Source organism: Erythrolamprus reginae, chromosome 1 (assembly GCF_031021105.1).
Source record: "Erythrolamprus reginae isolate rEryReg1 chromosome 1, rEryReg1.hap1, whole genome shotgun sequence".
Taxonomy (NCBI): domain Eukaryota; kingdom Metazoa; phylum Chordata; class Lepidosauria; order Squamata; family Dipsadidae; genus Erythrolamprus; species Erythrolamprus reginae.
In genome coordinates, this window is record NC_091950.1 from 78,822,042 (window position 1) to 79,398,757 (window position 576,716).

Below are 576,716 nucleotides of genomic sequence, written 5' to 3' on the forward strand. Positions count from 1 at the left end.
CCAGTATTTGGGTTTATTTTATTAAAAGGCACAAATTAGTTAAGACACTGGGATATTTTTAGAAAATAGGTTAGAAAGCCGATGTTCTTTAGCTGAGCTGGCCACATGTTGCCAGAAGGTTTTTCTGCCATTCATCATATTATGAATATTAGTTTATGTTATTGTATCACCATGTCTCATGGCTCTGTATAATAAAGCCATTCTCAGAGACAAATTAAAATCTGTGACTTATTTTATTTACTATAACCCTTAAGGAACCAAATTGTTTTACTTTTGCTAACACAATTCTATGATTTAGACTGTAAATAATTGTGTTAATCAGACAACTGATTTTCATTAATAGATGAGATCTTTATCCCCTATTAAGGCAGCAAAATCTTCTGTTACATCTCTGTTTAAGCAAAAGTTTCATACACAATATTTGTTAGTAAAGCTAACAAACTTGAAATATGCAATATAGTTTCAAAAATAATTTATTTTGATCTATGCAGTTTAGTGACATGGTCCTGTTGGCAACCTTTAGCATCAAATATAAATCTATAACTTTGGAACATATTTATCCTAGAGCATTGTAGGCACATAATTATGTGTCAAAACATAATTTTGCTGTTAAATAGATGGGTAGTATACCACCCATCTATTTAACAGCACATAGAAGAATTGGGCAATATTTGCTTTTATGTCATTATTTCTCTACTGGAACAAGAATAGTAACAATCCATTAGGAAAGTACTATGTCAGCCAACAGGTATGGGAAAATGGAATTATTTTTCCAGATTTAAAAAACACATACATGTTATCTTGCTTTCCCAACCCCCCACTTTTCCTAGTAGAAATTTATAAGCAAGGGAAGGAGATGAAAAAGCCAATTTAACATGCAGTTTAATTTCTATAATTAGCAAACATTTTATTCTTATAGTGGCGCAATCTAATAATAGTATTTACCTTCTCCAAATAAGGTAATCCTGAGCCTTTTTTAGAACATAACCCAGTATCTCATAATCCGTTTCTATTAAAAAACAACACATTATCACTCCAGTATAATTGCAATAATCCTAGCAAAGCTACAATTGATAATTTTAAAATGCTGCAATGTTTTATAGTTCTCAGTGTTTATGATGTATTTATCTCCTATCTAGCTTAACTATTTATAATATTTAGACAACTGGTATTGATAATAATTTTACAGATGTTTTATACTTTTAATTTTGATATTTGATTTTAATGTTTATTTTATTAAATTTTACATGTAGTTTTATTTTGGAATGACTATGTTCAGAGTTGGATTGCACTTTCTTTAACAAAGGATTTGCTGGTTGTGAGCGTGCACACATACACCCCTTTAGGAGAAAAAGAGCTTTAAACATGCTCCTAATCAGCTCAGGCAGCTCCGTTGAGAACAGCAGGGGTGGTGCAGAGTGCAGCCGGGCCAGCCAACAAGCCAGAAAGTTATAAATGGATAGCATACAACAAGTGTGGGTGGGTAGATCCAACTAGCAATCGGAGCTAAGGGTTTGCCCAAATCCTTGCGACCATGCAGCAGTCCACAACTGTTTTATTTTATTTAATTATATTTAGAGACTGCCCATCCTCCTTGTAGGAGGTTCTGTGGAAATATGCTGGTGTACCATCAAAATCAAAATAATAAGTATTTTATTATCTATTCCTGTCTTGTTTCCTAACCAAGTATTTTTTTCCAGTACTGCATCAGTTGAATTTCCCAGCCAGCATGAGTCTGAGAGAGGAAATACCAACATATTTAACCAATACCACTTTAGAGAAGCTTGATCTCTGGGAGCCTATGTGTGAAAATATAAATCTCTGGTGTTTTTTAGTATTACTTCTGCTATCAACTAACTGTGATATTTAAAACAAATAGATTAAGATTTTCCAGAAGTTTTTCAATACAAAAAAAAAAAAGACACAGCAATAATTTAAAAAATCTTTTACTAAATGTGATGCCATTGTGTCTGTTTCTTGTTTATGGTCATATAAATGATTCACTTCATATTTATAGTACAAAATAAAAAAAGAAATCTGAAGTATCATTAATATTTACAGCAGCTGATCCACGAAAGCAATGGATACATTTTTTACTAAATCTTTTTTTCAGTCCTGAAAAGGCAATGTTCATTTATCTGCATCAAGTTCTGTTTCACTGTCTTCACTATCACTATCTCTTCCAGGATGTTCAGGCATTTTCCGATGCTCTTCTTCTTCCTCTCTTGTCTTTGGTTTCTCGTTCAAAATGTTCTCTTTTATGGTATCCCCAGACATAGCTTTGATTTCAGTTCCTGTTTCCATTTCAGATTCCTTCCTCTGGACACCTTCATTTTCCTGCAGTTTGGATATTTCACTGTCTTCAACAAGTTTTGGAGGAGGTAATAAATGCTATGATGGAAAAAAAAAGATGTGTTTTGTTTAAAAACAATTTCAACATAATACAGATTTCCAGCAGCAAGGGAAAAAAATCAATATATACTACATTGGTTGCAGAGCCACATGCTGATTTAGACAAATAACTCCAAATAACTTGTCTGAATTTATTGGAGTGGGCATCTATAACAAACTTAATGAAATAAATAAATTTTAATTTATATAATATCTTTAACAGATAATTATTTTATTTGCAGTTTTATATATGAGAGACATTACATAGGTTTCTATAGGTTTAAGTTGATTCCACAGAATTTTTGAATGCTCTAAGATTAAAATAAGCATTTGAATATGCTGAAATTTTATAAATTGTTTTATGCTACTTAAACCAATTTTTGTTATTGCTGCATTCTGAAGAAGAGAATTGCTATTTGTGGGACAAAAATATAATATTTAAGTAGATTCTTATAGAAAGGATTAAAAATTCCACTAAAACTTTAATAAATAATGCTATGAATATTTCTCCAGTCTTATCTTTCTGATATAAAGTCCACCTCCAACAATATTCTTTGTCACAGTTTCAAGTGGAGTTCTTATTTACATTAGAATTTAAGATAACTTACTATGTATTTAACTGATGCTTCTAACAGTCAGATATAAGTTTGATGCTGTATTCTGGAAGAATAGCAGTCAAACTTAGAAATTACTAAATGACTGTATCTGGGTTCCATGCTATGCGGTCAAAAATATTTTTGGTAGACTAATTATAGACATTCAGAAAAGCCTCAAATTAGAGATTCCTTTGTATTTGGCTAAATATATATTTTTATCTGCCGGATGCAAACTAAGATTCCTTCTGTGATGCAGCTGGTACAATTTCTATCCATATACGATTAGTGTTATTCAGATCTTTTTGAAAGAAAACTAACATGAAGCTAAAAATAACATTTTAATAGTGCAATTGAAAATGCACTTCCAGTACTTCCAAGTCTGTGGGAACGAGCTATGTACAAACATCTTTAGCTAGTTGCAAGTAGTATAAAGAGTAAGATTTCAATGAGCTTCCCTTCACATTAATTGGTCACAGAGTTCCCAGTCATATGAACGAATATACTGTACTCTAGTGTCTGCCAAACAATTTTCTACAAATAATAATAAAAAGACATCACACAGGGTTTTTTTCTCCACATCAAAATTCTGTCTGTTATTTGCTTGTTTTTAATTAGCTGCAGTTTCAGAACAAATGGATGTAGTACGCATTGCCAATTGTTATTTAACCATGCCTTAAACGAACAGCTAATCTATAAGTGTTATACTTCCCATGCAACGGCTGTTTTCAGAGGTTAACTGAACTATGGTTTATCAACATGTAAATGAACCTAATTTATATACCTGGCTTCTCTCAAACTGTAATACAGGTATGAAGTGAATTTAAGACACTTTTAATTAATTGGACTGCCATTAAATTAATTAATCTTGTTTTGAGCTGCTATTTCTTCTTCTGTACTGATTTTGGTGTCTGCTGTTTGGTCACTGTTGTTACGAAATTAATAAAATTTCTCTTTGTCAACTTTCTGTACGTGAAATATAGAATTAGTTCATACTGTTTACAAAGTTATTTAAAGCATAAAAGACTTATTAAAAATAAAATCAACCAAATAAAATCAACTATGTTCTTTTGTTATCAGAAAGTATTAACAAGGTTTTCACGCAGAGCTTTTAAATTAAGCATGTTTTTCTTCAACTTTAATTTTTTTACCTGTCGGTGTTGGTGTGTACTTTGGATCATATGCATATACATGTTGTAGACAAAATTAGCCATCTGAGGCATATTCTTTATAATATGAACTTGATGAGATGGATGTTTTCCATTCTAAGGGAGGGAAGAAAATGATAGTAAGTTTTGGAACTAAAACAACGAACAACCACTTCTTCAGTAATATAAAAAAATGAATACAATATAAAGGATATATTTTTAACCATTTAATCATTAAACAGAATTCAAGATAGCTTGTTGTACCTGACGAGTAGCTGGAAAATACTCTTCAGGGACTATATGCAGTTGAAGAGGACGAGCAGTAAGCTGGCTGAAGGCTGGAGTCAGCTCAAAGCAGTTCTGGAATAGTGACACTCGTGCAAATATATACAGACCAAGCCTGGCTCTTGACATAGCAACCACCAAACGCCGCACATCCCTTCAGGAAGGAAAAATTAAACAGTTCTACTATTTACACCCAGCAATGATATTTAATAAAACACTATTATGACCACATGCAACCAAAAACCCTCCTGAAAATTAAAGCAGGAAACTTATTTCCTTTGAATTAATACAAATTGAATCCGTGCCCATTTTTCCTTTAAAATTGAAGATAACAGTTCTGATACATATATCTCTGTGTTAGAAACTTTAATCAGCAATAAATACATTTTAAAACATCAATTTCATAATTGGTCTTTAAAATTGGAATTAATGTTGCATTTATGGAATCTAAGTGTGAAGAGATAGAAAATAGGTAAGGTGTCCTGTCTCAGTGGCTCACTGATACATAAAATGGGATTCAATTGAGTTTCTACTCATAAAAAGTCCATTTTACTCATAAATACTCCAAACCTCTGCATACATATTCCACTTATGGTAGGATAGCAGTTGTTCTCTGTATTGCTTACCTCAAGTGTCCAACTGCTTTTGTTCGCACAAGTGAAAGGATGATGTAATCATTTTGCTGACCTTGAAACCTGTCCACAGTCGTCACCTAGCAAAGAAAAAAAGAGTACATTAATTAATTGCCACATACACACACACAATTAAATAAACCAATGTATGGAGTTAATGGTATCAAAAGAAAACTACTCTAGGAGGGATGGCAGAATCCTGGGATGGAGTTAAAAGAAAGATCAGTCTAGAATCCCTATGTAGCTACAAGCGAACTGATTGCAAAGTAAGTTCTTGAATTCTGTTGTTCCTTATCTAACCCCAAGAAGTGCTGTTAGTTGAGAAAATTCCTATGCATAGACATGATTAGCAACAAATCCATTTAATTGGACCTTCACATGTGGACCTGGTTCTTTTTATCTGTAAACGTTTTGCTTTATTATGACAAGCTAACACTTGTAAAGATACCATTTTTATTATATACATTTATCAATCAAAGCACTCCTTCCCTCTGTAATATATCTTATGGTCCCACAATGAGAGTGAGTGCAAGCCGTTGGATAATATGTACCACTTTCTTTGTTCCATTCCAGTCCAGTTTCTTCTAAATTTGCTGTCTCATATCCTTTATTTTTGTTTAGAAACATAGAAACATAGAAGACTGACGGCAGAAAAAGACCCCATGGTCCATCTAGTCTGCCCTTTTACTATTTCCTGTATTTTATCTTACAATGGATATATGTTTATCCCAGGCATGTTTAAATTCGGTTACTGTGGATTTACCAACCACGTCTGCTGGAAGTTTGTTCCAAGGATCTACTACTCTTTCAGTAAAATAATACTTTCTCATGTTGCCTTTGATCTTTCCCCCAACTAACTTCAGATTGTGTCCCCTTGTTCTTGTGTTCACTTTCCTGTTAAAAACACTTCCCTCCTGAACCCTATTTAACCCTTTAACATATTTAAATGTTTCGATCATGTCCCCCCTTTTCCTTCTGTCTTCCAGACTATACAGATTGAGTTCATTAAGTCTTTCCTGATACGTTTTATACTTCTTAATGTTTCTTAATGTTTTTTTCAAAAATGGTTTTTCTTGTGAGCCACTCAGTCATTTGGCATATAAATCAAATCATCTCCCACCCACCCCGAGAGTCAGGGTCAGTTTCCATCTATTCTTTATATGGCAATGACCATATTTGCCTTTATGTTTTTTACTAACTGAGAACTAATTCTCACATTCTCCTTACGGATTTAATTACTGATTTTCAACAAACTGGTAAAAATATTAACTTTTAAAATGCAAGTCTATGCTTTTTCTAATACAAAACTTAATATTTTTTTTGTATGCACAACAAATATGTCATAATAAATTATTATTTCCTGCAGTCGACCAAGTAGAATGCTAAATTAAAGTAGTTAAATAGGAAAGACAGGAAGTAAGAAAGCAAATGAATGATTTCTATTCTACAAAGTGTGCAGTTCAGAGGCAATATTCAATATGCTGAATGTATTCTAACAGTTGTTACTTGCTCTGCACTTTTGTTGAGATGTATATTATTTGCTATTTGGAATGTTACCTTATTTGGTCTTCCAATCAATGGATTATTCCCACAACGCTGATTGATAATATCCCGAATCAGATGTTTCTGCCCATTGTAAGTTGTCAAGATGCTTATCTTTTCTGCAGGGTATCCTAGCAGGCACATGTACATGAACAGTGCAACAACATATTCTGCCTCACCAAGATTCTGGAATTAAAAAAACAACAACTGCAAATCTGTTTCATGTATCAGATCACAGAATATTCATACAATTATGGCCAGGGAAAATCACTCCAACGCTTACTGAAAAGACGCAACATTCACCATGCCTATGTTAATCCTCCCTGATCTGCCATGGAAAGGCAAAGAGGTCCTCTTTCTGTTGAAGTAGAGCCATACTGACTTGATCTATCAATTGGGAAGATAGGATATTTCTATGCATGCATAGAAGACTAAACAGAAGAAATCACTCCTCCCCATTAAAAGCAAAGTGTTGCTCATGGAATTACTTTAAGAAACTTTGGTTTGTAGAGGAAAAAGCCAGATTCCAGTCCACTTTGTTCTCCTAATTGTAAACATAATTGTACACTCTCCTTCCAGGAAAAAAGTTAAGTTTAAATTCCTATATCTTGCTTGTAAATTCTGATTGGTAATCTCCTTATTTTACATAAATGATATATAGGTAGTCATTGACTTAAAACCAAAGGTGACTTATGACCATTGCAGCATTTCCATGTTCACGTGATCAAAAGTTCAGACACTTGGCAACTGTCTCATATTTATGACAGTTGCAAAGTCCCAGGGTCATGTGATCACCTTTTGCGAATTTCTGACAAGGAAAGTCAGTGGGGAAATCAGATTCACTTAAACAACCATGCATGTAACATTACAACTGTGTTTTGCTTAACAACCGTGGCAAGAAAGGTTGTAAAATGGGGCAAAATTCACTTAGCAACCATAAATTTTGCATTTAATTGTGGTCATACGTTGAAGACTGCCTGTACACATTTCAGCAATAGATGACAGTTTCCAGAAAGACTAGTTTAAGCATTCTGCAAGGCAGATGGGAAATTTCTAAATTTGATACAGAAATAAAATAAATATCTCTTTATGAATATCAAGTTGCAATAATTATTATAATTCAGTTATCAACTTGTAAGATTTAATGCCATCTTCAAAATGAGAGAAAACTATAGGGTGTTTTAAACCCTGATAATGAAAAGAAATACAGAAGCTTCTAGCAAAAATTCACTTTGCTATTTATTGAACTTATATCCTACCTTTATTCCAGCCAACCAAAAGTGACTACATATCTCATCATCTCAAATAAGGTTTTACGAACACTGATTTTGTGTGTGAAGAAGAGATTGCTATTTTTGCAACTTAATACCATATAATTTGTTAATTATATTTTATCCCACCACACTAAAGTCCACAGATGAATTCTATGTCTTCATAATTAACCTGTCTAAAAAATATTGTTAATATACAAACTGATGATCTGGATTTATTACCTGATAGAAATAAGGATTTGGTTCAGATTCTCCTATGCCATGGAAATCCTCTACATTTATAAGCTGGAAGTCATACAAAAACCCAGCATTTGCTGTTCTGAATTCAGGTAAAAGCTGTACATGCGGCAAGTTGCCCAGTATCTTATATCGCCAATTGTAGAGATTGCATAAGCTTTATGGAAAAACATAATGAAAGTAGTAATTAATTCAATTCTTATAAAAATATTTTACTATTCTCAGTATCAATGATACCTACCTTTTGCAACAGCAGCAAGCAGACAAGGATGTCAAGGATATCAAGAAAGTAAACTCTATATAGATACAGTATTTATACATTCTAGCTATTAAAAAAATTGTTTTCATCATTTGAAAAGACCCTCACAGATTAGAACTACAGTGTTCCCTCGATTTTCGCGGGTTCGAACTTCGCGGATAGCCTATACCACGGTTTTTCAAAAAATATTAATTAAAAAATACTTCGTGGTTTTTTTCCTATACCACGGTTTTTCCCACCCAATGGCGTCATATGTCATCACCAAACTAATAATTTTTGCAAATAAATAACCAAAAAAAAAATAATTATTGTTAATAAATAATTATGTTTATAAATATCAGGATCACTAAGTGTCTTATTCAATGGTGAGTACCAGTAATAATGGTGAGTAAATGGTTGTTAAGGGAATGGGAAATGGTAATTTCGGGTTTTAAAGTGTTAAGGGAAGGCTTGTGAAACTGTCCATAGCCAAAAATGGTGCATTTACTTCCGCATCTCTACTTCGCGGAAATTCAACTTTCGCGGGCGGTCTCGGAACGCATCCCCCGCAGAAATCGAGGGAACACTGTAGTCCTTCAATGTTATATTCAAGTTGCATGAAGCATCACCTGGATCAGCCATTTAGCACAATCCACTGAATAATTCCATTATTCAGCATTACATTGGGGGAATGTAATTTGAACATAAAAGACTTGTTGGCCTACTTAAATTAGTTCAATAAACTCAATAAATTCCTTAATATATAAAATATGGACAAATGTGTTTCAACAAATAAATTCCTACCATTTGCCTATGAAAGGAAGTCTTGTATGTACTCAGTTCCAAATGGTTCTAAGTATCTTACATGAAGCAACAAAAATCCAAAATCATTAATAATCACAACATCCTCTAATGGGGTGTCCCCAACCTTTCTGGCTCAGTGGACTGCTGCCAGCCATGGGGCGCAAAGGATGGTTTCAAGCATGCATGCTATTTGCACAAATGCAGCTTCATGTACTTGTGCATTTGCATGCCACTTGTCACCAACATGCCACAGCCCAGCACTGGGCTGTGTTCCAGGGATTGGGAATCCCTACCCTAATGGAATTAATTTAATACTCTTTCATCCCCACATGCGTTACTAAAGATCCATGAAGTGCTTAACAATGTACCAGAATAAAAAGGAAGTAGATACATGGAAAATACCAAGAACATTGCAAAGGATGAAGTATATTTCAGAGTGTAAGGACCAATTTCAATAAAATTACAAACCAATTGCAATGTAACCTTAACGTTATCATTTATTTTTCATTACACAACATCCTTTAAATTCTTCCTATGCCTTACCTTGCTCTTGCTCTCCCTTGTGCATCTAAGTCAATAGTTGGCACTCCGACACGAACAAATCGTGTAAAAAGAGACTGTTCCATGTTTGAGTATTTTTGAAAAGCCATGTTTTTAATGACTGGTGGCAATTGATGATGATCTCCAATCATTATCCACCGCTTTAATCGGCTGAATCCATCCTGTGGGTTCTGATAAATATAAATAAGATTCTAGCATTAGCATTATTATTATTATTTATTAAATTTATATGCCACCCCTCCCCAAAGAATTGGGGTGGCTTTCAATTATATTATCAATTATAGACAATTGATCAAAAACTATGATTGTACTGTAAATGATTGAACTGATTTAGTATCTTAGTTTTGATGTTGCATACTAATTACATGAATCAAGTACATTAAAAAAATAGAGTTGCATTAGTAGATGTGTTCTTTGTACAGGCTCTATCAGCCACTTCTATAGCTGGAGTCAAAGTGAAGAAGCTGCTATATTCCGTACAATTCTATCTTCCAGAATCTGTCACCTAGGAGCTAAACTGGATGATGGGCCTAGCTTAACATTTGCTACAGCCGTGATGGCGAACCTATGGCATGTGTGCCACAAGTTGCACGTGGAGCCATATTGGGGGGGACATGAGCTCGGGGTGATTTTGTGGCCTTCTTGGAGCCAGGAAACAAGCTGTTTCCAGTCTCCAGAGGGTGTGGGGAAGGCCCCCCTTTTTTGCTCTCCTCAAGTTTCAGAGCCTTTCCAGGAGCCTGGGAAGGGCAAAAACGGTGCCCCTCCCCTGAAGATCTTCAGGAAGTCAGAAATGGCCGGTTTCCATTCTGGCCTCCTAGGACCTCCAGGGGAATGGGAAAGACTCCGCCCTCCCCAAGCTCCTAGAAAGGCTCTGAAGCGTGGGGAGTGGAAAATGGGTGTGCCATCATTTGCTGGGAGTGGGGAAGGAAATTATGGATGTGACCCATGTGCGCAACCCTCCCATGCTCCCCCACTTTTGGCATGTGAACCAAAAAGGTTTCATCATCGTTGGCTTATAGCAGTAACACTTACATACTACATCACAGTGCTTTATAGCCCTCTCTAAGTGGTTTACAGAGTCAGCAATCCGGGTCTTCATTTTACCAACCTTGGAAGGATGGAAGGATGAGTCAATCTTGAGCCGGTGGGAATCAAACAGCTGACCAGCAGTCAGCAGAATTAGCCTGCAATACTGCACTCTAACCACTGTACCAACATGGTTCTATCCAAACTCACCCACCAGATACTAGTCTTGTTTCTGGTCCACACTGGTTGATTTCCACCTGCAAATTCCCCGATCAGATAGGCGAGACTTGGTCTCCAATGTTAAACATAATATCAAACCCCAGACCTCCATTCTTTCTCATTAAATTTAACTGGAACATACCAACTTGCAATTACTTTTTTTTAATGTGAAACAATTCTGCATTTACAGAATTGTAATCTGTTATGAATGGGTAACACATGCTTAACAGAAAACAAAATATTTTTCACTATTGTAGCCCTTGGATTAAGAAACTAGTCCATCAGATGACTCAAATTTGTGATTACTATAGAGAGATTCTTGTCAAGGAAACTTTGTTTAACCTATCAGTCATAACATTTAAATGACTTCCTTCTATTCAAACATCAAACCACTAAAATAATAGTTTCTTATTAATTTGTAAGTGTAATACATTGAAGTAATGCTTCAGTGGTTACCTGCAAAAGGAGTGGTATAAAAGTTTCAATTTCCAATATCTGGGCAGCCTCTTCCATTAAGATGTTATCATACTGAGAAATGATAAATGAAATATTTTAGCCAAAGTCAGAAATAGAAATACTGCAAAGTCAATTGAAGATGGTTACCTGTTTACCAAAATGCCGATAAAATATTGTATAGCCATAATCGTTACAAAATCTCTACAAAATTAGACTGGTACAATCATCGTTTGGAAGAGTAAACAAAAATAGCGATAATCTTTAGTATAACTGACTTCTGATTAAAAAAACTCTCAAAAGATACTTTTAAAAGTTTTAATATACTATGGTATTACCTTAAATCCTAGCTCAACTAAGTCATGACGTTTCAATGCAGCGTGAGTACAAGTCATAGCAATAATCTTCGCTTCCTTCACAAGTAAATACTTTGATCTATCCAGTCCACTACGGAGCAATTCAAATGCTCTAAATTCCTACAGAAAGGGAAAAAACAAACAAACCTAAAATACTATGAAAAAGATCAGAATAGTAATGTCTTCAATAACCTGTGATAATCAAACAGACCAAATGCAATCCAGAGTGCTAGGGCTCTACCTGCATATCCATGTTCTACATAGAGCTGTCTTTGGAGGCCATCCAGAAGCTACAAAGGAGGCCGAACGCAATGGCACAGAAAATTACAAGTGCATCACAGTAACCCATGTAACATCATTACACAGGATTCCTACAGACCAGAGTTCCCCAAGCTTTCTGGCTTCCCATATGTGTGGAAGAGGGAAGAGGGGATGGTTCTGTGTGAGTAGCCAGCAAATGTGCATGTGCATGCAGGTTTATTTGCACAAATCCCATACAGGCACACTCAGCACTTTGTAAAATGATAATATGTATTTTGGGTTGCTGCCCGCCCGAAATGCAATGCTCTGTTTTCGTCTCCGCACATTCCGTTTTTGGAATCAGGGAAAGAATCGTGGTGCTTCCACCTAAAAATGCTTTCTTCCACGATTCCAAAAACAGAGCGTGCAGAGATCAACAAAGAGCATTGCGTTTCGGACGGCAGGCAGCGCCGGTTGCACACCCCATTTTTGGAGTAGGGGAAAGTGTTTTCAGGCTGCAGCGCCGGCCGGAATCACCCACCGCCTGAAATGTGATGCTCTTTTTTTGCCTGGTCATGTCCCGTTTTCAGAATGGGGGTGGGTGGGTGGTGGGTGGCTCCGGCCCGTGCTGCAGCCCAAAAACACTTTCCTCCCCATTCCAAAAACAGGGCATTAGGCGACAAAAAAACCCCATCACCTTTCAGGCAGTGGTGATTTTGGCCGGCACTGCAGCCCAAAAATAGTTTCCTCTCCGATTCCAAAAACAGGGCGTGCAGCCAGCGCTGCCTGCCACCCAAAATGCAATGCTCTTTTTTTTATCTTTGAACGTTCCATTTTTGGAATGGGGAGGAAAGTGATTGACCTGAGAGCACAAAGCCTGAAATAGTAATCAAGATATTGAAATAACTTGGGTCTTCTGGCACAAACTGCCACAAATCACCACCAAAATCAATCAATAAAAATCTCCAAATCATGATCTCAAGAAACCCGATTTGAGGACTTAGGTGGGAGAATCTGTGGTTCTCTGTGGTTCTTGTGTCACTTGGAAGTTGCTTTCTGCAAAGGTGCAGGGAGCTTGCCCAGAAGCCTGGCAATGTGTTTATGAGATGGCAGCGTTCAGAAGGACTGAAATGCTGTCTCTCTATCAGGCCTTAACGCAAGAAAGTCAGGCTTTCAATTGCTAGGGCTATAGGAAGGGAGATGGTTCGGGAGGTGGAAGTGGAGCCTTCGGTACCAAGTTCCTCTTCTGCCCGCATGAAAATCATTTCCCACGCCACCCTCTCCAGTTAAATGCCCAGAATTGGTTTTTTTCTTCTTTTGCTCCCCCAAAATTAAGGTGCATCCTATACTCCAGTATGTCTTATACTCTGAAAAATACGGTGTGTGTGTGGTATCTAGAATCTTTTTGCACAACAGTTACGTGCATTCACCTTCTCTTCCATAAGTCTAAATAAAGATTTTCAGTCATCCAAGTAGTGTGGTCTGGAAATTAAGTCATGGCAACTGGACTTCTTTTCTTCTTGTTGGTTCAAAACGTTTTGCTGCTTATCGAAGAAGCTTCTTCAGACTTCCAGGGAAGTTTCATTTCTCACCTAATCCGGAAAGGCTTGTTAGATGAGCAGGCAGAGTTGTTGAGATGTTAATGTTCCAACTCCTAAATCTTTTAATCTAAGTTGGTCATTAAGTGTGGCCTTAATGCTTAGATAAGCAGCAAACTGTTTGGAACCAACAAGAAAAGAAGTCTAGTTACCATGACTCAACTTCCAGACAAAATTTTAAAAAACCAATATGCTGCCTAAAAATTAGTATTAAGCAAACAAGCTTATCGATTAAAAAATAATCTTTACCCCACTCAAAGTACTTTAAATTTTGGAAATGTTGGGAATGTTGTAGGTAGGTTTTTATCTTTTACATGGGTTGAAATTTTAGTGTTTTAGTTTACTATGTTCATTACCTATATCAAAGGGAGGGGAGAGTATTCACTGCTCAATAACATCTAATTTGAAGGATCTTATATAAATCCATTACAACACTGTGGTACAACTACTTTTTTCTAAGTAAGAATGAATGTAATAGCATTATTCTATTTTGATAATCTTACCTCAAGTTGAGTAAATATTTTCTTAATATGTCTAAAACATCCTTCAGCAATTTCCATATCTTCAATGTGAGATCTGCCTTTAAAAATTGGCTGAGGGGCATTTGCAAAATATTGTTGGAAAGGAAAAAAGTTGCTGATATCAGCAACTTCAGAAGGCTTGCTGCCTTTAACTTTCACTTTGCTCATATACTCTTCCCAGCGAGACATTACCTGATTTTAAAAGAAAAAAATACATTAATATAACCAGAGTCAAAAGAGGGTTGTACGTAATTATGGAAATGCCCTATGACGTCTGCACCTTGCTCCCATTATTTATTTATTAATTATTTATTTATTATTTAGATTTGTATGCCGCCCCTCTCCGCAGACTCGGGGCGGCTCACAGCAAAACAAAACAATTCGTAACAAATCTAAATTATAATTTAAAATATTTAAAAAACCCCATTTACTAAACAAACATACCTACAAACATACCATGCATAAATTGTATATGCCCGGGGGAGATGTCTCAGTTCCCCCATGCCTGACGACAAAGGTGGGTTTTAAGGAGCTTACGAAAGGCAAGGAGAGTAGGGGCAGTTCTAATCTCTGGGGGGAGCTGGTTCCAGAGAGTCGGGGCCGCCACAGAGAAGGCTCTTCCCCTGGGGCCCGCCAACCGACATTGTTTAGTTGACGGGACCTGGAGAAGGCCCACTCTGTGGGACCTAATCGGTCGCTGGGATTCGTGCGGCAGAAGGCGGTCCCGGAGATATTCTGGTCCAATGCCATGAAGGGCTTTAAAGGTCATAACCAACACTTTGAATTGTGACCGGAAACTGATCGGCAACCAATGCAGACTGCGGAGTGTTGGTGAAACATGGGCATACCTAGGTAAGCCCATGACTGCTCTCGCAGCTGCATTCTGCACAATCTGAAGTTTCCGAACACTTTTCAAAGGTAGCCCCGTGTAGAGAGCATTACAGTAGTCGAACCTCGAGGTGATGAGGGCATGAGTGACTGTGAGCAATGAGTCCTGGTCCAGATAGGGCCGCAACTGGTGCAGCAGGCAAACGCCCCCTCGCCACAGCTGAAAGATGGTTCTCTAATGTGAGCTGTGGATCAAGGAGGATGCCCAAGTTGCGGACCCTCTCCGAGGGGGTCAATAATTCCCCCCCAAGGTGATGGACGGACAGATGGGATTGTCCTTGGGAGGCAGAACCCACAGCCACTCCGTCTTATCAGGGTTGAGTTTGAGTCTGTTGACACCCATCCAGGCCCCAACAGCCTCCAGACACCGGCACATCACTTCCACTGCTTCGTTGACTGCATTACAAAAGCATCCTTCCCCATCAAACTTTCTTGATTATTGGAACTCAAAATACATGAAGAAAAGAGCCAGTACAGTGTAGTGTTTAAGGCCTTGGTAAGGCCACACTTGGAATAATGCATCCAGTTTTGGTTGCCATGATGTAAAACAGATATTGAGATACTAGAAAGAGTGCAGAGAAGAGCACTGAAGATGATTAGGGGACTGGAGGCTAAAACATATGAAGAACGGTTGCAGGAACTGGATATGTCTAGTCTAATGAAAAGGACTAGGGGATGACATAACACCATCCAATATCTAAGGTTGCCGCAAAGAACAGGGAGTCAACTTATTCTCCAAAGGACCTGAGAGCAGGACAAGAAACAATGGGTGGAAACTAATCAAGGAGAGAAGCAACTTAGAACTAAGGAGAAATTTCCTGACAGAACAATTAATCAGCGGGACAACTTGCCTCCAGAAGTTGTAAATTCTCCAACACTGGAAGTTTTCAAGGAGAGATAAGATAACCATTTGTCTGAAGTGGTATAGGGTTTCCTATCTAAGCAGGGGGTTGGACTAGAAGACCTCTAAGTTTCCTTCCAACTCTTATTCTATATCTGAGGCTAGTAATAAGAGGATATGAGTTCTAGTCCCGCTTTCAGCACAAAACCAGCTGGGTAACCTTAAGCCAGTCACTCTCGCTCATTCTTAGGAAGCAGAAAAAGGCAAACCACGTCTGAAAAGCCTTGAAAAGAAAGTGACTGACTAGGAAGTTGCCAGGAGTAAAAAAAAACTGATTTGAAGGGACTAAGAAAGACCTCTCTCCATGAAGGAACACTACTGAAAAAGGAGTTTGAAATACAGTGATCCCCCGAGTTTCGCGATCTCGATCTTTGCGAAACGCTATATCGCGATTTTTCCACCCGATGACGTCACTCCCTTCCTTTCTCATCTTTCTTTCTCTCTCTCTTTCTCTATCTTGCTTCTTCCTCTCTCACACTCTCTTCCTCCCTCTCTCATCTCTTTCTTTCCTTCTCTCTCTTTCTCTATCTCTCCCCCTCTTGCTCTCGAGCGGCAAGCGAGCAGCCGGGCGGGCGGGTGAACGGGCAAGCGGAGCGGCCGGGTGAACGGGCAAGCGAGCAGCCGGGCGGGCGGGCGGGCAAGCAAGCGGCCGGGCAGGCAAGCGAGCAGCCGGGCGGGCGGGTGAACGGGCAAGCGATCTTGGGGTTTCCCCTTTGCCTGGGCGGCGGGAAGACCCAGGGAAGGTTCCTTCGGCCGCCCAACAGCTGATCTGCTCCGTAGCACGGCAGCAGCGAGGAGCCGAAGATGGAGTTTCCCCGTTGCCTGGGCAATGGGGAAACCCCATCTTCGGCTCCTCGCTGCTGCCATGCTGCGGAGCAGATCAGCTGTTGGGCGGCCAAAGGAACCTTCCCTGGGTCTTCCCCGCCGCCCACACGCAAACTCCACCATCTGCGCATGTGCGGCCATGAAAAAAAAGGGCGCGCATGCGCAGATGGTGTTTTACTTCCGCACCGCTATATCGCGAAAAATCGAGTTTCGCGAGGGATCTTGGAACGGAACCCTCGCGAAACCCGAGGGATCACTGTAATGGAAACATCACTCTTTTGTATGCGTTTTTTAAATAACTCTATTCAACTTTTAATTGGAATCTGGGCAACTAAAGGGACCATACCTTATTTCCTTTCAGAATGTATATCATAATAATTGAAGTGGATTAATGCATTCAAATATATATATGAAAAAACTACAAGCCTTTCTTAATTATGCTTTCTAATATATATAAGTTAACAAAACAAATAAAAGCATAATTAAAGTATTAATTGCCACTTAACAAAGCACAACCAAAGTTTCAGTAAAAATTCTAATAGGTTTTAGCCAATTTCTAACTATGCTTGTATTTGTAATATCATTATTATTATTATTATCATTTAAGGACATTAAAAACATGAGTATCTTACATTCAAATGTGACTCAGACTATTCAAAACCATGCCATTGCCAAGACTTATATAGTGTTTCACTTGAGGCAACAAATGGGCTATAGGGCATGGTTCAGCAGCCTTCAGAGTCTGGAAGTGTGGACACTGTCACAGTGCTGTCTATCACTTCAGACTGTAAGTCTAATCTATTGGGTTCTTACTTGATATAAAAAGAAATGACCAGCTGTTTCACAAGTATAGGACACATCTCCTGGGACACCCAAACTTTCTTGTAATCGCCCAACTTCTCGCAGAAGTTCCAGTCTCCGAGACAGAACGTAGTTTACTCTTCCATACCTGCAGATCAGATTAACAATGGGAAGAATATATTTGACTGAACTGAATATTCCTTTTCTTCCATATGTTTTATTTCATTTTATGTCATGCAGCCTTTAATATACTCCCTTCATTATTATGGTAGTGTGTGTGTGTGTATTTACAGCAGCACGAAGCTTAAAACTTCAGCCTGATGATGGTGAATGTGATTTCACCGAAACGTCGCATAGACACTCAAAATATTACACGGGGCAAAACCCGAACTCAGAACAATCTACATACATATACCCATGAAAATCTACGAAAACAAATATATATATATCTTACCATGCCAAGACCATCATATATATATATATATATAGATAGATGATAGATAGATTAGATAGAGATAGATATACACATACACACACACAATCATATAATGAGGCATATTCTGTATACCAGCGATGGCAAACCTTTTTTGGCTTGGGTGGGCTGTTGGGCTGTTTTTCGCCGTCCCTGGGGTTCGGGAGGCTTTCCTGAAACCTGCGGATGGCAAAAAACGGCCCAACCAGAAGTTCATTTCTGAGGCTTTCTCGAAGCATGGGAAAAGTGAAAATGGATGAAAACAAAGCCGAAAATCAGCTGGCCAATATATGCATGTGCACTGGAGCTGGCATAGGGCAACATCTCAAGAGTCCTCATATATGGCTCCACATGCCACCTGTGGCACATGTACCATAGGGTTCGCCATCACTGCTGTGCAAAACACACACACATGCCTCACTATTATATGTTTAACATTTATTGTGTGTAGTTTGAAATATCCAGAAATAATGTAAACATGTTCTTTACATGTCCAGAAATAAAATTTGTCTAGGAGAGAAAACTGCACCATAAATATAAACAAGTCTTCCTGATTAATCTCTTGTGTTAGAAAAATGAATAGTTTAAAAAAAGAATAAAATTTTGGGGGATGGATTGGGGTAGATTGTGCAGCTTCACTTTATTTTGTTTGGCTATTGATTCACCTGCTAAAATCTTTCTCTGTTTCCAATTCTTCCTCTCCGTGTCCAAGACGCAAGAGATGACGCTCATCGACATCTAGAGCCATTATTTTCTCAAATAGTTGGTTCAAAGCCTAAAGGTTAACAAGAGGAATCAAAAGAGTAAAAAAAATTAGATGCTAATGAAAGGAAGTTTGATATACTGGAATAATTGTTTCTCTTTTAAGAAGTAAACTGAAAACAAAAATGAAGAGAGTATTTACATTAGGTTCAAAATCACTATATGCAGGGGCTGATGTGTGCTTTGAAACAAACCCACACTGTAGAGAAGGGGTGTCAAACTGGCGGCACATGAGCCAGATGCATCACGCAGAGCACATACTCTCTCCAGCTCCATAAATAAAATATTGCAATGCATGACATGACACCCATATGTGACACCCGTGCTTCAGAAACATTTCTTTAATTTGTCTTTTTTATGCATGTTTATATGTACATATGGCTTTTTATTTTGCTTTTATTATTTGTATAAATAACTCAAGGTAGCGAACATCCCTAATACTCCTTCCTCTGTTCCCCAAACTAAGAGAATGACTGGCCCAAAGTTATGCAGCCAGCTTCACGTTCAGGAATGGACCAATAACTTTAGCATATCATATCATATCATATCATATCATATCATATCATATCAATCTATTTATTTATTTATTGAATTTGTATGCCGCCCCTCTCCGGAGACTCGGGACGGCTAACAGCGACAATAAAACAGTGTACAATAGTAATTTGGTATTAGAAATGATTAAAAATCCATTAATATAAAAACCAAACATACATACATACAATGCATAGAATTGTAAAGGCCTAGGGGGAAAGAAGATCTCAATTCCCCCATGCCTGGCGGCAGAGGTGGGTTTTAAGTTGTTTACGAAAGGCAAGGAGGGTGGGGGCAGTTCTAATCTTTGGGGGGAGTTGGTTCCAGAGGGCCGGGGCCACCACAGAGAAGGCTCTTCCCTGGGTCCCGCCAGGCGACATTGCTTAGTTGACGGGACCTGGAGAAGATCCACTCTGTGGGACCTAACTGGTCACTGGGATTCGTGCAGCAGAAGGCGGTCCCTGACGTAATCTGGTAATCTTATAATTGCATCATTGCATTATCTTAGCAATAGCTTAATAATTATCATATCATGTTGATCTAATAGGTAAGTTGGGCATGGATAATTGTTCTCTCTGTGTGTCTGTCCTTCTCTGTTAGTTTTAATAGAACAAACTTCCATGTATTTGTCTAATTCCCACATGAAATCTTAATCTGATTAGATCTAATTAAATCAGCAACTAATTTAAGTTAATTATACTTGAATGAAGGACATTAAAACACTCTTCATCTAGTTTGCCTGGAGAGTTCTACTGCTTTGTATACAAGTCCTTATCCAACTAGAGTAGGGGCCCCCAATTTCCAATATGTGGATCTGCACCAGGTTGCGGCATGTCAGCAACTAGACCACATAAACAAATGAAGCCTTAACCACGGATGCAGGCAGCACACAAAACCACACCCCCTCCAGTCCGTAGAAAAACTTTTCTTCACAGATCCGGTCCCTGCTGCCCCAAAGATTGGGGGCCGATGAACTAAAGGCAAACTCAGCTGCCAAGAGCCTCTCGGTAAACAATCCACAATTAATGGACAACACCATTGAAAAAGTTTTCTCAGAAATCGTTAAGTATATTTTAGTTTTGCACAGTAAGACTTACATAGCTACTACTTTATTCAGTGCAGGATTGACCTAAATGACAGTAAGGTCTGAGTAAGATTATGTGGAAGAAATGTTCCTTCAGAAACTTGATCTCAAACCATTTTCAGTTTTAAATATTAATTCCTGTGCTCTGAATGGATTTATTCTTTCTATTTATGGTGTATATCACTATACATCACTATATCACTAATCCCCAGAAATGTCACCACTATAAATACTGTATCTCCTGACCTCGTGATGAATTTCAACTGTGGTTCAATTAATGTCAATACCTGCTCAAACACATCCAAATGGATAGTTTCTCAGATCAAATTAGTACATCAGTGAAGAAGATTCTAACTGGGCCACTTGGAAGGTAATTTGCAAATGATGCATTTCTTTTTGAAATTAAAACAAAGGCAATTCAAAAGCAATAAAGGAACATGTATTGAGTTTACCTGATTGGAATGTGTAACAATCAGAGTCCTCTGCTCAGGAAAGTTGTGATAGAGGTTAGATATTATCTGCACTGCCACATCAGTTTTACCTGTACCAGGTGGACCTACTACCTGCGGGGTGAAAATACATAACATATTTGGCATTTTACTCACTAGAGAAAGAGCTGTTTAAAAAGTAAAGAATTCAGAACAATCATAAAAATACAGTAAATATATTTTTTAAAATGAAGTTATCACATTATTTAGGAGGAAATAAAATGTGCATTTCAATTTGGAAGTGAAAGCACAAGGAAGAAAATACCGATCTTGAACATAGTTCTGATCCAGAGTTTATTGATTCTTTTATGATTTTCGGCTGGAAAATCAACTGAAACTCCAATTAAAGAAAGTCAATTTTAGTAAGGTTGCACAGTAATAACTATTATTAGAAAATATCTAAAATTCCACTCTTTCCCTTTTTAAATTTCCAGCAAAAAATATGAAATCCTTTCTAATGACTATACTGAATATTGGGAACCATTTATTTTGACAAGTTTGATACAAAAATGCAAAATTCTTCACTAATTATTCGTAAAGTATATTATTTGGTATTACCATTGTCAAACCAGGTTGCATTCCTGCCCGGATCGCTTCAATCTGGGTATGAGTAAATTGTATAGTATTGCTGCAAATTGAATAAAATTAAATCAGTTAATCCAAGGCATGGCACACTCGATCCAATTTAATTTATTTGACACTTTTATGCTTTTTTCTAACATAATTATCCATCCTTTTAAACCATAACACCTTGGTTACTCTATTTGTGTCCTAAATGAATCTACACATAGCAACAGAAAAGAATTCCTATTTTAAAAATCTATATATTACTTCAAGTCATTATATTACCTTTCCAAAATGAAACCACGGGTCGTCCCCATATGTAATTAGAATATTGCAAGCCCATTTTTAATCTATAAATATTTTAGTATAAACCTTAAAGAGATGATCTAGTGCTAAATAAATCTACCAATAAATCTATTCACTAAAGTATAGCAGTAAATATAACACTATCACAAATATTAAAATTTTACAAAGCATTAAAGTCGTGCTCACAATGTATTTATTTTATTTTATTTATTTATTATTTGGACTTCTATGTATTACCAAGAACAAAACTTTTTCTACCCTAATTCATTAAAGCAGCTGCATCTTTTGCAAGGTTCACACGGCTGCTTTGAAAGCTGACTCCAACTGCTCACGTATGCATAGAAAACACTTTCCATGCCAGCAAAACAAAGTGACTGTATATTAGCAGATTTACTGTGATTAAATGACATCATTCTCAAATTATATTACGCAGGTAACTCAGGATCATGTAAATTGTTTACAGAGATAATTACTCCAACGAACATGCCCTTAATTTGTTTGAGTTAACCATATCACATATGTACTTCCACAAAAAGCTACCACAATATTACCGCTTAGGTTGATTGTATGGGTAAGGACCTCTGTTAGGGATGACATGTGGCTCAACAACTAGTATTTTAGAACTTTCGGTATTTTCTTCATCGCACTCTTTCCGTTTCTTTCCTGCCACACTTCTGACTGGAAATGTTATCCTATTGGAAAAAATCACAGTCCTTCAGATTTAAATGCTACTTAATTATTAAAAGACCATTTTAGGCATGGAATAGCCATCTTGAGTGATCAGAACCATCAAATTTGTAGGAAAAATTCAAGACAATATAATACAGAAAAGCTGAGTTTTGGAATGACTGGAGATCAAGTAGATGTTTAAAGTAAATGTTCTAAGAAAACAAACCTGAATCAAGAAAGAGTTCTATACACAAGACAAGAATTGGTGTTGATCAGTGACAAGACAACAACAGGGAAAACAATTAAATACTGAGACCAAACTAATAAAGTAGAAATTAAGGGAAATTTAAAATTTGTTTTATAATCATAACCCTGCATTAATGAGCTGTCAAATTACAATGGCATAAAAGATACTGTTTGGAATGCCCAGAGGCAAAAATTCCCTCATGCAGTTTGATGGCCATTATGAGAACAGACTTCTGGATGACATGAGCTAGGGAACTCAGGGCACTGCTTATGTTCCAATAAACTTGTTCTGTGATTACAGAAATACATTTTCCAAAAATATAATGCATGCATATTTCATCAATGAGTAAAATAAACAGTGCCATTATTTTAATGAAAAACATGCTTATTAAAAAGTATTTTCACATTTGTACAAAGAAGAATGTCTCACCTGAATGGAGGAATTTGCAATGCTTGGTCTTCCACCGTTACTTTAATGTCATATCCAGGAAAGCTAGCTTTTAAGTGATCAATGGAAAGGAAGGTATCATTAAAATCCAAGCAGGCAATCTGATTTGGCATTTTTGAATAGTGAGCACTGCCAGGATCACCATAACCAAGGATAATGTCATGCAGCCAATTAGGAACGACACACTCTGTGTTCATCAGATTTCTTATAGTCTCCAGAACAGCCTGTAATAATTTATAAAATGTATGATAATAGCATCATCATCATTCATATTTAACTGCAAATAACTTATTCTTATGCTGGTAACACTTTTAAATTTACAGAAATTTCTGCTCCAAGAACTACATTGTAAAGGGTTGAGAAAGCAGAAAGAATGAAATAAAATGAATTAAGTTCATCATTTGAAGGCCCAATATGACATACTGTAATCTAGGGCCTGGATTCCGTAAAGGACTGGATGAGGGCCAAAACAATGAATCAATACTGAATCCTGGCAGGATGAAGATTGTGATTTCACAGATGTCATTATGCTAGCAGTCAACATAAGACTTTTAGCAATTTTCCCTTGCAAGCTCAGCAAAGGAATCGTGCTTCCGCTATTCATTTGATAAATTATTCAACATTTGTCATTAGTGGGAGCAATTTATCTTATTTTCTGTCATGTGAGTTAGGACTTATACAGTAACTAAATGATACTCCTCTAGGATGCAGCTATCCTATAATGTTTAATTTTAAACCTGAAAAAGTGATATTAAAGACACTGTCAAGCCCTTTTGGCATTATCTTGATGTCTCACTGTAACAAAATTACAAATAGTCTTTCAGAACTTCAAAGGAAAACAATCTACAATAAAAGTCTGAATAATCTTTTTTTTTTTGTCTTTGAGGCACATTAGAAAAAGCAAATGTCATTTTAACATATTTATTGCAATAGAAGAAATAGAAACAGATGGTTCTGTGAGATATGTTTGATTATTTGTCTTGGAATTTCACCACCACTAAACAATGCTTACTTAGCATTCATTATTCTTCCAGCGCATTAGCAATGAGATTTAACTGGAAGCAAACATTTAAGTCTATCTTATGTTTTTACCACGGCTGGTGGCACAGATTAGATAGAGACAAGTGTGATGCAAAGAAAGAAACTAAGACTCGTTTTTAAAAATTTGTGCTTAAACAAATGTTCTGGAGGGTAAAATGCAAACTAATTGGGAAAAGAAAACATATTGCAACTTACTTTAAAATTGTTTTCTTTGGGTTTTCTCCTCATTATTATATTAAATGTTTCATATACATCTTCTGTCCCACTCTGGATGGTACTGGCCATGTCTTGTTGATATTGATTAGGATCCAAGAAAATTCTAAATGTTCTTGAGTCACCTTTAAGTCTTGGTTTGGGTTCCGGCCCTGCTTGCAACGAAAAGAAAACACAAAATTGATCAAATACAAATTTAAAAAAAAGTCTTTTAGAGATTGGTTCAAGCTGTAACTTTCCAACTTATTCCACTTTTTACTGTTTCTTTCCCACATAGCCAGCTCGCTCCAATATTACATAAAATTGTTTTTCTTTATCACAACCAATAATCAACCTTCTGAAAGGAATAGTGTTTTTACATACTATTTTGAAACCACAATGGTATCCAAAGAATGCACCCCATTTCAATGTTGGATCACTGCCTTCTTAGCCGCCCCAAGTCTATGGAGAGGGGCGGCATACAAATCTAATAAATAATAATAATAATAACCTCTGGCAAAAGTTTATTTGCTGGAAGATATCATATTAAAATGCATTATTCTGAGCTCAGAAATGTGATGATGTTGTTCTAATCACTCCAGAAGGTTCTAAATCTAAATTGCTCCCAGTTTGGTTTAAATAGTATTGCACATCCCACATTTATGTTAGATATACCAACTTATCATTATTTGGTTGGGTTTAGGTAATGAATCTGAAATTTATTATCACCAATGTTGAAAATATAATGGACAATATATCTTCAAATGATAAGTTGATACTTCTTTCACAGCCTTATTTGTTCCTCCCTACACTCCGTTACCCTAGGAAAATGTATTTTGAGAGCATAGGTTATTTTTTTCTTTTCCAAGTATAAAAACAGTCAATTCAAAACTTAATCAATGACAACAGCAACACAAAACAAAATAAAGAAAGCCTGGGCTGACAAAAATCAATCATTACAGCTCCATCCCTTTAGAATGAATACTTCTTTAACATTTTTGGAAGTTCTTATTAAGGGTTGTGATTGCTGCTATTGAAATAGTGACACATATTAAAATGCATCGTTCTGATTCCAGTTTATACCCTCTCACATGGTTAGGGATGAAATTTTACAACAATAATAATTTCAATGACAATTATTATCATACCTTCTTCAATTACACGTCCCTTATCATCCAGCATACCCTGGATTTCACAGCCCCTGACATAAACAAGACCAGTTTGTTCTACAAATGGCTGCCTTCTATCAAACTTCGTACCATAAGGTTTAGTGGGTCGGACGGTAATTAGAAAACAAACATCATGTTTGCGCAAACCTAAATGGGAAAAAAAAACCAAATTCATTTTTATGCTTTTAAATATAAATTTAAATATAAATAAATGTGGTTTAAGAGAATGCAATTTAAGTCCATGGGAATAAAGTCAAATAGTTTTGAAATGACACTAATGTACCTATTTAATAAAATGTTATTTTTGTTATTGGACTTTCAGCAATGTACTGTACTTTTATTTACACCAATCTATAGACTTGTTTCCAAACAAAAGCTCTCAGTCAGAAATGTGCAACTTTACAAAGGAATCTATGAGTTATGTTTACTGTTTTCAAACAATCAATTGGGAGAGTTTTCTTTCTCCTCCCCTCTCCATTAATCTTCTGTACAGATGCCTCACAATGCTCAATAGTTTGTATTCAACTATTTAGGGTGTATAAATATTTAAATAACTATATATGATGATTTTAACTTTACTGTAATGTATCCTCCCCAACATTATAGTAGCTCTTTTGAATTTAAGGAAAAAACAAGAGAAAATAAATTTATTTATTTATTTATTTTATTTATTAGATTTGTATGCCGCTCCTCTTAAATATGTACCCGCTATAAGCATGAAAATATTATATTACAATTACCCTAAATTTGTTCTGTAGTAGCAAGGAATCTATACAGATTCACAAAAAGCTGGATTAAAATGAATTAAGAACATATTTTGGATTTTAACAGGGATCCCCTTCGAAAATATATGTAACTACATCTAATATGACACTTGTTATATTGTGTGATGAACACACACATATATATATCAATCAAGAAAGCACAGCTTGCAAGTTCCTCTAATATAGAGAACAGTTATCTCAATGTTACTTTCCTTTTCTTTATGTAAATTATATCATTTCCATATTCCTTAGTTAATTCAGCAAGAACTTTTATTAATACGCATAAAATGCCCAGTTGATTTTGGATATCTCTATGGCCATCTAGCAAATTATTTTAAAAGAGACGTTCACATTATTTTTCTATTTAATTAATTTGCCTTTCGGTAAATAGATCATGACACATAATTAATACTGTATATTCAACCATGACAGCTGAGAGGAAAATCCCAAATTATATGCAGATTGAGTATGGTTCCTGTCATTCTTGAATATTCTAGTTCTGCCTTCTTTACATCCTGAGGGTTTCCCTTGCTATCCTGTTAACACAGGATTCTGGATTGTTAGAAAACGAATTAAGCTGGTCTTAATTCAAATGTAGGATCAAATATAGTAAGTGGAGACAGGCATGTGATTTAGAGAAATAACATCTATATAGCACAACCCTGTCAATAATTCAAATGTTAGCCTTGTGATGTTTTTTGTAAAGCATATCTAATTTCTAGATTTACAAAATTTTAATTACTTTATGTTTATATGGTTTGCCATCTAATATATGCTAAGAGAAAGAGTTAAAAATAATTACATATTTGTGACTTTGAAGATTACAGTTCTCTATTCAAACTGAAGAACAATATACAGAGCAGATGTAACATTTGACAATTTGTACCATTTACATTTACTGAATAACTATAATGTTTTTTCCCAAGTTTTAACATTAATTTGAAATGAATGAATAACCTCTTAATGATTTAATATACCATCACACTCAAACATACCTTCCCATTCATCTTTGATGTTGTCTCTAATGTTCAAGTTAATTGTAACATCTGCACGGACTCTCATTGGCCAATTTTCTCCTATGTTTGGCTTTGCTACTTCTATGATGGTGAAAGAGACAATTGGCTGTGCCATTCGAGCCCATCCACCAAAGACAATGCCACCATATTCTGATTGCCTAATAAGCAAGATCAGAAATAAGAAGCTGTAAAACTTTAGACATAAAAGAATCCTCATTACAAACTTTTTTCCAAGGACTGAAATTCCTTAAAAACATCTCTAGAAACAAAGCGTAAGAAATAATCCATGGGCTTCAATTTGTTTTCATCTAAAAAGCACCATTAATTAATCTAGCCAGTTGAGTAATTATACCCAGTCCTATAATCTATCCTGTAAAATTCACTTTCTAGGTGAACATGAGAATAAAACAGAATTAAACCCATTCAACATTTTTCTCATTTAGTTAATTTCCCATAGCTTAAAAAAAAAGAATAACAAAACAAAAAGCCTTATAGGCATAGAAAATCCTTTTAAGTACAGGTAGTCTTTGACTTAAGACCACAAAAATTTCTATTGCTAAACAAGACATTTGTTAAGTGATTGTACCCCATTTAATGACCTTTCTTGCCACAGCTGTTAAGGGAATCACTGCAGTTGTTAAGTTAGCAACACAGTTGTTAAATGGATCTGGTTTCCCATCGAATTTGCTTATCAGAAGGTCACACAAGTTGATCACATGGTCCTGGGACACTGCACGTAGCACACACACAGTTTGCTCAAACCTATGTTTACTCAATTATCGACTACTCATAATCTTGCTTAGTAGTTGACCCAGACAAACACAAGTTAAAGCAGTCTTTGCTTGAAAAACCAGCTATTAATTAAATGGCATTAACAGTTAGCATAAGTCATAAATTAAGTCTAAGCAATTAGTCCTGGATATCTCAAGAAGCTTGCAAGAGTGTTTGCTGCCATTTTCATCCCATAAGTAGACTAGGGCAGCAGCCAATTAGTCCCAAGCCTTACTCCAAAGGAGACCTCCTCCTGAGGAACCATTCCTGCCTTTTGGAAGCTCTGCATGCCCATACATTATGAGGAGGAGAAACCTCCTCTTCCTCTGGCAGGGAATCCTCGCTAGCATCCTCACTGTCCGACTCAGGTACAAGCTGCATAGGCCGCTGGCACATCACCACATTAGCCACTTCTTGGACAGGATCCACTACCAGGTACACTGGCTGCTGGCAGGCCACAACACCATTATAAATATGAACCAGTTTCCAAGTGTCCAAATTATGATCATGTGACCATTGTGATCTGCAACAATCATGTGAAAAACAGTCATAAGTCTCTTTTTTCCCAATGCAGCTGTAACTTTGAACGGTCACTAAACGAGCTATTGTAAGTCGAGGACTACCTGTACATTTCTTTAATGTAACCACTGTGTACGTTACCATGGTTTCATCCTACTGACACTATCTTCAATGTCTTGTCTGATTTCATAAGTAGACTCCAGACGAAAGAGGTTGAAATTTCTCAGGAGGTAATCATGAAGAGTTAAAAACTGTAAATTCAATTTTGGGAGGGCAAGGCAGCCTGGAAGAAAAAAAAAATGGATGGGAGAAGAATGTATATCTAGTTTCTTCTGGAAATTAATGTTTTGTATTAAATACTGCAACTGCAACTCTATGCTATTTACCAGCAAGTAAGTTTCATTGAATTCAAAGGAACAATTTCTTTATAGTAGAAATACAGAAAATTACAAATCCAAGGCAGAAATCTAAACTTATTTTGTCACATATAAAAGCATATACCATATTTTTCAGTTAAATGCTTGATCTGATGAGGCCCAGTGCTATTGTATCTTATTTTAAATAGTAGAGAATAACTATACTTCCAGAAAGTCACATCCATTTTAACAGAATCTGTAAAAGTATAATCTAAAATGTAGCAGTGTCCTGTTTAATATTAAGAAAAGGCAGTGAGTTACACCTAAGTGTAATCTGAGTCATGTTTGGAGTAGATCTATTTAAAAATTGAGAGGAGTTAGTGTGACTATATTTAAGAAAACTTGCTGGCATTAATATACTGCCATAATGTACATTTCTCCAGTTATTTGCTATTTCTATGGGTCAGACACACATGCATAGAAATGCACAGCAAACTGTATATCTGTGCTATTTGCTGCTTGGGAAATTACTGGGAGACAGAGGCAGATTTGCTTTTTCCTTGTTCTCCTTACCCAAAACTAAGATGTGTTTTATACTCAAAAAAATATAGTATATTCTTCATTAAAAAGGGCTCTGGTCAAGTAAATACTCTTGCTGAAACATAGAAGACTGAGGGCAGAAAAAGACCTCATGATCCATCTAGTCTACCCTTATACTATTTTCTGTATTTTATCTTAGGATGGATATATGTTTATCCCAGGCATGTTTAAATTCAGTTACTGTGGATTTATCTACCACGTCTGCTGGAAGTTTGTTCCAAGGATCTACTACTCTTTCAGTAAAATAATATTTTCTCATGTTGCTTTTGATCTTTCCCCCAACTAACTTCAGATTGTGTCCCCTTGTTCTTGTGTTCGCTTTCCTAATAAAAACACTTCCCTCTGGACCTTATTTAACCCTTGAACATATTTAAATGTTTCGATCATGTCCCCCCTTTTCCTTCTGTCCTCCAGACTATACAGATTGAGTTCATTAAGTCTTTCCTGATACGTTTTATGCTTAAGACCTTCCACTATTCTTGTAGCCCGTCTTTAGACTCGTTCAATTTTGTCAATATCTTTTTGTAGGCGAGGTCTCCAGAACTGAACACAGTATTCCAAATGTGGTCTCACCAGCACTTTATATAGCGGTATCATAATCTCCCTCTTCCTGCTTGTTATACCTCTAGCTATGCAGCCAAGCATCCTACTTGCTTTCCCTACCGCCTGACTGCACTGTTCACCCACTTTGAGATTGTCAGAAATCACTACCCCTAAATCCTTTTCTTCTGAAGTTTTTGCTAACACAGAACTGCCAACATGTTTTAGGGTATCTAAATCTACTTCACAGAGCATATATGAAAAAGAGTGCCAGCAAATATATATAGGTCTGGATGAACTGTTCCATTTCCCGTATTTCAATTACTGAAATGGGATGGTTCCATTCTGTAATGTTCCAATCTGGAATAGGCTTATCTGAGGTAGAACTATTTCTGGAACACTTAAAAGAACACTTCAGCCCTGAACCATTCAGACTAACAATTCTGAGTGACTTAAGAGTTTGCACCCACTATGCATCTTTAAGGACATAGGTTTTCAACGATTGTGTAAAAAGTCTCTTCTAGTTGCAATGTTTAGTGAATGCACTGCCCTTGGAAATCCCTATTTTTTTCATTGTAACATCATAAAGGAAACTTGTGACTGCAGCATTAAACTATTCCTTCGTATTTTTAGAGAGCCATGCTTTCCTTCCCAAGAGACCTTTATCACAAATCTTAGGTCTTCATAGGCTAATAAAAATTAGTGAACTCTTCAGTAATCTTTGGGTTATAGAAAAATATAGGAAAATAAATATTCTTCAGCAGCTTACTCTACCTTTTCATCCAACTTCTTTTTAACTGTTTTTCTTAAAACATTTTTCCTAGAACATAGACCCAATAAGAAAAAAGGAGGCAACATCTTTCTATCCCAACAAAATAAAGGAAGACGGCTATCCAAAGGAAATAGGATGAACACTTTTCACGAAGAGATTCACTTAATTTTTAAACTCATTATCATAAAATACCGTTTTGTATTCAGAAATCTACATCTATTTCCGCAAGTTTTACCTTCTCCGGAATAGTATTCAGTTGGAACAATATTTTCATCCCAAATAATCTTCTCAGTGGGATACAGAGGCATCTGATTAAGCTGCTGAATTTGAGAAATTCTACGTTCATGTCGAGAGACCTAAAAAGCAAAAACATATTTATAAGTACTTGCCAATTGCTTGCAAATGAAATGTTCTGTGCTGGAATTAACTTGAAAGCACCAAACTATTTGGTCTCTTTCTAGCTTATCAAAAACTTATCTAAATGTTAAGTTCTGTAGAAAGAATCTTTCTAAAGATGTTCCTACTTTCAGAAGAGTCTGACATGTTGGCTATGTTATGCACAAGCAAGGGAATAATTTTTTTTACTATTCTTTAAAAAAAAATCTATAATAATCCATTTATTTTCTTAGGCTTGTTAATTTACACGCCATCAAGCGGGCGATGGCCAGGAGCCACCAAAATGAGAGAGAACTAGGGGCAGGGATTTTCAGCGGCTCCCGGCCATTGCCCGCTTGATGGAGCCTGACACCCCCCAGCGCTTCGCCTCACGCCGGGCCAGAGGGGTGGGGAGGCAGGTTCTGCCGGGCGGCTATTCAGGATCCCGGACGGCAGCTTCAAGCAGGCAGTGGGCGGGAGGGGGAGGCGGGGAGGGCTCTGACTCAGTCGCCCCTCCTACCCCCCCTCCAAGCCGAGTCGGCAGCTTGAGCCTCAGAGCCCTCTCCACCTCCACCTCCCACCCACTGCGGTGTTCGAGCAAACACCAAACCTAAACAAAGACTTCTGAAAACGTCCAGGTTCGGGTTTGGTATGCCGAACCCTGCAAAGTTTGGCACGGACCCGAACTATGCACTAATAACTACATCAAATATAGACATGAGGTTCACAATATACTTCATTGGAGATAACTATCTCCAAACTTACTAGTAAATCATTTTGACTGAATTTATTATAAGGAAAAGGTAAAGAATTGGGTTCTTTTAAAAATGTATTTCTCAACAGTTCATTCAAATAAGCTAAATAATAACAGCACTGAACAGGAGGCCTGGGCTAGTCATAGAATACATGGCAAATGTCCAGCGACACATTAGCAACATTGTAAAGAGATTTGGCTGATACCAAATACAAGGAATTGTTTGGAGTGACAATGTCACACAATATTTAGCATGACTTCCATGCAATACAAAATGTGAACATAACTAGGGCATGCTGGCAACCTGTCTATATACTAGTTTATATACCTGAAAAATGTAAGAAGAGCATTATCAAACTACCATCCATGCAAACATTGTTTCTAAAGTATTAACCAGTTTTCTCACAGGATATATTGCCTTTCAAAATGCACATAACCAACAATTAAAAGCTGCCCAAACTGATAGCTATATCATGTCAGCATGATTTTCATATTTGAATTGTGTGGATGAATTATTTCTTTCACTTGACACATACACTGATGAAATAGAATTATATTGCTTTTTCATCTTTCAAATAATCTTGACAATTCTTTATGATAGTGAGATTTTAAATTAAGTTTTTCTTTTAATTTTATTCTAATGTGTGTTTATTAAACATGGCATTTTTATAGGTGCCACAACTTTTTGGACTTTTCCTTTGTACCATAATTTATTTACATTATCTGCTCATCACCAATTCAGATTAGACCATCTGAAGTAACCCAAACCCTTATCTCTAGGTGGATAAGGACATATGCTATCATTGGACATGTTCTTCAAAACCAAGCCAAAAAAGACTTTAAGGATTCATTTTAAGCAAGAATAACTTAAACTTACCAACAGCTCAAGCAGAAAGTCTTTTTCATAATTTGTATTTTCTCCTTCACATAGTGCTGGCAGTAAGCAGAGATATGATGCCACCTGGTGGAGTGTATTTGGACTAAATAATAAAGAAATGTGTTAAGAATCATTAGGCTTTTGTGGAAAAAATGGGCTACTTATTTTAATATTTTCATTTACTTATAATATAAAAAGGAGACCAGGAATGATTTGCTTGGTCTAATAGTTCCAACTAGTAAAGTTATATTATAGTGAAACTGCCCATATTCAGTTGCAATGCATACAGTACTTCATCAAGATTTAGTATTAGGTATATGAGCAAACTCACGTATGTAACCAGGGAAGCACTCCTAAATTAAACTTGTAAAATTGATTTTTCATTATGTTCAAACAAAAGTGGTGTGCTTAAGACATTGCTGGTTAATCAAATAGAAATAATAAGTCCAGTGTACATAGCTAGGTTCTTCAGTTTAATTGTAAAGGGCATGAGCCAGATCTTACGTAATGTGAAACTAAATGACAAATGAAGACATAGGAAGATCTACTTGAGCATATCCCGGCCTATGCACCTTATGTGAAATACTACATTGTGGTTATTAAATGCGTACCATACCAACACTTGTGTTGCATCACCTGTAAAGTCATGGAATCAATTATAAATCTATCACCTTCCACTTAGACACAATAAACCTGCTTTCTAACAAAATTTGTCTTGTAATCTGTAACTTCTACACTGCAGAAACATTTGGACTACACATTTTGACCAGGGTAAAGGAATAGATGCAATTTACATAGACTTCTGCAAAGACTTTGATTCACTGGTGCATGACAAATTATTGTTAAAACCAAGTTCTTATGGCATTTCCAGATCTCTGCGTGGATAGCCGTGTTCCTATCAAACAGGCAACAAGTAGTCAAAATATGGAGGGCCCTATCAAATCCGGCATGTTAACAGTGGTGTCCGCCACAGTATTCTATGACTCACACTCTTTCTGTTTTAGTTGATGGGACCCAGAGAAGACCAAGAAGAGCCTTCTTTGTGGGGTCCCGAGTCCTCTGGAACCAGCTCCCCACAGAGATTCGTACTGCCCCCACCCTCCTCGCCTTTCGTAAGAGTCTTAAGATTCATTTTTGTCGTCACGCTTGGGCCAATTAGATCTAAGCCCCTGGCCAACAAATGATTGTATGATTGTTGTACAAATGGGTGTGATTGATTCTTAATTTAATCAAAGATTTTAGATTGTTTTGTAGTTTAATCAGAGTTTTAAGATTTTTTTGTAGTTTTAATTAATTGGATTGATTTTATTGTGATTTGCTATTTCTTTTATATGTTGTAAGCCACCCCAAGTCTTCGGAGAGGGGTGGCATAGAAATCCAACAAACAAACAAACAAACAAACAAACACTGTGGTGCCCTTATCGGTCACTTGGAGTTATGTGGTAGAAGGCGATCTCGAAGATAGTCTGGCCTAAGCCATGTAGGGCTTTAAAGGTAATGACAACACCTTAATTGTATCCAGAGACAAATCAGGAGCCAGTGCAGTTCGCAGAGGATTTGTGCGATGTGGGTGAACCTAGGTGCACCCACAACTTGGGCAGCTGCATTCTGGACCAACTGTAGTCTCTGAACACTCTTCAGGGGTAGCTCCATGTAGACCATGTGGCAATAATCTAACTGTGAAGTGACAAGGGCATGAATGACTGTGAGAAGAACCTCCTGGTCCACAGTAGACTATGAGTAGAACCTCCTGATTCTAGTGCAATTGGTGCACTATGCAAACCTGTTCAAAGGTCCCCATAGCTACAGCTGTCAAATATTGTTCTAATCTTAGCTGTGAGTCCAGGAGGATACCCAAATTGTGAACCCATTCTGAGGGGGGCAATTTCTCCCTTCCCCCCAGAACCAAGGATGAACAGTCAATATAATCTTTCGGAGGCAACACCCACAGCCACTCAGTCTTGTCAGGATTAGGTCTGAGCCTGTTAACTCCCATCCAGACCCCACAGCCTCCAGGGACTGGCACATCATATCCATAGCTTCACTGAACTGACGTACGGTGGAGATATATAACTGCATGTCATCAGCATATTGCTGATAGCCCACCCCGTATTGTCGGATGATCTCACCCAGTGGTTTCATATAGATGTTAAATAGGAGAGGAGAAAGGACCGAACCCTGTGGCATCCTGTAAACAAGGGTTCTCGGATTCAACTTCTGTCCTCCTACCAACATTGACTGGCCAGATAAATAGGAGGAGAACGACCACAACATGGTGCCTCCCACTCCCAGCTCCCTTAGTCATCGCAGAAGGATACCATGGTCAATGGCATTGAAAGCAACTGAGAGGTCAAATAGCACCAAGATAGAGAAATGACCCCCATCTCAGGCTTGCCAGAAATCATTCATCAGAGTGACCAAAGCAGTTTCCGTGCTGTAGCCAGTTCTTAAGTCCGATTGAAAAGGGTCTAGATAATCTTTTTCACCCAATAATCACAGGAGTTGGAGTGCCACCACTTTCCCTACAACCTTTCCCACAAAGAGCAGGTTGGAGATTAGATGAAAGTTTATCAACCCCCAAAAAACCTTAACCAAAGTATGATAATTATGATGTACCTTAGAGGCCCAAAAATCTTTAGCAGAGAATCACGTGTATCTACAGCAGATACATTTGACAGGGCAAAACTGTACAGTTCCGGAAAGTGTGCAAAGGCAGCTCTCTGAAAACCAACCAAGAATCAGGATTAGAATCAAAAATCCTTATCATCTACATAATTTGCAATTTACAAGACAAGCTTGTATATTCATAATAATATAATACAGATCTGCATTCTCTTCTAATCTGTGAAACACCATGTACATTTTGATACTATACATTTTTTCAACTACTGAAATTTTCAGTCTATGGCAGTCTGTTCTCTTTGATAATTTCAGTCTCAAATAAAGCAGGCTCAAATTAAACCCAAAGTTGCTATTCATACATAAAGGTTCTCCATTGGTGCCAGTCTTATCCCTAATAGGAACTATCTCTGTAACAGCAGGTTTCTAGTTCAAGAGTGTTTTTGGACTTGTGGTTACTACTTGGACAGCATATGAAGGCTGTGTCCCAAGAACAAGGGGACACAATCTGAAGTTAGTTGGGGGAAAGATCAAAAGCAACGTGAGGAAATATTATTTCACTGAAAGAGTAGTAGATCCTTGGAACAAACTTCCAGCAGACGTGGTTGGTAAATCCACAGTAACTGAATTTAAACATGCCTGGGATAAACATATATCCATCCTAAGATAAAACACAGGAAATAGTATAAGGGCAGACTAGATGGACCATGAGGTCTTTTTCTGCCGTCAGTCTTCTATGTTTCTATGTGTGTAGAGTTACTTTTGGTCAGCTTTGGCTGGTACACAAATTGTGTGCTTACTTTATCATAATTTCATTACCATTGCATAAGTATTTGCAATGTGCTTTACATGCGGCTGTCTGAATATTAAAATCAGTGCAGAATGTGATATCCCGTGTCTTCAATGCTTTCTCAACACTTACACCTATATTGAGGACCCTGAACCATTATGGGGACATTTGGAGAAAGAGATTTCTAAAGAGCAGGCTCCATTCCAGTGGTGCTTCAGAAATCTCCTTCTCTAAAATTGATATGAACTAGGCTTTCAAAACAATGAAAGAACTGAACCCACAAGGAGAATGGTGCAAGCTGGCCTTGATAAAAAGCCCATGCCTTGCATAGGCTGAGTGTGCCTGTCAGGAATTGGTGAAAAACAGAGAAGGTAAGTGGGATATTCTGGAGGGGCAGGGAGCAGACCAAGGCCTCCCAAGTCTTGAAAGGCAGGGAGCATTGTGAAGCCCCCCTGGGCCATAGCAGCTTTGTACACTAGTTGGCCAAATGGATGGCTGAGACAGGGAAGGAATATATGGGTGGGGAAAACTGAAACACCCTTGCAGTGGTAAGTGCAAATGTACTGTCAAGCACCCGAATTGGGGGCGCTGCAATGGCTCTAGGTTTGTGCATAGATTGTAAGCCCTTTTGTTCAATACCATCGTAATGTTGAATAGACACTGAATGTATGCACAAGTCACCTGTATGTCCATCTGTATGAGTCCACCTGTATGAGTATGCCTGTATCTAGATATGATTCGGATTATATAGAAGCAACTGAATACATTTATTATGAAGTGTAATGCTACACATATTGTATTTCCAAACATATACCCATGCTTTCAACTTCATAGCAATAGCACTCAGACTTATATATTAATATAAAACCCACCTCTGCCGCCAGGCATGGGGGAATTAAGATTTCTTCTCCCCCTAGGCCGTTACAATTGTATGCATGGTGTGTTTGTATGTATGTTTGGTTTTGTATATTAAGGGGTTTTAATTCGCTTTTAGTATTGGATTATTATTGTATGCTGTTTATAATTGCTGTTAGCCGCCCCGAGTTATCGGAGAGGGGTGGCATATAAATCCAATAAAACTTGAAACTAATCCATAATTACAGCCCTGTCTAAGTGGTTTACAGAGTCAACATATTGTCCCCAACAATCTGGGTCCTTGTTTTACTGCCCTTGGAAGAATGAAAGTGAAGATCAAAATCATGGCAGTGGGCAGATTAGGTTGCAATACTGCATTCTGTGACACCAAGGCCTTTTTATATCCTTCTATCTCAGCATAAATACTTAAGAACCAGTGATATATAAAACAAATCTTTTCCAAAGCCAACTTTGATAAAGAGTTTTATTTTTAAAAAAAATCTTGAAAGAAATCTTAGAAAAGTCTGAAGGACTAATTACCTGGAGGGAAGTAATTCTATCATAGTGAATTGTAGTCATTTCATTTGCAGTCAAAGCATTTCCAGTCTGATCATTAATTTCAAATCCAGTGTAGAATTTGAGCATATCCAAAAGCTGGAATAAAAAAGTAATATGTGAAACCAAATAAAACATAGCTGTATCATGAAAGTTTTATTCTAGTACCCATGTAGTTTATAACTGTCCAGATATTCACTAATTTAGGGTATGGCTGGTAATGTTTAAGCAATGATTTATGAATAATGTGACAATGGCAAATATTTAGAAAACTTTTTATATTCTATTTAAATTTTTTAAGGTTTGGAAGTCATTTTAAAATGCATGTATAACTTGAAAATTGATCATCATCAGAAAAATCCAAACAGAATTAGACTTAAACTAATAGTTACAACCCAAGGAAACCTTATTCACTTCTATATAAACATCAGAAGAACAATCAGAGGCAGGAAAGATTGGCAATAGCTGTTAACCATCCCAAATTTCTACCAATAGCAAGCGATGCCCACTTGCCCATTCTCACCTTTCAGTTGTAATACTGCAATCCTTCATGAAATTCCAAGAAATTCAGTAAATAAAAACAAGTCTCACCTGGCAGAAAAGATGTCCCTCTTTGTCCCTTTTTGCTAGGCTGGATAAATAACAATGTACAACTAGGTGGGAATCATCTAGTACAGTATTAAACCATCGCCGTGTTGGAAGAAGAGCCTAACAAAGAAAATATCACACCCTGCAATGTTATGCAAGTCATTGTTTAATCACATTTATTACTCAATCACTAGTTAGGTTTCAGAGCTCATTAAAAAGTGTGAATAGTTTTTAAAGGTCTCTACTCTAATGATGTAAAAAAACCAAGTCCTGCTCAATCATTTATAGTGATAAAATGTAAGAAACCAAATATTCAGACTTTTTGAAAGTGGAACAGAAATTGAATTAATATTTTCTGATAAAGATCGTAGTTGAAATTGATACCTCTTAAACAGAGATAAACATTTCTTTCTTGACATGAAATCACACTAAGTCAGTGATGATTAACTTTTTCAGGACCAAGTGTCAAAATTGGAGCATGCATGCACTGGAACTCAGAAGAGAGCAGCTAGCCAGTGCACATGTGCGCAGCAGCCAGCTGCTCTTCTGGGTTCCGTCATGCACATGCTGGTCTAGCATGCATGCGCGCGACAGAACCTGGAAGAGCAGCTGGGAACGGCACACATGCCCACAGAGAGGGCTCTACATGCCCCCTCTGGATTCACAATCACAGCACTAGGCCTTGGAGTGAAGCATAAGTTTACCAGTGTGCAAAAAAAAATCAATCAAAGAGAATAAATCCAGAAACCCGGTGGTTAAAATAAATATGAAGTATTGTTAAAATAAATATGAAGTATTATACAAACAGATTGTAACTGTTTGTATAATGGGTGTTACTGTAAATTTTATTATTTTATTAAATAAAAGCACTGATATTTTCTAAAATAAAAGATATTAAAAATTGGAATAATTCCTGGTACTAAACTACTTCTTATTTTAAATTTCAGCATTTAAAGCAACAGGAAAGAAAACCAAGAAAATGCAGCAAATATTGACATTATCAATCATATTATCAATCATATTTGGACCGGGAGTCACTGCTCACAGTCACTCACGCCTTCATTACCTCGAGGCTCGACTACTGTAATGCTCTCTACATGGGGCTACCTTTGAAAAGTGTTCGGAAACTTCAGATCATGCAGAATGCAGCTGCGAGAGCAATCATGGGCTTTCCCAAAAATGCCCATGTAACACCAACACTCCGCAGTCTGCATTGGTTGCCAATCAGTTTCCGGTCACAATTCAAAGTGTTGGTCATCACCTATAAAGCCCTTCATGGCACCGGACCAGGGTATCTACGAGACCGCCTTCTGCCGCACGAATCCCAGCGACCAGTTAGGTCCCACAGAGTGGGCCTCCTCCAGGTCCCGTCAACAAAACAATGTCGTTTGGCGGGGCCCAGGGGAAAAGCCTTCTCTGTGGCGGCCCTGGCCCTCTGGAACTAACTCCCCCCGGAGATTAGAATTGCCCCCACCCTCCTTGCCTTTCGTAAGCTCCTTAAAACCCACCTCTGCCATCAGGCATGGGGGAACTGAGATATTTTTTTCCCCTAGGCCTTTACAATTCATGTATGATATGTTTATATGTATGGATGTTTGGTTTTACAATAAGGGTTTTTTAGTTGTTTTAGTATTGGATTTACATGCTGTTTTTTGTTACTGTTGTTAGCCGCCCCGAGTCTATGGAGAGGGGCGGCATAAAAATCCAATAAAATAAATAAATAAATAAATAAATAATGTATGACCAATATTAAAACTCTTTTTCATGTAATACACTTAATAAAATTATGTGCAATATACTGGGAGGCGAGGATGGATTTAGGTGTGTTTGTTATATTATCCCTCTAATCTTTAACCTATTTTTCAAAGTAGCATGTTTGATTACCAAATTTCAAAACTGACAAAAAATGCTAAAGCACACTTATGATACTGTAACTTATAAAAAATATGGAATTGCATATATTGCCAAATAGATGGAAAGGAATTTTTCTCCTCATAATATCAGAATGAACAATGCACAAAACCAGCTTGGAAGTCTATTCAAAAAGCTACTGCCACTAAATAAGCTCTTACTATAGCCTAGATCAGTGTTTCCCAACCTTGGCAACTTGAAGATATCTGGACTTCAACTCCCAGAATTCCTCAGCCAGCATTTGCTGGCTGGGGAATTCTGGCAGTTGAAGTCCAAATATCTTCAAGTTGCCAAGGTTGGGAAACACTGTCATAGATCAGTGATAGTGAACCTTTTTTCCCCTCAGGTGCCAAAAGAGTGTGCATGCACGCTATCATGCATGCATGAGTGCCCACAGCCAGAATTCAATGCCTGGGGATGATGAAAACAGCTTCCCCAACCCCCCAGAGGCCCTCTGGAGGCCAGAAATGACCTATTTCCCAACTCCTGGTAGGCCCAGTATGGTTGTGTTTCGCCCTCTCCAGGCTCCAAAGGCTTTCCTGGAGCCATGGGAGGGTAAAAACGCCCTTCCCTCCCTCAGAGGCTCTCTGGAAGCCAAAAAACGTCCTTCCAGAGCCTCTGTGTGAGCCAAAAATCAGCTACCCAGCACTAACATGCACGTTGGAGGTGAACAAGGGCAATGGCTTGCGTGCCCTCAGATATGGTTACGCATGCCACCTGTGCCACAGGTTCGCCCTCACTGGCCTAGATGATATTGTAAAAGAACTAGCATAGTCTTGTAATTGTTTTACCTCTAAATCTATCATGAATTCAATAAACCTTTCACAGTAGCGCACTTTATCCATACAGGGGGCATCTAGAAGAAAACAAAACATAGACAATTATATATGATCTCAAGGACCTTGGTGGAGTTGTGGTTAGAATGCAGCATTGCAAGCAAACTCTGCCCACAGTTCAATCCTGACATGGCTCAAGATTAACTCAATCGGAGAGGAGAACCAGAAACACTACGACAAGACAGGCTGGGAAATAACGGAGTTCCAATGAACTTCACGAAATCCATCCTGACAAACCGCTGTTGGAGGGTCTTCAGGCCGGAACCATACTGAAGGGACGGTGAAGAGGAGGTATCTTGGACAACCCAAAGGAGCAGGCAAGTTCCTGGAGTGGTCAAAGACAGCTTTTGGGACCGCCAGTGGTGGGCATTTTTGGATGACAGCTGGGGTAACTGGACCAGGTTTATGTGCAGGAGTGGTGTTTGGACAAAGTCCTCAAACCGAGTGATAAAGTGACCAATTTACAGATAAAAGCAACTTTTAATTTGGAATTTTAAAGAATTTCCAAAGCTGAAATAGCAGCTACAGTGGTATCCCTACCTAAGAACGCCTCTACTTATGAACCTTTCTAGATAAGAACCGGGTGTTCGAATTTTTTTTGTCTCTTCTCAAGAACCATTTTCCACTTACAAACCTGAGCCTCCAAAACTGTAACCGGAAAAGGCAGGGAGAAGCCTCCATGGGGCCTCTCCAGGAATCTCCTGGGAGGAAACAGGCCCAGAAAAGGTGGGGAGAAGTCTCCATGGGGGGGGGGCCTCTCTAGGAATCTCCTGGGAGGAAACAGGACCTCCACCCTCCCTGTGATTTCCCCAATCGCACACATTAGTAGTTTTTACATTGATTCCTAGGGGGAAAATTGCTTCTTCTTACAAACTTTTCTACTTAAGGACCTGGTCACGGAACGAATTAAGTTCGTAAGTAGAGGTACCACTGTGTTTGGCACCTGGGAATGGAACAAAGGAGGGGGGGGGGAATGCAGGCTAAAGCATCAAAGCCCAAGATAATTATCTTATTTTGATATAATTTGAATTGGAGAAACATAAATGATAGAAGGAAGAAATTGGTTAGAAAATCTCTTTTTTGTGGATTTAAAGCTATTCATTGACAGTTTTCATAATCAACTGGGAGTATATTGCAGAGTGGAGACTGCCATCTACTGGAGAGAAGAAAACATGCAACAATTGTAACAATTTGTGAACTGCAGAAGAGAAAGTGCAACCGTCTGGCCTTGACTGTAAGGAGATAATGTAGAAAGGTTGGGAATTCTTAAGGAGTGTTTGTTTTGCCTAGATTGCTTGGCTTTGTTTTTCTACAGTGGCGGAGGACAAAAATTTTGGAATAAAATTCGATTGGACTATTATTTGAATTGGATTTAATAGAAATTGAAAATAAAAAAGAGAGTATATGGACCTTAAGTTTTAACTTAATGTGATCTATCATAAAAAGCTAATTGGTAATATGGAGATTCAGATGTATGGAGAATTATTTGTTATGTTAAGAAAATGTATGTGAAACTATAAAATAGGATTAAAAAGCAATACCAGGTAGATAATACCTTGTCCCCCTCCCTCCATTTGAGAGAGCAGCTACAAGAATCAAGGAAAGAGGAACTCTGGACAAACAAACATTAAAGCTTAGAATTTTATTTTCTATTTGGGATTTTCTCCACTGCACATGGGTAAGAATGATCTTAGATGAATGTTTCTTTAAATCTTATGCCTTTGCCCATTAAGCCAAACATTAAAAAAGGGAAGGGAGTACTTGCCCATATCAACTACTTACCTGAAATGAATATTGACTTTAATACAGAGATAAATTTCTGGATAAGCTGTGAAAGGAATCTCCTTTCCTGATATGTCCTGCAATATACACACAAAAGAAAAACCAGTGGAACTCTGCCTTAAACAGCCATTTGAAATTGGCATGGCCCCTATGTCATCAATGGTTTTGACTAAAAGTTTTTTATGGAAAGTCGAATAGTAAAGGAAAATATTTGTAAGTGAGGATGAACTGTGTTCTCTGAGTTTGGTTGTTTTTTTGCAGATCTTTCCTTACCCAAACTACCTAACATCATCAGTGCTAGAAGCAATACACTGATGATGTTACCTAATTTGATGATGATTAATAATGTGGCTAATAATAATGATCTTCCTACCCTCCAGCCATAGCATGATCCCTAGAACTTGCATAATAATACTAATAATAATACTAATAATAATAATAATAATAATAATAATAATAATAATAATAATAATAATTTATTAGATTTGTATGCTACCCCTCTCTGAAGACTCGGGGCGGCTCACAACAATAATAATAACAATGTTACAATGGAACAAATCTAATATTAAAAAACATCTAAAACCCCCATCATTTAAAAACCATACAACACACGCATACCAAACATAAAATATAAAAAGCCTGGGGGAGGTGTCTCATGCCTGGCAATACAGGTGAGTCTTAAGTAATTTGCGAAAGACAAGGAGGGTGGGGGCAGTTCTAATCTCTGGGAGGAGTTGATTCCAGAGGGCCGGGGCTGCCACAGAGAAGGCTCTTCCCCTGGGGCCCGCCAAACGACATTGTTTAGTCGACGGGACCAGGAGAAGGCCAACTCTGTGGGACCTTATCGGCCGCTGGGATTCGTGCAGTAGAAGGCGGTTCCAGAGGTATTCTGGTCCGATACCATGTAGGGCTTTAAAGGTCATTACCAACACTTTGAATTGTGACCGGAAACTGATCGGCAGCCAGTGCAAGCCACGGAGTGTTGGTGAAATGTGGGCAAATCTGGGAAGCCCCACGATAGCTCTCGCGACTGCATTCTGTACGATCTGAAGTTTCCGAACACTTTTCAAAGGTAGCCCCATGTAGAAAGTGTTGCAAGTAGTCGAACCTTGAGGGGATGAGGGCATGAGCGACTGTGAGCAATGACTCCCTGTCCAAATAGGGCCACAACTGGTGCACCAGGCGAACCTGGGCAAACGCCCTCCTCGCCACAGCCGAAAGATGGTGTTCCAATGTTAGCTGTGGATCGAGGAGGACGCCGAAGTTGCGAACCCTCTCTGAGGGGGTAAATAATGGATGGACAGATGGAATTGTCCTTGGGAGACAAAACCCACAACCACTCCGTCTTGTCAGGGTTGAGTTTGAGCTTGTTGACACCCATCCAGACCCCAACAGCCTCCAGGCATCAGCACATCACTTCCACTGTTTCGCTGACTGGACATGGGATGGAGATGTATAACTGGGTATCATCAGCATACTGATGATACCTCACCCCATGCCCTTGGATGATCTCACCCAGCGGTTTCATGTAGATATTAAATAGCAGGGGGGAGAGGACGACCCCTGAGGCACCCCACAAGGGAGAAACCTAGAGGTCGACCTTTAACCCCCCACTAACACCGACTGCGACCGACCGGAGAGGTAGGAGGAGAACTACTGGAGGACAGTGCTAAATGGGTACACCATAGATTATTGTGGGTTTGTTATAAGATGGGTGAGGGGAGGGAGACAGAGAGGTAGGAGGTGGGGGCATACAGATAAATTGTAAATCCACTTTGCTGTAAGAAAGCTAGGTCATGGAACATATTGTATGCTTTTGCCTTCTAATCCTAGCTAGAGGAGGTATCATGGCCTGCCCAATTTCTAACTTTTCACCACATAGCTTCAAAATGAATTTCAGCTAAGCTCAAGAACTACTATTAAGCAACAGTGGTAGGGTTATTGTTAAACTTACTGTAATCGTGTCTTTTCATCCATTTTCTCATCATTCTTCTGGATCAAATTCCAAAATTTTTTAAGCTTTGGTGTCTTTTTCAATTCAAGTTGTAGACGTGCCTAGAATTGAGGGTTTTATTTAATTTTTCAAAATACCAGTACTGCAGCATTTCCATTTACCTATTATGTTCCTAGTTTCATTTAAAAATAAATATGGCAAAGGAACTTGTTTTCCCATTAAAATACAAGGTAAACCAACATTATAGCATACAGTTTCACACAAAGTGTGAACTAAATCATGGTTACATACAGTATATTGATACAGCCATTGAAATTTAGTTTTGTTTGCATTCCTCAGCAGACATGAATGGGGAGGTGGGATAAGCTACAAAAGAGCACTAAAAACCATATAGCATGCAACAAACATTACTGTTATTTGTATATAAAGGCTTAACTGATAATACAAATAAATAAGTATAAGTATTAGTTAAGGCATAAATCTTGAAACTGGGAGTTTGAATTGCAATCCTGCCTTGGCACAAAGCCAGCTGGTTGACCTTGAGCTACTAATTTCTCTATGCCCTAGGAGGAAGGCAATGGTAAACAATTTCTGAAAAACCTTGTCAAGAAAACAACAGAAATTTGTCCACGTAGTGTTCAACTATTGAAGACAACTGAACAAAAGGGGAAAAAAAGATAAAACCAGAAAATTTTACCTGTCTGTGTCTTCACTATAATCATAAACATAAACATCTATATCTATACCACAGGGTTCTGAGATCTTTTAATCATTTATCTTAGACAACTTACAGGCTGCAGTCCCATCCACATTGGGAGAGAGATGAGTTGTTGGATTTGCTCTCTGATCAAGTCCACTTCCTGTCAAAAAAATTTAGACAGGAATTTAGTAGTTTATACAGATTTAGATGCATCTTATAGGATTGTGTACAACAGGCTGTATTTCTAAAATATGGCTACTCATTCTGTCTTGCTGCACTTATTTCCCTTCCAATTCATGAGAATAGCTTTTAGTTAAAGAGTAAGAAAGCACAATTTCATGAACTGAAAATTCCCTCCAAAATGTATTAATGATTCAAAGTTAATATTCCAAGCAGCTACTGGAACATTTCAGTCTATTTTCTACTATTCTTGATTTGCTTCCAAGCTCTAGATTTTATGTTAGTTCCATAACCTCTGTTTGACCACTCTAGTAGCATATTTTACTTTAGTGCCTCAAAATATTGCTTTTAGCTTTCTTGTAGTGCAATAGTTTGGAGGGGGGAGGAGATTTGTTTGTGTTGTTTTTATTTTAAAAACAAACCAGGCTAGCAATGCTAACAAAGAATGATGCTATAGTGAAGGGGTATTACAGGAGGCACTTTTTCACTATATACTAAAAGTATTATTAATTGTAATAATATTTGAGAAATAAACTTACCAAACTATTGAAACAATGATCAAGGAACAGCAAAAGTATTGTCTGCTCCTGCAGAGTGATTTCACTATTTTTCTCTGCCAAAGAAGCCACCAGCACACGTTTGAAAAAGAATGGAAAATGCTGTTGCTTCTTCTTGAATGTCTAACCAAAAAAAACAGAAGTAGAAGCATTCAGATGCAACAACATTTGGGGAAAATAAAGATCTTGAGACAAATACAAGTTCTGTTCCCACTTTCATATCCAAGTAGTATAGGAATATAAAGACTTGTCATTTCTAACTCCTATAATTTTACTGAAAGATTAGAACATGCTTCTCACATGTTGAAGTATAAGGCTTGCATAGACCAGGGCTGTCAAACTCGTAGCCCATGGGCCTGTTGTGTCACACGTTGGCCATGCCCACAGCTGGTTTAGTAAAGGGGAAAATAATCCCGATATGAAAAGTGACGCTTAACCTCTCATACTTAAAACTGAATCTGAAGATTAAGAAATGAAGAACACAATAAATTCACTAAGACATTCAACTTTACTGAGATTGTTTCCTCCCTCAACTAATACCTGCCCATAAGCATCCTCTCAGCCTGCAACAAATAAAAAGGAAAAGTAAGGCTAGCGGGATTCCATTGAAAGGCCAGTCCCCACCATGGTTTTCCTTTCTCTCCACTGCCATCTTTCAACATGCGGAGAGGGGCGGCATACAAATCTAAATAATAAATAAATAATAAATAAAATCTATTGTATCCTTACAATTTATATTGACTGGTTCCTAATATGGTTGGATTGCTTATTTGTACCCAGGCTATCATTAAGTATTGTACCTTATGATTCTTGATGAACCTATCTTTTATTTTATGTACACTGAGAGCCTATACACCAAAACAATTTCCTTGTGTGTCCAATCATACTTGGCTAATAGAATTCAGTTCAATTCTATCCTGTCCTATTCCATCACACTCCAAGGGAAAGAAAGCTGGGAAGCAACTTGAAGGGGAATCAAGAATATTTGGCTGCTACAATGTTTTATCTTAGCTTCTGCTTTCTCTCTGAACCTATGCAAATCATTCAAATGAGGGCTTCACTTATGGCAAAGCCACATGAAGTACCACTCCTCAAAGCTCAAGCTGGATATGCCGCGAGGCCAATCTGAGGATTTGCCCAGATCCTCTACACATGCTCAGAAGAAATTCCCTATGAGTGAACATGGAAGCGTGTGACAGTTCAATTACATGAAGTTGGAGAAGGGTAAAGCTGGTTTTCATTTCCCACATAGTAACCTTATATTAGTAAGATAGATAACCCACCGTATATACTTGACTATAAGTCGACCCGATTATAAGCCGAGGCATCTACTTTTGCCACAAAAACAGAGAAAATGCATCTACTTTTGCCACAAAAACTAAGAAAATGCAGTGGCTACTGATAACTTATAAAAATGGAAACCAATAAAATTACATCAATTGAGGCATCAATAGATTAAATAGAAAGATAGATAGATAGATAGATAGATAGATAGATAGATAGATAGATAGATAGATGATAAATAGATGATAGAGATAGATAGACAGACACACAGACAGACAGACAGACAGACAGACAGACAGGTAGCTAAAATAAAATAAAATAAAATGAACCGGCCAGACCCCTTTTACCCCATCGTCCCCAGACAAAAAGCAACTCTTCAGACGCTTCCCTCTGGCGTCTTGCGAGCGTGAAAATTATTTTTCACTGAAATAACCTTTTTTCCCCTCCCCCTGCTGCCAGAAGAAGTGCGGGAAGAGGGAGGCAAACAGGAGAGGGAGCCCCCTTCACTGCAGATGATAGACAGACAGACAGACAGACCCCTTTTCCCCCATCGCGCCCAGCCAAAAATCAAGCCGCCGCAATCCCTGCCCGGGGACTGGGCAAAGAAGGAGAGAGATAGAGAAGCCCAGCTACTGTTGTCGATTCTTCCGCTTAGCATTCTCTCTCCCCGCCCCCCCTGAACTCTACCCCTTCACACACCTCCACCGAGCCATTCTGAGATTTGAGCCTAAGAGAGGCGGAGAGGCTCCTTGGGACAAGCGAGGCAAGCGATCAGCGGCTTCCCAAGAGCGCACAAACTTTCTGCGGAGCTTCTTCCTCTCTCCTTGCAGCGAAGCAGCCAGACGCTGCACTGCAGAAGCTGTCCGGGCGGAGAAGCCATGGACGATGCAGCTGCCTCGGGGAAGCAGGCGGCAGGCGATGCGGGAGGCGGCTTCTAGTTGGGATGCCTGGAACTGAGCGAGTCAGCCAAGGCTATGGGGCCCTGTCCTGCCAAGCTCCCTCCACCGAGCCATTCTGGGATTCGAGCCTAAGAGAGGCTGACTCACTTGATTCCAGGCTTCCCCGAGGCAGCTGCATCGTCATGAGGAGAGAAGAAGCTCCATGGAAAGCTTGTGCGCTCTTGGGAAGCCGCTGATCTCCTGCCTCGCTTGTCCCGAAGAGCCTCTCCATCTCTCTTAGGCTCGAATCCCAGAATGGCTTGGTTCTTTCAGTGAAAAATAATTTGTGCATTCTCAAGACGCCAGGGGGGAACGTCTCAAGAGTAGTATTACTTTATTTTGCATAAACCTTCTATTACATTCTAGCTTTTTAAAAAAGTACTAATGCATAAAAATGCATTCAGCTATCAAAACAATACTTTTCACATTGACTCTGCTCCCACTCCAACATTTTTAAACTATCCAAAGATATTACGCAATGTAAAATATAGTGGCAAGTGACTTCAGATAAGGAACGCTCAATGTATTGTGTACTCTAACATTTGGTAATCAAGAAACATAGAAGACTGATGGCAGAAAAACACCTCATGGTCCATTAATGGGAATAAGGAGATCACTGACCATTTCAATAGCTACTTCTGTTCAGTTTTCTCAAAAGACACCTTACAAAATAATACTATAGAGGGATATAGCATTGCTTCCAGCTGTACAGATTCAGCTCCAGTGATCTTAGAAGCCGATGTCTTAGAAGAACTTGAACGATTAAAGATAAATAAGGCAATGGGTCCAAATGGCATCCACCCCAGAGTTCTTAAAGAGTTCTGTCATTGCTACCCCCCTGACTGATTTGTTTAACCAATCCTTGTTAACAGGTAGTAGAGAAGAAGCTGGTAACTACAGGCCAGTTAGCTTGACATCAGTGGTAGTTAAAATGATGGGAGACTCTACTCAAAAAGAGGATAAATCAGCACCTAAAAAACAATAACTTATTGGACCCAAATCAGCATGGCTTTACTGAAGGCAAATCATGTCAGACTAATCTAATTGATTTCTTTGACTATGTCACAAACGTGTTGGATGAAGGTGGTGCCATGGATATTGCCTACCTGGACTTCAGCAAAGCTTTTGATACGGTTCCACATAAAGAGCTGATAGATAAATTAGTGAAGATTGGACTTAATGGACCAGGAGGTCTTTTTCTGCCGTCAGACTTCTATGTTTCTATGTTTCTAGTCTGCCCTTATACTATTTCCTGTATTTTATCTTAGGATGGATATATGTTTATCCCAGGCATGTTTAAATTCAGTTACTGTGGATTTACCAACCACGTCTGCTGGAAGTTAGTTCCAAGTATCTACTACTCTTTCAGTAAAATAATATTTTCTCAAGTTGCTTTTGATCTTTCCCCCAACTAACTTCAGATTGTGTCCCCTTGTTCTTGTGTTCACTTTCCTATTAAAAACACTTCCCTCCTGAACCTTATTTAACTCTTTAACATATTTAAATGTTTCGATCATGTCCCCCCTTTTCCTTCTGTCCTCCAGACTATACAGATTGAGTTCATTAAGTCTTTCCTGATACGTTTTATGCTTAAGATTTTCCACCATTCTTGTAGCCCATCTTTGGACCCGTTCAATTTTGTCAATATCATAAGAAAAATTAAAATTAAAAATCAAAGTTTCTGCTTATTATGACAGAAGTTTATTACCTCCCAAGCTGGAACATTTTCTCTGAACTTTTCATTCACCATACAACAGATGGACATCAAATAAGCTTTGCTAGACAATTCAGGAGCATAATTCACCCACAGGTAATTTTCCAGGTACTGGCTGAAATGAAGGGGAAGAAAATAGTGACCATTTGTCTTGTATGTCACTAATCAAGAGATCAGCAATGCAATTGTTTATGAAATTTTTTCTATAAGCCTTGTAACTTATTTATTTATTTGTTTGTATTTATATGCCACCCCTCTTTGAGGACTTGCAGCAGCTTACAATACACAAAAAAGAATACAATATAATAATTTAAATCCAATTAATTAAAAAAAATTAAAGTACTAGTCTATAAAACCCAGTATTATTTTAAAAACACTCAAATAACACATCCTAGATGTAAATGAATGAAATATTCTCATTGAATACTTTGTTCTGTACAAAGTTGAATGCACTGACAACAAAATGAAACTGATTGTCAATCAGTGTTGGTTCCTAAGTGGACAGTTTGATTTCACAGAAGTTTGATTTACTTGGAGTTATATTGTGTTGTTTAAATGTTCCCTTTATTTTTTTTGAGCAGTGTATATGGTACACCAGTATTTTTAAACAATGTTGATACCAGAACATAAGTGTGTATGTGTGTGTGGTCCTCGATCAACAAACCTACAACAGTTTTTTTAATGATTGTTTGAAGTTACAATGGCATTGAAAAAAGGGACTTATGACCACTTTTCACTTATGACACTGCAGCATAACCATAGTCACATTATTTACATTTGGATGCATGGCAACTGACTCACATTGATGATGGTTACAGTTTCCTGCGGTCATGTGATCATCTTTTGCAAATGTTTAACAAGCAAACTTTAAAAGGAGGTGTTAAGTTTTCTCTGCTGTACATTCTGAAGTACAGTATAATTTTGGAATCAAACCCATAAATTCACACAACCCTCCAGTTCTCTTAATGCAAACCGCCTGTGCTAAAGAGTAAATAGTTTAAGAAAAGTTCATTCGGGAATTCATAACAAACTATGCTATACCAGATTACCTGCCATCAGATTTGGAGCTAGCATCAACTCATTCTATAATGAGTTCATAATTTAAATTTATTTTTTGTGGGGGGAAAACTTACCTAAATTCTAGAAGCATAATCTTTCTAATAGCAAATCTGAAATCAATAAAAAAAATACATTTGTCACTCCAAAATCAGTAAAGAAGAATAGCTCAGCCTACTTTTATATCCCTCATTATGAGCTCTGCTGCCTAGAACTGTGGTATAAGCAACATTTGGTGGGAGGGAAATTTATTTGTTAATGTAAATAATTGGCCATCTCACTTGCATATGATTCTGGGCAACGTACACAATTTCTGCTCAAAAGACTGGTACCTTTATCCTTTCTGAAGAAACACCTTGCAATATAGTTGTTATGCTATCTTGAACAATTACAATGTTATCTAATGATTTATAATAGATTTTCTACACAAATATGTTTCATAAAGGGCTGATTTGGATTACTTTATTTATTCCAGTTAATAAAATTACTCATGCAGGACAATTTATAGAAGAAAAAAGCTCACATCAGGTCATTTTTTATTATGCTGTCATTACTTAAAATACATAAAATGTATCTATAAAATAAGCAGTCTGGCAGTTTTTCATAAAGTATATAGTACATACTTTGACATAACAATTTCTTTTCCATACACATCTTCAATAACCTAAAAGAAATAAGAAAAAGAATCAAATGTCTAGTAAAACGATTGTCATGTATGTCTCTTTTCCCAGTAATGTGTATTTCAAAGGAACTAAATAAGAAATAAATCTTCCAGTGCTGTTATTACAATTATTTTTCAATTACTACAGAAATTTTACAAGCATCTTGTTAAAAATAAGACTGTAAATTAAAAAAATTTCAAAATGAAAATTTTTGCTAGGTAATTTTAAGAGTAAAAATTAATATTTTACTCTTCAAATATTAAGATATAAACTACAAAACAGATATAAACTACAAAAAATAGATTGTTATTGCTTTTTATCAAATTAAACCTTTTTTTTATTTTTGATATCTATTGTCAAGAAGAAATTACTAAACATTATATTTAAACAATTACCCTTGACTCAAATGGCAGCTTTTTCTTGACATGTGGTGCCCAATATTTGTTTGCCAGCTGAAAAATAAAAGGTTACATCATTCAATTATACTATTCATATACACTGTAAGCGCTGTATTTACAATGTTAAATATACTGTGGTACCTCTACTTAAGAACTTAATTCGTTCCGTGACCAGTAGAAATGTTCTTAGGTAGAAGCAATTTTTCCCATAGTAATCAATGTAAAAGGAAATAATGTGTGCAAACCCATTAGGAAAGAAATAAAAGCTCGGAATTTTGGTGGGTGGAGGAGGAGGAGGAGGAAGAATAAGAGAAGGAGGACAATCGCTGCCGAAGGAAGGAAGTGAGGTGAATACCCCCTTTTGCCTTTCCGTGCCTAGATACTTTGCGATGTAACCTCATGCCAGGTGTATGGGAGGCAGCGCGAAGGAGTCACCACAGCAAAGTGGTTTATTCCCTCTCCAAGCGCCCAGAGAAAGGAAAACGCTCTGTTCACTCTGTGCTCCCAAAGCCTCTTTAAGCGCCACTGAAAAGCTCTTCTGGCAGCCCGGAAAAGCCCAAGATGGCCTGGATTAAAGGGGGAATGGCAGGAAACTGGCTGGGCCTTCGTGCCACTCTCAAATTTCCTGGGAAATTTTTCTGGGCTTGGGTAGAAATGGTTCTTAACTAGAGGCAAAAAAATCTTGAGCACCCAGTTCTTATGTTGAAAAGTTCTTAAGTAGAGGTGTTATTAAGTAGAAGCACCACTGTATATTGTTATGTGAGATTAAAAGAGTATTAAAAGATGAAGACATATTAAATAGTTTAATCTAGTAGCTCACTCTTGGACTAGTTTGTATTTCAACTTTTGGGACATTATACAGGTAGTCTTCAATTTACAATAGTTCATTTAGTGACAATTCAAGTTACAAAAAAAAGATTTATGACTGTTTTTCACACTTGCGATCGTTGCAAAAATCCCCGTGGTCACTTGATCAAAATTCAGGTGCTTGGCAACTGGTTCATATTTATGACATTTGCCATGTCTCAACCTTCTGACAGGCAAAGTCAATGTAGAAACCAAATTCACTTAACAACCATATTACTAACTTAACAAACACAATGATTCATTTATTAGTCACAAGAAATGTCATAAAATGGGGCAAACACCCTGAACAAATATTTCACTTGGCAACATAAATTTTGGGCTCAATCGTGGTCGTAACTCAAGGACTAACTGTAATTTTCATTTGATAAGTAATCTAGCATGACAACTGGAAAGAAGAAGCGTGGGAATTATGAAAACTCTTTTCATGTGTCCAAAGGACTGTCAGATATAAGATCGGCATGTTCAGATTTGTTCCATAGAATGTAAAAACAACGGGTTTTAATTAGAACCAGAAATAATTTTCTAAAAACTAAATCTTTTTAAAAAAATGATACAGCTTGCCTCAAGAAGTGGCGGACTCTCTTTTCCCCAAGGTGTGTTTTTTTTTAAAAAAAGCTGGATATCAAGAATGCAATAGCAGGGATTTTAGCAATGGCCAGAGAACTAGGTATATAATCTATAAATGAATGATAATCAATTACAGTAAAACTAGCTTTCTGTAAGAGCATGATTTTGTTCCTTTCTTATTCAATGTGGCCAATTTTAATCATATATCTAAAATTGTAATCACTTGCTTTAACAACCTATTATACTTCTTTTTTATGCTTTGCATAAAGTTGCTTATCCAGAAATAGAATAAAGCAACAGAATGTGTCAACCTTTGATTTGACCCTAAATCCCCACACACAATTCTGTCTGTGTTGCAACAAATAACTGCATTAAAATCTCTAAACAAAAGATATCAGGATTAAGTTATATGAAAATTTATTATGCTTATAATAGAACAGAATAAGAGGTGGAAGGGATCTTGGAGGTCTTCTAGTCCAACCACCACTATCCCATGCTTGGGCTGGAAGCTCTTATGATTTATATTGTCTACTTAGTATCCTAGTATGATTTATGTTGTTTGCTTGTTAACTATCCATGACTATCACTAAATGATGTATCTAATGTTTAGAATAGAAGAGAATTTTATTGGCCAATGTGATTGGACACACAAGGAATTTGTCTTTGGTGCATATTCTCTCAGTGTACATAAAAGAAAATATACAGTTGTCAAGAATCATGACTTACAACACTTAATGACTGTCATAGGGGTCAAATAAGCAATGGGGAAACAATCAATATTAATTAAAATATTTATTTATTTATTAGATTTGTATGCCACCCCTCTCCATAGACTCTTAATGTTAAGGATACAAACAACAAGTTACAGTTTTACCGTCATAAGTGGAGGAAATGGGTGATGGGAATGATGATAAAAAACTAGTAGTTATAGTAGTGCAGACTTAGGAAATAGTTTGACAGTATTGAGTGAATTGTTTATTATTTATGATGAATATATATTTTACAATGACTATGGTAATGGTCTATCACTATTGTTTTATGTATACCAACCAAGAGCTTATGCACTGGAGACAAATTTCTTGTGTGACTAATTAGACTTTACCAATAAATAATTTTATTCCTATCCCAATCCTATCTTTATCCCATCCCAATTCTATTCCTATCTTATTTTATTCTATACCATTTCAGACAAATGGTTCCCCGATCTCTTCTTCAAGGTCTGGAGGCAAGTTGTTCCACCGATCAATTGTTCTAACTGTCAGGAAATTTCTCCTTTCTTCTAGATATAAGGGGAGGTGGAAGAGGTTTCCAAGAAGCCCTGGACCAAAGCAAAGCTACGCCTCTCCTTCCCAAACCCAGTTCAGTCCGGGGCTCCAGCGCAGGCTCCGCTCCGGCCGCAGCCTTTACCTGCGTTACGAACTCCGCGTTAATCTGAGACACTGTGGGGGCTACGATCTTCTTGGGCGGAGGAAGAGACTCCGGTTGCTGCAGAACAGATCCTACCGGCGCAGCCATCTTGCCCCCTTGCGAAAAAAAAATCCCTGCTAGAGTTGGTCAACCTCTTCCGGGTTCACGATAGGGAGGTTTTCCTCCCCCCCCCCTTCTCTCCCCTCATCAAATGGAATTGCCCGTCAGTTCACCGAATCTCATAATTACTTCCGTTCTTCGATTTCCACTCGCTCGCGGAGAGTTTGACGTCAGACCCTCTCCACCAATAGGAAATAAGAGGGAGGGCGAAGGGAGGAGGGAAAGAGCGGATAATAGCGCCTTTCTATAGTTCCCGGGTGTTTTGCTACGAAAATGCGACTCCTTTAAGTAAAAGTAGGGGAGGAGCACGAGGAGGCTGCAAGCCTTTTCCTTTGCTGCATCCCAGTTGAATGGCAACCCTTAGGTCCATGTCAGGATTTCTCAACCTCAGCTACTTTAAAATGCGTGGACCTCCAATGCTCAATAATTTCCTAACCAAGCGACCAGTGAGTGTGCTCCTGTTGCCGCCAAAAAGCCAATACGATCTGAGGATGCATCAGTAGAGGGACAGAGCATGTGAAGTGTTAGCATCACTTTATACTGCTTTGGTAAGACCAGATCTGGAACGCTGAATCCAGTTTTGGTCAGCAGCACGACAGACACACAAAAAAGATGTTGAGACTAGAAAGAATGCACCGAAGAGCAATAAAAATGATTAGGAGCTTTAAAAAATATTATTATTTATTTTTTAAATATTTTTTAAAATAAAAATTGGAATTGGGGTGTGGAATGAAGAAGACAACATCAAACTGCTGTCAATGCTACAAGACAGATAATGAATATGTTCCATATTCCAAGTGTTACTAATCGTGCATTTATTTGTATACAATTAGCCACCCAATGGGTTGGTATTCCCATGCTTTAAAAGCAAGGTTTGAAAATCCAGGTTAATTTGGCTGCTGTAAAGATCACAGCTGATTAGTACTTGGAATTCACTGTAGTACAGTATTAGCAAATTCTATGGCTGTAAATTATAGAGAGAAGTCAGAAAATCTGAAAGATGGCAGTAGCTTGCCATTTTTCTCTTGCTGCCAAGATAACTACATAGCTGAGCCAATCCCGCTCATATAAAGAGATGTTGCTATATTATTTTCTAGAGTAGGTCTATTGTAATTGGAACTAGAATTGTTAGCACAGTCTTAGAGGTGGTCAATAAAATAAACAGAATGCAAGACACTAAACATCTATATAAACACGTGTTATACTCTTACAAGTATTTTGAAGAAAATGATTGATCAATGCTGAAAATGCTGTAGCTACTCTATCCACATCTCATGAGCCTTCAAAGGTTTACTGTATTGTGAAATGATAAATTGAAATAATAGCTGCTTCCCTCTGCTGGACATAGGATGTAAAAGCAGGTACTGCATTTGTTAAAAATTTCTTACGAATGTTTTGCATATACAGTATACTGTAGTACAGTACAGTATACAATATTTTTCAGTCATCTACATTACAGTATTCTAAATGCAATCTTGAGTAGTAGTCAGTTCTTGTGTAGTGTAATAAAGACATTATGCCATTTTGTTCACATTTTCTCAAACCACATACATGCACAGACTCCACAGGATTTATCTAGGTTTTGGCTTACAGAGATATGCGCATAACCAGCGGAAGGCACCTTTTAATATAGTTAAAATACATTTCTGCCATGCTCAGCAATTTGTTCTTCACTTAATAACAAAATAACTAATTTTGCTTAAAATTGAGATAATGCAAGTAATTGTATAATCTGAGAATGACTATATAATAAATCATAAAATAAACATGGTTTAACACAATGTACATATTGGCCCACTATGCTCAGCAAGCCTCATTCTCAAATATGTCTTACTAGCATCCTATTATATTTAAAACAGTAATAATAAGGAGCTATTTCAATATCCATATATCTCCCTTTATAAACAAATAAGCATTTCTTGAATTATACTTAAAATTATGATTATATATTTTTATAAAGGAGACATTTAGGTATCCAAGAATTTTCATACTAAAATTAATTCTTCTGAAGCCATATTAGCCTGTGGAAATAAACTTTTACCAGGTTCTAATGCTTTCTTGGTAGATTTGGATTGTTTATTACATTAAAAGGCAGGCAATATTTTGGCACAATCATTCATTAATGTTATGGAATCATACCTGATGTAAGTACAGGTTCACCATGTGGGAAGCAATATCCATTTGGTTCAATTCCAAGCTGGGAAAAAGGCACTGGAGCCAAAATGGAGGCTGATTGGAAAGAGGTTCAATGATGAAGCAGAACCACCTGGGTTCTGAGCAGCTGAGCAAAATGGAGTTGAGAGTAGAAGGTATTTATACCTTCTCTTCGGCTTTGCACCTGAACTTCCTGTTCCTGTGCAAGAGTATATATATTGTCAGATTCCCATGGGACCATGGGTTATGTAGGGTTATGTAGGGATCCTAGTTGGCTCTATAGGCAAAAGTACAAATCCTAGTGGTTTGTCTGCACTAAGTTTGGCTGAAGTTTCTCTTAAGGAAATATAATATTCTGCCTTTTTAATATTTAATATTTCCTAAAATATTTTATTATTCTAGGAGAGAGGTGGGTGTTAACTTTCTACAACGTCTTGTGAGAATTTTAGAGGCTGAACTAAGATTTTAAAAAAGCAATTATAAGGGCCTGGAAATTTCTATCTTAGGGCTACTTTTTTTCACTAAAAGATTTCATTATTTTTAAAAAAGATAACAATTGTGGGTGCTTGCTGTTTTTTTGAAAACACTATATAGCATGGAATACTTGATGTTCTATCTAACCAATTTGCTTTTGATTTCTCGGACTCTCTGGATATTAAAATTAGACATTCATCAATGGTATCTTACAGTGATACAAGAAGATTTATTGAAGCTGGGATTTTGTACCCTGAGATTTCAACTTTTCAAACTGCAAGAAAATTTCACTCAAAGTGGCATTTGTTAATTTTTTTAAAAAGTGTACTTCATCTCATTTTCTCTTAACTTTTATATGAAAACTTTCTCTCTTCTTGAGGAATTGATGTCTTTCATGTAAGGATGGAGATGGTTCTGAAGAGCAGACAGATTTTATATTTTCATGAATGTCAGATAAATAATTGTTTGTTCCTCTCTACTCCCTTAGAAGCAATCAAACCATTTCAGCATCTGATAGAGCATAATTTGAATGTCTGTCTGCAGTCAACGCCTACATTCCATTTAAGATTATACAAATATCAGATTTTACAAAAGTCTCCTCCTTTGTTAACTGAATTTGAGCTGGCATAACAGATAGTACTCTAAAATGCATTTTGCATTTTTATAACTTAAGTTATTAAATTTATTGGAAACCTAAGTCGAAATTACTTTCAGAAACCTCACTGTCAGTTCAAATTTCCTTACAGAAGGACACAGAAGCAGAATGCATGATTCTAAGTCGTGGTTTCTTTAACTTTAGTTTATTGACTAAAGTGTACCAGTAATTGGCTGGGGTCACATAATAAATTAAACCAAATTATGTTCTGTTAATTAAAGTGTTTGGATTCACTTCACATGTTAAGCCAAGACAAAATAAGCCACCTTGTGGTATTTTAAACTATGTGAATCTAGCCTATCTCTCAGTAGAAGAAATGAAATAGCATTTTTTAAAATATACCCTGGACATCTGAAATGAGAAGTATTAGAGAACTAATACTTTATCTGAAGCAGATGATTAAAGAATGAAAAGCAAAGGAGGTGGAGACCTCCATTAATCTATGCTAACTAGATTAATAAGAACTCAATTGCATCCATACTTGGCAGACACACTTGTAACAAAAATAGATAAGTAGGTAGACTACATAAATATAAAATACAGTACAGTATATTTAAAAGCAAACCCTAATATGACTTCCCTTATTCTTGGGAAGTCACAAATGTGCTGTTGGCATTACACCTTGGATGTTGGAAATTCATAATAACAAAGATAGCAGAAAAATCTACAGGTATAATTTATAAGCCTAAATCTATGATAATCATATTGAAAAAAAATGGCAATCCCATCTCCAGAGGACTGTCCTCAGCCCCAGTTTGCAAGGCACAAAATTTACTGCCTGTGCAAATTCACTATTCTTTAGCTTGACAATGCTGGAAATCAAGTCAAACCCCCTTGTTTTCAGAGATTCTGAATAATGGCTTGTTCAAGGTAGCTGAACATATATCACACGGTACATTGCCATCCCAAATTTATTTATAGAAGAATTTAAATTAGCAAGGGTAAAATAGCTAAAAATATTTATGGGCACTTTGAATACAGGCAGCATTTCTTTACTTATTTCAGTGGGCAAAAGGCATTAGGATTAAAAGAAGAAGAAAAAAGGAGAATTCAAAGACCTGTCAAAATAATGAAATAATAGATTCCTTTGCAAATTCGGACAGGAAAATGTCATTCAGGACACCTACCTAAACCTTTGGTAAAAGCTGATAGGATAACTATATGGCACATCTGGGGATTTTAAATAGTTTAGTTAGCACTGTAACCATATGGATCAATTTAATTCAAACCATCCCTTTTAAGAAGACTGGGCATGAGGAGTTCATTATATGAGAATTTATTTCAGTAATCACTGTTGAGGAGGGGAAATTTATATTGTTTGGCTTTATGCTTGTGTTTGTATGACTTGTTTACCTTTGGCTAACTGAATCATGATTTATGCAAGTGACACACATTTTGAGTTTGCATGATAAACTGAATCAAAAACCCACGAAGGCTGGGTTTGTATAATATGCTAGGCTAAAAAGTAGTTGGCAAATGTGTGATTATGATTCACAATTTTCAGCAATAGCAATATAGCAATTGTTGTGTCCTGGGAGTTGCATTTTAGCTAGCCAGTTTCCAAATAGGTCCACTCTATTGAGTGGGAGAGTAAAGATCACTGTTTGGTTTTTCCCAGCCGGAGCTCTCTCTTTAAATGGGAACCGCTGGCTGGGCTTTTGCTGGAGTTTCTGCTTAACCTAATAAAGAGCTGTTGTCACTGAACTTGCCTCCTGACTCTTCAGTACCAGAACTCAACAGCAATTATAGCAATAGTAATTAGAGAGGTCTGGAAAGATAGTTTTTGGTGGCATTGAATTTTGGATTTGGGACTGCTCAACTGAGCTAGAGAAACTCCTTTGCTTCTCTATGATGCAACCATGGCTATTGTAAGTAGGTTACATCTACCATTGGTTCCTGGAAAAGTTATTTGAGTTGAAATGAGCCTCTGGATACTCATAGAGCTGTAACCCTAGGGTGCAAAATGATCCGGGTTGTCTAGCAGTCCAATTTTTTTATACAGCTATAAACAGAGTTAAGTACATACAAAGATTAGCGAAGCAGTGACTGTTTCCGTTATCCATGCTTGAATTGAGTTAGAGTCCCATTCTCAGGAATGCTGTCACACACCGTCAGAATGCTTCAACCTTCATTGTATCTGATGCTCTTGGACGTGTGACATCTATCACAGACAGTTCAAACAATAGCACAGAACCAACAATTTAGTTGCCATTCATTCCTTTTTGTTTCCTGAAAGCAAAAGCTGAGCTCATATCTACTAATCTTTTATAGAATCCCTGAAGATCCCCTGCTTTGAAATTAGTTGCAAGCACTATCAATTATATCTGCTTAAGTGGACACATTTAATTACTATGGAAGGGAAATTGATTTTTAAATTACCACTGATTGCGCTGTGGGTATCTCTGTGGGAAGACAGGTACATCCAGGCTTTTAAATGTAATGAGTATATTAATTAATCTCCCACTATCAGTAAATGAACAAAGTGTCACTTTCCTCTTAGAGTCATTGTTTTTGCTTTAAAACAAATAAGGATATTATGGCGATTCCAAAATTGAGCTGGAAAGGATCCATTGATAATCTGTTTCCCTTAGATAATGTTTTTCCCTAGAATGCAAGCATCCCTGAATGATTTTTGCTTGTTGAAGAATTATTTATTTATTTTATTTCAGTTAGTCAAACATTTATGAGAAAACAGGTATAAGTATAAAACATGGATATGAACACAGAAAATGAGTACCAATAAAAGGGAACGTTAGGACAGGGACAGTAGTTTTGGGGGTTTCAGGATGTAACAGAGTCAGGTAGTGCATTCCAGGAATTGACCTCTCTGTTGCTGAAGTTGTATTTTCTGCAGTCAAGGTCGGAATGGTTTACCTATTCTGTTCTTGAAGGCTCTCCTTACTAAAACACATGTAAGCTAAACCTTTTCTGCTTGCAAATTTATGATGGGAATTGTAAGAGCAAAGTGAATTAGGTTATGCATCTCCAATGAAGAAACCACATTTAAAATATTTAATATTACTCTCTCACTTGACCAAGGCAGTATAAGTCAATTAAAGTCTCAAGCAGCAGTGTAGGCAATGAATACATGTAAACTATCATAAAAGTTAAATTATTCTAATAATCATTTTATTTCCATTTTTAAAAAGAAACTTATCCATGGTAATTGAGAATTCTTAGAATTTCTGCCCAAACTTAGGCTGGGAAAATTTATTTGTTATGCAATATTTCCATTCCTACATCCCAATAAATTGAATTTGTCAATGAAAAATATGCAGGCATTTTTATGCCTTACATCCAAGAACCAGCTTTTTTTTTGTTTGTTTGTTTGAAATAATCTCAAGAAAGCCATAATGGTCAAATCGCTCTTAAGGTAGCTGCGATAATAAAAGAAACAATTAGCCGTTATAGCAATAATATAAAAGCCATTGAAGGTATAGGTCAATGATGGCAAATCTTTTTTGGTTCACGTGCCAAAAAGGAGTGTGTCCATGTGCTAGCACGCACCCATTCCCTCCTCCCCATGCATGTGCACACGCCCCCTGTGCTGCCCCTGCACATATGCACAATCTTTCCCATCCTCGTGCATGCACACAGGCTTCACTGAAGCCTGAGATGGTGGGAAAACAGCCCAACAAGCAAACTGGAAGTTCAGAAAATGGACCTGTTTTGGCCACTATGCTGTTTTTTGCACTCCGGGCTTCAAGAAGCTTCCCTGAATCCTCCAGAGTGCAAAACCCCCCCCAACCCCCAGCACAATGGGACGTTTGTTTTTCCAAACTTCCGGTTTGCTTGTTGGGCATTTTCCCTGAACCCTCCGGAGGGTGAAATGGCTTCACCAAGGCTGAAAATTAGCTGGATAGTGTGCATATGGACCCTGGAGCTGACATAGGGCAATGCCTCATGTGCCATCCGATATGACTTGCCATAGGTTTGCCATCACATGTATAGATTATCATTGGGTGGATTCCAATTTTTTTTACTACCACTTTGTGGGCATGGCTTATTTTGTGGGTGTGGCTTGATGGTCATGTGACTGGGTGGGAGTGGCTTGATGGTCATGTGACCAGATGGGAGTGGCTTTCTGGTCACTTGACTGGGTGGGGTTGGCTTGATGATCATGTGACTGGGTGGGGCTGGATTGATGACCATGTAATTGGGTGGTCATGTGACTGGGTGGGTCTGGCAAACTTAATATCACATTAAGAATTTAGGGTTAGGGTGCTGGTGCCTGGCCTTTCCTCGCTTCAAACGCCTCAACGAAATACAATTTTCCTATCTATTTACTACTGCTGAACATCCAAAATATACTATTTAATCCTATGTATATATCCCATATGTGTAAGTAAACAAACAAACAAACAAATAAATAAATAAATAAACTGTATGTCTATATGCACACACGCATACATCTCTTCTAAAACTATACGCATTCAACCTCACTTACTGCATTTGGAAAAGCACATCCAGAGTTTACTTTCTGCCCATATTTAACCTCTGCACATTAGAAAATTACACATGCCTTCAGATGTACTTCCTTAGTTTGCACCTCACTGTTAGAGCCAGGAAATGTCATGGATTGAATAAAATGTAGTGATACTCATTGTTGTAATTTAGATATGGTTTGTCCATTTAGATAAGCAATGTGGATCTGTAAGGGAAAACTTTGGTTTTAACGAAGGGTAGTGAACAATATGGCAGAATTAAAGGTGCCTTAGTTCAATTCGACCTGCACTTGCCTGCCCTGGAAGCGATCACTATTCTTCCCTTCCCTTCCTGCTATACAACTGTTACAAATACCAGCCAAAACTGCTAATTTACTGGACAACTTTATAGAACCATTTTTGGGGGATTGATGTTTATCTCCCAGACTACTCAGTAGCCCTGGAATTCTCAGGTAATTTCCCCTTCCATGTCCTAGCCATGGCTAGGAATGTTTAATATTGGGTTTTAAAATTGTATTTTTTATCATTGTACTTATATTGTTGTATGTCTCCCTGAGCCCACTAGGAGAAAGGCGGCTTATAAATTTAATAAAAGGTAAGTAAGTAAGTAAATAAATAAATAATAAACAAACAAATAAATAAATAAATGGCTCATCCTGTTTAGCTTCCAATAGTGATCCTTTAAAGCAGTGGGTCTCAACCTGGGGGTCGGGACACCTTTGGGGGTCGAATGGACATTTCACAGGGGTCGCCTAAGACCATGGGAAAAGACAAATTTCCCATCGTGTTAGGAACTAAAGCTTCTATTCTGGCGCCTTGGAACATATTTTTACAATCCAACCAATCAGGCATTTACATTGGGGTTATCCCTCTGACCTTCCTGCCAATCAGCTTAAAGCTCTGTTGGGAGAATTGGTGCTAGACTTATGGTTGGGGGTCACCACAACATGAGGAACTGTATTAAGGGATTGCGGCATTAGAAAGGTCGAGAACCACTGCTTTAAAGGTTTCCACTACTTTTACTGTAATATCTCTGCAAATTATTTTGGTGACCTTTAATTTAAAAAACAAAACACCAAACCGATGAATGGCTCTGTCCCTATATTAAAAATAAGTAATTAAAGTAATTATTAAAAATAGTTCAAAGCAAACAAAAATCTAAATTCTATATAACAATTTCACAGAATAAACACATAATTTAGATTTTTAAAGATCTCTTTTTAATCTTGTCTATGTCCTTTTTATATCTCAAGGCAGCATACATACTTAGTGCTCCTTCATTGTCCTGTTTCCCCCACAACAACATCCATGTGAGGTAGGTTGGCCTAGCTCAAAGTCAGTCACCATCTTTCATAACTATAATAACAATATTTCTATGAGAAAAAAAATGGAAAGGCAATGGTCAGCATGTGTGGGAAACAACAGATGATTGCTAGATGTATAATCACTTTCAGGTGTCAAAAACGTCATTCTAAAATTAAGTGCTCTTTATGTCAGTGGCAAGAGAAACTATGCAAATACTGTATGTCAATCAATTTCCAGTCATGACCTGGCTACATACTTACTAGATCGCCCTACTCAATGTATTAATAGTTTTAAAATATGAACTGCAATCCTTCTATTTATAAATGTAATCCATAAGTGACCCAATTCCATTGGGAATGTTCCCAGGGTTTATTTTATGCCCATGAGAAAAGTCTATGCAAAGAACCTGTCTTTTGTAATGTGATATTATAATTCTGGTCAGTATCTATCATTTTCAATGCCAAGTAATCATTTTAATAGAGTTTAAATTGCATTCTGCCAGGCAATGGCTCCCTTGATGATATTAACTAGCACAGAGAGACTGCATGCAGAAAGGAAGTTTTAGTAAAACACTTTTAATAGGTGGTTTCCCCCAAGTAGACATTTTTGATAAATGCTACATGCTGAAGAAATTCCATTCAGTAGGCTTCAAAATCTAGAGTTAGTCACAACCCGAATGACTATTTTAAGTGCCTTTTTAAAAAACGTTAAACAATTATAAGAGCTGACCTCGAGGAGCAAAATACAGAGCTGCTAGGTCCTGAGAGATGTTTTTAGATGACATAACTCCAAACTGGCCATGCAACTTGGGGATTGTTATATTCAAATTACCTTTCTTCTCACGAACTACTTAGTTTTCCTTCATATCAGAAAGCAGCTTTTTCACTGAAAAATATCTTTATTTATTTATTCATTCATTTGTCCAATACACAAATACATAGGAAGAAAAATAGACATGTGGTAATATATATGAGGGTGAAAGTTAACTTAGAGGATATATGAAAGGAAGAGAATAAGATAAGTGAGAGAAAGGAAAGACAATTGGACAGGGGACGAAAGGCACACCAGTGCACTTATGTACGCCCCTTACTGGCCTCTTAGGAACCTGGAGAGGTCAATCGTGGAGAGTCTAAGTGAGAAGTGTTGGGGGTTAGGGGTTGACACAATTGAGTCCGGTAATGAGTTCCACGCTTCGGTAACTTGATTGTTGAAATTATATTTTTTACAGTCAAGTTTGGAGCGGTTCGTATTAAGTTTGAATCTATTGCGTGCTCTTGTGTTATTGCGGTTGAAGCTGAAGTAGTCATTGACCGGTAGGACGTTGCAGCATATGATTTTGTGGGGAATACTCAAATCGTGTTTTAGGCGCCGTAGTTCTAGGCTTTCTAGGCCCAGGATTGTTAGTCTATTTTTGTAGGATATTCTGTTTCGAGTGGAGGAGTGAAGGGCGCTTCTGGTGAAATATCTTTGGACGTTTTCAAGGGTGTTGATGTCAGAGATGTGGTATGGGTTCCAGACAGATGAGCAGTAATCTAGGATGGGTCTGGCAAAAGTTTTTTAGGCTCTTGTGAGTAATGTGAGATTGCCTGAGCAGAAGCTGCGTATGATCAGGTTAACAACTCTAGAAGCTTTTTTGGCGATATTGTTGCAGTGGGCGTTCCAAACACCACAATAGCTTTAGAAAAGAGCCAGGAGAATCTATAGATCCTTGATAGCAAACCAATGGCACATGTGGCACAAGTGGAGCCCTCTCTGTAGGCACACAAGCTGTTGACCAGCTCAGATCCACTGCACATGTGCGAGTGCCTCACTGACCAGCTGATTTTTTGGTCAGACAAGCTAAAGCTAATGCTTTCTCCTTATTTTCTGTGAAAGAGGCTTTTCACCCAGCCAGCTGTGTTTGGGAAGAGGCTTTTCCCTTAACAGCTGTGTTTGGGGAAAGAGCCTTTTTCCCAATGAAGGGCTACCTGTGATCGGCGCTTCTGGACCGTTCATGGGAGTGGGCACATGTCTGCGCTCCCGGCATGAATATGTTTTTCACAGAAACATGTAAGATTGTTTGATGAAGGGGAAGAGAATAATGTGAAGCAGCAGTTAAAAGGATTGATGGGATGTTTCTTCAGCATTATGATGAATAGACTGAAGCAAAGGTGGTATTCAGCTGTAGATGAAGCTGTAGCTGACATTTTGAGTAGTTCGGAGAACTGGCAAATGCCACCTCTGACTGGCCCCGCCCCTATTTATTCACTGCCTCCCAAGTCACAGCTGATTGGCTGGGTCTTCTTTTGTTGCCTTGCAGAGGAGAACAGAGATGGTGAGCAGGTTAGTGGAGTAGGGAGTAAATGGAAATTTTACAGTATCCTTCTCCCAGGAATGGGGAGGGAATGAGGATTTTGCAGTATCCTTCCCCTGCCATGCTCACCGAACAGGTAGTAAAAAACCCGAATCCCGTCACTGAAGGTAAGGTCTGACTAATCCAGAATTCATTTGAAGATTCAACGCGAATCCTAGAAAGAAAACTTGGACACATTTCTCTCTGGGTGAAATGACATAGTATTGAGCTGTGCACCTCCTTTTATTGAGGGGATATGCAAATGGGAGTGATTACACGTACATGTCAAGTGATATACAAACCTCCAATAACATAACTCTGAAACATGACACAACTTCCGAGTCCTTCCCATCTCCATATGGCATGTAACTAGTTTCTACTGAACAAATGTCTCTCATGGCCAATTTCCTGGGACCTTTTGTTGTTAATACGGCTATCTCCTGTTTACCATGAAGCAAGGTCTTTTATCGCAGTCTTCGTCCTGTTTACCCCAGGGAATGTAAATTGCGTCTTTTTGATCACACAGTTCTTTTCCTGTTGACACATTCTTGTTATTCGAGGAGAGTTGCTTTGAACCGTTTTTATGGCCAGTCACTTCCTAAGCAGATTTTACCAGAAATGCAGACTCACTATGTGACCTTTATGTACAGTCCTGTTCTGGCTAATGAAGTCGGAGTGTATGAGGCATTTATGTCAGAAGTCCAGATATCAAATCCTATCCTAACATTATGCTATGGCAGCTACAAGTCTGCATGGAGATGTGAATGAAACAGAAGGTGTTCCTCATAAGTTTGTTCTCACAGGTTTTGTCCTTGACATTGATTAGTTCTTAGCCCAGGAAGAGGTACCAAGCTATATCTTTAGTATTAGCAGTCAAATAATCCTACCACTATAATTAGAGCAATTTGAAAGAATAATACTTGCTGTTACTCCCATGTGTTTTATCATTGTTTTTCAGCATGTATCTACCAGTGAAGTTTCATTAGGTAGCAATTATACACTTAATTAATTTTTGCCTGGGGCAAAAATCTGATGATATATATATATATATAGGGAGCGGCTTCTATAGTAAGGCAATTCCTGCACCCCTTGGCAACTTAATGCCAAATCCCACTATCAATAATTTCCTAGAGGAGATTTCAAGGCTTCATATGGGGGAGAGAAATAAAAATAGATCACATTGCAGCAATAGACTTCCATTTATGCCTAGCTGGGTTCGTCTACTTCAAATCGTGGTATTTCAACATAACTTGGCTTCAGTAGTGGGTTCTAAAACCCTTTGCTACTGGTTTGCACGCGCATGACACTTGCACAGAAGCATTCCAGGTAGGTGGGCAGAGCCTCCTGCTGCCAGCGCCATCGCTGCATGGAACCGGGCCAAACCGGGAGCAACCCACTGCGGGTTGGCTTCTGGAAAAACAAATTCTTGGAAGCCGTGCCAACACTGGAGCTGGGGTGGCGCAGCAGGTAGAGTGCTGTACTGCAGGCCACTGAAGCTGACTTGTAGATCTGAAGGTCAGTGGTTCAAATCTCATCACCGGCTCAAGGTTGACTCAACCTTCCATCCTTCCGAGGTGGTTAAAATGAGGACCTGGATTGTGGGGGCAATATGCTGGCTCGGTTAAAAAAGTGCTATTGCTAACATGTTGTAAGCCGCCCTGAGTCTAAGGAGAAGGGCGGCATAAAAATTGAATAGATAGATAGATAGATAGATAGATAGATAGATAGATAGATAGATAGATAGATAGATAGATAGATAAGAGATTGGACAACCATTTGCCTGAAACGGTAAAGGGCCGTGATGGCGAACCTACGGCACGCATGCCACAGATGGTATGCAGAGCCATATTGGAGGGTACACAAGGCATTGCCCTATGTCAGCTCCAGTGTGCATGGCCAGCTGATTTTTAGCCTTGGAGGGTGCTGTTTTGCTCTCCAGAGGCTTCAGGGAAGCTTCCTGAAGCCAAGGAGTGCAAAAAACCACCCAATGGTCAAACTGGAAGTTTAGAAAAAAAGACTTCTGGTTTCCCCATTGTGCTGTTTTTTGCACTCTGGGACTTCAGGAAGCTTCCTTGAACCCTCTGGTGTGCAAAAAGCAGCACAATGGGCAAACCGGAAGTGCGTTTTCCGAACTTCCTGTTTGGCTGTTTGGACATTTTTTCATTGTCCAGTGAGGTCTGTACGCATGTGCAGGGATGGGAGGGATTGTGCGCATGTGTAGGGTCAGCGCTGGTGGGGATTGTGCATGCATGAAGAGAGGGAAGATGTGTGGGCACGTGCATGCTTGCTAGCACACTCACACCCCCCCTTTTGGCACACAAACCAAATAAGGTTTGCCATCACTGCCCTAGATGGTTTTTTTTTATGGGACTGAGTTCTTCTTTGGATTCGCTTACTTACCACAGATACAAGAATTTAACAGAGTGATTTCTTTTTCTTTCCTCCTTTCTTTTCCTCCTTTCCCTTCCTTCCCTTCCTTCCCCTTTCCATCTCTCTCTCTCTCATTCTTAATATTGAGCTCTTTTCCCTTTCCCTTTCCATCTCTCTCTCTCATTCTTAATATTGAGCTCTTTTTGTTAATAATAATAATTAATAATAATAATTTATTAGACTCGTATGCCGCCCTTCTCCAGAGACTCAGGGCGGCTCACAACAACAATAAAAACAATATAAGTACAAATCTAATAATTAAAACTATGACTAAAATCCTTTATCTTAAAAACAATCATTTACACAATCATAAGCACACATAACTCTTAATGGTCAGAAAGGGGGGGCATGTACTAATTGCCCCATGCCTGGTGACATAGATAGGTCTTAAGACTCTTGTGGAAGGCAAAGGAGGGTGGGGGCAGTTTGAATCTCTGGAGGGAGCTGATTCTAGAGGGCTGGGGCCGCCACAGAGAAGGTTCTTCTCCTACATTGTCTGGTTGACGGGACCTGGAGAAGGCCAACTCTGTGGGACCTGATCGGCCGCTGGGATTTGTGTAGCAGAAGGCAGCCCCGTACGTAATCTGGTTCGATGCCATGTAGGGCTTTATAAGTTATCACCAACACTTTGAATTGTGTCCGGCAACCAATCAGCAACCAATGCAGGCCGTGGAGTGTTGACAAAACATAGGTATATCTGACATTGAGACTAAATTGATGAATGACATACCTTCAGAACTCGGCAAGATCACAAAGAAATTGGTAGAATTTCTTGCCCTAATTTTGTAGCAGGATTGGGCAACATAGGGTTCTCCTGATATTGAATTACTGTTGTCAACATAACCTCCTCATTGGTCAGGCTGGTGAGGCTATTGGGATTTCAGGTTCAGTAGTATCTGGATAATCCTTGGCTGCCAACTCCTTTTACAAATTTCAAGAGTAGACAACAATGCATTTCCCCCCTCCTCTATCAGAGGTGATTGTGACACACTTTCTACTTGTCCCTTGGAATGTTATTACTTTGGACATTTTCCAACGGTGCTGGTTGCTGAAGCATTCATGTCATTTGTGATTAACCATCCTTTTTGCATTTTGGTGCTAGTAGGTGTAAACAAACCTATGTCTGTCAAGATAGTGCTGTATAAGATAGATGCAGAGCTACCGCAGCCTGACAAATAGAATTGTCCTTAAGTCATCTTCCTCTCCTGAAGACTAAACTCCTCTTGTTTCCTAAGGAGACAGGGATACTTTTATGCACTTTAGGAATGTTGGTGAGATCAGAATGACAAAACCTGGCATGAGCAAGTGACTTTCTTCTTTTGCTCCTTGATGTATACTTTAGTGATTCTATAACTGCAAGCATGGCTTTCCTTTTTTCATGTGCAGAACAGAACCCAGTAATGCAGAGGAATAATAAGCATTCACTGGAGGGAAGGGAGAGGAGGTAGGTATGAAAATGAGCTTGCATTATGATATGACTCAAAAGGTCTCATTCTGGCATTATATTAAAAATTGATAATTCTACAGAACGGAACGGAACAGAATAGAACAACAGAGTTGGAAAGGACCTTGGACCTCTTCTAGCCCAACCCCTGCACTGGCAGGAAATCCTATACCATTTCAGACGAATGGTTGTCCAAGCTCTTCTTAAAAACGTCCAGTATTGGCACATTCACAACATCTGGAGGCAAGTTGTTCCACTGATAAATTGTTTTAACTGTCAGGAAACTTAATCTTAGTTCTAGGTTGCTTCTCTCCTTGATTAATTTCCATCCACTGCTTTATGTCCTGCCTTAAGGTGCTTTAGAGCAGTGTTTCCCAACTTTGGCAACTTGAAGATATTTGGACTTCAATTCCCAGAATTCCCCAGCCAGCAAATGCTGGCTGGAGAATTCTGGGAGTTGAAGTCCAGATATCTCCAAGTTGCCAAGGTTGGGAAACACTGCTTTAGATAATATCTTGACTAATGCTAATTTGTGATCTGACATAAATTGTACATTATTCTTTTGGTAAAATTCTAATTTTTTTAAAGTACAGTAATACCTCATGATACGAACTTAATTGGTGCAAGGAGGAGGTTCGTAAGACGAAAGGTTCGTAAGACGAAACATTGTTTCCCATAGGAAACAATGTAAAGTCAATTAATCCGTGCAACCAAAAAAACCCCCCCGCAAAAAAATGGCTTTCGGCGACTGCTGGGAAGCCGCGCGGCTGTTTTAAAAGGTGACAGCCGGCCTGGGGGGCTTCCCAGCACCCCCCCCAAACCCGGGTTTGGGGTTCGGGGGGGTGCTGGGAAGCCCCCCAGGCCGGCTGCGACCTTTTAAAAGAGCCGCGCCGCTTCCCATCTGTCTCCTGAAGCCGCGCCACTTCCCAGCTGTCTCCTGAAGCCGCGTTTGGCTTTGGGAGACAGCTGGGAAGCGGCGCGGCTGTTTTAAAAGGTGACAGCCGGGCTGGGGGGCTTCCCAGCAACCTCCCGAACCGAACCCGGAGTTCAGAAAAACTTTGCCTCTTCTTACGAACTTTATTCGAGTTACGAACCGGCGTTCGGGAGGCTTCTGGGAAGCCCTGCCGCCCGGCTGTCACCTTTTAAAACAGCCGCGCGGCTTCCCAGCAGTCTCCGAACGCCGGTTCGTAACTCGAAAAAAGTTCGTAAGAAGAGGCAAAATTTTTCTGAACCCCGGGTTCGTATCACGAGTTGTTCGTAAGACGAGGGGTTCGTATCTTGAGGTACCGCTGTATCATTAATTAATAACTAGTTAAGAGTAATGATCCTATTATGAGGCCCCAACCTGCTAATGTATTTACCTGCCATTTCTAAATAAAAAGTGTTCTGAACTGCTCATTTGTCCTGAAAGGAAAAATCCAATTTATTTTTTCCCCCTGACCAGTAGCTGGAAAACTAACTAAATTCCTACTGCGATTAGAACCAAGAATTTATTAACACTGTCTGGGGCTAATTAATAATTTTGAAACTAAGCCCATAATAGCAGGCAGGAAAATAATAATTATTGTTTCATTTCCAACCTGCATTTATTATTAAGGTTAACATATAAGCATAATATTAACTTAACAGTTTGCTGTAATATTTTAAGGGAATAAACATAGATATTATGGCCCTTCTCTTTGTTTTGATTCAAGACTCACGTTTATAATATTAACTCTTCCCCACTAAGATATTAAGAGGTTGATTATTCTTGAGTACGTTGTTGTTCACACATTATGGAATGTTATTTTTCCATTTAAAAAATCTCAATGAATATGAATGGAAAGAGTGTATGGATTGCCCCTGGATAGGAAAGATGAGGGGCTACATAAAAACATTACAATTTAAGGATGACATTCAGTTAAGAGATGATACCAAATAGTTTTGGCCATCAAACTTTCTGATCTCTCTCCACCCCTTGCACCCTAAACTTCAAATGTCCTAGACAAGGGGTGTCAAACTCAAGGCCCAGGGGCTGGATCCAGCCCACAGGGTGCTTAGATCGGGCCCACAGGGCTGCCCTGGAACTAATGAAGAACTGGATCATGGTGCCTTTGCCAGGGAAAATGGAGCCCTTCTGAATTCCGCTTTCGCTGGCAGAGGGTTGTAGGAGGATGTCACAGCTGAAAGCTCAGGAGCTAGTTTTCACTGGCAGAGCACCTGGGCCACTATAGGCACCCTCAACATGAGTGACGTCAATGAAATAGAGTTTGACACCCCTGTCCTAGATGATACCAAAGATACCTAGATGATACCAAAGCAATCAAATTTTGCTACTGAATTCCCAGATCACTTCATAATGAAATCATAACTTTCCATCACTCAACTTTAGAGCGAGAACTTACCTATCTTACATTTTTGGGAATAGTTGGTAAATAAGGAGGGGTAGATTTGATTTAGCTTTGCCCATCCCATTTTTCAGTGCAGCATTAGTTCAAACGGGGCTTGGGATGACATTATGTTACTTGCTCATTAGAAAATCCTTCTGAATAACAATCATGTAGAGGATTTTTGTTCATATACAGTGGTACTTCTACTTAAGAATGCCTCTACTTAAGAACTTTTCTAGTTTTTTTTTACTCAAGATTTTTTTGCCTCTACTTAAGAACCATTTTTTATTTAAGAACCCAAGCCCGGAAAAATTTCCCAGGAAATTTGAGAGTGGCACAAAGGCCCGGCCAGTTTCCTGCCATTCCCCCTTTAATCCTGGCCATCTCAGGCTTTTCTGGGCTGCCAGAGGAGCCTTTCCATGGTGCTTAAGGAGGCTTTGGCAGCCCAGCCCAGAGTGAATGGGGCGTTTTCCTTTCTCTGGGCACTTGGAGAAGGAATAAACCAATTCGCTGTGGTGACTCCCTCGCGCTGCCTCCCATACACCCGGCATGACGTTGCCTCCTGGAGCATATGGGCACGGAAAGGCAAAAGGGGGCGCTCACCTCACCTTCTTCCTTCAGAAGCATCTGTCCTCCTTCTCTTCTTCTTCCTCCTCCTCCCACCCAAATTCTGAGCTTTTATTTCTTTCCGAATGGGTTTGCATGCATTATTTGCTTTTACAATGATTCCTATGGGAAAAATTGCTTCTACTTAAGAACGTTTCTACTTAAGGACCTGGTCACAGAATGAATTAAGTTCTTAAGTACTATCATACTGCAGCTCAAAAGTATCTCTGGCTGTACCAATTTCATGCGTAGATCTAACTTGAGGTTTCTTGGTGTTCCAAGCAACCATTTTCAATTTATAGGTCAAGCCAAACATTTAACTTAGCTTTTACCTAGGATAATTAAAAATATATATACCCTAGCCTAGACAATCTGTGTGATGATTGCCTACTCTCATAATCAGACCATCAACTGATGTAGTTTAACTGTGGTATATTCTCCCTAAAGATGTGAGACTACATTACATGCATTGTATTGTGAGCCAGTTGCACCCATTCGTAGATTGAGAGGGCTCTATTCATGGTCACTAATGCCCTGATTACTTCCTGAACTATTGTGATGCATTCTACATGGCTTGCCCTTGAAGAGTATTCAGAAGCTTCAACTGAAAATACAAAGATATGGGTTGTTATGTGTGTTTGTAGCAGAACATATTACACAACCATTACTCAAGTTGTATTGGTAACCAGTTTGTTTCTGGGTCCAGTTTAAGATAATGGTTTTGATTTTTAAAGCTCTGCATGGCATGAGCACAGATTATCTGAATCTCTCTCTCTCCCTGATGACATCTGCCCTTCCCATCTAGCAGAGATAGCATGGTTCCTATCAGTTAAGGAGTTACATTTTGTGGATCCTAGGTGGTGGGCCTTTTCTGCAGTGATACCTGATTCATAGAAAATTCTCACCCCCAAAATGAAGCTTGTTTCGTTGCTATTCACCTTGCAAAGGTCCTATAAAACCTGGAGGTGCCATCAGGTTGAGGACCCCAGTGGACTGATGAATTACTGACATGCCTCCATTATTATTGACACCTCTTTGCTTAATATTTCTTCTTTCTCAGCTTTCTCTTTTATTGTTTTTTTCAAAAATGTTTTTAATAATAATGATAATTATGTTACTATTTAATACTTTGTTTGTAACATTGTTGTACACCATCCGGAGACACTTATTTGTGAGATAAGTGGCTATATAAATTTGACAAAAATAAAATTTTCCTTAGAAGCTGATTGAAGATTTTAAGCGAAGCTTTCACTGTATTGAGGAAGATTATGTATTAATTTTCCCCTCTTCCATAATTTTAGCTTTGCTGCTGTATTACCATCTTCAATTTTATTGTAGATTGCTTTGAAATAGTTTATGACAAGCGGTATATAAATATACATACCGGTATTTATTTTAAAGGAATCATATTTCATATGTATGATTCAACATAGGTGGATTATTTCAACCATAACTATTTTTTACAATAGAATTTACTGTGCCTCGATGTAAATTGCCCTTATGAACTTTGTGGCTCTCACTTAGCATAAGATTCCTGAGACAAAACATGATTATTGTTTTTTTAAGAGCCATGTATATTTTAGATGTGATAAAGCTTAATAAAAGCTAAGAAAACAATGCTAAAGAGATCTTGTTATAAATTTCTGCTGTCTTGCAGGAGAGCTAGAGGTTAACCCCTTGTTCTTTTTATTTTTTTTAAGTGACTTGCTATAAGAGAAGTGATATTGTAACCTGCCAAATATGTTTTATTCAGCTTCTTCCATCTTGCTAACAAGAAAAAAGAAATCAGTTCTGATGATTTATGCATTGCGTGAAGCAGGAAGGAAGCCAAAAGTCACTAACTGGTAGCTTGCTGGAGCGTTGGAGGCTTTCTAGGATGCTCATCGGAAATAGCTGCTATTATGTTGTGTCTCTGGAGGGTATTTTTCCAGCACTCTATGACGGAAGAAAGCACTTCTGGAATCACTTCTTTCTGAATCATGTTGCTACAGATCAAATGCGGTATATACATCACAGCCTTAGTGGGAATTGCTGGTAGGTCACTGATATGCAAAGCTAAACTTGAATTGTCTTCAAATCTTTCAGGGTCATTTAAATTGCCATTCCAAGAATCCAGGGGTGGGGAAGGGAGTCAGGGAAGGAGAGGGTGAGAGCAAAGTGAGAAAATTGATGGGTCTGATACACACACAAAAAAAGTTACAGATCATTTACATAGGAAAGGAATGCATGAAAAATCCTTGACTGTTTGCCTTAGTGATTTATGAAGCCCCTTTTCCTGTGCAAGCGATTAACTGCACTCCAAAAGCGATGGGAATCCAGCAGGGAATGAAAATGGCTGAAGAGAAAGGGGCACAGCTTCATAACCTATTAATCATGCATCCTCAAGCACACGCATGCACATAAAAAAGAAAAGCAAGGTCTTGCTCATCCGCCATAGAATTTATGCAGCAAAGTTTGTATCCAGTTCAGATAGCTCTGGAGGGTTGCATTTTTTAAAAAAACCAACCCCCCCCCCCCACCAGTTTTCACATACTAAAATCAGCACCCCTGCCAGCTTGTAGCAATCTAAGTCTTTAGGGAGCATAGTTACAACACGCTACTTGCTCGGAGCATGGAATTCCTGTTGCTTTCTGGAAAAACTGACTATATATATATATATATTTTAAAGCATAAAACACAGTAAACATGAACAGAGAACTTGTTATATGAGAACAACTTTTATTTTTTAGCAGCCCACTTGGTTCAAGGAAGTTTCTGGAAAGCCATCTGATTAAAATTTTGTGCTGCTTAGAAGAAGCTTCAAATGAATCCCCCCACCCCTACACACACTTTTATTTGGTTTTAGCCTAGCAAAAACAACAAAGGCTCCTTAACAGGAAATGTCAATTCCTTAGCTCACTAAATTATTCCGAGGGCATGCATTTTACCTCAGCACTGGGCCTTTAGGGCTGTTTAACTGTCTCCACTTGTTTTTGAAAACTGGTAGATTCCCTGTCTTGTCTTACCACGGCTTTGGCTGTCCTTTAGGGTTGCTCTTGTTTACATACTACTGTTCAGTAACCTGGATCACAAACCGTGTTCTCCAGTGGCTTCCGAGCTGAAAGTACAAAACTGTTTCCTTCGTTGATGTTTCTTCTTTCTGTCGGTTGCAAATATGTTTGTTTTGTTTGCCATTCTATTTCCTTGACAAGTCCCAATTTCTGGCTATTTCTGAAAATCTGAACCTTTTAGAAAATTAATCTAATTTACAGCTAGTCAATTTTTAAGAATCCCCTGTGAGTTCCAGGAAACACACTTCTACTTGATGGCGTTCTGTGAAGTAGTGATAATGTTTGTCAACAACTCACTACATTACATGAAGTATCTCCACTTTGCGCTGCATCGTTCTAAAAGCTACATGAAAACATCATTTTTTGAGAATGTTGCAAATTCATGCAAAGCCATAAGGGATTTAGATGCATTATTCTACAATTTGAGGGAGATACATACTTTAGAATTAAGAAATATAAATAAATACAAATAAATAAAATTTTCTTCTACGTTCCGCTAATGGCTTTCAAACATGGATCGTATATTAAAGAAATTCTCTTAAGTAACCTATTTCTTCTCTTTAGGAGATGTATGCTCATTTGGATAAGTTACTGAACTAATTTCAAATCTTTTCCTGGTATTTGTCTTATACCTTTAATTATTAGAACTGCTCACAATAAAGATTCACTCCTAAGGATGGAATTCCATCCTACTTTTATTACCTCATGAAACTCTTGCAGGCTTTTTGCATAAAATATCAGTTGTACATAGAAACTCAAAAACTACTGCCAAACCAATTCCTTTTCATGACAAAGTCCCCACTCATCCAAGCCCCAGAAATATGCTACACATTTTCATTTAATAGAAACACTGGTTTCTTTTTATTTAATAGAAACACTAGTTTCTTTTTATTTCAATTATAAGCTTCTCCTACATTTTTGACCTATGCAAAACCTGACAGAAGCAAAAGGGCACAAAAAGATTCAAAGTACCGACTTAAGTTCTGATAACTATCAACAGAGAAAGGGTTGGGTTCGTGAAATAAATGAGAGCATGAAATAGAGCCAAAATCCACAACGCATTAGAAAGCCCATCAGCTGTTCATTTTCTAATTAATAGCAATCAATCTAACACTACATTTAGTGGAAAAGTCTAATATAAATTTAAGTGGAAAATAAATGAACCACAAGATTTGGTGGGGGAAGACTTCAGTGGGAGGAATGGGGACATCCTATAACTGATAAAATATTCATTGGGAATCAAGGCTTTGAATCCATGTTCCAAATCCTGCTGGGATTCTACTCCCCAATCCTAATATTTCCATATATTTAATATCCCCATGCATGTTATGCAATTACATGTATTTATTTTTTATAGGAAAAGAAACCTGAACCAGCCACTGTATGCCTCCAGAAAAAAAGTTAATATGGAAAAGTTAAAAAAAAGAGATGAGAAAGTGATATAAATTGCCCCTTTTATCTAATGTTTCAAATAAAAAGGTTGCATATAATGTTTTTTCTAGCTCTGCCTATGGCAATTCAACAGGAGACCCTATACCATTTCAGATAAGTGACTGTCCAGTCTCTTAAAAACCTCTAATGATGATGCACCCACAACTTCTGAAGGCAAGCTCTTCCACTGATTAATTGTCCTTACTGTTAGAAATTTTTCCTTAATTCCAGATTGGTTTTTAGCCATTGCAATTGCTAACTGATAACATACACATAATCTTCTCACATGCAGCCTGTATCTGCACAACCAACTTGTCTTCTACCTTTTCCTCCTTTCCTTCTTCCACCCATCACATCCCCATTTAAATCCAACATCACCTTTGCCATTTTATGAATCTGCTGATGTGAGCTGTATACCCCAAAAGCTTGACTTTTAATAGTTAGCTTGAAAAGGTGTTACTGGATTTCTGAGAATGTGTGATACCTTTTGTGACCAAAACGAAAGTGAAGGATCTAAAAAAGAAATCAGAAGCCAAAGCACGTGGTCTTTAGAAACAATTATTTTAATATCCTTCCAAGTGGAGATTTTCTAAGCAGGTATTAAACATAGACTTTCTTCCCTTTGAACGCTGGGAGGCAGGATTGCCCAGCAAATGTTTCAGTAAAAGATCAACAATGGTGCTGCTGAATAAAGCTAAGAGGATGAGATACAGAAAAGAATGAAAGCCAGTCGAAAACCCATTAAAATATAAGAGTTAGCCAAAAGGAATGTTGTGAACATCCCTTTGTATGACTGATCTCTTTCATCCTTAATATGCCTTCAGGTTGCCAATTTTAGGAAGTCACAGAAAAGGTGCCAATTGCATTCTAGGATGCAAGCATTTCTGAGAATCATTTAAACGGGGGTGGCAAATTGTGTAGTGGTTCACAAACAGATTAGGAGCTGGCTTAAACACACTTTGCTACTGTTGAGGCAAAGCAGTCAATAGGCCTCTAGTTTGCTCTTTCAAATCAAGATGAGTGAATTGTTTGGTGTATCACACAAGCATCTTTTTCCATTGCTCAGTCTAAATGTGAAACAATACCAGTTTAAACAAAGCATTTGCTGCCTTTTCAGGACAGGTAAAAACTATTGATGCACAAGTAAAATGCATATGTTGCTAAATGTGTTGTTGTTTTGTAATACCAATTTTTAAAAATCAGGTTCTAAAAATTCAATCACAAAATGGCAAGGGGCTTTCTCAGCACATTTAAATAAATGTATGTAAGATCGACATGGTTTAGTAGATCTTTCTTTCTCTACCAAGGAACACCCACCCCTACAGGATTTGTAAAATAGGGCTATCATTGATTTGTATCTGTGAGAACATTCAGGGTGGTTAACAAGAAATATTAAAATGTAAGAACTTAAAATATGATAAGATGGTGAGAAATCATCTACTGAGTACTGTAGTTGAAACCAGAAGGATCACAATTTCTTTTCTAAAAGGAGAAAAGGGGCCAGGCTAAATTCCTGTGCTGGTGTTTCAAAGCTACATTTTGTAGTCACAAAGGGAGATTGAATGTTACAGTATTTGCAGTATAATCTACAGACTGTCTTGCCTACTTTGTCTGGTGTTGAGGAGTTTTGAGCGTTGTTCTGAAATCACATCATACTCCTTGTGAAAGAGTGCTTGACTGGATTGGGCTTGACATGAGAACATGCTTTCAGTTTTTGCACTACCCATTTCCATACTCATACATAGCTTTGTTTGCACAGACACATACCCATTCGTAACTGAACCATGGCTCACTAAAAATCAATTTTCTGACTTTGTGCAGCACATGGAATTAATCACTAGGGTAAGCTTGTCCAACATGCCAAACTAAAATATGATGAGTAGTTTGTGAACAGAGACATAATTCCCACTATCTTCAATATCTTGCAAGACTCCCCGAGTCTGCAGAGAGAGGCGGCATACAAATCTAAATAATAATAATAATAATAATAATAATAATAATAATAATAATAATAATAATGTACAGTGATACCTCATCTTACAAACCCCTCGTCATACAAACTTTTCGAGATACAAACCCGGGGTTTAAGATTTTTTTGCCTCTTCTTCCAAACTATTTTCACCTTACAAACCCAAGCCGCCGCCACTGGGATGCCCTGCCTCCGGACTCCTGTTGCCAGCAAAGCACCCATTTTTGCGCTGCTGGGATTCCTATGAGGCTCCCCTCCATGGGAAACACCACCTCTGGACTTCCGTGTTTTTGTGATGCTGTAGGGGAATCCCAGCAGCGCAAAAATGGGTGCTTCACTGGCAGCGGAAGTCTGGAGGTGAGGTTTCCCAGCGAGGGGAGGCTCAGTGAAATCACAGTATCACAAAAACATTGAAGTCCGGAGATGGGGTTTTGAGGACTTCCATGTTTTTGCGATGCTGCAATTTGGCTGAGGTTCCCCTCGCTGGGAAACCTCACCTCCGGACTTCCGTTGCCAGCGAAGCACTCGTTTTTGCACTGCTGGGATTCCCCTGCTGGAATTCGCTTGCAGCATCACAAAAACATGGAAGTCCGGAGGTGGGGTTTCCCATGGAAGGGAGCCTCAGGGAAATCCCAGCAGCGCAAAAACGGGCACTTCACCTGGCAAAAGGGGTGAGTTTTGGGCTTGCACACATTAATCGCTTTTCCATTGATTCCTATGGGAAACATTGTTTCGTCTTACAAACTTTTCACCTTACAAACCTCATCCTGGAACCAATTAAGTTTGTAAGACGAGGTATCACTGTACTTCTACAAAACGTATCATTCTGGATTCAGTTCCAAGTGGGGGAAAACACTGGAAACATGGATACTGCTTGGAAAGATAGTTTAATGATGAGCAGGATCACATGGCTTGAGTTCCTGCCTGGGTTTTATGCCCTTTGTTGGGCCTTGAACTTGAGCTTGTATGCTGATTGGTTGTCAGACTCCAATGGGGCCATGCAACTGTGTAGGCTGTGTTTTGAGTCCAAGTTTGGTTGAGCATTGCTTTTTCCTAGGTGCCATGTGATGAGCTTCTGTTGCTAAATGGGTCCCATTATGTCTTTTATGTTGCAGATGAGCTGGCTCAGGTCTTAATGGCCCATTGACAAAGGTGTGTGGGGGGGGCTGAGTATCTGCCTCCTTTTTAGGAAGAAATACCATGTCCTTTTAATATTTCCTAAAATATTTCATTTTCTAGGAGAGAGGTGGATTTTAACTTCCTTACAATCCCTCCATTCCCCCCCCCCCCAACGTAAGTGGTACACATGACAAAAGATTAAAATTGATCAGATCAGGGAGACTTGATGGGTGCTTTTAATTTTTCTGATGCAAAGAGGAATGCATTAATAGAACAGCAAAAGGATTCCTTCAGTGGCGTCCTAAAGGAGAGCTTTCAATCATGAAGGTCTAGCAGCCAGAGCGAAAGTTCTGAAAAGAAATTACAGTAACCAATTTTTCTGTGCCAATTAATTTCAGGTATCATGCCCTAGCTCTTATTTTGTGAGGCCAAATTGAGGTTAGCCATTGTGCAATCCAGTCTATTTAGTATTTTTAAACTTACACTTTCCATGCTTTAAATTTAAATTTTAGAGGTACCCACCTTCTTACCAAGCAGCTTGAGTTCAAGCTCAAAACCCCTTTAAAATCTAGTTCCAAATGGCCAAGGTCCAGGAAAATGTACCCACAGAGTCAATGGGTCTGCTGCTAGGAAGGGAAGCTTGCTTGGGCCAGGTCCATTGGTTAGGTTAGCTTGGAGTTCCATCTGCAGTGCCAAATTGTTGGAATAAATATCCTTCAGGGTTCAGTTCCAAATGGGAAAAAAGATACTGGAAACCTGGAGACTGCTTGAAAAGATGGTTTAATGGTAAACGGGATCACATGGATTGAGTTCCTAAGCAGGAAAAGGGCAGAGATGCTGAGAATGCCTGGGTTTTATGCCCTCTGTTGGGCCTTGAACTTTAGTTTGTGATCTGATTGGTTGTCAGACTCCTATGGGACCATGCAGGAGCAGCTCTGTAGGCTGTGTTTTGAGTTCAAGTTTGGTTGAGCTTTGCTTCTTTCCAGGTGGTGCCATGTATGGGTTTCTCTTGCTAGATGGATCCTTTTATGTCTTTTGTTGCAGATGAGCTGGCTCAGGACTTAATACCCTATTGACAAAGGTGGGGGAGATGAGTTTCTGCCTCTCTTTTAGGGGAAAATATCCTGCCATTTTAATACAGTGGTACCTCGGTACTCGAACGCTTTGGTTCTCGTACATTTCGGATAACGAACAAAATTTTTGGCAAAAATTTGCTTCGGTATCTGAACAAAAATTCGGATACCGAACAGCCAGAGAAAATTTTGTTCATTATCTGAAATGTTACCGCCGGGGGCTGCTGCAATCCCAGCAGCTTCAGTGGGCTGAGGAGCTCTCTAAGAGTTCCAAGCTGCAGGAAGGGTGGGGGCTGCTGCAATCCCGGCAGCTTCGGGGGGCTGAGGAGTTCTATAATTCGTGATGAAGGGAAGCCGCCGGAGCCATCTCAGCAGTTGCCGCCGCTCCAGCAGCTTCCCTTCATTACGTGACGTTCCTGGCGCTGTTGCTACTTGAAGGGCAGCAGCCACCGGGAAGGAGAAAGTTTTTGCAGCTGCTTACAGGTAATAAGAGGAAGCAATGAAGAAAGGAGCCCCCCGCAGCTGCCGGGATTGCAGCAACCCCCATCCTTCCTGCAGCTTGGAGCTCTTATAGAGCTCCTCAGCCCCCTGAAGCTGCTGGGATTGCAGCAGCCCCCACCCTTCCTGCAGCTTGGAGTACCGAATGTATTTATCCCATTGGAAATAAAGAAAATAAAGAACTGAAACATCTTCCCGTGGGCATGTTTAATTTATATATGGTATGCTTGTGTGCATGTCTGTTAGTATATGGGGTCTTTTAAATCTTTTAATTTTAAATTTGTTAGATTATTTATGATTTGTTTCCACGTGTTGTGAGCCACCCCGAGTCTTCGGAGAGGGGCAGCATACAAATCTAAGTAATAAATAAATAAATAAAATAAAATAGATTTAATTGGTTCCCAGCGAGTTAACAGGGGCTGGGAACGAATTAAATCCATTTCCATTATTTCCTATGGGATAAATAAATTCGATACTCGACCAAATCGGTTCTCAACCACACTTCTGGAATGAATTGTGGTCGAGTACCGAGGTACCGCTGTATTTCTTAAAGGAGGTGGGTTTTAACTGCCTACAAACCCATTACCAGTTTACCAATTCACTTGTGTTTTCCAGCCACCAAAGATTTAGACTTCATTCAGTGGCTAAAATACTATTTTCTTCACCTTAAATTGGGGAATATTGTCAGTGCCAATTTTGAGGAAAATTGAAGGATTATAGATATTAGAATTTCAGGTTTTTTAAAAAATAGCTTTTATTACATAGCAGGCTTAATATTGTTCTGCTTTGGACCTACTGGATCGGAACAAAGAAGCCTTCACGAACAAAGGATTCAATTGAAACACTATATAGTTAATATAGTTATATAGTTTATATAGTTTGTATAGTTATTAGTCCTCCTCAGAATCTGTCACTAACTGACCCCATTGTGGACCCCTCATAACATATATGTGATATGTTAACTTGTGTGTGCAAATGCGAGCTATATATACAATTGTTCCAAACCGAGAAATGACCCTTACCCTATTGTCTTTGTAAAATAAGTATCATTCTTTTTTGATCGAAAAATCTATGCAACATAATCCCTACAGGTAATGAAATTTGGTTTGTGAACCTCGTTGGTGCTAAAGCGGAACTAGTCCAGTTGAATACGGAAGGAAGGCTTGAGTTGACCGGACAGTGAAAAAAAATCTTAGGATTTTCTTGCTGCACCACTACTTTCAAGGAAGAGTAACTAGCTGTTGCTTCTGATCTTTTCCCACTGGCATAGAAATTCATATCCCTAAGAAGTTATGCACATGTAGCTCTTATTTAATTCTGCTCAACAGCTGATAAACAAAGAGTGCTGAAAGTCTGTGCATGATCTTGGGAGAAGCAGCAAAGCAAAGCAAAGGAAAAAAATGGGGGGGAAAAGAAAAAAGAAAGAAAAGAAAATCCCCCAAACCCTGATGATGAAAAGAAAAGAAGCACAGAGAAAAAAAATCTAAGTTACTTTTCACAATGCTTTCAGAAATAAGATGGGAAAAGCCGCAGCAGCACTGTCAAAATAAAACATTAGTTTGCAGAAGCCTGCAGGCAAAGTTTTACTTATTTAACATTAGCTCTGATTTAAATAATAAAAAATGGTTGCCTATACTACATTAAAAAAAAAACCCTTAATGTTTTCGTTCCTCATCTGAAGAACAGTCACTGAAGTAATGGAGCTGTCTTTCTCTCTCTCTAAATAATTATATGAATGGCAGGATCTCAACCCCAGGAAAACTTTTTGTCTACACTGGGGACTGAGCTGTGAAAGAGTCACACCTTGCATTGTTGAAATTAAACGCCAATGAGGGGTAGCTACTTTTGCATTTGAAATATGTGTCTACATATACATGCACATATGCATACATCTTGAGACTACATTCCTGGATTTCAAAAGCTCTCTGCTTTATTCCTGTATCAAAGAAAAGGATTCTGTCATAGGTTTTTTTTAAAAAGAGATTGCCATGCTATTGTTAATGATCTCATTTAATCTGGTCTTTTATCTAGTAAACCAATCAACATTACCGAAACAGTTTTTGAAAAGTAAGAAATCCTCCAGTGACTTGTTTGAGGTGTCTTTCATTACACATAACACTTCCATAAATTCCTCATGATTACTTTAAACAAAGGTAGACTCATGTTACCTGGAAACTATTCAAAAGTATTCAACTAGCAGGCATGAGTTCCCTACAATTAAGGTATGAAAAAGGAGCAAGAGGAGGAGATTATGTATATCCTCACAGTAAGCACTAGATATTTCTCTGAAACAGGTAGATTTACTAAAGAGTAAGTTGGCCCCAGATACACAGTTGTCAGACTGTCAGGTCCGGAAGATGCCTTCTGCACACAAAGGCCTGCTTTGAATGCTATTTCAGAAAATCTCACATTCTGGAGCTAACAGAAGGTCCAGAAAATTACAATGGGAAGTACAGTAATACCTCGTCTTATGAACTTAATTGGTTCCAGAAGTAGGTTCGTAAGGCGAAAAGTTCGTAAGACGAAACATTGTTTCCCATAGGAAACAATGTAAAAGCGATTAATGCGTGCAATGGGGAAAAAAATCGCAAAATGGCGCTCTGCTGGGTGCTGCTGCCCGGCTGTCACCTTTTAAAACAGCCAGGGGGCTTCTCGGCGTTCTCCCGAACGCCGAACCCGGAGGCTCGGGTTCGTGTTCCGGAGGCCACCGAGAAGTGCCTGGCTGTTTCAGAAAGTTACAGCCGGGCGGCGGCGCTTCTCGGCGGCCTCCTGAACCTGAACCCACGTTTCGGCCTTCAGGAAGGACGTCTTCGTGACGTCAAAGCTCCGCCCATGGAATTCCCTATTGGGATTCCCCACCTCCTTTCCAGCCTCCAGATCGGCGGAAAACGCTGCCGCCGATTGCAAAAATGGTGCTCCGCCGGGTGGCAGCTCCCGGCTGTAACCTTCTGAAACAGCCGGACGCTTCTCGGTGGCCTCCGGAACCCGAACCCGAACTTCAGATTCAAACAATATCTCAAAATCTAATGAAATCATCTCATGTTCTACAGCATGGGGGTTAAATGTATATTTGGAGAGTAAACTTGTGATGAGGCATGGGCATTGAAGCTAACATTATTCACTACTGCAGCCTTTTTATTTTTGAAGGAAAATGGGGTATCGCAACTGTAAATTAATAAAAGCTTACAGAAATATTGGCTGGCTGAATTGGAATTTTATTTTACCACTTAGAATTCCTGTTACCATATGGCTGGTATTCCCATTTTATTTCAATAGTCATCATGATGTTAAAGTTTAAGTCAAATTACAAAAAATGTCACTGCTCAAGACTTCTCTTTCTTTAAAAGAATCAGCAAATACCCCCTGCTCCAGGAAAGCATTTAATGATAGTTGTGGGAAATGGCAGCCAGAGAAATAAATGTTAGTTGTGTTCTTCACAAATGAGAAATGTACAAGGATATCTCAAGGGGAGCCCCTTAGGATGATTAAAATCCAGGATCTGAAATTACCTAGTTTCACCACTGTCAATATCTACTCTAAGGAACTGCCAACATACCTAATACTTATTCATAACCTCTCCCACCCCCAGGTGAGTTGGGTTGAGAGAGATTGACTAGCCCAAAGACCCTTAGCAAGGTTTAATGTCTAAGAAAGAAAGACTTAGAACTCAGTCTCTTGATTTCTAGGTCAACACTTTTAACAACTGCACCAAATTGGCTTTTTAAAATATCTTAATTGTATGAAATCGGATTAACAGATTAACACAGGGCTGTCAAACTGGCTTCCCATGGGCTGGATGTATCACGTGCAGGCCACGCCCATCCTGGTTCTGCGCAAGCAAAAAACATTTTATATGTTGCAATATGTCAGGTGATGCAATCAATAATAATAATAATAATAATAATAATAATAATTTAATAATAATTTATTAGACTCGGGGCAACTCACAACAACAATAAAACAATACAGATACAAATCTAATAATTAAAACTGTAACTAAAACCCATTATCTTAAAAACAATTGATACTACACAATCATAACCACACATAACTTTTAATGGTCAGAAGTTTATTAACAGAATGACAGAGTTGGAAGGGACTTTAGAGATCTTTCAGTTCAACTCTCTGCTCAAGCAGGAGAACTTCTTGAATTAAATCTTGAATTTAAGCAATGGTGGATTATAAAGAACAGGAAGGGAAACAAATTAGGAGCAACACTACCATAGAAATGACAAAAATAAAATTGCAAACCCATTAGTCAAATGAAAGATGAGTCTCTATATTTGTGTGTGTGTGTGTGTGTGTGTGTGTGTAATATACAGTACAGATATATAGTATTGTACAGATACACTCTGTGTAAAAGTACTCTGGTATTATGGTCATTACTAAAAAATATCTTTAAATAAAAATATTGTGGAATTGCTCATTATATATTTATGTTTAAAAGAAATTGCTCTCAAAAAGCTAACTAAAAAGAAGAAAGAATGGTACGAAACAAACAATAAACATCCATCTACACCTACTGACAGGGGAGGGAGCCATCATTCAGAGGAGTGTGTCATTAAAAATGGGGCATTTGCAACTAACAGAAGGACTCATTTCTCAGGTATTTGGTTTGTTTTTGTAAATTAAATTTTAAAATATGTCAAAAATATTCAGTGTTCAGATGAAAAAAGAAAGTTTTCTATACAAGCTTTCAAGAGCTCAGTCTGTAGTTTGAATGCTGAAGCAATACATCAACACTGGCTAGCCTGCCAAAAACCACTAAAATATAAGGAAAGACAACATAAATTAGTAAATTGTCAACTCTTCTTAATATGAATTCCAAGTGCCAGACATAGTTATAATAGTAAGAATAGGTTCTCTAAAAATAAATGCCAAATTCTTATCAGAAAGCGCAGAACTGTACCCCTTAAAACTAAGTTTATGGAAGTAACCTCAACCTTGAAAGGCCATTGGTCACTAGAACATCTTCCACCACTCAAAATGCCAATATGCATCCAGAGAATTATCACAGTGCAAAGTGATGATTAGCCTTGATTAGATCAGTGCATTCATTTATCTGAGATAGAAAGATATATTTTGATAGATTCTGGCACATTAGTGAAATAGTGGGTTGAGGGAAATATCCTTCAGCTTGCTTCAGTTCACCTATTCCATCTAGGACAGTGATGGCAAACCTTTTTTTCCTCAGGTGCCAAAAGAGCGTGGGTGTGCCCTATTGCACATGCATGAGTGTCCACACCCATAATTCAATGCATGGGGAGGGTGAAAACAGCTTCCGCCGCCTCCCGGAGGCCCTCTGGAGGTAGGAAACAGCCTGTTTCCCAACTTCTGGTGGTCCAGTAGGCTTGTGTTTTTCCCTCCCCAGACTCCAAAGGCTTCCCTGAAGCTGTGGGACAGTAGAAACGCCATCCCCCATCCCCGTGGAAGCTCTCTGGAAGCCAAAAATGCCCTGCCAGATTTTCTGTGTGAGGCAAAAATCAGCTGGCCAGCATACACATGCACATTGGAGCTGAGCTAGGGAAACAGCTCACGTGCCAGCAGATATGGCTCTGCGTGCCATCACTGATCTAGGATATAATCTGTTGCTAATACTTGCAAGGCATCTGAAGCTTGGAAAGATGCCTCTGGTGCAGCAAATCAGATTTTGATGTGCTTTCCTAAAAATATGGAGAGGAGGCAGGAGATTAAAAACCCTTGTTTTAAATACTTTGCTGTTATTTTTTATTCTATATAGCAGTATTTCTCAGCAATTTTAAGATGTGTGGACCTCAACTCCTAGAATTCCCCAGCCCAGCATTTGCTGGTTGGGAATTCTGGGAATTGAAGTCCACATAACTTAAAACGACTAAGGCTGATTAACACTGCTACATAGGAATACTGGCCTTGACAGCTTCGTGGCATCATAGCCATGTGGATTTCATAGGAGTTGTAGCACAAATCACTTCTTTTTTTTTTCTTCCAATGGGATGAACTTGTAAATGAGGATCAAACACTTGGTCCATCTTAGACCATGATAGCACAGAAGCGATCACTGTGGTCAAATCATAATTTTAAATCTCCTTAACTTTCCTCTCTCTCTCTTTTTAACTTCCTTTGTTGCAATTAGAGATTTATTCAGCAGATTTGTGTGTGCCTAATTAGAAGTCATTTTCACAGAGTTCCATGGGATTTACTGCCAGCTAAGCATGCACAGGAATGTAGGTTTAAATACCTTGAGAGAACACTTCAAAGTTAGCGGGAGTTTATTTGGGCCTGTTGATTATTACATTAATTCATCCCCACATAACATTAAGACGATCTTTACTTAATTTCCCTCTCTTGAGGCACTGTAAAATGAAAGGAAAGAAGAACAGAGACTGAAAAAATAAGTTATAAACTACTCTTTCCCTCTGCTTGCAGTGCAACCTGGAAATCCTTGCATTCATGCTGGGTAGCTCCCCATGCAAATTACTGTAAATTTTCCTGAGGGTTTCTAAAATCAAAGAAACTGGAACAAAACTTTGCATTGTCTATTTTAAAGTACCATATTCAGAACTCAAGTCCTATTGTGGCACATATATTTGCACTTCTCAGATGAAAACGTCAGTATAAATGTTTACTTTATTTCATATCTTTTTTGGGAGGGGGATGTCTTAAAAAGATTCAAAACATTTTAAACATTACACTTTTATCATTTGCCTTATTTAAACATCTCTATACCCAGAGCTGATTACAATGAGATTGAAACACCAGGCTTTGGTAATGAATGTTTCCTTAACAGAAATATTAAATTATTTCCTTCTGTTATGTAAAGCTTGGATTTCTTTGTGAAACTGTACCCATTTTCATAACACTATTGAACAAATTGCTTGTTTCTATTTAAAAACTCAGTAAGCCTGGCTGATATATTACAGGGAACATCTGTGAAAAGTTTTAAAGAGAAGCATAGTGTCATGAGCTTTTCAAAAATAATATTATCTTTTGATGTATCAAAAGAAATACTCTTTGAACTTACTTAAGGGAGTGGTAGGTAAAAGCACTGAAATTGTGCAAATCAATGTATACTTATCCAGAACTAAAATCAATCACTTGCAGGGAAGTGTGTGTGTGTGTATAGGCTTGTAGTCTAACATGTCCCTTCTTTTCTTAGAGCACTGCATTGACTTTTTATTATTTCTGAGCCAGCAAAATATATTCATGTACAATAAAGATACTCAGAAGGAATTGAAACCTAAATAGTAAGACAACGCATATAGGCTTGCACAGAAAATTATTTTTGCCATATCAAAGTTTACCTATGTATTTCATACTATTACCTGTAATGACAGGCCAGCATTGTAATGTTGATTGTGCTTCCTATTTTATTTTCATATTCATGTGAATTATAATGGTGATGTAACCATTGTCATAATTGTCCTCGAGCAACATTTTTCTTTTTGTGTTTGGTAACAGATCTAACTTATCTCCATCAAGATCTTCCTGCTCCATTCTGTAGATCTCCCCTTCTTTATTGTTGGAATCTTAAAATGACAATTTCTTAATGTTAAATGGTCTCACATGATTGGTTTAGGACACAGGTGTCAAACATGCTGCGTCACGTTGCCGTCATGTGATTTTTTTCCCCTTGGGATGGGAATGGTTGTGAGATGCAGGCTGCCAGTTTGACACACCTGGTTTACAAGAAGAAAAGCATTTGTAACTCTGAATTTTTTGGGTTGGATTGAAGAGAGAAACATGATGTTGCAATGTTTCCAAGCCTTTAGTGTCCTTGAAAGGAACTATTCAGACATTGGTGCTGGTGGTGGGCAATTTTTGTTCCATCGCATGACCTGGGACTACGGGAACTACCATTCTTTATGCTTTTCAATATATAAATAAACCAGTGAGATAAATTAATTTAGCATTCAAACAGCATGTAATCCTACTCATTTTCATCTATGAATCACAGGGACCTCTGGAGACCCCAAATAAGGTTTCCTCAAGGTTATCTAGCTGAAAATTAACCCAATACATTTGGAATAGGTAAACATACTTGCCTGCCTAATGCACTTGCACATTTCTTTCTTTCATCTGCATTAATACAACAGGAAGTTCTATATGGCCCCAGTTCAATAGTACAACTAAAATGCTGCAACTAGAGTTCATTTAAAAATAAAAAAGTGAAAAAAGTAAGGTTCTACATTTAGTCAAGAAAAACAAAATGCACAGGTACAGTATATATGATACACTGCTCAACAGTAGTAACTGTGAGAGGGATCTTGGAGTCCTGGTAGACAACCATTTAAATATGAGCCAGCAGTGTGCAGCAGCTGCCAAAAAAGCCAGCACAGTTCTAGGCTTCCAAATCACCTGAGGGTAGAACAAGAAGCAATGGGTGGAGACTAAACAAGGAGAGAAGTAACTTAGAACTAAGAATAAATTTCCTGACAGTCAGAACGGTTGAGTCTACCCATCTTGATGCTAGTCATTCTTTTCTTCTCCTTTTCTCTCTCCCAGCATTATAGATTTCACGAGAACTAGGTCTTCGCATAATGAGTCCAACATATGATAGTTTGAGCTTGGTCAGTTGTATCTTGAGTGAGAACACCAGATTGATTTGTTTTATTTGGCTTCCTCAGTAGCCTTTTCCAACACCAAAATTCAAAAGCATCAATGTACTCCTGTTTTTTCAAAGTCCAACTTTAGTTCCCATAGAGCAGCGTTTCCCAACCGGTGTGCCGCGGCACACTAGTGTGCCGCGAGACACAGCCAGGTGTGCCGCGACAGCGACAGCTGGGCGGGGAGCTGCCGGTGCCTCTGACCTCCCGGCTCCTGCCCGATGCCGCGGTTTCTGGCGCTCTCCTGCTGCGCCCAAAAGAAGGAAGGCAGGAAGAAAGAGAGCTTCATTCTTCCTGCCTTTTTCCCGCCTTCAATGGCGTCAGCGGCAAGTGTCCTTTGGGGCCCGATGGGAGGGCACTGGCAGCGGAAACAGGCTGCCGGCTGCAGCGGCCCCGGGCACCGTTCCCTGTAGGTTGCGCACGCCAACGCACCCCAAAATGCCCCCCCGCGCACCCTTTTCCAGGGGCGCACAGGGAGCCACGGCCACCCGCCCGCCTGCCCGATTTCCCTCCGCGCGGCTGGGGACGCGGATCCACCGCCCTCGCCAGCCCGATCTCCCTCCACCCGAGTGGGGAGGTGGATTCGCCGCCCCTGCCAGCCCAATTTCCCTCCAGTGGCTGGGGACGCGGATCCACCGCCCTCGCCAGCCCGATCTCCCTCCACCCGAGTGGGGAGGTGGATTCGCCGCCCCTGCCAGCCCAATTTCCCTCCAGTGGCTGGGGACGCGGATCCACCGCCCCCGCCAGCCCGATCTCCCTCCACCCGAGTGGGGAGGTGGATTCGCCGCCCCCGCCAGCCCGATTTCCCTCCAGTGGCTGGGGACGCGGATCCACCGCCCTCGCCAGCCCGATCTCCCTCCACCCGAGAGGTGGATTCGCCGCCCCCGCCAGCCCGATTTCCTTCTAGTGGCTGATCTCCCTCCGTGTGGGGGGGGCGATGAACCGACGACCGGGGGCTGTCCGTCCGTGTTGGGTGGTGCAGGGCAGGCACAGGCAGCCCCAGGGGAGAACAAGGGAGGGAGAGAAAGGAAAGAGAGAGAAAGGGAGGGAGAGAAAATTGAATGAAGGAGGGAGAGAAAGAAAGAGTAAGAAGTAGAAAGGATAGAGAAAAAGGAAGAGAAAGGGAGGGGGAGAAAGGAAAGAGGGAGGAAGGGGGGAGAGAAAGAAGATATGAAGGAGGGAGAAAAAGAAAGAGAGATACAAAGGAAAGAGGGAGAGAAAGGAATGAGAGAGAAAGGGAGGGAGAGAAAGGGAATGAAAGAGGCAGAAGGGGTGAGAGATAGAAAGGATAGACAGAAAGGGAGAGAAAGGAAAGAGAGAAAGGGAGGGAGAGGAAGGAAAGAGAGATGAGAGACGAAGGAGGAGACAGAAAGAGAAGAAGGAAGGAAGAGAGAAAGAAAGAGGGATGGAGAGAGAAAGGAAGGAAGAGAGAGGGAGAGAGAAATAGAGCGAAAGGGAGGAAGAGAGATTTTTTTTATCCAAACTTTTTTTAGTGCCCCCCCCCCCAATGTTCCCCAGGATTTTGAAAATATGAAAAATGTGCCGCGGCTCCAAAAAGGTTGGGAAACACTGCCATAGAGTATGAGAGGGAAAACCATTGCCAGAATGATTCTAAACTTTGTAGGAATGATTACATGATGGGCATCTGAATAACTTTCCAAAAGTCTTCACTGTTACCTTATTAAGTGCTACTCTGCAATGTACTTACTTTCTGCTACTTCATTTATTGTTGATAGTCATATTAGAGTTTATTGCAGAAAAATCAATTTCCATAAGCATACACAGATAACTGATTGATCTGGATTCATTAACTTCTTTATAAACATAGTAAAATATATATTTACACTACTAATGTAGATTCGTCTTCAGTTACAGACAACAGAGAACAGTTAGTTTCATTTCAGCAGAGTTCAGAGTGGACAGAGGGAGCAGAATGGTCTGAGTCAAACCCAGCCTTAATCTTAAATTCCAGTTTTGATTCTTTGCACAGACTCAAAAGTGTTTAGCTCCCATTGGCTGACTTAGCTGCTATGCCTATTCATTGGTTGGCCTTGTTAACATTGGCTCTCCCAGTCATGAATATCTTAACAAGTCAATCCTAAAAAACCAGAAACTATTCCACCATTTCAGTATCATCATTTTCAATTCCAAAAATGTTTCATGTACCAGTTGTCATATGCCTGCTCTTATTTTCATTATTTCACTAATAATTAAAACTACCTTATCTCTATTTTAAACAATCTCCAATCTTCTTCTTCAATGAAAGATTCTAACTAATGGTTTAATTACCTCTGAAAAGGGATATATACAACTTCTACATTTGCAGAATCTGATTTAAAAATGTATTTTAATAGATATATAAATGTGTAAACATACATATATATGTTTTCGTAGATTTTCAAGGGTACAGGTATGATGGTCTTGGTATATTTGGGTTTCTTCCTGTGTAGGATTTGGACATTTCTGGCGACGTTTCGACGAGGTTGAAACATCGCCAGAAATTTCCAAATCCTACACGGGAAGAAACCCGAATATACCAAGACCATCATACATATATATGTATATATGCATAAATGTATATACTGTATGTATGTATGTATGTATGTATGTATGTATGTATGTATGTATGTATGTGTACACACACACACACACACACACATGCACTGTATATTAGAAACATCAACTGCCATTATCAATAGCTTATGTTGGTACATACATATCTTGTGTAGGAAAGACCAAATTCTTTATACATGTCCAAGCCACATTACATTAAAGCAGGTTGTATTTATGTGCAAAGCTCTTTTCAAACAGACATGTAACCCAAGTATATATAAGAAAAGAGTACTTATAGAGCAAAAAGTTTTACAAGGTACACTTTGAAGCTCAATTCCTTAATTTACAAAATAAGTCTTTAATTTGCCAAACATTTGCAGGAGTTAATTAAACGAGAGAGAGAGGCTTTAAAAAACAACAACAAATGCATTGAATCTTGCTCAGGATAATTCACTGCAAGTGTCACAAGAAAATGATTGCCTGAGCAACACCTCATTTATATTTGATTCATTAAATGGAAGGTTAATTTCATTTTAAGAAAACACTTGCATACATTTCAATAGAAGTTAAAAATATTTATAGATACATACTGAAAATATATTGAATGTTTATTAAAATATGTGAGTATAAAAAGAGACATTTAAAAACTTTATCTGATGAGATATCTGTAAAAATCACATCAAAACAAGGAATCATAATTTTGATTTTAATATGTAAAAAATACAATAATTTTAGAGGATTCTGGAAATACAGGCAGTAATTGCAGGCTGTCAGAATGCAGGTAGAAATTTTATTTTTGACAAATATTCTAAGTTTAAATTTACTTATTAATATCCGATAATACACAGCGTAGCTAATAATAAACCCATCAATAACTCAGCTATTGATGTTTTCTTGTTCATAATGGATATTATCTTGTTCATGATGGAATATATGTTAAAATGTGAGATCCTTAGTTACTGGCTGAGCCAACATGCTATGTGAATAATTTTGTTTCCAGGCAAGTCCAATACAGGTACCATAATTAAAGCTGGTGCTTTTTGGCCCATTTGTTCTTGAAGGTGTCCTTGGAGTCCTATAATATAAACAGAAGATACAATGACACTTTTCTAATCATTCAAGCTTTCAACATCTCATATATGAACAAATAATATTACAGTATATATACAACTTAATTTCAAGTAATTAAACTGCAGCTCTATATATGAATACAGCCCATCCAATTCAATATGATCTGATTGTTATTAAATAGGCATACCTCCAGGAAGTGGATAAGTTAACCTAAGTAGTAAATAGTGCCATGATAGAAGTTTATGAAGATAAGCTTAGTAGTTCATGTTCACTAGGAAGACTACTGCTGACTCTTGAGCTGTTCAATTATGGGATAATTTGTTAGATATGAATATAAATGATTGGCGAGTAATATTCCTCAGCTTCCAAGAACTTTAAAATGAGTGGAATTCAGCTTCTAGAATTTCTCAACTAGTTGAAGGCCACATATTGTAAAGTTGTTGAAGTTTAAACACTTGTCCTTGCTTCTGCCCTGGGATAGGCAGAATGCAAAGAAAGTACATTATAATCAAAACTTCGTTTTTCCACAGATGTTTTAGACTGTCAGTTGTAGACATGGATGTTTGTAATGTCATATATGGACTAAATTTAATTTCTAGGAAATATCCTGATCAGTGCTTGGAGAATGGGATATATTTTTCAACAATTTCAGTAAAATAAAATAAATTGTCACTAGAACTCAATTTTTTTTATTTTTTTTTATTTATTTATTTTATTCTTTGTCCAATATACAATACATATGGAAGAGAATAGACATTAAGAAATATATATAACGATAGAAAGTAAAAAGAAGAGAAGTAGATGGGAGGGAGAGAATATATATGATGTAAGAGATAAGGAGAGAATATATATGATATATATATATATATTATATAGATATAGATATAGATAAGGAGAGAATATATATGATATATGAGATAAGGAAAGACAATTGGACAGGGAACGATAGGCACATCAGTGCACTTATATACGCCCCTTACTGGCCTCTTAGGAACCTGTAGAGGTCAATCGTGGAGAGTCTAAGGGAGAAGTGTTGTGGGTTGGGAGTTGACACTATTGAGTCTGGTAATGAGTTCCACGCTTCGACAACTCGATTGTTAAAGTCATATTTTTTACAGTCAAGTTTGGAGCGGTTAATATTAAGTTTGAATCTGTTGTGTGCTCTTGTGTTGTTGCGGTTGAAGCTGAAGTAGTCGTTGACTGGAAGGACGTTGCAGCATATGATCTCGTGGGCAATACTTAAATCGTGTTTTAGGCACCACAGTTCTAAGCTTTCAAGACCCAGGATAGATAGATAATGTGTGCCATTAATTCAAAAAACCACAACAAAACTATGTGCCATCAAATAATCATTGATTCCTAGTGACATAGATTTTATCCATAATGATTCATTCCTAACCTAGTCTTTCAAGTCTTCTAAAAGTGCATCCATCATCATGGAACTGAGTTCATTCTCCTTGCTGCACATTCTTCATCTTTTTACGTACTTTAAAATGAGTGGAATTCAGCTTCCAGAATTTCTCAACTAGTTGAAGTCTTCTATATACCTCTTCTATAATTGCAATCAGGCTTGCAAGATTCTGCTATTATAACATATTTCAACAAATATACTCATCTTCCTGGATGTATTATTTATTTGTTCATTTATATTTATTGACTGTCCAACTCCAGAAGATTGGAGTTGACTTTGGAATGGTGAGTTGATTTTTCTGATCCTGATTTTGTTTTCCTTATTCTTTTTCTTATATCCTGGTGCAATAGAGTGGAGCTGTTATTTATGAATACTGTCTTGCTTGTCTGTGTTGCTTTATGAATACTATCTTGCTTCTTATTTCTACTTAAATAATGTTTCAGCCCCTGTTGCCTAGGTAATGATTCTTACATATTTCTGTTAAGGGCATTTCCCGAGTATATATAATAGACTCCAAAAGTGACACCATCCTTATACAGATACTCCTCTGCCAATTCCTCTTCAGTGCAATCTGAGTCATGTTGGACTATTCCTCATTACTATAAGCTAAGACGCTCTAATCATTATTATCATTATTTTGCTCAGCATTATACCTCTTACTCTCCAGTTCTTTTCTACTACCTTCTCGCTGCCGGCTTTCTTTCTTTCATGCTGCGGGAGTTTGTGTTTCGCCCGCGCATGTGCAGTGCCAAAAAACCAAAATAAAATAAAATTTAAAATGCCCAAAACAAGATGGCAACCGCATGCACAGTGACAGAAGTTTTGCTTCTGCGCATGCTCGGAAGGGGAAATTTTTTAAAAAATAACACCCCCCCAAAAAAGATGGCAGCGCCCACGGATTGGCACTGACCGAACTGGATCAGTGATGTCATCGTGACATCACCAGTGCGTAGCTACCAGTTCAGGTGAACTAGTCAGAACTGGTCAGAACCCACCCCTGTCTACAATACTACAGTATATTGCACACACTATAGAGCAGTGGTTGTAATGTTGAACAGTGATCTCACGGTTAGCTTTGTGGGGGGGTGGCAAAGACATTATTTTGTTGTTTTTATTAGCTTAATGTTAGCTCATACAAAGGAAATGTTAGCTCATACAAAGAGAAACAAAAGTTTATCTTAGATAACTAAGACACTAACACACCACCACATGCCCACCAAGAGGGAGAGAGAGAGGGAGGGGGGAGGAGGGGGGGAGAGAGAGACAGAGAGAGGGAGGGAGGGAGGGAGGGAGGGAGAGGATTTCATGTTTTTTCACAATGCTTTCAAGACAAGTCTACTTTGAAATAAATGCCACTGGATTCAGGAGGCAAACATTATTTTCTCCCATTATCTATAGGTTGTGAACAATTTGTGAAGCATTTTTACACTGATTTTAGCTTTGTAAAGAATAGAGTAGTCACATCATCATCCAATGTCTTCTCATGCAATGTCACAATGCTAGAAAGCTGTTAATGGATGGAAATGGTTGATATCAGAGGTGAATATTGACAAAGCTAGACCCAAGATCAATAATCACCATAGAGGTCAAAAGGACTTCATGTTCCATGTTCAAAGCAGCTACTCATTTTATGTATTCCATCAATATTCTCATTAACTAAGCAGTATTGGAACAATGAAATAACTGGGAATGTACCTGCGCTTACAATTCTTATATATTTGTTAAATAATTATGAGGTAGAAAGGCCATCTTTAGCAAAAATTGCCCTCATTTCAGTGAAATCTCTTGTACTTTTATTATATTTTTTCATTGGATCTTGGCCATAACTGTCACTGGATGGGAGCTATTCACTAAAGTATATTATAGACACCAATTTTTCTAAAACACTGCTATTTTCCTCCTCAAATTATTTAACAAGGCTTCTTAAACATATAATGAAGCAAATAACAAAATCACTGCATTAAAATGATAACCCACCTTACTTTCTAAGACAACAGCTATCAAACAGAATGAAGTATTCAAAGTGAAATTTTGTGGTAGGCAATGTAGCATTTACATTTTAAACTTCGAAATTGTCTGTTAAATCACAAAAGTACCTACACTGATTGCTCCGTACTTGAAAGGAAAATCAATGAACATATTTAACTTGATCAGATTGTGTCTGCACAAGTTATATAAACCCTATATACACTTGTAGCTTGGGTTTTAGATTTTGGTAGTGGTTTGCTCCCCAAGCTTCTTTCAATTTAGTTTCTGAACATTTCGTTACCAGACTAGATAATATCATCAGTAGGATTTCCTTGTCCTGTTTCTGTTAAGTTTATAAATGTCTTGTGTACCAGTTTGGTCAGTTGGTCGAGTGATTGGCCCTTCGTTTAGAGCTATATTTAAATTAGAAGAAGCTGATTGGTTCTGTTGTTTATTGATTGTTCCAATGGTCTGGTTTCTTATGTAAGCCTAAATATACTTTAGCAATACGGCTTTTATTTTTCAGATGGAACATACACTATCATCATGATCAACAACAAAAAATTTATTTCGCCTTTTAAAATATATACTATATATATATATATAATTTGTCAGATCAAAGCAGCAAACATGAGAAAAGAAACAACGTGAGAAAATATTATTTTACTGAAAGAGTAGTAGATGTTTGGAACAAACTTCCAGCAGACATGGTTGGTAAATCCACAGTAACTGAATTTAAACATGCCTGGGACAAACATATATCCATTCTAAGATAAAATACTGGAAATAGTATACGGGCAGACTAGATGGACCATGAGGTCTTTTTCTGCCGTCAATCTTCTATATTTCTATGTTTCTAAACATATCTAATACTCTTGCTTCTTAATTTTGCCATGACAACAACCTAAATATATTACTATCCTCTTAGCTGAGGAAGAAAATATTTGTTTCAGCAAGAAAACACAATTGTTGATAGAATATATGGTTGGATTTTTTTGGCATCACTGTGTTCTTTTCTCTGATATTTCCTCTGCCTTTAAACCAAATATACCGTAATATCATTTAACACATGTCTTTAAATCCCAGAGCTAATAAAGCTCCATTGCTGCATGTGCTGTAAAGACGCTTCACAGCGGATCAAGTTCCTAACAGTCAACTAAGAGTTCCAGTCCCAAAAGAGGTGCCCCTGGTGTGCTGAGCACTTAACCCTTCGACCAGTACCAACATGACTATTCACAAATTATCGATGTTTCTAAATCCCTGGCAGATTGTAGACAGGCCTTGTCTCCCTTGAAGCCCAAGCATATGGCCTCTAATGGGACGGATTAAAGAGGGAGAAATCCACCCCTCCCCTCCACAACCAAGCACACATTCAGCCTTTGCCACATGAATGCAAAGCCACAGAAATAGGAGAAGGTGATTCAACTGGACGGAACACTGTTAAATACATGATTAGCCCCTTGTTGTGGATCATTTCCATTGATCTATATCTGGTTTTGCAGTACAGTTTAATTAAAGCTGTCTGGAACAAGCCTGTTCCCTAAATAATCAGCTATACAGTGAAAATGTGAAACCTGAGGAAGGCTTGGGACCTTTTAAAGAGAAACCAAAACAAAGTGCCTAATTGACTTAGTGTTTAACAACAATAGCAGAAAAGAAAGTATATTCTGAAAAATTATCTATTCTTTCACAGTCTGTCAGGATCGTGAAACCATAACTCCCTTGTCTGAAGTTTGATTAGAAGTTGAGTTATTTAAGGAGCCCCCTCCCCATAAATAATCTCCGCATTAACTGTTTCAGAGTAAAAAAAAAATAACACTGCAATCCTGTTAATAGCTGCTCAGAAACATGTAGATTTGTATTCAAATTTACTTTCAGTTTTGAGAGAGTTCACAACTCTATTAAAGGGTTAAATAAGGTCCAGGAAGGAAGTGTTTTTAATAGGAAAGTGAACACAAGAACAAGGGGACACAATCTGAAGTTAGTTGAGGGAAAGATCAAAAGCAACATGAGAAAATATTATTTTACTGAAAGAGTAGTAGATCCTTGGAACAAACTTCCAGCAGACGTGGTAGATAAATCCACAGTAACTGAATTTAAACATGCCTGGGATAAACATATATCCATCCTAAGATAAAATACAGAAAATAGTATAAGGGCAGACTAGATGGACCATGAGGTCTTTTTCTGCCGTCAGACTTCTATGTTTCTATGTTACTAACTCAAAAGCCGCTCAACTCTATGGCATAGGCCATGATTCAATTCCCACCCCTCACATCTTTCCTTTATTTTTATTCCTTTGATTTGGTGACCCTCTCCATATCCCACCCTGCTTTTAAGGGAACCCTAAATTGTCAAGAGATTTTCAGGAGGCTGTTGAAAGAAATGGGACTCAGGAAAATTCTGTTATGTGCACACGAACCATTTCATTCACATCAGGGATGTTGAGAGTGAAATAGATGGTCGCTAAATTTGAATCTGAATTTCAGTCTACCCTTATGACTACCAATTAGAGAGGAAAAGAATTTGATGTGACTTCATAGCTGCTCCACTTGAACTGTTAGTAGGAATTCTACCATATTATGTATATTGCCCTCTTATTTCATTACATATTTTCAATTTACTTGAAAATGTGTTAGGAGGATTTGCATTCTAAAAATGAGATATAGATGACAAAATCCGATAAAGTAGGTGGATGCTAAGAAAATGTTTTAGAGGTTGTCCTTTCAGATATTAGTATATTATTGTACTATGTTGCTCAAGAAATCATAAAATGGTGCCCATGGGAGTGAAACTGGTCAGCTTTAAACCTACAGCCATTGCTTACAAAAGATAGGATAATAGAAAAAGAGAGCGATAAAGCAAGGTTCTTTCCAATCGGTGTGATCACAGGACACATCTGTATGGGTGTGTAACTTCTTCTCAAAGATGAATCAGGTAGTGTGGTAACTGCCTAAGTATTGCTATGATGGTCACGTCCCAGGCTGATAAAATTTCAGGAGAGTTTTGTAAAAAACACCTCTGTGTCATCAGGGGAGAGTCCTCTGGTCTATCAGTTTGCGAAAAAGTAGAAAGAGAGAAAATAAGCACTCCAACCAGGGATGAAATTCAAAATGTTTCCCTACCAGTTCTGTGGGAGAGGCTTGGTGGACCCGGCAGGGCAAGCATACTGCAAAATTTCCATTCCCACCCCATTCCAGCGGAAGGATACTGCAAAATCCCCATTTTGCAATATCCTTCCCCCAGGAGTGGGGAAGGATATTGCAAAATCTCCATTCCCATCCAACTCTGGGGCCAGCCGGTTCTCTGAACTACTCAAAATTTCCACTTCCCTTTCTCCAGAACCTGTCAGAACCTGCTGAATTTCACTCCTGATTCCAACCTGCTGGCTATGGTTATATCGGCAGCACATTGGGAAAATAATTCAATTCCTCAAACTGTTGTAGCCTGCCTCTTTCTTGCCAAGCTTGTACTATAAGAAATTGCGTGTATTGTGGTTGGCAAAAGTAATTTTCATCTTGAGACAGAAGTAAACGGCTTCACAGCTGCCTCTATGTGGTGAAGAATGGGTGCATCTGTGCAACATCTCCACCATGGGGAACAACAGCAGCAGCCCCAGCCCAGTACATAGCTCCTCTGGCTCACTGTGCCTGGAAAGTCTTGTTCGCTGCATGTGCAGCGAAAGGGACAGGCTGGATAGATGTGTATCTGACCGGTCTCCTTTCAGGAAATGCACTCCTGCCTGCAAGGAAGAGGAGGCAAGTCTCTATCCCCGCCTTGCCATCTGCTGGCAGGCAGGAGCACATATCAAAACACAGCTGGAGGCAGAGCCCAGAGGAGTTGAGCCAATCACACAGGGTGTGCGCCTCTTGCTTGCTGTCTATCGGCCAAAATAGTATCTGCCACAAAAAGAGCAACTCCCGACATGTCCTCCCCTTTCCCCGGAAAGTAGTTGGGGAGGGGGTGTGTGTATTTGGAGCGGTTATTTCAACACATGTGCTGAAAAGCCTGATGGGCTTCTTATGGGGACATGTATTATTTTTGGGGAAACACGGTATTTGTTGGAAATTGCTAAGAGTTTAGATAAATTGCAATTGGTATAAATAGATAGGTAGGTAGATAGATAGATAGATAGATAGATAGATAGATAGATAGATAGATAGATAGATAGATAGGGGATGTGCATAAGTGCACCAGCATGCCTACCGTCCCTGTCCTAATGTTTCCCTCTTATTAGTACCCTACAGTATAAGCACTTACAAAGTAAAATTTAAAACAAATAAAATAAACTTTTCTGCCTTTTAAGTATTCTCTATTAAAGCTGTGGCTGCATTCATGGAGCTTGTAGTTCAATACATCTGAAGGATACCATCCCAAGGAAACCAACTCATAAGCAGTAACATCAGGTACATTTTGAACAGGAATAAAAGGAGAAGATTCTAATTCAAAGGTACTCACCAGGGAGATCTTAGATCTCCTGAGAGGGGTCCCTAGTCTTTTAATCATATCCTCAGGTGCATCAAGTAGGACTAGTACTCATAATGGTAATATTAATTACATTAACTCAATATTTTCTATATAATATCCTTGTAGGCAATGGCTTGAATCCTTTATTTATTGAAGAAAACGTATTCCATTTTAAAGAAAAGTAAATAATCATCAATGTTCTTTTCAAAATTGTCAAGCACTTGTTTCCTACAAAGCAGGCTTTTTGATGATTGATAGATAGACAATCAGACAGACAGACAGACAGACATTCTTTCAACCTCCTTTTTACATTTTATACAGCAGCTTCCTACTTTTTGCTAGGAAAATAGCCTTTTTCTGCAGATTCTCCTCACAGTTTTGGCTGTCTTGTGTAAAACCAGTAATATTTTTAAACTTTTTTTCCAGATTTCTCAAAAATATTTTGGAATCTTGGTAATAAAACTATTTTTATCACATGAATAAATACCTATGCATAACGTGCAGGAATCCTTTACAATCAGTAGGCAAGGTCTAACCAACACACGCCCCCGTGCCCCCCAAACATACATAGGCTAGCTGAATTATGACTAATTAAAAACTGCTTACATGCTGGCTAACATGAAAAAAGATACAAACAGAGCTGGCCAAAATGCAGCCAATTCTAATTACTTATGCAGTGAAGTTGAATGGTGCTAAGTTACAGAAAAATGTCTTTCATTTTTATATTCAGTGTGAAGGACTATAAGATGATTCCCGCCCGACCCCGTTAGCATTGGCATTGTTTCAAAAACCAGAGCTGTACTGCCAAAACTGGGGGGGGGGGGGGGGGACAGGCCACTGAGAAATGATCTTTGACTGTTCCATTCTGGGGGCAACAAAGACATTCAATCATTTTATCACCTTATTATAAACATTACAAGCTTGACATCAAGGTGCTGTTGGCATCTGAGCTATAATGATGGTGAATAGAAATATCCTAGGGAGGGGGGTATTGTTTTCCCCCTGGTTACCACTCACCTAATTCGAATGTAGAGATGCCCCCAGAGAAGGACCTGCAAAGCTGATCTTAACTGGCAGGCAAGTTTCTATGGGACGTGAACAGGAGGCAAAGAGCAGTTCAATAAGCAAAGAAGAAACCAATGCATATGGGATGACGCTTTCCGAGACTCAAGCCATTTATTCAGGGAGTAAAAATCTCTTGAATTTCTCTTAAAGCAAAGTATATAGTTAATTATTAATATATTTTTTTTCAAGGTCTGGGGAAAAAAAAAAAGGTAAAGGCACATATGTTATTTTTAGAGTTGGTTCAATTATGGGCCTGTCAGCATTGGCAGTATATCCCTTCATCAGACCACCAAGCTAACATGTTTTTTCTACAGAAAGTGTGCTTAATGACCAGTTTAACAAAAGATATTTCACTGTGGGCGTTAATTAGAGCTTTGTGGACTCTATAGGATTTGTGCGCACTAAACCCTGTAATTCAAAGAAAAAAGGAGTGGGAACATACCAGCCCTTCTTTTAACAATGACTTGGTTCTGACTAAATCAGAAACAACTCAAGAAGAACTCATTAATTCATCTTGGACGTACTGATTTGTAATTGTCTTGAATCTGCAATTTTTTAATTTATTTCTTAAACCTCTCACCGAGGCGTCTCCAAGCGGCTTACAGTCATATAATTAAAATATGATACAAATTTTATGTAACAATAAAAAAACACATGCATTTAAATTTAAGTTCAAATTCAGTGAACCAAGATTGGAGTAAGGAAACAAAATACATATGGGGAAGAGAGGTATGTGTGTGTGTGTGTATGTGTCTAATCCAGTGTTTCTCAACCTTAGAATAGAATAGAATACTTGATTGGACACACAAGGAATTTGTCTTTGGTGCATATACAAGTGTATAAAATAAAATATACATTTGTCAAGAATCATGAGGTACAACACTTAATGATTGTCATAGGGTACAAATAAGCAATCGGGAAACAATATTATTATAAATTGCAAACAGGGACGGATTGCCATTACTGCCACTATTGGTGCACTGCGTCCACATCTCCGGTTCTCTTGCGCATGTGTGCAAATCCCAGCATGTTTTTGCTTCTGTGCAGGAAGCAAAAATGTGCTGAAATCTTGTGCAGGGGGATGTGCACATGTGTGAGATTTCAGTGATTTTTTTTTTTGTTTCCATGCATGCTCAGAAGCAAACAATTACTGAAATCTCTCTCGCGTGTGTCCCCTTGTGAGATTTTGCTTCTGTGAATGCGCATGAAGCAAAAATACGCTGGGATGCACACGCGCATATGCAAGAGAACCAAAGCTGCGAATGCTGCGAATACTGTGAGCTACCAGTCCCCTGTCCTCTACCATACCAGTAGCAACCCACTACTGATTGTAAGGATGCAAACAAAAAGTTACAGTCATACAATTATAAGTGGGAGGAGATGGGTGAGAACTCTACTGGCTGGGAAATTCTGGGAGTTGAAGTCCACACTTCTTCAAGCTGGGGTTGAAGAAACACTGGATCAATCCATTAACCACCTCCAAGATGCCACTTGCCCATCATACCAGTTGGCAGAGGCAGGCTTTCAAGTCTTTTCAGAAGGCCAAAAAAAAAAAAAATGGGTGGCAGATCTAATCTTGGGGAGGGCAGAATATTCCAGAGGGCAGGTGCCACAGTAGAAAAGGCACTCACCAATTGAAACTCCTTGACTGACAGGGTCCATAGAATGCTTCTCCTGTGGTGCAGATGGGCAACCTGAACCCATGCCATGAAAGGCTTTAAAGGGGATAACTAACACCTTGAATTGGACCCAGAAGATCTATCATATCCTGGTATGTATACATTATCAAAAATATCCTTCTGCATTGATTTATGCTTCGAATTAATTTTGTACTGCCGTAATGCTAATTCCCACCTCCTCCAATAAACTTTTTATAACCCGAACTATAATTGTACATTTTGAGTCACAAAGGTGGAGGAGCCACATATCATTTCTGTGACACAGAAAGCTGCTTTTCAAAAGCAATTGGATTTTCTTGCTTAGCCCCTTGCTCCTCATCCATGTTCTGAAGACACTTCCTGGATGAGAAGCAAAATGTTTTCAAGGAAAAATTGCCTACGAAAAGTCCAGTTTCCTTTTGAAAAGCACCTTTGGGAGAACCATGACCTGGATGACTGAGAATCTCCGTAGACATTGCTGTGATAGATGTGTAACTGTTGATAACCATATATAATCTCAACCCTGGCTGGCACTGAGATCACCTAAGCACAATTTGCAAAATCTGAAAGGTGAGAAGTAAAGCTTTTAGATGAGAGGGGGGAACTTTGCTAGAGCAATGTTTAGAAAGCTCCTTTTCTGCCCCCTATAAATCACTGTTTTTATTCCAAGGTAAGGCCATCAATCTGGTGTCCCTTCTAAGTCAGTATTCACTTTCTTCCTCCACCCCCATCCCCGAAGTAGCTGCCATGAGACATACTGAAGCAAATATGTCCTTTAACCGATACACATGGTCTCTGCTGTAACAGTGCCTATTAGGTGATATAATATCCCAGGACGGTTTTAAAACAAGTAATAAATTTAACATTTGCTAGGTTTCATTATACTCTTGGCTAGGTAGTTTCAAAGCTGAAAATTCCTAACATACAGGTAGCTATATACAAGTAGCCCACATTTACAGAGACTGTATTAAGAATAATTTAAGGTTAGCACACAATGTCAAGAACATTCCTCTTCCCCACATATATATATATGGGAACCGTATTGGTTGAAAACATGCTGAAGAGGCATTCATCCTGCAGTGACTAGACAATGGCCGAAATGATCATGATGATGACAGGTTCCAATTCTGATTGCCTTTAGAAAATGATACTTTTCTTCCAGATGTTTGGGTCCAATTGAGCAGAACACCCTTTTTAGTTGCTTTAATTGTCTTGTCCATTTCACCATTTTATGTCCTCGGTTATTTTAAATTATGTATCACTATCTTCATTTTATTTGACTAACAATACAGTAATACCTCGTCTTACAAACTTAATTGGTTCCGGAAGTAGGTTCGTAAGGCGAAAAGTTCATAAGACGAAACTTTGTTTCCCATAGGAAACAATGTAAAAGCGATTAATGCATGCAAAGGGGGAAAAAAATCGCAAAATGGCGATCCGCTGGGTGCCGCCGCTCGGCTGTCACCTTTTAAAACAGCCGGGGTCCTTCTCGGTGTTCTCCCGAACCCGAACTTTTCGGGTTCGGGTTTGGGAGGCCGCCGAGAAGCGCCGCCATCCAGCTGTCACCTTCTGAAACAGCCGGGGGACTTCTTGGCATTCTCCTGAATGCCGAGAAGCCCCCCGGTTATTTCAGAAGGTGACAGCCGGGCGGCGGCGCTTCTCGGCAGCCTCCCAAACCCGAAAAGTTCGGGTTCGGGAGAACGCCGAGAAGCCCCCCGGCTGTTTTAAAAGGTGACAGCTGGGCGACGGTGCCCAGCAGAGTGCCATTTTGCGATCTGCGGTGGGTTCGTAAGCTGAAAAAAGTTCGTAAGAAGAGGCAAAAAATTTCCGAACCCCGGGTTCGTATCACGAGGGGTTCGTATCACGAGGTACCACTCTATTAAGTTCTAAATTTAATGAGACCTAGATCTGTGATGGTAAAGCTATGGCACATATGCCTCAGGTGGCACGTGGAGCCCATGTGTGTCAGCATGCGAGCTGTTGCCCTAGGTCAGCTCCAGTGTGTATGTGTGCACCAGTCAGCTGATTTTTTGGCTCACGCAGGGCCTCTGGGAGGGTGTTTTTGGCTTCCAGGGGGACAGGGGAAGATGTTTTCACCCTGCCCGGGCTCCAAGACTGAGAATCACTTTATAATATGTAAATAGATACTTTGCTCTTGGGTTAAAATGGTCTATACAAGAAACACCCCCGGTTTGGTGGTGGGGTATGAATGTTTGTCGGGTGGTGGGCACTTTTCACATAACACTCGTTTTATGTTGTGTGTATCTTAATATTGTAAAAAATCAATAAAAATAATTTAAAAAAAGAGAATCTCCATAGACATTGCTGTGGTAGATGTGTAACAGTTGATAATAATTCCAACCCTGGCTGGCACTGAGATCACCTAAGCACAATTTGCAGAAAGCTTCTGGAGACTGGGGAGGACAAAAAACCTACCAGGCCCACAGGAAGTCAGGAAATGGACTGTTTCCAGCCTCCAGATGGGCCTCTGGGAGGGCATTTTCCCCTTCCCCAGGCTCCAGGAAAGCCTCTGGAGCCTGGGGAGAGTGAAAAAAAGCCTGTGCACATGTGCTTTTGGCACATGAAGAAAAAAGATTCGCCATCGCTGATGTAGATTGTTAGTGGCAATATACTGACTATATAAACTGCTTAGAGAAGGCTGTAAGACATTGTGATGTGGTATATAAGTCTCAGTGCTATTGCTAGCATAGGGGGAAAATACTTATCTAATACACGTAGTTCTTGACCAGTAGTGGATTCTAAAACCCACTGCTACCAGTGTGCTCATATGCGATGCTTCTTTGCATGCACAGAACCATCCCAGATGGATGGGTGGAGCCTCCTGCCACAGGTTCGCAGAAACGGGCCGAGCCAGGAGCAACCCACCACTCTCCTCAACTTACAATGTTTCATTTAGTGACTTAGTGACTGTTCAAAGTTACATCAGCATTGAAAAAAGGGATTTATAACCGTTTTTCAAAGTTACAACTTTTGCAGCATCCCCAGAGTCAGTTTATCCCCTGTCCTGCTGCTTCTTGACCTCTCAGCGGCTTGCGATACCATCAACCATGGTATCCTTCTGCGCCGGCTGGAGGGGTTGGGAGACATTGGTATTCATCTGTGTTGGTTGAGGCCGGCTATTAGACGTTGTATATTCACTATTCTCTCTGGGGAGAGAGAAACCAAGCCTGACAAGGTGTCTATGATCGCTCCTAGATGTAGAAGCCTGGTTCTGGGGAGCAGCTGACTCTTCTCTACATTGATGGTGAAGCCATGAGCTTCTAATGTCTGTATAGTCCGGTTCAAGTCGTGCCTTGCCTGCGTCGGCGACCTGGACAGTATAATGATGTCGTCCAGGTATGCCATCAGTCTGATGGATTGGGAACGCAGATGGGCTGTCAATGCATTCAGGAGCTTGGTAACAGTCCGTGGAGCTGAGGAAAGGCCGAATGGCATGGCTATGTATTGGTAGTGTGTTCCCTCGGAGCAAAAACGGAGGTATTTCCGATTGAGACGGGTGTATGGGAACGTGTAAGTATGCCTCCTTTAGGTCGATGGATGTTAACAGATCCTGTGATCTGATCGAGGCCAGAATAGTCTGTAGGGAGTGCATGTGAAATCTTCTGTACTTTATGAAGATGTTTAGTTGTTTCAGGTTGAGGATTAACCTGCAACCTCCTGAGGACTTGGGAACAATGAAAATCATTGAGTAAAACCCCTTGCCCTCCTCCCCTGGAGGTACTGGTTCTATGGCCTGGATTTCTAGCAAATGCATAATTTCTTTGTGTAGTTACAGCTTTTTTTGCGGGTCTCGAACTCTTGGGCAGTGTATGAACCTGCTGGGGGGTTGACCTACAAACTCCAAGTGGAGTCCTCCCGACACCGTAGCCAGGACCCATTGGTCGGAGGACGAGGTGTGCCAGGAGGCACTGAAGTGTTGAAGTTTCCCCCCAAGTGGCAATAGGCTTGCAGAGTCACTTAGAACGGCGGAAACCTCTCTGGTTGTTCCCCCGAAAGGGCCGCCTCGAGTTCTGGTAGCCCCTGGGTCTGTCCTGGAACGACCCTCTGTCACTTCTGAAGGTTTGGTGCGTGAACTGGCCCTGTGCGTACGGCCTCTGGCTCTGAACTGTCCCCATGGGATTATCCCAACGCGGTGTTTGGCGTCTCGTATATGGTGCTGATCTTCGGTCTTGCCGTCTGCCAGTTCTGGGTAGCACCTTTCTCTTATCTTTGTCCTCAATGAGGACTTTGTCCAATATATCCCCGAAGAGCATAGAGCCTTGGAAGGGGGCTGACGCCAGTCACCACTTGGATTTTAGATCCGCTGGCCAGTGTCGTAGCCACAGGAGCCGGCGTGCTGAGAGCATGGTAGCCATACTCCTGCTGGAGAATTTTGCCGCATGTAATGTGGCATCTGCAGAAAATTCCACCACAGCTCGCAGCTTGCTGAGGTCCTGACACAATCTGCCATCCTCCGGCCCCAGTCGGGATTGCATCTCTTGCATCCACAAGAGAGAGGCCCTATTCATGAAGGATGCAGCCGCTGCCGCTCTGAATCCCCAGCTTGACATCTGGTGCACCTTCTTCAGGAGTATCTCCGCCTTTCTGTCTTCTGGCTTCAGACTTTCCCCTGTTTCCGAAGGCACCAGGGCGCTGGAGACTAATGTCACGACCGGCTGGTCTATGGGTGGAAACTCGAGGAGTTTTTCCACCTCGTCATTGAACGTGTAGAATTTACATTCCAGGTTAGATGGACCCTGAGCCGCTGCGGGGTATTGTCAGGGGCGCTTGACTCCTTGCAGGAATATGTCAGATGCTGGAAAATGTTCAGACTCGGGTTGAGGTTCTTTGAGCAGGGTGTCTGAGGTCTTGCCCGTGTCCTCTGTCGTCTTAGTTGTTCCAGGTAGATTCATCACCTGTTTAGCCTTAAATAATAGAGTCCTGAACAGTGTTGGCTTAAACAGGCCCAACCGGTGGTGGTTGTTCAGGAGTTGTTTCATCCTCTGAGAGGTCATACTCTCTATCGCTGTCCTCTCCAGTAATTGGTTCCTCCGATAAGGACCCCAGACCCAAGGGGGGCGGGTACTGACCAAGCGTGCCTTGTTGTTGCTTGTGATGGCTGCTGACCATATTGATGAGCTCCAGCCGCCATGCCTTGAGAGTAAACATTTGCAATCATCTCTTGCAAGTCGGATGGCATATCCTGCCATGTGCTTGCCTGTGCTCTCAGTCCCGCCACTGTGGGCGTGAACGTGGCAGATGGGCCCTGAGAACTCCTTCTAGGATGGCCGGCTGACCCAGGCAGGTCTGTTCCATGAAGAGCCAGGTGAGGGCATGACGTGAGGCAATGTGGGGGATTTTCTGTTTGGTGACCAGTCCCCTTCATTCATAGCTCCAGATAACCCAAAGACAGATAATGGGGTTATTGGATCAGGAGGCGAGACTTGCCTCTGGGTCAGCGGCACAGCTGAGGGAGAGGCTTGTAGGGCCGTCTCCAGCTTCTTCTCTAGGGCCTTAATTCACTTTTCGGCCTCCTTAAGGGCTGAGGCTGAGGCAGGGGACTGCGAAGTCTTTGACTTCTCCTTGGTTTTCCCTTTAGGCTTGTCTTTGGGCAAGGCGGGGGAGGCTGCCTTCTCATTTCCCGATTGCTCCTCCATGATTACTCACTCTTTGTGATCTCGAGGAGTCCCCGGTACTGTCCAAGCCTTAACTGCCTCGTTACTCAGCAAAAACAAATGGCTACCGCCTTGTAGCTCAATAGCGCCTGCGCACTGAGGCTTGGTGACCTCTTCGCGCCTACCAGCTACAGGAAGGACTTCCGTTTGGCACCTTTTGGGGTTGTGCAAGCAGCAACCCAACATGGCAGCCCCCATGCCGTTCGCGGCTTTTTTTTCCGGGGGGTGCTGCAGCTTCCAGCCGCTCCGAGGCTAGTGGCAACTCCTGCCACTTCTTTCGCGGCGTGCCTGTGGCCTCTCCGCTTTCGCCGGGCTACCGGCATTCTCAGTGGCGTCGGCTTGTTCGGCGGCTTCCCTGCCGCCGCCGCCGCCAGCTTGTTTGCCAGCCGCCGAACAGCTGAGAGGCGCGGCTCGGCTCTTTGCCTGCTTTCGACGGGCTACCGGCATTTTCAGCGGCGTCGGCTCATTCTGCGGCTTCCATGCCGGCGGCAGCGGCTTGTTCGGCGGCCGCCGAACAGCTGAGAGGCGCGGCTCCGCTCTTTGCCTGGAGCCTGGGTGACAGCGCCTTTGAGCCTCCCAGTGGAGGGGGCGGACTCCCCCCACCTTCGGTTCGCAGCCCTGGTCTGGCCACGGAGGTCAGGGACCCCAGGCTGGGTGCTCCTCTACGGGGTGTTCCCACGGAGGGAATACAAGACCCCTGAGGAGTATCGTCGGGGGTGCTGCCCGCGGAGGGCAGAGACCCCGTTCCTTCTGTTCCTCTTCGATCTTCCTTTCACCCTGAAAGACAAAGAACAGAATTAAAACAGTCAAAAAACAATTTATTAAATTATTTCTAAGTCTTTCCTAACTTCTAATTCGAAGAGCAAAACTCAGTATGTCTCTACACTTGGACTGAGTTTTTAAAACTGGACTCATGGGAGCAGTAAGGGGGCAGTATCTAATTATTATGCTAATTCTAACTCAGTCTCTATCAATAGGATTGGTATATTACCCTATGTTGGACTCTCCTTCCAGATGCAGTGGAGAATATCTCCGGGACCAGCCAGGTCCCACAGAGTTGGCCTTCTCCGGGTCCCGTCGACTAAACATTGTTGTCTGGCGGAAACCAGGGGAAGAGCCTTCTCTGTGGCGGCCCCGATCCTGTGGAACTAGCTCCCCCCGGAGATTAGGCTTGCCCTCACCCTCCTTGCCTTTCGTAAACTTTTTAAAACCCACCTCTGCCATCAGGCATGGGGGAACTGAGACATCCTCCCCAGGCCTATATAGTTTATGTATGGTATGCTGTGTGCATGTTTTTTAAATTATGGGTTTTTAATTTTTTAATATTAGATTTGTAATGTACATTGTTTTCTATTACAGCTGTGAGCTGCCCCGAGTCTACGGAGAGGGGCGGCATACAAATTTAAATAATAATAATAATAATAATAATAATAATAATAATAATAATAAAGTAAAGCACATGTAGAAAAGCAATCGTTGCCTAACACGTGGACATTGTTATAGTGTATGTCTAAAACCTGCACTGAAATTCTGGGTTCATATTCAGTTCAATAATAAACTAACCAACTGGTCTTAAACAAGCTACTCTGTCTACTTCATTGTCCCAAGTGCATTACAGCATAATAATATTGGTCTATTTTCCAGAGTGGTTTGGATGATTACTGAGATAATATATGCAAAGTACTTTGAACATTCAAGATAATGTATGCAAAGTACTTTGAACACTCAAGAAAACATAATATAAATGCTCAGATTGTTGTCTCATTCTTCTTATATGTGACCCATTTTCAGAAGAAAAACAGAATTTCTGCCTTCAGGCCATTGAGGGCAACTGCAGATGACATTTGTTGAGGGGTTTTGGGTTTGTTTAAATACATAAAGACTATCATTTGAGATGAGTGTTAGTTAAAAAGATCCAAGATACATGGGGGACAATTTTGTACCATTTCTACATTATGAAAAAAATGTGTTCTCCAAAATTGTCTGACACATAATTTGAGATTTAGCTAAAGCAAATATTAACTTCAGAAATATTTCTCTTAGGATATCAATAGGAGAAAAATTAAATTCCCTTTTACAATTTCTGTAATCCCAGTCTATTAATCCTTCAAGTAAATTGTATTTTTAGAAAGTTACATATCAAAGCCCATTTGAAGATAGTACAACAATACACATTTGATCTCACTCAAGTCTCTAAAATTACACTATGAATGATGAAGAAGTATGGTGGGAAAGCTATTGGAATATTTAAAACTGATTAAATAAAAGTGCAAATTGTTTGAAAAAAAGAAAATATTTTGCATGCAGGAAGGAAAATGGACTGATTATACATTGGGAATAACATTAGATGCATCCTTCTTCACCATGACTTTAAACTACATTCAGTGACAAAAGCAGCAATCACTACACTGGGCACAATAAGTATACAATTTATTCATCCTGGATGATTTCTGTTGATCTAGTCAATTCTCAGAACATTTTAATCAAAATGGAAAAGGGGCAAGAGATAGATAGCTCTTGGGTTTGCTTATGGAATACATAGCAACCGATTCTTAGGTCACTGGTTTAATCCCACACAACTGGTTTGGCAATTATGAGAAATTGTTATTGCTGTAACTGGTGACATATAAAAAGAAAAAAAGGAAGACATTTCATTCAATCATCCATGAGAGATGGTACACACCACATGTTTTTTGCTGAAATTTTAAAATTAAGGAAGACTAGGATGGCACTATTTCGGCCTTGTTCTGGCCTCATCAGCTAGCCACACCCTTACTGGGATTTGATCCGGCAGCTTCTGCCTTGCAAGGCAGAGAATTAACAGCTGAGCCACCAGACCCGATCCTTTCAGCTCTGTACCAGGGAGGTACAGAGCTGAAGGGGTCAATATACCAGGGTGATCTGACATATAGCCCCTCCCTGGTACAGAGCTGAAGGGATCAGGTCTGGTGGCTCAGCTCTTAATTCTCTGCCTTACAAGGCAGAAGCTGCCGGATCAAATCCCAGTAAGGGTGTGGCTAGCTGATGAGGCCAGAACAAGGCCAAAATGGTGCCATCCTAGTCTTCCTTAATTTTAAAATTTCAGCAAAAAACATGTGATACGTACAGAATATAGTTGTCGGCTACGAATAAATTAACTGCCTTGATATGGCCTGGGTTGAGCCTAGAGGCAAAAAGGAGCTGTGACGTTCCTTCAATATACCAGGGTGATCCGACATCAAAAACATATAGCCCCTCCCTGGTACAGAGCTGAAGGGATCAGGTCTGGTGGCTCAGCTGTTAATTCTCTGCCTTACAAGGCAAAAGCTGCCGGATCAAATCCTAGTAAGGGTGTGGCTAGCTGATGAGGTCAGAACAAAGCCGAAATGGTGCCATCCTAGTCTCCCTTAATTTTAAAATTTCAGCAAAAAACATGTGATACATACATACACATACACACACACACATATATAATTCCTAAACAATGTAGGAATGTTCAAAACTAAATGCATGATCCAAATATGCTCAGCAAATATGTTTATGGGTCAAACGGAAGACTGCTAGAAGACAGATCAACATTTGGCAAAGATTGTGGAAGATTGTGGAAGAAATCAGGTGCTTCTTAATTACATAAGCATATATCCGTAAAGTGGGAGTGAGAGAAAGTAGGACAATCTAGCGAAGAGCTATATATACCTTAGGGATTAATATTGATTTCTTAAGCCACATCTTTATATGTTTCTAGGGGCTACATGAAGGTACAATGTGTACCTTCAGAACATCAAACTTAAAATCTGTGGAATATAGGACTCCATCAGTGTCAAATATCCAAATCAAAATCTCCTGGGAACACTTTTTAAAAATGTTTCTTTAGCAGAGTAGGAGAGAAAGTGGCAGTCAAGCAAGCAATGTAGTAATACTTGTGAGACAGATTAGGGCAAATGATTAAACAAAGAAATGAAGGAACCTGCTTAATGTTGAGTCAGATTACTGACCCAGCTAACCATTACAGCTGATATTGACTGAAATGGCCCTCCAGAGTTTTGCTAGGCAAAACCTGCTCTGTCTGGAGATGCCAGTGGTTGTCTCCCCTCTCAGTCCTCACGTTATTTCTGCTCATATTTCATGGTTTGGCATCTGTGACACATCTAGCAGAGGAATCAATAACTATTTAGCACGATACTATCAGCTTTTTGTTCACCGTGGGAAACAGCAGTTCAGATTCCTGAAGCTTTCAACCACATTTCTGGCAAAGGCTAAAAGTGAATGTTGGCTCTGGTCAATACTGGATTTATGAAACAAAAGATGCTGAGAATGGAAACTAATATGACATTCTAATCACTTTTGGGAAGCATGCAGGCTAGTGATGAAGAGCTGACCTTTACCTTGGCAAGGAAGCTTTCACCATAAATAGAAGGGCCAAGATGCAAGGCACAGCGGAACAATATTGTGATTTATTCTAGTGCCTATTTCAGGAGGAAACAACAACAACCATGACCCAATGACCACAGAATCTAGCTTTAATAACGTGGCAACATTGCTGGAGGGAGATAAATCATCCAATAAGAAATATCAGTTTCAAAACGAAGCAAAATGCTTCATTTTTTTTACCTAAGTCTATGCTAATCATTAATATTTTAAGGCATAGGCACTAATTTGTCAATGAATATCATGACAAAAAGATGCTTCCTTCAAGAATAAATAATTAAATATGGCAGAAATGTTATGGCAGCAGGTTTGAAAATCTTTTCTAGAAAGATCATGAATTTCACTGGATCAATTAAAACAAAGGCTAATTTGTAAGCTGATTAAAACCTCATTTAGGGTGCCTCAAAGCTGCTAGTAATTCCTAGACCTTAGTGATATCAGCTTTCAAAAATATACCCATGAGAAGGGAAAAAATAATTATTTTCTGGAAATTAATAAAACAAAATTACTTGACATTTGCAAATACAATTAAGAGAAAATTCTCGTGATCCATCCTACAGGTATCTAATCAGAGATCAGCTACACAATTTAGATTAAACCTATAAATATATTATATAAATGCTAAGTATAATTTAAAATAATTATCAAACTAAATCAGTTTAAACATTTCCCTAATATATTCATTTTGGCATTCTATGTTCAAGAATTGGAGAGAGATATGAAAAAACCCATATGATTATAAAATGTAGTGTTTAAACTGACTTCGTGAAAAACAAACTTCTCTTTTAATGTCTTGTTTAAAGTTCAGTAACTAATTTAAGTAAGAGTTGAATTTTCAAAGAATTCTGAACTCTGTATCTTGATTATTGCTTTCATGTAAATACAGATTATATTGCTTTCATGTAAATACAGATTATATTGCTTTCATGTAAATACAGATTATATTGCTTTCATGTAAATACAGATTATATAGCAAAATATTAAAGCAGTGCACTTGTTATTGAAAATACAATGCTCAGTTATTTATTTTCCTATATTCCATTTCTCTCTGGGGAAATCTTCAAGTTTTAAATCCATTGATCCTTCACACTTTCAGTATCTGCCTTCACCTTGGCCTCTAAGATACTTTTTTTGGGTTAATCAAATACTAAAGATTTGTTTGCAAATTAAAATTGTATTCTAGGTTCATTTTTAACAAGGGCCAACATTTTATTTAAAGGCCCTTCTCATCAAATGTTTTATTCTGAAGGTAAGCTAAAGATTTATAATATGCTAAACCAGTAGAAAATGCTCTGGTAATCAGCAACAATACATTTTATACTTTATCATAATAATTTTTTCTGCCGCCAAGTCAATAAAACTTTCACTCCTTTTTACAATGGTTTACAACTTAAATAATTTAATACAACAGTTGTTATAGTTTTATTGCAGGCTTATAAAATTTGTGCTATAAGTCTCTTCCATGCAGTATATTAACCCCAAAATGACAGAAGAGCTGGGTAGCTACTGATTACTAAAACTATAATTCAGGCCAGAAGTTCTGAAGGCATTATAAATGGCTTTTGCTTCACTTGCACACTCTGGATGGATCTTCCAAATGAACTGCCTGCTCCTTGGTATTACGTTCACATTCATTACTTCTCTAAGTATATATTATAAACAAAAGGATATTCATATTTCAGACAGCTCATAATGTAGCACGGAAGGATACTATAGTCAACAAGAATAAAAAGGTTGGTAGCAGTTGCACAAGGCCTTGTGGAACCTTCACCTAAAGCATATTGGAATTTCCTCCTAAACAAATCCTATAGAAGTCATACCTGTACTCAATACAAAATATGCTCATAGTGAAGCCACCTGCAGTCGGATCATGTACATATGCAATCAAAGAAAATGTTCCTTAAGATTAGTACTTCAACTCCAATATTATAAATGCGGAATGCATCCATAAAGTTGCTTTTTCAGGAAACAACTGAACTTTCTGGTTTTTCTTTGAAAATGTTTCACTCCTCATCCAAGAAGCTTCTTCAGCTGAAGATGCTTCTTAGATGAGAAGCAAAATGGATCTTTAGGACAACATGACCTGGATGACTGAAAATCTCCATAGATATGCAGAATGCAGTATGAAGAATACTGAGACTGTCAGCTTCTTTAAACTGCTTTTATTCTGGGTAATAAAGCATATCGTGTACTAGTGACTTCAGCTCTTGGCAAGACTGACTGAAACAGTATCAGCTTGCCGCTTTTATACTTTCACTTTTCCGCCTTAAATGCAACTGTCATCAACTTAAATTTTCCCGGTCAACTTTTGACCCAATCATATTCAACTTGTCTGGTTCAACTATTTACATTAACTCTATACATATTCAACACCCCTCCCTCCTTAGTTCAACAAAAGGTTACACAGAAAGCCATGTGACAAAATTATTCAATCTGCTTGGTCTGCGTGCAACTCTTTCAGACCTGCGCAGATCATTTGAGTCCTGGCAATCGGCTGAAGAGGAGGTCGGCTCGCCAGCGACTGCACTGGCCGTTCCTGGCCTAGCCAACGGAACGGTTTCAAGTGTTGAGTCTGCAGACACTTTGCCAGACTCCCGTGATGCCATTCCTGCAACGCTGGATGGATGCTGCGGGCTTGGTGAGTAAATGTCTATGTCCATACTGTTAGATCCGTAGTTGTTTCGCCGCGTAGTCCATTTGTCAAAGTCCTCTGTGGGAAGCGAAGGTTGATAGTCTCTGTTAATGTCCACATTTGGTTTTTGTTGTTGGGAGGTCACTTGTTCCTGGAACCTCCGTAAATAGTCGATGTGCCATTTCCAAAGATGGCCATCGTCCAAGCGAACATAGTAAGTCTTTGGAATGGTCTGTTGTATTACAGTCCCTTTTAACCAGTTCATTCCCCCATCAAAATTTTTGGCAAATACAGTCTGACCTTAAACATAAACCTTTCAGGGTTGGCATAAACATTTCTGTCTTCACAATACATTGGGTGTAATCTATCTGTAGGGGATCTTAATTTTCTACCCATTAAAAGTTCAGCAGGGCTTTTCTGCATTCTTGCATTTGGAGTAATATGTTGTGTTAACAAAAATTGGTCTAGATGCTCTTGTACCTCCCCTGGTTTGGATCTCCTCAAGGCCTCTTTTGCCACCCTAACGTACCGTTCTGCCAATTTATTTATTTATTTATTTATTTATTATTTGGATTTGTATGCCGCCCCTCTCCGAAAACTCGGGGCGGCTCACAACAAGTGAAAAGACAATCCAATACATAATCCAATTAATTAAAATATTATAAATTTAAGAAAAACCCCTATACTAACATACACACACACACACAAGCATGCCATATATAAATTCAACGTGCCCAGGGGAAGATGTTTAGTTTCCCCATGCCTGACGGCAAAGGTGGGTTTTGAGGAGTTTACGGAAGGCAGGAAGAGTAGGGGCAGTTCTGATCTCCGGGGGGAGTTGGTTCCAGAGAGTCGGTGCCGCCACAGAGAAGGCTCTCCCCCTGGGGCCCGCCAACCGACATTGTTTAGTTGACGGGACCCGGAGGAGGCCCACTCTGTGGGACCTAATCGGTCGCTGGGATTCGTGCGACAGAAGGCGGTCTCGGAGATATTCTGGTCCAGTGCCATGAAGGGCTTTAAAGGTCATAACCAACACTTTGAATTGTGACCGGAAACTGATCGGCAGCCAATGCAGACTGCGGAGTGATGGTGAAACATGGGCATACCTGGGTAGGCCCATGACTGCTCTCGCAGCTGCATTCTGCACGATCTGAAGTTTCCGAACACTTTTCAAAGGTAGCCCCATGTAGAGAGCATTACAATAGTCGAACCTCGAGGTGATGAGGGCATGAGTGACTGTGAGCAATGAGTCCCGGTCCAGATAGGGCCGCAACTGGTGCACCAGGCGGACCTGGGCAAATGCCCCCCTCGCCACAGCTGAAAGATGGTTCTCTAATGTGAGCTGTGGATCGAGGAGGACGCCCAAGTTGCGGACCCTCTCTGAGGGGGTCAGTAATTCCCCCCCCAGGGTAATGGACGGACAGATGGGATTGTCCTTGAGAGGCAAAACCCACAGCCACTCCGTCTTATCCGGGTTGAGCTTGAGTCTGTTGACACCCATCCAGGCCCCAACAGCCTCCAGGCACCGGCACATCACTTCCACCGCTTCGTTGACTGGGCATGGGGTGGAGATGTAAAGCTGGGTATCATCGGCATATTGATGATACCTCACCCCATGTCCTTGGATGATCTCACCCAGCGGTTTCATGTAGATGTTAAATAGCAAGGGGGAGAGGACCGACCCCTGAGGTACTCCACAAGGGAGAGACCTCGGAGTCGACCTCTGACCCCCCACTAACACCGACCAATCCATTAGCCCAAGAGGAATAAAGTGAAATAAGTGCGTGTCTTATGCCTAATTGGTCTAAAAACAATTCCATTTGCTTTGAAGTGAATTGGGGACCATTGTCTGAGACTAGAACATCAGGGCAACCATGTGTTGCAAATAAGTGGCGCAGGGACTTTGCCAGTAGCGTTTGCCGGTAGCGGGTCAGTTAGAGTCTGAGCCAAATTGTAGATCTTGGAGCCGCAGTAGTTAAGGAAAATAGCTCTTTTTCGGCTGCTGTCTGCATTTTTAATTTACGCTGCTTCAAGGAAGACTTCAAATTTTCCTAGGTCAGTGATGGCGAACCTATGACACGCGTGTCAGCACTGACACGCGTAGCCATTTTCGGTGACATGCGGCCGCCGGAGAAACAGGGAGCTTTAGGGAATGCAATTGCAACCGCAATTATTATTATTATTTTTCCTCTCCCCTTAATTAAGAGGCCGGGCGATTTTCGCCCGGCCGATATTTGCGATGGCTGGGAGGGGCGAGAACACCGCCTCCCAGCTGGGTGCGCCTGCGCAGAGCGCAGGCTCGCCCACACGCTGCCTTTGGCAGCACAAGCATGCCTGTCCGGCCGGGGGAAGAATCGCCCCGGCCGGACATCAGTTTCAGCTGGGGGGGGGGGGGGCCCACCTCCCAACTGTTTGGTGTGGCGCCAAGCATCGGAGCCCACCACGAACGGTGGTTGGCTCGCAGGGGCCGCTGGGAGCGAGGGGAGGGGTTGCAGGCCTATTTCAGGGTCTGCACCCCTCGCCCCTCTGCTCCCTGCTCGCCTTCCAGAACGGTGTTACAGGAGATGGTGCTAAGGTAAACCCTTACCGGGTTATTAATTTGTAATAAAAAAAAATCATGCCGGGCTCGCAAAAAAGAGTCTGAAAAAAACACCTGCGTGGACGTCGCGCCATTTGCTTCCTCCTTTGGCGGCTCATAACTAGATTTTTACAACCCCCCACCCCCCTTGATAAGCTTTTTCTTGAATCTGAACAGTTTGGGGGTTCGCCAAAGAGAGAAAAGTGAACGAGAGGGAGAGAGAAAGGGAGGAAGAGAGAAAAGTGAACGAGAGGGAGAGAGAAAGGGAGGAAGAGAGGAAGGAAGGGATAAATATAAAGGGAGAGAGGGAGAAAGAGAGGGAGGGGAAGAGGGGAAGGAAGGAAAAGAGAGAGAGAAAGAGAAAAAAGTGGAAGGAAGAGAAAGGAAGGGAGAGAGAGAGAAAGAGAAAAAAGTGGAAGGAAGAGAGAAGGAAAGAAAGGAAGGGGGAGAGAGAAAGAGTGAGAGAGAGAAGATAGGAAGAGAGAGAGAGAGAAATGATAAAGGGGAGAAAAAAAGAGAAATGAGAAAATGATTGAGGCAGAGAATGACAGGAAAGAGAGAGAAAGAGAGAGAGAAGTGACTCTTGATTTAAAGCATATGGTAAAAGCACTTAAATAATAACAGAGAAAAAAACCCCCAACCCTCACCTGTTTTTATTAATAGTTATGTTTTTGAATTTGCTGATTGTTTTAGTTTTAATAGTAATAGAGTAATAGAGTAATAGGTTTTATTATTAATTTCTTTTAATAAAAAAGAAGGGATTTATTATTTATTTATATTTATATTTATTTATTTGTTTGTTTATCTACCTATCTATCTACCTACCTACCTACCTACGTTTGTGAGACCTTATTCTCAGCATTAAATAATATCAAAACCAACAAAAGAAACAGATTGACAGATGAACTTAGTAGTGCTTGCTTGGGCTTGAAGTGTACAAAATACCAACCTTCAATTGAAGATTTAGCCAATGAAATTCAGCAACAAAAAAGTCACTAAATCAGTGCTGGCGAACCTGTGGCAGTCCAGCTAGACTGCCACAGGTTCGCCATCACTGGAAGAATTCCCCCTCCCCCTCACTTATCTTAGTTCATGGCACCCCACACAAGTTAAATAACAGCAAGACCAACAAAAGAAACCAACTGACAGATTAACAAAGAAGTCACTAAGTAGGTAAGTTAAATAATTATGCATATTTGTTATTTAAACTATAAATATCACAAAATTATGTTTTTTTCTCAAGGTGACACACCACCCGAGTTATGCTCAGTTTTTTGGTGAATTTTGACACACCAAGCTCAAAAGGCCCATCACTGTCCTAGGTAGTCATCCCAGGTTGACTTTTCAGGGTCGAAGGGGTCAGGTGCTCGTCCGACGGGTAGGTTGTCCATGTTGAAAGGCACATAGGTTCGACCATTCTTCATCGCCAGTGAAAAATACTGAGACTGTCAGCTTCTTTAAACTGCTTTTATTCTGGGTAATAAAGCATATCGTTGTACTAGTGACTTCAGCTCTCGGCACGACTGACTGAAACAGTGTCAGCTTGCCACTTTTATACTTTCACTTTCCCGCTTAAATGCAACTGTCACCAACTTAAATTTTCCTGGTCAACTTTTGACCCAATCATATTCAACTTGTCTGGTTCAACTATTTACATTAACTCTATACATATTCAACACAGTCCACCTGCAATTTACTAACTCTTTACAAGACATCAAGCTTATCATTCTGTGTATCTTTATCTGAAAATAAGAAACTTTGAACTGCCTTGCAGTTGCAGTAGAATCTTTAAAAAATGTTTCTTTAAAGATAGGGAAATTGAGACTATAAATTTATATTAAAATAATAATAATATATTATTTAATAAAATACCAGTGTAGCAGAATACCTTTAACAAATATATATACTTTATACAAATATGTACAGTATACTTTTTACAAACTTCAAACTTGACAGCTTTAAGACTAGTGGACTTCAACTCCCAGAATTCCTCCTCCAGTCATGTTAGATGAGGTAATTAGAAGGTAAAAACATCCCTGCTTTTGTGAAATACGGGTCATTTTCCACCTGGTTTTTTTCTGCAAAATTAAGGTGGGCAAAGGGTCTGGGAAGCCTGCAGTTCTGGCAAAAATTTCCCCTTTCTTGTAAAAAATGGGCCATATTGGGGGCCATTTTTTCACAAAAATGGGAGCATTTTTACCTTCCCCCAGTCCCCAGGAGCTCTCTGAAGGCTTCCCAGACCCTCTATCCATCCCATTTTTGCAAAGAAATGGGCTCATTTTTTGCAAAAGTAGGACGGGAGCAGGGCTTTGGGACAACAAAAATGTCTATTCAGTGTATAAGATACACCAATATTTCCACCTTCTTTTTTGGGGGTGGGTGGGTGGGCGCATCTTATACTCCGAAAAATATGGTATCTTTATGCAATCTTTTTGCAGAAGTTCATGGAGGGGGAGGGAAGGTATTATTAAATGCACCAGCAAAAGGATGTGCTCCATTTGCTCTGCAATGATAATCTTTTACAAGAGGGGATTTTCATTATTAATTCTTTACCTTCTGGGGATATTATAATTTCTGAATGTAGAAATGCCTTAAGCAAAGGAATTTGCTGAGCTACACTGAATTTCAGAATGTTTCAAACGAGATGATAAACAACTGCATAATTAGCCATTATTAGATTAAGACTGCACAATACATATATCCAACTGAGAAAGCCAATGGATAGGGAAATTGAGACTATTGTTTTGTAAAAAATAAAAAGCAGTGTTCTAGTTTTGCTTCTTACATTTTCCTTAGAAATGCAGATTATTCTATCAGGTAAATCCCTGGGGTCTTAATCATTAAACACTTGCTTCCTGTATAAATAATGAGTTTATGGGCTGAATAGAACCTATACGCTAAACTTATTAGATTGCAACCCCTTTCTACTATCTATCTCTTTCACTTACAATACAGATTCACAACACAGGCATTTGTATGCAGAAATTCTCATTAGAGTCAAGAGAGTTTTACATTTTGGCCTATATTCGTTTGCCATCTCTTAAATTTAAGTCCTATTTCTAAAATAATTTGCTGCACATTTTTCTTGTAATTCTGAGCAGAGTGAGAGAAAGCAAACAATACTTTAAAAATTGTTATAAAAAGAGGGCTTTTTAGGAATGGTACACAATAGCATTAATTTGGTATATGAAAACCGTAATTGAAAACTAACCAATCTCTCTCTCTTTCAAACACACTTTCCCCTCTCTACTCTTAGGAAGTACCGCAAAGTGATGGTACCTCCTGATCTTGAATGTGTTCAAAAATATCCATAAGTAAGATGAAGTGAACCTTGCCAAAGGCTTGAAGGAACTTCTAACTGACCAAGGAGCTGCTGTTATAGTTCTACAGAAGAATTGTTGAGTCTGTCATCTGCACCTCTATAACTCTCTGGTTTGTTTCTGCAACCCAACAGGACAGACACAGACTTCAGAGGATAATCAGAACTTCATAAAAAACAATTACTGCCAACCTGCACTCCATTGAGGACTTGTATACTGCATGAGTCAAAAAGAGGGCGGTGAAAATATTTACAAATTCTTCACATCATGGACATAAACTATTGATTCAGATGTATGAAGAATTATTTACAAAATGTGTGTGAAATCGTAAAAGGTAACAAAAACCTAGAAATTTTGGTGGAATACTTAGAGCATTAAATAGTGAAAAAATTTGTTGGAACATATAGAGCAAAAAAATAGAAGAGGTGGTAAAAGAGAGAAATGAGGGATAAGAAAATAAGATAGAAGAAGAAAGAACTGAAAGGAAAAAAAACAATTGGATGATTTCACTGGGATTTACAGTGGCAAGAAAAGAACTGAGAGAAAGAAATATTACTCAAAAAAGAATCAATCAAAGGGTAAAATGGGAAATAATGGGAAGAGGTTAGGAAAATTGGAGAGAGAACCACATGAATAATATATTCAAAAAAGAGAAAAAAGACTCAGGAGAAAAGATAAAAGATACATAGATAGAAAAGAAAAAGAAGAGACTAAGGGAATGGGATAAAAGGAGAAAACTAATAAGAAGTGGAATTTTTGGGAGGCCAAAGGAAAATGGGTAAAAAAGGAAGGCTACTGGAAAGAATGAAAGAAAATAAGGTTTTTATAATTAAGACTTAAGAAAACTGTATTAATATTATTAATGGTGGATAGATGAGTAAGTTAAAGGTTTATGGTAGAATGTTTAGTAGTATTTAAGATATAAGATTATATTATTTATGGCAACCGAGTTAAAAGTGAGATGGGGAATTTGATACATGTTAATTTGTTGATGGTTATTTAAAGGGTTTTTGGGGTAAGATTTGAGGATGATGATGTTTACTGATTAGAGTAAAATAGAACAGTAGATGGAATGTGAAAAGGTAATTTGTTTTATTTTAAAAGACAAATTTAAACTAAATTAAAATATGAGAAGAAGCTGAAATATAATGTGATAGAAGATATGAGAAATATATGTAGTGAACAAGATAATTAATTGATGTTATTGCAAGGGTTTGGGAATTTGGACAATTAGTAATACTAATATTAAAAAGAAAATGAGTTAAGATAAAGAAAAATATAATGAGAATATTTCCGGTTGGAACTGAAACAGAGAGATGATATTGGAATGGATTATATATATGAAAAGCTATGTAAAATTGAGCCGGACAACAGTTTGTGTAAAAAATATGTAATGTTGTTGGGGGGAAAAAACCTTCAAAAAAGAATTATTCACAAGTAGATGTCATTTATGGTACCATTCATTTTATCATTCTAAGTATCTTTGCACAATGAAATGTTGTCATATGAAAAGTTTGACTTACGGAATTACAGTGCAAACAGACCAACATTTCTGCCAGGCAGACAGATAACTAGATAAAATCACAGGGAAATGAATAATGAAAGATTTTAGAACTTTTATCTTAATTGGAAAAAGAAGTTTCCTTGTTAAGATACAAGTCTCAATTTATGGGGAAAAATACCTTAAGTCTTGGCTCCTAGTAATAATTTTCAGCCATAGAACTTTGAAGTTATATACAAGTATATGTCAAATCAACAATAACAAGTCAAATTTTGATTAAAGGTTTCATTTATCAATCAAGGGATTAAAAATTTGCAATCCTTGAATACAATTATTTTGCCTTTAGAGATTTTGCCTTTAGAGATTTTATATGTTTAAAAGGAAATATACAGTGGTACCTCTACTTACAAACTTAATTTGTTCCATGACCAGGTTCTTAAGTAGAAAAGTTTGTAAGAAGAAGCATTTTTCCCCATAGGAATCAATGTAAAAGCAAAAAAATGTGTGCGATTGGGAAAACCACAGGGAGGGTGGAGGCCCTGTTTCCTAGAGAGGCCTCACGGAGATTCCTAGAGAGGCCTCACGGAGTCTTCTCCCTGCCTTTTCCGGTTACAGTTTCAGAGGCTTGGGTTTGTAAGTAGAAAATGGTCCTTGAGAAGAGGCAAAATAATAATAATAATAATAATAATAATAATAATAATAATAATAATAATTTATTAGATGTATATGCCGCCCCATTCTGAAGACTCGGGGCGGCTCACAACAACAATAAACAATGCGGTACAAATCCAATAATTAAAACTATAGTTAAAAACCCACTAGCATTAAAAACAGTCAACACTATCTAATCAAATCTTGAACACCTGGTTCTTATCTAGAAATGTTCTTAGCTAGAGGTACCAATGTATATATACCATGTTTTGTTGAAAATAAAACCCTGTCTTACATTTATTGAACCCCAAAGTAAGTGTGTGGCCTTATTTTTTTTTGGGAAGTCTTAGTTTTTGGTGGTGTGTGGTGCAAGATAGGCTTCCTCTTGCCATGTTACCCAATTTCCAGCTCTGTCTCCCTAATCTTAAGGAAATGGCGGGGACCAGCTGTGCATGCGTTTAAATATTTTAGGGTAGGGCTTATTTTGGGGGGAAGGTTTATTTCCAGAGGGCTTATTTTCAGGAAAATATGGTACATTAAAACAGTGTTATTACCATTACCTGTTGCCTGAAATAGTTAAAATCACAGTGCAGAACACTGTTTCATTATTACAGACACTGCTTCATTTATAATAATACCATCTGGCAGCCAATTAGTCCCTAATACAATTTTATTCTTTATGGAATTTTGTAAGTAGAACGTAAAACAGTCAAAATAGTTAATTGGCCTATGGGGGAAAAAGCTGCATGGCTGATCTCTTTAAGTCTAGAAAAAATTACTCTATGAATGTAACATTTTTCATAAAGTTGATTTCCTTACACTCAGTATAAATTTAAATATTTATTCTGTGTATAAAATGCAAGTAGCTATACTGTTATGTGATGTGGAAAACTTAAAAGTTTTGGACACACATAAGTCTCTGCCGAGGTTAATTAAAACAAAATAATAAACATTAATATCTAATTTGATAAATAATACACCTCTGAATAACACACAGTTGTAATTTACAGGTGAAGTTTCCAATATGATACTTATCCACTGGATCCCCGCTGCACATTTCCCTTGAATGAAGTTTGGTTCATATGGTTTTCTTGGAAATATTTGGAAGTAATCTGTAAGCACCAGAATTTTAATTTTCCTTTCCAATCTGGCCTACAGAGCTAGAATCTCCCACCCAAGTGTAACCCAGTACCACATTTAGCCTTCTTCCAGATCATATAAAGCAGGGGTCTCCAACCTTGACAACTTTAAGGCTTGTAGAGTTCAACTCCCACAAGCTTTGCTGGCTGAGGAATTCTGGGAGTTGACGTCCACAAGTCTTGCCAAGCTTGGAGACCCCTCAGATAAAGTATGTTTATTATTCAACAGTGACTAAGATTCAGTTTGTGTAATCCAGCCACACACAAAGGACTGCAAAACTTCAGAATGACCTAAGGATATACATATTGTTAAATCTAAACATATTTCAAGCACATATGATATTGCTTGGGGGACAAAAACATAATTTTAAACATTTGTCAAGATAAGTAGCTAAAATAAGCTTGTCAGGAGAGCAGATTTGATATCTATTCTGTTGTCTTTTTCAGTACAGGTAGTCCTCCACTTATGACAACTGAGCTAAAAATTTCTGTTGTTAAGTGAGGCATTTGTTACACAAATTTTGTCTCATTTTATGGCATTTATTGCCACAGTTATTAAGTAAATCAGTACAGCTAAGTTAGTAGCACAGTTGTTAAGGGAATCTGGCTTCCTTGTTGATTTTCTTTGTCAAAATGTTGTTAAAAGGAAATCACATGATCTTGGGACAAAGCGACAGTCATAAATATGAGTTGGTTGCCAATATGAGATGCAGCAATGGTCATAATGGTGAAAAGCAGTTGTGAGTCACTTTTCTCAATGACGCTGTAACTTTGAACAGTTCCTAAATGAATTGTTGTAAGTCAAGGACTATCTGTATAAAACATGATAATATAGTAACAAGGGAATACCCAAATTCCATCTCTTGCAATTCCTCAAAAAAGGAGATTAAGGGCAGTCCCTTTTTTCCTTGTTGATCCCGTGCATCTAATATGTTGAAGTAGATTTCCTTCATGCTTGCAGATACAGTAGAGATATACCTTTTCTCTACGGAATTGTAATGGGATGCTTTTTAAAATATCTAAAATAACAGAGGAATCACCTCCATTCAGATGTTTTGGATACCTTCAAGCATAGTTCCCTCTAAGCTGAGCAGTGAGCAATCGCTCACTTAAAAATCATCATCAACTCAGAATTTTCCAAACCTGCCCAGAAGCCGAGAGGGAAAGAGTGAGAGGGAAGGAGAGAGAGAGGAAGAGAGAGAAACAGATAGAAAAAAGAGAGGAAGGAAAAGAGAAAGAAAAAGAATGGGAGTAAGGAAGAGAGAAATAAAAATAAAAACTAGTTTGAAACTAGCTCAACTATTTAAGTGGCATTTTGATATTGATAGAGTTGCCCTATTATGAGCTCACTGTTATAGACACACAGTACAGTATTTTATTTTGAAATTCTTTGAGGCAAAACAGGGTGGGTTTTTTATTTATTTATTTGTTTGTTTGTTTGTTCGTTCATTCATTCATGTATTTATTTATTTATTTATTTATTAATTATTTCTCTGCCTCCCAATCCCAAAGGGACTGCCGCTCAGACACTATACTTTTCCGCCCACCCCCCCAAAAAATTAGAGGGAACAATGCCTTCAAGACAATGAAGCATATCAGTAGGACATGTCTTTTCTCCAAAGAATAAATGATGTTCTTTCTCAATAACACATGCTTATTTACATGATTCATAATTTTATCCTTGATTATGTTGTCGGGTTATGTGGAACAAATTTTTTTAACTCCTTTTAAAGTAATTGGGGGGGGGGAACCAACAAAACACCAAGGCCCTTAAATTAACAACTTAAAATGATACAACAGGGGGGAAAAGAATGTCCATTGACTACCCGATGAGAAAAAAATAAAAGAATATGAACTAAATACCTTATTATCACAGAAGATAGAATTTAAGTAAGCATGTTCATAATGGAGATATCACAGTGAAAAATCTAGTAAGATTTTGGCTAATTGTTTGATTCAAAAGAAAGATAAGGTAACAATTCCAATTATTACAAATGAAAAAGATGAAAGATTCATACAAATATCTTAACAGCTGTGCTAGTGAACAGATTACAGCAAGTGTTATCTATGGAGATTCTCAATCATCCAGGTCATGGCTGCCCCAAGAGTGTTTTTCCAAGAGGCAATTGGCTTCTTTGGTTTTTCTTTTTAAGATGGTTTGCTTCTCATCCAAGAAGCTTCTTCAGACCTTCAAAACCAGAAAGTCCAGTTGCCTCTTGAAAAAGCATCTTTGGGAGCAAGTGTTATTATTTGTAACTAGAATAGAATACCGTGAGCCCTCATTTTTCATGGAGGATGCGTTCCAAGACCACCCATGAAAAACGAATTTCTGTGAAGTAGATAAAATATATTTTTTTATGTATTCAATGAGTATTTGGACTTTTAAAACCCACCCTTTGCATTAAACAGTCATTCTATATTGTTTCTCAGCTGGAACTACATGTTATATCCTACCAGTTTCTTTAATAGAGTACAGTAGTACTGTGGAAGAATTTTATGAATTTTTAATAGATTTAAAATTTTCAATGGATTTAATGGATTTAAGCCCCCTTTGAAAACCCGTGAAATAGCGAGGGATTACTGTAGGATAGAAGATAATTCTTTATTGGCCAAGTGTGATTGGACACACAAGGAATTTGTCATAATGCATATGTTCTCAGTGTACATTAAAGATACATTTGTCAAGAATCATGAGATACATGAGGTAACTATCGTGATGTTTTTTATTACTGTTGTTAGCCGCCCCGAGTCTACGGAGAGGGGCGGCATACAAATCCAATAAGTAAGTAAGTAAGTAAGTAAGTAAGTAAGTAAGTAAGTAAGTAAGTAAGTAAGTAAATCAATCAATCAATCAATCAATCAATCTCATCTGGACTCTGATCAGGGACTCAATGTTAGTGGAATTCCAAGCTGGAGAAGTCATCAGGCACCTTCTCTGTGGGACCAAATGTTTTTCAAGAAGTCTTGAAATGGCTGTAAGATATTTGAACACACTGCATGAAAACAATGGTTCAGGCATTTATACTTGTCTTGTGTCATCCACAAGCAGGTACAAAGAATTCATAGTTTATCCACTATCTCAATATCCCATTTACTTCATCGTTAACTAACCATCCTAGTTTTGTTGTAAATGAAGGCCTCTTTTGTTGCCTTACATGTTTTTTTACCACATGGTCTTCAAAAAATTTTTCTTCCATTATTACTTTCTTAATTGGGCGGTGTAGGCAGTCCAATGCTTACAGTATTTGGTTTAGACGTCTTCAGTTTGTCAAGTTTTTTATTTCATGAATTGCATATCACTGAACAGTGGTTACTTTTTCCTATGAAGTTTACCATGCTTATGAAGTCCTGAGTATTACTCATATTGTGTCTTTTCCTGTAGTCCTGTTATTAGTTCCACCTAATGTTCTCCTGATCATGGTCATTATTCTCCCTGGATTTTAAATGAAGTGTTTTAATTTTCTGCACTTCGCCTGCAATATGTTGTCTTAACTAATCTTTTAAATCTTGTTTTAAAGTTTCAGTTGCTTATAATTAAAATAATTGTCCTAGGGCGATCAATACATTTCATAACGATATTTTAGTTTTTACATATAGTAACCTTGGTATTCTACTCTGCTCCAAAGATTTAAGGTATCTAAGATAAGATAATAAAAGCATAAAAATTGTTGATTACAGCAATAATAATATAATCTAGAGCCACTTGAGCACCATTGGGATTGAAAAAAAAAATCACCATCAGTCAATTGAGAAAGGCAGTTTTACTTGGAATAGCTTACATCCTATGATGATTTCTTTAACACCATGAAACAACTACAACTGCCTATCCCAGATCATTGGGAAGGACTCGATAAATGGATAAAAATGCCAAATCCAGCCTAAGCATCTGTCTGACTGTTCCACTAACTACAATGATAAATATTAACTCAAATAACATTACAAAAATAAGAATTTTAAACCAACTCTGTGTATTGCTTTTATACTCCAAAGAGTTCTAATGAACCATGTCTCAGTTTCTCTCTGAAATTAGAGGAGTATTGAGGTCTTACAGGTCTCCAGGGACATTTATAAAAAAGACCTATTTCAGCCCTAGCTCTCCTTAACCTGCAAGAAGGTGATTAATTAAATACTACATAAACATCTCCCAACTGCAAGACCACGGCTTCCAAGGGTGTTCAGTTGGATCACAGTGGAATTCAGCTGTGAATTATTTTAATGATGTCATATACTGTATGTTGAACATTTTCTGAGCAGATTATACAGCATTTAGTTCATATGTAAATAACTCTTATTTTGCAACACAGCTTGTTTGGTACATGGAAGGACATGCTATATTCAGTATACCCAAGGTGATAAAATCATAAAATATCTTTATGTTATAATTTGTCTGATTTATTTAATCTTAAAGATTTCTTAATAACTTAATGGACACTTTCTATCTAACATATTCATTCAATGAAATGTTAATTCTAATTTAAATAAAGAACAAATATTTTCACTTAAAATATTCAAGTCTTATGGTAGGGGTGTCAAACTCAAGGCCCAAGGCTTATATCTGGCCGGGATGATGCATGGAATCAGTAAAGGACACAGTGCCTTTGCCAGTGAAAATGGAGTTCAGGAGGATCACACACAGCTCTCCTGAGAACTTTTTTTGCTGGCAGAGAGTTGCTGAAGGCTATTGCAGCAAAAATCAGAGCTTGCAAGTGCTGCACGCAGCCCTCCCAAGCTGAGTTTTCATTGGCAGAGGGTTGCAGGAAGCCATCACAGCAAAAACAGCACTTTGTTGGCAAAGTGCTTGGGCCACCAACATGACTAATGTTGAGATGGCTATACCCATAGCCATGCCCCCCCCAGACCCATTCCAAAGTAAAACATAACTCTGATGTGGCCCTCAAGGAAATTGAGTTTAACATCCTTGCCTTAAGGTGACTACATGTATATAATCCTTTTATTATTTGACATTGTGAGTGCCAACATTGCCAGATTATCGAGAGTGATTCTCCATTCCATTAAGTCAATTATTTTAAAGATTGAACTCTACCAGACAAAGTACATATGAGCTAAGCAAAAGAATTGTTCTTAAATTTATAAATATAGTTCAAGCAATACAGAAAAAAAATCTGCTTGCAAACTTGTACCATTTATTTTGTATCAAAATTCTGCATGCATCTTCTCCCTCTGAGCACTTTTATTCCTTCAGTCCCTAATCTTTGTTTTTTCTTTTGTAGGAATGAGGACATAATACCCCTTGAATTTCTGTGAATATGCTTCTTTTCCCAACTGTTCACAAGCAATGGTGCAAGGGACTGGACATTATACATTAGGCTCACTCCAAACTATTACTCTTGTTTCATTTTATTTTCTTTCTCACATGCTAAACATAATTAGTGCTTCTTTGTAAGTATTTCTTATTTCTCAAAGTCCTGCCAATCCGGATTCTTTCAAATATCTTTTGTAGCAGTCGGATGGAACCACTTCTGCTAAAAGTAGCACCAAGATTTCTGTGAAGCTATGTGACTGAAATGCTTGGCAAGCAAATGGTTTTGGAAAATGATTTATTTGGAAAAGCAATTGCCCTTGTGAGCTTCGTTATACAATATATTACCAATATACAGTAAAGGGAGGATGACATTTGTGAAGCTGCATGGCAAATTTGCTGTGGAATTTTCTTACCTCTTCCCGCAGCTAATGTGAGCAATTAAAACAGCAGTAGAACATTTTTAACTACTAACATGTAATTTTAAAATGAATAATTGGTTTTGCCATTTGATATAGATTGTCTCATTTCATCACCCACATTTCCTTTTTTGCATTCTACATTTCACTGCCTTCTCATATCCCATTTCTACAGGCTATTAAACAGTGGAAGGGAAGCTCAGTTTAAGAGCAAAGGCAATGAAACAGGTAAAATTGTACAAAAGAAAAGTTAAATGGTTTCAGAACCATTACAAACCTTGCTGGGAGAAATTTAACACATCTCACTGTTATGAGACCAATTATGCACATTTGAGATATCTAAGGGGCATTGAGAGAAGTATCCAAAACTTTTTTAAAAAACCCTTTAAAGTGTGAAGATTTCATTTGCTATAGAGATCTGCCATTATTTCATTTTTGCAACATATTGTCTACAAAGCAAGGAATCAGCTTTAAAGTAGTTCAAGATCCTGGTTTATAATCATGAGATTGACTTGGAGACTTAACTAAAATTGTACTTTTAAAATGGAGTTAAGCAACAACAATCAAGTTACCCTGCAGGCCTTATGAAAAATTAATGAAGTAGATGCAATTAATATAAAATAAACAAAACACGTAGCCCTTTTGATGGGTACAACTATTAAACTCTACTGGGATATGTTTCTTAAAGACACTCTTATTAAACTAATTTACTTTTTAAAATCGCTCTTTAAAAATTGCTTACCTCTTCTGTTGGATTCCTTTTATCACCATGAATAAAATTATATTTTTTTATTTAAATTAAACGTTACCAAATCTGTTTCATAAAACCCAATCCCACAAGATCATTTCTATGCATTGATTTCATGATCCTTGTCTTTCCCTGTCATTACAATGGATGGATGCAAAGCCCTATGTGACATAATTCCAATATTAGACTGGCAGGCTCATATGCACACATTGCAGAACTGCATATGAAGGATGAAAGTGAAGGACTGCTTTATAATAGATTGATTTCCTATAGATCCTATATATCACTCATGAACCAGATGATGTTAATACTCAACCTGCATGATCTGAGAAAAGGTTTTATATTTTATTTAAATCTAATGGCAGACTGGTCATCTAATTCAATCATTACATATTACAAAATTGTGATGGTTGAATGATTAGATAGCATGATCTTTTGAATAAAGGAAGCTCTTGTGCCGCCCAAAGTAGAATGTCTCATCATGTCAAATTTTACACAGCATTAACTGTCCAGAAGTGGTGACTAACTTCAGGAATAAGATAAATACTGAAAAGAAAATTGACACAGAGAAGAAAAGTTATGAAAATAAGAAAAAAGTAAATAAAAAAGGAATAAAATCTAAATATTGTTCTAGACAAGTAGGTACTTAACAGTATTAAAAGGTAAACAACTATAGAATATGAATGACATCAGAGAAACTCTCTAATAAGTACAAAGATCCTTCAAATTCACACTGGAAATATGAACAAGAAGGAATATTTTATTATGTTTATTAGGTCTGAATCTGATCGAACACTTGTAAGAGCTTTTATTAAGACTTACAAAGTGGCGCTCAAGGCGGCAAGATGCGCGTACCATGCCGCCTTGATTGCATCAGCGGAATCCCGCCCGGCCGCTCTGTTTAGGGTGACCCGCTCCCTTCTTAACCAGGGGGGAGCTGGGGAGCCCTTGCAGAGCAGTGCCGAGGATTTTAACACGTTTTTCGCTGATAAAGTCGCTCAGATCCGGGCCGATCTCGACTCCAATTGTAATACAGAGTCGACTGACAACGAGTCAGTCGAGGTGACTGGGGCACGTACTTGTCCACCTGTCTGGGAAGAGTTTGATCTGGTGACACCTGATGAAGTGGACAAGGCCATTGGAGCTGTGAGTTCCGCCACCTGTTTACTGGATCCGTGTCCCTCCTGGTTGGTTTCGGCCAGCAGGGAGGTGACACGGAGCTGGGCCCAGGAGATTACCAATGCTTCCTTGGGGAGAGGAGTCTTTCCAACTCTCTATAAAGAAGCGCTTGTGCGCCCCCTCCTCAAGAAGCCTTCCCTGGACCCAGCCGTACTCAATAACTATCGTCCAGTTTCCCACCTTCCCTTTATGGGGAAGGTTGTCGAGAAGGTGGTGGCACTCCCGCTCCAGCGGTCCTTGGAAGAAGCCGATTATCTAGGTCCCTAGCAGTCGGGCTTCAGGCCCGGTTACATCATGGAAACCGCTTTGGTCGCGTTGATGGATGATCTCTGGCGGGCCCGGGACAGGGGTTTATCCTCTGTCCTGGTGCTCCTCGATCTCTCAGCGGCTTTCGATACCATCGACCATGGTATCCTTCTGCACCAGTTGGAGGGGTTGGGAGTGGGAGGCACTGTTCTTCAGTGGTTCTCCTCCTACCTCTCTGGCCGGTCGCAGTTGGTGTTAGTGGGGGGTCAGAGGTTGGCTCCGAGGTCTCTCCCTTGTGGGGTACCTCAGGGGTCGGTCCTCTCCCCCCTGCTATTCAACATCTACATGAAACCGCTGGGTGAGATCATCCAAGGACATGGGGTGAGGTATCATCAATATGCAGATGATACCCAGCTTTACATCTCCACCCCATGCCCAGTCAACGAAGCGGTGGAAGTGATGTGCCGGTGCCTGGAGGCTGTTGGGGCCTGGATGGGTGTCAACAGACTCAAGCTCAACCCAGATAAGACGGAGTGGCTGTGGGTTCTGCCTCCCTGTGGCGGCACCGGCTCTCTGGAACCAAGTCTCCCCGGAGATTAGAACTGCCCCTACTCTTCCTGCCTTCCGTAAACTCCTCAAAACCCACCTTTGCCGTCAGGCATGGGGAAATTGAGACATCTCCTAATATTAATAGTTGTTTGTACCTGATTCTGGAAGAGAAAAATATATTTTCTAAACGATTTCTTTGGAAGTTAGTTATAGAATAACAGGCATAGTGTCAAAACAGATTCCCAGCAGACTATTATTAGGAAAATTCACATTCTATCAATAATCATGAAAACCCCCTCCCAATTATGTTAATAATTTAGTATTACGCTTGCAATCAGATGCATTAATATTGTGTATTCCACAATGACCACAAATTTCGTGTGTTTTACAGGCAGAGTATTGGCTTTTGCATAGCTCTCAAGAAGAAAGTCAATGCTTTAAGAAAATCAGTTTACAAAACTTAATTTGAGATAAGGTTTTCATGAAAAAATACATGTTTTTCCTTGGATTATGTTTAGTAAATTAAATAATTTCATGATTTGTAAAATTAAATCTAAATACAAAAATAGCCCTCATTATTAAAATTATTATATGGGATTTAGCTAATTGAAAAATCAGCAAATTAATAAATTAATAAAACAAGAATAGAGAACCATAAAGTTAGCTTAAATTTATCTTAAGTTCAAATGCTAATAGCTATTAAATTACTAACAGTTCAGGTGTACAAAATATTTCGTGAACATACACACACACACTAATTTTTAGTCCAACTGCTTTTGAAAAATCCATTATCCGCGCAATTACTTGCTCTGCAGTATGCTATTTTTTTAATGCCCACTTTAAATGGCAGACTCGGAGACCATGATTATAATCGAGCTGTGGTGGCGCAATGGTTAGAGTGCAGTACTGCAGGCTACTTCTGCTGATTTGAAAAATCAAATCTCACTAGGCTCAAGGTTGATTCAGCTTTCCATTCTTCTGAGGTGTATAAAGTGAGAGCCCAGATTGTTGGGGGCAATATACTGATTCTGTAAAACAGCTTAGAGAGGACTATAAAGCACTATAAAGCACTATAAAGCAGTATATAAGTCTACGTCACAAGTGAAATCCAGCCGGTTCTCAACAGTTCACCAAAACTATTAGTAAATTACTTAGGCATTTCAGAGAACTGGTTAAAAATAAAGTGCAAGAGTGGTTTTTTTTCTCTGTTTTCCCTTCTGTTAATAACTCAATTTAACAGTTGTAGCTGGAATGCAGCCATACATGCTGAATCAAAGTCAATAAACAACAGAAACTGACAGGATTAGGGCGGGAAACCCATCAATCACCCATCTAGGGGTGGGATTAACCTCTTCCCTTCAGGAAGAACAAGATTAAAAACATTTTCATTATAAAAAAGTATTAAAGATTTAGATTAGATTTATTGGATTTATATGCCGCCCCTCTCCGGAAACTCAGGGCGGCTCACAACAATAATAAAAACAGTACATAGTAACAAATCCAATTCCCACCAATCTAATTACAATTTTAAATTTTAAAAAATTCATAAAACAATCCCAATATATATAAAAAACAGACACACAGTCAATCAATCAGACGGCAAAACAACATGAGCAAGGGGGAGATGTTTTAGTTTCCCCATGCTTGACGACAGAGGTGGGTTTTAAGGAGTTTACGAAAGGCAGGGAGGGTGGGGGCAATCCTAATCTCAGGGGGGAGCTGGTTCCAGTGGGTCAGAGCCCCCACAGAGAAGGCTCTTCCCCTGGGTCCCGCCAGATGACATTGTTTAGTCGACGGGACCCGAAGAAGGCCGACTCTGTGGGACCTAACCGGTCGCTGGGATTCGTGCGGCAGGAGGCGGTCCCAAAGATATTCTGGTCCGGTGCCATAAAGGGCTTTATAGGTCATAACCAACACTTAAGTAACACTTCTGTGATCAGCTGATACTTCCTGGAGTTTCCCAAGCCCTTTTGTAGCTGCTGCAATGTTAGCTCCTTCTTGTTTCTTCCTGGGGGAAAAGATACAGGAGGAGACAATGATCCAGCTTGATCATACAGGCTGTGAATTTAATGCATGTGGTCCAGCCAGCTGTATTGCTTATGCTGTGAAGCACCCAATTTACAACATAGAGAAAATAGAATAATAGAGTTGGAAAAGTTAATGGCTTTTGGCAGCACCCCAAGGCTTTCAATTAACCTGAGCAGCTGCTCTTAGATTCCCTATCAACTGCTGTGTTTGCTTTGGGGAAGACTTTTTTTAAAAAGGGGAATGGCTGTTTTAATTTTTCTGCATTGTTTTAGTGGCTCCTGGCATTATCCTTTTGGGGTGTACTTCCCTCACTCTTTGAAAACCTATAGAAGAGGTTTTTAAGAAGAGATTGGACAACCATTTGTCTAAAGTAGGGTTTCCTGCCTAAGCAGGGGGTTGGATTAGAAGACCTCCAAAGTCTATTTTATTTTAAATATTAGAACAGTGCTATTTTATTGTGAATTGGACTAAGGAGAAATTTCCTAAGGGTGAGACCAATCAAGTTGGCCATACCCACCCAGTCACATGACCAAACCATGCCCACAAAGCCATGCCCACAGGACTGGAAGGGAGCAGTTTTGGATTTCACCATTGGTCGAAGTGCTATTGCTATTCGTATTGCTATGATTCCATTATATGCAAACTACACTGAAATATATATTCATGAATGCTACAATAGCAACTAAAGTAGGAATAAAACAATCATGCAACAAAATAAGTAAGAATTTTTTTATCAACAATTAAAATTCTTGCTTACTACTCACACATGTAAGCTAAAAAGTTACTCCACTTTAGATCAATAAAAACAAATTTGGAGTAAAATGTAAATTGGAACAGTGTCTTGGTAGTTGACTAAATATAATCACCCACACTGCACTGCACTGTAGTAGTTTCTATCTATTCATTCAGTTGTGATGGCAAATTAGTAACTGCTGCCTTTTAATCATGGAATGCTTCTGTAGTCACCCTAAATTGTGAATTTAAAATGTTGTTATTACGTGACATTCTCTCTATAGATAGGATTAAAGTATTTTGCTTCAGTTTTCATTTGTTATATTACCTTATAAAACTGTTTGTGGTGCTCCTTGTAAGGCAGTTTGTCCCATAGATTTCACAGCAGTTCAGAGTTAAAAATTACACAAGAGATTAAGCAAGTATTTTATCACATTGCCTTCTATTCTGCTGATTTCTTTACAAAGAATAGGATTAGTAATTTATATCTTTCTATATTTTGGTATAATGAGTATGAACAAGGCTTCCTAAAGTCTTAATAGTGAGAAGGTACACATGCTGAGAAATAACCTAATTTGCCTGGCATAGGGAAAACATTTGATTTATATTAATGAACTTGTAAATGAGAATATGGAAATAAATAATCATAATTTATGCTAAGACCTTCTAGAAGCATTAAAATATCGTATGAAGTGTATATTTATATATGTCATCTTAATCTAATCCTCAAGAATTTACCATACCCTGTGCTTTCAACACAAAGCCGATAATGTTCTCATTTGGTAGGTGGAATTGTTACAGAGAAGTTCACCATTAGGATCACACTTGTTTTAATACAACTTTATATTTCATCTTTGGCTGATAGAAAGCTACCTTTCTCTTGTTTGAACACAAATCCTTCTCTTACATCAGTAACATTACCTAAAATGTAATCTGATGCAAAAGGGAACAAATCCATATTTTTTGATTTTGTGTTTTTCAGCTACAATGGGCTGATTTATTAATTTTTGGCTAGTAAACTATGAATTCTTTTTGACAAAAAAGGTGAAAATACATGATATTAATTACCGTATATACTCGAGTATAAGTCGAGTTCTTTAGCCCCAAAAATGGGCTGAAAAACCCGACCTCGACTTATACTCGGGTGACTGACAAGTCACCACAAGAGGGCGCAAGTGGGAGCCTGGCTGGCATTGCTGGCTTGGGTGGGTTAGCCTCTTCCCGGCTTTTTCTCCCTCTTGTGCGCAAGCAAAGGAACCAGCCAACCACTCGAACGCCGCGCTAAAGAGGAAAAAAGCCGGTTGGCTAGGGGGTGGATTCTTGCTTCTTAACCGGGCAGTTGCCGCTTCTTTCGAGCTGAAGCAAAGGCAGACGGCTGTCTTTCCCTAAGCCGCTTCCTGGAGACCGCTTAGGGATATCGCTCTGGGAGAAGGGGCAACTGTTCCGGTAAAGAAGCAAGAATCCACCCCCTAGACAACTGGCTTTTTTCCTCTCTAGCGTGGCGTTCTAGTGGTTGGCTAGCTCCTTTGCTTGCGCGCAAGACCACTCTAACGCCGCGCTAAAGAGGAAAAAAGCCGATTGGCTGGTGTGTGTGTGGATTCTTGCTTCTTAACCGGGCAGTTGCCCCCTCTCCCAGAGCGATATCCCTAAGCGGTCTCCAGGAAGCGGCTTAGGGAAAGACAGCCGTCTGCCTTTGCTTCAGCTCGAAAGAAGCGGCAACTGCCCGGTTAAGAAGCAAGAATCCACCCCCCAGCCAACCGGCTTTTTTCCTGTTTAGCGCGGCGTTCGAGTGGTTGGCTCTTGCGCGCAAGCAAAGGAACCAGCCAACCACTCGAACACCGCGCTAAAGAGGAAAAAAGCCGGTTGGCTGGAGGGTGGATTCTTGCTTCTTAACCGGGCAGTTGCCGCTTCTTTCGAGCTGAAGCAAAGGCAGACGGCTGTCTTTCCCTAAGCCGCTTCCCAGAGACTGCTTAGGGACTTCGCTTCGGGTACGCCTGCCTCTTCTACAGCGGAGAGAGGCGGTAACTGGCCAACCCTTCCCCCAGCCACCTCTCTTTGTTGTAGGAAAAGCAGGCGCACCCAAAGCGAAGTCCCAAAGCGGTCTCCGGGAAGCGGCTGAGGGAAAGGTGGTGATCTGCCTTTCCTTCAGCTCGAAAGAGGCGGCAATTGCCCCGCCTTCCTCCAGCCGCTTAACCGAGCGCTTCAGGAAGGTGCCGCCTCTTTTCGTTGTAGGAAAGGAAATCGCGACCTGATGGTGATGGGGGTTCCAAGCAGGCAGCAATCACCAAAAGAAGGTGATTATATCCGTGGAGGCACCTCCCCCGCCCACCCTGGGATTCCTTGCTGCAATCCCAGCTTCTCAGCTTTTTAAAAAAATGAACGTTTGGGATTGCAGCAATGGATTTTTCCAATAGAAAATTACCGGAGTGGGCGATGGAGGGGGTTGTCCTCTGAATTGGCCAGAGCAAGGGGCGGATAGGAGCGTGTGGTCCTTGCCAGCTACCCATTTGCTGGGACTTCACTTTCTGCCTGCCCCGCGCCAAGGCTCCTGCCAGATGAAAAACGTTTGCCAGACTGCATGACCCCCCTCGTCTCAGTGGGAAGGGGCTGGCTGGGTGGAAAAGCAGTGAGCCATTCCCTCCCGACATTCCCTTCCCTCACTCACTCGCCTTTATTTTGCCGACTTGGCTGCCTTTTCATTCTACTATTCCCACGACCAACTCCGGGGGCGCCCGCCCCCTTCGCCCACACTTCCCTCCCGGTGCCTCTTGGGAGTTGTAGTCTTTTCGAGGAGGCGGGCTCAGCCGCTCTGCCCAAAGAGACACTACGGCTCCCAGAAGGCTAAAGGGAGCATGATGTAAACTGTGGATGCAGCCGAAAGAGACACCGGCAGGCGTCCTGTCAATGGGTATTTCCGTGGTGGGGAGGGGGATGCCAGGCTGAGTTGTTTTTCTAGAATGAAAAGCACCGGTGCTCAAGCCTTCCAGGAAAATTACGGTAGTTCTCTGCATCTTTCATTTGGAGACTTAGCCCTGCTTTGTGCTCTGCACCTGACCAGGGGTGCCCCCCCTCCTCTGTCTTAAAGTCCCTGTCTTATACAGTTGGCATTTTACTCATTGCCAGTGTCATGGCATTTTAAGGGTTATTTATGCATTTTATGCTATATGCTGTTGTATTGTTGTTACATTTTATATTGCTTTTTAGTTGTTGTGATTGTTGTGAGCCACCCAGAGTCCTGTTGGAGTTGGGCGGCAAGGAAAGAGGGAGGGAGAGAGGTAATGAAGGAAGGAGTTAGGAAAGAAGGAAGACAGAAAGAAAGAAAAAAAGATGGTAGAAAGGAAGAGAGACAAAGAAAGATGGTAGGAAGGAAAAAAGACAAAAAAGGAAAGGGAGGGAGGGAAGGGACGGAAGAAGGAAAGAAAAAGGAAGGAAGATAGGCAGACAGAAAAAGAAAGGGGGAGGGAAGAAGGAAGAAAGGAAGGAGAGAGAGACAGAAAGAAAGAAAGAAAGACCTATGACCACAATTGAGCCCAAAATTGTGGTTGTTAAACAAAAGCGTTGTTCAGTGAGAATCACCACATTTTACTCAATCCATGACATTTCCTAGCTCTAACAGTGATGTGCAAGCTAGGGAAGTACTGGTACATCTGAAGGTATGTGTAATGTTCTAGTTATGGTTAAATATGTGGCAGAAAGTTGACTCTGGGTTTGTTTTTCCTATTACAGTAATTGAGGTTGAATGTACCGTATACAGTATACCGGTAATTTTACAAGAACTCCCTCCCTCTCTCTCTCTCTCTGTAAATATACATATACAGTTTATATAGTAAACAATGTACGGTATATTTTTGTGTGCCTGTGTGTAATATGTATGTATACATATGGCATATATACATAGAATTAAATAGTATATTTTGGATGTTCAGTAATAGTAAATAGAGAGGGAAATTGTATCTCTTTGAGGCAAGGAGAGGCCAAATATCCTAACCCTAACCCAAACCAGCAGGAGCAGTGGGGGATTGAGGTAAGTACAGTACTTGTATTTTTTTTGCCTATACTGCCTTGGGGTACATATACCTGTTTACCCTCTTTTAAACTTACAGAGCTAGTTTACTGGTTTTCTTTGAAATAAATATTCTAAAACATTTACCCTACTGATGCGTCAATTGATGTAATTTTATTGGTTTCCATTTTAATAAGTTACCAGTAGCCGCTGCATTTTCCATTCTCGACTTATACACGGGTCAATAAATTTACCCCGGTTTTTGTGGCAAAAGTAGGTGCCTCGACTTATAGTCGGAGCGACTTATACTCGAGTATATACGGTAGCAACTAATTTGAGCTTTGCAACACCATTTCTTTATTCTTCCATCCTCAATAACTTCCATATCTACTTAGCTAATTGTCTGTTAGCTGCTACATGCAGTGAAAAGATTGGACTGCTGGAATTCAATCAACTCCTGCAAGGGTGACTCTGGTTCATTCATCCTATATTAAAAGACATCTAATATAAACTACAGACCTTTTAATAAATGAAGATACTTTGTTGTAAAGAAGGTTTCAATGGATGAACTAAATGTGCTGTAAACATGATTTGAAATATTACATCTCTATTTAAGAAAAAAAAATGTTTTGTTTGTAATATTAGTCTCCCTTGTCCCATGTTTCGTGATGTATCTGTGAGATCGAGTCAGGTGCTATAATTCTGATCAAATATGGTGAGATACTTAAATGTTGTTGTTTATCAACCAACTAAACTCTGGTAAAATCAGCATGGCTTTACTGAAGGCAAATCATGTCAGACTAATCTCATTGATTTCTTTGACTATGTCACAAAGGTGTTGGATCAAGGTGGTGCCGTGGATATTACCTATCTGGACTTCAGCAAAGCCTTTCATACGGTTCCACATAAAGAGCTGATAGATAAATTAGTGAAGATTGGACTTAATCCCTGGATAGTTCAATGGATTTGCAACTGGCTGAAGCGTAGACATCAGAGAGTTATTGTTAATGGTGAGTATTCTGAGCAGAGACAGGTTACAAGCGGTGTGCCACAAGGGTCTGTTCTGGCTCCTATTCTTTTTAGTATGTTTGTGAGTGACATAGGGGAAGGTTTGGTAGGGAAAGTTTGCCTATTTGCCGATGACTCTAAAGTGTGCAATAGGGTTGATACTCCTGGAGGCGTCTGTAATATGGTAAATGATTTAGCTTTACTAGATAAATGGTCAAAGCAATGGAAACTGCAGTTTAATGTTTCCAAATGTAAAATAATGCACTTGGGGAAAAAGACTCCTCAATCTGAGTATTGTATTGGCAGTTCTGTGTTAGCAAAAACTTCAGAAGAAAAGGATTTAGGGGTAGTGATTTCTGACAGTCTCAAAAATGGGTGAACAGTGCAGTGAGGCGGTAGGGAAAGCAAGTAGGATGCTTGGCTGCATAGCTAGAGGTATAACAAGCAGGAAGAGGGAGATTATGATCCCGCTATATAGAGTGCTGGTGAGACCACATTTGGAATACTGTGTTCAGTTCTGGAGACCTCACCTACAAAAAGATATTAACAAAATTGAACGGGTCCAAAGACGGGCTACAAGAAGGGTGGAAAGTCTTAAGCATAAAACGTATCAGGAAAGACTTAATGAACTCAATCTGTATAGTCTGGAGGACAGAAGGAAAAGGGGGGACATGAAACATTTAAATATGTTAAAGGGTTAAAAAAGGTACAGGAGGGAAGTGTTTTTAATAGGAAAGTGAACACAAGAACAAGGGGACACAATCTGAAGTTAGTTGGGGGAAAGATCAAAAGCAACATGAGAAAATATTATTTTACTGAAAGAGTAGTAGATCCTTGGAACAAACTTCCAGCAGACGTGGTTGATAAATCCACAGTAACTGAATTTAAACATGCCTTGGATAAACATATATCTATCCTAAGATAAAATACAGAAAATAGTATAAGGGCAGACTAGATGGATCATAAGGTCTTTTTTTGCGGTCAGTCTAGTGGCTCAAGAAGATTTATAAGATTTTTCTGTCATTATTGTTAAATTATGACAGCAAAACCAGGAATTGTTTCTGACCAACACCAAACATCTAAAATCTACTAGTTATGTTCTTAAAATGTTCTAAGACTACTAATCACATATTGAACAATTTATATGGATTTTTCTGCTTCACTATCAATGACTTTGGCTGATATAACATTTGACCAGCTGTTAAACACATTGTTGATTCTTTTAAATCACCCTCTGTGCCCTGGATTCTCGGAGAAGGGTGGCATATAAATGAAATAAATAAATAGGCCCAATAACAGACAAACAAACAAACAAACAAACAAACAAACAAACACAAAAGACTACGAAAACAGAATTATAAAGTGTACTTATAAAAAATAAACAACAGAACAGTAGAACATATGTATAAATCTGGTATAACACTATCACATGTTATTATTTATTTATATTTATTTAGGAGATTTATATTGCTGCCTATTCGCACGTGGTGACTCAAAGTGGCTTACAAGAATACAAAAAAAAAGCCTAATCAAACACATTTTAATTTGGCACCAACGCCATAGACACATAAGCAGGGGTGGGCTACTGCCCGGACCGGGGGGGGGGGAATGCAGTGGGGTAGTAAAAATGGAGCTCCATCCCAAAACACCCAATTTGCACCCAAAGATATTGAAAGAAAACGCTGGGCATTCTGCATAAGCCTTGCCTACAGTGTGAAAGTAAAAATTTTGGTAGTCCTTCACTACACATAAGAGAAGGCAGAATTTCTACAAAAACCTTCTTTCATGTTCCCTTCCAAAAAACCAAATAAATTCTCTTTTCAAAAAGTTAAGGCGTATACAAGTTAGGGTATGGAAAGGAATTCCTTCATTTATTTGATTTGAAGAAAAAAAACATAAATAGCCAATAAATCCAACTCTCAGGGACAATTTGAACTGTGGCAACTGCATTTGCATCCACTGAAATTGCTGGTTTTCTCCAAGGACAGCCCCTATATACAGCCCTCTACAATACTGAAAGATTATCAAGGCATGCACCACTGTGACACTTTGCTGGAACCATCATAGATTGATAAATCAAGCAAAACTGGCAGAAGGCCTCTGTTATTTGTGTCTTTATTTTGTTTATTTCACAAGTTTCTAACCCCTGCAATAAAAAAATATTCTGGTGGCTGATACAGAATTATGTGGGCTTTAAGTGACAATGCTGGATATAGATATTCCTTCAATTTTTCTGCTTCTAAGATTGGGATATATAAAATTACTGGACCAAAGTTACTCTAAACACAAATTAAATCATGAGAATTCTTCTAAACCTCTTCAAAGGCTCTGAAGAAGAGAACAATTCAGTCTAAAACCTTATTCTATTTGTTTTTTAAAACAAAGTATTGTGCAACAAATAATGGCCTGTCAAGTTATATCTTAATTCCTTCTTTCATGCACTAGCTGTGTTCATTTCATGTCACAAGTTTATTCCATCCTGTTTTTATATTTTAAATCTATTAAGCAACGTCAACTTGAATTTCCCCTGAATAATGCTGCAGGTTAGATATAAAAATAGGACAGTACAATCTTTGAGGGGTAACATTTATGTCAGTTAATTAATATGGATAGTTGAGCTTTACATCTATCTCTTTTTCATGTTTGCACATTTGGGAGTTATCAGTGCCTGAGCTATACCCACAGAGTCATAACGCTCTATGGAGATTTGAAAGACAAGATACTGAAAATCTCAATTTTTTTTTTCTCCACAGAACCTGGGCACAGGGAGTTTCCTACAGCAATTCTGGTTTCCAGCACATATTCAAGAATAAATTAATAGGTTTTTGCTATATTATATTCTGCATTTCCCAAGCTTGCGGTCATAGAGTAACTTAGTTCCAAAGTTGCATTCTGTACAAAAGCATACTATTTCTGGTAATAGATATACATTGTATTCTGAAAGACCGAGAAATTTAAAGGATTCTGTCTACATCAGCCTGGGTGCCTTCCAATTATATTGATTTCAACTTCCAAAATGATCAGCAATGGCCAGACTGGCTGGGAAAACTAAGAATTTAAGTATACACGTCTGGAAGAAGTCCAAGTTGGAAAATGCTGCTTAACTTATACAAATTCTACTCATATGGTAGGCTGTTTGGCCCACTGGTAGTTATGATTACTTACAAATTAATGCATGTAACATAATGCTATTATTTGTATCTTTTTAAATTTTCTACACAAATCCATGAAAATTGGTTATGGTTCAATGAAATATCCCATTTGCAGACCTTAAACAATACATTAAAATTATTTACTTGTACTGACTTCTGGGAACTCAACATTATTCACTTATGCTATCTTCTCTTTATTGAAGACAATTGCATGGAATAAATGAAGTTTTCTGGAAACTACACTTTTTGGAATGAGGTCTAATTATTGCATAGGTAAAATGAATTATAAAATCTAAAGATATTACAGAGGCATCTCCATTATAAACCACAATTTAAAGTTATGAAAACCCTGTTTAAATACTATAAAACCAATAGTGGCAACATATTATTCCCTTTAAGCTCTGTCACCAGCAAATCATTTGAAAAACATTCAATACACATGATGCAATCATGCTACTCGAGGAGGTGGCCGGGCTGGCGGTAGGGTTCCCTAGACTTATTGTCTTGGGGGACCTTAACCTGCCATCACTTGGCGGGTCCTCTGGACTGGCACAGGAGTTCATGGCCACCATGGCAGCCATGGACCTGACCCAAGTAGTACAGGGTCCGACTCACAAGGGGGGCCACACACCCGACATGGTATTCCTCTCTGAGCAACTGAATAATGGTCTGAGATTAAGGGGCTTAGAAGTGTTACCTTTGTCATGGTCAGACCATTTTCTGCTGCGGCTTGACTTCCTGGCTCCAATCCTCCCTCGCAGGGAGGCGGAACCGATTAAGTTGTTCCGCCCCAGGCGCCTGATGGATCCAGAAGGCTTTCAGAAGGCACTTGGGGCTCTTCCAGATGCACTTGTCCACAGTTCGGCAGAGCCTCTGGCTGAGGCCTGGAACAAGGCTGCAGCAGAGGCCCTTGACCAAATTGCGCCGCTGCAACCTCTCCGCGGCACTAGACCCCGCAGAGCTCCATGGTTCAACGAGGAGCTCCGGGAGTTGAAACGCCAGAAGAGACGTCTAGAGAAGTGATGGAGGAAGAGTAAGTCCGAATCCAATCGAACACTTGTAAGAGCTCATATTATGACTTACAAAGTGGCGCTCAAGGCAGCAAGATGCGTGTATCATGCCACCTTGATTGCATCAGCGGAATCCCACCCGGCCGCTCTGTTTAGGGTAACCCGCTCCCTTCTTAACCAGGGGGGAGTTGGGGAGCCCTTGCAGAGTAGTGCTGAGGATTTTAACACGTTTTTCGCTGATAAAATTGCTCGGATTCGAGCGACCTCGACTCCAATTGTAAAACAGAGTCGACTGACAACGAGTCAGTCGAGGTGACTGGGGCTAAACATCTTTGTCCATCTGTCTGGGAGGAGTTTGACTTGGTGACACCTAAGGAAGTGGACAGGGCCATTGGAGCTGTGTGTTCTGCCACCTGTCTACTGGATCCATGTCCCTCTTGGTTGGTTTCGGCCAGTTGAGAGGTGACGCGGAGCTGGGTCCGGGAGATTGTCAACGCTTCCTTGGGGAGTGGGTCCCTTCCGGCCCCTTATAAGGAGGCACTTGTGCGCCCCCTCCTCAAGAAGCCTTCCCTGGACCCAGCTGTACTCAATAACTACCGTCCAGTCTCCAACCTTTCCTTTATGGGGAAGGTTGTCGAGAAGGTGGTGGCATTTCAGCTCCAGCGGTCCTTGGAAGAAGCTGATTATCTAGGTCCTCAACAGTCTGGATTCAGGCCTGGCTACAGCACGGAAACTGCTTTGGTCGCGTTGATGGATGATCTCTGGCGGGCCCAAGACAGGGGCTTGTCCTCTGTCCTGGTGCTTCTTGACCTCTCAGCGGCTTTCGATACCATTGACCATGATATCCTTCTGCACCGGCTGGAGGGGTTGGGAGTGGGAGGCACTGTTCTTCAGTGGTTCTCCTCATACCTCTCTGGTCGGTCGCAGTCGGTGTTAGTGGGGGGCTCAGAGGTCGACCTCTAGGTCTCTCCCTTGTGGGGTGCCTCAGGGGTCAGTCCTCTCCCCCCTACTATTTAATATCTACATGAAACCACTGGGTGAGATCATCCAAGGGCATGGGGTGAGGTATCATCAATATGCCGATGATACCCAGTTATACATCTCCACCCCATGTCCAGCCAACGAAGCAGTGGAAGTGATGTGCCAGTGCCTGGAGGATGTTGGGGCCTGGATGAGTGTCAACAAACTTAAGCTCAACCCAGACAAGACGGAGTGGCTGTGGGTCTTACCTCCCAAGGACAATTCCATCTGTCCGTCCATTACCCTAGGGGGAGAATCACTGGCACCCTCAGAGAAGGTTCGCAACTTGGGCGTCCTCCTCGACCCACAGCTCACATTAGAGAAACATCTTTCAGCTGTGGCGAGGGGGGCGTTTGCCCAGGTTTGCCTTGTGCACCAGTCGCGACCCTACTTGGACCGGGAGTCACTGCTCACAGTCACTCATGCTCTCATCACCTCGAATCTCGACTACTGTAATGCTCTCTACATGGGGCTACCTTTGAAAAATGTTCGGAAACTTCAGATCGTGCAGAATGCAGCTGCGAGAGCAATCATGGGCTTTCCCAAATATGCCCATGTTACACCAACACTCCGCAGTCTGCATTGGTTGCCGATCAGTTTCCGATCACAATTCAAAATGTTGGTTATGACCTATAAAGCCCTTCATGGCACCGGACCAGATTATCTCAGGGACCGCCTTCTGCTGCACGAATCCCAGCAACCAGTTAGGTCCCACAGAGTGGATCTTCTCCGGGTCCCGTCAACTAAAGAATGTCGCTTGGCGGGACCCAGGAGAAGAGCCTTCTCTGTGGCGGCCCTGGCCCTCTGGAACCAACTCCCCCCAAAGATTAGAATTGCCCCCACCCTCCTTGCCTTTCGTAAGCTGCTTAAAACCCACCTCTGCCGTCAGGCATGGGGGAATTGAGACCCTCTTCCCCCTAGGCCTTTACAATTCTATGCATGGTATGTATGTATGTATGTTTGGTTTTTTATATTAATGGGTTTTTAATTGTTTCTAACATCAGACTACTATTGTACACTGCTTTATTGTTGCTGTTAGCCGCCCCGAGTCTCCGGAGAGGGGCGGCATACAAATCCAATGAATAAATAAATAAATAAATATATACATGGGTTCCAATGAACAAGAATCTTGTTGCATAAAGATATAGTTCGTGGAAGATAATACAATATTATTGTACATGCAAAGTCTTTTCTCTAAGTCATACCTATCCAGAATATGCAGAAAATGTAAGGATGCTAACATTTTTTCAATAACAGATATTGAGAGAGCTCATATGATAACCTAGACAGGACTGTAGTCTTAATCTTTGAAACACTACATTTTAGCAACATCAAAAAAACCTCTGTTGTTAAATATGCTATTTGAAGAATTTGAAAAAAAAAACACCTTTTGACTTTCAAAATTCAGTTTAAATGGGATGTTTTGACCCTGGCACTGAATCCATTTCTGGAACTAAGAAAATCAAGTTCAACATTTCAGTTTAAATTCTTTATGGTTTGATGTTCTTTGAGAAATGACTGGGATTATTCAGAAATTCCTGAGTACTTAAAAATACATGTGATAGACTTACCTGTTTTCAGCACTTCCCTTCTGACAATATTTGTTCGGAAAAATGTTCTAAAACTTAATGGAGTTATGTCACTGTATTTTGACATCTTCTCTACAACTTGTTTAAACATTTCCACCATTTCATGCAGGATTACATCTAAATTGATTGTAGAAGCTGATGATGAAGTCAGAGTTAAAGATATGGTAACAGCAGTAGCACATGTTGGATAGGACTGCATAGCTTCACATCTAATTTGGCAGTTTTCCAACGATTTCATTTGTATAAGTTTTTGTCTCTGTTGTTGTTGGTCTATAACTGCAATGACATGCCACTCAATAGAAGCAGCTCTTGGAAGAAAAGGTACCACAGCCACCACTAGTTCTCCATGTATTGCAGGTGTGTCATTATTTGTATCTTCCTCTTTTGTCTGGAAATAAAGCAGACCACACCAAACATTAGAAAATATTGTTTAAAAGTGTATACACAGTATATGTATACAGTGTTCCCTTGATTTTTGCGGGGGTTGCGTTCCAAGACCGCCCGCAAAAGTTGAATTTCCGCGAAGTAGAGATGCGGAAGTAAATACACTATTTTTGGCTATGAACAGTATCAAAAGCTTTCCTTTAACACTTTAAACCCCTAAACTGCAATTTCTCATTCCCTTAGCAACCATTTAGATTATTACTCACCATGTTTATTTATTAAAGTTTATTAAAAAAATATTTATTAAAGGCGGATGAAAGTTTGGCGATGATGTATGATGTCACCGGGCAGGAAAAACCATGGTATAGGGAAAAAAACAGCAAAGTATTTTTTAATTAATATTTTTGAAAAACCGTGGCATAGCCGTTTCGCGAAGTTTGAACCCGCGAAAATCGAGGGACCACTGTATACACTATATACACATACATAAAGGGAAAAATTATAAAGATTTAACGCACAAGGACTGGCAAGCTATGCATTTCATAGTATAGGTCAAACAAACACATGCCACATAACGTTTTATTTTTACTCAAAAAAGAGGAAAAAACAAAAATGTATTTCATAAGAAGAAAATAATTCAGCATAATTTAGTATTTTTAGATACTAATTTAAGGTGGACTACATTAAAAAGCGATATATCTTTCTGTTACATTGATAGAGAGTTCACAAAAAGAAAGTTTATGATTGCAAATTAACAACAAATCAGAGGACCATTTTGTAAACTCAGATTGGATACAACCACTTGGCCTATACAAGAAATGGCCTCATGTTATTCGTTATAACAAAAGAACAAATAAAAAAATTCAGAAATGTAAAAAAAACCGTTATTCCTGCAGCAGACATAAATACAGCACTATATTATTAACCTTTGTAGGAAGCCAACCTTCATCCTAACTAAGGCTGCTTGTTTCTGAGCCCATGACTTTCTTTGAAAATATAGTGTTTCTAGAAAAAAGTGATTGCACTCCTCTGGGGACACTTATTATTGATCCAAGATCGTAAATCTGTGGTTGCAGAATAGAATTTATGCAAGTGGCTGGTGGTGTAACTTAGCCTCTTCCCAGAATAGCAGCACAGGGACAGGAAAACTATTTCCTGTTTCCTAAAACACCACAGCAGAAATTCTCTATCTTCCCAGGTTGTTGATTAGCCAGTTGTGGTGGGACTTTTCTTGTCCCAAAACCACTTTGCTTTCACTGGCTCTTAATCACAGCTTATTTCAGTTCTTTACCTCCCAAAGAGAGTGGTTTGCTGTCCATATAGTATGCTTTTTTGTTTTTCATTTCCTAACTGGGTGTAGAACTAATAAAGGAGAATATTTGCAACTTAGGGTTGAAATGACGGGTTCTTGATGGTCATTGAGATTGTTTGTTTTCTTGCAGACGTTTCATTACCCTAACTAGGTACCATCATCAGTGCTAGTTGCTGCTTGCTGTCATTTTATATTCTGTTGTCTTGCCTGTCTGTGTGGTTGGAGGCAGTCTTAGCGATTCTTTGTTTGGGCTGTTTACTGATGGCTCTTTAGCAGTTTATTGATTGGGTATTGCTTACTGGATTGATAGTCTTAAATTGACCTTGGAATTAATCTATGCTGATCTGAGCACTGATTTCTAGAACTGGTCTAGAATTCCCTTCAACTGCTCCCAGAGTAGTATTACCAAAGCAGCTCTCAGGTTGATTATTATTATTTTTGGGGTCATAGCTAGTGAACCTTCTTATCTCCCCCACTAGTTTCTTAAAAAAAAAAATCATGTTAGCTTTGTTTAATTAAGCTTTTAATTTACCGACTAATTTCTTATAAGTTGTGATTGGTTTTGAATTCAGTTTTGATTTTTACTTTGAATCAGTGGTGAAATCCAATTTTTTTACTACTAGTTCTGTGGGTGTGGCTTGGTGGATGTGGTGAGGCTTGGTGGGCACGGCAGGGGAAGGATACTGCAAAAACCCCATTCTCACCCTACTGCTGGGGGAAGGATATTGCAAAATCTCCATTCCCACCCCACTCGGGAACCAGCCAGAGGTGGTATTTGCTGGTTCTCTGAACTACTAAAAATGTTCGCTGCTGGTTCTCCAGAATCTGTCAGAATCTGCTGGATTTCACTCCTCCCTTGAATACTTTTCTATATACAAAGAGAAAAGAAGAGAAGGGGAAGAAATAAGTTGGCTCTTCTATGACATGTGGATCTTAATTCCCAGAATTCCTGAGCTAGCATGATTGGCTAGGAATTCTGGGAGTTGAAGTCCACAAGTCATAGAAGAGCTAACTTTGCCTATCCCTGGTCTAGACACAATTAATAATTGATGGTGGGTTCTCAACTCACACTGCATGTTAGTAAGTGTAAAAGATTTACTTTCTAAAACAACCACCTTGAACTTCTAGTTATTTGTAAGAGATTGCAGTTTATGAGTTAAAGATAAAAGCAGAAAATAAAAATGAATGGGATATGCCTACCTCTCTCTGTTTCTGCAAGCAATATTTTTGCTGAATCAACAAAGTAGCTAAAAAATTACAGTGCACATGATTCTCTGCATTTCAGAGCCAAATTCATGGCATATCAGCATTTTATTGATGACATAGTTTCGCTAGCATAGTTTCTCTAGCAAAATTGAACTCTTTTCTATATCTCTTAGAATATTTTCCCAAGAGGCATTCCAATAGATAAGAAAATTAGTTGAATTCATCCCAGTGAGATAAATTAAGTCGTGTCATGATAGATTTTACAACTCAAATTATTCTCATTATGCAATATAATGCAACACATATCTTCAAATGTGGATTTTCTTTAAAAACAAAAACCCACCAGAAATTTATTTGCACTAGCTGCTGTGTATCCCAATTTGTCCAGTGGGTTTATGAAGGTAAAATGTCTTCCAAACTGCAGAGACTTTATGCTTGCATTTAGTATCTGCATAGTCTATGCTCATAAAAATGGGAAATTACCTGGCTTCTCTTCGAATTTCCAATTCAAATTCAATAAGTTTCCAAAGTTTTGACCAATGAGCCTTTATTAGTGTCTACTTATGTTGGGCTCACTGTTAAGAGAAGAACTGGAGGAAAAGATACAGATAAGAGCTTGATTCTATCTCAGAGAGGCTGACCTAAGAAGACAAAAACAGAATCCCTGCCAGGATGAATTAATTCCCTTCTGTTGTTCTACTCTTAGATACAGAACTCTTTTGTCTTGCTGCCCAGGAATGGTCCAGTTTTTGTTTTTCAGGGGTTATAGTGTCAAGACAGGATTTAGCTAACTTGCTTTCTAATGGCTTTACAGTTATTGTCTAGAAGATCCAAATTTGTCTTCCAATAAATTCAAAGGTGGACTTGCTTTAAACGGCAATCAAAAAAACAATCCAGCTTTTATTAACTATGATTTATCAAGAGCAACACAGCTTCCTCCCCGGTGGCATGCTTCTCTTTCATCCTGTCAATGCCCGATAGAATACCTCTTTAGTCTATCATTTGCTTTCCAGCAGCTATAACTAAATAGCTGAGATTCTGTTATGGTGGCTATTTCTGTGCAGACTTCTACTTCTCTATCTTAGCTTCTCTATCTCAAAGACCCACCCTAAAACAACAAATAAGCCCATGGACAAAAAGCATGCATCCCTTGTTCCCTGCTTGTTCCGTTACCTGATTCCCTGGTTTCAGTATATGCAAATGTCTCAACTCCTGTCAAATGTTCTCTTTTTTCCCCAAATGACCATTATTGTCTACTCCTACAATGCATCTTTTGTCTTTTAACCTTGCAGAATTCTGCTTTAAACTATCCAACCAATACTTGTAGAGTACTTTGGCCACTTTATGATTTTATTTTTTGAAGACATCTGCCATTAGTGAGGTTCTTTGCTTTCACAAGTGTCCCTCTTCTACTGATCTGCAAATCAAGCCTGTATAATCTAATCGGCTATCATGGTTTCAAATCATTTTTTTTATGTTCAATGGCTATGTCAGGAAACAGTCTTTAAAAGCAGCTAGTGATACCCATGAAACAATCTCTATATATCAGTAATTCATCAGCTTTGCTCAAGTTCTTACATCCTGATCAGGTGGGGGTTCCAACTTACATCCGCTACCGGTGCTGTTATGCGGACAGCTCTGGGTGACTGGTGGTTGTGTGTCGGGGCAAGGTTTGGCTTCTGCGTATGAGCAGGAAGCAAATCTCACGAGAAGACGTGTGGGTGCATGAGATTTCGGTGATTATTTTGCCTCTGCGCATGTGCGAAACCAAAAATTTGCTGAAAATCACAAAAATATCTTTCTTGCATGGGTCCTTTCACAAGATTTTGCTTCCTGAACATGTGTAGAAACCAAATCTCGCTCCAATGTGCGCGTCGGTCACCCGGAGCGGCATGTGCAGCTCCATTTCTTCTGCCAGTGTGCCAGTCTCCCCCATGCAGGTAGAAACCCAATACTGATCCTGATCACACTCCTTTTTCTTAACATCCCAATAAGTGAACTACATCTTGGATTGATATAAAGTATGTCTCACAAAAGTATTTAAAGGTATTTCTAGCTTATAAAAATGACCATAGCTACACAGCTATACTTATCTTTGTTACCAGTTCGGGAACGGGAGTGTGTGGGTGCATGCACACAGCGTTTCTGCACATGTGCAGAGTGTTTTTGATAATGTCTGGGTGGGTGGGTAGGAGCCTCCCGTCGCTGCTGCTACCGGTTCACCTGAACTAAGGTGACCAGGAGCAACTCACTACTATTCCATTCACTAAAAAGTTATATGTTACAGAACTGGGCCATGTTCCAACAAACTTTCTTATGTAAAGATAGTGATATGTTTTGATGTCCACTCACTCAGTTCCCAGCTAGATTTCATTCTACTAATATTAACATGCTAATTACCAATTCTTTGGACAAATACTCCATGACTTACTCAAGATAGATCTACATCAGTGGTTCTCAACCTGGGGGTAGGGACCCCTTTGGGTTGAACAACTGTTTTACAGGGGTCGCCAAAGAGCATGGGAAAACACAAATTCCCCACGGTGTTAGGAACTAAAACTTCAATTCTGGCACTTTAGAACACATTTTTACAATCCAACCAACCAGGCCTTTACAGTGGGGGTGTCCCTCATCTTAAATCTTGGTTGGGAGAATTGGTGCTAGACTTATGGTTGGGGGTCACGACAACATGAGGAACTCTATTAAGGGATCGCTGCATGAGAAAGGTTGAGAACTACTGATCTAGGTGATGATCTGCATACTTGCTAATAGATAATCTCCTTCCTGAATGGCCCTCAGTTTCACTCCTAGAAATCTAAGTATTTGTACTTCAGTTGAAACAGCAAAGTTTCTAGCAAAGACTCAATGTTATCAGAATTCATAAAAATAAATGTTTGGTGGGAATCCACATTACCACTTCTTTTCACCCTTGTAAATAATTTTTTGCATTTCCAGAAACATTAGCTTAGTTGTATCATTGTCCCAATATATAAAAAGCTACAAGAGTAACCATGCTAATTATCAACAATTATTTATAGCTAATAAGCAAACTATGTGCTGTTGTTTTGCTATAAATTATTGGAATTGATGCTATCAGAAATTCATTTTAAAAAACCAATATCTCTTAAAGCAATCTCGGACACAATTTCAGCTGAATTACATGCCATCAAGGTTTTCAACAATGTCCCCTCTGACATAAATGGGGACATTAAAAAATAATAACAATGTATTAATTCCATGAGTAATTTAGGGGAGGTGTCTCTGTAATTATTTCATGGATGGTAATTACTATTAAAATACTTATCAGCATCAATGCCTGCTGCATTTCATTTCTCTCAACTTAATAGTTAATTCCCAGTTCATTGTACGCTTGCAATTCATAATTAATGTGCTATAAATCTAATGATATAGACATTAACATAATTTGACCTAATATAAAATCATTACATTAGATTGCCCAGAGGAGATATTACAAAATGTAGACTGGCCTAATATAGAACCATTGAAGAAAAGATGATTTAAAAACAAAACAAAACACCACATTAAACTAAAAAGATAAAAACTTCCAGGGAATAAATGGGGAGTCGAGGATAGCTCTGCTAAAAGAATAGGTAGTTCAACTTATGACCACAATTGAGCCCAACATTTTGATTGTTAAGTGAGATATTTGTTAAGTGAGTTTTGCACCATTTTTACAGCCTTTCTCACCACGGTTGCTAAGTGAATCACTGCAGTTGATAAATTAGTAACATGGTTCTTAAGTGAATCTAGCTCCCCATTGATTTTGCTTGTCAAAAGTTTGCAAAAGGGGATCATGTGACCTTGGGACACGGCAATGGTCATAAGTGTGAACCACTTCCCAAGCATCTGAATTCTGATCATGGGGCTGCTACAAAGGTTGTAAGCAGTAAAGGGCTGCAAAAATTTTTACTACCACACTGGCTGTGGCTTATTTTGTGGGTGTGGCTTGCCAGCAATGTGACCAGGTGGGAGTGGTTTGATGATCATGTGACCAGGGTGGCTTAAAGGTCATGTGACTGGCTTAAAGGTGGCCAACCTGACGTCACTCACATCAAGGGTTTGTGTTAGGATTAGGGCACCTGGCCTCTCCTCACCTCAAAGAGATACAATTTCCCTTACTATTACTGAACATCAAAAAGATACTATTTAATTCTATGTATATATGTCATATGTGTACATACATATTACACACAGGCACACAAAATATACATCATCTATTATATAAAGTGTATGTACACACATGCATGCACAGCTCTTCTAAAATTATACACATTCAACCTCATTTACTGTGATAGGAAAAACATACCCAAAGCCCAGAAGGAAAAAAAAGAAAAAAAATTCAATTTTTTTCTACCGGTTCTGCGTACATGACCATACCCGTAGGAGCCCATCACTGGATGTAAATGTGAAAAATGGTCATAAGTCACTTTTTCCAATGCCATTTGAACAGTCACTAAAGCAACTGTTATAAGTCATTCCTACCCAGACAAGAAGAGGACACGAGATTGCCCACAAGTGCTCCAGTCCAAACAGTTCCTCTTGTTCTTCATGGGAACTGAAGGACTGGATTCCACATATATATGGCAGATTTCAACAAGGCTGCGAGACAATGGTACCTAGAAGGATTACAGCTATATTACAGCCCTAAATGGCATTGGACCAGAATACCTCCGGAACTGCCTGCTACCGCACGAATCCCAGCGGCCAATAAGGTCCCACAGAGTTGGCCTTCTCCGGGTCCCGTCGACTAAACAATGTCGTCTGGCGGGCCCCAGGGGAAGAGCCTTCTCTGTGGCGGCCCCGGCCCTCTGGAATCAACTCCCCCCGGAGATTAGAATTGCTCCCACCTTCCTTGTCGTCCGTAAACTACTTAAGACCCACCTATACCGCCAGGCATGGGGGATTTGAGACACCTTTCCCCCAGGCTTATTATAATTTATGTTTGGTATGTATGTGCTGTTTGGTTTTTAATTATGATAGGGTTTTTAGTTTTTTTTAAATATTAGATTTGTGCCTGTGTAATACTGTTTTTATCGTGTTGTGAGCCGCCCCGAGTCTTCGGAGAGGGGTGGCATACAAATCTAATAAATAATAATAATAATAATAATAATAATAATAATAATAATAATAATAATAATAATAATAATTATTATTATTATTATTATTATTATTATAGAAGATGAGGGAAACCATTTTTGGTCATCAGCACCTTTATGGATCTTGGGGTCACATACTTTCTTTTCTAATAGTTTTTAAAAATTTGCTTGTTAACTGCTTTTCATCTATTAGAAACCTTTGAATAGACATGCTTTACAGCAGGGCTCTGCAACCTTGGCAACTTTATAACTTGTGGACTTCAACTCCCATAATTCCTCAGCCAGCATGGGAGTTGAAGTCCGCAAGTCGTAAAGTTGCCAAGGTTGCAGACCCGTATTATAGCACCAGAGGAGTTTCTTTCAATCCTTAGTAAAATACGTTTTAAATATTTTAAGGACTTAATTTTTTTCCCAATGAACAGGAAAATAATGATCACCGTATTTTTCAGACTATAAGGTTCACCAAAGCATAAGATGCACCTTAGTTTTTGGGGAGGAAAATAAGAAAAAAAAAATCTGCGTATCATCATCCATCTGGTTAGCGCCCTTAGCAAACAGCTTGGAACGTGTATATTAGCTTTGCAAAGCTCCGTTTGAAAGGTTGTTTTCAGCCTTGCAAAGTTCCATTTGAGAGATTGTTTCCAGTCTTGGAAAGCTGTTTCAGAGGCTGCTTTTTCAGCTTTGCAAAGCTCCATTTGAGAGGTTGTTTCTTCAGCTTTGAAAGTTCCATCTGAGAGGCTGGTATCAGTTTTGCAAAGCTCCATTTGAGACATTGTTTTCAGCCATGCAAAGCTCCATTTGAGAGGCTGCTTTTTCAGCTTTGCAAAGCACCATTTGAGAGGCTGTTTCAGTCTTCTGATACAGTGGGCAGGACTACATTCACTGTATAAGATGCACCCAGATTTTCACACTCTTTTAGGAGGGAAAAAGGTGTGTCTTATACACTGAAAAATATGGTAGAACTTTAATTTTGAAAATTACAAATGGACTATGGATCCAGATAGATTTGAAATAAGGTATTAGAATTAATTATAGGAACCCTTACTGTGGGAAATTGCTTTTATTTTGAATTTCCTTTAAAATACATGATAGAATGGAACTTTGAAGGTTGGAGACTAGAGGTTGCCAAAATGAAGTTTACAATGAAAAAAAGAACTTAATTTGATTTATTAATACAGAACGAAGCAAAATATTTTAACATTTGATGATATATTTCGAACAATGGACCTGCAAGCTCATTTTAAGAAAGTCTGCTACTAGAAATACATGTAGTCCTTGACTTATGACCACAATTGAGCCCAAAATTTTGGTTAATCAAGACAAATGTTAAGTGAAGTTTGTCCCATTTTACAATCTTTCTTCCCACAGTTGTTAAGTGAATCACTGCAGCTGTTAAATTTGTAACAGGGATGTACAGCAAATGCTTACCAAAAAGTCAGAAAAGATGATTACATCATCCTGGGACACTGCAAATATCATAAATATGAGTCAGTTACCAAGCATCTGAATTTTGATCCTATGATAATGAGGATGCTGCAATAATTGTGTGAAAAACTGTCATAAGTTACTTTTTTCAGTGCCATTGTAACTTTAAATGGCCACTAAATAAACTGTTGTAAGTCAAGGACTCCCTGTAGAATGAGTTTGTTATTGAAGAGGAACAAGTTTTACTTGATAAGACCAAGACTAAAAATGAATTTAAAAATATAAAAATTATATTGAAAAATATGCTACATTGGATAATAAACCTGCTGATATCTTAATCATTAAAATTTTATTTATTTATTTATTTATTTGTTTGTTTGTTTATTTATTTATTAGATTTGTATATTGCTCCTCTCCGCAGACTCGGGGCGGCTCACAACAATAATAAAACAATGTACAGAGAACAAATGTAATATTTAAAAATATCTAAAAACCCATTATTTAAAAGAACATGCAACACAAGCATATCATACATAAAACTATATAGGCCTGGGGGAGATGTCTCAATTTCCCCATGCCTGACGGCAGAGGTGGGTTTTAAGGAGTTTGCGAAAGACAAGGAGGGTGGGGAAATCCTAATCTCCGGGGGGAGCTGGTTCCAGAGGGTCGGGGCCACCACAGAGAAGGCTCTTCCCCTGGGTCCCGCCAGATGACATTATTTAGTCGATGGGACCTGGAGAAGGCCAACTCCATGGGACCTAACTGGTTGCTGGGATTCGTGTGGCAGAAGGCGATCCAATGCCATGACGGGCTTTATAGGTCATAACCAACACTTTGAATTGTGACCGGAAACTGATCAGGAACCAATGGAGACTGCGGAGTGTTGGAGTAACATGGGCATACCTAGGGAAGCTCATGATTGCTCTCGCAGCTGCATTTTGCACGATCTGAAGTTTCCGAACACTCTTCAAAGGTAGCCCCATGTAGAGAGCGTTACAGTAGTCGAGCCTCGCGGTGATGAGGGCATTAGTGACTGTGAGCAGTGACTCCTGATCCAAGTAGGGCCGCAACTGGTGCACCAGGCGAACCTGGGCAAACGCCCCCCTCGCCACAGCTGAAAGATGTTTCTCTAATGTGAGCTGTGGATCAAGGAGGACGCCCAAGTTGCAGACCCTCTCCGAGGGGGTCAATAATCCCCCCCCATGGTGATGGACGGACAGATGGAATTGTCCTTGGGAGGCAAAACCCACAGCCACTCCGTCTTATCGGGGTTGAGCTTCACCCATCCAGACCCTAACAGCCTCCAGGCAATGGCACATCACTTCCACAAAATAACAAACCAAAAAAGTGATCTGGAAAACTTTCCTATATTAGATCTGAAAAGAGGCTAGTTAATATTCTAAAGAACTTTGTGAGAAGGGAGAAAGAAAAAGGTTCTAGGACATTATCCAATGGTTGCTCCCACTCCCATACTATACAAACATAACCTGAGCTATGAGTATCTATAGCAGAGGAGGTGGAACAGCTCCCACCAACACCCACATCTTGTGAATGTCACTGTGTGCCTTCCAATCCCATGATTGTCCCTTCCCCTAATTAGGATTCTTTTTGCACGGATTCCCTTCCTACACTCTGATTGTGTTCCACAGCTAATGGACATTTTAATGTATGGCATCTGACTGGAGCCAGATCTTCATTTCTCCCTCTTTTTTAAATGAAGAGTTTATTTGTAAACATAGAAACATAGAAGACTGACAGCAGAAAAAGACCTCATGGTCTATCTAGTCTGCCCTTGTACTATTTCTCTACGTGTACATTTTCTAAACCAGGATGAGCCATCAGTGGATTGGTTGAATAGATGGCTGGCAATTTTGGACATTTCCCCCCACATGTTAATTTGTACAATTGATCTTTTCAAAGGAATTAGAGATCCAGATTTTTAAAATGGGAATATAGTAAATGCAGTATTGCAAGCCAACTCTGCCCACTGCCAGGAGTTTGATCTTGACTGCTTCAAATTTGATTCAGCCTTCCCATTCTTCCAAGGTTGGTAAAATGGGGACCTAGTCTGTTGGGGGCAATAAGCTATCTCTGTAAAATGTTTACAAAAAAATAATTACAAGTTAAAATAGTAATTTTATCTGAAGTCGATAAGGCCATAACATTCGCTCTACCTTCAATTCACAGGCTAAATTTTCAGCCACTCTGTCGTGACTTCAAGAGGAAGGAATAATGACAGGTTACAGGCACTTTATTTCAAAATTCGCTCACAAAATTATTGACAATCATTTTCAGCCTCACACACAAAAAAAGTCTCTGGTGCTTGACCCTTGTGAGTTGTTTACATGAAAAAATGCACTTACATCTGTATTAACAATAGTTAAGTCTAATTCCCCATCAAAACTTACCGCAATTTTTTAGCAGGCTTGTGCTTGATATCAGAACAAAAATAGGGATAATTTGCTTCAAATTGCAGTCATTTCAGTCATAATAAAATCTCACTGAGTACTGTTTGCTTTCAGCATTCTCATTAGGCAAGCTGGGGCTATTATTAAGGTACAACCACATAACTGTTATATTAGCACTTAAAGTATAGCATAGTAGCCCCCTCCAGGAGATGAATTCTAACCTTGTCAATATAATTCTACTTCCAATGCTATAGAACAGTTTGAAAAGCTGAATACTGAAGCTTTATGTTAGGGGGGAAAAAGTCGTGCTCGTTCAGGCTTAAAGGCCACTTGGTTGGCCCAAGGTGCTGAGGTAAGGTTGGAAAAAAGCTGCCTCAGATCAAGTCAAGCATTGAGACCAAACTTCCTATTTTCTTGTACTTGTCTTAGGTTGTTAAATCAATTACTCTGTATTTCTGCCTGCCTTCAGCCCCCATTTAGAATAAGAGAAAGAATAAAAGGCCAAGACAAAATTACAATTTCAAAGTTAACAAATGATCATCATTCCAAGTGAAAGACTATGTACCATGTAGCCATATATTCACATAACTTCACATTTTAGAGGCTTCAACCTTTAAAAGATGTGTTTTTATGATGGAGCTTCCAAGATTCCCCTTCCTCCCCCTCTCTAATATTTTGAAACTTGGTTAAAATATTTTTTTAAAAAAATAGAGATAAAAAGCCTGCTTTGTAGGAAACAGAAATGCTTGACAATTTTGAAAAGAACATTGATGATTATTTACTTTTCTTTAAAATGGAATACGTTTTCTTCAACAAATAAAGGATTCAAGCCATTGCCTACAAGGATATTATATAGAAAATATTGAGTTAATGTTATTAATATTACCATTATGAGTACTAGTCCTACTTGATGCACCTGAGGATATGATTAAAAGACTAGGGACCCCTATCAGGAGATCTAAGATCTCCCTGGTGAGTACCTTTGAATTAGAATCTTCTCCTTTTATTCCTGTTCAAAATGTACCTGATGTTACTGCTTATGAGTTGGTTTCCTTGGGCTGGTATCCTTCAGATGTACTGAACTACAAGCTCCATGAATGCAGCCACAGCTTTAATAGAGAATACTTAAAAGGCAGAAAAGTTTATTTTATTTGTTTTAAATTTTACTTTGTAAGTGCTTATACTGTAGATATAATGCTATTTATATACATGAAAAGGGCACTAATAAGAGGGAAACATTAGGACAGGAACGGTAGGCATGCTGGTGCACTTATGCACGTCCCCTATCTATCTATCTATCTATCTATCTATCTATCTATCTATCTATCTATCTATCCATCTATCACCTACCTACCTACCTACCTACCTACCTGCCTACCTACCCAGGCATGTTTAAATTCAGTTACTGTGGATTTACCAACCACGTCTGCTGGAAGTTTGTTCCAAGGATCTACTACTCTTTCAGTGAAATAATATTTTCTCACGTTGCTTTTGATCTTTCCCCCACCTAAAGCAATGTGAGAAAATATTATTTCACTGAAAGAGTAGTAGATCCTTGGAACAAACTTCCAGCAGACATGGTTGGTAAATCCACATAGGTAGATCTATCTATCTATCTATCTATCTATCTATCTATCTATCTATCTATCTATCTATCTATCTATCTATCTATCTATCTATCTATCCATCCATCCATCCATCCATCCATCCATCCATCCATCCATCCATTATCTATCACCTATCTATTTATCTATCTATCTATCTATCTATCTATCTATCTATCTATCTATCTATCTATCTATCTATCTATTATTTCTTTATTGGATTTGTATGCCACTCTTCTCCGAGGACTCGGGGCGCTCACAACATATCAGAACAACATAACAATATATCTAAAAATCCAATTAATATGGCTAAAAAGACTTATTGACCTCTTAGGAATCGAGTGAGGTCAACGAAGGATAGTCTAAGAGTAAAGTTTTGCGGGTTTGGTGATGAAACTTACAGAGTCAGGTGGTGAGTTCCAGACATTAACTACTCAATTGCTGAAGTCATATTTTCTACAGTCAAATGTGGAGCGATTTACTTTGAGTTTATTTATTTATTTATTTATTATTTGGATTTGTATGCCGCCCCTCTCCGAAGACGGAGTTTGTATCTGTTGTGTTCTCGTGCATTGTTGTGGTTGAAGCTGTTGTGGTTGAAGCTGAAGTAGTCATTGACAGAAAGGACATTGTAGGAGATGATTTTATGAGCTATGCTTAGGTCGTGCCGAAAGTGACCTAGTTCTAAGCCTAGGATTTCAAGTCTGGTTGTGTAAGATATTCTGTTGTGAGTAGAGGAGTGGAGGGCTCTTCTCATAAAGTATCTCTGGACACTTTTTAATGTATTTAGCTCCAAAATTCTGTGTGGGTTCCAGACAGATGAGCTGTATTCAAGGGTTGGTCTGGCGAAACTTTTGTATGCTCTGGTTAGTAGTGTGATATTATCAAAGAAGAAGCTATATAAGATTACGTTAACAACTCTTGAAGCCTTTTTGTTGATGTTGTTACAGTGGGCTTTGTCACTTAGGTAATTTGATATGAGTATTCCAAGGTCTTTTACAGAGGGAGGGTTGTCTGCAAGGTCAAATTTATCATATCACTCTGAATTCTATTATCAACTGATTCTTTTGAACCTATAGTGAAATCTCATTTTTATAGGTTCCCCTGATTTTCTAGTCTAATTTTTTCCAATTACTTAGCCTTCCTACAGACATGAATCTAAGTTAGAGTCGTCTGAAGTGCCAAGAAATTCTAGCATTTTTCTTTAAAAAAAAATCCTTTATTTGCTTCAATTACTCAGTTGGTGCAGGAAAGTTGTTCCCATGACAAACTCTACTTTCAGCTAACCATTATCTCCTGCCTCCTACTTTTTCTTTCCCATCAACTGTTTTTTTTCCTGTACATAATGGCAATATCATCTGTCCTTTGAAGTTCCGTAACAAATATTTAGAGGAAAATGTTTAATTATTTAACAACAACAATAAAAGAGCCAAAATTGCATCCCTAGCTAAAACTATTATTTCAAGAAAAAATTCAAAATATAATAATTAGACATGGAACTGTTTAAAAAAGGAAACAACTGAACATTAACAAGTTGAATTAAAGGATGGTTCATGTGCAATAACTGCCCTTTAGGATCTCTTCCAATGTCTATGGAGATTCTCAATTATCCAGATCATGGTTGTCCTAAAAGTGCTTTTCAAAAGGCAATTGGACTTTGTATTCTTCCTTGAAAACATTCTGCTTCTCATCCAAGAAATTTCTTCAGTTTTCCTTTTGACAAGCACTTTGGGAGATCCATTGCAATATGTTCAATCACTGGTATGCTTTTTTAACTGAAAAGATCAGCATAAAGATGGCATAAAAGAGCCATTTTTTCTATTTTATTTATCTTACAATATTCTGACCAGCTGCTTAAATTTGCAGTTGGAATTTGATATAAAAATAGAACTTCTGTTCTCTATTGTTCATATCGATAACATAACATCTAATTTTAAAAGCTACAAACTTTCAGAATTGCTTTACTGTAAATGCAAAATGTATTGCAGTAGGTAACAATAAAACAATAAAAACTCTCCGAGTCTGCGGAGAGGGGCGGCATATAAATCCAATAAATAAATAAATAAAATTAATAAAAACAATCACATGGTAATATTTTATGGACTCAGACCAAAAGTTTGGTAGATGCTACTATCAGACAGATTCATCCAGTGGAGATACTCCAAAGATTTAAATTACCTACCTATATAACTCTAAGGATGCTCAGTTCTCTTTTGTGAAAGACTGACTTTTTCTTCAGTTTTCCTAATGGAATTTCCACGTAATAAATAACAACGTTTTTGTTGGTAGGTTACTTTGTTCTGAAGCTTAAACTGATTCACTCGTCTATGCAGACAGCATGAGGAAGGAGGCCTTCAAATGTATAATTTATAGGATCATTAATCCTGACACTTTCATAATCAAACCTGTCCCTGAAGATGCTCAAAACTACAACTCCTTTGGGAATGTTCTTCTTTCATGATCCTACGCACACACACACACACACACACACACACACACACACACAAAGAGCGCAATTCAGTAATCATTTTCTCAAATGTAAAAGAAATGGAAGGATTAGGAATCTCCATTTTTTTGGATTGCAAAAGAGACAGGATGTCTATAGAAAAATCCTGCAGTGATAGGAATAATAATTTGAAAAATAAATAACTCTAAGTGAAATGTAATTATGCCTTTATGGTGGTCAGAATAATTTTGGGATCTTTTTTTTTTCTTTTTCAAAAAATGGGAAACTTTCAATAGACTCATTGTAAGCAGTATAACACACTACAGATGTCTCCTCCCCCCATTAATATGGGGTAATCATTATATACTAAAATTTGGTGTGATAACACAGACAGGACAATCAGGCTGGGAGCTTCAATATGTTGCTAAGACTGCCTTGCAAGGATTGCAAAATACTGGAGATCTTAGGAAATAGGAATATGTATTCAAGAGGATCTAAATACCTTTCAAAACTGATGTTTTTGACATATTGTCTCTGTCAGAACAGATCAGACACAGGTTAGAACCTTTGTTAAAGCCTGCCTTGTGGCAATAGGAACTTATTTCTCCACAGTTATTCGATACAAATGTCACCTGGTTAATACAACCCATTCCCCAGGGCAATGATGACAAACCTTTTTTGGTTCATGTGCCAAAAAGGGAAGGGTGCTGGGGGTCGTGCACATGCATGCCCACACCTATAATTCTATGCGCTCCTTCGCACATTCATGCGTGAACTCTCCACTCCTGATACACAATGGCATGCCCATTTTTTGCTCTGCCCAGGCTTCAGAGCCTTTCTAGGAGGCTGGGGAGGGCAAAAATGGCCTTTTCCCCCCAGAGGTCCTCCAGAGGCACAAAATGGCCATTTGCCAAGTTCCAATTGAACTGGAAGGCCCATTTTTTGCTCTCCCCAAGCTCCAGAGCCTTTCTAGGAGCCTGTGGGGGGGGGGTAGGGTCAAAATGGTCTTCCCCATCCCCATGGAGGTCCTCCAAGGGATGAAAACATTCTATTTGCTGACTTCTGGTTGAACCGGAAATTTAGTCGTTTCCCCCCCCCCCCAAGGATTCATAGCCTTTGTAAGAGCTTGGGGAGAGCAAAAATGGCCATTCTCAGCCCCCCAGAGGCCCTCCGGAGACCAGAAATGGCCCATTTCATGTTGGGAAATGGGACATTTCTGGCCTCTGTAGGGCCTCTGGGGGTTGGAGAAGAATGGAGAAGGATTCCTAGAAAGATTCTGGAGCTTGAGGAGAGCAAAAAACGTACCTCCCCTTCTCCCTCTGGAGATTGAAAACAGGCCTTTTCCCAACTCCTAATGGGACCAGAAGGCCCAAAAATCAGCTGGCTGGTACGCACTTGTGTGCTGGACCTGTCATCATGTGCCCACCAATATGGCTCTGCATGCCATTTGAGGCATGCGCGCCATAGGTTCGCTGTCATGGCTCTAGGGGCTGGATGATTTTGTCCTGGCTGGGGTTTGATCCTATGTTACCTAGATGAGTTTAATGAGGAGGAAATGAATTGGTGTATCCATGTGTTTTAGAGCCAGGCCTCTCTTATAATCAATCAAACAATTAGTTAATTAATTTCTAGGCCACCCTTTTCCACAGACTCAGGGAGGCTTACAAAACAAGAATAAATACAATGAGACATGTAGAAACCCAAATATTAAAACCCATAAAATCTAATATAAAAATTCCCCAATTTATCAAAAACAATCATCCACATTCATTCATTAAAATCATACATATACCTGGAGTGAGATGCCAATATTCAATGACTCCAAGCCTGCCAACAAAGGTGAGTTTTTAGCTTTATGAAAGGTCAGGAGGGTGGGGGAAGTAGAAATCTCTGGACAGAGCTGGTTCCAAAGGGCCGGAGCTGCCACAGAAAAGGCTCTACTCCTAGGTCCTGCCAGGCAACATTGCCTAGCTGACGAGACCTGGAGAAGGCCAACTCTGTGGGACTTGACCGGTTGCTGGAATTCATGAGGCAGGAGACAGTCCCGTAAGTAACCTGGTTCTAAACCATGTAGGGCTTTATAGGGCATGCCTGTTCTGTGCACAGTAACAGATAGAGAAATATCTGCATTGTGGTTTATATAATATTGAATATTATAGTAGGAAGGGAATTGAATAATCCAAAGTGGTGGCAAAGTGGTGGTACAATGAAAGCCCAACCAGGTTTTTTTAACTCTTGTTCCATGCAAAGAACATGTAAAAAGAGGCAGAGATTTGATTCTGTGGCTGCCATCTTGATTTTCATTATCCTGTCTCCCCCAAATACTCCTGATTATTTTCGCCCTTCTTGTAACGCTAATGCATGAACACAAGCGTGAGATGCCACCTTACCCATTAAGGGCTAGAATCGCAGTTGTTGAAAACTTCTTCATATTTAAACAACCATATCGTAATACCTTTTACATATATTAAAGGCAGAGAGATTATTTTGAAAGCCAAATAACCTAAAGAGTAAGCATAATAAAAATGAAATAGGTTACAGTTTATTAGCAGCGGGTAGCAGATGTGGTAAAATTCTTGCCAGCTTCCCCACTTTTCTTACCCAGCAGGAACTTTCTATCAAACTGTGTGTTAGATCTTGAATATAATGCAAGCTGCTGTTACAGCAATTGTACTCTCTGCACTGCCCTATTATACTGAGATTTCTGTTGGAGTTCCTACTTCTTTCTTTCTAAATAATAATGTTTAAAATATATCCTGCAGAGGTAAATGTAAAGGCAGGTATTATGTGCCACCTAAACATAAGATAGCAAAATATGAAATTGATTAGAAAATAATTCAATATTGAAAGGTCATTTTTCTTGCCAAACGGTAGTTTTCTATGACAAGATAAAAATAATGATTGAAGTTAAGATTGCTTGAGGTACTTTTCAAACATAAATAATTCAATATATCTATTACAATGAGAAAGTAAAAATAACTGTTTAAGGAACAAAGTCTTAAACCGATAGCAATATAAAATAGATGCAAATCAAATCTGTCACACAGAATATGTTCTCTAAAATTTTATTCTCTGGGATGCCAAAAATAAGCCCTTTTGGAAGGAGAGGTAGCTAAGCAGAGTTAAGAGGATTTGGGATAGGAAAAAAATCTAAATAACAAAACGTAGCTATGAAGGCATACTCAAATAATAAATAAGTTGTAGAATCTACTATTTTGTAAGTGTACTTTGTGAGTTTCATTGACATTCAGAGCAGAAATGTGTTAAGAGTATGTTTGAACGCTTCCTTCACCTCAGAATTCATCTAAAAAGCTGAAAGTTGGCTTTCTTTGATGATTTTTATACTGCAATTGTAGGCTTCTGATGGAAACCAAAAAAATGTAATTAACATGTGCTAATTGGAATGCTACTCTAGGATAAAATAGACCATGTAACATAAGGTTTTTTTAAAAAAAAACTCTTTTAAAGATGTGTTTATGTTGTGACAAAACAATGCTCAAAGTGGCATTAATCTATACTTTGTATCTGTTGAAGATGTGGAACTTGACAAACAAAGCAAATCTTATATTGATCTAAACAGATTGGGGAGATTGGGGTATTCACACTTCCTAACCTTCAAAGTTCATAATTTTTCAAAGCCTATGTCTCCATAAAGTAATGAGAAAAAAAGGAAGGGAGGGAGGGAGGGTGGGAGGGAGGGAGGGAGGAAGGAAGGAAGGAAGATACACACATGTTTTTAACAACCACGTTTCAATTAAAGTATTAATTAAATTAATAAATTAAATTAATTAATTTACACTCTGTGGTACTTGTATGAGGATAGGTGGCTATATAAATAAGATGAAACCGTGATTTGCTGCTTCTTTCACAACTTCACTAGGGAAAGATAGGAAAAAGCCTTTGTGTTAAAACAACAACAACCAACCTCCTATAATTAAGAACAGATAACATTAGGTTAAATGGAAAAAAACCCCTTATCCTGGCATAGCTTCTTGAATTCTGAAGAGCAGGGATCCTCAGACTTGGCAACTTTAAGACTTGTTGACTTCAACTCCCAGAATTCTTCAGCCAGCTGACTGGAGAATTCTGGGAGTTGAAGTTCACAAGTCTTAAAGTTGCCAAGTTTGAAGACCTCTGCAGAGAGAAGAGCTTTGAGAGATTACATCAATTTCTCCCCATCACAGGTTTCCTTGGTGGAAAGAAGGAAGATTTAACCAGGAGAGCCAAGAATGCCTGCCTGATCCAGTAGTTGTGATCAACACCAGGCGGGGGTTCCTATTTACCGCTGCTACCACTGCGATGGACGCCTAGCTCCAGGTGACTGGTGGGCTGGCACATCCCAGCGAGATTTTTTTCTGCACATGCACAGAAGAAAAATCTCAATGGGACATGCCCGCCCATCCACTGGTCAACTGGAGCTGCGCGCGCATCACCAGTTTTACTACCAGTGTGCAGTGTGGCCCGTACCAGTTAGCAACCCAATACTGATCAACATCTCATCGTATCGAAGGCTACTGAAAGAGCTAATAGTCTCAACAGTTTCCCATGTCAATCTCCAACAATTACATAATGGCTTCTATTGAAAGCCCACATTTAATTAAATGGCTTCTATTGAAAGCCCACATTTAATTAAAAGGTCTTAAGCATAAAACGTATCAGGAAAGACTTAATGAACTCAATCTGTATAGTCTGGAGGACAGAAGGAAAAGGGGGGACATGATCGAAACATTTAAATATATTAAAGGGTTAAATAAGGTCCAGGAGGGAAGTATTTTTATAGGAAAGTGAACACAAGAACAAGGGGACACAATCTGAAGTTAGTTGGGGGAAAGATCAAAAGCAACATGAGAAAATATTATTTTACTGAAAGAGTAATAGATCCTTGGAACAAATTTCCAGCAGACGTGGTAGATAAATCCACAGTAACTGAATTTAAACATGCCTGGGATAAACATATATCCATCCTAAGATAAAATACAGAAAATAGTATAAGGGCAGACTAGATGGACCATGAGGTCTTTTTCTGCCATCAGACTTCTATGTTTCTAATTGTTCAGTCTTAGTATAAACAGAAATTTTCATGATCTGATAACTATCCCAATTTAAGCTCTGTACACTTCAGTATAAATTCTTGTTACATGAGCACCAAAAGTCTCACTTATAGCAAAATTAAGCTATCCGAACATAAAAGCATATTGGAGGTCTATAATATTCCTAAATAAATAATCCTACATCTATTTATCAGCAAATTAGCCCCATGAACTAAAGCAGACCACTTTTAAAGAGATGTGCTATATGCCAGGTTTATGCATAAATCCATGCACATGAGAAGATTTCTCACAGAGATCCAACAGAATGCTATAAGCATGCCTTATACTAGCCAAAAGCATTTATTCTGCTTCATAGATGAAGAAGAAAAACACAAAGTAAAGTGATTATTCACTGCTGAGCTGGCAGGCATGTTGCTGGGTCAGTGGCTGGCACATACTGTGCTGTGTGAAAGTTGAAAGGAGCATTAAAGTAGGACTAGTTCATATTCAACTCACTTTTTGCATACACATCTGAATGAAGCCAAAGTAAAAGTATAGGAAATGCTTCTCCCCCCCCCAAAAAAAAAAGAAAAAGAAAAAGAAAATCTATAAAGGATTAAATAAAAAGACTACTTTGCTTCTCTGATTTAAGTTCAATTACTCGGAAGTAAATTCTACAAAAGTCAATGTGCCAACATTTTAACTGTTTTAGGATCAGAATGCATGTCATTTAGAAGTAATAGGCATTAAACATTCAAAAGTACACCGAACATTTATATTGTAGACATTTTGTCCCCTCCTCTGAATATTTTTGAACAGATATTTTTTTTCTGGGGGAATCTTTTACTTTTTGTTTTTCCATATAGTAGTTTGTCTATTTAATAGTTGGGATAAGTTGATGGAGTTTTCTTGGCAATAATGCACAGTATAATTTAATGAGAATTTCAGATGTGTTGCACAAGAATGTCCTATCTCCCCATAGCAAATATTCAGCAAATGCATTCTTTGTTTCTGTTTATTGATTTAGTAGTTGAAGTGAAACTATTTCTTTCTTTGAAGGCTGTGCAATAGTTCATCTCTGACAAAAGTGCATTCATTAGGCGAGTGCTATAAAAGTAGAGCCAAAACAGGGCTTCAGGAAAAAGAGGAAGGCATCAGCATGCTCATGAGACCGCTAAAGGTTGAAATACAAAATTAAATTAAGCAAAACTAAAGCTCCCAATACTATTCTTATAAAAATGACAGCATCTTGGGATTCGGGCTTTTTACAGTAGTTTGCAAGGGAAGACAAGATGATGGTTTCCTGGGAGTTGGAGACAAAAATGGGGAGTTAAGATGACAGCTAAGGACTTATAGTGTGGCTTACAAGCATTGTCTTTCTCCCAATGATGCTGTATATTTCAAGAATCTTTCCAACTTAAAAATGGGCTGAATTTAAATGGCTAAATAAATATCTTTGCCTGCACCTCTTGTGAACAAAAGAAGAGAATATATGTAGCTTAGAGTTGAACTGTGGAGTTCTTGATGTTCTTGAACTTGATTGTTTGCATGCAGATGTTTCATTACCCAACTAAGTAATATCAATGCTAGTGAATTTGGGGCTTGCTCCTTCCATTGCCAGTATTGATGGGGGTGTGATTTGCTCCTTGGTAGTTCCTTGCTTAGGGTATTGCTTTCTTCTTTTTTGTCTGATATTAATCCCAATTTATCTGGATGTAAGTGGATGTAGAGAATATGCTCTGGTCTTCTTGTTTCCATTTTAGCTTTTTTATTGTCACTGAATGGTGTGTTTATTAATAATTGATTTGCCCGAATGCCAAATTCCTAGGAATTCCCTACTGGTTTTTTAATTAATTAATTAATTAATTAATTAATTAATTGATTGATTGATTAATTAATTAATTGTCTTTGTGTATAATGCTCAGAGTTTTGTTGATTGAAATTATGGCTAAAACTGCCCATGTGTTGTGAAATTAAGGAGTTTCATTGTGTCTACTGACCAGTAGTTGTTGTTCAGAAATATTTATTTATTTATTGGATGTTCTGCTAGTCTTCTTTCTGTCTGCCTACGTAGTGATGGTTACAGTTCTTACATTGTAGATTATCTTTACATTGTATTTGTACTTCATCCTTACATTGTAATTGTACCTTCAGGAAATTCATTGTTTATATAAGTCTTTGTTTATATGCAGACCTAGAGATAAATAACCAACCAGGCCTATAATGATTAGAAAAACCACGACACTAAAATCCTACATATTTTACTGTGTAATAGGTGCATAACATAGTTTAACAAAAGAGCCCATGGGTAATATGCCAGAAATCACTCTAAAGAACAAAGAAATGAGAGGTAAAAATGAAGACATCTTCAGAGAGCTCTGGCTCTTCAACTTTGAAACGGAGAGGAGCCATGCCTCCTAGAGTCGAGAAAGACTAGCGCATATGTGCGAGGAGAACCTTTTCCACATATCAGAAAGAGATTCTCATGAAATTAAGATTTAATAAAAAATAACTCTAAATACAAGCAGATAAGAAATCTACTACAGGCAAACAACTCCCCCTGTATGTCATATCTTGGGGGTGGGTGGGGGGAGGAAGTCCAAAAATTCTAGGAGATATTGAATCAATGAAGTCACTAATAAAGGAATGCTGGAAGGTCCTCTCTCAGTTCTTGAAATGTTGTATTCTAACCCCTAATTCTTAATATTAACATTCATTAAATAAAATTCAGGTGAATCATGCTGTGCACTTCAGGGGCTTGGCACGTGTCCAGGTTTAGGAAAGATGGTTTATATTCTTAGTTGGGCACAAGAATTATAAATGACTGACCTCGATGCCAAAAGGAATTACTCCACTGGTTACTCCATTGTGAGATTAGTGAGATAAGATCCAGTATTGGGTTTGTATACATAGTGCAATGAACTCTGATACAGGTAGACCACTATTAGAACTGCCAACATTATTAGGCAGACCAATCTAAATACTTACAGATGGAGTTTGGGCTGGCCAGTTAAGCAATACATGTATCAGATTCAAGCAAAAGAGCAGACATTTCAAAAAAGAAAAAAGACCATTATATCTGCCAACTTACTTTGAGGATATTTAAGGGTTTGGAAAGAAAGTGTTGGAGCATTTATAACTTCTGGTGGCAAGTTGTTCTACTGATTAATTGTTCTATCAGTCAGAAAATTTATCCTTATTTCTAAGTTGCTTTTCTCCTTGATTAGTTTCCATCCATCGCTTCTTGCCCTGCCTTCAGGTGCTTTGGAGAATAGCTTGACTCCCTCTTCTTTGTGGCAGCCCCTGAGATATTGGAACACGGCTACCACGGCCCTTTCCCTAGTCCTTCTTTTCATCAGAGTTGACATACCCAATTCCATGTTGGCTTTTGGTTATTACTTTGCTTGCTTCTAGGTGATTGCTGATTTGGTGCTTGATGATCTTTTTCAGAATCTTTTTCTGGTATTGAGGTCAGGCTGATAGGTCTGTAGTTTCCTGGATCTCTTTTTTCCCCTTTTTTGAAGATGGGAACTACATCAGCTCTTTTCCATCCCCCGTGCTCCAGGATTTTTGAAAAATATAGTTCAGTAGTTCTGAGATCACATCTGCAAGTTCCTTCAGAACCTTGGGATATAATCCATCTGGTCCTGGTGATTTGAACTCATTGGGTGGACATGTGCCCACTTACAATTTTAGTTTAAATGTTTATCCAGTAAAATCTGTGAATTTAATGCCAAGTAGCTCAGTCCCTTTCTTTGATGTATGCAAACCATCGCTTTTGTATAGTTTTTCATTGGACCAGCTGAAGACATCATGACTAATATAACCAAAGCCTTCCCTTTTACACCACTCCTTTAGCCACATATTAAACTCTGCTATCCGCTAACCTCTGGCCTTTTCCTTTTTCAAGTTTCAAGTTTCAAGTTTTATTGGATTTATATGCTGCCCCTCTCCGAAAACTCGGGGCGACTAACAACAATAATGAACAATATACAATAAAATCCAATACTAAAAGCAAATTAAAACCCCTTAATATATAAAAACCAAACTTACATACAAACATACCATGTATACAGTTGTAACGGCCTAGGGGGAGAAAAAAGTCTTAATTCCCCCATGCCTGGCGGCAGAGGTGGGTTTTAAGTAGCTTACGAAAGGCAAGGAGGGTGGGGACAATTCTAATCTCTGGGGGGAGTTGGTTCCAGAGGGCCGGGGCCGCCACAGAGAAGGCTCTTTTTGGTCCGTATACCTTTACCTTCTCATTTCCTAATGTGTATTGTGAATATCTAACCTCTGTAAAGTTTAGCTGGGTTGTATTCACACCTGATTCTATTTAAAAATCTTATAATTTTCTCTAAACATTTTAAATCTTCATCCCGGCTTTCATATTACACGGCTATATGGTATCTAACAATAATATTTGGTTAAATTATATGCTGCAGAGAGGAAGGAGGATGAGAGAGGGAAAGAGAAATCTGTTACCAAAGCAATGAGAATGAAAACACTGATTAAACCCAAATAGTAAAGATGGTATACATAAACATCTCAGATGGACACACCACTAATTCGTATGAGTTTAAGATAGGAAATAGGTAGAACATATTCTCTGTGAAAGTTAAGGGCAGAAATGTAGTGAAAACTACTCTCCTGAAATGTGACAAAGAAAAGGCATATATGTACATTAGATTCAGACTCTAAATGCTCTTTTAAAAATGTCCACATGGAATTGGTTGCTTTTCCAGGCTTTTTTGGTTTTGCTTTATGAAATTCAGAGAAACTTGCTGACGAATATAACATTCTGTTAGGCAGTTTAATGTTTCAGTGCTCCATAGAAACAGGAGAGCCCAAATATAATAGCTCAATCAAACCTTATTCTTTTTGAACTTCAGCAAAATGCAGTGAGAATGTTCTGATTTTAGTTCAAGTCATGGATAAATGCATTTTCTAAACTAGGGGTCTCCAACCTTGGCAATTTCAAGACAAAGCTGGCAGAGGAATTCAGGGTGTTGAATCCACAAGTCTTAAAGTTGCCAGGTTTGGGGACCCCTGTTCTAAACTGTTGCTTTGATGGCAGGAAAAAAAATGATATTATACATACCTTTATAAGTTCTTTTAATTTCCTCTGCCATACAGCTTCAGCAACAGAAATGTACTTGCTATCTGTTACATAACAATTTGCCATAAGTATATGATGGAGTTCAGCCTTCAAGTTCATGGCTTTCAGGACTCTTTCAACATGGTTTAAAGACATCAGAGCTTCTTTTTTGATGCCACCACTTGTAAGTTGCATAGTGCAGGGCACTAATGCAATCTGCCCAGCACAATACAGAGTATCCTCAACCTAGAAAATAATAATAATAAAGAATTCATTTTTTTAAAAATGGAATTATTCCATATTTTCTAATTAAAAGTTACCATTTTTAACTTAAGTAAAAATATATCAGTCTGAAGATAATTTTTGGCAGAGATTTAGCGACATTGTAAAAAAAAACATTGCATCACATTTGGTTTTGGAAAGTTAAATGTAGATATTCACATATTCATAACTATTCTCAGACAAATCGCCAATGAACAGATCACTCTAGAAATATGTAGAGTAACATAATGTCACAATATTTCCAAGGTATCAATATGAAGACTTGTGTCATGTTTGAAGTAAATTTGTTTACAACCTGTCAACCAGGAAGGAGAGAAGGGAAGCTTTAAATGTCCTAATTTACAAGAATTCACTTTAAATTAAGGCAGAAATGATTCCCAAGGTTTCATGAGCCCCCAATAAAATACAGTGATATATTGTGCAAAGAAAATCCGATATAAAATTGAGCAATAGCTTGAAATAAATTAACATACCTACCATTTCAAACAAATGTTATTAGATCATTATGTTTTTCTTACTTTGCTAATTTTATATTTAAAAGTTTAAGCAAATTACAGTATATTTTGTCCTTGTTCTTGAATGCCCCAGATAATGGTGTAAGCCATCAATGTTTTCTGTCACCTTATCACACATGTTAATAAAGCAATTTCAAGAATAAACAGACTTTGCCTCAATCAGTTATGCAATGGTTGCATCAATGCTTGGTTCTTTAAGTGCATTTTATGTTGCTTTGTCCTTAGAGACTGCCTAGAAGCTTTGGTTTCAAAATGTGGCTGACTGCCAGGATTTTGAATACAGCTACAAAAACACCTTGTAGTACACTGTTTATTACTTGTTTTAATGGTTATCAAATTCTTTTCAGATGAATCCACTTTCTTTTTTGGATTTAAAAACCAGATAATCTGGAATTCCCACCCTACCACCTCAAGTAATGTTCCCTCTAATTTTTTTTCGGGGTGGGTGGAAAAGTATAGTGTCTGAGCAGCAGTCCCCTTGGGACTGGGTGGCATAGAAGTATAAATAAATAAATAAATAAATAAATAAATAAATAAATAAATGAATGAATGAATGAATGAATGAATAAATAATCCCTTCTTTTTTATTAAAAGAAATTAATAATAAAACAAAACCAAACTCTCCCAACTCTTTCCTGGGCAGGGGGGAGGGAGGAGGCCACTTCCCCCCCCCAGGAAAGAGGTGCAGGAAAGCAGCGTGTTTAAAAGGCGCGCTGCTTTCCCGGAAAGCCGGCTTTCCTGGCCAGCACAGGGCTTTCCCGCCGCTCCCCCCCTGAAAACACAACGGAGGTCCAGGATGACAGGCAGGGCAAAGCGGGGTGGAGCAACGGGAGGCTCAAGCAGGCAGGCTCCGCGCTTTTCTTTCAGCAGAAGAGGAGGAGAGGGGGTGGATCAGGCAGGTGGGGGGCAGCGCCGAGAGGCCAGGGGCACGAGGGGGCCGGAGGCACGGTGGGGAGGCAGGGGCGGCCACGGCTCCCTTTCCTTCTACTGCCGGCGCCTCCCTCCCCCGTGGGCTGGCAGGGGGATGGGGAGTGCACGCCCGTGGAAAAGGGTGCACGGGGGGTATTTTGGGGCATGCGCATGCTCACGTGCGCAGCTTACGGGGAACACTGACCTCAAGTACTGCTATCATGTGTCATTACGGGAAAAGGGGAAGTATGTGTTCCTAGAATGCATGAGCCAAGGTAGGCAAAGTATATAGCAATAGCAATAGACTTATATACCACTTCATATTTCATATATTTATTTAGCAGAGTGATGGCATTTGGGGGGAAAAACTGTTCTTATGTCTAGTTGTCTTGGTGTGCAATGCTCTATAGCAACATTTTGAGGATAGGACTTGAAACAATTTGTGTCTAGGATGTGAGGGGTCAGTAAACATTTTCACCGCCCTCTTTTTGACTCGTGCAATATTTATTTATTTATTTATTATTTGGATTTGTATGCCGCCCCTCTCCGAAGACTCGGGGCGGGGGCGATATACAGATCCTCAATGGAAGGCAGGTTGGCAGCAATTGTATTTTCTGAAGTCTGTGTCGGTCTTGTTGGGTTGCAGAACCAAACCAGACAGGTATAGAGGTGCAGATGACAGACTCAATGATTCTTCTGTAGAACTATATCAGCAGTTTGTGCTTCCTCAGTTGGCGCAGAAAGAACATTCTTTGTTGTGCTTTTTGATTATATTTTTGATGTTAGATGACCGAACCTAGAACCTAGAAATTTAAAGGTCTCTACTGTTGATACTGTGTTGTCTAGTATTGTGAGAGATGGTAGGATGGGAGGGTTTCTCCTAAAGTCTACCACCATTTCTACAGTTTTGAGTGTGTTCAGTTTTAGATTGTTCCGGTTGCACCACAAGATTAGTTGTTCAATCTCCCATCTGCATGTGGTTTCATCATTATCTTGAATGAGACCAATCACTATTGTATCATCTGCAAACTTTAGTAGTTTAACAGGTGGATCATTTGACATGCAGTACAATTGCATGACCTATATGTCTCATCCATTTTATCATCATTTCTTTAACTTGCTCAAATTCTTATACATCAGGCAACAAATAGTTATAAAATTTCTTTATCAAGTTTTCCTCTGTTCCTGTTATTATTTTTGTCCAGTTTTGTTTTTTTCCAAATGTATTCTTTCTGCTTTAATGTTCTTGTCTTGCTTGTAGTTGCATCCTCAAATTCCAATCCATTTTTATGCCTTGATTTGCTAGTTCTGTTATGGATTTCAACTTGTTATTAATTTTCTTTCGCTTAAAAAGTTATTTATACTATCTCCTTACAATCTGTCTTCACCCTCATGTTATAGTTCTCCCTCTTTATTTTCTAATTGTTTTATCCATTTCTTCTCTTTATTTTTCCTCATTTTATAAGTCTATGGAGTCTATGGAGAGGGGCGGCATACAAATCTAATAAATAATAATAATAAGCCAACTATCTTCCTGGTTTGTTTGAATTTTCAAAGAAATTCTGTTTTGATAATTTAATATTACTTGCAACTTGCAACCTCTTCATTTTCTATCATATTTAGTTTATGTTTCTTCAACTCCATCATTTCTTGTGTTTTCAAATCTTGTGGATGTGCTGTAATTGTAGTTTCTTCTCCAATTCTCTATATTTCATTTCTAATTTTACTTTGATTGCTTTCTGATGTTTATTTTTCTTACTCATGTAGTCCATTGCCAATCCTCTGAAATATGGCTTGGCAGAATCCCAAAGTATTTGTAGAGTAGTTCCCTCTTTTTTTTACTTTCCTGGAAGAAAAAACTCATTTCTTTTTTAACATATAGTTCAAACTCCTTTTCTTGTAAAATTTCTTGCTTTAATATTCATCTTGTCATTTTTCATTTACCTCTCCATCTAATGGAGATTGGATTATGATCTGCCCAGATATTAGAGTAAATATCTATCTTTTGTAATCCATTTTACAAATTCATAGTAATCCATGCCTTGTCTATTCTTGACCAGGATTTAAGTTTGGGAGAGTAGAAATTGTTTTTATTTTTGATGTCTTTCTCTCCATGCATCAATTAGATTTTCCTCCTCCACCATGTTAAAAATGCTTTGGGGGAAATTTTGTATGCTATTTTTTAATATGAACCTTCTGTAAACAAATTTTGTCCATATTCAATTTTTAAAGTTTTTTTAAAATTCTATTTCTCTTATTTGATGAATTGAGTCCATTTAAATTAATTGAAATTATTCAAGTTTCTTCATCCATGTTTATTGTGTTTTGTTTCCCTATTTTATGACTTTTGCCGATCTTGTCACTCTCACTTTCCTTTATTCTTTAAAATCTGCTATTACTTTTCCCGGCTCCTCATCTGGTATGTCCAGTCTTTGTTCAAGTGCTTGTAATTTTTGTCCTCCAGCTGCCTCTCCTCTCTCTCTCTCTCTCAGTTATTTGTCTTCTCTCTTATCTGCATGAAATTCTGTCTGTAGAATATTTCTGCTTTGTTAATTGTATCCAATCTAAGTCTTAGTCTTTGCCATACTAACATTATACTTTATGGAACCAACTGTCATATTTCTACAATATGATCATCAGCATATACCCACTATTTTCAAGGAAAACATAATCACTCTGAAGTCCTAACTTGATACAGAACCAGAATGTTCTGAATTAACTGCAGAATGAAAAAGGTTGTTAAGTATCAATGCGAAAAGAGACTGCCAAAGAGGCAGAAACAGAAGAAATCATATTGATTTTAGAACAAACACAGGGAATTGCCAAGAAGACAAGCCAAAGTTAGGAAATAAAATATCTCAGGAAGGAATTTAATTTTACATACTAATGCTGGGGATCATTTAAGGCAGATTAGAACTGTTCATAGAATGAAAGATTCCAGATGTTCAAGATGATTTAGAAGAGGCTGAAGATTAAGAGGCATTGTGACTGATGAATGATGGAGAATAGAATAGAATAGAATAGAATAGAATTCTTTATTGGCCAAGTGTGATTGGACAAACAAGGAATTTATCTTGGTGCATATGCTTTCAGTGTGCATAAAAGAAAAAGATACATTTGTCAAGAATCATATGGTACAACACTTAATGATCGTCATAGGGGTCAAATAAGCAATGAAGAAAAAATAAATATTAATTAAAAATCTGAGGATACAAGCAACAAGTTAGTCATACAATCCTAAGTGGGAGGAAAAGGGTGATAGGAATGGTGAGAAAAAACTAGTAGAAATAGAAGTGCAGACTTAGTAAAAAGTTTGACAGCGTTGAGGGAATTATTTGTTTAGTGGGGTGATGGCATTCGGGAAAAAACTGTTTTTGTGTCTAGTTGTCTTGATGTGCAGTGCTCTATAGCAATGTTTTGAGGATAGGAGTTGAAACAGTTTGTGTCCAGGATGTGAGGGGTCAGTAAACATTTTCACAGCCCTCTTTTTGACTCGTGCAGTATACAGGTCCTCAATGGGAGGCAGATGGGCAGTAATAGTTTTTTCTGCAGTTCTGATTATCCTCTGAAATCTGTGTCGGTCTTGTTGGGTTGCAGAGCCAAACCAGACAGTTATAGAGGTGCAGATGACAGACTCAATAATTGTGAAAGCCAATTTTTTTTTTTTAAAAAAAAGATCAAGGTGTGCTTTACCGATTATTCAAAATCTTCAATTGACCATGTCAGGCTGTAGAATATTCTTAGGAAAATGGGAGTACGGAAAAAAATTCAATATCCTCATGGAAAACCTGTACACAGAACACAAAGTGACAGTCCTGAAGGAATGTAGTGGAACAGACTAGCATCAGGTTTGCTAAGAAATGCAGTATGATTGCATCTCCTTATTTATTCAATATATATATGTTGAAAATATATTGATGAAGGCTGGATTGTGAAAAAAAATGAATACCGTATTTTTCGCTCCATAAGACGCAGTTTTTTTCCTCCCAAAGTAGGATGAAAAATCAGCCACGTCTTATGGAGCGAAGATGCAGGCAGGGAGGGGGGGGAGGCGCTGGAGCAGAGGGGGGGGGCGGCGATATACTCATCTGGAGACCGCCGCCTCTGTCGCCGCCTCTCCTCTTCCCAACCCCGAAGAGAGCCGCACCTTTCGGCCTCCGGAAGTGCTGGGCCGGGGGACGCCTCCACCCCGCAGGTTTAGGAGGCGGAGCAGCACCGGAGGAGCGTTGGCGATTCCGAGCCTTTGGGAAGGCTACGGGAATCGCTTCAGGAGGCGGGGAGGTCTCGAAGACACAAAACCCAGCCAGTCGCTCGCAGCCGGCCGCCGCCTGTGCAAAGTTTGGCTGCGAACTCGGCTGGCTAGCTGCTGCCTGGCCCCCTCCCTCCCGGAGGAGGATCTCCCTTTGCACCACCAGCGGCGCTCCCCCCGCCAGCCAGCCAAGCCCCGCGCCCGCCGGAGCCGGCTCCTCGCTCTCCCCCCGCTGCCCACCGCGTTTGCAGGAGGTGGGGAGGATCGGGCGGCCCGCCAAGGCCAGGAGGGACGCCGCTGCCCCCTCCCTCTCTCCGCCTGCCGCTGCGCCTCTTGCTGAGCCCCCTCGGCCCCGCGCGGCACCTGTCAGAGGAAGCTGCCCTGTCCCGGCCAGGATCCGGGGGCGAGGTCGTCGGGGTTTGAGGGGCCCTAAACCGCCCACAGCAGAAAAACAGAAAAAATAAGGGAGAGAGAAAGAGAGAGAAAGGAAGAGGAGAGATAGAAAGGGGGAGAGATAGAGAAGGAGAGAGAGAAAGAGAGAGATACAAAGAGAGTGAGTGAGAGAAGGAGAGATAAGAGAGAGAAAGAAAGAGGGACAGAGAGAAAGAAAGAGAGGGACCGAGAGAAAGAAAGAGGGACAGAGAGAAAGAGAAGAACAGAGAGAAAGAAATAGAGGGACAGAGAAAGGGAGAGGAGAGATAGAAAGGGGGAGAGAGAAAGAGGGAGAGATAGAGAAGGAGAGAGAGAAAGAGAGAGATACAAAGAGAGTGAGTGAGAGAAGGAGAGATAAGAGAGAGAAAGAAAGAGGGACAGAGAGAAAGAAAGAGAGGGACAGAGAGAAAGAAAGAGGGACAGAGAGAAAGAAAGAGAGGGACAGAGAGAAGGAAAGAGAGGGACAGAGAGAAAGAAAGAGAGGGACAGAGAGAAAGAAAGAGAGGGACAGAGAGAAGGAAAGAGAGGGACAAAGAGAAAGAAAGAGGGACAGGGAGAAAGAAAGAGAGGGACAGAGAGAAGGAAAGAGAGGGACAGAGAGAAAGAAAGAGAGGGACAGAGAGAAAGAAAGAGAGGGACAGAGAAAGGGAGAGAGAGAAAGAGAAAGAAAGGTAGAGAGAAAGAGGGAGAGATAGAAAGAAAGAAAGAGAGAGGGGGGCTTGTTTGTATATTTTCCCAATTCCCCTAGGGCAGTGTTATTGTAATAAATATTTTAGCCTACTTTTTGGCTCAAAATATTTTTTTTCTATTTTCCTCCTCTAAAAACTAGGTGCGTCTTATCAGCAGGTGCGTCTTATAGATCGAAAAATACGGTATGTTTTTTAAATTGGAAGAAGAAATATCTATAACCTGTTATGCTAGTGACACTATTTTGTATCTAGAAATCCGGACGATCGGCCAGCTCTAATGATGTAAGTCAGGGAATATAATGAAAAAATGGAACAATGACTAAATAGAAAGAAAACCAAATGAATGACAAGAGTAACCAGCCTTGAAAATGACAATCCTGAAGTGGTCAATATCTTCTGCCTTTTTAAGATTTATTTTCAACAGTAAAGGGACTAGCAATCAAGAAATATGCCTTATGCCAGCATCGGATAGGGAAGCAAAGAAGGCCAGGGTTGCAATGAAAGCTTTGGGGAAAATATTCAGATTCTGTATCATGTCTATTCCCTCAGATATCAGAACTGAGCATGCTCAAATTTTTGTGCTGGGCAAACCGGTTGTTACATTATTTGATAGCCAACTCTGGCTACAGTGGAGAAGGGATGCTTCCTGATACCTGCCAGCTGACAATCCTTGGCTGATGGTACCTACAAATGCCCAACCTGCCAAATTGAAGTGGATGGATACAAATTACTGGAAAAATAATTTGGGTTATTTTAGGTAACCCAGTCTGAAGCTCTGAAGGGTTTTATGTTCTGCTCTTTCTTACAGCTTTCTTACATTTCATTTCATTTATTAGATTTGTATGCCGCCCCTCCCGCAGACTCGGGGTGGCTCACAGCAATAATAAAAAACAATATACAATGGCAAATCTAATAATTAAAATATTTAAAAACCCTTATTTAAAACAATACATCCACACAAACATACCATGTATAAACTATATAGGCCAGGGGAGATGGCTCATTTCCCCCATGTCTGACGGCAGAGGTGGGTTTTAAAAAGTTTTCGAAAGGCAGGGAGGGTGGGGGAAATCCTAATCTCTGGAGGGAGCTGGTTCCAGAAGGTCGGGGCTGCCACAGAGAAGGCTCTCCCTCTGAGTCCCGCCAGACGACATTGTTTAGTTGACGGGACCCGTAGAAGGCCCACTCTGTGGAACCTAACTGGTCACTGGGATTCGTGTGTAAAACTCTTAAAAAAGAGTCAAAATTTAAAGCCATGTAATAAAGAGAGTTTGAAAAAAAAGGTCTTCATTATTTGGTAAAGGTTATAATCAATGCTTTCAATTTTATCTTAATACAGATTAGTTTAATATAAATTCCCTTCTGAAAAATTATTTGTAGTACATTGTGTTTATTTTTTTTTTAAAAACGCATGACAATCAAATCATGTGAACACCCATATGCAACACCAAATCTGTCCTTATAAAAGTGCCTGCAATTCACAGAACACTCACACATGTAACTATTGGAAGAGTATGTTAAACTATTTGGCAATCAAAATTTATGATTAGCAGCTGAAGAGGGGGAGGAGGAAATGCAGAATATATAATAGATTAGCAGACATTCATCAACTATATTTTTAAATTGTTTAAGATGTCTAAAATATTGTTTTGCCGTGCTATATATAAAACCAAAAAATTGGAAGAAAAAGAATGCAATTTATATTTTTGTTTAAAAGAACAAATGGTTTTTGTAAAGGAGGGGGAAAAGATGTGTGCTATTTAAAAATGCGTGCCATTGAACAAGGGAGTCCAGCCAGCTATCAAGTGCCATATTGACAAGATGAGCAACAAAATCAAAAAGGAATTATTTAGCAGGATATTTTTCTTTTTTATAGGTTACTTCCAAAGTTAAACCTGTAATCAAGGCAAAGCCCTAGTTAAATGTACTTTATTTAACTAAAAATAACTTCTTGTTTGACCTCAATTTTGCATGCACATCGACCCCCCACCCCATACATTAATTATCAGATAGGAAGAGCTGTTCAACCAGTTCATTTCCCTCATTCTTGAACAGATTGTTTGAGACATAATATGAATACTAATTACTGATAAAATAACTGTCAGTATTTTGAAATATGTACCAGATAACATTGCATTGAAAGTCTCCTGGATACTTCTGGTAAAATTAACCATGTAGTCACATTATTTTAAAAGTTCAAAACAATTATTTGATCACTTTGAAGAAAACTACTCAAGCTTTAGACTCCAATTCTGTGTTAACAGTTCTCATTTTTTAAGTACTAGTTTATATTTTTCAAAAGTTATAAAAAAGCTGTTAATACGTAACAGAAAACATGTAACTACCGTGTTTCCCCGATAGTAAGACCCCCCCGATTGTAAGACATATGGGGGGTTTCAGGGGGGTCGGCTAATATAAGCCATACCCCGAAAGTAAGACATATGTCTTACTTTCGGGGAAACACGGTACTAAAAGCGAGGGAGGCGTCCGCTACTCCCGCCGCCGCCTTTGGTCTCCCCGCCGCGCCTGGGGCTGCCTGCCTGCCTGCTGCCGTAGCCGGGCTGGGCGCGGGGCATCCTCGGTGTTGGGCAGCAGCGGGAGGAGCCGCAGCCTCTGGAGCCGCCCACCCCCAGGACGCGCATCGCAGACCGGCCCCGCCGCGGCGCAGGAGGGATGGAGGCCAGCCGCGCAACGCCGCCTAACGCCGCCCGCCCGGAGGAGAAGAGGCCTCGCCCGGGCCGAAGCCGCCTTTGGTCTCCCCGCCGCGCCTGGGGCTGCCTGCCTGCCTGCTGCCGTAGCCGGGCTGGGCGCGGGGCATCCTCGGCGTTGGGCAGCAGGCAGGCAGGCAGCCCGAGGCGCGGCGGGGAGAGCAAAGGCGGCTTCGGCCCGGGCGAGGCCTCTTCTCCTCCGGGCAGCCGCGCCTGCCACGCAACGCCACCTAACGCCACCCGCCCGGAGGAGAAGACGCCTCGCTCGGGCCGAAGCCGCCTTTGGTCTCCCCGCCGCGCCTGGGGCTGCCTGCCTGCCTGCTGCCTAACGCCGAGGATGCCCCGCGCCCAGCCCGGCTACGGCAGCAGGCAGGCAGGCAGCCCCAGGCGCGGCGGGGAGACCAAAGGCGGCTTCGGCCCGGCCCGGCGGGGAGAGCAGGCAGCCCCAGGCGCGGCGGGGAGAGCAAAGGCGGCTTCGGCCCGGGCGAGGCCTCTTCTCCTCCGGGCAGCCGCGCCTGCCGCGCAACGCCGCCTAACACCGCCTGCCCGGAGGAGAAGAGGCCTCGCCCGGGCCGAAGCCGCCTTTGCTCTCCCCGCCGTGCCTGGGGCTGCCTGCCTGCCTGCTGCCGTAGCCGGGCTGGGCGCGGGGCATCCTCGGCGTTGGGCAGCAGCGGGAAGAGCCGCAGCCTCCGGAGCCGGCCAGCCGGGCGCCCCCAGGACGCGCATCGCGGACTGGCCCCGCCACGGCGCAGGAGGGATGGAGGCCGGGCCCGACAGGCAGCCGCGCCTGCCGCGCAACGCCGCCTAACGCCGCCCGCCCGGAGGAGAAGAGGCCTCGCCCGGGCCGAAGCCCGAAGACGAGCCGGCCCCGGTGCCCGGGACAATATAACACATACCCCCAAAGTAAGATACAGTGGGGCTTTTGGGGGTAAAAAGATAGTAAGACACTGCCTTACTATCGGGGAAACACGGTAGTTACAATATATAGAAGACTTAATGGCAAATGGGAAAAAAAGCTTTTGGTAACAACACTCTTTTTATAAAGAAACCATTAGAAAATACTGTAGATGTATTTGACTCCTTTCAATTGTATTCTAATTACAAATCAGCCATCAGGTTGATATTAACGAAGGCTCTAGCGATAGTGGTTTGAATCTACCAAATGTATACATTTCCTCCAATGGGTTTTGACTGATGAATAAAATAGAATAGAATCAAATTTTTATTGGCCAAGTGTGATTGGACACACAAGAATTTGTCTTGGTGCATATGCTCTCAGCATACATAAAAGAAAAAGATAAATTTTATGAAAGACTACACCATTTATCCTCACAATCTTTATACTTGTTTGATTAAGCAGATGGCTGCATTAACTTCATCTAATTGCTGCACAACTACAGTATATGTATATACATGTGTATGTGTATATGTATATGTAACCGAAATATGCCTGGAAGGGTTATAGGGAGTTTATCCTTTCCAAGCATGTTTCTTCAGGCACTTGATCTGATTTCCTTCAGATAATATCAGATTTTATGTTAAAGGAGAACATACAGATTTGTGTTCTGTATTGTACGGATATATTGCCCTGCACTATAACAGGTCATTTTTTTGCATTAATTGTTGCCTCCCACTCCTTTCATGTACGTTTTGGTGGCATTAGGACTATGTGACAGTGATGGAGACCTGTTTATAATTAGTTGTACTGTGCATATTTCCAGGTTATTTACATTATTTTGCAAATCTCCTTTTTTCTACGTTGCTTGTGTTATTTTGTCTAAATAGCATTTCCCCTGTGTATTCAGAAGGGTATCTATAGTGAACTGGATCTGGGAAAACAGCCACATGTCCCTGATCTAGAATAGGGCTTTCAAGAACTATCATTTGAAGAGGCTTTTTACCTGTATTGGGATCACTAGGTTTCTGGGATCAGGATTATTAATTAATCCCGCTCTCCTATATCTCCCATACCTTTCTTCTATTCCTATATATCTTCTTCTATTCATTCATTGATATGTTTATTCCTATATCTTCTCTTCTATTCTTTCTTAGATATACAGTGTTCCCTCAATTTTCGCGGGGGATGCGTTCCGAGACCACCCGCGAAAGTTGAATTTCCGCGAAGTAGAGATGCGGAAGTAAATACACTATTTTTGGCTATGAACAGTAACACAAGCCTTCCCTTAACACTTTAAATCCCTAAATTACAATTTCCCATTCCCTTAGCAACCATTTAGATTATTACTCACCATGTTTCTTTATTAAAATTTATTTTAAAAAAATATTTATTAAAGATGGACGAAAGTTTGGTGATGATATATGACATCATCGGGCAGGCAAAACCGTGGTATAGGGGGAAAAACCACAAAGTATTTTTTAATTAATATTTTTGAAAAACCGTGGTATAGACTTTTCGCAAATTTCGAACCCCCGAAAATCGAGGGAACACTGTATTTTACTATGAGTATATTTTACTATATGTATACCCACTAAAACCCTCATTGTGTATTGGACAAAATCAATCAATCAATCAATCAATCAATCAATCAATCAATCAATCAAAACATCCAATGAAGAGCAAAGAGTAGAATTTCATCTATAATACTGCATTTATGTAAATGATTGGCTGGCCCTGGAGGCAGGTGAGAATCTTAAGAGCCACATATCTGGCATAAAACATGGACACAATAATTGACTTTAGGATCCAATTTGGGTCAGTCACCTGGAGCAGAGATTTTGTCTTCCAAGCTTTCAGACTCATGCTGGAGCCCATCTTCAGAGGTCCACTCTCTAGCAGATTGTGTGACTGGATATTTTTTTCTTTTAAAGGGAGATCAGACCAAAGCTCCTCAAGTTCTTTATATTAGCATTATATTTTGTTCATGCACATAAATTTCAGTTCATTACTTTCATAATGGAAGCAAAACTAATAGATTTCATTTCTATAGCAGGAGTACGGTTTTGATGTTTAATAATGTGATGAATGAGAAGCATGTGTGAATAGAATTTCGTCCCTGAAACACTCCATCATAGGAAAATTAGAAGCATGGCAAAAGGTATCATGTTGCTTGCTAACTGTAGCAGAGGGTAAGGAGAAGTGAAGGGTTGCTTTAAATTTCCATTCAATCTCAAACTTTCAAATGCAAAGTTAACTAGGCAGAGGCCACATTCTTAATATACATTAATATGACTGCCAAGTTTGGTTTTTTATTTTCTGCTTATAGTGGGAAGTAGTGTTTGTCTGATATTTTTTTCCTGTTCCAATGGAACTCTTCCAGGCAATTTTTCTTTCATACTGTCAGCTACAAATAACTAAAATCAAGTATCTTGACTTCCCAGCATGGTGACATTCCTTAAATTGCAAGTAACTCCTGGAAGGAACATTGAACATTATTAATATTACAACATCAGCCTTTCAAACCATTCTCTCCTCTGAATCTCAACTCGTGGTGAAATGTAAAAATTTTCCCTTCCAGTTCTGTGGGCGTGGCTTGGTGGTCATGTGACCAGGTGGGCATGGCCAATTCAATGTCACTCACATCAAGGGGGTGCCTCACTTGGCCCTTCCCCTCCCTTCCTAGCCATTCCTTGTCACACCCAGCCTCAATATATCTATTGAGGTCAGTAAAATGTTGTTCACCTTTTTTCAACTTTATTATCTGTTCTGTCGAGCTCTCTGGTAGACTCCTCCCAAAAATTCACGGGTACAAATTTCAGACACACACACGTTTGAAAATTCAAAACAATGTGTTTTATAATGAAAATTCACTTAAACTAAGCCCTCTTTTGGTATAGCAAAGAGCACTCGTCCCAAATGAAACTGGTAATTTGTACAAGTCCATTATCAGTTCTGTTATACTTAGCTTGCAGCTGTGAGGCAATTCACAGTCCTTCTTCTTTCACAAAGTGAAACACACTTTGCTCTGGTTTAGTTTCAAAGCGGGGAAAAATCAGCACACATAAGGTCAAAGTCAGTAAAGCAGTCATGAAACACAAGGATCAGATAATCCTCCACATTGGCCAAACCCACAGGCTGCTATTTATAGCAGCCTCACTAATCACCACAGCCCCACCCAACCACAGGTGGCCTCATTTTCTTTGATAATAATCTCTCAGTTGTTGTTGCCTAAGCACCCCTCTCCGCATGTGTGGCTGTATCATTAAGTCTTGTTCTGAATCCAAGGAGGAGCTAGATAATTGATCTCCTTCTGAGCTGTCTGCCACACTCTCCTCCTCCCTGTCACTCATGTCTTCTTGGTCATAGGAGCCTTCATCAGCAGATTCCACCGGGGGCCAAACAGGCCTGCAGCATGTGGATGTCTCCCCCACATCCACAGTCCTTGGGGCAGGAGCTGGGCCAGAGCTAACCACAACATTAGCTACCTACTATATATGTACTTTCATGGACCACTAAGGAAGGAGGAAATGCTCACATGCTTTGCCCAAGAGTGTGATAGGCAACAGACTTTTAAGGGGGTGACAGAAAGAAGGGGGGGTGCATTTTCCAAAGAAGTAGAAGGCAAAACAAGAAGCAATGGATGGAAATTGAACAAAGAGAGAAGCAACATAAAACTAAGGAGAAACTTCCTGATAGTGAGAACAATTAACCAGTGAAACTGCTTGTCTCCAGAGGTTCTAGGTGCTTGATCACTGGAGTTTTATTTTTTTTAAAAACTGGACACCATTTCTCTAAAATGGATAGGGTCGGTTACAATATTTAATACACTGGAAAAGGTACCCTTTGTCTGAAGCCTACCTAAAAAGTGAAGGCAGATAGGCTGATTAAGCAATTCCACAATATTATACCTGGTAAGCCAAAGGATCCCCGGGGGGGAGGGGGGGAGAGGTGGTTAAGAGCATGAAAAATCCAGGTTTTTCTAACTGTTCTGCAAAAAAGTTTCCTTATTTAGATTATAAAATATTCATATGCACTCAATTTCTATCACAGCATTTCTATAACTAGAACACTCTTCTGAAGTACAGTATTAACATAACTTAGAAGCAAACTTCCTTTTAAACAAGTTCTATAGAACCTTACCTCTACTTGCCACTTTATACAGCTGATCTATCCAAGATAGCAATCTGAGTGTCCAATTCTACACCTTTCTCTCAAAGTATTATAAATCATAATAAAGTTATATTTAAGCAGGGGAAAAATTCAAAGACCATCTTTAATATGATTCACAAACACAAATACACATATTCTTTATAACTGTGTATGTTTTCTTTGCTTATTTAGAACTAAAGCCTGTGAAACAAGGGAACACATCAATTAAGCCACCATTTAATCACAGGACGGTTCCTAGAAGTTAAACTGAGAAATAGAAACGGCTTTCCTCCCTTCGCACACATACGGAGAGGGGTGGCATACAAATCCAATAAATAAATAAAATAAATAAATAAATACACAAGGTGAGGTTGTTGTTCTTTTTTACTTTATTTTCTATAACCTTCACGATCCTCTATCAGACATCCATCAATGCAACCCTGTAGTGGGAGAGTCTCTGCAAGCAGGCACAGTTCTCCCTTTCTCCCTCTCATGCTTGTGAAGCTAACTAAAACACTCAGCATATCTTTTGGCCAGGCAGAAATAAGATCATGCTGGTGAAGCCAATGCTTGTTCTCCCATTATTCTAAAACTAAAGATCAACAGAGAGAAAGCCTCCCAGAGGCCCCATCCTTTCTCCAAGTATTAAGATTGTTTTTTAAGGTATAAATCGGATTGTTATTATTGTTTTCTGTTTTTCTGTACATGCTGTGAGCCGCCCTGAGTCCTCAGAGAGGGGATGCATACAAATCCAATTAAATCTAAATCTAAGTAGGAAAGCTAGGAGCTTGGCGGGGGCAGTTTTCCTTGCCAGCTTCTTTGGCACATCCATCACTCTTGCAAAGTCAGCCCATCTTCACCAGGTACAAAACAAAAGCACTCCAGCTGTTCAACTTCAGGGTGATGCCCACCCACCACCACCCTAATGGCCCTTGATCTCATGTTCTCCCTCCGGGCGCGCATACATACTTCGCTCTCTTTACTTTCTTCCCCTTACCATTACAGAACTACAGAAGTAAAAAAGTGTCACAGAGGCTGCATTGGCTGGAGAATCCATCCTCCATCATTCCAAAGCCAATTTCATCCAGGTGGATGGGTGAAGCCTTATGCTGCTGCCGCTACTGGTCCTTCAAACCACCAGCGGCCACTTCTATTGGTATACCTGAACTGGGCCGAAGCGGTAGCATTTCACCCCTGATCTTAACTCAATATTGAACATATATACTCAACCAAGAACTCAAGAAGTAGGAAAAAGGATTGTTGATGAAACAACAAGGGATACATAATTCAAGATAGTCCCTATCTGAAAGACTAATGACAACTTCAAAATACTGCTTTAGAAATTATGAAAAATATGATTAAGGGACAGGAATAAATATATGGACAAAAAGAGTTAAGAGACTTTTTGGGGTGGGGGGTGGGGAGGAAGCCCTTTAGACTAGAAGATTCAAGCCTGGAGTGTTACATATTTTATCAATTCATTATTTATATATAAATAAATCCATTGACTACAATCAATATTTATGAATAGTGGCCTGTAAGCATCTTTGTTACTGTATAGTCATTCTACTCTATACTACAATCCAATAATAATATCTATTATTTATTGAATGAATGTCTGATTATACAAGCATTGTTTTTAAGCTTATTATTTACAATGGGTCGATAAAAGCAAAAGTATTCTGCTCAGCAATATTATGATTTGGACATATCTGAAAAGATCCAAGGTACCCAACCGTAACTGAGTTGTCGAAGTGTGGAACTCATTACCGGACTCCATAGTGTCATCCCCAAACTCCCAACACTTTTTATTATTATTATTATTATTATTATTATTATTATTATTATTATTATTTATTGGATTTGTATGCCCCCCCCTCTCCGCAGACTCGGGGCGGCTAACAACTATGATAAAAACAACATGTAACAATCCAATTTAATAAAACAACTAAAAACCCTTATTATAAAAACCAAACATACACACAAACATACCATGCATAACTTGTAATGGCCTAGGGGAAGGAATATCTTAACTCCCCCATGCCTGGCGACAAAGGTGGGTCTTGAGTAATTTGCGAAAGACAAGGAGGGTGGGGGCCGTTCTAATCTCTGGGGGGGAGTTGATTCCAGAGGGCCGGGGCTGCCACACAGAAGGCTCTTCCCCTGGGGCCCGCCAAATGACATTGTTTGGTCGATGGGACCCGGAGAAGGCCAACTCTGTGGGACCTTATCGGCCACTGGGATTCGTGCAGTAGAAGGAGGTTCCAGATATATTCCGGCCCAATGCCATGTTGGGCTTTAAAGGTCATCACCAACACTTTGAATTGTGACCGGAAACTGATCGGCACTTTACCCTTAGATTATCTACGGTTGACCTATCCAGATTCCTAAGAGGTCAGTAAGGGGCGAGTACAAGTGCACTAGAGTGCCTTCCGTCCCCTGTCCTATTGCTCTCCTATATCTCCTATACCTTTCTTCTATTCCTATATCTCTTCTATTCTTTCATTGATATGTTCTATTACTGTATCTTCTTTTCTATTATCTCTTAAATATATTTTACTATGAGTATCTCCTCTATAACCCTCATCATGTATTTTACTATGTGTATATAGATATATGCCCACTAAAACCCTCATTGTGTACTGGACAAAATAAATAAATAAAATAAATAAATAATTAATACAATTAAGAATAAGTTTTGATAGAACTCTCATATTTTTGCAATATGGATATGTTAGTTTGAGAATCATCAGACACTCGCAATTATCAGCCTATAATTTAATGACAATACATATTCAGGAATGAAAGCAAATATATGGGTCTCAGGTAATGCACATTACCTGATCATAAATAGTAATTCACCTGTTTATAGGTAAAGAGCCAATACCCAATAAACTTAGAGACTTTGTTCTAAATGGATTGATATCTGAATGATTGCTGCCCTCTGAGAGGTTAGAGTTCACAAAGATTCAGTGCAACCCTTTCTTGCTCCCCCAAGTCAAATAAACCACCATTTGTTCAATCAAGGTAAATAAGCACATCTGACAATGTGTTAATTGGCTGCCTCTGGTCAGCCATATGCACCCCTGACCTTATTGAAGGTTTAATCAATTTAAACTTCAGGCAATAAAGACTTTCGCTGATTAAGTTAGAGAGAAATTACCTTTTCTAAAGGGATTACAGTTTTAATGTGGTGAATCTTTAATTTAATATATGGTAATTCTTTCTTCCTATGTCTCTTGTATTTAGCTAACGATAGTAAAATTGCATTTGGTGGCATAATTTTTTTTTAATAGCAAATCAAGTTTTCAGAAACTTTTTCCTGCAAAAATTAATGTATGCAAAATAATTTATAAATTATACAAATGCATTTTACCTTATTGGTCTACTTTGCTGAGGCAGTTTTGGAACCTATTGGAACAAGCAAGTTTTCTCCTAAAAAATTAATGAGTAATAGCACATTAGAAGACTAAAATAATGACAATAGGAACAATTATTTTAGAATTGGCAATGAAGATATTGATGCAATAGATAGGTTTTGTCTTTTAGGATAAAGTTTAAACCATCTTTAAAGGAAAGCAATCACAAACAAAAAAAACCATGTTGCAGACTAATATTACTGTCAACTTCATAATAAAGACATTTCAAAAGCAATCAAGGTTCTATTGCATATATTTGCTTGCATAATACCATAGTTGCTTGGCTACAACGTACTGAATGTACTGAAACTCTTATTTCACTGTCAAATTACAGAAATGTTACAATGTATAACATGACAAAAAGACCTCATGCTGTTTCCTCATTCAAAAATAAATTAAGATTACTTTGTACATGTAGTCTTAATTTAATAGTGTCACTGCACCAAGAATTAACAGCTGTAAGTTGTGGAAGTCATTAAGAAGTATCACCATGTCACTGTGCCTGATTTTATGAACTTTTTGGACTAGTTGTTAAGCAAATGTGTTAAGTGAACGCAAAAGTCATTAAACATATCTATTTTAGGTAAATGTTGTTGTTTTGTTCAAAACCACTTGTTTTGACAAACGGTCCTGCAATTGCAGAATGTTGTAAACATCTGCAAATGTGGGCCAGCTGCCAAGGGCCCAATATGTGATCACATGATTGCAGGAAGGTTGTCTGTTGTAACTTTGGGTTGTAAGTAGCTCTTGGAGGTCCCTAAGCAATTGGGCAGAAATTGACAACTACCTGTAAATTCGATAGTGACAATAGTACTACTCAAGTGCTTCTCAGTTTCAAGAGACCTTAACGAGGTAAGGGTTCCTCTGTGTGTAACTTAGCAAATATTACCTGAAGATAAAAAATCCAGAATATACAATGTGTGTATCAAAGCCATTAGGAGATTTATTTATTTATTTATTAATCAGATTTGTATGCCGCCCCTCTCCGCAGACTCGGGGCGGCTCACAGCAATAATAATACAATGTAAACAAATCTAATATTTAAGTTAATTTAAAACCCCAATTTAGAAACCAATCATACATACTAGCATACCATGCATAAATTTTATAAGCCTAGGGGGAGGGAAAGTATCAATTCCCCCATGCCTGATGACAGAGGTGGGTTTTAAGGAGCTTATGAAAGGCTAGGAGGGTGGGGGCAACTCTGATATCTGGGGGGAGTTGGTTCCAAAGGGTCAGGGCCGCCACAGAGAAGGCTCTTCCCCTGGGTCCCGCCAAACGACATTGAGATGAAGAACTTAGTGCACTATTTTTAGAATCAGCACCACATACGAAGAAACACCAAATAATTGGAAATAATGTAAGTGTTTCTCTATTTAGATATACTCAAAATGAAAATAACTTTTAAATACAGTAAAGTAGCCAAGAAAATACAAGATATTCAAATGAAAAAAATCTCTCTACATTAACTTGGGAGAGGAGTTTGGAGGATGCCGTAGGGATTGACGGTAAGTCTTATTTTACTTAACATCTTCATTAATGCAATGTAAGACAGGATTAGCAGCATACTAATGAAATCCACAGCACACTCTAAGTTGTAGGGTCTTATTAATATAAATGAGAATAGATAAATACCAAAGGCTCTACACAGGTTAGAACTACTAGGTTGAAAGAGAAATGAAATTTGACAGTAGAATAAAAAGAAATCCTGGGGCATACCTTTTATAAAAGGCCCAAAATATACTGAAAGAAAAAAAAGCAATAGGATGGCACAAGTATTTACTACAATGGACTATTTGTTTTATATCTAATGGCAACAAATAAACAGCTAAGACATAATGGATAATTGACTACAGTCCCGGAGACCTTAAAAATAGAATAATTTGTGGGAAGATTAATTGCAGCTAGGGTAAAAGCAACATTTGTAGGTAGAGACTAAAAAGGATTTTAAGATAAAGCAAATAGCAAAGAGAAGATGATAATGGCAATCATATGTTGGAAATGTGCTTTTATGGATAAAAAAAAAGTCTGAGAAAAAAAGAAGCAGCAACATCTTCGAGTCAAGTCATTATTACTGTCATCAACTGAGGACCATCTCTATTGGCTGCATTCTTTCCTGATCCAGCTTCACCGTGATTTCTAATTCTTTTTCATCCGTGCACTTAAAATTTATTTATATAAGAATTTTGGTACAATAAATTTGACATGGTCCATCATATAGCAGCCTTGCTACCTGCCGGCCTGCATGATTTCCACGCTTGTATGCCTAAAATAATTTACAAATTCACAAATATAATTGACAAATCTTCAAAAATAGTTTTAGATGAAAAACAAATACTATAAATTTATATCCTCCCCCCCCCCCCCATTTATTATGTTATACTGATGGAAGCTATGAAAAATATAAACAAGAAATTCTTCATTGTTTCATACCAATAAGTGAAAATAATATATAGTTGATCAAGGTAGGAGAATGTATAGTTTTTTTATACAGATTAATCTATTCTCTGAAGAAAGGCCTACATATCTATCCATGATTTCTGTTAGCCTTACACACACACACACACACACACACACACACACACTTTTTACAATCTCATGTAAGGGTGGTACTTAAACAGAAAAAAAAAATGCTTATAACAGCACATCCAGTTCGTTCCAGTTCTTGAAACATACACTAACTATTATTACAATACTGTAATAATGTCAAGGGACACCTGACCAGAAATTTCTACACTAATGTTTCCATGGACACTTACATTCAAGGTTGTGACTTGCTAAAAAATTCACATTCAAGGAGTTGGATTGATTGATTGACTTGGATTTCTAGGGCGCCAGTGGATTCAGGGCGGCTTACACAATAAAATCAGTACAAAAAATACAAATATAAGAAATCCGATATAAATCTAATGTAAAACCCGACAATTAAGTCCACTTCAAATAAAAAACCAGTCACATTCATTCACTCATTTTGTCAGCCGGAGCTGATGGCAATATTCAATAGCCCCAGGCTTGCCAGTAGAGATGTGTCTTTAGAGTCTTACAAAAGGCCAGGAGGGTGAGGATGTTGACTTTGGGGGAGTTGATTCCAGAGGGTCGGAGCTGCCACGGAGAAGGCCGTTCCCCTAGGCCCCTCCAAGAGACATTGTTTGGCTGACAGGACCTGGAGAAGGCTGACTCTGTGGGCCAGTGTTCCCTCTAATTTTTTGGGGGTGTGTGTGGAAAAGTATAGTGTCTGAGTGGCAGTCCCTTCGGGACTGGGCGGCACAGAAATAATAAATAAGTAAACAAACAAACAAACAAACAAAACAAACAAACAAACAAATAAAAAACCCACCCTGTTTTGCCTCAGAGAATTTCAAAATAAAATACTGTACTGTGTGTCTATAACAGTGAGCTCATAATAGGGCAACTCTATCAATATCAAAATGCCACTTAAATAGTTGAGCTAGTTTCAAACTAGATTTTGATTTTCTTTCTCTCTTCCTTATTCCCATTCTTTTTCTTTCTCTTTTCCTTCTTCTCTTTTTTCTATCTGTTCCTCTCTCTTCCTCTCTCTCTCCTTCCCTCTCACTCTTTCCCTCTCGGCTTCTGGGCAGGTTTGGAAAACTCTGAGTTGATGATGATTTTTAAGTGAGCGATTGCTCACTGCTCAGCTTAGAGGGAACTATGCTGTGGGCTATGATTGGCCTCTGGGATATATAATGATGATTATACAGAAAATCTTTTTTTTTTTAATTATTATTTTTTTCATAAAAACAAACAAATACATACAAACAATAAACATAAAGTGGGGGTATATTTCCCCCGCTTCTTATGAAAGTATACATTCAAATATAGAAAAAGAATACATAATTAAATATATGTTAACTATTATAGTAAAAAAAGTTAATAAATTTGAGTTAAAGTTTTACAGATCTTGATGTGAGTGTTAAGTAGGGTTAGTATAACATAATTACCAAAAAATACCTTTAATATAATCCTAATTACTATAGTAAAATAGTGTCAAACCTTCAATCCAAACAATAAAGCTAAATTCAACTATTATACATCGAAGATCTTGGTATGTTGCTTATACTTATACATACATACACTACTATATCATAATCGTCAAAAAGTCCTTTTAAACTAATATTAATATTATTATCACCTAGGTAAAAACTAATACAAAAAAACAACAACTAAAGATATATCTTATTTTTTCTTATCTATCCATTTATAAACATTGTTCCATGTTTCATAAAATTTAGTATCCTCTTGATCGTTTAATCTTCTTGTCATCATATCCATTTCAGCGCAATCTAATATTTTAGCTATGACCTCTTCTTCCTTGGGGATTTCCTCCCCTTTCCAATTTTGCGCATATATTATTCTAGCCGCAGTTAATATGTGTATAATTAAATAAAAAATTTCTTTCTTGTAGGTCTGATTTGTAACACCTAGTAAGTAAAATTCCGGGGTATTATCTATATCTTGCTTTATTATTTCTTTTAATATTTTTTCAATCATTTTCCAATATATTTTTGCTTTACCACATGTCCACCATTGATGATAATAAGTTCCTATATCCTTCTTACATTTCCAGCATATTGGGGATGTTTTGGGAAACATTTTTGCTATCCTATTTGGTGGGAGATGCCATCTATAAAACATTTTGATTTGATTTTCTTTTAGGGAAACTGATTTAGTCATTTTCCAATTGTTAATCCATACTTTCTCCCATGTGTCTATATCTATTTCCTTGCCAATATTTCTACACCATCTTATCATAGTATCTTTTAAAGTCAACTCTATATTTTTATGAGCGATAAGTAGTTTATATATTTTCCCTATCGTTTTTGTTGAATTAGTGGTAATTAAAGTAGTTAAAGGATTCTTACTTTTATTAAAAATGTAAAGAGTTTTATCCTTCTGATATCTAGATCGGATCTGGGCGTAGTGCCACCAATCTATTATTATCCCTTCTTCTTGTAATTCAATTCTAGATTTAAGCTTCATCTGATCATTTAATAGTTCTTTATATCTATAAGTTATTTTCTTATCCTTTATAGACTTTGGATGTGTTATTGCTTCTAAAGGAGCTAGCCAGTCTGGGATACTTAAAAAATGATTTTTCTTTATGTCTTTCCATACTTCTAATAAGTATTTCCTTAACGTATGCCTTTTAAAATATGAATGGTTTTTGTCCTTATCATACCATAAAAATGCGTGCCATCCAAGCATTAAATCATGTCCTTCTAGGTCAAGTGTTCTTTTGTTATCTAAAGTTATCCAATCTCTAAGCCATGTTAATGCAGCGGCCTGATAATATAGTTTCCAATTTGGAAGGCCAAATCCACCTCTTTCTTTAATATCTTCTAAACAATTCATTTTTATCCTTGCTTTTTTACCTTGCCATATAAATTTTTTAACTAAGTTTGTTAAAGTCTTTAAAAAGATACCCCCTGGGTTTATTGGTATTGTCTGAAAAAGAAATAAGACCTTGGGTAAAATGTTCATCTTGATTGTTGCAATTCTTCCTAAGAAAGATATTTTCAAATTGTTCCACATTGCTAAGTCTTTTTTAATTTCTGCTAGTAATTTCATATAATTATCATTTTTTAATGTTATTGTTTTCGCTGTTAAATTTATTCCTAAATATTTTACCTTTTTTACAGTCTTTATTCCAGAAATACTTTCTAATTTAGTTTCTAGTGTTTTATTCATATTTTTGGTCAAGTAATGTGTTTTGCTTTTGTTTATCTTTAAACCTGCTACGTTTCCATATTGTTCAATGGTTTGTAGTAAGGTAGGAACTGTTGTAGTCGGCTCTTCAATTATAAACATTAGATCGTCTGCAAAGGCCTGGAGTTTATAGGTTTCATCTCCTACGGTTAAACCTTTTATTTTGGGGTCCGCTCTTATTTTAATTAATAAGGTTTCAAGGGTCATAATAAATAACAATGGTGATATAGGACATCCTTGGCGAACTCCCTTATTTATGTCAAGTATTGGTAATTGACTGTTGTTCAATATTATGTTCGTTGTTTGTTTTGAATATATGGTATCTATTAGGTTAACAAATTTTGGGCCAAATCTCATTTTATTTAATTGCATTTTTATAAATATCCAATTAACGTTGTCGAAGGCTTTTTGAGCGTCCAAAAACATTAAAGATGCCGTCTTGTCTGGGTGTTGTTCATAGTACTCTAGTATATTTATTACAGTTCTAATATTATTTTTAATTTGTCTCCCTGGAAGAAACCCATTTTGGTCTTGGTGTATTATTCCATTTATAACTCTTTTGAGTCTCTCTGCATAAATGGCAATAAAGATCTTATAATCTACATTTAATAGTGATATAGGCCTATAATTTTTAATTTTTTCTGGTTCTGTACCCTGTTTATGTATTAAGGTTGTCAGTGATTCTGACCAAGATTTGGGGATTTTCCCCTCAAGTCTACATAAATTAAAAGTTTCTAACATATGGTTTCTTATTGTTTCGTTGTCTATCTTGTACCATTCTGCAGGTATGGCATCTGGGCCTGTAGCCTTGTTGCTTTTCTGTTTTTTAATTGTTATTAGGAGTTCCTCCATTGTTATTGGTCCGTCCATGGTGGCCTGTTGATCTTCTGTTATTTGTGGTAAATTTGAAGCCTCTAAATAGTTAAAAACTTCATCTTCAATAACATGATCTTTAGCATATAATTCTTTATAAAAATTATACACAATGTCTGCCTTACCTTCTGTGTCGTATTTTATTTTACCATCTTTATCTTCTAATTTTTGGATTAATTTTGATTGACTCTGTTTTCTAAGTTTATACGCTAGCCATCTGCCAGGTTTATTTGCATGTTCAAAATAATGTTGCTTTGCTCTTTTGATCTTTTCAGTTAGTTGGTTTTGTTCTATAACTCTAATTTTATGTTTAATTACATTTATTTCTGTCTTTAGATCTCTGTTCTTAATATGTTGCTGCGATAAGGATTCTAATTGTTTTAGTTCATTTGTTAATTGTAAGTACTCTAATTTCTTTTCCTTATTGTGTTTTGCTGTATAGGATATTGTTAAACCTCTTATATACGCTTTAACTGTATCCCATAAGTTCTGTGGAGTAGTGTCTGATGTTTTATTAATTTCAAAAAATATTTTTAATTCCTTTTCAATCCAATCCTTATATTTCTTATCATTTAATATATACCTATTCATCCGCCAGTTGTTCTGTTTATTGTTCATCGTCATATAGACCACTATTGGGTTATGATCAGCCCATGTATTAACGTCTATCTCAACCTCTCTTATTTGTTCTGCCACCGTTTTTGGTGCCCATAACATGTCAATTCTCGTCCAAATTTTGTGAGGATTGGAGTAAAAGGTAAATTGCCTTTTGTGGGGGTGTCTTTCCCTCCAAATGTCGCTTAGTAATAATTCCGCTTTCATTTTTTGAAAAGTACTAGGTAGCAAATTTCTTCTTGTTTTTTTACCTTTTCCCCTTTTTTTATTACCTCCCCCTCCTGAGTGGTCTAATTGTCTATTCGCGATAGCATTGAAATCACCTATTATCAATAAATTATCAATAGCTAAATCTATTATTGTTTGGTGTAAATTTTTATAAAATATCATTTGGTCTTCATTGGGAGCATAAATAGAAACAACCACTAGAGGTCTAGGTTCAATATCTACTTGTACAATCAATATCCTACCCTCTTTATCCTTATATATTTGTTTGGAATTTATAGAATTCTTGACATACATCACTACACCTCTTTTTTTTTGGTCTGCTAATGCAGCATACATTTTTCCAATTTTGGGATTCAACAGTAATTTTTGGTTATCTTTTTTAATATGAACTTCTTGTAGTATTGCAATCTGAACATTTTGGTTTCTAATTTTAGAAAAAATTTGCTTCCTTTTTCTTGGTTCGTTAAGTCCATTAACATTTACGGAAAAGATTTTTAAGTCTTTATTCGTTGTCATTTAATGGGTTTTTTGGTTTCTCGCTGAGGTTGAACTCTTCTAGCACCTTGGTCCTGCTCTATTACTTGGGCAGTTGCCCCCAAGTTTTCTTCTTGCTGAGTTGGTAATTTTTCCCCTGGTTGCTGTTGAACTAGTTGTAGTTGGACCACTTGTTGCTTACTTGCGTAGTCGGATTGGCCCAAACCGCTCTGTTCAAGAAAGTACATGGCTTGTTCTACGTTTTCCAGTTTGTACCTTGTAGAACGCCATGTCAGAGAAAGTCCTTGTGGAATAAGCCAACGGTAAGTAATGTTTTCTTTGATCAAAATTTTAGTTAGAAAGTGATAATCTCTTCTGTTTTCTCTGACACTTCTTGGAACTTGCTTTAGTATCTTTATTTCTACTCCCTGACGTTGGGGCGGGGAGTTTCTTGAATAATGAAGTATCTCATCTCGCAACGCCTTTCTTGTAAACTTAATATGTATCTCTCTTGGGAGGTTGTGCCGACGGATATAGCTATTCGAGATTCTGTAAACTTCATCGATTTCTCTCTGTAAAGCTATGGGGTCCTCTTGAAGTATAGCTCCAATAATTTCCGCCATAGTCGCTTTTAAGTCTTCATCTTTTTCCTCTTTTATATTCTGAAATCGAAGTCCGTACGAAGCTCGTTGCATCTCCAGCTGGATAATAGATTCATCATATCTTCTGTATCTCTCATCGGCTCTCCCTTCAAGATAATCCATTATTTTCTCATTTTTATCAGATTGTTCTTCAACTTTTTTAACTCGGTCGTCACTTTCTTGAAGTGTTTGTTGGATCTGCTTTATCTGGTCTTTCATCTCACCCATATCAGCTTTCATTTGGGCCATCTCCACTTTAAATTCTGCCAAGTCAGCTTTTATAGCTTCTCTTTGTTGTGTTGCCTCCTCCTTTATGGCTTCTCTTTGTTGTGTTGCCTCCTCCTTTATGGCCTCTCTTTGTTGAGTGGCGTCTTCTTGTGATTTGACCATGAAGTCCTTCAAAGTGTTCAAAGTCTCATGTATAGTTGCAAGATTGGACTGCATTGTTTTGTCTTTGTCTTTGTCTTTGGTAGACATGGTTAACACTTGATGCGAAGGAGAAGAATGCGGTGACACTTGTGGAGATAGGGTAGTTGGTGTAGTTTGTTTTTTTGTTGTTTTAACAAGGGTTGAAGTGTGGGACATTATCAAGTTAGAATCCACTATTTCAAATTTTAAGGTTAGTTTCAATTTTATATGTAGTGAAAAGGAAAAGAAATTACTATAAATTCCAAATCTGTTCAATATATTTTGTTTCCCTTATAATATGGCTATACCAATTCAATAACAATTCAATTAATAACAGAATTCAAAAAAAAAGAAGGGAGAAGAAAGAGAAGGAAAAAGAAATATTATTATTTAGTGCCACAGAAAAGAAGAACAGGTATTAGCCTTTTCAAGTAAAAGGAAGACAAAAAGTAAAAGAAGGGAAGGAATATCAACTATATGTAGAAAACAAAAGAAAAAAAGTTGGAGGGGAAACTTTAGGAGGAGGGAAGAAAAAAGAGAAGGGAAAAAAATGAAGTAAAAAGAGTTGTTCAAAAAGAAAAGGAAGGGGGGTAATATTTTAGTTCAACTATTTAGAATAGAGCAGGAACCCAAGGTTTTTTAACAATGCATATAGTTCAAACCAAGCTTCTTCTAGTAATAGAAATGTCCAAGAATAGGGAAGAAAGTCAAAGAAAAATCAGGAAAAAAACAACAACAGATAATTATTCAAAGACACAATAACAGTATTGTATACTTAAGTTCTTCTTATGAATCCTGTAGTTTTGCTAGGAAGTAAAGATGAAAATCCAAATCTCAAAGGGTAAAGTTATATTTGATGTCAATTCAAAATTCAAAGAGTAAAACAAATCCAGGGCTTGCTTGTGTTCAAAATGAAGTCAGTTTATTTTCCAAATTCAAGACAGGAACAAAGAACAAAGAAACAGATCCCAAGATGGAGTCAAGTTAATTTCCGTGCAGCAGGCAGATGTTAAACCAAAGAGTTCTCAGCAAATAATCCAAAAGGTGTCAGCAAATAATCCAAAAGGCTCAGCAAGTATTCCAAATAGGTTAATCCAACAATAAGTAATCCAAAAAAGAAGTAATTTCAATCTCTTCTAGATTCCATTTAGTTCATAGTTATTAAGTTATTTCGTGTTGTAAACAGGAGCAGCAGAAGAAAAAAAAAAAGGCAGCAAGGCTGTATTCCTCCGCTTCAAAAATTAAGTCCAGAGCATTATGATTTTAAAAGTCTATCAACAACAAATTCTGATCATCACTAGGAATTTCCTTTAGCAGTTAAAATTTTCTAAATAGTCATGTCAAAATTAAACTATTTTGTTAAACCATAAAGTCAGAAAATTATTTTATAGGTTCCAAAGTTCACGTTCAAGATGGAAAAGTAAAAGTGAAAAAAAAAAAATTAGGTCCGGCTGTTATTTGCGGATGGGTTTAAACAAGAAAAAACTTTCACTTTCGCCCTAGAGAAAAAAAAACTTTTACTTAGAACTTTTACGATCTTCTGGCTTTAAACACGAAACACAATGGAGATTTTTACCTTAGGTCCTTTCTCTGCTATATTCTTTTTCAATGTAGATGTAGATATTTATACTTTCGCTTCTTTGATTCTGTTCTTCCCGCTGAGTGAGGGGAGAAAGCGCTGGCCGGTCCTCCTAATCAAGGAGGAGCGGTTCTCCCGTCTCCGAAGCTGCGGGGCGAACCGCTGCCTCCGGAGTCCTGGCGATGGGTCCTCGGGCAGAGGAGAGCCCCCTGTTCATGGATCGGGCCATCCGGGCCCGATCCGATCGCAAACGCGACCTTCGGAGGGGGTAGAAAGGATTCACCTGGCAGAGCCCTGCCAGACACGTCCTGCCGCGATCTCCACCAAACCGGAAGCCCCAGAAAATCTTGATGATTATATAGAAATTTCACGTAGTCTACTTGGCAGGGTTATGTATAGAATTTATTCTGTTTTTGTGTGTTATTTTGTAGCCTAGGAACATTTCCTATGGTATATAACGTGTTTAATGTATTAGACTACAATCTAATGTTTATAGACTACAATCAATAATAGTTAGTGTTGGTCTGATTTTCTGTATACTGCTATAAGCACTTGGTATGGCTTCTAGAATCTTCTGTTCTGTAATAAAATAGTACATTGTGTCCCTATGAATGAACGTATGTGAGCACAGGTTGCAGATATTGTGCTTTGGCTCAAAAGACCCAAAAAAGAGAAGGGTGCTTAGAATGAAAGTCAACAGCATTCTAACCACCTCTTTCATAGGGATAAAGTAGAGAAATATTTGCTGTAATATTTTTCTTTGCAGGCCCACAACAGATCCAGTCCATTTTTGCATCTCTTGCTGGCTTTGCCCAATATACCAAATATATTCTCAATATGTTCAATTTTTGATTTGTTATCCTAGAGAGCTCTCTATTTTGACCAGCCTTCACAGAAGCAAGAAACAGAGACTCCCCACAAAGAAAAAGCTCTCTTTATTTACACATTGGGAATTAACTGCATTCAAAGTCCAGGTAAGAGTCCTGTAAGAATTTAACTGAAACAATAGTTGTTATCAGCTCATTATGATAAATGCAAGGTGCAGCTCCCAATCAGGTCAAACAGTGAAATAGACAAACCTCAGTTCTGTTAAAGCAGTCTTTGTAGCAAGAAACACACAAAGAGCAAATTTTCCAGAAATGTGAATTGTTGTCTGTGACAACCAAACCATTCCCCTTTCCTCCTATTTAGCCAGGGAGGGGGCAGTCAGTGTCCATGTTTGTTTGGCTTCCCAAGCCAGTTCACTATCCTATGTTGTTTATCTCTTCTATCTGGTGAGATGCACCAGATAGGAGCATCTGTGCATACGCGCAGCTGTAACAGGCCCCAGCTTTTCCTCCTCCACCTTACAAAGGAAGCTGCCTCTATGGCTGGGAAATGCCGGACAACTCTGGCTCTATCACTGAGCATGCATCAGAGCCTTCTCCAGGCTCCAGTACAGGCCCAAGTTCTTCCCCAACCTCCTCATCATCTGAGTCTTGTCACCCTCTAGGTCAGAGGTCCTCAATCTTTCCGGCTCCACGGATAGCAGTAGTAGCAGTAGCAGGGGAGGAAGGGAGTGGTTTTGTGCACATATCTGCCATTTGTGTGTACCTGCCACTAGAGCTCACATGCTACTTGCATGGACTGATTCTGGTCTGCGGACCTGGGGTTGAAGACATCTGCTCTAGGTAACTTTTTTTCCAATATTACATTGAGTTGGAAAACAAAAACAATGGAGGAGAAATGACAATAAGATTAGAGGAGAAAAGAGAGTCTAGACCAGTGATGGCGAACCTATGGCCTGGGTGCCATAAGTGGTGTGTGGAACCATATCTGCTGGCACGCAAGTCGTTGCCCTAGCTCAGCTCCAATGTGCATGTGTGTGCTGGCCAGCTGATTTTTGGCTCGCACAGAGACTCTGGGAAGGTATTTTTGGTTTCCAAAGAGCCTCTGGAGAGCGGGAGGTGGGAGGGATTTTTATGAGCCTTCTGGGCTGACCAGAAGTTAGGAAACAGTCTGGGAGGTGGGGGAAGCTGTTTTCAGGCAATGAATTATGGGTGTGGGTACTTGCACATGCGCAATAGCATTCGCACATGCTCTTTTGGTACCTGAGGGGAAAAAGGTTCACCATCACTGGTCTAGACCAATGTTTCTCAAACCTGGCAATTTTAAAATTCCCAGAATTCCACGACCAGCACGATCAAAAACAACAACAACAATAAATAGAGACCATTTATAGAATCCCCTCCCCCCCAGTATTCCATTAAGTTTTTAAAAAATGGAGGAAGAAAAAAGGAAATGGGGACAAATGCAGACTAGATAACTATAATGACAAGCTAAATAAATATAATTATTAAAGTGTTAAAAACCCCATTATTTTCAAAGAATTAAAATGCTGTGGGGTAGCAAAACATTGTGTTTTATACTCTAACCTTCTACTCATTCTGATTCCGTAACTCAATTGCTAAATATATTCAAAGAGGTTTGACTGCTGTCTTCCTTTAACTATAGCATGAAGATTCTTTATAGGCAATTCATTAGCAGTGAGTGGGTAAATGCTGTTGACGTGAAATGTACTATATAAAACTGGCATGTAACATATTTATGTCAATAATTCAGCAACTTCCCGGGAAATAGTGAGTTAACCTGTGTACTCCATATATTTTAAAAAAGATGGACATAAATCTGCTCTGGGGAACTGATTTGATACTTCTTTGAAGGTCTTCAAAACACCTGGTAATATGTTATTCACTAAAAAATATTCCCACAATTCTCCCATCTCCTATCATTACTTGCCTTGAGATTCAACTGTCAAGTTTGATGTGCCTTTTAATGCTAGCCCTCCAAGCCTGAAAAACCATGATTACCCACCACAGAAGAGAACTCTGCTTTGAAACTATCAGATAATCCAGAAGATCATTTACCTGCAAGCATTATTTGGCAAAGCTAAAGCAGATCATCAAATGGGAGCATCTGAAGGCTGAGGCAGCAAAACGTCAACAACAAATTGTCATTGGCATTACATTTATGAACCTTCAAACAGCATCAGATCTTTTCCATGGGAAACCAGATCAGGTCAGACTGGAGCTGAATATTTCTTAACAAGCTAACCATCAAAAGAACTTACGTTTTGAATAAAAAAGCTATCATTTGTTGATTTGAATATCAAAGGAATATATTGCAAACTCCCAGTCTAGGAAAAAGATTCCTAAGCTACCCCAGACAGGTGTTTAATAATCTATTATTAAGGCACTATTTTAGGTTACTCAGAATTATTAAAAAATAGCTGTAACTGTGAAGCTGCAAATGGGACTGCACAAAGAAATGAATGCTATTAACATACTATTAACAATTCAAAAGAATGAGTTGACATACCAATCAAACTTGTTAATTGACTGTCAATGGCCTGTCCCTGAATATACAACATGACTGCATTATATATTTCAAATGCTGACAGGAAGACAGTTTCATTTGCATTAACTTCATAAACTGATCAACAACCAAACTGCCACATACATTTATAATGGGAAGCTGAATCATTTCAATATTCATGGAGCTCTGTAATTGTAAATTAGGTACTGAGAAATAATATAATACTGTACATACTTTAAAATATCCTAAATTTTTCTGACCTAGTTCCTTTGTTATTCTAAAAAGAGCAGTGGGAAAAGTTGGGTATCTTAAAAATCATTATTACTTCAGTTTTTGGCCTTATGCAAAATTCGTTTGTGATCTAATTTGTAGTCAAGGTTTCCACTTTTGCCTAACCAAACTACAAAGGATCAAACTAGGTAATATACATTTTTTCTGCCCTCAGTTTCTTTAAAAATTATTAAAAATAAGCCAAAATGGAAAACAGGCTAGTTCAGTTTCTTGTTTTTAATATCTGAACACATACTTTTGACAGAGAAAAAACTGTCGCCAGTTCGCATCATGACATTTTGTGCATGTGTGTTCGCTCTGGTTGCAGTCCCTCATACAATTTGGCCTCCGCGCATCTTCAGTAGCTGGAATCAGCCTGAAAACAGCTGAAGAGCTGATCAGCTGTGGTTCAGGAGAGGGAATTAAAGGTCAGTTTGAACCCAGGGGCAGGTGAGAGGGCCCTTTTACAAGCAACGTAACAAAAAACCCCTTCAAAACAGTAAAAAAAAAAATACGTACAAACTTTTAAAAAAAAGGATTGGCACCAATTGATCCAATTCAGTGACATCACCAACAGGTTAGGGCAATGTCACTACAGGTTAGGCAAACTACTCAAGACTCATTTATGCCACCAGGCATGGAGGAGTTAAGATATTCCTTCCCCCTGGGCCATTACAAGTTATGCATGGTATGTTTGTGTGTATGTTTGGTTTTATTATAAGGGTTTTTAGTTGTTTTATTAATTGGATTTCTACATGCTGTTTTTATCATTGTTGTTAGCCGCCCCGAGTCTGCGGAGAGGGTGGCATACAAATCCAATAAATATAATATATAAATATAATGTGGTCCAAATCAGGAGGAATCCACCCCTGGTTTACACACATACAATTTTTAAAATTGTATGTTATTGCTTACTTTTTAAAATATTTGAGATATTTGAAGCAATTATCCTTTAAAAGAAAATCTACAGAATAATTAATCAGCACAAGAAATAGCTGTTGATATGATTCATGCAGCATCATTTAGCCCAGAAATTCCTGAAAGACAACAGTGCAATTGCGAATGGCATGCCTTCCATTGGTACGCCTTCCATTCCTACCAACATTGTCTACCAACAGTGAATGATATGACTACCATTCAGCATGGATCATGAAGGAGTGACCCATGGTCCTCCAACTAGGATTCTCAACAGGTTTATCATCACGCCCAGTTCTGCTTAATTCTGGGAAATATAATTGAACAATATCCAGACATCACAGGAAGCTAATATTAATTAACTAAAAGCAGCCTTTAGCTTCGGAGTATAGAAAATTTGTGAGAATACGGGTCAACAACATTTTAAAGCAAAAATATTCTTTAAACAGCTGAATTAATTAACAGAATGATCACTGTATCTCTGTGTGTGCTTTATGTGTGTTTAAATTAGGAAACTGGGAATGTTCCTTTAAATTCAGACAAACATTAGCCTTAACAAGAGACATTACTGACTTATAATAACATGTTAAAATTTAAAATCTTAAGTCTTCTTTCTTTTAACCTACTGATCTGAAGTTCAAATTCTGGACAGTGGCACAGCTGAACTAACACCACTCTGCTCTCTGAAATAGAAATGTAATATTAATATAGAGAAGTAATCATTTTTATTGTTCTGTCAATATGTAAAGAGAAAAGCGCTGACAAAAATTATAAAGGCTTTGCAAAAATCTAATCAGAGAAAATTATTGGGATGATAGTGATACAAAATCATTTTGAAAAGCCATTATGCCAGAATTACATATGGTAGAAATTAGAGATATTAATCCTGATAGCTTTTTCAAAAGGTTGCAAGTCACACGAAGGCCACCGGCCAACTCTCAGAGGACAGCTGAGATTCTAGCTGATGTAGGTATGTGAATTTTCAATTCAGGTGAGAATAAAAATTTGTTACACAAAAGCAAAACTATTGACTATGCTGGAGTACCAATGTCTTTGTATATTTTTTAATTTTGGTCTAGTTAATTGAAATTCTATACTCAAACAATCCCATATATCATGTCAACTGGCTGTTAGAAAAGAGCATCAACTAGAGGGGAAGCCAGTTTAATATATCCTTATGGTTAGAGAAAGCAAGAGAAAGACTACTGGGAAAAAATGATAACAGTTGTTGCTCTACAGGTAGTGTCTACTTCCTCTCTTCCCCTCTAGCTGGTTTTCAGCATGGGACCTTGTTCCTGGATATTGAAAGAAATCCTTTCTTTCTATTAAATGAAAGAAGAAACCAGACCATGCATTTAAGTATGATTACATTAAACTCTGTCAGATCAAAACTGCCTGCTCCCCAAAATCTTGGCAGGAGCTTTCCTTTTTTCTCTTCTGTTTGCCATCTTAGGACAGTGATGGCGAACCTATGGCTGGCTGCCACAGGTGGCATGCAGAGCCATATCTGCTGGCATGCAAGCTGTTGCCCTAGCTCAGCTCCAACGTGCATGTGTGTGCCAGCTAACTGATTTTTTAATTCGCACAGAGGCTCTGGGAAGGCATTTTTGGCTCCCATCGAGCCTCCGGGGGAATGCAGGAGGGCCTTTTATCCCTCCACTGGCTCCAGGGAAGCCTTTGGAGACTTGGCAGGGTGAAACATTTTCCAACTTCTACTGGGCCCACTAGAAGTTGGGAAAGAGGCCATTTCCAGCCTCCAGAGTGCCTCTGGGGGTCAGGGGAAGCTGTTTTCGCCCTCCCCAGGCATTGAATTATGTGTGGGCACTCATACATGCACGGTCGCTCATACCCACGCTCTTTCAGCACCCGAGGAAAAAAAGGTTCACCATCACTGTCTTAGGAAAAGAACGGATAAAGATTACACTATCGTCTAGTAACTCTAGCTGTCATCTAGCTAATTCATTCTATTGAAAATAATAACTACAACTATCATAACAAAGATAAAATATACTTGATGAACTTTCTAGTCTTTTTGGAAAGGATATGGGTGAGAGAAAGACAGATAATCATATCAATATAATTATCTACAGCACCTATACCCGTGATGGCGAACTGATGGCATGTGTGCCAGAGGTGGCACACAGAGCTCTCTCTGTGGGCACGCACACTGTTGCCAGCTGCTCTTCTGGTTTCCAGCACACACATGCATTCCAGCCAGGTAGTCTTCACCAGCGCCAGGATGCCAGAAAACAGCCAAATAACAGGCCATTTTGGGGACGTTTTCAGGCCCGTTTTTGGGCTTTTTCTGGGCCATTTTCAGCCCAAACAGGCCATAAAACAGCCCATAAAATGGCCTGGAAAACAGAGGGGGGGGATTTTGCAATCCACAAATGGCTTCTGGTGCTCCAGCGTGTCCACAGGCACATGCATGCATGCACGTTCCAGCTCAGCGTCGAAAAGCTTCGCCATCCCTGATATAATACAATCAACATATTGGACTAAAATTAGGTCAATATGAAGTTGGCTAGATGAGGGAGCCTTAAACACATTGTTTTAAGATCCAGGATTAATTTAAGAAATAAATAATTGCACAATTACTCTACATTTGCTTTAATTCATAAAGTGTTTTAAATATGTTGCATTTTATACCATATCTCAATGGAACATAGAAAGAAATTATTAAAGGGATTTGAACAGTGCCTATCAGCGGAATAACTTTTTGAAAATTGAACAGAATAGGACAAATCTGGTCTATGTGGAAGTAAGGTCAGGGAAGAAGCTGGCAAAGGAAAGATCAAGTCTGAAATAAGCCATATAAGGTCAGAACTTAAGGAAAGGGAAAAATCTGCCCCAAGCATCCATGTGAGAGAGAGACACTGATTCTAAAACTGGCAATTGCTCCATTCTTAAACCACCCTTTCTTCCAACCACAGTAGAGTATGTATATACTGCTCACTATTTTCCAAAGTACACATATACATTCTATTTGGGAATTCCCGGTTATGAATGGGAAATAAATTGAGAAACTAACCTTCCTTTAAAAAAATGTATTTAATGATGTGTATAATATATTGTAAGTAAATTTCAAAAGGGCAAGGAAAACAAAAATGTACATGAATTATTTGTGTGCAGGTTTATATGCAGAAATAGATTTGCCGTTATATTTAGTCTCATACCTACATACATTGGTTTTTTTTAAAAAAAGCAAACAAAACTACAAAACTACTACTAAAACTTCTTAATAAGTTTTCCCTGGTAAATTATACTTTTCAAAATTTCCATAAACAGCTTACAATGTTCTTTAGATTTCAGTTACTACAGAAACATATTATTCCTCTATCCTTGATTTTTTTTTAAATGCTATTGAATGCTAAGAGCATAAAAGAATTATATAGCACAGTGCAATATACATTTTTATAAATAACACAGCTTCATTAGATTGCAGTCACATATTTTCACAATATTTATTGCTATTAATTTTCTTTCATTGTAAGAATTTTTATGAAGTTGTAATTAATATACATATCATTTGCATTCCTTTCAAAACATTTGATTCTATGTTAATACGTTTGTAAGAGAAAATAAATTTAAAATAATTATCGATAGAATCTTGACAAATATTTCTTTAAAAAACTTTATTTAGTTATTCATATAATTTTGGTGTCTAAAAAATTTGAAACAGAACACCAGCTTTTTAATGATGCAAAGCCATTATCTGATATTTAGTGCTACTACATATTTTAACCAAAGGACAACAAGCACAAATATTTGAATAAGAAAATTCAACAGGAGAAATTGATAGAACTTCATTAAAAGTTATAAAAGTTGTATGCAATAACATAGTGTAGGTACCAATCATGAAAAAAAACCCATGATAATTTTTATTGCTTCTAATTCCCTGATCAAATTTTGGCAGATTCAAAAATCAATATTGTGTTAACTAAACATCCAGTTCTAAATGAAAGCTATGGCTTCTGGGAGAATCATTACTGATCATTACTGAATATTTTGTCTTTATATTATAAGTAAGTTCATGTCCCCATATTCAGTAAGTTAGTTTTAAAGAAAAACATGTATTATAAAAGCAGCAATATCACTGTGCTTGGGCTAAAGTAGAACAATTATAGGAACTTGTACAAATCATCTTCTTTTAATTCTGCATTAATTCATTTTTAGTAACAAATGTAGAAGGATTTGAATTTGTTGCATTCTTCAGATCTGAAAATTCAAACTAATTGTTCTATTTATTTATTTTTAATTATGGGGAAGCACTTTTGGGGGAAAAAGAAGGAGGAAGGAAGGAAGGAAGGAAGGAAGGAAAGAAGGAAGGAAGGAAAGAAAGAATGAAAGAAAGAAAGAAAGAAAGAAAGAAAGAAAGAAAGAGGGCGGGTAAAAAGGGAAGGGGAAATGAAGCTGTTTCATTTCCATCAAACATGGCCACTTTTGAGCAACTATTGAGCAACTATTGGTTGCCACTTTTGAGCAACTATTAAAACAAAGAGATGTTCTGAAAGAAGCCATTGTATTAGAGAAGTGGCAAGTCAGAACATGGTCTGAAAATGGATATAGAAAAAGAACTGTGAAATGTTCACACCAGACAACATAAAACATCCCCCATCTTGTTCAAAAGAACTGCCAAATCAGAAAAAGGGGGAAAATGTTTACACCAAATAAAACACATTATATATTTCTCTATTTCTATCCGTGCACATTTTTCACCCAGCAACCAAGTTCAATCTATCATCTCAGAGCACATGCAGTTGTCAGAGTTCAATTTGGCACAACTAAAATTTGTTTCTTTACTGAGAATATATGAAACAAAGAGAAAAGCCCAACTGGCAAGAAATAAAGCTTTCTTCTAAGTGTCAGAAAATAATTGATACTGATTAAAACATATTAAAGATCCCCCAAATAACTTCAGAATCAGATTACTATCCTTCTTCCTGGACATCTACACTGTTAACATAAATTCAAATAAAAATGTTATTAACATTCTCACTGTAGATGTTTTATTACAAATTGAATTATTATAGGGGTGTTTTAATGAGTTGTATGTATATTTTCTTCATCCAAGACAATGCATAATAAACATGATACTGAGTGAATTTTGCATATTCTGTCACTCATATGAACATGGTTGAACATTGAGATCAACACATTTTGCCCACAAGTGTAATATGCTCATGCTTATTTCCAGAAAATGTACAGTTATATTTTGATATACAAGTAGTATATCACTTAACTATCACTTAAGTAGTATATCACTTAACTATCATTCATCCAGTGACCTTTAAAAGTTTGGACAACTTTGAACAAATGGTACTTACATTAGTATCCAAGTTACAGCAAGTCTGCGGAGAGGGGCGGCATATAAATCCAATAAATCTAATCTAATCTAATGGAATGTCCCTAAGGTCATCTGATTATCATTTGATCAATTGGCAGCTTGCCTGCATTTGTGACTACAGAATACATTTCAACAATTCCATTCCTCTAACTCCTCCTCAATGATGGACTACCAAAATTTTTACTACCACACTGTGGGTGTGGCTTATGTATTTTGTTTCAACATCTTTCAGTGCAAATTGAGTGCTCTGAGATGGAGCTCCATTTTCGCTACCCCACTGCGCCCCCCCCAATCTGGGCAGTAGCCCACCCCTGATTATCTACCATATAAAGTGTATGTACACACAGGTATGAACAGCTCTTCTAAAATTATATACATTCACTCTCATTTACTGCGATAGGAAAAACATACCCAGGGCCCAAAAGGGAAAAAGAAGGGGGGGGGGGATTCAAAATTTTGCTACCGGTACTGTATACCTGACCGTACCCATAGAAGCCCATCACGGCTCCTCCTCCATCTTTGTTCCCTGTTCCCCTCCCCTCTGTTCCCCTCCCCTCACTCAGCTGACTTTTGCAGTCTTCTTGTTTCCAGTGTTGTTGTTACTTCTTGTTCAAAGTTTGCCTAGTGTGGCGTAAATGGCTATATGTTAACTTGGGCATCTGGGATGTTGCTGACATATTAGCTGCCTGCATTGGAAAGATCCCTCAAGACTCTGTAATCTGGTCTTGAGATTGGTGCTGGAGTCATTTTACCTCCTGGTATTGGATAATTTCAACTTGTTTTTGGGCAAGTTCAAATATACTGTAGCTTGCAAATCCATGGGTTATCCTTATACTTGACACCAAATCAAATTAAAAGGAAAAAAACCCCTAGTAAATAGCTGGGAACATTATAAGTCTGGTTTTGTGATTGTTAAACTGCTGTTTAAGCTTATTTCACCTACTAATCTTGGAATTTTAATAATTACTGTGATTTGATTACCATTTGTATTGTGGATGCTGTGGCATAATGTGATAGGAATATAAATTGCTGAGAATCTTTTGACTGAGGGAAATTAAATAACTATAATTTAATTTGAACTATAATGCTCCAATGCTGAAATCTCTATTGCTGATTTTCAAATGCTCCTTGTTTTAATTATGTTAAGATAAATAAGTTAGATTTCAAAATATTTGCAATATCCTGTGATTGTTACAAATAGGTTAATTAAAAATGACAGCGAGAATTATTTCCAAATCAATAATTCCTGCTACTCTGCTAATTTTAGTCTACTAGTTACTTTCATTTTCTTTGCATATTAGGAAAAAGTTCCAAAACGTATAGTATATATGCAATGTATGTCCATTTTAAAAGCTCTACTGAATTCATTGTAACTTATATGTACAGGATTGCAATGTTAATTTCACTCATTGATCCACCATGACTAATATGTACATTTTTTTTTCTTCTCAAGCTGAAACAGTAGTTTTACATTTCATATAATTGTCTTATTTCAGTTTATTTATTTATTTATTTGATTGATTGATTGATTGATTTGATTTTTATGCCACCCTTCTCCTTAGACTCAGGGCGGCTTACAACATATTAGCAATAGCCCTTTTTAACAGAGCCCAGCCTATTGCCCCCACAATCCGGGTCCTCATTTTACCCACCTCGAAAGGATGGAAAGCTGAGTCAACCTTGAGCTGGTGATGAGATTTGAACCACTGACCTACAGATCTACAGTCAGCTTCAGTGGCCTGCAGTACAGCACTCTACCTGCTGCGCCATCCTGGTTCTATTCAGTTGAAGGATGACGATATTAATTGAACAAAAATGAAAAAAGAGAAAGATTGGCAGAATTCTAAACTGAAATGAAATAGGTCATAATGCAACTTTCGTTTAGTAAAGATCATTACCAACTTTGGAAATTGCAGGTTCTTCTGAAGAAGGATCCTTGACTTTATAGTTTCTGAAAGTGGTGGGGTAAAAATCCATGAAATACAGTATTTCAGAAGCAAGGTGGGGATAGTTGGGGAAGAAAAGATGTTTTTTCTATTGAATAGTTAAAGAGGTTAGAAGTGGTTAAACCAAAAGGAGTATTATGAAAGTTAATTTGTCTCTACACTATTCACCTGCTTGGTGGCATAAAAGCATGGCTTCAAGGAATAGTTTGCCAGATGACCCATGTCCCTTTTATTTTAAAGAAACAAAATTTTGTGATATTGTTTAGAGTGATTTCACACTAACATTGAACAGAGACATTTCATTCTTGCTATGGAACTTTCTTTTTCAAATCTTCTCAAAGAAAAAAAATGGGCTAAGGGTAGAGAACCATACTAATTCAAGGCGGAGTTGAAGTGTTTTTCCATACCAAAGTGTATTTCTTCAAAATACAACTTCCATTTTCAAAAAATGTCATCAGGAATGCCATGACTTGCAAAATTCTGATTTTTGTAGGTTTAGACACATCAAAGCATTTGAATATTTTTTCCATAGCCATAATATCGGCTGTATCAATTGCTAGTTTGCAATGTATTTCTGGGCTGCTTGTTCCTTTACTTTTGATGGTTGATCCTAAAATGCAGCTATCTACTCTTCATTCTAAGGTTGTTGTTGCTTTCCTTTAATTTTATTTTCCTCCCCCTATGATCCTTGACTCTTATTAGAAGTTTTTTAAAAAAATATTTTCAATGTGTCGCATAGGAAGTAGCTTTATTATAAGAACAGTTAACAAACGCAACAGTTAACAAACGTAATCTTACTTATCTTTTTCAAAGGAGAAAACCCCCAGCAGATAAGTGCACAATTAATACCAAACAAGCAAGCAAAATTAAAGATTCACAATACCAGGCTTTCTTACAACAGGAAGTGCTCTTTGTAGTAATTTAATAGATTTTAAAACATCCGTATCCCCAAGATAGTTCTCATAGTTTGGGGCAAAATAAATGGGGATCTCTTGATAATTATTTTACAAATCTTCAAATTATCTGTTTCCAAGTGGTTAATTGGAATTATCTTGCTAAAAAACTAAAATAATTCCAATGAGGTTTAAAAGCTTTTTTACTTTGTAATTTGACCTGACTGAACCAAAGGAGAAATTCCCAAAGGAGAACTTTCTGTTGAAGATGGAAGAGCAGGAACAGGCACATTAAAACTGCTTCTTAGCAAATCCAATATGCATGATAAAGTGAAGCTGAAAATATAGTGAAAATGTTAATTATATTTGTTCCTACAGTATTGAAAAATATTCAAAACATTCTTAATGTGGAGTTTAACATGTCATTCTCAAAGAAAAGGATATGAAGTAGGAAGGTTAGTTTTCAAAAGATTTCCCATAGTCACTATTACATATAAAAGAGATAGATTATCTGTTCAGTATGATTCAGTCCGCTTGACTATGGCTAAATTTTGTTATACTGACTATAAAATTAGGCAAACCTATATTATTCACCGATGGACCCATGATCAATTGTAATGTTTATTTGTAATCTTTATTTTCTGTTAATGAGATTTTGTTTATAATTCAGCGGGCCCCAGGCCCCGGCCCTCTTGAATCAACTCCCCCCGGAGATTAAAACGGCCCCCATCCTCCTTATATTTTGCAAATTACTCAAGACCCACCTATATCGCCCAGGCTTTCTTATATTTTATGTTTGGTATGTATGTGCTGTATGGTTTTTAAATTGTTGGGGTTTTTTAATATAATTTTATTATTAGATTTGTTCCATTGTTATACTGTTTTTATTATTGTTGTGAGCCACCCCGAGTCTTCGGAGAGGGGCGGCATACAAATCTAATAAATTGAATTGAATTGAATTCTAAGAAACAAAATACCACATAATCTTGGTCAGTAAATAAATTAATAATAGGAATGTTGCAAAGGACTATTGAGTGGATCTGTTTGTTCTGATGAGCATCACAATATATCTTATTACGTTCCTTTACTGTATTTTTAAATTATTTTGTCTACATTTAATATTTTTGAGCTTGAAATCCATAACTGTTATGAGAAACCTTGGCTGATCTTAGATTAGATAACTGAAGATTTAGTTGTTTCCCCACAATTCTACATTATATGTAACTGAAAACCTATGCTTTTAAAAAAATGTTTCTATTTTGTGAAAAATTCACCATTAAGCATGTTGAAGGTCATCACCTGGCCAAATAGCTAGTAAGTTTTCATAAGTCAATATAGTGACCTGTAAAACCATATTTGCAACACAAAACAGTAGGGAAATTGGTTTTTCTCAGGCTTAGTAATATGGAATTGATTACATTAGTTTATCTACTTAAAACAACCAAAAAAGCATTGTACATATATCTCATTCCCAAGACCATGAACCCTATTCCATTCAGCCCTCATTTTCCTACATGCTCTCTAATGAAAGACAAGAATTTCATTGTTCTTGTAACTTGCAGGAGAGGTAGGGAATAACTGCTTGAATAAGTTGTGGAGCTTGGCTCATAATGTAATTATATTTTATGAAAGCTTTAACAGCTTATTTTGAACTCAGTACCAGTAATTATAAAGCTCCTTCTCAAACAAGATTTGAGAAAAAGGCCAGCTGACAATATTTCTGACATCCTCTAATGGTAGGAAGGTTTCACCTGTTTTATTTTACTTTCTTTCTCAAATGTTAGACCATCCTAAGTAAACGACTGTATTCTACAATGATAATATTTCCATTATCAGAATTTTCAAGATAGTACCGTATTTTTCGGGGTATAAGATGTACCTCCCACCCCCACCCCCAAAGAGGGTGGAAATGTCAGTGCATCTTATACACCAAATACAGCCATTTTTGCTTTCCCAAAACCGTGCGCCCCACCTGCAGAGAGCTCCTGAGTGCTGGAGAATGACAAAATGCTGTCTTTCTGAAAATGAGCCATTTTTTTCTGGGGTTGTTTTCATAAAAATGGGGTGGGCAAAGGGTCTGGGAAACCTGTAGAGTGCGCCTGGGGACTAAGGGAAGGCAAAAATACCCCCATTTGCCAAAATAAATTGGGCAAACAATGGCCCGTTTTTCACAAAAATGGGGGCATTTTTGCCATCACCCAACATCCAGGAGCTCTCTGCAGGCTTGCCAGACTCTTTACCCACCACGTTTTTGTGAAAAAAAATGGGTGAAAATGGCCCATTTTCCACAAAAATGGGACTGGTTTTGCCTTTTAATTACCCTATCGAGCATGACTGAAGGATAAATTTTAGGAGTTGAAGTCCACTAGTCTTAAAGCTGTCAAGTTTGAAGACTTCTGGGTTAGGGGTGCAAGGGTCTTCAAATTTGGCAAGTTTAAGACTTGTGGACTTCAGCTCCCATTCCTGAGCTAGCATGACTAGAGGAGGAATTCTGGGAGTTGAAGTCCACTGGTCTTAAAGCTGTCAAGTTTGAAGTTTGTAAAAAGTGTACATGATTGTAAAAAGTATTCTGCTACACTGTTATTTTGTCAAATAATATATTACTACACCATTTGGTTCAGAATATTTTTTTCCTTGCTTTCCTCCTCTAAAATCAGGTGCGTCTTATACTCCAGTGCGTCTTATACTCTGAAAAAAATACTATATTTTCTAATTTTAAAATCACTTACTCATAGGGAGGAAGAATCTCTATTTTCCTCTTAGTTAACTCTAGTATTATAGGTGAACAGACATGATGTTGACAATGTTTCAGATATGTTTAGACTTCCATCCTTTAATGCTACTTTCATGATGTTGTAAGCAAACATTTAAATTTCTCACTTAATTTATTTTAATTATAATTATAAGCACATTTCTCAATGCCAACTGCTATAAAATACTAACAAGAAGGATCAAGAATAAGCAGGAAAAGTACAGGTCAAACCAACTAGGTTAGAATGAATGTACAGGAGGAAAAGGAAAAGGAAAAGGGAAGGTTTCATGAGAGAGATATTTCCCAACTAGAGTTCTTAACTCTTAAAAACCAGGTTTCTACTGCAAATTATTTATACACATCTTGTTTGTTTTCTGCCATCTCTTCTGAAACACCTATGAACACCTCACACCTCTAATGATATTAGGTGAGAGTACCATGAGAAATATTACAAAGTAATAATGGGAGTGAACAAGGGTCATTTCACTTGGTAACATTAAAACTAATGCTGGACCATAACTGCACTGAAGTGCACCCCTGAGTAAGACTGCCACAGTCACACAAAAAAAACCAAAACTTTTTTTTAACTTTATACATTAGTCTTAGAAGATTACAAAACATCAGTTTTTTCTTTCCTACCAACTAGTTGCCAAACATCAGATGCTACAGTATCATTTGGACAAGACATGCATTCCAGAATAGCCTCAGTATGTTATGTTGTTATTTATTTATTTATTTATTTATTGGATTTGTATGCCGCCCCTCTCCAGAGACTCGGGGCGGCTAACAGCGACAATAAAACAGTGTACAATAGTAATTTGGTATTGATGATTAAAAATCAATTAATATAAAAACCAAACTTACATACAAACATACCATGTATACAGTTGTAACGGCCTAGGGGGAGAAAAAAGTATTAATTCCCCCATGCCTGGCGGCAGAGGTGGGTTTTAAGTTGTTTACGAAAGGCAAGGAGGGTGGGGGCAGTTCTAATCTCTGGGGGGAGTTGGTTCCAGAGGGCCGGGGCCGCCACAGAGAAGGCTCTTCCCCTGGGTCCCGCCAGGCGACATTGCTTAGTTGACGGGACCCGGAGAAGATCCACTCTGTGGGACCTAACTGGTCGCTGGGATTCGTGCAGCAGTTATGTTATGTTATGAGATAGAAAACGTGCATCTGTGCATACTAACCAATCAGACATTCAGCTACATGAAAAAGTAGGTGTATGAAGAAATAGTCATTTGAAAGAAAAAAAATTACTTTCTATTTAAGTAGACATTTATCATGGTCTAGGATAGATATGATTTGGATGTTAACTGATTTAATGGACAATGTACAAGAAATAAATAATGATTCAAATCTTTGGTCAGACCATAACCCAATTATAGTAACATGGAAAGGACAAAATAAAAGGTACAGATGGACTTTGAATCAAGAATGTTTAAATGATTCTCTAATTTATGGAGAAAGAACTTGAGTTTTATTCAAAATAAATAAGAAGAAAGACACATCACTTCAGAATGCATGGGACACAATGAAAACATATTTATTTATTTTATTTATTAATTGGATTTCTATGCCGCCCCTCTCTGGAAATATATTAAAGGCTTGGCAGTAACAGAAGCCTCTGGAGGACAGAGGGGAAAGGGAGGACATGATCTAAACATTTAAATATGTTAAAGGTCTAAATAAGGTTCAGGAGGGAAGTGTTTTTCATAGGAAAGTGAACACAAGAACAAGGTGCACAATCTGAGGTTAGTTGGGGGAAAGATCAGAAGCAACGTAAGAAAATATTATTTTACTGAAAGAGTAGTAGATGCTTGGAACAAACTTCCAGCAGACATGGTTGGTAAATCCACAGTAACTGAATTTAAACATGCCTGGGATAAAATACAGGAAATGGTATAAGGGCAGACTAGATAGACCATGAGGTCTTTTTCTGCCATCAATCTATGTTTCTATGTAACATATTTTGGGGAAAAATAAAAAGAAAAGACAAACACAGAAGAAATTGGAAGAGGTATAGATTAGATTAGAGAAAGAACTAGAGTCCCTAGGGAGTTGGGAGGCATAGAAATTTCTAGTTTTTCTGTAATATTTTTGACCATTTTTTTTGTTTTTTCTTTGATTATTTTTAAACCTGCAACCTCTTTATACTCTTCTATTTGTTCTAATAGCTTAGGGCCTGATATTTGAGGCTCCTCCAGAATAATCATGCAGAATCATCTGCAAAGGCTTTAATGTGGTTGGAGAAGAGATATGTATAGAATAATATTGTAAACAAAAAGGGGTGAAATATTATAACAAATGAATTGATAAATATGAGAATATGAGAAATTTATTTATTTATTGGATTTGTATGCTGCCTCACTCCGAGGACTCGGGCAGTTCACAACATATCAAACAATATACAATGTACATATCTGAAAAATCCAATTAATTTCATTAAAAAACTTTAAAACTCTAATAACATTTAAAATCATTCATGGTGAAATAACAGGGAAACAGGGAGACTGCACAGAAGAAGTAGGCAGATGATGCACTGATGGATTAATTATGTATTGTATGTGTATTGTATATATAAAAAACTTTATTTTTTTAAAAAGATGACAGATCTTCTAGTAAGCTTATCTTTATTATTTATGTTCCTGAAATTTCACTGGCAGGGAAATTGTGAATAACTACTTATTTCACCATCAAAGTTCTTCTATTTTGAACTCAGTGTACAAACACACACACACACACACACATACACCCCCCCCCCCTAAACTGGTTAAAAACAGAATGAAGTTTACAAAGGAAAGTCATACTGAAATTGGACAGGATTTTTCTTTCTAATTGATGTTATTTACCATTTAAATCATGATCAAAACTCCTCCTTTATTGCTATATTAACAGGCCATTCAAAACAAAGGCAACTATGAAAAAACAAAGCAAACACAAATCTTATAAATTTAGGTTAACTTCTCTTCCAGTGTCTATTACGGCATTTACCGTATATGAAACTTGGAAATAGCCAGAATGGCAGTCTTCTTTCTAGTTCATCTATAAATCAAAACAATCACTAAAGCAAACGTAATATGGATTATCATTTAGACATATATAATATAAAAAGGGAAAAAAACCTTATATATATATTTAACCAGTTAAAAAAAGTTAACTAATAAACTTGGTTGAGGATATTTAAAATAAATATTGAGCTGTCCACCAAAACCCCAAGATCCCTTTCTTGGGTTGTCTCGGAAAGTTTTTTCCCCATCAGTTGGTAGGTATAACTGGGGTTCTTTGCCCCGATGTGAATAACTTTGCACTTGTTTAGGTTAAAATGCATTTGCCACTTTGTTGCCCACTCACTCAATTTCGAGAGATCCTTCTGGAGCTCCGGACAATCAGTTTCACTTTTCACTACCCGGAACAATTTAGTGTCGTCAGCAAACTTTGCTACCTCACTATTTACTTCTACATCCAGATCATTAATGAATAAATTAAAAAGTAAAGGTCCCAAAACTGAACCTTGGGGTACACCACTTCTTACTTCTTTCCATCCAGAGAATTGTCCATTTATTGCCATCCCTTTGCTTCCTACAATTTAGCCAGTTACCAATCCAGGACAAGACCTGTCCCCTAATTCCGTGGCTGAAGAGCTTTTTTAGGAGCCTTTGGTGAGGGACTTTGTTAAAAGCATTTTGAAAGTCAAGATATACAATATCAACTGGGTCCCCATTTACACCCTCAAAGAATTCTAACAAGTCAGTAAGACATGATTTTCCTTTGCAGAAACCATGTTGATTTTCTTTCAGCATTGATGAGGGACTTTGTTAAAAGCATTTTGAAAGTCAAGATATACAATATCAACTGGGTCCCCATTTACACCCTCAAAGAATTCTAACGTCAGTAAGACATGATTTTCCTTTGCAGAAACCATGTTGATTTTCTTTCAGCAATGCCTGTTTTTCTATGTGCCCAGTAATTTTATCTTTAATAATGGTTTCCATCACTTTACCTGGAACTGAGGTTAAACTGACTGGTCTATAGTTTCCTGGATCACATGGTTTTGATATGCAAGCTACAAGTACTCCTTGACTTATAACCACAATTTCTCTTAGTGATATCTTTGTTTAGTGAATTTTGTCCCATTTTATGATCTTTCTTGCCACTGTTGTTAAGCGAATCACTGCAGTTGTTAAGTTAGTAACATGGTTGTTAAATGAATCTGACTTTCCCATTGACTTTGCTTGTTGGAAGTTGCAAAAAATGAACACATGATCCCAGGACATTGCAACAGTCATAAATATAAATCAGTTGACAGGTGTCTGAAGTTTGATCTCATAATCACAGGAATGTTGCAATGGATGTAAGTGTGAAAAATGTCAAAGGTTTTTTCAATGTCATTGTAACTTCAAAGGGTCACTTAAGGAACTATTGCTAAGTCAAGAACTACATGTACTATCCTTCCATTTCCTTATAAACACACACAATCTCTATTTAAGAAGATGTAATTCAAGAAAGCCAAATCTATCTATTATGCTACTTTTGACTTGCCTCTTCTGATAGGACACCCATGGAACCTGCTGTACATGGTCAATCACATAATTGCTTGTACAGATCTATCAGTAAGAACCCAAGAGTTTGCTTTTCTACTATCCCTTCTGCAACACCTAAGAAAATCTTGCTGGAAGGACATGGTATCTGGTATGAAAAGCAAGTACAATGGTACCTATACTTACGAACTTAATTCGTTCTGTGACCGGGTTCTTAAGTAGAAAGGTTTATAAGAAGAAGCAATTTTTCCCATAGGAATCAATGTAAAAGCAAATAATGCGTGCGATTGGGGAAATCATAGAGAGGGTGGAGGCCATGTTTTCTCCCAGGAGATTCCTAGAGAGATCCCACAGTGGCTTCTCCTCACCTTTTCTGGCCCTGTTTCCTCCCAGAGGATTCCTAGAGAGGCCCCACAGAGGCTTCTCCCCACCTTTTCCGGCCCTGTTTCCTTCCAGAAAAAAATGTGTAAAAGCAAATAATGTGTGCGATTGGGGAAACCACAGGGAGGGTGGAGGCTCTGTTTCCTCCCAGGAGATTCCTAGAGAGGCTCCACAGAGGCTTCTCCTGCCTTTTCTGGCTGGGATTTGTAAGTAGACAATTGTTCTTGAGGAGAGGCAAAAAAATCTTGAACACCTGATTTTTATCTAGAAAAGTTCATAAGTAGAGGCATTCTTAGGTAGAAGTACCACTGTACATTTTTTCAAAAAAATTATATTGGCAAAGAGATATTTTTCTCATGCTCAAACTAAAATAGAGCCTCTTTCTTACAAACTGATCAAATAAGAAGAAACTCAGTCAAAATGCAAAAAGAAATGTAAGGTCATGCACTTTTATTGCAAGTATCATGTACTGTTTCCACAATAAGACACATGTGTCCAACTGATTGGTTAGCTTCCATTTGGAGTATCAGATATCTTCCCTGTATATAGAAACAGTAAGTGAAGCGGAGCTCCAACTGATCAGAATGTCATGAGTCATGAGTCTATTTTTGGCCCATATCCAATTTATGCACTATGGCAAATGTGTTAATAACATCGTTTGCCATATGAATAATATTACACTTTTAATTGTTAAAGCTATATGCACAGGGTAACTACACAGCACTGAGATATAGGAAATGTTTTTAAAGTTTCATTTTCTCCGCCTCCAATTACTCTTTCTGAAACTGCTATTAGTCCCAAGAAAGGACTTTGTGCATTTATATTTTAAGCTCCTTTAAAAAAAAACTTTAAAACACAAATGCACGCACACCAAATGCACACATGCACCTTGTCACAGTAGGCAGCGAAGGTGTGATGGAAAGACAGAGAACACAGAAGAACTCTAGTTAAGCATCTGGTCACAAAAAAAATCACAGCTTGAAGAATTCAATTGTGAAATATAAATGGGGGGAGGGAGAGGAACTTTCAGAACTATTCAGAAGTATTCAGAAACTGTCAAATACACAGCTGCAAAGTTTTAGCAAAAGCAGAAGCAGATGTAGTATCTTTTATTCAAAAACACAAGTGTTTATAGTCTTATTTAATGAGGAACTAATCAACTAAAGAAAGATAATTATCTTGAGTTAAGACATAAAATGAAACAAATCTTTGATGGAAACATTAACAATAAAGTTATCCAAAATACAGTAAATGTGACTGTAACATGGATGCAAATTTCTTTTGGTGTCAGACTGAGGCAATCAGAATGCACCAATTTTCATTCTGAGAAGACATATAAACCAAGAGGTTGAAACAGAGGTCCATCTGTAATGTTGGTTATAATGAGCAAGTTCAGTTTATACAGAATTCTGCTTTAAATATTTCCCTATAGAAGGCAACTGATAGCTATTGGTTTTAAAACCTTTTAGCTTTTTTTCTCACCCTCAAATATTCGTTGGAATAAATATTTGGAATAAATATTTGTGACATAAACATCACTTTTATTATGTATCAGTTGCATAATCTTTTAATACCTCAATGTCTCTAAAATGCATATTTATATGATCCTAATTTTATAAAGCAGAATGACAGAAGGCAATCTACATCTCTTGTTATGTTTATCTGTTGCAAGTCCAGTGTTCCACTTCAGCAGGGAAAAATCGTACTTTAGAAGGAATGGCAAGACAATGCTGAAATCTGACAGTGACATAAATGCACCTCAGGTTTTCATTACTGATCTGCCTGGAAACACAGCATTCCTTAACTTAAAATATCTAAGCCTCTGCCTACAACTTCAGTGAAAGCAGCATTGGCCATTCAGCAGATCAGAGTTTGCATTTTTATCATCTTTTTAAAAGAATAAAATCTAAAAATTCAGTAAGCCTTAAAAAGCTAAATGCCATGTGAAAAGTCTACATTATTCTAAGAGAAATAAAAATATAATTTATTTGGGGGGAGGGAACTATTTTTGAAGCACACAGCACACTGTTAATGTGTGTCTGCATGTGTTTGTGTTTCATGCAAATGTTGAAACATGTATACTCTAGTTTATTACTAAAAAGAAATATTATTAAAAACAAAAACAGAATTTTTATCCTCAAACTATAGAGGTTTTCTCCCAGCATTAGCGAAAAAAACATGCTGTTGGTAAAGATACAATCAATTTAAAATTTTAAAAATATATATTGAGACTGCTATTCTGCAAAACAAAAAACTAAGTCTACAAAAATAGTTTTAACGAACTTGAAAAAAAAAGTTCTTTTTTTTTTTACTCCTAATGGCACAGCATTATTAGTTCCACATGTATCATGTTTTCAGATGAAGAGCAGAGAAAGATTTATTCACCCCGAATTATGTCCTAAATTAATCTAGTTTTTAACTAGTCTGGATTTTTACAATTATAATAAAAAAGACAGGACAATCAGTCTTTTTAATGGAAGTTGAATGCAGAAATCCAATAGTTAAGAAATTCATCTTTTAAAAAACAAGTCTTCCTATTAGCCTTTTTTTTTTACAGTATGTCTATATTAGCCCCTCAAATTACAAAGTTCACCTGTCAGAAATGATCAGTGTTAGTGAACCACCAAAATTAATGTTTTGTCTGAAGAGTATGAAGACAGACAAATAAAGGCAACATCCTGAAAAATCTACCAGTACTGAAATGACAAATAACATAACTCTGACCATTAGTTGCAATGTTGTTGGAAAATAGAAACTTCTAATAAGGTATCATCAGTTTTAGGTGGTGTACAATGAATGGTTTTCAATTGATGATAGTGGATCTTTTCTTCTTCCTACACAACTGTAAATAACTATTTCCTCTGCTGTGTGAATTCTACATGCCTATTTTCAGAAATGCCGCACCAGATAAATAACACTGTCATGTCTGTCTTGTCATGTCAACTACATGCTGATGATCCTTTCTGATCTGCAGTTTGGAAACACTATCAAGGTCAGGAGCAATCACTTAGAAAACCCCTTGTGACACACATGTATTTAATAATTTCTACAGCAAGTGGGAAACAAATAATGTTGCAAATAAATGAAAGGTTTTTTTCTCCCACACAGGTTGGATTCACAATGTTCACAAAGTAGGCACATTTCAGAAAGAAGGGCCATTTAAGGTCTCCACTGAAGTGAAAAGAATTTTATGAGCCTATATTAATTACAAATACTCTAACTAACATTGCTTTCTCACACCTCTGTTCTGATGTATCATTTTGAAGCCAGGTCTTACTATATGTTGGGCAAAAGGCTCTCTCTTTCAATTGGCTATCTCTTTCATTTCCTCTGACCTATGTGTGCTTGTGTGTGTGTGTTTGTGTGTGTGAAAGAGAGAGAGAGAGAGAGAGGGAGAGAGAGAGAGAAAGGGGAAAAATGGTTACAAGGCATTTACAACTGATGCACATATCACAAAATTATTTCTGCCAAGCTTGCTCCATGACCTGCCCGTGGGACATGACGTGCTCCGAGATGCTCTATCAAACTGAATCTTTCCAGGACAATGCAAATTATGACCAATTCCATCATCCTGCATTATGCGCTTCATGCTAATCTTCCTAATGCAAGAGAATAGGGGAGGGTTTGCTGTTCTGCTGAAGGGCATGTTGTCTGATTGAATGATGTTGAAAGAATGTTCACAATTCCATTCCCCCTCCCAAACACAGACAATCTTATCACAGCTGTGGCTACCTTTGCTTACAACTACCACGTTATATTTCCTATTGTAGACTTTCCTGTTCAACATTAATTGGGAATCTATATGGATGAACTTTTTAAAAATACAATTAACAGTTATTTAAAAATTTAAAAAAAATGAGAGTTCAGAATAAATTGTAAACTTATACAAATGCTGTCTACTGCATCTTCCTGCTGATTTCTCCTAAGGTTGTAAGATGGGTTTGCAGATCTCCATGCAGTTAAAACATCTTACTGTAGCTTTTGACGAAATCTTATAAGTGATAGGATTATGACAATTTCTAGCTTGCAGGCCTTTTGACTTTTGGGTATTTTGACACAGACTTAAAAGAAAGTCAACTTTTTTCTCTTGAAAGTTTCTGCAAAAGATAATTTTTGGATAATACCTGCATGAAGCAGAAGGTGGCAGTGTTACTACACAAAAGAAATGGGTCAGTTTTGATATTCTAATTTTATGTTAAAAAACAAACATTTTAGAGATGAGCATACTTTATTCTGTGGCATTATTTACTTATAATGTTGAAACTTAAATATGAAACTATTTTCAGGAGGAACTATGATTATGGCATTACTGGTAAGAGCTAGTTTTTGGACTGTTCTTGTCCAGTTTACACTCAAATAATTTTGCACAAAAGAATGCTAATATTTATATTTTTGAATTATATTTATCATCAGGAGTTGCATGACTTGCATTCTTTGAAATCATCTGAGATAAGAAGGAAGACAACTCTGGGACTTGAAGTCTGAAAAAATGTAATATTTGAGTGAAGGTTTAGCAAACTTGCAAATATTCCACATAGCTATACGGTAAAAGAAGGTATCCTAGCAGATTTGATGATTACAAATGTTCCTTTGGAGGGCAACCCCCTTTTTTGTTTTAAAGAAAAAAAAATCTTACTGTCTAAAATAGTATCATCATAAAGGTTATTAAAAACGGATTTTGCAAGATTTTTTGCAAATGGATTTTAGCATCTTTTTAATTAACTCTCAATCTTATTTCAAAACATTTCTACTTTCTGTGAATTTATGGATACCCGATACTTATAAATGCTAAAATATAGAAGCCCTCGGGATTTTTGTCCTGATGAAACAACTACTAGCCAGTGTAACTGCTGCTCAAATCTGCTCTTAGTGCTACAGTTTTATTTTCTCTGCAACTGCTGTTTCAAATCGTAACACAACAGATGTTTTTGAAAGATAAAACACACATTCGCCCCTCCAAGTGAGCATTTATTTTCTTTTTTTCACATAAAACACCAGATCAAAGATGAGCAACTTTTTTTTTTTAGCATTTACATGGCGGCTTGAAAAAACCCCTCACATAGTTGTTTTTATGTGTTACCACATCTTTACAGACGCCTAATAAATACAGAGCAGCCATTCACACTAGAGTATTAGTAAGAAGAGACAGAAAGATATTTAGCTTTGTATTTTATTCCCAGTGAGGCTCAAAGCCTCAAAGGTAAATGACTATCTGAACACCCTTTTAGAAAAGAATCTAGGTACCCTCTGCAAATGCTGCAGCTTGTTGACATGAACCAGGGCAGGCAGACACCAATAATACATGAAGTGTGGTTCAGAGGCAATTAGGATCAGTTGTCAAGGCCAGGCCATTAATGAAAGAACATGTCAGAGGAGCTGGAGACTTCAATGGTTGAGGGCAAGAAGGCGATTTAGTGTGACAGATCGAGTCCTTCCAATGTCCTCAGTGGTACATGCTAATACCAGCCTTAACAACCTTTTTGTGGCAGTGTATAATGTGACTAACATGGACTTTGATTCAGCAAAATGACTGCTGCCACTGTTAGTCTGTCTCATTCCAACAACAGTAAATGCACTGCTTCAAATAATTACCCATTTCCTTGGCTGTCCCCCCCCCCCTGTTCCAAACACACACACTTGTCTAATGCAGTGGGCTTTTATGCATGTCATACAGTTTATCTCTAGAAGGTCACAACACTTATCCTGCTGTTTTCTATTTGTTTATATAGTGTTCATTCCATTTATAAATAGCTGAAATAATAAATACCTCCCTACCACTAACGTCTGAGTAAAATTAAAGAAAGAACCCAGCACCAGTGGCTAAGCACAAAGACAAATATAGGAAATCAACACAAGATACATTGTCCTTGTGTGTAAATTCCATGGGATACTGCAACTTAGTGGCCACCTATTCCTTGGTTCTCAGGGTTAAAGGCAGGAAGAGAAAAAAGCTTGATTCTCTCCTCAGTAGCATTTTACAGTCTTACTTAACATAATCCACACTGAAATAACAAACGTTTTGTAGAGATGTTTGCATTTGTGAAATGTATTTTATAAAGTATATGAAAATACTGTGGAGACTTCGAGTTTTTAAAATATGTATTTGCACTGGATAATTAAATGCAACTGAAACATTTCTGGTTAAAACTGTATTAGCAAGCCCATTGTTCTAAACAATTTAAGGGTATACAGTTGCAAATATGAATAAGTAACTATCCAGTTATTGTGGCTCATGTATGCTTTCTTACTTAGCTTATGCCAAATCTTAATTGCTAAAAATACACGGTGAGGCAGGAAGTTGGGGTGAAGAATTATAGGTGCCATATGAACATGGTTTATTGAAATGGCCATCCAATAGCAGGATGCATTCTTTTTTTTTTCAAAGGAGAGAATGGGGGGGCAGAGGGGGGGAAATACACGACTACTGCTTGATATTTCATTCTGTTCTTATTCTCTCTTTTTTTCATACACTTGGTCAGATGATGTGGATCCACGCCTATCACTTTTATTACTTAGCAATGCCTGGAGTGACCTTTCTAGAGGCAATACTTAGTTATGACTGACAGGAAAGGCTGTTTCTGCTGTGATGGATTTGTTCCCCTCTGGATTATTGTCACAATGCCCTGCCTTCTTCAGTTCTAATCCCCCCACCCCACATCCAACCCCATAATTTTTTTTCCCTTTCTCACTTTTTTAAAAAAAATACGCACTTGGGGAAGTTTTTTTTATTATTATCAGCTTATGGACCAAATCAAACTGTCACATGAAACTGTTTGGAATTGGAGGTAAGTGATGTTAAAATCTATCTCTTGGATAGGCCACTGTACATAATGAATGAAGGCCGACATCTTAAACAGACTCATCTTATCTAAAAAGATAAATCCAATCCATAAAAAACTTTTAAAAAATTAAGTACTGCACAATTTTCATATTCATTTCAGTGAAGAACAAGTTTGCATTATATAAAACTATCATATGGTGTAAGTAGGATATCCTAGATTAAATGACATCATATACACCAACTTTCTCAACCCTGACAACTTTAAGATGTGTAGACCAGTAATGGATTTTATTTAGCTTTGCTACCAGTTTGGAGATGTGTGCATGCTTGCTTCATACGCATGCAGCTTCTGTGCATGTGAAGATGTTTCTGTGCATACACATATCGTCTGTGATGATATTCAGGTGGGTGGGTGGAGCCTCTCACTGTTACCGGTAGCAACCCACCACTGGTGTAGACCTCAACTCCCAAAATTCTCCAGCCAACATGTTGACTGGGGAATTCTGGGAGTTGAAGTCACACATTTTAAAATTGCCAAGGTTGAGAAACACCAACAGAGACTAATTAGGTAGATCAAAGAAAATGTGAAACCATAAAAAGTCTGATATCTTGTTTGTATGGGGAACTCTAACTTTGGAATAATCTGTAAGTATGTAGATTTGTAATGAAACAAAAAAGATAGGACCATAGGAGGGCCATTAATAGAGGACAATAATTTTAAGTTGTCCCCAGGACTAATAGAATAGAATTTATGTGGTAAAGGAAAGAAGCACTTAACAATTTGTGCAGGGGTAGACCATGATTTGCCATCTCGCTTTCTGCTTAAGAAAACTCTACAAATAATAATAATAATAATAATAATAATAATAATAATAATAATAACAACAACAACAACAACCACAACAACAACAACTAATATTGTGGGGTTTCTGAATACAACTCTAGGCTCATAATAGACCAGATTTAGCTGTTGTTGAAAAGAGAAGGTAGCAAAATCTCACACAGAGTTTCTATGAGGTTTTTTGCTTCCATACATGCTTCCATGCCAAAAACCTCACCAAACACACACGTGCAAGAAGCAAAATTTCACTCAAATGTGCCTAGCGCGCCAAAGCCGCGGAGCTGCACAAAATTAGGCATACTGGTAGGAGCTGACTACTGACTTTAGGTGCATGCCAAAAAAACCCCCCCACCTTGGCCCACACTTTGAAAATGCACACATTCACAAAATTTCCATCTGTCAACTGGAAAAGGCTTCATGCTATTTTCACCCTCCCTAGGCACTGAATTATGGGTGGAGGCACTCGCGCATCTGTGATAGCATGAGCCCATGCTCTTTTGGCACCCGAGGGAAAAAAGGTTCGCCATCACTGCCCTAGGCTCTTGGGAAGAACTTGATGAATATGAAAATGAGCACTAGCTAAAGAATTGTCAGTTGTGAAGTCAGATTGTTTTGTATATACAGATAGTCCTTGACTTATGACCACAATTGAGTCCAAAATGTTTGTTGCTAAGTGAGATTTATTAGATTAGATTAGATTTATTGGATTTATATGCCGCCCCTCTCCGAAAACTCGGGGTGGCTCACAACAAGATAAAAACAATACATAATAACAAATACAATACTCACCAATCCAATTACAATTTTAAGCTAAAAATTCATAAAAACAACCCCAGAATATTAAAACACGCATACAATCAATCTAACACCAAAACAACAACATTTATTAAACTAATTTTGTGCCATTTTACAACCTTTCTTTCCATAGTCGTTAAGCGAATCACTGCAATGGTTAAATTGATGACACAGTTATTTAATAAATTTGGTTTTGTCATTGACTTTGCTTGTCAAAAGGTTGCAAAAGGAGATCATACCACTCTGGGACATTGCAATGGTCATAAATGTGAGCCAGTTACCAAGAGGCTGAATTTTAATCATGTGACCATGGGGAGGCTGCAACAGTCATGTGTAAAACAGTCATAAATCACTTTTTTCAGTGTTGTTGTAACTTTGAACGATCACTAAATAAACTGTTGTAAGTCGAGGTCTATCTGTAATAATAACAATGTCAAATCTAGTCTAAATATCTGCTGGACTATGCGGCCAACCTTAATAATAATAAAACTTATTAAATACATATGCAGAAATTATTTCACAGAAAGATCACAGAAATTATTTTTTGGCAAACTTTACTTGTTCTCATATTTGGGGAATCTGTTCCTTTTAATGTGAGTCAAGACACTTCCCAGTTTGATACTCTGCATGCTAATATACAGCTTCATTATCCAAATCCCTTCTTTCTGCATTTGCACTGAACTTGCAATTTTTATTATATATAACTACCTCAAATCATGTGCTATTTCTGTTTGATATAAAATATTCCCAGAAACCATAAGCAATATTATTCATTGTATTAATGACATAGGTACAATTATTTACTCTTCTAACCATGTAGTTACTAAAATGTATTCTGCCTCAAGAAAGTCAGGCTTAAAATAGAACTTTCTCATTTATTAATTCATGCTTTAATGATACACTGCCATGCAGATATGGCAATAAATATAATTAAAAGTCTTGGGCTCAAATATCCTTGGAATATCTAGATGGCAGTTACAATTCATAAAAGCCTCCTATTTCATTAAATGTGAGTCTTATTTTAAAAATAGCTGTTCTTGATGAGACATCTTTCTTTGTAATTATATTTTCCCAGAAAAATAAGTTTTCTTTAATAACAAATGAGTAGTGCATACTCATAACAAATGAGTACTGCGGCCCACTATCAGAAAAGGGTCCCTTCAGAACTGGGCTGCAGAAGCGGCAGGTTACCATGTAGATACAGCTCCACTTGCGTGAGCAATGGGCACTTTTGCAGCTCCATTTATGCGAGCTCACACATGCGCTTGCCACTCACATGGAACCATTCCCTCTTCCCCTTCACTCCACCAAGCTGGAAAGATTACAGATAGCTGCAGAGACAGCTACTCTGTAACATTTGAGAATGAAGATAAATTAAGAAGAATTACATTTGTTAGTTTGAACTTTGAAGAAGCATGATATATGCCGTGTCATGGAATGGAATTGGAATGGAGTAAAGTAGAACAGAGCAGAATAGAGTAGAGTAGAATGGAATGGAACAGAAGAGAACACTTGTATGGCCATGTATGATTAGATACACTAGGAATTGTCTCTGGTACAGAAGCTCTCAGTATACATGCAAAGCAACATAATACCAATAATAGAGGGTAGTAAAGAAGATAAGGATGATAATAATAATAATAATAATAATAATAATAATAATAATAATAATAATAATTCTACAGCTGTGAAAGAGAGAGTAGACAGTAATTGAAGAATTAGGTGTTCAGCATAGTGATGCCACAAGGGAAGAAACTGTCTTTATGTCTGGTTATTTTGGCATGCACTGCCTTACAGAGGTATCCTGATGGGAGGAATTGAAACAGTTTATGTCCAAGATGTGAAGTCTCTGTAAATATTTTCTCAGCTCTTCTTCTGATCTATGCAATATACATATCTTTCATTGAAGCCAGGCTGGTTACAATAGTTCTTTCTGCAGTCCTAACTATCCATTGGATTGTTTGGTTGCTATACCAAACCAGACAGCTATAGAAGTACAAATTAGAGACTCAATAATTCTTCTGCAAAATTGTGTCAACAGGTCCTGGGTATGTACTTCCGAAACTGATGCAGGAAGAACATTCTTTGTTGTGCTTTTTAACAATGGCTCTAGTGTTGCATGTCCATTTCAAATTCTGAAAGATTATAGAGCCCTAAAACTTGAAGGATTCTACTGATGATACTGTGATATTGAATATAGCAAGAGGTGTTAGGATAGAAAAAGTATTGCAGTTTTTGAACTTTTATAATCCCTCCGGATAATTCCACTGATAGCATATAAATCTTTGAAAAAACAAAAAACAACATTGAAACACTGATTATCAGGCTGAAATTATACACTTTATATAAGACCCAGCTGTAGCTGTAGCGACTAAGGAAAATCACCTTAAAATGGCCCCTCAGATATGGCTATGTGTGCGACAAATTCACCATCACTGCGCTATTGTATTAATTTGCTCTGTTAGATGGTGTGGCAGGTGGCTTGGCTGAGATTCACAAGGTGAAGGCCAGAGATCCTACCTCTTTTTTTCAGTTGTCATCACACCTTTGCGAAGCTTTGCTGTGAGGTGGCATCTTGGTACATCTTGATACTTACTACCTCTTATGAGTGTGCTTCACCTGGCATATACAGTATACCTCATTCAAGTGCTTTTAAAGAGATAGGACTCTTACACTCTATCCTTTCTTTAATCCTTTCTTATCCTATCCTTTCTTTAATACAAGAACTATTATGTATTAAAAGTGGGTTCAATAATTGTTATGGCTTGAGAACTGAGATTCACAAGTTACTCAGACAGGCACCTCCTTGGTTCTCTGAATTATAAGAAGGAGGAGACAATAGAGCGCAATCAGACTTGGAAGGTTGTATTATTATTATAGCCAAGATATAGTTTTAACCCTTCTGTGGAGTTTGTTTCCTAATCTTGTCTACCTATTGGGCTGACCCAATAGGTAGACAAGATAGCTTGAGATGTCCAAACTCTGAGAAAGAAGAAAAGAGAACAATCAGCCACAATTGTGATGGTTACACTGTTGGAAAATGGAAAGGGAGAAGCTGGGGACAGACGATAATGGAAAAGAGGTGATATCTAAGAGGTGATATTGGATTGATGGATCGTGCAGAATGCAGCTGCGAGAGCAATCATGGCCTTCCCTAGGTATGCCCATGTTACACCAACACTCCGCAGTCTGCATTTGTTGCCGATCAGTTTCCGGTCACAATTCACAGTGTGGGTTATGACCTATAAAGCCCTTCATGGCATCGGGCCAGAATATCTCCGGGACTGCCTTCTGCCACACAAATCCCAGCGACCGATTAGGTCCCACAGAGTTGGCCTTCTCCGGGTCCCGTCAACTAAACAATGTCGATTGGCGGGACCCAGGGGAAGAGTCTTCTCTGTGGCGGCCCCGACCCTCTGGAACCAGCTCCCCCCAGAGATTAGAACTGCCCCCACCCTCCTCGCCTTTCGTAAATTCCTTAAAACCCACCTTTGCCGTCAGACATGGGGGAATTGAAACATCTCTCCAGGGCCTATACAGTTTATATATGGTGTGCTTGTGTGTATGTTTGCTTTTAATAATGGGGCTTTTAGTGTTTCTTTTAAATTATTAGATTTGTTATATATTGTTTATTATTGCTGTGAGCCACCCCGAGTCTACGGAGAGGGACGGCATACAAATCTAATAAATAAATAAATAAATAATTGAATAATAATCAAATATCTGTTTCTGACAGATGGTATACCCATCATATCCACAATTTTTTAAAAAAGAAAGGTCAGTATCAAATATAGTGTTCTCTCTCCATTTTGCTATTGATGTTGGAATGAAGCATAGCAATCAAAAATTCTACCTGGATTTCAAATCTCTGAATTCCCATCATGCTGGGAGGTGCTCAAAGTATGACCACTCATTCAGTGAATATTCAAAATTATAATGGCACCAAACGAAGTGGACATAACACTGGCTTGAAAAGTTACAGATGTTGCAGTATCCCCAGTCATGTGATCACTATTTGCAATCTTCCCTGCCAACCTCTCATAAACAAGGTTTATGAGCCAGAAGGGAACTCCCAAGTCACCTCCATAAGTTGCTTCTTCTGCTTTTGGTGTTACCCCAAAATAACACCCGCTCTGTACTGTGCACCCCTTCGCCCACTTGCATTCATGTACTTCACACCCACTCACAACCCCTGCTGGCCTTCCCACACTCAGCCTGCAAACCCTGTAATAAAATAATAAAATTATTTGTAGCTCTAATTTAGTTTCACATTTTTAAAATTCAAGGATAGACCTCCCCAAAGCACAAAAAAATTCTATTGTTACAGAGTAAATACAGATTCATTATATAATTATATGTTGTAAAATTTTTGGCAATCCCTCAAGTCAGTTTTCACATTATATGCTCCTGTAAATCTCAGCTTTTCAGACACTTAACCTTTATTCAAAACTTGGTTTACTTGGCAGGCATTTCATAGACGCAACTTCACAAAAACAGACTTGCTATTGTAAAACAAAAAGCTAGAACATTTTTATTTATATACATACACTGATTGAGAGGATTTTAAAGATTAAGATACAATTGAGACCAGAGGTTTCAGAATTGGAAAGCAGTTGGGAAAAAGTTGTGGAACTTTGTCTTTGTATATGATAACTGCAGCAAGATTATTGTATACACAATGATGGAAAGATTGGTATTACTCATGATGTAGGAATGGTTGGTGAGATGATGGAACTTACTAAGATGGCCAAATTCATTTCTTTGATTTGAGAAAATACAGTTAGGGTTCCTTGCTTCTCTCTGAACTTAGTTGTTTTCTTGCAGATATTTAATCGCCCCAACTTTTCCTTTATTAATATCTACATTAATTGACTGGTAACCCCTTATGGTAAAAAAATATGATTTATGTCATGTTATAATTGTATTAAAAAGATCAAGAGCCACATTTTTGTACCTTTAATATTTTTCTTTAATATTTTTCTTTCTTGTACTTTTAGCTTTTAATTTCTTTCTTTATATGAATTTGGTATTAGTCTTCTCCTTCCTATTTAATTTTTAAATAAAATTATATATAACAAGGTGGTGGAGACTTTCACCCAAAATTATGAAAGAAAAGTAAGCACAAACCTTTGCCAGGCTTGAAAAAGATATATTATTATTATTATTTATTGAATTTGTATGCCGCCCTTCTCCATAGACTCAGGGCGGCTAGCAACAATGATACATAAAATTACATGTATAGATATAAAAGTTTCTTGTATCTCATGATAACTTTTCTCCATCAATAGAGCTCAGGCAAAAAGTATAATAGATTCATAGCCAAGACCAAAACAATGTACTAAATATGGTTAGCCATATATTTACATGTGGGTAGAAATAGTTTTCCTGTTCATCTAGAGATGTTTACAGGCGACAGTCTGTCATATGTACTTGAATGAAAATCGGGGTATGTATAACATGAAAATTACTACAATTCATCCACACCAAAAGAAGCAGGTTAAAAATATTAGACACATACACAGTGATGTTTGCTTTCTCTTATTCTAAAATATGCTGTTTCCCAAGTAGCCAATTTTTCATAAGCCCAATTACTTGTAATCTTTTTCTCCCACTATCAAGAATATCATTTGTTTCTTTATTGTAGTAGATAAAACATCCTTTCATTGTTTCAGATCACAAGCTGTGCAGATACTACCCACTGTTCTAGCCTCCAGCACTTCACATTATTGGTGTATTATTTCATGCATGCCCTACTCTTTTATCAATTGCTTTTGAAGTAATGTTAATAGACTAGAAAATTGAGACATTTATGAAGTATAGGCAGTGTTTATGAAAAAATCCATAAAATATGACACAGGCAAGACAAGATAAAAGCAGCATTTTAATAGATTATGGCAAAAGGATTCTGTCACAAGTTGACAACTGACTCCTCCGAGATTGCTAATTTTTATGGGATTAATTTTGTGGCATTAAGAAAGAAGTTAAATGTCCTAATTAACCTGTAAATAGTGTATACACGAAATTAAACCTTGTGGCCTCTTGTTAAGTTTTTTGGCTTCAGCACGTTAGGCAGAATTATTGCAAATGGATATAAGATAGTATTAGAGGTAAGCATTCTGCATGGAGTTAACTAAAAATCTCATTCAAATTATACTTTAAATACATTTACACTAGTATGTAAGTGGTGAAAATGTGCAAAATGCAGTTTATGTTCTGCTTGTGTAAGCAGTAATTCCCAATTAATGTGAATGGGCCCTTAAATGACACAATAACCATCAGTACAGAGGAATTAAATGAAAATACCATAATTAGGCACCACTCCATCACCATGCCCTGAAATTACTATACCTATTGCCAACATTTGAAGGAGTACCTTGCCAAACTCAGGTTTGGCTGTGATCTTGTAAATTATGAAGCATGAACCACCAAACTTATTTCTAGCAGCCGAGAGAGAAATGTGGTATCAAATCAAATTGTGGTGGATTGCTTGTTCATGCCAGAAAAGTGAATTCAAGTGATTTCATCCTTGTGTAACAAAATTTTAACAACTGTTTTCCCATCCTCTCTCCTGTCTGCACACTTGTATAAAAAAGAAACACAAATGCCAAACCAAATTTAATTTTTTACCACATTGGGACTATTTTTAAGACATTTTTTTTATCCTGAATAAATAACTTCAACTTATTATTTACAGGAGAGAAACTACATATGAAAGAGATTAATTTCACTGCCTCAAAATCTAGAGGAGGAATAACAGACAGTAATGTTCTGTTGAGAGGCTAAAGTTTTATTGAACATAAATTTCTATTAAAAGTATAGTAATAAACATTTCTTCCAGAAATAGTCTTTCTGAACTTCATACCAAAAATTATTACATTTTTAGGTTTTGATCTAGTTTATAAGTATAACCATGGCTATATTTTAAACCATCGATATATTACAGGCATGCTTAAATTATATTGAGTGATATAAGGATATACACATTGTCTGTGGAAAAAAGGGCATTGCCAACAAAGTGTTTCAATAAGTAATATGGAATATTTATTCAAAAAAAATCCCCATTTTTTTTCTTATCTTACACAATGTGTTGTATGATATTCAATAAAACTCTGGGATGAAGGCACCTGTGGTTTGAAAAGACAGCATCTTTCATTCTACAGTATATGATTTAGATTTATACACTGTTTCCTCTGGGAGTCAGAAAGCAATTTTTTGTACATTTTAAATTGTAGCGTTTATGAATTCTCCCTGCTATTTTAATGTCAGAATTCAATTTTGATGTAAGAATAATATTCAAGTACAATGCTTGCTAAAGAAAGGTATTTTCTGCTTGGTTGCCTTTAAAAACTGACCATGCTCCACATACAATTTGAAGTCAACTTCATTATATTCCAGCCAAAACATCTTTGCTTCCCCCCCACCCCCAAAATCATTTTTGGCAATATCCAAAAAGAAAATGGGAAGGAACAAGATAGCAAAATTAGAAATGAATTTATTGAGAGTTCAAGATATATAAAACTTGCTGACAATATTCACAGTATTTATGACAGGCTGCTTAATCTGGTAAATATTCATATTATTTATTCTGGTATAGAAAATTGCTTTTGGTGGCAATAGCTAACAAATAATACCACCTTCCACACAAATTATCTCTTTCTCTCCAGGGATACGTATCTGTTCCCTGTTAATATAATGAATATATCTGATAATGATAATTATTAGTGTCTTAATCTAAAATACAACCTAAGATACAAATTATTTATTTTATAAGTGCCATATACTGTACATGTGCCATAAAGTCTTCAGTGTTATAGAAACAGCATATAAAAATTATAAATTTTAAAATAAAATATAGCATTTAAAATAAGCAAGAAAAATTGAAGGAACGACCCAATTTAGCCCTACTATGGAAGAATGCAATTTTTTTTTTAAAAAACCCAGAATAATTATTTTCATAGAGATTGTTACATTCACAAAGCAGGCATTACATTTCATAACCTAGTCGGTACAATATATTTTTCTTGTTTTTCCAGTTTCTTTATAAACTCGAGCATTTATATATTTTCTTTTGTTGAATATTAAAATAATTTGTATTACTATTGTAATGTAATCCCATTCATAATAATGAATTTGATAATAATATCAAATATTATCGAATTTCTTCTTCCATCTTGCTCTACTTTGAGCTATAAAGTTCTGATTGTCTTCAAAGGAAGGTAATATAAAGAGTCAATATTAACTGATGTTTAAAATGGATGGCGTAATATTACAATATGCACATTCAAGGAACTTCCCGAATGGCAAAATACTGCATAGATGGAAGATGCCTTACCTGTACGCACTGACTGTAAGGACCAATATTTGCAGGAGCCCAATGAGAAATACTCTGTACATGCATCACCTGCTTCTGGGAACAAGATGCATCAGAGATCGTCTTATTATCTTTTTGGGCAAGGCAGTCCATCTGAAACAGGAGGCCTTCTGTCAATGGAACTTCAATACAAACCCTGAAATAACAAAAAACACACACAACCCAAATGTACTAATAGCATTTGAATTATATCAAACTGGCCCTGAGTTATGGTTGCTGTACTCTTAATATCCCCATGATATATACCAATATGGCAGAGATGGAGGATGAGCATGAGCAAGAATTCTTGAGATACCAGTCAAGAATCTCACTTGGTCCATGCTACTTCCCCAGTTTCTCTTCAGAGTAATCTCCGCTATCACTGAGAGAAAAAACAGGCAAATTGAGAGCTTTGTATCCTTGCTTTGCTTTTTGTACTATTTACTATTTTGTACTAAACTATTAATAGTGTTGAATACTCAGTGTATTGCCATGTAAACTGTCTCTAGGCAGACTATGTAAATAGGTTGCGCCTGATTGGCTGTGGCGCTGACAGCTCGCGTTTGAGCGGGAAATTTGTGTATAAATAGAGCCGGTTTTGCCGGCGCCAGCTGAGACGCGTTCCAGCTGGTAGTCACTTCTAAAGAGCTGAGAAATAAAGCGAACCGTCTCGTTACGTGCTGTCTCGGGTCACTTCACCTGGCGACGAAGGTGGGATAGGTGAAGTGACCCGAGACAGCACGTAACGAGACGGTTCGCTTTATTTCTCAGCTCTTTAGAAGTGACTACCAGCTGGAACGCGTCTCAGCTGGCGCCGGCAAAACCGGCTCTATTTATACACAAATTTCCCGCTCAAACGCGAGCTGTCAGCGCCACAGCCAATCAGGCGCAACCTATTTACATAGTCTGCCTAGAGACAGTTTACATGGCAATACACTGAGTATTCAACACCCCTCCCTTCCTAGACAAAAAAAAACCATACAGATTATACAGAAAGCCATGTGACATATTCATCCAATCGGTGAGGTCTTTGGGTGTTTCTTGTGGACCTGCGCAATTCAGTTAGTCCTTCGTCGCAGGCATGGAAGGAGGTCGATTCGCTAGTACCTCCTCTGGACTCCGAAGGCCCTGGTTGCACTCCGGGCCCCAGAGTTGAGCTGGCTGGCACATCTCCGACCTCCGCTGACGAGGATGACTCCGGGATGCTGGCCGAGCGGCTTCGGATGGGTGAGTCCAGATTTAAGTCCGTCCATGTTGGCGTTGCGTTGTTTCCCATCGGTGGGCCTGCGTGTGCAATCAGCGGGTTAACGGTAGCAGTTGCCCCAGTTTCTGGGCACCTTCTCAAATGATCGATGTGCCTAGTCCATACTCGGCCATCGTTCAAAGATATCAAATAAGTTTTTGGTGCTTTTTGTTGAATAATAGTGCCCTTAAGCCACTTTAGGCCCCCATCAAAATTCCTTGCGAATACACATTGCCCCATAAACATATGCCTCTCAACATTATTCAAATAGTTTAAAAGAAAACAAATTAAAAGGCTGGAGCAATAAGTAGAGCTAGAAGACAGCAGCAGATCAGAGATAAGGATGGTAGCCTTGGAAGTTATCAAATGTTGCCCCACCCTGACTGAGTCAACCATTAACTTTATTTCAGACTCAAGTATTTTTGTGTAGCAAAAAATAATAAAAGATTAAATGTAGATTTATTCCTTCCACTTGTTGAGGAAGGTGAGTATCAAAAGAAGTTCCTTACTGGGTGAAAATAACAACAACTGCTAATTTCTTTTTCCTCTGTAGCCCTCAGCCTTCCTTTAATATTCCTGAGCGTCCCTAATTCACTAGAGCAGTTTTTATGGAGCAAAAATGATAATGAAAGTTTTAAATTATTTTAGGATCTTAAGGTTTTTTAAATTATATTAATTGGATTAGATGTACTACTATGTTTTTATATATGTTGTGAGTCCTCGGAGTGGGGCGACATACAAATCCAATAAATAAATAAATAAAAAATAAAAAGAGGCACCAAAACAATATTGAATTTGGTACAATATACATATAAAATATCCAACTAGGAATATTGGTCCATGTAACTCTTAGCCTTATTTATTGATTATGAACATAGTGTTTTGCATTATTATTTCCAGAATCCTTTTCAATGTGCAATGCTTTTTTTATATATCTTTATTTCATAACTGGAAAAGGCCTTGCTAAACTCTACCAGCTGAATGGTTTTCTCTGTCCCACTTGCTTTATAATAAAGGAAAAAAAGTAAAAGAAGAAAACTGAAAAAGAAGGACTGGGGTGATATGACAGCAATGTTCCAATATAAATCCAATAAATAAATACATTTGAGGGGCTACCACAAAGAAGAGGGAGTTAATCTATTTTCCAAAGCACCAGAAGGCAGGACAAGAAGCAATGGATGGAAACTAATCAAGGAAAAAGGTACCAGAGAACTAAGGATAAATTTTCGGACAGTGAGAACAATTAATTAGTGGGATGACTTGGCTCCAGAAGTTGTGTATGATCAAATGCTGAAGATTTTAAAGAAGAGATTGGGCAACAACTTGTCTGAAATGATTTAGGGTCTTGTAGTCCAACCTTCTTGAGCAGGGTCCCTTCCAATTCTATTATTCTATTATTATTACTATTAGTATTTTAGGAAAGCCAGAATGAGGATCCATAAAAAGTTATTTTCAACTGTTTTTTCATAGTTCAAGAGCAGTCCTCGGAGAGGGGTGGGATAAAAATCCAATAAATATATAAATAAATATATAAATATATAAATAAATAAATAAATAAATAATATTGAAATGTATACTTTCTATAGGTTCAAGCCTTATATAGAGAGTCTTAAAACTTAAATTCATATTTTTCTGGCTTCTTCTCAATCAATTGTATATTAAGATAACACATAGATTTTGTGTAAAGTATGGGGCATGATATTAATAAGAAACACGCTATTTATCTCAAAGAAATCTACAATGCAATGAGTTTCACAAAGATCCAATTACTAGAAAAGCTAAAAGCTATTACTAAATAAAGAGAGATATATCTTACTAAATGGAATAAGTAATAAAGCCCTCATCTGGAAAAAAATCCCAAAGAGATTCCTTCTTAAAAAAGATATTATGTAGCATTAAAAATATTTTAATTGTACAGTTCTTATTTCATTAGCTTTATACATTAAAATGCTTATTAAAAAGGCAGGAATGAAATATATTTAAAGATGATTTTAAATTAAGAGGAATAAGAACACTGCTGTGCTGAATTCCCTCTTAAAATTCAAGATGGCAAGTTCAGTAGAAGAGTATGCCTAAAGTATTTTTAAACCATATATTGGCCATGAGAAGAAAAAATATTCATAAGGAGATAGCACTATTTTCTAGCTCTACAAAATAGGGTGAATCATTTGAATTTATGAGCTATTCAGTCACAAGATAAAAAGAAGAAAAGGTGGAGAGAAAAAATTAGGTTAGGATTTAAATTATATATAAGCTAAAGCCAGCTTATATAAAGTAAAGCCATAGTGGCCACAAACAACTCCCATATCCTAAGACTATTAGTTACCACAGACACAGTTTAAAATACTAACAACACCCCTTGTACTCTAATTTTTAAGCATTGTTTTTCCTGATGAAAGCTTCTGGAATCTTCAGGGATATGAACACCAATGTGTAAATCCAGAATTAGCCCAATGAAAGTATTGTGTTAAAACCACTCTGGCACAATTAGAAAGAACTTTATTCTAAGGAATATATCCATATTACTGCAGTGACCTTACTTAATTAATTTGCTGCTTTAACAGCATTATTTTCATTATACTTTCTCTTCTGTTTTTTAAGTTGAAAACTGTCTCGTGTATTTGCATAAACAAAATTGTGAGGTATAACTCCATAAAGTAAATAATACATTTAAAAAGGACAGTGTACATGGTACTTGCTGTTTAGCAAAAGTAAATGGTGTGTAAAAGCTATTTGTTAATAACACTGCATTAAAAATTGTAGTGGAAGAACTTTTCTCATATCATGTTTAGTTTTTTCCTATTCACAAAAAGCGATATAACGTTAAAGAAGCTAATGTTGAAAAGAAATCACCTCACTTCCCATTCATTTTTAAGAAAACACATTTCTTTAGCATCCTTGTTTGTTCACTGAAGATTAAGAAGGATACACATGAATGAGTTTCTTCAATATATTCATGAAATGTCCCTACCATAGCGGAATTATCTGATAATGGCAGGTTATGAGAATAGCCAGTTAAAAAAGGAAACCTTTCCATTTTAACAATTTTCATTAGTGAAGCACAAAGAAGAGTATTTATTTATTTGAATTTATATGCCACCCATCACGCAGTTCAAGTGCTTTCAGAGATAGCAATATTGGGAGAGAACAAGATGGTTTCCAAGATGGACTTAGCTGATCCAGTGATAATGTCATTATTTAGAACTATAATCTTTCACTGAGGATTAGCTTTTTACATTGCTCTTAATTTTCAATCTGCACATCTTATCTTCTCTCCTGTAATTGAACATGCCTTCTTTATTAATTTAGCAAATTCTGTGCCTGATGCTTATCATGTCAGTCTCTTCTAAGCTGCTTTACTTTTTACTCTGCTTACTGCATTTGACAGGACAAAAATAATGGCGCTTTTGCCAAGTTAGAATGGAAAAAAAGCAGGAACACAACAATACATTGGCTGCCGATCAGTTTCCAGTCACAATTCAAAGTGTTGGTTATGACCTATAAAGCCCTTCATGGCACCGGGCCAGATTATCTCAGGGACCGCCGTCTGCCGCACAAATCCCAGCGACCGGTTAGGTCCCACAGAGTGGGCCTTCTCCGGGTCCCGTCAACTAAACAATGTCGGTTGGTGGGGCCCAGGGGAAGAGCCTTCTCTGTGGTGGCCCCGACCCTCTGGAACCAACTCCCCCCAGAGATTAGAATAGCCCCCACCCTCCTTGCCTTTCGTAAGCTCTTCAAAACCCACCTCTGCCGTCAGGCATGGGGGAACTAAGATAATCTTTTCCCCTAGGCTTCTACAATTTATGCATGGTATGTTTGTATGTATGATTGGTTTTATAACAAGGGTTTTAGCTGTTTTAGTATTGGATTTTTACATTCTGTTTTTGTCACTGTTGTTAGCCGCCCCGAGTCCACGGAGAGGGGCGGCATACAAATCCAATAAATAATAATAATAATAATAATAATAATAATAATAATAATAATAATACAGTATTGGGGGCTAATTCTGCCCACAGCCTGGAGTTCAATCCTGATGGGGCTTGAGATTGATTCAGCATTCCATCTTTCCAACATCAATAAAATAACTATTGGGGGCAATATGCTGGCATTGTAAATCGTCCAGAGAGTGTTGTAAAACACTATGGAGCAATAAATAAGTCAATAAGCTGTAATTCATAGGGAGATGATAGACCATTTTGCTCTAATTTTTTAGAACATGTTATTATTAGATCACACTTGTTAGCTAGCTAACGGATAATTAGTTCAAAATTATACTTCAATAAAGTAGGTTTGGGGGATATAATTCAGGGGTGAAATTCAGCAGGTTCTGGAGAATCTTTAGCAAAAATTTTGAATAGTTTGGAGAACCAGCAAATACTACCTCTGGCTTCCAGAGGTGGGTGGGAATGGAGATTTTGCAATATCCTTCCCCTGGAGTCGGGGGGGGGGGGATGGAGATTTTGCAGTGTCCTTCCCCTGCCATGCCCATAGAATCAGTAGGGAAAATTTTTGAATTTCACCCCTAACATAATTCAATGGTGGATGGATTCATTATGAAGTAAAGACCTATATGATGAATATATGATAACAGAATACAAGTTAGGTTCAGTATCAAAAGGTGGGTTTAAAAAAAAAATCAGAGATTCACATGCACTCTTGATGCAGCTGCTACAATAGAGAATAAAAGATCAGGTCTTTGAAGAGAGACATACAAAGAGGTGAAAGGAAACCCAATCCAAACACAGGGAAACCAAGTCTGAAGAAAAGTCATAAATAAAGCATTAGTAGCAATGAAGTATATTCCAGTGTACCATAAATATAAGGCAGCAATAGTATGAACCTACCTCGCTGGAGGACACAAATCAAATGCTGTCATATAGACTGAATTTATCACTGCAAAATCGGCCATACTCTTCATATACAGATGGACCAAAATAATATCTGTCAATGCCAATCCTTTTAAATTCATATGAGCTGCATGTGGAAAAATAATGCAGCTGTTAGACAGGAAATATTAGATTTGTACTAAAGGATACCAAGAATATATCTTTTTAAAAAATTCCCCTTGATCCAAAGCACAACTGAAGCTGAGAAACTTAGACAAATAGAAACTATTCTGATCAGTACAATTTCGTATATAGTACACTGGCAGATACATTGAATTTACTTCCTAAACCAACTTGATTTTGTTTGATCTTTAACATTAAACTAGTACAAATGAAGACATGTTAAATTCCGGTGGAGCCATCTCAAAACTATGAAGCTATCAAGGTCTTAATAAAATCTACTTCCTAATGAAATATACAATTTACTAAGCATTTGCTACAAAATCATCAAGTTAACTCATGGTTTTAATATTTGATTGTGTATTTTGTGAGTGTTTGTGTGTGTGTGTGTGTGTGTGTGTGTGTGTGTTTATTACTTGTGACTGAAGGTCAACAATGATGGATACATTTTGTCTCCTGCTTAAAACTGTTTTGTGAAATATTTTGCTAATATGTTTATTTGTTTAAAATTTATTCAACAATTATCTTTTGAACAATAGAAATTACACTTCCCACAAAAAATGACTCCAGACAATATGGGGATCTGGCTATAATAATGTGTTGGATGCAATGATTCCATCCAACACATTATTATAACCACATCCCCACATTGTCTGGAGTCATTTTTTGTGGGAAGTGTAATTTCTATTGTTCAAAAGATATAACTCATGAAGGAAGTACTGTATTCCTATAGTCTTCCATTGAGTAAGAGAAGTCTTACTAGTTGACTATTCTTTACACATCAATCTTTCAAAAAGCTTTTCCAGAAGACTGGGGTATCCTCCACAAAATGAAGCAGGTATTATGGGGACTTCTGAAAAGACAGAAGGAACAGAAATAATTTCCCTCCTTTTCATCTACATTTTCATCAGTCTGAAGGCTCTTCAATTTTGAAGGCATTTCTTCAAAGGATTAAGGCCTATTATTTTTCAGTCAGGAACTTGAAGAGCCATATGTTCATCATAAACACCACCCAGAAAATATAACTAATTCACTTGCCTTGTTACAGAATTGGAAAGAAAATTGCTTCTGACTGTCTACTTGATGGATTACCTTTTTGACTGTTGGAAGAACTTTATCTATAAATCTGCTTTAAAAACTAGAAAGCAGCCTAGTGAGGAACAAGTTACAAACTAAACCTTGTAGCCTTAATGTAGAAAGTCAGAACTAGACTAGACTAGACTAGGCTAGAACAGAACAGAATGTAATAGAATTCTTTATTGGTCAATAAACAAGAAATTTGTCATTGGTGCATATGCTCTTTGGGTACATAAAAGAAAAATATATTTGTCAAGAATAATGAGGTACAACACACTGATTGTCATAGGGTACAAATAAGCAATAAGGAAACAATATTAATATAAATCGTAAGGATACAAGCAACAAGTTACAGTCATATAGCCATGAGTGGGAAAGGTGGTGATAGGAACGATGTGAAGACTAATAGCAACAGTAATGCAGTCTTAGTGAATAGTTTGACAGTGGTGAGGGAATTATTTGTTCAGCAGAGTGATGGCGTTCAGGAAAAAACTGTTCTTGTGTCTGGTTGTCTTGGTGTGCAGTACTCTATAGCGTCTTTTGAAGGTAGGGGTTGAAACAATTTATGTTCAGGATGCTAGTACAATGAATGTCTTGTAATTTCCACTTTAGGCCATTAAAACTGTTGTGGTTAGCTCTGGCCCAGCTCCTGCCCCAAGGACTGTGGATGTGGGGGAGACATCCACATGCTGCAGGCCTGTTTTGCCCCCGGTGGAATCTGCTGATGAAGGCTCCTCTGACCAAGAAGACATGAGTGACAGGGAGGAGGAGAGTGTGGCAGACAGCTCAGAAGGAGATCAATTATCCAGCTCCTCCTTGGATTCAGAACAAGAGTGAATGATACAGCCACGCATGCGGAGAGCGATGCATAGGCAACAACAACTGACAGATTATTATCAAAGAAAATGAGGACACCTGTGGTTGGGTGGGGCTGTGGTAATTAGTGAGGCTGCTATAAATAGCAGCCTGTGGGTTTGGCCATTGTGGAGGATTATCTGATTGTTGTGTTTCATGACTGCTTTACTGACTTTGACCTTTTGTGTGCTGATTTTCCCCCGCTTTGAAACTAAACCAGAGCAAAGTGTGTTTCACTTTGTGAAAGAAGAAGGACTGTGAATTGCCTCACAGCTGCAAGCTAAGTATCACAGAACTGATAAGGGACTTGTACAAATTACCAGTTTGTTTGGAGACCAGTGCTCTTTGCTATACCAAAAGAGGGCTTAGGTTAAGTGAATTTTCCTTATAAAGAACATTGTTTTAAATTTTCAAACGTTTGTGTGTCTGAAATTTGTACCTGTGAATTTTTGGGAGGAGTCTACCAGAGAGCCCGACCGAACAAAAACAATTAGTTTTTCTACAAGGTTTATGTTATCCTCGTCTTTATGCCACTGTATGCAGCACAAGCAGGCAGAAAAGGCAATCAGACACTCTGATTTTTATAAGGAAAAGTTTTAACACATACCTGAAGAGTCTCAATTAAGTTTAGCAAAGAAACCTGGGGTGATACTTTTAGACTGTTAGCACCATAACTCACCTTTTTTTCTTTTTTTTCTTTTGAGAAGGCAAACTAAATATCCACAGGAAATGCAAATATTCCCTGGATCAAAATGCATCAATTCACCAGAAATGGGAAAGAATACTTTAGATGTAAATCATCTGCAAAGTCACCAGGCTTCTTAGCCTCCAGCCAGATAAAACTATTTTGGTTTAATGCTAATAATAAAAAAAGCAGGCCATCATGTATATTATTTGGACTGGCTTGGGTCATGAAAATATTACAAAAAATCAAGTAAGTGTTTTAGAGTTCCAATCTTTCAATTTACATCTATTATGCCCAAAAGATATATGTAGAACACTGCTCCTTTACCTACAAGGATGATTACAACCTCTGTGCTGATTTCTAGGCTGTTAGGAACTAGCTTAAGGGCCCTTTAGGAAGCCTGCTGCCTTTTTACCTTGCAAAATTGCTCATGCTTCCTTATCATTCTGTATTCAGTCATGAGCTCAGCTGCACAAGCCAATGTTAAGGTTTTATGAGCCAATACATCAAAAGTATTACGTACAAGAATACTAGCCTGCCCATTGCAGCTGCTGAGAACAATTTCCATTTTTATGAATGAAAAGGATGCCTGCATAAATATTTATTTATTTAAAACTGCAAAAATACAGGGGGATTCAAAAGAAAATAGAAATGTTTTGCTTTATATCTCAATATCTTGTAAGGGCTTGATAGTAAGAAATCCAACAACCACAATTCCCAAGACATCAATTCTTTGCTTGCGTTAAGTAAATGAGATTTAGAGCTACCGACCTAATCCTAGATGCCAAAATCAACCACAGCAACAGCTTTTTAGAGAACTTAATTTAAAATTATGATAAAGGCAGTTCAGCTAACAGAAAGCGGACAGAATTGGAATGCACACACAAAAAGATAAAAGGAATGAAAACAAACTCAGCTGCCCTGTATAACCAGATCAAAGGAGAACATAAAAGGAATTCAGTCTAATCACAAAGGTAAAAAATGGATGGATTTAGACTGCAAATTTCTGTGACCAAATGTAGAAAATCTTGTATAATAATATTTCAATCAATAACCGTATGATGAATATAATAATAATAATAATAATGATGATGATGATGATGATGATGATGATGAATCTAATAATTCTCTATCAGTTGGTCATGGCACTTAGTAGAACATTCAAAATGAAAGTCACCGGAAAAGGCGTGGGATCTGCTGGCCACAGCAGTGGTGCCATTCCCTCTCTCTTGGGAATGGCCCCGAGTTTCCATTGTCCGGGGTTCTGGTCCTCCTAACTCAAAGAATTCACTACTGCTGGAATCTACTCACAAAGCTCCATCCAGGCCCTGCCCATTTCCTTAGGCCCAACAGGTTCAAGCTGTTAGATTAGATTAGATTTATTGTATTTATATGCCGCCCCTCTCCGCAAACTCGGGGCGGCTCACAACAATAATAAAAAACAGTACATAATAAAAATCCAATGCCCACCAATCTAATTACAATTTAAATTAGTAATTTCCTAAAACAATCCCAATATATATAAAAAACAGGAACAGTCAATCAATCAACAACACAACATGGGCAAGGGGGAGGTGTTTTAGTTCCCCCATGCCTGACGGCAGAGGTGGGTCTTAAGGGGTTTACGAAAGGCAAGGAGGGTGGGGGCAATCCTAATCTCAGGGGGGAGCTGGTTCAAGAGGGTCAGGGCCCCCACAGAGAAGGCTCTTCCCCTGGGTCCCGCCAGACGACATTGTTTAGTCGACGGGACCCGAAGAAGGCCGACTCTGTGGGACCTAACCGGTCGCTGGGATTCGTGCGGCAGGAGGCGGTCCCGAAGATATTCTGGTCCGGTGCCATGAAGGGCTTTATAGGTCATAACCAACACTTTGAATTGTGACCGGAAACTGATCGGCAACCAATGCAGACTGCGGAGTGTTGGAGTAATATGGGCATACTTAGAGAATTATATGTTCCCATATAATTGGGCAAGATCCTCACCAGGTATCTCTTCTGGACCTGGAAGAAGGTCTAGGAGTTGTGAATGAATGTGAATAATTTTTTCTGGCATAAAATTGTTCCATATTATTGTTCTCCAAGCTCCCTCTTATTCAAAAAGGCACATCTCACCTGAAACAGGGCTGTAAGATGCCTATGAACATCTGCAATAAGGTTGGAGAAATATTAGTGCTTCATCAACCTTATTTCATAGCATCTGTAACCCATTTTTGGTTAAGTTCATTCCCTGTAAAAAGCTAGCAACTCTCTATATAGCTCTCCTTTTATTTTATCTCCCTTAATTCTTCTGTGACCATGGGGAGTGATGGGATTCACAAAAGGAGAGAAATCTCATAGATGTAATCTGATCCACATCTTCAACAGTCCTCTTTTTCCAAATGGTGACCAAGGTTTCAAGTGGATTGTGCAGCAGACCATTAGGAACAGTCGCTAGCTTCCTTTGAAACCAAAGTTGATATATCTAATGGGTCCAGCCTCCCTGAAATGGATGGCAGCACTTGAGAATCCAATGATAATCAGAACCACGACAACAGAAACACCAACAGCTCTCCCAGTTTCAAATCAGAGTCATTGATCTGACAGGAACACCAGATGCAGTATGTGATCGCAGACCCATGTTGAGACTTTTAAAATTGCACTAAACACATTTAATTGATTAAATGCACTAATTACTAATTATTAAGCTCTTAATAATTTATCTATCTCTTCTGAAGCTTATACTACACTTCAAAATGACCAATAATACTACCTTGGACTGAGGAAAGGACATTGTTTGCCAATTCTTGTATGCTTTTTCCTTCCGATGGATGAAAGTATGTCCTTATGCCTGTTATCCATTGGTAACCTTTCCGAGACTTCCCAGAAAATTCAAGAGCTTCACCTATAAAGATTGAAAAATAAGGACATAATGAGAGAACCAATTTGGTGTAAGGATTAAGGCATCAGACTGTGAATTTTAGTTCCTCTCCCCTTTCCTACTATCATGTCCTCCTCTTTCCTCCTTCTCTACCTGCCCTTCTACTCTCTCTCTCCTTTCTCTCCTTCCTACCAGCTTTCATATCTTCTTTCCCCTTTCCTACTATCATCTCCTCCTCCTTCCTTCTTGCTTCTCTACATCTCTTTCTATTGGCTCTCCTTTCTCTCCTATTTCCTATTATATCCTCTACATGCTTCCCTGAGTGGATAATTCTAGTTACATTTAAAAAAATTATTTCTATACTTCAATCCAATTTAATAAACATGCATCATCTACTAAATATAATTATTAATACATTTCAATTTCATACCTATTACTCTGGGTGTATGTCATTAAACTTTGTCTAATTTAATCACCCAAATTACACTAATTGTTTAATTTTTCAATTAAATTTTAATACTATTGCTTACTTCCTCTGCTAGTTACTCTCTCTTGTTAAATAAATCTAAGCCTTTGTGCTTCATTCGTTTCTTTATTCATCATTCATTTTTCTTAACCCCGAGAGGGGCGGCTTACAAATCTAATTAATAATAATAATAATAATAATAATAATAATAATAATAATAATCACCATCATCATCATGCCCCAAAGAAAATTTCACAATTATTTATTATAAAAAATAATGTAACAATTCATATTGAATATCTTATATCTAACTTGATATCCTTTACAATAAAAAGGAAAGCAGATATAATTCAAATTCCAAAATTCAAACACATTAACTTCTTTCATTCATTATACTATATCTTCCCTTCTAATATTACAGATATATAATTTTAAATTTATTTCAACAAATCCAATTTGTACTAGTCTATAATATAATTATATTTTCCAAAGATTGCTTTTAAATAGTTTAAATAGTTATATTAAATTTAAATTCTTAAGTAAAACCTTTCATTAGCAATATTAATGTTAATTGTCATCATCAAGTATATTTATGAAAAGGTTCTGAATCTGAAATTTTCAAAAAATTCATGTGAAAAAACAGAATTACTATCATTCAAAATCTCAAATTCCCCAAAACTAGCTCATTTCATCCATTACAAATTGTGACTCAAAATCAAAATATTAATTATTAAAATAATGTATTAATAAATGTATTCCATTAAATAAAAAAAGAAAAAAATGAATCATTATATAACAATAAAATAATGATCAACTAGTCAGATAACGATCAACCATTTTTTAAATTTCCATCTTTTTAATCTCAACTTCCCCTTCTTTAACTTCTTTCATTCATTATTCATTATATTATATCTTCCCCTCTAATGTTACAAATATATCATTTTAATTTTATTTCAACAGAGCCAATTTATACCAATCTATAATAAAACAATATTTTCCCAGAGTTATCACTTAATTGTATACTATATATCTAATTTAAGGTATGGACTATACAAAATTACTGAAAATATTAAGTATTGAATGCTACATTGATGTTGTTAAAAGTAGTAGATTTTTTGTCTCCATGAGAAAAAATATACAAACAAAAATCTGAAAACTGCTACCAACTGTGATTAAGATGCCATAGTGATTAAGGCAAGTCAAAAACTTACTTTCTTGTGCAAAAGGTAGTCTTAAAAATTGCCATGTAATGCAAGGAGTTTCCTTTCTCTCATCTGAAGGTGGACAGGCACTGTCTTCAATTTCTTTTGTGTCACATGAACATTTCCCAGGCAGAATTTTGCCCCCAGACTGTGTCTGATTAAAAGAAACATTGCAAAATGGGTTATCTGCAAAATCTAATTATTGGATAAAAAGCTCATCAGAATAGAATTTTATAGAATTGTATTGGCCAAGTGTGATTAGACACACAAATAATTTGTCTTGGTGAATATGCTCTCGGTGTACATAAAAGAAAAGATAAGTTCATCAAGATTCATAAGGTACAACACTTAATGATAGTCCGGGTACAAATAAAAAATAAAATCATATTAGGAACCAGTCAATAAAAATCATAAGGATACAAGCAACAAACTTACAGTGATACAGTCATTAGTGGTAGAAGATGGATGATGGGAATAATGAGAAGATTAATAGTAGTGCAGACTTTGTAAATAATTTGACAGTGTTAAGGGAATTGTTTAGCAGAGTGATGGTGTTCAGTGAAAAACTGTTTTTGTGTCTAGTTGTTCTGGTGTGCAGTGCTCTATAGCGTCATCTTGAGGGTAGGAGTTGACACAGTTTATGTCGAGGATGGGAGGGATCTGTAAATATTTTCACCGCCCTCTTTTTGACTCGTGAAGTATACAGGTCCTCAATGGAAGGCAGGTTGGCAGCAATTGTTTTTTCTGTAGTTCTGACTATTATCCTCTGAAGTCTGTGCTGGTCTTCTTGGGTTGCAGAACCAAACCAGACAGTTATAGAGATGCAGATGATAGACTCAATTATTCCTCTGTAGAACTGTATCACCAGCTCCTTGGGCAGTTTGAGCTTTCTGAGTTGGCGCAGAACATTCTTTGTTATGCTTTTTTGATGACATTTTTGATGTTAGGTGTCTGTTTTACATCTTGCAATATGGTAGAACCTAGAAATTTGAAAGTCCCTCAGTGACTATGAGAGTAGGTCCCTCCTGTTTTAGCGAGAAAGTAAGAAATTGCTACTTATTACTGAGAATGCGTTTCCAGAGGCACCAGCATATTTTCTCGGAGATCAATGTGACTCACAGACATAAAACTGAATTGCAACCTAAGTGAACAGCACTATGTAATGATTTAATTTACTTAGTACAATTAACAGGGAATCATTATATAGATAAAACAATGCAAATCAATAGTACACAAGGGAACATTCATCATGTTAATGGTAATGGAGACAAGAAAGTGCTTTAAATGCAACCTTAAACTTTCAACAACAATATATATCTATTTAACTTTAAAGAACAACAAACAAACAAGTTTTCAAAGTGAATTCAACAAGTTACTGCCACTGTTTGCTGCCCTCTTCTGGTGTGGATCACATATTTTTCTCTCCAACTTTCTGGTAGGAAAGCAATTTCGGTTATTTAATAGTGCCAGGTATTAGTATTTTACTCACAAAAAGCATTTAACATAATCCACAGCATTAGCAGACAAAAGAAAGAACACTGGAAAGCTTCTAGTGAGCTACATGTTGTCTGCCACAGGCCATTTCCTTTGAAAGTATACTGATCTTGATAAATCCTTGTCTGATCCACAAAACACATTCATAGTATAACACAAATTAATATTCTTGGAACAAAAAACAGCTTCAGCATCAGAGATGGGTTCCTCCAAGTTCTACAGAACCGGCAGCAAACTGCTGGTGACATCACAGAGCTGGTTCTGTTGGTGCCGGTCAGTGGATGGCACCATTTTTTTTAAATATAAAATTGGGGGGGGGGGGGGGGCTGGGTTTTTTTTTCTTCTGCGCATGCTCAGAAGCTATGTTTCTGGCACTGTGCATGCCATTTTTGGCTTCTTCTTTTTTGAAATTTTTGCCACTGTACATGTGTGCATGTGAATCATGCGCTCATCCATGCAGGAAGAAGCGAACCAACAGCAAGGTAAGTTAGAATCTACTTTTGTTCAATCTTTTTGCAAATTTTTGCAGTATGCATGCATTCATGTGATTCGCATGCGAAGCCGCACAGGGAGAAGCAAACTAGCAGCAACCCATCCTGTTCAGCATTCACTTTACTTTGAAATGATATGTAGTCTACAGACGCTCTGTATAAGTAAAGCAGTGGACATTAGCATATTGAAAGGCCCACAGTACTATATATTTGTCCATAAGGAAATATATGTCGACCGTATTAAAAAAGGCCATCTTAAAAGCCTCTGGACTGTATGTAAGGCAAATAACTAAACGTAAAAAGAAGAAAAAAACGCTATGGTTTAGCAATGATGTAAAGGCTATAGTCAATGAAAAAAAGGCTGCCTATAGGAGGTATAAAGAGTCTGGAAATATAGCTGATAGAGAAGTGTATAAAATGAGACAGAAGGAGGCGAAATAGATAATATATGCTGATAAAGCCTCTAAAGAGGAAAAAATTGCCAAATCTGTAAAGAAGGGGGATAAAACCTTCTTCAGAAATATTAATGATAGGAAGAAGAAAAACGGCAGCATCACGAAGCTTAGTATTGGAAATAATACATACATTGATGGGAATAAGGAAGTCGCTGACCATTTCAATAGCTACTTCTGTTCAGTTTTCTCAAAAGACACCTTACAATAAAATACTATCGATGGATATAGCATTGCTTCCAGCTGTACGGATTCAGCTCCAGTGATCTTAGAAACCGATATCTTAGAAGATTTTGAACAATTAAAGATAAATAAGGCAATGGGTCCAGATGGCATCCATCCCAGAGTTCTTAAAGAACTCAGATCTGTCATTGCTATCCCCCTGACTAATTTGTTTAACCAATCCCTGTTAACAGGAGATGTTCTTGAGGATTGGGGAATGGCCAGTGTTGTGCCTATCCATAAGAAGGGCAGTAGAGAAGAAGCTGGTAACTACAGACCAGTTAGCTTGACATCAGTTGTAGTTAAAATGATGGAGACTCTACTCAAAAAGAGAATAAATCAGCACCTAAAAAACATAACTTATTAGACCCAAATCAGCATGGTTTTACTGAAGGCAAATCATGTCAGACTAGTCTCATTGATTTCTTTGACTATGTCACAAAGGCGTTGGATGAAGGTGGTGCCGTGGATATTGCCTATCTGGACTTCAGCAAAGCCTTTGATATAGTTCCACATAAAGAGCTGATAGATAAATTAGTGAAGATTGGACTTAATCCCTTGATAGTTAAGTAGATTTGCAGCTGGTTAAAGCGTAGACATCAGAGAGTTGTTGTTAATGGCAAGTATTCTGAGCAGAGACAGGTTGCAAGCGGTGTGCCACAAGGGTCTGTTCTGGGTCCTATTCTTTTTAATATGTTTGTGAGTGACATATGGGAAGGTTTGGTAGGGAAGGTTTGCCTATTTGCCGATGACTCTAAAGTGTGCAATAGGGTTGATATTCCTGGAGGTGTCTGTAATATGGTAAATGATTTAGCATTACTAGATAAATGGTCAAAGCAATGAAAACTGCAGTTTAATGTTTCCAAATGTAAAATAATGCACTTGAAGAAAAGGAATCCTCAATCTGAGTATTGTATTCGCAGTTCTCTGTTAGCAAAAACTTCAGAAGAGAAGGATTTAGGGGTATTGATTTCTGACAGTCTCAAAATGGGAGAGCAGTGTGGTCGGGCAGTAGGAAAAGCAAGTAGGATGCTTGGCTGCATAGTTAGAGGTATAACAAGCAGGAAGAGGGAGATTGTGATCCTGCTATATAGAGCGCTGGTGAGACCACATTTGGAATACTGTGGTCAGTTCTAGAGACCTCACCTACAAAAAGATATTGACAAAATTGAACAGGTCCAAAGACGGGCTACAAGAATGGTGGAAGGTCTTAAGCATAAAACGTATCAGGAAAGACTTAATGAACTCAATCTGTATAGAGTGGAGGACAGAAGGAAAAGCAGGGACATGATGGAAACATTTAAATATGTTAAAGGGTTAAATAAGGTTCAGGAGGGAAGTGTTTTTAATAGGAAAGTGAACACAAGAACAAAGGGACACAATCTGAAGTTAGTTGGGGGAAAGATCGAAAGCAACATGAGAAAATATTATTTTACTGAAAGAGTAGTAGATCCTTGGAACAAACTTCCAGCATACGTGGTTGGTAAATCCACAGTAACTGAATTTAAACATGCCTGGGATAAACATATATCCATCCTAAGATAAAATACAGGAAATAGTATAAGGGCAGACTAGATGGACCATGAGATCTTTTTCTGCCATCAATCTTCTATGTTTCTATGTTTCTAAAATGGTCTAGATAATTGATGGCAAACCTTTTTTTCCTCGGGTGCTGAAAGAGCGTGGGCATGTCCTATCACGCATGCCCGAGTGCCCACACTCACAATTCAATGCCTGGGGAGGGCAAAATCTGTTTTCCCCATCCCGTGGAGGCCCGAAACAGCTTGTTTTCCAACTTCTGTTGGCCCCAATAGCCTGGTGTTTCGCTCTCCCAGGCTCCAAAGGCTTCCTTGGGGCTGGAGGAGGGTAAAAACACCCTCCCTTATCTTCCCACAGACTCTCTGGAAGCCAAAAATGCCCTCCCAGAGCCTCTGTGTGAGCCAAAAATCAGTTGGCCAGCACTCACATGCATTTTGGAGCTGAGCTAGGGCAATAGATCATGTACCAACAGACATGGCCCCGCGTGTGGCATGGGTGCCACAGGTTCGCCATCACTGGTCTAGATGCTCTTGGTGTTTATGAAGAACCACAGTAGTTGATGATTTGTGAAGAAGTAACTGTGTCTCCTAACCCAGTAATCCATTTTTAAAGAAACTGATGAAATCAAAGTTGCATATAGGCTTCCTATGGCATAATAAGTTAAAATGCCTTGTTCAGTAATCCAGCAGAGGGTCACTTTGGAGAAGATGAAATTATTTTCCTATGATCTTAAAATGAAGCTAATACATCAAAACATTTTATTTCATGTATATTAGACACCTTAGTAAATGTTTAATAAGGGATGGTAACAATCATCTAGCCGCTAGAGATGCAACTCAGGAGTTCAAACATTAACTCACATGGTGTGGACCTACAGCACGTTAAATATGCAAATCTTCTTGGCTGCATTTCTAGGTTTTGGAATTTATCAAGATAGAAAAAGTTGAAGATTTCTCAGGACTTGCAGTTAATAAAAAGAATGATCATACATCAACAAAAGAAGAATTAAACAACTGATTTGCAGCAATGGATTGTGAACAGTCAAAGCCACCCACAGTTGCTTCAAGAGTGAGATGGGCAGCATATGAATTTATGTCCTCCTCCTCCAGATTTCAAGTACTAAATCTAGAAAATTTACAAATACGTCATCTCCGATCTGATTTAACTGTTGTTCATAAAATCATACATCATAATGTACTCCCTGTCAGTGACTACTTCACCTTTAACAACAACACAAGAGCACGTAATAGATACAAACTGAATGTAAATCGCTCCAAACTTGACTGCAGAAAATACGATTTCAGCAATAGAGTGGTCACCGCCTGGAACTCATTACCTGACTCTGCTGTTTCTTTCCCCCAACCCCAAAATCTTCAACCTTACATTATCTACAATTGACTGCTCCCCTTTTCTAAGAGGTCTGTAAGGGGCGTGCATAAGTGCACTTATGTGCCTAATGTCCCTGTCCTACTGTCTTATTATCCTTTCTATTACAGTGATCCCTCGATTTGCGCGTTCTCGATTAGCGCGAAACGCTGCAACGCGGTTTTTCAAAAAATATTAATTAAAAAATAAGTCCGCATTTTTTTTGCTATACCACGGTTTTTCCCACCCGATGATGTCATACGTCATCACCAAGAGTCACTTCTCTGTCTCTTTCTCTTTCTTTCCTGTCACTATGCTTCAATCATTTTCTCATTTCTCTTTTTTCTCCCCTTTTTTCTATCATTTCTCTCTCTCTTTCTTCCTCTCTCACACTCTCTTCCTCCCTTCTCTCTCCCCCCCTCCACTTGCCCACGAGAAGAAAAAAAGCAACCTCTGCCGGGCAGCTCCCCTTGTGCCCCCGCTTTGTGCCTGCCTCTTTTGGGGATTTTTTTTTCTTTTCTTTTTTGCGCTGGCGGCGGGAGCTGTTGGGGAGGGCTCTGCTGGGAAGGCCTCTCAGCTGCAGAGCCGAATGGGGGCGGAGGCAACAGCGGAGCCCGGCGCTGGGGCCATGCGAGGCTGTTCATCCAGGGGGGCGTGGACTGGCAAGTCGCCCTCCTTTCTCTCTCTTTCTCAAGATCGCTTGCCGCTTGCCTATTGCAGCGAAGGAGGCGAAGCAAGGCTCCAAGCTGCAAAGCGGCAAGCGATCTTGGGGTTTCCCCTTTGCCTGGGCGGCGGGAAGACCAAGGGAAGGTTCCTTCAGCCGCCCAACACCTGATCCGCTCCGCAGTGCGGCAGCAGCGAGGAGCCGAAGATGGGGTTTCCCCTTTGCCTTTACCCCATCTTCGGCTCCTCGCTGCTGCCGCGCTGCGGAGCAGATCAGCTGTTGGGCGGCTGAAGGAATCTTCCCTTGGTCTTCCCCGCCGCCCACACGCAAACTCCACCATCTGCGCATGTGCAGCCATGAAAAAAATGGCGCACATGCGCAGATGGTGGTTTTTACTTCCGCATCCAGTATAACGCGGAAATCGGTTAGCGCGGGAGGTCTTGGAACGTAACCCCCGCGCTAACCGAGAGATCACTGTACTACGTTCTACTTATGTTATGTTATGTTATGTTAATATGTACTATAATACAGTGGAACCCCGACATAAGAGCTGCTCTACTTAAGAGCAACTCGAGATAAGAGCTGGGAGGGGAGAGATATTTTTGTTCTACTTACAAGCCCAAATTCGAGATACAAGCGCCAAGGAGCTGTCTCCTGAAGCCAAATGCTAACTTCCGCGTTCGGCTTCAGGAGACAGCTGCGAAGCGGCGCGCGTGTTTTAAAAGGTTGCAGCCGGCCTGGGGGGCTCGGGGGGGTGCTTGCAGCTTTCTTTCTTGCTCTTTTTCTTTCTCTCTTTTACCTTCCCTTCCTCTATTTCTTCTTTTCTTTCTCCTTCCCACCTTCTTCCCTCCCTCCCTCCCTTCACTCATTCCTCTCTTACTCTCCCCTTTCATAAGTTTCCTTGCTTCCTTCCTCTGTTCCTGTCCCTTCCCCCTTTCTTTCTTTCTTTCTTTCTTTCTTTCTTGCTCTTTTTCTTTCTCTCTTTTACCTTCCCTTCCTCTATTTCTTCTTTTCTTTCTCCTTCCCACCTTCTTCCCTCCCTCCCTCCCTTCACTCATTCCTCTCTTACTCTCCCCTTTCATAAGTTTCCTTGCTTCCTTCCTCTGTTCCTGTCCCTTCCCCCTTTCTTTCTTTCTTTCTTTCTTTCTTGCTCTTTTTCTTTCTCTCTTTTACCTTCCCTTCCTCTATTTCTTCTTTTCTTTCTCCTTCCCACCTTCTTCCCTCCCTCCCTCCCTTCACTCATTCCTCTCTTACTCTCCCCTTTCATAAGTTTCCTTGCTTCCTTCCTCTGTTCCTGTCCCTTCCCCCTTTCTTTCTTGCTTTCTTTCTTGCTCTTTTTCTTTCTCTCTTTTACCTTCCCTTCCTCTATTTCTTCTTTTCTTTCTCCTTCTCACCTTCTTCCCTCCCTCCCTCCCTTCACTCATTCCTCTCTTACTCTCCCCTTTCATAAGTTTCCTTGCTTCCTTCCTCTGTTCCTGTCCCTTCCCTCTTTCCTTCCTTCCTTCCCACCCTCCGTCCATTCATTCACCCATTCCTCTCTTGATCGCTTAAAGCCGGTCCCTGGTGCAAAAAGGGTTGGGGACCTCTGTCCTACAGGATTGGGTGGCAGAGAAGTTGAACATATGTAAATTTAAAAGTTTAAGAAAGTTTACAAGTTAAGTGAAAGAAACTTCATTATTCATTTATATGTACATGTACATTTCTTCATTAAAAACATGTCTTTCTGCATAATTTAGACTAACTTTGTGAGTTTTTTGAGGGCTGGAACCAATTAAAATTATTTACATTAATTCCTATGGGGAAAAGTCGTTCGAGATAAGAGCTGCTCGACTTAAGAGCCCAGGTCCGGAACGAATTAAACTTGTATCTCGAGGTACCACTGTACTATACTTGTTTGACAAACAAAATAAATAAATAAAATAAATAAAATAAATGTCATCTGGCAGAAGAGTATGAAGAATAAGGAAGAAACAATATGGTTTTTGAGAGAGTAGGAGTGACATAATATAATCTTGCAGGCCTTCTCTCCCTTTTTTATATAAACATGACTTTTGAAGTTACGCTGTTAATATTGTTATAGGACTTGATACTTTTCAGTCTATTAATTAGTTTCAGCTAATAGATCAGTTTAAAATAGCATACCAAAAATTGCCTTTAACACTGTGTTCATTACCATTTTTTTTTATTTTCTGTAGTCACTCAGAAAAGCAATCTCCTAGGTATAACTAATGTCAAAACACTAGGGGAAAATAATTACAAATTTCTATGGAAAAGAACAACGAAAATAATTTGTTTTATTTTTCCTTTAATAGGGGTCCTAGATAAAACCTGAAAACTAGATATAGATTGATTGACAATGCATAACCTACCCATCCTGTCCCCAATTTAAAATACATTTTATATTAAAATTAACATACAGTGTTATGTAAAAGCAGACAAGCTGTTTCTTGTTCTATTTAAGTATTTATTTTTTAAAATCTTGGGCTTCTCTTATTCTTTCTGCATTTTCACTGCAAATATTATATTTATGCTCTTTGAGCAATAATAGCTTTTTCCCAAGAAAGAAAAGGGAAATCCATCTGTGATTAAAGCCTACAAGGATATCAGCATCATAAAGTGTGAAAAGCAACAATGACACAACACAAAATGATTATAAGTCAAAAGCTTCCAAAATGAAAAAGTTGTGTCAATTTCAAACATTGAACTTTGGTATTTATTTAGGAAATGTATTTATTTGGAAAATCTATACAGTGATCCCCCGTTTATTGCGTCCCCAACCATTGCGAACAGGGTACTTCGCTATTTTTCAACCCGGAAGTCAAAAATACCATCTACGCATGCGTGCCGGGCACGCATGCGTAGATGGCAGCGGCTTCCCTGGGTCTTCCCCCTCTTGCTGGCGTCAGCGAGGAGTTTCCCCACCGCCCACGCAAACTCCTCGCTGCCGCCCGCCCTTCGCCCGCCCACGCCGTTCATTCTCGCCGCTTTTGAGCTGAGTCCGGGAGCGAATTCGCTCCCGGACTCAGCTCAAAAGCGCCGATAGCAAGCGGCAAGGAACGGCTTGTCTCGGCGCTTTCGAGCTGTCAGCTCGAAAGCGCCGAGACAAGCCGTTCCTTGCCGCTTGCTATCGGCGGTTTTGAGCTGAGTCCGGAAGCGAATTCGCTTCCGGACTCAGCTCAAAACCGCCGATAGCAAGCGGCAAGGAACGGCTTGTCTCGGCGCTTTCGAGCTGTCAGCTCGAAAGCGCCGAGACAAGCTGTTCCTTGCCGCTTGGTATCGCCGGTTTTGAGCTGAGTCCGGAAGCGAATTCGCTTCCGGACTCAGCTCAAAACCGGCGATACCAAGCGGCAAGGAACGGCTTGTCTCGGCGCTTTCGAGCTGACAGCGGTCAGCTCGAAAGCGCCGAGACAAGCCGTTCCTTGCCGCTTGCTATCGGCGCTTTTGAGCTGAGTCCGGAAGCGAATTCGCTTCCGGACTCAGCTCAAAAGCGCCGAGAGCCAGCGCCCCCCGGACCCCCAACCCGGGTTTGGGGGGCTGCTAGGAAGCCCTCCATGCCGGCGGCAAACAGCCGCCCCGCCCCCAATCTTCGGCTCCTCGCTAGCGCTGTGGGAGTAAAAACACCGTCTGCACATGCGCAGACGGTGTTTTTACTTCCGCATCGCTACTTCGCGAAAACCCGCTCGTTGCGGGGGCTCCTGGAACGGAACCCTCGCAACGAGCGGGGGATCACTGTATTGACACCTACTCTCATATGGCAACTCAAGGTGCCTTACAAGAACAATATGGTTTTTTCCCAAATAATAAAACTCTATTTTGAATAGTAACCTTAGTTCAACAAATGATGAAAATATAATTTTTGAAATAAAAATGAACAGCTTAGACTTTTTCTGTTACCAAAGGATGAGGCAGAAAGCAGGAAAAGTAGGTTCAAAATAATCAGATAGGTGTATTTTATTTTAGTGGCATACAGTAAAGCTGCAAAATTCCATTCCTAAAGAGGTTCCCTAAGCAGCTCTAAAGAGGTTATATTATTATCAATTACTTTTTGTTTTATGAGAACTTGGTTTAGTCTATTTTTCAAAATGCTCCATTGTACTTGACCTTACAAGAAAACAGTTCCCTTGTCAGAATAGAGAGAGCGCGCAAAAGCTTATTTCTAGATGTAATTTCTATGAACTTCTTTCATTTCTTAGGCTCTTTCATTGTGAAAATACTAAACCAAATAAAAGAAAAGTGTAAAATGAACTGAAACCAATCAAAAGATCTTCCATTCCCATTCTTGCAATTCCACCATTCTGTATAAAAGAATATTCTCCACATGTAGATAAAAAGAAACCAAAACTATTTTTCATCAGTCCCTTTCTTTATTATTCCTCTTGCCTCTTTTTTTGGTTCCTTTTTTGTTTCTGTTTCATATTATGATTATACCGCAACACTTCTGAGGTGCATCAGAAGGTTTAGTTTAGTTTAGTTTATTTAGATTTGTATGCCGCCCCTCTCCGAAGACTCGGGGTGGCTAACAACAATGAAGAAAACAATGTAACAAATCTAATATTAAAAAGTAATCTAAAAAACCCCAATTTAAGAGACCAATCATACCAACAAGCATACCATGTATAAATTCTATAAGCCTAGAGGGAAGGGAGAAAGAAAAATTCAATTCCCCCATGCCTGACGACAGAGGTGGGTTTTAAGGAGCTTGTGAAAGGCAAGGAGGGTGGGGGCAACTCTGATATCTGGAGGGAGCTGGTTCCAGAGGGTCGGGGCCACCACAGAGAAGGCTCTTCTTCTGGGTCCCGCCAAATGACATTGTTTAGTCGACGGGACCCGGAGAAGGCCAACTCTGTGGGACCTAACCGGTCGCTGGGATTTGTGCGGCAGAAGGCGGTCCTGGAGACATTCTGGTCCGATGCCATGAAGGGCTTTATAGGTCATAATCAACATTTTGAATTGTGACCGGAAATTGATCGGCAACCAATGCAGACTGCGGAGTGTTGGTGAAACATGGGCATGCCTTGGGAAGCCCATGCTTGGTCTCGCAGCTTCCGAACACTTTTCAAAGGTAGCCCCATGTAGAGAGCATTACAGTAGTCGAGCCTTGAGGTGATGAGGGCATGAGTGACTGTGAGCAGTGAGTCCCGGTCCAAGGTGTCCTCTTACTAGATAGTAACAAGCTTTCTACCAACCTAGGGGGCATGTCATGAGGAAAAACAGATAAATAATTTCTTGGTGTTGGCAAAATCCTAGGTTCATCATGCATCTCATTTTATATCCCGTTACGTCAATTTCTGCTTGTTGTAATAAATTATTAACCACAACACAAACCCAATGGGGTCCAAAGCAATTTTACATAGCAATCAGCTATGAGGGTTTATGTATTAATCGCATACACATACACAGCTTTTTTCACTTAAATTGATGGGATTTCAAAGCATTTAACAAGGCTGGATATTAACCCAGTGGGTTGTTTATTGAAAATAGAACTGAGTATGCTTAGCCTTGAGAAGCAATAACAGAAAAGGTTAGTACATATCTTTCATTTATATGAAGAAATTTATTTATTTTCAGTTACTCCTATTAAGGGTATGTTAATCCTAGTAGACTGAATTTACAGGAGGGTATAATTTGACAGAACCCTTGAAAACACTTCTGAATGGTAAAACAAGATTAACAGGTTAACTAATGGGAATCAGAAATGTCTTTCCCCCTTGCTAGCAATCTTCCTGCAGAGATTGCATAGCTGTTAGGGATTATCCTACTCCTGATTTCTTCCATCAAGCACTTACCTGGACTAAATGGACTACAACACCTGCACTACATATTTATTTATTTTTATTAGTTATTTATTTATAGACACTACTGTATTTACAAAGTTCTAGTTACAATTTTTTTGAGAATAGAAACATAGAAACATAGAAGACTGACGGCAGAAAAAGACCTCATGGTCCATCTAGTCTGCCCTTATACTATTTCCTGTATTTTATCTTACAATAGATATATGTTTATCCCAGGAATGTTTAAATTCAGTTACTGTGGATTTACCAACTACGTCTGCTGGAAGTTTGTTCCAAGCATCTACTACTCTAACACAGAACTGCCTATGCAATACTCAGATTGAGGATTCCTTTTCTCCAAGTGCATTATTTTACATTTGGAAACATTAAACTGCAGTTTCCATTGCTTTGACCATTTATCTAGTAAAGCTAAATCATTTACCATATTACAGACCCCTCCAGGAATATCAACCCTATTGCACACAGGATATGAATAAATATCTGCAACATCGTGGTTCTGGAACTTAAAAGTAAAATGTAACATACACTAACTCTTTCCCGCCTTCTCCTGCCTTCTGCTCACTCATCTGCATGTATGTCATTCACTATTTAGTTGTGTAGGGACTGTGTGTGGTATGTATAGTGGTAGCTATGGATATTTAGAATTATGCACGACTGATTTTTATACTTGTTTAAATTTACAAACAAAACAGTTTTATGAACAGTCTTTTGGAATGTCACCTGTTCGTAAGTAGAGGAATGAAGATAGTCAATTTACATAGCCACACTTCTTAGTAAGCGGAATAGGCCAACTTGCCACAGAAAACTTGCCATGACCATCTTGCTGTGGTCCCAATCACCATGGCCAACTCATCGTGGGACAACTTAAAAATTAAATTTAACTTTTTAAAATAATAAAAATGTATTTTATTTTATTTTTCATTCACCTTTCATTGTGTCCCTCTCATCCCCTGTCCCTTTCACATCCTTTCTTTAATGATTCTATCCCACCATTTCTTAACCCTTGTTCTGCAGTGAATTATCCTGTGGGAAGTTGGACGTGGCAAGTTGTGCTGTGGCAAATTGGCCACAACAAGTTGGCTGTGGTGAGTTGGCCATGGCGAATTGTCATAGACTGGTAAATGACTTTGGACAGCAAATGAAATTGAAAAAAACAACAACAGAAAACCATTGCAATCAAACTACAAATATCAAAATACATAACAATTGAAAAAGTCACTTTTATACAGAAAGCCCAGGTACAAAGCCAGGTCTTTAGGGCCTTATGAAAACTTAGCAGGTCAGGAACACATAATCCTTGCAAAGAGAAGATTTTCCAGAATTGGGCTTCAGCAAAATAATATTGCCTTCTGGGCTCCACTAGCAGACATCACTTAACCTAATGGGAACCATAAGCATTGCTCCTCTGGAAGACTGGCTAGGACAGATACAGAAAACAAGGGGAGATAGTTGCTTAAATAATCCAGTTCCAAACCATGAAAGTCTTTAAAGGTGTCATCTTGAATTGCACCTGGAATATAGTTGGTGGCCAATTTTCTAATCATGCCAATGCCATTGGCTCACACAAATATGTGCCAAATAGTAGGACTCATTTACTATTCATCTGGCCACATTCTGCACCAGTTGAGGCATCTGAATGCTTTTCAAGGGTAACCAACCACTTTGCATTGTCAAGATGAAAATCATGGAGCTATGAGTGACCATGAACAAGACTTCCCAGCCCAGTAACAGGCACAACTGGCACAGAGTATGTAAAGGCCTTTCCAGCCAAGGATGCTATCTTCTCTTGAACAAGGATTGAGGGAAAGAGGATATCAAATTGTACACCAAGTCTGAGGCAGTGTCATGTCATCCAGAATCAAAGATGCAAGATCCCTGGTGTCAAAAAGTCCAAAAGTCCAAAAGCCAAAAGCTGAGTTTAACTTGGGTTGAATTGAAATCTATTGTACTCCATCTACGTCTTACATTCTCCAGAACATTGACAGGATATGTCATGGTCCCATTGAAGCCTGATTCCATAGAAGAGGATGAGTCAGACCTGGGGCTGATGAAGGTCGACAAGGCGACAAGCAAGGTCTACCCCCTCTTGATCCTGAACATGGAGAATGGAAAGAAGACAGGAACAGTGCAGGCCAACCTGACGACTTTGGAGGAGAGAACTCTGTCCCTTGTTACAAGATACTTGGGGATTGAGACTTAAGGAGAGGCTGTGGAGAGAGGTGCTTGTCAGGAACTAATACTAAATTCATGGAATTTCGTGTACCGTTCCAAACATCAGTAATTCATTGCCTTATTCCATTGCCTCACTGGACCTTTTGCCTTGAAGCTGTTGTGCTAACAGCATTTTGCTGGACTACTCACAACAACAGACTGCTGAATGTGTGTGTGTGTGTGTGTGTGTGTGTGTGTGTGTGAGAGAGAGAGAGAGCATTTTGCTCTGGGACTTGCCATAAATATGGGAGTGTTTTGGAGAAAGTTGGACCGATAAAGGGAAGTCTGAATTATCAGCTGATTGTGTTCTCTCCATGCTTTGCCCCAGATCCTCACATGATCACTCAAGTAGCCTGTTGTGGATATGTAAAGTCAAATATCATCCTTATTCTGATGAAAACTCATCCCAAATTGTCAGACGACCTCCATATAACAGCTTATGAAGGTATTAAATAAGGGAAAGAGAACCGAACCATCTGACACCCTATGAAGTTGAGGCTGAAGGAGGACAACCAGCACAATACAGTGATGACTTGTAAGAAATAGTTTAAAAGTATGATATTCAATAACCATACTATAAAGAAAAAAAGTACACATAAAGAATCTGAAGATAAAAATGATATTTTTATATTATAATGAAAAAGACAATAAGAATCTTTTCAATTGTTATGCAAAAATGCATCTTGAAGTCCTAAGATAATGTATTAAACTATAACAGTGAATAAAATGTTATTCTACCTGAGGCACAAGGGCCCATTGTGCTGCCAGAAACAATCTAAAACAAATTTCCAATGAGCCTTTGTAGTTAAACATGAAGAGATTTATTTAAAGAAAACGCAATACTGAACAGCAGAACAGAGCATATGCACATTATTGAACTAAGGCAAGCTAGCCAGAATTGTCAAATGATTATAAAATATTCAATTGAAAGAATATAAAATTAAAACCTATGAAACATAACTAAGATGATATGTAGGAACGCTGAACTCAACAAGCAGTATACTCAACAAGTACCATTCTTGTTTAATTTGGTCTAGTCAGAAAGGATTTTTATTACAATTATAATAAATTATGAAAAAATATTCCAGTGAACTTTTGCTACACTCCCTAATTTACTTTTTTATACATTCAGCCTTACTTATAATACCTCTCTACATTAACTTTGACTAAGTTTCAGGATTAAAAAACATGCACAATTATCTATAAGCGACCGTATTTTCCCGAGTATAAGACGCACCAGAGTATAAGATGCACCTTAGTTTTGGGGGAGGAAAATAGGGGCAAAAATCTGCCTACTAGATATCTGGTTAGCATCCTTAGTCTTGTCAACTTCAGCACATTATTTTATACCCTGGTTAAGGCTTAAAAAAACTTTCTTTGGAGGGAGTAACAATGGACAAAGCCTGCAAAGATTTAGGGCTGGGAAAAACTTTTAGAGGGATTAGCAATGACAAAAGCTTACAAACAGGGAAGAACCAGGAAGATCATTAGCTTCTCATTAGGGCTGGGAAACAAAGTTTTGGAAAAGCTACTTTCGGAATATAAGACGCACCCAAATTTTCAGCCTCTTACTCCAAAAAATATGGTAGATGGCTCTCCAAAATATTATTTTTAAAATTATGTAATGTGGGATAGTCCTATTTATTTATATCACCGTGATGAACATTTTTGGTACAAATAAAATGTTTTATATGCATAAAATATGAACAAACATTATCCTTTCTCAAACATTCAGAAAAATGGAAGAAGGAATATTATAACAATAATACCCTCTGGAACCAACTCCCCCCAGAGATCAGAGTTGCCCCCACCCTCCTTGCCTTTCATAAGCTCCTTAAAACCCACCTCTGTCGTCAGGCATGGGGGAATTGAGATATTCCCTTCCCCCTAGGCTTATAAAATTTATGCATGGTATGTCTGTATGTATGATTGGTTTCTTAAATTGGGGGTTTTTTTACATTACTTTTAGTATTAGATTTGTTCATATTGTCTTTTTGCTGTTGTTAGCCGCCCCGAGTCTACGGAGAGGGGCGGCATACAAATCTAATAAATAAATAATAAATAAATACATCTAAACCAATCATGGTCAACTGTGATGAAATTTGTGTGGAATCCAACTCCCAGAATTGTCTAGCTAGCTATAGAAAAAGAATCAGCCCAGATGGCAAAATAATTGCAAGGCATTTTGAGGTGCCATATATGTGTCTACCTTTGAAAAGTGTTCGGAAATTTCAGATCGTGCAGAATGCAGCTGCGAGAGCAATCATGGGCTTCCCTAAATATGCCCATGTTACACCAACACTCTGCAGCCTGCATTGGTTGCCGATCAGTTTCCGGTCACAATTCAAAGTGTTGGTTATGACCTATAAAGCCCTTCATGGCATCGGACCAGAATATCTCCGGGATCGCCTTCTGCCGCACGAATCCCAGCGACCAGTTAGGTACCACAGAGTGGGCAACTAAACAATGTCGTTTGGTGGGACCCAGGGGAAGAGCCTTTTCTGTGGCGGCCCCGGCCCTCTGAAAACAGCTCCCCCCAGAGATCAGAATTGCCCCCACCTTCCTCGCCTTTCGTAAGCTCCTTAAAACCCACCTCTGTCGTCAGGCATGGGCTTATACAATTTATGCATGGTATGTTTGTGTGTATGTTTGGTTTTTAATAAGGGTTTTTAGTTATTTTAAATATTAGATTTGTTATATGCTGTTTTTATTATTGTTGTTAGCCGCCCCGAGTCTACGGAGAGGGGCGGCATACAAATCTAATAAATAGATAGATAGATAGATAGATAGATAGATAGATAGATAGATAGATAGATAGATAAATACATAGATAGATAGATAGATAGATAGATATCCAAAGGACAAATGTTAACTGGGATTAATAGCAACATTGTTCCAATTGTGGCATTTACAACAACAACAACAATATCAACAAACACCCCCCTCACTCTAAGATGCTACATAGGAAAGCACAGACAAAACAGAACAAAAATTCTCCTCTTTCCTTTGAACTTGTATTCGCTAAAATAACCTTCATTCAAGTAATAATTTTTGGTATAAGCCTACGATTCCATGTCACAATAATCCAGAGATCACCCCTCAGGGAATGTGCAATGTACAAGCAGTTTTTTAAAAAAATATTTAAGTATAATATTTCAGTGTTACAGGGAATGTTGTAGGCACATGTGTAAACAGGTGCATTTCCATTATTCCTATTATGTGTGCATCTGCCTTAAAAACAAGCATTAAAACAAATCACTGTGCTCATTTGCCAGGCATATAGCTGACATTAAAAAAAAAAGGACCTACCAATTTTCTCCTTGCTTCCCCATGTGCAGTTTTGACAAGAAGCTCTGAAAAGAGTTCTCAAGCCATAAGACTTGGTGGCAATCAACCATACCTTGCAAATCCCAGACTTTATGTGAGCTGGTAACTTGACAAGAATAATTAAATGGCTACTGCTGCATTCCTATTGTAACTGAAGAGTGAGTTAGGAATGATTGACAGCAGTGGAGTGGAATGGTTAGTAGAGTCTGGGTGAATGACAAGTGAAGAATGTCAGTGGAGAAATTATAGATAAGGGAAGGAAAGACACAATATGTTTGGGGAGGTGGAGAGAAAAGAGAGAATGCATTGGTAAGAGAACAGTGATTAGGCTAAGCTATTGTTCATTGTTTACATTATCTTATTTGTTTGACATGAATAAACATATTTATAAGTTTTAACTTTCAAATTGTGAATATGTTTTTGTTTAAAGAATTCTAACTGTCTCATCACTAAGGGGTGTACTCACTTTTGCTGCCAGCAGTTTAGATATTAATGGCTGTGTGTTGTGTTATTTTGAGGGGACAGCACATTTACATTGTTATACAAGCTGTATACTCAATACTTTACATTGTAGCCAAGTGTGGTTTCTTCATTGTCACATGAAAAGATATACTTAAATATTTACAAAGTGTCACTTCTATGACATACTGTACAACCCTATCTTTTTACATATTGCCTTAAAATTGTCGGTACTCATTGTTAATCAGTTTTGGGGAGGTTTGATGGGTACCAAACAAATTTTTCCTCATAAGGAATAGTATAATAAATTTAATGCATTCCCAAACCAGAGGAAAAATTTGTTTGGTACCCATCAAACCTCCCCAAAATCTTCCCTCTACTGGGATTACTCTTCCCTCTACTGGGATCACTATGGCCCTATATATCATGCTTGATTCGATACTTAGATACACCTTAGTAATAGGTCTTACTGAGTTGAGTGTGGCTTAAATTAAACCATAAGTGATAAATTATTCTATCTAGGAAACACAAATCACAAATGCCAAGTCTATATAATCCCAGCAACAACTTGCTCTACTTGATTTAGAAGTTACACAGAGGTAAACCTGATTAAAACCTGAATGGGAGACTTCCAGAGAATGTCAAAGTTGAAGATAAGGCTGGGTTCTCAAAGCATTCTTGCAGCCCAAAAACAAATAGCAAACTACTACTGCCATGAAAACCATATATATATTATATCCATAAATACTGCTGACTTCTACCTTTTAAGATTCTAAAGTTTGCGTTTTAGGATATATGCATATGTGTTTGAGCATACAGATCCACAAACATATACAAATATAATATCTAAGAGTATTCTCTTATGCACTGGAATGTTAAGAATTCCATTAAACATAGTAAATATACTGTTTTGAGGTTAGGATTCTATTTTTCTCCCTTTTATCACAGGATTAAATAGTTAACAAGTTCTTAACATCTGCCTTAAATTGGTGCACAATTAAGTCTGCTTAAATTTCAATGAGTGAATTGTCTTAAAACATGCTTAACCACATCCTTAGCTTGAAAGCATGGAATATTTTACATAAAATGAGTTAGTGCATTTTAATAAGTTAAAAAAAAACTTTTATTACTGATTTAGAAGAACAGAGAGAAAGAAGATAAAATGTACCTGGGGCCAACATGACCAACTTCTTAGCTTTAAGTGCTCAAACCTTTAAATAGGATGATGGGGGGCAGCAGACAACAATTTTATTCTTAAAAAATAGGGTATGTGAGGTTATAATTTACTCAATTTATACAGAATAAATAACATAGAACTCATTCATAACTTGACAGAAAATAAATTAATCTGAAAATCGTAATAGCTGTTGGTATGATTCCATCAAAGCACAAAATAAACAAATTTCCTCCTTAATTCGACAAGACATTAACTGTATACACCAAAATCTACATCAGAATTCCATAATGCTTTTAAAGAATGTGACAGCTTTGTCTACAATGAATTTGAAATATGAATTGCTATAAAACTGCTTGAAACTGTGGGTATTTCACAAAATCTTAAATATCTACTAAGAAGAGGGAAAAAGCTTCTGAATAGATAAAAGTAAAATCTTGATTCTTATATAAAATGTTATGCATTTTAATAAGATTTTTGCCTGATTTATGTAAAGCTTTGTGTTTTTCATTTTCCCTAGCCTGTCACATTGTAGTGATGTATGAAGCATTTTAGGATCAAGTTTGCCATGAGCAATAAAGTCGGTGCCCCTAAGAAATATTAATATATTTCCACTTTTTTATCCTCTCTCCAGGAGTGTTCTTATTCAGCTTATTTGGTTTCACTTCACATAGTCGGCCAGCATAATTTTTAGTCTCGCAGTAATATTTTAAAGCTTTGCACAGCTAAAAAATATCCTTGTCAAATAAAGCACAGTGTGTACTAAAAGGCTATATTTGAAAATGAAGAACATGGTCTTGGGACAAAGAAAATATTTCTATGAAGAAGCTGAATTTTTAAGACAAGGCTAGAGGCAAACATAAAGAAATGTTCCAATGAGAACTATTTTTTTTTTTGTTCACATTGCTCTATAAAGTTTTGTAGCTCACAACAGAATCAAGAAATAGTTATGAAAAGTCAGAGACTAAAAATTTGGCGATAGCAATACTTGGAGTTTTCAAATAATGGCTACAACTACAGAGTGACTGATAAACTGGGCACAGCCAATTGTGAAATTTCATTTAACAGAAGGCAATTTACAAGACAATGAGCTTGCCCATTATGGTAATAAATTGTGATGTTCATAAAACAGGTCATCACGTTACCAACCAATTTTACAACTTTTTTGATGAGCGTCTTGAAATGTAGTCATGTGACCATGGACGGTGGGGTTTCAACCATACCTTTGGGGAGATTTGTCATAACTTCAAAGCTGAGTTCTACCTATACAGTTGTCATTGTTGGGTAGAATTTCAGTAATAAAGATGAATGCTTTGCCTAGGATGTTGTTTTTATTCCAGATAATACCAGTCATGATGACTGATGTACCATTTAAACAATATCAGAATGACATTTATAAATGTATACAAATAGTCTTCAACTTACAATGATTCATATAATGATTGTCTAAAGTTACAATGGCATTGAAAAAAGTGATTTACAACTGATCATCACAGGAACACTGCCACATTCCTGCAGTCACATGACCAATATTCAGGTGGTTGAATATTTTACCACCTATTTTACGATGGTTGCAATGTCCCAAGGTCATGTGATCTCCATTTGCAACCTTCTCATCCATCTTCCGACAAAAAAAGCCAATGGAGAAAGCTGGAGTTGTTTAATGACTAAATGATTCACTTAATATTAGAGTGATTTATTTAACAATCATGACAAAAAAAAGTTGTAGAATCAGGCATGACACATTCAACAACCGTGTTGCTTAGCACAAGAAATTCTAGTCACAATTATGGTTGTAAGTTGAAAAGTATCAATATAGTAAGATAAAAAACAAGAATTCAATGTAAATTGCTGCAAGATGCTATTGAAAGTGGTGGGCTAGAATTACTTGACCTAAAATGGTATTTTCCTTCTCAGAAGCAACATTTGTCTGTAAGGCTGGATCAGGCTATCTTTGATATTCTCTACAACTCTGTTCAAGAGAGATGGGTGAGCTGATCATGTCATTTTATTATTATGCTACTTGCACTAAAAGGTAAATGTTTCCCCTGCACAGTCATTTTCAACTCTAAGGAGCAATGCTCCTTTCTGATTCTTAGCTTAGGGAGCAAACATTGTCCAAATACCTTTCAAAGGTCATGTGGCCATACACCAAGGTGCCCGGAATGCTGTTATCTTCCCACCAAAAAGGTACCTATTTATCTAGTTGCATTTGAATGCTTCCAAACTGCTAGGTGGGCAGCGGCGAGGGCAAATAATGGAAGCTCAATTCATTGCATGGCAGTGAGATCTTGAACCCAGGCATGATGAAAAGTTCAGCATCCTTAACTGATGAGCCATCGCTTTCCTCTACAAACTGTCATGGCACAGTGGTTAGAGTACAGTATTGCAGGCTATTTCAGCTGACTGCTGATTGCCAGCAGTTTGGCAATTCAAGTCCCACTGGTTCAAGGTTGACTTAACTTTTCATCTTTCTGAGTTGGGTAAAATGAGGACTCAGATTGTTGGGAGCAATATGCTGACTATGTAAAAATGCTTAAAAGGGGCTGTAAAAGCACTGTGAAGTAATATATACGTCTAAGTGCTTGCACTAAAATTAGGATTAAATCACATTATTTTTCTAAACATCAAATATTGATCAAAATAAATATTCCTACTTATGTCTGAAGTCTGTACATCTCACTCAAATATATAAGTACACAAATACAGAGTGGGAGGGGGAGAGAGAGACACTAACAGTCAGTCTTCTCAAATGATGGCTCTGCTTCAAAAACATTCCTGTTTTCCAAGAACAATTGCTCAATGATTTTTATTTCAAACAATTTCATTTTTGTTTCCCACTGTTATCACAGTAAATGTAAAATTACACTTCAGCCCAATATATAAATAATTATTTGAAGAACAAAACCTATCATTTTCCTAATGTTGGACTTGCCTTATCTTCCAAATGCAACTTTAACAGGCGGAGATAAGCCACAGGGGCAAATGCATCTGCTGAATGGACAACCACTTCTGATGAGTCCCTATAAAACAAAATTTTAAAAGTGTTTTGGAAAAAGAATAGTATTGTTGTGTTCCTTTTGAAAGCAAAACAATGCAAAAATAACACAAAAGCCACCTGGATTTTTATGGGGGTTCCCCTCCCTCCTGTGAAAATATTTCACTTCTCACCCAAGAAGATTCTTCTATTCTAATTGACTGGTGGAAAATGAAAGGATTTATATCCTTCAAAGACTTTCTTAGTTTTTTCCTTTGAAAATGTTTCTAGTGGGTAATGGAAGGATTTATATTGTTCAAAAAATGTGTATTGTTAAATATAAATAGGATATCCTGCTGTAGGATTTCCTACTTGAGCAGGGGGTTGGACTTGATGACCTGCAAGGACCCTTTCAACTCTAATAAATAAATAAAAATATTTATATTCCCCATTAAAACATTTTCAAAGGAAAAATACCTAGGGCAATCATGACTTGGATGATTAAGAATCTCCATAAACAAACCAAAAATAAATAATCAGATATATCATAGATATATAAGAATTCTATTACTTTGCTGCTCTCTGAGCTTGCTTGTTTTCTTCCATATTTTTCATTATCCAAATTAGGTATCTTAATCAGTGCTCTGATCATCAGTGATGATCAGTACTCTGATATACTGATGACGTTACTTAGTTTGGGTAATGAAATGTCTGCAAGAAAACAAGCTAGCTCAGAGAGCACCAAGAACACTTCATGTCAATCCTGACCTACAAATACTCTCCTTTCTTAGTTTTTTTATATTACCTTTCTTATATTACCACTTACCTCAATTCTTAGATTACCACTTATGACATTAAATCAGACTCAATTGGGGCTGGTTGTAATAAATAACAGTTGCAAATAACTATAGTCTTTGCTCCAAATAATGTGAATGGATACCACTTATACAGTCCAGGGAAGATGGAACTTCTGTTTGGAACATAAAGTAAACAGATGGGGATTTGAAGTCCAAAGGAAAGGTTCTGGGAATCACCATAAAAAAACTTGTCTTTATGGAAAATATCTGCCTCAGCTGAGAAGGCAGCTCATAAACACCAGAAGGTCTCATTGAAGAATTTCAGCACTACGTATGAAATGGCTTCCTTGAAAAACAAATGGTTCACATACTTTATTCATTTGGAATAAAATAGAAGTGAAGCTGAACTCAAAGAGTTTGAACTCGAGTCTTGATTCAAATGGGAATTCATGAGAATTATACTGAAATAATTTTTAGTTTAGAAAAAAACCCCTAGGAAATCTGAAAATATCATAACATAGTTAACAGCAAGATTTGGGGGATTGACATATTTTAAAGCACAACTTTCCCCAACTTGGTGACTTTCAGATAAGTTTGAATATACATTTCATAATCGTCAAACAATCTATTTACGATTGTATTAGTTGGCATTACAAGTACAACAAACAAATAAATTTAACAAATAAATGTAACCCAATATATGGAAATTATCAGGTTTGAAAATGTTGCTGGCCCTTTGCATTTTATATGCTTATATGATTATTTATTTACATATATTATTTATGAGATAGTGCAGATGATGCATTCAGTCAGAAACATTCCCTACATTTATTAAGAGGGTAATTTTCTTCTTGAAATTCTCTACTTCTCAGATAATTTTGTCAAACTGTATCTACCTAGGGTTATTCCCAAGTGGGACATTTGAAATCTAGAAACAAATTATCCTTCTTCATTGCAGTTATTGATCTGAACATGGGATAAACCAGAAACTGTAAATTCAGATGAAAGGGATTTCATTGAAATATTTTCTTGAATACATGTAGCCTAACTTCTTTACCATAATTATATTGACAAATCTACATAGTAATAATAAATTCTCCCATAAGCCTGTACATACATTTTAAGAATATATGGAAAAAAAGATAACTCGGGGCAAACTGGAAAGGTTTAAAACATTAGCATTCCAAAGCGTCCTTCAGCAATTCAAACAAAATGTTTAGTATTATCATTCTAAGTTGCTAATGTTAAAATGGTAAAAAAAAAAGGGGGGGGGAGGAAGGGCAGGAGGGAGGGAGAATGAGAGAGAAAAGGGAAATAGAGTTAATGGAACCTACAGGCTACTGATGTGGCAGTTTATCAAATGTAGCTGTAATGAAAGATAAATATTACTGGCAATTCGCACTTCATGAAAGGATAAAAGTGTCAGTGTGTAGGTACCAGTTTTACTGCAGGCCATAATCAGCAAGTAAACGAAAGTGCAAATGTCTAAAAAGTTTATAGCTTTCTATGAAGGCCCCATCTTGTCAGGCATTGATTTAGGTTAGTGGAGGGCTCTGCCAGTGTTAAACAAAGTGGGTATTTGTGAACTTAGAGGACATATTCTCCTGCTGCCAAGAAAAGTGGCCTAAAGCTAAATATTAGTATGGTTCCAGTGCTAACATTTAAAGAAAAGAGAAGACACAGGTCCTTACACAACGATTTTCTTCTTAAACAGAGGACAATCCAATGTGAATGTTTCATATTCTCCCCCTTCCCCACAGATGTGGACTCCATACTTCTGAGAAAGCTGAAAAATGAAGAAAATCCTTTCAGGAATAGTACAAAGGGTTCTTATACACAGATAAAATGCATTTGATTTACCCATAATACATCAAAGGAATATAATACAATTCAAAAAGACAAAACTAAGAGATAAGAGATAAAATAAAGAAGAAGAAAAAAACCTGGCAAGCCTAACTAATAACACAAACCAAATGCAGCTTCATCATTAAAAAGATATACAGTATAACCAAACTTGCAAGGAACTCTAATCACTCTAAACCTGGGGAAACAGCCAGATTTTAGGAACCTCTTGTACACTATCAAAGATTGAGGGGAAGGGGCATTTCAGGAAGAACTTCGTTCCAGAGACAGAGTCTGTAAAAAACAAATTACAGTGACCCCTTGATTTTCGCGGGTTCAAACTTCGCGAAACGGCTATAACACGGTTTTTCAAAAAATATTAATTAAAAAATACTCCACGGTTTTTTTTTCTATACCACGGTTTTTCCCACCCGATGACGTCATACGTCATCACCAAGAGTCACTTCTCTCTCTCTTTCTCTTTCTTTCCTGTCATTCTCTGCTTCAATCATTTTCTCATTTCTCTTTTTTCTCCCTTTTTCTATCATTTTTCTCTCTCTCTCTACCTTCCACTCTCCCCCCTCTTGCTCTCTCTCTCTTTCTCCCTCTCCCTCTCTGTGAGAATGCCTGCCCCACCTCTCCTGCAGCCCCCTCGCTGATAGCTGGAACGAAAGTGCTCTCAGCTAAGGGACTGTGAGGGGGCGGGGCGGGCATTCTCAAAGCGCTCAGAGCGGCTACCGGCCGAATGAGGAGGATGAGAAGCCGTAGCCTCCAGCGCTGCTGCAGGAGGACCCGTGTCCGAAGAAAGCCGGTGAGAGGGGTGAATCGGGCGGGCGGTAGCGGCGAGGGGGCTGGAGGCGCTGGGGGGGCGGGGGCAGCCGACATTCAAAGCAATCTTTGCCGGCCTCCGCACTTTCGTCGCTCCCTGCCCTAATTTCAAGCCCGGCTCCTTGCGCTGCCTTGAAAAAGGGTGCATGGGGGTAGTTTTTGGCTGTCCATAGCCAAAAATGGTGTTTTTACTTCCGCACCGCTACTTCGCGGAAAATCGACTTTTGCGGGAGGGAACACTGTATTGTTTTTAACATTATTAAATTATTAAGGGCGAATTAATACAAATGGCCAATGGAAAGCCACCAGAGGATTATTTGTTGGGTCCTTGGTAGTCTCTGAATCTGATTTTTTTTTCTTACAGACATTTAATTGCCAGTCTAGACTATATCATCCCCAGATTTTATTAAAGAAACTCACATTTGAGATGCATTCCATAAATGAGGATTAATTCTAATAGCTTCTAAGAATTCTGTAGCACTCTTAGCCCTAGTTTGATCTAAAGTGTCTAGAGCTTTCTAATTGACACTGAACTGAATTTACCTACAATATGTCCTGTGAAATTAATGCATTTTCATTCAGGTCTCCTGGCAGCCTGTTGATGATTGTAGATGCATTCTGCCAATTTTCTATCTACTTGTCTTACTCCCTTCTCACAGTCTATACACTATATGTTGCAAATGACTTCTGGATTAATAATAGTTTCTACTTAAAATATTTCATAGGTCTGATTTTGTTGCATATTGGAATCCCATTTTTTTCTGTCCTTGTCCTGTAGTTGCTGGTTCAGCTAACAACTTAAGCAGGAAAGAACTAAAGCTTCCTTTGTTTGTTTATTTAATTTGTACGGTGGCCTGTTTTAGCAAGTGACTATAGGCAATGAACAATCTTAAAATAAATTGAAAAACAAACTATCATTATATATACAAAAATTTACACTGCAGCCAAGAAGAATGTCTTCTTCTCTGGCAATATTACACTGTTAACCAGAGGATACAAAGCATTTGCTAGACCTATTCTCAAATACAGCTCACCTATATGGAACCCGCACTGCATTTCGGTCATTAATACAACTGAGAGAGTCCAGAAATATTTCACAAGAAAAGTCCTCCACTCCTCTGCACGTAACAGATACATTATTCTATCAGACTTGAAATTTTGGGCTTAGATAGATTAGATCTATCTTTTAATCAAGATTTTACTTCCAAAGGTTACGCAACTGGCAAAAAGTATAGCTCCACGTGTCAGAAGCTCCTGCAAAGTTCTTGCAAGACAAATCTATCAAGAATAATTAATTCTGCTACAGCAAGAATGGCCAACTTAAAAATCAGTCAGTTAAAATAAATTACTCTTGGAAAGCACTAGAAAGGGAAAGCATACCTGGGAGATGTGGGTACAAAATGTAGCTTTATTTGCAACAAAATATAGGATTGTTCTTCCTCATTGAAGCATCCGTTAAGCACTTCCCAATAAAAAAAAATATTTACAGTTTTCCTAAAATTATTTGTTCTAATAATGCCTTTTTGGTGCCACAAATCCTTTCTGGACATCAAGATCAAACACGTTAGTGTTCCCACTGGTGTTATAACTGCTTGGAGTGGAATATCTTAGCTTCCTGTTGCTGGAAGTTCTTCCCAATTAATTGCAGGCAACATATCCATACAATGAGCTATGTGAACTCAGACAAATCTCCAGTAACTAATCAAGAAAAATAAGTAGGAACTTTTGACCTTTTTAGTATAGCTACTACAGTTAACACACTGACCACAGTTCAAGGTTATTCTAAAACAAAAGCAATAGTTTCCAGTCTGTTTTATGGACATGCCAGATGAGAACAAAGTTAGCCTTGTCAAAATACATCTCTCTCTCTCTCTCTCTCTCTGTGCGTGTAAATAAATTATAAACAGTTTTAATACTCGTATATCCCATTATATCTAGGACACAATGATATGTCTTTTTCATTTAAAAAAATGTTTTGTGTTTTAAGGCAGAAGTCCCCAAAACCTAGGCTTCAGCCCACTACTGGGTCATGAGCCATTTGGAACTGGGAGCTGGAAGTGGTAGGTGAAGGCACACATATACACATTCCCACTTATGTAAGCAGCAAACAAGTGCCGCTCACGCAAATGGAGCTGCAGGCACATGTACGCTTGCTGGACTCTTGCACTGAACCATCCCTCCACCTTTACCACCACTACCCCAATCCACAAAGCTGGAAAGGCTGGGCAATTCTGTCTTAAGAAATAATAGCATGCTCTCGCTATCATTACAAGAATCTCAAAAGGAATAAAATATTTTTATATGCTTATTAATTATCAGGCATATAAATAATCTGTTATGGAAAAAAGTGTGAGAAACTACAATAGCTTCCAGACCTTTTTGTACAATCACAATGGATTTTTTTTAAAAGAATACAATACCTAAAATTTAATGTCTCACTCTTAATACAAATATGAATGGGTTTAGCGTAATGTACATTTTGGTCACTAAGAGTCAAAAATAACTTCATGTTATCAATCAAACAAGGACGTACAACTGCTGCTCTGGAAGGCAGCAAAAGATTAGAAGCTTTACAATTGTCAGACTCTAACTTAATATGGCACTTTATAAGCAGAAGACAATGTAAATACTGGTTAAGTGTGGATCTAGCAATTTTCCCCAGGGGAAAGGTAGTTATAAAATATAACTAAATCCAAAAAGATTCCCAATAGCCAACGTACCTACTTCAACGTCCAAAATTCTCAGCCATGATAATTCTGGCTTGGTAATAATTCTGAGAATTGAAGTCCATGTCAGCACATTTGGAAGGCGACAGATATAGGAAACACTGTTCTAAACAAAATCAAAGAAGGCTACAGACAACAGCACAGTAGTTTAATGCTGTGAATGATGCCCTTAGAAACTTCTAATTTTACATCTTACATTTACATTTTACATGCAGGTGTTGGACTTCAGATAATGTTTTGTCATCTAGAATTTTATAGATTCAAGTTGTCAAAAACCCAAAGACAGGAATCTTCAAGTTTATATGTAATTATTTGGATTAGATTGTTTCAAATAAAGAGGGGATTATAATAGTGAGCTATTAGATTTTGCCTATGACAAATGTCTAAAAAAGCATTTGGCCAATTTCTTTCTGATACTGCTATCTCTCCCCACCCTCACAATCTCTCTTTCTCACACGCAAACCACCCCCTGACAACATTCAAAGAAAATATTTTTAGAACTATAGCCTTTACTTTCTCTGCAGCTGGTGTTTATGCTTCAGTTTCACTAAGTTATAAAGTTAGCTAAATATCTAGTAAAATATTTATGTATGCTGACATTTACTGGGAAACACAAATTCAACCAAAATAAGAATTTATTGAGCAATGTTCTTTTACACTGCTGCAGTTTTGGCCTCCAACTGTCATGGTTCAAAATGGATGAAAAGCAATCTAATATGAGGAAAAAGAAATATTTCTACCTTTTGAAGGTTGCAAAAATAGGTGACTTTAAAAACTCACATAAATCTGATCCCAGCTTTCCATGTGTTTGCATATGTATGGATGTTTGTGGGTTTGTGAAGACACTGCAACAACTTTTCTGTAACACATGTGATAAAAGTGCTCCAGTGACAAATCACTGAAAAGAATATACAAATAGTCCTCAACTTATCACCACATTTGAGCCCCAAAATTCCACTGCTAAACAAGACAGTTGTTAAGTGAGTTTTGCCCCATTTTATTAATTTTCTTGCTGCAGTTGTTAAGTGAATCACTGCAATTGTTTAGTTAGTAACAATTGTTATGTAACAGTTGATATGTTACTAGCAACGGTGGGGAACAACAGCTTCCCCACTGACTTTGCTTCTCAGAAGGTAGCAAAAGGTGATCACATAACCTTGGGGCACTGCAACCATCATCAATACATGCCAGTTGCCAAGTGTCTGAATTTTGAGCATGTGCCCATGAGAATACTGCAGTGGTTATTGTTCTGTCTGGGTCACTCCGGAAGCCAATACCAACCCAAAAAGAGAAGCCAGACACACCAGTAAAAGGCAAAGGCAGTTTATAAAATTCAAGAAAAACACAGGTAACAGAAAATGTCCTTACGAACAGGAAAACGCTGTATCTTTACATATATCCATGCAGCAATACAGGATTCTTGCTGCCAAGACGAGGCTGTAGATAGCAGACCTACACCTCCCGCGGGTCTTACAAACTGCTGGGCCACAAGCCAGGAACAGAGACGTCGAGAACAAAGCAGGACACCGTAACTCCAATTGATAACACTCCACATGGCTTCAAGGGCTTGCCTGCCTTTTAAACCCTGCTAAGGAGGACCACACCCAAGCCCAGCTGTTCCTAATTCAGTGCTGATAATACTTCTTTAATTGCTCCTTTCTTTGATCTGAACGTCTCTGTCTCATGTCAATGATGGCTTGTGCTTCATCACCTAATGACTCCAAGCTACTGGCTGGGGAGAGCCCTCCCCCCCCGGGGCTCTCATGCTGTTCTCCTTCGTCCCATTCCTGACTTTCCTCTCCCCGTCTGACTGTTTAGCCCCCTCCTCTTCGCTGTCATCCTCCTCCGGGCATGGAGCCAGCAGAGACGCAGCTGGTCCCTGAGCAGCCTCAGGCTGAATCACAACAGGTTATAGGTATGAAAAATGGTCATAAATCACTCTTCAATGCCTCTGTAACTTTAGAATAGAACAGAATAACAGGGTGGAATGGGACCTTGGAGGTCTTCTAGTCCCTGCTTAGGTAAGAAACCTTATACCAGAGGTGGTATTCAGCCATTTCTAACTGGTTCTGGCAAGTCTGTAGCAGAAATTTTGAGTAGTTCGGAGAATAGGAAAATACCTCTGACTGGCCCTGGCCCAATCTATTCACTGCCTCCCAAGTCCCAGCTGATCGGCTGGGTCTTCTTTTGTTCCCAGCACAGGAGAACAGAGCTAGAAAAGAGGTTAGTGGGTGGGGAGGGAATAGGATTTTACAATAACTTTCCCCATGAGTGGCTAGGGAATGGAGATTTTACAGTATCTTTCCCAAAAGAGTGGGGTGGAAATGGAGATGTTATAATATCCTTCCTTCAAGATGGGGTAGGGAATGGAGATTTTACAGTATTCTTCCCTTGCCACGCCCAAAGAACCAGTAGTAAGAAAATTTGAAACCCACCACTGTGATATTCCATTTCAGTTAAATTATTGTCCAATCTTTTCTTTAAAACTTCCAGTGTTTTCTTTAAACTTCCAGTGTTGAGGCAAGTTGTTCTACTAATTAAACTAATTAAACAAACTGTCAAGAAATTTCTCCTTAATTGCTTCTCTCCTTGATTAGTTTCCACCCATTGCTTCTTATCCTGCCCTCAGGTGCTTTGAATTGACAATAAACAAATGGTCGTAAATCAAGGATTACCTATAATATAAGCTCACAAATGCTTATACACATCGTCCTTGTTTAGCAATTGCCTCATTTAGCAATCCTTTGTAGTTACAATGGTGATAAAAAAGTAACACCAAGACCACTTATCATTTATCACTTTTGCAGGTCTGCAAAGCAAAGGAAAGTTGAAGTACATAAGCAGAGTCAGTTTCACACCAACTGCTTTACTTAACAATCAAGTTGCCAATTGCAATCATGGTCACTAAACAAAGGCTACTTCTACAGGAAGAAAAAAGGGTGCTGACTCCACCTCAAAATGGCTGCTGATAGGTAGGAAGTTTTCAATAAGAAAAAAGAAACTAAATCAAAAACTAATCTGACGTATTAAAAGGGTAAAAAAGTTTGTCACAATGCAATAAAATCTCTAGCATTCAGAAATCTATTAATGATAAATATTAAGAAGTAGAATCAACTCATCATAATCGTCATATTTAAGAAATGAGGCTGATTGAATATATCTTATGTAGTAAAGTTTGCATTCTGAAACGTCATATTTTGCTACATCTTATTCCTGAAAAATAGTGGGGTTTGTATTTGTTTGATATTTAAGAGCAAATCCAGAATGCATGGTTTTCTTTCTCTTTTCACTGAAAAAAGGTGTAGCTGCCTTAAGAACATATTAAATTTAATGGATTAACTTCATAAAGCCTAAGAATCTTTTTCCAGGGTTATGCAAAAGCTGAATAAAAATAATACAGTGATACCTCGTCTTACAAACGCCTCGTCATACAAACTTTTCGAGATACAAACCCGGGGTTTAAGATTTTTTTGCCTCTTCTTACAAACTATTTTCACCTTACAAACCCACCGCCGCTGCTGGGATGCCCTGCCTCCGGACTTCCGTTGCCAGCGAAGCACCTGTTTTTGCGAAACTGGGATTCCCCTGCAGCATTGCAAAAACACAGAAGTCCGGAGGTGGGTTTTCCCATGGAGGGGAGCCTCAGGGGAATCCCAGCAACGCAAAAATGGGCGCTTCAGCTGGCAAAAGGGATGAATTTTGGGCTTGTACACATTAATCACTTTTCCATTTATTCCTATGGGAAACATTGTTTCATCTTACAAAGTTTTCACCTTAAGGACCTCATCCCGGAACCAATTAAGTTTGTAAGACAAGGTATCACTTTACAGTGATCCCTCGATTTTCGCGATCTCGTTCTTCGCGAAACGCTATATCACGATTTTTCCCACCCGATGACATCACTCTCTTCCTTCCTTTCTCATCTTTCTTTCTCTCTTTCTTTCTCTATCTTGCTTCTTCCTCTCTCACACTCTCTTCCTCCCTCTCTCATCTCTTTCTTTCCTTCTCTCTCTTTCTCTATCTCTCCCCCTCTTGCTGGCGGGTGGCGGGCGGGGGGCGGGCGGGGGCATCAGCGAGGAAGACCCAGGGAAGGTTCCTTCGGCCGCCTAGCAGCTGATCTGCTCGGTAGAGCAGCAGCAGCGAGGAGCCGAATCGGGGTTTCCCCTTTGCGTGGGCGGCAGGGAAACCCCGATCTTCGTCTGCTCGCTGCTGCTGCGCTACCGAGCAGATCAGCTGCTGGCCGGCCGAAGGAACCTTCCCTGGGTCTTCCCACGCCGCCCACGCAAACTCCACCATCTGCGCATGCGCGGCCATGAAAAAAAGGGCGCGCATGCGCAGATGGTGTTTTTACTTCCGCAACCCTACATCGCGAAAAATCGATTATCGCGAGGGGTCTTGGAACGGAACCCTCGCGATACTCGAGGGATCACTGTATTTCAATGAATACAGCAGGCTGCAGTTGAATGATGTCTGGAGGATTTCTTCCAAATAATTCCAGAAATTTGTAGATCCTTAGTATTTTCTCACTAAAAGATTATGTAAAAATTTCCCTCGAGTCCAACTCAGTTCTTGGCAATTCTTACCAAAATATGCATTCCTTTTATAATTTTTTCCCATGATAAAGAAAAAAAGTAAGCTGCATCCAAACACTGCCACATTAAGAATATGAAAACTAGGGGTCACCATTATGCTTTACTAATTAAAGCTTTATTAACTTCAGTATGTCTATTTTAAGCATGATTGCTGGAGAAAATCTATGAGATTGTTAAGAAGTGACACTTACTTGATGGCACATAATCAATCAATCAATTTTAAGCATGAATCCAAACTTTATTTTTAATCAACTGTTCTCAAAGAAATAGATCACATGTAATTTGTTGATTAGGAAAACAATACTTATATATTGTTATATATATATTCAGTTTGCTAAATTATGACCTAATGTTTTATTTCTAAACTTGTATTATTTTGTGCGCAGAAATTTATTATGTTGAAGTACCATATATTTAATGTATACTTTCAATACTACTTACTTTCAAAAGATAAGGTTCCATTTCATCCAATGTTTTTCCTAGATGTTTATCTGGATCTAAACCTGTCAAAAGGTTTAAATGTATTTTAGAGAACAAAGTACTGTTCGAGTGTCACAGTTTATTCTTTTTTTAACATTTTAAAACAAACTATTTTTAAAAAAACCCCAATTCCTGTTTATCAAAAATAACTTTGGGAAAACAAAGTTGTCCTTAGCCAGAACATACTCTCTTATTTTCTTTGAACTGCTGATTTTTATCTTGGGCAAAAATAAGTTCATTTCCTGAGTGGAAAGTATATTGTATTAGTGCTTGCTTTAAAATAAATATTATAAAATAGTAAGCAAATTATAATGTACATATTATGATAATGAAACACTCAGCTGAACTTGACAACTCTATAGTACATATTAACACCCTATACAGCTTTCTAAGGCTACATTGGATCACTGATAAACGTACTATTATGACTAAAGCTATTTCTCTTGCCAGTCCAGCCATTTCTTTTATTTTTTTTATAATATAATTTTATTGACGTTATTTAAATATAAAAGATATAAATGAAAATGAAAATAATGCGAAAAGGGGGGGGGAGTGAAATATGGGATAAAGGGGCAAAAAGAAAAAAAACATTAATTTCCTATGCTTTTCAATGCAGAAGAATGAACATAATAATGTTACAACTTCATTTTTTACTTTGTATATTCAGTATACACTAGTTATTTATATCATCAAGAACAAAGTTTAATCAGTAAACTTCAAATATTTCATTTAATTTTTTTTTTGCAATCTCTGCTAATTCCAAAAACTTGTTCAGTTCTTCCAACTATTCTTCCATTGTGAAAATTAATACATCTTTCCATTTTTATGCTACTGTCAACATGTTTAACAAATTCCATTTTCCGCCCAATTCCCTTGTTCATTAAACCCAAATGAAAAGTCTATGATTTAATTTATATGTTCATTTGTATATCCATATCACCAAGGGGATGCGGCAACAATCTTAATTTTGATAAATCTCTTTTTCCAGTGCCATTGTAACTTTGAGCAATCACTAAATGGACTGTTGTAAATCAAGGACCACCTGTACTTCCTGTTTCTTATAGAAATTGCAATACAAGTTGTAAAAAGATATTTAATAAAGTCACTTTCTGTCATTACCGTATCAGCTTCTTGAATTTCTCTATCATTTTCTCTTTCTTTTCTCATGCTAATCATATTCCTGTTTTATTTGCAAAATCAAAATGTCTTTCACATAATTCAGTTTAATTTCTAGTTCTTGGACTATTAACATAGACAGTTGTTGATGTAGCAATTTAACTTAGGGTTTTAATTTCATTCAGATTCTTTTACATCTTTCCCTGGAATTTATTTTTCTTTAGACAGATATGTTGTATGAAATAACCTCTCATTACCTCTTTGCTGCCATCTCAGACAGTCATTAGTAGTAGTTTATTGATTGATTAGTCTTACGACCTTACAAAATAAAACTCATTAGATCAACCAATTTGTCCACATTTTTGTTAAAATATTTAATTTCTTTTTACAATCCTTTACAATAATCTCTTTCTGTAAAATAAAATCATTCAATCTTCAGCTATAATTCAAAATCATTTCAATTCACAACTCAAAAATTTGGATTGTGATCTGAGAATGATTTGGTCAAAATATAAACTTCTGATATTTTATTTGTGAGATTTTTAGAAATCCATGTCAATTCTTGAGAATGATTTAGTTTACTCTGCCCAGCAAGTTCTTGAACATTTTCTTAGGCCCAAGCTAGTCATAATAATATGCAAGTGGATAATTTGCATATGCACACCTTTTGCCACATAAATAATAATAATAATAATAATAATAATAATAATAATAATAATTATTATTATTATTATTATTATTATTATGTCAATACAACACAGCAAACGAGATCACTATGCTGGATTTCGTATTTCATCACCAGTCATGTGCTTCCCAAGCACCTAGGACTGCGTGATGTAGCGGCGAATTATGTTTGCCAATCCCAGTAAAGCGGCCTTTTGCAATTGACAGATGGAGATTTTGTTAATTCCAATGGTTTTCAAATGTCCGCTGAGATCCTTTGGCACTGCACCCAGCGTGCCAAGTACCACTGGGACCGCTTATGCCAGAGTCGTTGCAGCTCGATTTTTAGATCTTCGTATTTCACTAATTTCTCTAGCTGCTTCTCCTCAATTTTGCTGTCCCCTGGGATTGCGATGCCGATTATTATTATTATTATTATTATTATTATTATTATTATTAATTAGATTTATATGCTGCCCCTCTCCGTAGACTTAGAAAGTGTTGATCAACAATGAAAGACTTCTCACTGCCATGGAAGAAGTATTAAATTTATTCATATAAAGCTATTTGGTTTTCAAGGGTAACTTCCACTGATACAAATCCTCATAAAAAGCTAACAGAAATTATATGCACCATTTTTCCTGCTACAAAACATAGTTCATTGTTTTTGTAGGACTTACACTGCAATATATTCTAGAGAAACTCTGAGCTTCCAGATGTGCTGGATTTTAAATTCCATCAATCAGCTTGACTGAGTCAATGAGAAATGGAGTCCAGTTATTTGGGGAAAGTTACAGATTTCCAATCCCAATTATAAATTTGCAGTCGAAACCTAAGATTTTCACACAAAGTTGAAGAATCTTTATTCAGTGTTTATTTCTTCTAATGGCAAAAAGCCAAATATTTTTGGAGCATTTATTAGTAGTATATGGAATCAAAACTTCCTTTTGTTTTTGTTCCCACTTTTGGTACTTAGCAACAGTCTGTTCCACCTTCCTATATCTTTTCTGGTTCTTTGATATACTTCAAGGATATCCTTTCATTTTTCCCCCTTCTGTGGTATTAATTTTAGATTAAAAAGCATGATGTATTTTTACATCATTGTCTTCTAAAGCATATTTGTTGGGAGATGATATTATTTGCAGACCAAAGTCCACAAAGAACACACATCCCTGCTTTTGGATATTATGTCCTTTAAATGATAATTATTCAAGCATAAAGTTTAATTTTGTTCTCTCCGCCCAACTGTTCTAAATATGTTTCCAAAAGTATCTATGAATGATTATTGATGATTTGATAAAAATATACTGACAAGTATTCTTTAATCAGGATCTTAATACCAAGATCACATTGCATTTTCCAAATGATGAAATCACTGGAGATAAGGAAAAGAAACCTGGATGAGTGGATAAACCTACAACAAGCCCAAGCTATAGAAAACTCCATGCAGAATTAAGAAATTAATTAGGAGGAAGAATCATAATTTGCTGTGCTGACATCTATTTTACTTGACTTGCATGTATCTAGAGGAAGCAATTATGATTCAATTAAAATATTCAGTTTTATTACTTTAGTGGCTGACCTTGAAGTTAATGCCTATTTTATTTAATTGCATCATCTATGAATAAATGTTAACCCTAGCATGTTATGCCCCATTATTTTTAGTGCATTTTTCACTCTCTGACTGAATTATATCAGTCAATTAATATCTACTGTCAAGAAAGCAACCAAAGCTTTATTTCTTGGAGAATACTCTAACAAACGATAGGAAAAGCATCTTGAGAGGCTTTTAATAACATCAGATAAAATGAACTGGAAATAACATCACAAATTCTGCGCTCTGGAATTTTAATGCACAGTTAGTGTGTCCTGGTAAAAGTTGCATAATGAGTCTGAAATCATATTTATATAGTAAAACGTAAAAATCTAGATTGATAAATATTTTAATTGGAATATATTGCTATCTTCTAATAGCATCATTGCTAAAAATGTTTCAGTAGGTTCATATACCTGTATAGCTTGGTAATCAACTGCTTTGAAACTCCTGGAATTTGGTACTTAACACATTTTGATGAAAAAAAAATGTCCTGGTATTTGTTGTTTGGTAATCAACACACAAGCTAGAATCTGTCAATATCAACCCTATCTTTTTACATGTTGCCTTAAAATGTGCATTGCCTTTGGTTTGGGAACACATTAAATTTATTTACATTATTTTATTATGGGAAAAAATTATTTGGTACTCATTGTTTTTGGTACTCATCACTTCTCAGACCAATTAACAATAAGTATCGAGGCATCACTGTAATTCGGTTGAAAATACATATCTATCTAAATATTTCAGATGCTATAGTAAAACATGTGGGAGTTAGAGAAATAATTACAGAATAACCTAGATCTAAACCGTTACACAACAATAAGCTTAAAAAGTATAGTTATGGTTATAGCAATGGTTCCCAATATGGGACCAATGCCCCACAGGGGGGCAATTTGATTTTAATGGGGCCAATTGGAAATTTAAACTATACTAATGGCCTTTTAGGCTTCTTCCATGTGAGTAGGAATTCACTTTTTGAATACTAAAAATTATATGTCATGGGGGGAGGGGTGTCAGAATTTTAGAGATGCTTAGATGGAGCATTGCCAAATAAAGGTTGGGAACCACTGGGTTATATAGTAAACAAATACCTTTTGCTTCTTTCAAAGATGTTGCTTCCTTTGGCATAACATATAACAGAGAAATAATTGCTTTTTTTCTTAATTATTTCAAAGATTTTTAAATTATTTTGAAATGAAAGCTTTAAATAAAATAATCCCATATGACACCAAATAGAATAACATATCTTACTGAACTATGAGAACATTCCAGTTTAACTAAGATTGAATGAGTAGATAACACACTGGAATCTGGAGACCTTTAGGTTATGTAAGAGTGAGAGTGTATTCTATATAAAAAATTCCACAGATCTTAGACCACAGTCAATTGAACAAAAAGTATTTTGGAATTGTTACCCATTGTGCATGAATGTGTTGAGAAAAGGGATGAGCAAACCAGTTCTGGAAAACCATTAGTGGAAATATTAAGTATGTTAGACTATTCATGAATTGGCAGAGCCAGTGGTAACAAGGTTAGCCAATGAATAGGTATCACAATTATGTCAGCCAATAGAGCTTGAAATTTCTGAGTCTGTGAAGAGAATCAAAACTGAACTTAAGCTTAAGTCTGGGCATGGCTCCAGGTCTACTCTGCTCTCTTTTCCACTCTGCACTCTACTCTCTGTGTTTATCTGCTCTGCTGAAATGAAACGAACTCTCCTGCTTGTATTTACCTGTAACTGATTGAAGAAGAATTCTACTTGTGGTCAGTGTTCCCTCTAATTTTTTGGGGGGTTGGGCAGAAAAGTATAGTGTCTGAGAGGCAGTCCCTTCGGGACTGGGCGGCACAGAAATAATAAGTAAATAAATAAATAAACAAAGAAAGAAAGAAACAAACAAACAAACAAATAAAAAAAACCCCACCCTGTTTTGCCTCAGAGAATTTCAAAATAAAATACTGTACTGTGCGTCTATAACAGTGAGCTCATAATAGGGCAACTCTATCAATATCAAAATGCCACTTAAATAGTTGAGCTAGTTTCAAACAAGATTTTGATTTTCTTTCTCTCTTCCTTACTCCCATTCTTTTTCTTTCTCTTTTCCTTCCTCTCTTTTTTTTATCTGTTTCTCTCTCTTCCTCTCTTCCTCTCTCTCTCCTTCCCTCTCACTCTTTCCCTCTCGGCTTCTGGGCAGGTTTGGAAAACTCTGAGTTGATGATGATTTTTAAGTGAGCGATTGCTCACTGCTCAGCTTAGAGGGAACTATGCTTGTGGTATTGTAAATATATACATTATTATGTTTATACAGAAGTTATTGAATCCAGCTGAATTAATCGTCTGTGTGTGCTTCTGGTTTTTATTTTGCAACAAACTTTAGTAATTGGCGAGATCCAGCTATGGAATGATATGTATGTGTTTTAATTGTTTTAATGCTTAAGATGTTTGAAATATTTGTTCTGTTGTTAAGCCGCCCGGAGTCAATTGGGAGTTGGGCAACATATAAATAAATAAATAAATAAATAAATAAATAAATAAATAAATAAATAAATAAATAAACAAACAAACAAACAAATAAATAAAACAAACAAACAAACAAATAATAGTAATAAAGTAGTTCTGAAAACCAGTAGCAGAAATTTTGAGTAGTTCTGAGAAACGGTAAATACCACCTATGACTTTTACCACCCCCATCTATTCTCTACCTTCTGAGTCCCAGATAATCATGAGGAAATGGTAATTTTAGAGTAACCTTCTTCCCCTGCCACTTCCCCAAGCCGTGCCAACCAAGCCACGCCCACAGAACCAGTAGTAAAAAGAATTCACACACACACACACACACACACACACACACACACACACCTCCAAAACTGCTGCATCTTGCAAGAAGTATCTTGATTTTGTGACAGAGTTTAATATTTCAGATGTTCACATTCTACCTAATGCATAGAAATTAATAACTGGGCAATAGATATGGATGGCTTCTTTGTGCCTGTCCTATTTCTAATATTATTCATCAATATTGCTAATGTTGTTCATCAATAAAGGTATGGTCTCAGGGTGGGTTTTTTTTTAGCATATTGTGATGTTACATTAGCCAGGAGACAAGGCTAATGCAGAATAGAAGTTTGACTGTTAGGATCTTAAAAAATTGCAGTTGGCTACTTGATAATCTTGTTTTAAGTGACAAATACTATTCTCTGACCAAACTCCTTGTATGATAGATCATAATAATGAATACATATGTTGTGGGCTTGGTTCCTTTTTCAGTTTAGGTTTGTTATAAACATTATTGCCTCAAGTGTTGAACTATTAGGTAACTTTGAAGAGGAAGTGGAATTAGAAGAAGAATCATCATGTTCATTTCTACACTATAAAGGGCAAAAATCAGATTCATTAGGAGATCTCGGTCTTGTGTAGGTGGTGAACAACAAAAAAAGCAGAGTTTTTAAAAAATTATCTAATGATAGGTTGCGAAAACACCATGGAAAATTGTGTGGGTGGATGATAAGCTGGTATGACAGATAGAAGGATTGTGACAGAAGGCATCAAAAAGTCGTGATATTTCAGGCTGCAAAGAATATCCTTAGAGGATGCAAGAGGAAAGAAACATTTGAAAATCACTTAAGTTGAAGATACTTGCCATTTAAAAGAGTAAAACAATTTGGTAAACCATCAGAATCTTCTTAGGCCAAGTGTTTGAATTAAAATTGGAGTACTATGTTATACACAAAGACAAATTCCTTGTATGTCCAGTCCCACTTGGCCAATAAAGAATGCTATTTCTATTCTATTCTATTCTATTCTATTCTATATTCATTTCATGCAGAAATTAACTACAGTTGTTTCTGATTGCTTCTTAGAGGAAAAATAAATTATGATGGAGGAAGATTTGAGGTAATCATCATACTTCAGTATCTAAATAGATGCATAGGAAATCGTACGTACATATCATTATCGAGGTAACATTTTTCCAGAAATCAAATATATGCTTTTGATACAATGCACCTAAGTATACACATATATACAGTATTCAGTCGTTTCCCATGGACTAAAAAAATAGATGAGACTACCAACCATGTTCTTGAGTATCATTGCTGGTATGGCTATAATTTTCTTGGCAGTATCACTGATCCCTACATGGATGAGTAGTGATTTGAGCACAGAGAAATAATTTTCTGAATCTTGAAAGTTGTTTTTTTCACATCCTAATCTGTACTTCAAGGAGGCAGCATACGTCATGAGACAATGGCTCCAGTCAGCATGTTTATTTTTATTTTTTTATTTTTTATTTTATTTTATTAATAGAGTTGAAAGGGACCGTTAGGTCATCGAGTCCAACCCCCTGCCTGAGCAGGAAACCCTACAGCACCCCAGCCAAATGGAAGTCCAATCTCCTCTTGAAGGTGTCCAGAGTTGGGGAGTTCACCACCTCCCCTGGCAGGCAGTTCCATTGGTTGATCGCTCTGACCGTCAGGAAGTTCTTCCTTATTTCCAGGTTGAATCTCTCCTTGGTCAGCTTCCAACCATTGTTCCTCGTCCGGCCCTCTGGTGCCCTGGGGAATAAAGAGACCCCCTCCTCACCGTGGCAACCCCTCAAGTATCTGTAAACTGCTATCATGTCCCCTCTAGACCTTCTTTTTTCTAGGCTGTCCATGCCCAGTTCTCTCAATCTCTCTTCGTAAGTCTTGGTTTCGAGTCCCCTAATCATTTTGGTTGCTCTTTTTTGCACCTTCTCCAGAGTTTCGATGTCTTTTTTGTAGTGAGGTGACCAAAATTGGATGCAGTACTCCAGGTGGGGTCTGACCAGGGCATAATAGAGTGGTATTAGTACTTCCCTGGTCTTGGAGCGTATTCCTCTATTGATGCAGTTTAGGATTGAGTTGGCTTTTTTGGCTGCTGCTGCACATTGCTGACTCATGTTTAGTTGATTGTCCACCAAGACTCCAAGATCTCTTTCGCAGTCACTACTGCTGAGTGGGGTATCTCCCAGGCTGTATGTATGTCTAGGGTTCTTTTTGCCGAGGTGGAGGACTCTGCATTTGTCGGTGTTGAACCTCATTTTGTTGGTATAGGCCCACTGTGATAGTCTGTCTAGGTCTTCTTGTACTCTGAGCCTGTCCTCAAGGGTGTTGGCTACCCCCGCCAGCTTGGTGTCATCTGCAAATTTTATTAGTTCCCCTTTTATTCCCTCATCCAGGTCGTTGATGAAGATGTTAAAGAGTACAGGACCCAGGACAGAGCCCTGTGGTACTCCACTGTCTACTTTTTTCCATGTGGATTTGGTGCCGTTGAGGACAACTCGTTGGGTGCGGTTGGTCAGCCAACTGTTTATCCATCTACATGTGTAGTAGTCTACTCCATTTTTTTCTAGTTTGTGGATTAGGAGATTGTGGTCGACTTTATCGAAAGCCTTACTGAAGTCCAAGTATATGAGGTCCACTGAGTTTGTTTCTGTGCCTCATAATAATAATAATAATAATAATAATAATAATAATAATAATAATAACAACAACAACAACAACAACAATAACAACAACAAAACAACTACTACTACTATTATTATTATTATTATTATTATTATTATTTGTTTGCCGCCCCTCTCCAACGACTCGGGGTGGCTCACAACAGCAATAACAATACAATACAATACAATACAATACAAATATAATATTAAGAATAACAAGTTAAAATCCATTATTACTAAAAACAATCAATGCTACACAATCACACCACACTCAAATGCTACAAGTCAGAAGGAGGGGATTAGTCCCCCCATGCCTGGCAACACAAATGGGTCTTTAACATCTTGTGGAAGGTGAGGAGGGTGGGGGTAAGAATAAGAATGAATCACTAATTACCATAATAATGGGGGGGGGGTGTTGGCTGCATTCCTTCTGTTCTTCAAATAATTATGTTTCTGCCTCCCATTTAGCAGTATCACTTTTTTTCCCTTGAAGGTTCATGAGGAAATGCTCATTCTAAGTTCCAGCATCATAGAATATCTTTCATGAGTCTTGTTCCTCTTGTCACTGCCACCCACTGGTCTAGCTCTTTGACTAATTCTCCTCCTTAGATTGCTTTTTTCTGATTCCCTTCCTCTGTCAGCCCTTTAGTTGAACTAATTCATTTCCTTCCCTTTTTATGAATTAAGGTGTTTATAGTCTCCCCTCCAATACTTGCACTCTTTCTTTGAGCATCATTTCAAAGCACTGACTTGTTATTAATATGTGTCAGTTAGTTTTCAGGTACAAACACACAAGCGTTATCAAGTAATGATAACAGTCACACTCTTTTATCTCCAGTTCTGTTTCTCAAGGCGCCACAAATAAAAGACATTTTAATTTTTTTTGTTCTTTTGAGCATCACAGGTTAGATGAGTACTTACTGTCTGCTTAGATGGAAGATGCTTTGGGACTCTCTTTTGTTCAGGAATTCCCTATTACAGCATACCTAACAGATGGTCACATCTTCAGCAAAAGAGAATCTATTCTCCTGAGGCAGACTGTTCTATTGTTGAAAAGTTTTTATTGCAAAGTACCGTCCCTCCGCCAGATATACTGATTACTGTGTTTTTTGGAGTATAAGACTCACCTTCCCCCCCACCCCACCCAAAAAAGAGGGTGAAAATTTGGGTGTGTCTTATACACCGAATATAGCCCCAGCATGTGAAAACTGTTTTAGAAGGTTTTTTTCCCCAGCCTCTGAAACTTCTATTTGAGAGGCTGGGTAGGGTTACAACGGAGGTTTCAGAAGCTGGAAAAATAACTCTCAACTGGAGGTTTCACTGGCTGAAAAAAAAAGGCATAGAGCTCACAACCAACAAAACTGTTGCTAAAGTTCATGTCTGGGAACAGTTGATTGAGGGTATTCAGAGAGGCCTCCACTCCCCAATCAGCTTTTTTCTTATTTTCCTCCCCCAAAACTAAGGTGTGTCTTATATTCCGGTGTGTCTTGTAGTCCAAAAAATGCAGTATAATCTATTTTCATATAATTGAAACAAATGGTCCATATCCTACCTTTTGAAACAATTCTGAAAATTTATGTCTTTTAAATTGTATGGTAAGCCTTTGGATATATGAAGGCAACTCTCTTGATCCACTTGGTAGGGTCAATATCCTTCCTCGAATGTGATGCCCAGAACTGGATGCAATACTCTAAACACAGTCCAATCAATGCAGAATAAAGAGGAACAAAGAATTTGTTCATAGTTGATACTACAGTAATACCTCATGATACGAACTTAATTGGTGCAAGGAGGAGGTTCGTAAGACGAAAGGTTCGTAAGACGAAACATTGTTTCCCATAGGAAACAATGTAAAGTCAATTAATCCATGCAACAACAAAAAAACCCCGCAAAAAAAACGCTGCCGCCCGGCTGTCACCTTTTAAAACAGCCTGGGGGCTTCAGCGTTGGGAGGCTGCTGAGAAGCCCCCCGGCTGTTTTAAAAGGTGACAGCCGGGCGGCGGGGCTTCTCAGCGAAAGTTCAGGTTTTGGAGGCTGCTTTGAGGAGGCGGGGAAGCCTCTTGCAGCAGCTGCCACAGCCGCCAGCTTCCCCGCCGCTCGCCCGCCGAGGATGCTGACCAGCTGCCTCGCGGGGAAGCCGGGCAAGAGCGATCTTCTGCCGGCCATGGGCGAGCGGCGGGGAGTCGCCCATGGCCGGCAGAAGATCGCTCCTGCCCGGCTTCCCCGCGAGGCAGCAGGTCAGCAAGAGCGATCTTCTGCCGGCCATGGGCGACTCCCCACCGCTCGCCCATGGCCGGCAGAAGATCGCTCTTGCCCGGCTTCCCCACGAGGCTTCCCCCATCCTCGCCCGCCGCCCGCCCATCCAGAATGCTGACCTGATGCCTCACGGGGAAGCCGGGCAAGAGCGATCTTCTGCCGGCCATGGGTGACTCCCCGCTGCTCGCATTGGGGTGGGGGGGGCTGTCAGGACACCCCCCCCACCCCAGCACTTTGCATCCCGCCGGCTAAGAGCAATCGGGCAGCAGCTTCTGCCGGACACGGGTAATGAGCGGGACAGAGAAGCGTGGAGAATCAGGAGGCTCCTTTGGCGGCTGGAGGCTGCCTGGCTTTGTGTTTTTGGCTGGGGGAGGAAGCAGTAGGACCTTCCTAACTCCCTCCCCCCCCAGCCAAAACCCCAAAGCCTGTTTGCTGCCACACGATTTAGCCAGGACAGGAGCGAAGTGACGTGGAGGAATGGGGAGCTGAAACCGGGCGGTTTCCATCCATCCACGTCACTTCGCCGCTAAATCGTGTGGCAGCAAACATGCTTTGGGGGTTTGGCTGGGGGGGAGGGAGTTAGGAAGGTCCCCAAAGCATGTTTGCTGCCACACGATTTAGCGACGAAGGGACGTGAAGGGATGGAAAGCTGAAACAGCCCGGTTTCAGCTTTCCATCCATCCACGTCACTTCGCCGCTAAATCGTGTGGCAGCAAACATGCTTTGGGGGTTTGGCTGGGGGGGAGGGAGTTAGGAAGGTCCTACTTCTTCTCCCCCCCAGCCAAATCCCCAAAGCATGTTTGCTGCCACACGATTTAGCGGCGAAGGGACGTGAAGGGATGGAAAGCTGAAACAGCCCGGTTTCAGCTTTCCATCCATCCACGTCACTTCGCCGCTAAATCGTGTGGCAGCAAACATGCTTTGGGGGTTTGGCTGGGGGGGAGGGAGTTAGGAAGGTCCTACTTCTTCTCCCTCCCAGCCAAATCCCCAAAGCATGTTTGCTGCCACACGATTTAGCGGCGAAGGGACATGAAGGGATGGAAAGCTGAAAAATTCAGAATAAATCAGGAAGGGACTTCAGAGGTTTTACAGATTAACAGAGCTGGAAGGGACCTTGTAAGTTATCTAGTCCAGTGTTTTTCAACCAGTGTGCCGCGAGAACTAGTCAGGTGTGCCGCCAAGAAGAAAGCTCAGGTTCTGGTATCGCAACTTTTTGCGGAGAGAGAGAGAGAGAGTGAGAGTGAGAGAGAGAGAAAGAAAGCAAGAGAGAGAGAGAGAGAAAGAAAGAAAGAGAAAGAGAGAAAAGGAGAGGAAAGGAGAGAGAGAGAAAGAGAGAGAGAGAAAGAGAGAGAGAGAGAGAAATGAGCAAAAAGGGGAGGAAAAAAGAGAAACGAGAATGAGAGGAAAGAGAGAGAGAAGTGACTCTTGATTTAAAGCATATGATAAAAAGCACCCAAAGAATAAGAGAGAGAGAAAACCCAGCCCTCACCTGTTTTTGGAAATGGTTCAAGAGTGTGTATATACACACACACACACACACACATGGGTGGGGAGGAGACAGGGATGGAAAAAGAGAGGAGAGTGTCTTAGGGTGTAATTTTGTGTCATTTTGGTTGGTGGTGTGCCCCAGGATTTTGTAAATGTAAAAAATGTGCCGCGGCTCAAAAAAGGTTGAAAATCACTGATCTAGTCCAACCCCCAGCCCAAGCACACTCTACACCATTTCTGACAGATGGCAGTCCAATCTCTTCTTGAAAGCTTCCAGTGATAAAGCTCCCACAACTTCTGAAGGCAAGCTGTTCCGTTGGTTAATTGGTCTTACTGTCTGAAAATTTATCCTTATTTCCAATCTAGGACTACAAATTTTCACAAGTGTTGCTGTCAGTACAGTTCTCCCCATCCTATGCTTCATTTTTCCCCTATACATAACTTGTTAACCATTGGAAAGAAATACACTCCTATGAAAATGTAGGATTTTGCAATTGCCTCTGCTTATACGTCTTTTGCTGCTCTCTACCAATGTCTCAGCTGGTAAAGGTCTGCTAGATCTTGATTTATTCCAATAAAATGTTTGCTTATTTTACTGTGGTCTGTAAATCTGATAATCATATTTTATAACCCATCAGCCAAATCATTTACAAATATGTTGAACAGCACAGGGCCTAGAACCATAGTTCCCTCTAAGCTGAGCAGTGAGCAATCGCTCACTTAAAAATCATCATCAACTCAGAGTTTTCCAAACCTGCCCAGAAGCCGAGAGGGAAATTTTATTATTATTTCTGTGTCGCCCAGTCCCGAAGGGACTGCCGCTCAGACACTATACTTTTCTGCCCACCCCCCAAAGAAATTAGAGAGAACACTGCCTAGAACAGTACTGAGATGCCATGCAATGTATCTGTACAGAAAGTAATACAGTGATCCCCCGGTTATTGCGTCCCCGACCATTGCGAACAGGGTAATTTGCGAGTTTTGAACCCGGAAGTCAAAACACCATCTGCGCATGCGTGCCCTTTTTTTCTATGGGCACGCATGCGTAGATGGCGCCGGGCAGATCAGCTGCTGGGCGGCTTCCCTGGGTCTTCCCCCTCTTGCTGGCGGGAGGGCGAAGCCCCCCCCCAGCACCCGCTCACCCGCCCTTCGCCCTTCGCCCGGGAAGTTTGCCAGGAGTCAGCGGAGAACGGCGCACCTGTTTTAAAACGATCAGAGCCGGCCAGCTCCGATCGTTTTAAAACAGGCGCGCCGTTCTCCGCTGACTCCTAAAGCGGGGAAGTTCGCCAGGAGTCAGCGGAGAACGGCGCGCCTGTTTTAAAACGATCGGAGCCGGCCTGGGGGGGCTTTCCAGCAACCCCCGAGCCCCCAATCCGGGCTCGGGGGTTGCTGGAAAGCCCTCCCAGGCCGGCTGCGATGTTTTAAAACACGCCGCCGCTTCGCAGCTGTCTCCTGAAGCCGAACGCTAACTTCCGCGTTCGGCTTCAGGAGACAGCTGCGAAGCGGCGCGGGTGTTTTAAAATGTCGCCGCCGACATGGGGGGCTCGCTAGCACCCCCCCAAACCCGGGTTGGGGGTTCGGGGGGTGCTAGCGAGCCCCCCATGTCGGCGGCGACGTTTTAAAACACCCGCGCCGCTTTCCAATGAGTCCCGAAGACAAACGCGGAAGTTTGACGTTTGTCTTCGGGACTCAATGGAAAGCGGCGCGGGTGTTTTAAAACGTCGCCGCCGACATGGGGGGCTCGCTAGCACCCCCCGAACCCCCAACCCGGGTTAGGGGGGGTGCTAGCGAGCCCCCCATGTCGGCGGCGACGTTTTAAAACACCCGCGCCGCCCCCAATCTTCGGCTCCTCACTAGCGCTGCGGAAGTAAAAACACCATCTGCACATGCGCAGATGGTGTTTTTACTTCCGCAGCGCTACTTCGCGAAAACCCGCTCGTTGCGGGGGGTCCTGGAACGGAACCCTCGCAACGATCGGGGGATCACTGTATTTCCTGAATTTTAACCAATTTTCCCTTTTGGTTTAAGGTGCTGCCTCTTCTAATAGATTGGGGTTTTTTACTATATTGTCAACAGCCTGCCAGTTCATCTTAATTTGGGGTGCTACTAATAGAACATATTGGTTAAACACTCCAGTGTGAACAAAAAGGGGGTTTCTTGTCTCTCTCACTCTCTCTTAGCTTATTTGTTTATTATTATTTGGATTTATATGCCACCCCACTCCCAAAGGACTCTGAGTTCATTGGGATATACTGTAATGGCTTAACTTACAGAGGAGTTATAAACATTACTGTACACACAAAGCTGATTGAAAGGCCAAGCACAATCATTGTTTCATTGCTTATTTCTTTTAATAAATGGTAACTGAGATAAAACCTATTCACTGTAGATCAATCTCCTTATAAGAAACAGAACTTCCCAAATCCTTTAATGAAGTGAACTTCTGTACTATTATGAGGAAAAAGGGGTTACAACAAGATTTCTGATTAAGGAAAAGTAAGGGGGAAAAAAACCTCTCTGCCTCGTCTGAAATTCATCATCTGGAGATATTAATTTATAAGTGCCAACTGAAAAGAGTTTTCTGAAATTAATGTGTATTTACTTGTATAATTATATGTTGCCTACAATCTTACACCTTTCTACCAATGCTATTAAACTAATGGAAAATATAGCTATAGGAGCACGCCAGGGTTGATAAATGTCAGGCTCAAGTTACATATTCACTGATTTCTTTCACATCAGCGCAACATGCCATCTAATGTGCATTACTACTCAGCCTTTTAAATGGGTTATTCCAAACACATTTACTGCAATTTAGTTTAAAAGCAGCTTTGATTATTCATCTAAAAGTAAAATGGTAACCCATACCTTAACTTCTCTGCCATTCGATATGTTAAACAGCCATCATTCCTTAAACCTCGTTTAATAAAGCACATTGTTATTAAAGCACTATGGTATGCCCCCCGGAGCAGGGAAGCTCCATTAAATTTGCTTGTGTCTAATTGTTGCTGCCCTAGGCAGGTGAGAAATTTAGTCTGATAAGATCTTTCTTTCTACCTGTAGCCAAAAAAGAAAAAAAAGAGGCAGACATTTTTCTACCTAATTGCTATCTACAACTATTTATGGTATTTGTGCTCTGAAGAAAAAAAATTCCTCAGAATATTCTTTGTGTATCAGTAAGCACATCCTAACTTGTTCCAACCTAGTGAGATACAAAGACAAGTTTATCTTACTTAAGGGATGACACAGGTCACTGGCAAAATAGCCCCTGCAGTTATTTCTTCTGTCACTCAGAATCTGCTTATTTCTCTTCCCTCCCTATAAATTAAAAAAAACACCAATCCACAAAAGGAAGGATTTTGGATTGATAACTTGCATTTTGTAGAATTTGGGCCAAAGCATAAGAACATTCTAGAGACATTAATAGCCAAGTCTACACTAAACAACCCAACTGACTACAATTTGAAACTGAAAACAAAATTAATTAAAAAATATTTTTAAAGACATTCTTCTCCTGGTGGACCAGAGTTTACAGTTAGTAAAGTATTAAATGCTACATAATGAAAATAATGAAGCAAGTTTTAGAAAGCAGTAAAAATTCAACAGTATAATTTAACTTTTTTTAAATTTCCCAAGCAAAGAAACGTGTTTTATCTTCACACTAAAGGTTCACCAAGTCGGAACTAGCTGCACTTTCCTAGAATATTTCCAAAAATAGTCTTAACTAATTTCATAATTTTGGGGACAAATATGTAAAAGTTGGGCATGGAGGCCAAGAGGCAACAGTTATCCCCTTGGACTTGATATTATGTGATCCTGCCTAGTTGTCCTTTACTTTCATCTCATCTTCCAAGGCCACATTACACTTGGACATAGAACACTGTGGATAGAACACTGCTAAGGCAGCAAATGATGTATAAATGTAGGCTGCAAGTCTCAAAAGGAAATTCAGAAGCATCACAAAATATGTACTTGATCTCATACACAAGCTACAACCGTTTCATAGCTACTTCTAGAACATAAGAAATACTTGTCCACTAGGTGGTCACCATGTGAGGACTCCTATTAATTAAGTCACAGGATCCCAATCTCCAGGACATGGGGTGTGGCCTACTTGGAATTGGGCCACATGAGTGGCTGGCTGGAGTTTGTGCATGCTTGTATAACTCAACTTGCCTGAACAGCACACGTACATGGCAGCCCACCACTTGAGCAAGGCTTGTGTCAGCCTGGCACTGGCGGCCCAGTTCCCCTCTTTCTCCTCCAGCCAGGCTACCAAGCCATAAAGGTTGGAGACTGCTGAACTGACGAACCATAACCTGGTTATACTTTGCTTGGTTGTATAATGTATAATGTTATATAATATACTTATCATGTTTTTCAGAGTATAAGATGCACCTTTTTCCTTCCTAAAAGAGGCTGATAATTTGGCTATGTCTTATACTCAGAATGTAGCTTTTTCCTCCCCTCCACCAACCCTAACTAGCTGCTAACAATCTTCTCAGCTCTTACCTTGGAGGCTCTTTCATTGTTTCTCTCTGCAAAGAATGTTTTCCAAGCCCCAAGTCTTTACAGGGTTTATGCTCTAACTTGCTCCAAATAAGTTTCTTTCCAGCCCTAACCAGGTGCTAACAATGTCCCCAGCTCTTCCAAACTCTTTCATTGTTACTCTCTGCTAAGAATGTTTTCCAAACCCTGTCTTTGTAGTTCCCCCTCCCCCGCCATTGGTCTAACTTGCTCCAAATGTTCCTTTCCAGCCATAACCTGGTGCTAATAATGTTCCAAACTCTTACTGGCTTGCAAGCTTTCATTCTTAGTCTCTGCAAAGAATGTTTTCCAAGTCCTAAGTCTTTGCAGGGTTTTTGTCATTGCTCTACTTGCTCCAAATGTTTCTTTCCAGGTGCTACTGATGTTCCCAGGTCTTACTGGCTTGCAAGCTCTTTCACTGTTACTCTCTCGAATAAGGTGTTTTTTTTAAAAGCCCTACACAACCAGGGGATAAAATATTGTGTTGAAGCTGACCAGACTAAGGACGCTAGCCAGATGAATATCTGGTAGGCAGATTCTTTTCCCTATTTTTCTCTCCCAAAACTAAGGTGCATCTTATACTCCGAAAAATATGGTAGTTGCATAATGACTCTATTCCAATATATCTTAAAATAAAATGCTTTCTGTTTCTGAATCCAAAGTATTATCACAGATAATAGATTTATTCTTAAATAAAAAGCTAGAATTTGCTACAAAGCCTGTCACTTTTTAACAAGATATCAAGTCCTGCCAAGTGAATTAATTTGTAAATTGTGATTAAAGATAGATTTTTTTAAAAAAAAAAAATCTACTTAGTTTAAATGTTAGGAAAGCACTAAATAAATTTGGGATGGTCTTATTTTACTGTCCTTATCAGAAATGATATAAAAATAAAATGATTCTGAAGAAGTATTTTTCCTACCATTGATACTCCCAATAAATGAATTCCTATTTTAAACAAGGTAAATTATGATTTAATTCACACCAAAATTATACTGTGCACTTCATCAGAAATTTATTTTTAGTCACTCACGTAGAACAGATTCTTTCCTATTAGATTGGCCATTCTTTGGTCTAATGGGCCACAAACCCCTACTGACCCCAAAAGAAAATCCCCCTTTTTATCAAATTGTACACCCAAGATTTAGTTATCTAGTAATCTGATGTGAAATACTACAGAAAGGACTGCAATTCTGAAATGATGTACTGGCTATTAATCAATTTCTCATCAGTTTATGTAGTTAGAGAATCACATACCTTTCAGTAAGCCTAATGCTCTGCTTGGACTGATCTTAGTGGCCAAAGTATTTTCTACAATAGGTCAGTTCAATGTGAAAAATCACAATTTTGTCAATGAAACTCAATGTGGTGATTCTGGACTCCACTGAAATTTTCTCCTATGTACAATTTATTCTTTAAACTGAAAAACCTAACTGTCCTTAAATAATTTTTGAAATGGTAAATTAACTTTGCTGAATGCTATAATGGAGCCATGTACATTAAAAAAGTAACAGAGTAACATATGTAACTAAATCTGAATAGAACAGAATAGCCTGAATATAGAAAGGATAAATTAGGCTAGTAATAAATATATTTTCTTTATAATTTAGGATCTGACTATCTTAAGATAGAACAGGAAAATACCTCTTTGATCATGCAAAATCATTTATTGGTTGTTGTTACTAAAGTTTTTACTTAATTCTTTTCATTACAACCACCTATGATTTATAGTAATGCTGTTCCAAATTCTAGCATTTGTATAACTCTTATGAGCATAATGGAAATGATTATTCTAGAAATGGACTTTTTAAAAAAAAAACATACTCTCTGTACAAATGTAATGAAGAAAGTCAAAACGATTTTTCTTTACTTTTTTCACTAGCTGGTATTAAAAATATTTGAGTAGATCTAGTAATTGTTTAGACATAACATTGTGCAACTGAAATTCCATTCCTCATACAGATATATTTCATACTTCACTTACTCCTGATGCAGTTTTCTGCCCTTGAGTACATTTTAATTACAAAACAGATTAATACATTCCTGTGGCTGTTATGGTATTGATTGCTTATTGACAATGAAGATTCACCACAGTTACTACAGTTAGTTTGAATTCTTACCGATAGCTGCTACTTTTATTATTATAGCTTGAACTTTCAAGGATATAATTTCTCTCAGCAATGTGTCTTGATTCTGGCGCCACAGGTAGGCTAAAGGCTGCAAAGCAAGCCTTCTACAACTGTTCACAGAAAGAAAAGATGGATATGTCATTATTAGTAAACCCAGATCATTTGACTCTCTAAGCAATCTTGCTTAATTTAGACAATTACACTAGGTATACATTAGCAAAAATAAAGATAGCTAAATGCAACGCTGAATCCATACATTTCCCCTTGCAATGAATTTTTTCTGCTCCACACCTCCTATCCAATCTGTTGCTCAGGGCCCAATCTGTTCTGGAGCATCTCTCAACTTGCATAGCAGATGTAGAGGGCAACCATATAGATATTAAGCATTTATTCTTGCATCTACAAATGGATACATTATAGGATCCCATTTAAATAGTAACTATCCAGTGACAACACACTTCATCAAATACTTAAGGTCATTATAGCTCTTCTGTTAAATCAATTTTCACTGGCTTTTTTCCCATTTCCACCCACCCCTTTCAATCAGGGGCATCAGAAGATTAATAGGGAGACAATGCATTCCCTACCTGCTGAAAGAAATGGAGGAGAAAACCCCAAGTTAAGACCCAGCAATTGGTATTCAATTTGAAGAGGCCAAGAGTATTCCAGTTATTTTACCAGTGCTATATTGCCACAAAAAGAGCCTGCTTAAAATGCTACCTTTTAAAAACTGAAAACAGAAAAAAAAGGAGCAAAAAGAAGAGGAATATAAGGGGGTGATGAAAGAGTGGGTGGGGCGGCAGTAGCAGCAACATGAATGGATTGTGAGGGTGGCAAAGCTAATTGAAAGAGTAATCAGAAGCAAAGGAACAGAGGCAAAACAAATGCAGAGTTTCAGAGGAAAATAACAATGAAAGGCAAAGCTCTGAACAGATGCACTTTAGAATGGAATGGCACATTCAACCAGATACTTCTGCATCTAGAAATATGGATGTAATTCTTTCCTTCTTTAAAAGATAGGCATTATCCTTTCTCATCCCTGTAGCCGCATATTTCACTAGATTGACAAAGAAAAAAAAGCCTCCGGCAGACTCCTTCCTTGCTACCTAACTTCAGCGGAGTGAGGAGAAATGTATTTATTTGGGAATTTAGCCAAATGCCCTCTGGGGTTTCTTTTCTAGAAGTAAAGATTCTAGGCAAATGTTATGTGATTTCTGACTGACACGAACCTCTAGAGATTCAGTTTGCTAGGAGTGCTCATTACACATTTGATTAATTCAAGCAATGCTGCCTCGGTAATATGTAATAAGGTAACTACCTGGAATTTGGGAGTATCAATGGCTAGCCATTGATTTTTTTAAATCAACTTATTTGCTACATTGTGTGTTGCCCTTAAAGTTACAGGCATATGCAACAATTCTAAGGCAAGCAGAAATATTAGTTTGCACTATTCCAAAAAATTGGTTAGCTCCATGCTCAACTAGTAAGTTTTATAATAAAGTACAGCATCTGCAGTTCACTTGAATAACCATACATTATTCTATACTATTCTATCCCCTTCATTTTCCACAAACTTGTAAGTTGATATAGCTTTTTTCACATAACCAGGTCACCCATACAATGCATCAGACAAAATAGTGATATTATTATATATTTTATATGGCTAATCTGGAATACCAAAGAAATATCAGAATGTCATGCAATTAATTCCAACTGTCTAAAATAAAATGAACAAGACAAAAAACATTGCAGCATTTCAGGACCAAGTCAAAAGTTGCTAATTAGATCTTAAAATAATAGTGTAAGAAGATAAGTTTCATATGTTATTTTCAAGTAATAAAAAGATTTCAAGTAATAATAAATATTTCCAAGCAGTTCACATACATTCATAGTATCACAAAAGAAAATGTAATTTGGGACCACTGCGTCAATATTATTTACACAAGTTTAACTTAAACATTGAAGTTGTCCCTCTGATGTATTCCTAGGCATTTGTTCAGAACTTTATATTACAACACTAAAACTGACTGAGTAGAGTTTGAAGTTACAAGAAGGAAATTTTCCTGCAATATGACAATTTTAGGTTTCACAATTTACAAGCCATCCAAATGGCAGTTGTATGTAGCAATTGGAGATGAAATAAATACAGGTGTCAATAGATTACAAAAGGATTGTTTTCATATTTATTTTATCAAAATATCCCTATTTAGAGTTATGGAGGTAAATGTATTAGTTTTCTTTCAACTCTTACGTGTTTAGATAAATTACTGCAAGGTTTAATAGGAACATATGTGCTTCAGTTCATGAAATCTATATTGCTATAAAACAAAAGCCCATAGAAGATAGGAAACATAGCATATTTTCCCTTTCTTGACAAGATTCCCATTTTTAAGAGTTCAAGCTTTTTGATTTGATAATTATATGTTTAGCTTCATGTAGACATAAAAGCAATAATGTTTCTGATCTAGCCCACACCACAGAAATCAATAGCTCTGTGGCCATGTATGACATGTTGCCCTTACACTGTAAGCAATGTCTTATTTTACTTACACATTTTCCACGCGGACTCGTTGATAATCTGAAAGAATGGCCCCTACTGAAACAGCTTCTACCCCTTCCTTATCCTGCAAAACATTAATATATATATATACATGCATTAAAATAAACTTGCAAAGCAGTAACAAAAAAATTATTCGGTACATAAATCAGTGCAGCACTGAATGAAGGATGCAAAGGTCTGCCAGGAGACCAAAAAATCATTGGGCTTTTATACACACACTGATTACATGCAAGCAGATCACAGGTGAGGCTGGTTACCCTTAATAGCCATTCACACAATGACCTGTGTGCATGTTATCAGGCCAAAATCACCAATCAAAAGTATGTAAACTGTTGATCAGGGCCATTTGGATAGTTTCTATTGTCCCTATGATTGAAAAAGAATAACACAGTTGATTGGTAATACATGCTTGATAATACTTCAGCCAAACACTTACCATGAGTGGCAGGAAGATGTTATCATTCATATCATTCCCCTGGGGGGGGGAACTATTGACCCCCTCGAAGAGGGTCCGCAACTTGGGCGTCCTCCTCGATCCACAGCTGACATTAGAACACCATCTTTCGGCTGTGGCGAGGGGGGAGTTTGCCCAGGTTCGCCTGGTGCACTAGTTGCGGCCCTATCTGGACCAAGAGTCACTGCGGGACCCAGGGGAAAAGCCTTCTCTGTGGCGGCTCTGGCCCTCTGGAATCAGCTCCCCCCAGAGATTAGGACTGCCCCCACCCTCCTTGCCTTCCGCAAACTCTTGAAACCCCACCTATGTCGCCAGGCATGTGTGTGTGCTTGTGTGCACGCATGCATCTTTGGATCTGGATAACATTTTATAGTACTTCTTATTATGTTACATATTATATAGAATAATTTGAGAATTACAGTATGCCTGTAAAATTCTATTTAACATATTACTGAGATATTTTTTATCAGGTATTCCAAATCTAAGATTTTCAAACATTTGTTATACATGACCTATTGTGCAAAATATCTAAACTGGCATTATTTCACTTATAAACTGTAGAGCTATTCAGCAAATAACCCTGTATAATTATGGTTTGTGACTTAATTAGTAACTTCATTTTGTTCTTATAAGAAATCTCAAGCAAAATTAGAGGGGGATCCTCATTCAACAATACACTGAGGATTTGTTAGAATTTATAACAGTGGCAAACTGTTCTAATGCAGTAAATATGACCTCTCCTTGACCTTAGAGCCATTGCAGCATCCCACAAGCACACAATTGCAATCTGTAATCTTCCCTGCCAACTTCCAACAAGCAAAGTTAGTGGGGAAGCCAATAGGAATTAGGAAGTTGTACTCATGTGGGGCCCCGCTTAACAACCTGCATGGACCTCACTTAACAAAAGCAAGTGGGATTGCTGGAAGTACTGTCAATAAGTGGTATGTTATGTGGCTTTTTTTAAATTAATGAGGACTACCTATAATGAGAATTGAGCCTTAAATGGATGCATCTTCCACTATTTCTAAAAGGCGCTACTTGTTTTGTGAACTCTAGGGACAAGTATATGATACTATTGCCATGTTTTGGAAAGATATCTTCCTTTCCATTATTGCTATGAAATGTGAATTCCTATCAGTTCACCAAAGTGTACAAAACTGATATACTAGAGTTAAAGCTTTAATGCAAAATAAATGTTAAAAATTGTACAATTAATCATTCTCCTTTAGCACGAGGACAAATATCACCAAAGCATGAGGTTAATTTTCCCATTCAATCAGAAAGCAACATTGGTGTTCAAAGATTAGAAAATAATGCCAGCAAGATATGGAAACCATACAAAGATGAATAAAAGTATTCATAGTATTAAACAACCAGAATATGCAGTCATTAACAAAACAGAGCAACAGGGAATTTGGGAAGGACCCAGATTTAATTTACCCTGTATATAGTCAAGCTATGGAACTTGTCACCACAAAAATAGTGATAATTATAACATTCAGAGAGATTATGCTACTAATGGCTATTAATCTTATTGGTACCTGGGGAATTGCTCTATCTTGGCTATAAGCTTCCCATAAATATCTGTTATAATACTTTAGGAACAGAATGCAGGGCCACCTAAGTATATTAACTGATTCAGCAGGATTTTCCCATTATTATATTTCAACTATATAAACCATTATTTATTTATTTATTTATTTATTTATTTATTTATTTATTTATTTATTTATTTATTTGATTAATTAATTAATTAGATTTGTATTGCCGGAGGTGTGTATACTTTTCATTGTAATTTGTATCCTTCAAATCTCCCACCACCCTTTTTACAATCTGGTAAGTAGGGAAGATCCTTTCTGAGTTTACTTCTCTGCCCATTATTTAGCTGTGGGCTATGCTCTCTCTTACATGACCAATCCCGCAGACTTAAATTATATTGCAAAAAAAGCAACCAACAAGTGCATCTGTCTTGGAACTATGAAAATGCATCTCACATTCTCCTTTGTCGGCTATGAAACAACTGAAATAGTAGGCGATGTAATGCAAGGCCAGCACAAGGGAAAATGCATAATTATGAGTGATTTCTTTAGAGAAATGGAGCCACTTGCTACAGTCAAATAATTTTCTAATTAAAAGCTAATTTAAAGGAAGAACATCTCTGAGAATATAAATATCAGGGTTGTGCTCCTGTGGCTATCCAGCAGAAATGTTTTCACTACATACATACCTTCACATTTTTTGCTGTGAGATAATCTTTGAAGCAGTTATGCAAAGCCTTTGGGAGGACATTCTATCTTAGCAAATTCAAGAAACAGTTTGAAGGGCCATTATGACGCACACTTGCACATGGTTCACATCACATCAATGCTAATTTTTCTCACTCTGAAAAGAAAATCTATTTTTTACATGGCATGTCCTATAACAGTGATGGTGAACCTTTTTCCCCTTGGGTGCCGAAAAAGCATGTGTGCACTATTGTGCATGTGTGAGTGCCCACACCCATAATTCATTGCCTGGAGAGGGCAAAAACAGCTTCTCCCACCCCACCCAGAGGCCCTCTGGAGGCCAGAAATGGCCTGTTTCCCAACTTCTGGTGGGCCCAGTAGGCTTGTGTTTCATCCTCCCCAGGCTCCAAAGGGGACAGTAGGCACGCTGGTGCACTTATGCACGCCTCTTACTGAACTCTTTGGAATCAGGTGAGGTCAACAGTGGATAGTCTAAGAGTAAAGTTTCGGGGATTAGGTTAACTAAATATAATTTGAATGCAACATTTGTAAGTTTCAAAAGTACAAAGTTAATATTCAGCAATAAATCCATTTTTATCCACAATGGAAGAAAGGAAGTACAGTGATCTCTCGGTTAGCGCGGGGGTTACGTTCCAAGACCTCCCGCGCTAACCGATTTCCGCGTTATATTGGATGCGGAAGTAAAACCACCATCTGCGCATGTGCGCCATTTTTTTCATGGCCGCACATGCGCAGATGGTGGAGTTTGCGTGTGGGTGGCGGGGAAGACCAAGGGAAGATTCCTTCAGCCGCCCAACAGCTGATCTGCTCCGCAGCGCGGAAGCAGCGAGGAGCCGAAGATGGGGTAAAGGCAAAGGGGAAACCCCATCTTCGGCTCCTCGCTGCTGCCGCGCTGCGGAGCGGATCAGGTGTTGGGCGGCTGAAGGAACCTTCCCTTGGTCTTCCCGCCAGATCACTTGCCGCTTGCCGCTTGCCAGTCCACACACGCCCCCCTGGATGAGCGGCCCCGCATGGCCCCAGCGCCGGACTCCGTTGCCGAACGCCGAAACCGGAAGGGGCGAGGTGGGGGAGAACGGGAGGCTCAGCATTCCGTCAGTCGCAGCGCTGGCTGTCAACTTTTCTTTTTAGCACTGGGGAGGCAAGTCAGCTCCTGCCCAGTTTTAAAAAGAAAAGTTGACAGCCAGCGCTGCGGCTGACGGAATGCTGAGCTTCCCGTTCTCTCTCCGCCCCCTCGCCCCTTCGCCCCCCTTTGTTCCTAGGAGAAGTGCTGGTGAGGAGCAGAAGGTCTGTCTTGCCTCAATCCCCAGCACTTCTCCTAGGAACACAGGGAGGCGAAGGGGCGAGGGGGGGGGAGAGAAAACAGGAGGCTCAGCATTCCGTCAGTCGCAGCGCTGGCTGTCAACTTTTCTTTTTAGCACTGGGGAGGCAAGTCAGCTCCTGCCCAGTTTTAAAAAGAAAAGTTGACAGCCAGCGCTGCGGCTGACGGAATGCTGAGCTTCCCGTTCTCTCTCCGCCCCCTCGCCCCCCTTTGTTCCTAGGAGAAGTGCTGGTGAGGAGCAGAAGGTCTGTCTTGCCTCAATCCCCAGCACTTCTCCTAGGAACACAGGGAGGCGAAGGGGCGAGGGGGGGGGGAGAGAAAACGGGAGGCTCAGCATTCCATCAGTCGCAGCGCTGGCTGTCAACTTTTCTTTTTAGCACTGGGGAGGCAAGTCAGCTCCTGCCCAGTTTTAAAAAGAAAAGTTGACAGCCAGCGATTGTTCCGCTGCCGCCAGCATGGCCTGGCTGGCAGCGGAAGATGTAACGGAGCCCACGGGGGATTCGCCTTCCTCCCACCCGCAGCCGAGACTGATCGTGGGCTCCTTCGCAACCTCGGAGAGCTTCCAGGGCATGAAAGCTCACGAAAACCAGGAAGCTCTCCGAGATTGCGAAGGAGCCCACGATCAGTCGGCTGCCGGCGGGAGGAAAGCGAATGCCACGGGGCTGGGCTCGGCTCCCCCCTCGGCTCCCCCCCTTACCAGCCCCGCCGCGGAAGGCTCCATTCTGTTCCCTGCCGGCCCGATTGAGCGGCCGGTGGTCTCCATTCAGGGAACAGACGTCCACCCCCTCCTCGGAGTCCCCGGCACCCAGCGTCCCCACGCCGCCTCCACCTCCCGGTAATGCGTCCGACCTCTGCCTCTCTCTTTCTCTCTCATATACCACGCCGGCAACAGGGAGAGAAAGAGAGAGAGAACTAGCGTGGACTTATTTTTTATTTTTTAATATTTTATTTTTTTAATTAATATTTTTTGAAAAACCGCGTTGCAGCGTTTCGCGCTAATCGAGAACGCGCAAATCGAGGGATCACTGTATTCACTTTACATGTCATCAGATAAAGAACAGATACTCCTCAATTTACAACAGTTTGTTTAGTGATCATTCAGAGTTAAAACAGCTTTGAACAAAGTGACCTATGACCATTTTTCAGTTATGACCTTTGCAGCGTTGCCAGGGTCACATGATCAAAATTCAGATGCCTGGCAACTGACACGTATTTATGGCGGTTGCTATATTCTGGAATCATGTGATCCTCTTTTGCAACCATCGGACAAGCAAAATCAATGGGACAGCTAGATTCACTTAATCAGTGTTACTAATTTAACAATTGCAATGATTCAATTAACAACTGTGTCCAAAAATGTCATAAAATGAGACAACATTCACTTAAAAAATGTGAAATTTACTTAACAAAATTCACTTAACAACAGAAATGTTGGGCTCCATTTCGGAGTGAGGAGCATATAAATGCAACAAACAAACAAACAAATTGGAGTCGAAATTCGAGGACTACCTGTATTATTTCTTAACTTATTTTAATCTGATGTTATTTATTCCTGCCATGAAATTCTGAACTTTCTCTGTATTCCCCTTTCCTAAGACAGAGTGAAAAGTAAGGACAAGGGCGAATTCTGTCTCTTCAAATGTACATTAATGACAAATGAAATTCTCATTAACCAAGAAAAAAAAAGCCTACAGCTATATTGATTTCAGAGAAAGTCCGCGGTGTGTACAACAATGAGAGGGACTGCTTCAGGTAGCTAGGACTTTACTTAACAAGTTCCCTTGCCTTTTAGCCTTGGTAAGAAAGAAAACGCTTAGAGTGCAAGAGAATTCCCAAGTCACTGGAAGACTCAGGTATCAGCAAGCCTGTCCCTAGAGGGGAAAGAAAAAGCAAGAAGAAATGTAAGAAGGGTCACACAAGAAAGCAAAAAATAATAATATTTTTTTTGCTATAGGGAGACTTGGCTTTTGAAGAGGCAGAAATGGAGATTAAGAACGGCAGCACAATCAAATGGGCTTTGACAAATGCAACATAATGAGCCACCAAAGTTCTCATATTATTTGTGTAGCACGAGCAGCAGTATTTTGATGGCGAATTCACTAGTAGGAATCTTTCAAAGCTTCTTTCTTTAAATATTGTTGAATAGACAAGAAATAAAATTCTACTTCCTGTTCTATTCAAAGGGGAAATACATGCCATCCATACTATATATAATACACATTGAACATCACAAATCATATTAATTCTTAAACACCAGAACAATGTTCTTTTAGAACTGAATTTTCAAAAATATATGACACAATTTGTGCTATTTCTTAAACTTTTGCTTCCTCTGAAAGCTCCAGGGTTCTTTTTTTTAAATATACTTTGTTTTGTTTCGTTTAACATTACAGTATTTTTATACCACCTCAATTACACTGGGCATGACCATAGCAGCTGTCACACAGGAGTTACAATTTGTTGATATCATGTGATATCACTAACCTCTCTTTGTCCCCCTGTGGATACCTATAGTCATATATCCTGTATATTGTTTTCTGACATAACGCTCTGAGTTCTCAGGAAGTGATTTTCTATGGTTGAGATTGGAGAGTGCACATCACAGTCCAAAAGGTTTGTTTTTTACTCATCCCTTCTTCCAAATATAGGTCTTATATTCCCTTCAAAGCAGTCCTTAAAGTCTGAAGAACGACTGTGAATGAGCTTCAATATGCAAATGGTAACATAGCTAGAATTAGAAGTCTATAGTTTCTAAGGAGTCCAGGAAAGGTATCATTTAATAATTAAGTACAGATGGAACAAAGGTTTTACCTGCTGCATTGTGGTCTATTTGATGCTGTCTATAGTTTTATTTGATTAGAGCACTTGTCTGAGCAGCAGTATATCAATTGTTAAAAGTTGTAACTATCACTTAAACTCACATTTGTGTAACACTTATTGAGAAAAATGAAAAGTGAAAGATACAGTTGCTAGATCAACCACAAAGAATTCTGTGGATTCTAGATGAACAAATTAATCTTTGATTTATGATATGTGTGTGAGAGAAATAAACACATACATACAGTATCTTAGAGCCACCATCATGTTCAATTTGGCCTACAAGCCTCATGGTAGCCAGTACAGCAATCTTAGGACCGGGGTAACTCCATATGATGGGTTCCCCAATTGTCAGTTTGGCTGCTTCATCTTGAACTAGCTTGCAAAATATAGTGCAAAAATGCATGGCTTTTTACTGGTACTTTCTGATATCAAAAAACTAATTTGACAGATTTGGTTAGTCAGACCTGAATGGGAGCTCAACAAGGAATACAACACCAAAAGATTTTTTATAAACATGACAGCAAGAAGTAAAATACTTCCTTCTGTTGCCAAGAAATCTTTATAGAAATGTCCATGAAATCACTGACAGTGACTAGAGTTTGTATTTTTATTTTCCATATTCTTGATAAGCTTTTCCTCCCAAGCTTTGCTTACAAGATGTCAACATTTTTCCAAGCACAGACGTATATTTCCTTATATCATGATCCTTCAGCCCCTTCACAGATGAAGGTTATTTTTCCTGAACATATTAATGTGACTCTTTGAAGGTGGCCGTAGAAGCCTTCTATTCTATGTCAAGATAGTGCATAACAACATATCACCTTCTTGTTTTTAAGCAGGAATTTGACAGTAAGTTCAAACTTTCGTGAAGAGGCAACATAAATTGATTTCAACTACAGTATACTGTACAGTTATCCCTGGACTCATGACTGGTGATTTAGCAACCATTCAAAATCACAATAGATTTTTACTGGGATATTTAACAACTCAGTTCTAAAGTTCCAATGGCTTGCATTTAAAGTTTCCCTTGGTCATGTTTTATATTTTTGCCAAAAATCTACACTTTCAATTTTTAGCAAACCCCATCCATAGTGAATGACTGGTTTTCTTAATGACTGCCAAAAAAAATATTGAATTGGATCTGTCATATGAATGACCCATTTTACAAGCATCATGACTTAGGACCATAATAATGGGCAGGCTCCATTGATGGTTACCTGTAGTTAAGAATGTTATTGAGAAATATGCCAGAATAGAACTAATTTCACCACCCAATTAATGCTGCCAGGCAGGCATTAATTTGTGGCAAAAGAATTGCCACCACTAAAGTTATAATTAAATCCATTGCACATAGAGAATAAAATAAGAGCAGCTTTATCGTTTTGTACATCTCTTTATCTTAGTAATGCTGTTCTTACTTCCAATCGAAAACAAATAACTACTCCCTGAGACAACGTCTACGCAAAACATTATTTTAACCTTGGTGTTTTGCCAAATTCTGATTTTCACACCACAGAAATATATTCTAAAGTTAATATCTGTTCATAAATGAATGTTGCTTATATAAGTAAACATTTAAATGCCTGTATTCTCTAATGGATAGGCATATAAACTTTTACTTATATAAGCAACATTCATTTATGAACTGATATTAACGTTAGAATACATTAGATAGTATTATAAACCATTGATTTTGGAATATAGATTAAAACATACATTTAAACTGATGACTTTAGATCATATTTATTTATTTACATTTATATTTATACATGTAATCTGGGGATGGCGCAATGGTAAGAGTGCAGCACTGCAGGCTACTTCAGCTAACTGCTAGCTATAGTTCAACAGTTCAAATCTCACCACCGGCTCAAAGTTGACTCAGCCTTCCATCCTTCTGAGGCGGATAAAATGAGGACCTAGACTGTTGGGAGGCAATATGCTGATTCTGTAGAGAGGGCTGTAAAAACACTAAGAAATGGTATGTAAGTCTAAATGTTAATGCTAAATGCATTATTCCTATAGAGTACAATATATAATATATAAAATATAGATTATTTAACTGTGATTGAGATTTATTGATTGAATTCTGGTGAATTACACTGAAACTATCTGCATTTAGACTATAAATTTACATTGAATCAATTAAGAAGGGGATAATAATTAATAGAGGTAATTGATTCTAGAAATTAAGAATTAGATAGATGGTTGATTCGAAGAAAATGGTAAAAATAGTTGGTATAAACAGCAAGAGGGATTTAAGGAAAGGCTTGGTGTTAAAACAATAAGAACATGAATAGCTTGTGTATAGTCCAATGGGGTAGTATCTGGAGTGCACTCAAAATGTCCTCATTACCCCATACATACAAACTAAAACGGGAGAAACAAATACCTGTATCAGCTCTTACCCCCAACTCCATCAAACCAACATAATATTGAACGTGTATCCGGGAATAAAGCAGGAGGACCCTCTATTAATTATTATTAATAAGGAAAAAACAAAAATAACAAAAATATGACATCAAAACAAAATATTGAATTGGAGAAGTTATTAGGTATAAAGATTGTTTAAAAAGTTAAAGAGGTAGGGCTATGGCTTTCTGCGAAATGTAGTTCCTTAAAGAAGGTCAATTATGAAAAGTTAATTCAGAACACAAGTAAGGATCTTGATAGATGGTCAAAACTTCAATTATCGCTTATGGCCAAAATTGCAGCAATTAAAATTAACATCCTACCTAGGATGTTATTCATATTTCAAGTTGCTCTAATAAAATTAAACAAAGCTTTTTTTATTAGTTTAAATAAACGGAGCCACAAATTTATATGGGGGGGGGGGGAAAGCAAGAATTAAAACAAAACTATTACAAGACCATAGGAAGAGGGGAAAATTTGGCCTTCCTAATTGGGAACTATACCACCAACCTGCAACTGTTAATTGGATGAGGGAGTGGATTATTCTTAGAAATAGAAGGCTATTAACTTTAGAGGGGTTCGACCTGCAGATTGGTTGGCATGCCTTCCTATGGGAAGAAAACTATAAAACACTATACGACATTATATAAGAAAAAATCCCCAAATGAGGCAGTAATATATGCGAACCTTTTAGATTTCAACAAAATAGTAACATATGAACATTTATTAGATGAATATGATGAGCTGATCCCAAAACAAGAACTTAAAGAAAAAGAAATTAATCTTGATTGGTGGAACCATCTGCAGGTGCAATCAAAGTAATTTGAAGATAATATTAATATATTATTTTAACAGAACTAAATAAGACACAAAGTATATCAATGTAAATAAAAGCTATACATTTATATAGGATAATTATATTATGATATTGATAGGCTTTAGAAGATAAGGGTCGACAGGATGGATGACATTATGTTGAATGTTTTCTATATACTGTAAATATCTATACATATATATGTACATATATATGTATACACAATCTTACATGTACTTATGTGTTTGTATTTTTGACTGTATGTTCGTTCATTTCTTGTTATATATGTATATTTAATAAAGACAATTTTTTTAAAAAAATTAAATGCCTATTGATCACGGTTTTACTTAAAATGTATTAAAGAAGAAGTAGAAGGGAAAAAACTCTATATAGACACCTTAGGATTACTTTTATTTTTTTTTAAACTAACAGAATGTATTATTAAAATACTATGTGCTACCAATTGACTTATGCATTAAAAACAATATAAGTACACGTGGTTTTAATCCTCTTGTTACACAATTCTTTGAGTTCAGCAAGAAGAAAATTAGTGACAATGCTTTCCATTTAATTAGTATATTACATGCACTGTAATTATTAGTGGGAAATGTTATATTAATGAAAGTGAAAGTTAGCAGTAAATTACCTTGTAGTTTTTGTCAATTTCCCAAGCTACTGCTCCTTAAGATAACCCCTCTCCCTATAGTGCTTTTGGGAGCGTTTTTTCTTTGCCTGATAAACATGATGATTAAAAAGCAGACAGTGCAAACCTTTGATACTTTTTAAATTAAATCCATGGCCAGCCTAAGGGCTGTGTTGATTTCAACTAAATGTGTCAGTTAATCAGATAAAAAAATTATCAGTAACTCAAAGAAACAGCAGCCTAAGGCTTCATCAGAGCTAAGGAAAGCTGAACCAAATAAGATATTCAGACAATATCACATTATGAGTAAAGGTTACTGATAAGCATAAAGCCAAACAGAACTGCTCATCACCTTAATAATATCTATCTTTGGAAAACCATTACGTACAAAAATCAAATTATCACTTTTTAAAAAGCAATTAGAAAAAAGGGTTACTATGCCAATACACTATTAAACTGAATGTGCCTAGGTAAAGCTTGTAATTATACTTGCAAATATGCATGCGCCTTTAAGACCAACAAAATCAGATAATATGAGATAAACAGACAAATTTTATGAAATAATAATATGCATAATATTAAAGAATAATATGAATTCACATTCGATACAAGTTTTCAATTTGGCAAGTATCATTGTGCCAAATAATAAATAAAATCAACCCTGATTCAGATATTTACTTTTATAATTTCACAATCAATCTAAGTAGAAATGAGTGCTATTTAATCAGATTACCATCCTCCATCATTTTTCTCATCCAGTAACATTACTACAGCCCTGGAAGATGTTATAGGGTGTCTGCCATACTCTAGGACAGGGGTCACCAAACTTGGCAGGTTTAAGGCTTGTGGACTCCAACTCCCAGAATTCTCTAGCCAGCTATACTGGTTGGAGAATTCTGGGAGTTGAAGTCCACACATCTTAAAATTGCCAAGTTTGAAGACCTCTGCTCTAGGAGAAAGGGTGCTTTTCACAACTCCAATGAAATGCTATTCTGTAATTGGGGGAGAAGGGAATTAGGTAAAAAACAACAAGTGACAGTCCAAGGCCAAAAGATTAACCACAATGTTCCAAAGGCAGTCTATAGTCCCCATGGTCTTCTCAATACCTCAGATTTTTAAAATGTGAAAGTCAGTCATTGCTGGGTTCAAAAATGGCACTGAACCAAATTGTAATTTGCAGGAATTTGGCATGGTATTAACTAGGAATTCAGCAAATTACAGCATCAATTGATTCTTTGCTGATTTTGTTGCTGTGGATTAAGTAGTTAGCCTCAGAGGTATAAAACAGCTTCCCCCTAAACATTACTATCCAGAGGGAAGAGGTGGCCCATGGAAACCGCCATCTTTTGGGGGGAATATTTTTTGGGGGGAGGGATTTTTTCCCTGTTTTTTTTTCTTCTGCGCATGCACAGAAGCCAATCTTGTTTATTAAATTTTTTTTGAGAATTGTCAGCACTGCGCATGAGGTACGAACATGCGGCATTGGAGGAAGCGAACCAGTGGCGAGGTAAGTTAGAACCCACCCCTGCCAGAGGCCTAACAGGGAGTGTAAACACCTAATATCTATTATCCTCATATCTGGTGGTCGCTGAGATGGGAAGGCTATTGTAAAAAAGGAGCATGATACCTATTTTCCATATATCTAATCTTTTCTTGCTCTTAGCAGCAAAGTACAGTGTTCCCTCGATTTTCGCGGATTCGAACTTCGCGAATAGCCTATACCACAGTTTTTCAAAAAATATTAATTAAAAAATACTTCGCGGGTTTTTTCTATACCATGGTTTTTCCCGCCCGATGTCGTCATACATCATCGACAAACTAATAATTTTTGCAAATAAATAACAAAAAAAAATATTATTGTTAATAAATAATTATGTTTATAAATATCAGGATCACTAAGAGTCTTATTCAATGGTGAGTACCAGTAATAATGGTGAGTAAATTGTTGTTAAGGGAATGGGAAATGGTAATTTAGGGGTTTAAAGTGTTAAGGGATTGTGATACTGTTCATAGCCCAAAATGGTGTATGTACTTCCGCATCTCTACTTCATGGAAATTCAACTTTCATGGGCGGTCTCGGAATGCATCCCCGTGAAAATTGAGGGAACACTGTACTTCAAAAGAGCCTGAAGTTGTAGCAATGCAACGTCCTGGGATAACTGGAGTCTGCGGAGAGGGGCGGCATACAAATCTAAATAATAAATAAATAAATAAATAAATAAATAAACTGCCAAAAATGAACCTCAAACTTTTGTTTTGCATTTGTTTTTTATTTCCCAAGTATTTGTTTGGAACAAATGGAAATCAAAACTGCACACAAAACACAGTCACCTATTTGTCATTTCAGTAAATTAATGAAGTACCAGTAGAAGTCATGATATTTCCTTTTAGTTAAACCACTTTAAGTCAGTTACTAAGGCTAGATCCCAATAACCATTTACCATCGATCACCTGATGTTTAGAATCTGGCATAGCAAAAATATTCTCTATTGATAGCAAAGATTCTGCAATTTCCTTCTGTAAATTTCCATAGCATTCCTCAATCTGAAACAACAAATTCTCAAATGAACAAAAGGGAGGACTTACAAAAGTATATTTTCCCCATGGTGTTTTGGATCCTGATGTTAGCGAGAACTTAAATTAGATAAATAAACCTACAAATGTGATTACACAGTAGATTTTATAGAGGGCATACACAAGCTCAGTCAGTGCTTAAGTAACTGAGCCACAGCTATAGGAGTCAATGATAAACACAATATAAAGGAGGGAAAGTAATCATAAAATCATTCACGGAGCATGAAAGTACATCAATAATTCTTCCCCAGACTAAACAAAAGCAGAAGTTTTCAGCCTCCAGCCTTTTCTACTGTTTTTTTTTTAAAGCTTCAGACAGGAAATGGGCCTTTTAAATATATAGAGTTCATTAAGGGGGCCCATTAAATGTCCCACACTAGTAAAAGTTTTCGCATTCAGAGTACAGTTATGAACCAGAGTTTTAATGGTCATGTTGAGAACATGGTTATCTATAAAGAACAACCTGATCCTTCAAAGAAAATAACATTACATCATCAAATTATTAAAAACCTTACTTTATCAAATCTTTAGAAACACACCAATAGTACAAAAATACCCATCTGGGAACTGGAACATTTCCATATTTCAAAATTAAGTAGAGACCACTGGAATAACAAAGTATGTACACTTTTATGAATTTAAGGTTTTTCCTGTTCCCATTATTTCCAACATGAAAGCTACAATCATTCATCTATGGGAGGAAGCAATCTGGTGATAGTAAAAAAAAATTGCTTGGCTGTATATGGGACTTCTTGGATGCCAAGTTCTATATTCCATAATACAAGAATATTACAAAACATGTATTTCAGTTTTCATGTCATTAAGGATTATAAAGCAATTACTTTCAGCTGAAAGGAACCAATTACTAATGAGTCACTCAAATGATCATTAACAAAGGATTTTGCAAATTGCAATTTTAATAGTATTTGAGTAAAAATCTCTGAAGAGAAAATGAAATAAAGAAATGAAATTAACTGTGATAAATTAAAAGAAATTACAGTTTAACAATGACTTGTCATTTATTTACCATAACAAAATAAATGCATGGGGAGATTTTACAAAAACACAAAGGGATCTTTTTGGTAAAAATGAGCTATTGGCCACAACTGTAAAACAGTTTATTCACAAATAGTGACATAGACTTTAATATATTCTATTGGGGGGAAAAGTGACTTGAACATTGTACTTAATGCTGCTTAGAATTCAAAATGTGGATTCAAGCCAAACAAATATCAGTACTTTAGGAGTTAGTAAAATGCTTACATCTATATTTTTTCATCTTTTTTAACATATCCTAGATCTAAAGGTTTTCCTAAGTTAATGTTATTAATAAAGCATTTGCTATAATAATAATAATAATGATAATAATAATAATAATAAAATATAATAATAATAAAATATAATAATAATAATAATAATAATAATAATAATAATAATAATAATAATAAATACACAGCATACTTGATGAATAATAAAAATGTAGCATTAGGTTTTGATCCAAAGCAGAATTAAAATTCTGGATCTTTTCTTTCTTTCTTTCTTTCTTTCTTTCTTTCTTTCTTTCTTTCTTTCTTTCTTTCTTTCTTTCTTCCTTCCTTTTCCTTCCTTCCGTCCTTTCCTTTCCTTTCCTCATTCTCATTGGGACCTAGAAATTCCTGTGCATGAGCCACATTGAAAACAAGGTGTCCATTAAGCCATAGAAAAGGTGGGGGGAAAGAAGCATCAGATTTAAATTAGGTAGTTATCTACTTATAGCTACAATTGGAACTGAAATTTTGGTTGCCTTACAAGGCAGTCATTACACATGACCAGATCTGATTTTAAAATCATTTATACCACAGTTAAGCAAATCACACAATTGTTACATGACTCCAACTTCCCCAACTGATGTCGGAAACCAGTTGGAAAGGCTGCAAAACACAATCACACAACTGCCTGACACTGCAACCAATAGTAAATGTAAGCTAGTTGCCATGCACCCGAATTGCAATCGTGTGACTGCAATGTGATGGTTTAAATGCAAAGACTGATAGTAAATAACTTTTTTTAGGGACTATCATAAGATGAATCATCATATATTGAAGGTTAAGAAGAGACTTCATTCTCATTTTGAGCAAGGGCCACGCTACTGCTTTTAGTTGTTACAAATAGGAAATAAATCTAACAGGTGAATTTAGAACTTAGATTTATAAGGAGCCCTGCAGGCCACTCAGTTCAGTCCTCTTATTCAATGCAGAAATCCAACTGAAAGTATTCCAGACAGATGGTTGTCTAGCTTCCACTAAGTATAACCCACCAACGTAACACACATGGTTTCATCATATAGCTAAATAATAAAATACTAAGAAAAGGATATTGCAAAAGATAGGAGATGATATTGAAGGGAATCTTAATTTCAAGCTTGATGACTGCATCTTCCAAAGAATAATGCAGACTAAATTTAATGAAGCATTACGCAGAGAATTCAATCAGAATACTGTATGTCAGATTTCTTTGTAGTGTGATACTGACAATAAAACATCAAAACGGGCAGATAGACACTCCACGAGCTGACATGAAGAAGAGTGAATTGCAGGATTGATTCATTGCATAATAATCATTGGAAGCAATGACATTATTACCTTAAAAAGAAAACGCTATACTTAGCATTCATTTTTGTCTGTGTATTAATTTTTACTACCCTGTTTCCCCGATAGTAAGACACCCCCGATTGTAAGACGTATCGGGGGTTTCATGGGGGTCGGCTAATATAAGCCGTACCCCAAAAGTAAGACATATGTCTTACTTTCGGGGAAACACGGGGGTATTGCCGCCTCCCTCTCATCTAGCTGCACGCCGCCTCCTGCCCACGTCTGCACCGTCCCCCTCTCCACACGTCGCCGCGTCTGCCACCTCCCTCTGATCTTAATGAGCGCTGCCTCCTGCCCACTTCCGTGCCGCTGTTCAGGTTGTTAATAAATGTTAATTTTATGGTTAAAACAAAAAATTCGACAATTTTTTTCCAATATAAGACTTACCCCGAAAGTAAGACATAGTGGGGCTTTTGGGGATAAAAAGAAAGTAAGACACTGTCTTACTTTCGGGGAAACACGGTAGGAAGAACTTAAGACCAGGCCATGAAATTATTTTGGTGATTCAGATTTTACCCCAAATGATATCAGTAGAAACAATCATACTTAGAGGCAAACATCTTTTTTTTTAGTTTCAATTGCATTTTAGACAAAGTCCAGACAAAAAAACTTTTTTTTTTCAAATGGTAAAGATAAGAACTCAATACCTATGAAATGAAAAAAGTTAAAAATACATTTCGTTATCTCCTAATAAAAGACAAAAATCAAAACCACAGACATTCACTATTATTTGTTAATCCATTCTAGTAATCAGTTTCAGCAATTCCTTCAGTTTTCTCTGGTTCCCATGATCTCTTCACCTGGCTGCTACCCCCTATAAATACATGGAAGTTGCTGTCGAAGCCATTGGAAGCAGGGTGACTCAGTGTGACAATCGAATTTGTGCATGAATAGTTTCTTTTATTGACAATTTTCAAAAGCCTTCCTAGGTTAAGTGTCTTAAAATTCACTGAACAGGTACCAAATGTCCGTGGCTTATATTATACAGTACTGTATATCATCAATAACACACCATGCTGTACTTCCATAAAATAACGTAATTGAACCTATGTCACCATTTCTATTACACGGAGTACTTTCTGAAATTCTATCTTTAGTTTACCAGGACTTTTTTCCCACTGCATTAATCACATTCATTCTTTCTTCCTCTTTCCTCCCTCATAATTCCAAAAATATCATGTAAAATATGAGTTAAGATGACGATGATGGGTAATTATTTTAAGCCAAAAACTATTGTTATCTCAGGTCTATGAAATGTGTGTTGAATACATGTTTACTTTCAGTGCTATGCTTCTACGCTTTCCATATTTTTTTTAAAAAAACAATCAGTTCTACAAAAATGCATTCTTTATAGTTAATTTCTGATTTTAAGTGCTTACATAGTGACTTTTATAACATTGTATACTTTGGAAGGCATACATGTATATTTTATTTTATGTATATTTTATTTTATGTACGCTGAGAACATATGCACCAAGACACTCCAATCACACTTGGCCAATAAAATTCTATTCTATTCTATTCTATTCTATACAAGCTGTATTAGCATTTTAATTAATTTGCTAATAATTCAGAGAACAGATCAGAAATATGATAAACTACACCGACATGAACTGCAATTGGGTGATTCAATGCAGACTGAAACAATGCTTTCTCGATTGCAAAGAACTTTTTTTAAAATTACAATAAAAAATGACCATCCCTCCTGTTTTTATTACATAAGGACTCATCTTATGCAATCTGAAGTGTTAGAGGCCATACATATGCAAAGGAGTAACAGAACATTTCCATTCAATTTCCACATATGCTTCCTGATCAAGCACCAAAATCCAGATTGAGTAGATGCTCCGGCAAATGTTTTCTTTCAGAATCCGAAAACTGTGCCTCTATTAAAAAAAAAAAACCTGACAATTTTCTGTATTCTTTCCCACTACAAATCCACAACAGAGGAGGAAAAGAGAATGTGTTAATAGCTCTCAATTAATTTGCTAAATTTATATATACATCAGCATTAGCTACAAGGCTGTCTTTTTAATGGCTTATCATCCATTATCAGAAATTACTTGCTTCATGTGTGTATGAGATATATATATGTGTGTGTGTGTGTGTGTGTGTGTGTGTGCGTGTGTATACATATATATATATGTGTGTGTGTGTGTGTGTATGTATGTGTGTGTGTGTGTATATATATATATATATATATATGTCACATCTTTTTTTGCTGAATTTTAAAATTAAGGGAGACTAGGATATCTCTCTCTCTCTCTCTCTCTCTCTCTCTCTCTCTCTCTCTCTCTATATATATATATATATATATATATATATATATATATATATATATACACACACACACACACACACACACACACACACACACACACAATTCGGTTTTCTTCCCGTGTAAGTTTCAGGGATTCCTGGCGATGATTCGACGTCCCACTCGCCATCTTCAGACTGGTGCTTTTATAAAAGCACCAGCCTGCAGATGGCGAGTGGGACGTCGAATCCTCGCCAGGAATCCCTGAAACTTACACAGGAAGAAAACCGAATTGTGAATATCCAGAATGTTTTAAAATTTACACTGGTACCTCTATCTCAGAACCCATCTACTTAAGAACTTTTCTAGATAAGAATCAAGTGTTCAAGCGTTTTTTGCCTCTTTTTAAGAAACTATTTTCTACTTAAGAACTGGAGCCTGGAAACATTTCCCAGGAAATTTGAGAGAAGCACGAAGGCCTGGCCAGTTTCCTGCCATTCCCCCTTTAATCCCAGCCATCTCAGGCTTTTCTGGGCTGCCAGAGGGGCCTTTTGGTGGCACTTAAGGAGGCTTTGGCAGTCCAGAGCAAACGAAGCATTTTCCTTTCTCTGAGTGCTTGGAGAGGGAATAAACCACTTCGCTGTGGTGACTCCCTCATGCTGCCTCCCATACACCCGATAGGAGGTTGCCTCCCAGAGCGTCTGGGTGCAGAAAGGTAAAGGGCGTGTTTTGCTCTGGCTGGATCAACTCAGCTTCAGCCAAACCGAGGAGTCACTACAGTGAAGAAAAGGCGCCGGGTACAAAGCGAGTGAGTGAGAGGAGGGGGGAACCCTTCATCATGGGAAGGAAGATGAAGCAGATAGCAGCTGCCTTTTGGTCAAAGGAACGGGAGATTCCTCCCTCTCACCTGCCTGGGTTTCTTGCTCTGGCGCAGTGTATGGGAGGCAGTCTTGTGCCAGGTGTATGGGAGGCACATGCTCCTCCTTGCCACCTCAGAGTCCCTCTTTAAAAAAAAAAAAAAGCCTTAAAGTTTTGGATTTTTTTGATTCACCTCACCTCACCTTCTTCCTTTGACAGCAACCTCCTCTTCTTCCTCCTCCTCTTCCCACCCAAATTCCGAGATTTTATTTCTTTCGTAACGCATTTGCACACATTATTTTCTTTTACATTAATTCCTATGGGAAAAATTGCTTCTACTTACAAACCTTTCTACCTAAGAACCTGGTCACGGAATGAAGCTTCTTAAGTAGAGGTACTACTGTAGGTGTGTGTGTGTGTGTGTGTGTGTGTATGTATCACATGTTTTTGCTGAATTATTAAAATTTGGTAGACTAGAATAGCACTATTTCGGCCTTGTTCTGGCCTCATCAGCTAGCCATACCCTTACAGGGATTTGATCCTGTAGCTACTGCCTTGTAAGGCAGAGAATTAACCTCTAGGCCACAGGATCTGATCCCTTCAGCTTTGTACCAGGGAGGGGTTATATGCTTTTTTCTGTCAGATCACCCTGGTATACTGAGCGTCACAGTTCCTTTTTGCCTCTAGGCCCAACACAGGAACATTTCAAGACAGTTAATTTATTCATAACCGACAAACTATATTCTGTATGTATCACATGTTTTTGCTGAATTTTTAAAATTAAGGGAGACTAGGATAGTACTATTTTGGCCTTGTTCTGGCCTCATCAGCTAGCCATACCCTTACTGGGATTTCATCCTGTAGCTACATACATACACACACACACACACACACACACATACATATAAATATAGAAGATTGACAGCAGAAAAAGACCTCATGGTCCATCTAGTCTGCCCTTATACTATTTCCTATATTTTATCTTAGGATGGATATACTGTTTATCCAGGCATGTTTAAATTCAATTACTGTGGATTTACCAACCATGTCTGCTGGACGTTTGTTCCAAGCATCTACTACTCTTTCAGTAAAATATATATCAGGAGCCACTATATCAGGCTGAGTTTATTACACTAAGCCATAATGAGTATGATTTTTTACCCAGTCCAATGGATAACCTTAGCTACTATGGTTAATAAGCTATGTTTTATGACAATGTAATGTGAATCCCAGGGAACTGTGGCTAACACAATTATTAACAAAATCCCAGCTTAGTCCAATGAGTTGAAGCCTACCTGGAAAGTCATAGGCAGCGGATAAGGTATCACTGCATTGAGCAAAGCTTTCCAAAATGGAAGAGTAAGGAGTCCCCATGGATTTTACTCTGCTAGTCATTGGCAACTATAGTGGGCGGTGCTCATCTCTGTTTCAATGCCATTGAACCTATGTAATTTCTACCCATTGCTTCTTGTCCTGCCCTCGGGTGCTTTGGAGAATAGTTCGACTCGCTCTTCTTTGTGGCAACCCCTGAGATATCAGAACACTGCTATCATGTCACACATAGTCTTTCTTTTCATAAGACTAGACATATCCAGTTTCAGCAACTGTTCTTTATATGTTTTATCCTAGAGTCCCCTAATCATCTTTGTTGCTCTTCTCTGCACTCTTTCTAGAGTCTCAACATTTTTTTTACATCATGGCAACCAAAATTGGATGTAGTATTCCAACTGTGGCCTTACCAAGGCATTATAAAGTGGTGTTAACATTTCATGTGATCTTGATACTATTCCTCTGTTTATGCATCCTAGAATTGTATTGGCTTTTTTTGGCAGCAGCATTACACTGCTGGCACATATTTAAGTGACTGTCCACTAGGTCTCCAAGATCCCTCTCACAGTCACCACTACTGAGCAAGGTACCACATATACTGTACATGTGCATTTTATTTTTCTTGCCTAAACGTAGAACCTTACTTTTTTCACCATTGAATTTCATTTTGTTAGATAGAGCCCAATGTTCATGGCTGTCAATATCCTTCTGTATCTTAAGCTTATTTTCTGGATTTTTGGCTATTCCTGCTAACTTGATGTCGTCTGCAAGTTCCCCATCTATCCTCTTGTCCAAATCAATGATGAAGATGTTGAAGAATACTGGGCCTAAAACAGAACCTTGAGATACTCCAGTGCATATTTCCCTCCGTGTAAATGCAGTTCCATTGACCACTACATGATTGGTCAGGCACTTTTGAATCCATCTGGTGGTGTTGCTGTGTAACCCACATTTTTCTACTTTATCTAGTAGTAGGTGATGGTCTACTTTATCAAATGCCTTACTGAAGTCCAAGCAAATTACATCAACAGTATTCCTCTGGTCCACTAATTTGATCACTTTGTCAAAGAATGCAATAAGATTAGTCTGGCATGATCTGTTTTTGACAAACCAATGTTGGCTTTTGGTTATTACTTAGTTTAGTGATTTGTTGCTTGATTATCTTTTCCATAATCTGGAATCTGTATTGAAGTCAGGCTGATGGGTTTTATTCCCCCCCCCTTTTTTGAATATGGGAACTACATCAGATCTTTTACAGTCCTCTTGCAGTTCCCTGGTGTTCAGTGGTTCTGAGATCACATCTGCCAGTTCATTGAGAACTTTGGGGTGTAATCCATTTGGTCCTGGTGATCTGAACTTGTCTAGGGTAGACAGGTACTCATCTACCATTTTCTTTCCTATTTTAACATGTGTTCCTAATATGTTTTCATGGTGCTGTTTTGATAGGCTGGACTGTTTTTTCCCTTTGTATAAACACACAAAAAAAGTTAAGTAGTTCTGCTTTCTCCCTGTTGCTTGCCACATTTTTGGCACTTTCTCCAAGAAATGGAGCAATTGTTTCCTTCACTTTTTTCTTGTTTTTAATATATTAGAAGAAGCTCTTTTTTGGTTATTTTTTACTTTTGTCTCAATCCTCTGTTCATTGTGAGCATTAGCTTTCCTCACTTCATCTTTGCAAGCTCAGGCTATTTGCTGAGTTATTTGCTGCCTTAGTTCCACTTTTTATACTTGTCCTTTTTGTCATTCAATTTGTCAAAGAGTTATTTATTCCTCATGCTGGTTTCTTTTGAGAGCTGTTATTTTTCTTCTTCATTGATATTGTTCTAACCTGGGCTTTTATAATCTCACTTTTCAAAATTTCCCAAACTTCTTGAGTTGTTTTCCCCTTGAGGATTCTCATCCATGGAATCCTTTCAAGCTCTATCTAAGTTTATTGAAATTATCTATCTTGAAGTCCAAGACTCTAGTTCGACTTTGTTCTATTTCTTATGCTTGTTGTTGAATGAGGTTGATTATGATGTTGAACTGCACGATTACTCCCCCACAAGGTTCCTATAGCTTCAACACCCTCTATTATTTTATCTCTGTTAGTGATAATTAAGTCCAATATGGCTGATCCCCTTGTTCCCTTCTCTAATTTTTGGGAAACAAAGTTGTCTGCTAGGTTCATTATGAACCTGTTAAATCTTCCATTTGGTGCAGAGATTGTCTTCCAGTTGATGTCAGGATAGTTAAAATCTCCCATTACTATTGTGATGTACTTCCTACATACCTTAGTTAACTGATTAGCATAAAGTCCATATATTTCTTGTGTTTGGTTGGGTGGCCTATATAGTATATAGTTATGGTAATGTGCCCCACCCCCTTTACATTGACCCAAATGCATTCCAGGCAGTTTTCATCATTGTTGCGCTTTATTTCTATAGAGATGTACTAAATTATTGAAAAATCATCACAACAGACACACTCCTTCAGTACTATAGTGATTACTTTTTCACTTTTCAATTTTTTTGTAATTTTGTAATTATTTTTCTTTTTCAAAAAGCTAATGCCAACATTAACACTCTGCCTTGCTTTGACATCAAAAGTGCAAGATTCAATAGATGACAAGTATCTGACTGAAAATTCTCTTTGAGATATTTTATTTATTTATTTATTATTTATTTATTATTTGGATTTGTATGCCGCCCCTCTCCGAAGACTCGGGGCGGCTCACAACAAGTGAAAAGCAATCCAATACATAATCCAATTAATTAAAATATTGAAAAATTTAAAAAACCCCATATACAGTGGTACCTCGAGATACGAGTTTAATTCGTTCCGGACCTGGGCTCTTAAGTCGAGCAGCTCTTATCTCGAACGACTTTTCCCCATAGGAATTAATGTAAATAATTTTAATTGGTTCCAGCCCTCAAAAAACTCACAAAGTTAGTCTAAATTATGCAGAAAGACATGTTTTTAATGAAGAAATGTACATGTACATATAAATGAATAATGAAGTTTCTTTCACTTAACTTGTAAACTTTCTTAAACTTTTAAATTTACATATGTTCAACTTCTCTGCCACCCAATCCTGTAGGACAGAGGTCCGCAACCCTTTTTGCACCAGGGACCGGCTTTAAGCGATCAAGAGAGGAATGGGTGAATGAATGGACGGAGGGTGGGAAGGAAGGAAGCAAAGAGGGAAGGGACAGGAACAGAGGAAGGAAGCAAGGAAACTTATGAAAGGGGAGAGTAAGAGAGGAATGAGTGAAGGGAGGGAGGGAGGGAAGAAGGTGGGAAGGAGAAAGAAAAGAAGAAATAGAGGAAGGGAAGGTAAAAGAGAGAAAGAAAAAGAGCAAGAAAGAAAGCTGCAAGCACCCCCCCGAGCCCCCCAGGCCGGCTGCAACCTTTTAAAACACGCACGCCGCTTCGCAGCTGTCTCCTGAAGCCGAACGCGGAAGTTAGCGTTTGGCTTCAGGAGACAGCTCCTTGGCGCTTGTATCTCGAATTTGAGCTTGTAAGTAGAACAAAAATATCTCTCCCCTCCCAGCTCTTATCTCGAGTTGCTCTTAAGTAGAGCAGCTCTTATGTCGGGGTTCCACTGTACTAAGATACATACACACAAGCATACCATGTATAAATTCAACGTGCCCAGGGGGAGATGTTTAGTTTCCCCATGCCTGACGGCAAAGGTGGGTTTTGAGGAGTTTGCGGAAGGCAGGAAGAGTAGGGGCGGTTCTGATCTCCGGGGGGAGTTGGTTCCAGAGAGTCGGTGCCGCCACAGAGAAGGCTCTCCCCCTGGGGCCCGCCAACCGACATTGTTTAGTTGACGGGACCCGGAGGAGGCCCACTCTATGGGACCTAATCGGTCGCTGGGATTCGTGCAGCAGAAGGCGGTCTCGGAGATATTCTGGTCCGATGCCATGAAGGGCTTTAAAGGTCATAACCAACACTTTGAATTGTGACCGGAAATTGATCGGCAGCCAATGCAGACTGCGGAGTGATGGTGAAACATGGGCATACCTAGGTAAGCCCATGACTGCTCTCGCAGCTGCATTCTGCACGATCTGAAGTTTCCGAACACTTTTCAAAGGTAGCCCCATGTAGAGAGCATTACAGTAGTCGAACCTCGAGGTGATGAGGGCATGAGTGACTGTGAGCAATGAGTCCCGGTCCAGATAGGGCCGCAACTGGTGCACCAGGCGAACCTGGGCAAACGCCCCCCTCGCCACAGCTGAAAGGTGGTTCTCTAATGTGAGCTGTGGATCGAGGAGGATGCCCAAGTTGCGGACCCTCTCTGAGGGGGTCAATAATTCCCCCCCCAGGGTAATGGACGGACAGATGGGATTGTCCTTGGGAGGCAAAACCCACAGCCACTCCGTCTTATCCGGGTTGAGCTTGAGTCTGTTGACACCCATCCAGGCCCCAACAGCCTCCAGGCACCGGCACATCACTTCTACCGCTTCGTTGACTGGGCATGGGGTGGAGATGTAAAGCTGGGTATCATCGGCATATTGATGATACCTCACCCCATGTCCTTGGATGATCTCACCCAGCGGTTTCATGTAGATGTTAAATAGCAAGGGGGAGTGGACCGACCCCTGAGGTACTCCACAAGGGAGAGACCTCGGAGTCGACCTCTGACCCCCCACTAACACCGACTGCGACAGGCCAGAGTGGTAGGAGGAGAACCACTGAAGCACAGTGCCTCCCACCCCCAACCCCTCCAACCGGTGCAGAAGGATACCATGGTCAATGGTATCGAAAGCCGCTGAGAGATCGAGGAGCACCAGGACAGAGGATAAACCCCTGTCCCGGGCCCGCCAGAGATCATCCATCAACGCGACCAAAGCAGTTTCCGTGCTGTAACCGGGCCTGAAACCCGACTGCTGGGGACCTAGATAATCGGCTTCTTCCAAGGACCGCTGGAGCTGGAGTGCCACCACCTTCTCGACAACCTTCCCCATAAACGGAAGGTTGGAGACTGGACGATAGTTGTTAAGTACGGCTGGGTCCAGGGAAGGCTTCTTGAGGAGGGGGCGCACAAGCGCTTCTTTATAGAGTGTTGGAAAAACTCCCCTCCCCAAGGAAGCGTTGGTAATCTCCTGGGCCCAGCTCCGTGTCACCTCCCTGCCGGCCGAGACCAACCAGGAGGGACACGGATCCAGTAAACAGGTGGCGGAACTCACAGCTCCAATGGCCTTGTCCACTTCATCAGGTGTCACCAGATCAAACTCTTCCCAGACAGGTGGACAAGTACGTGCCCCAGTCACCTCGACTGACTCATTGTCAGTCGACTCTGTTTTACAATTGGAGTCGAGATCGGCCCGGATCTGAGCGACTTTATCAGCGAAAAACGTGTTAAACTCCTCGGCACTACTCTGCAAGGGCTCCCCAACTCCCCCCTGGTTAAGAAGGGAGCGGGTCACCCTAAACAGAGCGGTTGGGCGGGATTCCGCTGATGCAATCAAGGCGGCATGGTACGTGCATCTTGCCGCCTTGAGCGCCACTTTGTAAGTCTTAATAAAAGCTCTTGCAAGTGTTCGATCAGATTCAGACCTACTCTTCCTCCATCGCTTCTCTAGACGTCTCTTTTGGCGTTTCAACTCCCGGAGTTCCTCGTTGAACCATGGGGCTCTACGGGGTCTAGCGCCAAGGAGAGGTCGCAAAGGCGCAATCCGGTCGAGAGCCTCCGCAGCAGCCGTATTCCAGGCCTCCGCAAGAGACTCCGCCGAATTGTGGATGAGTGCCTCTGGAATAACCCCAAGCGCCGTCTGAAAGCCCTCTGGGTCCATCAGGCGTCTGGGGCGGAACATCTTCATTGGTTCCGCCTCCCCGCGGGGAAGGATTGGAGCCAGGAAGTCAAGCCGTAGTAGAAAATGGTCTGACCATGACAAAGGCACTGCTTTTAAGCCCCTTAGTCTCAGACCATTACTCAATTGCTCGGAAAGGAATACCATGTCAGGTGCGTGCCCCCCCTCATGAGTCGGACCCTCATGAGTCGGACTTGAGTCAGGTCCATGGCTGTCATGGTGGCCATGAACTCCTGTGCCAACCCAGAGGTTTCGCCGAGTGACGGCAGGTTGAAGTCCCCCAAGACAATAAGTCTGGGGAACTCCATCGCCAACCCGGCTACCTCCTTGAGTAGCACAGGCAGGGCTTTTGACACGCAGCTTGGAGGCAGGTACGTGAGAAATAAGCCCACCTGAACCCCTAAGTCCAACTTCATCAAGAGAGACTCGCAACCCGCAATTTCCGGAGCAATGAGTCCACGCAGGCAAAGGCTCTCCCTGGCTATAATAGCCACTCCTCCCCCCCTTCCCTGAGGTCGAGGTTGATGCCATATCTGAAACCCGGCTGGGCAAATTTCAGAGAGAGGAACACCTCCCTCTGGGCCCAGCCAGGTTTCAGTAATACATGCCAGGTCGGCATATTTATGTAACTTTTTGCCTTATTAAAAACAGAAACATGGGGGTGACCAGTGTAGTCCTTTAGCTCTCTGAGCTTGGCAATCCTTAGTTTTTATTATCTTTTCTCTCTCATCTTTCTAAGCAGTAGCAGTGATTTTACAGTGTCACATTTATGAAAGTGTGCATTCAGACTGACACTGTACAAACAACCAAAATATGTGTCTTACCATGATTTCATTTTTAGGGGAAATAAGTGGGTTAGTAATGATTTAAAGTAGGTAGTTCCAGGTCCCACATTTGGAAAGAGCTAGGATTTTTTTTTTTCCTTTTCCTTTTAAAATTATATCAACTGTAGATTTAGACTAAATGCAGATTCCCCCCACCCCACATATCCCCATCCCTCCCCACAAAAAAACCCCCAAAGAATTTTGGCAGCTTATTTTTATGGAGCTTTGGAGATGCAAAATTCAAGGGTAATGTGGATCTTCAAACTATCCAACACACTATAAAGTCTTAAAGCACAATACATTTAAAAAAAACACACACATGAACTCCTTGCCACATTTTTTCACAGTGCAGTTAATTCACTGGAAATGCACTTGGCTCCAAATTAGGAAACATCTCCCCCTCATGTTTCCCCTCAAGAGTAGTTAATCAACTGAAAACACATTTGGACAAAACCCAGTTTTCCTAGGGTTTGCATTGCAGATCTAAACAAATGCCTTATGCAAATCACTTAATATACCATCGTTTTTTCTCTCAGTGTTAATTGTACCACACCCACCTTATAGAGCAACACATACATGTATAAAAGAAGATGAGTCTCATGGCAAATGTTGCTCTGAAAGCATTTATTGATTCTTTCCCTGAAACATAATTCACCATTCTGTAAAGCAGTACTTTGGGGAATGATGATGCAGGCAATGAATAAGTCACCCTGGCAATTGGGTAATAAATAACAACTGGCCCATTTTCTCTACAATTCCTCTCTCACTCCCCATCAGTGTAACATGAAGAACTGACAAACCAGATAGTCTCAGAATCAGAATATATTTAATAGAGAGTAAAATTAGAAGCAAATTGAAATAAGGTTGACAGGAACTAGAAAAGGGTGGGTGGATATTTAATATTTCATTAAGACAAATTAGGACTTGTGATCTGCATCACTGATAGTTTGTGAATTTGTTGTTAAGAAGATAATACAAATATTTAAGAATATTTTTTCTTACATAGGACAATCCATCTTTTGTTTCCATTTGTTCTTACTGTTTAACAACAGTTAAATTCTCATTTCCCATAGAATATAAAATTAAGGATTTTCAATGTCTAAGTGTGGAGCTGGGTAAAATAACTGATTCAGTGATTTTCTCAGAGGTGTTACCGGTTTGTGGCCAAGAGGATAAAACAACGTGTATTAGAGAGTTTAATGTGTGGTTAAGGCAATGGTGTAAAGCTGAAAGTTTTGGCTATGTAAGTCACGATGTCAGTAGGTGGTCTAATAGGGAGTTGTTTAAGAAGGATGGTTTGCATCCATCATACAGAGGTACCCAGGTACTCGGTGAGGAATTCAGAACTTTTTTGGACAGGCATTTAAACTAGGTAAAGGGGACAGAGATGTAACTGATGTGGGTGATTTCTGTCCCCGACCAATGAGGATAAAGCAGTTTTTGGAAGCTTATGAAAAGGGAGCTGCAAATAATATAGATGTAGTTGTTGATGATAAGGGGCAAATTAATAATGAAAATAATGTTCTTCGGGTAATGTGCACGAATGCTCGAAGCTTGAGCAACAAGCTCTGTGAATTAATGGCCATAATATCTAGAGATAATTTGGACCTGGTTGCCATAACTGAGACATGGTTTAAGGATTCTAATGAATGGGAAATATCCATACCAGGATATACACTGTATAGGAAGGATAGAATAGAGAGAAGGGGAGGTGGAGTAGCCATTTATATTAAAGAAAGTCTAAAAACAACACTAATTCAAAATACATGTCAAGATCTAGAGACTCTCTGGATTTGCATGCAAAATAAAGAAGGTTCTGTCATTAGAATTGGGGTGATCTATAGGCCTCCAGGGCAATCCGAGGAATATGACAACAAGATGGTGGATGAAATTACCCAAATGGCAGTAAAGGGAGATATTGTGGTTATGGGTGATTTCAACATGCCTGATGTTGACTGGAATATCCCCAGTGCCCTTACATGCAAAAGTAATAATATAGTAGATGCCTTTACAGGAGCAGCTCTGGCACAGCTGGTTAAGACACCAACTAGAGGGGAGAATATTCTACATTTAGTTTTTACGAATGGGAATTGGGTTTCAGATGTCAAGGTGGGAGAAAATTTAGGTTGCAGTGACCATCTATGTTTGTGGTTTGATGTAAAAACTCATTGTGAGCAATCCTATAATGCAACCAAAGTATTGGATTTCAGAAAAACAAATTTTAATGCAATGGGGGAATATTTAGATAATGAATTAAAGGGGAGGGATAAAATGGCAGGAGTGAGCACCCAGTGGACTGTATTAAAAAAAGCCATCTTAAAAGCCACTGGACTGTATGTAAGACAAATAACTAAAGGTAAAAGGAAGAAGAAACCGCTATGGTTTAGCAATGATGTAAGGGCTATAGTCAATGAAAAAAAGGCTGCCTATAGGAGGTATAAAGAGTCTGGAAGTATAGCTGATAGGGAGGTGTATAAAATGAGACAGAAGGAGGCGAAACAGATAATATATGCTGCTAAAGCCTCAAAAGAGGAAGAAATTGCCAAATCTGTAAAGAAGGGGGATAAAACCTTCTTCAGATATATTAGTGATAAGAAGAAGAAAATCTGCGGTATCACGAAGCTTAGTACCGGGAATAATTAATGCATTAATGGGAATAAGGAGATCGCTGACCATTTCAATAGCTACTTCTGTTCAGTTTTCTCAAAAGACACCCTACAAAATAATACTATAGAGGGATATAGCATTGCTTCCAGCTGTACGGATTCAGCTCCAGTGATCTTAGAAGCCGATGTCTTAGAAGAACTTGAACGATTAAAGATAAATAAGGCAATGGGTCCAGATGGCATCCACCCCAGAGTTCTTAAAGAACTCAGATATGTCATTACTACCCCCCTGACTGATTTGTTTAACCAATCCTTGTTAACAGGAGAAGTTACTGAGGATTGGAGAATGGCCAGTGTTGTGCCTATTCACAAGAAGGGCAGTAGAGAAGAAGCTGGTAACTACAGGCCAGTTAGCTTGACATCAGTTGTAGTTAAAATGATGGAGACTCTACTCAAAAAGAGGATAAATCAGCACCAAAAAAACAATAACTTATTGGACCCAAATCAGCATGGCTTTACTGAAGGCAAATCATGTCAGACTAATCTCATTGATTTCTTTGACTATGTCACAAAGGTGTTGGATGAAGGTGGTGCCGTGGATATTGCCTACCTGGACTTCAGCAAAGCCTTTGATACGGTTCCACATAAAGAGCTGATAGATAAATTAGTGAAGATTGGACTTAATCCCTGGATAGTTCAATGGATTTGCAGCTGGCTGAAGCGTAGACATCAGAGAGTTATTGTTAACGGCGAGTATTCTGAGCAGAGTCAGGTTACAAGCGGTGTGCCACAAGGGTCTGTTCTGGGTCCTATTCTTTTTAATATGTTTGTGAGTGACATAGGGGAAGGTTTGGTAGGGAAGGTTTGCCTATTTGCCGATGACTCTAAAGTGTGCAATAGGGTTGATATTCCTGGAGGGGTCTGTAATATGGTAAATGATTTAGCTTTACTAGATAAATGGTCAAAGCAATGGAAACTGCAGTTTAATGTTTCCTGTAAAATAATGCACTTGGGGAAAAGGAATCCTCAATCTGAGTATTACATTGGCAGTTCTGTGTTAGCAAATACTTCAGAAGAGAAGGATTTAGGGGTAGTGATTTCTGACAGTTTCAAAATGGGTGAACAGTGCAGTCAGGCGGTAGGGAAAGCAAGTAGGATGCTTGGCTGCATAGCTAGAGGTATAACAAGCAGGAAGAGGGAGATTATGATCCCACTATATAGAATGCTGGTGAGACCACATTTGGAATACTGTGTTCAGTTCTGGAGACCTCACCTACAAAACGATATTGACAAAATTGAACGGGTCCAAAGACGGGCTAAAAGAATGGTGGAAGGTCTTAAGCATAAAACGTATCAGGAAAGACTTAATGAACTCAATCTGTATAGTCTGGAGGACAGAAGGAAAAGGGGGGACATGATCGAAACATTTAAATATATTAAAGGGTTAAATAAGGTCCAGGAGGGAAGTGTTTTTAATAGGAAAGTGAACACAAGAACAAGGGGACACAATCTGAGGTTAGTTGGGGGAAAGATCAAAAGCAACATGAGAAAATATTATTTTACTGAAAGAGTAGTAGATCCTTGGAACAAACTTCCAGCAGATGTGGTAGATAAATCCACAGTAACTGAATTTAAACATGCCTGGGATAAACATATATCCATCCTAAGATAAAATACGGAAAATAGTATAAGGGCAGACTAGATGGACCATGAGGTCTTTTTCTGCCATCAGACTTCTATGTTTCTATGTTTCTATTAAGTTAAAGAATCACATACATACATATCATTTAAGGCCAGACCTCATAAAAATTGTGAGATCAACGGCCGCAAGCCTGCCGGAACAACCAGGTCTTCAATGCTTTCCGGAAGGCCAATAGAGTGGTGGCAATCCGGATCTCAGGGGGTAGTTGGTTCCAGAGAGGTGAGGCAGCCATAGAGAATGCCCTTCTCCACGGGCCCACCAGCCGACACTGTTTAGCTGACAGGACCTGGAGAAGCTCAGCTCTATGGGATCTTACCAGTCACTGGGAACTATGAGGTAGAAGGCAATAACCTGGCTCTGAACCATATAAGGCTTTAAAGCAAACACCTCGGAGAACCAATAGGGAGCCAATGCAGCTCACAGAGAATTGGTGTAATGTGAGTGTACTTAGGTGTACTCACAACCACTTGAACAGCTGCACTTTGGACCAATTGTAGTCTCTGAACACTCTTCAGGGATAGCCCCATGTAGAGTGTGTTGCAATAATCCAACAGTGAAGTGATAAGGGCATGAGTGACTGTGCAGAGTGCCTCCTGATCCAGATAGAGTCGCAATTGGTGCACCAGATGAACCTGTGCAAAGGTCCCCTTAGCCACAGTGTTAGATGTTGGTCTAATTTTAGCTGTGGGTCTAGGACACCCAAATTGCGAACCCGTTCTAATGGGGATTTCTCTCCCCCGCCAGAGCCAAAGACGGACAGTCGATATAGTATTTAGGACGCAGTACCCACAGCCATTCATCTTATCAGGGTTAAATCTGAGCCTGCGACACTCATTCAGACCCTCACAGCTTTCAGGCACCGGGCACATCACATCTACTGCTTCACTGAACTGATACTAGTTTCCAAGAATTTTCTACAGTTAAATCTATATGACTATGAATGACTAGAGATATAGGAGGAAAACCATCGCAGCGTGGTGCCTCCCAACCCTAGCTCCTTTAATTGTCCCAGAAGGATACTATCGTCAATTGTGTCAAGTAGCACCAAGATAGAGAAATGAGGCTTGTCAAAGATCATCCATCAGCATGACCAAAGCAGTTCCCATGCTATAGCCAGCTTTGAAGCTAGATTGACAAAGGTCCAAATAACAGCCAGCAGAGACTCGGCCAGATTGTGGACAAGGGAGTATCACCCCAAGCTCCTTCTAGAACCCTTCAGGGTCCATTAGGCAACTGGGGAGGAACCACTTAATTGGTTCCGCCTCCCTGTGGCGGGGGAGTAGTGTCCTAAAGTCTAACTTCAATAAGAAATGATCTGACCATGACATGGGAAAAGAATCTATATCCTTAATTCCAGATCATCTCTACACTGCCCTGAAAGAAACACCAGGTCAAGTGTATGTCCATGCCCCCAATAAGTCGGACCCAAACTACTTGAGTCACGTTCATGTTTGTCATGGAAGCCATGAACTCTTGAGCCTCATCCAAGGGATTGCCAAGTGACGGCAAATTGAAGTCCCCAGCACCATAAGCCTGGGGAATTCCAAATCCAATGCAGCTACCACCTCTAGCAGCGCAGACAGAGCTGTTGTAACACAGCTGGGAGGCAGCTATGTTAACAACAAGCCCAACTGAACCCAAGTCCAGTCTCAAGAGGAGAGATTCACACCCAACTGATTGGGCAGGGATCCTGTGAGGACAAAGACTTTTCCGGACAATGACTGCCACTCCACCACCCCTTCCCTGGAGTCGCGGCTGATGTAAAACATGAAACCTATCTGGGTAGATCTCTGAGAGGGGAACCCCTCTTGTCCCAGCCAGGTCTCAGTCAGTGTTGGGATTTTTTTAAAAAAAATACTACTGGTTCCGTGGACATGGCATGATTTGGTGGGCATGATAGAGGAAGGATACTATAAAATCTCCATTCCCATCCCACTCCAGGAGAAGGATACTGCAAAATCTCCATTCCCTTCCCACTTCAGAGGAAGGTTACTGCAAAATCCTCATTTCCTCCTGATCAGCTGAGACTTGGGAGGCAGAGAATAGATGGGTCAAGGCCAGTCAGAAGTGATATTTATCAGTTCTCCAAACTGCTCAAAGTTTTCACTACCGGTTCTCCAGAACTGGTGAGAACCTGCTGAAACTCATCTCTGGTCTCAGTTATGCATGCCAGGTCATGCATAACTGAATAAGGGGGGCTTTGTTAACAACAGACCTAGCATTAAGCAACACCAGATATGCTAGGCCAGTGATGGCGAACCTATGGCACGGGTGCCACAGGTGCCACACGGAGCCAAATCTGCTGGCACATGAGCCGTTGCCCTAGCTCAGCCCCAATGTGCTTGTGTGTGCTGGCCAGCTGGTTTTTGAGTCACTCAGAGAATCTGGGAGGGCATTTTTGGCTTTTAGAGAGCCTCCAGGGGGATGGGGGAGGGTGTTTTTACCTTCCCCCATATCCAGGAAAGCCTTTGGAGCCTAAAGAGGGTGAAACATGAGCCTACTGGGCCCATCAGAAGTTGGGAAACAGACTGTTTCTGGTCTCCAGAGCGGGAGAGAGAAACTGCTTTCACCTTCTCCAGGCATTGAATTATAGGTGTGGGCATTCATGCATGCACGATAGCCTGCACGCATGCTCTTTCGGCACCCAAGGAAAAAAAGATTTTCCATCACTGTGCTAGGTATTTTTAAAAAAAAACAAGGCGATGGTAATATTTTAAAGCAGCTCAGGAAAAAAAACTCCCTAATTCACTATAGAACAAGAAGGAAGTACATTTCAATCAAACTTGCAAGATTCTGTATTTTAGGCAGTCTCCAGATTTAGTCTTCCTGTGAAATTGATTTCTACTGTGGTCTAGGTCTGCCAAGTGTCTATGCAAAAAGATTTAAGAGTCTCCATGACTAAATCAAATCTGAAATGTCAGGTTCAAATATTAAATCTGCATCAGTAAATACATATTGTCTGCCTATGACAGTGGTGTCAAACTCATCTGCCCATGATGTGGTCAGAGTTTACACACAGGACCGTCCTGGAAATGTAAAGGGCCATCCCGTATCACTTCAGCTTAGTCTACCCATGTTGCTTCGGCGCAGTCTACCCAATGTGAATAGGTAACATCAGGCCAGTGTGGCTTCAACCCGGTCTACTCAATGCAAAGAGGAAACATCATCCAGCATGTCTTTGACCTGGTCTACCCAATAAGAAGAGGAAACATCGGGCTAGCATGACTTCGGCCCAGTTTGCCCAATGCAAAGAGGAAACATGCCAGCAGTGTGGGGAGTGGCATCAAGCTGGCCATTCCACCCAGTTGGTCATACCCACCCAGTCACCCACATATCTCCAGCCTCCCAAGGTCAACCACAGCCCTGATATTTCTTCATTGCTTATTTGACCCCTATGACAATTATTAAGTGTTGTACCACATGATTCTTGACAAATGTATCTTTTTCTTTTATGTACTGTACACTGAGAGCATATGCACCAAGACAAATTCCTTGTGTGTCCAATCACACTTGGCCAATAAAGAATTCTATATGACCCTCAATAAAATTGAATCTGACACCCCTGGCCTATAGAATATGCTGATCTTATGTAAGCCATGGATTACCAACCATAATAACTGAGATTATGAAACCTATTGAAGATAACATCAAACCACAATTTCAATCAAATGAGTACTTTTACAACGATAGTTTTATATATTTTATGAAGGTTTAATTAACTCTAAGAACTCATTCAAAGTAAAGCCTTCTAAAAAATAATGAATCTTCAAAATATATCTGTATGTTTTTAGAGGTTCATATGATTTATTTGGATCCAGTGACTTATGGGAAAGTTGGCTTCATTCATAAACACAGTCAAAAGCAGAAATTATTCAGTTACTGTTAAGCTTGGGAAAATGAGCAATTTGGCATGCAGAATGTTCACCTCTCAACCTGCCCAAAGCTGGAAATGCCGTGTATGTTCCAAAGAACGGAGGAACAAACAAGCATTTCCTTCTAAAGGCCAAAGCAGGACAGTTCTGACCAGTCCCACCCAGCCTCTGAACAAATCAAAGTTCCAGGAATTCGAAGATTTGTAAAATCGTCCTCAATTCTGTGCAAAAATAATAATAATGAAATGAGCTGCTTATATTAAATAGTCAACAATTCCATTCTGCAGGCAAACATAAAGGAAAAACATACTGGACAGTTCAAGGTGGAAAAACTCTACAATTGAGATGGAACCTTCCCAGCATTTTTATTTTCCATTTTTAATGACTCACAGGAAAAGAGAATCTATTTGTATCTTTCAGATTTGGCAACTTAAAAAATAGTCAGGGACGGTTGGATACTGAAGCTTGCTTGAAAACTCCAAGAATGGAAAAAGTACCAGAATGAGTAGGATTTTCTATGAAATATTCCTGGGAAATGATAGGAATGATGGTCCACCATATACTCTAAAGCATAAATAATAAAAACAGACCATCTCTTTATATTAATCATTCTGAGATATTTTAAAAGCTACATGAACACAATTTAATGAGGATCTGGCTGTTTTGTGGAAAAGAAGTACACACTAGTCTACAAAGTAAAATGCACTGATTTGAATAAACTGATTTCTTTCATGGTATATTTCTTTCAGTGATAAATAATTAGAATTTCCTTTCATAACTTAAGATGAAAATCAAAGAATGTTGTTTGGTGTAGGGTTTTGTGGAGGGAGGGTGAGATGCCATAAAATTATCATTGACATTTTAATTAAAAGAAAGAAATGTATGGAAGAAAAACAGGGCACTTCCCGCAACATTCAATGGTGGGTGCTCTGTCATTCTTTGAAAAATTCTTACTAAATTACGCAAGCACTCACTAGGCAGAGCAGCTATAATTCATTGTTCCTGTAATGTAGTCGATATCTATCATTATTTTAATTAAACTGAATCTTAATTCATTATCTTCACTTTGATATACCTTGTTATTTTTATCATCATGATAGCATATTATCTTAGCTATCAGACCTTTGAAATATTTTTTTTCTGTAAAAGATCATCAATACTTGGATTGTTTATCAAAAATTCAGCTATAGCCTGTTTAAACCCTTTTCCTTAGAAACAAGAGTTGCAATAGCACACGCTTTCCTAACTAGCTACATCTTTTGCATTCTGAAAACCTAAATTATATGTCTCTCATTATTTAATTCAGAAGTTTTAGGGCCACGTGTACCTTATCTTGAAATGCTTGGGTGTGGTCCCAGAGACCTCCAAAGTTGTTAGTGAATTTTACTTTTTAATATGACAGAAAATAGAAACTAATACATGATTGAACACTTATACCATCAACTTAACTTTTACTTAATTTTTTGCTGAAAGGAAATTTTAATTTTTGTATTCATCCAGGGGTGGGCTACTGCCCGGGGGTGGGGGGTAGCAAAAATGGATGTCCACCCCAGAGCACCCAATTTGCACTGAAAGATGTTGAAAGAAAATGCAGGGCGTCCTGCATAAGCCATGCCCACAGTATGGTAGTAAAACTTTTGGTAGCCCTTCACTGTATTCATCACATAGTACTCCAAAATCAAAGCCTTTGCTTCCAACCTGGGAAGAGCTGTGATTTGCAGGATATTTATCTTGATTTCATAAATCTTTTTCTTCTTTGGCATAGTTGTATAATTTCTATATAAGTTAATCAGAAACATATATCTGAATTTAGTTATGTGCACCAAGGTATTTCCCATGGAAACTCTTGCAATGTGCTTGGGAAAGAATATTATTCTGTCAGGTATTTTGCTTCTAGTGTAGTTTACTTACAGAAATATTCATTTTATTTATTAAAAGTGACTCACAATGACTTCTGCAAATAATAAATATTAAAATTATTTTTGGAGGGGACGGATTCATAAAAACATAGAAACAGAAGATTGACAGCAGAAAAAGACCTCATGGTCCATCTAGTCTGCCCTTATACTATTTCTTGTATTTTATCTTAGGATGGATATATGTTTATCCCAGGCATGTTTAAATTCGGTTACTGTGGATTTACCAACCATGTCTGCTGGAAGTTTGTTCCAAGCATCTACTACTCTTTCAGTAAAATAATATTTTCTCACATTGCTTCTGATCTTTCCCCCAACTAACCTCAGATTGTATCCCCTTGTTCTTGTGTTCACTTTCCTATTAAAAACACTTCTCTCCTGAACCTTATTTAACCCTTTAACATATTTAAATGTTTCGATCATGTTCCCCCCTTTTCCTTCTGTCCTCCAGACTGTACAGATTGAGTTCATTGAGTTCATTAAGTATTTCCTGATATATTTTATGCTTAAGACCTTCCACCATTTTTGTAGCCCGTCTTTGGACCCGTTCAATTTTATCAATATCTTTTTGTAGATGAAGTCTCCAGAACTGAACACAGTATTCCAAATGTGGTCTCACCAGCGCTCTATACAGCGGGATCTCCCTCTTCCTGCTTGTTATACCTCTAGGTATGCAGCCAAGCATTCTACTTGCTTTTCCTACTACCTGACTGCACTGTTCACCTATTTTGAGACTGTCAGATTCATGCCAAATAATCATCCAGTTTGCAGAAAAGCTGCTTCTTAATGATTTTCTAAATTGTGAGAATTATTCGCCACTTATAAACCCCCATTTTTTCCTAATATTGTTATACAGTATTGAATTCTGTTCATATAGAATACAATAGATAAGCTACTTTAATTAGAGATTATTAATTACTCCTTTTATCAATTGGAATCTGTAATTATTACACTGTGGTCCAGATAGATGGCAACACATAAAAAGCTAGCCAGAGTTGGACTTAATTCCAAAAGTTGGAAAACAACACACACACACGCACGCACACATTCTAGAGAAAGAAGGAAAAGCAAACAACTTTCAAACTGTGGCTAAGACTAAGTCAAAGGCATATCCTTGAAGTCATCAGGAATTGATGCTATGTTGTGATTTTATACTTATAATAATTTGATAATTTCTACTGGTTCATTTTTTATCTCTGAAAACTTCAGTAATATAGAATTTTGAACTGAAAATAATATATATACACACACAATATATACACATAAATATATATTTGTAGATTGTTCTGAGTTCGGATTTTGCCCCGTGTAATATTTTGCAAGTCTATGCGACGTTTCGGTGAAATCACATTCACCATCATCAGGCTGAATTTAATTTAAATATATATTTAAATATACAAACACAAACACACACACACACACACATATACACACACAAACAAAATTGTTTTTTTAATGTAAAAGTTTAAGGGAAAATATATCAGTATTAACCTAAGACTCAGAATGCTGGCCTCCAATTTTTTTCAATGGAAAGACTTGTCTAGAAATTAAATAAACAAACAAACAAACAAATAAATAAATTTTATTAAATACTATAAAATAAGGACAGTGCGGTGCTCAGTGGTTAAGACCCTGGGCTTCTCTGCTCGAAAGTCAGTCCGAGGTTCAAGACGCAAGTGGTGACTTGGTGAGTTCCCATCCTTGCCCTAGCTCCTGCCAACCTAGCAGTTTGAAAGAATGCAAATACGAGTAGATAAACAAGTATCACTTCAGTGGGAACGTAATAGCAATCCGTGACATCACACTGGCCATATGACTATGTCTTTGGACAGTGGTGGCTCAACGGCCTTGAAATGGAGATGAGAACTGCCCCCTATAGGCAGCAACAATTAGTGGAGTAAAATCTGAAGGGATTCTTTTACCTTTTACCATAAAATGGCACTGAAGTACATATGTATTTATGTGTATTTTATGCAGAAAGGTGTCCATGTAAAACAGATTTTCGCTGAGGAATACTATGTATCAATACTGGAAAATTCTTTGAAGGTCTAAGAGGACACAATAAACCTGCACAGTCTATCAATAATATCTCATGAGCTAAAAACCACACAGTTGGCAAGTTACTAAGTTATTCTTGGATCTATATCTCAACTTTCTTTCAGACTTTCTCCATTTATCTCTGCAACAAGATTCCTGTGGGAATGACTGCTATTCAAAGCCAGGCACAGAATGACATTGAATGTGTCTTAGCAGACCTATCTCTGGCATCTTAAATCACTATACAACACTGACTGTTTACTTAAATGTATATATAATTTATGACAAAGCATATAAAGAAAAATATACTAGAAAAAAACCCATTGTTCAAAGATTCTATTAGCCTCAACTGGCTAGAAAATATGTTTCGTAAAATCAATAATTTACTCAGATATATTAAGAAACATACAACAAAATGCAAAGCAATTCAGACAGTTTATTTTCATATAGTATTGGAGCATTACTTTCTAGAATACCTATAAATCAGAATTTATTTAAGAAAAATGCTTCTAAATAACTTAATAATGTAACATCCTGTTTAACAACCCCATTTTCTTCCCTGTACAACAAACTGCGTGCACACCGCCTACAGAGGGCACTGTGGTATCAGATTTAGAATATTTGGGGTTCTGTACTGGTCTGTAAAGAAGGAGCTGTCAGAAATATCCAATTCACAGAATATGAAAGATAAAAATGTAGTAAGCTTACCCCATTTGTAACAAACCAAGATTTTCTAAAGACAATTGAATTTGAGAGGGAAATATAAACTTTGCAGCAGACTGTTGGGCCGAGTATGCCACTTTAGTGTATATGCAAGCAGAATAATTCCTGGTCGGGGGTCCATTTAAAAACGATAATTTAATCAGAGAACTCTACTCTTCACAAATCAGTTTCACTAAAATCCCATGTTGTGATCAGCAGAAATAACATGCATGAGCAAATTCAATTCTATCACTAGGAACAGGGTATTAATGCTTACAGGTTTGGTTTTAAAAGACTAATTCTGTTCTTCCACCTTTGTAGATATTAAAAACAGTAAGACATTGTAACTAGCAATTTAGATATAAACTAGCCAAACTTAAGTTTTCCAAAAAAAAAGGAAAATGTTATTATTATATTATCTCCATGTTTTAAAAAAACAGATGCTATTTATTAAAATATTAACATAACGTTACAATGAAGAGATAATGGCTTATTTTATGTATTAGTAAATGTAGTCCCCAAATCCACATTTGATTACAAAATGCCATAATTTTTATTACAAAAACAGGAAATGTAAATTACATTCACTGCATTAATCAAATGTGATATCTATGAAAAATATATGTATTTGATATAATATCAAAATAGGAGCAATATTCAGAGGCTGTTCTTTTGTCTGTAGCATGCTTAAATTAATACTTCAATTTCATTTATTTTACCAGGGCTTTAGCATGTGTAATTGAGCTCTACAGTGCAGTTACTACAGCTGATTGAAAACTAAATAAAAAAGAAATAGTATTTTTCATTCATATATTTCTGTCATTTAATAAGAACATCCTATACATATAATCTGAAAATTCCTTTAGCTACTCTGGCCTCATAAAAAGATGAGTGTTTTTACTTCCTCCCTTGACACTGTTATTTTCAAGATTTGCTAATTCCAAAACTAATTCTCACAATTCAGCATCTGCACTGTATCTAGACAGGGTTCTGTCCTAAAATGCATTTCTTGATCAAATGTAAAAGGTTTCCAAAAGTGTTTTTATAATGTGTATAGTGCCTGTATGACTTAAACTACAATTGTTTCTCAAATACATGGTTTACTGAAACAAAATCAACTCCTGTGTAATAGTAACTCCAAGAAAAACATTTTGATAAGTGACTTTAAACCGTTTGGAACTCTTTAACATAATTCCCATTAATTTTAAAATGTGACTGCTGTAAAGATTATTAAAGTAAGTTATAGATTTCATTTTTTGCAAAAAATGAAAATAATATAAATTTCAACAAGATCCAATAGTGATTGTGTAGCAATATTAGATCTTAAGTGATAATTAGAAATCTACTGGCTGCTAGATAAGTATGGACCATTTTTATGCACATACAAATACTTCACTTAAAGTGGTAATATTCTTAAAGGAATATTAAAGCAAAATGTTTTGTAAACATTATAGTTAATTAATGCTCATTTTGCATTTAGGATGACACGATCTCTTTAGGAATAAAAATACTGTTTCTTTCTGAAGTCTTGCCAAACTGAACTAGGTAAAGGTTAGATTTAATGACTAATAAACATACTTTAAAGGCAAAATTTTAAAAATATTCAGGGACTGATCAGCTTCCAATTAGTGAAGCTTAACTTTTAAACAGGAAGAGGTTTGAAAAGAATGAGTACAATTGGAAACCCATACTTCACATTCTGCAATATCCCTGATAAAGGGAGGAAATGTATGTTTATCAATGTGTACCAAGTCTGACGTCCTGTAAACAATGCCTTAGTTGCCCATTTCCAAATACATGTGAGAGAATCTTATAGATCCAGAATTCTAAATTTATCAAGCGAGGCCACATTAAAATAACATGACAGTGGAGTATTAAGAAAATCTGGCAATCGGAGTCTTAGGACCGATTAGGAAAAGAAACCAAGGTTTCCTAGTCATCTTTCATCACTAGTTTCCCTTTCTATGCTTATTCAGAAGAAACACAACAGGTTGAAATTCCACATACCCAATAGAGTCAAATTCACATAAGAATATTTACATAGAATTTCATATTTTGTCCAGTAAGCAGCTACTTTTTGTGTAGGAGATGGGAAGGGACAGAAGCCAGTCCTACAATTTCCAGATGAACTGCAGGGGCAATTAGCTGTGTATTAATGTCTTTAGAAAGACAGATGCAACACTTAGAAAATTATTTCCCAGGAAAATGATTCCAATTCAGTTTATTTTCAAAGAAGATTAAATGTATTCTTATAATACTTTTGGAAAATGATGCAAAACCACTTAATCTAAAAATAGCATCCACCTAAGAAGATAGCAACTAACTTTTAGTCTCCTTCGATTCCCTCCCAGAATCAATCTTTTTCTCCCAACCCATTTTTTATTACTGCATTTAGCTTCTTAGTTCTAGGTGTAACTAACTTTAGATGAGTCTGCTGGGCCTGTCCAATACGTTCAAACCAAGGTGCTTTGCAACATGTAAAAGCAAAAAGTACCCATTTTTAAATAATTAAAACAATGATACCTCTTTACAAGTTTGCAAATTACTTCAAAGGCTGTCTCTTGGTCTCTTTATTCATGCACTTTCACAGCCACTTTATAAAAACCATCTGGAGAAAGATGTTTTCAGGGTCTACTTCTTCCATCTTTAGAGGAAACCTATCTCTGATGATCGTTTTTCTGAAAAGCCGCCCAGAATTCCCGATCCAACACTGAATAAATTTTATATCTCAATGCAGTGACACATAGAATGATAGAAACTAATGTATCAGTTTGTGTTAGCTGACTGTAAATTCAAAGCTGTACAAGGAATCAGTTAATGTTATTACCGCAATGAAGGCCAAATTTCTGTTGCTAAGTGAGACCTTAATCATTAAGTAAATTTGCCCCATTTTGCAACCTTTCTTGCCACAGTTGTTAAGTGAATCACTGGACATGTTAAGTTAGTAACGGTTGTTAAATGAATCTGGTTTCCCCATTGACTGCTTGACAGAAGGTCGAAAAAGATGAGACAATGACTTATTATATTATTATTATTATTATTATTATTATTATTATTATTATTATTATTATTATTATTTAGATTTGTATGCCACCCCTCTCCAAAGACTCAGGACTTCAGGACATTGCAACTGTAATAAATATGAGTCAGTTGCCAAGAGTCTGAATTTTGATCACGTGACAATGGGGACGGTTATAAGTGTGAAAAATAGCCATAACTCTCATTTTTCAGTGCTGTTGTAACTTCAGTCATTAAATGAACTACTGTAAGTCAAGGACTACCTGTAATTAGTTTCACTCTTCCCATTTGTACCACAAATACTCAGCTGTGTATCTCCACCCCATATCAGTTCAGTGAAGTGGTGGAAATGATGAGTTGGTGTCTTGAAGCCGTTAAGGTCTGGATGGGGTCAACAGGTTAAAACTCAACCCTGTCAAGACTGAGTGGCTGTGGGCAATACCATCTGCCCGTCTTTGGTACTGGGAGGGGAAGAAACTTTCCCCTCAGATAGGGCTTGCAACTTGGGTATCCTCCTAGATCCACAGCTGAGGCTAGAGCAACATCTCTCAGATGTGGCTAGGGGGGCTTTTGCACAAGTCCGTCTTGTCTACCAGTTGCTGCCCTACCTTGACCAGGAGGCGCTCCGCACAGTCACTCACGCCCTCATCACCTCTCATCTTGACTATTGCAATGCGCTATACATAGGGCTACCCTTGAAGAGCATTTGGAGACTTCAGCTGGTACAGAATGCAGCAGCACGTGCAATAACGGGTGTATGCCCATATTATTCCAACTTTATGCATGTTGCATTGGTTGCCAGTCGGTCTCCGAACGCAATTCAAGGTATTGGTTATCACCTTTAAAGCACTAAATGGCTCAGGGCCAGACTATTTATGGGACCACCTCCTCCCTCATACCTCGCTGCGGCCAGTAATGGCCCACAGAGTTGGCCTTTTCCAGGTCCCATCCACCAAACAATGTTGGTTGGCGGGACCTCGGTGAAGAGCTTTCTCTGTGGCAGCTTCAGCCCTTTGGAACCAACTGCCTCCAAAGATCCACACTATCTCCAGCCTACCAGTCTTCGAGAAAGCCATTAAGATGTGGCTTTTCCAGCAGGCCTGGAATTAGGCTGATTGCAAGTATGTGTGTTTTTTATGTTATTACTGACTTTTTAAATTATATTTTAACTGTTTTTATTATTGTTGTATTTATTCCTATTGTTAGCCGCTCAGAGTCTAGTTTACAATTATCAATCCAAAACAATATGGTAAATTATAAAGCTGTGGTTGCAACAGTCTCATTCATCAGAAGAACCCCTGGTTTAATAATACCGTAATAATATATGTAGAATAATAATAGAATCACTGAAATAACACTGAAAGGAATAGTTCTAGTGATGCTATTCATATAACAGATTAAAAAACATCAATGACTTTCATCTTCTGCTTCAATATATTTATGCAAAATATATACTAGGTGGTTTATTTATTGAATTTGTTTGTGAGGATTGTTATACAATAACTTTATATATACACAACAATTTAACCTCTTCCAGCACCATGCAGAATATTTTTGAATCTAAAATCTGTTATTGTTTTTGCTAAATGTTTTATTTTTTATTGACTAATAACAAGTTTAGGAGGACACATGTATCCACTTTATACTAAATTCAATACTAAGTAGGTAGTTTAAAGTTAATTACTCATCACAGGTCCATCCAAATGGGCTGAACTTCAACACCTATAACTTCTATTCAGGACCATCTCAAAAGGGCTATTCCACAAGGGTTAAAAATCAAGTTAGGGTGGGTATGAGGGGTGGAGCTGCTTACCTTCAGACAATTGAAGCAGACATCATGCACTCTGACACCTGCTTCACCTTACCGGCCCAATTCTTCTGCAACTGCTTGCCACAGCTTGCGCACATCACCCTCTCAGTCTCCATTTTGCTGTCGGAGGTCTTCAGGAAAGGCCTCTGCAGCCAAGAAACAAGCTCTGGATTGATGCGCGTGGTGCCCCTAACTTCTATTTCACCATGAGAAACACTATCAGAGCTCATTTGTCAATGGCAGAGGCCTTTTTTGAAGACCTCTGATGGTAAAATTAAGCCGGGAGGCACCACACACGTCAATTAGGAGATCATTTCTCACCTGGAGAAGCCTTTGCTGAAGGCCTTTGGCAATGAAATGGAAGCCAGGGGCAACTCATGCAAGTGACAGTGAGTGGCCGCAGAAGAAGTGGGCCAACATGTGGGCTCCTGCTAGGCGGTGCCGTCGGTGCTGCATATTTCTACAAATTAGTCACACTGAACATAATGAATGAACAGAGATATAAAGTATTCAAATAAATTATTACTATTCAGTAGAAGTTCATTATAATAATGAAAGACTAAGGAGAAAAAAATAGTTCCAGTGGCAATGTAAATGTGCCATCCAATGTAAATGGATCTATAGTTGAGAAAGTATCTTTTAAAAGTTCTATGCTTTAAAAGATAATATGCTTATAATAATATATAAGCAGGTAGACAATGAGTAGCAAAGTAGAATATTAGCACACACAGTTTGACTGTATGTATCTCTTGTTCCATGTAATTGGGCAAAGGAATAAACCATGTTTCACCTTAATACCACAAATATCTGTAAAGTCAATGCATTTTCCAGAACCTAAAGTACTAAACTCTGAAAAACTCTGAAAAACATACTGAAAAAGTGTACTTTTATTTGGTGCTGAAAAATAGAGTAAAGGTAGTAGTGGAATGAGATCTTTTGGGATAAGTTTCTATATTTGAATAGTCTGACTGCAAAAACTGCCTCCTGTTTTCCCATCCATCCATCAATCCATCCATCCATCTTTAAGGACATAGCTAGTGTGATATAATGGTTACGATGTTGCCTTAGGAACAGGAAGATTTTGGGCAAGTTAGAATAGTTTTACTTCACTTTAGAACTTCTAATGAACTTTAGGTTTTATTTAAATAAATTAATGTTTCGAACTTTGCAAAGTTTTTTATCTATTTTTTTTAAAGGCTAAATGGCAAGATGGCTCACTCTAAATTATAGCCAGATTTCCAGTAGTAACTTTTTATATTTGATTATTAAATGTGGATTGTAAGACTAGTGAATTTTATAAGAAATCAACAACTAAAATAATTTTGTTTCAACTCCTTCAACTTCCAATTCAAAAGAATTTCATTTAAAGCAACAATTGCACATTTATTACATGCTGCAATAATTATTTCTCCAAATATGAATACAAAAAAAGTATTGCTTCAGTCCGATTTCAGTACTTTGTTGGTATCTTTCAAATGGGTATAACATCAGTTCTCTTAATTATTAATTGGCAGAGCTAAAACTAACTCACATCAGTGGACAATGTCTGAACTCTGCAATTATATCAGCTGGCTTATCCTCATTAAAGGTTTCTAACCAAAAGCTAGATGGGTATTTGTCACAGAAAAAGAATACTCTAAGAGGCTCTATGAATATACCGTACTCACATCTAGATAATCAATTCTTAAGTGCAAGTACCTGCCCATAGGATAAAATATTTCTCTTTCCTTTCTTTCTTTTTTCTTTTCTTCCTCTTTCTTTCTTCCTTTCTTCCTCGTTCTTTTTTATCTTTCTCTCTCTCTCTACCACTCCCTCCTTTCCTTCCTTTTTTCTTTTTCTTTCCCTTTCCCTTTCTTTCCTAATCCCAAACTCTTATTCTTGTTCTTATAAAGTGTCAATAATATATTGAGGTAGGCACGTTTTCAAGTGCAATTTTAGAAGTGCTTTAAATGACTTCAGTTGTAAAAGCATGGTTATTGAATGTCTTTCATAAATGCAATTGATTCCATATATTTATATCTTTGAATTTTCTTTCAGTGAAATTAATATCTACTTAGAAAAAAACACATCACTTATTTAGTCCAAGACAACTTGATAACATCTCTTTCAACTATAGTTATAAATATCATGCACAAACTTCCAAAGCAGAAGTTGTCAAGATTTAACATTAGCATTAATTTATGTCATAACTGACTGTTATTCTCCAGATAATAGCAATGTATTCAGTCCTTGCTGTCTGAAAGAAATGAAAAGCAAGTTTGTCCTACTATTAATCATTTAATTTAATTGATCAATAATACGTTTCCTTTCCTCCCCCTTCTACTTCAGCCAAAAATAATCTTCTAGCATGGAAAAAGTAAAACAATTCGCAAAGAACTACTCTGTGTATTAAAATCAAGTCTAACAATATCACAAATTTTCAAACCCTATCCCTTAAACAATAAGCAAACTTCAATGCATTAAGTTTTAAGTCAACAACAAGAAAACTTTTCAAGAGAGGGCTGACACTATACAATGGCATTGGGGCTAATTTCAAATAAAGTATTTTTTAAAACCTAAAATAATGCATGTCTTCACTGCACAAGTATGGACATCCTGCAAGTTTTCAAGACTTTGGGAGAAGGGCTGATTGATTGATTGATTGATTGATTGATTGATTGATTAATTAATTTTTTGATTCTGTCACTCCAATAAAAATAGGTCAGCTGACGTCTTACTTGGTGACCACTCCTACCTCATATTATTACTACAACTTTCTCATCCCTTTGGGAATGGAATAGTTTGAGCTATTCTCCATCATGAAAGTTAAAAGACAATGTTTTCAAATAAGACAGAGATCTGTGTTATCCTAGCCAGTTTCCAAAACTTTCACAATCAAGTAATTATTTCTATACCTATTTCTTCCTTTCATGAGAAAGTGGTTGTTTTTAATCTCTTTGCACACAAACTGTTTTGCACAAATGTTTCACTGTTGCACTGTTGGGACCTGATAAGAATATGCGCACATGTAACATAAAAGATGCATTAACATCTTTGCCATAAAATTTATCCATTACTTATATGCTTATTAAGAATCCTCTGGTAAATTTAAAGGTAAAGCTGAAACAATCTTGAAGCCATTGCTTTAGAGCAAAGAAACATGTCCTCAACTTAAATCTCTTTTTTAGAACCTCTATGGAACCAATACCACTAGGATCAGTGCATCTATCATCTTTATGCTTTCATCAGTTGCTATTATGCTATCATCAGTTGCTATTTTTGCAATGAGAGTTTATACACTTAATTTAGCAAGCAGGCAAATAGATTCAGAATAAACGCGAGAAAAAAATAAAAATGCCCAAGTTTGTTTCATCCATGAGTTTGCTTCTACTGTACATATAGGATACAAAACATAGCATAAAAGGTTTTGTTTCACCTGTAATATTTAGCTGATACTTTTTCAAACTGTTTATTACAGCAAAGGTTAAATGCAATCACAGGAGACTCACAATTTCCAACACATTATCTCAGTCATTCTCCTACAGTAATTATTTTTGGTGATAAAGCTAGACACCAAACCAGAAGGAAACAAAATAAGCTGTAACTACAGGTATCCAATTCAGAAATATTTAAATTTGGAGTGAACAACCTTCTGGTGGCCTCATTTTTCCATCTACATTTCTGTTCAAAGCAATGGTCCATTTCCTTCAATCAGTGTGCATGCTAAAAATATTCTGCTGTGATCCATAACTGATCTCTGTGTAGGTGGGTGCCTGTTAAACACACCATTGTTCTAAAAAGGAAATCCAAGTTTAGAAACAACATAAGAATTATTATATTCCTAGTTATTCTTGAAAATCTTCTAAGTATAATTTCTCTATTAGAACAAAAACAATAAGCATCCTATTTGAAATTTATCCGTCAACTTTCAGACCAATAGTCACGACTGTCTTATCTATTCCAGGAGGGATATTTATATGAGAAATCAGCCAGAAATACAAAACTTCAAAGTCTAAGAAATATACATATAAAACAATCTATTTTATAAAGACTACAGCGATAAAAATTTCTAGTTTTAATATCATAATTCAAATAATTATGACTCAGTTATTTAAAATGGTAAAGAGATAATTTTTTATATTTTTATCAGTATTTTCATTTTAAAGGAGCTAGTACAAATATATCCAATCAATTGCCTCAGTCCAACAATTCATGATACATAAGGGAGTTTGGATGCTAAATGGAGCCTTCTACTTATATTGCATGACCAAATCAATCCAAAAAGAAGCAAATGGAATAGTATAACATATATATGTAGAAACATTCTCCATGTAATTAAGTATGGGGGACTATCCTTCTTTGCACTGAATTTTTATAGTTCACTTTGAGTGCAATACTGAAAATACTAAAAGCTTATTGAATTATTCTCACATCTAATCACACTATGAGAGGGAAATATGATGCCAAGTGACTCACTATTGCTCATTCCAATAAGCCATGGTTTATATTATATCACTTCATATCAGTAGTGTTTTCTACTTTTTAAAAGTGCTACCCTTATAGTTCAGTGTATCCATGATTATCCTTTAAATAAATAATACAATATAAATAATACATTCTATTCTTTTTTTAATTTTCCTTTAAAATGTATGGGCTGTTAACATAGAAATTACAGTGGGCTTCCCAGTTAAGTACACAAAAGTTACAAAACATAATTTGGGCAAGAAAAAATAATATATCAGCAAATACATCAGTAAAATCTGGAACATATTGGATCACCATACCAATGTGGTGTATTTCCTAGCATAAATTAATGAATATTTTTTACAGAAACAATAGGATATTTAACCTGAAACAGGAAGCAACAATAAAGAGCAGAACAAGCTATAAATTCCAGGTTTATTCTCTTTTGGAAACCAAATATATTGCAAAAGTTCAGATCATTAGAACAGAATAGGTGACTCTAGGTTTGATGTATACTGCTCAAAAAAATAAAGGGAACACTCAAAGAACATATCCTAGATCTGAATGAATGAAATATTCTCATTGAATACTTTGTTCTGTACAAAGTTGAATGTACACAACAATAGGTGAAATTGACCGTCAACTAGTGTTGCTTCCAAAGTGGACAGTTTGATTTCAAATAAGTTTGATTTACTTGGAGTTAGATTGTGTTGTTTAAGTGTTACCTTTGGAATAGAATAGAATAGAATAGAATTTTATTGGCCAAGTGTGATTGGACACACAAGGAATTTGTCTTGGTGCATTTATTTATTTATTTACTTTATTATTTTGAGCAGTGTATATAAGTTTAATCCTTAAATTTAAAAGAAGAAATTACCATACAAAATACCTTGACAAGTTTCAGAAGCTGATAAAGATCTTCCACTTCATCACCGTCACATTTTGTGTAGATGCTGCCTGTGTTAATGCTGGAACCCTTAATAGTATGACGGTAGAGAGGCAAGCCCATTGCTTCAGCATATAATTCTATAGCTTGATGGCCCACTGTTTGATACATGTAACTGTCCAGTTCATCAAATCCTTCTGAAAGGCAAACAAAGCATTTTTACATATTGAATGTACAGTCAAGAACATTAGTCCAAATATATTTAAACACTGCACTCCTTTTTTTAAAAAAATTCCCTTTATACAATCAAAATATCTTCTACTCCCAATTTCATTTCAATTACTGTACTCCCAAATGCAAAACAGAGAATAATACTGAAAACATTCCAAGCATCTTACAAATGAATAAACTGTATCAACTACAGTTATAGCTTCACTGTGCATGGAGTTGTTTTTTTTAACACGCACCAACAAAAATTCATTCTCATATTAGGAGTCAGTGCAGGATGTCATCATTCATTTCTTCCTTCCTTCTAAATTGCTGACCTTGGTAAAAGTTATAATGGCATAAGTGCAGAAACAATCACATGGGTTGTTTCTTTAAAAAAAACTGTAATTAAAAAAATCCTAGAAGTTAAACAGTGTCAGCTTGCTGCTGTTCTGACCCATTGAGAGGGACCCCCTACAACAAAGGTCAAAATCCTGTGATAAAGACCAGCAAGTTCATCACTTGTACTATAACTTGCCATAATCAAAATCATGAAACATTAAGAACTTCCCTTGAGGTTTTATTTCCCTGTATACTTGGTAGTGCTCTCAAAGAAGAGCAAATATAATTTCTATTATTATACAAGTCATTTCTGAATCTTTCTGGCTGAAACATATAAATACTTTTAAGACCGAAATAATACTGTTTACAAACAGTATGACTTATTATAACAGTATAACAAACTGTTATATTATCATCCACAGGTGCATCTAAATAGGGGGTAGATAACGTTATAATACTCTATAAAATAATAATAATAATAATAATAATAATAATAATAATAATAATAATATTATTATTATTATTATTATTATTATTATTATTATTATTATTATTTAGATTTGTATGCCGCCCTTCTCCGAAGACTGATATGGATTGGAGTGAGTTTCCTTCACATTGCAACAAGTGCAAAAAAATTATTCAACCCACTTCAGACTTTTAGTAAGAGAATAGGAGATTGAGAAATATGATAATCAATAAATTATTCTTTTCACCAGTTGGAAAGAGTATTAGTAAAGTACCCTTGATCTACCAGTAAAATCATCACAAGTTTTCAACAGATGGAAGAATTTATTGTATTCTTCGAAAAATTACCATGGATCCAAGCCACTAAAACTATGTTCCACTTCCAGACTTGGGGCGGCTCACAACAATAACAAAAAACAATGTATCACAAATCTAATATTTAAAAAGTATCTAAAAACCCCTTATTTAAAAACAAGACACACACACAAACATACCATTCATAAATTATATAGGCCAGGGGGAAAACGTATCAGTTCCCCCCATGCCTGACAGCAGAGGTGGGTTTTAAGAAGTTTGAGAAAGGCAAGGAGGGTGGGGGCAATCCTAATCTCTGGGTGGAGTTGGTTCCAGAGGGACGGGGCTGCCACAGAGAAGGCTCTTCCCCTGGGTCCCACCAGACGACATTGTTTAGTCGACGGGACCCGGAGAAGGTCAACTCTGTGGGACCTAACTACATACACTTCATACACTTTTACAAAAGATAAACATGTTTCTCTGAGTAAACATGTATACACATAGTGTTTTGATAAAAATATTATTAGATTTATGACACATATCAAAGAGCTGACCCAAAGTAATCTAGCCAGCTTTAATGCCCAAAAGAAGATTAGAACTCAGAGTCTCCCAGTTTCTAAATCAGTAATTTAACCATTATATAAAACTGGTTCTAAATTGTTATAAATTTACTATCAATTTAGAGGGATATGTTCAAATTCTTACAAACCATACATTTGTATGAAGTGTAAACACAAAATAATTAAACATTGGCAATGTTTTATTTCAAGAGATCACAAAAAGTACCCTCTAAATGAACTCCTAATTTAATATTTATGTAATTTGCTGCAACTTCCAATGCTATAATAAATCAAAGTTTATGACATCTCATGCACAATAACCCTTAAAATAATCATGTAGCTTAAATGGCAACAGTGGTGTTTCTGGTGAAGATTAATGTTTAAAACAAATGTAACACAGAGAACTGCAGTATATTATCCCAGCTTATTGTCCCCTATAAACAATTTAGCTGGGGACACGAGTCTTACCCAGAGCAGTTCTTTCCACAAAAGCTTACCTTTTTACTTCAAAATTAGGTGTATACATACGCCCAAGCAAATATAGACTTTGCAATACTTTTAAAACTGTTTAATTTTGAATTAAACAGACAAAATCTGACAGACCCATCATTCTTAAGTATAGGTACTATGGGGGTTCCCCATTTTGTGTGATCGACTTGTTCTAAGATTCCTTGCTATATTAGCCTATCTAATTCCTTGTTGATCAGTGGCTTTGATGCAAAGGGAACCCTGCAGGGGCTTAACCTTATCAGCTGAACCTGGGGGTCCAAACTAAAAGAAATAGGGGTGCCCACATACTTGCCCAGCAATAGATCGAATCCATTCTGAAATTCCCGCAGCAGGTCCTCGCAGCCCTCCACAATCACCACATTTATTGTCTTCTCGTCTCTGGTCACTTTCATGCGTAGAGTCCTGAACCAGTCTCAGCCCAGCAGACTACGGATGGTCAATTGGAGACTAGCTTCTTGGTCATCATATTGCACGAGAACCCTTTAGGTTCCCAAAACCGGAATTCGGTTGCCTTGGCAATCTGCGATTCTCACCAGCTGCATCCTTAGTTGACTCGGAATGAGTTTAGGCATGGCTTTCTTGGCAGTTTCCCAGGAGACGATTGTGATTGACAACTTGGTATCTATTTGCCTCTCACAGGGAAAGCCCTCCACAACTACAGTAATGCAGATTGGTGGACTATTCTCATTTCTCACCTGGTTTACTATTACATAATTCACTGGCCCACCGATACTAGCCTCTGTCATCACACCGTAGTTCACCGTGGGAGAAGTTGTCTCACTGTGGAGTAATAATTTCAGCCAGTGCCTCTTTGGGGAAAACAGGGCGCCTTGCAGACTCCCACCAGATGACCGAGTTTTTCACACCTTTGGCAAATTATATCACAGAATGAGCCTGTTGCTCAGGAATGCTCCTTTCCCCACATCTTTAACACTCAGTGCCATCGGGTCTTCTTAAGTCACCTCTGCGCTCCATTCTGAAAACTTCTTCTTCTGGTTGTGTTCTGAGGGCTGAATACTTGTTTCCCTAATAATTTTGTGTACTTCAGCACTCATATTGGAGGGCTTCAGCAGCCTGGTTTGAAGTTTCAGATGCCCTGGTCTCATATACAGTGTTCCCTCGATTTTCACGGGTTCGAACTTCGCAAATAGCCTATACCACAGTTTTTCAAAAAATATTAATTAAAAAATACTTCGCGGTTTTTTTCCTATACCACGGTTTTCCCCACCCAATGACATCATATGTCATCACAAAACTAATAATTTTTGCAAATAAATAACAACAAAAATAATTATTGTTAATAAATAATTATGTTTATAAATATCAGGATCACTAAGTGTCTTATTCAATGGTGAGTACCAGTAATAATGGTGAGTAAATGGTTGTTAAGAGAATGGGAAATGGTAATTTAAGGGTTTAAAGTGTTAAGAGATGGCTTGTGATACTGTCCATAGCCAAAAATGGCGTATTTACTTCCGCATCTCTACTTCATGGAAATTCGACTTTCGCGGGCGGTCTCAGAACGCATCCCCCGCGAAAATCGAGGGAACACTGTAATGCGATTTTCAGAGTCAAGTCAGCCCTGGATACCAACTTTTTTTGTAAGCATATGTCTCAAATGCCTCGAACAAATTGATCCAGTAATGCATTTTCCAGGAAAGCATTAAATTGGCAGTGGGTCGCTTCTCGCCTTAAGGCTATCTCAAAATCATATATGCTTTCTGTTTCCTACTGCACTTTCTCACTGAATTTGTAGCGGCTGACCACTTTAGAAGGAGCCGGGTCGAAATGCTTTTTCAGGTGCTCCTTTAGAACCACCCAGGCAACCATGTTAGTGGTCTCCCTTTTACATAGGACTACCGCAACCTTGAAAACCTTCAGACTGCAATGACTTAAGAACATCGCTCTTTTTCGATTGTCTGGGAAGTCCTGGAAGTTATTGGCTTCCAGGAAACAGTCAAATTTGGTCATATAATTTTCCCAGGTTTCTCCAGCTTGATTGAAAGGCGTCAGGGGATGTATGAATGAAGACATTTTAGCTTCTGTCGCAGTCTTTTCCTTTGTTCCACTTTTGAATCTTGCATCTTGTGTTCCCTACTTTCTTCCGGCCAGGCTGGATTCCTTTGTCTTGGTTTTGTAAAACTATTCAGCATCCAATCCTCGCCACCAATGTTGAGTTCCGATACTGAAGAGACAGGAGAGTGGTGAAGTGACTTCAGCTCTTTATTAGGTTACAGGGAGTGACTTCTAGCAGCATTATACACAAGACAGGGAATTTAAATAGAGAGCCAATCCGGAAGAGAACCAATCAGAATTTTCCTACTTTACTTCCCTGCCAGACTGGAGTGAAAACTTCCCAACTTCTTCAGGACATAAGACCTATAAAGCACTGTTAACAATTTCATACATTTTCCACTTTTGTTTGACAAATAAAATGATAAAATTTTGGCTCTAGGTGACGAGTTCAAAGGTTCTTAAGAAGAAATATGGAATCCTTACCTTTGTCTTCAGTAGGCCTTAAATTGGCTAAGGCAACAATCTGATGACCAGCAGCAACACAATGCATTATATTGTAAGAGCTGTCTTTTCCACCACTAGAAGAAAAAACAACCTTTTCAATAAGAACTCTCTTAATGTTTATATTTACCTAAAAATGGCAGTGAAATTCTTTACACTTATCACTGCTTTTCAAATTAAATCATCAGTATGTTTTTAGGGTTTTTTTTCAGGTGAGTCACTATCCATGTTTATGTATATTTTTTAGCTGGATCACCTACACCAGAAGTACCAAAAGAGCATGGGTGCATACTATTGCACATTCACAAGTGCCCATATCCATAATTGAATGCCTAGGGAGGGCAAAAAATGTTTTCTCCATCCCCCAGAGGCCCTCTGGAGATCAGAAATGGCCTGTTTTCCAACTTCTGCTGGGTCCAGTAGGCTGGTGTTTTGGCTTCCCCAGGCCCCAAAGGCTTCCCTGGAGCCGGGGAATGGCAAAAATGCCTTCTCTCATCCCCCAGAGGCTCTCTGGAAATCAAAAATTCCCTCCCAGAGCCTCTGCACAAGCCAAAAATAAGCTGGCCGGTACACACATGCACATTGGAAATGAGCTAGGGCAATGGCTCGCGTGCCAGCAGATATGGCTCTGCGTGCCAGCTGTGGCACCCGTGCCATAGGTTCACCATCACTAACCTATACCTTAAATTTAAATCAGTTAAGTAAGCAATATTTGAAGCAATAATTTCATTCTCTTTAATGTCACTAAAGTTTTCTTCTCTGTGTTATTATTTTTCAGGTGAGAAATGAAAGTACTATTTGCACAAGATGATATAGGAAAACAACTTCGGATTTTCTAATACCCTTATTTAGGCCAAATCACGATGCTTTCATAACTATCTCAGTCTGCAAAACAGATTTTATATCTATATAGCACAGTATATGATAGCAGGTTGGCAATTTAGGAAAACAAATAATTTATCAGAGCAAGTAAAGGTATGGTAAGTACTGAAATTCTTTTCATCGTCTTGACTGTATTAAAAATGCAGCAGCATTCCACTTGAATGCAAATATTAAAAACAAATGCACAGCCAGAAAAATTTCCACAACTAAAACATCAAGCTTTAAAAGAGTTATTGTTAAACCTTCAATGTCAGTGACTTTTCACAGGCTGAAACTAGAATGCAAATTAATGTTGTGTGGGTGCAAGACATCCATCAGAAACAATTTAGTTACCAAGGATATCAGACAGAATGAAAGGCACTATATTCCACAGCATTTGTGAGCCACAAATGTTTGATTCTTCATAATTGCCCCATTTTGAAAAACACTCAGTACTTCTCAGAGAATAGACACCCTTTTAAAAAAGTAAGCATACTTGAATTTGAAAAGTAAAATTAGAAGACTATACAATTATAACTTATAAACTATTTTTGTCCCAATTTATAGAATACCCTAAATATGCATTGATTCCGGGAGTTTGGAACAGAACACTGAATTAATCCAAATAAACATTAAACAGACAATTTGTTATATTTTAGGTAGTACCTGCAGGCTTTAATAATGAGATATTCCATTTTATTGTATAATTTTCACCTATTAAACATATTCAAAAAGTCCCCAAACCAAAAAACATATTTGTGGAGGAGGATGCAAAGAATATGATGGCATTTGTGTAGTGGGTGGATACCATAACATCAATGGGCAGATGCTGTCCTTGAACAACAGTGAGCGCATCTATGAAAGAGGCCATAGACTGGACTTCTCCTACCCATATTTTCAAGGAAAGCATCTTCAGCTCTCAGATTAGCTCTCATTTTCAGATTAGAAACAGAAACAAACTGGTATCTACTTACCACCATCAGTCTCAGAGAAAATCTAGGCAATAAAAAAGGAGATTTAGCACCCCATTCCACAAGGGTACTTTATTACCAAAAGGATTGTGCTGACGCTCTAAAACAGTGATGGCGAACCTTTTTTTCCTCAAGTGCCGAAAAGGCGTGGGCATGCACTATCATGTATGCGCTAGTGCCCATATCCATAGTTCAATGTCTGGGGAGAGCGAAAACAGCTTCCCCTGCTTCCTGGAGGCCCTCTGGAGGCTGGAAATGGCCTGTTTCCCAACTTCTGGCGGACCCAGTAGGTTCGTGTTTCACCCTCCCCAGGTTCCAAAGGCTTCCCTGGAGCTGGGGGAGGATAAAAACGCCCTCACTCATCACCCCAGAAGCTCTCTGTGCGAGCCAAAAATCAGCTGGCCCACAAACATATGCATATTGGAGCTGAGCTAGGGCAACAGCTTGTGTGCCAGTAAATATGGCTCAGTGCCATAGGTTCGCCATCACTGCTCCAAAACCTTCTTGGAAAGAGTCTGTTTGGTCTATCTACACACTGAAACCCATTTACGCAATAAACACATAGTATTTTTAAAAAGTGAATGCATGGGCCAGGGGAAGGGAATGACTTTATCACGACAGGAATACAATCCAATTTTTGCTCAGTCCAAAAACCCTAATTATAATAAGTTTCACTTGGTCATAATTTTGTTTAACATAATTCAAAACATAACTGGATTATTAAACATTACTTTCTAAAGAGAAGACCGATTTCAAGAATTTATATTCTTTGCATCTTGAAAATAACCTACAGTTCTTCCAAAGACTTCACAAGAAGTGCACGGTCTTTAGAAAATTTCTAGTTCAACCATTTAGTAATTGGCCATGAGCTTGATATCTTTTATTGTGAATGATTTGTTGTTTGCATGTAATTACTCATGACTTAGAACATGGGTGCCCACCCTGGCTCCACATGACACTGTCCAGTTTGACACTCATGACTTAGAAATACTGTCCTTTAGATTACAGCTTTGAGCTTGACACCAGACACTGATATACCCATGGAAAAATGGCAAATGTAAAATTATCATCTTCTTCTTTCTTTTCTCTAGCACTCCTACATGGCCTTTTGGAACAATGGTTGTGTTCTCTACACTGAGCCTAACTCAGCAGTCATGTTTTGTACACTGAGCCTAGCTCTGAAGAGACCTAGGCCTCCCTTACACAGTATGCCTATGAAGGGAGCCTCATTAAGCCAATACTGAGGGCTTTGAGTAAGCGCACCACAGTCCAAGTGGATCACCCACCCCCATCTCACCACGGTGGCCCAATCTCACAGGGAACGGCTTCGGCCTGTGTATTCTTGGGATTGTCCTTCACCTAAACTCAGGCTTAGACCTCCCACATAGTAGACCAACGAAGTGAAGGAAGGCTAATTAGAAAGTACAGAGGCCTTTGATTGAGTGTGACAGGGCCTAAGCTGATCATTCACCCCAACCTCACCACTATGGCCCATGTTCCCAGGATCGTCCTTCGCCCCAATCACATGAAAGACAGGACCAACCAAGGCAAAATACGTATGGAGGCCAGAGAGGAGACTCAGCCTATTTCAGCAGGGGTAAAAGAAGCACAGCATGGGTCACTTCAGGGATTTATGTCCCAGTCCCAGTTTGAGGAAATGGTAAAAGAGGTGATGACAGAGGCAGGGTGGTGGCACTTCTAAATCCTTCAGCTGTCCACAGCTTCGGTAGCTGGGATTGGAACAAGGTCCTTATAATTTTAAAACCCTGTAAATAAAATTGCTTTGATTTGACACTATATAATTAATTTTACTTTTACTGTCTAACACAAGATTGGGATAAACAAAACCATGGACAATGTTGGCTAATCAAATAGTATGAAATAAAATTGCTAGTAAAAATCTTAATAGTAATAAGGTGATTGGTATACTAATCATCTTTTAGCAAACCTGAAACTAGTCTTTATAATAGAATATGCCCAGTAACACACACACAATATGAATATTATAATTTGAGAAGAAAGTCAAAATTACTTGAGAAGTAAGACATAATCATATATACAAGTAGCTATTTCATTCAGGTCATAAATCTATGTAAGCCACAAACTATTCACATAGTGAACCGGTGGAGCCAAGGGTCCAGTTCAGTATCAAAACTGAAGCAAGGGGAGATGGGAAATGCCAAAAAAAAATTAATTAGCAAGCTCTCCTCCCATAACCTTACTCATTTCAGCAGGCTGTTACACTTATTTAATTTCAAGAATAGTTGCTGATTTTTCCCTGTTTCTTTTTATATACAGTACAGTAATTCCATCATTAAGCTTTGCCTTTGGTTTGCTACAGTTTGAAGAGAATAAACTTCCAAATGATTTGGAGCAATTCAAAACATTTTCAAACTGTGTGTTTAACTACAGCAAATCTAATCTAATTATGTTTCCAGGGTGGAAAAAAGTTTAAAGTAAATTTAAGAGTATTCCTATCACCAAAATAATTTAATATGTGGATTACTAGGCCAAGCACTGAACCACAAAATAATCAGCCATGTTTTAGCCTGCAATGTAGCACCAACTCATCCCATTCAGTTAATTTATAGTTGAATATGACATGCTATATATATTTAATTCAATGTACTATGTTTTAATTCACCAATGAATGCACTATGTGACTATACTCCAAATACTGTATAACTCTTAAGTTTCATCCCAGATAACATTATGAAAACTTTACAGGTAGCTCTCAACGTATGGCCACAATTGAACCCAAAATTTATGAGCAACTGGTAACGTGACTTTTACCCATTTTTACAACCTTTCTTGCCACGGTTGTTAAGTGAATCACTGCAGTTGTTAAATTGATAACATGTTTGTTACAGTAAGTGAAACTGGTTTCTCCATGGACTTTACTTGTCAGGAGGTCGCAAAAGGGGATTACATGACTCCTGAATCCTGCAACTGTCAAGTATCCGAATGTAAATCATGTGACCATAGAGATGCTGCAACGGTCATAAGTGTGAAAAATGGTCATTAATCATTCTTTTCAGTACCACTGTAACTTTGAACAGTCACTAAAAGTCGAGGACTAATTGTATATCAGTTTGGATTTAATAGTTCTATAGCAGTATACCAGACAGCTGTCAATATTGAATTGCTATGAATAGATATCCCTAAAAAGAAAAATCTTAAAAGACTTCCAAAACTCCAGAATACACTCTGAAGTCCTAGTTCTGCAACAGGAAGTGTCCTTTAAATGTTTAGTTGTAATACAACTCCTACTTTACTATGCTTCCTGAGTTTGATGACTATCTGTAACTTCTGAAGTGTACCTGATCTTGCAATTAAAAGGGAAGCAAAACCAAATCTGTATTTCATAAAAAAATCTATCACATTGCTTGGGTATGAATGTTGACTGGTGGCGGGCACTTTGAACACTGAGCACTTTGTTATATGTTGTGTGCATGTTTCATTGTTATAAAAATCAATAAACAAAAAAAAATCTATCACATTGCAGATTGCAGGCGGAGAAAGAAAGAAAAAAAGACCAATCTTTTGTCACTTGCATCATTTTGCTCATATAGTAGAGTCCAGCATTTCCTAGAAATCGGGAAGTGCAAATATTATTCTGCTCCCGACAGCTTCCCAGAGCTAAACAATTATTTTACCTGATTAAAGCCACCACTTTCATCCTAAGACAGGTGAGGGGGAAACAGCCAGGAAAAGATTACAGACAAAACCAGGAGCTCCAGCCACGCACACCTCTTCAACCCACGTGCCACCCCGGCTGATACTGTCTGAGGTTCCTTCCTTTCCCAGAAAGCCCCACAGCCTGGAGTCTGTCTCCGAAAGTGCCTGAAGAACAAACGACTGCCTGACTGGAAGGGCGCGGGGGAACCTAGCGCGGCACAAGCCGCCTGATTTCCACCGAAGGCTTTTTATTCAATATCTTTGGTTCACGAAGGCGGGTGAGTTTAACAGCGGATTTGGTGAGGGGGAAAAAAAAGCTAAAATACAGGCAATATGTTTGATAACTAAGAAATGGCAATACTGGGGCTTTGCAACTAAGGGCAAAACTTAACGTTAGCGAATGCGTTTGTTGTTTCTTACTTCCTGAATTTTAATAGGTTTCCGTGCGGTTAAAATTTAAGAAGCGTGTTTACTTTTCCCCTCCGTCGTCTGAATATATGTTCTGTAAACTTGCTTTTCAAGCTAAGCAGAACCCGGACTCAGATAAGAACTAAGATAGGTTTTTGTTTTCTCTGTTGTGATTGAATGGCTAGTTTTCGGGTGGGAATCGAAGAACCTTAAAACCGGAGTTGAATTGGAATATCAGTACTGTATTTTTCCACCTTTTAAATATTAGTTCCAAACCATTGGAAAGTTGGGTTGGAATTGCGTCAAAGGACTTGAAACTCTATATTCCAATTCTATATTTCAGAGCAGGGTAATTCTCTGAAAACAGAGCAGCAGTTCAAATGGGTATGAAAGAAAATCCAGCAAAAGAAGAATAGAAAATAGCCTGGAGACGATTCAGAACTACAGAGGTATCCAACTCAGAATATGGTCCTCCAATCCAATGCATTTCTATTCGAGAAGCAGCTGGATCTGGATCGCTCCATGGGCACCTGACTGGTCTATTATTCCCCTTTTCCTTTAACTAAGACAGTGTTTCCCAGCCTTGGCAACTTGAAGATATCTGGACTTCAACTCCCAGAACCCCCAGCCAGCATTTGCTGGCTGGGGAATTCTGGGAGTTGAAGTCCAGATAACTTCAAGTAACCAAGGTTGGGAAACACTGAACTAAGAGACCCAAAATGGAGGGTGTGCAGTCTGTCCTATTCAAGCTCGCATTCTCCCTCCAGACACAAATGACCAGCCTTAAATTATCCTACTTCAGATTCATTATGCAAAGACCCAGATTATTTGGAGAAGGATGGAAAGGTGGAAGGAAAAGGAAGAGACCAGCAGCACGATGGATAGACTCTGTTATGGTGAGATGAGAGCACTGTTGGAAGGCCTGAAAAGCCACCCTTCAGGATTGGGCGGCATATAAATCAAATATTAAATTAAATTAATTAAATACCATTTAGGGACAGATCATGCAGACAATCTTTCTATAGGGTTGTGCAGAATCAAACACAACTTGATGCCTTGTAATCAATATGTTTATCCTGTATTTTTATGGTATACCCCCCCACACATATATAACTAGGGGAGATCATCATTATACTTAAGTGATTAATAGAGGGTGTGTGCATAAGTGCACTAACGTGCCCATCATCCCTGTCACTATTTTTATTCTTCTATTCTTCTTCTAGTTTTTGTTTGACAAATTCTAATAAATAAATAAATCATCTATGTGCCTGTACATACTTTTTCTCTTCATACACACAAGGTATTTTTGCCCCACTGCGTAGACTAGAAAATCCACAGAAAGATTAGGAGTATATTTTGGGGAAATAGCTATAATATTAGAATCTTACAAGGCTGGATCTTACAACCCTTACAAACATCCTTACAATTCAGGAAGGCACCTGCCTAAATTGTATGTCAATTTTCTGGAACTTAGCCCATTTTGTTTAGATAATGATTTCTGCATACTTGCCCCAAGGTCATCTTCCTTACTCTCTACAAGAGAACACATACAGTCTAAATGGACATATGCACACAGAAAAAGAATACACATGCACATATACAGCAACCAAACATGACAGGTATAGACGGTAGTGGATAGTTCAGACTCCAAAATAGAATAACTGCAATCAGCCTGGCTTTCATGAAATACCTATACTGTATGTTGTGCAGGTCAGAAGAAGAGCTGAGAAAATATCTAGTGACAGCTCACATTGTGGACATAAACTATTTCAACTCCTCCCTTCAGGAAGCTACTATAGCGCAATTCATGCCAAAACAACTAGACACAAGGACAACTAGATATGTGACATCATTCTACTTAAAGATCACGGAAATTAGTAGCAACAATGAGGCGGTGGGAAAAGGTTAAAAATCATATATTAATATTAGTAAGCGATGCAAATGTAAAACATAAAATTCAATCACTCTATAAAGAATGAGCAATGTAACCCGGAGCTGAGGTAAATGAAAGATATAGAATTGAATCTTCCCTGGTGGAGGGATATATGATTTTGTTTGGTGATGGTACACACATTTATGTTTTGAATTTATGTTTATCTTTTTGTTAAAATTTAAAAAAATCAATAAAATTTATTCAAAAAAATATCTAATATCTATATGCATTTATTTATTTATTTATTAAACGTGTATGCTATGTCTATGTGCATTCATGTCATATGGATGTAACATTATTTTCCTTATCTTCTTTACTACTCTTATTGGTATTATTGGTACACCAAGAATTACTGTGCCAGAGACAAATTCCTTGTGGGTGTAATCACACTTGGCCAAATAAAGTATTCTATTCTGTTCTATTACTTTGAACAGATAAATGCAAGAAATGTGCATAACACATTTAGTTTCTGGGGAGAAAATAGATATATATGCACACCATGGCATGTTATTTGGTTACACGAAATAAAATTCAGTGGCTTCTTCTGATAAAAAATTCCAGGACTCCTACCCTCTATGCTTTCCTTACCATAATCCTATGTAAAAGCACTGAAATTTAAAAGAATAAGTGGATAAAATCTCACTGGTTTCAATTAATTGCTTTTGTTATTGATGTTATTCTGGGAAAAATTCCCATTTATCAGTTACCTTCAATTTGTTCAATGTTTTCTATGTTCAAGTATATCTCTGCTCGTTTGTAATGCAAGTGGCAGAGATTAAGGTGGAGAAGAACACCATATCAATCTACACAAACGTTTTCTGGTGGTATATGGATAAAAGCTTTACTTTCTAATTAGCATTGCAGAATTAAAAAAGTTATATAGTATTAGAGATGTCTCCATGACGAGTCAAAAACATGAAATGACAGCTACACAATTGAACATTCTGCTAATTTTTTTATTATCCCCCAAGCATAAAAAAGAAATCTCCGATGTTAGCATTGTAAACAGTAGTAGGAAAAATCATATCAGAAATCTGATCCTCAGCGATGTGCGACATACAAATACAAACAAACAATAAATAAATAAATAAATAATTTTTAGTCTTTTCCTCCTTTTATCTCTTTTCTTTCCCGATTTTTTCCCTCTATTCTTCTCCTTCCATTGCAAGAATCAAAGATGTGGTCTTTTCTCACCTTATACATTTTTAGTGTACATACATTTCCAGTATTAATATAAGTATTTTACTAGTAATCAAAAATACTTTTCCTTTTTTCCATATCATTCTTATTCCTCAAAACAAGCTAATTGATTATATCACTTTATCATATTTCTAGCATTCAAAACTAATTTTTATCTCTTATCCCATACAAAACCTGTTTCAAAGTTTTCAATTTTCAATTTTCATATTTTCTTACGTTATTTTAAGTTATTATTTTTATTTATCACCACAATAAGCAAACTTTATTCAGGATTATTTTGTTTTAGTATATTAATTTAGCATGCACATTCTTATTCTTTTTTATCCCTTATCTTTTACCCTATTTCATATTTTTAATCCTCTTTTCTTTTTCTTTTTTGGTTGCCTCTTCCGTATTTCTTTCAGCTCTCTCATTTCTATTCTTAAATCCATTATTCTGCTATACTCTTTCCCTTTTTCTCTTCTCTTTTTCCACCTTTGTTGCTTTATTTTTCTTTCATCTTTTCTACCTTTATCTTCTTTTCCATTTCTGGCTTTTTCTCCCATATCTTTTCCATACCATCTGAATTTTTCCCTTTCTGTTCTAATCCCTTTTTCACCCTCTGTGTTTCCTTATCCCTATGTTATATTTTCTTTCATGTTATTTTTTTTCCTGGTTCCTCTGCTTCTTCCGCTATCATCAACCATTTCTGAGAGTAGAAATCCATGTGTCTGGAGGCTGCCAAGTTTGCCTCAAGCCATTTTGAGCTGTAATTTTACTACTGGAATATGCAACACGATTATCTTTTACCAGATATTATTACAGTGAGGCCTAAGTGCAATAAACTGATATTCATATCATAGTAGAAGAATAGAAAATTATCTTTTAGTTTCCATCTTTCGCTCCCTATGTATGTATTTGTAATTTTTAAAAAAACCAAATATTCAAGATTCTTTCCATAATTCTTAGGATTCTTGCAGATAAAGTAAATGATCCAAACTGAATTACCTATGCTTTTGTTGTTATGAAAAGTGGTACTATAGAACAGTTTTTAATTAAAGTACTTTGTCCACTGGACATATAGTATTCAGATATAAAATGCTTAGTGAAGTCTACTGGTCTGGGAATAATCACCCAATCAGGAACACCATAAAATAGTAATACTCATTTTTAAAGCACTTAAATGCAAATAGAATAATTATTCAAGTGAAGTCATTCAATTATTTAGAACATGCATGGATGGTTCATATTTGACGTAGTAGAGATGTAACAACACAGGTGTAGTTCTTTTCATAATTGTCTATGTCCATAGACTAATATTTAACATAGTTATAATAGCATGGGAAGATTATGAGGAAAAGTGTGTAAATAAAATTGGCCCACTTTTTGATTATTCTAAAAAATGGATTTAAGATACAGGTTAGCACAGATGTGTTACATTTGTAATGTAATCTTCATCGACATTTCAATAAACTGAGTGCAAGTTCCTTAGAAGTTGTGCTATTAATATTAATACTCAAAACAGTACTTCATTTAGTCAGCTATTCTCTCTCTTTTTTAGTTTGGTTACATTCTAATATGCATCTTTTTTCAGATTTGTTTTAAGCTATTAATGCACTTACCATTTTCAGCCTTTTAATAGCACAGTAGAAACTTAAGACTTGAAACTTAGGCTTGATTTACCATTTATTCTTATAAATAGATGGCAAAAATGTGGCAGCAATAAAATAAATGGAAAGAATAGCAGAAATAATGGGCCAATTCCCCTTAAACAAAGGGCTACATCAGCCCTTTTTGTACCTCAGAGTACCCTAAGATAAAGCTGAAATTCAGCACTAAACTTTAAATTACAGTGAACAGTTAACATATAAAATTTCCTATTGATTTTCTGTGGAATGAAAAGAAATATATGCAACAAGCTAGATCTAATGGTGTTAAAAATAATTCCTGAAATCCCATTAATAAATGTTATCTCCCATTCCAGAAATATTGTTATATTATTTCCACTTCTATCTGTGGCCCTTATTAAAATGTTCTTCAAGTCATCAAATCAAATTCAAATTTAAATCTTTATTGTCAGAGTACTGTGAGATTGGCTGAGCTTTCCTTTGTGCGCACACACACACCAACACAACACAATGCAACTCTCAATGAAAGACAGAAAATCCCTATCCCAGGAAATCATGCTAACAAACACCCAATCCTATTGCACCATGTGAACTTATTATTGCGCGTCGTGCCCGCCACGCAAGTCATCATATTATGTTGTTGCAGTTATTTTTCATTCAGGAGTATGACAGCCCACCGATAAAGACAGTTCTTCAGTCTGTTTGTGCAACTGCTTATGCTTCTATATCTCCCTATGATAGGAGAATGAAGAAGTGCTGACCCGGGTATGATTCGTAACAATTTTACTCATCCTTATCCTAAACCAGAAGTGAAATGCTACCAGTTTGGACCAGTTCACCTGAACCGGTAGTAAAAAATGCTACCAATTCGGGCAATCTGGTATATCCAATGATCAGCTGTGCGATGATCAGCTATGCCGCGTGATCTAGATTACCGGTAACTAGAAAACAGGATTTCTTGCTTTCTAGCTAATCTAAATTATGTGGTGCAGCTGATCCCCCCTCACTGTTCTACTTATCTTTGTAGACTCTGATGGCTTCAAAATGCTCCTTTTCAGAGCTGCACAGTAGCTTGTGGTGCGCATGTGTGAAGAATGTACCAGTAGCATATTTCAGAGGATTTCACCCCTGCCCTAAACCCTAGGTCTGGCATAGCAGAGACATACATGAGCAAGGGACAGGTAATCCTTGATCTGCTGTTACCATGGTATACTGAAAAATGTTACTTACAACCAGTCCTCACCTTTATGACCATTGCAGCATCCATCCAATCACCTCATGAAACTTCATGCCCCCAGCAACTTGCATCTATTTACAATGGATGAACCATTCTGAGGTCATGTCATCACCATTTGCAACGTTCTGGCTAGGTTCCAACAAGGAAAGTCAATTGGAGACGACAAAATCACTTAATGACCATGTGATTCACTTAAAAACTGCAGTGATTTGCATTATTATGGCAAGAAAGGGCATAAACCCTGACATGACTTACCTAACAACCACCTTGCTTAGCTGATCCCCATTGTGGTTATAAGTCACTGACTACCTGTACCTGTATGAATTAACTAACTTGGATGCAGTTAAGTTTATTAAACATTCTTTGACTAGAAGAAACTATAATTCCATCTTGTACTTTCTTATGAGCAAGCATTTCGATTCTTGATTTGTTAGTTTCATCTACTTCAAAATAGTTGCAACAGGTATGGCAGGCAAGCTCATTACTACGTTTCTGCCCTCCCAATAATAATTGAATGTGATAAAGAAGGAGTTCATTTTTGCAAGTGCCAGAATGAAACCTCTGTTCATAAAATTATATTGTCAAAAGTCCATTATTGTTTAGATTTCAGTGCTTAGGGTGTACTGAAGGGATAATTAGTTTCTGTTGAACCAGTTTAGGATTCTGTTTCTAACCTCTGTCCCCAGATGTTTGGGGTGAATTCTATTCTACAGTATTTATGAAAGAGTACAAATCTTCAACTACAGCAAGAATATTGCAGCAAAATAATACAGAAAAATATTGTGTACAAAAACTGTATAGTAAACCTAAAGGCAAATAAAAATATTCAGATACTGAAGAGCAAAATTGTTAGAACAGCTGTCACAAGCATCTGTCACACAGGAGCTACAATGATGTTATACACAATTGCATAATTTGCATAATTTGTTGATGTCATGTGATGTCACTAACCTCCTGTGTATGCCTATCGTCATATATCCTGTGTATTGTTTTCTGCCATGAAGTTCTGGGTTCTCAGGAAGTGATTTACTCTGTGCGAAATCGGAGAGTGTACATCACAAGGAGATGGCTTTGCTTGTTCCCCTCTTCCCATTGCAGGTTGCCTTCAAATCTGTCTTTAAAAATAGAATAATTATTTTGAGTGAACTTCTATATGCAAACGGTAACATAAGTAGAATGAGAAGGCTTTAATTTCTATAGAGTACAGGAGAGGTATCATTTAAGGACTGATGGAACAAATGGTTTACCTGATGTATTGAGGGTTTTTAATGTCTATAGTTTTACTTGCTTAGAATACTTGTATGAGAAGCAGTATATCAAATATTAAATGTTGTAACTATCTTTTAAACCAGAGGTCTTTCAAACTTGGCAACTTTAAGACTTGTGGACTACAACTCCCAGAATTCTCCAGCCAACTTTCTGCATGTGCGGAAGCAAAAATTTGCAGAAATCACAGGCAAGCGACCTCTCGTGAGATTTCATTCTGTACTGTAGCCGCTCCGAGTACACGGAGAGGGGCGGCATACAAATCTAATAAATTATTATTATTATAATTATTATTATCGACACCTTTCCTAAGACAATTTGTAAATAAGCCTGAATAAATGAATACCCTGCACTGGAAACTCCAATGTTGTAGACATTCGATTCAAAATAGATTTTGATAACTAAATACTGTATTCAGTACTAAGTACATGCTAATTTATATTTTACTTAGGTGTCAATTGTCTGCTTTTCTAAACCATCATAGTCATTGCACAAAGTTAACATTCCAATAATACACATGTACTTCCGACCATAGCTGAAGGGGAAATAAATCAGCTGGCAGTTAAAGCCTCACCATATGTAGGAGCAGGCTTTGGGTTCAGTGGATTTAATGGTGAATAAATATTTAATTCTCTGTGTAAAAACATATTTCTTTGGGTCAACAACATGATTAGATGGCTTAAAGCAATGTTTCTCAAATAATGGGGGAGCCCCCCTCTGTGGGGGCCCGCGGAGCAATGCCAGGGGGAAGGGAACATGCGTTTTTTGCCTGGAGTAGGGTCTTTTTGCACTGAACAATAGAACACAGAACAGAGTGGGAGATATGAAGTGCATACAACAAACTCATAAGAGATGACATAGAAAAATATTTAACAGGGATGAAAAGAAAAGAGGAGAGAGACAGAGATAATGAGACAAACTTAAGTCTCCTGAAAGCTAAGATGAGGAAATGTGACGAAGCATATGTGGTGCTAGGCTACACTGTGACTACGGTGGGAGATGAGGAAAGACTGGTATGTTTACTGTCTAAAAATGTTGGCACGGGACAGCATGAAGCCAAATAAAGTAAAGCATCACTTAAACACTTTGCACCCCAATCACATTGATCAGCCACTTGAGTTTTTTTCAGCAAAAACATGCTGAATATTGCAAACAATTGTCGCGACAGAGAGTTGGGGGGGAGCATGAAATGTTTACTTCTTCTGCAGTGGAGTGGGAGTAACAGAAAATAATTGAGAAACGCTGGCTTAAAGGAACGGCCCCTGATCTTATAAATTAGGTTTCTATACCCAAATATGCTATGTATAATCAAAATTAAAATCAAAACAAATAGTTCCCTAAGCAAGTGATGTCTGAATCAGTTATAAAATTCAGAGAAATGAAACAAATACCACTATCTGTTCAGGATGTAATCAACAAACAAAAATGGCTCCTTTGTCCATTAAAATAAAATTATAGGAAGATTCTGGGTTAATTAATTGTTGTTCTATAAATAAAAAAGACACTGCAAAAGAGAAAGAAGTTGGGGGACTTAGAGATTCTCCAGAAGTTGCTGAGTTCAACTTTTATACCAGCCCTGCAGTGACGAATTAGAGCTATAATTGCAGAACATCTGAAAAACTGCAATTCTAAATTTAAACTTATGGTATTACTGCTTTTTCTAGATGAAAAATGAATTATAGAGACAAGAAGCCAAGGCAAATATAAGACATAACAACATGTGAGGCAAGAACTGCCATGTCTGAATACCCCTGGGAACAGGAAAGAGTGAGATCAAAGTGAAATTAAATTTAGAAAGTACAAGCTATGGCAATCATGTTATTAACAATGATAATTCACAAAAGAACTGTTGCTATTACTTAGTTTAAGTCACCGGTAATAGAACTGAAATTTCTGAAGAATTGTAATTCCAATATAATAAACCTCGATTCACGATTCTTGATAAAGCTTCTTAAGGCAACTACCTTAATTAATATATAATTAATAATCCAATGCATGTATTCAGCTCACCTTCGATTGAATTGCACTGTGATTCAAGTTACAAGAACATTCCTGGTGGTCATTTCTATACCATAACAGCTTGAGAAGTTAGCATGATGTAAATTGTTTTTTAGAATGGTTAGAAATAAAAGTGTACATCATGATTCTTTCATTCAAATATAGACACTTAGATTATCTTAATTGGTACAAAATAATGAGTAGATTTATTGATTCATTCTTGCCTAATTTGTCAATATACTTTTGTTATTGTTTTGTTGCAAATTCTGATGTTTAAGAATTTTTTTAAAAAATCAAACACTACCAATGCCCACCAATTCTGCTACTCTAAACGTTACCCAATTATTTGAATCTTTTTCAATCTTTTAAACAAAGTTAAAAGTCTGCTGTTGTTGTTGTTACACAGGTTTGGGTTGAAGACAAAGAGCATTTTATTTTGCCAAGAATTATTGAGCGGAACAATATATGGCATGCTAGCTGAATGGACAACATGAAGCAAAGACAAAGTGGTCAGGATATTGACTGTTGAAGCATCTGGGAGGAATTCAGAGTGGGCATCTTTTGAAAATAACTCTGATATGTCAGCTCTCTTGTCAACATCAACCTTTAATCAGTTCAGTCTTTTCTCTTGCTAGGTCTTCCACCTTGTAATTGAGCCTGACATATACAATTCATTCTTCCCGCTGGCACTGGATATATAGCTCCTGTCATGGTCAATTATTAGGTGATAGGGCTGGAAACCACTGGGACTGTGGCTTAAAAGCATCTTGTACAGACAACCCAAATGAAAGAAAAGCTCTAATTTGCCTGGAGAACATAAAGTAAATTATTATTTCAAAAATACTTTTAGTTATAGTGGAATCATTCCATTAAATAAAAAGAATCAGAAAAGAAAGTATTTTCCCCTTAAACCAGCTTGCCAAAAAAGAATAAGAGAAGTTATACTGTACTCCAACTGAAGTAGGGTAAAAGTCTTACTGGAGTATACAACAACAACCTGAAGTTGATGTCTTAAATAACCCTCCTACTCTACTTCTGCAGAAATATACATATCCTTCAATATAGAGACCTGGTCTATTGGATTGGCTGTTTTCATTAGATGAAGTTTTTAAAGCACAAATTTATTTACCTTGATGGAAACAGTGAAGTTGGGTAGCTAGGAAATTCAAATAAATAAATAAACAGTACAATGTATAGATTTTGAACTTCAGTAACAAAGTGGTAACAGGTGAACTCACCTGATATTTATCCATACAACTTTAACTTTTCCTATTAAGTGCTCAAATAATTCAAATAGGATGCATGCCCAAACATTGCTATCAGTAATGGGCTGCCAAAATTTTTTCACTGCCATGCTATGGGCATGGCTTATTTTGTCGGTGTGGCTTGATGGTCATGTGGGCAGGAATGGCTTGCCAGCCATGTGACCAGGTGGAAGTGGCTTGACAATCATGTGACCGGGGGTGGCTTAAAGGTCATGTGACTGGGTGGGAGTGGCTTACTGACCAAGATAAGTTTTTAAATAGGTGCTTGGACTCTTTTCAGTTGATTAAGTCACATTATTTGAATAGCCACAAAAAGGGCAAATGATAGACAGCATTATTTGTTGAGGAGCACAGTAACATTTTAAGATTTTGTACTGAACCCACAAGGTTCAATATGACAACAGATTAGACAAGTAACTCAATTTTCTTTAATTGCTATTTAAATTCAGTTCTAGATAATTATTAAAATGATTAAGGAATTTATGAGTAAAAACATAATATTTAATTATTTACTATTTTAAAAGTAAGAAAGGATCATACTAAGGTACTAGAGAAGGAAGGACAATAAAACACTATTAAGTATTCAATAAATAGTGCATAAACTTAACACACACACACGTCTGTAGGGGCAGCAGCCTGTTACTGATTGCCATATAACCTATAAACTGGGAGGGAGCATGCATGAGATTATTGGTGATCTTGTAAAAACTAAGCAGCATTAAATCTGGTTAGTGCTTTGGGTGGAAACCTAAACAGCAGGCTAGAATGAAAAAAAAAACAAAAAACAAAATCTGGAAAAAAGATAATGGCAGATTTCTTAGTCACTTCTGTATTTTTAATAATGCTAACTCAGAAAAGTATCTATTTTTTATTTATCTTTTTCCAGAGACTTTACACTACATATACCCTGAATTTGCTATATGACAGACGACCATATCAAATTATCATTGTCTCATGCCATTTTGAATAGGCAGTCACTGACAATATCTACTGTGCTGCATCTGACATCTTGCTAGTGAGAACTAGCAATTTCATCATTATTCCCAATCAAATAATGCTATTCAAAATGTATTGATGACTGCCAGATGAAACACCTACGTGTTGATTCTCAGTTACTCACAGCAGTTGTCTTTCCTTCCTATGCATCTTACACAAGTACATCTAACATCTGAATATAGATTCGTTTCCAGGAAAAAAAACCCCATTCAGCATTTGCCTATTGAGGATGAACGCTAATTAGGGAAACAAAGCAACTTAGTATCCAAGTATAAGTAATTTACATTGACTCTCATTTTGTACTTTACTATTTTATATTTTCTGTAGAGCAGAGTGATTGAGAATTATTAACGATAAAATTATCTGAATTCCTAAAATGTTTATTATGGCCAAACATGTTAGGTGTTCACTGGACACTAAATTGTTCTTGGACATTTAATTGTTCTTCTTCAGATCTTTTTGCTTAGCAATAAAGAAGAGAATATTTGTAGTTCAGTGTTGACCTATTAGGTCATTGGTGCTTTCTAAACTTGGTTGTATTCTTGCAGACATCTAATTACCCAACTAGGTAGCATCATCAATGCTAGAAAGGAAGGAGTTTGCTCTCTTTTTATATACAGTACTAGTGACTTGCCTTGTCATATTGATGGGAATGCTCTTGATGGTTTCTAGATTAGGCTGTTGCTTACTGTTAGCTTGTTAGAGTTATCAAGTTTCTTGATTAGCATATTGTTTACTGTTTGATTGTTGATCTAGTATTAATTTTAATGTTAATCTCTGCTTATCTGGGTGTTGATCGCTGATGAGAAGATATTTTGGGCTACCACCCAATTCCTGGATGCTGGCACAAATCAACCTTCAACAGGCACATAGAGATAAGCAAGAACTATATACTGTACCAGACAAAAGGGACAAACAAAAAGTCAAACAATAACAAAAAGACCAAAATACATCTTCAGTAGACAACAGCCTAATCCAGGAATGTCCAAAAGCACTTCTATCAATACTGAGAAGACAAACTTCTAGTTTATTAACAGACAGCAAACTCCTGGTCCTTATTGATGGGATGACTTTCCTGGTTGCTTCAATAGATATCTCTCTGTATGTTAATTTGGGGGAGGATTAATTGGTTCTGGGCAGGACAGAAGGGGAGGCCGCTAATCAGGGGTGGGTTCCTCCAGGTTCAGACCATTTGCCTAAACTAGTAGCAACTTGCTGGTGATGTCATCGAACTGAATCGGTCAGTGCCAGTCCATGGGCACCGCAATCTCTTTTTTTGAATTTTTTCCCCAATTTTTTTTGGAGGGGATTGTTTTGCTTGTTTTTGCTTCTGCACATACACAGAAGCTGAGTTTTTGGCACTGTGAATGCATGAGCATTGACAAGAAGTACGCACAGCCATGCGGTGTGGGAGGAAGTGGTAAGATAAATTAGAACCCACCCCTGTCCCATCCGGAAATCCTGTACTTTCCCAGGGCCCAGAGGGCCGCTCTCCTCACCACTGCCTAGTTCTCCCCTTCATACCCCACTGGGCCAGCAAGTCTGGAAGCCACATTGCAGGAGACAGTCCATGTACTGTCACATCTACCTGTGTACTCATAAGGCAGCAGCCTTGCCCCTTTTGATGGACTGCACCAGGACCTGGCTATTTAGTGCATGGGATAGAGGGAAATGGTGCTGGGAATGACATGTTCATTCCTTAGCTGTGTGTTCCCTGGTCATCACAACCCTTGCTTTTTGGACTGAACTCTGTGCCTTGACTTTGGATTGTTTCTCATGGACTCCAGACTACTACATGATTGGTTAATAGCAAAAGACAAGAAGTGGTCAAAATAGGAAGTGCCACTTCTCTTCCTGCTCCTATCAACAGTGGTGTCCCTCAAGGCAATGTTTTAGGACCAACAGTTTTCATACTATACATTAATGATCTTTGTGATTGCATCACTAGCAATTGTGTTCTCTTTGCCGATGATGTTAAACTATTTAATACCACTGACAACACTGCTTCCCTTCAAAAAGACCTTGACCACGTAGCTGAATGGTAAAAAACCTGGCAACTTCAAATCTCCACTACTAAATGCTCCATCTTGCACATTGGTAAAAAGAATCAGAATACTAAATATAAACTTGGAGGAATTGAACTTATTGATAACCCTCGATCTGTCAAAGAACTTCGAGTACTCATATCCAATGACCTAAGTCCTATAGCCCAGTGCAACAACATTACCAAAGAGGCTTTAAGAGTTATTAACTTAATTCTTTGCAGTTTCTCCTCTGGTAATATTGAACTGCTAAAAAGACAAAATGTTTGTCAGGTCAATCCGAGAATACAACTCAACTGTATGGAACCATTGCATATCTGACATCAACACAATTGAGGGAGTCCAGAAATATTTCACAAGAAGAGTCCTCCATTCCTCTTCTCACAACAAAATACCTTACTCCACCAGACTTGAAATTCTTCAATTAGACAACTTCCAACTCCATCGTCTCCATTCTGACTTAATTTTATTTCATAAAATCATATACCAAAATGTTCTACCTGTTAGCAACTACTTCACCTTCAACCACAACAACACACAAGCACAAAATAGATTTAAACTAAATGTCAACCGCTCCAACTAGACTGCAAAAAATATGACTTAAGCAATAGAGTAATCAACACCTGGACTGCCTACCTGACTCTGGTTTGTATTCCTAACCCCAAAACCTTTAATCTTAGACTATCTACAATTGACCTCTCCTCCTTTCTAAGAGGTCTGTAAGGGACATGCATAAGTGCACCATTGTGCCTACCATCCCTGTTCTACTGTTCTATTGTCTTCTATCATTACTTTTTATTATTACTTATCCAAAGGTTTAATTTGTACAAATTACCATCCTATAATTGTTTGACAAATACATATAAATAAACAGACAGACAGACAGACAGATAGATCTTCTTGCTTTGCGGACTGACTTTGGCGTGGTGAATTTATCTTGTTTTATAGACCTACAGTATTTTTACAGAGTGAACTTACCTTTGTCTTGTGGATAGTTGGGGCATTGCCCTGTGAATTATAGGTAGTTCATTGGCTGGATTATGTGAAGAGAAATTGCTGGGGAATATTAATAAAACTGCTAAACCAGTGTGAATTGCATGTGTGAGGGAGCAGGACAGCACAACTGCTGATGATACCTAGTTGGGTATTGAAATATCTGCAAGAAAACAACTAAGCTCTCAGATATCATCAAGAAATTCATATCTTGTCTTATATAAAGTATCTTTAAAATAAAGACATATTACAAGTAATGATTGTCCATATTCTGCAATTTTTCCCAGAGGAGCAAACTTCCTTTTCATAGCATTCTATGAGACACCTTAGCCCTTTAACACAATGTGACTTTAAAGCATGAAATAACATTTCATAATATTTTCTTTACATTTTGTTAAAAATGTCTTTATGCTAATCAGGTTTTAGAAATTATTGATTGGTAAGTGGGGAATAAAATCTTCAAATGAGAAAAATAGCTGAAAGAATATAAAAGCAAAGCTTGCATTAGGAAGAGAATTGCGATGCTACAGACTGGAAACACATCTCAAAATCTTGGCAGCATACCAAATCTCTTTAATAAAGCATAAAGCATTTTTCTTATGCAGGGATGGTGGGAAAAAGGACAGAATAATGAAAACATATTAAAGCTTTGATTCAACTCCAAACCAAATACAAATTCAAGATGGCAAGTATTTGGACCATAAATCACATGTAGCTGCATAGTTGTGAGGCCAACCATGAGTCTTGAAAATTCCTTCATTATGTGGGATAAGTGCAGCCAATGCCATCTCTTTTTTTCCCCACTTGGGGAATTGTAACACATGCAGTCCAAACTTTTGTTCTTCAACATCTTTCAATGGGCAGCCAGAATTAAAAACACTGAACGTGCAAATTCTAGGATATTTGTAACTGTCATTTGAATTTCCATTATATCAACAACAGCAAGGTTTGACATGATGTTATCCTTTTTGACCAATAACACTCTATATTTCCTGGGGAAAAAACTGAGTGATGCAAATGACCTTCTTTTTACAGCATGTTTTTATTAAATAGTTTATTATTTTGGCAGACTAATAAAGATTTTGGTATTTGCTTTTATTTGCAATAATATTACTACCACATAAAAAAAGATTTTATGTGCTTTTTGAGGAACAAGGAGGATAAAAGTGTTGATGAATAGCACAACAGAGGCACCAGCAATGAGCTGGATATGAGACACATAAATATGAAAACCGAGCTAAGAAAACAGAAGGACACCCTTGGCCTTTCTTAAAAGAACATGTGCATACCATAGCTTATTCACACTCTTAACAGAAATGCCTTTTCCTTGAAGACTTTGGGGAAGGCATGCAAACTCGGAATCACCACATCTATACCGTATTCCTAACTCCTTGACATTTTTCTTATAATTAATGAATTATGAAAATGCCTCAAAGGTTTGAAGAGAATATTTTTAATCATCTTTATTTTATATTTTTATTTTACATTATTAATAATTTCATTTCTTTCATTTGGGATGCTATCGTGGTGCATTGTATTGTATTAAAAATAAAATGATTTTTTAAAAAAAATTAATTTTAAATTTTTATTTTATTTTTTATTTGCAGATCAACAACAAGAACAACAACGAATTCATGACCAGTCAATTTTAAAAGGCCTTACTTAGAACAGCTTACACTCTAAGTCAGAGGTCCCCAACCGCCGGTCCGCGGACCGGGACCGGGCCGTTGGGGTTTTCCAGCCGGTCCGCGGTGCCACTGCCCTCCCGGCAGAGGACATTATGCAGGACAGGGTGGTGCGTCGGGCAGGGCGGGGAGAATCAGGAGGCTCCTTTGGCGGCTGGGGGCTGCCTGGCTTTGTGATTTTGGCTGGGGGGGAGTTAGGAAGGTCCTACTTCTCCCCCCCCCAGCCAAAAACTCAAAGCCTATCTGCTGGATACGGGCGATGAGCGGGACGAGCGGCGCCGAAGCCGGTGGCTGTGGCAGCTGCTGCAAGAGGCTTCCGCGCCGCTCTGTCCCACTCATCGCCCGTATCCAGCAGATAGGCTTTGAATTTTTGGCTGGGGGGTGGAGAAGTAGGACCTTCCTAACTCCCCCCCAGCCAAAATCACAAAGCCAGGCAGCCCCCAGCCGCCAAAGGAGCCTCCTGATTCTCCCCGCCCTGTGGAGAAGTGTGGAGGGCTGCGTCACTAAGCTCCACCCCTCCATAACCCCACCCCCATATGACCAAAGCCCCCCCCCCGGGCCGTGGAAAATTGGTGTAGCTTAAAGCCGGTCCCTGGTGCAAAAAAGGTTGGGGACCTCTGCTCTAAGTGATATCTGTAACACCATCAAAAATCAAATACTTGAGTTAACTCAATTAGATATTAAGAAAGCACCAGAATTTTTTCTATTGGGCATATCAAATTATAAATATAAAAAAAGATATATATTACTTAATAGTTCATATATTAGTAGCAGCCAGGATAGTTTTTGCACAAAAATGGAAAGATATTGAGATTCCAAAAGAAACAGATATTCTTAAGAAGATTTTAGACTGTGCTGAATTAGATATGATGACGAGACGGTTAAATAATCAAGAAGAATCAGAATTTTATGATATCTGGCAGAAAGTATATATTTGGTGGGAAACAAGGAATAAGAGATAAGCATGTTGCTATATTATTTTGCATATTTGAATTTAGTATTAGAATTGTATAAGACGGTAATTATTAGTATAAATATAAATCTCTTCCATCTCTTTTCTTTTCTTTTTTTTCCTCTTTGTCTTTTCATAATTTTTTTCTTTTTTCATATATATCCTTATAAATTTTGATATAGATTTAGATTTATATATTAGGATTGATATTTTTATTCTATATAATAATATATATTTTACAGATAAACTTTTTATTTTCATATGAAGACTTCTATCTTGACCGGAGCGACTGTAGCTCCATTAAGTGTTATATGTTTTGTTTGTTGTGTTTGTTACTTTGAAAAAACTAATAAAAAATATTTTTTAAAAAATCAAATACTTGTATCCCAGGTCCATGGGAAGGTCTCAATAGGAGGATTAAAATGTCAGATTCAGGCTGGACATCTGGCTGACTGTGCAATAAACCATGTTATATTATAGTTTAAAGAGGATCAGAATTCAGAAATTGTTTAATCATCAGATGATAAATTATTTTACATGATACTTCAAAATCTTAGTTGTAGCCACTTCTGAAAAAGGCTATAGAAGCCTTTTATTCTTTAGTCATGGGGTACAAGAGACTGATTGAAAATGAACGAGCAAAAGTATGGATGGCTAAAACTTGTGATTGGTGCGTTCTAAATTAGATTGCCACTGGCTTGCTCATGCCCTTGCACCTGATAGGGGGCAGAGCCTCCCAATACCGCCGCTACTGGTACTAAGGACCAGTCTAAAGTGCGAGCAACCCACCACTGGTTAAAGGCCTATTCTTTTAGCACAGGCAGCCCTTGACCTACAACCAGCCACTTAGCCTAAAAAAGAAGACTTACAATTTGGATTCAGAATTCTGGCAGTTGGGTTCCCTCTGTGGTCACATGACATGAAATCGATTTAAACTAAATGTCAACCACTCCAAACTTGACTGCAAAAAATACGGCTTCAGCAACAGAGTAATCAATGCCTGGAATGCACAAGCTGATTCCACTCCTAATCCCAAAATCTTTAGCCTTAGACTATCTACAATTGACCTCTCCCCCTTTATAAGAGGTCTGTAAGGGGCGCGCATAAGCGCACCACTGTGCCTACCGTCCCTGTCCTATTGTCTTCTTTTGTTACTTTTTATCATTACTTATCTAATGTTTTATTTGTACAAATTACCACTCTATAATTGTTTGACAAAATAAATAAATAAAATAAATAAATAAATGATCAAAATTCAGGTAGTCAGCAACACTGGCATCTGTGGCCATTTGCAGCATGTGACCATGTTTACGATGGTTTTGCCAATAACCCCCACAAAAAAACCCTCCTAGCACATAAATCTGTATATTTTCTTGTACATTTTCTTTGATGTACACTGTGAGCATATGCACCAAAGACGAATTCCTTGTATCTATATGGGCTCTGACAAAGACATATTCGCAGTGAAACATTGGTTCTCTTAATGACCATAATATTTGCTTAACAATCGCAGCAGTTGCTTTATGCTCACTATGTTCCCTCAACGATTACTGTATTGCAACTTATCTATTTTACAATTATTATGACATACGACTGCAGTGGACAGGCTCCATTACATTCCTATGTCGAGGACTACTTATAATGTAAGTATACTCAAAAGCATTCTTTTTTTCCTTTGCTTTGCTTTTCAGTTGAAAAGTGCCATGAAATCACACCTGTGTGAATTATATGAAATTTTGGGCAGATAAATTCAAAGATTTTGAAGGCTTAAAAGAAGGGGGAGGGATTGAGGGCTTTGCGCAGTCCACCTGTCAATTATCTATACAGACGCAGCCAACCAAGTTGGAAAAAAAAGATAAATCAGACATATATGAGAATAATATTAGTTTTACCTATTTTTTATATTTATAATTTGGCCAATAGCTACAAGCTTCAGCAATGAAATGCACACAGATTAAAACTTTACTTTTATACTTCTGTTAGCAAAGTTGGAGCCATGTAGTTAATTATCATACCTGTCACAGTTTTTTCCAGTGAAGGGAATACTTATTTAAACTAGTAATGATAAGTGTTCTTCTTGTGTTCCTTCTTTCAGGCATCAGCAATTTCCATTTAAGTTACCAATGCTGCATTGGCTTTTATGGAAGTAATATTATACATGCATTGGAAATGGAATCAGAAAGGAATCTGCTTGCTTTTAATGCCATTTCAATGTACCAAGTTTGGTTCACAGGGGGCTGCTTTTGTTGAGCTATCTAAAAGGCAATCAGAAGGCACAATTTACAAAATCTGAAGCTGATAATAGAATGCAGTTAACAATTAGTGACATGCCAGCCTTGAAATAATGATGTTTCCCTTCCCACCCCATTTTTTTTTGCTCTGTGCCAATGGCTCCTCCACTGCCAGTCATAGTTATATCTTTCCTGGGATGGTATCCAACCATCGTGGCATCTAATGGGTAACAGGCTTCATTTTTACAGTTGGAGGTGAAATTCCAAGTTGCACTCTACAGAAGCGTGGAATTTGCAACACTGAATGTTGCCTAGCAATAAGAGATGAAATGCTAATGCTGACTTTAACCATAAAGGGATACTTTTGCATTAAAACCCACACTGTACCATGTTTTCCCCCCTTTCTTTCAATAAATGAAAAAATACAGAATAAGCATTCATGAAAATAGCACTGTAGAATCAAACTTTTGAAAAGGAGCCCCTTCAGTTACGAAGAGATCTTTGTATGTATTTTATAAGTATTTCCACTTCAATGAAGCTGATTGTTGTAATTAATTTGCTCTCTCAGGTACTCATCCCTTTTCTGTATAAAATGCTTCCCTTTTCTATTCAAACTTTCTTCTATTCCTTCTTTCATTATATACATTTTCAAAATTCATGTTTAGATTCAGAAAGGTAGCATACATGCAGGACGGGTGACTTGAATCTTCTGCATATGACAATGTCAGTTTTGTACTATAGGAACCACTTTTATATGCTAATACGTTAGCAGATGCAGCTATGGAATGACCACAGCAGTGCATTCTGTTCTTTTTTCATAGAGGCATGTTGGTACAAACAAACATTTCCCACCTGTTCCAACAGCCTGGCATATTATTTTCTTGATATGTGATGATACAATACCTCTCAGGTTTGCTGAGTAGCAAAGGGAAATGTAAGCAAAAGAAAAGGGTTGCCACTTTCACAGTTTTGTCTCTCTCTCTGTGTTTAGGTTCTGCTTTTCTGAGAACTGTAAAAATGGCAGCCATATTTTATAGTATTTCTTTGGCCTCTGCCATCTGGTGTAGGTTAGTTTTTCCACTGCCAGTGTTTTTCCTAGAGCCTCAGCCACACAATTTTTATTCCCCAGGAAATATCTGGACCAAATAAAGCTTTAAAAATTAACAAGTAGTTATTACTAATGATGCCATCATTAACTACCTAGACAAATGACTGATAACTGATGGCGCTAGCATATTTTTACACAGATTTCAGATGTGACATTGTTAAACTTTTATTTTCATTTTCTTTTTGTGGTTCCCTCTTCCTTCCAGCATACAGATCTATTTAAAGTTGTTGTCTTAAGTTATCTTTAATCATTAATGCACTACCTTTATAGGACCACAGCTTGTGCTTAAATAAAATGAGCAGCATAGGTCAAGAGACTATCTCACAACCCAACAGGATACTAGTCCTCTCAAGAATACAAATGTTCTTTTCTAAGCATGGAATGGCTTCTTTTAAGTGCAATGAGGAAAAAAATTAGAGAGATTAACCCCAGTATCTCCCTAGGAATATTTCTTTTTAAACAAGCAAAATCTTTCCAATAAAGTACGCATGATGCTTAAATCTGTGTGGTATCACTTTAATGGTATTCCATAATGTCCAGTTAGTTGTTCTCCCAGGTCTTGGAGTGAGACAGATGGGTCTTTTATTTTTGTGTTTGTTAATTTTGGTTTTTGCTTGCGTGTTTTTGTCTAGGTTAAAGTGACCAGACGTCCCGCTTTCAGCAGGACAGTCCTGATTTCTGATCATTTGTCCCGTGTCCTGCAGCATTTGAAAAATATCCTGCTTTATTTTGAAGATCAATTGCTGTTCAGAGTTAGCCGGTGCTGGAGTCTGTCTTCATGGGCATCTCCAGGGTGGGTAGCCTCCCATCAAGCTGCACCCACCGGCCTAGACATCCTCCTGGATATGACCTGGGCAAATCCCTGAAGAGGCAGGCGGGATATGGTAGGAGAAAGCTGAAGCGGCTGGGCGTTTGACAAGCCTGGCAGCTCGGAGGTTCCCCTTCTTCCCCCTCCTCCCTTGTCAGTCCTACTGGCTGGCTCCTTGGTTGAGAAAGACTTGGGAGGCTCAGCTGTTGAGGCCCTTCTCCTCCCCCTTCCTCTTTTTCCTCCCCTCGACCATGGTACCCCCTTAAAACAAACTCTGGATTGCTCTTTTGCTGATCCCTGCCTTGCTGAAACAATGGGGGAGGTAGGGAGGAAGAGAGGGGGGAGGAAGGAATAGAGAGAGAAAGGGAGGGAGAAAAAAGAGAGGAAGGAAAGGAGGGAGATAAGGAGGGAGAGAGAGAAGGAGACTGCTGAGCCCCTTCTCTCCCCCTCCTCTTTTTCCTCCACCTTCCCCCCAACTCAGCCACGGCACCACCTTAAAACAAACTCTCGATTGCCCCTTTTGATCCCAGCCTTGCTGAAACAATGGAGCAGGCAGGGAGGAAGAGAGAGAGAGAGAGAGACAGGGAGGAAGAAAGAGAGAAAGAGAGAGAGATAAAAGAGAGGATGGAAGGAAGAGAGAGAAAGAAAGAGGAAGAAAGAAAGAAAGAAAGAAAGGAGGGAGGGAGAGAGGGAGAGAAAGAGAGGAAGGAAGAAATAAAGAGAAAGAAAGAAAGAAAGAAAGGGAGAGAGAAAAAGAAAGATTTTTCTTTTTGCTCCATGTAGACCAAATTTTTAATCAACCTCTTTACCAATGTTAAAATCTGGTCACTTTAGTCTAGGTCCCAACTTGGTTTTTGTTTGTATTGCATTATATTGCACCTAGGTTTCTGTCTAGAGCAAGTTGGAGTTGGACAGTGTCTAAACTAAAATAAATTATTTAAAAATCACTTGGAAAAGGGTGTGTTAAACTATACATACCAGTGGTGGCAAACCTTTTTTGGTTTGTGTGCCAAAAGGGGGAGTGCAGGGGTATCACACGTGTGTGTGCCCATACCCAGGGATGGGCTACTGCCCGGACCGGGGGGGACGCAGTGGGGTAGCAAAAATGGAGCTATACCCCATAGCACCCAATTTGCACTGAAAGATGTTGAAAGAAAATACAGAGCCTCCTGCATAAGCCACACCCACAGTGTGGTAGTAAAAATTTTGGTAGCCCTTCACTGCCTACACCCATAATTCCATGGGCACTCTCCCGCACATGCGGATATGAGTTGAAATGTTGCCCTATGTAAGTTTATTTTCATCAGACTTTAGGATGTGGCTAAGTGAGACTTTTAGCAGCAGCCAAGAATATATAACATAAACTCCTACTAACTACCGTGGGATGTTTTGCTTCAAGGAATCATGCATAGCTGGCCAACTTCTGAGTAACAGTTTCCCAATGAAAAGCTGAAAGCTTTATTCTACATTTGTTTGACTGAAAATATTTTATCTCACGTTAAAGTAGAAAGATTGGGAAGCATTTCATGCTATTTTCAGGAATTGGAACCTCTCCTTTGGAATGATACTACAGCAATTGGTTTTCCTTCCTGGAACTATGTCCTATTTTTTTTGGCCTTGACATAACTGGCACACTATTAGCAGAACATTTTTGCCAACTTGAAGTATATTTTTAGTAGTGGAGTTATCAATGTAGAATATGAAGCCCCAGGAAAATATATGTTTCATAAATCTATATGAGCATCTCATTTTATATTTCTTTAAACATGTATTTTCTGTAGGATGAATTTGAGGACATAGATGTTGGCATGTAACTTTAGAGCATATTACCTCATTGGTTTCATCAAAATTACTTTCATCATCTCTATCCTTAAATCGATGGTGTAGATGTTACTTAGAGTGGAATTCCTCTTTGTGATTCTCATCCACAAACTATTCAAAATGAATAACAACAGTTCAGAAGAAGAAAAAATGAACCTGTCCTTGATACCTGTGAAGTGGGGTCTTTTCTTTCAAATATGTACTAGGAAATTATCACTTCCTTCTGGCTCTGAGGAAGCAGATGTTTTTAGAATTTTGAAAGCTGCCCCAACAAAGTAACTTTCATTCAAGCATCAATTTTCTTTAACTAGAAAAGAATGTGAAAAGAGTTGTGGCCCAAGAATTCTACTAAGTAAACAATTTCTCCCCCAGTTTGGAAGCAATATATTGAGGTGTACATTAAGGCATGGATCATATTTGTGATGCTGAAAATATTTGAAAATTTCTTGAATACACTTAATCAACCATTGCATGATACAGAACAATGGGGTGTTAGCATGTTCCTGCAGACGTATTCTTATTTTACTATTGCAATTTTCTATATAAGAAATTCCAAAAGTGTGTTTAGAGGCAATTATACTGAAAGAGCAATAGGAAACTTATTATAAGCTAGCAGAAACCTTATTTGTTACATATTTATCTGTAGTTGTGAGAAGCATGGTAAAACAGAGTAGTGTTTATAATTTCTATAGATATATTTCCCTTCTTCGTATCTAATACTATAACCATTCCATGTGTTGTTTCTAAAAAACATATGTATACACAGTAACTCAGGAAACAATTAAAATCATAGGATCCAAGTATCATTCTAGCCCTGCTTTTCTACCCATATTGTGAAGCAAAGCTTTTAGGTTTCTTGGCTTTGTTTCTTTCCTCTAATTCTATGGTTTTTCCTGCTAATATTTCAGAATGCAAATCCCCAGGTGCCCATTCAATCCTTGAAATTTAGATACCAGATGGTGCCAATAACAGAGTTATTTCTCCTCCCAATCAAATAAAGCAGACAGGTGGACTGTTACTGGTTTGAGTTCCTGAATCTCAAGGTATCAAAGAAGCCTAACTTAATGACAAGTTCCTGGCAGTGATAAATAACATTGAGAAATGGCAGAGATGCTTTTTAGAAATCTGAGGATTTAATTCTGCTCTGAAGCAGTTGCTTTCATGTTTATACAGTGTTTACTTTGAAACTACAAAGGCTATAGAAAACAGTAAAATAAGTTAGCAAAATATGTCCAGTTAGGTAACTATATGAAAATCTTTAACTATGCTAATATTTTATTAGAAGCTGAAGTAGCCCCTCATCTGCTTTGGTGAGAATTTCTAAGATATAGGACAAAGGTGAACAGATTTTAGAACTGCAAAAATGATAATTTTATTAGAATCTTAAAATCCAATGAAGAATTTATAAGCAAAGGATATTTATCAGAACTAAAAAAAAAGATCTTGGACAATTTCTATTCAAAGTACAGGCTTTTTTCTGCCTGCTTTTCCTGGAAGACCCTTTGGAAGAGGATATCAAAGCATCTGCAAATTGAAAAGCATGGTAAGCCAACCAATGCTGCAGAGAATTTAGCACCTTATGTTGATGGATAGATGAGTTCTTTCCCTGATTGTAAAGAAAGAATTCTCAAGAGACTGCAAACTGCAGTGAGCATGCTTATAGCAGAAGACTATATGCAATTTGTTATTTCTATCCTGAAGCAGTTGCTTTTCATCTTTATACTGTTTACTTCTTCTATAACTTCATGGGGTATTAACAGCTGGGGATAACAGGGAGAGCATCTTGGCAGACTTTCTGTTGTCCGATATTGCCAGAAAAAGAAGTCGTGTCCCTGTTGCTTGGCTCCATTGCTTTGTCATAAACTTAGGTTCCTGAACCATCTTACCTGAAATCACTTTGGATAATTATCTGTGTAGCCTCTTCAGTTTAGGAAATCAAATATTTTTTTATAAAATGCTTATCCTAGTCACATTTTAAGGCATTAGAAAACAAAACAGCACTCCTCTGACATGCCAATTTCTATGGTTACCAATATACCATTGGTTAATTTCAATGGTATAATTTGAAATTCTGAATATAATGCTAGTTTTAAATATTTAGGACTGAGAAATATGTTCATTTCTACTAACAATTATATATAAACTTAGCATATTCTTAGCTATCTAAGATATTAAGTGTCTAACTTTGGGAAAACCAGTATTTTTCAACTTTGGCAGTTTGAACATGCGTGGACTCAAAATCCCAGCTATGCTGGCTGGAGACTTCTGGGAGCTGAAGTCAACACCTCTCTGTACTGTCAAGGTTGAGAAACACTGGAGCAAACAACGGCTTTTGGATGATTTCTGAATTAGTGACTTGAATCAACCTATGCAAATATTCTTTACCTCCTCTGAGGGAAGAGATCTGGGACATTCTCAATGCTTCCATTGTTTTTATTACCCCTCTAATCTGAGCATTCATTTTGTTAAAGAAATTTTGGATGATATTTGTTTGTTGTATTTCTTTTCTGCTCCTCTCCCAAATGATATATGGTGGTTTACAACACAACAACATCACAAAACCTTCCTACAAGAATGGAAACAATATTATAAAAACATATAATTGTTGTAGATGTGCTTGTGATGAGCTTCTGGCACAATATCTTCTGTCATAATAACTGAGTTGGAAGCGACTTTGGAGGTTCTTCTAGTCCAACCTCAGGTAGGAAACCCTATAACATTTCAGACAAATCATTTTCCTTTTCTTTTAAAAACCTCCAGTGTTGGAGCATTACAGGTTCTGGAGGCAAGTTGTTCCACTGATTAATTGTTCTGTCAGGAAATTTCTCCTTAGCTCTCAGCTCTTTCTCTCCTTGATTAATTTCCATCCATTGCTTCTTGTCCTCTCTTCTGTGCTTTGGAAAATCAGTTGACCTCCTCTTCTTTGGGGCAACCCTGAGATATTGGAACACTGCTATCATGTCACTCCTAGTCCTTTTTTTCATTAAACTAGATATTCCCAATTCCAGCAACCTTTCTTTATATGTTTTAGCTTCCATTCCCTAATCATTTTTGTTGCTCTTCTCTGAGCTCTTTCTAGAGTCTCAACATCTTTTTCATATCATGGCAGCCAAGACTGGATGCAGTATTCCAAGAATGGCCTTACCATTATAAAGTTGTATTAACACTTCAGGTGATCTCCATTCTCACCCTCTGTTAATGCAGCCTAGAACTATGTTGGCTTTTCTGGGTAGCTATATCACACTGCTAACTCATATTTAAATACTTGTCCACTAAGACTCAGGGATCTCGAGTCTTCGGAGAGGGGCGGCATACAAATCCAAATAATAAATAAATAAATAAAATAAATCTCCCTCACAATTACTGTTTACACATCCATACATTCCATACATATATTCAAACAATATGGCTCACAACCGTTGTCCTAATAAGGAATTGAGATTAAAGGTTAGCATAGATTATTGCAGAAAAGTTTATGCAGGAGAAGGAAGAGCTGCAGATAGGCTGATATAAGTATCAGATGCCACACTGGCATTAATTAATACCATGAGGTGAATCAACCTGTCTGTAAATGCCATCATGGAGTAGCGAGGTCCAATGCTGTTGGAGATAGACTGTAGGTTTGTGTCCATACTAAGATTGGCTTGTAAATCTAAAATGGACTGGGGATTTTAATAAAAATTTAGCAAACTCTTAGAATTATTGTTTAACTGGCCAACCTTATATATTGATGAATGAATAAGTAAATAAAATGATAAGATTTTATGAAATGCTCAAGAGCATTGCCTAGTAAAGGGGAAACAGTGTTTGGGGGCTAAAGAACCTTAGGGCAGAGGATGAAGATAGATGGAAGAAAGAAGATCAAACATTTATCTGACATTAGTTCACTAGCCAGTCATCTGTCAGCTCGTCAGTCTCAGAGAGGATGGGAAAAAGCCAATTAATTCCATATGCCCTTAAACCTAGAGTTGTAAAAATGAATAAGGCTAGTAATAAGGAGATGGGGATGGCATGTACCGTATTTTTCGGAGTATAAGATGCACCTTTTTCCTCCCTAAAAGAGGCTGAACATTTTGGTGCGTCTTATACTCTGAGTGTAGCTTTTTTGAAGGTTTTTTTCCAGCTCTAACTAGGTGCTAATGATCTTTCCAGCTCTTACCTTACAGTTTCTTTCATTGTTACTCTCTGCCAAGAATGTTTTCCAAGCCCTAAGTCTTTGCAGGTTGTTTTTCATTGCTCTACTTGCTCTGAATGTTTCTTTCCAGCCCTAACTAGGTGCCAATGATGTTCTCAGCACTTACCCTGCTTGCAAGCTCTTTCATTGTTACTCTCAGAATAAGGTTTTTTTAAAGCCCTCACCAGGGGATAAAATAATGGGCTGAAGCTGACCAGACTAAGGACGCTAGCCAAATAAATATCTGGTAAGCAGATTCTTTCCCCTATTTTCCTCCTCAAAAACTAAGATGCAAATTATGCTCCGGTGCGTCTTATACTCTGAAAAATATGGTATGTTAGGAAGATGTATTAAGGCTACATTCTAAGATTTGCTAACTTAAAATGCATTTGAAAACAAATATAAATCCAAAAGAAAATATAGGTAAGTACAAAAGGGGTTACTACACTTAGCTGAAGTAAAGGGACCACATAAAAGAATACAAACTAATTAGCAACGCAGAAGCTGAAAAATAAAAGTGCTTGTCTACTCTGATAAGACTTGGCTGATATACATATTTCTTCTCTCCATCTCTATTTCTGAAAAAATACCCTTGAACTTCTATACTTATGCCTATTTCAATTAGATTTTAGATTATATCATGCCTGCCTGACATTGCGTTGTAAAGAAAATAATCTTACACTTAACACCCAAAAAACTAAACAACTGATAATTGACTTCAGGAGGAAGAAAGATATACATTTACCATTGCACATAAATGGCGAGGAGGTGGAGAGGGTTGGTAGTTTTAAATTTCTGGGTATTCGTATCTCAGAAGACCTCTCATGGACTATGAATGTTAACATTCTTGTGAAGAAGGCAAAAAAGAGGCTGTACCTCCTGAGAATGCTCAGGAAGTTAAATCTATCTCAGCATCTACTGCTGTCCTACTATCGCAGCGCCATTGAGAGTGTCCTGACATATGACATTTTTGCGTGGTATGGGAGCAGCTCTGTAGCTAATAAAAAAAGCTCTACTTTTTGAAAACTATCCAGAATATCATTTTGCTCCAGCTACCAGCCTTGAATTATATCTTCGCATCTTGCTGTTCTACACAACATTCTCAGAGACTCTTCTCATCCTACTTACAATTTTTTTTTAACTGTTACCTTCTGGCAGAAGATACAGAACAATTAAAACTTGGACCACGCGTTTTCTGAATAGTTTTTTATCCCAGAGTTATACTTGCACTTAACAGTAACCTAAGGGATCACCATCAGTGAGCTGTTGGACAGTATTATTTGGTCTGTTGTGTAGATGTTAAGGATGGTTCAGGGTGGAGATTTTGTGGTGGGTGGGGCATGTTTTTTGGGATTGTTATGTGTGTTGGGACTGGTCTTTAGATACCATGTGAATTTCATTGTATGGCAGGGGTGGGCTGTTGCCCGGATGGGGGTGTGGGTGGGGGGACACAGTAGGGTAGCGAAAATGGAGCTCCACCCCAGAGCACCCAATTTGCACTGAAAGATGTTGAAAGAAAATGCAGGATGACCTGCATAAGCCACGCCCACAGTGTGGTAGTAAAAATTTTAGTAGCCCTTCACTGTATACTGGGTATATACATACAATGGTAATAAATTGTTTATTTATTTTCAGACTTACACAATTCAGCAGGCCCAGCTATTCAAAGTACTAGAACTGATATTAATTATTTAAACATTTTATCTTGTTGCTTTTATTGATTGTAAGCAACTCAGGTTTGCCTCTAGGCAAGATGGAGAGCATATTACTTAAATAAATAAATAAATAGAATACACATCTCCATAAGGGAAAGATATTGTATATCATATACAAACAATGTCATGACCCCGGTCCATCCTTCTGCTGGAAAAAGCAAAACCATGATCTTTCTAAAACAGTGTTTTTCCAATCTGGTAACTGAGATGTATGTTCAACTCAAAGAATTACCCAGGCAGCATGGGAAGTTGAAATCCATATATCTTAAAATTGCCAAGTTGGAAAAACACTGTTCTATAATGATGGGCAAGCATTATAGAGCTAAACTGAGGCTAGGATAGAATATGGGACATCAGTTAAGGAGCCACCTAGAAGATACATGGTAGGAGCAGGAATTTGGTTAGCCACTATCTCAAAGCAAGAATTAGGGACCAGTGTATGAAGACCTAGAAGGCTTCTGGGAGAGAAGGTGTTGAGACCATCAGCTTTCTACCTATCAGGCATAGCCATCCATTCAATGATTAAAAGTTATCATTCCTATCATTGTGTTGTCTCATTGTATAGTCCTGTTCTAGAGCAGTGTTTCCCAACCTTTTTTGAGCCGCGGCACATTATTCATATTTTCAAAATCCTGGGGAACATTGAAGGGGGGGGGGGGGCGGCTAAAGAAAAGTTTGGACAAAAAAAATCTCTCCCTCCCTTTCGCTCTATTTCTCCCTCCCTCATTCTTCCTTCCCTTCTTTCTCTCTCTCCATCCCTCTTTCTTTCTTCCTTCCTCTCTTTTTTGCTCTCTCTCTCCCTCCTTCCCTCCCTCTATGTCTTTCTCTCTCCCTTGCTCTCTCTCTCTCTCTGTCTCTCTTGCTATCTCTCTCTTGCTTTTTTCTCTCTCTCACTCTCTTCCTTCCTCACTCATCTTTCTTTCTCTTTCTTTCTCTCTTGCTTTCTTCCTCTCTCTCACTCTCTTCCTTCCTCTCTCATCTCTCTTTCTTTCTCTCTCTCTCTTTCTTTCTCCCCCTCTTTCTCTATCTCTCCCCCTCTTGCTCCTCTTTTTCTCACTTTCCCTCTCTTGTTTTCTTTCTCTCTCTCTTGCTTTCTCTCTTTCTCTCTTGTTTTTTCTCTCGTTCTCTCTTGCTATCTTTCTCTCCCCCCTTTCTCTCTCTCACTTTCTCTTGTTTTCTCTCTCACACTTTCTCTCTCATTCTCTCTCTTGCTATCTCTTTCTCTACCCCCTCTTTGTCTCTCTCTCTCTTTCTCACTTTCTATCTTGCTCTGTCGCTCTCACTCTCTCGTTCTCAGGAGGCTAGCGAAAGTGATTTTTCCAAGGGCGCACCCGAAGCCGTGGCCGCCCCCCTGCGCCTCTAGCCCCCTCGCGCCCCTGGCTACTCGCCGCTGCCTTCGCCGAAAGCGCTTTTGTCCCGGGCTCTCAGCAAGGGGGCTGCAGGAGAGGCAGCGAAGGCGATCTCTCTCGTTCTCCGGAGGCTGGCGAAAGTGATTTTCAATGTCGGGGGCGCGGGCTGGCGTGCGCTCTCCCCCTCCCCCTGCCACATTCAAAGTAAGACGGCAGGGGGATGGGGAGAGAGAGCGCGCCGGCCCGCGCCCCCGACATTGAAAATCACTTTCGCCAGCCTCCGGAGAACGAGAGAGATCGCCTTCACCGCCTCTCCTGCAGCCTCCTCGCTGAGAGCCCGGGACAAAAGCGCTTTCGGCGAAGGCAGCAGCGAGTAGCCAGGGGGGCGAGGGGGCTAGAGGCGCGGGGGGGGCGGCTGCGGCTTCGAGGGTGCCCTTGGAAAAGGGTGCGCAGGGGGGCGTTTTGGGGTGCGCTGGCGCAGGCGTGCGCAGCCCGGCACCCTCCTGCTCCCACTGCCAGTGCCCTCCCTCCAGGCCCCAAAGGACATTGGTTGCCGCCCCTGCCAGGGAACCTCCAGCTGGGCGGGGCGCTGCTGGTGCCTCCGCCCTGGAGTTCTTGCCACCGCCATCCCCCGGCTACTACCTGGTGCCGCTGCTGATGGCGCCCTCCTCCTCTTGCTGCCGGTGCGAAGAATAAAGCTCTCCTTTTTTCCCACCTTCCTTCTTTGGGGCCCAGCAGGAGAGCGCCAGCAACAGCGGCATCGGGCAGTAGCCGCACCGGCAGCGCCCCGCCCAGCTGGAGCTGCCCTAGAAGTTTCATGGCACACCTGACCATGTCTCGCGGCACACTAGTGTGCCGCGGCACACTGGTTGGGAAATGCTGTTCTAGAGGATAGGTGTCACTGCTGAAGAACTCTGGTTCTCCAATTTGCATAGAAGAGAAGCTCTCAACTTTTTAATATATAATGCACATCTTCCCTGATGACTTCTTTATCATTGATCAGCCCTAAAAGAAGCTCTCCAGTGTCTGGAATGTCAATTCTAAGGATGATTGCTATACGGCATCTATTGTCATTAAGTCAGTCTTTTTTTATTTTAATTAGAATTATATTGTTTTACTTGCTCCTTTATTTGCATTACTAGAATTTGCAGGTCATTTGCATTTTCAACTACCAGAGTAATATCATCAGAAACAATCAGCATGAATGATGTTTCTTCCTCCATTTTAATTTTAATAATATGGTCATCTTTTGTCAAACCACTCTCCCTCCATCATTAACGGTTACAGTAATTTGACTAGAAAAAGAGAAAGTATATATCCTTGTCTGACTCTTTTGACAATCTGGACCCAGTTTGTTTTGCCACTTCCTCATCTGTGTATTGGTTTCCAAAGACATTCCACAACCTGTCATGGTCATTACAATTGCAATGTTTCTATAATCAATGAAGCACATATTGACTTATTGGAGGGGTATTGTTAGGCTAATGATCGATTATTTAGCATGCACCAACAGTAGTGTCTCCTGCAATCTGGCATCTCTCTCTCTTTCTTTCTCCATGCCTTGAATGATCATCAAACATTATTTTGCTAGTATGTGAAATTAAGTTCCTTCCTGACATCTTTGCCTTATTGGCTTTGGTTTCTCTTCTTGGCAATTTTCTCTATCTCTTCTGACATCCAATTTCTTCTGTTTCTTTCTTCTGTTTCTTGCTCTTTGGCAGTTTCTTTTCATTTTTCATCCTTAACAACTGCTTTGATTTTATTCCACAGTTCTTCTTGTTCCCTATCCATGAGGTTCAGGAGTTCAAAGCTTGATATTTCCTTGAACATTGTGGGTAGATGCAGTGTACTTAAGATCATGTCATGGAAACTGGTTGGTTTTATTCTGCTCGATTGCCCCTGGTCATAACTTTGCTGTTATGACTAAGCTGTAGCACCTCTTTATATCAGTGTTGGCATTAATTTGATTTCTCTCTGCTCCATCTGGTGATGTTCACATTTATAGGTGATGTTTTGGTTATTTTATGACTGTGTTAGCAATGAAGAAATTATTAAATTGGCAAAAAGTTCTCCTTCTCTGGCCTCCTTCTGTTTTCTAGGCTGCACAGCCCAATTACATTTTGTCCTTACTATTTACAGCTTTAAATTCCATTTTCTGATGACCATCAGGACATCTTGCTTGTGTTTTTTTTGTCAATGTCAGATTTAACTTAACCATAAAATTCATCCATCTCCTCTTCTACCCAAATGGTTAGAGCACAAAGCATTATATTTGTGCTTTATATTGTGTATTTTGTGTTTTGTTTTATTTGTAAGCTGCCTACAGTGATGTAAATGTGAGATGACCAACTGTATAAATCAAATAAATATACCTGGATAGCTATCATGTTAAAGAGTTGTTTATTAAGTCAAATTGATATTATTTGGTCATTGACTGCATTGACCCCAAGTGCTGTATTTCTATATTTTCTTATTGGAGTAACACTGAGATTTTTTGTTTCTGTTTTTCAAGTCCTAAGTAATAAACAATATATTCTGATATGTACAATTTTAGCTCATTTCAATTCATTTTTGTCTAAGATGTCAGTGTGTAGTCTGTTTATTCCACATTTCAAGTGGCTGGCCTTTTCTGTAAGTTCCCATTGTGATTCTGCATTTGTAGTTTAAGATATTGTTTTCCCATATGGTACTATTGGCAATTAACTATCTGTAAGGCTTAGATTTTATAAAAGGCATCATATAGACTATTAGTACTCCAAAAAATAATCAGGTCTTCTTCAATAACATTTTGATTGCCATCTGAACTGAGAAGCCTATCATTCAGCACTTTATCTTGTGAAAGACAGGTGTGGTTTGGCATTGCCTGTTCCTGAACAGTGCAAAATGATGAACGGTGCAAAATGATGCCTTTGCAGTTGTCACTTTAATGGTGTACTCTTTCAATATATGCACTTGTATGTTTAGCTGAGATGATCTTGTTACCTGTGTTCTCATGTCTGCTGGAAGTACCCTGTTTCCCCGATAGTAAGACACCCCCGATTTTAAGACGTATCGGGGGTTTCAGGGGGGTTGGCTAATATAAGCCGTACCCTGAAAGTAAGACATATGTCTTACTTTCGGGGAAACACGGGGGTATTGCCGCCTCCCTCTCATCTAGCTGCGCGCCGCCTCCTGCCCACGTTCACACCGTCCCCCTCTCCATACGTCGCTGCGTCTGCCACCTCCCTCTGATCTTAATGAGCGCCGCCTCCTGCCCACTTCTGCGCCGCCCCCCTCCATACGTCACCTCCATACGTCACCGCGTCTGCCGCCTCCGTCTGATCCAAATGAGCGCCGCCTCCTGCCCAATTCCACGCCGCCCCCTCCATACGTCACCGCGTCTGCCGCCTCCGTCTGATCCAAATGAGCGCCACCTCCTGCCCACGCCTGCGCCGTCCCCCTCTCCATATGATCTTAATGAGCGCCGCCTCCTGCCCACTTCCGCGCTGGTTAAAACAAAAAATTCGACATTTTTTCCCCAATATAAGACATACCCCGAAAGTAAGACATAGTGGGGCTTTTGGGGATAAAAAGAAAGTAAGACACTGTCTTACTTTCGGGGAAACATGGTATATACCCTTGAGTGTGTATTTAGCTCTTAATACCTCTGTAGCTAAGGAAGCATCACATGGAAAGCCACAGGTCATCATTAGAAAGAAGAAAAATTATCTAAAGGGATGAAGATGGTCATGAAATATTTGGCAAAATGGTGCATGTCTCAGAAGAACTGCAAACACCCTATATTTCTGAAGGTTATTTTCAAATTTCAGATAGGAAGGGCTTTGTTTGCCCAGGTTCGCCTGGTGCGCCAGTTGAGGCCCTATTTGGACCAGGACTCACTGCTCACAGTCACTCATGCCCTCATCACCTCGAGGCTCGACTACTGTAACACTCTCTACATGGGGCTACCTTTGAAAGGTGTTCGGAAACTTCAGATCATGCAGAATGCAGCTGCGAGAGCAATTATGGGCTTCTCTAAGTATGCCCATATTACTCCAACCCTCCGCAGTCTGCATTGGTTGCCGATCAGTTTCCGGTCACAATTCAAATAGGTTATGACCTATAAAGTCCTTCATGGCACCGGACCAGAATATCTTCGCGACCGCCTTCTGCCGCACGAATCCCAGCGACCAGTTAGGTCCCACAGAGTCGGCCTTCTTCGGGTCCCGTCAACTAAACAATGTCGTCTGGCGGGACCCAGGGGAAGAGCCTTCTCTGTGGTGGCTCCGACCTTCTGGAACCAGCTCCCCCCTGAGATTAGGATTGCCCCCACCCTCCCTGCCTTTCGTAAACTCCTTAAAACCCACCTCTGCCGTCAGGCATAGGGAACTAAAACATCTCCCCCTTGCCCATGTTGTTTTGCCATTTGATTGATTGTGTGCTTGTTTTTTATATATATTGGGATTGTTTTATGATTTTTTCAAACTTGAATTGTAATTGGATTGGTGGGCATTGGATTTTGTCACTATGTACTGTTTTTTACTATTATTGTGAGCCGCCCCGAGTCTATGGAGAGGGGCGGCATATAAATCCAATAAATCTAATCTACCGTAATCTAATCTAATCTAATCTAATCTTTTGTTAAAAACACGGCAAGTTTGCAAGAGAACTCCTAGGAATCAGGACTGGATGGTATCTAAATTCTTACACACACACACACACACACACACTACACACACACTGTATTGGTGTGTGTGTGAATATATATCACTCTTCATTCAACTGTTGCATAAAGCTAGCAGAGTTACATTGGAAAATGATTGATTATGAAGTGGCATAAATTTGGGAAATAATCTCCCAAACAAATTGTAGCTGTCTGGCTGTTCAAATCTTTTTCATCAATGGATTGAACTCCCAGTCTTTGCATAGGTAAAGCCATGGGTCTGACCCAACTGATCAGTTAATTTCCTATCTTAGATAAATCTGTGAGGGGAAATTCCTTTCCAACCCACGCTGGCAATCTGCTTATATTCTCAGCCTGATGATTGACATCCCTTTGAACCCAGAGAAGCGCATATGCAAGTGTTTTTTCTAGGTACAAATTATTAAAAACATTTTTTGATCAGTTAAATCTCTGTGAGATCAGGGTGCACACTGATATACCAAAGAAAACTGGAAATCGGTTTGTGAATGAAGAAGGAGAAGGATTGGAAATAATGATGACAAAAACATTAAGAGGAGAAAGAAAAAAAATTAAATTAAGGCAGCAAATTAAAGAATACAAATTAGGAAAATAACATAGGGAAGAAAAGGATAAAGCAAAGAATACATAGAAGAATAGAGAAAATAGGAATTAAATGTCCAATAGACCTCCTTGGCAAGGAAAAATAGAGAAATAAGTAAAATTATGCAATCATTTTTATATTGTGTGGTAAATTATAATTTTAAAAGAAACAGACTACATACAATGTTTTCTAACAAAATGGATACTCATATGCAACTCACTAAAGCACAATGAATACAAACTATGGAAAGTATAACATTGCCATACAACAGAAATATCCCAGAAATAACAGATTTATATAGAGATCATCATAGCCCACAAACCAAACTCCCTCAAAATATCTAAAATAAACCAAAAGACCTAAAAGCATAAGTGAGAGTTGATATCAATATAAAGCACATAATTGATGAATATAATATTTTACCCATATTCAGTATTTTCAATCTTGTTTGATGTCATTGCTTCTTCAGCAGGTTTGCTTTCTTTATTCAGAATTAATCACATGACTTCTTCAGTGATGGGTTCCTACGGGAACAGTCAGGAACGCAGTTCCGGTAGCAAAATTTGGAGCTCCACCCCAGAGCACCCAATTTGCACTGAAGGATGTTGAAACAAAATGCATAAGCCACGCCCACAGTGTGGTAGTAAAAATGTTGGTAGCCCATCACTGGACTTCTCCCATCTAAACAGGAATCACGTGTTGAACTAGATTGTGGTATTTCATGCAACATACAAAACATTGCTGAAGGCAATTTAGAATGCTACAATTCTTCTTGGATCCTTCCTAGACATAGCTCACATAATCACAAAGATCATCAATCTGATCTGAATAAATAATGATGCCATTGAGAACAAATGAATTTGACAGAAAGACAGAACAAAAAAGGGCAATATAATGGAATATGTGCTATTTTTCACACTGTTGAAAAATTGCTTAAACATTGTATGTGTGTTTCAACTCTGCCAGAAATGTTGATGGAAAACTGAATAGGTTTGGATAATGAACAAATTTGTAATGAAAAAGCAATCTGCAACATATGAGCAAATTGACAGGAAGATATAGGTGTGGCTGGACACCTTTGGCATGAGAAAGGGACACTTTTAGATAACAGCGCAGGCTGAAAATAAATTCACATGATTCTTTGATGGCTGTTAGAACATTACTCTGTCTAATTAAGTTACAAGATTTCAAAATATTTAATTTTTGTTGCCTATGGCTCTAATGTTTTGCATACTTTGAAATTTGATTTTTTATTTTTTCACAAACTTTTCATTAAAAGTAAGACTGAAAAATGTACGAAAGCCATATCCCGAATATGAACAAACATTGTATCTATTAGTCTATTAATGCCTTTAAAAAATCTTAAAACTACTTAACACAAATCAGCTCAATGTCAACAACCCATCATGAATAAACTATTTAATTAACAGAAGCCATCCTAGTATTTAGGAATTGAGTCTTGGCTCAGTTATTGGAGCAGAAGGCCAATCCTTGATATGCAATAAAAAAACAGCTTTTCTTTTTTAAAAAACACAGTTTGAAATGGAGTCTGCTCAGTTTTAAATTAACCCTTCTTCAACCAGAAACTTTTTTTGGGATTTTCTTAAGATTATCTCACATTTTGAGTTGAAGATAGTACACTTGCCCAGTTTACTATAGTACCTTCAATGAACATTATAGCAAAATTAAACTGTACATTATTTATTTTATTTATATTTCTCCTTTATTATTTTTTATAAATAACTCAGGGGGCACAGTGGCTTAGCTGGAAAGCTGCCAGCCCAGGTTTGAGTGGTTCACACCAGGGTGAGTTCTCATTACTTGTCAAAGCTATTTGAATGCATGCAAATATGAGTAGATAATAGCAATAGCACTTAGATTTATATACCACTTCACAGTGCTTTATAGCCCTCTCTAAGCAGTTTACAGAGTCAACATATTGCTCCCCACAATTTGGGTCCTCATTTTACTCACCTCAGAAGGGTGGAAGGCTGAATCAACCTTGAGCCTGGTGAGATTTGAACTGGTGAATTACAGTCAGTAGTCAGCAGAAGCAGCTTGGAGTACTGCACTCTAACCACTACACTACCAGGGCTCAATATGTAACTACGATAAATACGTACTACTTCAGTGGGAAAGTAACAGTGTTCTTTGAGCCTCGGGATATAGTCACGTTGGTTGCATGATCATGGAAATGTCTTCGAACAATGGTCCCCTCAGCTAAGAAACAGAAATGAGTACCATTCCCTAGAGTCAGACAGGACTTTTCAATATATAAAATACTCCTTCCTCCTCCATTTTCCACACAACAACCCAGTAAGGTGAGATAAGCGGAAAAAAGAGTAACTGGCCCAGCTAAATTCCCCAGTTGGCTTTTATACCTAAAGTGGGAATAGAACTCATGGTCTCTCAGTTCTGGTGCCTGAAGCATTACATCAAACTAACTTTAACTTAACTTTCACTTCTTTAACTTTAACTGAAATACAGTATATTTATGATATATGGGGGTAAGATCAAAAGCAACATGAGAAAATATTACTTTACTGAAAGAGTAGTAGATCCTTGGAACAAACTTCCAGCAGACGTGGTAGATAAATCCACAGTAACTGAATTTAAACATGCCTGGGATAAACATATATCCATCCTAAGATAAAATACAGAAAATAGTATAAGGGCAGACTAGATGGACCATGAAGTCTTTTTCTGCCGTCAGACTTCTATGTTTCTATGATATATACCTATAATGTTTCACCCTTATAGGTAAAATTTATTAGTCAGGGGAAATTAAATAGAAAGTGATATTCTCCCATGCATTCTGAACATAAACTGCAAAAATTACAGGTCCATTTTATATTCACCAAGAAATAAATTGGCAGACAATACTGTAAAGCTTTTGGATTCTGCCTGAGCCCAAGATGACTGCCCAGTTCTGCACCAACTGAAATTTCTGGGCAAAAAGGCACCCTCCACTGGGGGCATAGTTCCCTCTAAGCTGAGCAGTGAGCAATGGCTCACTTAAAAATCATCATCAACTCAGAGTTTTTCAAACCTGCCCAGAAGCCGAGAGGGAAAGAGTGAGAGGGAAAGAGTGCCGCCCAGTCCCGAAGGGACTGCTGCTCAGACACTATACTTTTCCGCCCACCCCCCCAAAAAATTAGAGGGAACACTGACTGGGGGTATTTACATGCTCAAGCCTGGAAGTAAACTCATTTTTTTTGCAATCAGTTCATCAGTGCTGACAGAGTTTGGTAAAAGAAAGTCCTGATAGTGTGTTCAAAGCTCTGACTATTGTTTCCCACGTGTTCTTTCCTATCACATTTATTTATTTATTTATTCAATTTTTATGCCACCCTTCTCCTTAGATTCAGGGTGGCTTACAACATGTTAGCAATAACACTTTTTAACAGAGCCAGCCTGTTGCCCCCACAATCCAGGTCTTTTAACACTGCTTTGTTTTACAGGAAAGGATGTTCTTGGAATACCTTATGCAACACAGAAAAGTTGCTACAGGCTATGAAAAAAAAAATCATTTTGGGAGGGGGCGTAAAAATAGGAAAGCTATAAAATGAACCTGAAACATTGATTAGATCCACAAGTGTTCTTCCCCAGCTATGGACCAAAGAAAATGTAGCAAACATTTAGTTTGCTCAAACCCATGTTTAATTGATTAACCACTACTAATAAACTGGCTTAGTAGTGTTCATACACAAAGGAATCTTAAATCAGTCTTTTCTTGAAAAAACCAGCTGTTATTTATACCGCATTAGCAGCTGACATAAGTCATAAAGCAGTGATAATATTAATTATTATAATAATTAATTGATTAATTCATTATATTAATAATAACAATTTTTCAAATATCCCAAGCAAACTTGTAAGTTGCCAAAAGATTTTGTTTCTCTGCTGATTGCTGATATGGACTACATTTTCCATAAAATTAGTCTATGAGTCCACTGATGTATCTTGAGAATTCTTGTACTTAATTATCTGCTTAAAAATAGTATTATAATTAGAGAAAATATAAATTGAAATGTCTCATTCAGATTTGTAACATTGGAAATAATATGTTGTAAGATCAATTCTACTTCCAACTGAAGCTTAGTAAACTGAAAGCTTTACTAAATCTCAAAACTTTTAAAATTTAAAGGTTGGTCAAACTGGTTTCCAACTAGGCAAGTTTCAGAACAACCAAGTGGCATCGTTCTTGAGAATTCCCACCACTTGGAATTCAGGAGTTGACATTCCAATAGACTTTGAATTTGATTAATTGCAGTAAGCACAACATGACTTTGGATACATGCATGCACAAGTTACCAACTGTCCAAAACGAATCATGGATATGTTTAATTTTGAACTGGACATTAGTCAAAAACCTGAATCATTTTCTAATAGGTTTAGTTATAATAATAGAGAAATAACCCCCAATTCAGCATTGTACTCAAAATTTAGAGTAATGTTTAAAGTAAAAGGGAGTAATGTTTCCCTCCTTCATTTATGTAACATAAAATAGCACCTACAAATACTGGACTTATGTTAACCCAATTAGCCTGCAGATTGTGATATGTTAAATTGATTAACAGTTGCCCACCACTGTGAAACATCTGAAGCCTAATTTGATAATATGAATCGTATTGGACTGAGATCTCTGGAAAAAGTCCCCTCCCCAATGAAATACACTTAAGAAGAATCCATCCGTGTCTTTCATTAATTGATATTGCTGTAGGTTGCTCACAAATGTTACCCCGTTTCTCCAATGAGTCATTTAAATTTAAATTTTCCTCCCACTTGGTTGCAATCTTTCCCTGTAGACCATTATGTTTACCCACTAGGAACTTATATAAATTAAAGTCTCTTTTGTAACTAGCTAGATAATAATTAACTAACATTAAAAAGTGGTTGTATTTTAATACTTTAAGGAACCTAGATTGTATGGTCTCCCTGAGAATATGCTAATAACTGAAATATCTTTGAAACAGAGTAAAACAGACTTAATCCAGTCATCCAATTTGGGAATTGAAGGGCACATATCTTCAAGAGACCAAGATTGAGAAACACAGCCTCGGAGGAATAATTTTTATTATCAAACTATGAAGTACATTCTTTTTATGTTTTTGAGTCCAATGCAATTTTTCAGCAGAATTGTCTCCCATGTTGTGAGAATGAATGATTGAGGAGAAACATCAGCATAATCAGGAAATTCTGCCCTGGTGCAAATTGCAAGGGGGTAAACAGCCAAAATTACAAAATACTTCAAATGTCTCCTCATAATGTAGCCTTATAGAAATCTTTCTCACCTCATATTCTGTCTATACTAGAGGTAGAATCTAAAGCAATGCTTTTCAAACTCAGAAGCTTTAAGATGTGTAGACTCCTAGAATTCTGAAAATGCTGGCTGGGGAATTCTGAGAGCTGAAGTCCACACATCTTAAAGCTGCCAAGTTTGGAAAATACTAATTTAAATAATCTGAGAGAGTATTGTAAAAATGGCCAGATAAATGCAACCTCTTGCAAATGGGCAAGATGTATCAATGTAGATTTGTAGAGTTCTAGACTTTTTCTTTAACTACCAACTTTTATCTAGGGCAGGGCTGTAAAACTTGTGGCCCATGAGCTGGATGTGTCATGCGCTAGCCATGCCCATGCCTGTTTTAGTGAAGGGGAGGGAAGTCATGAGACATCATGTGACCATGCAATGATGTCATGAGTTTGGCACCCCTGATCTAGGGAATCAGCCAAATGGGTTTGATTATGTTTGATTATGAAGCAGTGGGTATGATGTGCCAGTGCCTGGAGGCTATTGGGGTCTGGATGGGTGTCAACAGACTCAAACTCAACCCGGATAAGACAGAGTGGCTGTGGGTTTTGCCTCCGAGGGACAATTCCATCTGTCCGTCCATCACCCTGGGGGAGGAATCATTGACTCCCTCAGAGAGGGTCCGCAACTTGGGCATCCTCCTCGATTCACAGCTCACGTTAGAGAAATATCTTTCAGCTATGGCGAGGGGGGCGTTTGCCCAGGTTCGCCTGGTACACCAGTTGCGGCCCTATTTGGACCGGGAGTCAGTTTTCACAGTCATTCATGCCCTCATCACCTCAAGGCTCGACTACTGTAACACTCTCTACATGGAGCTACCTTTGAAAAGTGTTCGGAAACACAATCATGGGCTTCCCTAGGTATGCCCACATTACACCAACACTCCGCAGTCTACATTGGTTGCCGATCAGTTTCCCGTCACAATTCAAAGTGTTGGTAATGACCTATAAAGCCCTTCATGGCATCGGACCAGAATATCTCTGGAACTGCTTTCTGCCGCACGAATCCCAGTGACCAGTCAGGTCCCACAGAATTGGCCTTCTCTGGGTCCCGTCGACTAAACAATGTTGTTTGGCGAGACCCAGGGGAAGAGCCTTCTCTGTGGTGGTGCCGATTCTCTGGAACCAGCTCCCCCCAGAGATCAGAATTGCCCCCACCCTCCTTGCCTTTCGTAAGCTCCTTAAAACCCACCTCTGTCGTCAGGCATGGGGAAATTGAGATATTCCTTTCCCCCCAGGCCTATACAATTTATGCATGGTATGTTTGTGTATATGTTTGGCTTTTAATAAGGGTTTTTAGCTATTTTAAATATTTTAAATATTAGATTTGTTATACACTGTTTTATTATTGTTGTTAGCTGCCCCGAGTCTATGGAGAGGGGCGGCATACAAATCTAATAAATAAATAAATAAAATAAATAAATAAATGTCAGTCTTAAACTTTCTTCAGTTTTAAGTACTTAACAGAAAAGCTATTATAAGAGCAGAAAATTACACTATTGCATTTATTAAATGATGATGTATTCACAAACAAAATGTAAACTATTATATATCTACAATTAGAAATTTAAGTAATAAGAAAATTTGTGCTGAAATATCTAGTTAATCTCAAGTTTAATATCAACCTTATATTCAAGAATAAATCCTGATGAACTCTTACTTTGTCACTTGCTTCAGGGGGCGGGGTGGGGGAATTAGGTACTGAAACAAGCAGCAGTGGGAACATTTTGGCTGTTTCCCTATTTTGAACGACTGAACTGTGTATTCCAGGCAGTGTGCCACATATCTGCTGTCCTTGGATTCAGTGAGATGTGTCATAACCAGCCTCAAAATAACATGTCATTGCCTGTTGGCTTTTCTTGGGGCTACCAGATTTGGAGTGTAAAAATCTGGATGGCCACTAAATAACAGCAAAGGGCGAATTGCATCCTTTACAGCTATCTAGTGATTGTTCTGATTTTTTTTTTAGCCTGCATCTAGAGGGCCTGGCTTCTGCAATTAGAGTAGGAAATGTGTCATGTTATAACAGAATAGCAGAATAATAAAGTTGGAAGGCACCTTGGAGGTCTTTAGTCTGAACCTCCTCAGAAATGGGTTCCTCCCAGTTCGTGATGACATTATGGAGCTGCTATCTTTTTTTGCGGAATTTTTTTTTAAAAAATTGGGGGGGATATTTTTCTGATTTTTTTCTTTTGCATATGTGCAGAAGCCGAGATTCTGGTGCAAATGATGCATGCATTGCCATCTTGTTTTCATCTTTTTTGGGGTGGTGGTGGTTATTTTTTGGCACTGTGTAGGTGCATGTGCACAAAGCATGCACACCCATAAGGCAAAGCCACACAGTGTGGGAGGAAGCAAACCGGCAGTGAGGTAAGTTAGAACCTACCCCGAACCCCCTGCTTAGGCACGAAATGTTATATCAGGGCATTTAGGCAGGAAATGCTATACCAGCCCCTTGAGTGTGGCTCTTCTTTTTTTTTTTCAGAGAGAGAGAGAGAGAGAGAGAGAGAGATATGCACACAGCTAGCCCTGCTCTCTATCGGTAATGGCATAATAAATCAAGATGTTTCGGTCCCAAAACACAAAAGGGGAAAGGAAGCCTTTGCTGATCTTCTGGTTTCTGTTGCATAGGTGGATGGATGTACACTTGCTTCGATACCTCAGTGTCAAATGAAAGACCCATGCTGGCTGGCAACTGAACACAGACTTTGCTTAAGGGTTTTTTTGGCTTTTTTTAAAAGCCCTTTCTCAAGAAACCTTCTCTATGACTCAGCATAGACAGCTGGTGAGCTTGCTCAGTCTTTCCCAACTCGCTGCACTCCAGGGGTTCTGTTATCACAAATGCCTTTGTCCCCCAAAACAGCATGCTTTGGGAATGATGGTAATTGTAGTTCTTGTCTCTTGTGCAGGGAGGATGCCATGCCATGCATTCAAAGGGATGGTCCATGCGTTTTGATTTTATATCGCTGGGTTTAAGTTGCAGGTCATGTTTTAATTGTACGGACTGAACTTTGGAAAATAGAGAGAATGAAGCAATCCCACTTTGGATAGCCAGGCTCCCAAGTACTGTTTGGAAGCATTTGATGTGTGGGCAAATTCACTTGACTGCACTTGACCCAGATCATAAAAGGTAAAAGGTTCAGGAGTGATTCTCCTTCCCTTTCCACCATCATGCTTTAAAACCAGTTGTTACGGGACAGAAATCCCCGTTTTGTGTCTTGTACTGCTTTTGAGAGCCATTTTGAAATGCATTTGCATGGCGGCAACAACAGCAGCTCGAAGACAATGCTGTGGGGCCTAAACTACACTATCTCCTCTCTCTCCACTTGGTTTGAAGTGGCCCTGAATTAAATAGTCCCCTTTACAGTCCCCTTTATAGGAGGACAACTCTTTTAAAAAAAATAACCCAAGGGGCCCTGGTTATCAGAGCAATGCATCATTTGCAGTTAAATTCAAGAGCTTTCCTTTTGATTTAAATGACAATCCATCTTACCACTACAACTAGGGGCTCTTAAAATTGGAGAAGAAAGATCTTTGTTGATTTTGAAGGGTGAAAGTCCAAGAAAAGTGAGAGTTAAATAGTAGTGGAATGGGAAGCGCTTCCAAAAATATTTCAAACTTCGCCATGTAGGCTGTCCAGGTCATTCTTTCTGGGTCGAAGAATTCAGGTGGCTGGACTACCGACGGAGTAGCCATGATAGCACACGGAGGGTCGGTCTCCTCGTCGCCAATGTAATAATTCTCAAAGCAAGGTTGAATCAAGCAAGGTTTATTTCGCTAACAGGACAAGGAAGTCAATTCAGTCAAGAAGCAACGGAGTATTGAGAGCTCTATACAATGACAGTTCTCTTATTTATACAATCTAGCCCAGCAACAGGGCAGTTTTACAAAGATACATTTTAAGCGCCAAAAGAAGGCAACCAATCAACATGCAATAAACAAATCTGAACTTTTGACTTTTACCCTGTCTGGATAGGTCACACAGGCAAATATCTAACACTAGGAGAGCAGATGAGATGGCTGAGAAGAAAGTGGCAAATCACTTCTGCATTGTTATCAAGAAAACACTACGGGCTGCCCAGGTAGATTTGACTTTGACTCAAGGAAAATGATGCATGCACGGAAGCAAAAAAACATGCCGAAACACGGGCGCATCTGTGTTTCTTCATGCAATTTTGCTATCTGCACAAGTGTAGTAGCATAATTGCATTGGACTCTGCTAGCACTCAGAGCCACAGGGGCGAGCACACATCACCATTCCACCTTAGCAGTCCAGCTCTGATCCAACCCCTTCCTTACCTTTTAAATGTTCATTACAAAGCACCCTGAAAAAAGTGGTGCTTAGATTACAGTACATAGAAGGAAGACATGTTTATTTTTAACACCTGGAATAGTATTCCTGACTCATATAATTATCTGAAAAAACTAGTGTTTGTTGTTCTTTCCTTATTTATTCAAACAATTATTTTCAAGCATGAGCCTTATCAAGAGTAAATTGACTAAAATTAAAAACAACATACACACCTGATTTACTCAAACTTTTCAAGGAGATGCAAGGCCATTGTTCACATTAGTGTTTTTCAGTCATTGTCATGATTTAATTTTATGGATATTGTAAGGTAAATTGCAAGGAATTTAATTTTATCAATAAATAATATCATTATTAAGTATATTAAGTTTTATTCAACGTACCTATTATTTAGCTCTTAAAACTTTAACACAGAGATACAGAGAGAGGGGGAGATATAGAGATGGAGAGAGAGAGAGAGATATAGAGGGGAAGAGAGAAAGACTGAGAGGGGAAAGAGGGATGAGATAGAGAGGAAGATAGAGATACATAGGGGCAGAGACAGAATTACAGAGAGAAAGGGAGTGATGCAGAGAGAGGGGGAGAGAGATACAGAGGGGGAGAGAGACATAAAGACACAGTGATACAAAGAAGGGGAGAGATACTGAGAGCGGGGAATAGAGAGGGAAATGGGAAGAGAGAAGGAGAGGGGAAGAGAGATACAGAAAGAGTGGGGATATAGAGTGAGATACAGAGAGAGAGAGAGAGACATAAATAGAGAGAAGGGTGAGGGAGGGACAGAGAAAGAGAGAGAGGGGGGAAGGGTTTTGTGGTTCCCGATTCTCTGTCTTAATGACCAGATGGGTAGGCGTGGCTAGTTGGTCCTGTGACTTGGTGGGAGTGATGTCGAGTTAGCCATGCCCACCCAGGTTTTGTGACCAATTTTCTGTGGGAAACTGGTCCAAATGGCTCTTTGAGTGTTTAAATGTATCTGAGTCCTATTGGGATTGGGCGGCATAGAAATCGGATAGATAGAAGAGAGAGAGAGAGAGAGAGAGAGAGAGAGAGAGAGAGAGAGAGAGAGAGAGAGAGAGAGATCTACTTAAAAACAGTTGGAGCATTCACAACTTTTTGAAGCAAGTTCTTCCACTGATTAATTGTTCTAATTGTCCTTTAATTCAAAATTGCCCTTTGATTCAAACAATGAAAATTCAGGAGTGCCTTACTTCATCATAGGCTGGTGGAGATCTGTTCTTTAAAACCCTTGTGATTTTCTATGCTTTGATTTTTACTCCAAAAATGTCTAAAATAAACCACATATGTTTAATTGTGTCACCATTTTTTCTCCTAGTCAAATTAAACTAGACCTCACCAGTGTGCAATTAAAAGGCTTTCCCCCTCATACTCATTTAATCTGCCTTGTCATATTTATGTTTAATCTCATCTCTCACAGAGGGATTTTTTGAACAATTAACAAAAACAGATTTTTCCTGTAACAACATGATATAATGTACATCCTAGCACAGAGCCAGCAATGTGATATCCTCTTCCCATGTATTTGTTATTATTGCTATTTTCCACACTCCCAAGGGGAGAATAGTCTTGCATCAGCATATACTATATCTTTATTGTGTTTGTTTCTTAATAAACAAAAATAAAAATGCAATTCCAGTCTGAAAAGAAGAATACATTGACTGCAATAAAAGATAATAAAGACAAAATTATGAACAAGCTGATAGGCTCTTACTGTGCTTGACACTTCGAGAAGTGAATAGAAATATGTTAACAATTTATTTTTCTAAAATAAAACAAAACCTTTACCTAAATTCCCAAAGTGATGCCTAGATTTCAATATTGGTATTTTCAGTTGCCACAATTTTGTTGGCAATATTCATTGGTGCTCTCAACATATGACATTTTCACACTGAGAATTTATATTACTAGTTGAAGTGTTTGCATCAGACAGGAAATGAACACTTGGACACCAAGCTGGGTAAAAAGGGTCACTTTATTAAATATTAACAGAAAGAGCTGCAGGGGTCGCTAAATTGGGCAGAGTTTCCTGAACACAACATGCTTGGGCAACTAATGGGCATAACTCCAGGCCTGGTCAGGGTGAGGCATGCCCCGCCTGCACCCAGCCCAGTAATCCACGCCCTGCGTGTGAGAGGGCTCACCCCGCCATGACCTGGAACCATAAATGACATAGGTAAACCCCAAGGGCACCCCCTTCACACCGCTCTGTCCAGTTAGGCAGCATGAGTTGTGCAACAGGGGTGATAATCATCTTACAAAAGATGCCCAAAGGAGAACACACAGTTGCTACTGATACTCTTTCTGCCCGTTTCTGCCATATAGTGATCAAGTATATCTACATCCAATTGTTTAATAAAAACCTATGCAGATACAGATGCACCCGGTAATCACAAATCCCTTTCACTCATCCAGGAAAGAGTAGGCGAAAAAACAATCCATAACAAATGCTCTAAGATTGCAAAAAAATCCTACTCGGCCCCAAACTAGGCAACCTTTAAAAACATCCTGGATTGAGTGGAGAGTGGGTGAGTGTCTGCAGGGCGTCAAGCTCAGAGGGCAAGGGAAGCAACGGTGGTGAGCAGGTCCTAAGATAGGGTGCTAGCCCCCCGCCTGCTTCCCAGAATGCCTGAGCAACCGACGAGATTTTCTGGGACGCTCTCGCGCTACTGCATGAGATCACCCCAGCTAATAGGTGGTGCCGAGTTGGTTCCCGCCTTAAGCAAATATCAGCCGGGCATTAATTCGCCCGGTCTCTCAATTGCATTGGACAGGAAATGAACACTTGGATACCAAGCTGGGTAAAATGGGTCACTTTGTTAAATATTAACAGAAAGACCTGCAGGGGTCACTAAATGGGGAGGAGTTTTATGAACACAACATGCTTGGGCAATTAATGGGTATAACTCCATGCCTGGTCAGGGTGAGGCATGTTCAAGAAACTTTCAGATTACATGATAGACCTCTTAATTAATGAAATATTTTAATGCACCTCTATTAGATAATTGAACTGTTCCAAATGTCTTCTGACCTAGCAACTCTAATATTGTAAAGTATACTAATAAGTTTTCAAACTGTGAATTAATTAATAATATCACAATAATTCTATGTATTTACCATCCTTTAAGAAGAACAGTTCTTTGCAAACTAGAAGGTAAGGAAGTGATCATTTAGTACAGCGATAATGGAAATCTGAAAATATAAATTGTTTTCAATTATGTCACTATCTTTTATTTATTGATTAATTGGAAACAGAAAAAATAGCATGCATGTTGATTAATCATACTGTACAAACTCGAGTTAAAATGTAGGGGTTTTTTTTCCATTTTAAAATCCTAGGAGGGAGGGGGTTGGAGCAAATGCAATAATCCTTCAATTTTAATCTCTTCTGGTGTGTTTCCAAAAATTTGGAAGTGAATTAGTATGTAATTTGCATCCAACCCTTAGCCAAAGGGATGTGGTTTATTATAATACATAGTTTTCCTAATTATTGAAAAGCCCAAGAAAACTAGGCATACTATGCATCTGTTATTGCTTGACCACACTGCCAAACATGATTTGGCAAGCACAGAAATGTACATTGAACAGACCCTATAGTCTAATTTGCATTTGGTTTGCAGTAATTATGGGGAAGTTATAACTAAACTAGCCTGTCCTCTGTTATTAGCTCACATCATTTCTTTTTTAAGTGCAAACTCAAAACAACAATAAAACAAAACAAATGCCACGCATTCAGAAAGGCATCCATTAAACTGTTCAATGCCATGTAATTATTGCTCCAGTATTATTTACTTCTGCTTACATGGCTCAGATCTTTAAAAAGAGTATGTTTCCCAATTTAGGAATATTCCTTATTTGTCTTTGACAAGAAGTCACAGATATTTACATCCCCCCAAACAGCAACATTTTGAAATTAAGTACAATACCAATGGTTGTTGAAAGTTAGCCATATTTATTGCTCTTTTATAAATTGAAAAATTGTTTATACCTGCTTCTGACCCTATGAAAAGCATTTTGATGATAAGCTCTGCAAAGAGAACTAACCACTAGGAAAACACTGTGATTAAAAGCCAGTAGCACTTTTCCAACAAACAAATTTCATGAAAAGAGAGAAGCTTTTTTTGAGGTGCATCTACTGTAGGATCTAGTTTCTCTGATGGGGCTCCTTCTGATTTCTTGCTACTATCGACTAACATGGTTCTCCTCCTATAGCAGTGATGGTAAACCTTTTAGTCATGAGTGCCCAAACTGCACATTTGCACATGCCAAAACTGAAAGGTGCATGCCCACGCAAACACATGCATGTGTGGACATGTGCATCAACAGACAAGGCCACATGCATAGCAGAGACCCAAAGACCAGCTGGCTGGTGGGAGGCAGGGCATCCCTACACCGGCAGTGGGGTAAGAGGTAAGATATTTTTATTTTGGGAGCTTCTGTTTCATCGTTTGCAGGAAAACAGATGCTCATGAAAGAAATGCCATTCAGATCAGATGGCACATGTGCCAACAGAGTGAGCGCTGCATGCCACCTCTGACACGTATGCCATAGGTTCGCCATCATAGTCCTATAGAGTAGAGACAGGTTCCTCTTACCTTTTCCTATTGGTGCGCTGCGTGAACATCACGAAATTTTGAATGCATGTTCCCTAGTGTGATTTTGCTTCTGGGCATGCACAGAGGGACGATTTTTGATTTTTCTTCTGTGTATGGTCAGAGAGCCAAAAATCACCAAAAATTAGGGGGGAAAAGATGGCAGCGTGCAAAGATTAGCAAAGACAGCACCGGAGCTTTCATGTCCAAATTGTGCAATGGGGGACACTATTGAAGCAGTGCAGTGGACCAGACTGATAGAAACCCACCTCTGCTATGGGGTCATATGAGAACAACATTTGTAATACAGGTTGCCAAAGGTGCAATGCAGGAGCTAAAGTTATTTTGCCCATATTGTTTTTCCTGAGATGTGTCTATAAAGATAATGGCACATCATCATCCAATTATTGGTAACATAAGTGCATAATATTTAAATAGCTGAAGCTGATTTTCTTCTTTTAATTTTCTTACTATGCACAATTTTGAAAGACCAATGCAGCAGTGAGATGAATATAAAACTAAAGTTTTTGTAAATGAAATTTAGAACCACTGGTAATCCATTTCATTTCTATGTAGTCAGGTCACCGTGCCATTCGAAACACTTTTAAAAAAAGATAAATTGTATGCCATCTTTTAAAATCAAGATTTATCAGTGCAATTTATATATATTAAGATTACAGAAAATGTTTTGAATAATAATATAAACACAGCATAAAATAAACAAGAAAGCACCTGCCAGAGTGATTAAAAATCCTACGTAGGTTGTAAAGAGTCAAGTCTCCCTTGAATTGAGCTCAGCACCTGATGTTTGTATAGATTCACCCATGTCATCTTTTTTGACAACAATATATTATCAGTAATCAAGTACAGTATTCCCCATGTGATACCTATGCATTTCATTTTCTGTTTTCTAAGTGAACAGTTTTGTATCTGTCGAAATGTAGCAGATGGGTACAATAACCAGAGATGGTATCTACCATCTTTGTTTCTTACAAAACTTAATAGTAAGGATGAAGCTCTTTTGTAAGTTTTCATAAAGAACCATAGCTCCAGAATGCTAAGGTGATAGTTATTTACTATTGCAGTATTTATAGAAATAAGTTATGGAGAGAAACTTAGAAGTATTTTAATTCATTTGATGAAACTCTACATTCAAGAGTTCCTTATATTTAACCACAGCCTGGTGAATGATCAGCCTATGTCAGAATTTACATTTTCTCATTGTCACTCTACATGATATTCCTTTAGTAGAGTTCTCCAGTTTATTTCAAGATGATCCCAAGTGTTCCGAAGGATGATGTTCTTCTAAGCATTCTTGATTTGTTCATGTTAATGGGTCAATTTGTTAGTTGGAGAAGAAGATTGTCTAAACAAGTGTTGGCAATTTAGGAGGACATTGCAATTTTGAAAGCATGTTTTGAACAGTGAAGGGCTGCAAAAACTTTTATTACCACATTGTGGGCATGGCTTATTTTGTGGGTGTGGCATGCCAGCCATGTGACCAGGTGGGAGTGGCTTGATGATCATGTGACCAGGTTGACTTAAAGGTCATGTGACTGGCTAAAATTTGCCCAACCTGATGTCACTCATGTCAAGGGTTTGGGTTAGGGTGCCTGGTCTTTTCTCACTTTAATTTCCCTATCTATTTACTATTACTGAACATCCAAAATATACTATTTAATTCTATGTATATATGTCATGTGTGTACATACATATTACACACAGGCACATAAAATATACATTATCTACTATATAAACTGTATGTGTATATACACACACATGCACACACAGCTCTTCTAAAATTATACACTTTCAACTGCATACACAGAGCCCAGAAGGGGAAAAAAATTCTACCGGTTCTACGTACCTGACCGATTCTGGGTACCTGATTGTACCTGTAGGAGCCCATCACTGGTCTTGAATGCCCTGACAAAATGGCAAACTGGTAAGGGTTGTCTGGTCTCACCAAGTAAAATGCAACAGCTGATTTGTTAAAGAAGTTGAAGAAGAAAATGCATTCCATTTGGTTGTAATAAAATAGTATTTGTAGGTGATTTCATCACAAGATGACGTTATCTTTCTGGAATGTGTGGCTATATGAGTCATAATTTTATACAGGGTACTTTTCAATTTTGAAATGCCAGATGGCAAAAATTGAATAAATCTTATCCTTATCTTTTAAAACTTTGCCCTTAACTTTAAAAAATAAAGTATCTGTGTGAAGGATCTGCAGAATTCAATACAAATCATCATGTCACTGATATCTGGAAAATTAGAGAGCAGATCATAAAGAGATTAATCTGTAATAACTTTGAAAATTACTTAGTATCCATGTTTGCTTCTAGCTTTCTAACTGTGTGATTAGTATTGCCCGGAAAATATAAACACAGAACAGCAATACCAACCTGTGCATTTTTGGTGCTTAAGCATATGGGATGAAAATCTTGAAAATGCAAATTGTGTATTTGGAGCTTATTTTACAAATCTTATAGTACTTAGAGACAAAGCTAAATCATGTTTTGAATTTTTTTCTGCTGCTTAAATAATCACTACTTGACCTTAGCTAATCTCTCTGTTTATCTGCTCAGAAACTGGAAAGAAGGCTAAGGATATTTTAGCCTGCAGTTTCTGTCACCTCTTCCTACTTCCTCAGTGCTGATAGGTAATCATCCTCATTTCAGGTTGACTGGAAAGGCTGACAGCACATATGTGATCAGAGTTCCTTCAGCTAACCAATAGGAGAGTAAAAAAAGCATGATTCAGTCTGTGGCCCTGTTCCTACTACTACCCTTTCATCCATAATCATACCGTATTTTTCAGAGTATAAGATGCACCCCCCCCCCTAAAAGAGGGTGGAGATGTCAGTGCACCTTATACACCGAATGCAGCAATTTGTTGCTTTCCCAAAGCCCCACCTCTGCCTGCAAAGAGTTCTTGGGTGCTGGGAAATTTGCAAAAACAGGTCATTTTCATCCTTTCCCCCCCCCAAAAAAAATTAGGTGGGCAAAGAATCTAGGGAGCCTGCAGAGAGATCCTGAGGACTGGGGGAAGGCAAAAATACCTCAATTTTTGTCATCCCCCAGCACCCAGGAGCTCTCTGCAGACTTATCAGATCCTTTGCCCACCCAATTTTTGCAAAAAAAATGGGCAAAAAATGGCCCATTTTTTCACAGAAATTGGGCTGTTTTTGCCTTCTATTTATCCCATCTAGCATGACTAGAAGAGGAATTCTGGGAGTTGGAGTCCACAAGTCTTAAAGCTGTCAAGTTTGAAGTTTGTAAAAAGTATACATATTTGTAAAAAGTATTCTGCTATACTGGTATTTTATTAAATAATACACTGCTCAAAAAAATAAAGGGAACACTCAAATAACACATCCTAGATCTGAATGAATGAAATATTCTCATTAAATACTTTGTTCTGTACATAGTTGAATGTGCTGACAACAAAATCATACAAAAATCATCAATGGAAATCAAACTTATTAACCAATGGAGGCCTGGATTTGGAGTCACACACAAAATTAAAGTGGAAAAATACACTACAGGCTGATCCAACGTTGATGTAATGTCCTTAATACAAGTCAAAATAAGTTTCAGTATTGTGTGTGGCCTCCATGTGCCTGTACGTAATTGTTTAATTACATGAAACAAACAATCTAAAATCCCCAGATACATTAAAATCAATCATACACATTCAGACAACAGTCATACAGTTATTCATCGGCTGGGGGTAAGATCTAATCACCCCAAGCCTGGCAGCATAAATGAGTTTTAAGACTCTTGCAGAAGGCAAGGAGGCAGTGCGAATCTATGGGAGGAGCTGATTTCACAGGGCTGGGCCCCCCACAGAGAAGGCTCTTCCCCTAGGCCCTGCCAAGCAACATTGTCTAGTTGACTAGACTAACTGGTCGTTGAGACTCATACAGAAGAAGACAGTCCCGCAAGTAATCTGGCCTAATGCTATGTAGGGCTTTATAGGCCCTACACTTTGAATTATGTCCAGAAACCAATTGACAACCAATGCAGTCTGTGGAGTGTTGGAGTAACTGGGCATACCTAGGAAGGCCCATGACTGCTTGTGTGGCTTTTGCACAATTTGTAGTTTCCTAATACTCTTCAAAGGTAGCCCCATGTAGAGAGCATTGCAGTAATCGAACCTCGAGGTGATAAGGGCTGCAACTGATGCACAAGGCAAGCCTGGGCAAACACCCCTCTTGCTACAGCCAAAAGAAGTCAGCTGTGGGTCAAGGAGGGCACACAAGTTGAGGATTCAGCATGGCTCTTCTTATATTCTTATGTAGAAGATAATGAGAACTGCAGAAAAAAACCCCCAATTGCTGCCAACCTGCCTTCTATTGAGGACCTGTATACTGCACGAGTCAAAAAGACGGCAGTGAAAATATTTACTGACCCCTCACATCCAGGACATAAATTGTTTCAACTCCTATCCTCAAAATGTTGCTACAGAGCACTGCACACCAAGACAACTAGACACAAGAACAGTTTTCCCCCGAATGCTATGACTCTGCTAAACAAATAATTCCCTGAACACTTTCAAACTATTTACTAAGTCTGCACTACTATTATTATTCGTTTTTTCTCATCATTCCTATCACCCATTTCCTCCCACGCATGACTGTATGACTGTAACATGTTGCTTATATCCTTAAGATTTTTATTAATCTTGATTGTTTCTTCATTGCTTCTTTAACCCCTATGACAATCATTAAGTGTTGCACCTAATGATTCTTGACAAATATATTGGTGCATATGCACCAAAGACAAATTCCTTGTGTGTGCGATCACACTTGGTCAATAAAGAATTCTATTCTATTCCATTCCATTCCATTCCATTCCACTCCACTCCACTCCACTCTATTCTATTTGGATGGCTTCTCCTCTTCTGCTGCTTGCAAAAGAGCCCATCTGCTCATCCCTGGGTAAATAGTGACCTTTATTTCTTCACCTGAAGCATGGCTGATCAGCTCCTCAGATGTGTTTCAGGCTGAATCCTGCTACTGCGCATGTGATGAAGTGAAATTTTATGAGAGGATGTGTGAAATGCCATGATGCAAAATGGTGGCAAAGTTTAAGTGGAATCCATTCCTAGGTGCCCATCTTATAGCAAATTATGTTTGGCTCCCAATCATTGTGTATTTGTTTTCTGCTTTTAATTCTCATTCATATTGTATGCCATCCAGAGCTAGTTAGGATGGAGCAGGATTGAAATGCTAGCAATAAATGCATGAATAATAATAGTAATACAGAACTGCCAAAACAGATTGTAAAGTGTATGCATTTGCTCATTGGCTGAAAAAAATGGAGTGTTAAAATGAAGGTCTAAAGCTACTTACTCTTTGTTTTGCATATAATCCACCATGAGTTTTGATAATAAAATAGCAACATGCTGGCATTTTTTGCAACTGACACTGGTAGGAATGTAATTTCTACTGGCACTTGTAGGAGTAATTTATACTGATTTTCATAGTTCCCTCTAAGCTGAGCAGTGAGCAATGGCTCACTTAAAAATCATCATCAACTCAGAGTTTTTCAAACCTGCCCAGAAGCCGAGAGGGAAAGATTGAGAGGGAAAGAGTGCCGCCCAGTCCCGAAGGGACTGCCGCTCAGACACTATACTTTTCCGCCCCCCCCAAAAAAAAAATTAGAGGGAACACTGCTGATTTTAGCAAAATGTATTTCTTTAAGATTCATCTGCAGAGCTACATCACACAATTCTATGTCCGTGTGTTTAAAGTTCAGAAATCTGAGAGTCAAATTGATCTGAACTGAAATTGGATTTAGTCTGAATATTTATTTGTTTCACGCATCTTCTTTCTTCCCGCTTCTCAGTCTGATACCTGCCAAATTACCTATTTTATATGACACCTTTGGTGATTTCATTGTGATTCCTTGTGTTATTACTTCCATAACTTTTATGCAGCTCAGCTCCTTAAACTCTAATACATACTGGATAGAAAATGTAAAATACAATTTGGAATGCATTGCAGGTGATTCAAAGTTAATCCACAATTCTATCCATGTGAGTCATGAGAGAATTGAGACCCAAGAGGCAGAAAATGGTTGACAATTTCCCTGAGGAAAGAAAAAGATTTTCTTCCTGATATCCAAATGGAAATGTTCATATCAGTGTCTAATATCAACAACACAATATCCAGACTGAACATATAGCTAGAAGGCAGAAAGAGAGACTTTTTTGTACACACGCATATTCTTTACCTTTTCGGGAAACTTTAAAAGCCTTTAAAGCTTCATTTAACTTCTTTAAATTCATGCTGGCACATGTTGACACTTAAGGGGAAAAATCTTCACTCTATACTATGTGTTTTCAGATGCATAGTGCAAAATATTAATGACAAGTCCTCAGGAATTTCATAATATGGCGACAGGGATCCTTGAAACTATTATCGCTACATATAATGACCACATAATAATAATAATGTTTCTAGATTGCACCACATCATTCCAGATGTTGCTAGATAGCAACTCCCTTCCTCTGTAAGTATTGGTGATGAAAGTCCATACATTGCCTATCTCTACTTAGAGAAATGGGCAACTGTTTCCAACATAAGAGAAAATGTTTTGCTAATGTTTACCAGTACAGACATTACCAGACATTTTGAATGGGTATAAATGACTTCATTTTACTACTCATTCTTCTTTTAAAAGCAGTTAATAGAAATAGCAGCACTATATTTCCACATAACTTATAATAGAGGAATATTTTGCCTTCCAGAGCTACTACCTGAACTAAACCTCTGATGCTATGATCAATTCTGATTTGCTGGGAGTTGCGGTTCCATATGTTAGGCAATACAAATTGCCTATCTCTGTTAATAGTGGTCAACTTTCAGCACTGGCACAAGCATGTGAGAGATACATGTATAAGTTGTAATCACAGAAAAGCTGGTCAACTGAATGACCTACATCAAAGTGATTCCCTTGTGGCTATCTAGTCAATGTATAGTTGGTCTAGCATCTGAAGGAAAATCTTCTTTGTTAATGACAAACTAAACAACAAGATATGAAATGCTGTGATTTCATTATTCTTGCTTTTGAATAACTGTATGAACAAAATATTTCTATGGGGAAAAAAGACCAACTTTGAGGGGTTGTTCATCAGTGCTCAGGGGTGGGTTCCTCATGGTTCGGACCAGATTGCCTGAGCTGTTAGAGACCTGCTGGTGACATGATGATGGTTTCACAGATCCAGTTCAGTCAGTGCCAGTTTGTGTGTGCTGCCATATTCTTTTGTGATTTTTTTCCCATGTTTGAATGGCTTCTCCTCTTATGCTGCTTGAAAAAGAGCCCTCCCATCCATCCCTGGGTTAATACTGACTTTTATTTCTTTGCCCGAAGCATAGCTGATCAGCTCCTCAGCTGTGTTTCAGGCAGAATCCTGCTACAAAGATAAATTCCTTGTGTGTCCAATTACACTTGGCCAATAAAGAATTCTGTTCTGTTCTGTTCTGTTCTGTTCTATTCCATTCCATTCCATTCCATTCCATTCTGACCATGCATGGAAGCAAAATTGCACAAGGGGACATGTGTGTGGACGTGCACATTGGCAAAGGTAAGTGGAATCCACCCCTGCCTATACTCTGTATCTGGGACCAAACATGGTCCTGTTTTCTTTTTGCTATTTAAATATACTATATTAATAAGAGAAGGCTTGTAAGCATTAATGATGTGATGCATTTTCCCAGCAGTAGGTGCTGTCTTCCTCCTTCCTTACTGGGCTTTTGTTATCTCTGGCAATTGACAAAATCTGTTTAATGCTTAATAATCTGCAGAAGAGTTTCCAGATCATCTGACAAAGAGAATCTCAGTGTAAGAAACAGCTCCCAGATTGCCTATTGGTTCTGACATCCATGGTAGCCATACAATCACCCTCTGCATATTCCCCCCTTTTAAAGGTCTCCCCATCTCTGTTATTGGTCTCACAGATGATATGGTATGACACTCCATAAACAATGAGCTGGGCATTTTCTGGGCTGCTTTGCTTTTCTTGGCTTGAAACTGCCACCGAATGTCAAATCAATTTGCCTCTCATTAGAACAGCTTTATATGTGCAAATGTATTTTTATCTGGTTGCCACTTTTTGCTTTGTCTTTCTTTTTTCTCCTGCACCACTCTGTTCTCTTTGTTCTCTCCACTGTCATCCAAGAGTTTTTCTTTAATCAAACTATGATTTTCATTCCTCTCAGCATCAGTAATAACATCAGCAATCGAATAATTAAAAAATACCAAACGAAACCACAACAAATAGCCTCTGATTCAGAAGTTCCTGTTACAATATGCATCAAACAAAGAGGAAGCATCATCCTAGTTAGTTAATTAGTTTTTATTTATTTATTTTATAGCCTTTATATACTACTCTAATCAAAATGGACACTTGACAATGCATGGGGAAATAAACAAAATAATCCCAAACTCATATTAATTAAATTGCAATAATAATGACAATAAGAAAGGCAGTTTTGTATTGTGGTTAATGGCATCAGGTTGGAAACTGGGGTATCATGAGTTGTTAGTCCTGCCTTAGGCACAGAAAACAGATGTATGACTTTAGGCTGTCACCCAGACACAAATAAGAAGCAGGCAATGACAAATCTTTTTTGAAAAAAAAAAAGAACTGCCCAGTGTTGGGTGGCCTCAAAATTGAAATAATGATGCCGCTGGTAATGATTTTCATTATAATCATATTAAAGGTCAAAGGCCCACAGAATGGGGGGGGGGCAGTAAGCACCTCAGGGTAGCCTGTTTCAAAGCATACTGCTTTTTGGATTTTATCTTTGTCTTATCTGACTTGGAGTAAAAGATTTAGAAGACCACTTCTAGTTATTTAGATCAAATGGGCAGAATAAAAATGGGACAACAGGCCCCATAAATGAGAGGACCAATTTCTATGGTATCCCACACTGAAGCAAGAGAGGAACATGGGTTCATCAAAATTATTATCCACAGTTGATGTTACTGGAAGCTCTAGATATTTATCAACAAAGATAAATATATTCATGTTTGTTTGTTTTGTCATGTATGTATTGGTGATATACAAAGATATCCTGAGATATATCCACTATGTAACTTGCAAAGGTAGTACAGTGGGACCTCTATCTACAAATGCCTCTACTTCTCTAGATAAGAACTGGGTGTTCAAGATTTTTTTGCCTCTTCTCAAGAACCATTTTCCACTTATAAACCCAAGCCTCCGAAACTGTAACTGGAAAAGGCAGGGAGAAGCCTCCTTGGGGCCTCTCTAGGAAACTACTGGGAGGAAACAGGGCGTCTACCCTCCCTGTGGTTTCCCCAGTCGCACATATTATTTGCTTTTACATCGATTCCTATGAGAAAAATTGCTTCTTCTTACAAACCTTTCTACTTAAGAACCTGGTCACGGAATGAATTAAGTTTGGAAGTAGAGGTACCACTATATACGGTATTGCCTGTGTTGGTATTCTAATTGAATTTCCTTTCTGTTCAGTCACAGCTGGCATCAAATTTAGCTAATTTTGGTAATAGTTAAAAACTAACTTGTTTACAACAGTGGTCCCTATCCTTTGTGGTTTGGTGGTTCAGCTGTGGGGAGAGAGGGAAATCAACCCAACATGAGCAGTGAGCCAGTGCTCAAAGACATGTCTACAGCTTGACTCACTCAAGCAGCAGTGGATGGATATGTGCATGCACACAACACATGCCAACCCACTGCTCGTTTGAGTCAAGCTGCATGTATGTTTGTGTCCACCAGTACAAAGCCCAGTTGCCAATAGGCCATGTCTCAGCAGTGGGCTATGGCCTGAGGTTGGAGACCTCTAGTTTAAACTCTTTGATCAAAGTTATGCTGCTCTGCCATTGTGGGTGTTTCTGTGCTGGTTGTCAAGGTTCTCCTTTATTATTTTATTAGTTGATTTTATACCATTTAATGTTTATTTGTAATGAAGCACAAGTAGTTTCATAGTTAAATAAATTAAAAAACAATTACACATTATTTGGATCACTGAGAAAGGAATAATAATCTCCTTTGATATGTAAGGACAGTAAATACGGAATGTTTCTTTAAAAAATAGAAATGGGAATTAAACAAAAGCAAGCATGTATTCATTTCATTATGAATCACAGATCTAAAGTGAGATGGGAGATACATTTTTCAAGAAATGAAAATGATATATTACATAAGATGCAGACTTTCTATAATGTAGAGTACTTAAACAAATAAAACTCTAATATACATTCAGCATCAAAGGAAATAGGCTCTTAAATCCAGGATTGGTGGATTAAATCACTGATACAGAACATAGTTATCCAAAACTGCAGGAACTGAGCATGGCCAGTCTGGTGAAGAGAAGGACCAGGGAAGGCATGATAACAGTGTTCTAATACTTGAGGGGCTGCCACAGAGAGGAGGGGGGGTCTTGCTGTTGTCCAAGGCACCAGAAGGCCAGATATGGAATAATAGAGGGAAGCTGACCAAGGAGAGATTCAACCTGGAAATAAGGAGAAAATTTCTGACAGTGACAGCGATGAACCAATGGAACAGCTTTCTTGTGGAGGTTGTGAGAACTCCAACACTTGAAACTTTCAACGGGAGATTGGACTGCCATTTGTCCAAAAGGGTGTAGGGACTCTTGCTTGAGCAGGGGGTTGGACTAGATGACCTACAAGATCCCTTCCAACTCTAATAAATAATTTATTTTATTTATTTATTTATTTTGTCCAATACAAATTGAAAGTTAAAGAGAATAAAAACATGTAGTAGTAAATATCAGGGAAGGGATAGAAGAAGAGATATGAGAATAGAATACATCAATGAAGAGTAGAGGAAAGGATATACGAATGGGAGAAAAGATATATAAAATATAGGAGAAACAATTGGATAGGGGACAGAAGGCACACTAGTGCACTTATGCTCGCCCCTTACTGACCTCTAAGGAATCTGGAGAAGTCAACGGTGGAAAGTCTAAGGGAAAAATGTTGGGGGTTGGGGGTTGACACCACGGAGTCTGGTAATGAGTTCCACGCTTCAACAACTCGATTGCTAAAGTCATATTTTTTACAGTCAAGTTTGAAGTGTTTGATATTAAGTTTGAACCTGTTGGGTGCTCTTGTGTTATTGCGGTTGAAGCTGAAGTAGTCGTTGACAGGCAGGATGTTGCAGCATATGATCTTGTGGGCAATACTTAGATCATGTTTACGGCGTCGTAGTTCTAAGCTTTCTAGACCCAGGATTGTAAGTCTAGTTTCGTAGGGTATTCTGTTTCGAGTGGTGGAGTGAAGGGCTCTTCTGGTGAAGTATCGTTGGACATTTTCTAGGGTGTTGATGTCCGAAATTCGGTGTGGGTTCCAGACAGGTGAGCTGTATTCGAGGATGGGTCTGGCGAAAGTTTTGTAAACTCTTAATCTAATAATCTAATCTGGTGGAAGGTTTTAAGCATAAAATTTATCAGGAAAGACTTGATGAACTCAATCTGTATAGTCTGGAGGACAGAAGGGAAAGGGGGGCATGATCAAAACATATGTTAAAAAGTTAAATAAAGTTCAGAAGGGAACTGTTCTAATAGGAAAATGAATAAAAGCACAAGGGGGCAAAATCTGAGGTTAGTTGGGGGAAAGATCACAAGCAGCGTGAGAAAATATTATTTTACTGAAAGAGTAGTAGATGCTTGGAACAAACTTTCAGCAGACATGGTTGGTAAATCCACAGTAACTGAATTTAAACATGCCTGGGTTAAACATATATCCATCCTAAGATAAAATACAGGAAATAGTATAAGGGCAGACTAGATGGATCATGACGTCTTTTTCTGCCGTCAATCTTCTATGTTTCTAATCTAATCAAATCTAATCAAAACCATCACAGGCATCAACCACTTGCTTGCAGAAGTTGAGGTGATTACTGAAAGGGTTTCTGTAGTCTGCAGTTTTCTGGAAATCTGTTCATACTCCCATACCATTCAAGGTGTTCATTGCAAAGTGCATAGCTAAATGTCTATGGAGGTTTTCAGTCATCCAGGTTATGGTTGTCCCAAAGGTGTTTTTTCAAGAGGCAACTGGTTTTCTTAGAAGATGTTTTACTTCTTATCCATGACATTTGGGATGAACACTCTCAAATGTGTTGCAGTATAAACGGATATTGCAGAAAAATTGCAGACTACAGGAACCCTTTCAGCAGTTCCAAAAAAGGCTCCACACCCAGTTGATATGGTGAAAGGAGAAAGCTAGAGAGATTTTATGCTGACTCAAGATAATATAGCATATTCAAAAGATGCCAAACTGGCACTTCATCAGGGGTGGACTACTGCCTGGATGGGGGGGGGGACGCAGTGGGATAGCAAAAATGGAGCTCCATCCCAGAGCACCCAATTTGCACTGAAATATGTTGAAAGAAAATGCAGGGCGTCCTGCATAAGGCATGTCCACAGTGTGGTAGTAAAACTTTTGGTAGCCCTTCACTGCCCTGAGGATATAGAAGTGGCCTCAATGACTCTCTAAAAGAATGCAACTGACCAGCTGTCTGCAAGAATATAAATCTTTCCATTCTCTGCCATCCAGTCAGAGCTGAAGAAGCAAAATGTTTTTGAAGAAAAACAAGACAGTTGCCTCTTGAAAAAGCATGACTGAGAATCTCCATAGACATTTAGACCACATATCTGTAAGGGATCATTATGCATAGTACCTTGTATCATGTAATTGCTTTACTTGTATCAGTATGCAAATCCTCCACACTGCCTTAGACTCCTGGATTTAAAACATACAGCTATGTGCATACTACAGATATCCAATGAAATACAGCCAACAGGGGCCAAGAGAATAATCCTCTCTAGTTACACTTCTTGAATGTGGATAACCTCCTCCTTAAATATCTAAGAGATGATACATAATAGATCAATAGCTAGCATGCAAAAACAAAAACAGAGCAAAACAGCAAGCCAAATAAATAGCAAAAAATGTAAAATTAAAAGATTAAGATATTCTAACGGAACAGCAAAATGACTTTATGTGCTGGACTGATGAATGTAATTAGGTAGCATGTACTGTAAGTGAAATATAATGATTGGCACATAGCTACAACATTTTATGGGAGGGGGTCACCATCTGCTTCCTGACTGTCAGCAAATCCTTTTCTTTGTACGATCATTAAAATACACCATAGTTTAAAAGAAACGAAGCGTCAATTATGCAACACATTTTAACAAAGCTGATAAGTGCACAGAAGTTGAAATTGCAAATGTCCCAGAATTCTGCTTAAATTCCTTCCCTGTGGTATTGAGAGAGCACACCTGGAAATATTGAGTGTGCTTTTGGAAAAGCAAGAATCTTTTCTCTGAGAATCTTTTCACAACCTTGGTGAAAAAGTATATTATGCCGGCTTTTTTCTTCCCCTACCATTGGATCCCTTTATTTTTGTGTATTAGAAGAGCTTGCATATAGTCAGGGAATTGCATGCGTCTGTGAGTTAAACTCCATTTCTGAAGATGATCTGTAAACTTAACTCTGAAATCAGGGGAAAGCTTATGTGAAATAACAGGGGTTATATTATCTAGGCTGCAAGGCGACCAAACCAGTCAGTCCTACAGGTGATCAACCCTGACAGTTGTTTAGAAGGCTAGATCCTGAGGAGCAAACTCAAATACTTTGGCCACCTAATGAGAAGAAAGGACTCACTGGAGAAGAGCTTAATGCTGGGAATGATTGAGGGCAAAAAGAAGAAGGGGATGACAGAGAATGAAGTGGCTGGATGGAGTCACTAAAGCAATTGGCATGAGCTTAAATGGACTCTGGGGAATGGTAGAGGACAGGAAGGCCTGGAGGAATGTTGTCCATGACTTCACAACTAACAACGTATTATGTAGGAATTTTATATTATATATATATATATATTGATTCTTGCAGTAATTCCCTTTATATATTTTAAATATTGGCAAACTCTCTCTCTCTCTCTCCCTCTCTCTCTTTCCCTCTCTCTCTCTCCCTCTCTCTCTCCCTCCCTCTCTCTCCCTCTCTCTTCCTCTCTCTCTCTCTCTCTCCCTCCCTCTCTCTCTCTCTCTCTGTGTGAGAGAGGCATAGGACTACAATTTAGGGTCCAGTCCTACGCAGTCTGTCAGGGAATAAAATCCATTGAATTCATTGAGTTTTATGTGTAATTGAATATGCGCAGGATTTGTTGACCAAAAATAAAAACCTTTAAATCACTATGCGTACTGTCTGCTCCATCCATCAATTTAGCCATCCCATCATCTTGCCTTTCAGCTGAATTAAGGACTCAGGATGATGAAGAAATAAAATAGAGGTATGGATTCTAAGACTTCATCGTGCACTCACACACACTCTCTCACACACACACTTCTTGTGGGAGAGAAGAGTAAAGAAATACAAATTTAAAAATTGGCTGATGCAGTTCTTTATCTGTAGTATTTTACTCAGCAGTGAAATCTACTTACCTTCCCTACCGGTTTGGAAGCTGCACAATTCCCAGGACCCATGCTTTTTAATCAATCATCCATGCTTTTTAGTTAAAAAATGAAAATTGTGGCATCTGGGTGGGTGGATGAAGCCTTGCACTGCTGTCGCTACCGGTTCTCCAAACCACCAGCCACAGCTGCTACAGGTACATCATAACTGGGGCGAACTGATTTTTCTTCCTCTGACTTTACACCAGACTGTGGAGTATCTTTTGATCAGCATCTGTGTGAGCAGGAGAACTATGTACTTAGGAAGGCTTTGCTTTGTTTTCTTTATGTTCCAGCTTTAATGTATAGCGTGGACCTCTTAGAATGAAAAGTATGGCCTGCTCTTTTGATGAAATAAGCTAATCAGTTAGGTGCCCGATTTTGAAAGTAAGCGCATGTTGATGCTAGGCTGGTATTTTAATGAGAAATCTCCAGAAAAGTTCACGGTAGAAGACTAGAATCAAAGTTCCAAAGTCACAAAAGCATCCCATTCTCATCCAACGAGAGGCTTCTATTTGACCGTGGCAAGAAATCGGTGTACAGTGATCCCCCGGTTATTGCGCCCCCAACCATTGCGAACAGGGTAATTTGCGATTTTTGAACCCGGAAGTCAAAACACCATCTGCGCATGCGTGCCCTTTTTTTCTATGGGCACGCATGCGTAGATGGTGCCCGGCAGATCAGCTGCTGGGCGGCTTCCCTGGGTCTTCCCCCTCTTGCTGGTGGGAGGGCGAGCGGCGGGCATCAGCAAGGAGTTTCCCCACCACCCACGCAAACTCCTCGCTGCCGCCCGCCCTTCGCCCGCCCACGCCATTCATTCTTGCCGCTTCCCACCTGAGTCCTGAAGCGAATTCGCTTCAGGACTCAGGTGGAAAGCGGCGAGAGCGAGCGCTAGCGAACGGCTTGTCCGCCGCCCGCTCGCGCGTCTCGCGCCCACGCCGTTCATTCTCGCCGCTTCCCACCTGAGTCCTGAAGCGAATTCGCTTCAGGACTCAGGTGGAAAGCGGCGACAGCGAGCGCTAGCGAACGGCTTGTCCGCCGCCCGCTCGCGCGTCCCACGCCCACGCCGTTCATTCTCGCCGCTTCCCAGCTGAGTCCTGAAGCGAATTCGCTTCAGGACTCAGCTGGGAAGCGCGAGCGAGCGGCGCCAGTGAACGGCTTGTCCGCCGCCTGCCTGCCCGCTAGCGAGGAGCCGAAGATTGGGGGCGGCGCGGCTGTTTTAAAATGTCGCCGCCGGCATGGGGGGCTTCCTAGCAGCCCCCCAAACCCGGGTTGGGGGTCTGGGGGGTGCTGGCAAGCCCCCCATGCCGGCGGCGATGTTTTAAAACAGCCGCGCCGCCCCCAATCTTCGGCTCCTCGCTAGCGCTGCGGAAGTAAAAACACCATCTGCACATGCGCAGATGGTGTTTTTACTTCCGCAGCGCTACTTCGCGAAAACCCGCTCATTGCGGGGGGTCCTGGAACGGGACCCTCGCAACGAGCGGGGGATCACTGTATGTCAAAGTAACTTAGGTGAAACTTGACTTGAGGTCACCTCATTAACTTATAGCATGATAAACTTATAGCGTGATAAACTTATAGCATGATAAAAACCAGGCAGGTCTTGGCATCTAACCTAAAGATAGAGAAGTACAATTGGACTAACATCCAGAAAACATCTAGAACATGATTCATAGAGCATCCATGAAAATTCCTAACCAGAAACAATATGTTTTCCCCTATTCTGCAAAAGATACAATAAAGGAAGACATGATACCTAAGCCATAAAGGCAAATTTCATTTCAGTAATTTTCAAAGGTATTTGAATGCATTAGATTTTGTATAAATATTATTGTAGAAAATAATACTATTTTGTATAAATAGTATAACCATATGTGTCTGTATTTTAAGAAGCCTTGCTAGGTGGATTCAACCTATGAATTAATATTGTTTCTGCCTTTCCTCTTGATTCCACAAGAAGTGCATAGGGCTTAAAGTGTCCCATACATATAGGTGAAATATATAACCCTTTAAAATTCAATTTAAATACAAGCTTGTTCTGCCGGCTTCTAGTACAAGCCTCCAATGAAAAGGAAATTGGTTCAAAACAGAAACACAAACGCAGTAGAAGTCCAGTAAATGTTTCCCCTGCATCACCTCCACCTTCCTTGGGGCAGGAGCTGGGCCAGAGCCAACCACAAAACAAGCTTATGGAACCTATGTATTTATCTTAAATGTAGGTTATGAGTTGGAAATTCTAAGATGATCAAAGGCCTGGAGACTAAAACATATGAAGAATGACTGCAGAATTTGGGTTTGGCTAGTCTAAAGAAGAGAAGAATTATGGGTGACATGATAGCATTATTCAAAGACTTGAGGGGCTGCCACAAAGAAGAAGGGGTCAAATTATTCTCCAAAGCACCAGAGAGTGGGACAAGAAACAATGGTTGGAAACTAATCAAAGAGAGAAGCAACGTGGAATTAAGGAGAAACTTCTTAACAGTGAGGACAATTAACCAGTGGAACAGCTTGTCTCCAGAAATCATGGGCACTCCATCACTGGATGTTTTTAAGAAGAATCTAGACCAGTGTTGGGGAACCTTTTCAGCACTGAGTGCTGAAACGGGAGCACATGCATGCAGGGAAGTGCCAGAAACCAGAAGAACAGCTTCCCAGAGGGCATGTGTGTGAGCAGGAAATTAACTATGCACATGCACACCAGTCACCTGGTCTTCCAGTGCACATGTGAACACCACCTGGCTGGTGCACATGTGTAAACAAGAACATGGAAGAACAATGGGTGATGGCTGGCATGCCCGGATACTCCTGGCATGCATGCCATAGGTTCACTATCACATGTCTAGACAGCCACTTATCTGAAATAGCATAGGCCCGTGACGGTGAATCTATCTGAGCGCACGTGTAGCATTGCCCTATGTCAGCTCCAGTGTGCATGCATGTGTGCCAGCTGATTTTCGGCCTTGGGAAAGGCAATTTTTGGCCTCCAGAGGCTTCCGAAGGTTTCAGGAGGCCTCCCTGAAGCCTCCAGAGTGAGAAAAATGGCCCCACAAGCAAACCAGAAGTCTGTATTTACAAAGTTCTGGTTTGCTGTTGGGGTGGTTTTTACACGCTGGAGTTTCAGGGGAGTCTGAGAGTGAAAAACAGTCTGTTGGGTGGGGAGCACATGCATCGGGATGTGTGCATGCGCTGTGTGGCACGAGTGATGGGGTGTTGAGTGCCGGTATGCATGTGTGCTAGCATATGTGTGCACCCCCACTTTTGGCATGCAAGAAGAAAAAGGTTCACCATCACTGGTATAGGTTCTCTTGCTTGAGCAGGGAGCTGGACTAGAAGACCTCCAGCTTATTCTGTTCTGTTCTGTCCTATCCTATTCTCTGGATAGAAATTGAGTATTATATCTGGTTGCATAATACAGAATACGAGGAAACTGGGTCTTACATAAGATATGTTGTGTATGTACTGTATATTGCTAGAATAACCATATCGTGTACAATTATGGTTATTGTCTCTGAATCTGCTTTTCAGATTATATGTGGGAGGATACCCTCTCCTCCCTTAGCATCTCCATATAGCTGGTTGCATAGAGATCTGAAAAAGTTTGAATATTCTGTATTCTCTATCTTTAATAACAATTGACCCTGGGGATGGAGTTTTTCTTGCATATACATCTCTGGCTTGATTTTAGATCTGATGCCAGGGGTGAAATCTGACAGGTTCTGGAGAACTGGCATCGGAAATTTTGAGTAGTCCAGAGAACCAGCAAATACCACCTCTGGCTGCCCCAGAATGGGATGGAAATGGAGATTTTACGATATCCTTCCCCTGGAGTGGGGTGCCCACCAAGCCATGTCCACAGAACCAATAGAAAAAAAAATAGATTTCACCATTGCCTGTTGTTATATGCAAGTACCTATATTTAATCTGTTTTTATCCTTTTATTCCTTATGTAGGACTGTCTGCTTACAAGTTGCTGAAAATACTCTTCCCTCCCCATTTCAGTGTTATAGCTATGGGATAGTAGACCATCAGAGAGAAAACACCAGAGGTACCAGTCCGTGACAGCAGAATTAAGTTGCAAGAAGAAAGGTTGGAGCTTAGATTTTCAAGAGGTGCGAAACGGGCAAGTCTATCTTGCAGCACAGTAAAAGATGAGCTGGGAGTTGTCTGTCAGTGCACCCACTCTCAATAATTGATATGATGAATATTCTCAACCCTGAAACACCTTCTGTATCTCCCCAATCTCAAGAAACTTCATTTATCAACCATGTTTGAAATGTTTAAGTAATCTCAGTGATGTATGGCATGCTGACACTCCCTTGTTAGAAATCCCCACTACTATCATTCTATCTAATTAAAAAGCTACTGAGCTCTTGTGCATAAAATTATCATAAATTATCTCTGAAGGTTCATTGCTTTTTGGAATGTTTAATTGCTCACTTGGCTGAACTTCAGTGGCTCAGTATTATTAATCAATTTGTCAGAGGGGCCCCTTTAATGTTTTTATTTATTTATTTATTTAAATCAACCTGAGTACTTGCTGAGATAACATTGCAGGGGTTCCTCTTTATCAAGAGGAAATATTCTTTTTAAGGGTTTGCAGGAACCGCCATTCATATTTGTTTAAACATTGTATTCTATGCTGGATGGGAAATAAAATGTCTTTGTGCCAACAGTTTGGCAAAGACTATCAAGGAACATGGAGTGATGGCAGAAAGGAAAAGAATTTTGAGGACTGATATAGAAGTGATGTTAATCATTATGTACATAGTCATAAAATTAGTTCATAGGAAGCCAGCAGTCCATTTTCCTAGAGACTCAAAAATTAATAGGAAGGAAATCTGAAAAACACAATAATTTTGTTAGAACAATATATCACTCTATTCATAAGACAACCTCTTTCTTTCTTTCTTTCCTTCCTTCCTTCCTCCCTCCCTCCATCCATCCCTATCTATCTATCTATCTATCTATCTATCTATCTATCTATCTATCTATCTATCTATCTATCTATCTATCTATCTATCTATCTATCTATCTATCTACCTATCTATCTTCTACTTATTTTCCACTTCACAATAATGATTCTAGGTGGTAAAACAATGCCTAACCCATTAAAACAATGCTAGCTCATAAAAGCTGCCCTACCAAAATAATTCATCTAAATTCCTGGTTCAAACAGCCAAGTCTTCTAGATTTTCAAATGAGTATGTTCCCCAAGATTCTCACAGGGATGATGCCATTGAAAAAGGAAGTGCAACAAATATTAGTGCTAGTGATTTTCATATAAAAAGAGCTATTTTTATGGATGGGAGGGAGAAATTTGATTCCCATGTATTTCTCTTCCCCTCTTCCTCCCTCTGTCTCTCACACACATACACACACACAAACAAAGCAAAAACACAAATACAAACACCACTGGGCTTGACAGCTTGCATGACACGAACTCTAGTTGTATTTCTAGTCAAGTAATCTATATGGTTACACTGATCAACTTTAAAACAAAAAGTGGTGCTGGTGACTACAGGATAGGGCTCATTCCTGTTGTCAGGATTCCAAGTAACATACCCATAGCAAACAAAGGAAACATAGGAAATTTCCTGCCATTTGAGGCAGGCAATTTCCTCAAATAATAGAACTAAGGGGAAATTTCTTGACAGTTAGAACAATTAATCAGTAGAAAAACCTGCTTCCAGAAGTTGGGAATGCTCTAACACTGGAGGTTTTTAAGAGGAGATTGGATAACCACTTGTCTGAAGTGGTGTAGGGTTTCCTGTCTAAGCAGGGGGTTGGACTAGAAGACCTCCAAGGCCCCTTCCAACTCTGTTATTATTGTTATTATGTTTCTTGTATATGTCATATTGTCAGTGGCTGGTGAAAACTGACTCTGAATATTCCTGTGCAGTGGTGGGCTGCAAATTTTTAAAGAACCAGTTCTCCGCCCTATTGACTGGCTGGGTGGCCAACTTAATGTCACTTATGTCAAGGGACGCTTCGCCTTGCTTGCCCTCTCATGACCATGGTGGTGCTGCAACAGTCATAAGTGTTAAAAACAGTCATAAGTCAGTTTTTTCAGTGCCCATGTAACTTTGAATAGTCACTAAATGAACTGTTGTAAGTCAAGGATTACCTGTACAAAAATACAAAAATACAACTTCTTTGCTTGCAAAAAAGCTGCCTGAAATACCAGTTATTAGATTAGAAATGGGGGAATACACACTGAAAATCAATGAGTCACATCTGTCATGGAAACCTAAACCATTCTGTCTGAATACTTTCCTTTTGCTCAGCAATACCTGCAACTCAGAATTAAAAATTAGGCAGGTTGCCAGAGCACAGTGAAGAATTCAAATAGTTAAAATACAAGGATAACTATCAGCAGCTAAGCTATTCTTGCTCATAAAGTGAAACCCTTTAGCAGAGAGGTCATTGAAGCTCTCCAGAAAATTAACAAATTAACATCTTGAGTGAGGACTAATCCCATTCCGTCTTTGTTCAGACCTTGCTACAAGGAATTTTTGCTTGTGAATATAGCTATCTATCTTTTTATCTCTTAAGGGATGACATCTGCTCTGGGCTCACCAGGAAGGTGGAGGCTGCTTTCTCCTTCTAATAAAACATGTTTCTCCACTTCTCATCCAGTGAAATATATTCATCCTTTTAAATATTTCTCAAAATATTTTATTCTTCTAGGAGAGGGGTGGATGCCAAATTCCTACAACTGGTGCCATGTTACTATGCCAAATTATCATGGCAGCAAACTATAACAAATTGGAAGTAGGATCCACTTATTATCAATGAACAAACATTTGCCTTGCCCCAGGGTAGGTTCTACTCACCTTCCCCCACCGGTTCACATTTGATGGAAGTGTCCATTTTCTTCCCTGAAACGATCCTCTGGGCATACTCAGTACAATTTTTTAAAAGCTTCGAAGCAGAAGCAGAGGAAGCAAAAAACAAGATGGTGGCGCCTACCGCACTGCTGAAAGAACCAGCTCAGGGGCCTGGCAGGCCTAGGTCATTGCCAGTGCCAGCAACCAATGCCGCCAAGTTACTACCAGTTCTATCGAACCAGTCTGAACCAGGAGGAACCCACCTATGCTTTTCCCACTCCTGCCCCAAAAGTGCTTTTTAAAGAGGCAACTGTACTTTCTGGAAACCAAGAAAATACAGCTGCCTCTTGAAAAAAGCACCTTTGGGACAACCATGACTTGGATGACTGAAGAATCCTCATAGACAAAAAACTCCTGTGCTCAGTAAACTGACAAAGCACAGTTTCCCACCCAGGAGAAAGAGTCATTAGATTCATTTGCACTGGTATCACTCACCTCATCCTTAGGTAACCATCCAGATTTAAGGAAAGCTCACAAGCCCCCAGAAAGGCAGTAAGAAAAATCAGACAGAATGCCAAGCTTGCATCCTGAAATTTCTCCTATGGCTATGGCAACCCTTTTGTAAATAGCTGTTCCAGCTGTGTTGGAAGTATACTTCAAAAAGCTTAAAACAACTCTTTAGCAATCTAATCAAGCCCCAGGAATAAATGTAGGACAAAAATTCCGGGTGGGGTGGGGAACTCTGGAGAAGTTCAGTCTACTGCCAGAAAGTTTGGGTATAAGGTTTACAAAGTGACAAGCTTAACCCAGAGGCAGTTTCTGAAAACATTTAAAGCAGTAGGGCCATTAAGATAAGGATTAGGCTAGAAATACAGGCATACCAAAATATTTCCTTCCTGCCTCCCTTGCAGGATTATCCCTGTAAAGTGGGAAAAGATTTCTTCCAACAACTGTTCTCCAAACTGCTCAGAAAATTAATATCCGGTTCAGGAGAACCAGTATTGGGCTGCCCCTGGTACACTTGGGATTACTGATCCGGTAGTGGAAATGGCAATGCGTGTGGATCTGTGCATCCCCACCCTGCCCCTGTGCACCCCCACGCACCCCCACACAAGATTTTGCTTCTGCAACATGCATGGAAGCATACAAATTGGCAAAAAATGCTAAAACCTTGCTTCTGTGCATGTACGGAAGCAAAGAAATCAGTGAAAATTTCCAAAATCTTGTGCATGTGAATGTCCTTGTATGAGATTTCACCTAATTTCACCATCTCTTTGCTTCTGCGCATGCTGGGGAGAACCATTGTGAACTGGTAGCAGCCAACCTCTGTTCCTGTGGTTTTCACCTAATTAAAAATAAATGTGTGTAGAGCCCTGAAGGCCCAAAGCAAAATATGGCTTCCCAGCCTGATATTGCCACTTTCTCAAAACAGTCACATGGTCCAATAAGGATACTGTCCAGTTGCTAGGTGACTCCAGGCCCCTCCTTCTGCAGGAATGTCCTTGATTCCCAAGAGAAAGTATTTTGTTTTGACTACAATATCCCAACTACCTCTATTCCCACTTCGCTGTCCCTCTTCTCCAGCGGGTCAGTATTAAAATCTCAAAATGGCCTCAGTCAGGCCAGCTTTAGGGTTGACAGCTGGTTCAATGAAAAACAGCAGCTGATTGAATGATAGGGTTTGTTTTCAATGAAATAAAATGCATCATAAAAGCCAGACAGAATGGCTTGAGCTGCACATGCAACAATGACTGTTACAGAGGACTAGCAGAAATAGATTTGCAAAGGTTGCCTTCTTGGTATGCTGAACAACTAGAGGATAACATTATGCCACCCCTACGATAAATCATCTATGGTCTATACTTGTGCTGGGATAGGCAGGTGATATGGGTCATCCTTAAATGAGAACAGTGCTAAACATGCAAGAAAAAGCTAAATGGAAATAGTTGAATAGAAATTCCTGAAAAAGAGATATTTTAAGCACAATTAAAACATCTGCAGTGAAGAAAATAATCAAAGGCTGCAGAAGAAGCCAACACAAAATATAACAGAACAAAAGTTAGTGAAGATCTAGAACCTCTTCCCACATGCCACCATAGAGATAAACAAGGTAGAAAGAGGGACAAGGCCAAATGGCATTAACTTCTGCTCTCACATATGCAGCTATTTAGGGGTCTTTCTTTGGATCTAGTTTTTCCACTGTGTTCCATAAGGCATTTGAAAATTTAACATATATGGAAAAACCTTATGTGGCTGCTTTATATTCACCATGCTAATATCCCAGTGACCAACAGATGAATTTTGAAGGCTATGCCTTCAAGACTAAGTTTACTATCCTGAATAATTAGCTATAAAATAACGGATATCTTCTTTGTTCTGTAGCACAACAAATCACTACAAATTGTTTCTGAACAATTAGGAAGCTTGACATAACAATATTCTGTAGTTGCAGGGAAGAGAAGTAAACACATATATTGAGAATAATGGCATTGATTCTGACCAGTGACCCAGTGAGAAATGTTTTGTAGTACCAAAGTGGATAACCATAATTTGTAATGAGCCAATAAATATTACCCTTTCTCCATTGTTTCGGTATTGTCCAGAGGGCACTATTTCCATGAAAGAATATTTCCAGTAATCTTTCCTGTTTGCTAGAATATTTATGGGAACTGAATATAATATCAGGCCAAACAAAAGAAAGATTAATTGGGTAATACCTCCCCCCAAAGGATACTAGTACAGATATCTCATTTTATTCACCATGTTCAAATGCCAACCTTACATCTCCTACACCTTTTTCATGCAGATACAAGCCATATTATCAGACAGAACCAGATGGTTAATGCAATGCAGAAGGCAAAGATGCTGGTACAATGCGTAAAGGTCGTGTCTATGGTAGTGTCTAAGCATGAATAGTTGTGCTTTGTGTTGCAAAGCACAACCTAAGGGTGGGAGTGTAACACAATCAAAATTCTACTTTTATAGCCATTCTCAATAAAATTACTTTTAGATTTCTTGTAGAATTAATTTTCTAGTCGTATCTCACTAACTGGGCTGATACGAGCCATATTTCCAATTTCTTGTCATGCAAATTTTAAATATTTTCTGGATTCTCGTACTTTGCAAAGCAGTTCTAAGGTATAGAATATTAAAATAGAAGACCAACATTGATAGGATCTCAAAATTGTGAAAAAGCAAGGAAGAGGGAAGTCATTTCTTTTTCATGTCTCCCATTTTTTGTATTGGGATGGATGTCACACTATCAGTTCCTGGGCTGCCATAGCTTCATGCTCTGGGCATCCTGGGAAAACCTCTAGAGTTTAACCTCTGAGAGAGAGACGGAGGGTGGAGAGAAGGGGAGATGAGGGGAGAAGAGAGATAACAGAACAAAACGTTAAAAAAAATCATACTCAGTTGCCCTGAGTACACAGAATACAAGTACACACATAGAATTCTTGCCTTATTTGTCTTCCCCCCCCCAAACTAAACATTTTATGCTATGTAGGTTTCAAACTTGATTAAGTGACTAGCATGGCAGCCAGTGACTCTAATGTATTTGGCTACAGCCATTTCGGAAAACCAGTTGTCTTGTTATACGTTGTATGGGATAGCTTAAATTTATGGGCTATACATGAACAGAGTTTATTTTTTAAAATATTTATCTCTCCCTCCCTCCCCCACTCTGATTAACCCATAATTTTCATGAATTCCAGATGCCTTCTGTGTTTTCAGAGTTTGATGAAATATCACTCATACAACTTGAGAGGAAAACTAGCTTGAATTTGTATAATCTCAAAAGACCCTCTTCAAGTATCCAAAGAATGGGCAGCATTGACAGATGTTTTATCATTAATAAAAGACCTCAGATTAATGCAATAGCCCGATTGGTAGTTACAATTTTTTCAGCTTCACAGGTACAGCACAGAGAGCAAAAATAACTTCTGATTCTAGGATTACCAAGAGATAAGTGATTTGATGTACAGTGGTACCTCTCTTACGAACTTAATTCATTCCATGACCAGGTTCTTAAGTAGAAAAGTTTGTAAGAAGAAGCAATTTTTCCCATAGGAATCAATGTAAAAGCAAATAATGTGTGTGATTGGGGAAACCAGACACAGGAGGCCCTGTTTCCTCCCAAGAGATTCCTAGAGAGGCCACCCAGAGGCTTCTCCCTGCCTTTTCCAGTTACAATTTCAGAGGTTCGGGTTTATAAGTGGAAAATGGTTCTTGAGAAGAGGCAAAAAAATCTTGAACACCCAGTTCTTATCTTGAAAAGTTCGTAAGTAGAGGCATTTGTAGGTAGAGGTACCACTATATTACATTTGTACATTTCTTCATAAAACAAGAATGTAGGTGTTTCTTCATAAAACAAGAATGAATTAAAATGAAAGCACAAAGAAAAGCTCTTGACCTAAGATTAAGAACATTGTAACCCAAAGTGTTGCATTTGTTTGTGTATTTTCTCATTAAAATGTCATTTTTCACTCTTTTGGAAATTAAGCTCTTATATTGTTGCTATCACTTATTATCGGCTACAAAAGCAGACCGTGTAAAAATGCTTCCATTGAGATATTATTAAAGAAGCAAGAACAATTATAATCCAATAAAACATTAAAAAAAATCTATGTTTCCAGAAAGCACTTAGAAAGGAAAGAATTGTGAAGATTACATGACTTCTTTTCATGCAATTTCAATGAGGGCTTTTACATTATGTACATTAGAGTACATTTCCTTTAGGAAATCGTGCATTTTCCCATAGAGAAAATGTGTAAGTACAATTTTGGATGAAAGACAAGGCAATATGAATTTTTGCTCTTGATTTTGTTCCTTTTTTTTAATGATGAAAGTCATCACAGCCAAAGTAATCTTATGGTAATTTTACCATTGAAAAAATACTGTTGAAACTATCTGTTTTCAAAAGTAAAAGAAATGGCCACAGCAAGAATCACAAAATGCTTCACCATTCTGATAAAAAAAAAAGTTTATACAACCCCAGATCAGGATAAAAGCATACACCTCATTGGGATTTTCTTGTGATTAGTTTGTGAAGAGTTTGTATAATTTTTTTGTATAAATGAAGCATGCCAAATTTCCATATACTAAGTTTATATTATATTTATATATAAAAGGAGAAATTACTTATAGAGAGAGCATTTACCAACAATAGATGGTTGCCTGTCATACTTGCTTGAAGGTAGTGTACAGATCACACTGATAAAGTGGCTCATTGATCACTATATTACAGATGGAATACAGGGGCTTTTAAGAATATTAATTACAATCGGATGGAAATTTAATGGTGACTAGATAGCCCATGACCCACTGAGTCAGGGTTACAGAGATTTTTTACTTATCTCAGTTGTTGTTGCCTATGCATCGCTCTCTGAATCCAAGGAGGAGCTAGATAATTGATCTCCTTCTGAGCTGTCTGCCACACTCTTCTCCTCCCTGTCACTCATGTCTTCTTGGTCAGAGGAGCCTTCATCAGCAGATTCCACCAGGGGCAAAACAGGCCTGCAGCATGTGGATGTCTCGCCCACATCCACAGTCCTTGGGGCAGGAGCTGGGCCAGAGCTAACCAGAACACTTCCTTCCTTCCTTCCTTCCTTCCTTCCTTCCTTCCTTCCTCCCTCCCTCCCTCCCTCCCTCCCACCCTCCCTCCCTCCCTTCTCTCCCTTCCTCCCGTGATGGGATTCAAAATGTTTTACTATGGCTTCTTGGGCATGGCATGGCTTAGTGGGTGTGGCTTGGTGGATATGGCTTAGTGGGCATGGCAAAGGAACGATTCTGCAAAATCTCCATTCCCTACCCACTCCAGGAAAAGGTTACTGCAAAATCCCATTTCCTCCGGATCAGCTAGGACTCAGGAGCAGAGAATAAATAGGGACAGGATCAGAGAGGTGGTATTTGCCAGTTCTCTGAACTACTCAAAATTTCCGCTACTGGTTCTCCAAAATACTCGAAATTTCTGCTACCAGTTCTCCAAAACTGGTCAGAACCTGCTGAAATCCACCTCTGCCTCCCTCCTTCCTTCAGAGAGGGGCGGTATACAAATCTAATAAATAATAATAATAATAATTATTATTATTGTTATTATTAGTAAAAGTTCCTCAAATTTCACTCCTTCAGGAGTAATAAGTCCCAGCATTCTGTAGGTTAGCTAATTTGTGATATTTTCATTAACAAGCTTTGTTTTGCCCAATTGAAGCTTACAGAATATCAGACAAACACAAGGATTTTAATAATATATAGATAAATGTGTGTCTAGAAGACAGCAAAAAAAATAAATAAATCACAGAAACAACTTTTCTCACATTTTTTGGCAGTTGGTCTATGCCTGAATTCAGAAAGTGAAAGGTAACGTATTTGCATGATTTAATACTATGAAAGCAGTAATTAATTAGGATCCTAATATATATATTGTTCTCATAAAATGTAGACTGTAAATGAATCAGTAATCAAATATACAGAATAAGAATTTAACAGAAAGTCTTCTACCAGAAGGAAAATTTCTGAAGATTTCAAGAAACTAACAATAATAGCAATAGCAATAGAACTTTGATTTATATACCACTTCTCAGTGCTTTACACTGAATCTAAGCATATTTACGGAATCAGCATTTTGCCCCCAACAATCTGGACTCTCATTTTACCAATCTCGAAAAGATGGAAGGCTGAATAAACCTTAAGCCAGTGAGATTCAAACTCTTGAACTGTAGACAGTTGGCAGTTGAAGTAACCTGCAATACTGCATTCTAACCATCGTGCCACCCTGGGAAATATAAATATATTATTCTTTTTCTCCCCAAATGTTTCCGTTTCTCTGGAATTTTTTTAAATGCTTTGTGCTTGTGTGTGTGTGTGTGAAAAAACAGAAATAAATAAAAGAATAAAAATCAATAAAATGCACTTAGTGTGACAACAAATTTGATAAGATGTCCTGCCAACAGAGAACAGGCGAACAAGTTCAAGATACTTCTGTCTTATCTGCCTTCACCTTTGCATCATCACCATCACCATCACCACCATTATTATTATTTTACTAAAATTGTAGTCAAGGTAAAAAGTAAAAAATGCACATTGTAAATAACAATGAATTAGAAGCCTTACTTAAAAAAAAGCACCTGCTATTCATTTAAAATTTCCTCAATAGCAAAAGGAAAAGTCTGATTATGATTGGGTTGGTATCCAGGTAATGTAAGTGATCGCAATTCCAACTCCTTGCTTCTTTTTTACAAGTTGTATTGCCACAAAGCACAGGATAAGCAAGAGGCAGGGATGCCAACTCAACAATACGTGCCAGCTCATTTATTTCAATTCAGTTCAGTAATCATATTAGCCCTGAAAAGGAGTTAATAGTGACAGAGTGGATACATTGAAGTCAAAGTCAACATTTTTCCTGGCTATGTTTAATACATAAGTTCGAATATATAGTAGACAACTCAAAGGTGGAAGATCCCTTTAATTTTGCAATAGACACTGCTAAAATCTGCGGTAGATGGCCTGCTAACAGTCGCGCAACCCAGAAATACTGCAAGTATTGTAAACATTACTGCTGATTTGAACTGTATTATAAGATTTGCACAAGAATGTAGCAAGGTTACACCAAGGCAAGATTCAAAGGAAATATTAAGAGGCATTGAACATTCTTCACAAGTCATCAATTTTGTGGAACTAACTAAAAATGTCTCTATAAAGCTGGCTCTAAAATAGAGATGTTTAATACTAAACTAAATTATTTGTCTGTGTCCTGAATAAAAGTCAGATTTAGATACAAGCCGCTGCTGTGCACTGAAGCATTTGAAGTTGCACTTTAGGTGCTGCTGCGAGAACATGTCAGTTTTTCCCCCCTTTGTTGTTTATATTATGCTGATGTTTTCTTTGATTAACAAAGGGATGTGTTGGTTTTATTCAAATTCTGATTGACTCTGTAGCCATTAGTAAAAGGCATATCCAGAGAAACATTCTCTCTCACACATGGATAAAAAATGATGTGGTGTTTGTTGTTTATGGGGTTTGGATATAATTATGCCATCTATAAAAATAGACCAAACAATTTTGCTTGTTGCCAGAAATCAATTCTTCATCACTGGATTCCAGTCTTCATTTTCTTTTCATTTAAAAGTAATAAAAGATGTTTATTGATCATTATAAAATTAGCCCATACAGCTCTTCACAGTTGTTAAATCTCAAAGGGCTGTATGAAAAAAAAGAAGAAGAAATCACTTTTATTGCTGAGATACATACTCTTACCAACTCGGAGATATTTAATAATTGGTTTATTAATGATCAATAGGCTTTCAGCAAGCTATAATGCTGAGGCAGAAATCCTTAAACTAAAACAATTAAGGATGCCAAAAATGAAAAGCTCAGATTGGTCCTCTGTTGATAAGGTAGCCTACCTTCAACGTTCATGGAAAATGCATTTGATAAGTCTTAGTGATGATAGGTTGACGTGGCCTTTTAGACTCTTCTGCTATGACTTTTGTGCCTTACTCAAGAAGGTACTGGCAAACCAGATCAATCAACAACAAGGGCAACCAAAATTTCTATACTTCTTCCTTCTGACATACAAACCCCTATTCTATTTACAAGTTTTGGTGCTGTGGTAACTCTCTTATGTGTAAGAGGGTATGATCACTATAGTGTTCATAAAATTAATGAAATCAGATTATAAATATCTTATTTATAATATATTATATTATAATATATATCATATATGTATGTATGTATGTATGTATGTATGTATGTATGTATATGTATGTATATGTTACAATGCAGAGTCCACCGGATCGAATCCCAGTAAGGAAGGGTGTGGCTAGCTGATGAGGCCAGAACAAGGCCGAAATGGGACCATCCCAGTCTCCCTTAATTTTAAAATTCCAGCTAAAAAAACCCATTTGACACATACAGAATATAGTTGTCGGCTATAAATAAAATTAACTGCCTTGAAATGGTCCTGGGTTAGGCCTAGAGGCAAAAAGGAGCTGTGACGTTCCTTCAATATACCAGGGTGATCCGACATAAAAAAAACATATAGCCCCTCCCTGGTACACAGCTGGAAGGGATCTGATCTGATAGCTCAACTGCTAATTCTCTGCCTTACAAGGCAGAGTCCACCGGATCGAATCCCAGTAAGGAAGGGTGTGGCTAGCTGATGAGGCCAGAACAAGGCCGAAATGGGACCATCCTAGTCTCCCTTAATTTTAAAATTCCAGCTAAAAAAAAACATTTGACACACACACATACACACACATACACACACACATATATATATTTATATGACGGTCTTGGTATATTTGGGTTTCTTCCCGTGTAGGATTTAGAAATTTCTGGCGACATTTTGACGAGGTTCCACTCGTCATCTTCAGGCTGGTGCTTCTGTCCTTGTTCTAAGGCGAACACTGCGAGACCTAAGCTGCCTTCCTTCTATAAATACTGGTGGCTGGGTGTGGCTTGATGGGTCAGCAATTGCCTGTTGTGTAGAAACTTCCTGGTGAGTCAGTGGGGTAACACCTGGGGTCGTTGATGTAACTGAGGTATGCTGATTAGTTAATGATTGTGGATTAGGCGTGATATCCTGAGTAATTGGAGCTTGCAGGCTACTTAGTTGTTTTGCAATGTGTGTTCTGAGTCTGGTTTCAGTTTCTATGGCTGGGATATGTTTGTTAATGAGGGCTGGTTTCCAGATGTCTGGTATCATCCCTCTTGTTCATATTTTGGGGATGTTTTTCTATTTCGCCTACCAGACATCTGGAAATAATATATTTATACTATGGTGTGGATACACCAGGAACTGTAGTTATGGATCTGTGGCTCAGATTTTATTTTTCAACGACTGGCGGAGGAGTGAAAACCAACATCGACGTGGGTGACTAAACAACCCACTGTAGGAATGCACCATTCACCTCTGAAGCATGAGGAAGGTGTTAGAAAAGGTACTCTAAGCATGGCCTGCTTTAGTATAGCCTGGCCATATTATCCAAAGGTGTTTTTGAAAAAGCTATTGGGAATTCTTTGTTTTTTTCCTTGGCCAGTTTACCACAGCTGGCAGGGATCCCTTTTTGGAAGTTGAACAAATTTTATTTATTTATTATTTAGATTTGTATGCCGCCCCTCTCCGCAGACTCGGGGCGGCTCAACCCTGACAAGATGGAGTGACTGTGGGTTTTGCCTCCCAAGGACAATTCCATCTGTCAGTCCATTACCCGGAGGGGGAATTATTGACCCCCTCAGAGAGGGTCCGCAACTTGGGCATCCTCCTTGATCCACAGCTGACTTTAGAACACATCTTTCAGCTGTGGTGATGGGGGTGTTTGCCCGGGTCCGCCTGGTGCCACAGTTGGGGCCTATCACCTCGAGGTTCAACTACTGCATCTACATGGGGTTACCTCTGAAGAGTGATCGGAAACTTCAAATTGTGCAGAATGTAGCTGCGCGAGCAGTCATGGGTCTTCCCAGATACACCCATGTTTCTACAACCCTCTGCGGACTGCATTGGCTGCCGATTGGTTTCTGGACACAATTCAAAGTGTTGGTGATGACCTATAAAGCCCTACATGGCATCGGACCAGATTACTTATAGGACCGCCTTCTGCCGCACAAATCCTAGTGGCCGATTAGGTCCCACAGAGTAGGCCTTCTCCAGGTCCCATCGACCAGACAATGTCAGCTGACAGGACCTAGGGGAAGAGCCTTCTCTGTGGCGGCCCCAGCCCTCTGGAATCAGCTCCCTCCAGAGATTCGCACTGCCCCCACCCTCCTCGCCTTCCGTAAGAAGACCCATCTATGTCACCAGGCCTGGGGCAGTTAGATCATGCCCCCTCTTCTTTCTGACCATTAAATGTTATGTGTGGTTGTGATTGAGTGAATTGACTGTTTTTTTAAATGTAAAGGGATTTTAGCTTAGAGTTTTTAACTATTAGATTTGTACATGTTATTGTATTGTATTTTGTGAGCCACCCCGAGTCCTCGCAGAAGGGCGGCATACAAGTCTAAATAATAATAATAATAATAGTAATAATAGTAATAATAGTAATAATAATAATAATAATAATAATAATGCTGGAGGTGAATAAATTATTCACAAATTTGCTAGCCTTCCCAAGGGTTCAAATGACCAGTGCATGACAGCTTCCTCTACAGAATAGATGTCATGCTACCTTCATCAAATAATGCTGGTTTCCCTTCACCTTTTATTATACATATTCCCATATTAATTATATCGGTTTCATTTTCCCTATCCCATTTTTCATCTGTGGCATGTGGCATGCGCCCTGCATTCCTTCTTGCTTTCTTGCTTGCCTTTAGTAAACTATGCTTTTCCCAGATATAGTTCTCTGAATATCTTCCATTTTACCCCATTTTTGCAGGATTCTCTTTTAATGTGCATTAAACTGAAAAGTATGGACTTATGCCACAACAATGGTACAGTTCATTCTTGACCTATTAGCCCTTGTTTTTATGGTATTGGAAGCTTTTTCATATTTACTTTCACTCCTAACTGTAGTTCTATTGTATCTTTAACAGCAGTTTCCATGGAGACAGCGATTTCAACCTTTCTCTTAAATGTTAAATTTGTCTTGATTAAGAGTCTCATTTTAATCCTTTCTTTCAAAACTCCAGACTTCCTAATGAATAGCTTAGCTCTTTACCAAACTTGCAATGTTCAGAGGAGTTTTTAAGCTCCGCTCATGCATCACAATGGACTGTCCATCTTGTTTTTTATGAAATCTGACATGTTCTGCCGTTAATAATTATTGGGTGTCAAATCTTCCAGCACTATTTTAACTGTTTCTGCAAACCCAAATTGTGAAGATTTTGCAGAGCAGTTAAGCTTTTCCATGAACTGCACTTTTGCTTCCTGTAACATTTAGCAAAATGCTGAGGGACATGAGCCAACAACCCTGGACTCTGCTGTAAGAGCCATGAATCCGGAGCTGTCTAGCCGACCTGTGGGAGGGGTCGGCAGAGGTGTTGCCTGAGGTCATGGGAACAAAGGGACAACAGCAGACTTTTATTTTATTTTATTTTTTTTATTCATTCATTCATTCATTCATTCATTCCAATATACAATGAGGGTTTTAGTGGGTATATATCTATATACACATATTAAAATAGAAACATAGAAACATAGAAGACTGACGGCAGAAAAAGACCTCATGGTCCATCTAGTCTGCCCTTATACTATTTCCTGTGTTTTATCTTAGGATGGATATATGTTTATCCCAGGCATGTTTAAATTCTTGTTGTGAGCCGCCCCGAGTCTTCGGAGAGGGGCGGCATACAAGTCCAACTAATAAAATAAATAAATAATTCAGTTACTGTGGATTTACCAACCACGTCTGCTGGAAGTTTGTTCCAAGGATCTACTACTCTTTCACTGAAATAATATTTCCTCACGTTGCTTTTGATCTTTCCCCCAACTAACCTCAGATTGTGTCCCCTTGTTCTTGTGTTCACTTTCCTATTAAAAACACTTCCCTCCTGAACCTTATTTAACCCTTTAATATATTTAAATGTTTCGATCATGTCCCCCCATTTCCTTCTAGGTTATAGAGGAGATACTCATAGTAAAATATATCTAAGAAAGAATAGAAAAGAAGATATAGTAATAGAACATATCGATGAGAGAATAGAAGAAGAGATATAAGAATAGAAGAAAGGTATAGGAGATATAGGAGAGCAATATGACAGGGGACGGAAGGCACTCTAGTGCAGTGTTTCCCAACCTTGGCAACTTGAAGATATTTGGACTTCAACTCCCAGAATTCCCCAGCCAGCGTTCGCTAGCTGGGGAATTCAGGGAGTTGAAGTCCAAATATCTTCAAGTTGCCAAGGTTGGGAAACACTGCTCTAGTGCACTTGTACTCGTGGGAGAAGTTGGCACATGTCCCTTTGGAATGAAATGTAGTGGGTAAGAGAACACAGGAGACTCCCCCAAGCTGTTAGGGAGAGCTAACAGTGAAGCAAGGCTGGGGGTCTCCTTCAACTTCCGTGAAGTTATGAACCCTAAAGAACCAACACCATTTAGAACTTTTCTTTTTAAACAGAGGGGGACTGCACATGATTGTGACTGTGATTATTAAAGCCATCTAGCCATCTTTTTTCCACCAAGGACATTGAGGTTTGTTAACATTTCATCATGGTAACGGCCTGCTATGTCAGACTCTCTAGTCGTCACACTGTTAGCACTTTACTTATTCTTTTCAAATATAATTACTTGAACTGCACCTGCGTTGGACTATTATGCACTTTCTACTCTAGTACTTTATCATTCCTCCTTATTAAAGCAGAGAGGATGCCTTTGGTAGAAGAAGGGAGAGGGGCAATATATATATAAGATTTTAAATTAATATCTTTGAGGAATAGTAATTGTATTAATTAATTCATATGAATTTTTAACTTAGTTTAATTAAGGAAGAAAGGTGTGCGAATGAGATGGATGGATAGGGTGGATGTTAGTGTAATATTAGATATATATTTTATTACTGTATTTTTAAGTAAATTAATTAATTTAAATTTAATAATTAATGAGACCGTTTTTTAACTTAGATAAATGGATATGATTGGAAGTGTGAATGTTTGAACCATATGGGATGAGTGAAATGTACAGGATCAATGGAAGGGCCAGCTTATCTGGCAGCCAGAGGGCAGGAGTGGGGGAGCCTATCTCTGGAGTGGTAGAGGGTCGAAATATTGCAGTCTTGCTGGGGAGAGGTAGATATGGCGGTAGACATGGGGTAGGCTGTTCTCAGGGAAGGAGGGACTGCTGCTTGAAAGTGGTTCCTTGTTCCGGCCTCCTGGACTCAACCCGGAGTACTGGTGACAAGCAAAATCTGGACCCTGGGCTCAGGCTGTTGCTGCTTAATGCCAGGCCTGCTATAAATAAAGCTCCCCTCATCCAGGATTTAGTCCTGGAGGAGGAGACAAACCTGGCGTGTGTGACTGAGACCTGGCTGGGCCCCAAGGGAGAGTTGCTCTCTCAGAAATGTGCCCAGCTGGGTTTCAGGTGTGGCACCAGCTGTGACCCCAGGGAAGGGGGGGAGTGGCAATTATAGCCAAGAAGACCTTCAAGCTGTGTAGGCTCACTGCTCTTGAGATTGCGGGTTGTGACTCCCTTCTTATGAGGCTGGACCTAGGGGCACAGGTGGACCTGTTGCTCATGTACCTGCCTCCCAGCTGCGTGTCAACAGCTCTGCTTGCACTGCTCAAGGAGGTAGCTGAACTGGTGGTGGAGTCCCCCAGACTTATTATCTTGGGGGATTTTAATCTGCCATCACTCTGTGAATCCTCTGTGTTAGTGCAGGAGTTCATGCCCACCATGGCAACCATGGACCTGACCCACATAGTTCAGGGCCTGACCCATGAGAGGGGGCACATGCTTGACATGGTTTTCCTCTCGGGAAAGTTGAGTAAGAGGCTTAGAAACATTGCCTTTGTCATGGTCAGATCATTTTCTACTGTGGCTTGATTTTAAGGCTCCAATCCTTCCCCGCAGGGAGGCGGAACTGATTAGGAGGTTCCACCCCAGACGCTTGATGAATCCAGAAGGTTTTCAAAGGCTGCTTAGGGTTTTGCCAGATTCACTTGTACACAGTTCAGCAGAGTCGCTTGCTGCAGCCTGGAATACGGCTGTGATGGAGGCTCTAGACCGAATTGTGCCTTTGCGACTTCTCTCTGGCAACAGACCCTGGAGGTCTCCTTGGTTCACCAAGGAGCTCTGTGGAATGAAACACCAGAAGAGAAGTCTAGAGAAATGTTGGAGAAAGACCAGATCCAAATCTGACCAAACACTTGTAAAAGCTCCTAAGATTTACAAAGTGGTGATCAGGTTGACAAGACATGCATACAACGTCGGCTTGATTGTGTCTGTGGAATCTCATCAAGCTGCCCTCTCCAGGGTGACTTGCTCCATTCTTAATCCCGGGGGAGTTGGGGAGCCCTTGCAGGGTAGTACTGAGGCTTTTAATATGTTTTTCACAGACAAAATCACTCAGATCCGGACTGACCTTGACTCCAATTGGAGTGCAGAGTCAGCTGACAATGAGTCAGTCGAGGTGACGGGGCTGTCTTAGTCCATCTGGATTCATATTATTTTTCTGTTTTTGTACATGCTATTAGCCGCCCCGAGTCCTCGGAGAGGGGTGGCATACAAATCCAAATAAATAAATAAATAAATAAATAAAATGGACCTTTTATCCAGTCATCTGTAGCACAATTAACACTCATCCTCCCATAATCTAGCCATACTGTTATGTCCCCATTTTCAATTTGTCATTACTCCTTGCAACCACTCAGGCTGCTCTTTTTTCCTTCTTTGCAACTACCCTCTCCCAAAATATTTTGGTTGAGACTTGAGAGGCTTTTGCACAATATCATCATCATTTGAAAATGATCAAGACGAGATGCAACATAGAAATGAGCAGAAATTTTCTGACAGTGAGAACAATCAATCAATGGCACAGCTTGCCTTCAGAGATTGTGGGAGCTTCACCACTGGAAGCTTACAAGAAAAGATTGGACTGCCATCTTCCAGAAAAGGTGTAGGATCTCCTATGTTGGGGGTGAGAGGGGTTGGACTTACAATGTCCCTTCAAACTCTATTAAAATACATTCATAACATAAATCCTCCAAGGGCCTTCCCAGTATAAATTACTGAGCAAATCACAACAAGTTTTGTGAAGATGGAATGGGAATGGTAAGAAAGGGGTTAAACTTCCCCTTCCCTTTTATTGTGGTCTTGACGGAAATGACTTCAAGGATTACCTCTGTAAAGGTCAGGCTTTCTGCTATTGTCAATTCTCAGATGAAATGTGAACAGAACTTCCGGAATCTTTCAGGAAGGCCGAATTAGATTTTAGAAAGGAATTTATATCTTTTGCCAATGATCTGTTTACTGGGAATGCCCTGTTCATTTTTACATTGTTTGGGATATGCCCAGGGGTGGGCAGGCAGGATGGGGTGGAACACAGTTCCACTGGCAAAAATGAAGCTGTGTGCTCAGCTCTAGCTGACCATCCCTCACTCCCATCCTCCTCCTCCTCGGAAAGCAGCAGGGAGACCAGCACCAGCAGGAGTTGCAGAGGGCCCATTTTCTTCCCCCTCTTTTCTCAATAGCTGATTGGCACCCATTTGCCTAGCTACCCAGCCTGAGGTGAGGGGGCGACCCAGGAAGGAGAGCGTGGGAAATGCAAAGCAAATTGTCACGCCAGAGAGCGATACTGGTGAGGTTGTAAGTTGAGGACTTAACAGTTCATTTGAACAATGATGATTGTTCAAGCCACATGGCCACTCCTACCCAGTCACATGACCATCAAGCCACACCCACAAAATAAGCCACACCCACAATGTAGCAATAAATTTTTTGGCTGCCCATTACTGGATATGCCCAAGATCCTATAAGGAACTAGAGGATTTCTTCTTTAGGAATCATGAGGGCTGTCTCTGTTTTGCTAGGAAATGTTCTAGATTCCTAAGTGTTCCTCACCCCAATAAAATTTCCCACAAAAAGTTCACCAAACTGTAGTAACTATAGGAGTTACAGCAAGTCTGTTGATTGATAAACCTCCATGATATTTAAGGGGTATTACACATTTAATACTTATTTCCTGTTTCCTAACAAAATCATTTTTTTTCAATCTGAAGGACTGAAAAACTGAAATGTCTAGAGCAGGTATTTTGGCTCGGTGTTTGCTCCTCAAATCAGTTCTACTCTTCGCAATTGCCTTGCACCAAATCAAAATAAGAATCAAGTGCTTTAAAACAATGTCCTCCCTTCCTGAGTAAACACAGTTTTCAAGGGGGATTCCCACAGAGCAGAAGGAAACAAGTGCAAAGAGATTTGTGACCTTTCCTTCAAGAATAATGGTTTACTTGACAGCTTGAACTTGTCCAACTTGATTCACTGTCCCAACAACAATAAAAAGCAATTGTGTGACTGACATATTCTCCATTTGCTAATTTTGCCCTTTGGTAGATGCAAAATATTGTTTGGCTTACCAACATCCACAACAATCAACAAAACAATCCCCATAAGAAAAAAAAAATATCCATAAGAAAACTCATAAAGAAAACTTTATGATATAATTCAACCTATTTCCACAAGAAGTACACAAAGCACAATGAAATAATACCAGTGCAGTCTTTTGCTCTGTATTGTCACTTTATAATGATACATACTGTCTTTTTTGTCATATTGAGAAACCTGGGGAGTGAAGGTGGGGAATTTATTTAAGAAAACTAAAATATTTAATGAACAATTCCATTGGGAAAATTTACTTTCTTGTGTAATTGATGCAAGCATTCCTTAGCATGCAAACCAGAAATAGAAATCAATACAGATGGATGCATAGCTCTGAAATTATTAGTAATACCCATATGATGAAAGCTTATGTAGTGGATGAAATTTTAGTCGGTATACTTTGATCACTAGTACTGAACAAATATGCTGACTACATTTTTAAAATAACGGATGGTATTAATAGTCTTTAAAGAACATGGCTGTATAAAATCTAAAAGGAAAATGCAATGTTTTATCAATTTGTTAAACTTGTTGCTGGAGTTTGCTTCTCTCAAAGTAAGCCTCATTAAACACAGTGGAAATTATTTCTAATTAAACATGCAAAAAACACACTGAAAAGAATGCACATGCAGTTTACTTATACTACACAATTGTCAGAATCCAAAGATAAATTTCAATGAACAAAAGTAATTTCCATTCCCAAAATTGGAGAAGTAGATTTCCTTTCCCTGCAGCCCAGCCTATACCCTCAAAATCTATTTCTAAATCCGCAGAGCAGTTTCTGAAGGGAGAGAAAACCAGGTAAGTATGAAGTAATGTCCTACTATCAACAGAACATTGGGTTTCAGCTAATGAATACATATTATGTAGAATTCTTTCTGATTGTCACAGTGCCTTTTGTTTGTGTATGTATGTATGTGTGTGTGTGTGAGTGAGCAAGTGAGAAACATATGCGTTATCTCTTATATGAAGCTTGCACATTGCTTGAAACTCATGACACATTATGATACAGATAAAAACAACACAAAAGGAACAAGCAACACGTCAAAGATCTTAAAACAATGAAAAGCTGAGATCTTCAAAGTCTTCTAAATATGATTATCTTTTATCAAGACCAAATGACTTCATTTAGCCGTTCAGTTATCAGCCAAAGTTTTTATCTCCTTTTTTACAAAATACATATATTTCCAGTGTTTATATTAGTAATAAGCATTAAAAGTGGAGCTTTTGGAACAGATAAGTAAGCTAAGATGAAGACTCTTTTATTCATATACTGTACTCTATGTATTCTGCTTTGAAATTATTTCCTGTTTTATGGAAACTCACTGTGCATCCAGATTGGCAGAAGTATAATTTTGCATGCAACATCAGAATCAGGATTATAAGCAAAGATTTTGTCTTCTTTCAGGAAGTTACTAATTACATTAAATGCTATTAAAAAAGGAAGGGTAAAGGGACAACTTGAGGGATCTTTCAGTTGCAACTGCAAGCTAGGATTTAGTATTACCTAACAAACCAGTGGAACCAGAACTGCAATATTTTTTCTGCTTTATAATATTAAAAAAGGTGGACTATTCACTCACCATCTTAGACTGTTTTAGCAATTGAAAAAGAGCCTTGGTGGTGCAGTGGTTAGAGTACAGTACTGCAAGCTACTTCTGCTGATCACTGGCTGCCAGCAGTTTGGCAGATAGAATCTCAGTAGGCTCAAGGATGACTCAGCCTTCCATCCTTCCAAGGTCGATAAAATGAGGACCTAGATTGTTGGGGGCAATATGCTTACTCTCTTTTTTAAAAAAAAATTAATTGATTTTTAACAATTTTAATATACACACAACATAAAACAGTGTTTAGTGAAAAGTGCCCACCACCCCAACAAACTCACATACCCCATCACCAAATCGGAGTGTTTCTTGTATAGACCATTTTAACACAAGAGCAATATATCTATTTACATATTATAGAGTGATTCCAATTTATTCCTTGTAGCTTGGTCTCGGATTCTACCTGTCATATATCGTCTTACCTTGTCCCACCGTCCCATCAGTTGTCTCAAGTCAGTTTCATTATCCAAATTTATCCTTTTGTCCATAATTTCAAATTGAATATGGTCCACCATGTACCTATACCAATTTTGCATTGTCCATTTTGTCACATCCTTCCAACCCAAAACTATTACCGCCTGAGCGCTTTCTATCGCTGCTTGTTTTATTTCTCCAAATTCTCCCATCGCATTGCTTTTAACTAATACTGCCATTTCCTTAGTAATTGCTAGGATTTAACTGTTATTCGTTTTGATTAGTCTTTTATGTTTTGTACATTTGTTAATAAAAAAAATTATTAAAAAAAAAGTAATTGTCCATTGTGTATTTAACATTCTATTAATGTCCTCTTGCACTTTTTGCCAAAATTCCTGCACTGGCATTCCCAAAACATATGCATAAACACTCCTTTATCTTGACACCCATTGCAATATGCTTACTCTCTGTAAACCACTTAGAGAGGGGTGTAAAGCACTGTAAAGCGGTATATAAGTCTAAATGCTATTGCTATAATGACATTCCAACAATAAGGTCACAAATTAGTTAAAGGTGCAGGCAAGCATGCAAAGATCTTAGCTTGTTAGCACTTCAAGATATATATGGGGTATAGACAGAGATTTAAAGATTTCTGTGTGACCCCTGTTTGTGTAACATTGTCTACACTTTGCTAAACGGGATAAAGTGATTTTTTTTTGTCTTTCATCCCAGACACATGTATAGAGCTTATGCCTTTAACTCATCTCTTAGAAAATACTATTTGGATCAGGAGTCACTGCTCACAGTCACTCATGCCCTCATCACCTCGAGGCTCGACTACTGTAATGCTCTCTACATGGGGCTACCTTTGAAGAGTGTTTGGAAACATCAGATCGTGCAGAATGCAGCTGCGAGAGCAACCATGGGCTTCCCTAAGTATGCCCGTGTTACACCAACACTCCGCAGTCTGCATTGGTTGCCGATCAGTTTCCGGTCACAATTCAAAGTGTTGGTTATGACCTATAAAGCCCTTCATGGCATCGGACCAGAATATCTCTGGGACCGCCTTCTGCCACACGAATCCCAGCAACCAGTTAGGTTCCACAGAGTGGGCCTTCTCCGGGTCCCGTCAACTAAACAATGTCGTTTGGCGGGTCCCAGGGGAAGAGCCCTCTCTGTGGTGACCCCGACCTTCTGGAACCAACTCCCAACAGAGATCAGAATTTCCCCCACCCTCCTTGCCTTTCGTAAGCTCCTTAAAACCCACCTCTGTGGTCAGGCATGGGGGAATTGAGATATGCCTTCCCCGTAGGCCTATACAATTTATGCATGGTATGTTTGTGTGTATGTTTGGTTTTTAATAAAGGTTTTTAGTAATTTAAATATTAGATTTGTTATGTGCTGTTTTTGTTATTGTTGTTAGCCACCCTGAGTCTGCGGAGAGGGGCGGCATACAAATTAAATAAATAAATAAATAAATAAATGGACGGACGGACGGACAAATAAACAAACAAGCAAGCAAACAAACAAACAAACAAACAAACAAATAAATAAAATACAGTATTTATCTAGTCGCTAAGCCTTACTCGGGGGTTGCCACAGAGAAGAAGGAGTCAACCAATTCTCCACCTGAGAGTAGAACAAGAAGCAATGGGTGCAAACTAAACAAGGAGAGAAGAAATTTAAAACTAAGGAGAAATTTCCTGACAGTCAGAACGATTGATCAGTGGAACAGTTTGCCTCCAGAAGTTGTGAATGCCCCAACACTGGAAGTTTTTAAGCAGATGTTGGATAACCATCTGTCTGAAGTAGTGTAGGCTTTCCTGCCTAAGCAGGGAGTTGGACTAGAAGACCTCCAAGGTCCCTTCCAATGCTGTTGTTATTGTTATTGTAACTTATTCCTTAAATTTATTTCTTGTAAATCTATCTCCACTTTTTAATAGTTTGAGTAATCCCCATCTAGATTAGATGTCTCTGGAATCATCACATGCACACATGGAATGCTATGTTTGACAGAAAATTCTGTGATAGCAATGGAATTTCCAATTGTGTTTTCGGAGTAAATAAATAAAAAATGTTGCTTCCCATTTCAGGAAATAATTTAGGAAAATTTGAAAATGTGCAATAGCTGCAAAATATAAATTATTATACTTAATAATAGTTGCAAAGTATAAATATTCTGGACGGCATAGTCATCAAGGTGGAAGAACTCTTTGTGAGAATGCATGCACTATTTAAAGCTGCTACAGAAATGGTGATAGTATAAGGTGGGTTTAAATGTTCTATTTTAATATAGTGAAAAGACTTTTAAAAAATTAAAAGGAAAATATTCACTGAAAAATACTGATATTTGGGAAAGGGCTATTAGGCTGTTAAAACAGGAGATGGAGTCCTATCTCAAAAATATATATTTATAGTAACATAGGAAGTCTATTTTTCAGTGATACCAGATTGGTGCTAGGTTGTCAACTGTTTCTAAAACCAGATAGATTAGAATAAGAATGACTACATAATTTTATTTTATCAGAACATATATTAAAATTCATTTGAATGTTCAGCCAGGGAATATTAGCACTTGTCAGTCTTGCGAAGTAATTCAAACAAGAAGTACAACCAGATGAACTAAATCTACTTCATTGTAAGGTTATATTAACAGAATCTTGTAACACTGAAAGTACATTCCACTTCATGCTGTCTTTACAGCTTAAGGAATTAGGGAGGGTCTCTTCCGATATGTCCACATTCCTGATGTGAGCTGATCTGTTTCTTATCCAATCATTCCTCACCTCTGGTTATAGCATCACTCCTGCCTCTCAAAGTCATTCCCGGATACCATTGCAGCAACAACATATTTCAATCTCCCATAATCTTAAATAGGGCTTTACAAAATTCTGCTGTAACTTTGGAAAAACACTGCCAATCAGTATCAGTTTTATACAAAATTCTTCCCAATAATGGAGAATGTATAATAAAAAGATTTTTGGATGGGACTATATTAATGATTCAGCTGCGTTGATTTATAAATTAAAGAAGCTTCTACTATGATAACACCCTGTTTTCTCAAAAATAAGACATCCCCTGATAATAAGCCTAATTGGACTTTTGAGTGCATGGCAATAAAGTCAAGCACTTATTTCAGGGTTCAAAAAATATAAGACAGGATCTTATTTTTGGGGAAACACAATAGTTGCATGGTCATTCAGTTTTTTTGCTGTAGTTTACCGCTGGAAATTCCCCCCCCCCCCGGTCTCTTTTTTTTCTAAGAAGCTCACATACAGGACACCGGAAAAATGAAGAGTAAATTTGTTCCTAGCAGGCGAGCAGGAAGTTGTCAAGCGGAAAAAGGATATGGACCTGTTTGCATGCAATGATCAATTTTTGCTTGCTATATATTTCCTCTTTCTCCACACGACAAGAAAACTCATAGTTTCCTGTCCTGGACAAATAGCAGGAAAGGGTGTGTGAGAGGCTGAATGACATTATCATCGTACAGTCTTGTTAGTGAGGAAAGCTGCTTATCAAAAATGATAGACATAAGTAGAATCTGAAGTGCATAAAAAGTCCTGTGATATATATGTGTGTGTATGTGTCTATTTGATACCTATTTCTGTAATGGTTTACTAGTCTCCAAATGTGGTGTCTCTTCAATGTCATTATTTATTTGCTTTTTTTGAAGAAAGTTGGCCTATTTATTTCAGCTTTATATTATAGCAAGGAAATCATAAACAGGGTGTGAAGTTGAGACAGACAGATAGACAGACAGACAGACAGATAGATATATGGAGACTTGAAGCTTCAATAGTAAAGACAACTTCTAATTTATCTGTACTGCTACTTATAAGATCTATAGAGGCAATTCAATTTATAGGTAATTAAGAAAGGTCAGACTTACTTATCAAAGTCGATGTTAGTTTGGTTACAATGGGAGCAAAACAGAAATATCTTGGAGCATATGCACCAAGACAAATCCATTGCATGTCCACTCACACTTGGCCAATAAAGAATTCTATTCTATTCTAAATATGAAAGGGAGGGGATCAGAGGAAAGGGTTTCTAGATTTCACTGAAAATATTTTGATTTATTTATTTTATTTTTATTTTGTAAAGTACGTGTTGGTAATATACTTAGATGTAATGCTGTTTATATACATGAGATGGGTACTAATAAGAGGGAAATATTCGAACAGGAATGTTAGGCATTCTAGTGCACTTATTCACGCCCCTTACTGACCTCTTAGGAATCGGGTGAAGTCAACAGTGGATAGTCTAAGGGTAAAGTTTGGGGGGTTTGTTGATGAAAGTACAGAGTCAGGTAGTGAGTTCCAGGCATTAACTACTCAGTTAGTTTGGAGCAATTTACTTTGAGTTTGTATCTGTTGTGTGCGAGTCCATGGAAAGGGGCGGCATATAAGTCCAACAAACAAACAAACAAACAAACAAACATTGTTGTGGCTGAATCTGAAATAGTCGTTGACAGGAAGGACATTGTAGCAGATGATTTTATGATCGTGTTGAAGTTGTTCTATGCACGGGTTTCGGTAATTTTCCAAGACTCTCAAAACCCTCTTCTTGAAATAATATTCTATTTATTATCTTTTCACACAAGCTTAAATATATAAATCTTTAGCAAGGTAAATGCAAGCAGCAAGAATAGTGCAGTATCGGCTTGAAAACTGAACCTTTCTGGGAAGCATTCCAACACTCCATTCCTCGGCCAGCTCATAGATTAAAAGGCTATAAATCACAGCTTAAGATCAATTAGCTGATTGGACTTCATATCAAACAGCAAGAAAGTTTTCAGCTCATTTGGAAAGGTACAGCTCAGGTTTTTTACTCTTTTGTTCAGGACCGCCACAAAATCTATGCCATTCTTTGATTAACGTTGTCAGACCACGCCTTCCCTTCCTCCTATAACCTGGAAGTGACATCATATAATCCACAGAGCTACTAATGTGGATTAATACTTTTTACCTTGGATTTCTTCTCATCTTTTGGCCATCCTTCTATATTTAGGGTCAATCCACTCATCTCCTGATAAATTTCCATCACTATCTGACAGAGACCAATTTCCCATTGTAACATCAGCCCCCCCTCCCCCGGGAACTCCCAAATCACTATCTGCCTCACTCTCGGCTTCCCTTTTTTCTGACAGTTTTCCTAACCCAGGATAACCTGAGGGACCTCGCTCATCCTCCTCAGAATCAGGCATGACAAGGATCACTCACAACAGAAGTGACGTTCTAAGCTTTCTAAGCCTAGGATTTTAAGTCTGGTTGCATAGGATATTTTGTATCGTTACTTTTTTCTTCATATTTTGTGTTCCAAATCCAAATTTTGTGTTCCAAAGAATTGCTGAGTTCATGCATTACATTTATCATCATTTTATTAGTTTTGTTTCAATCATTATCACTACTGTAAGTGAAAATCAGTCACTGAGCTCAGCTACTAGTTTAGAGAATATTATTATTTTTGAACATGAATGGTGTGGCCTTTTCAACAAGCCATGCTTAAACGATGATATAGAACAGTGTATGAATGTAGAAAAGCACTTTCAATCAAATCTTTAATTTGAAACCAAAGAGGTGGCATCTAACTTGCACCTGGATCAATATTTTAATGATTTATAAGACTGTTCACATATTTTGATTTAAGAATACACAAGTCCTGTTCTACCCACATTCTATGGAACCTACTGGTCTCCTTTGGTAAAACCATAGAAATCAGAGCAAACCTGTGTTTCCTTCTATTAGTTTCTGGTTTGTTTTCTCTGAACTTTATTTTATTTTATTTTATTTTATTTTATTTTATTTTATTTTATTTTATTTTATTTTATTTTATTTTATTTTATTTTATTTTATTTTATTTTATTTTATTTTATTTTATTTTATTTTATTTTATTTTATTTTATTTTATTTTATTTTATTTTATTTTATTTTATTTTATTTTATTTTATTTTATTTTATTTTATTTTATTTTATTTTATTTTATTTTATTTTATTTTATTTTATTTTATTTTATTTTATTTTATTTTATTTTATTTTATTTTATTTTATTTTATTTTATTTTATTTTATTTTATTTTATTTTATTTTATTTTATTTTATTTTATTTTATTTTATTTTATTTTATTTTATTTTATTTTATTTTATTTTATTTTATTTTATTTTATTTTATTTTATTTTATTTTATTTTATTTTATTTTATTTTATTTTATTTTATTTTATTTTATTTTATTTTATTTTATTTTATTTTATTTTATTTTATTTTATTTTATTTTATTTTATTTTATTTTATTTTATTTTATTTTATTTTATTTTATTTTATTTTATTTTATTTTATTTTATTTTATTTTATTTTATTTTATTTTATTTTATTTTATTTTATTTTATTTTATTTTATTTTATTTTATTTTATTTTATTTTATTTTATTTATTCAGACTCTTATTTTTCCCATCCTGTTTCTTCATCAGGTACATTTTTAAAAAAACCTGTCCCATAATAATTCATATATGTGCATTATTACTTTGTTAATGGATTTCTGTATTCAGTATTTATTGATTTATTTTATGTAATATCAATTTTCACATGGATGCTTGGTCTTGTACAATAAAGGACCAAAATAATTATAATGGTAATTCAGATATTATAACAGAAGTATTTTCCAAAAGGCAAATGTTTCTCTTCTCATTCCAGAAACTTCTTCAGTTTTATTCTGAAGAACAAAACATATTTGGGACAATCCTAATCTGTATGATTGAGTATCACACAACAGAAGTAATAATCCTTCACACTTTCAACCCCCTTTATAAATTGCTATGATCAGAAAGCCAGGAACAATGGAGCCATCAGGCTTTTTGTTTGAAGGTGTTTCATAGAATAAGTGCAGTGGCGAGAAAACAAATCCAACAATGTTTTCTCCAGATTTAAAGTGGGAAAGGAAGGTTTAACAATCTACACATGCACTGGCTAAGGAGCATCCACTTGAAATATACAGCTTAAAGTATTTTATTTATGTATGTATTTATTTATCTATCAAATCTATAGGCTGCCTATCTTATCATATGGTAACTTTGGGCACCCAGGTAAGCCACTCAGGTATCTATGAGCCTTTAAAAGTCCAAACCAGCATTTGGAATGGTATCCAGAAGCCTTGTGGTATCCAGTGAAGAGCTTAGATGCAAATAACAGATTTTTACCTAACCATGAGCATGCTACAGCATTTTGGAACAACTGTGCCCTATGTCATTTTCAAAAGCAACTATAGGGTCATTGTTACCAAAATCTCATGAAATAGCACAATGAGCACATCAGCAAAGATGGGCAAAGACCCTTTGCATGCATTGTGTGGACATGTATACACATGCTTGTTTCATATGCATTTTAAAGCATATACTACAAAATTCAGGCTTCTATAGTAATGAAGGATAATTCAAATTCACATTTCATATTGATTTGGCACGTGTAATTTGATCATGTGGTGTTAAATTTTGAATGGCAAGAAAGCTCTTCCATCTACAAAATTAAGAAGCTATGGCACCACATCCATTAACTCAGTGTTTTTCAACCAGTGTGCCGTGGCACACTAGTGTGCCGCGAGAAATGGTCAGGTGTGCCGCGAAGCTCAGCAAGAGAAACAGGGAGAGCGAAAGAAAGCAAGAGAGAGAGAGAGAGAAAGAAAGCAAGAGAGAGAAGAGAGAGAGAGAGAAAGCAAGAGAGAGAGAAAGAGAGATAGAAAGCAAGAGAGAGAGAAAGAAAGCAAGAGAGAGAGAGGGAGGGAAGGAGGGAGAGAGAAAGAGAGCAAAAAAGAGAGGAAGGAAGGAAGAGAGAAAGAAAGTGGGATGGAGAGAGAGAGGGAGGAAGGAAGAGAGAGAAAGGAGAGAAATAGAGCGAAAGGGAGGAAGAGAGAGAGATTTTTTTTGTCCAAACTTTTTTTAGCCCCCCCACTCGCCCCCCCGCTCAATGTGCCCCATGATTTTGTATATGTAAAAAATGTGCTGCAGCTCAAAAAAGGTTGAAAATCACTGCATTAACTATACGGCATTATTTTATTTATTTTATTTTATTTTTATTTTTATTTATTAATAGAGTTGAAAGGGACCGTTAGGTCATCGAGTCCAACCCCCTGCCTGAGCAGAAAACCCTACAGCACCCCAGCCAAATGGAAGTCCAATCTCCTCTTGAAGGTGTCCAGAGTTGGGGAGTTCACCACCTCCCCTGGCAGGCAGTTCCATTGGTTGATCGCTCTGACCGTCAGGAAGTTCTTCCTTATTTCCAGGTTGAATCTCTCCTTGGTCAGCTTCCAACCATTGTTCCTCGTCCGGCCCTCTGGTGCCCTGGGGAATAAAGAGACCCCCTCCTCACTGTGGCAACCCCTCAAGTATCTGTAAACTGCTATCATGTCCCCTCTAGACCTTCTTTTTTCTAGGCTGTCCATGCCCAGTTCTCTCAATCTCTCTTCATAAGTCTTGGTTTCGAGTCCCCTAATCATTTTGGTTGCTCTTTTTTGCACCTTCTTCAGAGTTTCAATGTCTTTTTTGTAGTGAGGTGACCAGAATTGGATGCAGTACTCCAGGTGGGGTCTGACCAGGGCATAGTAGAGTGGTATTAGTACTTCCCTGGTCTTGAAGCGTATTCCTCTGTTGATGCAGCTTAGGATTGAGTTGGCTTTTTTGGCTGCTGCTGCACATTGCTGACTCATGTTTAGTTGATTGTCCACCAAGACTCCAAGATCTCTTTCGCAGTCACTACTGCTGAGTGCATTAGACTAAGGCATAGCTTTCATTGGAGTACTGGAGTAGTTGAAATATTAGACTTACATGATATGATTAAAAATTCTAGTTTAGCTATGAATTTAATAATTTGGAATTTATAATTCCTCAACCTAACATTTAATTTTCTTTTGTTCAATTGTATCCTGTTCTTTTAAACTCCCTTGACAATTTTCTTCAGTTTACTTGGCAATGTTTTTTTTTTACATTGCCTGGGAGGGCTGAGAGAAAGTAACTAGTCCATTCATATTGTACTAGTACGCAGAACGTAGCCTAATTAATTGCCCCTTTTAATAATCTGATACATTTTCAAATAACATATCTAATATATTCGATATCACAATATCATCACAAAATTCAACCTCTAGGTCAGGGGATCAAACTGTCATCGTGGCATCATCATGTGATGCATTGGGACTGCCCCCCTTCATTAAATCAGGAGATGAAGGGCCCAGCATGAGACGCATCTGGCCCGCGGGCCATGAGTTTGACACCCCTGATCTAGGTTAAGAGCTACCAGATGTTCAGATGCTGAGAACAAATACAGGCAAAGTCTCTATCTCTCATGTCCTTCTTTGCAAGATTTCCAGACATATTTAACTAGTCCTTCTGGAAGCAAAACACTGCACTAGTTGAGGCTTTGAACCAATCTGCAAGGGAAAGTTCTTCACTGTCGAAGTGGAATTTAAGAAGGCTACTATAGAAACATGAAACCTGAGGTTTTAAGGTACATAACAATGCAGCTCTTCAAATTAATCACACTGTTACAAAATTTAAAGAACAGCTATTGTATTATTATTATTCCAAAATGACATGGTTATGTATTTGAATTAAAATTCTAAAACTCATTTTTATGATTGCAAGCGATATTGTGAGTCAGTTAATAAACCCAGTTTTGGCAGCTAATTAGGTTAACAAATTGATACAGTTGTTAGTAAACGATAGGTTGATGCTTTCCTTGCATTACTGGAGACTTATTTTCATTTACTGCATGCTAAGTGATGAATTTTGAGGCAGGTTCATTAGGCATATAGGCAGCACACTCGATAGATTTATTTTTTTCTTCTCATTTTACATTAATCTACATAATAGCAAATGCAGATACTTGAGAAACTTGCAGGCTGGTTTGTTCATTTACAACAGATGGCAGAAGGCAGAAGCATGATTAATGGGATTGAGGGTCCTGAACTAGCAGGTCTATAAATAAATAATCATCCAAGCTACTTTGAGAAACTAGCTAGCTTTAAAGATGGAAAAACTGGGACAAAAAGATGATGAGTGGAACAAAATATGAGGCCTGTCTCTTGTGTTGTATATGTGTATGTTCATGAAATGTAATCTCTATTTGTGACATACCTGGGATAGATCCTCAACAATGCATTATAATTTTGCCCACTGTCTTGGGGCTCTTTTCATTATTTCTATCAATTATTTCTTTCTACTATTTATTTTTCCTGAATAGTTAATTTATATTTCAACATAATTTTAGTAAATTATTTTCTTTAAACAATGGGTATCTATCCCAAAAGACAAAGTCAATACTTCTTAGATAAAATTGTGCTTAAGTAGTCCTAAATATGTATGATGTCCTATTAAAAAGAAGAGGGGCATTGGTCTTACTTGATATGCTTCTTCTCCTCAGGTGGAGCCAGCATTCAGGATGGGTTGTCCTCGTCCACTTAGAATGAAGACCGAGTTTGTTACTGCTAGGATCCAGCTTCGACAAGACCAAAGAAGCAGACTACACATAGCTATCAATTGGACACAGTCAATAACATGGCTCCCTTTCCTGAATTCACCAAATAGGCCCTCATGCAAAAAGTCAGTCCAAAGAAAAAAACAAAACAGCAACCAAGCCAGTCTAACCAACAAAGAGTATGCAGGAATGGACCCCTCAAGGGCAGATCTGAATGTCACTTCACTGGATGAGAAGTGTATCAAGTAAGACCAATACCTATTCCCCATCGTGGATGGAGCCAGCATTCAGGATGGGACCTATCAAAGCCAAAATTCCCTTGGGTGGGCATAGTCAAAGTCTGATTCAGTGAGACTCCTCGTGGACCCTCTGCAAAACCTTGTGGCTGAAGGTCATGTCCACCAATGTCGATCATGTAGTGGTGGATATAAACTTAGAAGAGGAAGTCCAAGTAATTGCCTGATAAATCTCCACCAAGGGCACCTGGATCACTAGGCCATCAATGTTGCCACACTATGTGTAGAGTGAGCCGTGATCCTAAGCAGCCATGGCTTATCTGTTCCGCTAGGTTTGGGGACATTAGACCCTAGCCTCCTGGCCAACGAGTGTGGTATGTCTTGTTGGGTGAATGGGAATGAGTGATTTTAAATGTTATTAGAGTTTTAAAAGTTTTTTAGCTATATTAATTGGATTTTTTAGATATGTATATTGTTTATTATTTTTATATTTTGTGAGCCGGCCTGAGTCCTTGGAGAGTGGCGGCATACAAATTCAACAAACAAACAAATATTAGACATTTTGTATGCCTTAGCAATAGATCTGCAAATTCAATGGCCAATGGTTATGGAGGACACCTTCTGACCCAAGGATTGTGGCCAAAACGTGAGCTCCAGCATCTGTCCCAAGCCCCTCAGAAATCAGCCAAAATGGATGGGAGTGAGAATGTCCAACAGGCAACAGCAACACAAGAAGCAGAAAGTAATATGGGGAGTGAGATCAGGCAAGGCATGTTGAGTTGGAGTATGGAAAACAGTCATGCAAGGCCCAATAGTCTGAGCTGCCTTGTCCAGGGGGAGCCTCCTGCACCAATGACAGGCTGGGCAAGTCCTGGGCAGCTGATATAAAAAAGACCCAGAGCTACTGCCATAGTAGGAGCTGAAGCTCAGCTGCCAAACTGCCTGAGTGGCTCAGGTGACACACAGGCCTTGGGCAAGAAACTCACTAAGTCCCAAAACAGTCCGTATTCAAAGCAAAGGAGAGCAGAAATAAGCATTCAGGAAGGGAGAGCTAAGTAGGCAAAACCATCCAGTCTGAGGACCGAGTCAAAGCTTGGGTCCTAGAGGCAGATCCAGCAAAAAGTAACAGACTCGCTCCTCATTCTGAGAGGATGAGGACAACCCATTCTGAATGCTGGCTCCACCCACAATAGAGAAAAAGACAAAGGCATCCTTCATTTGTTTTTTGCTTTAGGAATAATACAAACAGTTCATGTTTATCCAAAGAAAATAATTCTGTGATTGATGTTCGTATAAATCTTGCAACTGGCCCTTGATAAATACTTTGGAGCCTTCAGAGAGGGGTGGCATAAAAAACTAATAAACTATAACTATAACTATATACGCACACACACTATATACTACAGTGATACCTCATCTTACGAACCCCTCGTCATACAAACTTTTCGAGATACGAACCCAGGATTTAAGATTTCTTTGCCTCGTCTTAAAAACCCTTTCCGTCTTATGAACCTGAGCCTGGATCCATGGGCTCTCTTACTGCGCCTGTACTCTCTGACTGCTGAAGGGATTCCCCTGCCTTGTAACTGTCACCGGCGGGATTTCCCACTGCTTGCATGGGAATTCCCTGCCGGAATTACCCACCCCCTTTTGCTTGCATCTGAGACAGGGAACACCAGAGATTCCCCATTTTCCTGCCACTTTCCCCTCTAGCCCTCCGCTTCCTCTGCTCCCCACAGCCGCCCTATCCTGCTGCCAAAATCCCCCCTAGCCTGCCGCTTCCTTCGCTCCATCTCGCTGCTAAAATCACCCCTCCAAAAGCTTCCCATCTTCCTACACCGCTCCAAATTGCCCCCAAAATCACTCCCCCAAAAGTTTCCTATCTTGCTCCAAATTCCTCCAAAAATTGCCACTCCAAAACCTTCTTACATTGCCCCAAATTCCCCCAAATATCACCCCTCAAAAAGCTTCCTACCTTGCCCCAAATTGCTTCTAAAATCACCCCTCCAGCCACTTCCTATGCCACCCAGATCGGAGGCCCTAATGAAGGCAAATGGAGTGAAGAAAGGCAGCAAGGAGAAACGAGGCATTTTGAAAGGAGAGGTGAGTTTGGAAGACTTTGGAAGGGATTTGGGATGGCTTAGGAAGCTTTTGGAGTGGCGATTTTTGGGGGAATTTGGGGCAACGTAGGAAGGGTTTTTTATTTTTTATTTTAATAATAAACAAACAAAATGAAACAAAACATACAGACACACACACACACACACATATATACACACAAAATGAATTTGCTTTATTTTGTTTATTCTGTAATTCATATGTTAATTTGCTTAATTTAGCACAATCTAGCATTTTCCTAATCACCATTTCTTCATTTGGTATATTTTCCTTTTTCCTTTTTAGAAAGGTTTTGGAGTGGTGATTTTTGGGGGAATTTCGGGCAACGTAGGAAGGTTTTGAAGGGGTGATTTTGGGAGAGATTTGGGGTGGTGTTAGCCTTCATTAGGACCTCCATTCCTCACTTCTCCTTGCTGTCCGTCTCCACTCCGTTAGCCTTCACTTTGTCTGCCTGCCACTTTTTCTTTAAGCCTTAAAGTTTGGATTTTCCTAATGGGTTTGCATGCATTATTTGCTTTTACATTGATTCCTATGGGAAACAATGTTTCGTTTTACGAACCTTTCACCTTACAAACCTCGTCCCAGAACCAATTAAGTTTGTAAGACAAGGTATCAGTGTATATACTATATTCTATTTAGGTAATTATGTGTTTTTTGTGCATGCACACGTATCAGAAGACAAGAATTAGTTGAAATGGATTTTACTTAGATAAAATAAGGAGAGTTAAGTGGATAAAGAGTTGATGGTATAAAAATTATGTTATTAAAATAAATAAAGTGGCATCCATTTAAGGATTTCAAATGTAAAAAAATTAAAATGTGCAAAGAATAAATAAACAATAAATCAATGGAAAATTGTATTTTTACAATAAATATCACCCATCTCAAAAAGAAGAATTGCACAAATTATCTTTGGAAACAAGGAATATAAAGATGAGTTACATAGCTAAAAGAAAAGAAACAAATAAATAAGAAAACCAACCAACCAAAGGAAAACAGAAGTGGCTGAATAAAATTGACTAGCCTTATGACAATTAGAGCCACGGGGGCGCAGTGGTTAAAATGCAGTATTACAGGCTAACTCTGCTGACTGCAGTAGTTTGATTCTGACATGCTCAAGGTTGATTCAGCCTTCCATCCTTCTGAAGTTAGTGAAATGAGAGTCCAAATTGTTGGGGGAAACATGCTGACTTTTAAAACAGTTTAGAGAGAGCTGTAAAGTATTATGAAGTGGCATATATTTATTTATTAGATTTGTATGCCGCCCCTCTCCATAGACTCGGGGCACTTATATGTATAAGTGTTATTGCTAAGTGCTAATTATTGGGTGCATTTGTAGCTCTAGATAACTTGATAAAGTGGGAGGATAAAGGGTTGAATTTTCATTGTCTTTCCAGGACCTAATATTGTAGATTGCATTTTTCAGCTTTCACCACTCCACAGAACCCCTTTTTGGACATTCTATTCTCTTGGTTTCAGAATTAAGCCAAGTATAAACCTGCATAAGATACATGAATTTTCATCAAAATTTCTGTTCCAAACCAAAAGTAAGAAACATTGATTGGGTATTAAGTTTCAGCATATTTTAATTTGATAAACCTATGGTTTATATGTTCAGTTAGAAATTAAACACATTTATATCAATTCTTAAATTGATGATGATTAGTATGTCTCAAATTGGCATTTGTAATCTAAACAGAATTTTGCATGTTATGGCAGATTCTTTTCCTTCTCTTTTTCACTCTCCCCTTAATTAAAGCGGAAATATTATGCTTCAGTAATTAAAATAAATTGGATTGAGGATTAAAAAAAATTCATTAGGGCTATCAGAAAATATGTATATAAATAAAAGTACATAAACTAGTCACCCAAATAAAATCTATAAATCTAAGAATAGTAATGAGATTAGCCAGTCTCAAAATAATAAGAGTTGTGGCAATACTAATGATAATAATAAACATAATTCTGGGTGCTTGACATCACAAGCAAAGGCACAAAATGAGGGATAATTATGCTAGACATGGGCCACACATTCATCAAATCAAACTCACACAGGTAAATACTAACCCTGGTGATCTTTACAACAGTTCAAACAGGGATACATGCAATTATATCAAAATAGATGCTTGATAAGATAACAGGCTGACTAGTTAAGCCTCTTTTTGGCACTTTGTAAATATACTTTGAATGCCTGGCTCAAGAAACTATCTGAATGCCAAATATGCTCTGATACATCTGTACACATAATGGATTACTGGACTTTCTTGGTACTATGTCAGGTGGTAGAATATCATTTTCCTTAAATAAAACTAAATTTGTTATAATGTCATTATCCTTTTCTTTCTTGTGAGTAGAAGTTACATTCTACTGACAGAAAGTCAAGGAAAATAGAATCAGATACATTTCAGATTATAAACTGCAAGCAGAGGTATCTCTTCTATGCTAGTGTAGTCATCATAAGAAACAATTGATTTGTCACAAGCCATTCATACCGTCAGTATACACATTAACTGAAATCTTGCTTACAGAGCAATACAATGTGGTAGCTTTTCCTAGGCTAATGACTTGCTGATTGTTGGATCTATAGCTTCTAGAATTCCCACCTAGCAAAAAATGGGTGTTTCAAAATTGCAAGCTTGGAAAATAGCACTCCAAGCTTGCAAAACAGCACTCCAAAACACAGTGTAACAAAAATGTTGTCTAAGGTCTTCAACGTACTGAATTTCCTAGCCAAAAAATAATATATTATTCACCACAATATCTCATCTATAAGATCTGTATTGCATGAAGAGAAATGGTTATCAGAATAATGAAAAGTCAAAATGCCATTGTCAGTGCAAACTATAATTAAAGACATTAGTAGAATTTAATGTGTTTTGCATTTGATAGACTCATACTGCCAGTCGGGTGTTAAGATGCCAGACTAGAAACTGGGAGACTGTGAGTTCTAGTCCCATCTTAGGCAAAAAGCCAGCTGGCCTGAGTCTCAGCCCTAGGTATCAGGCAATGGCAAATCATTTGTGAAAAACCTTGCCGAGAAAATTGCAAGAACTTGTTCAGGCAAACACCAGGAATTAACATTGACTCAAAGTGGGTAGGGCAGGGGAAATAAATAAAGTAAAAGAAAAAAAGACCCCCTAGATCAGGATTGTCAAATTCTGGACCAGATGTATCACAAGCTGGCAATGCCCACACCCATTTTAGCAAAGGGGGGGAAATTCCCAATACGTCATAAAATGCTGCCGTGACATGAGTTTGACACCCCTGCCCTAGATCGAGTAAGCAATTGTAAGTATTCATTATTCCTCATAACAGACGAAGCCAGAGAGGGAGGGGGGAAAATAATATTTCCTGTGCTGGATGCAATAGATGGATATTGACAAGTCTTAGTAGATAAAGAAGGCAACTATTTTACTACTTTTTGGATCCCAGAAGGCAGTTACAGATGGCTGAGGAAGCCTTTTGGAATAAAACCAGTGGCACAGTATGAATGCCGCCAACGGGATGAGTTGGCAGCTCTCACAGGGATAAGTGTCATATCAGATGACATTTTAGCATATAGATACAGAGACACCCTACAGACAGCTATAGCAGATCATGTCCATAATTTCATCTGTCTCTTAGAAAGGGCCAAGAAGTCAATGGAAACTACAACCAAATTATAAAAATAAAATGTGGCCACGCCTTAAATATACTCCTGGGTATGGCATTGAAAGGCCTACCACCTAGTCCACAAAAAGGAACTAGGTTGCAAATACCCTAAATATATTTGCAGCTGATTAAATTTGCTTGATACCTGAATCAAAACTTCATGTCTCCAACTATATACAGCTTCTAAGAAAAAAGGTTCATTACTAATGAGTGCCCATAAAAGTAATTTTATTTCCATTGCCAAACAGTCTGTTTTAAAAGTCTATGAAAGTCTTTGAAAGATGTCATTCTTCAACTAAATGCCAATAAAATCAGTTTCAGTATTTCTACAAGATGTGAGTCTTTTTATGTTTACACCAAAGTTTTTAGAATAATTTGCTGAAATGGGAAACAAGGTTTTACCAATCATGTTTGCCTACTGGAAAAAAGGGAATGATGTATTTGGGGATAGAAATCTATTTGCACTGACAGCTTTGCCATAGGACATAAGATAGATGCACAAGATTATTAAATCCTCAAGGCAATGAACTACAACAACAAGAAGTCTTTAAAGGAACCGACTGTACTCTTATAGCAAAAACTATGGAGCTGCTTCACTACGGAAAGTATGATTTGCACTGGGCAATTGAGCTGGAGTAGCTAAGATGAACCTATATGAGAAATTAAAGAATTGAAAAAGTGAAGACTGATTAAGGACGTTATATGTTCTGAAAGTATGTATTCTTTGCTGAGAGGACTGGAAAGCAATTCCTGGAAAGCAGTGACTGCAAGGAAATGGTCTTGAGACCTACTTATTGTCAATTATGGATGACCAAGTGACTGCTTCCTTCTGAGTAAACAGAAGCTATAAGAAGAATAAAAGGCAGCTAATTCCAGGGAGCAAACTCATTGAGTGAGCTAAGGAGAGCTAACATAAATTTCTTTGCTGAGTTTAATAGATAGTTTAAAGATTAGTATTAATAGTCATACATCAGTTGATGTCAAAGATTTGAATGTATTAGTTCAGAGAAAGGAGGCTCAGCATCAGAAGTACACAATGAAGACAACTTTCAATGAAGACAATAAAGACAATAGAGGAACAAGTCTAGTGGATAAAAATAACAACTGGAAACAAGCTATATAGAAAATGTTTAGCCCTATTGAAACTCAAACATTTTCAAATTTATTATTTATTTATTTATTTACATTTTATTTAGTTTATCAAACATGTTTGATATAACAGGTATAAGTAGGTTTATGCATGCCTGTTTAGGAATGGGGTGAGGTCCCTGGCAGACAATTTAAGGCTGAAGCTGTGAGGGTTTGAGGAAGTAACAACAGAGTCAGGTAGGGCATTCCAGGCATTGGCCACTCTGTTGCTGAGGTCGTATTTTCTGCAATCAACTTTGAAGCAGTTTACCTTGATTTACCTTGCAGTTGAACCTGAATAGTTATTGACAGGTAGGGCATTGTAGCATACAATTTTGTGTACTATGCATAGGTCGGACTGTAGACAACCCAGGTTGTCCAAGTCCAAAATTTCAAGCTAGGTGGCATAAGGTATTCTATTGTGAACAGAGGAGTGGAATACTCTTCTTATGAAATACCTCTTCTTATGAAATGCCTATTTGCCGATGACTCTAAAGTTTGCAATAGGGTTGATATTCCTGGAGAGGTCTATGATGATTTAGCTTTACTAGATAAGTGGTCAAAGCAATGGAAACTGCAGTTTAATGTTTCCAAATGTAAAATAATGCACTTGCGGAAAAGGAATCCTCAATCTGAGTATTGCATTGGCAGTTCTATGTTAGCAAAAACTTCAGAAGAGAAGGATTTAGGGGTAGTAATTTCTGACAGTCTCAAAATGGGTGAGCAGTGTGGTCGGGCAGTAGGAAAAGCAAGTAGGATGCTTGGCTGCATAGCTAGAGGTATAACAAGCAGGAAGAGGGAGATTGTGATCCCCTTATATAGAGCGCTGGTGAGACCACATTTGGAATACTGTGTTCAGTTCTGGAGACCTCACCTACAAAAAGATATTGACAAAATTGAACGGGTCCAAAGACGGGCTACAAGAATGGTGGAAGGTCTTAAGCATAAAACATATCAGGAAAGACTTCATGAACTCAATCTGTATAGTCTGGAGGACAGAAGGAAAAGGGGGGACATGATCAAAACATTTAAACATGTTAAAGGGTTAAATAAGGTTCAGGGGGGAAGTGTTTTTAATAGGAAAGTGAACACAAGAACAGGGGGACACAATCTGAAGTTAGTTGGGGGAAAGATCAAAAGCAACGTGAGAAAATATTATTTCACTGAAAGAGTAGTAGATCCTTGGAGAAAACTTCTAGCAGACGTGGTTGGTAAATCCACAGTAACTGAATTTTAACATGCCTGGGATAAACATATATCCATCCTAAGATAAAATACAGGAAATAGTATAAGGGCAGACTAGATGGACCATGAGGTCTTTTTCTGCCGTCAGTCTTCTATGTTTCTATGTTTCTACCTCTGGAGCTGCTCAATTGTATCAATGTCCAATATATAGTGTGGATTCCAGGCAGACAAACTGTATTCAGCTATTGTTCTGGTAAATGTTTTGTATACCCTAGTTTGCAGTACAATGTTATCAGAGAGGAAACCTTGAAAATTAGGCTAACAATTCTTAATGCCTTTTTGGCAATGCTATTACAGTGAGCTCTGCGGCTTGGATCATTTGAGATGAGTACTCCTAGGTCCTTGACAGAGTGAGGGCAGTCTATGTGATCTTATCCACCCAGCTTGTATTTAGTGTTCTGATTTTTGTGTAAGATAGAGAATTTGTTGGTTGAGATTTGGAGTTGCCAATTGTGTGACCATTCTGAAACATAGTCAAGGTCATTTTGTAGGGCAACAGTATTGTCAATAGTGTTAAATAGTTTTACGTCATTAGCGAAGAGGATGCAGCTACTTATAATATAATAGCAAAGACCATTTATGTAGAGCAGAAAGAGTATTGGTCCCAAAACACTGTTTGAGGGGACACAGCTATTAACTGGTGCAGGGATTGACAGAGTACTCCCTAATTTGACTACTTGTTGCCTGTTTGACAGGAACACTGTTATCCACTTGTGCAGGGATCTGGAAAATGTTGTAAATGGTTAATTTAACAGTAGTTTGTCATGTACCACTAGGTAGATAGGCTTTGCAGAAGTCTATGTAAATTATGTCTGGTCGAGTTGTATGGTCCAAATGTTTCTGCAGTGTAGGAGATGCAGATTACAGGACAATTTTTTCTGAAACCAAACTGTTTGTTAGAGAGCAGATTGTTTGTCTCGAAGTAGAGGGTGATGGATTGGTTTATAATTGATACCATGACTTTACAGGTGACACAACAAAGTGAGATTGGTCAGTCACAAGTTCCTACAATTGAAATTGTTTCTGAGAATTAGGAGACAGAAAAAGGCTGCCGATCAGTTTCCGGTCACAATTCAAAGTGTTGGTCATGACCTTTAAAGCCCTACATGGCATTGTACCAGATTACCTCCAGAACCGCCTGCTACCACACGAATCCTCATAAGGTCCCACAGAGTTGGCCTTCTCCGGGTCCCGTCGACTAAACAATGTCATTTGGTGGGCCCCAGGGGAAGAGCCTTCTCTGTGGCGGCCCTGGCCCTCTGGAACCAACTCCCCCTGGAGATTAGAATTGCCCCCACCCTCCCTGTCTTTCGTAAACTACTCAAGACTCATTTATACCGCCAGGCATGGGGGAGTTGAGATATTCCTTCCCCCTAGGCCATTACAAGTTATGCATGGTATGTTTGTGTGTATGTTTGGTTTTATAATAAGGGTTTTTAGTTGTTTTATTATTGGATTGTCACATGCTGTTTTTATCATTGTTGTTAGCCGCCCCGAGTCTATGGAGAGGGACGGCATACAAATCAAATAAAAATAAATAAATAAATAAAAGACACTGAAGAGTGGAAGACAAGATAATGGGTCTCTAGAGATAAAGAATAGAATAGAATGGAATAGAATAGAATAGAATAGAATTTTATTGGCCAAGTGTGATTGGACACACAAGGAATTTCTCTTGGTGCATATGCTCTCAGCGTACATAAACGACAAAGATACATTTGTCAAGAATCATGTGGTACAACACTTAATGATTGTCATAGGGGTCAAATAAGCAATGAAGAAACAATCAATATTAATAAAAATCTTAGGATACAAGCAAGATATTTCTATGCCTTATAAGAAGACAAAGAGAAGCTTGAAAGGTGGCATTGGAAATTATGTTTGTGGAATGAATTGGTCAATTTCATGTTATTGATCAAGAAAGATTAAGGTCAGAACAACTTGCAAGACTTATCACTTTTAATTATTCTCAATCTGTTCCTACCAGTAGATATAAGAAGAAATGTAATGCAAATGGAAGTTACAATCCTACCACCAAGTTGGTAGAACTTGGAAGAAAGTATAAGATTCTGAGAGATCAGGTGATCCATCTATCAAGTTTATGACTGAAGACCGGAAAAGGCAAAGAAAAATTCTGCAACTCAGTAAGTGACAGAAATCCAGATGAACGAACTCATAAATGAAAGAACAACTGAAAACAATATGTTTATTGATATGTTTATCAAGCATAGTCTTTCCAGAAAATTCCTGATTTTTCTGCAAACAGTTTTCCTTTTCATCAGAAAGTGGAGAAATTATTATTTTGGGTCAGTAGGGAAGTAGCAGGAATGTAGGGAAAATGTGACAATACAGTGTGACAATAAAGTTCGTGATCTTATGGGAAATGAAATCTGAGTATCCTCAAACACATATCTTGGCCTTCAAAAAACCTGGATTTTAATAAACTCAGAATTCAGAATTTTGATGAATAGTATCCCACTGCAGGAAGGGCTAAAATAAAAATAAGCTCAAGCGGGAGTCCATAAAGAAAGAGATGTTAACAGTTCAATTTCAAATAATTGCAATAAAAATGGAGAATAGAAAGAAATGTGGCTATATCACATTTAGTCAACTATCACATTTAGATCTGATGATAGTAAGAACAAAGACCATTTCCCACAAAAGGCCTACATTTTGCTATATCAGATATCTCTCTTCTGACTTCGATGTTATTTTCTTATCAGAAATGACATATGTTTTCTATACAGTGTGATTCAATTTCCTTCATCCATATTTCTATTAAATCTGATGAAGAAGGCAAATATAAAGTTTAGGAAATTCAAAAGCTTATCTACAGGAGCACTGTAGCCCTAGATAGTATAAGGATCAGATATTGATTGCTCATCCCTATCTTCTTCCTAAAGATTGCATTGGAATATAATCTTTGACCAAAAGAACAATATCATCTTTAAAAGAATAATTCTTTTGGAAATAAATAAAAGGAAAATCTTTTGTTGTGTGTTTATACAATAAGATGGTGCAAAATACAGGTTACAAAGTGTTCTGTTGGGCTCTCTGGTAGAATCATCCCAAAAATTCACAGGTACAAATTTCAGACACACACACATTTGAAAATTCAAAACAATGTTCTTTATAATGAAAATTCACTTAAACCAAGCCCTCTTTTGGTATAGCAAAGAGCACTCGTCTCCAAACAAACTGGTAATTTGTACAAGTCCCTTATCAGTTCTGTGATACTTAGCTTGAAGCTATGAGGCAATTCACAGTCCTTCTTCTTTCACAAAGTGAAACACACTTTGCTCTGGTTTAGTTTCAAAGCAGGGAAAAATCAGCACACAAAAAGTCAAAGTCAGTAAAGCAGTCACGAAACGCAACGATCAGATAATCCTCCACAATTGCCAAACCCACATGTTGCTATTTATAGCAGCCTCACTAATTACCACAGCCCCACCCAACCGCAGGTGGCCTCATTTTCTTTGATAATAATCTCTCAGTTTTTGTTGCCTATGCATCGCTCTCCACATGCATGGCTGTATCATTAACTCTTGTTCTGAATCCAAGGAGGAGCTAGATAATTGATCTCCTTCTGAGCTGTCTGCCACACTCTCCTCCTCCCTGTCACTCATGTCTTCTTGGTCAGAGGAGCCTTCATCAGCAGATTCCACCGGGGGCAAAACAGGCCTGCAGCATGTGGATGTCTCCCCCACATCCACAGTCCTTGGGGCAGGAGCAGGGCCAGAGCTAATCACAACACAAAGACATATTTTAATTTTAATGGTCATATCCAGGACTATCAGAAAATGTTTGGACTCTACCAATGCAATTGAAAGCAGAATGGTATGATTTTGATTGAGTCATAATTTATAACCATACATGAAAAAAAAAATACAGGATGTTTCTAATTGCAAACTGTTATTCTGTAAATATCTTCTGCATGTACTAAATATATAGTTTCTTTGTCATTACTTCATTGACTGTTGTTTGAAGGCAATGAGACAAATGATACTATATTATCATTTTCATATCACCAGAGATGATCTAGAGGGGGATAAGATAAGATGCATAAGCAAGTGTTCTTTTGCCAATGTGCTCTCAGGCCAATTCTTTTTTATCTGCTGCTAATGTAATTTTATAGCCCTACTTTAAATGGAGTTACTACAGAAAAGTGTTAGAAATGCTTACATTCTTCTGCATATGATTCATCAAAATCCATTGAATACAAATTATTTTTAAAAAGCCTTGCCAGAACCTTCCCTTGCTGAAGATTTGACAGATATCTTATGTGAAGATCTTTTTAAAAAATGAAACAAAAATAATTAGAGTAGTGGATTAAACAAACAATCAATCATCTTGCTCGTTTACTTCAGTTTAGTCCTGTGTTGGAACTTAACACCAATCATAGCATTGTTTCTTCTGGCTTAATTATAGATGTTGCACTCCTGGCTTTCCCATAAAGGATTTTGTCAGCTTGTTCTTGAGATGAACCCCAGCCTTTGGTATGCAAAATAATCTACAGCCCTTCTTTCTAAATCAGAGAGGCTGCTTTATTTTTACCCAATATATTGATCAATACAACTCAATATAGTTCACATAATAGTTGTGTGTAGTGATGGGTGAACCCAACGAAATTCGGGTTAGGCGGATTCGGGTGGACTTTACAAAAAAATTCGGTGACGTTACCGAACTCGAACCCTGAACACTCCATGACGTCGAAATTGTGGGATTTCCCAGCTCCATTTGCTGATAGGACCTCCCTTTACTTGCTTTGGAGAGAGGTTGAAAGCATAGTTAATTCCATAGCATAATGGTTAGCTCTCTTGACTTTGAATCTAACGATTGGGGTTCAAATCCCGGTGGAACCACATTTTAATTTTTTTTAAATTTAATTAATTAATTTAGTAGTAGTAGTAGTAGTATTAGTATTATTAGTATCATCATCATCATCATCATGCTTCTTTATATAATAAAAGGGGTTTGGAGCGCAGCAAGCAAAAGGAGGTGGGGAATGCCATGATGGGATTCCCCATTCTCCTCCCGGGCAGCGGCGTTTCACATTGTTTGAGGGAACCTCGAACCCGAACCCCGAACCTCGGCATGGATTTAAAAAAAAATTCGGGTTCGGGTCCGGCATACCGAACATTGCAAAATTCAGTACGGACCCGAATTCTGCCAGTTCAGTTTGCCCAATACTAGTTGTGTGGTTTGTTTTGGGCCAAGCACCAAACCTGCTCCTTTAGTGGCTCTTTGAGAGGCATACTGCAAAAAGTGTGGGATTTAATTTAAACCAATTCAGAATAATTTATATGATTTCTATCCATGTGTTGTTATTTGCTGACCATTTTTATAGGTGTTTTGGAGGCCACTAAAAGACTAGTTGGAAGTATCTCAGAGTCGGAGAGTCCTGCTAAAGGGATGGCGGGAGCTCAATAAGTTAGGTCGCTGAAAATGGTGCAGAGATGCAGGGAAAGGCTTGAAGCAAGACACGGGAGGCTTTGGGGTTCTGCCGTAGCCGCCTCAGGTCCAACAGGTGTGCACTTTCTTTCTTCTTCGATTGTTCTGCTCTGCTGTGAGAGAAAGAAAGAGAGGAAGAAAGAGGAGGAGTGTGAGAGAGAGAAAGAGAAAGAGGAAGAGAAAGAGGAAGAAAGAGGAAGAGTGTGTATGAGAGAGAGGGGGGAAGAGAGAGAGAGGAAGAATAGAATAGAATAACAGTTGGAAGGGACCTTGGAGGTCTTCTAGTCCAACCCACTGCTTAGGCAGGAAACCCTACATCACTTCAGACAAATGGTTATCCAACAAATTCTTAAAAACTTCCAGTGTTGGAGCATTCATACCTTCTGGGGGAAAGCTATTCCACTCAGTGAAGGGCTAACAAAAGTTTTACTACCACACTGTGGGTGTGGCTTATGCTATTTTCTTTTAACAACTTTCAGTGCAAATTGGGTGCTTTGGGGTAGAGTTCCATTTTCACTACCCCAATGCATTACCCTCTCCCCCATCTGGGCAGTAGCCCACCCCTGGTTCCACTGCTTAATTGTTCTAACTGTCAGGAAATTTCTCCTTAGTTCTAAGTTGCTTCTTTTCTTGATTAGTTTCCACTCATTGCTTCTTGCTCTACCCTAAGATGCTTTGCAGAATAGTTTGACTCTTTGTGGCAACCCTGAGATACTGGAACACTGCTATCATGTCTCCCCTAGAACCTTCCCCTTCTTTTCATTAAACTAGACATACCCAGTTCCTGCAACCATTCATTTGTTTTACCTCCAGTCCCCTAATCATCTTTGTTGCTCTTCTCTGCACTCTTTCTAGAGTCTCAACATCCTTTTTGCATTGTGGTAACCAAAACTGAATGCAGTATTCCAAGTGTGTCCTTACCAAGACCTTATAAAGTGGTATTAACACATTACATGATCTTGATTCTATCTCTCTGTTTATGTGGCCTAGAATTGTGTTGGCTTTTTTTGGCAGATGTTGGGTCATATTTAAATGGTTGTGCACTAGAACTCCAAGATCCCTATCACAGTTACTACTATTGAGCAGGATATCACATATAGTGTACCTGTGCATTTTGTTTTTCTTGCCTAAACATAGGACCTTACTATTTTCACCATTGAATTTCATTTTGTTAAATAAAGCCCAATGTTCAAATCTGTATATTGAGCCTATCTTCTGAAGTGTTGGCTATTCCTGCCAGTTTGGTGTCATCTGAAAATTTGATGAATTCCCCATCTCTTCCCCAAGAGAAAAGAGGAAAAGAAAGAGGGGCAGAAAGAGGAAGTGTGTGTGAGAGAGAGAGAGAAAGAGGAAGAGAAAGAGAAAGAAAGAAAGAAAGAAAGAAAGAGGAAGAGATAGGTGAGAAAGAGAGAAAAAAGAAAAAGAAAGGAAGGGAGAGAGGAAGGAAGGGAGAGAAAAAACCTCTATGCTATTATTTTTAATTGTTCCATTAATTATCATGTGTTAATATTTTACATTATTTTATACTTAGAGTGATTTACTACCTTTCTTTTTCTGAGTCTACTACATTTTTTCCAGGGATTTACAGAGTTCCCTCAATTTTTGCGGGAGATGCGTTCCGAGACCGTCCGCGAAAGTCGAATTTCTGCGAAGTAGAGATGTGGAGGTAAATACACTATTTTTGGCTATGAACAGTATCACAAACCTTCCCTTAACACTTTAAACCCATAAATTGCAATTTCCCATTCCCTTAGCAACCATTTAGATTATTACTCACTGTGTTTATTTATTAAAATTTATTTAAAAAAATATTTATTAAAGGCAGATGAAAGTTTTGCAATGACATATGACATCATCGGGTGGGAAAAACTGTGGTATAGGGAAAAAACCTGCGAAGAATTTTTTAATTAATATTTTTGAAAAACCGTGGTATAGACTTTTCGCGAAGTTCGAACCCGCGAAAACCGAGGGAATACTGTATATGCATTCAATGTCTATAGTCTAGAGCATAAATATGTGTGTGTTTATTTTGTATCTCAGATTGCATAAGTACAGCTTAACATGCTATTGCTGGCATGTGATATTTTGTATACAGAGAAAGATACACTCTTATGACCTTTGACTTTCAGGCTCCCTGTCAAACATCAGCTATAATACTAATTACTGTTTTGAACAATACCCAGGTTGTATTACACAAATGGCTATTTTAGATATGAAATTATGACTGAAATTTTCCTGCACCTATATTGGTTCTCACTGTCAGGAAGTTTCTCCTTAGTTGTAGGTTGCTTCTCTCTTTGTTCAGTTTCCATCCATTGCTTCTTCTTTTGCCTTCTGGTGCTTTGGGAAATACAGTCTCCCTCCCCCTCCCTCGCTTTCTGTCCTGTTGCCTATCACTCTCTTGGGCAAAGCATGTGTGACATTTTATCCTTTCAGTGGTCCATAAAATTACATCTATAGTATGTAGATAATAAAGTGAAAAAAAAGGTGAACAGTGTTTTTACAGAACTATTGATATGTTGAGACTGGGTGTGACAAGGAATGACTGGGAGGGGAAGAGTCAGGCAAGGCACCCATTGGTGTGAGTGACATTGAGTTGGCCACACTCACTCAGTCACATGACCACCAAGCCTCACCCGGTAAGTCACATGACCATCAATCCATGCTCACCATCACATGACCATCAATCCACACCCCCAAAATAAGCTACACTCACAGAAACAGTATTTAAAAAAATTAATCCACCCCTCCAGTGATCTGTGATCATGACTCTATGATCCTCCCAAAATATGTTTTAAAACGGTGAGAAAAAAGCTAAAATTTTGTTGCTTTACTAAGCTGTTGAATTTTCACAGATTTAATTGATCTAAAGAAATGCTTCAGGATATCTTGACTCTAGAGATGCATTCTGATCAGAACCATAAAAATGTGTGGTTTATCAACCATAAAACACAACAGTGTTGTGATGTATATAAAAACATTCTTTCCCAAATTAACCATAGGTGATTTTGTAGTATATGCAGTGTACAATGAAAACAAAACATAAAATGCTAAAAAAAAGTAAAAAAAAAAAGAATTAAGAACACCAGTCCGGATTACTAATCACAAAGTAGCAGAAAGAATTATTGTGATAAGCAATACATCCATCTCATTAATTCACCCTGAGCCTGTTGACATAGCCATGTTTTAAGGACTGCCAGAAGGATGTAAATAGGAGACCAATCAGATCTTTGATGGTTCGGAGTAAATGCTATTCTACAGCAGAGGTGATTAACTATGGCCCATTTATGACTTATGGACTTCAATTCTTCATGCTGGCTAAGGAATTTTGGGAATTGACCACAAGTCATAAAAGGTCCAGAGTCCCTAATTCTTGTTCAATAAGGTGGGTGCCCCACAGGAAAGCTGAGAATACTTTATCTATTTATGTAATTTATTTATGTAATCAAAGGTTAAGAAACTATTCATATCTAAATGTTTGGCCTTAAACTGGGGAATTTAACTTCATTATTTATTTCAAGTCCCTGCTGGATATAATGAAAAGTAAAACTTGCTTTTAAAATGATTTAAAATCCTTTTCAGTATAAGAATCTGCATCTATATAAAGTATTAAAGATTAATTCTTATGACATATCAAAGTCCTCTGCTTTTGGATGCCCATATAAAGGTACATTGCACATCAGTGAGTTCAAACAGTTTTTCTCCTTATATGAAAAATGGCTTTTTAGATTCATGAAAATTAGTTCTAGAAAGAGTGAATCCTTTTATTGCTTAGCTATATGTCCTCAGGCCAATAATAAAGTAGACCTTTTAATTACCTATCATCCCATTCAAACGCCATATTTATCTATCACTAAGTCGCAATTATTGAAGGAGTTGTATAATTAGGTGTCTAAACTAATAATATTCCAAGTAGAACAATTGCATGATTTGGCATCTCAGGAAAGGGTTTCAGAAGAGGAATTTGGGACAAAACCAGGTTGCTTGATCTTTGGAAAGTACAATTTTTTTCCTGTAATATGGAAGCACAGAAGTAATTAGTGGAAAGATGCTATATATTTACCTTTGATTAATGTAAATACGATGCCATATTCCAGAATATATTAAAGATTCATCCTGTCACGACACATCTTCTCTTTCTAATGAATCTCTTTAAAGTTAAATATATTTGTCCTTGAATATTTTTTCCGAGAACAATTTGATATAAAATGATGAGGAAGAGACATCTTTACATATATAGAATTGAGAGGCAGTAACAAATTTAGATGAGCGTTAAAAAGTAGAAACCAAATGAAGTACTAAGTAGAGCCAAGCAAAAGTGATATGGTATGGAAATAAAGTATTCCCACATCAACAGCCAAATCCTACACTATATTGCTATTATGCCAGTGAGCATACTACTGGGATCTAAGACATTTTTGACTCATAATAAGAGATCAATAATTTTATCTTCAATCAAAGGAAAATCAAATCTTTGCTGCAAGGCAAGCACATTTGTTGTTCTATGTTTTTCAGCATTTAGAGACTCAGAAAATGTACCATGTGCCAGAAGGATAAGGCACATTTGCATATTTTATTTATACTTAATTAGCCATCTTCATGGCATGGCATGAAAAGGGTGGGTATGTAGCACTATCTCTGCCAGGCCTGAAGAAGCTTTCCTGTCTGATTCTATTCTGTGGGAGATGTTTTGCTGATTACTATCAGTTAATTGAAATCTCAGTTTACGTTTATTAAGATCTGAAATGTAACAGTTCAAAAATATATGGAGGAGGAGGAAATAGACTAGATATTGCAATATTCATACTTTAATTATTATTATTATTATTATTATTTTATTATTATTATTATTTATTAGATTTGTATGCCGTAGACTCGGGGCGACTCACAACAACAATAAAACAATTCATGACAAATCTAATAATTTAAAAACATTAAAACCCCATTATTAAAGAAGACATACATACAAACATACCATACATAAATTGTATAGGCCCGGGGCGAGATGTCTCAATTCCCCCATGCCTGACAGCAGAGGTGGGTTTTAAGGACTTTATGAAAGGCAAGGAGGGTGAGGACAGTTCTAATCTCCGGGGGGAGCTGGTTCCAGAGAGTTGGGGCCGCCACAGAGAAGGCTCTTCCCCTGGGACCCGCCAAATGACATTGTTCAGTCGACGGGACCTGGAGAAGGCCAACTATATGGGGCCTAATCGGTCGCTGGAATTTGTGCGGCAGAAGGCGGTCCCGGAGATATTCTGGTCCAATGCCATGGAGGACTTTATCGGTCATAACCAACACAATATTTGTATCTTCTATCCAATCAATTTTTGTGGCCCACAAATGGTGACTTTTTTCATCATTTCTGTATTTTAAAAAGACATGTTCTTTTTGTGATAAATGCATACATTTCAGTTTTTCTGGATTTGGTGGTGAAAAATAATTTACCTGGAAAATGGACCAGGGACACAATGGAGGACCTGGTATATTTTGGGATTCTACATTATTTGTGCATATGCAAAACATTTACCAACATACCATGACTGCTATAAGACTCCAATCCTCCAAACAGCTGCACTCGAGATTTGGAAGATGTTCTTGAATAAATTAGAAAAATGTGGGATAGACAGCAACACCACCAGATGGATTCAAAACTGGCTAACCAAGCGCACTCAACGTGTAGTGCTCAATGGAACTACATCTACATGGAGGGAAGTATGCAGTGGAGTACCCCAATGCTCTGTTTTAGGCCCAGTACTAATCAACATCTTCATCAATGACTTGGACAAGGAGGATAGATGGGGAACTATCTAATTCAATTATGAAAAAAGTAAGATTCTACAGTTAGGCAAGAAAAATAAAACACACAAGTACAGTATATGTGGTACATTGCTCAACAGTAGTAACTATGAAAAGGATCTTGAAGTCTTAGTGGACAATCATTTAAATATGAGCCAAGAGTGTGCAGCAGCTTCCAAAAAAGCCAACACCGCTCTAAGCTGCATTAATGCAGGGTTAGAATCAAGATCATGTGAAGGGCTAATGCCACTTTATAAGGCCTTGGTAAGACCACACTTGGATTACTGCATTCAGTTTTGGTTGCCACAGTGCAAAAAGGATGTTGAGACTCTAAAAGGAGTGCAGAGAAGAGTAACAAAGATGAATAGGGGACTAGAGGCTAAAACATATGAAGAACAGTTGCAGAAACTGGCCATGGCTACTTTCATGAGGAGAAGGACCAGGGGAGACATGATAGCAGTGTTCCAATATCTCAGGGGTTGCCACAAAGAAGAAGGAGTCAACCTATTCACCAAAGCACCTGAAGGTAGAACAAGAAGCAATGGGTGGAAGCTGAATAAGGAGAGAAGCAACTTAAAACTAAGGACAAATTTCCTGACAGTTAGAACAATTAATCAGTGGAAGGGCTTGAATCCAGAAGTTGTGAATGCTCCAATACAGGAAGTTTTTAAGAAGATGTTGGATAACCATTTGTCGGAAGTAGTGTAGGGTTTCCTGCCCTACACTACTGTAGGGGGTTGGATTACAAGACCTCCAAGGTCCCTTCCAACTCTGTTGTTGTTGTTGTTGTTGTTGTTGTTATTATTATTATTATTATTATTAGTAGTAGTAGTAGTAATAGTAGTAGTAGTAGTAGTAGTAGTAGTAGTAGCAGTAGTATTTAAGATGGCACATGATCAAACTGTGGTTGATCATGTGCATGTCCTGGAGGCCCACTTTGTATAAGGATTCATGTTCTTTTGTGTATATTTCATTGGTTCCATTATATTCATTACTTTCCAGGATTCCATGGATGACTAACAAAATAATAGAACTTGCCCTTGTTTGGAAAGCAGAAAGCCTGTTATCCAATACTGTCCAACTTTGCCCTTCTCAGATCATTAATTCCATGAAGTGGGGACCACTACTGAGAAAGCTGTGGAAAGTTCAGTTGAAAACATGCACAAGGACCAGAGAATCACCAGGCTGTAAAGCTAACAGCATGTGGTGTTTAAAATGCTCCTTTTATCTTTTAGCTTATATTCATAAACTCTTGTCCAATAGAAATTAGAACGATCTTTAGCCTGCAGGGGTTGCTGTGACATAAGGATAAAGCGTATGGCTTTTAACCACAAGTCATAACTCTGAACTTGTTCTTCCTTTTTAAGAAAGAAAACAGAAAAGTTGCACAGTGATTATATCCAACAATAGCAAGAGAGCTTTCCAGCTACTGCATCTCCTTTTGTAAAACTCTTGGCTCGGGGCTGTTTCCAGAACAGTGTAAGAACTACAACATTTATTTTACGACATGCTGGGATCTCATATCTGAAAGGATGTCCTGTTTACTTTTGGTGCTATAACTAAGTAATTACGCTCCATGAGTTCTCAAGAAGTGAGCCGAAACAAAGGGGAGCAGAATACTTGAAAGGGATTTTCACACAAATTTGGAGAGTGACACTTGTATGACCTCTGTCATCACAAGCTTGAGAACTCATTTTTAAGGGTATATATTTTAAATGAGTTTCACATAGATGGAGGAGGCATCGTGATAGATGAAAATATTTTTTTTTCTGGTTGAAGTGCCTCAAATTTTCTAACTGTTCTTTTTAAAGAAAGAAAATGGATACTGAATAAACTTTAGCCAATGCCAATTTCATTTAATTGATATATGCCCAGAAAGTAATGCACCACATTTTTTTTATCAGCCTACAGTAATGGTACGAATGCGAAACTTTAGATATATATTATTTGAATTGTCAGGAGTGCATGTGTAAATGTTACATTTCTTCAGACAGATAGCATAGCTGCAGCAGTGTTTTGAAATGGTGTCTGTAAGTGATGTACGTTACAAGCAGCATGTTGCCATTGAATTTCTCACTGTGGAGAGAGAAACTGTTGGGAACATTCACAAATGTTTGTGTACAATTTATGGAGAATCTGCAGTCAACAGAAGTATGGTTAGTCACGGAAAACATTTTGAGGATGACAAAGAGGTGATTTGCACAGTGCAGAAATGGCTTCGTGACCAGAACAAGGAGTGGTACCAACAGAGAATACATGCCCTTGTGTCTCACTGGAGGAAGGCCATAGAATGGGATGGAGATTATGTGGAAAAATAGGGAGTGTAAAGAAACATCATTCTTTCTTGTGTGTAAGTTTCATTGTGTTCATTAAATAACTGTTGAAGAAAAAAAATGTGGTGCATTACTTTCTTGGCGACCCTCGTATGACAGTCAGTTTGGTCTAGTGGTTAAGGCATCACGCTAGAAAGCAGGAAATTGTGAATTGGAGTCCCACCTTAGCCATGAAAGCCAGCTGGGTGACCTTGGGCCAGACACTGTCTGTCGGCCCAATTCAGCTCATAGGATTGTTGCTGTGTGGAAAATAGGAAGAGGAAGGTACATTGGCTATGTTTGTTGCTTTGAGCTGTTTTTAAAAATAATAACAGTGACAATTTTTTCCCAGTGTGGGTGGAAAAGTATAGTGCCTGAGCGGCAGTCCCTTCGGGACTGGGTGGCATAGAAGTCAAAATAATTAAATAAATAATTAAATAATTAAATAAATAAATAAATAAAATTGATCTAAAGAAATATAAAATTGTTTTTAATTGCTGATATTCTGGGATACTATTTTAAACTTTGCACTTTATGGAAACCATTCACAGACATGACATTTATGCAGAAATCATATTTTATGCAGAAAAGTAATGAATTTTGAATAGCTACCCTGTTTCCCCGAAAATAAGACGTACCCCAAAAGTAAGGCACGTCAGAGGTTTTGCAGAATTTGCTAATATAAGGCACCCCCCCGAAAATAAGGCGTAGTCAAGTTTACATATGGTACGGTGAAAAAACATACGGTACCATTCAAAGCTGTTCATAGTGGTACCGTAATAATGTGGTGTCCCCTGCTGGCCCCTTGTACCATCCAGTACAGCTGACACAGTCTGCTGCTGTCTCACTTTGTTTATTATCCGAAATGTGCGACCAGAGCAACTTTGCAAAGCAGTTGCCACAAGATCTGAGGGGACGGGGTGAGACGGAATGGGAGTCGGGATCTGACACGCCCCTCCTGGCCACCCACTTAACAGCCTCCCAGTCTCTACCGTCTAACCACTCCAAGCTGCAGGAAAGGTAAGGCAGGCTGCAATACCGGCAGCTTCGGGGGCTCCTTTCCTCAGCGGTTCGGTTTGTTACCTCTAGGCAGCTGCACCAACTTTTTCCTTCCCGGTGGCGGTGGCTCCGGCGGCTTCCCTTCATCATGTGACGTTCCCGGCGCTGCTGCTCCTCGAAGGGAAGCCGCTGCCATCGCCGCCGCCAGGAAGGAAAAAGTTGGTGCAGCTGCCTAGAGGTAACAAAATGAACTGCTGAGGAAAGGAGCCCCTGAAGCTGCCGGTATTGCAGCCCACCTTACCCTTCCTGCAGCTTGGAGCGGTTAGATGGTAGAGACCAGGAGGCTGTTAAGCGGGTGGCCAGGAGGGGCGTGTCAGATCCCGACTCCCATTCCGTCTCACCCCATCCCCTCAGATCTTGTGGCAGCTGCTTTAAGTAAGGTACCCCCTGAAAATAAGACGTAGCACAACTTTTGGAGCAAAAATTAATATAAGACAGTGTCTTATTTTTGGGGAAACACGGTAGAATTGGATGTTTTTAATGCATAAATAATGCAAAAGATATATGCTGATCTTAAAATTAAATTTGGACATGACAATTTGGAAACCAAACTTATTTCAATTGTACCAATTCAGACTACACACAGTTCAATATTTTTGTTTAAAACAAAAACAAATTTAAACTAATCTAAAAATAACTAAATAACTAAAGGTCATTTCTCGTATTGGTTAGAATGGAAAATGCAAATGGTTGCAAATTTTTGAAAACATTTTTTGATATTTCTTTTTTTGAGATAGAGTGAATTAGGGGCTGAGGGAATCAAATAAATTTTACTAGAAAGGTAAAAAAAATCCTCAGTAACCATGATCAAATATAGCAAAGATAATCCAACTATCATTAACCTTAAATGAATTCTCCCACTATGTTTGCCTATCACTCTGTTTGCAAATAGGTTTGATTTTAAAACTGCCCAGAACAACTGTTACTTAACTTCTTCAGATTTTTTAAGAAGGAAAAGTATTTAGAAAGGTTGTGGTAGATTTTTTTTTAACAGAATTAGATAGCCACAGAAGCACAGGCGGCCATTGCAAAGGTGCGAAGTGTTTACGAGGAAGAGGATGAAACCAGGCCGGAGCCAGAGCGCTTTCCTCCCACTGGCCAGGAAGGGAATGCGGTGGTTGCCTCTCCAATGGGCGGCAGGAAACGTTAGCTCCCCCCCAGCAGAGGAGAAGCGGCACATGCGGCACAGGCTGCCACCTCTCCAAACGGGATGCAGCTGCTCCCCGCTTGTCCCAGTGCTGCCTACGAGCACTCAAATCAGCTCACTCTTCAGACCTACCACAGCACTTGATCTGACGCTGGAGAAAGCCTATGGGGCGGCCTTGATCGGTTTGAGGGGGCTGGGCTACCTCAGTCCCCACCCCAATTTTCTGCCTTTGGGAGTGCCTTTGGGAGGTCGCAGATGATGTGGGCACGCGCAACGGCAGTGTCCAGACAGAGCCAGAGAAGCCGGGTGGGTCTCAGAGCCCACAGGGGTTTCTCCCCAGCCGACAGCTTGGGAGGGGCAGAAACGGTGCCTGTGCGGGCTTGGAAAAAAGTGTGCTGAGTTTGGGATTTGCATGCACCACAGCTCACTGCCCACGTTAGAGGGAACAGTGAACAGCGACTTATCAATAAATGAATATACTGGGAAGCCATCACTGCTAAATTGAAATTTATACCCCAAAGAGGCAGAGCTGTGGAAGTATTCATGCAAAATGGAACGAGACAATCTCAATATGGCCCCAAAAGAAGCAATATTTTACTCAAACCATGCTTATGGCACAAGATGGGAAACAATAGACAACAGGGGGGTTATTGAAAACAATTAAAGGTTTCTTTTTTAATAACTGAAGGAGGTCAAAGTTAAGGACATATTCTAATTATGGTTTAATAATTATGATATTATTAGCATCCATAATTCTTTTTACATTTATGGCATTTACATCGGTCAATATAGCAGGTGATATTTTTTGCTAGGAAAAAGGTACTACAGGCTCAAGGGGAACACATATCTTCTGATTCCCATTTTAGAGTCTCCACATTTAATATCCTTCAAGATTCTCTAAATTCTTAATCAATTTCTTTCTTTCTTTCTTTCTTTCTTTCTTTCTTTCTTTCTTTCTCTCTTTCTCTCTCTTTCTTTCTTTCTTTCCAATTTTTAAAACTGATCTCTTCCCTGCCAAATCCAGGAAGAAAATATAGGAAATTCTAGCTGCTTTCATATTATATAACATGTTCAACTTGATATGGTTGCGAGAATGAACTCTAATAAAGATTTGAACTGAACAAACAATAAAAAATAATACAGTAATTGTACAACCTGCTTTTCATAAGAACAACACAATCACCTTTCACAGAATTCAAAGTCAATCATGGAATTCTTTTAGCAGAAATAATCATTCCAAATATTTATCAGATTCCCTGATTGAACTGAATACCTTCATTATGGCAGAGTTTTAAGTTTAAAGACCTACCCCTGTAGTAATAATGAAATAAAGTTGATTTAGTTAAAAGTGTGCACTAAATTTTTCAAATCAAATCAGAAAAATGAATTCCACTGACTAAATGCTCACATTATGCATTGTGGTCGGCATGCTGTGGTGCCTCAGCAGATGTACTGGCATGGGAAAATACTTTGAACAATGGGGCAAAGAGATGCTGCCAATGGCAGAAGGTCAAATAAGAGAGGACATAGCCTGTCATTAGATATTAGGTAGCAAGGGTGGGTTCAACTTCCCTTCCCTACCAGTTCACATCTCAATGGAAGTGTGCATTTTGTGGGCCTGCCTGAGTCATGTTGTGGAAATGACCCTCTAAGCGTGCACAGAAGCCTCTAAGCATGCACAGAGATCTCTAAGCATGTGCAGAGGGTTCTTTGCCAGCCAGTTCATGGGTGTGGCTAGCCGTCCATCGCTACTGGTTCAGCAAGCGGGGAACAAATTTCTGCCACCAGTATGGGTCTGAACTGGCTGCAATCCACCACCAGTGGATAGCCCAAGATGCTCAGATGGAAACCTTCCTAGTTTCATTCTGTTAAGGTAGCCTTAAAATATAACACAATTAGGTGATCATATCTTGCTTCTTGTCTGGTCTACCTGGTTTGGCTGAAAGCCCAAAGAATGGGTATGTTGAAACTACAGTAAGTACAGAAAAGTATACCTAGGATAGCAGGATGAGGAGAAAGAGAATTGTACAGCCAAAACTCCTTCAGGATTTCCAGTCAAAGAAAACATTTCTATTTAATCATTTAGAATTAATTGTCAAAACTTTGTTGATAGGAGTAGAGTTTCCTTGATTTCCGAAGCTTACTACAGCAAAATCCAAAAAGAACTCATCCTAAAACAAAACTCAATAATTATTAATGAAATAAAGGTTCAAACTATTTGACTTTACCTTTTGTTTTCCACCAAAGTTTGTTGCTCAAAGCAACTAACAAAATCAATGAAATAAATAAAATGCAAAAAGAAAGCAAATTTAAGACATTATTCAAAATCCATCAGTAAAGAAACTGCACCCAGCCAATTAAAGCTCACTTCAGCAACCAGCTAAACATAACCACATATGCTCTACATGAATAAAATATTATAGTGTTATCCCATAATAAGCATATTGTATTCCACATCTTATTTATGGGATATGGAAAATACTGGGGTGCAGTCAACTGCACCAGGGAGCTCTGAGAAAAAAACACAACTCACTCTTGATTCTATATTTATATCTCTGAACAAGCTCACTTTGACTCATAGCTCCTTAATTAGAGGCATCGTCTTTTTCTTTTCTGTAGGGCATTTTTTTTACCCTCACAATGCAAGCATACATTTGGTAACTAATACCAGCAATTATCCTCATCTGCTATGTAAATGAGTGTAATTGCAATTAAATACTTTAGTGGGCCCAAAGGGAAAACATGCAATCATTATGAAAGTAAGTAGGAGTACATAGTTAAAGGACATTTAGGAGTGTTAACAGAAGTGCTTACTTTCCCTGTAGTAACTTAAATTCTTCTTTTTAATTGTTAGCTCTTTCAGGTTTAGAGCATTATTTAAATAGGGCACTTTATAAGGCAAGTCAGATAAGTGTGACATTGTTCAGATAAGTTTTACCTACAATGGGAAAAAAAGCTAAAGAAGTTTGGAGTGATGAAAAAGATTTTTGTTCTAGCAATCCTCACCATCCAACCTAGAAAGGATTGTTATAATTCCAAAAACAGATCCAAGAAAAGAATTAGTAGAGCACTCTCTTATGATGTAATGGTTAATGCCCAAGATCTAAGTTCAAAGCCATTGTGATCCATGGAAATTAATTGGATAATTTTGATCCCGCCCAATACTTTATGAAGTTATTAGAATGAAAATGAAGGAAGATCTTCATATGGGATATCATATTGAAAATGGGAAAAATGGATTGGATCTGGAGGTTTCCTGAATAAAATTCTAATGAAAGAAATGAATGAACTCTAAACTCTATTCAAAACTATTCATGATAGCAGAAAAAGAATCAAGACTATTTTCAATAATTCCCATCTCTTTCTTTTGCTATTTCCCATGCAGTTGTAGAGGAGTCAATCACTCACTAACAAAAGAGACTGGGGAAATATAAGAGATTATGCTTCAATTCAAGGTTCTAGAAATCTTAGAAAATATTGTGATGATTTTTGCTTAGCAATAGGGCCTTTCTTCACTTACAAATCTTGCTTCTTGAAAAACATAGGGGCTGCATTCCTGTAGATTTTCAAAACAAAGATTGGACAACCATTTGTCTATGACAGCTTTAATATATCTGTCTTGGGCAGAGGGGACTTCCAACCATACTCTCATACTTTCCATATCTTATGAATGAAACAGGTCTACTTTAGATTAGATGCTATCAGCAGTAGGGAAAGAATCAAAACTGTGCAAAACAGAAATAATTTGCAGAGGAATTTCATAGAACAGTAGAGTTGAAAAAGACCTTAGAACTCATTTAGTTCAGCACTGTGCAATGAATTCACTAGACTATTTCTGGTCAATGACCACGTTGTCTTATTTGAAGATCTCAAGTGAAGGAAAACTCCCCATATAATCTGACAGCTATTGCACTTTTTTGATAGTTGTGAGATCAGGTTTTATTTAATCTGAACCTTGCCTTTTATAATTTTAATCATTTGATTCTGCCAATGAGCTCTGAAGCAATGGAGAATAAATCCATTCCTCCAATAGGTCAGTTACTCAGAGATTTTAAGATTTAAAATATATTTGAAGATGTATACTTATATACTCTTAGAAAAGATGTATAATATATTTGAAGATGTATACTTATATACTCTTAGAAAAGATATTACGAGGGTGTTGAAGTGAGAAGATCTTTAGATCTGAGTATTCACATGTGAGGAGGCATTTTATGTTTTCATCCCACTAATTGAATAATGTCAGATCATTAATGTAGAATACCCTTTCTCAATTTGGCCTAAACAGGTTTTATTAACATATAATTGTGCCATTCCTCTTTCTTCACAGGGATGCAGAAAGAACGAAAGGATGATAATAATAATAATAATAATAATAATAATAATAATAATAATAATAATAATAATGATGATGTTTGGCTAGAGGGCAAGGCCATCCCATCCTTGGAGGCTAGCTCTACCCACTTTGGACTATTGATTAACGCTATGGGGTAGTTGCTCAAACCACACCTTTTGGAGAAAGTGAAAGAAGTATTTTAAGTCGTTCATGTCCATCACAGGATTAAACAAGCAATGTCTGTCTCCCTTTGAAGAAAGAGCAGCTTGTGGAGGCAAACTTGTTGAAGACAGGATTCTATCTTCCTATACCCATCCCTCATTAGAGATTGCACTCTAGGCAATTATGGCACTTTAGGTAAAAAGAATAAAAACAATGGAGATCTCTCTCTCTCTCTCTCTCTCTCTCTCTCTCTCTCTCTCACACACACACACACACACACACACATCATTGCAAGGGATTTCATTTGAAATACTCCTCCCAGTCCAATCTACAAAGATATTTAGCAAATTGTCACAAATGTATTCTGGTACTTCTGTGAAATTTATTTGTGGAGTATTTCTGTTCAGATTACTCTTAAAGCAGGAGCCAAAACCTGTCCTCCTTCCTCTGCTTTTTGTAACTGTCTTTTATTTGAGTGAACTCACGTTCACCTCGATATCATGGAACAAAATGCTTTTCCTTCCAGCTGCAGTGACCAGCCTCTTTCTGGCCTCTTGTCCAGTGGAATTGTTTCAGCCTCTTTCCTTTAGGAGGAAAAACATAAACAAGAGGCACCTTAAAATGGAAACAGGATTTTGGTCCTCTGCCTCATAGTTTTATTTAGCAATGAACTTTAACCCCTCTTAAGATACTCTTACAAAATTGGGAACCATTTTTACAGTGCATCTCTCGGGGAATATATTCATTCAGTTCTTGCTGTTTGCTTCTTAAAACATTTTAAATTGACTTCAGTTACTCTGAAAATGTTTGACACATCCATACCAAGTACATGTATGCAACAGATTAACAGAGTTGGAAGGGACATTGTAAGTCATCTAGTCCACCCACCCCCCAAAAAAGGAGACCGTACACCTTTTCTGGCAGATGGCAGTCCAAACTCTTCTTGAAAGCTTCCAGCGGTGAAGCTCCCCCAATCTCTGAAGGCAAGCTGTGCCATTGGTTGATTGTTCTCACAGTCAGAAAATTTTTCTTCATTTCTAGGTTGAATCTCTTCTTGATCAGTTTCAATCTATTATTTCTTGTCTGGCCTTCAGGTGCTTTGGAGAATAACTTGCCCCTTCCTCTCTGTGGCAGCCCCTCAAATATTGGAACATTGTTATCATATCTCCTCTGGTCCTTCTCTTTACTAGACTAGCCATGCCATATTTATAGACTATATATAGCTGCTATTTGGATTTGTTATTATCTATAGATTTAGAGATGTATATAGAAGGAGTATCTATCTAAATATAGAGGGAATAGATGATGTATATGAATTTGTTTATTTAATAAACAAATTTAATACTTATTACATATTTAATATTCTGGACTAATATAAAAATAGAGAAAAATAGTAGCATTAAAGATTTAAAGTAAAACAAGCAGTGTGTTTATTCTTTATTCCCTATTTCAATATATTCTGTATTTAAGAAGGATACCACAGATAATAGTAAGGCACAAATAAGTCAGTTCTGTACCATTAATTTCTAACATGTTTTATTACCTTCAATCCAAGAATTCCTGTTTAGCTGGTTTATAATTTAAGTGCATGTAAAGAGAAAATATTAACCAAAATATGTAGACTCCCAAGGAAAAATAATTATTTGTATAATATACTAATAGAAAAGGCTTGCATCACATACCAAGATCATTCCATAGATGTCATGTTTCATTAATTCAGGAAACTATATTCACGGTCACTGAACTGAATTAAATATGCTTTGAACGGTGGGGAATGTTTGTCCCCCTCACAAGTCTCATTTTGAGTACAGCAGGAAAGGAAAGGTTTAAAGGAAGACTAATCTACCTGGATGACCTTGTCGGTATTTGAAAGTTAAACAGAATTGGGTCTGGTTAGTACTACTATAGAGTACTACTTCTATAGGCAACACTGGAAAATTGAAAAATAGGTTGGAAAAGAACAAGAACAAATCCTTTTCATACGTTCAACAAGACAACTGGGTGGATGCATCCATAAAGGCACCAGAAGATATGAGAGATTTTATATTATCATCTGTGTTAAACGTCTTTCAGAGGGTATCTGATTAAGCAACCATAAACTCCTACTTATGATTGTATAACCGTAACGTTGCTTGTATCGTTACAATTTTTATTACTATTGATTGTTTCCTGATTGCTTATTTGTATATTATGACAATCATTAAGTGTTGTACCTCATAATTCTTGGCAAATGTGTCTTTTCTTTTCTGTACATTGAGAGCATATGCACCAATAACAAATTCCTTGTGTGTCCAATCACACTTGGCCAAGAAAGAATTCTATTCTATCCTATCCATCCCATCCCATCCCATCCCAGTGATGGATTCCTACAGGTATAGTCAGGAACGCAGTACCGGTAGCAAAATTTGGAGCTCAACCCCAGAGCACCCAATTTGCACTGAAAGATGTTGAAACAAAATGCATAAGCCACGGCCACAGTGTGGCAGTAAAAAATTTTGGTAGCCGCTCACTGTCCCATCCCACCCTATCTTAATTGCAGTTGGAAAGCTTTTTCATTGCCTAATTTGGGAAAGGCATTTAAGGAAATCAGATGCAGTCATAGACTCTTCCCAGGAGTGAGTTGCTCCCAGTTCAGACCGGTTCACCCAAACCGGTAACAGCCCGCTGGCTTGTCACAATTAGCTTACAGATCCAGTTCGGTAGGTGCCAGTCTATGGGCGCCATCATCTTTTCTTTGTTATTTTTTTAAAAAAGTCTGCAGAGCGGGGCAGCATACAAATCCAATAAATAAATAAATAAATAAATAAATAAATAAATAAATAAATAAATAAATAAATAAATAAATAAATAAGAAAGAAAGAAAGAAATAAATAAATAAATAAATAAATAAATAAATAACGTATATACTCGAGTATAAGCCGAGTTTTTCAGCCCAAAAAATGGGCTGAAAAACACAACCTCGGCTTATACTCGGGTCATTGACAAAGTCACCACACAAGGGCGCCATTGCTTGAGCCAGAGCGAGGAGGCACCAGCTTTTGTCCCCTCTCGCACGCTGTAGTTCCTCTCCCTGGCTCAAGCAAAGGAGGCAGCCATTTGCTCCAACCGAGAGGGTGAAAAAGCAATGGGAAGCCGGTGAGGTCGTGTGTGTGTGTGTGTGTGTGTGTGTGTGCATGCCCCCTCTCCCCCCCACCGTGAAAAAAGCCAGCTACCTCTTGCTGAAACCCAGAGGCTTTTTTTTTTACTCCCTGTGTGTATTTGTCAACAGGTTTACAGTAACTATTCCTTGCTCTCTCTGCATTGCCCTTAGTTGGATTAAAAAGGCCCCCTGCTGTCAGATTCTCCTCCCCCTCCTTTGAAAGGATTTAAACTGTTTAAAAAATGGTATTTTGTGGTAGTTGCTGTCCTTGCTTGGATAGGATCTAATAATGTGTTATGAGGCAGAGCTAGACAGGAATTCTTTTTCTATCTGTCTATCTTTCTATCTATCTGTTTTTCTATCTATCTATCTATCTATCTATCTATCTATCTATCTATCTATTTTTCTATCTGTCTGTCTGTCTATCTTTTCTATCTGTCTGTCTGTCTGTCTATCTGTCTGTCTGTCTGTCTATCTGTCTGTCTGTCTTTCTATCTATATCTATCTGTCTGTCTGTCTGTCTGTCTGTCTGTCTGTCTGTCTGTCTGTCTATCTATCTATCTGTATCTATTTCTATCTATCTATCTATCTATCTATCTATCTATCTATCTATCTATCTATCTATCTATCTATCTATCTATCTATTTTTCTATCTTTCTATCTATCTATTTTTCTATCCATCTATTTTTCTTTCTATCTATCTATCTATCTATCTATCTATCTATCTATCTATCTATCTATCTATCTATTTGGTTTTCTATGCTGATAACCTCACAGCAGCTAATGCTGAAGCTCTTCTTTGGATACACTTATTTATTTGTTTGTTTGTTTGTTTATTTATTTAATTGGATTTGTATGCCATCCCTCTCCAAGGATTCAGGGTGGCTCACAGCATATATAAAAACAGAACAATAATGTAAATCCAATTAATGATGAGAAGGAATCCAGTTTTGAAGGATTTTAACTCTTAGGTTTTAGCTTTGTAGCTGATCGAGCTACTTTTTTTACTTTTTAATTTATTGTTAATATTGTTAATTTGTTTACCCTCTTTTAAATTTACAGAGCTAGTTTACTGGTTTTCTTTAAAATAAATATTCTAAAACATGTCTCAATTAATGTAATTTTATTGTTTTCCATTTTTATAAGTTACCAGTAGCCACTGCATTTTCTAACCTCGGCTTATACTCGGGTCAATACGTTTTCCCAGTTTTTGAGGCAAAAATTGGTGCCTCGGCTTATACTCGAGTATATACGGTAAATAAATAAATAAATAAATAAATAAATAAATAGACAAACAAACAAACAAACAAATAAATAAATAAATAGATAAATAAACAAAAAACAAATAAATAAATAAACAAACAAACAAATAAATAAATAAATAAATTTATTTATTTTTCTGAGCATGCACGGAAGTCAAGTTTCTAACACTGTGCATGTGATCTCCATATTGGTTTCGGCTTTTTTCCCTGGATTTTTTGGCACTGCACATGTGTGCGCACATCCACGTGGCATGGGCAGAAGCAAACTAGTAGCTTGATAATTTAGAACCCACCCCTGACTCTTTCCAGATACAGGACTAAAAGTCCAGGTATAGGAGCTTCACTGGAATCAAGCATTTGTCTTCAATATTCATTATTGTGTGCCAGAATAAATAAATATATTTATTTATTTTGTCTAATACATAAAGTAGAATTCAGCGGCTAAAACCATAGTAAAATACAATAATATAGGAGAAGAAAAAGACATTAGGAATAATATGGGAGCAGTAATCATTAGGAATAATAGAGTTCGTATACATGGAGCTAGTAGAAATTTAAGAAAGACATTAGGACAGGGGACGGGAGGTACGCTGGTGCACTTATGCACACCACTTTAAAGGCTTGCTATATGCAGGCGTCACTTCTGTTTCTCTACAACATCACCCACTACAACAGTAATATATCAAAGCTTATAGAAAGTTTTATGTACAGTCAAGAAGTCTGGCCTTTCCTTTAAGCTTATAATATAGTAGACTCAATATTGTACATAAATTGGCTGAAAGCCAAGGAATGTTGAAGAAAGAAAAGGAAAAAGGAAGATGAAGCAAACTCAGTTCAGGTTAAATAATAGTTCTTACATTACTCATGTAAAAATTTTTTTTTTAAAAGTAGGCATTTGAGCTAGTTGATTTTGCTTGATCATAATGAAAGCTGTTATATATCTGCATATAAGAAAACATGTTTTATCATAAACATGTGAAAAAAAACTGAAGATGAAAGTAAGCAAGGATGTATCTTGTATATAATTTTCACCCATTAGAAAAGTCAGAGCTTTCCTATCTTAGAGTTACAAAAATAGTAGTGCCCTTTCGGCTTAATGTGTAAAAGAATGAGTATATTGAAGTGTTACTTACAAACGCCCACTTTCTGTTTCAGATAGATTGGATAAAGAGAGGAAGAAGTGGTTCATTTGAGGACTTGTTTTCTATTATCTTTTTCCTTTTTTGCTACATGGAAACATTTCCTTTTAAAAAAAACAACCTCCTTTATTGAAGATGAAGGATTCAGCATTACACAATGTACAATTAAACATTGATCTTTATAATTCACAAATTTCTGCTGAATTTTCACTATGGTTAGAACCAATGCATAATTTTGCAAGGAAATAAAAAAATAAAAATCATTATCTTTCATTAATTGTATGATAGTTTTTAGTTATTTTGGGCAGCGTGCAGATAGTGTCACAATGAAAGTAGTCCTATAATAATTTCTTTAACTACCTCTCAAACTTACAAAGGTGCTGAAAGACACTAAAATCACAATTGGTCTATGCAGTGTACCCATGTTCACAGAATCAGAATTCAGGTTCTTGGCAACTGGGATGTATTTTCAACTGTTGCAGTGTCCCAGGATCACAGGTTCACTATTTTTGTTTTTTTCCAGATGCTTCTGTAAAACAGAAGGTAGGGAAGGGGACTGGATTCATTTGATGACTGTTGTAAAAAACATTGTAAATGGTGTGCTATTACTTAATGACCACATTACTTGCCCCAGTTTCAATTGTGGTTCTAAGTTGAGGACTACCGGTATGTTTGGGAATCAGTAAATATAGCATGGTAAAATCATATATTTCAAGTGAGCATTGGTGTGTTCTTTACTCACCAAATAAATGAATAGTACTGCATTCATTGGCATCAGCCACCTTCATGCTCTCAAACATGCCTTGGCACCTTAATAGGCAAATCCAAGGCATATTAAGAGTGTTTAGGGGAGGGATGCAAAGAGTAAATGTTTGTCTCTATGTCATGTTGCAAGTACTACCCCCCTCCCCCAATTGTGTAGGAATAATATTGCGTTTGAAGTAATCCAACTTCAAATGTACTTAGGACACGTTCAGTACTGTTGGAATCATATTACTCACTGTCTATCGATTTCTTCACTACTCTCTCTTCTGCCTGACTTATCTATCTATCTATCTATCTATCTATCTATCTATCTATCTATCTATCTATCTATCTATCTATCCATCTATCATCGATCTATCTATCATCTATCTCTATCTATCATCATAATTTAAATGGTTTTCCTGATATAAGAGCTCTGCCACAGCTGCCACTTCTATTGTTTTACATAAGCAAATCATCACTTAAAGACATTGTTCATCTATATATTAGTGATCAGTATAGTGTAATGGACAGAAAATTATATTAGGGGAATGACAGCTAACTTCCAACTTCATTTAGTGACTTGTATTCTGTAATGTCCTAGGAAGGAGTGTAGTGGAGGTTGCATGGGGAAGAATGAATAAACTGGTTACCTCTTAAGAGCAGGACACTATATGTATTATATGCAATAAATGAGTAGGACATATTCCTCTGAGGTTCCAAGATAGCTATGCTGCCTTCCAAAGAATCTTTTAAAGTTCCTTTGGTCAAACAGCACTACCACTACCAAACAGCACAACCCCGGGATGTTGTGCATTTTGGCTTGCTTCCTCCCATCCATCCATCATCCATCCGTCCATCCATCCATCAACTCAATAACAATAACACCGCTAGACTGAATCAGTTGCTACAGTTGATTGACTAAGAGTCAGTGTTTAAAAAGAATAATCTGAAAAGCTTTTCATACTCTTTTCTCTTAAATAGCTTTCTTGCTTTTACCTATAACATCAAAAAGTAGAAACGATATTCCCTTATTAAGCCACTATCCAAAGTCCTCAACTTCTTTACAGAATTGAAAAGAAAAGAATAAGATATAACATTGCATCAGGAGTTTTGAAGAAAGGAGAACAATTTAGTCCATGGAGATTGTCAGTCACCCAGATCATGGTTGTGCTTTGAAGTGAAACATCTTAAAAGAAAAACTAGACAGTCCAGTTGCCTCTTGAAAAAAGCATCTTTGCGACAGAACAATTTAGAGTTATCTCAGCTTTGGACTTCTGGTTAGGACATAATGGGCCAAACTTCCCTGGAGGAGCAAGGAATGATATTATTGACAGAATTTAGTGGGCAGATGCTGGATCATAGCTGACAAAATCTCTCTGGGAAAAGAAAGATCATGAGATTACTCACATGTATTCTGGACAGAAGACCCTATACCCTTTCATACAAATGGCTACCCAGTCTTTATTAAAAGTCCCCAGTTTTGGAGCATCTGTAACTTCTAAAGGCAAATGCTTTCACTGGTTGATTATTCTTACTGTCAGGAAATTTGTCTTTAGTTTTCGGTTGTTTCTCTCTTTGTTCAGTTTCCATCCATTGCTTCTTGTCTTGCCTCCTGGTGCTTTGGAAAATAGGTTGACCCCTCTTCTATTTGGCAGCCCCTCCTTGACTAGCAGATTAAAACTGATAAGGTCAAATATTGACAAGCAGCTGTAGAAATAACATATATTTATATATTAGAAATAATATATATTTAAAAAAATCTTTCTCACCCACCATACTGCCAAATGCCAAGAAGGTATCTTCTCAAAAACACACAAAATGCTATGATCACTTCCATCCTGGCTCCACACCGGAGGGAAAATTTTATTATTTTATTATTTTTATTTATTTTTATTTGTCATACAAATATAGTATTGTATTGTAGTATGTTTAACATAATATAAGGATAAAGTAGAGAGAGAAAAGATAAAACACATTAGGATATGAATGGTGGGCACAAAGGTGCACTTATTTCTAGAACACCAGATCTTAATTTTTAGAAGATAAAGAGGATACAAGGTCCCTAACATGTAAGTTTCATGTAGGGGATTTTACATAAAATAGCCATAGTTATAGAAAAGGCAAAGATTGAATTTCTGATTTTTTAAAAAAAGAATAGCAAATACTGTACATTTCTGCTATTGCAGCAGAAGCGGAGTAACAACGTGGACACAGCTGGATTTAAACTGGGTCATTTTTATTAATTAAATAAACTTATTTTAATTCAAACTAAAATGGGACCCGCAGAGGTCAACAAAGAAACATTTGGGGCGGAAATGACGTAACAAAAACTTCCTGGTCAACTCGGGGCATAGCTCCATGCTGATCCAGGTAAAGGGGACCACACCCTCACCTGGATCCCAGCCATGCAACGCATGTGGGAGGTCTCGCCGTCCAATCCCTGAAAGGCAATTTAAATGGGTGAGACCCAGAGGCAACTTCTCCCCAATTGCTCAGGCCGGTTTAAAAGCCACCATGAGCCCTTGGAGAGAGTCTGCCAATCATCCCCAAAGATGCCCAACGGAGAACACACAGTTGCTAGCACCTCCCAATTTCCACCCTTAACCTGCCAAGGAGGGGGCCAGATTTTTATCTTGGCCCCCGACTCCCCCTCCTACCTGCACCAGCTCACAAAGGGACCTCTGCAGGTCCTGTAGAAAGATGGCATTCCCCTGTTCTAACAGGTGAACGCTGTCAGCATGATAAAGCCATGGCTGATCAATTGTAATATTGGGGTTGGAAATTTTCCTCATTCTATTTTCCTTCCCTCCTTATCTTGTTTCCCATTGGCTTTATTTCCATTTATATTTTATATCAAGACAAAACATTTTAATAAAAAAATATTAAACCTTCACAAGGTCTTACATAGAGAGCCTCCCTAGAGCATCTATACTTACCCTGACTTTCTGCTACCAGCTAGCATTAACAATGACTGCTCCTTTCTTATTAGCAAAATGCATAGTTCCACATTGAAGTGAATTGTTTTTTGAGCTTCCACTGACAATCCTAACTTTCTGCTGCATCTATCATAATGTTGGTTAAAATAATTAGCATAGCAGGCTTTCCAGAATAGATCCTTTCCACCCACAATTTTTTAATTTACATTAAAAGAAGAATATTCCAATCATAAGTATATTAATATTTGATGGTGGATATATTATTTTTATTGATAATCTTTGGAGATCAGAGCTCATTTGGAAAGAATCAAAACTTCAGTATGGAGCTCTACTTTGACCTTGTCAAGGTGAAACACTTTGGCATCAATTAAATACAAAGCTTTTCAATCCCATAGGTGATACTAGCAATTACACAAATACTTTGTGAAAAAGCATTTTAAATCCTCATAGCCTGATTATTCTATTCTAAGGTTGAGAAAATATAATATCTTGGCTTGGAAAGTTTCTTACTTTAATCTTTACTCAATCATTTCTGGAATGCACTATTGCATCAAATTATTAGGTCAACTTGGGCTAATTAAATTGAACAGGGGCAAAAGCATATTCATTCATCTTTTTCTGACTAAAAGGCTGGTAGATAAAGATAAAGGTTTCCCCTGTCCAGTTGTGTGCAACCTTAGGGAAGATAACAGCATTTATTTGTCTACTCACTTTTGAGTAAATAAATTTCAAACTGTTAGGTGACCAGAAGCTGGAACAAATGACAGGAGCTCACCCCATCACACAGTGCTCAGGACTCGAACCTGGACTGTCAGTTTTCCAACTGATAAGCTCAGTATCAGGATATTAATAACTTTAAAATTGTTATTTATTTCAGTATGGATGGTAATATACATGATGTCAGTTCAGTATAAAACACTCTGAAAAATCTGTTAATGAGATCTGTAGACAATTTATTTTATTACATTCTGTTTAGAAACAAAAAAAAAAAGAATTTGATTGAGGAAAAACATACCATAGACAGAAAGACACTTATATATCAAGACTGTTGGTATTGTAACAAGAACTTGTTTGCAAGCTCCTAACAAGAACTTGTTTGCAAGCTCCTAACAAGAACTTGTTTACAAGTTTGATTTACTCTCTATCCGCAGTATTCCTACATAAAAAGTTCACGTTTTACTAAAGTAACATAAGTTCTCTTATACTATCAATAGTGTATTATCTAGCAGAAAGTACAGTTCCCCATCCCTCAAAATTAATTTACTTTTTAAATGGGTGATTTATCTTAGATTCTCTAAGTGAATAGTAACTGAGGTAGAGGTTTTTTGCGTAACAATCCTACTCTAGTATGGGAAGACATTTTGAGTTAAATGTGGAAGTGACTTGCTCTTAGATATCATCAAAATGTCTGTCTGTCTCTTATATTCCTGGAGCAAGACCATGGACTGAAATCCACTATTTTCAGATTTAAATAACACTTTCTATTGGGAAACACAGCATTAAACAGAAGGCAATTTGTTAAATGTTCAGGGAGTATTTTTTCTCTGCTGAATTTATCAGATTAGGTTCCGAGAAAGGTGTCAGCTTTGGTCTAATGGCACTCCAACAAGATAAAAAAGGGAATGCAGCATAGAAGAGAAAAATCAGCTCATCAATTTTCTAACAGTCATGCAGCATGTGGCAAAGAGTTCTTAGCAAGGCAGAAATCATGTTTTGGAGGGAGAATTTTCAAGCACGCCAACTCTAACACCGCATCAATTAAGCAATGTTGAAACCCCACCCCAAATTTCCTAAAATCCTTTGCTTTTATACTTGCTGGGAATGGCATCAAACCCCCAAGAGGTAAAGCTGCAAGCTTATTTCCTTTTACCATACAGGTTCTGTTGTCTTCTCAGTAACCTCCTGTATCTAGCATCTAAGAGTGGGTTATCCACTCTAATGTCTTCTTCCTCCCCCGACTGGGACCACTTCCCTATTGCTATATCAGCCCCCTCTGGTGGTTCCTCAGGTTCATCCAGGTCATTTTCTCCCTCACTCTCACTCTCTGCATCAGCTGGCAACCCCACTGGCCCAGGGTATCTAGAGGAGCCTGGCTCATCCTGTTCGGAATCTGACATTACCAAAGGTGGACAAGGAGCACTCACAACACTATCTTTCTATCATCTATCTATTATCATCAGCTGTCTATCTCATTCAGTTTTGGCCACCTGACCCTTCGATGATCCTAGACAATTTTTAATAAGAGAACAATATAAATAAACTAAAAGTCAAAGGGACATGACCATGAACCTGTCCAAAGACCTTTGAGAATAACCATGTTTTTAATAATTCTGAAAAACTTACTGTGTTTTTTGGAGTATAAAATGCACCAGAGTATAAGACACACCTTAGTTTTGGGGGAAGAAAATAAGGAAAAAACTCTATATACCAGGTATTCATCTGATTTTATCCCCTGGTTAGAGCTGAAAAAAACTTTTTTGGAGGGAGTAGCAATGAAAATAAGCCTTCAAAGGCTTAGGGCTGGAAAAAAATCCTTCTTCAGAGTAGCAATGAAAATAAGCCTGCAAGCCAGGAAGATCTTTAGCACCTTGTTAGGACTGAAAACAAAAAGCTGCCAGAAGTTGTATAAATAAACTTTTGCATGATATTCTAATTTTTCAAGTTTCACCTGTGCCTGCTCTATGACAAAAATATGGGGCAAAAGGGAGGCTATTCTAGAGGGCTTTAGAAAGAATCTTCCAGTCTTTAATTCTATGAGGGCAACCTTCTTCTGCCTATAGTATTGGCCTGAATTTTGATTTCACTTCTACAATAAGCTTTATTGTGAGTTGGTATATGAATCTAGAATGGAAAGGCAAGATACAAACAAAAGCAAATATATAACAATACTGAGGATTTCTTTCTTGCACAGTGCAAATTGTTCCTGCTTTTTTCTCTTCAGCCTTTGGCAATTTCAAGAATAATAGAATAGCTGTTCACATTGGGACTTAATACATTATAACAAGAAAATAGCTGATTATTTCTTCCAGAGTAATTTTTGAACTGAGCTAGCATTGGTTATTGGCAATGGGGATGTGCATTTTTTAATGAATTGTTTACTAAGGTAGAAAGAAGTTCAGATCCTTTCCAACTTTTTCTTCTAGAATAAGCCTTTTGACCAAAATAAGTTAATTACTGTCTTCACCAATGTTCCCAAAGAAACTGTGATTAAAATGCATACATTAAACAGTGATGGATGGAACGTTAATTATAACCTGTGAGGCAGCAGCTTTTTCTGTGGGTGTTATAGATGACTACACACAAAGTTCTCCATGGTAAGTTTTCTACATGCCATCTTCTTACATTTGACACAGGGTTTGTGTCATTTAGAGTTCAATGGCCATTATGAAAAGGCCAGCAAGTTTGTCATTGAGAAAGTCAACACACCTGTCAGCTAATATTGAAGCTGATTATTGTTTTCTGATAGGGGTAACTGATGACTGGATTGTTGTAATTGTACAGGTGATTTATTTTACGTTTCACAGACACACTGGTGTGGTCAAGTATGACAGAGTGTGACAGACAGACAGACAGGCAGATAGACAAGTCAAGGAAGCTATTTGCTCAAATTAATACACTCTGTACTAATTGTGAACATAGTTTAAAGCTTCTTGAGAAAGGTAGTTTGATGCAACACATTTTAGGCAGCAATACAGTCTTTGGAACCATTGAATCCTAATGAGCACATAAGACAAAATAATTTGTTTCATGCTGCAAAATTAGATTTACAGTTAGTGAGTTTCTTGCTCCATTTTATAGCAAATCAAACTATGGGCTTATTTAAGTCATACCCTGTGGATTGGAAGACAGGGATTGCTTTAGCCTCACAGTTTGAGCTAAAACATGCTGGGATAAAAAAAGCAAAGAGTAACTTTCTGGGAAGTAAATGCAAGGATTTGAGCTAAGCAGAAAGAGAGAAGAAACCAATTGTACAGTGCTCTTTCATATGAAAAGAAGAAGAAGCTGGGAATAGCCTATTTGTTTTTGAGAGTTAGGCAATGGGAAAAAAAATCATACACATTTGCCTATTGCTCATTCAAAGGAACTGTGATATACCCATATGTGTAGCTCTGTCATAACTTTCCTAATCTGATGTTCTCCAGATGTGTTCAGTTTCAACATCATTGCACATAGTGGCTGAAGCCTGAGTGAACAGATCTCTTCTATATCTGAAAGTACCATGTTGTGTAAGTCTGCATTAAACTATTTGAGAATGTTTTTATTGTTACTTAGTATGTGACGGAGAAACTTTTTCTGCCCCTCTTCACAATTTCAAGCAACTAGCAAGCATCTACCTATACTGTGATTATGAACAGACAAGCAATTTGTTAACTAATGCAGCTTCTGGCAAAAGGAAGTGGTGGCAAAACTGCAAGAGCCTCAGAGGAAACATTTTCAATTTCAAGGCACATGCTGAGATACAGCTGTGCCAAGGCATGCATATTTATTGGACCTGGATAAGAAGCAAATGTGAAACTAATTAAACTCTAGCAGTGTCAGCCATGGTGGCTAGGATTTGGTTGCATTGGCTTGTGGCCTCCAAGGAGATATGAACATTTTCAAAAATATTTTTTTCTGATAATAGAATAGAGTTATGCTAATAGATGTTTTTTACGTAGATCAGACTACCTATACATTATTCACTAGATGAAACATAGTCCAATCAACTATATATTCAGCTGCTGTGGGATTGTTTCGTATATACCACCTACGGACTTGAGTGATGGTTGATCTAAAATCAATCAATCAATAATAATGATTCAGATCTTCCTATAGATCTGATGTCATTCAATGTTGCCTTCTATATTGTACAGAGCACCTGCCAGGATATGGGTGATGAAGAGAAGTGGGAAAAGGAACACAATGAATGTACAAGGAAAAATTGGAGAAACTGTAATTTTACTTGCTTTCTACGTTTCCATCTCCTCCCCCACATCCTGGATTCAAGTTGTGCAGGTATGAGAAATATTTTGCAATGATTAATATAGCCAAAGGAGAAAAAAGGAGAATGAAAGTAAGAACCAGAGAAAGAAATAAGAAATAAAATAGCTAGAGGCAGTAAGAAAGTTTTACAGACAACAGAAGATATAGCATTTGTGATCAGGAAGATGGATTGAGCTATTTATTTAGATTTCTATCAAAAAAGAAACTGTTATAGAAAAAGATATCTTCTTTTCAATAATAGAAAATAATATGTTATTGGTTGATTAAGCACATGCCATGATCTGGAATCATTGCTTGTTTATCTTAGGTCATGTTTGCAGGATTGAATGAAGTTAATTTAAAAAAATTAAATTTAAAAATTATATTAAAAACTGCAGAAAAAAACAATTACTGTCAACCTGCCCTCCATTGAGGACCTTTATACTGCATGAGTCAAAAAGAGGGCTGTGAAAATATTTACTGACCTCTCGCAACCTGCACATAAATAGTTTCAACTCCTGCCCTCAAAATGATGTTATATAGCACTGCATACCAAAACAACTAGACACAAGAACAGTTTTTCCACAGTTTTTCTGCCAAACAAATAATTCACTCACCATTGTCAAATTATTCACTATTACTATTAGTATTAATCTCCTCATCGTTTCTATCACCTATCTCCTCCCACTTATGACTGTATGACTGTAACTTGTTGCTTGTATCCTTATGATTTATAGTAATATTGTTTTCTGATTACTTATTTGTACCATATGACAATCATTAAGTGTTGCACCTCATGATTCTTGACAAATGTATCTTTTCTTTTATGTACACTGAAGCACATACATCAAAGACAATTTTATTGTGTGTCCAAGCACACTTGGCCAATAAAGAATTCTATCCTATCCTATCCTATCCTATCCTATTCCACTCTACTCTTCTCTACTCTATTATATTTTTTAGAAGTTTCAGTTAAAACAAGTTGAAAGGAAAGCTTTTTCCTGATTCTTGTTAGATGGTAGAAAAGGCACAGCAGATGAGACAAAGTAAGATTTTTTTTAAAAAAAAAAAGCCTTCTCAAGCTACAGCAAGAGGAAAGGTGGTAAAAGAACAAAATAATAACATTGCAATATGTAAAAACAAATGGAAAAAGCATAGTTGGTTTTCCTGGCAAGATGAATGTGTTTAAGTGTGGCACATATAACTGCACATTATGGAAAGAAAGAACTGAAGACTGTTTTGAGTCACATAAGATAGTTTTTGAAAAAAAAAGTTTATTTTACTAAGGGTTGGGTGACAACACATATAGCTATTAAGAAGCTCAATCACCCAACAAAACCCTACATAAATTAGCTTTAATAATAAACTAATAAAAGGGCAGTCGATACCTAAACCCTTGCTGATTACAGAGCGTTTCAAGTTTCATTCATGCAAACAGAAAGAGGGAAAATCCATTGCAGCATGCAGAACTGAACTTAAAAGCTTGCAAATTTAGTAAAGAGTTAAATGGCATCTTGAGGATCGGCTAACTAGAATTTTGGAAGAAAAAAATGAAAAAAAGATTTAACAGAAGCAAATTTAAAACAGCATTTGAAGTGGCTGTATTTACATAGAAATGTCTGGTAGAGATACATTAGAACAGTCAGGAGGAAAAGACTAGGCCAAAGTGAACAGAACTACCATTGCAGCAGACCAATTTAATGCATATTTAAAGGATAAACTTACAGAAGATGCTTTATTAAAGGGGAGCTTATTCAGAATGCTTGTCACTCAGGAAAGTGAACCATTTGTTAAAGATAAACAAGCCATGACTATAAAAGGAATGTGGTACTAAGCGCTATGGATAAAAACATGATCATGAAAAAGGTGGTATATAAAAGATCAATATGCGTGGAAACTAACTGAATTGAATGGAAGTTGAGGGATTTTTTTTCAAATATTTATCATACCTGTTGTTTCAGTAGCTAAAAATAAATATATGTAAAGAGCTGGAGACTCTCTGGGTTTGCATGCAAACCAAAGAAGGTTCTGTCATTAGATTTGGGGTGATCTATATACTCATTTATACATGGGATGACAAATAATGTAGAAATAAGAAGCTTTCAACTAAGTTTGTGGAATTAAATGCTCTAACATGTATCTGTATGGAACTGAGTTTACTCTCATCACTGGTCATAAGTGACTGTCATTCTTCAACTCCTAAAAAGAAAATCTTCTTATGCTCTTCAAATGCAGCATTGGTCACAGTTCCTTGAAGGATCCAAATCTGAAAATAATTCAGGAAGATCACAACGAGCCAAACACAAATGTACAGTATTATCTCGTTTACCTCTAGAGAATTCACAGTGAAAAACTGAGATTTATTTGGTCCACTTTCTCTTTGATATTGATAGATTTTCCATCACAGCTGATATGGTGCAAGGAGAATTTTAGAGATTTTATGCTGACTCAAGCAGTGTTCCCTCTAATTTTTTGGAGGGGTGGGCGGAAAAGTATAGTGTCTGAGCGGCAGTCCCTTCGGGACTGGGCGGCACAGAAATAATAAATAAATAAATAAACAAACAAACAAACAAAAAACCCACCCTGTTTTGTCTCAGAGAATTTCAAAATAAAATACTGTACTGTGTGTCTATAACAGTGAGCTCATAATAGGGCAACTCTATCAATCTCAAAATGCCACTTAAATAGTTGAGCTAGTTTCAAACTAGATTTTGATTTTCTTTCTCTCTTCCTTACTCCCATTCTTTTTCTTTCTCTTTTCCTTCCTCTCTTTTTTCTATTTGTTTCTCTCTCTTCCTCTCTTCCTCTCTCTCTCCTTCCCTCTCGGCTTCTGGGCAGGTTTGGAAAACTCTGAGTTGATGGTGATTTTTAAATGAGCAATTGCTCACTGCTCAGCTTAGAGGGAACTATGGACTCAAGATAATATAGCATATTCAAAAGATGCCAAAATGGCAGTTCATCCATGGAAATGCCCTACTTGCCATGTTAAAAAAAATAATAATCATGCAGACTTTGCAGAACTTTCTGGGAACACAATATTTTTATCTGTGGTGGGTGTATGTTCAAAGGGGCCAGTGATGTTTTAGTGACTTCAGCAACAACTGTGCATACTATACATGTAAATAGACAACTCTTTGTGAGACAATGAAGGACTGACAACAGATAATAATTTATGGCATAACAGTTTAAGGCATTTCTGAAAAAGAATGGAATATCATACCATGCATCAGTATGAGCCATGGTGAAACAGTGTTACAATGCAGTTCTGAAGGGTACTTCTATTGACTGCTGACTGCCTGCAATTTGGCAGTTCTAATCTCACCAGGCTCAAGGTTGACTCATCCTTCCATACTTCCAAGGTCAGTTAAATGAGGACCCAAATGATTGGGGGGAAATATGCTGACTCAGTAAACTGCTTAGAGAGGCTGTAAAGCACTGTGAAGTGGTATACAAGTCTAAGTGTTATTGCTATCAGTAATATTGTTCTTAGATCAATTTAGTCAAACTAAATTGAATAAAAATTGTTCAAGACAAACAGTTGAGGCAAGTTGTGTGCAAAACTGCTGATTAATCTGTAGTCATTTAGAGATTTTGTAGGTGAAAAGCTACTACAACTCTTAAATTTATAAGAAGATGAGTTTTTTATGTTGGTTATATTGAGCTATTTTTATTAGGCTATTTATTTTATTAGAAGATTAAACATGTCTATGATTTACAAAATACAGCTTAGTTACCTCCATATATGTAGTAATTGTTGCAGGCTTACAGATGTTAATTCTTCCAGATATTTTAATATAGCAAACAATGAAAACCCTATTGTTGACTATAGTGTTTTGTTTGATCAATAAAAAAAGACACCTCACTATTTGTTAGACTTGCCCCTATATCTTATCTACTGAAAGATTCTGAGATTGTTATAGCTGACTCTTAGCACACTTTAAATAAATATGTTTTAAAAATGTTGATTAATGAAGGCAATTCAGACTGTGAGCACCAGTTTCATTCCTTCCTGACTGGTTTCAGTCTCCAAGCTTGTTTATTTAGTGTCACCCATAGTCTGTCATGGCTGACCTAAAACTATCAAAAACAGCCACAATTGCAACCAAGCATAAACAAAAATCTGAACTGAAGGTGCAGAGGGACTGCTATTCTGCAGATAAGATCTATTGCTGTAATAGTCCTTGATTATCATGACCAAAGGGGTGGGAGTGGAGACAGAGAAACACCAAATATACAGACACGTTTCTATTTATTTACACAGCAAGAGAAGGGAAGCAAATCATTTACAAAGGGGAAGACATTGTGAATAGGTCTGCAGTCTATGCCAAAGTTTCTCAAGAGTTTATGAAACAAGATTTTGTCAAGGCTTGCTTCTGATGGCTTTGGTCTGGTTTTATTTTGTTTTACGAGGGGCTAATATGTGGTAAACAGAGATTGGAGGCTTGAAGAAAATTAATGATACATATAGACATAAATGTATGTATCTGTAGCAATAAACTTACCTGCCATGATTTTAAGTAAGGGTGACCAAATAATGCTCATTCTAAAGATTGTAGGGCTGTAATTTTCACCATGTTTCACCATCCAACATAGCTGAATAGGGTTGCTGAAAATTATGTTCTCTCTGTGTGTTTTAGAGAACAAAAGCTTGATAGATTAAAGAGTTGGAAGGGACCTTATAAGTCATCTAGTCCAACCCCCTGCTCAAGCAGGAGGCCCTACACCATTTCTGACAAATGGCAATCCAATCTCTTCTTGAAAGTCTCAAGTAATGAAGTTTTCACAATTTCTGAGGGCAAGCTGTTCCATTGGTTGATTGTTCTCACTATCTGAAATTTCCATTCATTATGTCTGCCCATCAGGTGCTTTGGAGAATAGCTTGACTCTCTCCTCTTTGTGGCAGCCCCTCATATACTGGAACACTGCTATTAGTTCCCCCCTAGTCTTTCTCTTCACTAGACTGTCCATGCCCAGTGGTCTCCTCTGCAGTTTTTCTAGAGTCTCAATATCTTTTTTATAGTGTGGTGACCAAAACTTCAATACTCCAGATATGGTCTAACTAAGGCTTTATAGAGTGCTATTAGTATCATCCTTGATCTTATTATTATTATTTATTAGATTTGTATGCCGCCCCCTCTGAGGACTTGGAGTGGCTCACAACAGACAATACAAAATACAAATCCAATATTAAAAAACCAATCATGCAATCCAAACAAATCAAACATAATGCGGAACAGCTGAGGCGTATATCAATTTCCCCATGCCTGGTGACATAGGTGGGTTTTCAAGAGTTTACAAAAGACGAGGGTGGTGGTGGTGGTCTTAACCTCCAGGGGGAGTTGATTCCAGAGGGTCGGGGCCACCACAGAGGAGGCTCTTCCCCTGGGCCCCCTGGTTGTTTTGTCAAGAAGGCCAACTCTGTGGAACCTAGTCGGTCGCTGGGATTCGTGCAGCAGAAGGCAGTCCCAAAGGTATTCTGGTCCAAAGCCATGTAGGGCTTTATAGGTCATAACCAACACTTTGAATTGTGACCGGAAACTGATCGGCAGCCAGTGCAGGCTGCGGAGTGTTGACGAGACATGGGCATATCTACCCATGATTGCTCTCACAGTCACATTCTGCACAATCTGAAGTTTCCCCCTATGTGGACTTAGACATATTAAGGACTATGCACTGAGTATGGTTTGCTAACCAGTAGTGGATCAATCTAGATTTGTGAGGTGAGGTTGTCTATCCCACTTTTCTTTAGTTTACAAAGAAGTAGGTTATGGTCTACTTTGTTGAATGCTTTGCTGAAGTCTAGCTACATCAGTGGTTCTCAACCTTTCTAATGCCACGACCCTTTAATACAGGTCCTCATGTTTATTTTATTTATTTATTTTATGATTTAGATTTGTATGCCGCCCATCTCCGCAGACTCGTGATGTTGTGATGACCCCAACCATATGTCTAGTGCCAATTCTCCCAACAGAGCTTTAAGATGATTGGCAGGAAGGTCAGAGGGAGACCCTCACTTGTAAATGCCTCATTGGTCGATTGTAACAATATGTTCCAAGGCCGCCAGAATAGAAGTTTTAGTTCCTAACACCATGGGAAATTTTTCTTTTCCTATGATCTTTGGCAACCCTATGAAATAGTCATTCGACCCCCAAAGAGGTCCTGGCCCCCAGATTGAAAACCACTGAGCTACATTATTTCTACAGTATTTCGCTGGTTTACTAGTTTAGTCATAGTGTTGAAAAATGAAATTTGATTGGTTTGGCATGATCCAATGGGTTTTAACAAACCCATGGTGGCTGCTAGTTATTACTTTATTCATTTCTAGGTGTTGACAGAACTGTTATTTTTATTATATTTTCCAGTATCTTCCCAGATATTGATGTTATGCTGATCAGGCTGTAATTTACTGGGTCAGGTTTTTTTTCTCCCTTTTTGGAAGATGGGAACCATATCAGTTCTTTTCCAGTCCTTTGGTAGTTCCCTGGTATTCCAGGATTTTGAAATATGTAGTGCAGTGATTCTGAGATTATATCTGCCAGCTCCTTTAGTACTCTGGGGTGTAATCTATTCAGTCCTGGTGATTTGTATTCATCAAGTTCAGACAGGTGTTTTTTTTACTAGTTTTTTCTGCTTATTTTAACTTTAGTTTCCAGTCTGTTTTTTGCAGTTATATTTCTGGTACGTTGGGCTATAGTTTCTTCTTATGTAAAGACTGATGCAAAGAATGAGTTAAGCAACTCTGCTTTCTCTCTGTTGCTTGCTACTTTCTTTCACCCACAATTTCTGATGGCATTGGTTGATTACTCTGACTGTTAGGAAATCTTAGTCCCAGGTTACTTTTCTCCTTTGTTACTTTCCAACTAAAAAATACTAGTGTTTCTTGTCTTGCTTTTTGGTGCTTTGGAAAATAGTTTGACCCCCTTGTCTTTGTAGGAACCCTTCAAATTTTGGAACAGTGCTGTCAGGTCACCCCAATCTTCCTTTCATGAGATTAGACATACCCAATTCTGTTACCCTTTTTCATGTTTTAGAATTCACCCCAACAATCATTTTTGTTGCTCTTCTCTGCATTCTTTCCTAAGTCTCTGACCTAGCTAGAGGATGACACTGAGATATCTCTCACCAGATGTTGGAGTGGAGACAGGGCTGATAGTTTATCTGGTGGAAGGCAATTTTCTGCTCATTCCAAGTAAGCAACCTCTGTGGACTCCTTGTCAGTCAAAAGGAGTGCTGATTTACCCCATCTTATCAAGTGCTTCAGAGCTGACGACTTGGCAGCACAAGGAAACAACAGTCAATGACTTAATAACTGGCCATCAACACCCAGTCAACAACTAAAAAGCCATATACAACAGGGCATTACATAAATACTATGCATAGAATATGTCAAAGCACACATTCTGGTGAAAGATGCTGAGGATGGGCTCCAGCACACATTCGAAAGCTTGGAAGACTAAACCTCTGGTGCCAATAACTGATCCAGACTGGATTCTGCAACATTACCCTAGGACACATATATTTGCCTTCATTCATCTCCTTAAATTGCCAACTGTATGGCATGTGAATACCTTACATCCACCAGGCTCACCTATTATTTAATAAAATATATTGATCAGGTAATAGTGACAGTTTTAGTTTGTGAGTTCCAGAATGTGTGAGCATGTTTTTTTTAAATTTTTATTATTGTTGTTGTTGTTGTTGTTGTTATTATTATTATTATTATTATTATTATTATCATTATTATTATTATTATTATCATTATTATTATCATAATCATCATTATTATTATGATGATGATTATTACTATTATTATTAATTAGATTTATATCTGTCCCTCTACGAGGACTCGGATGATAACCTCTAACATTAAGCTCATGACAAAAGTGATGCTGTAGAAACCAGCTGTAATAAAAGAACCACTTCAGTGCATTAATATTAGCAGCTGGACAAATTATTTGGATTATATCCTTTTATGATAATAGACTTCTTGGATGAGAAAAGATCAAGAATTGAAAAAAGTATCAAAAAATAAGAAAAATAAGTCTATTTCTGTATCGTTACCCAGGAAACTGCAGAGATGTGTTCATCAGGAGACAAGCTCAACTTGAGGAAGACTACTTTTGTTTTTCTTTTAGAAAAACGAGATAATGTATATAAGCTAATTTCTGTAATTTAATTCTGTGGCACAAGACAAGATGAAAGTTTGGCCAATGTCATACACCATGGATCATGGCTGAGTGAGGGTTTGCATGGGTCTCCATAGTTCTAACCCAACAGACCACGTTGCAGGGATCAGATTTTATATAAAATTTTATTTATTTATATGATTTATTTATAAGGACACCACAATGCTATGCAGAGTAGCAGTTCTGCTGCCTAAGATTGCTAGTTCTGCTTGGTTTACATTTGCATGCTTCCAAAGGTTTACCACAAGTGGTGAGCTAGCTCTGCACCAGAAAGAAAGATGAGTAGCTTTCCTGCAATGCCATTCAGAGTCCTCTACCTTCACTGGAGCTGCTTTGCAAACAGATATCACAACTGGGAAGGTCTAGTCCCAGCAGGATTCAAACTGTCTGCACATCCGCATTGGAGTGGTACCTATTTATCTATTCACAAATAACGTTGTTTTAAACTACTGAGTTGGCAGAAGTAGAGGTGAATAATAAGAGTTCACCATATAACAATAACAATAACAATAACAATAACAATAATAATAATAATAATAATAATAATTTATTAGATTTGTATGCCGTCCCTCTCCGAAGACTCGGGGCAGCTCACAACAGTAATAAGAAACAGTGTAATAATGGGACAAATCTAATAATAAAAATATATAAAAACCCCAACAATTAAAAACCATACAGCACATACATATCAAACATGAAATATAAAAAGCCTGGGGGAGATGTCTTAGTTCCCCCATGCCTGGCGATACAGGTGGGTCTTGAATAACTTGCGAAAGACAAGGAGGGTGGGGGCTGTTCTAATCTCCGGGGGGAGTTGGTTCCAGAGGGCTGGGGCCACCACAGAGAAGGCTCTTCCCCTGGGGCCCGCCAAATGACATTGTTTGGTCAACGGGGCCCGGAGAAGGCTAACTCTATCGGCCAACCTTATCAGCTGCTGGGATTCGTGTGGTAGAAGGCAGTTCCGGAGGTATTCTGGTCCAATACAATGTAAGGCTTTAAAGGTCATTACCAACACTTTGAATTGTGACCGGAAACTGATCGGCAGCCAGTGCAGGCCACGGAGTGTTGTAGAAACGTGGGCATATCTAGGTAAGCCCCACGATAGCTCTTGCGGCCGCATTCTGCACGATCTGAAGTTTCCAAATACTTTTCAAAGGTAGCCCCATGTAGAGAGCGTTGCAGTAATCGAACCTCGAGGTGATGAGGGCATGAGCGACTGTGAGCAATGACTCCCTGTCCAAGTAGGGCCGCAACTGGTGCACCAGGCAAACCTGGGCAAACGCCCTCCTCGCCACAGCTGAAATATGATGTTCCAATGTTAGCTGTCATGCAGCAGTGGTGAGTTGCTGCTGGTTTGGACCATTTCTTATATACCTGTGGTGGAAATTTCCACCTGCTCACCAAACCATCAGCAAGGGCCTTCTGTCCACACCCCGAACTGGTTCTACAGTCGCTGTGGCTGGCAAAGAACCTTCTGCGCATGTGCAGTGGATCATTTACACAATGTGACGTGATGCAAACTGGTAGGGAAACTAAGTGGAACCAACCCTTGTCATGCAGGGTAGGATTCAAACTGCTGGAGCAAAGTTAATTCCCAGAGCCATTAAGCCGTTGAGTCACTGAGCATATGATATAATATGCTACCCTTAACATTTATTCAATATATTGTTCCCTTTAGAAAAATGTGTACAGGAAAAATGAATGATCCAATAAGAATTAAATATAAGATCAGTTGATAGCCAGATTTGGCTAGTCAAATGTAAACTGCAGGAATGGATTGTCCAAAGACATCAGTGGAAACAGGAAAGGTCACTTACTCAAAGTAGCTTTTGGTTGCTTAGCTATTTAGCTTGTTTAAAACAGTTGGCAACTTCTCCTAACTATTGGCGTATACTGGTTCCTTTCAAAGCGACTTTGAAATGAAATCAGCAGTGATTCCTTCCAGTTCACCTAATGGAACCAGGAGTAGTTTCCATACTAAAACATATATCTTCCAACTTCCCTGCTTCCTTAGGCAATTATGATTCAGGCCCCATTTGTCTTTTATTCTAGCATACAGCATTCAAAAGCCAAAGGTAAATTTTATTGGCAAGGTATTTAACACTTGTTTCTGTGGACTGAGAATGCCAGACAGTATGTAAAGATTTCAACAAATCACAGACACCCTATTAAGAATGTTCAGTTCTTCATCCATTGGTAGAAAACGCAGACTTAATTCAGTTAAGGCAAATGCAATTTTAAAAAAGGACTGCCAGATCCTTCAAAGGAATGAATGGAAATACTTTTAGTTGCCTTAACTTCTAGCCCTGGCAAACATTTCTTCCTTGAATCACTTTGAAACTAATAGGATTTAGAAAGAAAAGAATATAATTGAGGAGAGGGCAAAGAGTGGAGTGATACAAGAAAATTACAAAGATTATCATAATGATGGGACCCCTAATTTATATAACTTTTAAAAAGCCAACTATGATCTTATAGATATCAACTTGTTTTATTTCATGGTGGAGAAAAATAAAAAATCTTATACCAGAAAAAAAATACAAAAACCTCTAAAAAGAGTTTAAAACAATTTATAATTCACATAGTTAGACGCCTGCATACCGTTCGTGGCCAGATCTTGCTGGTTACCACCGTAAGATCAGCAGCCCTAGACCTGTCAAACACGAAACAAGTAGCCAGACTATCTTCAAGACTGCCTTCTACCACATAACTCATCAGCTAAACAGTGTCAGCTGGCGGGTTCGCGGGGGAGGGCCTTCTCTGTGCTGCTCTGGCTCACTGGAACCAGCTACCTCTTGAGATCCAGACTAATGCTGCCCTATTGGCCTTCCAGAAAGCGGTAAAGACAGGCATTTTAGGATCCATATTCTTTATATTTTATACAAATGATCTTTGTGATCATATTATAAGCAACTGCATTCTCTTCGCCAATTTTGTAAAACTATTCAATATCACACACAATGCTGCTGCCCTACAAAAAGACCTTGACTATGTGTCAGAATGGTCAAACAATTGGCAACTCCAAATCTCAACCAACAAATACTCTGTTTTACACATTGGCAAAAAAGAAAAAGAAAAAAAGAATACCAAATACAAGCTGGACTGAACATGACCTTGTAGATGACATAACTCTGTCAAGGACCTTGGAGTACTCATCTCTAATGTTCTAAGTGCCAGAGGTTACTGTAATAACATTGCTAAAAAACATTAAGAGTTTTTAATCTAATCTTGTGTAGCTTCTTCTCTGTTAATATTGTACTACTAACTAGAGAATACAAAACATTTGCTAGTCCAACTCTCAAATGCAGTTCATCTGTCTGGAACCCACACTGCATATTGGACATAAATACAGTTGAAATAGTCCAGAGATATTTCACAAGAAGAGTTCTGCACTTTTCTGCTCACAACAAAATACCTTATTCTGCTTTAAATTTTGGGCTTAGATAATTTAAAACTAAATCACCTTCAGTCTGACTTAAGCAAATAAAAATGAAGAGAGTGGGAAAACTCCTTTTAGATTCTGCTCCTCCCCATACAGCTCCCCACCCTAAGATAAGAAATACTTATAAAATGTTTTGAAAATATAGGAAACCAGTGAATATCCCATTGTTCCTGGTTTTAAATGTTCTCTATGAATTTAAAAAGCATGAAATCAAAAATACTTTTCATACAACCATCTGGACTGGAGGCTTCACTGGAATAACTTTTATTTAGAATATTGAAGTTGAACTAGACAAAAATGCTAAGTATGCCACATGGAATAGCATATTTTGATAAAAACTTTAATAACTATTTGGGAGCGAGACATCTGGAATTACTTAGATGATAATTTCATGAAATGGTATAGTCCTATTGATAACTGATGTGTAAAGAGCAATAGTAAGGTGAAACATTACTATATTATTAATTTGTATATAAAGTTAGTGAAGTGACCATCTCAGGATATTCCACTTTCGCTTTCAGTAGAATTTATTCTGCAATAGAAAATCCAGACTTAGAATCTTGTGATTTTGTAACTTTCTCTCTTGCAGATCTTTTGATCAAAAAACAAAACACACCAGAAAAACTTGTCTGCATAGCAAGAGTGGGTAATCAGTAGACCTACTTGCAAAAAGACCTCTGCATGTGATTAGCCCAGGCACTAACAAGAATAAACAGTCTCTGTGGTAATTTGATGGGAAGGAAGGAAGGAAGGAAAGAAGGAAGGAAGGGAGCAAGGAAGGAAGGAAGGAAGGAAGGTTTCTACACGTTTTTGCCTCTGCACCATCGATATGAGGAACAAATGTGCTTAATAAGAAAAATAATTTATCTATTATTATTTTGACAGACATTTTAATACCTTCATGAAATACAGCAAGTGAGTCACCAAATGTTTGAGGCACATGATTTTTCATAACCTACCTATGAAAGCATATGATTGAATCTTCTGAATTATAGGACAAAATTCATAGAAATCTGCTTCCACACTTGTCTCATTGGCAGGATAGTATTCCTATGAATATTTTCTGGGTGGAAAAAGGTTATATACCTAGGTTTCTGCCAGATTAGCTGAACCGAAGGGGAACAGGAGAATCAAAGCAGCGATTTCTTAGCTGAAGGATAACTAGAAAGATGAGCAATTGTGTAAACAATAACACATATATGACTTATTATGCTTACAATTTATTTCTATAATTGAGAGCGTGTATTAGCCTGAGGAAAACTGGCTCCTTTTCTCATTTTCATTTTTGTACTGTTTGGCACATTTATAGTTGTAAACAAGATAAACATATGGTTACATTTCTCGTACGTGATTTGTGGTTCATCTGATCAAGCTGAGAAAAATCGTTTGGGTTCTTTTTTTTAACAACAACAAAACTTGTGTATTCTATTATAACCTATTATAACTCTCTATTTTCAGGGGTTATTATTGTCTGTAGAGAGAGGGAAAATGGCTTCAGGGTGAAGACAAAGTCTCAGCCAAGGAGCAAAATTTTGTATGATATTTCAAAGATAGAGATAGTGTTGTCATAATCAAATGATATCATAAATCATAATAGAACCTAGTTAGAATGAAACTCTTTGTCGCCCTGACATATTATAGCAAGAATATAATGTAGTGGCAAAGTAATAGCTTCATCCTCTGTCATGAAATGAATGGAAATTGGTAGGTGGAGATAGTTTTGGAGTCTATGTTTTATAGATTGAGGTTCAGCTGAGGTCTAATGCTGGATGAACTGTCTTTACACTCACAGAAAGTTGTATTTCCTTTAAGATTAGACTTGCCATAGTTTAGCTTCGGAATTTGTTTCCAAATGGTAAAATCCTGGAACTCGTGTTAAGTCAAATCAAACAGTCAAATCAAAACTATTATGATCATAGACAAACATAAGGTGCAGGAAATGAATAAGGTATAGTCAATAAAAAAGGACATGAAAATAAACAGGAAATTAAACAGTTAAAAAGGAATAATATGAATTAAAAGTGAGATTAAAATCATGCAGTTAAACTGTAAGCAGCTGGCTATAAAACCACTCTGTGGTGGCAGGCTGAAAAGCATCTGTGTTAAAACGTTAAAATACTGGGTGCTAACCACAAACTAGAAATGACCAAACAAAAGATTCCTGGTTATATGCCAATCAGGGGTAGGTCCCTCCCAGTTTGGACCAAACATAGTCCTTTTCAACCTCCCAGAGATCTTTTCAGAACTTTGTTGTTATATTCGCCTCTGGCTTTTCAATTTTCCTATCTGTTCTGGTAGAACTGCCTCTGGTGGATTGAATGTTTGATTCTGATTCTGATTATTGTTATTGTTACTGTTACTGTTACTATTATTATCATCATCATCATGATTATTATTATTAATATTATTATTATTATTATTTTATTTACAAAAACATAATACACAGCAAACAAGATTTGTATGCTGGATTTTGTATCATAATATCACCAGCTGAACACTCCCCAAGCATCTGTGATGCATTTTCATATGATGAGTGCAGATCCAAGTAGGGTGGCCTTTTGCTACTGTCAGGTAGTGAGTTTGTAAATGTTTATTGTTTTCAAATGTCGGCTGAGGTCTTTTGCCCAGTGTGCCGACTACCACTGGGACCACCAGTACTGGTTTATGCCGTTTTATTGTTATTGTTATTGTCATTGTCATTGTCATTGTCATTGTCATTGTCATTGTCATTGTTGACATCATCATCATCATTATTGACCCAGATATTCAGATGAGTTTGGCGTTTTTGTCTACCTATCGAGTCATTACCAAGGACCTGGGGTAGGCAAATCTAGATGTTTTACAATGTTACAGATATCATCGCAGGATGGAAGCAGTTGTTGTTATAATAATGATAATAATGATGATGGTGGTGGTATTTCTGGTGATTCAGAGTGTAAACTCAACTTCAAACTGAGAGTTGGAAGAAGACCCAAACAGGTAACCACAACATAAATAGATAGAAACAAGGGCATATAACTCGCCTGTAAGGTCTTATGTAGAATTGCAAATATACATATAACTACTGTAATTTAACTAGAAATAAGTACTTTGGACCTATGTGCCTGCTCAATCTGCCATGGCGATACTGAGGGACATCTTACTTATTTTTAAGACAGACTTATAATGAATAGTCTAAATCTGAGGATTTCAAGATTCACTTGACCCATCAGAGTCTCTTGTTATATCACATTGATGTGATACACAGGGAACAGAGTTTGTTATATCACATTGATGTGATACACAGGGAACAGAGTTTGATTTCTTTCATTTCTCTTGTAATTATACTTATTACCTCAAATTCACATTTCCTTTGTTTCTTTTGGCCTAGAGTAGGATTACACCTGGAGAAATTTTGCTGTTCCATTGCAGCATTGTGGATTTCAAGTTCTGTTTATTGTAGGTTCATTGATACACTTGCACAAGGGTGTGACAACGGAACACCAAATAATAATAGTCATCATCACCTCCTTATATTTATGATTTCAACATGAAAAAGATTATTTGCCCATGTAATAATCTTTTGCTATCTGTTTCTTCTTCCTCCATATTTTATGCTGCAGGCTGCTGTTTTGATAAATGTGTGTTTCCTCAGCTTTCTGTGATACTATATCATTGTGAGGTAAAATGTCAATATGGATAATGGCACAGCACAGTGAAAACACAATTTAATATTCAAAGGATTTCTGTAATTGTAAATTAGGCAATGCCACCCAATATCATAACATATTTCATGAGAAAAAGATCCTAAATCTATTTGACCTACTTTCATCTATATGTTTAGAAACAGGGCATCATAAGTAAACAAAGTAGCTGAGTCTCACATATGAGATGATTATTGTTTGAATTTATGATTCATGCCTTGAGCAAATTTTTTGTTTGTAGTCTCATTTGCAACTGTAATTTACAACTTTTCTAGGGATAGACTGTATATTTGGGAGGCTATATATTAGACATGCATTGTACTGGAACTGTTTTCTTGCTTTGGATGTAGCATATTCTGTGTTTCTGTTAGTAATAAAAATTCTTGGCAGAACATTTATTGTAGTAAATATGGAAATTCTTTTTTTAAATTGCATTCCCTTAGGAACGTCCTATTGTATTTACATTGGTATGCTTATTACAGCTAAATCTAACTGGTATTTAAAAGAATTGTTACTCTTTGAAAAAGAAGGAGATGAATGCAAGAAAAAATTAACCACTTCATTATTTCTAACAACTTAGGGCATGGATATTTTAAAAGATCCAGTTTTAAAATCATGATTTATCTACATTATGGGGGAAATATGACAGTCTTGTAAAGCTAATATTGGCCAAAATGCTGGACATTCTGATTGTTGTGGTTCAACACATCTGGATGGTACTAGATTGAGGAAAATTGCTATAAATTACTACAGCTACATTATGTTAAAAAGAAAGAATGTATTGGGTTCTTTCTCTTAATCCTGTCTTTAGAAACCAAGAGAAAATAATAAACTGGAAACACAACACAATACTGTATGATACTCTAGTGCCCCTTCATAGTCATGTCTTTGTATTTAAAATAAGGTGTGTTTGCTTATTCATGTTCAGAAGCATCACATTTATGATGTAAATAAGGCATACTATATGACTTTGGGTATACTAAAATAAGGCATACTATATGACTTTGGGAAGAAATGGAGGTAGTGACGGATTTTATTTTCATAGGCTCCAAGTTCACCCCCGATGGGGACTACAGCCAAGAAATTAAATAACACTTGCTCCTGGGGAGGAAAGCTATGACATATCTAGACAGCATACTAAAAAGCAGAGACATCACCTTGCCAACAAAAGGCTATGGCTTTCCTAGTTGCAACGTATGGCTGTGAAAGTTGGACCATAACAAAGGCTGAGTGCCAAAGAATTGAGGCCTTTGAACTATGGTGCTGGAGAAGACCCCTGCAAGTCCCTTGGATTGCAAGCCAATCAAACTGATCAGTCCTAGAGGAGAGCAACCCTGACTGCTCTTTAGAAGGCCAGATACTGAAGATGAAAGAGCCGGGGTGGCGCAGCAGATAGAGTGCTGTGCTTCAGGCCACTGAAGCTGACTGTAGATTTGTAGGTCAGTGGTACAAATCTCATCACCGGCTCAAGGTTGACTCAGCCTTCCATCCTTCCGAGGTCGGTAAAATAAGGACCCGGATTGTGAGGGCAACATGCCGGCTGTGTTAAGAAGTGCTATTGCTACACAGAAATGTAAAAAAAGACATATAATATTTGATAAAACATATTTTGGTATCTACTAGAATTGCTTTTGCGCAAAGATGGAAAGAAGCAGAAGTCCCAAAAGAAGATGAGGTAATTATGAAAATTATTGAATGTGCAGAGCTGGATATGATGGCGAGGTGGCTGAAGAACCAAGAAGAGTTGGAATTTTATAAAATCTGGGATAGGGTCTATATTTGGTTGAATAAAAGAAATTCTCCATGAACTTAAGGTTATATAAATTTATTACTCTGAAGTGTATTTAAATAGAGAAATGAAGTGTATATATATATATATATCACATGTTTTTTTTCTGAATTTGAAAATTAAGGGAGACTAGGATAGATCTATTTCGGCCTTATTTTGGCCTCATCAGCTAGCCATACCCACTTGGAATTGAACCTGCAATCTTTGCCTTGTAAGGCAGAGAATTATCCTCTAGGCTACAGTATCCAATCCCTTCAGCTTTGCACCAGGGAAGGGTTACATGTTTTTGTGTCAAATCATATATATATAATCAACAAAAGTTTTTCTTTTCTTTCTACGCAGACTTCTATTCTGAGCAGAGCGATTGTAGCTCCTTTTTTTGTTATGTGTTTTGTTTTGTATTTTTATGTATGTGTGTTCTGTCTTGTTTTTTTTTAATTAAAAATTTATTATAAAAAAAAGAAGTGCTATTGCTCACTTGTTGTAAGCTGCCTAGAGTCTAAGGAGAAAAAGGTGGCATAAAAATTGAATAAATAAATAAATAAATAAATAAGTAAATAAGTAAATAAGTAAATAAGTAAATAAGTAAATAAATGAATGAATGAATGAATGAATGAATGAATAAATAAATAAATAAATAAATAAAACTCAAATACTTTGGCCTAATGAGAAGGAAGGACTCAGTGGAGAAGAGCCTAATGCTGGGAAAGATTGAGGGCAAAAGAAGAATGAAATGACAGAGAATGAGGTGGCTGGATGGAGTCACTGAAGCAGTCAGCGTGAACTTAAACGGACTCTGGGGGATGGTAGAGGGTAGGAAAGCCTGGAGGAACATTGTCCATGTTGGGTCAGACTTGTCTTTACAACAAGCTACAACAACATGTGGTATTAAATATAAAATCCATTCAAATTAAACAGATCTTGCCCAGAAACTAGCAACATTCATTGTGTTCTGTCATCCTCAAGTATACAGTAATCGGGACACAAAGGGCAGGTATACATATGTGTTGTAGTAGGGGTCGGTTCCTCTTGGTTTGGAATAGTTTGCCTGAACCGGTAGTGACTCTCTGATGATATCGTGATGACTTCACGGACCTGGTTCAGTTGCTGACAGTCTGTGGGCATTGCCAATTTTTTATTTGTTTTGAATTTTGAAATTTTTTTTCTTTTGAGCATACACAGAAACTGAGTTCCTGGCACTGTGCAAGAGATTTCCATCTTGTTTTTGGCTTTTTTAAAAAAAAAGGTTTTTGGATTTTCTTTGGCACTGTGCATGTGCACTGTGGTGCGCTCACATGGCATGCCCACACGGGGCAGGAGGAAGTGAACTGGTAGCAAGGTAAGTTAGAACCCACCCCTGACCTGACCCATGTTTATTGTGTAGTCTTCCTTTTTCTTTTTTGATGAGTAATGTTTATTAAAAGAAACAATTATAAAGGAAATAGTGAAATAAATAGTGAAGAATAACAACAAAGCAAAAAAAGAAAGAAATATATTTAAAGAAGCATATTTATTCATATATTTTAAAAATGCGGCCGCGCGAGCAGTCATGGCTCTTCCCAGATATACCCATGTTTCTCCAACACTCTGCGGCCTGCATTGGCTGCCGATTGGTTTCTGGACACAATTTAAAGTATTGGTGATGACCTATAAAGCCTTACATGGCATCAGACCAGATTACTTACGGGACTGCCTTCTGCCGCACAATCCCATCGGCTGATCAGGTCCCACAGTGTTGGCCTTCTCCAGGTCCTGTCAACCAGACAATGTCATCTGGCAAAGCCTAGGGGAAGAGCCTTCTCGGCCCCGGCCCTCTGGAATCAGCTTCCTCCAAAGATTCGTACTGGTCCCACCTTCCTCGCCTTTCACAAAAGCCTTAAGACCCATCTATGTCGCCAGGCATGGGCAGCTAGTATATGCCCCCCTCTTTCTGACCATTAAATGTTATGTGTGAATGTGATTGAGTAAATGGACTGTTTTTTAAATTAACAGGTTTTTAGCTTATAGTTTTAACTATTAGATTTGTATACGTATTGTTTTTGCATGGTATTTTGTGAGCTGCCCTGGGTCCCCGGAGAGGGGCAGTATATACGTCTAATAAATAATAACAACAACAACAACAACAACAATAACAATAACAGCAGACAACAACAAAACAGCAACAACAACAGCAACAACAACAGCAACAACAACTACTACTATTATTATTATTATTATTATTATTATTATTATTATTATTATTTTCCTATCTTCTTTGGAAATACAGCAACTATCTTTATGCTCCCACGTTGCAAATCATTGTTCCACTCTTCCCTTAAACAAAGCCTTTTAATCAATCAATCCCAGAATCATTTTTATCAATTTTCAGCAAAAAGTCTATAAAAATTTCCAGTCTTTTACAAAGTAGTTGTAGTTCCCTCCTTAATCAAACAAGTCAATTTAGCCATTTCTGCAACCTAGGCCATCTTCACAATCTATTCATCCATTATTGGTATTTCTGTAATCTTTCATCTTTTGTGCATATAATAGTCTTGCTGCAATTGCTATATATAAAAAATCAATCATTCATGAGCCTTTTCTAGTTGAGGGTCAATAAGTCTAATAAGAAAAGTTCCAGTTTCATCTAAATGTTAATTTTTAAAACATTTTGTTTCACCATATGTCTTTGTGTCCAGTGTCTTTTTACTTTTTTACAAGTCCACCATATGTTCCCCCATGTTTTTCACTTTTAAAACAGAGATTAAAAGTACTTTTGTAGCTCTTAGATAATTAATCTGGCATCATACACTGATGATATATCACTTTAAAACTTGTTTTTTAAAAAAAGGTAAGGCATTGAGAATGTTAGACCTTTCAACCAGATTCCATCACATTGAATATTTTAACCAAAATTCTTGCATCATACATTCTTTAAATTGTTCTTCAAATTGCAACAACGTTTACACATTTGAACAATTACATAGTCATAATTTATGGATAACACATTTTCAAATTCTGTTTTATCATATTCTATTTCTGGTACTTTTTATTTATCTACATCAAATCTTTCTCTTAATTGTGCATATGAGAATCATTGACACCAAATCCCTCTGCAGTTCCCTTGATTTCATCTTATGCTTCCAATTTTAGGGTACTACCAAATTTTCATATATTAACCATTTTATTTGCCTGTGTTAGGCATACCCCCCCCCCCCCTCACACACACATAAAATGCTTCTTGATCTGAAGCTGAAAAAGTAGTTTTGGGCATAGTTTGCATGTATTCCCTATTCATATTGTGGCATTCCTCATATAATGATTTTTAAAATCATTAAAAATGATTTTAGGTATCATTTTTAGGTATCATTTAGGTATCATTTTTTAATGATCATCTGGATCTCAGTGCTGGCACCCTATATTTAATTTTATTATCCTAAAACAGTGATGGCGAACCTATGGCACAGGTGCCACAGGTGGCACGAGGAGCCATATCTGCTGGCATGAGAGCCATTGCCCTAGTTTAGCTCCAATGTGCATTTATGTGCCAGCCAGCTGATTTTTGGCACACATAGAGGCTCTGGGAGGAAGTTTCTGGCTTCCAGAGAACCTCTGGGTGGATGGGGAAGGCATTTTTATCCTCCCCCGGCTCCAGGGAATCCTTTGGGGCCTGGGGAGGGCAAACATGAGCCTCCTGGGCTCACCAGAAGTTGGGAAACCGGCCGTTTCGGGCCTCCAGAGGGCCTCCAGTGGGTGGGAGAAGCTGTTTTTGCCCTTCCCAGGCATTGAATTATGGGCCTTTTTGGCACCTGAGGAAAAAAAAAGTTCGCCATTACTGTCCTAAAACCATGCATAGAAATGCCACAGGAGTGCTCTGGAACAAGGCAGTCAGAAAAGGAAACAGTAGGTATGCAAAGGATATAGGGACAGTTCTATAAAAAAAATTGCTTACTCAAACAAAAGGGTCCATGTGTGATCTGGAATCACACAGCTCATAATTTCTTCAGGCTGCCTGCTTGCGCCTTCACAGTCTTAATTAAATTACAGAAGAACATCAAATTCACAAGACTGAAAGGGAAACTGCTTCATTTCACCTGGTGAATTAACTGTTTGAAAGCAAGCCACCTGCATTTATGGTATCAACTCGTATCAGCTATGCTTTGTGTCTCTTGCCCTGAAAACTGGAAAGCTGAATTACGCACTGCTGTGATTATAAATACAAACCTACAGGTGGCACCATTGTAAGGTTTTGCAGTTGAAAACAAATAATTTTCTGCACCTCTACAAGTCTTTCTTTCTTGCTGCTATATCACCAGGATTTAGCTAATATCATTACATACATGCAGAATAGCATGAGAGATATTAAAATATACCCCTTATCCTCACCTCAAATTCATTTCTGTTGTCTTTAACTTGAGCTGCAGTGGTGCATAACTTGTCTGAATATTGCCCTTATATAAAGCAGCCTTTCATAATGTTCAGCATGCTGGCTAGTAATTCTGGCAACTGCTGTTGCAACAATTGAAAAGTACTGAAAGAATGTCAAACACTATGGAAGAGTGGCCTAAAGTCGATTACAAGGGGTAGATCGAGGTGAAATGCTACCAGTTCGGGCTGATTCTCCTGAACCGGTAGTAAAAAATGGTATCAATTCACAGAACCAGAAGTAAAAAATACTAAAAAAAGTTTTTTAAAAAGTTCCAATGATCGCACATCAGACAGCTGATCTTTGGAACTTTTTTTTTTTTACTCTGAAGCTTGCTAGGCTGAAAACGGGGGGGGGATTCATTTTTGCTCTCAGCTAGGTCAAAAATGGGAGGTGAGGGTGGAAAAAAAGAAAGAGAGAGAGAGAGAGAGAGAGAGATGGAGGAAAAAAGAAGAGGAAGGAAGGATTGCAAACCTGGCACTAGACGTAGCTTCGGAGGATAATCCAAGCTTGGAAGGGACCTAAAGGTCATTTATCCTATCCTGCTTCAGCAGGACATTGTCAAAGTGAATTTCTGGCTTCTGATCTCCAGTCATATGACTACATAGATACGCCCACTTAGTCACATGACCTCACCAAACCATGCCCACCAAGTCACACCCACATAACCGGTAGGAATTTTTTAAAGATTTCTTCACTTCGGAGGGAAGGGGAGAAGAGAGGAGAGGATGAAATCACAAAATGCAACATGGTAATAGAAGTAGCATGACAGTGGGAAAGAAAAGTAAAGATAGTGTCAATAGTGATATGCGCCTTGGGAGCAAGACCAAAACATTTGGAGCATCACTTCAACACTATCAGCATTGACAATATCAACATCAGTCAATTGCACTTTGTAAGCTTAACTTGGAAGGCTAATCCTGCAACAATACCTTTAACACCATCAAACAAAAACATCTGCCTATCCCAGATCTTTGAAAAGGACTTAATATCAGGATATAAATGCCAAATCCAGTCTAAACATCTGGCTAATTGTGTGAGGAGCCATAGTAATAATAAACATGAAAGGGTCTAATAGTAAATGTTAAATAGCCAATATTAAGAGAGGCATCTTCATTATCACCCTTAATATTCATTATTGCAACAATCTGATTTTCAGTGAGTATGAATTAAAAATGGATTTTTTCAATTAGCAAAATGTGTTAATAACAATCTCACATTTGCTTTATGTGAATGATTTGAAGGTTTATTGAAAATCAAAAACTGAAATACAGTCAGTAATAAATACCATAGAAATTTTTAGTACAGATTAGCGGTGGATTGTTCCCAGTGTGGCCCGGTTCTGTGAACCGGGAGTGGTAGTAGTGGGAGGCTCCACCCACCTGCCTGGTGGAGCATTCTGTGCATTCTGTGTGTGTGCACAAACCATTAGCCACTACTGGTACAGATATAGCAATGAGATGTGTCCTAGAGAAATGTGCTACAATAGCAAAAAACTGTCAGGTGTCAACAACCAGATCCTCCCACCAAGAATTCAATTAGCTATGCATAGGCTCAAGTTTATACACAGAATCTTCTCAAAGATAGTTTGCACCTGATGAGATCAGATAAAATCCACAGCATTCAAGGGAGGTGGGGAACCAGACTTCTCCCTTTTGTCTCCATGTAGGGACTAATTACCCATCCAACAAAAGCAGGGTAAAAATCACAAACAGCAATGGAAATGAAATGCTGAATGGCCAAATTATGAGTAGCCATCAAGATGAAGCCTATCAATATTTTGGAATTTTACATTTGGATGGTATCAAACATGGAGAAGTGCCATAGGTTCAGCATCATGACCCTAGAACATAGGCTCAGCATTCAGACAGATCTTGACAGACTTGAGTGCTGGGCCCTATTTAACAAAATGAAATTCAAAGCAGAAAAAAGTAAAGTCCTACACATAGGTTTAAAAAAACCCAAAGCATACATATAATCTTGGAATCGTAGTGGACAACCAGCTAAACATGAGCCAGCAGTATGCAGTGGCAGCCAAAATAATGCAATCCTAAACTGCATTAACAGAGGGATATAATCTAGATCAAGGGAGGTTCTAATACCATTTTATAAAGCCTTAGTTATACCACATCTGGAATATTGCATCCAGTTTTGGTCACCACACTATAAAAAAAGATATTGAGACTCTAGAAAAGTGCAGAAGATAGCAACCAGGATGATCAGAGCACTGGAGACTAAAACATATGAAGAATGGTTGCAGGAACTGGTAATGGCCTATGCTCACATTAGAAAAACACCTTTCAGCTGTGGCGAGGGGGGCGTTTGCCCAGGTTCGCCTGGTGCGCCAGTTGCGGCCCTATTTGGACCGGGAGTCATTGCTCACAGTCACTCATGCCCTCATCACCTCGAGGCTCGACTACTGTAACGCTATCTACATGGGGCTACCTTTGAAAAGTGTTCGGAAACTTCAGATCGTGCAGAATGCAGCTGCGAGAGCAATTATGGGCTTCTCCAAGTATGCCCATATCACTCCAACACTCCGCAGTCTGCATTGGCTGCCGATCAGTTTCCGGTCACAATTCAAAGTGTTGGTTATGACCTATAAAGCCCTTCATGGCACCGGACCAGAATATCTTCGGGACCGCCTCCTGCCGCACGAATCCCAGCGACCGGTTAGGTCCCACAGAGTTGGCCTTCTCCGGGTCCCGTCGACTAAACAATGTCGTCTGGCGGGACCCAGGGGAAGAGCCTTCTCTGTGGGGGCCCCGACCCTCTGGAACCAGCTCCCCCCTGAGATTAGGATTGCCCCCACCCTCCCTGCCTTTCGTAAACTCCTTAAGACCCACCTTTGCCGTCAGGCATGGGGGAACTAAAACACCTCCCCCTTGCCCATGTTGTTTTGTTGATTGATTGACTGTGTGCCTGTTTTTTATATATACTGTTTTTTATGAGATTATTAATTTCAATTGGAACTGGATGGGTGGGCATTGGATTTGGTATTGTGTACTGTACTGTTTTTTATTGTTGTTGTGAGCCGCCCCGAGTTTGCGGAGAGGGGCGGCATATAAATCCAATAAACCTAAACCTAAACCTAAACCTATCTAGCAAAGAGAAGGACCAGTGGAGACATGACAGCAGTGTTCCATTATTTGAGGGGCTGCCACAAAGAAGAGGGGCCAAGCTATTCTCCAAATCACCTGAAGGACAGACAACAAAGAATGGAGGGAAATAGATCAAGGAGAAATTAAACCTAGAAATAAGGAGGAACTTTCTGACAGTGAGAACAATCATTCAATGGAACAGCTTGCCCTTGGAAGTTGTGAGAACTTCATCACTTGAGACTTTCAAGAAGAGATTGGACAGCCATTTTGCCAATGATGTAGGGGGTTGGATTAGAATTCTACAAGGTCCCTTCCAACTCTGTTAATCTGTTTGATACCATGAGATGAGGAGTTCTATTTATACCTTATGGCCACGAAATCTGCCTGGATGACTTTGGGCTAGTCCAGTCAACTTCTCAACCTTTGTAAGAAGGCAAAAATCTACGTATTTGAATATCTGAAATCCACATGCTAGTTTTCGTCTGTACATGAATTTTATAATTTCAGAGACAAATCTTGAAAAAAAAAAACTCAGCAAGATCTGGCAGATGTCAGACTTACTTCCAAATGGTGAGTACAGAAAATAATCTTCAAAACAGACCTGGAAACCACAGCAGGATAAATCAAAATGTGGGAAATACAGGGAAAGGTGTAGTGGCTCTAGAAATCACACTCATCCCACACCATTCTTTGATGGCGGATTCTTATATTCAACTGAAAAGTATTATCTTTAATTGAGTCTGCAGGTGAGGCAGGATAGCGATGGAAATATTTGACTTCTAGGCTCTTGAGTGCTTCACCTTACCACAAAGTGATTTGTTATTATTTTCTTACCAAAGGTTTTTGATTTCTTAGTCTAGTCTACATCCCGGGAATTCCTTGGAGGATTTTTATGTGCTATGTATGTATGTATGTTAAGTGTTTTATATATAAAAGTTGGTTTACAACTATTAAAACACTTATTGTATAGTATGCTTGGAGAAATTCCAGCCAAGTATTGACCATGCCTAAATATGATTTACCTCAACTTTTTAATGGTCAGCAAGAGCTGCCACCAGAATAAGGTTACTCTTACTTCCCCCTCAACTTTTGACAGGGCAGTATTTGAAGCAGCATTAAACTTTGGGGATAATATCAATAGAAGATTGTATATATGGAGAATTCTAGCATGGTGGGAATGAGAATTCTCACCCTATTGATGAAAGCCCAAACACACTGGGCAGGCTATGTTGCTAGGATGCCAGACCATTGCATCACTAAATAGCTCCTCTATGGTGAGCTATCTAAAGGAAAATGATTGCATGGGGGACAAAGGAAGCAATACAAAGATACTGCATGTTGAAAACCTCCTTCAAGTCCATCAATATCGACATCATCTCCTGGGAAACCCTACACCAAGATTGATCAATATGTCATATGATGATCCACCAAGGCTGCCAGATATCTGAGGACATCAAACTAAAATCAGATTTTCCCCAGAAGTATGAAAGAGGCACTGTAGCAGAAACATAGAAACACGAAGATTGACGGCAGAGAAAGACCTCATGGTCCATCTAGTCTGCCCTTATACTATTGAACACCACAGCAGAAGAGAAGGAAGCAGTCCACAAAACCAGAACTACAACTGCTGCAACAATGGTGCCCATATATTTCTGCGTTTTATGTCCTTACCAGCTACCTTCAGACACATTGTGAACAGCCCACAACCTGTTAGATGTCAAAATCCTCTTCAAACACGATGAATGAACACCAGCATGGTAAATTTAAAAGGAAAACAAATGAACTATTTCTCAAAAACTATGTAAACTCACTCAGTGATAGGCAGAAGGCTTTAAATCAGTGTTTAAAGATGTTTAAGATATACAGACTTCAATTTTGGCTATGCTGGCTGGGGAATTCTGGGAGATGAAGTCACCACATCTTAAAGTTTCCCTATTAACCACATCACTGTGATTTTATGTGCCTTAAAAAATGTCTAATGCATTGCTATACGGGGCTACTGTTCTACTTGAGCTGAGGAACCAGGTGCAAAAGCCTTTACATTTAATCCTATATGAAATATCCTATTTACCCACCGTGGTTAATTTTTCACTATAGCAAAGCCTCTTAATCCAGAAATATATTTGTGTATGACTTTCCTAATGAACAAATTTTGAATGCCTTTTGTTTTAGAAGTAAATTGCTCTTTTGATCATTTAGGATGATAAGCCATTTCATATACGTTGAATAAATGTAGCATCTTTAGGATTGAACAGTGACTTCTAAATATTCCAAATAAGGGGAGTGACCTACAAATAAGTAAATGTTTATTACAGATAGGCTTCAACTTACAACCAAAATTGGGACCAAAGTTTCCATTGCTAAGAGCAAGGGAGTTGTGAAGTGAATTGTATAACCTATTTGACGACCTGGATTATGAGGGCAATATGATGGCTCTGTTAAAAAGTGCTATTGCTAACATGTTGTAAACCGCCCTGAGTCTAAGGAGAAGGGCGGCATAAAAATCAAATAAATGAATGAATGAATAAATAAATAAATAAATAAATATTTAACAACCTTTTTGCCATGAGGATAAAGCAAAGCAAATCATTGCAGTTATTAAGTTAATCATGCATCCATCAAAACAAATTCATTCATTCATTCATTCATTCATTCATTCATTCATTCATTCATTTATTGTATTTATGTTCTGCTCACTCCGAAATGGACTCTGAGCGGCTAACAACGATTATAAATACAATACAAGTAAAAACCAGTAAAAACATCACTAAAATCACATATATCATAAAAAACCATGCATACTAACAATCAATATTAATACCAGGCCTGCCGGAAAAGCCAGGTTTTAACAGCTTTCTGGAAAATCGGCAAGGAGGAAATAATGCAAATCTCTAGGGGTGGAGCCGCCATAGAGAAGGCTCTTCCCCAAGGTCCTGCCAATCGACATGGTTTGGCGGATGGGACCTGGAGAAGGCTGACTCTGTGGGCCCTTACTGGCTGCAGCGCGGTATGAGGGAGAAGGCGGTCGTGTAAATAGTCTGGCCAGTCCAGCTTCTCCCATTGAATGTGCTTGTTGGAATGTCACAATAGTGACCACGTAACTCCAGGATTCTGCAATCATCATAAATACATACAGGTTGTCCCTGTGCTTGTATTTTGGGGATACTGCAGGACTACAATGGTCAAAAGCATGTGGACTGCCATAAGTCACTTTCTTGGGTGATATTATAACTTCAAATGACTGGTTATAAGTCAAGAATTACCTGTACCTGTATTCTTATGTTTCTATGCTGAAGTGTCACAGTACATTTAATTGGCTTTGCTATGCTATTGTAAATAAAGATCTCTTGAAGGCATATGCCTTTCCAAAACCCAATTTTGAAGCAAGGAACAGACAAAACTGTTCAAAGGTTATAGTGTTTGTGTGTGTATAGTTTTTCTGTTGAGTTACCTCGTATACCCAAATATTTATTTATTTATTGGATTTGTATGCCGCCCCTCTCCGGAGACTCGGGGCGGCTAACAGCGACAATAAAACAGTGTACAATAGTAATTTGGTATTAGAAATGATTAAATATCCATTAATATAAAACCCAAACATACATACATACCATGCATAGAATTGTAAAGGCCTAGGGGGAAAGAGGATCTCAATTCCCCCATGCCTGGCAGCAGAGGTGGGTTTTAAGTTGTTTACGAAAGGCAAGGAGGGTGGAGGCAGTTCTAATCTCTGGGGGGAGTTGGTTCCAGAGGAAAAGGCAAAAGGAAGCAATATGCTCCCTTTCATATTTGGGTATACCATGTGACTTGACAAAAAAATCTTCTCTCTGGCTCAGCTGATAATGGAGAAGAACTTGTGGCATAGAGGGTAAAAGTACTGCCTAACAAGGCAAGCAGCCCAAGTTCGATTCTGAGAAGTGTATGGCTAGCTAAAGAGCTTGAAATAGCCCTATACTATCCCCTCTTTGTTTCTTAATCAGCTCTTTGTAAGTTTGAATATATATATATTCAGGCAACCGATTAGGTCCCACAGAATTATCCTTTTCCAGGTCCCATCAGACAGACAATGTTGCTTGGCGAGGCCTAGGGGAAGAGCCTTCTCTGTGGGGGGCCCAGCCCTCTGGAATCAGGTCCTTCCACAGATTTGCACTGCCCCCATCCTCCTTGCTTTCCGTAAGAGTCTTAAGACTCATCTATGTCGCCAGGCTTGGGGAAATTAGTCTCAGCCCCCTGACCAACCAAATGAGATATATGTTGTATGATTGAACTGGTATGATTGTTTTTAAATATTGGATTTTTAGTTTGTAATTTTAAATTTAATTAGATTTGCTGTTGTACTATATTGTTATATTATATGCTGTTAGCCGCCCCGAGTCCTTGGAGAAGGGCAACTTACAAACTAATAAATGAATGGATGAATGAATGGATGGATGGATGGATGAATATCACAGAATATATATATATATGGTTTTATATATATATAGGTTCAAATCCTAATAAAAGGGTGTGGCTATCTGATGAAGGCAATACACACTCACACATTCATATTCAATATGCAGTATTGATATTGGGACCAGCTCTTTAAATAAAATAGGACCTCACTGGTCTCCAGAGAAAAAGTGCATAAAGCAAAGTAAATGATTTTCTGTCAACACTAAGTAGACAGGTGCTTACATTGAACAGCATTCTAATATGTCTCTGAATATTTATGTCTTCTTTTTCAAATGCATTGCACATGAATGTCATAGCTGTCAAACATCTGAATATAAGGAGATAAAAATGAAATTAATAAAAGGCAGATCAACGTTTTGTTCATTTCAAACATTTTTCTCCAGTGCTTGTTTGGTTTGTTTTATTTTTGGATGTTAGCAATATTTGGGTTTCTTTTCACACAGACAACTGCCCACCTCCTCCCCTCAAAAGCTGAATAATTTTTTTAAAAAATGATTTCTGTTTCTTATACTTTACAATCAGAAGCCATTTACATTATTTAATCACAGCAACCATATGATTAATGCAACATTGTTAAGATATGTTTTAGAAGAACTAAAACTCTTTAGTCCAAATGATTAGTTATGTGATTTACACCCTGAAAATCTGTAGCACCTTGTATCATGTTTATATGCAATGTTCTTTTGCAATTTTACTTTGAGCTTCTTTATGATCAAAGATTATGTTTTTACATCTGCTGGTTAAACTGCTTTGAAAATGCATCCTATAATCAGTGATTCAGGCAGATTCAGCAGATGTCCTTAGACATCTGTCTCTCTTGGTTGCGCTATTACCTACCTCTTGTTCTGTTAGAAGGAGAGCAGAAACATAGTAGAAATGTTTGGAGTTTAAAATACTCTAATTTCCCATGTGACCACAGTTCAGAAAATATAGGGAGTAGGAATTTTTGTCCACAGGTTTCAGAATAGGGCAGCAAATATTAATTTTCAAACATATACCAAGACTCATTTTTTTGCCCTGCTAGGTTTACATGACTTGAAACTAAATATCAAACAAATGATAGTTTGTGTTCAGAGTAAGCCCCAAAGTTGCAATTTATTTTTCACATGACTCCGCCCACCCCCAGCTAGATTCTAGTTCAATAACAGGCATTCTGGAGTTTAATAAGAACTCTATGCAGGGGTGGCAGCAGGCAGGAAGGGGTGGAACACAGTTCCATTGGCGGAAATGAAGCTGTGTGCCCAGCTCCAGCTGACCGTCCCCCCCTTCCATTCTCCTCCTCCTCCGAAAACGGCAGGGAGACCAGCACTGGCAGGAATTGCAGGGGACCCATTTCCTCCCCCATCTTTTCTCAACAGCTGATTGGCACCTGTTCGCCTAGCTCCCCAGTCTGAGGCAGGGGGCAATCCAGGAAGGAGAGGGCGGGAAACACAAAGCAAATTGCCATCCCAGAGAGTGACACTGGTGAGGTTGTAAGTCGAGGACTTAACAGTTCACTTGAATGACCAGGTGGGAGTTCAAGCCACTCCCACCTGATCACATGGCTGGCAAGCCACTCCTACCCAGTCACATGATCATCAAGCCACACCCACAGTGTGGCAGTAAAATTTTTGGCTACCATTATTGACTCTATGGACCCTCTGATAGTTAATGAAGAAATTAAAGTAGTTGAAATAATATCAAAGAATAGGAAAGAGACTCAGGTTAGGATTCCCTATCTTTTAAAAAAATTAAATCCTTCTGCAGTGCTCTTAGGTCCTAAAATACAGATTTTCCAATTTGTTTATATTTTAGAAAATGCAGGAGACAGGCAAAGGCCAAACAAACAAATAAATAAACCCCAATCCCATTTCTGCACAGTCTAAACTTTTTTTTAAATCTGTCCTTCTTCGGGTATATTCGCTGCTTTAAAGTTTTGTGCAAATACTATTCTCTCTGCAGTTATAATATGCACTGTTTTTCTGGTCTTAATTCAATCCTACATTTTAACATTTTTTCTAACCATATTTGTATTTTAATCCAAAAATATATTGCTTCTGTGCATGTCCAACACATATGATAATAAGATCTGTGAATTTCATGATATTTCCAACATTTTGCTGGCTTATCATTAAACATTTTTGCTATTTTCTCCAGTGGCATGTGCCATCTTTGAAACATTTTATACAAATTTTCCTTATATGCTGTTGCCATTGTTAATTTATAATTTCCTTCCCATAGCTGTTGCCATATCTCTAATTCAATTATATAACCAAAATTTCTTTCATTGTTTCTTTTGCCACTTCTTTTTCCATTTTTACCTGTAACAGGTAATCATTTTGTTAATCATTTTTTCATCTGCTCCTATTAGTATCTCATCCAGTTCCAACTTTCCAAAATTAAAACTATATCCTTTAACATCCTTTTTATGCCTTGATTGTATTTGCAAATATGTATACCAATCTAACTCAATTCATACTTTTTATAATGGTTGCTATTTTCCTTACTCTCTTCCTTTGTGGTCTTTAATATGTGCTTAGGATGCTTGGGAACTTTTTTAATATATTCACATGTTAACTAGAAAAAAAATTGTTTACAGCAACAGCTTTTGTTAGCACCAATATAACATTATAGAATTTTACCCCTTGAAATGACTGTATTTTCCCAAAAGGAGCATGTTGGTTTCCCTCCCTATGGATCCTGAGGAGAAGCAGGTAATATTTTGCAGATGGTAATTGAAACAAACCCAGTTAAAAGTGTGATTAAATGAAGAGAGCAAGCATTGAAATCAAGTGAAGGCAGAGAATCAGCACCCACAAACAGTGAAGGGCTACCAATTTTTTTACTATCACACAGTGGACATGGTTTATGCAGGTCACCCTGCATTTTCTTTTAACATCTTTCAGTGCAAATTGGGTGCTCTGGGGTGGAGCTCCATTTTTGCTACCCCATTGCATTCCCTCCCATCAGGGCAGCAGCCCACCGCTGCCCACAAAGAATCAGGAGTGAAGAAGTTGCTATCCCCCTTCAATGGAGTGATGAGATACTTACTAGCCATACATACCTTCTAGTGGCGGCTTCCATATGGTTTGCATCACGTTGGAAGTGTGTGTATTGTGCTTGTGCGCTCACTTCACTCTCACATATGCCTATGTCACATCGGGGAAATGATCCTATATGCATATGCAGAAGCCTTTAGGCATGCGTGGAGGTTTCTTTGCTAGCCACTTTCAAGGAGTGGCGACCGAAGGATTGGTTCAGGGGCATGGCCAGTTCGGCAAGCAGGAGCAAATTTTTGCCAGTTCAGCAAGCGGGAGCAAATTTCCACCGCTGGTTCAGGGAACTGACATGAACCAGCACCACTGATGCCTTCCTCTTATTGCTAAGAAGACAAAAGGTATGGTAATTTACTGTTGAAAACAGTGGACAAGAGGATATTGTGGAGACAAAAGAGGAGAAGAATTCACTGCTGTTGCTTCAAGGAGGACAGAAACAAACAAGGGAAGTGTAACCTCCTTTTCCATAATATTCGGACTACTGTTCGACTACTGTAATGCTCTCTACATGGGGCTACCTTTGAAAAGTGTTCGGAAACTTCAGATTGTGCAGAATGCAGCTGCGAGAGCAGTCATGGGCTTACCTAGGTATGCCCATGTTTCACCATCACTCCGCAGTCTGCATTGGCTGCCGGTCAATTTCCGGTCACAATTCAAAGTGTTGGTTATGACCTTTAAAGCCCTTCATGACACTGGACCAGAATATCTCCGAGACCGCCTCCTGCCGCACGAATCACAGCGACCGATTAGGTCCCACAGAGTGGGCCTTCTCCGGGTCCCGTCAACTAAACAATGTCGGTTGGCGTGCCCCAGGGGACGCCAACTGGATCCGTGTCTGGATCCGTGTCCCTCCTGGTTGGTTTCGGCCAGCAGGGAGGTGACGCGGAGCTGGGCCCAGGAGATTACCAACGCTTCCTTGGGGAGGGGAGTTTTTCCATCACTCTATAAAGAAGCGCTTGTGCGCCCCCTCCTCAAGAAGCCCTCCCTGGACCCAGCTGTGCTTAACAACTACCGTCCAGTCTCCAACCTTCCCTTTATGGGGAAGGTTGTTGAGAAGGTGGTGGCGCTCCAGCTCCAGCGGTCCTTGGAAGAAGCCGATTATCTAGGTCCCCGGCAGTCGGGTTTCAGGGCCGGTTACAGCACGGAAACCGCTTTGGTCGCGTTGATGGATGATCTCTGGCGGGCCCGGGACAGGGGTTTATCCTCTGTCCTGGTGCTCCTTGACCTCTCAGCGGCTTTCGATACCATCGACCATGGTATCCTTCTGCGCCGGCTGGAGGGGTTGGGGGTGGGAGGCACTGTTTTTCAGTGGTTCCCCTCCTACCTCTCTGGCCGGTCGCAGTCGGTGTTAGTGGGGGGTCAGAGGTCGACTCCTAGGTTTCTCCCTTGTGGGGTGCCTCAGGGGTCGGTCCTCTCCCCCCTGCTATTTAACATCTACATGAAACCGCTGGGCAAGATCATCCAAGGACATGGGGTGAGGTATCATCAATATGCGTATGATACCCAGCTTTACATCTCCACCCCATGCCCAGTCAACGAAGCGGCGGAAGTGATGTGCCGGTGCCTGGAGGCTGTTGGGGCCTGGATGGGTGTCAACAGACTCAGGCTCAACCCGGATAAGACGGAGTGGCTGTGGGTTTTGCCTCCCAAGGACAATCCCATCTGTCCGTCCATCACCCTGGGGGGGGGAATTATTGACCCCCTCAGAGAGGGTCCGCAACTTGGGCATCCTCCTCGATCCACAGCTCACATTAGAAAAACATCTCTCAGCTGTGGTGAGGGGGGCGTTTGCCCAGGTTCGCCTGGTGCACCAGTTGCGGCCCTATCTGGACCGGGACTCATTGCTCACAGTCACTCATGCCCTCATCACCTCGAGGTTCGACTACTGTAATGCTCTCTACATGGGGCTACCTTTGAAAAGTGTTTGGAAACTTCAGATCGTGCAGAATGCAGCTGCGAGAGCAGTCACGGGCCTACCTAGGTATGCCCATGTTTCACCATCACTCCGCAGTCTGCATTGGCTGCCGATCAGTTTCCGGTCACAATTCAAAGTGTTGGTTATGACTTTTAAAGCCCTTCATGGCACTGGACCAGAATATCTCCGAGACCGCCTGCTGCCGCACGAATCCCAGCGACTGATTAGGTCCCACAGAGTGGGCCTTCTCCGGGTCCCGTCAACTAAACAATGTCGGTTGGCGGGCCCCAGGGGAAGAGCCTTCTCTGTGGCGGCACCGGCCCTCTGGAACCAACTCCCCCCGGAGATTAGGACTGCCCCTACTCTTCCTGCCTTCCGAAAACTCCTTAAAACCCACCTTTGCCGTCAGGCATGGGGGAACTGAAACAACTTCCCCTGGGTATGTTTAATTTATATATGGTATGCCTGAGTGTATGTCTGTTAGTATATGGGGTCTTTTTAAATCGTTAAATATTTTAAATCTGTTTGGATTATTTATGATTTGTTTCCACATGTTGTGAGCCGCCCCGAGTCTTCGGAGAGGGGCGGCATACAAATCTAAGTAATAAATAAATAATAAAGAGCCTTCTCTGTGGCGGCACCGGCTCTCTGGAACCAACTCCCCCCAGAGATTAGAACTGCCCCTACTCTTCCTGCCTTCTGTAAACTCCTTAAAACCCACCTTTGCCATCAGGCATGGGGGAATTGAAACACCTCCCCCGGGCATGTTCAATTTATACATGGTATGCTTGTGTGTGTGTCTGTTAGTACAGTGATTTTCAACCTTTTTTGAGCCGCAGCACATTTTTTACATTTACAAAATCCTGGGGCACACCACCAACCAAAATGACACAAATCTAATAAATAAATAAATAAATAAATAAATAAATAAATAAATAAATAAATAAATAAATAAATAAATAAATAAATACATACATACATACATACATACATACATACATAACCCCCTCATATATACAATCCCATGTAACATCCCCTTATAAATACAGTCAATCATCAATAATCCCTCCTCAAATTTATACCACTGTCTCATTTCTGGGTACTTCTCCTGTCTTTCCCCCTTTTCTCTCTCATGTTTCTCATTTCTCTCTCTTCCTCCCTTTTTCCCTCATTCCTTCTCCCTCTCACTTCTCCTCTTTTTCCATCCCTGTCTCTCTCCCCCCTTTATGCGTGTGTGTGTACAGTGATCCCCCGGTTATTGCGTCCCCGACCATTGCGAATGGGCTACATCGCGATTTTTCAACCCGGAAGTAAAAACACCATCTGCGCATGTGCGCCCTTTTTTCCTATGGCCACACATGCGTAGATGGTGTTCCCCGCCGGGCAGATCAGCTGCTGGGCGGCTTCCCTGGGTCTTTCCCCTCTTGCTGGCGGGAGGGCGAGAAGCCCCCCCCCAGCACCCGCTCGTCCTCCGTTCGCCCGCCCTTCGCCCGGCCACCCGCCATTTGCTCGCTGCTCGCCCGGCCACCGGGTTCGTTTGGCTTCGGGACTCAGTTGGGAAGCGGCACGGGTGTTTTAAAAGGTCTCTGCCGGCATGGGGGGCTTCTTAGCACCCCCCCAAACCCGGGTTGGGGGTTCGGGGGGGGTAGGAAGCCCCCCATGCCGGCGGAGACCTTTTAAAACACCCATGCCGCTTCCCAGCTGAGTCTTCAAGCCAAGAGCAGAAGTTAGCCTTGAATCCCTTTGAATCCCGCCGCTTCTGCTGGATACGGGCGATGGGCGGGGCGAGCTGCCACAGCCTCTGGCTTCCACGCCGCTCGTCCCACCCACCGCCCGTATCCAGCAGAAGCTGCTGGATTCAAAGTGCTGGGGTGGGGGGCTGTCGGGACACCCCCCACCCCAGCACTTTGAATCCCGCCGCTTCTGCTGGATACGGGCGATGGTGGGGGCGAGCTGCCACAGCCCCTGGCTTCCACGCCGCTCGTCCCACCCACCGCCCGTATCCAGCAGAAGCTGCTGGATTCAAAGTGCTGGGGTGGGGGGCTGTCGGGACAAGCCGCGCACAAAGGCCGAGGCGAGGCTGAGCAGGAGGAGAAGCCAACCAGCGAGGCGGTGGGCTGGGAGCCGCAGGTGAAAGGAGCTCGGGCATCGGAGCGCGGCGCCAGGCATTGTTCTCCGGACCCCGCCCGCTCAGCCCCGCGGCGGCCCTTTCCCTCTCCAGGCTGCGGGCGGGGTCCGGAGAACAATGCCCGAGCTCCTTTCGCCTGCGGCTCCCAGCCCACCGCCTGTCTCCTGCTGCCCGGTTTAGCCAGGACACGAGCGGCGAAATGACTTGGAGGAATGTGAAGCTGAAACCGGCCGGGACTCAGCTCGAAAGCGGCGACAGCCAGCGCGGAGAAGCCGTTCGCCGGCGCTGGCTGTCGGCGCTTTGGGGCTAGCGGCGACAGCCAGCGCGGAGAAGCCGTTCGCCGGCGCTGGCTGTCGGCGCTTTGGGGCTGAGTCCCGGAGCGAATTCGCTCCGGGACTCAGCTCGAAAGCGGCGACAGCCAGCGCGGAGAAGCCGTTCGCCGGCGCTGGCTGTCGGCACTTTGGGGCTGAGTCCCGGAGCGAATTCGCTCCGGGACTCAGCTCGAAAGCGGCGACAGCCAGCGCGGAGAAGCTGTTCGCCGGCGCTGGCTGTCGGCGCTTTGGGGCTGAGTCCCGGAGCGAATTCGCTCCGGGACTCAGCTCGAAAGCGGCGACAGCCAGCGCGGAGAAGCCGTTCGCCGGCGCTGGCTGTCGGCGCTTTGGGGCTGAGTCCCGGAGCGAATTCGCTCCGGGACTCAGCTCGAAAGCGGCGACAGCCAGCGCGGAGAAGCCGTTCGCCGGCGCTGGCTGTCGGCGCTTTGGGGCTGAGTCCCGGAGCGAATTCGCTCCGGGACTCAGCTCGAAAGCGGCGACAGCCAGCGCAGAGAAGCCGTTCGCCGGCGCTGGCTGTCGTCGCTTTTGAGCTGAGTCCCGGAGCGAATTCGCTCCGGGACTCAGCTCGAAAGCGCCGACAGCCAGCGCGGCGCGGCTGTTTTAAAATGTCACCGCCGGCATGGGGGGCTTGCCAGCACCCCCCGGACCCCCAACCCGGGTTTGGGGGGCTGCTAGGAAGCCCCCCATGCCTGCGGCGACATTTTAAAACAGCCCCGCCGTCCCCAATCTTCGGCTCCTCGCTAGCGCTGCGGGAGTAAAAACACCATCTGCACATGCGCAGATGGTGTTTTTACTTCCGCAGCGCTACTTCGCGAAAACCCGCTCGTTGTGGGGGGTCCTGGAACGGAACCCTCGCAACGAGCGGGGGATCACTGTATACGCACTCGAACCATTTCCAAAACCAGTTGAGGGCTGGTTTTTTTCCCTCTTTTATTCTTTTCAAAAACTGGGGGGAGGGTTCTTATTATTTGGGTGCTTTTTACAATATGCTTCAAGAATCACCTCTCTCTCTCTCTTTTGTTTCTCTCTCCTCTCATTCTCTGCCTCAATCATTTTATCATTTCTCCTTTTTTCTCCCCTTTTTGTTCTCATTTTTCTCTCTCTCCTTTCCTCTCCCTATCTGTCTCTTTTGCTTTCTCTCTCTCTTGCTATCTCTCTTTTTCTCTCTTGCTTTCCTTCTCTCTCTCTCTCATTCTCTCTCTTATTTTCTCTCTCTCTCTCTCTCTCTCTCTCTTGTTCTCTCTCTTTTTCTCTCATTTTCTTTCTCTCTCTCTTGTTCTTTCTCTCTCTCTCATGCTTTCTCTCTCTTGTTCTCTCTCTCTCTCTCGTTCTTTCTCTTCCTTTCTTCTCTGTGGAGGCCGGCGAAGGTTTTCCTTAGTTTGAATGTTCTGAGCAAGCTGGCAGGAGGATGGGAAGCTGCCCCTTTACTGACAGCCCGGGACGGGACTGTGAGAGGGGTGGGCATTTCCACAGCGCTCGGAGCGGCTAGCCGACGGATCGCCAGCGCCGCTGCAGCCACAGCTGTGGGAGGAGCCGCACCCCAAGAAAGCCGGAGAGAAGGACGGATCGGGCGGGCGGGGACAGCCACAAGTGGAAGCCTCAGCCCTGGAGCTCCCACTTGCAGAAGCCGCCCCTCCCCTGGCTATTGCCCACCGCTATTAGCGAGGAGAAGCCATGCGCGCGAGGGGGCCGACTTTCAAAACAACCTTTGCTGGCCTCCGCCTCGCGGCACACCTGACCATGTCTCGCGGCACACTAGTGTGCCGCGGCACACCGGTTGGGAAACACTGTGTTAGTATATGGGGTTCTTTTAAATCTTTAAATATTTTAAATTATTTGGATTATTTATGATTTGTTCTATCTTGTTGTGAGCCGCCCCGGGTCTTCGGAGAGGGGCGGCATACAAATCTAAATAATAAATAAATAAATAATATTTAAAGTGGGGGGAGGCGCTGTAGTGAAGACCGTTTTGTATCCATGGAGGCATTCCATATGAATGAGGAGACAGGAAAAACCAGGTTTTCAATTGATGAACAGCCTCTATGGATGAAGTGGTCCTCAGTGTAGGCACTGACCCTCTTCTTAGGGAGGGAAGAATGAGGCTAATATGGTGATTGAAGAGGAGTCAATAGAATCTATTACAGAATTAGCGTACATAGATTCCCTTATGCTTGTAATCCAGCATAAAGATCTCTACTTTCCTTTTTTTTTAAGAGGGAAGAAGAGGAATTCTCTGAGGATATCTTATCTAGTTTCCATCCTGGTTTGATTCAAACAAGTTTATCTCATAGGGAAAATATATGCAAGCTTCATTACAGATAAGGGGACTTGATACAAATTAAACTAGTACATATACGCTGTTCAAAGAAATAAAGGGAACACTTAAACAACACAATATAACTCCAAGTAAATCAAACTTCTGTGAAATCAAACTGTCCACTTAGGAAGCCACACTGATTGACAATCAATTTCACATGCTGTTGTGCACATTCAACTTTGTACAGAACAAAGTATTCAATGAGAATAGAGTATTTCATTCATTCAGATCTAGGATGTGTTATTTGAGTGTTCCCTTTATTTTTTTTGAGCAGTATATATTGCCTGACATTCCCATAACCTGACATTCCCATAACCAATGTTCTCTTTTTCTCTGTATTTCTGGATATATTAAGTTTATGCTTATCTGTATAGATGAAGAATAAAGTATGGCTTTATTTTACATTATTTTCAATCAGAAATCCTTAATTCAATTTTTTTCCTATTGGTACTTACTTTGAATTTATGGAATGTGGTCTTTGGCTAGTGCATATACCAAGAGTGGGTTCCTCCTGGTTTGGGCTGGTTTACCTGAACTGGTAGCAACCTGCTGGTGACGTCACCATTACATCACCAAACTGGAACGGTCACTGTCAGTCCATGGCTGCTGCCATCATTTGTTTTTTCATTTGAGCATAGTCAGAAGTTTAGTTTCCAGCACTGTGCATGCGGTCGCCATCTTGTTTTGGGCTTTCTTTTAAAAAATTTTTAAATTTTATTTTATTTTTAATTTTATTTTTAATTTTATTTTTCTTCTGAGCACGTGCAGAAGCTGAGTTTCTGACACTGTGCATGTGGTTTCCATCTTGAAGAAGCGAACCAGCAGCAAGGTAAGTTAGAACTCACCCCTGCTTGGAAGGGAAGTTAGCAAAGTAAGTTAGAACCTACCCCTCAAATTTTCAGTCCCAGAAAGTGGCTGAAAAATGCTCTGCTCCTGTTTTGTAGCCATGCACCATTTTCTGTCCTTGCCGCCTTCCCTTTTTATTTGGTTTTCCCTCCCACCCTGAAAGCAAAATGAAGTGAGGGAGGAAGTGGGGAAGAAGGATCCGAGAGTGGGAAGGGAAGGGATTGGGAAAATGAGAATGTAGAGGACTTCCCGGCTCAAGGAAGGCTTGGAATCCGGAATCCAGGGCATGCCTTTCTCCTTCTCTCTTGCAGTGCTTTCATTTCCAAAGTTCCCCCATCACTCTCTTTACCTGAAAACAGAACTCTTGAATGTTAAGGTTCAGTGCTAGCCATACTAATATTCCAAACTAATGAATCTTAATGTCTGGTTAAAATTGTTAGTACTTCCATTTAAAGAAGAAAAGCATAGCTTGGATTCTTGCTATGGTTTTTTTTCTCCTATATTCTGTTGTTTAGGTATAAATTTTATTAATGTAGAAATTTTGCTTAGAGCCTATTAAACAATAGAGCTAGCTGCCTGCCTGCAATCATGTATATCTATTAGGAAATATCTATTTGAAAGAGAGTAGGTTTACTGCCAAGTAAATATGCGTAGGCTTTACGTAGTTGAGAGATAGGTTATTGATTAGTATCAGGTGTATTATAGAGAGAAATCAAAACTTATGTTGCCCAGACCAGGTAGGTTTGTGCGCATGTATGTGTGTGTGAGAGAGAGAGGGGGGGAGAGACAAAGAAAGAAGAAGAAAGAAAGACAGAAAGAAAGAAAGAAAGAAAGAAAGAGAAAAAAAGAGAAAGAGAAAAAGAAAGAAACACAAAAGAAAAGGAGAGAAGAGAGAGAGAGAGAAGAGGAAGAAAACATCATAAATCCTGGCACTAGAACATAGCTTTACAAAACACTTTGAAACAGCACAGCAATTTAGGGCTGGGAGACATCTCAGAGGTCATCCAGTCCAACCTTCTGCTGCAGCAGGAAACCTTACATTGTCTGGATTATTTTGGTGCCTCTAACAGAGAAGTAAATTTGCCAGAAAGGAGAAGGCATTTAGTAGGACAAGGCTTCCATGCAGAGGAAGGCAGAGATAGTCTTTGACCTATGACCACAACTGAGCCCAAAATTTTGGTTGCTAAACAAGAGCATTATTAAGTAAGTTCCACAATATCCATGAAATCTCCTGGCTCTAACAGTCATGTTCAAATTAGAGAAGTACATCTGAAGGCATCTGTAATGTTCTAATGTAAAGATGTTATGGTTAAATGTGTGACGAAAAGTGGACTCTGGGTGTGTTTTTCCAAATGCAGTAAGTGAGATTGAGTGTGTATAATTTTAAAAGAGATGTGTGTGTGTGTGTGTGTATACATACGCATACAGTATATATAGTAGATAATGTATCTTTTTGTGTGCCTGTGTGTAATATGTATGTACACATATGGCCAGAGGTGGGCTGCTAAGGTGGAACGGTGACGTGTGCACATGTGGAAGCAAAAAACCGTGCCAAAATATGGGCACACCTGCAGATCTGCATGTGATTTTGCACATAATTGTGCTGGACTCCACTACCACTCAGAGCCATGGGGAAGAGTACACGTCACTGTTCCACCTTAGCAGTCCACCTCTGTATATGGCATATATATATAGGATTAAATCGCATATTTTGGATGTTCAGTAATAGTAAATAGATAGGGAAATTGTATCTCATTGAGGCCTTTGAGGCGAGGAGAGGCCAGACACCCTAACCCTAACCCTTGACATGAGTGATACCCACGCCCACCCAGTGACATGATCACCAAGCGACCCCCCCCACCCAGTCACATGATTGCCAAACCACTCCCACACAGTCACATGACCATCAAGCTCTTCCCACCCAGTTACATGGTCATCAAGCCATTCCCACAAAAATAAGCCACATCCACAAAATTAAGCCATGCCCACAGAATGGTAATAAAAAAATTTGGAACTCACCCCTTGCATATATCTATTATCAATATAAAAGAGGATGACATGCTCATAGGTTTTATGTGGGAGGGATGAGGATACTCAAAAGTTGACAACCCTAGTTAGTTAGTAAAGAAAGGAAACTGGGTATATATTAAATTTTAGTTTGTTCATAACTTTTTTCCTTTGAAAACACCCATATTGCTAGGCATTGCGTTAAATTCAGACTTATGTTTCTTCAGAGTTATCTAAAGCTGTCTCTGTAGATAATAGATAACATGTACACATGTTACATCTCTCTTTATTCACTTTGGAGAATTGCTGTGAGCACCTGGACTTGGTGAATGGAAGGCCTTCTTCCCTAACCATTTGCTCATGACATTACAATCCAAAATACGTAGAAGGAATTTAGTTACGAAAGGTTGTATTGTGCCAAAGGTATCTTTCTCTGGAATTTATTTGACATCAAATAGCTTTAGGGTATTCTTATGAAAGTGATGGTATGACAACAAAATGTATAGCATTTGATGGCTTTGCATTTGCAAAGCCATTCATCTGGCCTGCATGCTTAGATCATCAACATACCAGAACCCTACAACTCTCTGAGGACTAGAAGCACCCTTTTTTTTTTAACTGAGCAAGGTCATTGAAGATTAGATAATAAGTTGCAGAAAGCTTTGCGTATCCTGTTCCCATTCTGCCATTTTCCTTCTTCCCAAAACCAGGATGATGACATTTAGGATTTTCAGTCTAACTTGTCCAAGATGAAAAAGCAGAATGCTGGTAATATTTAGCAATGATTTGGAATGGCTGGTGAATTGGAAGTTCATAAGTTCATTTTAATTCAGACAAACACATGTTTTGTTGCTTATTGAAATGCAACCATTCCACTTTAAGCTGGAAATAGGATTGGAAACTTCATAGTTCTTGATACAAGTCATGTCAATAACACTCTTGCAAAGCGAAACTCATCTGTTACCTATTAACAAAGGCAGAAAATACTGAAATGCATAAAAATGAGAGATGTCTCTAGATGGGCCTTATTATTTAATCCCCCTTTTTTCAATGTGGTGGCATAGATGACTTTTCTTTTGATCCAAAAATATGGCTGTAGTTTGCAAAATGTGTTTGCCATATTAGGAGAACTGAAATGTAAGGTAATGGAAGGATTTCTTTAAAATTCCTCACAGTCTCTTGGCCACAAACAATCCCTTGCTGCTCAAGTGTAAATAGAAAGCTTTTGTGTGGTTTCTAACAAAATACAGTCTAGAAATTAGCATTCCATTCTGTTCTTTCCCCCCTCTGTAATATATTAAAAGAGCCTCCAAAAAAGAATGGCATTTATGAACCATTTGCACATGAGCAAATTTATCTCCATGGGTTCTTAAAAACTGAGAAAGATTATGGAAAATATTCTAATGAATGAAGGTGAATGTATCTATCCCAGAATAATGTCACAGGATCTAATCTGACTTGGTCACTGGAACCAGATATTTAATCTTCTGATATTTTGGACTCATTCTGAAGCCCATTCCCTGAGGATGTGCAATGCCAAAAAAATAATAATCCTCCCCCACAAAAAGCTGAAAGCAAGATGGCGACGCATGTGCAGTGCCAAAAACTCTGCTTCTGCACATGCACAGAAGGAAAAAAAAACCCATAAAAATAAAAACAAATTCAAAAACAAATTCAAAAAAGAAAGATGGTGTTGTGGTTGGCTCTGGGCCAGTTCCTACTCCAAGGACTGTGGATGTTGGTTTGGGAGAATCCTCACGTTATCAGACACCGGTTTTGCTGCCAATAGCTTCGGACAGTGAGGATTCTGTGTCAAGGGCAGATTCTGGGAGTGAAGCAGGATCGGATGATGAGGTAGTTATAGGCAGCCCATTAGCTAAAGACCCCATTAGTGAATCACCATTAGATTCAGAGGAAGAGGGATTCATAGATGCTCGCAGGCACAGGTTTATGACGAGAAGGGAACAATTGCACAAGTATTATAGAAAATAAGGGAGAACACCTGTGGCTGGGGCAATTAGGCTAATGGGGCTGCTGATAAATTGCCAGCGTCGCTGAGAGCATGCGTGGGAGATTATCCGTGTGGTGAGAGACAAGTGCTGTTTGATTTTGGACTGCTTCAGGATTTACCAGGACTTTTTGAATATTTCACAGTTAAGTACAGCTTGAGGACTCTTGAAGGGGGGTGGCTGTGATGTCTTCACAGCTGCCTTTATCTGCTCTGCTTTTGCTTTTGCTTTTCACATCATTCCAGGCTTGTGGTTTGTGGGAGAGCACTTTGGTTGATTAAAGTGCTTCTGTACAATATTTTTCTTTTGATAAACCGACTCTTTGTTTACTTTACAACAGTGTATGTGTTTGAATTTACACTCTGGACTTAATTGGGGCTCGTAATGTGAAGCCTGGCATAACAGATGCCAGTGCCCATAAACTAGTATCAACCAAACTGGTTCCATGACATCATTATGACATCACTAATGGTTTGCTACCAGTTCGAGTGAACCGGTCCAAACCAGTCCGAACCCACTCACCTTTGTCCTAGTTGTAAGTGATTGAAAAGCAATTGCTTTGGAGATAATCTGTATCTTTGTTTCCTTTCTGATTCCTTATCTCTATATTTTGTTTGACCCCTTGAACAAATGCAAACAAACTTTAGAAACTGACCCAAAACTAACCAGTCTCTAAAATCTAGCCCTTCCTTCCACAGATTGTTCCCATTACTATCTGAGCAAGGTGAGATTCTGTTCTTGAACAGCAAGTAATTTGCACACAAAAAAAAGATCCATAGAGAGAAAATAAAAATGTTGTTGGTTTCCTGCTCCTTTCCTGCCCCTCTCCAAAAGCCATACAATCCATCTGTTTAATCTAAACAATCTGGCTGGGTAAGAAAGGAGGGGCAATTATACAGGCTGTGGAATCTGACACACTGCATTATAGATGATTTTTGAAAGGGAGACATTATTGGTTCTGCCCAAAATGTGACTGAGAAGCTTCATCATGTATTAGGCATGCTTTGGGCACTGCAGTATGCAGTCGGTGTACAAACTTTGAGTTAATGTATTCTAGAGGCACTGCATAAAAAGGGTATTCTGGGTTTCTGTCTAAACGCAGCACGAAATGGCTATCAAGTTTAAAAACTCTCATGTGATGCAGTGTAGTTCCACCAAAATCATTTCCCTTTGAACATTGTGCTTATACAATACCTATCTTATAAACATCACAGGATGAGGGATATATATATAGCTGCATAATAGGAGGACATGCTAGAGGGAAATGAAGTTTGCAAAATTTAGGAAACACTATAATTAATGGGATCCCAAAGGAGATCATGACACAAGCTGGATCAGGTCTTGTATGGGACACCTTCTCTTTTCTGTGCACAGGAAGGACACACAAGGAAGCAGGAATTCAGATTAGGTGAGCTACTATAAATCTGACATTTCCCGACTTTAGTTTGTAGCCTAAATAACCTCTTCTTGAAATAGATAGGAAAAAAAAATTATTTTAACAGCAGCAAGAAATGTAGAATTCATTGTGGTAAAACTGCAGATGATACAGACCCCCCCCTTTTATCCCAAAGCTCCAAGTTACAAATGAAAATTATTTCACCTGCCCCTGAACTGTAGACATTTTTGTTGTTGAACTAACCCGGCACCTCTTTGATGGGCCAACTTGATGAATGTGAACTGTACGCTGTTCAGTAGGTCAGAGAAGGAAAAGGAAGAGGAAAGAGAGCCAGAATTACAGGGAAAAGTTATTAAGCAATATATATGTCAAATTCAACTTGCCCAGGACACTAAGGCTGAAGGCTGTTAAAACTATTAGCAGAATTAGTTCATTTTAGAAATCGCGGAATTATTTGTTTGCCATCTGTTTTTTAACCATCATCGTACTTTTAAAAAAACCAATTCTGCGTGACGTTAACAATTGTCCTTCTGTTTTGGAAATTGCTTTGAAACTGTTTTCATTCTTTTCAAATGGAATTTTCTGAAAGTAACATTTCAACTGTCCTCCTCCATAGATATATCTATATCTTGATTTTATGGAGCCTTAATCATAGGAAGCAAAGCACTGAGTAGCAGCTTATAGGATCTGCTTTTCAATCTGTTATTTTGGGTTCAGATATCCAGTGGAGAAAAGGAGACCTAGCCCTTGATGCCCCTTTTCTTTTCTCCCACTGGTCAGGGCACTGCAAAATCTAATATATTATAATCTACATTACATGCAAGCAAATCCTATTGATTTCAGTGTCATGTATGTATAGTTTCCCCTGAATGGATTAGCAAACGCATCCCTATGCACAGTATCTAATATAGTGATTTATAAATAATTGGTACAATTAAAGCTTGATTTTGATTCAGATGAGTACAAATCTTCCAAGGACCGCTGGCACTCCAACTCCAGCGGTCCTTGGAAGAAGCCGATTATTTAAGTCCTCAACAGTCTGGATTCAGGCCCGGCTACAGCACGGAAACTGCTTTGATCGCGTTGATGGATGATCTCTGGCGGGCCCGGGACAGGGGCCTGTCCTCTGTCCTGGTGCTCCTTGACCTCTCAGCGGCTTTCGATACCATCGACCATGGTATCCTTCTACGCCGGCTGGAGGGGTTGGGAGTGGGAGGCACTGTTCTTCAGTGGTTCTCCTCCTACCTCTCCGGTCGGTCGCAGTCGGTGTTAGTGGGGGGTCAGAGGTCGAGCCCGAGGTTTCTCCCTTGTGGGGTGCCTCAGGGGTCAGTCCTCTCCCCCCTGCTATTTAATATCTACATGAAACCGCTGGGTGAGATCATCCAAGGGCATGGGGTGAGGTATCATCAATACGCCGATGATACCCAATTGTACATCTCCACCCCATGTCCAGTCAACGAAGCAGTGGAAGTGATGTGCCAGTGCCTGGAGGCTGTTGGGGCCTGGATGGGTGTCAACAAACTCAAACTCAACCCAGACAAGACGGAGTGGCTGTGGGTTTTGCCTCCCAAGGACAATTCTATCTGTCCATCCATTACCCTGGGGGGGATTATTGACCCCCTCAGAGAGGGTCCGCAACCTGGGTGTCCTCCTCGATCCACAGCTCACATTAGAGAAACACCTTTCAGCTGTGGCGAGGGGGGTGTTTCCCCAGGTTCACCTGGTGTGCCAGTTGCGGCCCTATTTGGACCGGGAGTCATTGCTCACAGTCACTCATGCCCTCATCACCTCGAGGCTCGACTACTGTAACGCTCTCTACATGGGGCTACCTTTGAAAAGTGTTTGGAAACTTCAGATCGTGCAGAATGCAGCTACGAGAGCAATTATGGGCTTCTCTAAGTATGCCCATATTACTCCAACACTCTGCAGTCTGCATTGGTTGCCGATCAGTTTCCGGTCACAATTCAAAGTGTTGGTTATGACCTATAAAGCCCTTCATGGCACCGGACCAGAATATCTTCAGGACCGCCTCCTGCCGCACGAATCCCAGCGACCGGTTAGGTCCCACAGAGTCGGCCTTCTTCGGGTCCTGTCGACCAAACAATGCCATCTGGCGGGACCCAGGGGAAGAGCCTTCTCTGTGGGGGCCCCGACCCTCTGGAACCAGCTCCCCCCTAAGATTAGGATTGCCCCCACCCTCCCTGCCTTTCGTAAACTCCTTAAGACCAACCTCTGCCGTCAAGCATGGGGGAACTATCTCCCCCTTGCCCATGTTGTTTTGCCATTTGATTGATTGACTGTGTGTCTGTTTTATATACATTGGGATTGTTTTATGAATTTATGAATTTTAAATTGTAATTAGATTGGTGGACATTGGATTTGTTATGTACTGTTTTTTATTATTGTTGTGAGCCGCCCCGAGTTTGCGGAGAGGGGCAGCATATAAATCCAATAAATCTAATCTAATCTAATCTAAATGTGTTTGATCTGAAACATTTCTGATCACGGATGGAGATTTAAAACATTCTGCCTTTGCAAGTAAAAGAGGGCATATCAAAGAGAATACAAACCAGAAAGCTTCCCTCTCACCTCCTGAACAGTGGCGGGTTGCACTTACATATTGCGGTGCATGCACATCCTGATGATTCAGGCATGCACACACACCCTTACACAATTTTGCTTCCATGCATACAAAGGAAGCTAAAACATGCTGGAATCTTGTGAGGGGACGCTCGCGCATGCATGATTTCATTGATTTTTTTGCTTTCTCACATGCGTGGAAGCAAAAAAAATCACCAAAATCTCATGCACGTGAAGGTCCCATGAGATTTTGCTTCTGCACATGTGCAGAAAGTTTAAAAGAGGCCCTAAAATTCAGAAAAAGATGGCGGTGCCCGACGGACTGGCAAAGATGCCACTGGAGCAGTTGCTTGCAAATTGTGCAATCTAGTGGCCACTACCAGAATGGAGCTCTGGGGTGTACCGATAGCAACCCATCACTGCTACTTTGTGTTGTGGTTAGCTCTGGCCCAGCTCCCGTCCTAAGGAATGTGGAGGTGGTATTTTATTAAACAATGTAATACTACACCATTTGGTTCAGAATACTTTCTCCCTTGTTTTCCTTCTCTAAAATCTGGGTGCATCTTATACACCGGTGTGTCTTACACACCGAAAAATACGGTATATCCCCATCTCTCCCACCCCCTTTGGTATATAGAGGAACTATATTTTACTTCTAAAAGTTTACTGCTATGCCTTTAGAATGAGGATCATTCTTTGATTGCTGTAACATACATTTTTACTGCTAATATTCTTTCTAGTAAAGTTAATACTTCGGTATAAGGCAGTGACGGCGAATCTTTTTTTCCCCTTGGGTGCTGAAATAGTGCTTGTGCGTATGCCTACACCCATATTCAATGCTGCCTCACATGTCCCTGCTCCCCCATTTCTTGACTTCAGGTGGACCAGATAGGACCGTTTTGGCCCTCCAGAGGTTTTCTTGGAGCTTGGGAAGGGCAAAAACATTCTCCCATGCCCACCCTGGAGGTCCTCTGGAGTCAGGAAATGCCCCCCCAGAGCCTCCGTGTGAGCCAAAAAATCAGCTGGCAGGCACCCACATGTGCACTGGAGCTGAGCTAGGGCAACAGCTCATGTGCCAGCAGATTATGACTGCGCGTGCCACAGGTGGCAAGCGTGCCATGGGTTCGCCATCACGGGTATAGAGGAACTACATTTTATTTCACAAGTCTCCTGCTATGATGTTAAAATGAGGACCTTTCTTTGGTTGCTGCAATGTACTTTTTTTTTTTTTACTAATACTAATACATTTTTACTGCTAATACTCTTCTGGTAAAGTTAATCCATATGATTTGGCTTTCAATATCCGCTGAAATTCTCCTCCAGGAAATGGATCTGTATAATGGAGAGTAAAGGTGTAGAACGTTTGCTGATGCACATATTGGAAGATTTTCTGGCTTATACAAAATCCTCATTTATACAGTGTTTTTATGAAAGTCAGTTAGGAGCAGCATGAACAACCCATACAGCAAACATTTCAATGCCAGAAACCAAGTAACACAATGGCCAAAATGCTGACTCTCTAAACTGCTTAAAAAGGGCTGCAAAGCATTCTGAATTGGTATGTCTAAATGTTATTGATATTATGCTATCATATTTATCCTTCAGAATTAAGTATTGCCCACAAGATCATATGCTGCAATGTCTTGCCTGTCGGCGACTACTTCAGCTTCAACCATAACAACACAAGAGCACACAACAGATTTAAACTTAATATTAACCGCTCCAAACTTGACTGTAAAAAATATGACTTCAGTAACCGAGTTGTCGAAGCGTGGAACTCATTACCGGACTCCATAGTGTCATCCCCAAACCCCCAATACTTAACTCTTAGATTATCTACAGTTGACCAATCCAGATTCCTAAGAGGTCAGTAAGAGGCGAGTACAAGTGCACTAGAGTGCCTTCCGTCCACTGTCCTATTGCTCTCCTAGATCTCCTATACCTTTCTTCTATTCATATATCTCTTCTTCTATTCTTTCATTGATATGTTCTATTACTTTATCTTCTTTTCTATTATTTCTTAGACATATTTTACTATGAGTATCTCCTCTATAACCTTCATCATGTATTTTATTATGTGTATATAGATATATACCCACTAAAACCCTCATTGTGTATTGGACTAAATAAATAAATAAATAAATAAATAAATAAATAAATAAATAAATAAATAAATAAATAAATAAATAAATAAATAAATAAATAAATAAATAAATAAATAAATAAATAAATAAATAAATAAATAAATAAATAAATAAATAAATAAATAAATAAATAAATAAATAAATAAATAAATAAATAAATAAATAAATAAATAAATAAATAAATAAATAAATAAATAAATAAATAAATAAATAAATAAATAAATGTTCCAAAGGGAGGGTGTTAGGACAAAGCATAAGAAGGGGCGTGCATAAGTGCCCTAGTATGCCTTCCGTCCCCTGTCCAATTGTGTCTCTTTTATCTCCTTTATCTTTTCTTCCTTTCATATCTTCTTCTCCTCTATTTTTATATCTTTTCTCCTATCCTTTTCTTTATATATATTACTACTTGTCTATTCTCTTCAATGTGTATTGTGTATTGGACAAAATAAATAAAATAAAATAAAATAAAATTTCACAAGGAGTAAATCATGTACAAAATCTATCCCTTGCTCTTCCAATTCCATCTCATTTCAACCTCTTCCCATAAAGTTCAAAAATGTTGGGTATTGATTGAAAAGTTAAGAAAAATATTACAGAAATTTTGCCACCTTAAATAATGGAGGGTCAGTGGATTGAGGGGGGGGGAACCTTTTTTCAGTGCTAAAAGTCTTCATTCCCAGATATATTTAGCATAATTTTTTTCAAAGTAAAACCTATGCTTTGTCCAGCATGTTGAAAGCTATAGGAGTTTAACTTTATCTACAAGATTTAAAGTATTTAAAGTGTTCATTTTATACATAAAACCTTCTTTCTTCCCCCAAATTTTAAAAAAGAGAAACGTTAGACAAATTAATAAAATTAGTAATTTTATTAATAAAAAATTAAAGTTAGGAAAAATAACATAAACATATACCAATAAAATTATGCTACATTATTGTATTAATGCAAGACAATGGAACTAATTTTTTATTAAACAAGTTAAATCTATGGAACCAAATTGGTCAATTTTTCCTTTCTTTCATTATAAAGTCAATTCAAAAGCTAAAAGTTTATAAATTTAATAAAGCCAACCTTTTTTACACACAAATTTAATAAGCCCAACTTTTATATAGATAAAGCCAACTTTTATGTACAGACACATTTCGTGTTTTGGTATGTAATTTAATAAAACATTAGCATTGTTAATTTTTAATTTTCTTCCAAGAACTTGGCCCACAAAGTTTTAATGACTAAAAGGGAACTACAATGCACAGAACCAAATGTAAAGTGCCTTCCAACAGAGAAAAGATAATAATCAACTCTTGTTAAACATCTTTTGCGAACTTCAATAAACTTGAATAGATTTCTTGTTAAAATAACCTAGTTTTCACATCAAAGGAAACAAATGTGATTTTCATTAACACCTGGGACCATTTTTTTTTTTAAAAAATAGAATACTCAAGTTCTTCATTCCACATTTCTTGTATGTAGTCCAAAGTTTTTTTGTAAAGTCTTTTTTTCATTCTTAATAATATTTAATTGTTAGCATAAACATTATAAAAAGGAGGAGAAATAAAACTCTTTTTTCAAAGGTTTCAATTGTTCTGGATCTTCAAGCATCCAGATCATCACATAAAGAATGTGAGTGAAGAAAGAATCATCACCAAAGCATAATTTTATGGGCCCTATTTAGCACAAAAGTCATTCACACTATACTATTTAATATAAAATGAAAATGGAGGAGCAGAGTAGAAGCAGTAGTTAATTTTGCTTTTTTTGGCCTCAAGTAGAGATAAAGATGAGCAGAGTGCTTGGGAAACAAAGAAGTTATTAATCTTAGGTTGAAAAGAATGAATAAGGTAGACAACTTCATGAAGGATAAGAACACTTCAATGACAATACAGATAGAATAAATAACACAATGATCTTTCCAGTGGTAATGTACAGCTTTGAAAGTTGGACATAGAGCGAAAAAGTGACAGAAGCAAGATAGCTGCCTTCAGATTACAGGTTGTCTGATGGTTACTAAAACTACTATGCACAGCAAGAAACACCAGTCAGTCGTAAACAAAATAAAAACTGACTTCTCCCTTAAGAACCAGCAGAAACTCATATTTTTTGTGCTTGAAGATGTATGCCATCATGGCCTAGAAAAAAGATTATACCTGCAAAACTTTAAGAAACTAAAGAAGAAGACAATACCTAAAGTGGATTAATAAGATTAAAGGCATTCCTTTGAAGAGTTATGGGTTGTTGCTAGAGGCTGGACATGATGATAAACTTTTGTCCATTGGCTATCAAGCATTGAGCTTGATAGAATGCTGCCTACTGAAATTATTAAAGGCAGAGTTTATCATCTCCCAAGTTAGTCCAAATATTTACTTTTATTTATTAATTAATTTCTATTTCAGAGCAAGTATTCCTTTGTTTTGACAATTATCTTTATCCAATTGATGCAAAAAAGCTAGTCTATATTGATCCCCAAAAGTTGTTGGGAATATCCAAAGGGTAGCTGTTCTTGCTACTGCTGCTGCTACTACTGCTGTTGCTGTTATTATTATTGTTAAACTTTTATTCATTAAACATAAAACTAAAGTCAACCGAACATTTAAAAATGTATTACAAATATTGATTGGCAATGATAATTGATACGGGTTGCTACCAGCATCCTAGCCAACCTAGGTATCAACCAAGTACACCATCATAATTATTATTATCATCGTCATCTTAAAAGTATTAATTAAATTATTTTCTTATAATAAATTTGCAGTTTGATAAACCATACAAAATTTAATGATGGATTAATGATCTGAAGAGTTTGAGGATCCCTGATCTAGCTAGAAGCTGATGTAGCCAGAGAACTGATCACTGCTGAGACAGATAAAATAGTGAGAGAACTGAATCTGGATTAAGCCACAGTGATCCTTTCAAAGGCCTAAGTTTTAGGGAGTTGGATCTTGTATATCTTTTTTATGATTCTAGTGGGTCCTATCTAATCTTGATTGAGAAATGCAAGTTATCCTGCTAGGTCAAGGTACCCAAACTACACTGTCCATTATTTTGGTTTTGGCTTATAAATAGTTATTTTCCCTCAGACCATCAGTATTTTTCCAGAAATACTATTTTGTCTATTATGTTAAAAACAATAGATTTTCCTTTTTGTTGAACAGGTTCTCCACCTGCTCTTTGTCCAGTCCATCACCTCTGTTTCCTTCTGATAGATTTTTGATCTTGTATTTCTTGTATTTCTTTTTTCCCTTAATTCCTAATTTTGCATAATGGTGAGTCACTCATGCTAAGTTGATTGAGTTAACAACATGTTATACAACTAAGGTTTATTGGCTTAAATACTTGAACGTGTTCAAATCCATCATCTTTGTTTCATTTTAACGATTGAAAATTAATCCAAAGCTATGCAAAGCAATAATCAACATCTAAGTGCTTAATAGCTTGTGTGATAAATTATGTGTATCCTTGGAACCCCCTGCAATTGGAGCCCTATCACTCTGTCAATCATTTTCCTCACAAATGAAAGATTAGATCATCACTGTGGTCTAACTTGGCTGGATCTAGGAAACATGTTTTTAAAATGGCTCACACTTCTAAGTCAGCCGACATTACTCTTCTTCCAATGAGGCAAAGGCAATGCCTTCTTTATTCTGCTGGTTACACAACTACCAACTTCCTCGGGGGTGGGTTCTAATTTACCTCACTTCCTCCCACACAATATCTACTCCACAATTTATTTATTTATTTACTTTATTTATTAATAGGATTTATATGCTGCCCCTCTCTGAAGACTCAGGATGGTTTACAATATATAGAAAAAAACAATGTACAACAAAATCCAATTAATTAAAGTTAAAATCTAAAAGCCTAAAAACCAATTAAAATACACTCATATCCATTCAATCACAAACTCACCATGCAATGTGGAAGATCTTCTGTTCCTGGTGACTTCAAGAGGGCTACTCACCTGTAGACTTGTCCATTATCCAGGTTCTGCAATTCTTACAACAGGAATTTCCTACAAACACCCTCTGTCACCAGATTGCTACCCTTGCCAGTTCTCTGCCCTGTCTATCTGGGGATCGATAAGTTTCTCAAGAGGGCAGTCAATCTATGTCCCCCTATGGTTCACAAGTTCCCCACATGGGATCTGGCCATGTTTCTCAATGCTCTCACTTTGGTCCCCTTCAAGCTGCCGGAGACCACCTCTCTCTATCACCTAACTGTAAAGGTGGTTTTCCTAGTGGCTGACACTTTTTCCAGGTGCATATCTGAGCTTGCAGCTCTCTCAGTCACTGGGGACTGCTGCATGTTCCATGATGATCAGTGGTTTTGAGGTTGGATCCTACAGTCACCCTCAGGTAAACTCTCCTTTCCACAGGGAGCAGGAACTTGTCCTTCCTGATTTCTGTCTCCAGACCACTAATGACCAAGAGACACTGTAGCCCATGCTCGATGTTCGCTGTGCCTTGGACATCTACATTAGGTGCACTTCATCCTTCCCTAGGTCAGAGTCATTGTTTGTGTGTTTTTAGGCACTTCTACTGGATGCAAGGCTTCTTCTGCAACCGTTGGATGATAGATCCATGTGGCTATTTCCTTCACCTGTGAACAACTGTTGCAGACTCGTCCAGCTCATCTGACTGCACAGTCAACTCACAGTGCTGCCACTACTGCCACCTGGTTAGCTTGTGCTTCAATTGTGGAAATTTGCCGGTCGTCCCCCACTCTGTTTGTCTGGCATTATAAGATGGACCTCTTCACCTCTGAGAAGGTGTCCTTTGGTCAGAGGGTGCCTCAGCAGGTGGCACAGAGCTCAGACTTGCCCAGCCAGTCATAGGTGCCCTCCCTAGGGACAATAGGCTTTGGTATGTTCCATCCTTGGAAGCTATCTCCACCTACTATGTAGAAGGGATGTTGGACCTACCTGATATGACCTTTTTCATAGGGTGGAGCTAGCCTCCAACTCCCTCTCTTTTGTGGTCTTGGGTTGTTCTAATTCTGAGAGCTGCATGCAGAGTCCAACTTCATCCTTCACACAGAAGAGGGGGAATCTAGGCACAGGGGACCAAATTTAGAGATTTAGACTCAGTCCTGATTGGCTGTAGAGCAGTGTCATCCCATGCTATCCTTGGAGGCTAGCTCCACCCTATGAGGTAGGTCCAACATCCCTTTTTTTCTTATTATTTCACTGGCCCCACCCAGTTTATGACACTTGTGATGAGTGCATCCTTCCATCCTAACAATGGGCTACATTTGGGAAGTTTATTTCCTTCACTGTGGAAATGCTGAAGCAATGAAGCTGGAGAAAATTAATTCCATGGGCAGAAAAGGCAAACAAGCATTACCTTCCTTTTGAATTAATAGCAGCAGAGAATCTCCAGCATACTGTTAATTTTAAATCATACTGATGTAGGGTATGACTTTATGGCCATGCTATAGTAATCTGTAAAATCAGATGCCAGCCACAGTAATTCACCAAAAAGCTTAAGTTGGCATTGTGGCAGCTTAGAGTTTTCCTGATTACAAAATAGTTGAGCCCAAATCTTCTGGAGAATGGAATGGGGGGCTTTTCCTAGTAACAGCTAAGATATTTGTTAATACATGTATGCAGGTTAGCAAACAAATACGGAATCGTTGTGTTTTAAATACATTTGCATGCATAAGTATTAATTTAAACCCATGCATTTTCAGAGGAAAGCCACTCCCACATCACTTTCAGACAAGCCTGCATATTTTTCATTATTTGTCTAAAAATCCCTGACAAAATAATTTTTCTTCTCCTCAGGATTTGATCGATCCTGCTGTGAACGTGAGTTATGGGGCTTGACAATGATAATAAAACAAAAAAGGGGAAAGGAAAAAAAAAGAAGAAGGAAGCAACACGCACACACACAAAACATTTCTTTGTTTGCAAATGCAAAGCATTAATTGCATTCCTGCGTGGCAATCTGGACTGAGCTTCTGCTAAGCAAATTAGATATAAATTGAAGGTGAGGGCAAAAGGGTCATCACAGCAAGGGAGCATCGAGTGACAGGCGCAGGGACCTCCGATGCATGGCTTGCAGAGCAGATGTTCACAAGGATGCAGTGATTATTGAACTGGTAATAAAAAAGCATCAGCTTACAGGCAGCCACGATGGATGCTGGTAATTATAAAGCATCCCCTGGGAGAAAATGACACAAGTCAGCCGCATCTCTGCAATCACAGGGGCATAATTAAAGCTCCAGTAACAGTTGTTAATAGGGTGCAAATAAAACAGGGGGAAAATTTGAACGCAGTCTTTTTTTTTTTTTTTAGACAGACGGCAAAGGGCAATGTAATTACAGGGACTGCACATTTTATAATTTTACTATAGGTAGTAAAACAAAGAGTTTTAATATATATTATGGATGCAACTGTAGCAACACATACAAACACACACTTTGCACAGTGTATAAACAGTACCAAAAGCATTTTGCTCTGTGTCGTTTGGATGTAGAGAACAGATTTTTTAAACAGAATGTTTATGCTTCTAATTTTTTTAAAAATGAACTAAACAAAACATAAAGAAATATAATAATCATAAATATTTGGCCATTGCATATTCTTTGGAAGATCCATAAAGGTGCAATGTGCCAAGATGCACGGGCAACAAGCATAAAAAATAAGCATAATTTGTTCACGTAGTATTTAAATATCATGTAGGGAAGGTAAGAGGAATATACCAGTTACACATACTTGGTACTTCTGATCAGGGATCCATAGCCTGACTAGTCTTTGGCCACAGAAATGACTCATAGTATTTATGGAATATATGTTATTAAAAACATTATTTGTTTTCTGACTAATATAGCTATGAAAGTCAAGGTACAGAGTATAAAAATGAAATAATACAAGGTATTATTATTATTGTAATTTAATATACTGTTTGTTTCAATAGAAACAAATAATTGTAGAATTTATTCATTTGCCTTGCCTACGAGTCAAGAGAGGGATATTGTTTTCTTAATAATTGTACTCTAAAGAAATGTCTATGGAGATTCCCAGTCATCCGAATCATGATTTCCCCAAAAGTGCTTTTTCAAAAGGTAACTGGACTTGTTTTTCCTTGAAGATATTTCACTCATCTAAGAAGTGGAAGAACTGAAGAAGCTTCTTGGATGAGAAGCGAAATATCTTCAAGAAAAAACAAAGTCCAATTGCCTTTTGAAATAACAACTTCAGAACAATCTGAAGAAATATAAGATTGTGATGAGCCCAAACTGTCTAATAAGAACATAAGAACATAAGAAGAGACATGCTGAATTGGAGCAAAGCCCATCAAGTCCAGCATTCTGTGTCACACAGTAGCCAACCAATTGTACGTCGGGATTTTGAGCAGAAAGAGAAGGCAAAATCCTCCCTTTCCCTTGACCCCCAACAAATGGTACTCAAGGGAATCCTGCCTGCCTCAACCAACATAGAGGCAGTACTTGGACATCAATAACCACTAATGTTCTATAATTGCACTCATAACATGTTTCCAAGGATGTATTGAAAACACTTCTTAGCTAAGAAGAAGAATAGGACAAAACGCAGTGAAACAAATTTAGAATTTATTTGAGTGTTGAGTTTTAAATATTTTAAAAAAGGGATCCTCCAGGTGCACATTGAGTACTCTCTATATGATTTTTGGTAAAGCCAAAAGAGTTTGATAGGCTTCCTGTATGAATAATAATGAATAATGTTCTCTGCATGTTCCATGATGATAGGGTGGTTTTGAGGTTGGACCTTACTTTCACCCCCAATGTAAACTCTCCTTTCCACAGGGTGCAGGAACTTGTCCTTCCTGATTTCTGCACTCAGCCCACTAATGACCAAGAGACACTGTGGCACACGCTCAATGTTCGCCGTGCCTTGGACATCTACATTCGCCTTCTTGAAAAAAATAATTATGCCATTTCTTTTGCAATGTACACTATGTAGGTCTTGAATGTCTTCTGTTCCATGGTGACTTTCCAGAAATCTCACTTTATAAACAATTTCTTTTGCTTTAATTCCATACATTCTGTCCGAACATTCTGTCAAGTGTAATCACACTGTGTTAAAAGCCTATATCAGTGATAGAGAACCTTTTTTTGCTCAAGTGCCAAAAGGGCATGTACGCATGCCTACACCCACAAGGCCTTCCCCCTGCATATGCATGCACAACACCCTTGTGCTTCCTCCCCGCACAGACTTCACTGAAGGCTCCAGACCTTCAGTAGGTACATTGGGCAATTTTTCACTCTCCCCAGGCTTCAGGAAAGCCTCTGGAGCCTGTGAATGGTGAAATATGGGCCTAATGGAAGATCAGAAATGGTAGGCCCGTTGGGTCCATTTTTCACCATTCACAGGCTCTAGAGGCTTTTCTGAAACATGGGGTGGGGGCAAAATGGCCTCCCCCCCATCCTCCAGTATGCCAAATATCATAGAAACATAGAAATATAGAAGACTGATGGCAGAAAAAGACCTCATGGTCCATCTAGTCTGCCCTTATACTATTTCCTGTATTTTATCTTACAAGGGATATATGTTTATCCCAGGCATGTTTAAATTCAGTTACTGTGGATTTACCAACCACGTCTGCTGGAAGTTTGTTCCAAGGATCTACTACTCTATCATGTGTGCTGAAACTGACACAGGGCAACACCTCACGCGCCCTCGGATATGGCTCCATGTGCCCTATGTGGCACATGTGCCATAGGTTCGCCATCACAGGCTTATATCCTTCCAAACCTGATTTCAGAAGTACAGGATCATTTCCCTGATATTAGGCACTACATAGAGGAAAAAACTGATAAAAATCACTTCCATATAAGGGGAAAATTCAGTGTATTTTGCAGAAGAGCAACTCAGAATTCAAGTCACTTTTCTTTATTTACATTCATACTTTAATTCTTGGACATAATAGTTATTCTGCTAAAATGATAGATATATGGTTTGCATTTTTATCAATCAAAAGAGTCATCGTTTCCAGGATCTGAGGTAGAGGAAGATTATAGTTTTGGAGGCCAAAAGTTACTTTTGGAAGAGAAATTTATTATATGAAAGTCTTCTGTATGCCAGTCAGTTTCCTATTGCTTTCCAAAAAATAGCAGGAATTAACAAGCAGAGGGATCTAGGTTTTACCTAAGGATTTTAGCACTCTTTAACCTCTCTGCCATGCTTCCAAATATTGCAAAGATCTAAACAAACATTTCAGCTGATTTAAATGTTTTTCTGCCAGTGCTCACATGGTGGAGATTTATTTTAATTGAACAGAAAACTAAAATAAAACAAATGTCACAGCATTACCCATCTCTTTTTTCTGATTTCTTCTTAGTGATCTGCAACCTGCATGTGTTGAAGTGTTCCAGGCTAAGTCTGATTTGGTGTAAAATTATTTCTAATGGCCATCTTGAATTCATTTACTCAGCAGTATGTTTCATTAATGTTAAAGGAACTAACATTACTAATATTAACATTAATACAAATAGGCTTTGATAGGGATAAATCCGAGTTGAACACAGTGGAACTTCTGTCAGACATAACTAGCTTTTTAAATATCAACTCCATTACCACCACATGGTGTAAAGATGGGGAAAAGTTCTACTGGGACAGATTAAAAAAAAATGATATCTATTTTATAAAGATGGGTCCCAAAAGTAATAGGAATCAAAGTTTGTAGGGTTAAACAGTATTGAGGACAATTTTTGTATTTCGTTAAATATGATAGTTCCCTTTAACTCCTCTGGGTGGAGCCCTAGGACAGAAAGTAGAACGAGAGGCTGTAACCCCTAGCTGCTACCTGTGGCTTGCTATGTGGAACACATTATCCATAGGATTGATTTTCAGGCAGTATCTTCTCCCGTGTACAAGCATAGTATGTACTTCTGCAGCCATTCCTTTGATTAATGTCTGCTTATAGATTTCAATATGGGATGGTCATTAGACGTTGGACCTTACTACATGGAATTAACTTCTTAAATCCTAGTTTACATTATGGTATCATTTTGTACTGGAATGTCTTCTGTGCTTTTCAGAATAACATGGCTACTAAATAGAACAGATCTATGCCATCCTTATGGTATAATTTTGTCCCTTTCCATAGCTTTCATATTTGACTTAAATTGGTTGCTATTTAAGAACAATATTATGTAACATTACCTAAGGTGATTTTGGAGACAACATCAGTACATTTACCTTTGGCATGTATGTCCCGTGGTGGTGCAATGGTTAGGATGCATTACTGCAGGTTACTTCTGCTGACTGCCAGCTACCAGCAGTTTGGTAATTTGAATCTCACCAGCTCAAGGTTGACTCAGCCTTCCAGCATTCCAAGTAAAATGAGCAGCCAACTTGTTGGGGGAAATATGCTGACTTGGTAAACTGCTTAGAGAGGGCTGTAAAAGCACTGTGAAGCAGTATACACAATATTTTTCAGAGTATAAGATGCACTCCCCCATCCCTCAAATAGGGTGGAAATATTGGTTGTATCTTATACACTGAATACAGCCATTTTTGGTCTCCAAAAGCCCTGCACACTGTGTCCCATTTTTCACAAAAATGGGTCACACAGAGGGTTTGGGAGGAATGCAAAGTGATCCTAAGTGCTGGGGAGGGCAAAAACACGACATCTGAGGGGTTTGGTAGGTGAAAAATGGGCAGAGGGTTTGGGAGGCCTGTAGAGTGATCCTGGGGGCAGGGGAAGAGTAAAAACTTTTTTGTGTTTATCTCTTCAAAATTTGGGTGTGTCTTATAGTCCGAGAAATATGGTAAATCTAAGTGCTACTGCTAAATGCTATCATATGAAATATGATATTAAGTTGAGATTAATGCAATAAATAGCAGCATCTTCCTATTCACCAACACTGAATAGTAATATTTTCAACCATATGGATGACAAAACCTGAAATTTTCGTTTATGGTGAGAACAAAGGTGAAATGTTCTGATTTAGTCGTGCCTGTTCGTCGTTGGAGAGGCGGTCACAAAGGCAGTGCAAGGCTCTGCCATTTGGTTTATTTTACCCTCTGCGCATGCGCAAAGCATTCTTTTGATGCACATAGGGTAAAAGTACCCAAATGGTAATGTCTGGGCAGGTGGGTTGAGCCTCCCACTGCCTTTGTAACTCTGATGATCGACACGCACGACCAAAACTGTGGAGAGGGGCGGCATACAAATCCAATTAATAATAATAATAATAATAATAATAATAATAATAATAATAATAATAATAATAATAATAATAATAATAATAATAATAAAAAACCACTTCACCCCGGGTGAGAAGGAAATTTCCATAAGTTGAATAAAATAAGTAAAGTAAAGTAAAGTAAAGTAAAGTAAAGTAAAGTAAAGTAAAGTAAAGTAAAGTAAAGTAAAGTAAAGTAAAGTAAAGTAAAGTAAAGTAAAGTAAAGTAATTTAATAAACAAATAAACAAATAAACAAATAAATAAGACACCTTCCGTGGATCCAGCAGAATTAAAGAACTTTCACCTAGTCTCCAACCTATCCTTTGTGAGAAAAGTTGCAGAAAAAGTGGGGTCACTCCAATTTCTACAGTCACTGGATGATACAGATTATCTAGACTCTTTTCAATCGAGCTTCAGACCTGGCTATACCATGGTAATTGCTTTGGTCACTCTGATGGATGATCTCTGGCAAGCCCGAGATATGAGTTATTCGTCTATCTTGTTGCTACTTGACCTCTCAGCTGCTTTAGATACCATTGACCATGTATCCTTCTGTGGTGACTAAGGGAGTTGGGAATGGGAGGCACCGTGATATGGTGGTTCTCCTCCTATCTCTCTGGCCGGTCATAGTTGGTGTTGGTAGAAGAACAGAGTCCAACCTCCAGACCACTCTTTTGTGGGGTGCCTCTCCTATTTAACATCTACATGAAACCACTGGGTGAGATCATCTGATAATATGGGGTGAGATATCAG

The 576,716-nt window shown here is 38.5% G+C and overlaps 2 protein-coding genes across 6 annotated transcripts; both read right to left on the minus strand.

Annotated features, from left to right (window-relative positions):
* Positions 1 to 1,930: 1,930 nt before the first annotated feature.
* AQR (aquarius intron-binding spliceosomal factor) lies at positions 1,931 to 57,526 on the minus strand. Of its 2 annotated transcripts, none has more exons than XM_070756231.1 (35): positions 57,326 to 57,526; positions 52,223 to 52,279; positions 51,789 to 51,829; positions 51,243 to 51,278; positions 50,104 to 50,224; positions 46,156 to 46,296; positions 45,528 to 45,596; positions 44,737 to 44,837; positions 42,783 to 42,859; positions 40,956 to 41,020; positions 38,257 to 38,373; positions 37,651 to 37,764; positions 35,463 to 35,566; positions 32,847 to 32,949; positions 31,076 to 31,196; positions 28,714 to 28,855; positions 27,262 to 27,440; positions 25,482 to 25,649; positions 24,337 to 24,506; positions 23,083 to 23,324; positions 22,289 to 22,429; positions 21,426 to 21,495; positions 20,832 to 20,942; positions 18,668 to 18,777; positions 17,543 to 17,678; positions 14,098 to 14,307; positions 11,739 to 11,876; positions 11,404 to 11,475; positions 9,685 to 9,872; positions 8,085 to 8,256; positions 6,607 to 6,777; positions 5,044 to 5,129; positions 4,397 to 4,571; positions 4,136 to 4,249; positions 1,931 to 2,391 (listed from the first exon to the last, which is right to left on the minus strand). In XM_070756231.1, exons 1-35 carry the CDS (start codon positions 57,365 to 57,367, stop codon positions 2,131 to 2,133), a joined length of 4,365 nt encoding a protein of 1,454 aa, XP_070612332.1. In that variant the 5' UTR covers positions 57,368 to 57,526; the 3' UTR covers positions 1,931 to 2,130. The 2 variants fall into 2 exon arrangements, with proteins under 2 accessions (XP_070612332.1, XP_070612324.1); XM_070756223.1 differs by lacking the exon at positions 57,326 to 57,526 and adding an exon at positions 55,067 to 55,225.
* Positions 57,527 to 94,013: 36,487 nt separating this feature from the next.
* On the minus strand, positions 94,014 to 371,237 carry DPH6 (diphthamine biosynthesis 6). Of its 4 annotated transcripts, none has more exons than XM_070756244.1 (15): positions 371,111 to 371,237; positions 365,605 to 365,699; positions 360,731 to 360,924; positions 310,755 to 310,828; positions 308,196 to 308,314; positions 288,928 to 288,989; positions 280,190 to 280,284; positions 277,660 to 277,747; positions 255,541 to 255,685; positions 253,756 to 253,887; positions 248,231 to 248,360; positions 242,126 to 242,300; positions 176,192 to 176,434; positions 150,144 to 150,549; positions 94,014 to 94,750 (listed from the first exon to the last, which is right to left on the minus strand). In XM_070756244.1, the coding sequence occupies exons 1-15, from the start codon at positions 371,131 to 371,133 to the stop codon at positions 94,632 to 94,634; spliced, it is 2,100 nt and encodes a 699-aa protein (XP_070612345.1). In that variant the 5' UTR covers positions 371,134 to 371,237; the 3' UTR covers positions 94,014 to 94,631. The 4 variants fall into 4 exon arrangements, with proteins under 4 accessions (XP_070612345.1, XP_070612353.1, XP_070612362.1 ...); XM_070756252.1 differs by having other exon boundaries at positions 360,731 to 360,921; positions 371,111 to 371,217; XM_070756261.1 differs by lacking the exons at positions 365,605 to 365,699; positions 371,111 to 371,237 and adding an exon at positions 362,028 to 362,079.
* Positions 371,238 to 576,716: the final 205,479 nt, after the last annotated feature.

What these genes read in the sequence shown, in the direction of transcription:
- AQR (XM_070756223.1), bottom strand. Translation starts at nt 55,174, where the DNA reads ATGGCTGCGCCGGTAGGATCTGTTCTGCAGCAACCGGAGTCTCTTCCT. An exon ending in AGCTGCCATTTGAGTCAAGG is followed by an intron (nt 51,830 to 52,222) that starts GTAATTGTTTAA and finishes TATTTCTTTTAG; the next exon opens with GTTATTGAAGATGTGTATGG. An exon ending in ACTTTCTGCTTGAGCTGTTG is followed by an intron (nt 31,197 to 32,846) that starts GTAAGTTTAAGT and finishes TTTGCTTTTTAG; the next exon opens with GTCTCTCGACATGAACGTAG.
- DPH6 (XM_070756244.1), bottom strand. Translation starts at nt 371,133, where the DNA reads ATGAAAGTGGTGGCTTTAATCAG. An exon ending in AATAAAAGTAGCAGCTATCG is followed by an intron (nt 288,990 to 308,195) that starts GTAAGAATTCAA and finishes ACCTTTTGACAG; the next exon opens with GTTTAGATCCAGATAAACAT. An exon ending in ACTACCTTTTGCACAAGAAA is followed by an intron (nt 253,888 to 255,540) that starts GTAAGTTTTTGA and finishes CAATCTTTATAG; the next exon opens with GTGAAGCTCTTGAATTTTCT.